Genomic DNA, 576,716 nt, shown 5'->3' on the forward strand with positions numbered 1-576,716 from the left:
ACACTAGCATGAGAAGCCTTAGGAATCTGAGTTCTGGAACTATCAACGTTGTTGCAGGCTAATGGTGTGACTAAGTCAAATTACTTCTCATACATAGACTAAAATGTGTCATTTTATTAATTTTTGGATAGTGTATCCTTTTGAGAATCTGATTAAAATGTTTAGTATGACATACAGCACATCCCTACAATTTTGGGGAACCTACAAACACACTCCAGAAAGAAGCACACCTGTTTAAGAACCTCTAAACAAAATGGCTATTGCTATAGGTCTTTCTACTCATACACCTCTTTTCTTTTTCTGTCTTTTTTTTTTTTTTTCCTGAGACAGGGTCTTCCAGCCACACTGGCATGCAGTGATGTGATCTCAGTTCACTGCAACCTCCACCTCCTGAACTGAGGTGATCCTCCCATCTCAGCCTACCAAGTAACTGGGACTACAGGCACACGCCACCAATTTTTGTATTTTTAGTAGAGACAGGGGTTTCACAATGTTGACCAGGCTGGTCTCAAACTCCCGGGCTTAAGTGATTCTCCCACCTTGGCCTCTCAAAGTGCTGGGATTACAGGTGTGAGCCACCACGCCTGGCCCAAACTACCAATTTCTATAGGATTATACCAAGACATTTATTTTGTGGACAAGAGCATTCTCTTTATATGTTTCCAAACAGAGAATTCAATAGGACTTTCCATTGGTTTTTAATCTTGCTGTATCACCCTGATTTATGCAAGGGAAGGCTATAATTTTTAAATATAAATAATTCTAAAAAACTATGATTCATACACACACACTTGTACATATATACTACATAAATCCATACATATAGATAGATACAATTGGGACTTCATTTGCTTTTTTAAAAATTTCAAGTTAAAAGAGAAATGCTTGATAGTTCTTCATTCAGTGACGTTAAAATGCCAGTTGGGTGACTGTGGTAGTATAGGCATTTAAAACAACAGCATAAAAGCAATGTAGACAAGGAACAGGCTGAATCAATTTAATCTACACAGCCATGTGATTTATAAACCCACAAATCAGTGTTTACTTGGAGCATTCACAGCGGGTGATGGATTTAAATTATGAGCCGTTGTTAAAGAGATTCACTGGAGGCAATTGGACTGTTGTCATTAACAGATAATGCTAGTGATGAAGAATATTCATTATAAAAAAGAGAAGACATTTTAAGAAAAAAAGGTTTGTTTCTTAAGGATGGTTATACTAGACAAAAAGTGAGTTTTCTAAACAAACCAAGGGGAACATTTTTAAGTTGCTGTTCACTTTAAGAAGTTTCCTTTTCTTGTGCTAGCTATGACTTTTTCCATATACAGTTATATTGTTGAATATAAAATACTGAAGGTAGGAGTAGTCTTATTTTACGATTGGGAAAACTAAGGCCTAAAATTGCTACAAGTCATCTATTGAGTTTGTAGCAGACCTGAGACTGGAATTCAGTTATTTTTATTTATTTATTTATTTATTTATTTATTTATTTATTTATTTATGTATTTTGAGACAGAGTCTCGCAGTGTCGCCCAGGCTGGAGTGCAGTGGCGCGATGATCTCGGCTCACTGTAAGCTCCGCCTCCCAGGTCCACGCCATTCTCCTGCCTCAGCCTCCCGAGTAGCTGGGACTACAGGCTCCCACCAGCACGCCCGGCTAATTTTTTGTACTTTTTTTTAGTAGAGATGGGGTTTCACCGTGTTAGCCAGGATGGTCTCCATCTCCCGACCTTGTGATCCGCCCGTCTCGGCCTCCTAAAGTTCTGGGATTACTGGCGTCAGCCACTGTGCCCGTCCTGGAGTTCAATTTTTTTAATCTCTTCTATTGAAAGGCTCTTCACCTCCCCATGAAATCTTCATCTAATAAAAATATCTTGCGCTGTGAGTTTGAATCTCCCTGTTAAACCCTGTTTAGTGCCATGTGGAAAATATGATACTGAGTGTTAATTCCAGATTCTGATTCAGAAAACTATACTCTTCTTACGAATCTATCTTCTTATTCTAAATTTGTTAGTCTAGTATGTTTTGCCTATTAAAAACCATTTTCATATACCTGTTTTTAAGTATGATAATTGTGGTAAAGGGACTGTGTTCTCCAGAGTTTTGCATTGGAGAAATCTGTAATAGTGTAGTTTCTAGAAAATGCTAATAATATAATTTTAAATTCAAGTTGATAGATGAAAATCATAACTTCACCAGCTTTCTAACCACCCAGGAAAAACTGGTGTCAAAACAAATGACTATTGTTCACTACTCACATGACCATAACTCACTTTTTGCCCAGGAGAAAAGAGTCAGCATTTTGTAAACTAGTGAGACAGGAAATAAATGAAATCAAATGTACTGAGATTGGCATTTACTTCAGCCACCTCAGGACAATGAGAACTCACTGTTATTTCTCTTCTAAATATCCTCTCTATTGCGCTAACTTTATTGTTCTATTCTGTAAGACTCTTTATTCTATTCTATACTATTATATTCTTTATTCTCAAAGGACAGAATTGCAAAGACTAGCTAAACTAAGTTTTCTAAAGAGAAAAAGCAGAAAACATCTAATACTTAGGAAAGAGGGGTTTATTATAAGATAAGAGAAAAAAAGGCCATGTGGATCTTTTATAAAAATTAGCAGAAAGTTTAATGTTGCTTTAGAACGGAGACCAACAACCTGATGCAAAGTGTTAAAATTCACATTTTGGAACTAGGAAGGGCAAGAAATGTCTCATAGGAGGAATAAAAATTGTCAGGGAAAGCAAAATCATTTAACACATCAGGACATAATAATGTTTTTCCTTTTATAACTCAAAAGATGCTTAAATACATAGTAAACTGGCTATTTCTCTGGTTTGGAAGAATGTGAAAGAATGTGATGTTTGGCTAGATTTTAAGGAACTTTTCACATTTTCACTGACATTAGAATTTTAGCAAGAAACTTTATCTTAGATTAAAATTACATCTAGGTTCTTTAAGAAATAAAGCATTGACGAGCTGCTATTTGACCTAGAGAAGACCCCGACACTTAGATGAGAGCCAGCACTGCAAAATACTCTAATATACATAGCAATAAAGAAGGCCAGGATGCCATGCATTGCTTTAGTCACATACACAATGCATTAAAATTCTGTCATTGCAAGGTCATATTTCACAACCGTTATCCTTTCACCCAGGGAATGAAAACCTTCTTAACAATTGTAGACATTGAGATACACACATTGTCTCTGTTGTAACATAAAAGTATATATATTTACTTATAACAGCATATTCGCTTGAACCTAGTATCAATTTAGTATGACTATGTAATTCATTTTAGTGGTGAGAAATATCCACAGTGCATAAGATGGGAGCTTTGCTTACTTGCTTAAAAATTTACTGCAGCCAACACATTGGCTAAAGACAAAGCTGTTAAATTTTCTAGGTTTCTATCTGCAGCTGAACCTCAAAGGAATGTAAAATACCTTACCGCATGTATGTTAGAACATGACCTGGGACATACCCTACACTCTGTGATTGGATGTGCTGCACAGTTTATTCTTTAGGTTCCCAGGGACTAACAGGTTTAGGAAAATACAATCTCTTCAGTCAGTGTGGCATTTTTAATGGCAGAACTGGGTGCCCACCAGGTGCAATTACACCTTTATTTAAATATGACAATTATCTGCTTACCAAAAGGCGTTAGCAGAAGATTATCTTTTTTTTTTCTCTTTTCATTAAAATTTGTTTTAAGGCCGGGCACTGTGGCTCACGCCTGTAATCCCAGCACTTTGGGAGGCTGAGGCGGGCAGATCATCTGAGGTCAGGAGTTCGAGATCAGCCTGGCCAACATGGTGAAACCCCATCTCTACCAAAAATACAAAAATTAGCTTGGCATGGGGGCAGGCACCCGTAATCCCAGCTACTCGGGAGGCTGAGGCAAGAGAATCACTTGAACCTGGGAAGCGGAGGTTGCGGTGAGCCAAGCTTGGCCATTGCACTCCAGCCTGGGGGACAGGAGCAAGACTCGGTCTCAAAAATAAATAAATAAATAAATAATAAAAAAATTAAATTAGAGGTGGGAAAAGTAGAAATCACTTTAAAAATTAAGCATACAATTGGATGACATGCTGTTCTACCCTGAGAGAGTGCCAGTGTTACCATTCTATTCAGCCACATTCAATGGTTATGGAGTAAATAGGCTTCTGAGAGAGAAATCAGAAAATTTGGAGCCTTCATCCCTGAAATATATTAGACCACTCACATAAAAATGGGAATAATATCTACCAGGGTTGTAGTGTGGCAAAAATGTGGAAGAGGGAGGAGAAGTGTGGTGAAGAGAGAGATTTCCTAGGCAAATCTCCCTTAGTAGACTTTTGATGACAGAGTAAAAATCAAACACTGTTGTAAGAAAGTAAAACTCAGGCTTTTATGAGTTGCAGTCCATTGTGCCTGAAAGATTGATTATTTAATTTTATTTTCTGGGCGAGTAGAGAAACACACACAGCAAACCAGCACCACTGTCTGTCTTTGTTCTGCTCCCCACAAAGAAAGTCTTTTGTTAAATCTAGTATATGCTTTCTGAATTCCTCTTAGCTAGTTTTGGTCAGGCCCAATATGGCTAGAGATAATTGTATTGACTTATGAAAATTAAGTTAGGAATTGCAGAGGGTAGCATAAGTTATCCCACTTATTTAAGATTTAATGGAGGAAAATTTAGGTGTTTATGAGAGGTTCTACTGAATTAAATTCAAGACCTATGTCTTATCACTAGAAATCCTTCCATTTACAAAAAATGCAAGACGTTTTATCTGCTTTTTTTTTTTTTTTAGATGGGAATAAAGTAAATGTATAGCTGTTTACTCTTACTGGAGATATTTTACATTATGGGTTTTCATCAAATCTCATGTTATCTTGTATATTTTTATATTTAAATAATGTGTGTGTGCATGTGTGTATTTTTATGGTGGATTATAAAAAAAAACTCGAGTGAAAATGAAATTCTAGAATAATGCTTAGTAACACCCTCCAGCTTTCATAGCATTCAACAATTTCGGGTTTGCAGTTAGAGAAAGTGTAGTCCTCCCATCCAAGTGTGAGATGCTCAGCAATCCAGGTTTGGCATTTGATCCTTGTTATCTAGTTAAATGAAAGTGTGGCATTATACAGTGCTGAAGAGAAAGCACTAAATGAAATTCAATATTCGTAAATAATCGAAAATATGCATATATTTATATATAATTTTATTGCTATAAAGTCATAGCATGTATAAAGTCATAGTATGTAGGAAAACCTTTATTGCTTTAGAACATGACACAGTGCTTACAATTGAAACAAATAAAATTTGTTCAAACATACTTAAAATCTCTTTTCATTGGGAATTATGCACTTTTGGCAATAATAATCAAGAATTTTCTCTAGGATTTTGAGAAGAGCATAGTGTTGTTTTCATCCTAAAGAAGGATCAGTCTTACATGTGAAGATAATAAAAAAGTAGTATTTAAGAACTACTCCTTTGAAACACTTCGAAAGTGTTCTAATTTCCAAGCCACTCAATGCTTCTGTAATTTTCCTTACAGCAGGATATGTAATTGGGAATGATAGGATTCTGATATTTAAATTTAACATGCGGGGTTTGGGATTTTGGTTTTATTTTTGGTTTGTTTTTTCTTATTATTTTTAAATCTCATAATTGTGCCCAGTAAGATAGGAACATTAAATATTTATATAATTTTAAAATATTAAAAATATATATATTTGCACAGAAAATTAATAAAACATAGTATGTTCATTATGAAGTTTAAATGTTGAGCTTTTATGTTTGACCATTGAGGAGTCAATCTTACCTAAACATTGAGTATACAGTACATATTTACACACATGTAAAAACTCCTGCTTACAGATTTTTGTTTATTTTATCCAGCACATCATAATCTCCCTTTTTTGGAATCTTCAAATGACATAAAATAAAGAATAATAGTAGAGTTACTGTCAAGTGTGCCTAACATTTACCAAGGTGGGATATGAGCCATTTGCCATAAGCCCTGTCCTAGAGACCAGTGTTCTGATACCATCTGAAAACTACTTTTCCTGTCAGTAAAATGCATATCAGTCTTTTTTCTAAAAATGCTCTCTGAGAATCATTATAGCTTGTGTTTCTATGTTGACTTTGACTCTCAGTAGGATTGATAATTTTATAGTGGATAGGATGAGTAAAAATGCTTCAGTATATATGACTGTGGGCACCTTTAAAGGTCCTAAGATATGCCTAGGCTATACCAAGTTGAAATGCTTTCCTGCATCAGCAGCATGAACATATATTTGCTGGTTGGGCATGGTGGCTCACACCTGTAATCTCAGCACTTTGGGAGGCCGAAGTGGGTGGATCACCTGAAGTCAGGCATTCAAGACCAGCCTGGCTAACATGGTGAAACCCCATCTCTACTAAAAGTACAAAATTAGCCGGGCATGGTGGTTCACACTTGTAATCCTAGCTACTCGGGAGGCTGAGACAGGAGAATCACTTGAACCAGGCAGGTGGAGGTTGCAGTGAGCTGAGATTGTGCCATTGCACTCTGGCCTGGGCGACAAGACTGAAACTCCATCTGGGAAAAAAAAAAAAAAAAAGAAAGAAGAAAAGAAAAAAGAAAATATATTTGCTTCAGAATACAAGACATTATATTATTGATGTTTTTAAATATATGCTCTTTACATTAAATTATTAGCCATTGTTTTCTTTTAGAGTCATTTATGGATTAAATCAGATGCCACTGAGCTCTAACTTACAGAGCTTTTAGAAGTAGTGACTTGTTTTGTAGGGTTTAAGCAGGTTACTTCACTGTGGTACTGCATTTTTCTCAATCAATTCCTACCACATTGCAGTCTTTCGTGATTTATTTTCAAAGAGTCTGCTTTCCTGAGATGGTGTCTTGCCCCTTCTATTTTGCCAAGCTGTCATACATTCTGTAATGGTTATTTCAATAGGTCAAGTTCAAATGCATTTAAAAGGCAAGATTAGCAGTTATGTGCTTGCATTCGCTATGTGCACTATTTGCTTTGTGTCACAATGGGGTCATGAGTGCATGCTTTAATAGCACCAGTGTTGTAAAATTACTCATCAGCAGCAGCCAGCGAGAGAGTAACACAAAAGATAATTGGGGAAAAAATATTTGAAGGATGCACAAATCAGAGAGGCATTGATGCAAATCTCAATTCTGAAGACTAACAGTTTCTCTGAAATGTCTTCCCTTATTTGTATTGATTCACGTGTCAGGAATGTGTTTGCTAGGGCTGAAAAATATGAAAATATGTGACAGTAAAAGTTTCTCATCAGACTTTCTATTAGGCAAGAAAATCTCTGAGAAATCTTTACAAGTGGCTTGTGTTGCAGAGGCCAAGTTTGCAGCTTGCTGATAAATGTGTAATCAACTGGGAAATGTAAGCATACATGCCAGAATTGGCTTTGCATTTCAGATATAGACCCAAATATTGTGTGAAAAAATACACTTAGAGTAACTGCTAATTATGACAGATTCCAAATGCACATGCATTTTGACAAGGTGATTTCTGAAATTAAATTTGTGTTTTATTTTGATAAAAGACTTTAATGGAGGTTTTGACTGGTAAATAAACTCAGATTTCAAGATTTTTAAATAGCAGCCTCTGTGCCTTGGTTTTCTCTTACAGTGATCATAGGAAGTGGTTTGTTTAGTTATTTATTTTAAATATCTAATGGGACACTTGGGAAATATTGAGGGCATAGTTACCTTATACCTGTTTTCCAAAGCAGATTGAAACAAAATATCTAGTAATATATATTATGACCATGTGGGCATTGTTAAGCCTTGTCTTTTGGGGCAGTTACCCCTTCCCTTTAACCCTTACCTACCAGTAACAGGAAGAGTGCTTCAAATTAGGGCTAACAGACAGACAGAGCCCTGAGAGCCACAGCTATACCTTGAAGTTGTACTATGACTACATCTTTTGTTTTGTTTTCTAATATAAACTCTTTTCCTTACCTATTTCCTGGAACCTAACTTTAACCTTGAACCTTGTTTTTCCCTGTTGGTTAATAACCCAGCTACAGACTTTAAGACCCAAAGTTCGCTGCCACAATTGGCAAAAGCCTATTTGTTTGGGTTTTTGGATTAATCCAAGCTCTGAGTTTGTCTGTTTCCAATTCAGCGCTTGAATTAGCCTATTATCCTTGATTCTGAGTTTTTCTCTGCCCCAGGGCTCAGAGGAGTCATTGAGGCACTGGCCCTGCCCAGTCACAGCCCCTTCTGTGCCCATGGTTGCTATAGCTCCCTAACGTGCACAATGTGCTGCAGAACCCGGTGACTTTATGGTAGATAGAGGTTCTTTGTGTATGAAGTGATGTTTGAAGTGGAGTCAATTCTCATTATTTATGGTAGTTTTGTTCTATAAATTTGCCACACAGACTGAATTAGTGAATAGCAAACCATTACTCTCAGATAGGCTCCCGTGAACCTATGATCAAATTTCCGTCAACCTTTTAATATATAACCTTGTATATGTGTGATTCTTTTTAAAGACACCTTATTTAATATATATTGTTGATTAATTAACATTGAACTCATCCCTGGACAAAGTTTATCTAATATATATAATCCACAAGACAAGAAGATAGACTTTTTGTTTTATTCTGAAAAAAGACTTTAATGGGACGTCCCTAGGAACACTAAACAAAACTTCACTACACTTGGGGCTCAGCTGGGAATGTCAGCCTGGAGAGACAAATGTTTGGCTGCTCTGCTCATGGCTGCAAATAACCATGAAAGTGCAGCAGGTATTAATTTTGGGGGTCCCAAAAATTTTTAGCAAGCAGGTGATTTGCAAATATGGAATCTACATATAATGAGGCTTGACAGTATCTATTTTTTCTAGGTGTGGTAACTGGGAAGGAAGATTCTGCAACTTTTTATATCTTATTTTTTATTCTTCACTTACTGGTTTTGAACCAACTTCGGCATTTCTGTAGGAGACAGAGATGCTTTTCTATTTTGATTGGTCGGCCTTTCCTCTCGTCCCTTTCTTTCTTCTGCCTTCAAGAATAGGGAATAGAGAACAATAATTTGGACAGGGTGTGAAATTTTTATTGGTCACATTTATTAATAGCTATGATTCTTGTGTGTAAAGGATTACACATATATCTGTGTGCAGAAAAAAAGTTAATACACCAGGCCTGAGACTGATATCCTTTTTAGAAAAGTGTGCTTGCAAGCTTGTCTCTTGGCTGGCATTTGGGAACTTGAAATTTCAGGACAATTCTCATTACCCTAAATGATAACAATGACTGAATGTTACAAAACTTTCGTGCAAACAATAAGGTTTATACTGAACACCTGCTTTTTTTCTGGGACTCTGGAATTGTGATATGTGCTAGGCAAGATGCCTATGTGATGAACCTCCAATAAAAACCTTGGGCACTGAGTGTCTAAAAGAACTTCCTTTATAGACAACACTTCATGCAAGTCACAACTTGTTGCTGGAGGAATTAAGTGTATCCTGTGCGGCTCCACTGAAAAGGACTCTTGGAAGCTTGTGCCTGATTTCCCCTGGACTTCACCTCACACACTTTATCCCTTTGCTGATTTTGCTTTGTATTCTTTCATTGTAGTAAATCATAGCTGTGAGTAAAACTATACTGAGATCTTGAGTATCCTTAGAGGATTAGTAAACCTAGGTGATACTGGGCACCCCTGACACAATTTGCGTGCCTCTTAGTACCTTCATCTCTCATTGTCTTTTGTCCCTGGGAGAAAAGTGGATGCAGGACCTTATCCCATATTCTCATTCTCTCTTCCATTTCTTCTATGCCATACATATGCTAGACTGTCATTGAGGTTGCTGTCATCTTTGTTGTGCTTCTTTTCTCTCTTTGCCTTCCTTTCACAATTTGATAGACTAAGGGTGGTAAGTGCCCCAGATTTGGAGTCATTTTTTTCTAACCATTGAAAGTTTCACTTGAGACTATTGCTTAAGTCTTGTGCACCAACCTAGCTTTAGCAGAGAACCCCAAACTAAAGTTAGTCACTGACATCGCTGTTAATAGAACCTTCTCTCCCCTTTGCATATTGTTTATTGTATATTCCTCTGTCAGTTCCCTAACACAAAACAGAGGTGATTGGCAGGTCAGAGTTAAAACATTATAATATCACCAAAGCGCTAATATTCCTTGCTTTTTTCTCTGCTCATTTTTCTACTCAACCCATCTCCTCCCATCTTTTTCCAAAGTGGATTGTGGTAGATGTCATCTGTGTTGGTAGAATTAGCTTTTCCAAAGTCTTCTTTCTTCTCTTAGTAATCTTCCCTGCATTCTCCAATCTATCTCATTTCATTGAATCTCATAATTCCAACCTTAACCTAGACAACAAGTTATATTCCTAGGAAAAATAGAATATACCTCATCAGCTGTTCTTTATGATGGTTTTATATACTACCAGTGATGAGTTTTTCTTCCAGTGTTTATTTTTTTAAATTCAGAATAAACAGTTTACCTGAGACAGCAATTTTAAGGTCAATACATGACACAGTGATGCTGCTTCAATTGCTTGTCCAGGAGCTTTTAGGTTTCTGTCAAGATGATGGCTGATGATTTCTTTTGATTGACTTTATAGATTTATATCTTTCTGGACCTATTGAATTCCAGAACTGACCATATAATGTGGTGGTTACAATTTCTTCTGAGACAAAATCTCTAAAATGTAAAGTCATACTGCTGGAGTTAAAATCCTGCCTGCACCAATGTGAGCTCTGTTACCTTGGATGATGTTTTAAAAATGATTATCAGCTTTAGTTTTTTTATCTGTAGAATGAGGGTTACATGAGTCAATAAGCTGTAAGGTGTCTAGGGTCACAAAGTAAATTCTAAATGCTATTAATAATGATAATTTTACTAATTAGACAAAGATGAATTTGAAAGTCAAGGAAATAGTATGGATAGCACGAAGGATGAGGATGTAAAATCAGGAATGTATGATTAAAAGTCCTGGTCTCTCCTTTTTACTAGTTGTGTGACTTTGGGAAGTTCTCTGTTCTTCAAGTGTCCTCCTCATTAAAATTGAAATAATATACTCATGTCCGGTGTGTATGTGACAAGTATATGTCAATTATATAGTAATAGTGATTGAATTATGTCTAACATAGAAAAGATAGAAAGGCATCTATTATAATAATTATGAAAGAAATTGGGCCAACCTGAAGAAATAATGTAGTGAGCTATGGATAGTTTGTTATTTTTTCTATATTATGAACTTATTTATGAAAGTGTGTTTTTAAAATATTTTTCAGAAGTGATTACATTTTCATTATAATTTCATAGGTATTTATCAGCTTGCCTGTCACCTCCAGTAAGTGTGCATTTCTTCAAAGTAGTACATGGTTTTAGAGTCTTAATCATCTTTTCACCCCTGAGTTCTAGCAAAATTTCTGATTTTCAATAAGTTCTCAGTAACTGGTAAATTAAATGTAATTCTCATTGTGTTGTTATACCTAAAAGCCATGCCTAATAGGAAATATTGAGTATTGTTAGGGGTACTTAGAACCATAAAAAGAATCTTAATAGTTTTCCTTAAAATATTATAAAGAAAAACTAAATGGAAACAGTTAATTAAGTATATGATCAACGCATTACTTTTTAGTACTTAAAAATTAGGTAATAGTCTAGTTAGAGAAAAGACTAGTTATTAGTCTAGTTAGACAAAAAGGAAAACTTAGGGAAAAAACAATTTCAAGTTGAATGTGAATTTTGATTTTTCCTCTCTATTATTTATGTCACTAAGTCCTCTTAATTTTCTCATTTTGAGGTTTCTCACATCTGTCCTTTTCTCCTTCCATGGCCACCATCCTAGTTTTAGAGATAATTTAACACCAGCTAGTTAATTCATTTTCTAATATAGAGCAGCATTAAATTCAAGACTACTAACATTAGACTACTAGCAATAAAAAATGTTTTTTCCATGTGTACTTGTAAATGTTTTTAATAAAAATTTTAATATCTATAGCTCCTGGTCTTCTTTTTTACTTAATGTCTGTGTCTACACTCAAAATATTTTTAGGCATCAAGTAAGTATGTACCTTAATGAAGTTTTACAAGGTGCACACCCCGGTGACCTGTAGTTGTTTGACGGGCAGGAGAGCAGGGTTTCTTTTCTAGAAAAGCTACATTATTATCAAAGGACACAAACTTAAAATTCTCAACACACTTTTGGTGTTGGCCTTCAAACCTTGATTTAAGATACACCAGTCATTTGAATAACCAGAAAGATCAGTTTAAATGTACTTATTTCCTTGATTTTTCCTTGATGCTAATACCAGATACATATACACACATTAAACAATCACACACACCTGGCGGTAATCTCTACCAACACAGTATATTGGAAAATCTATGAACTTTGAGTTAAGCTGTAGGTTTGGATCTCAATTTCATAGTGGCAGCATGACTTTGGGCATGCTACTAAGCCTCTTAGCATATCAGTTTCTTTATCTTGCAAGTGACAATAATAATAAATTCACAAAATTTTAGTGATAATGCAATGAGATCAAATATGTAAAATACCCAGATCTTGACACATATTATAAAATCCTCCCTACGTATTAAGTCTATAAAATCTTTCATCTTTCATAACTCTTCTTCTATAGCCCTAAGCCAAATCTATCACATTTTTATAGCTTGGGAGTATAAATATTTTTTATATTTCTTCCTAGGCTGAAACCATCTTAAGGGCCAGAACTTCTTTCTAGCTACTTCTGTAGCCCCGCATATCTTAGCCTGGTGTTCTAATTTCAACTCATGTTTCATCCATTGATATCTGAAAATAATTTTTTTGAACCAAACTATTTTTATGAATTATTCCAGTATTGCCTATTATTAATAACTTTTCTTTATGATCTATCATGCTATGGAAGCTCTGATGGAAATGTTCACCATCTCCATCTTAGAACATTGTCTTTTAGAGTCACTGAAAGATTTATCACATCAAGATGCCTTCAACTTGTACTGAGGATTTTTCTATAAGTAGTTCCCACTTCTCAGTGTCACCATGTTTACCAGTTTGGGTTCTCTATTTCCTCTTAGTTGAAGTATTACCTAGTTTAATGCAACCTGGACTTCTTTCAGAGCTATCAGCAATCTTCACTTTTTGGAAGTCCTTGACATACTGAAGTGAGGGCTAGATCTTATTGTTTTTTAAGCATAAAATACGTTTATTCTGTTTTTACTTTTCTCTATTTGCTTAGATTTAATTTTTGATGAGTTTCACTTTCATTCTTCCATTTAATATTTATCCTATTCTTACTATGGACCAGACATTGGGAATCTAATTTCTCAAAATTAATGCAGAATTTATCTTCATGAAATTTATTATCTAGTGGAAACGGATTCATTGAATTTACTTGCCAAAGTACTGAAAGTAAGTTGCAGAATAGCATGAAATAAAACTGGAAAGGCAGGCAGGGGCTAAAACAGGAGGTTTTTGTTGAGGATTTGGAATTTAACTGGAGAGAAATATTAAGCTTCTGAAGTGTTATAAGCATCTTTTTAAATGGTCACTTTAATTGCTCTGTGGATTAGAAGAAGGCAAGTGGGGGAGTTAGAATTAAGTTAAGTGGCTATTGCAGTAGTTTCAACAACAGAAGATTATGACTTAGTCTAGAACTGAAATAGAGAGATGGCTGTGATGTGACAGTGAGGGCATGTTAGAATGAAGTAGAGACATGCCAAAGTCATTGCATATTGCAGGCAGAAATAGGACTACTGCAAATAGATTAGATGTGTGGGAAACTATATCACAGAAGACTTCCAAGTTTATTGTGTGAGAAATAACCTGGGTACAGGTGCCATTTATTAAGTTGTGGAAGTTTGGAAGAGAAAGTAATTTTTTTCAATAATTTTTAGGGGTACAAGTAGTTTTTGGTTACATGGATAAATTGTATAATGGTGAAGTCTGGGTTTTAAGTGTACCCCTCACCCAAACAGTATACATTATACCCAACAGGTAACTTTTTTATCCCTCACCCTGTTCCCATCCTCCCACCTTCTGAGTCTCAAATGTCCATTACACCACTCTATATGCCTTTGCATAGCATATGGCTTAGCTGTCATTTATTAGTGAGAGCATATGGTATTTGGTTCATTCCTGAGTTATTTCACTTAGAATAATAACCTCCATCCATGTTGCTACAAGAGACATGATTTCACTGAGAATTGATATTTAGGATGATAGTAAGAGTTCACTTTTAGATGTGTTCAGTTTTAATTCCTGTAAAATATTTAAGTAAATTTTAAAATAAGCAATTGGATATATCAATCAGAAGCTCTAAGATGAAGCTTGGACTAGAGATATAAGCTTGGGAGTCATCAACAATTCTGGAATTTTAGAAAAGAATACTTAAGCAGGAAGTAGAATGGCAAGATGACAGTAATAAGATCATCCCCATGTAGTGGATGCTCTGCTGTACTGAACAGATTGTTCCTGAAGGACCAAAGCATTCATTTCCCCCAGCTACTGTTAGTGTTGGCTGCTGATTGCTCATAGCTGAGTCCCTCTTCAAGAAGTGTGCTCACAGAAGGGAGTCTCTGGCCTGAGTCTCTTGCCTGGGGCAGCTCAAATGCAATGACTAGACAATGTGGGAAAACAAATACTGAAGCTCCTGGCTTTGACGTGGGGCAGTTCTAAAAGACCATCCCAACTTCAGATAGCTGTTGGATCACCTGAGACTTCTGGGGAACCTGAGGACTACTGGTGCCAAAAGTAGTCTTAGGAAGCATTCTCTGAAATAGGATTTTGCTGCTGGATAATCCACCAGTTAATTGGCAATGAAAACTCCAACACTAGTAGTAGTTGGAATACAGATAGCTCCTAGCATGACATAGTGGGCAATTGTTAAAAACTTTACCAGTATTAACTGGAATGGGCTTATAGAAGAATTGAATGCACCTGTAACTAAAGCATAATTTAGGGATTTGGGAAGTTCAAAGGAAGTGGCTCTTTTTGAGTGCTATTGATACATTGATGCTGAAAAACAACAATGAAAGTTTAGGGGTGACTAAAATGAATTGTGAACCCAAGGGATCTATAATTTAAGCTGCAATGTGGAGCTTAATCCATTGGAAAGTCTTTAAAAAAGGGTTTTGACCTTTCTTTGTCAAAGAAACTTTCACCTGTGCATTAGCTCATGTCCTTGAGGTTCTAGTTTCAGTCAGCTTATCTTCCCTTCCTGTTTGTTCTACAAAATTCAGACTGGTTTAGTCAACCCCTATAATTATGTGAGACAAATTTCTTATAAAAAGTTTATACATATGCTTATATGTATGTTTATATGTTTGTATATATATTCATATTTCTCCTAGCTGCAGAGCTCCCCATAGGGTGGGCTGAAGCCTCTACTACATTGCTTTTTCTCTTCCTTTCACTCCGTACTTCTCTTACGCCATTAGAGATATTAGTTCTGCAAGCATTTTTCCTTTTCTTCTTTTATTATTTCCTTTATTTGAATTTTTATTTATTTATAATCATGGAATAGAAGTGCAATTTTTGCTACATTGACATAGTTCATTGTGGTGAAGTCAGAGCCTTCAGTGCATTCATTACTGGAGCAATGTGCATTGTACCCACCAAGAAACCTGCCATTGTCCATCCTCCTCCCACTCCTCAACCCCGTGGATTCCTCATTGTCCATCATTCCAAACTCTGCGTCCATATGTACACATTATTTAGCTCCTACTTATGAGTGAGAACAAATTTTACAAACACTTTCTAAAAACCACCTGCATGCAAACATCTGCCTTAGAGAACCCAAACTAAAAAACCTTCAACATCTAGAGATAGAAGAGTTGAACCTTTTGGAAATGCCAAGAAGGAAAAAGCAGACAGGAAGAAAACACCTACAGGTGAGTTACTGCTCAGAAACCATAAGGAAAGAGTGTTTACGTAGAAGAGAGAATCAAGTTAAATGAGTACCAAAAATGTCATCTAATTTGTCAGTATAGACACCTTTGGTGACCATGGTAAGGAAAATGTCCATAGAGAGGCAGAACAGAAAACGAATTGAAGTGTGTTAAGTAGTCAGTAAAAGACATAGCAGTAAAGACCACAAATATAAACAGCCTTATAAGAAGTTTGGCTATAGAAAGAAATAGGGCAAAAGCTAAGTGGAAATTCAGCTTTTTTTTTATTTTGGCCTTTCTTGGTCAAAGAAACTCTCACCTGTGCATAACTTATTTTAGCTCATGTGCTATTAATGGAGAGTGACTTTTCTTTTTTAAGTTAAGCATATCTGAATGCTGAAGCATTAAGGACCCTACAGTATGGGAAGGGTTGAAGACACAGGGAAGAATGAGGAAAATTAGTGAAGCAAAAACTCAGGAATTTCAGAATGGTTGGGTTCCTGAGCTTACAAAGAGATGGGTGTTCCATAGGAAGGACACTTAATGGCAACAGTGAGTGATATGGTTTGGCTGTGTCCCCACCCAAATCTCACCTTGAATTGCCACGTGTTGTGGGAGGGACCAGTGGGAGGTAATTGAATCATGGGAGCAGGTCTTTCCCATCCTGTTCTCGTGGTAGTGAATAAGTCTCATGAGATCTGATGGCTTCATAAGGTGGAGTTTCCCTGCACGAATTCCCTCTCTTCCTGCCACCATCTATGTAAGATGTGATTTGTTCTCCTTGCTTTCCTCCAAGATTGTGAGGCCTTCCCAGCCACGTGCAGCTGTGAGTCCAATTAAACCTCTTTCTTTTGTAAGTTGCCAACTCTCAGGTATGTCTATATCAGCAGCGTGAAAATTGACTGATACAGTAGGGAATAAAAAGAAGATCAATAAAACAAAAATCTAGGAAATTTGTAGATTTTCTGGCAGAAAAAAATATTTAAAATCCCACATACCTTATTCATATAATTCAGAGTGTGTCTGTGTGTGTATGTATGTCTGTTACTATATCTATGTCTACATATCTGCACCAAAGCACTTTATATCTTTAAAATAAACTGGCAAAACAGTAGAATAACGAAAACCCTAATCAACTATTGTTTTCTCAATTGTTAAGGTGAAGTTCTTTTTCATGATTTTTTTATCTACATTGATCTATCTTCATCTAATCTGAATTTTTCTGATTTGGTTTATGCCAGGGGTCAGCAGACTTTTTCAATCAAAGGCAAGATAGTAAATACTGTAGGCTTTGGGCCATATGGTTGCTGTTGCAACTACTTAGCTCTACCATTGTAGCATTAAAACATCAATAGATGATATGTAATGTAAATGAATGAGTTTGGCTGTGTTTCAATAAAGCTTCATTTACAAAAACAACTGCCAGGCAGGATTTAGCCCATTAGCCATAGCTTGTCGGCACTTACCTTTGCTCATGTTATCATTTTGCTCAGATTATCGATCACCTCATCTACCTGGTGAACTTCTGGGAATACCATTCAATTATTAGCTTTTCTTTGAAACCTTCTACAGCTCCCCTGATGATATTGTACCCCTGCAATATTAATTATATTACTTCTATAAAACATGGAATATTCCTTTATGATGGTATTTATAATTTTGCAATGATGTGCTCATAGGCTTGTTTCTCAGAGTACTGTGATTTCACTGTGAATAGAGACTAAATCTTATTAACATTTGTACCTCTAGCAAAGTGCCAAGACAGAGTAGGTGTTCTATAAAGACTTGTTCCTTGAATGAATGAGTGAATGATTAAAAGTGAACCAACACTCTCTAGCTCAGAGGAGTTTATCCTGCTAGAGACAGTTGGCCAAGGATGTGCTTTAGGTTCAAGCCCAGTACCACATCATAGATGCTTTAATAGCCAACTTTTGTTTATGAGCTAGAAGTCTATGTACTTGCATGATTAATATTTCTAGTCCCCAAATGTTTCTCTGTCTTCAAAGTAAATTTATCATAATATCATTTTATTAAATAGGTACATTACTATTCATGGTTTGGCAAAATTATTATTGAAAAACAAAATGTGTGGTTATATTTTTATCTTTCCTTCTTAAAACAGGTAACATGTTGAGTTAACATACTCTATGAGAACTTGTGAAATAATAATGAATACTTATGCACTACTGTAAAGGCTTCAGATTTACTCTTCAGGACATGCTGAGGAAAGTACTATTATTTCATGCATTTTAACAATGATAAAACTGGGGCACACAGAGGTAAGATAACTCACACAAGGTTATGCAGCTAGTGAGAGATTGAACCAGGAATGAAATTCATAGAATCTGACTTGAGATGCCACATATGTTAAAAATTTTCTCATACCTTTAATGCACTTAATATCTCAGCCTATGCCATGTTAAATTCACATGAAGTTAAGGCTCTAACTTAAATAAGGCTCTTCAGTTCCCCTCAAAGATAACTGCAGCATGTCTTCTTTCTTCTAAGTTCTTTACCTTTTAATTTTCTCATTTATTCTTTCGATGTCCTTTATTTTAGACTCTTTTCTTTGCATTTTTAAGTCCACACAACCCTTTTCAAGAGCGCTGTGGCAGTCCATTAGAAAAGTTATGAAAAGTATTCATGTGCTTTGACCCAGAGAACCTACTCCTGGAAAATAACCTAAGATAAATAAAATGGTATATGAACCAAGATATGTATTACAATATTAAACAAAATGATGACAAAAGCTAAATCAAAACTGTTTAGTAGCAAGGAGTTGGTTATTACACTTCAACATAATTGAGTAAAATATAACAATTAAATTTATAATAAGAATCACCTAGGAATAACTAAACTCAAATCCAAGATAAATTACCTAAACTACTGAGCAGACATGTAAACTTGGGAAGGTGTTTACCCCATTTCAACCAATTTCCTCCTTTGACACTATGAATAGTACTTATTCTCATATTGGTAACATGTCGATTATTAAATGAGTTAACATACATGAAAGTGCCTAGCACAGTTATTTGAATATCACAACTACTGACTAAATTGTAACATCTTTGTTACTTATTTCTAATTGAAAAACTAGAAATCATAAGAATATGCCTTATAATCATGATTATGAAACATAAAAATTGGAAGATGAACATGAAGTCATAAGAATAATTTCTTACATTGCTATTAAGAAAAGAACTCATAAAACAATAAGATAAACATGAACAATATAGAATTTTGGCAAGCCTTTCTTTAAAAAAATACTTAAATTCTTCCCATATTGTTTTAAATAGCTGAATAGTTTGAAAGCTCTTGAGGTCTAAGTGGTTTCCATAGCCAATTTTAATTTTCATTACATTGTACAAAATGGCAAATGATTTTGAAAATAAGCAATAAAAAGTTTATTAGAAAACCAAAACTCTTTTCACATTTGCATTTCAGCAGCTTTCAGAAGGCATCTAATCAGAGGGGGAGTGGAACTTTGCTTTACTGACATGTCCTCCAAAACAAACTCACAATAGGTGGCCCCAGTTAGGCCCTTTTTATGATGACAAAGAAATCCCACAAAATCAAAGCCTACACTAACAAGGAAAAAGCTAAAAACATCCGCCACTAATGCCAGTTGTTAGCCTGCTGGAGACACTGGCTGAAATGACTTGTGCCAACTGCAGATGTAATTTCTACAGATGGAGAATTATATATTTGACTTGTTGGAAAGGTTGGATACTAAAAATCCTTTTTTTTTTTTTTTTTTTTTTTTTTTTTTTTTTTTTTTACAAAACACAGAAAGATTAAAGAAAGAGTAGCAGCTGCTTATTTCTCTTTTTTTTTTTCAACAGAATGTGGCTTATAATGTAGCAATGGAAAATAATCAGAGCAGAAGCATAAAATGAAGCAATTTGTAAAGGTCTCAGTAAAAAAGCCATAGAATATAATGTTGATTATAATTTAATGGAACTGTCAGTTTGAAATATCAGTCATGTAATTTCTATGCCATATTGAGAAAACCATGGAATTAAAGTGATGATGGTTTCATCATAGATGCTGCTTTTATACAAATAGACAACTCAAGTCTCTAGAGAAACAAAATGATGTTCTAGATTGAGGTGCAGTGATGGAGGGAATTGCTTGTGACAAAGGAAAAAAATGACTTTATATGGCTCCCTCTCAGTAACAATGACAATTTCTTAGGTGGACTTTTATTCAAAATGTGTTGCCAAAATGATTTAAACATACCACCCTGGACTAAAATCTTGCCTTCAAATCATTCCTAGATAAGTGACTCACACATAGTTGTTTTGCAGTGTCCACAACACCTTGGCCCCTGTTAGGTAAGCCAGACCCGCCCACACGTGTGATCTGTGACTAAAGGTGCCCCCAATCACCGTTATTCCTTCTTCAGAATCTTCTACAGACTATTGTGCAAATTTCTTTTCCCATTCCTTCTTGCTCTTCATTTAACTAGCTTCAATTCCCATCTACAATTGACTCTAATCCTCAGACACCATTGTTAATGATCTGCTTGAAATCTTTTTTGCTGGTTGTGTACTAAGTTGAGGATATACTCCCTGGTATTTATCGTTTCCTCCCACAGACTTCCACTGTGTCCATGTGTGCTACTCCCCACTTCTTGCCAGATTTTCCTACAGTCAGTATCAGAAATTAGACATGCTAGCTTAAGTCTGACAACTAATGAGAGTCAGAAGATGACTGCTGCTCTGCTACCAAGTTTAGTAACCGTTAGGAATTTCTGATGATTAATAAGATAACTTCAGAAATAACTGTAAATTTTTACTTATTGTAGATTTTAAAATTAACCAAAATGTGTGGTTAGGACATGTGTGTGGTTAGGACATGTGTAAAGTAGGATGATATTTGTCTCTCTTTGAAATCTAAAATGGTACGAAATAAAAAGTAATCATTTGAAAATTATGTGGTCTTGATTTTAGGTCAGCCTTATACAGATAAAGATGTTTCCAAGAGCTCAAATTTTTCAGCCAATTTATTTTTAAATGCATTTATAAACTATCAGAATGCTATGCTGCAGACCTTTTAGTAGTTATAGAATCTTGTGACTGAAAGGTACCTCATAAAAACCTGTGTGTCTTAACTACCTTCCCAGAGATGTAGGGCTCAGATGCCAGACCCAGAGAGGTTTCTAGGAGCCTGGATTGAGTAGGTCTGCCTTTAATATGCCACCAAGGGACAGAGAAAGTATGGTGTTCAAAGATGACACTGGAAACAAAAGTAGTCAAACTGAGATACTATTTGAAAATCCTAAGCAGACAAGCACAACTAGGTATAAGGAAACTGAAGAGACTGGGAAGACCTGGACAAAGTAAATTAATTTGGTTGGAGGCTGGAAGAAATAATGGTGAAGGCCGGGCGCGGTGGCTCACGCCTGTAATCCCAGCACTTTGGGAGGCCGAGGCGGGTGGATCATGAGGTCAGGAGATCGAGACCATCCTGGCTAACAAGGTGAAACCCCGTCTCTACTAAAAATACAAAAAATTAGCCGGGCGCGGTGGCGGGCGCCTGTAGTCCCAGCTACTCGGGAGGCTGAGGCAGGAGAATGGCGTGAACCCGGGAAGCGGAGCTTGCAGTGAGCCGAGATTGCGCCACTGCAGTCCGCAGTCCGGCCTGGGCGACAGAGCGAGACTCCGTCTCAAAAAAAAAAAAAAAAAAAAAAAAAAAAAAAAAGAAATAATGGTGAAAACCCCTGAAATAATGTGGAAGAGTAATAGATACTTTTAATAGAGCATGGTTAGCTTTGCTTTACAGTGGGGAGAGTTGGTAAGAACCCTGAGCCAATTTAAATAAATATAATATAGACAGACTGCTTAAATTTTCTCTATAGATTCCAAATCAAATTAGCCACCCAATCCAGTATGTGAAGACTTCCTGTGGTTACCACTTATTATTGTCCAAAGGTGTCCATTTTGATTTTGTAACTCGGAGTATTAAACAATGTTTCCCCTTATTGAACTAAAATGGGCCCACTATAACTTCTTCCTACTGGTCCTAGTCTTTTATGCTATGCATAGCCATAATACAAATGCAATATCAATTGTACTTTTTTTGGAAATCAATAGGGCCCCAAAATTTAAGTAGTAGGATTATCTGAACATTCTAATTTGAAATCTTAATAGGCAAGGAAAATGGAAATGAGTTATTTTACTAGAACTACAGAAAGGCTAATATTCAGATAATTGTTCAAACTTCAAATGTTTGATTGCATTTTAAACTTTCTCTAATAAGATACTTTTTAGAAGGTGAAAAGATGTTAATATAGTTATCATCATTAAAATATTTAATGGACACATCTTGAGACAGGCACTTAGACGCTGGGCCCTTGTTCTCAGTGACCTTAAAAAATATCGTCAGAGCTATGACAGGAAAGAGCTAAAGGTTGTTTTCTATTTGAAGTCCATAATGTATTTTGGAGCAGAAATGTAAAATATGGGGGAATATCATCCTTTCTGAAGAAAATAAAAATGTGTTTCTGAAGCCTAAAGGAGTCAGTTAATGTAGATTTCTCACTGTTTTATTAAAATAAAGAAGGGGCCAATAAAACATATATATATCTTTAAATAATCAGAAGGCAAAAATCAAAATTATTTCAATTTTTTAAAATAAGAAGAGCACTTTAATTCACATACAAGTAACAGTTCCTCATTACCAAATAGCGTCCTTTCCTTAGACATATGGGCTTAGGGGAAAATGTTAAAAGGGCTGAGTGAAAACAGCAAGACAAAGACAGGTGCGTTCTACCTGAGTTGGAAGAAGGCTATACTTTGTATTAGGTTACAATTTTGCAAATGGTCTTTACAGAAAAATATCAGCAGATATTCTCTGGGAACCTGGACATTACTTTGAGTTAGAGTGAGGTCAGGCTTTTTGGCCCTACTCTATTGCCTAAGCCTTTTATAAATGGCTCTGATACAAGCTGTGGTAATCCTCTTTCTCCATGAGGAGTGGCTGCTTTTCTTCAGGAAGCTGCTTTCTCTTGTGACGACACAGCAAGCTCACAAGCCCTGCCAGCAGGGCAGTGAGGACGGCCCCTACCATGGCCGCCCCAAGGAGCCATGACCAGATCCGACTTGCTTGTTCCAAATAGGACTTAATGTAGTCTTGAAAAGAGTCTGGGTCTGAAATAAAAAGACATCCCATTGTTTTTATTGTTACCACCATTGTTACGATCACCATCATCTTCATCCTTTCGCAGTCCTTTGGAGTAGACGCCTGGGTTTGAAGACCAGCTCTACTACTTATTAGCTGTAAGAGCTTGGGAAAGTTATACCTAATACTCCAAAGCCTCAGTTTCTTCACCAGAAAAATAGGAAAATAATACCCCCCTTGTTGGAACGTTTGAATTTTATAGATAACATCCGTAAGTGATTCAGAGCCTGGTATATAGTGTGTACTCAATTAAATGTTAGCTGTGATTTTTCCATCTTTTTCTGTAAAAGGTTGTTGTAACTATTCCAATTATCAATAGAACACTGTTATATCATTAACCATTCACTAATCCAGTCTTTAATTATTTGACAAACATTAATAGTAATGTTGGCAAATGCTCAGTAATCTTAGAAGCCTCCCAAGAACCCCAGGGCATTTGAACAATCTCTGTATTCACAGAGGTCACAGTCTTAAATCTTGAAACAGATTTTGGCGCATGGGCGCCGTCCCTCTGTCCTAAGGCTTCAGGGGTGGGGGGCGCTCTTGGTTACCCGGCCGCAGTGGCATAGGAGCGGGCCCTGTGCCGCGGTACCCTGGAGCGCCCGCACTCTGGGCCTTTGTTTCTCCTCGGAGGTGCACTCCCTGCTGGAGGGCAGGGGCCTGGCCTTTATAGGCCTCAGGACACTGAAAGTAAAGCCTGGAGGGGCGGGGCTTAGGGGAGCCGATATATGTAAGAATAATAGCCCTTTAGGTCTGCCAAAATCAAACAACAACAATCAAAACAAACAAAAAAACCCCAAAAGCCTTAAATGAAACTACAGTGCAAAAAATAAACATAAATATTTTAAAAAGGGAGGGAAAAAAACAGAATGAAAAGGGTAAAAAAGTCGAAGAGGCAGAGCCTGAAGAATTTGTGGAAAAACTACTGGATCCAATTATAGCAAAAGGGAAGGTGGAGCATTTCCTGAAGTGGAAGAGACGTCAGATGTTGACAGTACTTGGGAACCCGCAGAAAATTTAGATTGTCCAGAGTTAATTGAAACATTCCTTAATTCTCAAAAAGCTGGTAAAAAAAGAAAAAAGTACAAAAAGAAAGAAAGTCTTTATCTGACAATGAATCTAATGACAGCAAATCAAAGAAGACAAGAGATGCTGCCGACAAACCAAGAGGCTTCACCAGAGATCTTGATCCTGAAAGAATAATTGGTGCCACAGGCAGCAGTGGAGAATGGATGTTTCTCCTGAAATGGGAATATTCACATCAGGCCGACTTGGTGCTGGCAAAAGAGGCAAATATGAAGTGTCTTGAAATTGTAATTTTTTTTACAAAGAGAGACTAAGTTGGCATTCTTGTCCAGATGATGAAGCTTAATTGTTTGCATTGTGATATCTATCTATCTATCTATCTATCTATCTATCTATCATCTATATCTGTATATATATATATATATATATCTGTATATATATATATATATATCTGTATATATATATATAAAATCTGGGTCTTGGCTTTTAATTAACTAGTGTGGGAAAATAACTACATTCTAATGAAAATCAGTTTTTATATGTTAATTTTAAAAGTAGTATTGGGAGAGTTGGGTTTTTTTGGTGTGTGTGGTTTTTTTTTCATCAATACCACTGGTTACTTTGAACAAATAAAAGCTTTCTGTAGTTGCTTCCTTTATCATAAAAGAACATTTGATATCTTGTTATTTTATGCATGTATTCATAAAATGATGTATTATTTCCTCTGCATTAGAGAACAGCACTTCTAAATGTCGGGGAAAATTTCCATAGTCATTACTCAATCAGAACTTGCGTTTAGCCTAAGGACCATTCTGGGTTGTGTGTGTGTGTGTGTATGCCTAAAATGTGTACTTAAATGGCTTTTTGTGTTGTTTTTAAACATTCACCAAACAAAAATCACGGGTAAGCCCATGTTTTTGAGATGCCATCATTCTGAGCAACCTAAGAAATAAATCACATCAAATTAAATTCAAAATTTTCCTGAAGCCATACATTTCAAATAAAACAGATGATTCTATAATTAGTTGGACAATTTAAATGAATCATTTAATAGTAGCCATATAAGAATCCCTATCTACACCTTTAGTCATATAAATGAACAGTTTGTTTGCAAAATTCCTAAAAGGAATAATTTTATTACTACCAACAACCTCCCCAACCAGATGAGGGAACTAGACAGATCCCGCTCTGTTTTAATTATCTAAACAAGACTTAATTTAATGGACATTTAAAGATTCCTCTACCAGGCCATTCCTTTACAAAAAGTTGAAATCCCTGTGCTATACTGACTAAAAGGTAATGATTCATGGGATGTCGAAGACTTGGCTTTAGGAACCCAATCAGATGGTTGGAGATTTGGCAGTTTAGAATCTGCTGCCATAAATAGATGAACAACTTTTGTAATGTATTGACTTGCATATTTTTTCTTTACCTTAACTAATTCCTTACATGTAGACTCAGTCCTTTCAATATTTGATTTGCTGGTTCAGCAGAAACCAGGAAAAACAATAACTTGGTAGTAATCAGAATGTTATCCAATTGTATGTTGATTCCTTTATTGTAAATAAAGGTGAATAGTGGTCAATCATTTTACATTGCTTTAAAAAGCAACAACAGATTTTGACCACATATATTTTAACAATAATTCTGAACAAGGAAAAGTCTTTAGCCTCCTGATTATTTATATTCCTTCAAACCACATAAGAACATGGCATTGGGGAGAGACAGCATCCAATATGTTACTGGCTTAGCATTTCCTCTATTATCGTACCCATCACATTATATTCCAGTTATCTATTACATGAATTTTTTTTCTATTAAAATGGCTCATTGAAGGCCAATAGTATATTGTCATCATTGATATAATTCTAGAATCTGGTATAGTGTCTGAAACACATATGAGAGAATGAACATGTTTACTGAATGACTGAATGTGTTATTGGACTCAGAAGATATGGTGAAGGAATGTCCCTGAATGGCAGCTGTGGAATGAGAAGGGGAGACGTACACAAAAGGATGTCACCCAGGGAAAAAATTTATAAATTACTCATATTTCACTATGTTATGAGGTAGTAGTTACAGTTCCTTTTAAAATTTGGTATAAACAGTGATGGGTGCTTTAAAATGAAAAAAAAAAAAAAGAGTCTTAATTCCAATAGAAAAGTAATGTAGGAAAACAAATGTAATCATAGCATGCTATTTGGTTGAACTGTAAATAATATTGTAGTAGTAAAAACAATAAAATTCCTAGATGTGGATTTGCCCCCAAATATGATAATACTATACTGAGAAGATGAATGAAAGAACAGGGAAGCTGTAAGAGAGTTAAAATCATTATTTAAATATGAGGAACTCCAAAGATAAACTTGATGAATTAACAGAGAGTAATATTTCCCTATCATTTAGAAATACAGGGCAATATAGCAGAATAAATAGCTAAAAGGGTTACAGTAGCTGATATAGGGGCATAAACCTTTTGTTATAAGACTTGCAGCATTCTTTGGCTTGTAAAATAACATGCATATAATATTTGATAAAGCAAAATTAATTAAGAGATATGCTTAAAAACTTATGTGTATGTGGAAAAAAGTATAAGAAAAAGTACAATGGAGACTAAAACAGCACAAGTGATCAATCTAACAATAAGATTACAGGTGATTTTTATTTTTGGTTTATTCTATTAATTTTCCAAAATAAAAAAAAAAGTCTTTTTACTGATACAATTAGAAAGCATGCTACTAAAAGTACCTGATGCAATTAATAGATGATATAACTATATATTTAGGAAATCCATAATCAGATAATGCTTAGTAAAAAAATAAAATACTGCTAGATAAGGATTACATAAATTAAACTTCCCTGTACATCAACAATTAACCTATTGTTTCTATTAAAATGGCTCCTTGAAGGCCAATAGTATGCTTACATCATTGATTTAATTCTAGAATCTGGTACAGTGTCTGAAACACATATGAGAGAATGAACATGTTTACTGAATGACTGAATGTGTTATTGGACCCAGAAGATATGTTGAAGGAATGTCCCTGAATGGCAGCTGTGGAAATGGGAAGATTTGTTTTAATGAAAAACAAATCTCATTCACACAATCAACTACATATTTAAGGCATGTAACAGTTAAGGAGAGATGTTTAAATTTTATGTAACTATAACTATAGAATCTATTTAGGAGACTATAAGATTTGAGTAAATGAGGAAGTCTGTACTGAGTATCTGTTCAGTAAGAGCAAATGGCTTCTTTCTAACAAAACAATTCCTTTATAGAAGATGCTCTCTATAATGTATATAGAAGATATGTATGTAGAACATACACAGAAGATACTATAAATTTACTTTTTGACATAGCATAAAGAAGAGAGTGCATCCTGGGCTTACCTCGCAGCAAGTCATGCCTATGTGACTCAAGTCTAGAGCAAAAATGTATGTATAACTTTGGGGGAAGTTCCCTTAAAAAGAAAAAAGTATATCTTTGACCATTTACCTTTTCCTTTCTGACTAGCTAGAATACAGACAGGTTGTTGGCGAGCCATCATGGACTATATAATCCAGGGTAAACCCTAGACCTTGAAAATTACTGTTTTTAATATATATTAAAATTATTTTGAAAATGGGACTATAATACTTAGCTTAAATTGCTGTTAGTGGCTTCAATACATAGTACATTTAAAATGTCCAAAAAAAGGCAGGATACATAGAGGCTACATAATAAATATTTTCTTTTTTGTTAAAGGCTCAGCTGAAGTGCTTTCACAGCTTCTAAATACTATTTCTATGTCGGTCCTGTTCTCCAGCTTCTCTTACTATTGCTCCACTTCAATTCATTCCAAGTGGTCTCAATTTTTACTGTCACCAAGGGACTGTCCTTGAGACATTTTTATTTCTCAACATTCTTAAAATTCAGACTTTCTTTCTAAGCCATCTGTGTTTGAGCCCCAATAGTGCACCTTTTTCTTCTGTTCCAATGTCGTAATTTTTTGGTCATCTTTCCCTATGTGAAGTCCTATTTTTCTTGTCATCCATTCTTTTCAGAATAATTATGTAGATTTTTGTTTTATGCTCTATCATTTCCAAAGCGCATTAACATGCCCATTTATTCACAAAACAAACACATGAAGTAGTTAGTGGCCATTACTCTAATGAATTAGGAGTCTGCCTGGAGTGATTAAACTAGACAATGTATGTATAGCCCTTGGTACAATGTCTACCATATAGAAAACAATTTACAACTGCTGTTGATTCTTATCATGATAGAATGATAGTTTCATCAATATTTCAACTAAATCAGCTTACAATATGAGTTTTTCTTTCCAAACTTGCTTCAGCTGCTGACTCCTCAGCTCCATTCTCTTCTGGATTCTCAAACTAGTTTCTTTGCTGCCTTGTGATATTTGGCACAAATGTCCATTTATTATAATTATATCTATTTATATATGTCTTATTTTTCAAGCTTGTCACAAACTCTCAAGAGCAAGTATTATGTCTTACTTGTTTTATCTTTCTTCAATTCATTTATTAAAATACCACATATTCATTGAGATACACTACCTGTCGGCAGGGAGTTGGGGGGCACTCTGTCTCATTTACCTTTTCACCCTCAGCACCTGGCAGGTAAACAACTCATTTCGAGAGTAATGTTGTTCTGATGAAGATACAAAGGGATCATGGAGAAAAGACTTCCTACATCTCTGTGAAGTTAGGGAAGGCACCCCAGAAGACTGTCCCACTGAGTAAAAGAATGAATTAGACTCTGAGCATATAATGTTGATGGCAATCCATCCTAGGCAGAAAGGAACAGCATGCACACAGGTATACACAGCCAAACAGAGCTATTGAACAAATTCATGAATGATAGAAGTGTCATCAAATTCCATTGGCAGAATGGGACACTGCAGTTACTCTGAACAGTGTTTCCCCTTCTCATTTTTGAAACCAAATTTCCAGGTCTTTTGTAACGTATGGGAAGAAGGAAGCTCTCAACAGAGTTTTTCTGCTATGTAGAAAGTAAGATTACATTTATCAACAACATTGAGGACACAATCCTTCTTTGCCAAAGATTTTTGGCCTCCCCTTGTAAATTAGTTATACATATGAGAAAATCACCTGCTACTCAATTTTCTAAAGAATCACTAAATTCAATTATAAGAGAAAAAGTTTGATAAATGGCAGACATCAGCTGCCTTTTTACAGAAACCACTTAATTAATTATAAACATGAGTACCTGGTTGATGAATAATAATCCCCTTGAACAAAATTATATCAAGAAATTTTAAATAAATTTTTAGTAAGCTTAAAATTCAGCTATGAATAGAGATAAATTTTAAACTCCTTGAAAGTACAACAGAAGCAACAATATGGAAAAATTCATAAAATAGAAAATAGGCAATTGGTGTTACTTAGTTTAGCTGTTTTGTTTTGCTTTGTTTTTAGAGATGAGTCTTGCTGTGTTGCCCAAACTGGCCTCACACTCCTGGGCTTAAGAGAACCTCCTGCCTCAGCTTCCTAAGTATCTGCTGTTGCTTATTTTAAAGTCAAACTTCTCTAAAATTAACTTTGTAAATTCAAAGCTGTGTGAAAATTACTCTAAAGCATTTCAAATAAATTGTTTCTTTAAATTTAATTGGAAATAAATACCTTCAAGCCTCTAATATGACTCATTGAGCCTCTTCTCCCCTGGCTCATCCAGGAAATTTTGTTGCCTTTGTAGTAAAAAGTATCCATTTGGACACTAGGGAAGGAACAAAGAGGTGGAGCATATGTGTAGAAGACAATATAGGGGTTAAAGGGAGCTCTCTTCTCTGTGCAGTGATGGAGTGATGAAGTTTGGATTCAATATTTGACACTTACTAGCTTTGTAGTTTAAAATTAATCACTTTATCTTCCTGAGTCTCAATTTACTTACCTGTAAAACAGAATAAAAATCACCCTTCCATGGGTTTTAAAAATTAGCCGAGTCAATAATTTATATGCTGATGTCTCTCACATTCGGATCTGATGGCCAGACACTGTTTTTGAGTTTCAGGCCTGTGTATCCAACTTCCCAAGAGAAATTTACCTTGCCGTCCCATATAACTTCATTTCACTGTATAACAAAACCATAAGCTTTCCTCCATGTCTTTCTTTGCTCCTCTTGTTATTATATGAGTGAATTATACTACCATTCATCAGTTTCACAGGCCAGAAAGCATAAAGCCATTCCTAATCTCCTTCATCTGGTATATAAATAATTTTCCAAGTTCTGTAAATTTTGCCTTCAAAATAATATCAAATTAATGATGCTTTCTATCTCCCTTCCTGCCACCACCACTGCAACTTAAACTGCCTTTACCTCTTCCTCAGACTCTTATAATAGCATTTTCACTGCCTTTCTGCATGTGCTTTCCAACTACTAAAATTTTTCTGCATACTGAAGCTGCAATAATCTTTTGAAAATTCAAATTTGATTATAACCTGCTTAAAATTTATCAGTGGCTAGCATTATTCTAACAATATGGCCCAAATTCATAACCATGTCCTCTTTTTCAACTAGTTAATTCTACCTGTCATATTGATGTCATCTGAAATATCACTTCATTGACCCCTGGATTTAGACATATCTCTACATAAATGAGTTTTTAAGCAAGCAGTTAAGATCTTTCTCTTCCATTATAAACTTTGTGAAGATAGAGACTATGTTGTTTACCATTGTATCCATAGTATCTAAGGCAATGTCTTATTCAAAGTACTTATTGAATAAATGTGTGTGTAAAGAATAAACGACTCAGTACAGACACATAAAAAAAAAAAAACACCTGGCATGATAGAATACTTATAGTGTTTTAAAATATATATCCAAAAGTGACCTGAGTATTAAGAGGTGTGGCATTTTTCTAGAAAACTTCATTTATATTAGTTAAGAGAAATGACACTTCATGATAAATATCACTTGCACTCAAATTGATTTATTGATTTCAGTCCATACCAGATACAATGTGATGCTTAGAATGGAGAAGCTTGCAAGATAAATTCTGATCTTGGGGGTTTGGGGAAGAATAAAACCCAGGACAGATTCATACATAGAAAGAAATGCTATGTAACTATGAGAAAGGCGTGAGTAAACATCACTATAAGTATAAAATGATTTTTATATCTGAGAGTTTGACAAATGGAGAAGTAGAGTCAGAATTCAGGCAGAAACAATAGCATATTTAAAAGCATGAACCCATGAAAGTCTAGCATGTTTTGGAAATGGAAACAGATACTAAATCATAGAATCCTAAATGGAACATCTTTGAAAAATAGTTACCAATAAGCTCCCTTTTTTATGTACTGTGGTTTTCATAGAAGAAAGAGAAGACATGTTACTTGAGACTTACAGGAAGCCCCTCCTCTTACCACACCTCCACCCTTTGCAAATTTCTCTGTTCCTAGTGATCTTAAGATTTTCCAAAAACTGATCTTCTTTGTCAGCTGTGTTAGCATTTTGTCCATTGTCTACAGTCTTCCGATAAAGCAGAAAAGTTCAATTAAACCCATATCTTTTCAATTAATCATCCCTCAAAGGGCAGAACAAGGTTGATAACCTATAGACTCTCCTGTTAACCCTAAATTGTGTATGTACTATACCATATACTAGGTAAGTGGCCTGGGAAAATCAATTTATACTCTTTATGACTCTGTTTCCTCATCTATGAAAAAGAAAAAGAAACAATGATACCTACTTCATAGAGTAATTATGAAGATTTAAGGAAGTAATGCATAGGGCACATTGAGAAGAGTTCCTGGCTAATAAAAAATACTTAGTATGTGTTAACTGTTATAAACTGGGTCAACTTATTTTCTTTGTGTCCTTTTCCACTGTTCATCCTACTCAAATAGAATAATTCAGCATTTCATAAATATGCTGTACATTTTCCACCTCTACTGTTCTTGCTATTCTCTTTGCCTAGCATATCCCCTGCCCTTTTCTATCTGCTACCTGCTTACTCATTCTCAAGGCCTCGTTTTCTCTTTTTAGGTTGAATCCTTCAAAAGTCATGGCTTTCTCTTTAGCACTGCTGTGGGATTTTCTTTATGACTCTTTTACTGCACATAACACAGCCTGATGTTTTTTACTTCCTTGCACAATTGTCTTACTTCCACACTGGAGCTTCTTCAGGTATGAAACTATGGCAGTCATGTATCACTGAATTCGAGCACAAGAGTGAGAGGGTTGAGTTTCATTCATTTGTTTATTTTATTTATTTATGTATTTATGTGTCATTATCAATGAATACAATGAAACATCAATGCTTGTTAAATACCTCCTACCCACAAGCCACACTGTTTTTGATAATTAACCCTCATGTGTTAGGTGAATTACAGTGTGGTGAGATGAGGAGGACCTCCTGGAATTGAAATCTTGCTTCTCCACATTATTGGTGTTTGATTTTGAGAAAGTCACTTAAATTCTCTGGGTATCAGTGTCCTCACCTTTATCTTGGAAGAATAAAACTTACCTCCTATATGGTTTATTAATAATACATGTAAAGAATATGCATGTAGTGGACTTTCAGGTAGAAGGAAACACTACTATCTGTTCCTCATTTTGTCAAGAAGATACTGACATGGTTCTATGCAGGAAGATTATTTAGAGCCCAAATCTAATTCTAATCCTGGGGTTTTATATTGCTATCTTCATCATAGAGCAATAAACATTATAATAGCTATTATTATTAACTACACTTAAGTTCAAGATTTCTACAAATTTTCTTGGTAACCCTAGCAAGAAACTTCCAAAAATGATTCCAAAACTGCTGGATGTTTACCCTGTGTTACACTGTACTAGGTTCATTAATGTATCATTCTCAATAATTCTTTAGGGTGTTCTGGTCCCAGGATTTCAGGTGAATAAACTGAGATTCAGGGATGCAGAGCAAATTTCCCCAGGTCACATTACAGTCAGTTGATAGAGTCATTTCTCAAAACCTTTTTTTTTTCTTCTTCTGATTCGACTGCTCTTCCCATGGTTGCCATGACTATGACTTTAAAGATCTTCAGAATTTGACTCCTGTGATAATGAATTGGTAATAAATTAAGGATTATAAGGTACTTTCAGGATTTAAAGGGTTCAGGAATAACATTGTCGAAGCATAAAGTTTTGTGTTATCTCTAAATAAATTGGTAACACTAGATTCAGCATTTCCTCGGAAAGAAAGTAAACTTTACCTGAATCTTGTAGATAGCTATAGTCATAGCCCAGATCTTTGGATGAAATAAAGAAATCACCGTTTCTGTACAGTGGTATAAAAGGAACCATGTAGGATTCCCGGTTATGTCCAATGGGTGCATTGGCTTCCGGATAAACTTCTTGAAGAAGACGGTGCCTTCGGAGCCACTGCTCAAAAATACTGCAGAGGAAAGGGTTATTCAGACTAAGAAACATATTGTGTATAAAAGAAACATTTGAAAATTTTTTAAATAAAATAAGGCATATATTAAAATCTGGAGACATGGAAAGATGTTGAATATATTCTTTATACTTCAAAAATATTTCATAAAGTATCAGTTTATTCTTTCAGGCCTTGAAGTTCACTCATTTAAAATAAATATTGAGGCAAGCTTTGAAAAAATAATTCTTAGCAGGTGAATAAAACTTACACATTGCGTTTTGAACCTTCAGAATGCTGCAAAATAAAGGTAACTATTGGTTGAGTGACAATTGAGTCATAGTTGTAAATTAAATGTATTCCCAAAGAAAGACCAGAGAAAGAACATATAAAACTAAATTGGAAACAGTGCTGGAATTTGGTCATTTTTTTGGTTCTGGTGGGAGGCTTTCAATAATTTAAACATTCATGTTGTGATAGGTGAAGTGTGGGCTTAATGAGTCTTGATGGGAGACAGAGCTTACCTCCAATGACAATGGTTTAGATACTTAAACTTTGTTTCTCGGCTTTTTCTAAAGTTAGAGTATGACCATATGATAAATATTCTGCCAATCTGACATACTCATTCATGACTTCGAAACAGGAGATAGTGACACAAAGAAGCAGGGATAATCAGAAACCATCCTAGAAATGGGCAGTGGCAGTTGGTATAACAATATTCAGTTTTCAGGGTCAGCAAAGCCAGATGTACCAGCAAAGGAATCCATTGCCCAGCAAGTGCCCTGTGTTCTATAGCATGGTTTTGGCAGCTGTCTTAGCTGATGCCCTTCTTGCTTATTCTCACCTGTTTCTGAGCCTGCTGCTCCATGATTTTGTGAGCTACTCAATAGCCTCTCAGCAAATTCTTTTCCTACTTAAATCAGGCAGAGTTAGTTTCTGTTTCATGCAACTAAAAACTTTGACTGGAACAAAAACTAAAAAATTAAAGGATTGAAAAAAGTCCAGTAAGAATGGAGTAGAAACTCAAGTTGTAAGGTAGTTTATAGCGAGCCATTAACAATATGACAAAGAGAATGGCTTTGCATTATTGAGTCATATGACATAGAAGAAAGAACACAAGAGCTGGAGTTGGGGAACTCTTCTTGAAGCCTAGCTCTGTGTTTTCATCTGGCTGTATAACTCTAAGAAAATCACTGAACTTGGAGACTTAGCCTCCTCATCCTTAAATAAGAGTAATAATATATGTCCTACCTGTTTCCAATATGATAGTTTTTGTGAAAGTACTAAATAAGTAAGCTATCGTTACTTAGCTGTACATTTTAAGCTAGCAGGTCAAAGGTTGGTACATGGTAGAAAAGGTGGTATTGAAAAAGAAGTGATAAGGCTTCAAACAAAATGAATACAATTTTAGAAAACCATTTTCAACATTTTGAAGCACAATAACGAAGAGAACAAGGAAGCCAAGTGGAAGAAATGGTGTTGATTTTTTCCATGACAGAAAACAATTTTGTTTATTAGAGGATCTGAACTTGAAACACTACTTGTGGTCAAAGTTGGTTTTCAGTTGTGAATTTAGTGAAGAATTGGCAGTCCACTGATAAACACTAAAAATCTGGTCCATGCATACCAAATGCTTTCTAAATTAGTTCAGTTATTAAATGAATATTTACTGAGTATCTACTGTAGGTCAACTTACACAAAGAACTGTGTAAAAATACGAGTTCTATAGGTTGCGACAGGGAAGATTTGTAAAATTGTATCTGTTTGATCTTCTTTATTCTACAAAATGGGAATTATATTTATACCATGAAGGTAATGTAAGGATTAATTAAAATAACACAAAATACACAGTTAAGTGCTTGCCAAATAGTACATAAAAGCTATTATCTTTCTCACAGCTCCTCTCTTCTCTTCTTCCCCCTCCTAAGTATTATGACTATACTGGAAAAACTTTAAAATTGATGAGACATAACATATGCTGTATTAGAAATGCCAAAGCTTGTATATGTGAGCAGTGCCTTTAGTGATGGTTATTATTCTGATAGGCAAAAGTGAGAAATTAGAAGATTTAAGAAGATTAGTTTTTCTGTGCTTCAGTTTCCTCAACAGAAGAAATTAGAAACTGGCTTGACAATAAACCCCAAATTTTATTAAAGTCCTATGATTTTATAAACTAGTCCTTTTGTTTTAACTTTTATGGTTTTCTTCTTTTACAAAAGCAGTACTTGTTTGTTATGTAAAACAGAGAAAATACAAACAAAAAGGAGAAAAGAAAAAATCACATGTAATTGCTCTATGCTTTTGTTATATCTAGTTTTTAAAATATGCATCCACAACACTCTACATGTATTTTACCAAAAAAGGAAATCACATTTTAGATAATTTTTAGTAGACATTTTATTTGTACTAAACCATGCGTTTTCAATTGGTAAATTAATTTTTTAAAATGAGAAGGAGGCTGTCTGATAATCCCTCCACCACCCCTGTCAAATTTTGACTGATTTGGGAACAGCCTGATATACAGTGAGCCACTAAATAAAGGCTTGAGGCAAAAATTGTACCTTTTGTCAATCGAGAAAAATTACTTCTATAGTTCAATTTATAAATAATCTTGTTTCTGCCATGAAATAAAAATTCTTTACCTAAGTAGGACAAGGACATCAATTCTCAGCACCAAAAGATTTAATGGATGAAACCATTAATGTGCTCACCCACATCATCAACCTTTTCAAATGAAGGTATTAATCTTGATTAAGTTCTTCACCAGTGATTCTCAACTTCAGTTAATTTCACCAGACCATGAATAGAATAGCTCACATGGGAATATTAATGTTTAACTTAGATAATTACATTGACATTTGGGGAGGAGGGGGTAGTCATATTTTTAGCAAAACTTAATTTGAACTGAATCTAGATAGTTTTTCTGAAAATCTGAGGAACAGTGAAATTCACCACAGAAAAATTAGAAAAACATAAAGATGACCACAGATGGAAATATGGAAAGATGTGTTTTACAAATAAAAGCTGGCATGGGACCTCTGATTTCAGGTCAGACATGTAAAGACTCTGGTCACTCTTATCCTTAAAATAAGAAAATAATAGACAAATTCATAATCAACAAATTTTCTTGGACCCATGAGAAAATTGAAGTTGCGGGGCAAACTGCCATCCTCAAAAGTGGAGAGATGGGTTCATCCAGAGGAACATAGCTGAGATCTTCTTACCAGGGGCAGGAGCAGCTGGATTCCTAAAGTGGTAGGAACACTGAAACACTTCGATGAATGGCTGGAGACTGAGTCTAGACTAGTGATGATAGTGGGAAATTCCCGGGTGCTGCTGTCTTAAGGGAACTTCCACATGTTTGGGGCTTTACCTCCAGGAACTCCACCAGGTTTTTATGGTGAAGAACTCAGAAAGATACTCTCCTTACTCTGTTACAGGGAGGAGGAGAGTGACCATTGTGAAATATGCCCAGGACATTCTCCATATCCAAGCCCTATGATCCAGGGGAAATTGTTAGAGACTTATCCCAGTTTCAGGAAGAGAATTCCTTTCAGTCCAGCCTCTTTCAGTCTTCCTGTCTCACCTAAGAGGAAGTAAATATAAGCCACGGGGGTCAGAGTTTCAAGGAAATAAATAGAAATACTGCAACCAGGGAAGCATATAGAGGGGCAGAGGCAAAAGAAGAAAAAGCTGTATTGTGAAGCCCCAATGCACTGGCCTACTAAAGGACTAAGATTTAATTAAAATATTTTGAACACTCCCCTCTCTCATACTTTACCAGCATCCAACAAAGCTCCAGTATAACAACAGTGGATTACAGCTAAAAGAGCTGAAATACATAAGCTGTCTCTGAAGAAGACTATATAGGGGAACCCAAAACCAAGAATAGAGACAAAAACAAATACATTAGAGAAACTTGAGGCCTCTGATCTCAAAACTGTAACAACTAGGACAAACATTTAAACATTGTGCAACTCCTTGCCAGAGTAACATAAATTTGTACACTAAAAGCCCATTTACCTCAGTTTATCTTACCTGATAAAACATATGGCTTTTAATAAAAAATTACAAGGCATGGCAACAGAGAAGAAAAAAAATCTGAAGAGATAAAGCAATCATTAGAATCATTTATATCATATTAGATATGATATAAATTTTGGAACTATGAGACACGGAATCTGAAATAATTGTGAATAATATCAATTTGAAAAACCTATACATAATATAAAATTAACATATTAGAATAACATTTCTAATAAAAAAAGTAAATAATATGCAAAAAATCATGAATAATGTAAGCAGAAAGATGGAAACCCTAAGAAAAAATTGAAAGAAAGTCTAGAAATCAAAAACACTCCAGCAGTGTTGTATATATCACTAACATTGATATGGTCAAGAAAAGAATCAGTGAGCTTGAGGGTAGGTTAGTAGAAACTTCCCAAACTGAAATGCAAAGAGAAAGAATAAAAAATAATTAAGAATTATGGGATAATTTCCAAAAAATGTAACATATGCATAATTGGAATGCCAGAAGAAGGAAAAGTAGGCAGAACAGAAGAAATATTCTCCAATAAAGGGAACTGGGGTTCCTCGAAGAAACGGCAGGCTCTAGGGCTGGGGTAAGAAATATACAAGATGAATGTTGAGCATCTTTCAGTGCCATAAAGTAAGGATATGTTCAAAGAAACGACAACCACCCACAATGTTAGAGATATGTCAAAGGGACAGAGTAGTCAACTGAAATCACTCCTGAAGGCTAAAGCTGGAAGAGTTTGAGCCACAAAATAAAGTCTTATAAAATAAATATAGAGGAGTCTGTACAGATACAATCTATAAATATATAAATTAATAAATGGAGAGAAATACATAAATCTGTCATGTAAAAGAATTCAAATAATTATGTAAATACTCTGTCTTGAAGGTACTATATATAACTCCCCACTGACTAAGTATGGGATGCACACAGTGACTTCTTTTCGAAGAGTACAGTATCAAAACATGGTGAAATCGTTTAACAGTTTGAGAAACTTGACCAACACTACCTCTGCCCGGTGATCAAGGTTAACATTCACAATGGTAAGTTATGTTAATAGCATGGCCCTTTTGGGGTGATAGAGGTGTGATAATTGCTCTCTACCCATCATAAGGGTCATGGCCAACACTCCTATAACAAAAGACAGATTAACAAGAGAAAAGCATAATAAATTATTTAATCAAAGTTTTATATGACATGGGAGACTTCAGAAAAGAGAGCCAAAGACCCAGGGAAAATTATCTATTTTTATGCTTAAATCTTATGCTTATGGCCAGTGTTGCAGAAATTTGGGCAAAAGAGTATGATCTCATGGTAATAGACTGAGAGAAATAACCCAGTAAGCCCTGTCTGTTTGTATTCTTCTTGACCTCTCTGTGCAGCAGTCCCTCCTCCTACATATAGGGCAGGACCTTAGCAATGAATGTTTTATGGCCTACTATCAAACAACGTAGGTCAGAGTATTTCTTTATGGCCAGCTGCTATACAGAAAGGTGGGAGAAGATGATAGTAATAGTTTTAGGGTTTATGGCTTGTTTTGGAAAAGAAGGGTCTAGTTTTTATAATCTTGGGGAAGAGGGAGTTTAGTTTCTATGGTTTATTTCACAGGAGAAAGAGGGGCCAGAGACTTTGCTTCTGAGGAATTCCAATCTCCTTTACTTCAAAATACTCAGCATCCCAAGGCACCATACTTTGGGATACATTTTTGAGTCCCTATACACATTTGATATAATGTGAAGAGATTGGTGCTTTACCTCTATGGTTGTCCATCCCAAAACACATATCCCAGTTTAATCATGAGAAAAAAATCAGACAAATATCAACTGTGGGACATTTTACAAAATACCTGAGCAGCACTCCTCGATGTTGTGAAGGTCATCAAAAAACAAGGTAAGTCTTAAAAACTGTAATAGGCAAGAGGAACCTAAGGAGACAGGATGATTAAATGTAATGTAGTATCTTGGGTAGGATCCTGAAGCAGAAGAAGATATTAGGTAACTACTAAGTAATCTAAATAAAGTAAAGTATTGACTGTGGTTGATAATAATTGTATCAGCATGGTTCCTTAATGTTGACCAATGTTCCATACCAAGGGAAGATGTTAATAATAGGGGAATTGGGTATGGAAAATGTTGGAACTCTCCATTCTATCTTTGCAACATTTTTACAAATAAAATAGTTATAAAATAAATATTTATTTAAAAAAAGAACAAACAAGGAAGCCTTAAGATAGTTGGATATTTGGGAACTGATTTGTTGTAACACATCTACCACCACGATGACCACACACACAAAAAAGTTACATACACACATATAATAGAAGACCTTTTTATTTATGTATTCATTCATATATTTCAAAATAAATGAATATATTTTAAACATCTATAATAAACTGGCTCTGTGCCCAGCATTGGTGAAGTTTTCTGCCCTATAGTATTTGGAGTCTAGTGGTGGAGATAGACACTAACTAGCAATTTCAGAAATCAACCTATAGTTATGGACTGGCAAATATGGAAGCATGTAATATGGTAACAGGATTTAATGGGGAAGCCTCATCCTGTCTGTGGCCTGAGGAAAAGTCTTTGATGGTGCATCCTTCAAGAGTTGAAGAATGACTGTTTAGAGAAATGGTAGAAGAATATTTCTGAAGGATAGAATGGAATTTGGAAAGAATCATTGATCGGAAGTATGCGACAAATTCAAGGACCTAAAAATTGACCAATATGTCTATAGGGATCAAGGAGCAAATAGCTCCAGATGAGTCTAGGAAGGTGAACTGAGGCCAAATCATGCAGGGTAGCAGAGGCCATGTTAGGGAGATTTGTGTTTTTTTCCTAAGAGTGGTAGAAAGTAACTATTTGTATCTTGGATGGTGAATGATAACATGAACAGATTATCATTTGTAAAAGACCACACAGATTTCATTGTAGAGAAGGGACTGAGGAAGAATAGGAGTTGGTGGATATGCAGGCATCAAGGGGGATAAAGAAATCGGTGAGAAAATTTATGTCCAGGAAAAAAGATGATGTCCGGAAATCCAAGCAGTTCAACTGAGGGACCAGGTACCACAGAAAATGCCCAGTTTTCTGGCTTATGCTACTGAGAAAAGTGTTTGTATTACCAGATACAGAAATCCTTGAAGAAGTGGAATATTAGGGGAGGATGTTGATGTCATGATTCTAGATGTACTGTGCTGCAAGATGTTTTTGAGACATTTCAGTGGGGATGTCAGGTCATTTGCTAGATATCTGGGTCTGGATTTCAGAGTAAGATTAACTTTGGAAACACAAATTGAGAAGTCACCAACCTCTAGCTAATAATTGAAGCCATGGGAATAATGAGATAATGAAAATACAAGAGAATCTGGAGTTATTTTTCTTGGATATCATCTTTCTGAAAGGCCAGGACAGATGACGTGACAATCATACTCTCTTTGAGAACTGCAGCTTGAGATGCCTCCAGCCACTCAAATTTCTAGTCACTCAAAATTTATTGAATTGCAGTTGTACAATAGCAAGGCCAGTGCATTCCTATATTTTTTATTCTTTTTTTATTATTTATTTCTTCACGTAGTACTTGTTTTGAAGTAGTTACTTGTTAAAACAAACTTGTAATTTTTAAATGATAATAAACATTTCCATTTAAAATTAATCCAGTAAAACTCTCTAAGCCTCAGTGTGCTCATTTATAGAAAGGGGATGGTACTATTTATTTTAATGTATTTATGAGAACAAAAATAAAATAAGGAAGTGAAATGTCAAGTAACAATAGTTAAGGATAAAATGAGACAATATAAATGATTGGCTTAGTTCTGAAAAAGCAGTAATTTGTTTTCTTCCCTTCCAAACCCCTCATTTTACAGAGGCAAAATAAAATTTGAATCCAAAGGTCACAGTTAACGGTACAACCAATATTGGAATCAAGGGGTCTTGGCTATCACTCTGTTACTAATAATAGTAAATACCCTGTTCTCTGTATGTTTACATAGGATGACAGGAGTGTTTCTGCAGTTGCAAGTATGCACATGCGTCTACCAAAGTCTGATGTGTAGATTTTCTCTCTCGGAAGACGTTCTGCTTGACCTTCATCTAGAAATGTAAGCTGTTTATCCAACAGACACCTGCATTAATTAGCATTAAACACCTTAAGTGTTCCTTTTCTCAGAGGACCCAGGACTCACACACTTTATACTCAAGGAGCAGCAATGAATACATTACAAGATCAGGAAAGGATATGTATTAGCATAAGAAATACAACGAAGGAGATAATGTGAAATCATACTTTAAAAAAAAAGGCAGAGAGAGAGAAAGTAGTGAACAAAGTTGGTAAGGGACTGAGTTAAGATGAGAACCCAGTTCTTCTCCTTCTTTCTCTGACACTTTAGTGTTCCCTATCTAGGTTTCTGTTCTCTCCTTCCTTTCTCTCCATGAGGAGGTTTCTGTTACTTTCTGACTAAGCTTTAAGCGATGCAGATGGAGGAGAATTTGTCAACAGGGTGGGAAAGGTACAGAAAACAGATGCTAGATTGTCCGTTAAACATGCTCCTTATTTCAGAAATTCAGGATCACAATCACTCCTTTTTCTTTCACCGTGAGGGAGCCAATCCAAATAGAGGCAGAGGCATTGTTTTCAAAGCAGGCACAAGTACATTGGAGGAATATCAATGCTGCCAACTAGCTGAAGAACAACAGCTTTTTATCTTTTGTTTTCTCAGTGCCTTGCACACAGATTATGTGCCAACTATCTACCCAATAATCTTGAGTTTATAATCTAACCCAGATGACAAAGTTAGCAATAAAGCAATTTCTATAATATAAACTCTTAATATATTGTTAAATCAAGTTTAGCTGAAAGTTGTCTCCTACATATTTTAAGTTCAGCCTAAAGGTTTCTCTCTACATTGTGAACTATAAACTAAATGGAGTTGTAAACAGACTATAGTCTATTCTTGTGCCAATCACCGAGTTTTGTCTAATCAAAGGTGGCCAGCTGTTCAAACCATGTTCAAATAAGTCAAACACCAAACTATAACCAATCTGACTGTTTCTGTCCCCCACTTCCATTTTCTTAATGTTATTTTTCTTTTTCTGTACATTAATCTTCTTCCACCATGTGGCTGTGCTAGAGAATCTGAGCCCACTCTAGCTCAGGAAGCTACCTGGTTCATAAATTGTTCTTTGCTCAATTAAACTCTTTTAAATTTAAGTTGGCTGAAGTTTTCCTTTGAACAATATCTTGCTTAATATTTTATTGATTCCATTTTACAGAAAAAAAAAATTGAGTCAAAGAGTTTGCCAATAGTAACTCAACTAGAAAGCAGTAGAAGATCTCGGGTTCCATTTTAGATTCCTGTGACTTTTATTATAACACCCAGCTGGCAGAGCTAGGACCAGAATCAAGGTGCTCTGTTCCAAGTTTAATGCTTTTCCACTAACATGCAAGAAATTAGTAATTAGGAATTAAAACAGAAAGGTGGACAAGGCTTTCATGTTTTGTTCCAAGCATTAGCAGGCCTTTCAAAGCTATACACAGAAGTGAGAACTAGGCATCTTCTGATTTCACCTTATGTGACAAAATTTGATTACAAAATCTCTCAGAGTATGTAAGAAAGGGTGACGGCACAGTTGTGAAACACTAGTAACAGTAGTCTAAAGACAGATGATTTATCCTTGTAGAATTGAAACCCTTTTTTATTCACAGGCTATGAGGAGCCAAAGACCAGCACTGGCTTAGTAGGGTATGAGGCGGCAACAGATAAGTAGGTCAAAGAGGATGCCATGAACATGAGATTCTGGATCTGGGCCTAGATGTATCCATGATGACTAACTTAGAATACCCTCCTGAGGAGGGCCACAGAATACTTGGGAGGTGACTTTAAGAGTGCTGAAAGGGACCTAAATAGCTCACATTCACAAGAGGCAGTGAAAGTGAGGGGAATTGGGGAAAGCAGTACAATATATCTTGTTATGAACATAGGAAGAACCTGCCAGATGAACATACAAGACGGGAAAGTCCAATTTCCACAAGCACAAAGGCTTATACAAGGCATCCTAACTTTGGCCTTGGGATGTGGGAGCAAGAAGAGAAGTCAGAAATACAAAACCTCCTCCTAAGAAAACTTGTTTCAAATTCCTGTTATTGATTTTTGTGAGGAGAGAGAAGATAATCTCTGGAAGTCTCAGTTTACCCATCTGTAAAATGTGGATAATAACAAACTTCAAAGAGCTGTAAGACATAAATGAGATCAGGTACACTAAGGACAGTGCTTAACGTGCAGGGAGGTTAGTTGTGGCCATTATACTTGCACAGAGCAGAAATCATTAGTTCTACAGCTTAATACAGGAGCCAATTTAATTTCCTTAGAAAAGACATTTTAAATATTTGCTATTTGGTCTCTCATCCAAGTACTAACCAGACTAGACCCTGCTTTGCTGTCAAGAAATTGGTACGCCTATGGTATAGACATAGGCAAATTTTTGCTATTTGTGAATTATGGTGTACCACAAATGAAAGAGTTGTCCTAAAAATTAATTCAATAGGTCTATCAATTTTATTTCTTATTTTAAAATATAAAAAGAGAATCATACAGTCTAAAGGTTAGCCTCACAGATTCTGGAGCTAGATGATTGTGATACTTAATAATTCTGCAAACTGGGGCAAGCTACTTAACTTCATGTGCTCCACTCTTCTTTTCAGTGAAGTGGGGATTATAACATATGAGCTAAACTGTGTCTCTGTAAAATTCAAATGTTTAAGCCCTAACTCCTAATACTTCAGAATCTTACTTTATTTGGAGATAAGATCTTTAAAGAGATAATTAAGTTGAAATGAAGACATTAGTAGGCCAGAATCCAATATGAATGAAGTCCTTAGAAGAAGAGGAAATTTGAGCATGGGCAGGGACAGAGAGGAGACTATGTGAAAACACAGGAAAAAGATGGCCATTTACAAGTCAAGGGAAGAAGCCTTAAAAGAAACCAACCCTGGTGACACTTTGATCTCAGACTTTAATTTTCCAGAATTGTGAGAAAAAAAAAATTCTGTTGTTCAAGCTACCCAGTCTGTGGCACAGGTATACCACATTTTATTGCAATTCAATTTATTGCTCTATGCAGATATTACATTGTTTACCAATTGAAGGTTTGTGGCAACCCCACATTGTAGAAGTCTCTCAGTGACATTTTTCCAACAGCATGTTTTCGTGTCATGTCTCTGTAACAGTTTGGTAATTCTCACAATATTTCAAACTTTTGCAATATTACTAAATCTCTTATTATGATCTGTGATCAGTGATTTTTTATGTCACTCTTGTAATTGTTTTGGGGTGCCACAAACCACATCCATATAAGATGGTGAAGTTTTGTGTATGTTCTGACTGCTCCACCTGCCAGCCATCCTCCTTCCCTCACGTCTCCATCACCAACAGTCCTCCTCCCTCTCTTCAGGCCTCCCCATTCTCTGGCACATAGCAATATTGAAATTAGGTCAATTAATAACCCTGCAGTGGCCTATAAATGTTCAATTGAAAGGAAGAGTCACTTTAAATCAAGAGGTAGGAATAATTACCTAGAGGTAGGAATAATATTAGATAAATATTAGAGGTAAGAATAATAATGAGGAAAGCATGTCCAAAGCCAACATAGCTAGGCCTTTTATGTGAAATACAGTCAAGCTGTAAATGCAAAAGAAAAATTCTTGAAGGAAATTAAAAGTGCTACTCCAGTGAACACATAAATGATAAGAAAGTGAAACAGCCTTATTGCCGATATGGAGAAAGTTTTAGTGGTTTGGATAGAAGATCAAACCAGCTACAAACTTCCCTTAAGCTAAAGCCTAATCCAGAGCAAGGCCGCAGCTCTCTTCAATTTTATGAGTCCTGAGAGCAGTGAGGAAGTTGAAGAAGAAAAGTTTGAATCTGGCAGTTGTTCAAGAGATTTAAGAAAAGAGCCCATCTTCATAAAATAAAAGTGCCAGGTGAAGCAATAAGTTCTGATGGAAAAGCTGCAGAAAATTAACCAGAAGATCTTGCTAAGATAATAGATGAAAGCCATTACACTAAACAAACAATTTTCAAGGTAGACAAATTGCCTTCTATTGGAAGATGCCATCTAGGGCTTTCTTAGCTAGAAAGAACTCAATGACTGGCTTTAAAGCTTCAAAGGATAGGCTAACTCTTGTTAGGAGCTAATGCAGCTGGTGAGTTTAAGTTGAAGCCAGTACTTATTTAGTTGAAGCCATTCCAAAAGTCCAAAGGCCATCAAAAACACTACATTTACTCTGCCTCTTCTCTGTAAATAGAACAATGTTTAGATGACAGCACATCTGTTTATACCATGATTTACTGAATATTTCAAGTCCACTGTTGAGACCTACTCCTTCAAAAAAAACAAAAGATTTCTGCATATTGACAAGGTCACCCAAGAGCTCTGATGGAGATACACAAGGAGATGAATATTGCTTTCATTCCTGCCTACACAACATCCATTTGGCAGCCCATGGATTAAGGAATAGTTTTGACTTTCAATTGCTATTATTTAAGAAATACATGCCATAAGGGTATAGCCGAGATACAGTGATTCCTCTGATAAATTTGAGCAAAATGAATAGAAAACCTTTTGGAAGGGATTAACTATTTAGATACAATTAAGAACATTAATTTTCATGGGAGGTGGCCAAAATATCAATATTAATAGAGTGTGGAAGAAGTTGAATCCAAACCACAGGGCTGACTTTGAGGGGATTCAAGACTTCCGGGATAAAGTTACTGCAAATGTGGGGGAAGTTGCAAGAGAACTGGAGTACAAGTAGAGCCTGAAGATGGAAACAAATTATTCAATCCCATAATAAAATTTGAATGAATGAGGGGTTGCATCTTATGGATGAGCAAAGAAAATGGTTTCTTGAGATGAAACTTATTTCTGGTGAAGATGCTCTGAACACTGTTGAACTGACAACAAAGTATTTAGAATATTCTATAAACTTATCTAATAAAGCACCAGCAGGGTTTGAGAGGATTGACTCCATATTTGCAAGAAGTTCTACTGTCGGCAAAATGCTGTCAAACAGCATCACATGCTACAAGAATATATTTTTTGAAAGGAAGAGTCAATCAATGTAGCAAACTCTATTTTTTTCTTGTTTTAAGAAATTGTTGCATCCACTCCAAACTTCAGCAGCCATCACCCTGATCGGTCAGCAACCATCAACCTGCTAGATCTACCAGAGGTCTGACCTACCAGAAAAAAGATCACAACTTGCTGAAGGTTCAGAATATTCTTAGCATTTTTCAGGATAAAGTATTTTTAACATAAGGTATGTACATTTTATTCTTAGGCATAATGTTATTGCACCATAAATATACTACAATATAGTGTAAATATAACTTTTTATATGCACTGGGAAATCAAAATATTAACGTGACTAATTTTATTAGAATGTTTGTTTTATTGTGGTGGTCTGAAGTCAAACCTTCCATATCTTAGAGTTATGCTTGCACTGTATTATGGAAGCCCTAATAAACCAATAGGTAATGGTACTTACTACCAGGGATCGCTTTTAGCATTAGCTGAATTAATGTACGTAAAATCAATTAGAGTAACGTGTAGCATAGAGTAAGTATTGATGTTATTATAATTGTTATTAAAATTATAAACAACACTTTGTTTTGGGATTTTTCTTCCTTAGGGGTTCTTTAAACTTTAATATTCTCCTACATATTTTGCCCCTTTAAGATTAGCTCAATGGCTACATCTATGAAAACTTTTAAGAGTTGACATTTTCCTCCTTTGATTATCACAGTTGTCATATCGCATTGCAGTTATTTGATCATGTGTAATTTTTTGCCTATATGGGAAATTCTCTGAAAGCAATGATATTGCCTTATTGGTCATTATATGTCCTGTGTCCATTACAGTGCCTGCCAGTTAAAAACAATATGAATTCAACCAGGAGATTGAATTCATATTATTTATAAAGTGTCATAAACCTTACATAAAATACATAGGAATTGTATATTTTTTCCCTAGAGAGTCCAAAATTTTTTCAAATTGTTCAAGATTAAATTATTTAAGATTAAATTCTTTAAATTATTCAAATTATTTAAACATTTTATGAATCACTAATTTAGTGTTTAGATATCAGAACTTGGAGAATAAAGGATCTAAGAAATGTCGATGACTTTGGGTTGAATCTTGGTAGATTGTACCATTCACTAATCCCCATCAGTTAGGACAGTGCCTGGCATGTAATAAGCATTGCACCGAGTGCTGGAAATAGAAAGCCAAATGAGGAAATGTGCTTGTCTTACAAAGAGCTAAAGTCTGGTCAATAATTCAGCACAGTACAGTGTGAATGCCAACAGAGAAGGGCCCTTCATGCCTTGGGAAAAAAGAGAAAGAGGAGTTAGTATCCGCTTGGATGAGGATTGAGTGGTGTCGGTCAAGGTGCCCCTTTGGTGACACTTGAACTTAAGTTTTAGAAAATGAATAGCAGAGATCTAGGCAAAGTAATAAGAGGGAAAAAAGCACTCTAGGAGGAGTAAAGCACAAGCATGAAGGAACAGAAGTATGCTTCTGGGACCCTGCAAGTAGATCAGATGGATTGAAAGGAAGGATATTATGTGGATATCTGTAGGTATATGTGGTTTAACACCGATACTGTAGGTTTGCATGAAAGGTAATTAGTCAATATTAGTTTAAAAGCTGTGAGGAGCCATTGGAGGATTTTAAGCCATGCAGTCACATAATCGTGCCTAGTTACTGTATAATTCAATGGACCAACAGCTGAGTTTGGGAGCTCAAAGGGAGCAACACGGTAGTAGATAGACAACCTACTTTTACTGGGAAAAACTTGGAGCATCTATCTGGGTTTGAAATAATAGCATCCCAGGAGCTCTATTTCCTCCTGATTCCTGGCTAATGATGAAACACATTTGAGGAGTATCTGGAAATTTTCACTGAAAAACAGCCCCTTTAAGAGAACTCCACACTTTAAGAGTAGAGATTGTCAAGAATAAATAGCTTCAAATGAAAATCCTGTTACGCAGCTAAGAAATTCAACTGTGGCCAATCTCAATTAACTACAATTTTAAGTATATAGTCTAGAAGTTCTTAACTTAGTTGAAAAAAGCAGAAACAAACCCTTGGGGAATCAGTAAGGCAGTTAAAATCAGATTAAAATACTTAAACTAATGATGAAACTTGGAGGAACTTAGTATAAGAACCTAAATAATTAAAAGTTTAAGAAAGAAAGGCAGTTTCAGTGTTTTTTTTTTCTCTCCTTTTCCAAAAAACATTTAAGTATATCATTAAGTAGCAGGCACCCTGCTATGAACAATTCAATGTGTGCACCCAGGATTGAGAGACACTGCATTAGGCAGAAATTGCACTCAAAAAAAATGAGCCAGGCCACAGTAGTCAAGATGAATCTAGAAAATGTCTCCTAACAGACCTCCAGACAATGCTGGGTGTAAATGGGAGGTCTGCTATTCTCTTGGCTTTCAATAGGAATTACTGATGGGCCTTCAAAGCCTCACCCCTCTTACCGGTGAAGTGGTGATAACAAAACTTACCTTACTCCCTTCACTGAGTTGTCCATTTATTTATTCAATAAATATTCTATCATGTTAAGAATCATGACATGTCAAGCTCCAGTGATGTAGAAGCATAGTCCCTATCTTCATTGATCTCCCTCCATGTTGTGATAAACGCATACATAAAGTGTTAAGGCAATGTAAATGATGCTCTTAAAGATGTGTATAAAGCCTATGGGATTACAGCAGGAGCAGCTAACCAGATGGGGAAACGAGAAAGTGGTATTTAAATTGGATGAGTAAATTATGGGAAAGGTACCACACAGAATGTGTAGACTGACAGGGACCCTGGGCACTGATGTAATTGAAAAATAAAAGTGATCTGGTGTGGGATGCAATGTAGAGCAGTGCGGGATCAACAAGAAGTGAGCCCAGAAAGGTGGAGGTGGTTTACACTGTGAAAGGCCTTATGCATATCAGGGTGGGGAGTCTGGGCTTGATCCCAAGGGTTAATTTGAACCTAAGTGCTTTAGATAAGAAGTAACCATTCCTGGATTTTAATTTTAGAACTATGATTATAATGGATATGTGTATTATATTAAATTATAATAAATCAAAATATAATACTTCTGTTTAGTGGAGATCATAGTATGCCAGGGGAGCAATAGTGACTAAGACAACTTCTACATATGACAAATAGCTATTACTTTTCTTAAGATGGCTATGCTGCCTCTCATTCTTCCAAAATTTCTCTTCATTTAACATAAATTATTGTCCTACTATTCTTCTCTAGAGTGATGCTTCTGAGGCTCTTAGAATAATAAAAAATGACTGATTGCTTCAGTAATAATTTCAATTTATTGGATGACAGTCATGCATCCAGTGCTATGCTGAGAATTTTGATATATATATATATCATATTTATTTCTCCAACAAAACTGCAAGAAATGTAGCATGGTAGCAGTAGTGAGAGTTAGCTCATATACCACTGTATGCCAGGTATTATTCAAAGCACTTCACACACAGGAACTCATTTGAACCTCAGAATAACCCTATGAGATATGTTATATTTGTATTTTACAGATGAGAAAACTGGAGGACAAAAGGGACATAAAACTTGCCTAAGGTTACACAGCCGGTAAGTGTGAAGTGGCAGAATCAACATTTGAAACCTGCAGTCTGAATATGATAAGTGTTCTTAGCCTTAATGAGGTATTTGTACAAAAGTACTCCCATTAAAATACATATAAAAAAAGGCAAACAAACAAAAAGTGAGGGTTTATGCAACTTCCCTCTATTTAGTTAGTAAATGGAGTAGTAGGAATCAAACCTGAGTCTTTTGTACTTGGCACTTTTCAGGACACCAAGTGCTTCCAATTGTGTATTCTGCATACACACACACACACACACACATACACACAGTAAGCCTATATGACTTGCCCATTTTCTAAGTTAATCAGGAAAAAGAAAAACATTGAAAAAGATCTTTGAGTAGAAAACTATGTGACATTTCACATTAGAAATAAAAACTTCATCTGTTCACTGCTATGTCCATAGAAAAGAGAATCGTGCCTGTACACAGTTGATAATAAATATTTGATAAGTAACTATCCCAGAGGGTTTTCAGAATGTATCCCCTGGGAATGAGGAGAATATATTATATGTTTCTTCAAAACATATATTCAGAAAATAGATACAAACGAACTATTACCTACGGGCAAGTACAGGAAATGTATGTAGTAAAATGGGAGATGAAAAGCTTCAGAAAGCAGAGTCCTTCCCTTAAGGAATTTTCAGGGAAGAAAGCCACTTAAACCATTTATATCTATTTATCTCTTTTTATATCTTTAATCATTTATATGATTTTTATATCTTCAGTCAAAGACCAAGAACCTGTATCTGATGGAGAAAGGTGTCTTTAAGTGCTATAAAGTAAAACTCATTATTCAAGGTAATAACAGTTAAGTAAGTTCAAAGTGAGCATATGTAGTACAGGCACACTTTCACATACCCAACACTCTTGTCATAGCAGACAATACTTTCTGGTTTCCAACCTCCTCACTGAAATATTCCCAGTACTATATCCCTAAGCCCTAAGCAACAACTTTTTTTTTTTTTTTTTTTTTTTAGAGTTTTTCAGTTTTATTCTTCTAGAGCACAATTTTCCGGCCTGTTACTGAGTACGGTCTTCTAACAGGTACACAATTAACTCATAAGTAGACAACACAATGGCAGTATTTGGGATCCGCCGGATAAGCTGGGCAAACAGTCCTCTATAAAAGGCGAGGTAGCCTTCTTCCTGGAACACCAGGCGCGCCGTCTGGACAAAAGACTTGTACTTGGTGCCCTCTTCCCGGAGCCTCGTCCTTATAACTTCGTGTGGATAAGCAATGCAGGAGGCACAGCCCTTAGAAAGAGCAGCAGCTGCCATAAGTCCAAAAAAACTTGTGGAATTTTTCTCAGTCCCATTTGCAGAAGAGGCTAATGGAGCTTCTTTCAGATACTTCTTTAAACTTTCATAAATAGCAAAGCAGATTATAGTTTCGGAAATTCCAGCATACGAGGCAGTTAATCCTCTATAGAAGCCACGAATGCCTTCGGTCTGGTAAACGTAACGAGCACACTGGAGTGTATTCACCTGCTTAAAGCCCCTCACTTTCTGTTCTAGCTGCATTCGGGTTTTAACCATCCATATAGGATTCATTAAGGAATTTGTGATAAAAGCTGCAGAGCCAGCTGAGAAAATATGCACAATATTGCTGTTAGGCACGAAAATGCCATTAAATTGCTCTTTGGCTTTGGAGTAACATGCAAAGTATACAGCCCTTGATGGTGCAACTCCAACCAAATTTGGACCCAAGCCTCTAAAAAGTGACTTTGGTCCCTCTTTCTCCAAGATCGACTTCAGAACCTGAAAGAGTCCAGGTGTCACGGATGTTGGTCTCACCATTCCAGCTCCACTAATGGTCCCCAGATGAACCTGAGGATAGTAGACTGTCCGGAGAGCTAATCTTAAAGACTGCAACCGTGTCTTAATGACTTCTAGTGGACAAGTGAAAATAGCACCAACTGTGCCTCCACACCCGCCGGCGAAGAGGTGAAGCAGCGTGTTCTCCTTCTGCTGGCCGCCCGTCGCCATGGCCGCGCCGGCTCCGCGGCCCGTCGCCGCCCGGTGGCGAGAGCGCGTGGCGGCTCGAGGGATGCGCGGAGGTCGCCGGGTCTTGTCTCCACGCTGCCCTCAGGGGGCTGCCGGCAACGCCTCCATGCGCGCGCGGGCTCCAACGCCCGGCTCTGCTCAGCCCGCGCCTTCCGCGGCGTGGCCGCCCGCGCCTCACCGGCCTCTGCGGCGCGAGCCCGGCGGGGGCAGCATCAACTTTCATGTGACATTAATAGCCTTACTGCTCTCCCCCAACTGTGGTAGATTTCAGTTGATTCTGAGAATTACAGTGGAAAAGTTTATCATATATCTACTATCTGTACAGATATAGAACTCTTTTATTTTGAATGACAAGTCTTTCCCCCGACAAGAGGATATCATTCCTATTGTGCATAAGGCCCTTCAGACACAAACTCTAACACTTGTAGCCTCCCCAGTAATTGACATGGTTTGGTAGGAATCCAGAGGAATTATTCTTTATGTAATAATCTACATGATAATCTTCATGTAATAACCTACATGATAATCTGCATATGAACAGGCAAGGTTTCCACCTCTGCTTCAGAAAATGAGAAAAATGAATGCTTAGTTTGGTGCTTATAAACTAAAACAATAGTAGAAAAGTGGGCAGCAAGAACAAAATAGCAAAAATCTATGGGTATCAGCCCAAAGTATTTGAATTTATTCTGTATGTAATATATATGCAGTGGAAGACTATTGCCCTTTGAAGAGTGGAATTGTGTGAAAAAATAGTGCATAGAAAGAATTATATGGAGGTGTTACGCAGATTGGATTTTGTTGTCGTTGTTGTTGTTGGAGGGATTAGAGGCAGAGGACCAATACATATGATGGGGCTAAGTACCTATGGCCCATACTAAATGTAAGAAAAATCAGAGGTCATATCTGTAGATAAGACAAGAAAGCAAAGAAGGTAAAAAATATGTGAACACAGAGATGCCATCTAAAAGAAGCAAAATTCTCTATGAATTATCTATGAACTCAAATGCTTCTTTCCAAAGAACAGCAAATATTCTATGCATGACTAAGAGTATTTATGGTTTACAATTATAGAAATATACAGAACACCAATACACAAATAATTTATGCAATAATAACACTAATATCATTGGCAATTTAGATAAGAAAAAGCATGATGTGTTAAAGTCTAGCTTAATGAACAAAGAAGATAATGTAAAACATTCTTCAGAGAGCAAATTCAACTGAAGCTGACAACCTGAAATCTTAATCACAACCAATGATCTGGACTGCTGGAAAAAGGAGCCCAAGAAAAGATCGATCAAATACTAAAAAACAGACTATTTTCTTTGCATTTTGCCCAAAAATAGTAGTTAGATATCCACCCATGTACTTACCATTTATTTCCTTCTCCAGCCAAAATTTTTATTTACATAATATTTCTTAGTTTTTTTCCTTTTCTACTCTTCTAATCCTCTATTCCAATTGGAAAAATTGACAAACTAAAGTATGTCTTAAAAAAGCTAGTGATTGAGCATCATTCGATCTGGAGTTAAAAATATTAATTGCCACTTTCAAGAAAGGAAAAACTGATTATTTTATTTTTATTAAATCTCCACTGTGGAAACGGAGATAACATGGAGGAAAGGATTCCTGTTTCTTCTGCTAACAAACAATTTGTGGAAGAGTGAGAGACTAGTGAAACCCCCTCTGAGAACAAACAAATAACAGAGAGTAGAACATCAAAGGAGAAAACTCAGAAACATCTCAAGAAGACTCCAGCATATAAACCAAATGGACTTGTGATAGTGAAAATTTTGAAATTTCTATTAAAATCCCAAGTTGATTACTTATTATCTATTTTCTCCAAGTGATTAGTAGTAAAATTCATGAAATGAGAAAGGCCCAGTTAAGAAAAATCAAGGGTAATAGGAGCTATGAAGACATATGTCACTCCACAGCCAAGTGGTGAGGGCAGAGGACTTCTGAGGGGTGGAGTGGTTGTGACAACTCTTATCAGCAAGCTCCTCTTTGGGCCCGTCTGACAAAGCTTATCCTTTTATCAAAGGTCGAAGGAGTAAACTCCTTGTTTGAAGGCATTTCCCTACCCACTTATATATCCTTGGACAGTGAGAATCATTGTTTTTATCTCCCATATCCCTGAGTTCTTATGATTTGCTTATTTACTTTTAAAAGCATCAGTGAGGGTCCGATTTATCATTTTTTGTTGTTGTGCCCAAAACATTTGAGAATCTGTAGTTGTTTAGAAGTTGTTATTAGGTATACTCATTGAAAAAATATGAGCTTCTCAGAGGCCTGATTACCTAATGGGCTTAGACTCAAAACTGATGTAACTGTCAATAAGGCTTAAAAGAATTAAGTATGCACTAAATACGTAGATAGCATTTACTGAGAAGAAAAGGAAAAGTGAACAGATTTCCTTGAAGGAGTGGAAGAGAAATGGCACTTAAGAAAAGCAGTTTTCCTTACAAAGGAGAGAGGAGAGTTCTTAGATATATAAATAACATATTAGACACTTCACAAATATTAGGGCTTGAAAGAACACTGCTCATCCATGTCCCTGCAAAGGACATGATCTCCTTTTGTTTTTTTTGTTTTGTTTTGTTTGGCTGCACAGTATTCCACGGTGTATGTGTACCACATTTTCTTTATTCAGTCTATCATTGATGAACATTTAGGTTGATTCCATGTCTTTGCTATTGTAAATAGTGCTACAATGAACATACGCATGCATGTTTCTTTATAATAGAATGATTTATATTTCTTTGGGTATATACTCAGTAATAGAATTGCTGGGTCGAACGGTATTTCTGTCTTTAGGTCTTCAAGAGATTGCCAGACTCTCTTCCACAATGGTTGAACTAATTTATACTTCAACCAACAGTGTACAACAAACTCCCATGACATAAGTTTACCTATGTAATCAACCTGCACATGTACCCCTGAACTTAAAATAAAAGTTAAAAAAAAAAGAAAGAATACTGTCATCTAATCCAAGGGTTGATAAATAAGTCATCTAGAGTCCGTGAAATATTTGAGAACTTGCCACCCGAATGGACTTCGGAGACTTTACCCCAATCACAATTAGAGCAGTTCTACTTGTATGTGTTTTACATGTTGAAATGACATTCAGTGTAGGAATTTTTTTTTAAAAAGGGTTTCTGGGTTTCCACTTCTGGATTGGCAGTGGGAGAAGCTTCACGGACCTTCTCCTTTGCAAAACAAGCATAACTAGTAACAATTATGAAAAAAATAATACTCCCCCACTTAAAGTCTCTAGAAGTTATTCTAAGGGTACACAGCAAATGCTGAAACATTTATTCAAGAAAATCTACTACAACATTAAGAGCAGTGAGGCTCTGTGGCATTTGAATCATGATCTTTTAACTTCCTCTCACTTGACAGAGATTGTGTTGAATTTGTAGACTAACTTAGAAAGTATTGTCATGTTAATGATAGTTAAGTCTTCCAATCTGTGAACAAGGGGGGTCTTCCTGTTATTTTATTCAGATCTTTATTAATTTCTTTCCATAGTGTTTTATAGTTTTCAGTATATAAGTCTTGCCCTGATTAGGTTAAAATTATTCCTAAGTATTCTATTCTTTCTGATATTACTGAAATTGTTTTCTTACTTTCCTTTTCAGTTTGTTTATTGCTAATGTTTAGAAATACAACTGATTTTTATATATTGATTTTGTATCTTGCAATTTTTCTAAACTCGTTCAAACTGTTTATTTGTAGCTTCTTTATGATTTAAGACACTATTATCTGCAGAAATAGTTTTAATTTTTCCTTTCCAGTGTGGACAGTTTTTATTCTTTTTCATGCCTAATGGCCCTGGCTTAAACCTTCAATACAATGTTAAACAGAAGTAGTCTAAGCAAACATCTTTGCCTTGTTCTTCACATTAGGAAAATTATTTGAGTTTTTTTTTCAGTTTTTAGTAAGTGAGTATGATGTGTTAGCTGTGGCTTTTTCATAGGTGTTATTTATCAAAATGAGAAAGCTCTTTTTTATTCCTAGCTTGATGCATGTTTGTTTTTTAAATCATGAAAGGTACTATCTTTTTCTGCACCTATTGAGATGACCATGGGTTTTTATTTTCTCTTTATTATATTAATGTGGTATAATAAATTTATTGATTTTAATATGTTGAGCCACCTTTGTATTCCTCAAATAAATCCAGTTTGGCTTTGACATAAACATTTTTATATGCTGCTGGGCAGTTTTTCAGTATTGTGCTTAGAATTTTTTTTCCATTTATATTTGCAAGTGTTATTGTTCTGTAGTTTTCTCTTGTGATGGTTTTTTGTCTGACTTTGCTCACAGGATAATACTGGCCTCGTAGAGTAAGTCAGGAAATGTTCCCTCCTACTCTACTTCTTTTGAAATACTTTAATTAATGTTCTTTAAACATGTGAGAAAATCAATTAATTAAGCTATCTTGTCCTGAGATTTTCTTTGCAGATTTTTTTTTTTTTTTTTTGGATGAGTAGCTTGTATCTTTACTTACTACAGGTCTGTTTGTTTAGATTTCTATTTCTTCTTGAGTCTGTTTTAATAATTTGTGTGTTTCTAGGAATTTATTTTATCTACTTTATCTAGTATCAGTTGCTGCCATACAATTGTTTATAGTATTCCTTTGTAATTTTTTCTCCTGTAAAGACAATAGTAATGTCCCCTCTTTCATTCCTGATTTTAGTAATTTGAATCTTCTTCTTTTTTTTTTTTTCTTGGCCAGTCTAGCTAAATGTTTGTCATTTTTGTTGATCTTTTCAAAGAATCAACCTTTGGTTTCATTGATTTTCTCTACTGTGTTCGTATTCTCTATTTTGCTTATTTCTACTCGAGTCTTTACTATTTTTTCTTCTTATTTGAGTTTAGTTTTGATCTTTTATTTTCTTGTTTCTAAGGCAGGTGGTTATGCTATTAATTTGTGATATTTCCTTTTTTAATGTAGTCATTAATAACCATAAATTTCAGGCCGGGCATGGTGGCTCATGCCTGTAATCCCAGCACTTTGGGAGGCCAAGGCGGGCAGATTACCTGAGGTCAGGAGTTCAAGACCAGCCTGACCAACATGGTGAAACCCTGTCTCTACTAAAAATACAAAAATTAGCTGGGCCTAGTGGCAGGTGCCTGTAATCCTAGCTACTCAGGAGGCCAAGGCAGGAGAATCACTTGAACCCAGGAGGCGGAGGTTGCAATAAGCTGAGATGGTGCCGTTGCACTCCAGCCTGGACAACAAGAGTGAGACTCCATCTCAAAAAAAAAAAAAAAGATTTCCCTCATTGCCGCTTTTGCTATTCTCCATGGCTTTGGTATATTTTGTTTTTAATGTATCTCAAAGCATTTCCTAAATCTCTTGTGATTCTTTCTTTAATTCAACTATTATTTAGCAGTATGTTGCTTAATTTCCCCATATATTCATAAATGTTTCAAATTTCTTTTTATTATTAGTTTCTATTTTTTTTCCATTGTGGTTGGAGAATATACCTTGTATGATTTCAATCTTTTCAAAGTTTTGAGACTTGTTTTATGGTCTCACATGTAATTAATCCTGGAAAATAGTCCATGTGCACTTGAAAAGAATGTGCACTCTGTTGTTGGGTAGAGTGTTCTATAAATATCTGTTAGGTCTCATTGGCACATAATATTGTGCAAGGTTTTTCTTGCTGATTTTTGGTCTAGTCCTATCCCTTACTGAAAGTGGGTATTAAAAAGTCTCTATTAGAGTTGACTTGCAAATGTTTGCCTTCAGTTTTGTCAGTTTTTGCTTCATGTATTGTGTGGCTCTGTTGATAAGTGCATACATATTTATAATTCTTGTATCTTCTTCAGCAATTGACCTTTTTATTGTTATATTATGTCTTCTTTTGTCACTTGTTAAAATTTTTGTCTTAAAGTCTGTTTTGTCTGATATTAGTATACCTATTCAAGCTCTCTTTTGAATATTTTTTACATAAAATATCTTTTTCTTTTCAACCTATCTGTGCATCTAATGTGAGTCTCTTGTAGACAACATATATTGAGGTCATTTTAAAAAATCCAGTTAGCCAATTTGTGTCCTTTTATTGCAGAACTTAATCTACTTATATGTCATGTAATGGCTGATAAAATGTTATTATTCTTGACATTTTTCTATCTGTTTTCTATACATGTTATGTCTTTCTTTATTGTTCCTCAGTTCTTCCATTACTGCTTTCTTTTGTGTTGAATACATAATTCCTAGCTGTTCCCAACCTTTTTGGTGCCAGGGGCTGGTTTCATAGAAGATAATTTTTTCATGGATGGAGGTAGAAGGGATGGTTTTGGGATGAAACTGTTCCATCTCAGTTCATCAGGCATTAGAGTCTCATAAGGAATGTGCAACCTAGATCCCTCACATGCCCAGTTCACCTGCCACTTAGCTGACAGGAGGCAGAGCTCAGGTTATACTCACTTCACTACTCACCTCCTGCTGTGTGGCCTGGTTCTTAACAGGCCACAGACAAGTAGCAGCCCATGGCCCAGAGGTTGGGGACCCCTGTTATATGGAGCATGCTCTCATTTTTATGCTGTTATTGTCCCACATTTTATCTGTATACATTATATGCCCACCAACCTGGATTTATAATTATAGCCTTATATATTTTGTTTTAAATCGGATAGAAAAAATAAGTTACAAACTCAAAGAGCATTTTTGTAGTCTTTTAAATTTATCTATGCAGTTATCTTTCACAGTGCTCTTTACTTTTTCTGGTGGATGAGTCACTGTTTAGTGTCCTTTCTTTTCAGCTTGAACTGCTTCCTTTAGCATGGTTGGAGGAAGTCTACTAGCAATGCAAGCTCTCAGTTTTTCATTTATTGGGAAATTTCTTTATTTCTCTTTCATATTTGAAGAATAATGTTGCCAGATATAGAAATCTGGGGTCACAGTATTTTCTTTCAGCACTTTGAATATGCCAATATTCTGGCCTTCATAGTTTCTGGTAAGAAGTCAGTTCTCTCTTCTCACCTTCTAGCACTTCTGTTACACATATGTTGATATACTTAATGATATTGCTCAGATCTGTTAGGTTTCGTTCATTTTTAATTTTTTTTTTTTGCATTTTATTCTTCAAAGTGGCTAATCTCAATGGAATGAGAAGTTCAGGGACTTGTCTAAGGTAATAAAACTGTCTGATAGTAGATGAGAAACTACTGCACACGTCCCTGCCTTAACCCAGTTATTTGCTCATTCCATTGAATTAAAAGAAGATAAACTAAAAATATACAACCTCTTTTTAACCACCAAAGAATATCTACAAGTGGATAATTTTAGTTATCAGAGAAAACATAGCCCCTGGAAAATAATATGTCCGAAGTTACATGAATAGTAAATGGCAGGGCCAGGAATTAAAACAATGTTCTTAAGAACCAATCTGGTTCTTAAGCCCATCAACTCCTAACTAAAAATAATAATACAATTAAATAAGAGGGAATAATTATTAATCAAAATTAAGATAGATTCAGTATAACAATAGTGGTATGTATTTTTAAGAAGTTACATATGGTTCTGTCATTATGCATTGATGATTGTCCAGCAGATATGCTGGGAAGTTGGTAGAATGCCCCTTGGAAGGAAAGATGTGGGGTCACAAGTAAGCTGTGCCTAGAATATTATTCTGGTTTTAGGTAAGGTAAGCCCCTGAAAGGAGATCCAGGGGTCTAAACATGAGCATTCAAGGAATTTTATGAACTCTGGTTTGACTTTGGCTTACTATTTTACTTCTTGGTCCTATTTTTTCCAACTTCTGATATATTTTTTTAACCTAACTACATTAGCTACTTCAGAGTAGTAATATTTGATGTTATTTCCAAAGGGACCTAATTTAGTGTGAGATCTATTGTTCAGAAACAGGTGGTTGAGGTTATAGCTTTGGGTAGTCTGCCTGCTTGGCATTACTTTCTCAGTGATAGAAGTTTAAATAGTATCAACCCTCTTGAGAAAAAGACTAAAAAGAATAAGGCCAAATACTAATGTTCTAGCAAAATATTCTACACAACAGGGCAGAATTTGATTCTCAGTATGAGAAGGAAAGTGGTAAGCTTGCAAGGCAGATGTCTAGGCTGTGTAAAAAAGGAGATTAGGAGAATGCTATACTCATCGTGTTCTTAGAATTCATTTTTAGCACATCTGTGGTTACATAAATGTTACGAATTCTAGACTCATTCATTTTGGGCATGAATGCAATGGTTCTCAACCTATTATAATACTGATGCCCAGACTTCCATATATGTTAATTCAGAATTTCTGTGTTTGGGGCTTGCACATGGGTATTAAAAAAAAAAACACTGATTCATGCAGCAAGGATTGAGAAATACTTTTGCAATAGATTACCTATTCCAGTAGGTATGACTTAGAAAATGGATGAAACAGACATAATGTATTAAGTAACTCCAGCTGAGTGAGGGTGGCAAAGGTACTGGCTGCTCCCCACTCTGCTCTGAAAGAATGGTGTTTTATCAGAGCCTCAAAGTTGGTCTCTGGTATTAGATTTGGCACTGTATAGTGGGAATAGATAGGTCAGTCTTTGGAAGGAAGAAAGCCATATTGTTGAACCTATACAAAGGCTTAGAAAACAGGCCAGGGCCTATTTACACTGTTTACAATTAAATATACAATAAAAATACCTTGTTTTTCTTAAATTCACCCAATATCTGTCCACTTATCATATTTGTTTCTTCATAATTTAATGGGAATTTTTTCCCATATATTCTATGATGCACATTATAAAAAGTGTCAAAGAAGATGATCATAAATCCTCATTTTTTTCCAATCTAACACTTAACTTTAAAATCTTTTCGTACTTCACACTGAGCCAGAAACAGCCCCAACTTATTTCACTTTTTTTTTTTTTTTTGCACATTTTCATTTGGCCAGATGTTGCCATATAGGTAATAAGAGATTTCCTTTATTTTTCCTTTGAGGAAAATTGTTACATCCATCAGGCTTCTAGCAAAAAAAAATCAATTTTCTTTCTTATTCTTGCCTGATTTGATATAGATAGCTAATATGGAAACATAATTTTTCTCCTTCACTACTTTCAAGGTATCAGGTGTCATAATTACTCAAATTATAAATAGTTAAAAGAAACATAAAAAACGTTTCTCATCTATGTTCAGATAGAATCCATTTGAGAAGAAAATTTTTTGCCTTTCACCATAGCAATCAATATACACTCCATTGTCATAATGCCACACCTTCAACATGAATTTAAAGGCATAAAAATAAGTGTTGTGGAATCAATTAGCACAATCTTTTGGGACTTTGCACCAAAACACAATTGCACATTGTTAAGTTTTATGAAGAACATGATTTTTTTTAAAAAATCCATATTCTCAAGATACATTTGGGGTGTTGCTACATGGTAGTGCAGGAAAGACTATATGCATGAAATTCAGGGCCTTCTTTGAAGTTTTTAGCATTTCTGTGTTCAATAATTTAATGGAAGACTACAGTAACCGAAGAAAGGTGAAAATCACTCAGATTTCCAATTCTCTAGGAAAGAAGGTTTGAGTCATTTGATAGGTAGAGATCCTTAGCCAGCCGAAATGCTGGCTGAGTGCAAATATAACATTTAATGGGTAGTAAAAAAAATAAAATAAAATGAGGTCTGCAGCAGCTATGCATCTTTTCTTTCCTGGTCCTTCTGTGTTTTCACATATAACCTAATTTGTGTCTGTCTGTGTGTATACATATACAGTATTTTTATATATTAACATTTCATGTCTTATTATTTCATATGTGTTATCAATGATATTTAATCTTATAATTCTCTCTTTAGAGTACAGAATGTTTATATAAACCATGACAAAATTTGAGGTTTATATAACATCTCCCAGAGATGGATAATATGGCTATTAATCAAAAAGGAATAATTAATCAGAAATGGCTTTTGGGACATTAGTTACCTCTTCATGTGCATAGAATGAAATAATCTTGGTTTGAAAAAACTAGCATAAGTTTGTTATTGTTATTGTGTGAAATTTAATTATGTATGGGAGGGTAAATGTGTATCAATGCCTGATAGACAAGAGGTGGACTGTGCCAGTTTTTAAGCTATTGTTTCCAGCCCCAACGATGTCCTACTATATTCCACTTTGGGATACTGGGGCTGACAATGTGTAAGCTGCATTTCTCTTTTGCTAGTTGAATCCCTGATAGACACTACATATAGGCTAGAACAGCAAAGGATTTGTTCCTTCTTGTTTATTTCAGTGACTGTTCTTGACCCTAGGAAGAGCAGTAGAGTCTAGCTTCTAGCTTTCTTATCAGCACACCAAGAATCAGCATTATCATTCCTCTTAAGAAGTTTCAACATGCTTTAGGCCGTATTCCCCATTCCCTCACACCCGTACATCCCTCTCTGCTCAAAAATCTGAGATCTAGTTCTGTAGAGCACTAGTATACTCATGAGCTATCAGTACCAGTTGACTAAAGCCTCCTACTCAGGAGTTTGAATTCCTGCCCTGTGAGGCTCCTCCTCCAATGTCAGGTGATATGAGATATCACTACTAAATAAACAGTGTCCCCTCTTCAGAAATCTGAGTCCAGGTTTTCGAAGCCCTTCCCAAAACTACTAGATTCTAATATCTGTTACTACTTTGTTATTTTTCCCCAGCCCTAGGAGTGGTACTGCTTCCTCCAATGCCTATCTCTGTAATTTTTCAGTTTTCTTTCCACTTTTGAATTTTCAAATATCTGTTTAAGCTATTGTTTATTATTATATAAACAACTGACATTATTAAAACAACTAGCATTGTTTCTGTTTTTTCTCATTGAATCTTGACTAATACGAAACATGAACACACACATATACACACACACACACACATATACACAAGTACACACACATACCTCTATCATTTTGTATAAAACTATAGAAAACAAAGTTCTTTATAGCTAGTCGAATGTGGGTTAATGTGATTTTTTTAATATAAAGTTAAAAAAAACCTAGTAATTATAGAGTATACATTGAAGGCATATGACATAGGACAGTATCAGAAATACTTGGTGTGTATTTAGATTTCATACATTTTATAGGCAAAAACTTACATTCACACATCCAAATTGCTCTAAAAATATTTGTAAGTTTTTCAATAACAAATACTCGATTTTAAATTAAAGTTTAAAATTATATTCTTGAGTTTTATTAACAATATTTTAAGTGCTCATTAGCCACATGTGCAGATATAGGTCATTGTCTTTATTACTCATATTTCACCCTGATTCTATAGCAAACCATATGTAAAATTTTTGAACAATATATGGCAGTTTAATTATGTCAAAGATGAGAACAGAAGTAAAATGCCACTGTTTAATTAAAATATGTGCCTCATTTTGTCAGAAGATACTAGACCAGCAAGTAATAATAATAATAAATATCAAAAATTACTGAAATGTATAATGGAAAAACAATAGAGATAATCAAGTAAACTAAAGCTGCCTCTTAGAAAAAGACAAATACAATGAATAAAGGTCTAATTAGGCTGGTTATAAAAAATTAGAAGAGACAGAAATTACCACTAACAAGAATGAATTAGCAGCATCACTACAGAACCTACAGATATCAAAACGAGAAAGAGTAGACATTATGAATTATTGTATGCCAGTAATTTGACAATTTAAACAAAATGAACTACTTCTTTGAATACCACAAACTACTAATGCTCATTCAAGAAGAAATAGATTGGTTGGGTAACATTAAATTTATTAAACCAATTGAGTTTTAATTTTAAATCTTTTCTACAAGGAAAATTTCTAATCTAGCTGACTTTATTGGTGAATCCTACCAAACATTTAAGAAAGGAATATTGCCAATTAGATACAAACCCTTCCTAAAACTAAAAGAGGAAGGAACATTCATTTTATTTTATTTTATTTATTTAATTAATTTATTTTTCACTAGACAGGCCATCAAGGCAGAAAGTCAACAAAAAAACAATGGATTTAAACTATACCCTAGAACAAATGGGCTTAAGAGATACTTATAGAACTTTCAACCCAACAACCACAGAATATACATTCTATTCATCAGCACATGGAACTTTCTCCAAGATAGATCATAGGATGGGCCACAAAACAAATCTTAATAAATTTAAGAAAATTGAAATTATATCAAGTACTCTCTCAGACCACAGTGGAATAAAATTGGAAATCAACTCCAAAAGGAACCTTTAAAACTAGACAAATACATGGAAATTAAATAACCTGATCCTGAATGATTGTTGTATCAACAATGAAATCAAGACGGAAATTTAAAATATTTTTTGAACTGAACAATAATAGTGACACGACGTATCACAGCCTCTGGAATGCAGCAAAGGTGATGCTAAGAGGAAGGTTTACAACCTTTAGCATCAAAAAGTCTGAAAAAGCACAAATAGACAATCGAAGGTCACACCTCAGGAAACTACAGAAGAAGAAACCAAACCCAAACCCAGCAAAAGAAATAACCAATATCACAGCAGGACTAAATGAAATTGAAACAAAAGAAATACAAAAGATAAGTGAAACAAAAAGCGGGTTCTTTGAAAAGATAAATAAAACTGATAGAGCATTAGCAAGGTTAACCAAGAAAAGAAGATAGAAAATCCAAATAAGCTCAATTGAAAACGAAATGGGAGATATTACAACTGATGCTACAAAATACGAAAGATCATTCAAGGCTACTATGAACATCTTTATGCACATAAATTAGAAAACCTAGAGTAGGTGGATAAATTCCTGGAAATACACAACCCTCCTAGACTAAATCAGGAGGAATTAGAAAGCCTGAACAGACCAAAAAGAAGCAGCACGATTGAAATGGTAATAAAATTACCAACAACAAAAAAAGGTCCTGGACCAGATGGAGTCACAGCTGAATTCTATCAGATGTTCAAAGAATTGTTATGAATCCTACTGACACTATTGCACAAGATAAAGAGTGAATTCTCCCTAAATCATTCTATGAAGACAGTATCACCCTAACACCAAAACCGGGAAAGAACATAACAACAAAAAACTACAGACCAATATCCCTGATGAACATAGATACAAAAATGCTTAACAAAATACTAGCTAACTGAATCAAACAGCGTATCAAAAAGATAATCCACCGTGATCAAGTGGGTTTCATACCAGGGATGCAGGGATAGTTTAACGTACATAAGTCAATAAACGTGATATACCACATAAACACAATTAAAATAAAAATCACATGATCTTCTCAATAGATGCAGAAAATGTACTTGACAAAATCCAGCATCCATTTATGATTAAAACCTTCATCAAAATTGGCATACAAGAAACATACATCAATGTATTAAAAGCCTATCTATGACAAGCCCACAGTCAATATAATACTGAAAGAGGAAAAGAGGAAACATTCCCTCTGAGAACTGGAACAAGACAAGGATGCCCACTGTCACCCTTCTATTCAACATAATACTGGAAGTCCTAGCCAAAGCAATCAGACAAGAGAAATAAATAAAGGGCATACAAATTGGTAAAGAGGAAGTCAAACTGTTGCTGTTTGCTGATAATATGATCATATACCTAGAAAATCCTGAAGACTCTTCCAAAAAGCTCCTAGAATTGATAAATGAATTCAGCAAAGTTTCGTTATACAAAATTAGTGTACACAAATCAATAGCTCTGCTATACACCAACAGCAAGCAAGCTGAGAATCAAATCAAGAATTCAGCCCCTTTTAAAATAGCTGCAAAAATAAAATAAAATAAATTACTTAGAAATATACCTAACCAATGAGGTGAAATACCTCTAGAAGGAAAACTGCAAAACACTGCTGAAAGAAATCATAGACAACACAAACAACTGGAAACACATTCCATGCTTGTGGATGGGTAGACTCAATATTGAAACATTCATTCAAAGTGGTCAGCATTACCTAGATACCAATACTTGGCAGGGCTGTGTGTTACCTGGAAATGAAGTATTATGTAAGAACAGAACTCAACAATACTAAATAAATACCTCAATAAAAACAGAGATTTGAAAAAAAATCTTCGAGCAGTTAACATTTGTAGTTGGCAAATTCTTGTCACCTGTATGCAATGCTTATAGGCTAAGAAGTCTACTTTTTCAATAGGTACTGACTTAACTATAAAGAAAGTGAAAGGATCTTTCACTGACAAGTGAAGAAACACAGCATACGAATTAAGAGAAATTCTAATCCAGCTGAAATGAGTTAGAATTCTAAAGTTTAAATTTGGAGGTATGACTAATTTGATTGCTATGTGAAAGAAGAAATAAAGTCATGTAATATAGAGAAATTAACCTGGATTTGGGATCAGAAGATTATGGTTCAATTTACCACTTAACCACTTTGTACTTCAGAAGCACTTTTCCAAAATACTCAATTTATTTATTTTAAAAACAAATGGCAGTGTGAGACTGTTTCTATTATTAAATGACATAACAAAGGAGTATTTCCTAAACGTTGCTTTCCTTTTCATGTTGAAGCATGAAACTCCTTAAAATGATCCTCAAGGAGCCTCATTACGTCCCCAATCTTATTCTCCTGTACAATCTCCCTAGTTTACAATGGTCCAGTTATTCTAATCAATCTGTTCCTTGAAATTCTTAGTTTGTTTTAATTTCAGAGGTTTTGCACTTGCTTTTTCTGAATCAGTACTTTGTTTAATTTCAGAACACAAAACTTATGTGGAGTGCAAGCACCAGTTTTCTAATTTTTCAGGGAATTATTTTACTATCCAGGTCTTGAAAGCTAAAATCTTCCTTTGACTTGTAGTGGATTTTGTTTTTCTACTATACTCATTCATGAATGATGCAGATTTCTAGGGTCTTTGATTATGTGGACATTTTGGTCCTAGCCTTGGGTGGGCTCAAGTCTTTCATTTCTGCCCCATTATGGGCTTTAAAATCTTATGCCTTAGGTTATTGAGACCAAAACCCCAACAACCAAGGTAAGGTACAGGCCAGCTTCCTAGCTCAGTACTCCTGTTTTAATTTATTTCTTCTTTCTTAATCTTATTAGCCTTACTGTTCTGAGAGATAGATATGCATGTAAAATAAATTTTCCTATTATATTTTTCTGGCTTTGTACGGATTGTCTCAAGAGAATTTTCAGATTCTCATAGTCTAATATCTCACTAGAACAGAAAGCCATATATCAACTTTAAGAACTGCACATAAAATATCTTAAAAATAAATCAAATGTCTTCCTTACTCATAGAACATGAAAAAATAGAAGGACGTTGGAAATCAGAAAAGCCAATGACCTCATTTTGTAGTGAGGATAAAAGGAAATATATGGGGATGGCATAACTGAAGGCGATGCAACTTAAGAGTGACACTACTACAATAAGGGCTTTTCTCAAGGCCTGCTTCCCTCACCTCCATACCTCAACACTGAGTACTAGAGGTAATTACCTTTCAATGATTTAACTGATATGAGCAACTGTCTGATTAGTATCAAGGGACCTCACAGAACAGGGATCACTGGGGTTAAGGGATTTCAAAAATGTTATCTCCATTCTCCAAAGCAATTGATTCCTGGTTTGGTAAAAGAATACCCCATTATGTGAATCTTGAAGCTTGTTCTCCTGTCTTTTTTTACCTGACGTAGAGGAGCTGTGATGCTTCTTTTTCTCTTGGGAAAGCACATTTTCTAAAAAAACAAAAACAAAACTTTTTTCCTTTCAATAAATATGCTTTGTATAAAGACATAGCTACAGAAAACTTTCAGCTGCCATTTCCTCTTTGACTTTTTGAATTTAATATTTCTTTCCTGAGTATTCAACAGATTCTTATCCTTATTGTTATTCTAGATTATTGTGACATTTTGTACTTGACAAGATATATCTTGGGCATGCTTCACTTTAGGATAAAAATAACATTTGTATTGTCCGTGCATGTTATTATTTGTCCTCTGCTGTGGCAATCCGACAAGCAAAAATTTGTTTTGATACTTCAGGAAACCCTTATGTCATCAAAATTACATTAATAAACAGTCATATGATAAACAGATATGTTATGAATAATTTGGCAAAGGAGGTTTTCAAAATAGCATTTCTTATAGATATTTTATACATTAGTTATTGTTCTTTAATTCATTTTTCCTTTGAGGAAAATCTGAGATAATTTCCCTGCAGAATATCTTTTGGAATTAAAGCCATATGTTTTATAGTACCTATTTAAACATTTCAACATGCTTTAATGTTTTTTCTCTCATTTCTTCAGCAAATTTCACTTAAAATATAGATTCAGTCACCTGTATCTTAAAATAAAAAAATCATTCTAAAATACTATTTTCTTAATTCTTGCTCCCCTCAAATTATTTGTTTTCTTATTTCTCTATTTTATCATCACAATTTTAAAAGCTAGGTCTGATTTAACATTTTCAACTTCAAGTCTGTCATTATTCCACTACAGTTTGACTTTCTTTCTCACTGCTTGTATCAGGCTGAATTGCTTCCCTGCAAAATTTGTATGTTGAAGTCCTAATCCCAAGTACCTCAGAATGTGAGTGTATTTTAAGACAAAGTTTTTAAAGACCTTATCAGGGTGAACCCTAATGCAATATGACTGGTATCTTTATATGAAGAGAAGGTTAGGACACAGACACACAGACAGGGAAGACTGTATGAAGGCACAGCAAGAATATGGCCAGCTGCAAGTCAAAGAGAGAGGCCTTAGAATAAATCAACCCTGCAGTCACCTTGATCTTGGATTTCTAGTCCCCAGAATTGTGAGAAAATAAATTTATGTTTTGTAAGTCACCTAGTCTGTGGTATTTTGTTATGGTAGCCCTAGAAAACTAATATACCACCCTATAAATAATGTTTTTGGTATTATCAGTTACGTCCTAATTGATATAATGACAGAATCAAAACACAGGGACTTTCAAGTAAGACAGAAGTGAGTTAAAGTCCTAATTTTAGTCAATTAATAGTGCTAAAACTTTGGGTGAATTATTTAATCTTTCTTTGCCTCCGCCTTCAGACTTTAAAAAAGGAAATAATGAATATTCATTTGTAGGGATTAAAGAGGATGGTTATATGGAAATGCCTTGTGTAATATCAAGCAGATAATAATGAAACTCATGACACTATAGTTCTTTCCTGTTGTCCAGACCAGCATGCTTCCTAAATTCAGACCACTGATATATTTAATGACATAAATAATGGATGATTTGTCTAATATTGTTTTCTCTAACTTACACAAACTCTTCCTTTCTAATTCTTATTCTCCTAGTCAGCCCCCAGCCCCTTAAGAACTGATGACCTCCCTTCACACTTGAATAAGAAAATAGAAATAACTAGATCGGTACACCCTAATTTGTCCAAGAACAATACATGCATCTATACTCTATCCTGTGTCTCCATTCAGGCATAAAGGAAGGTTCCTCCCAACTCATGGCAAAGGCTCCTCTCTCCATTGGGCTTTAGATTTCACATATCCAGTACCTTGCTGTGGCAGTTTTTTCCTTTTTCTCCTATGTCTCTTTCTCTGAATGTTTTCATTTTCAACAACATATAATCATTCTCTAATACATAAACTCTCTCTTAAAAAGAAAATCTCAAATCCTCCTTTCTTGTTCATATCCCCTTTCCAGCTTCCCACTTTAAAATGCTCCTTTTTTTGTGAAAACTTTTCAAAAGATTTGTTTAGAATCTGCTCCAGTCTGGCTCCTGAAGCTTCCATTCTACTGAAACTTTTCTGTTGCCAAGGGCATGATCATCCTTGTATTTTCAGACCCAACAGGTACTTTTCTTTCCTCATTCTATTGATCTCTTAAGAGTACATGATTTATTTTTCCACTTTTTTTTTTTTTTTTTTTGCTACATGGCTTTTGTGGCTTAATGTCCTTGTTTTTCTTCTTCCTCACTGGTCAATGACCCTCTGTCTTCTTTGCTTTTGTTGATTCATCTGTATCGGCTCATCCTTTTAATGATGGGGTATGCCAGACTGCTTCCTTTTCTTCTGTGTTTATACTCAATTCCTGTGACCTCATTCACTCCATTGATTTTAAATAATGCTAAATAATTAAGTTTTGAAACTTAAATGATTAAATAACATGAAGTGATTAATGCTAAATAGATAAGGCTAAAACTACCAAATACATGTATCTAACCTGGTTCTCTCTTTTGAGCTTGATACTCCAAGATTCAACTGACTACTTGGCAGCCTCTTTTGGGTATCTATTTGCCCTATCCTAAAAAGACCCAAAGATGTTCAAAGAGAACTTTAGTTCATTTTCTTTGCTAAATGTATTACTTACCCCTCCTTTCTACTTCAGTAAACATCTCCACTCTTCTCTCTAATGCTTCTAAGTATTGGAGTAATCTTTCATTACTCTTTTTTCTTTATTTTTAAAATTACTGACTACATCTATATTATCACATAGTCCATTAACAAGCCCTGTTGGTTTTACCTCTGAAATACACATGGTTCAGTTTTCTTCTTCCCAATAGCTCCATTGTCACCTCTGTGGTTGAAATCACTATCATTTCTCATTTAGACCAATGCAATAGAGTAATCCATGTCACTTTTGAAGTTTTCACTCTAATAGTCTATTTGTCACAATAGCCAAGACAAGTTTTAAAAATGTCAATCTAAAAATTATTTCAGCACCTGGATTAAAATAATTTAAACTCTTTCCTCTGTACTGTACTTAGGGCTCTGTTGATCTCTGCTGATCTCTTCAATCTCATATTGCACCAAGTTCCTCTTGTTTACCATAGTTAGCTTTTCTAGTCTTTCCAAACTTGAAGCAAGACAAGCTTTTTTTTGCCATGGGACCTTTAAATGTGTGCCTTCTGCTTCCTAAAAATCTTGTCCCAGAGGGATTTCTATGGCTACCCCTTTTCCATGGTCTCAGTGTCAAATTATAGGTCATTTCCTCAGAGAAGCCAGCTATAAGTAGCCTATCTCAACTGGAACCTTCTCCCAAGTACTTCTTTATAAAATATATAGATATTATATCACATCATAGTGCTTAACTGAATTTTGTGCTTATTTATTTCTTTTCTGGTTTGCTTATATTTCTCCTCACTAGAATGCAAATATTTTAATAGCAAGTTCCTTGTCTATCTAGTAATTGTGTGCTAAGAACATTTTTACATATATATTTTTACAATATCATACTAAAAATCAAAGCTGTAACTTTAGATGGCTACAAATATTAGCACCATTTTGTGGCTGAGAAAAAGAAGGCTTAGGGAAGAATAAGCAGCTTGCCAGAGATTATGTAGCTAGATGTAGCAGCTTTGGGATTCAAAATGAGGCATGTCTGATGCTAAAATCTATGATCTTAATCACATGATTTACTGCCTCTTAGTCTCCTGATTTCTGGCCTTTTGATTTACTTTAGAGCTCTGTTCATCCCTTGGATCTGATATTTGGTGCTATTTCAGTGGGTCTGATATTTGGTGCTATTTCAGTGGGTCTGACATTTGGCTCTCTAAATAATTATGATAAAGATCTATCTTACAGTCATGCTGCTTCTGTCTGCCTAAATATCCTCCTGCTATATTAAGTATATTCCACATTGCCCCCCAGGATCTCCTAATCTGCAGGGAAGAGGTTGACACACTTCCATCTGCTTTGCAGAAAACTGTGTGCCTTTGGGCACATCACCTTCTCTGGGCCCCAATTTCCTTATTTGTAAAATAAACAATTTGAATTATGATCTTGAAATTCTCTTTAAGATTTCAGCAATAATGACAAGTCATGTTTCTTTATCCCCCTTCCTTTAAGCTTTTTAAGTTATCAATATTTTAATTTAAGCAATTTAACTTTCCTAGTACTAGAATATATTAATCCTACAAAAAGCAGCTACATTGTTGTAGGAACATTCTTTAGGTTGTTAGTTACAGTACATGATGTCTTCATCACTTGATAGAAAGCAACTCAACTCTCTTAGATTAATATTTCACTCCCCAACAAAATGCTATTGATAACCCAGTCGATGCCTGCCTGCCTCAGAGTTATCAATTATACAACAACTTAGTCTAATAAGTATGTAATGAATGTCTCCTATGTGCTAGGTTCTGTGCTAGGTGCTAAAAATGATCGATACATAGATGCTGTCTGCCACGAACCCATGATTTAGTGGTAGAGATGGACAAACCATGAATCAATCTAACAAGTGCAGAGTGGTATAAGAGCTAAATCTAACAATAACATCAAAAAGAAAAACAGCTGTCAGAATACAGACAAGTATGACTATAATGGTATAACTGCTCTTTGTTCTACAGCATTAATTCTGCTTTAGAGAACAAATCAGGGAGCAGTTTTGAAAGCTGGTCACAATCCAACAGTGTAAAAAGAAACCCAGAAACAGACAGTTCCCCCTCTACCATCCCATCTGATTGCTAGAATAGACTTTAAGACATTTTTCTGGTTTCCAAGCTTACCTACCCCCATAACCCTCAGATTTCTGCCTTTCTGAGCAAGCTTCAGCCTTGCAATCACCAACAGGGAAGCAATCTGCTGTTCATTCCTGAAGCCCCAGGGACCTTTCTTACTGCCACCCTTCTGGTTGGACTGTTTCTGGGCTGCCAAGTTGGCAAGGCGTCTGGTTTGAAGGCATGTGGGTTAGGACAGTCTTCTTAGCAGGATGGCCCAGGGGAGGCTTAGGGAGTAGAGTAGAAGGGAAGCCTCACTAGAAAATACAGCAAAAATGTCACTCCAGAAGATGTAATTAATCTGTAGCTAAGGAGGGAGGCAGGCTGGCCATCCCTGGAATGTATTGTTTCAGGTTTGCACCTAACCTAGATTCCTACACATTTAAGAGACACGCTATGGGAGAACCAGTGAGGTGATGCCAATACTGGAGAGCATTTAGAGTACAGTGAGTAAAGAACAAAAGCATTGAATATTTTTTTAAGCCCCTTATACTTTAGCTCTTTACAGGAGCTTGTCTTTGTTAATGTGTTATAGTTTATAAAGTATGAACTCAGGTTCTTATGAGGAAAGTAATATTATTACTGCCTTTTGCTAAGTGAGGAAAATTAGGCTTGGAGATCTGCAACTTTCCTAAGATCACACTTTTGTGTTCTGAAGCAGACCCAGGACATAATCACAGAACTTCTGACTCCAGGTTTCATGATCCTTCCACTACAGGATTCCTCTTCACAGTTAGAATTTAGTATCTAGACTGTGAGCTCCTAGTGGTGGATGTCATGTCCTGCCTTTTTTACCTCGGTCTCAGTTCTTAAGCTAGTGCCTGTCCAGTCAGGTTGACTCCCTTGAGCCCCAGCCACATTGGAGTATTTAAGAATCAGTTAAAACTGCTGGCCCAAGCTTCTGAGCATGCTAAATGGCACATCTCCCCACCCTTAAATTTTGGCCCACTGTTTGTTCCTCTTCAGATTCTTTTCTTTTCTTTTTTTTTTTGAGATAGAATCTTGCTCTGTCGCCCAGGCTGGAGTGCAGTGGCGCGATCTTGGCTCACTGCAAGCTCCACCTCCAGGTTCACGCCATTCTCCTACCTCAGCCTCCCGAGTAGCTGGGACTACAGGTGCCCGCCACCATGCCCGGCTAATTTTTTGTATTTTTAGTAGAGACGGAGTTTCACCGTGTTAGTCAGGATGGTCTTGATCTCCTGACCTCGTAATCCGCCCACCTTGGCCTCCCAAAGTGCTGGGATTACAGGCGTGAGCCACCACGCCCAGCCTGTTCCTCCAGATTCTTCTTAATCCTCAATTCTCTGTCTGCCTGTCCCATCTGAGCATGCTAAATTTTTTATCAACTTGTTTTGCTTGGAATGCCTCCTGCAGCAGTAACTGCACTGCTTGACTAGTGTTCAAAATAATCACTTATCCTGATAGTTCCTGCTCCCTTGTTGGAGGAAGAGTATACTGTCTTTGTTTATATCCAATATACACTTTCCTTCTATTAAGCCTCCATCTAAACCCTTTATGAAGCAGTATTTAGTACCGGTTACTTAACCTCTCGGAATTTCAGTCTATTCTTCTGTAAGTATTGATTGAATGAGTCAATTCATGTGATGCGCTTAGAATTTGGTGTGTAGTAAGCACACAATAAACCTTAGTTTTGTTTTTAGTATTTTTGCAATGTTGTAACTATTGGCTGTTGTCTGAAGTTTCTTTCAACCACATACTTCTATACCTTTTTGTTTTGTTCTCTATGTATTGACTGTTTTTACACGCAAATGTCACAAGTAAAAAATCTACTCATTCTTCATAGAACCACCAGTCATAAAATTGTATTCCAAACAATAGTATCAAACAGCTATTCGTTGACTATCTTATGCTAGGCATAGTGATAGGTGCTGCAGATTCAGGGGTTAAAGAGGACTACTCCTGTGGTCCCTATTCTTTGGTGCTCTTTTTCTCACTTCCAAATATCCTGTCCTATTGAGCCACTATTACTGCAGTGTTACGTTTTGCTTTACATTACTTAGTTGTTGACATATCTGCCCTGGAGGAAACTAGGTGGAGAATAATAGTATTTAGTAATCACTTCATCCCCATGGTCTAATATAACACATGACACATAAAGGGTACTTAATGTTAGTTGAATTAACAGATGAAGGAATGCATATGTGCCGAGGTGTGCTTGTTTTTTTTCTGTATAAGCCATTCTTGAATGGGAAAGTGCAAGGAAGGAAATATTTCTAAAGCCCCTTTTCTGCTGTTCTGACATTTATCGAAGGTGCACCATCTAGCACAAACCCCTTACTTTCCTCCTGAGAAAGCTATGCACATAAAAGCTTCCAATCTACTGCTAAAACATGTAGCATAAGACAAAATAGGTCACACAAAAGTGAGACATGGATTTGCAAGAGTTAATTCCATGCAGAGAATTACCAAAAGGAATATTTGAAGACCTGCAGAAATAAGGAGGAGTCATTGAATACATGGTTCTCGCCATAAGCAGGCCATGCTAAGCTGAGAGGGCATTTCAGAAGCTGGAGCTGGACAGAGAGAAATACAGATTGTGTCAGGAAAAATGCAGAACCTGGAGCTCAACTGCCTAGTAGATCTCTTTATTCAATCAATCTACGAGAGAGATAATTCTGGAAAATATGAGTCACCAGTAATTTCTTTAATAAAAATAGATAAAAGGAAACAAACACAAGTTTAAGCAACTTTAAGAGTATAGGCAAATGATAACACATCCCTCTCTACCCTTTTGTATGTTTGTTTGCTTATTTATCTGTACAGTTTTGGAAATAGCCTCTATTTTTGATATTATTGCAAAAATGTACATATCCATTGCAAAAAAGTTTTAAAATTTGTAAAACACAAAGGAAATAAAATTTATGCATAATTCTACCAACCAGAGGTCCATTACCAACATTTTTATACCCTTCTCACCTCTGTTAATAGATATATTTGCATTTGAATATACATGCATATGCTTTTGAAATGGAATATTATTAAATATCCTATTCTATAACCTTCCTTATTTAATAATAAATAATAAATATTTTAAAAACCAACAATTATAAATACACATAATTTTAATGGTTACTGAATTTTCCATTGTATGCAAGAGTTCACTAAATGTATTTATAGAGTGCTTTGAGAAACGACAGCAGAGAGTATATTTCAACTACATTTCTTAGCCAGTTTGCTAGTTAACACACTGCAGTTGGACATTGTTATACTTTATTAATTCAACTAAACATTGTGTGCTGGGAATTACCCTGAGCACAGAAAACTACAGATACAAAGATGTGATAGATAAAATGAGAATTGAAATTATAATTCAAGATCTTGCTAGGTAAACTGGACAAGTATAATATAATTCATAATAATACAATTCTAATACAATGTCTTAAGCTTGACATAAAAGGTCAGCCCCCAAATTCTTGGAGACTCAAAAGACTGGAGTAAGGACCTTGGGGAAGTGGAGAAAGCTGCACTGACAAGGTGATGCTTGAACCACCTCTTGACTTATAAGTATAGGTGGAATCCCCATTTGCATGTACATTAACATGCCTGTTTAGGAAGAATGCAGAAGCTGAAGTGTCCAGTGAGTGGCCTACACATGCTAAATAAGTATTTATTGAATGAATGTAGAATGAATAGATAAAATGATAAAATGGAATCTTCTAAAACATCAATACTACCCTGTAACATTTATATCAATTTATTGGGACCTCTAAACCCCAATAAAGCACTGTATCCCTTTGCCATGCCCACTCTGGAATCATGCAAAACCTATAAACTTTTGATAATAACACAATTTTTGAAGAATAGGCATTCAAATTGTTGGAGAATGATAATTATTGTAGCATCTTATTATTCAGTTATCACCTAAGTGTTACTTAAAATACTTCCAACACCCTGACAAAGGTGGAATTATGTGATATCCATTATATAGAGCAGAGGCTCTGTGATTGAGTGGTTAACTGACTCATACCTGAGTCGAGGTCTCTCTGACTCTTTAATTCATTACCACACTATGCTCCCTACTCTTTATAGAGAGCATTTTAGATTCATACCTTCTTTGATTTCTATAACTTCTGAGTTGGTCAGGACCTCTTTAGAGATTCCCATTTTAGTGATGAAGAAAAGAAGTCTCAAAAAAGCTACATTATTTATCTGAACTCCCAGGGATACTAATTAACAGATTCTAAATGTAAAAAAGTTTCTTCCATTGGCCCACACTGCAATTAACCACTCCTGACACAACGTTCTATATGGAAAAATTTCTGAAATGCTAGTTGTCAGAATAGAGCCCTCCAGTTTATCTCCAAGGTCCAGATGACCACCTTCACCAAAGTCCTTCCACACTAGCAGGTCTATGTGCTATAAAGTCAATAAAGAGGCTGGGCACGGTGGCTCATGCCTGTAATCCCAGCACTTTGGAAGTCTGAGATGGGTGATCACCTGAGGTCAGGAGTTTGAGACCAGCCTGGCCAAATGGTGAATCCCTGCCTCTACTAAAAAAAACACCCAAATTAGCTGGGCGTGGTGGTGGGTGCCTGTAATCCCAGCTGCTCAGGAGGCTGGGGAAGAAGAATCACTTGAACCTGGGAGGTGGAGGTTGCAGTGAGTGGAGATTGCACCACTGCACTCCAGCCTGGGCAACAGAGAAAGACCCCATCTCAAAAAACATAACAAACAGACAAACAAAGAAAACCCAAAAAACAAAGTCAATAAAGAGCCAAAGAAGTCCCTTCTGAAATTTTATCCTGGACACTCATCTTTCTCTGAAATAATAACATATCTTTATCTTCTTCAGAAGTGTATCCACACCTGGCTCTTTCCATGCTCTTCACTATGCCAAAATATTTATAATATAATCTATGGTGGGAAACAGTATAATGTGATTTAAATTGCTCAGAAGATCTGGGTTCAAAACATGGTATCATCTTTTAGTATCCATTTAAAGAAAAGTGAATTATTTTTTCTCTTTATCTTCAGTTTTCTCATTTATAAAAATGCACTGCAATAACTTACATAATTGTAGTGAGACAATTTCACTATTATATTAATATGAAATATATATATTATATGTATAGTATATACTATATTATATAGTATATATAATATACTATATAATATCTATTATAGTAATATAACTTATAACATAAAATATATTAATATATTAAATTATATTAACATTTATACAAATGGACTGCAATACTCTAATTGTAGTGATACAATTTTAGTTAATTGTGAGAATTAACTGAAATAATATTGATAATAACTTAAGCTTTTGAGGTTTTTGTTCACTGCTATAACCTATTGCCTAGTTTAGTGTCAGGAGCTCAATAAGTATTTTCTAAATAAATTAATGAGTGAATAGATTCATTGAATTAATAAATGTGAATGAATGATTGAATACAATATTTAAAGGGCTTAAATATTTCCTGGACACATATCATATTTCTTGACATTTTGCTAGGTCCTAGCAATAAAACTATGAACAAACTGGATGTGATCCATGCAGAACTAATGGTGAACACTGTTAAGAAAACAGGCAAGTAAGCAGAGTACAGCATGATGAGGATGCACAGGGTAGACAAGAGTACATAAGAGGGTAATTTAAGTGTATGAGGCAGACATTTCTTCCTGAGGCAGGTCACATCTATAGAAGTAACATATGAAAAATTTCTGTCACAAGACCTGGAACTTAGTATGTTCTTAAATAGTTCTTCATACTTTCTACACCCTTTCCCACCATCCAAGTTGAAGAGCATTTACAGACACCATCAGCTTTGCTTAATCGCTGTTGTAGTGTTAGGCTGATTTAATGACCCAGATGCCCTCGTCTTTAGTTTTTCCCAAATCTGATATTTGTGTAGAAACAGAATAAACAAGTCTTCAACCAATTCTTTCTTTTGGAGTCTTCAACCTCCTCAAACTTTTCAACCCCATCTCCACGCCAGAAAGTTTTTGTTTGTTTGTTTGTTTTACAAACCTGAGAACAGCTTAGAGTCCCTTGTCAAACCTTAAAATGAATAGAGGAGAAAAATAATTTTAACTATAAATTGAACTTCCCTATTTGTAACTTACCTATTAATCATAACTAAAAGCATGATTAAGCTGTAACTAAAAATTCCAGTAAAGACCTGCAACTGTACTAATGTATTACTGTCATTTCTTCAAAAAGAGATTATCCAGTTGTAAAGTCCAGAAAGGAAATTAGAGATTTAGAGCAACTCACTCTTTTTACAGATAGTACTACTGTATAAGAAACAAATGTTCATGACCTTAAAGCCATGAACAAATGACTGAATTAAAAAGAAACCATATGAAAAGGAATAACTTCTGAATAGCAAAAAAGTACCATTAAAACATTAAAAGATAATAACTAAAAAATATTTATAATGTTTATGACAAAAAGAACTAATTTTTAAAAATTGTGAACAACCTATACAATGCAATAATAAAACCAAAATCTAATATAAAATAGCAAAGGAAGTAGATAGAAATTTCACAAAAAGGAAATATAATTAATTTTGTTATTTTGTTTCTTTCTCCACTTTTTGTATTTTCTGAATATTTTTTAGGTGATAAGATAGGTTTTAGATAATTTTTCCCAATTGGATCATTTATGTTTTATTTTTATTTTTATTTTTTGATTTCCAGCTTTCATTTTAAGTTCAGGGTACATGTGCAGGATGTGCATGTTTGTTATTTTGTTATGTAGGTAAACGTGTGCCATGGTGGTTTGCTTCACAGATCAATCCATCAACCAGGTATTAAGCAAGCCCAGTACCCATTAGCTATTCATCCTGATGCTCTCCCTCCACCCCACTGCACTCAACAGAGAAACATAGGGCTTACACCACATTTTAGATCAAGTGGACCCAACAGATATATACAGAACATTCTAACAGCAACAGAAAATGTGCATTATTGTCGAACACACATGGATTATCATAAGGATAGATCATATGTTTAGACACAAAACAAGTCTTAACAAATTTAAGAAGATTGAAATAATCAAGTATCTTTTCTGACCAAAATGGTATGCAACTAGAAATCAACAATAGAAAGAATTTCAAAAAATTCAAAAATACATGGAAACTTAAAAATATGTTTCTGAACAACAAATGGGTCAATGAAAACATTAAAAAGGAAATTTAAAACTTTTAGAGAAGAGAAAATGGAAACACAAACTACTAAAACTTATGGGATGTAGCAAAAGCAGTTTTTTTACTTGCTATTTTTTTTTAAAAAATTTATTATTATTATACTTTAAGGTTAAGAGTATATGTGCACAATGTGCAGGTTTGTTACATATGTATACATGTGCCATGTTGGTGTGCTGCACCCATTAACTCGTCATTTAGCATTAGGCATATCTCCTAATGCTATCCCTCCCCCTTCCCCCTCCCCCCACCCCACAACAGTCCCTGGAGTGTGATGTTCCCCTTCCTGTGTCCATGTGTTCTCATTGTTCAATGCCCACCTATGAGTGAGAATATGCGGTGTTTGGTTTTTTGTCCTTGTGATAGTTTGCTGAGAATGATGGTTTCCAGTTTCATCCATGTCCCTACAAAGGACATGAACTCATCTTTTTTGATGGCTGCATAGTATTCCATGGTGTACATGTGCCACATTTTCTTAATCCAGTCTATCGTTGTTGGACATTCGGGTTGGTTCCAAGTCTTTGCTATTGTGAATAGTGCCACAATAAACATACGTGTGCATGTGTCTTTATAGCACCATGGTTTATAATCCTTTGGGTATATACCCAGTAATGGGATGGCTGGGTCAAATGGTATTTCTAGTTCTAGATCCCTGAGGAATCGCCACACTGACTTCTACAATGGTTGAACTAGTTTACAGTCCCACCAACAGTGTAGAAGTGTTCCTATTTCTCCACATCCTCTCCAGCACTTGTTGTTTCCTGACTTTCTAATGATCACCATTCTAACTGGTGTGAGCTGAATTCCACCAGAGGTACAAGGATGAGCTGGTACCGTTCCTTCTGAAACTATTCCAATCAATAGAAAAAGAGGGAGTCCTCCCTAACTCATTTTATGAGGCCAGCATCATCCTGATACCAAAGCCTGGCAGAGACACAACCAAAAAAGAGAATTTTAGACCAATATCCTTAGTGAACATTGATGTAAAAATCCTCAATAAAATACTAGCAAACCGAATCCAGCAGCACATCAAAAAGCTTATCCACCATGATCAAGTGGGCCTCATCCCTGGGATGCAAGGCTGGTTCAACATATGCAAATCAATAAATATAATCCAGTATATAAACAGAACCAAAGACAAAAACCACATGATTCTCTCAATAGATGCAGAAAAGGCCTTTGACAAAATTCAACAACGCTTCATGCTAAAAACTCTCAATAAATTAGGTATTGATGGGATGTATCTCAAAATAATGAGCTATCTATGACAAACCCACAGCCAATATCATACTGAATGGGCAAAACCTGGAAGCATTCCCTTTGAAAACTGGCACAAGACTAGGATGCCCTCTCTCACCACTCCTATTCAACATAGTGTTGGAAGTTCTGGCCAGGGCAATTAGGCAGGAGAAGGAAATAAAGGGTATTCAATTAGGAAAAGAGGAAGTCAAATTGTTCCTGTTTGCAGATGACATGATTGTATATCTAGAAAACCCCATTGTCTCAGCCCAAAATCTCCTTAAGCTGATAAGCAACTTCAGCAAAGTCTCAGGATTCAAAATCAATGTGCAAAAATCACAAGCATTCTTATACACCAATAACAGACAAACAGAGAGCCAAATCATGAGTGAACTCCCATTCACAATTGCTTCAAAGAGAATAAAATACCTAGGAATCCAACTTACAAGGGACGTGAAGGACCTCTTCAAGGAGAACTACAAATCACTGCTCAATGAAATAAAAGAGGATACAAACAAATGGAAGAACATTCCATGCTCATGGGTAGGAAGAATCAATATCTTGAAAATGTCCATACTGCCCAAGGTAATTTATAGATTCAATGCCAACCCCATCAAGCTACCAATGACTTTCTTCAGAGAATTGGAAAAAACTACTTTAAAGTTCATATGGAACCAAAAAAGAGCCCGCATCACCAAGTCAATCATAAGCCAAAAAAACAAAGCCGGAGGCATCACGCCACCTGACTTCAAACTATACTACAAGGCTACAGTAACCAAAACAGCATGGTACTGGTACCAAAACAGAGAGATAGATCAATGGAACAGAACAAAGCCCTCGGAAATAATACCACACATCTACAATCATCTGATCTTTGACAAGCCTGACAAAAACAAGCAATGGGGAAAGGATTCCCTATTTAATAAATGGTGCTGGGAAAACTGGCTAGCCATATGTAGAAAGCTGAAACTGGACCCCTTCCTTACACCTTATACAAAAATCAATTCAAGATGGATTAAAGACTTAAATATTAGACCTAAAACCATAAAAACCCTAGAAGAAAACCTAGGCAATACCATTCAGGACATAGGCATGGACAAGGACTTAATGTGGAAAACACCAAAAGCAATGGCAACAAAAGCCAAAATTGACAAATGGGATCTAATTAAACTAAAGAACTTCTGCACAGCAAAGGAAACTACCATCCGAGTGAACAGGCAACCTACAAAATGGGAGAAAATTTTCACAACCTACTCATCTGACAAAGGGCTAATATCCAGAATCTACAATGAACTCAAAGAAATTTACAAGAAAGAGCAGTTTTAAGAAGGATGTTTACAACAATAAATGCCTACATTAACAAAAAAAATTCCAAATACATAATCCAATGCTGTACTTCAAAAAACTGAAAATAAAGGTCAAACTATGCCTAAAGTTAACAGAAGGAAGGAAATAATAAAGATCAGAGAAGAAGTAAATGAAAATAGCACAAAAGATCAATGAAGCTAAGAATTGGTTTTTAACAAGGTAAACAAAATTGACATACCTTTATTGAGAATAAGAAAAAAAAAGACGCAAATAAATACAATCAGAAATGAAAGAGGAGACATTACAACAGATACCATAGAAATACAAAAATCATAAGAGACTACTAAGAACAACGAATTGGGTAGACTAGAAGAAAATAGATAAATTCCAAGAAACACACAATGTCCAAAACTGAATCATGAAAAAATAGAAAATCTTAATAGACCAAAAATGAGTACAGAAGAGTGAATTAGTAATAAAAATTCTTCCATCAAAGAAAAGCTTAGGACCTGATGACTTCAGAGATAAGTTCTACCAACATTTAAAGAACTAATACAAATCCATCACAAACTCTTCCAAAACATTTAAGTGGCGAGAATACTTTCAAACTCATTTCAGAAGGCCAGCTTTACCTTGATACCAAAGCCAGACTAGGAGAGTATGACAAAACAAAATTACAGGCCAATATTCCTAATGAACATAGATGCAAAAATCTTCAAAGAATACTAAAACACTGAATTTGACAGTGAATTCAACAGAAGGCTGGTTCACTATCATCAAGAGGGATTATCCCAAAGATGCAAGGATAGTTAATATACAAATTTCACAGTTATATTTGAGAAAAATCACATGATCATAGGACATTTTAATAGATGTATTAATAGAAAAAAGTATTCAACAAATTTAACATCCTTTTGTGATAATAGTTATTTGTTAACGTTTTGTTATTTGTTATTTTACTTTTTATTTGTTATTTGTTATTTGTTGTTTGTTATACTTGCTTTTGACTTTCTGTTATTTGTAATTTGTTATTTGTCATTTGTTAATTCAAATAACAAAAAGTCAAAAGCAAGTATATGTGAATTTTATTGGCCCTAGTTTAGAAAATAACCCTGTATTAATAAAAACAAAGTAAGTAAATTGATATATACAATTAATTACTATTAAAAATATTAATTTCTCTAAAGCAATGGGGTCAGAGGATATAAATATATAATTCCATAAAAAAGAAAAGAAGAAATAAAGGAAATACAATGTCACTAAAAGACAAAATCACATTTTCAACCTAATAATCTCAAAATTATTATGTAGCTTCATTATAATTTTTTATGTATCAAAAATATTTTTTAGAAAAGATAAATAATACTTTTAAAAAAGATGTTTATGAGACGGTTGTGAAACAAGCTGTCTTAAATACTGCCTGGGGAAAGATATAATTTGTCTGAACTTACTGAAAACAATCTGTCAATTAGTATGACAATTAGTATGTCAAACGGATACTGTTAAAGTCTCAGTAAAGGTATTAGTCATTTTTAGAAATATGTTCTAGGAAAATAAGAGATGAAACTTATTTTAAATTTTTGGTGATTTCCTGAGACATGACGATGAGGCAATTCTGGTGACCACACTTTTAGGAATCACTGCTTTAGAGAAACTTTGTATTTCTACCTAAAGACACGTACAAGCTTCTTTACTACAATATTGTTTCTTGCAGATGTAAAAATTGTAATTAAAAATAAAATACCAACCATAAAAAGATGGGTACTAGGTTGGAGTATAATTATAAAATATAACTCAGCTGTTAAGAAGAATGGAGTAGGTCCTGAAACAACGTTGCGGGATCTTGAAAGTGCACTGTGAAATAAGCAAGTTTCAGAGGGCTACATAGAGTATGCTATTTATTTGGCTTTAAAAAGCTTAAGATACTGTATATGATTTACAGGTACACAGCAGCAAATGTAAAATAAAATGACTGAAAGATAAGAATAAAATTCATGGCAATTTTGCCCCAGAGAAGGATTTCACATTAAGACTGGAAATGGAGGCAAAGGTACTTAAACTTTATCTATAAATACTTCCTATTATAAAATAAGATTTGAAGCAAATATATAAAATGAGCATTTTCAAGACTTGGTGGTGGGAATAGGAGATTAATTTATCATTTCAAGTAATATTTAGCATCCATCTACTACAAGAAGGCAGTTTTCTAGGTTCTGGGGATACATAAATAAATACAATTCAGTTTAGATTCTAGCAGAGAGAGACAGTCAATAAACGAGTGTAGTAACTAAACATCAGATGAGGATTAGGTACTACGGAGATAAAAGCAGAATAACAGAAACAGAAAATTTAGAAAGAAGAGGATAGGAAAAGAGTTAATGTATTATTTAGGAGAATTAGGCAGTGACAGGGATATTTGAGAAAGGGGGAGAGAGCACAGGATCACTATGTAGAGGAATAACACTTGCTAAGGGTTTGAGATTTGTAGGTCTGAGGAAGAGCAAGGAGCCTTATATAATTTGGGTGGACCTATAGAGGGAGAGAGGAGAAGGAGATGAGGTCAGTAAAGTAATAAGTCATCAAGTTATTTTTATAATTTTAATCAAACTGTAGCACATATGGATATAAGTGAACAAATTTTAAGTGTTTGGATAGATGAGTTTTCCAAAAAAGGACATGGCTATAGGGACAAGATGGCCAACTAGACATAGCAAGTAAGTGCCACTCCCACTGAGATAGACCAAAATATCAAGTTAACCAACATACTTTGAGCAGACCTCAAAGAGAAAACACCAAGAGTGGATAAAGAGGTACAGACTCTGAGGCTGAAGAGCGAGGAAGTTGGGAACACTGCGTAGGATACCAGAATGGCTCCTAAGGAAGTGGTGAGGAAAGGGACTGACAGACTAATTTTATCATGACCCTCTAGGATCCTAGCTTTAAGGAGACCCTATGTCTCCCATGGACCCATGGACATTTGAGCTGGCAGTGGAATTAATGGCTAAATTAACTGGGGAGTAGTCAGAATCAGGGTTTCAGCTGCCCTGGAGTCCAGGGGCTTTTTAAATTTTTTTGGTGTGGAGCATCTCTGATGGAGCATAGCCATAAGTGTCCATACCCCAGGACTCTTCATGTCTTTCTGAGACACTCTAGCCCGAACTGACTGCCAGTTTGGAGATTTCTCAAAGAACTTTAAACAGAGCTACCATTCAACCTAGCAATCCCATTACTAGGTATATACCCAAAGAAAACAAATTGTTCTACCAAAAAGACACTTGTATGTTTATTGCAGCACTATTCACAGTAGCAAAAACATGGAACCAACCACCTAGGTGCCTATCAGTGGTGGACTGGATAAAGAAATGTGGTATATACTACATAGCCATAAAAAGGAATAAAACCATGTCCTTTGCAGCAACATGGATGTAACTGGAGGCCATAATCCGAAACAAACTAATGTAAAAACAGAAAACCAAGCACTGTATGTTATCACTTTTACATGGGAGCTAAACATTGAGTACACATGGACATAAAGATGAGAACAATAGACACTACAGGCCTACTGGGGGGAAGTAGAAGAGTGGAGCATAGATTGAAAAACTACCTATTGGGTACTATACTCACTACCTGGGTGACGAGATCTGTACCACAAACCTCAGCATTATACCGTATTCCCATGTAACAAACCTGCATATATATGTGTGTACATATATGTATATATGTGTATATATTGTATATATTTGTGTATATATATATATCTGTGTGTGTGTGTGTATATATATATATATATATATTTGCCCTGTATCTAAAATAAAAGTTGAAATCATTTTTTTTTAATGAAAACTCATTAGTGTACCACTGGTAAAAGAGAGAGGGGAAAGAGGAGAGGGGGATGGTGTGGTGGTTAATACCAAGTGTCAACTTGATTGGATTGAAGGATGCAATATGGATCCTGGGTGTGTCTGTGAGGGTGTTGCCAAAGGAGATTAACATTTGAGCCAGTGGACTGGGGAAGGCAGACCCACCCTTTTCAGGTGGGCACCATCTAATCAGCTGCCAGTGACTATAAAGCAGGCATAAAAACGTGAAGCTACAAGACAATGGGCCTAGCCTCCCAGCCTACCTCTTTCTCCTATGCTGGATGCTTCCTGAGCTCTAAGATTGCACTCCAAGTTCTTCTGTTTTGAGACTCTGACTGCCTCTCCTTATTCATCAGCTTGCAGACAGCCTATTGTAGGACCTTATGATTGCGTAAGTTAGTACTTAATAAATTCTTTCTTTTTTTCTTTTCTTTGCTTTCTTTTCTTTCCTTTGTTTTTCTCTTTCTTTCTTTTCTTTCTTTCTTTCTTTCTCTTTCTTTCTTTCTTTCTTTCTTTCTTTTTTTCTTTCTTTTTTCCTTTCCTCCTTTCCTTCCTTCCACCCTCCCTCCCTTCCTTCCACCCACCCTCCCTCCCTCCCTCCCATTCATCCATCCATCCATCCATCCATCCATCCATCCATCCATCCATCCATCCATCCTATTAGTTCTGTCCTTCTAAAAGAACCCTGACTAATACAGATGGGGAGGGAGAAAGGGAAAAAAAGAGAAAGTGAGATTGAGAACAGTGCAACACCCAAAATCTCCTTCTATGCCTCTTACCCGTCATTTATTACTATCCTTAGAACAGGTAACCACTATCCAAACACCATCAATTCATTTCGGCAGTTTCTGATGTGGTAGCTCTAGTTCATTCATTTTCATGATGCATAGTAATCAAAGACACACACACACACACACACACACACACACACACACACACACAGTTTCTTCATTCTGCTTTTGCAGTTTTTATGTTCATTGTTCATTTGAGGAGGAGAACCTTTTCTAGTTTTTTACCACCATCAATAGTGCTGTGATAAACATGATTTTTGTGAACAAAAGGGGCACATTTCTGTTGGGACTATACCTGGGATTTACATTGCTGCAGCATACTGTTTACATGTTTCAGTCCCACTTACTACTTCTTTTTTTTTTTTAATTATACTTTAAGTTTTAGGGTACATGGGCACAATGTGCAGGTTAGTTACATATGTATACATGTGCCATGTTGGTGCGCTGCACCCATTAACTCGTCATTTAACATCAGGTATATCTCCTAATGCTATCCCTCCCCACTCCCCCCACCCCACAACAGGCCCCAAAGTGTGATGTTCCCTTTCCTGTGTCCATGTGTTCTCATTGTTCAATTCCCACCTGTGAATGAGAACATGCAGTGTTTTGGTTTTTTTGTCCGTGCGATAGTTTGCTGAGAATGATGGTTTCCAGCTTCATCCATGTCCCTACAAAGGACATGAACTCATCATTTCTGATGGCTGCATAGTATTCCATGGTGTATATGTGCCACATTTTCTTAATCCAGTCTATCGTTGTTGGACATTCGGGTTGGTTCCAAGTCTTTGCTATTGTGAATAGTGCCACAATACACACACGTGTGCATGTATTTTTATAGCAGCATGATTTATAATCCTTTGGGTACATACCCAGTAATGGGATGGCTGGGTCAAATGGTATTTCTAGTTCTAGACCCCTGAGGAATCACTGCACTGACTTCCACAATGGTTGAACTAGTTTACAGTCCCATCAACAGTGTAAAAGTGTTCCTATTTTTCCACATCCTCTCCAGCACCTGTTGTTTCCTGACTTTTTAATGATTGCCATTCTAACTGGTATGAGATGATAACTCATTGTGGTTTTGATTTGCATTTCTCTGATGGCCAGTGATGATGAGCGTTTTTTCATGTGTCTTTTGGCTGCATAAATGTCTTCTTTTGAGAAGTATCTGTTCATATCCTTCGCCCACTTGTTGATGGGTTTGTTTGTTTTTTTCTTGTAAACTTGTTTGAATTCATTGTAGATTCTGGATATTAGCCCTTTGTCAGATGAGTAGATTGCAAAAATTTTCTCCCATTCTGTAGGTTGCCTGTTCACTCTGATGGTAGTTTCTTTTGCTGTGCAGAAGCTCTTTAGTCTAATTAGATCCATTTGTCAATTTTGGCTTTTGTTGCCATTGCTTTTGGTGTTTTAAACATGAAGTCCTTGCCCATGCCTACGTCCTGAATAATGCTGCATATCTACAACCATCTGATCTTTGACAAGCGTGACAAAAACAAGAAATGGGGAAAGGATTCCCTATTTAATAAATGGTGCTGGGAAAACTGGCTAGCCATATGTAGAAAGCTGAAACTGGATCCCTTCCTTACACCTTATACAAAAATTAATTCAAGATGGATTAAAGACTTAAATGTTAGACCTAAAACCATAAAAACCCTAGAAGAAAACCTAGGCAATACCACCCACTTACTACTTCTACCAGCAGAATATGAGACTCCCAATAGCTTTACATTTTGACTTACACTGGAATTATTAATATTATTAATTTAAGCCATGCTGGTGGTTATATAGTGGTATCTCATTGTGATTTTAATTTGCTTCCTTCTGATGGATGAAATTGAGCACTATTTTACATTTATTGATAATTATGATATCTTCTCTTAAAAAGTAGATAGCCAAATCATTTCCTTTTTTTCCCTTATTTGGTTTGTAGCTATTCTTTGTGTATCTTAAATGTGTTATTTGTCAGATACATGTGTAAGCACTATAGTCTCCTGTCCTTCTACTTGTCCTTTTTACTCTCATAGGAATAATTTGTTGACCAGATAACTTTAAATTTAATGCATTACAATATATTGTTCATTTTCTTTATTAGTAGTACATTTTGTGACCCTTTAATAGATTGTTGCTTAACTCAAGACAATACTAATATTCTCCTATATCATCATCAAGAAGCTTTGTTGTTTTATATTTCACTTTGAAATTTAAAATCCACTTGGAATTGTAGTAAAGTAGGAATCAAAGTCTGTTTTCTCTCATATAGTTATATAGTTGGACCCATATAATTCACTTAAAATGTCCTCTTTTCTTTTAATCATTTGCAGTTTATCTTTATCAAATATCAAGTGACTGTCCCAGTGAATCTTTTTCTGGACTTTTTAGTAAGTGCTAGGGATCTATTTAGCTTTTCTTGCACCAATGTCACACTGTCATAATTAAAGTGTCTTTTTAGTAAGTTTAGCAAGTAAAGTGTCTTTTTAGTAAGTTTAGATATCAACAAGAGTTAAAATTTTTTCTTCACATATGTCCTGGCTGTTCTTTGGGCTTTATATTCTCATATAAATTTTGGAATAATTTTGACATTTTCTATAAGAAAAGCAGCTGGGATGCTTTCCTGGGGATTATTTCAAATCTAGAGAACATTTGTAAATTGATAAATTTACAATTCTAAGTGTTTCTATCTATACACAGGACACATTCATTGAAATACTCAATCTTAGTTATCTCAATCATATGTTGTAGTTTTGTGTGTATGGAGCTTTGATTTATTCTTTAAGTATATGTTGCCTTTTTACACTAATGTAAGTGTATTATTAAAAATAGTTTGCTCTATAGTCTTAAGTTGTGTGTCCCCCTAAAATTAGTATGTTGAAACGTAATCACCAATGCAATAGTATTAAGAGTAGGGTCCTTTGGGGAGTGATTAAATCATTAGGTCTCTGTCTTCATGAAAGGGATTAGCGCCTTTATTTTTTTATTTTTTTATTTTTTTTGAGACGGAGTCTCGCTCTGTGCCCCAGGCTGGAGTGCAGTGGCGTGATCTTGGCTCACTGCAAGCTCCACCTCTTGGGTTCACACCATTCTCCTGCCTCAGCCTCCCTAGTGCCTTTATTTTTTTTTTTTTAAAATATATATCCTTGTAAATGAAAGCAATCTTGCTCCTTCACCATGTGATGACTAAGGAACAGGCCCTCACCAGACACCAAGTTTGCTAGTGACTTCTCCTTAGACTTCCCAGTCCCCAGAACTGTGAGAAATAAATTTCTAATTTTTTAAATAAATTACCCAGTCTCAGGTATTTAGTTATAGCAGCCTGAATAGATGATGACAGTTTGTTTTTCTCTTTGCTGTCAACATATTATTTTAATATTGATCTTATATCCACTGATATTGGTAAATTCAGTTATTGTAATTGTTTATATGTGTACTTTTTTGTAGTTTTCTAAATAATCATTTTTCTATGAATAATGATGTCTACACCACTTCTCATACAATTTTTATATTTCTTTTTATTTAATGCGCTGGCAAAGACTTTATGTAGAATGCAACCTATAAGCATTCAAAATGGGTCTCCTTCACAGGGGAAAAGTTTTTACTGTATCACCATTAATTGTGTTCTTCAATTTGATTAGACAGTCTTCATCAGATTGGAGACATTTCCTTCTCATTCTAGTTTGTTAAGAGGTTTTGGGTTTCTTTTCTTAAAATGAATGCAGTTGTTAACTATTTTATCAAAATACCTTTCTGCTTCTATTGACTTGAATGTTTTTCTCTTTTTTCTATTATTGTGATAAATGACATAGTTTACTTTTTAAAGTACAGATTATTGGGAGGCCAAGGTGGGCAAATCACCTGAGGTCGGGAGTTCGAGACCAGCCTGACCAACATGGAGAAACCCCATCTCTACTAAAAATACAAAAATTAGCCAGGAATGGTGGCACGTGCCTGTAATCCCAGCTACTCAGGAGGCTGAGGCAGGAGAATCACTTGAACCAAGGAGGCGAAGGTTGCGGTGAGCCAAGATTGTGCCATTGCACTCCAGCCTGGGCAACAAGAGCGAAACTCCTTCTCAAAAATAAATAAATAAATAAATAAATAAATAAATAAATATTGCTTACATAAAAAAAAATTTACGTTTTAAAGGTATGTAATTTGCTGAATTTTTAAAAACATTCACAGCCATGTAATCATCACTATAAACAAGATTATTTTTATTACTGCTGGAAGTTCCCTCACTTCCCTTTGTAGTGAGTACCCTCCATCACCCCACTAACGTTTAGGAATGGCTGCTTCTTTCATTATAGTTTGTCTTTTCCAGAATGCCATATAATTGAATCGTATAATAATTATACATTAATCCATTCAAACCTGGCTTTTCCACATAATATATTTTCAAGATCCATTTATGTTATGTCATGTATCAGCAATTCCTTATTATGTAGAAAAATTGTTTTTTACTGGTTGATGAGTATGGGGTTGTTGTTTTCTGACTATTATGAATAAAATTGCTATAAACATTGAGGTACAGGTCTTTGTGTGGACACAAATTTTTATTACTCTTGGATAAAACAAGATTGGGATTGCTGGGCCATATGCTAAGTATTTGATTAAACTGGTTAAACTACTAACCTGTTTTCAAAACTGGCTGCGTGACTTTCCATTCCAACCAGAAGTATATGAGATCTTTACAACTAGACAATCTATTCTGTTCCATTGAAATCTGTATCTATGCTATGCCCATGCCACACTGCTTTAATTGCTCTTTTCAAATGATGCCATGAAGTCATATAAGTTCTCCAAATTTATTCGTATTTTGAAATTATTTTGACAATTTGAGGTCCTTCGTTTTCCCACATAGTTTTTAAATTGCCATTTTCTAAAAAGTCTAATGTAGTTTTGATTAAAATTATGTTGTATCTATAGATAGATTTTGTGGGAATTGATATATCACCTATATTGGGACTTTTAATTTGTGAACACGGTGCATCGTTCATCATCACTATAAACAAACAAACAAAACAAAAATTTTTATTTTTGATTTCTCCCTTCAATGTCTTATAGTTTACAGCACAAAAATTTTGTACATGTTTCTGTACATATTTTGTTAGATTTATCCATAAGGATTTTATGCATTTTAATACTATTTTGCAAATCATATTTTTATTATCCAAGTAATTTTTGTATGTTGACTTTGTATTCTTTTTTTTTTTTTTTTTTTTTAAGATGGAGTCTCACCCTGTTGCCCAGGTGGAACTGCAGTAATGTAATCTTGGCTAACTGAAATCTCTGCCTCTTGGGTTCAAGCAATTCTTCTGCCTCAGCCTCTCAAGTAGCTGGGATTACAGGCACCCACCACCATGCCTGGCTAATTTTTGTGTTTTTAGTAGAGACAGGATTTCAGCATGTTGGCCGGGCTGGTCTCGAGCTCCTGACCTCAAGTGATCTGCCCACCTTGGCCTCCCAATGTGTTGGGATCACAGGTGTGAGCCACCGCTCCCAGCCAAATTTTTAATTAATATTTATAATTTTTGTGGTTCTTTGGAATTTCTGGTATGTTGTATCGTGTCATCTGGTAAAAAAAGAGAAATTTTATGACTTCCTTTCCAATCGTATGTCTTTACTCTCTGTGTTGTACTGGCTATAATACCTGGCACAATCTTGAATATGAGTGGTGAGATAAGAAATCATTGTCTTGTCCCTGATATTAGGGGCAAAACATTCCATCTTTGAAAATTAATTATGATGTTAGTTATAGGATTTTTGTAGATTCAATTGATCATTTTTTGGAAGTTTTCTTCTATTCATTGTTTTTTAAAAGTTTTTCTTTCCTTATTGTGGTTATCATAAATGGTTAACATCCATTATCATAAATGGATGCTAATTTTTGTGAAATATTTAATTCTGCACTGAGATAATCATATGATTTGTCCTTTTCAGTCAATGAGTGTGGTGAATTATAATGTTTAATTTTTAAATTGTTTTCAAACCGTATATTCCTGGGATAAATTCCACTTTATGATGAGGTATTATACTTTTTGTATGTTGCTGTATCTGATATGTTTATATTCGTTAGAAATTTTTGCATCCCTGTGATCTAAATATGACCATATGCTTTATAGGCTCAATATTTTAAAATAAGATAATGATAGAATCCTGGGCTAAATTTTGGCTCAGAATCTGGTATATGATTCATTATAAGCCATCACTTCACTTTAACAATATTAATAAAATACATGTATTATCAATTTACAGTTTAAAATTTTTTCATAAGCATTATTTTATAATATCGTTACAATAATCCTGCAGAAAATTAGAATTTTCTTCATTTTTTAGGTAAAGCAACTGAAATGGGGGAAGATAAAATGCCTTGCCCAATTTCTCACAATTTATTAAGTTCATTATTAGCACTTAGAGGTCTGCACTTTAATATAGCTATTATCCTGAAATATAAAATTTCCACCTCCAGATCAATTTTCTGATACCTCCTTGCAAACAGCTTGACTTTTAAGCTCCACTAGATATTGTGATGTAGATGGTTATTTTTGTGCTCCTACTCACCCTGTTCTGTACCCTCCTTTTTGTCACTTCTTATCTCCGGTCCTGCAACCCTAGCTGTTTAGGGTCCACATAATCTGCATACCAAGTCCTCCACACATACCCCAACACATCTCAATCATCACAACTGTTAGGCTTTCATTCACAGCATCATGAAGAAATATATTTTATTGAATCTGAGATACCATTAATTATTAGATGTACTGATTATAAATCAAACCATTAATTTATGTACTGTTAAGAGAGAAAAATGTTATTGCAAATGACACTGAAATATCTTCTTACCACATTCATTGTAATTCCACTAGTAGAAAATTCAAAATATGAAAAGGCTGTTTCAATTATCTATTACTGTATAACAACCCACCCACAACTGAATGTCTTAATACAAAAATAGATATATATCTTTCATGGTTCTGTAGGTTGACGTGGCTAAACCGAGCCATTCTTTCTTGAGTTTTCTTAAGCATGTTTTTTCATTGATAGAAGTGGTAGCAGGAATTGGAGGACACCAGGATAGGCATCCCATAGATGGCAAATGATGCTACCACTGAAGGGGAGCTTAGCTGAAGCTGTTGAAGAGATTGCTACACAAGATATTGCTATATGTATAGGCTTCATACAACATGAAAACTGAGTTCAGAGAGGGAGCTTCCAAAGCATGTTGTAAGAAAGAGGAAGTAGAAGTTGTCAGTATAATGAAGGGCTGGACCTGTAACCAGCACAGCATTATTTCGTTTAACATCTATTAAGCAAAGAAGTTACAGGGTCTCCTGATTCAAGTGAATAGAGAAACAGACTGCATTTTGATGGAAGTTTGGCAAGTGCAAATATGTTAAGAATAGAAATGTGCCTCTGTGAGTTCACAAAAAATTGAAGTATACATATTAACGTTGTTACTTGTGATTGCCTCTGGTTCTAGAGTATTGAAAGAGCTAAAATTCTTTGTAGGATTAAAATTTAAAGGTTGGAATTGAAACAGATTGTTACTTTTTACAGTTTTCTCCATATTTTGAGTACATTTTAAAGGGTATTAAAGAAATATTTTTTGAATCAAAATTGACTAACTGCCCTCTCCCAATTTTCCCAAGGCTCCTTAAAGGATAACAAAAGGGAATAACTACTATTGTCATAATTTATCTGGACATTCCTCAATTCTTTCTGTTTTTCTAAAAAAATTTTCTTTAGAACACCACTGCTATATTTTCTTCTTCACTCCTACACAGGAAAAAACTCCTGTAATAAGAGATTGCTTCTCTAAATTATAGTCCTCAAATTTTTGGTAAAGGAATAATTCTTGCAAAGATAAAGGAAGGCAATGGGACAAGTTAGGTTTAAACACTTTTTAATCTTTTGTATTATATGTGATGATGAGAAGAGACAGGAACTGTGGGATACTGGTTGTAATATTTTGCTATTTCAACGTTAACTCTTAAGCAGTGAAATCTCTCCTTACAAAGCAAGGTCATGCGTCAGTAACAGTTCCTAAGATCTCCCCAACAAGTGGCTTCCACTTCTTTCTGTATTATATTTTCACGTAAGAATACCTTGATCCCTCAAAAGGCCACATCCATTAAAAAGGGAAGGGATGGCGTGGGTAACTACAACAGGAACACTATTGATTCCTAATTAGTGGAAAACATAGTGATGATTATTTCTGTGTGGACACTATAGGCATCAATAACTACTATTCAGTTTATTTGAACTCCTCATCACATTTTTAGTAAAACCCCATGGGGTGAAGAACAGTAAACTGCAATTAAGACTTTTGCAGACTTCAAAATGAAGTCTCTGAGAGTTTGAATATTGACATGCTCCAAAACTATCATTGAGGACTTTGTAATTACTCCATCTATGGGAGTAATTTCATCTAAATGCTCTCTCCTTGGGCCACACTACCTTTTGAACTTCTATTCAAACATGCTATAACAGTAGACACTGGACAAATAAGAAATGGATTTTGCAGTGTTTACATTTAACTTCTTTCCTGATTTTCTTTGTGTCCATAAAACTTCAGGAGTGCCAATTATCTTTTTATAGATCAGATCGACACTGAGCAAGGTATACTTAGGGTTTGAGACTGAATCTCTTATGACAGGCAATAAATCACCTAAAATATCTTTTTGTATTTGATGAGCAGTCAAAATCACTTACAGGAAGCTGATGACAGACATTATTTTTTTCCCTCAGTTGGCCCAAGTTTTCACACTCACACCAATTTTAGAGCTGTTACTAGACTAATGACCCAATTCAGTCAGATGCTTATGATATTTTTTTGTCATCAGTTTTGTGATCATGAAGAGGATGAAATGTTAATAGTTCTGACATTTGTTTTTTCATATCTTTTAATACACTGCTAAAGAAAAAATTCTCACTAATATTATAGACTTCTTTTACATTGTTTTCTATTCAAAATAAGTGAGAAATTCAGTAACACTTTTTCATAACATTTTTCTCCTAAATTCCCAGAATGTCACCACTAGGAAAAAGACATCTTAGGTAAATATAAGGTAAATTTGTTAAAATTCAATTGGACCTTCGGTACTTCTATTGAGTTTTTTCCACAGTAGATACTCGACATCTATCTCACACGCTTTCTTCTTCTTGGCAGATAATCTGGTGTATTAGTCAAGGTTCGTCAGAGAGAGAGAACCAATATGATGTATATGTATGTGTTTTTATACACAGATCTGTATATATGTGTACCTGTATATACATGTGTGTGTGTGTGTGTGTGTGTGTGTGTGTGTGTGTTTCTGCAGAGAGACAGAAAGAGATTTTTTTTTTTTTTTTACTTTAAGAAATTGGCTCACATGACTACGGAGGCTTGGCTCATCCAAAATCTGGTAAGAGTAGGCCAGAAGGCTGAAGATTCAGGAATTAGTCACAATTAAAGTCCAAAGGCAGTCTACTGGTTGAATTCCTTCTTGCTCTGGTAGAATTCTAGATCAGTCTTTGTTCTACTAAGGCCTTCAACTGATTGTATGAGATTATGTAGGGTAAACTGTATATTTAAAATTTACCAATTTAAACGTTAATCTCGTCTCAAAAGCACCTTAACAGAAACATCCAGGATAATGTTTGACCAAATACATGGATACCATGGGCCAGGCAAATTAACATATTAAATTAGCCATCATACTTGCTGTCTTACTTTTCTAAAAACTTTCTGCTGCTTCATAAGAAGGAGACTTTCTACCCTTCAGAAGCTAATACTCTCTCTACCCTTACCCTTATTTTTTGATTTCTCTTATAACTTGTTCTTTCATCTGTCCTCCCAAACCCCACCTCCATCCCCTTATGACACCCTACTTCAGTCCTTTCAGTCTTCCCAGAAACTCATCAGGTCTCTCCATGATAAACTTTCTCTTGACCTTTTCATGGTTGCTGTTCCTTGCCCTCATTTCACAGCCCAACTCCCCATTTCCCATACTTCTATTCAGCATAGGAAACACAACTCTCACAGGTCAGCAGTAGGTTCCTAGTGGCTAGAACAATGTGTTTTTCTTTGTTCTCGTTCTTTGACATTTCTCTGTACCCTGGTCCTGTTATCTTCCTCTTCCCCACTGAATATCTCCCGATTTTGGTTTTCTGTGGTTTTGTCATACTGTAATCATTTTATCTATTTCTCCTTCACTTGCTTTTCTTCTCCCTGTCATCCCTTACGTAGATGTTTCTCAAGTTCTATTCTCTGTCTTTTCCGTTAATTTCTTTATTTTTTCTGCCTGGATAAATATCTAAATTTTAATAGTTTTAAATATCTACTTTAAAAAAAAACGTGATTCTAAATGTATGTCTTCTAAATTATTTCATTCTCCTGTATTTTAGCTTCCTGAACTAAAAATCTGGGAGCTATATGTAAAAATTTTCATTTTCTCATTTTTCTCACTTATACCAATAAGCATTCCAGCAAGATCCTAACAAAGAAATACTTCTACTTGAGTCATTTCCTTCATCCTTAGTGCCCAGCCATAATTTGAAGCTTCATAATCACTTCTCTGGTTATTTGGTAAGTCCTGCTGACCATTCCCACCTCTAGTCTCTCTTTTTTGCATCTATTTCTGTAATTTGCTGGAGCCTTCTTTCTAAATATGTGCCTAAACATGTCTTTCCTTGGTCTGTAGTGATTTTTGTTATGTCTCTTCAAAATGTGCTCCATCCAACATAATATCTATTTCTCTTTCGATTTATTATTGCCATGTGATAAGCCAATGCGTACTTACTTTGTCATTTCTTATATGAGAAAAATGAAACTTGAAAGACATGAGTCTGTAGTTGCTCTAATATCTGAAGATAGACCTGCAAATATGATTATAGTCCTGATTTTAATTTTTTGCTTATCATGCTGCTATACTAATTCAAACTAAGACAGCTTCTAAATAAATAAATAAACAAATAAACAAATGCCATTGGCATCTGTCATGAGAAATGAGTGCCTGTTGAGTAAAGGCAGTGATAATTAAAAGCAGTAGTTGTCAACCTGGCTAGATTATTAAAATCCCCAAGGGAGTTTAAAAAACACTGATGCATAGGCATCACCAGAATCTCTGGAGGTGGGAATCTTACACCAGGATTTTTTTTTTTTTTTTTTTTTTTTTTTTTTTTTTTTTTTTTTTTGAGACGGAGTCTCGCTCTGTCGCCCAGGCTGGAGTGCAGTGGCGCGATCTCGGCTCACTGCAAGCTCCGCCTCCCGGGTTCACACCATTCTCCTGCCTCAGCCTCCCTAGTAGCTGGGACTACAGGCGCCCGCCACTACGCCCGGCTAATTTTTTGTATTTTTAGTAGAGACGGGGTTTCACCGTTTTAGCCGGGATGGTCTCGATCTCCTGACCTCGTGATCCGCCCGCCTCGGCCTCCCAAAGTGCTGGGACTACAGGCGTGAGCCACCGCGCCCGGCCGATTTTTTTGTTTTTTAAAGATCCCTAGTTGGGTCTAATCAAAAGCAAATTTGAGAACCAGCAGTTTTCCTTGCTATTTGAAGTGTACATATTTGAAAGTGGTCCATAGGATGTTATAAACACATATGTTTTTTAAAATCAAATTACTTAAAGCATAAGAGAAGTGTTTAATTCTTTACCTATGCAAATGTATGAATTTCTCTTAGGAGGAAGTATATTATTCAGAATTGGCAAACTAACGTATTGCAGAACAGTATCTTTGTTTCCCTCCCAGCTTTTTTGTAGTATGATTGACAAATAAAAATTACATGCACTCACAGTGTACAAACTGATGTTTTGAGATGCATATACATTGTGAAATAATTACCACAATACAGATAATTAACATATTCATTATCTCACATAGTTACCGTTTGTGTGTATGTGGTGAGAACACCTAGATCTACTCTCGACAAATTTCAAATATACAACACATTATTATTAGCAGTAGTAATCATGATGTACATTAGGCCTATGAAATTTATTTATCTTTAAATGAAACTTTGTGTCCTTTAACTAATATGCCCCCTTTTTCCTCACCCCCCCAGTCACTAATAATTACCAATCTACTCTCCGTTACTATGAGTTTGACTTCTTTATAAATTCCACATATAAGTGAGAGCATGCAATGCTTTTCTTTCTGTCTGGCTTATTTTACTTAACATGGTGTCCTCCAGTTTCCTCCATGTTGCCAGAAAAAATAGAATTTCCTTTTTTCAAGCTGAATAATATTCAATTGAATAATATATACCATACTTTATCCATTCAGTTATAGACGGGCTTTTGTCAATAATGCTGCTATGAACATTATAGTACAAATATCTCTTTGATACAGTTATTTTAGTCCCATGGCTATAAACTCATAATTGGGATTGCTAAACCATATGGTAGTTCTATTTTTAGTTTTTTGAGGAAACCCCATACTGTTTTCCATAATGGCTCTAAACAATTTACATTCTCACCAATAGTGTTAAAGGATTCCCCTTTCTCCACATTCACCAACACTTGTCTTTCATTTTTAAAAATAATAGCCATCATAACAGGTGTGAAGTAATAGCTCATTGCTGTTTTGATATGCATTTTCTTGATGATTAGTGATGTTGAACATTTTCATATATACCTGTTGGTCATTTATATGTCTTCTTTGAAAAATCTTATCAGGTCCTTTGCCTATTTTAAAATTGTGTTTATTATTATTCTTGATGTTGAGTTGCATGTGCTCGTAATATTTTGAATATTGGCTTTTTATCAGATATATGATTTGCATTTTTTTCTCCCATTCTTTTGGTTGCCTTTCTGTTTTGTTGATTGTTTCCTTGGCTGTGCAAAGACTTTTAGTTTGCTGTAATTCCACTTATTCATTTTGGTGTTTGTCCCCTGTACATTTGGTGTAAAATTCAAAAAAGCATTGCCAAGACTCATGTTAAGGAGCTTTTCCTTATGTTTTCTTTTAGAAACTTTATTGTTTCAGTTCTTACTTTTAAGTCTTTAATTTATTATGAGTTGATTTTGTGTAAGATGTATTATAAGGGTCCAGTTTCATTCTTTTTCATTTCACGGTATAATTTATTGAAGAGACTATTCTTTCCTTATTGTTTATTCTTAGTGCCTTTTTCAAAAATTAGTTGACTATATATATGTGGGTTTATTTCTGGGTACTGGTTTGTTTTTCACAGAATTCCTTGGGACTAAAATGTTCCCCAGAACACTTTGGTAAATATTGATGTAACAATTTTTCTCATAGGAGCACTGTTGGCATTTTGAATGGGATCGTTATGATGCTAGTTATTGCTAAGGACCTGCCCTACATGTTTCAGGAAGGTTAGCATTTCTGAACCCTGTTTAGTAAAATACAGCAGCACTCCCCAGTGATTTCAGTAATCAAACACACTCCCGTAAATTACCTAGCACTTTCAAGTCAGTGATGCCATCCAAGGTTGAGAACTATTTTGTAGCTGGTCACTAGGCACAAAGAACAGGATGATTAAGTTTGTCAATTGGGAATGTTATTCACTGCAACTCTCTGAGTCTAGATCTCCCCCATTGTCTTTGGCCTATTACATAAAGCCTTGAACTCTATTGGTATCATAGCTAGATTTGTCAAAGACTCACTCAGAGCATTACCAAAAGCTACAGAGGCCCAAAATTCTCAGAGAGGTTCTGTCTTGTGAAAATATAAAACCTCATACCTCATGGGGACCATTGTACCAGTGATGTAGATGAGATTGCCTGGGCCAGAAAGACTTTGTGATCACATCAACTTTAGTTTTTCTTTCTCACATTTGAAATGGCCACCAAAGATATTTTTTCTTAAATCACTCATCATATTCTGTCATTCCTCTACTGAACATTCCTTTATTGGTTTTCCATTGCTAAAGATTAAGATATAAATTCTTAGTATGACATTTAAAACAACCATATCATAATAACAAGTAGCCTTCTTTACATACCTCGGCACACTCACATGCATACACCACCTCTCCATTTCTCCTTCTCTATCAATTCCAGTCACACAACCATTTTCTGACTGAATCTCATTATTTGCTAAACAAGACATATAGTTTATATCCCTAGGTTTTTGCTCTTATTACCTAGAATGGTCTTTTTCATTTGACAAACTGATGAAAATCCTACTTAATTTTTATAGCTTCTTACAATTGTTACTTCCTCTGCATAAAGTTCTCCAACATTTCTATTTATCAGTCACTTTTCTGTTCATGGCTGCAGACACTATTATACAACCTGTCATAGAAATCCACCTTAAAATCTGAAAAGTGGTGTGTATGGTGGATGAAATCTTTTTCCTTTTCCTACATTCCTATCTGGGCTCTCAGAGGAGAGCAGTTCTGTAGACTGTGTGTCCTCTGGCATCATGCTAAGAAGGCAGTTTCCATCTTCTAGGAATCTCCTTATTGCCCCTGCTCATAAGATAAAGAGTAGTTAATATAATTTGTGAAACTCAGACGTAGAGTGAGCAACATTGGAAATATACTTTACCATTCTCCTTGCTCTGACCACCTCATAGATGAGTAGGAAGATCAATGGAAAGACTCTTCTCTGTTTTCTGCTTCCATGTGGTATGAACACTTGGATCAAAGTCCTACAGTTGCTTTCTAAAGGCAGGCCAAATATCCTCAATTACCCCACCCCTCATCTCCCTCTCTGTCTCTCTTTTTACCTGTCTCTATCCCTTCATCTGTTCTGTGTTTCTCTTTGTCTCCTTTCTCTTTTCCTATCTTTGGATGGGTTTTCTGTCCGTTTCTCTCATTGTTCTCCTCTCTCCTTTTCCTGTAAGTAACTGGTAAATGTGGAAGATCTGAATTATTTGTACCTGGCAAATTCAGCTCCTTCCTTAGAGTGAGTGTTCCAGACTATAAACATGGGTGAATATATGAGGATCCTGTTTGATGTCTATCTAAACCTCATTCTTCAATCCACTTTTACCATGAACACTGTGTGCTTTGGGGTTAGTAGGCATATGCTTTGCTGATTAAAAGGTTTTCACTTTGTTTTCATTTTCTTGTTTCTAGTTTTCCCATCAAATAGAACCAGTAGGACACCCTGCCTCCTACCTGATCTCCAGCATATTGGTGTGTTGGAGGGAGGTGGTTGCAGAGTATTGGGAAAAAGGACGGTAGCAGCCATTTTGTGGTTATATTGATTCAGATTCTCTAAAAATGCAGAATAAATGAGAAAGTTTGAGTCTTTCAGAGGGCAAGTATTACAAAGGAAACCAGATTCCATTTAATTAAGACTCTTTTTGGATTAGAGCAAAAAAATTAAATATTGATGGGAGAAATACACCGTGGGGAGGAATGCAGCCTCAGTAAGACTTGGTGTCTAGATGTGACATATTTGCAAATGTTTAAGTTTTGAAAGAATGTAAGTGCATTTCAGATTCTTTACATGCCTTTGTTTTTTTCTAATTCCCATTTTTCCAAAATACCATCCAGATGTCTTTGCTATGGTTTTTTTAAAATGATGATCTAAACTCTTTTAAGTCCTAGTTTCTGAAACAAAATCCTGCTTAGCATAATTTTTTAAAGTACTATAATTATTTTTGCATTTTTACAGAGAAAAAGCATGTGTAGTTGAAGAGATAATTTGTGATATCCATCTAAAGATGCTGAAGGAGTCAGAATTGTGCAGAGAAACTCAGATACTATTTGAGAGAAATTCTTTGGGTGGAGACTGAGCATACTAAGATATTAAATAGTTAAAAACTTCTGATTTGAATGTCTTTTGACTATAAAGAGTCAGTAATTTAATTTTTTCAGACTTAAATTTTCTTATTGAGAGGTTTGATTTTTTTCCCTAATGTACTTTTTATATTGCAAAAGTTATATTATTTTAAATACTATTTTTTTTATGGATTTGGTTCGGGGGGTGGTCTCACTTTTTTGCCCAGGCTAGTCTCTAACTCCTGGCTTCAAGCAATCCTCCCGCTTCAGCCTCTCAGTGTGCTAGAATTATAGGCATGAGCCATTGCACCTGGCCGTGGAATACTTTCATTCCACCTCATAGTGTTGGTTGTCCTATATCCTCTGACCAGACACACTGGACTACATGACAAGGAAAATTTAAGACAAAAAATAAAATAATATATAACTAAAATCCCTTTATTGTCCATTTTAGACTCGTCTTATTATAAACACTGAACCACCCATGCCTCATCCTAAGATAACACAAAGGCTTACTGGTAGTAGAGATTAGGGGACAACATGATAAAGGGAACTTCAGAACAATCATGACTTGTTGGTCTTTTCGCCAATGTATGTGTACACACACACACACACACACACACACACACACACACACACACACTCCTGGTTGACCAGAGGTGTTCTCATTGTCTGTTGGGATAAAAGAACAATATTTGAGGAATGTTGAAGGTAAACTTTTGTCTAATAGTCTCACTTTAGCTTGTCTGAAGAAATACTTAAAGAAATTTCTGTAATATCTTGCTATCCCACCTTTCCCCTTACTTTTCCTTTTAGCAATAAGAACAAATAATTGGACTGGTGAGAACTTGTCAATAGGCCGTGTTTCTCCTACTGGTGGGTGCGCTGTATTCAGAAAGTCACTGCTCATGTAAGACATAGTCTCTTGTTTGAATTATATTATATTCACTCTCCAGTGGGTACACATATTATCTTATCTTCTCCAATATACATTGCATCCATGCAGTTAACACACCATCAGAAAAAGATAGATCAATTCCCTGACCTGCCATAATGTAACCTGTCATTCCCTCTCAGAATTTCACTTGGCATTCTTGAGCTGTCCATTTTGCAGGCAATTTGGTGCATGAGCAGGTGCCTGGCGAAGTAGATGAAACTTGTGATATCAAACCGTGTTCCCCATCAGTATGCTTCAAGGTTTAGATTCAAGGAAAGAGTAAGATGGTCCATTGTAATACCAATTTAAATCCATACTCTCTAATTCATCATTCCAGAAATCCTAAATTTAGGGATAATTGAACATTTTCTTAGTAAACTTATTCTTTGATCTCTCTTTAGACTGCATTTGTGTTTATTGTCTCCATTATTTGGAAACTAGATGAGAAGATGATTGAGGACAGGCTCTTGCTATTCCGTCTGTCTGTAATGATTATGTCCCAGATATTACTCATTCTGTCCTTTATTCAAATGTCCATTATTCAGAATATCTGTATCTGACAATCCCCTCTCAATTTATATGATTATTTCTCTCTGGCTCCTTCTTTTGTTCTAATTTTTCTCATAGCACTAATCATACTACCTAAAATTATATTTTAGATTTATTTGATTATTATGTCTTCCTTTTTAAAATATGAATTTCAGGAATTCAGAATCTTGTATTTATAGCTGTATCCACAAAGCCTAGACAAAAGCATGACACATAGAAAACACCATATACATATTAACTGAATGACCAAAAAAATAACCTTTTGATTATGTATCTGTCTGATACATCATCAATACTTAATATTTTGAATTTAAGTGCAAAATGCTAATGCTCTCATTCATTTCAGGGAAATTTATTTAACAAAATTTGTGGTTTGAAAATAATTCTAATTATTGAGGTTTTTTTTTTTTTCTCCACACATCTGATATAATGGAGAGCTACTGACTCATTTAACATGTTTTAACCCATACTTTGTAATGGTGTGCTCTAAATAAGAAAACCAGATGTGGTCCCTACTCTCATAAATTTTACAGTCTAGCAAAATAGATAGCTCAAATAACTGTACTATAAAATCAACTTATGTTTTCTTAGTGTGATTCTATGTAGATTAAAAAAATTTTGATCACTCACCAAATTATACAATTGATAATATTCTTTTTAATTCAAGGACAAAAATAAATAGCAAATATTATGTTCTGCATACTTGAGAGAGATGATCCTTGTCATTTTCCTTTAAATATAGAATGATTTTCAGTCTAACTTATTTAAGTGTTATCAGAATGTTTTCTGAGGCAGAGAAGAATCATATTACTAAAATATGTTAAATCTATACATCCTTTTGTTCAAGAAACAAACATTTTCAGAGAATTACATTACCCTTATTGTTAATTATATTGAGTATGTTAACAATAATGGGACTGGAGAATTTAGTGTGATTACATGTCTATCTTTCCACCTGTTCAGTCTCACATGTGGTGGCTAGTGGCAAACCTTAGACATAGTCAAAATAAACTTTGAAAATCCCTAAGAAAGGTATATTCAAGGAGATGATTATCTTGTATCTCAACCCCAACAAAACTAGTACTTTCCAAATATTAGATGTCTCTTTTGTGAGTAATGAATGATTTAGTTAGTTTATGTTCAGGGCTGTGCAGCAGATTTAAATTTCATTATATTACCCTTGCATTATCAACGTCATTATCTGGTCTTTGAAAAATGGTCATCCCTCAAGTCTCTTTAAGTTCTACCCAGAATCAAGTTATCACCACTAGATTGTCCTATCACTTTGTATGTTTCATTTTTTTGTTCCCCTCAGACTGTCCAATTTCTACACTCAAATTTTGTTTCTGGCTTAGGCTTTTTCTTGGATAGCTTATTTAGAGTCCCTCTCTGCTTTAGGAAACTTGCCTGATACCTCACCCAATTGACTCTCATCCCTCTCTACCCCCTTGGTTTTGATATCACTCATATCTACAGTCAACAACACTTATCTTCTGATCTATCTCTCTCCCATTGCTTCTCCTGCCCTGTTTTCCAAGAAAGGGATTGGACACAAATTGTCACATTGTAATTATTTTCATAAACATTCTGAATTTGAGTCCCTATCTCGTCACTGTTGCCTCAAAGGAAGGTCATGATCAACATAGAAAAGACAACTTCTTCCTGAGATTAATCTTTAAAAGTTAAGATGGGCAATGAGTTAAACTGGGATTTAACAAGCTGGGAGCCCAATTTGAAGCGTCATGTTGCTTACCGTTAGGGAATTCAGAGTAACTGACCTGTCCAGACAGCTGGTATAGCCGAACTGCCAAGGATCCATTTGTAAAATGCACTCAGGAAATTTATGGAAAATAACTTATTCCAAGAGCAAAGAGGTAATCTGACAAGCTAAATTCATGGACAATGAGGAAGGTAGTTATAAGTATGAGAATATGAGCTGCTCAGATTCCTCAAAGGCAGCATAAATAACTTAAGATATGTGTAGGTCTAAAGATATATTAAATATGCTTGTCCTAAAACGTCTTTGGCCATTGCATCATTGTCCTTGGCTTTCTCTCCTCTCCTTCTGTTTAATTTTCCTCTAATCCTATCTTTCTGTTCAGTTCTAATGTATGCAGTTTAACTGTCTTTTTTGACGTCTTGTCACTTACTGTCTACCGATGCCTTCAATGTCTCACCATACATGCCAAGTGACTTTTGAAAATGATTTCCTAAACACAAGTATAATTAATTCCTTAAGAGGAAATATGTTGTGAGCTGTTAAGATCATAACACTTTTTTAGCCTGATGAATAACCCTCTCAAGTTTTTACCCTATGTATTCTCTACAATACCAGACATGCTGAACAGTCAAGGCAGAGACCTCATCATTATCACTCCAGGTTGACATGGTCTGTTGAAATGAAAGTACATATTTTATGGTGACTATGCTGTCTGTTTGCCTGAGTGAAAGGATGTCCATGGTAACAGCTATTTAAGATTATTGCTGGATGTGTATAAGTTATTTATTATAATTATTATAATTCTTCAGGGAAACATTACTTATAATTCAGCAATTCACTTTATCATTTGAATGTTTCTAGGCTTGATTAAAGGGCCAATTTTGTATAGTTATAGTATGGTATTTTCTTTATTTTGTTCACATAACTATATAAAACATGTAGCCTTATATACACATACATATGTGTATATATGTGTGTATATATGAATATATGCTCAAATGTGTGTGTGTGTGTGTGTGTGTGTGTATGTGTACTAATCTCTTTCAAGTTAGTGATACATGAGATCATCAGATCATCAGATAATCATTTTGGAAATTATAACAATTCATGCCCAAAGCAGGATCTACATAACATCTTTTGGCATAGTTCTCAACTAAAGTCTAAGTGTCATATTTATATTTGCATTTGTATTGATATTTGTAGGTAGATTGCAACATTTTTAGGTATTATATATTATACAATGTACTATATTACGTTTCTTATATGTTTACTTTATCAGATATATAATAATGTATCTGATATAAATTAATCTTCATCATAGGTCACTTTTTTAGATGTAATGCTAAATATTTTAAAGGTTTATGTTATTCTCATCAATGTTTACTTTTTATTTGTCATCTCCCTCTGTGTCTTAGCTAGTTCTTTCGGTTTTATAAGTAATTATAGAATTTTAGAGCTGGAAACCCTTACTGAACATCAAAAGACTGCAGCCACTTATCTTTGAAGCAGTCACATGTTTCTGACTTGACCACAGGCTCTGTTCACTCAGCCTGAGTTGTCTGACTGAATCATGGGGAAGGCTTTAATTCACTTTTCTGCCCTACTACCCTCCAAAGACTGTTACCTCCTCTATATTCTGGAGATGGAAAACAGAAAGAAAATAAAATAAATGGAATACAAATTCTTATTTGTGTAAATTGTGATGCCAAGCACTCATATTTTCTCAACCAAGTTGCCTTTGCTTTGACGACTTTTAGCAGCTATTTCCTAGTGACAGCTCAAAATTTCTGTATAGCTTGATTTTGGGAGCAGCAGTCTGGTGGAAGGGTCAGTGAAGGCAGTTTTAAATCTGGATGTGCCTAGAAGGCACTCTCTTTTTATTTAGGTTATATAATACAAATAAAAATAGCAAGTACACCTTCTAAAATGCTTCTTTTTGGTTTTATGTAAAATTTTAAAAATGTCAATGTGTTTATGAAATAGTACTACTTTATGAAATGATATTTGATTTCACCTTGGGATTTTATGTAGATTATTTAGGGGCAGTGCTAAACCTCCCCACAGACTATTTCTAGGCCTTATCAATGACCAAGCAACTTAGTTTATTTGAAAATAGTTTGTTTTATGTACAACAAATATTATATATATATATATATATATATGCTGTTTTTAACAAATACATGTTTTAACATGTATATGCTGTTTTTAAGTGGTATTTTTAAATCATTATGTACATATATACTGTTTTTTGATGACTTTTTTTTTTTTGCAGTACCAACTATCAAGGCTTGAAAGCTAAGGGTTTTCAAGATTAACATTATTTTTAAGTAACATTTTGTTAATGGGAAAGTCATTCATCCATTATACCAATGATTCTTTTATTTTCCTCCCTCCCTCCCTTCCTTCCTTCTTTTGTTCTTTTCTTTCTTTTTGATTGAGAAATAATAGTTGTGTACATTTATGAAGTACAACGTGATGTTTTGATCTATGTATATGTCGTAGATAAGATTCAATAAAGCTAATTAACTTACCTATCAGCTCACTAACAGCATCATTTATTTGGGGTGAGAATGTTAGAAATCTAGTTCTTTAACAATTTAAAATTTACAATACATAATTACTAACTGCAGTCACTGTGCAGTACAATAGATCACTAAAAGTTATTCCTCTAGTCTAACTACAACTTTGTATCCTTTTATCAGCATCTCCACTTTCCCTATCCCTTGGCCTCCCCTAACCCCTCCTCAGTCTCTGTTTTTATGATACCAACTTTTTTAGATTCTACGTATATGGGAGACTATAAGCAGTTATCTTTCTCTGCCTGCCTTATTTCTCTTAACATAATGTCCTCCAGTTTCATACATGTTGTTACAAATGACAGCATTTCATTCTCTTCTAAGATTTATTATATTCCATTGTGTGTATACCATATTTTCTTTATCCTTTCAATTGTTGATGGACACTTATGTTACTCTCAAATCTTGGCTATTTTAAATAATGCTGAAATGAAAATGGAAGTGCAAATATCTTTTTACCATACTGATTTCAATCTCCTTGGAAACATACTCAGACATGGGATTGCTGGATCATATGGTAATTATATTTTTAGTTTTTTGAGGAACCTACATGTATTCTCCAAAATGATTGTACTGATTTACATTTCCACCAACAGTGTACAAGAGTTCCTTTTCTCCACATTCTCATCAACACTTACATATCTTTTTTATAGCCATTCTAGCAGCTATGAGGTGATATCTCATTTTGGTTTTAACTTGCATTTCCAAAATAGAGATGTTGAGCATTTTTTCATGAATCTGTTGGCCATTCGTATGTCCTCTTTTGATAAATGTATATTCAGATCCTTTGCCCATTATTAATAGTTTTTTTTTTCAATTGAGTTGAGTTCTTTATGCATTTTGGATATTAGCTCCTTATCAGATATGTGGTCTGAAAATATTTTCTTCCAATCCATTGGTTGTCTCTTCACTCTGTTGTTTACTCCGCTATGCAGAAACACTTTAGTTTGATACAATCACATTTGTCTATTTTTGCTTTAGTTGCTTGTATTTTTATGTTGTATCTATGAAATCAGTGCCAAAACCAATGTCATGAAGATTTTCTCCACGTTTACTTCTAGTAGCTTTGTAATTTCAGATCTTATGTTTAAGCATTTTTTAAATTTTTTTTCCATAAGTTACTGGGGAACAGGTGGTATTTGGTTACATTAGTAAGTTCTTTAGTGGTGATTTGTGAGATTTTGGTGCACCCATCACCTGAGCGGTATACACTGCACCATATTTGTAGTTTTTTATCCCTCCCCACCTCCCACCACTCCCCCCAAGTCCACAAATCCGTTGGATCACTTTATGCCTTTGTATCCTCATAGCTTAGCTCCCACATATTGGTGAGAATATATGGTGTTTGGTTTTCCATTCCTGAGTTACTTCACTTAGAATAATAGTCTCCAGTCTCATCCAGATTGCTGCAAATGCCGTTAAGTCATTCCTCTTTATGGCTGAGTAGTATTCCATGGTATAAATATACTACGGTGTCTTTATTTACTCGTTGATTGATGGGCATTTGGGTTGGTTCCATGATTTTGCAGTCGTGAATTGTGCTGCTATAAATGTGTGTGCAAGTATCTTTTTCATATAATGACTTTTTTTCCTCTGGTAGTTACCCAGAAGTGAGACTGCTGGATCAAATTTAAAATCCATTTTAAGTTTATTTTTGCATATGGTGTAATAGGAGGGCCCAATTTCATTTTTTCTGTATGTGGATATCCAGTTATCCCAACATAATTTATTGAAAAGACTGTCCTTTCTCCCCTGTGTGTTCTTGACATCTTTGTCAAACATCACTTGGCTATAAATACTTGAGCTTATTTCCATGCTCTCTATCCTGCTTCATTGGTTGATGTCTCTACTTTTATGGCAGTACCATATGTTTTGGTTATAATATATTACAATGTCTTAAAATAGCTTTATAATATATTTTGAAAAAAGTGTGATGCGTACAGCTTTGCTCCTTTTGTTCAAAACTGCTTTGGCTTTTCGTGGTTTTTCTGGTTCCATACAAATTGTAGGATTTTTTTCTTTATTTCTGTGAAAAATGACATTGGAATTTTATTAGGAATTTCATTGACTCTGTAGATAGCTTAGTTTGCGTGGACATTTTAAGACTTTCTCCACTTTTATTCAACATAATACTAAAAGCTCTAGCCAGAATATTAGGGAAGAAAAAAATAAAAATAATTCATTCAGGAAGGGAAGAAGTAAAATTGTCTCTGTTTCCTGATGACATGACCTGATATATAGAAAATTTTCAAGACTCCACCAAAAAACTGTTAGAACTAATACATTTAAGTAAAGTTGCAGGTTACAAAATCAATATACAGAAATCAGTAGCATTTCTATAAACTAACAACAAGCTGTCTGAAAAGGAAATTTTTAAAAATTTGATTTACAATAGCATCAGAAAATGAAATAGAAAATTTAACCAAGGAGGTGAAGATTTATACACTGATAACTATAAAATATTGATAAAAGAAAGTGAAGAAGATACAAGTAAATGCAAAATATCCTATGTTCATGAATTAAAATAATTAATATTGTTAAAATGTCCATAGTACCCAAAGCAATTTACAGATTCATTAAAGCAATGACTTCTAACCTCAGATTCAAATGCACATGAATGGACTTCAGCAAGGAGAAGAATACCCAAAAATTTAAATAAAATTCACGTGGATACACACTTTATTGTAGAAAAGGCCTATAATTCATAGAGGCATACTGGATTATACTAGTACATATGAACTACATATGCTTAACCAAAATCCCCAATTCTGAAATCTTACTATGATAGCAATTTATTTCTTCCTCACATAAAATTTAACGGTAATATGTAGCCTTACTTTCTGAAGTGGTCTCAGGTTCAGTTTTCTAAAATTTTTTTCCCACCATCTTATGATATTTATTGCTAGGTGGCACATAAAAAGATCAGCATTTCAGCCAACATAGAGATGCCATTCCTTTAAAGGCAAGTCTGAAAATTGTACCATGCTTTCAGTGAACTCCTCATTAATTAGAACTTAGAAATAAAATCCTCATTCTGGGTGGCCATGTGTTGAGGATAAAGGATTCTATTACAGTAGAGGAAGTAACTAATAGATATTAGGGACAACGAGCACTTTCTGGCACAAATATACATTGTAAAGTGCTTAGAGCAATACCTGGTAGATAATAAGTACATACTAAATTTTAGCTATTTTAACCGTGGATCTATGGTGTAAAAACTGGAAAAATCTGGTAGTAGCAGAGAAGCCAAGGTAATATGACTTATAAATTAATTGCCTCATGTAATATTGTCTTAGTTGTTTTATATGTAATTTGTTTATATTTTGAGTGGATTAAAATAAGCAAATCTAATAGATTTAAATTTATGCATATTTTTCCCTCAGTGCTTGGTATACAATAATAGAATTGTTTACATAATTCCTGTGAGATAACTTTGATTTGTGATCATCGAAACAGCATTTTATCTGGTATGAGACTTTAGCCTTAGGTATTATTTCCCTACATAGGAACATATATTCTAGATTTGAACTAAAAGAACAATTGTTCTGTAGTGATTATCTTGTGCCACTCACACCCCACATTGTTCTATTCAATGCAAGCAAAAGAGTTCTGAATATTAAAAAGAAATCTCAATGCCAAGTGAAATATATTTTCGTATAACTGAAAGCACAAGTCTGGGATACAATATGTCGATATTTCTAAGCTGTCATAAGAGTGTATATTATTACACAGATATTATTATTGATGTTAACTATTTCTACATGACAAATTTGGTAGCCAGCCATCCAATCAAGACTATGGAGCATCTTTGATTTTGAACTTTGTAAAACCTATTTATAAACTCCATAGGAAACTAGATCCATTATTTTATACACCTGCAGCATGCCTAGAACAAAGCAGCATTACTATTTTCCTCATTGGGAATATTGAGACTTAAATATCATTTATTTTTTCCATCAAGATGGAAGGCAAGGTGTTATAGTAAACATGACATATTAATTTAATATTTTTTATCAAGAGGATTCAAATATTAGACTGGGAATTAGAATATGTGAGTTTTATTGCTCCCTTTTACTTGAAGAGGTAATTTATATGTTTTTTTAAACTAATTTGTAAGGGTTGGTTTCTAATTCTAATTCTATTTATAACTGTGTGGTCATGGAAGGGTGATCCAGATTTCCAATTCTATAATGTCAAATAATCCAGTTCTAAAAATATCTAAGATTTATAACCACACTTAATCTTTGTTGGTATTACTATGAAGGAAAGATTTTTTTTTTAAGAAAAGGTATTGACCAAGACTTTTGCATTACAGTTGTAAGTTATAGGAAAACAATTCAAAATAAATTATTATTAATTTATTTGAAATAAATAAATTATTAAAATTGGGAGAAGTTTCTTGGAAGGCAACAAAAGCATCTATCTTGAAGACATTTCATGACCAGATGAATCATAGTGCTAGGTGCAGGAGACAACATGATCAGTCAGTCTTGGGCATATGTCCACTCTTGTGCTTGCAGTCCAAGGGGAAGCAGAAAATAAGAGAGACAGATGCCAACAGTAAAACTAAAATTAGTTTCTAAAATGCTTTTGATCAACAACTGCATCACTGGTGTGAGTTATCTCCTCTTACAAGGGTAAACTGTGTGAACATTTGCAAATAGAAATACTTATGATATATTACAAATACATTAAGATTTTATATAGTATTTGTGAATTTATGTGTTTTTATAAGTCTAGATAATTGTCCAAATAAAAACTCACACATTCATTTGCTAGGGCTGCCATAACAAAATTCTAAAAATTGAGTGGCTTAAAACAACAGAAATTTATCTTGTGGTCCTGGTGGTAGAAGTCTGAAACCAAGATGTTGGTGTGGTTGGCTCTTTCTGAGGCCTGTGAGGAAAGGCTCTGTTCAAGGCCTTTCTCCTTAGCTTGTTATGGCTGCCTTCATACTCACATGTCATTCTCCCTATACACATTTCTGTGTCAAAATTTCCCTTTTTTTATAAGGACATCAATTATTTTGGATTAGGGTTCACTCAAATAATCTCATTTTAACATGATTACCTCCATAAAGACCTTATCTCCAAATAAAGTCATAATTTGAGGCACTGCAATTTAGTTCAACATATTAATTTGGGGGGGAACAATTCTACTCATAACAATTGGAATGAGACCATAGAACCACGGGCTTAATGGATTTGATCTATTCTAGTAGTAGCCTTTTTACTCCTGGTGCCATTTCTTCCATCACTGACATATAATGTCATTGTTGTTAGAAGAACGCCCCTGCCCACCCCCTCCCCCAACACACATATAGTGAGGATGTCCACATTGTCCACTACTCCAGTAGCTCCTCTACTAGTCAGGCAGGACTTACTCAGGTTATAGAAGGTGGGGCCAAAAAAAAAAGTCTTCCCCAAAGTGTCATGCTTGGTGGCCATATGGACAGTTAGCATTAGTGGCCATATGGACAGTTTGGTCTATCAAACTGATTGTCCCTGAGCAACTCATGCTGGTGCATATCCCTCCACAGTCGGTGGCAACTCTTATTTGGAAAATGTCCAGAGGTACCCTCCCTGTGGTTTCCAAAATCACTGTTGTTTTTTTTGGCATTATATGCTGAATGACTATTTCCATATCAGCCCCTCAAGACCAAAGTAATGAGAAACAGAGATTTTCAGCCTTTTCCACACATTTTTTTGGATACTTCTTTCTCCACGACCACGCAGCTCTGAAAGTCAGCCTGATTCACCTGCCCAGACTATTCCAAGTGAGTATCCCTTGGATGACCTTGATTTACTTTCTGCCAGCATTCTTCAGCCTGGTTGACTTCAAGCCGTGAGATCAGAGAGATTTTACTGAAACTGAGTCTCAAAAAGAGAAAGGTTGAACATAAATATATATACCTACAATATACCTGCAAAAACCAAGTATAAAACAAATTAAAGAAAGGTTGGAATCTAGGACCTGTATTTTTCTCTGAGGCTACTTGGTTTCTATGTAGATATTTTGACCCACTCATCAAAGATATGAAGTAAATAGACATTATCAATTAACCACCACCACTTACCAAATATAATATATTCCACACTTTTTTGCTAGAGTGCCAAGGACCATCTTTCCTTATATGACCTTAGCTAGATAGAAACAATCAAGAGATTTTTCCTAGAGCAATAAGATGAAAAGGCCCACTCCATCAAAATATAATTTAAAAAATATTTATAGAGATGGCTTTCATACAAGTATATATTGAACACATTTCAAAATGTATTTAATCCTCTGAGGTAGCCAGCAAGATGGTAAAGTAGGTTCAAAAAACATTCGTACAGATTTTTGCAATCAGCCAGAAAAGAAATGTATAAATACATTTGTCAAGTTAAAACACAAAACTGGCTAATATCCTACATGCCAATTATACTATAGCCTTTGGGGTTATCTTTTCTACTATACAAAAATAACCTTCATTTTTTCTAAAAAAAATTGCAAGTTCAGAATTTTTTTTAGTTTAATGAATTCACAATATTCATAGAATCTATGAGTAGGGTCCTAATCAATAGCACGAGAAATTTACTTATGAGTTAATTCACCTTAAAAACAAGATAACCTTTAATTATGTGTTTTATTTAGCAAACCATTTTCACATTACTTTTTTTAGTGGCTACATAACTTTGCATTTTTTAAATACTCTTGGAAAATTTGGATAGGTCTATTAGTGCTTGAGTGTGGCACAGAAAAACATAAAATCATCTTTTTGTGTTGTTTCCATATTTTAGATATTTTTTTTCTTAACTACTCTAAAGTTGTATAATGCCTGTCATAGCTTCATGAGAAAAATCAATCTTTAAAATTGTTTTCTCATAAAAAATTAAAATTGTTTCATCACCTGGCATTCAGCTATATGTTAACTATTACAAGCAATTAAGGTCTTACAATTTATTATCCACTTGTATGACCACCTTTACTTTTAGCAACATAGTGGACTACAAAAAAATAACAAATAAAAAGAGGAAAAGTGACATCGAGATGACACAGTAGAAGGCAATGTGCTCAAATTCCCCAACAACAAGAATTCTGTAGCCATCCACAGGTAAAAGTCTCTCTGTAGTAGCCTTGGTATTTAGGTAGGAGTTTTGTGAAACCCTGGTAAAGCACAGGACCCAGGAAGACTGTTTTGAGAATGCAGAACAGCAACCAGGTTGCGGATCCACTGATGATGTTCTCAGGTTCAAACCCAGAATCAGTTCCATTCCCCAAAGGCTTTGGCTACAGCACCATTTGGCCTTGAGCCTACAACTAAAACCATTTGCCAAGGGAGCCAAAAGGAATCACGAACACCAGTGTCTCAGCAAGAAAAGATAATTTTCCTGCTGACATTGATCTCTGCAATGGACCTGAAACTTGTCCTGTGGCTCAATTCCAGTCCAGCCCAGTTGAAGTTCCAGCTTAGAACTGCTCACACAAGGACCGCAGAGAGACTTGCCCATATGTTGCACACAGAATCTGAGCCTCCATAAGGGGCTTACCAGCCTTCATCCCATAGCAGATCTTGAGCAAGCCCAGTCTCACCTCTGGGACCTCTTGTTGCAATCAGAAAACTATCCCATCTGTGCAGGGACCCACAAGGATATGTGCATCCAGCAGAACTAATGAAACAGGCTCACCAGCCTCTGTCTCACATCATATCCTGAGGGGGCCCTATTTTGGCTCCAGCTCCTCGCACTATAGTCCATGAACTACTCTGCCTGTGCAGGATCCTGCTGGGAAACACATGCCTGCCTTACTCAGTGAGATGGGCTTGACAGCCACCATCCTACAGGAGGGCCAAAAAGCCCCTTTATCAGCTCCATTTTCTCCTGCTGCAGTCAGAGGCCTATCTTACCTGTGCCAAGACCTCCTGAGAGACACACACCCATCTGAACCAAGGAGATGTACTCCCAACCTCCATTTCACAACAGATCACCAGGAGGCCCAGCTCACCTCCAGCCACACATGCTGTAGTCAGGAACCTCTCCTGCCTGTTTAAGGTGCTGCTGAGATACATGCACCCATCTGAGCCAAAGAGAAAGGCTCACAGTTAGCCATCCCACAGCAGATCCCAAAGGGGCCCTGTCTCAGCTCTGACCCTTTGTGCTGCAGTTGGAGACCACTCTCACTGGTGGAGAGACATGCTAGGAGATACATACCTATCTGATCCAAGGAGATGAGTGTACCAGCCTCTACCCGACAGCAGATTCTGAATGGGCCCTCATTCAGTTCCAAGCCCTTTCACTGCAGCTAGTGAACTATCCCACTTCTGCAGGGAGCTTCAGTGAGATGTATGCCTGGCAGAGCCAATGAAACAAGTCACCAGCCTCTGTCTCATAGCAGATCCTGAGGGGGCCCAATCCCTGCTCCAACCTGTTTCACTGCCACTGAGGGACCATTCTGCCTCTAAAGAGTAGTGCTTGGGGGGTGTACCTGTGTGGGCCACTGGGAAAATCTCTGGCTCAAGTTTCTGGCCAGCTTTCCCACAAAGCTGAGGTACCCCCACCTTGAGTTTTCCCCAGATCCATTTGGGCCAGAAAAATCATGCTGACCACAGAGCCTTTGCAAGACTTGTGGCAAACCTGTGCTTAGAGCACCAGAGCACCCTCTAGGGTTTAGACGGCTGCAGTGGTGACAGGCTCTGGCAACACAACGAACTGGTTAAAACCTCTAGAAGGCCCAATGAGAAGAATGAGCACAGGCAAAACCAGATTTTGAAGTTTGGAATAAATACATAATCCCTCGAGGTGCATGCAATATCACACATCCACAAGAATCAACATTAAAAGAAGTATGATGTCACTAAAGCATCAAAACAAAGCACCAGAGACTGACCCTGAATTATTGAAGATGTGTGATCTCTTAGAAAATAAAATCGAAGTAGCTGTTTTAAGGAAACTCAATAAAATTCAAGAAAACACAAAGAAATAGTCCAGAAACTCATCAGAGAAATTCAGTAGAGATAATAATAAAAAATAGGATATTGGAGCTGAAAAAAGACAATGAGCAAAATGAAAAATACAATAGAAACAATCAACTGTAGAGTCAAAAAAAAAAACAGAAGAAAGAATCATTTAACTTGAACATAAGCTATTTGAAAATACATATATATTGTAATCAGACTCTCAAAGGTCAAAGACAAAGAGAGGATTCTGATAGATGTGAAAGAAAAGAGGCAAACATGTAAGAGTGTTCAAATACCCTTGGCAACAGACTTCTCAGCAGAAACCTTGCAGGCCAGGAGGGAGTGGGAACATATAGTTAGGGTGCTGAAACAAAGAAACAGAAAACACTGTCAGCCACTAGTACAGCACCGGGGAAAGCTGTCTTCAGAAATAAAGTAGCAATAAATACCTTCCACTCAAACAAACTAAAGGAATTTATTACTATCAGACCCGTCCTACAAGTAATGCAAAAAAAAAAAAAAAAAAAAAAGGGTTGGGGGAGTTCTCTAAACTGAAAAAAAGGATGCTATCATGTAATAAGAAAACCTGAAGGTATAAAAGTATACCTGAAGACATAAAAGCCATTGGTAAAATAAGATATATGGACAAAATATATTTACTTTAATACTTTACTACTGTAATCATTGTGTGTAAAGCATATCTTTAGTATAAAGACTAAATACAAAACTACTAAAGTATTTATATTAATTTGTTATGAAATAAATAATATAAGAAAATATAAAATGTAATACCAAAAATTTTAAAGGACAAAATGAAGTTCAATATGCATTTTTTTGTTATTTGCTTTTCTTTGCATTCAAAGTTAAGTTGTTATCAGTTTAAAATAACTTGCTATGATAATAGAATACTTTTTGTAAACCTGATGATAACCATAAAACAAACACCTATAAAAGACACTAAAAATAAAAAGGGAGGAATTGAAACATACCATGTGAGAAAAAAACACTTACGCACAAGGAAAGACAATAAGAGAGAAAGGAAGAAAGGGTTTACAAAAGTACTAGAAGACAAGCAACAAAATGGCTGTAGTGAGTTCTTACCCATCAGTAGTTACCTTGAATAGAAATAGATTAAATTCTCCAATTAGAGGGCACAGAACAGCTAAACTGATTTTTTAAAAATTATATGCTGTCTACAAAAAACTCACTTCATCTTTTAACACTCTGTTAAAAACATTGAGACTAAAAGTGAAGAGATGGAATAAGATATTCCATGCAAACAGAAACCAAAAGAAGGCAGAAGTAGCTATACTTATATCAGGTAAAATAGACTTTAAGTCAAAAACTGGAAAAAGAGACAAAGAAGGTCCTTATGTAATGATGAAGGGGACATTACAGGGAAAGGATTTAGCAATTATAAATATGTATGCAGTCCATATGAGAACACTTAAATATATACGGAAAATATTAATAGATCTAATGACAGAGTTAGACCACAATAAATAGGGGATTTTAACACCCCATTTTTAGCAATAGATCATTCAGAAAAAATGTCTACAAAGAAAGATTAGTGTTAAACTACATTCTAAACACAATAGAACTAATAGACATTTAAAGAACATTCCATCCAACAGCCTCAGAATGCACATTACTCTCAACAGCACATGGAACATTCTGCAGAATAGACCATGTTAGACCACAAAACAAGTCATAAGGAAGTTTAAAAAATCAAGTTGTATTAAGTACCCTCTCTGACCCCAGTGGACTAAAGTTAGAAATTAATAACAGGAGGAACTTTAGAATCTATACAATACATGGAAATAAACAACATGCTCTGCAATAACCAATAGCTCAATGAATAAATTAAGAAAATTAACAAAAATATTTTGAGACAAATAAAAAGGGAAACACAAAATAACGAAACCTATGGGATATAGCAAAATCTCTAAATGTATAAATGACTAAAAATGTACAATGATATGGTTTGTGTCCCCACCCGAATCTCATCTTCAATTCCCACATGTTGTGGGAGGGACCAAGTGCGAGGTAATTGAATCATGGGGGCAGGTCTTTCCTGTGCTGTTCTTGTGAAAGTGAGTAAGTCTCACAAGATCTGATGGTTGCTGTAACAGGGAGTTTTCCAGCACAAGCTCTCTTCGCCTTATCCACGTAAGATGTGACTTGCTCCTCCTTGCGTTCTGCCATGATTGTGAGGTTTCCCCAGCCACGTGGAACTGTGAGTTCTCCACTAAACCTCTTTCCTTTGCAAAGTGCCCAGTCTTTGGTGTGTCTTTATCAGCAGCATGAAAATGGACTAATACAATCAATGAAGCAACAAGTGTGTTGTTTGAAAAGATAAACAAAATAAATTTACCAGCCTTCTGCTAAACTAAGGAAAAAAGAGAGAAGACCCAAATAAATAAAATCAGGAATGACAAAGGAGTCATTATAAATTATACCATGGAAATATACAGAATCATGAGGGACTACTATGAATATATATCAACAAATTGGAAAACCTGAATGAAGAAGGCAAATTCCTGGACACAAACAACTTACTAAGATTGTTATGAGGAATTGAATACCTGAACAAACCAATAAAGAGTGCCAAGATTGAATCAGTATTAGAAAAGTCTCCAATCAAAGGAAAGCTCAAGACCTAATTAATGGTTTCCTGCTGCATTCCACCACACACCTAAAGAAGAACTAATACCAATTCTTCTCAAACTATTCCAAAAAACTGAAGGAGAGGGAATTATTCGAAATTAATTCTAAGAGCCTAGCATTGTCCTGATATCCAAACCAGAAAAGAACACAACACAAAAAGAAAACTATAGGCCAATATCACAATCCTCAACAAAATACCAGCAAACCAAATCTCACAGCATATCAAAAAGATTACTCCCCTCGTAAAGTGGGATTCATCCCAGGGATGCAAAGATGGTTCAACAAATGCAAGTTAATAACTGTAATACATCATATTTACAGAACGAAGGACAAAAATCATATGACTAATAGAAAAGGCATTTGATAACATTAAACATCCATTTTGTGATAAACGCTCTCAACAAATTATGTATAGAAGGAACATACCTCAGCATAATAAAGCACATATATGACAAATCCACAGCTAATATTATATAAGAACAGGGAAAAGTTGAAAGCTTTTCCTGTCAAATCTGAAACAAGAAAATGTTGCCTACTTTCACCACATTTATTTAACAGAATAATGGAAAGCCCAGCCAGACTGTTAAGCAAGAGAAATAAATAAAGGACATCCAAATTGGAAAGGAGGAAATCAAATTATCCCTGTTTGCAGATGACATAATTTTATATAGAGAAAAAGCTAAAGACTACACCAAAAAACTGTTAGAATGAGTAAACAAATTTAGTAATGCAGAAGGATATAAAACCAACATATAAATCTCAGTAGCTTTTCTGTATGCTAATAGTGAACAATCTGACAAAAAAATATAGCAATCCCATTACAATAGATATCAACAAAAATAAAACGTATATAAAAATTTAATCAAGGAAGGAAAAGATCTCTATGATGGAAAGCTACAAAGTATTGATGAAAGAAGTTTAGGACACAAATACATGAAAAAGATACCATGTTCATGAATTGGAAGAATTAATGTAGCTAAACTGTCCATAATTTCCAAAGCAATCTACAGTCACAAAACACCCAAGACATTCTTCACAGACACATAAAAAATCCTAAAATTTGTATGAAACAAAAATAACTGTGAATAGCATAAGCAATTTTGAGAAAAAGGAACAAATCTGTAAGCATCACATGATCTGACTTCAAAATATAGTACAAAGCTATAGTAACCAAAACAGCATGATACCAGCATAAAGAGAGCAGCATAGAGAACCCAGACAATCCAAGGATTTACAGCCAATTGATTTTTGACAAGAACAAGGATGGGAAAAGGACAGTCTCTCCAATAAACAGTGCTGAGGAAACTATATATCCACACACAGAAGGATGAAACTAGATACCTATTACTCTGTACTTACAAAAATCAACTCAGAAAGGAATAGACTTAAATGTAAGATCCTAAAGTATGAAACTCTTAAAAGAAAAAATATACAGAAAACATTTATTTTGTGATATTGGTCTAGGCAAGTTTTTTTGATAAAACCTCAAAAGCACAGGCAACAAAATAAAAACAGACAAATGGAATAATATCAAATTAAAAACCTCTGCACAGAAAAGGAAAAAAATAGAGTGAAGAAATAATCTACATTATCTACATAATGCGATAAAATATGCTCAAACTATAAATCTGAAAAGGGTTAATATCTAGAATATATAAGGAACTCAAACATTTAAATAGCAAAAAAATCAAATAATGACTTAAAAAAGGCCAAAACATATGGATAGACATTTCACAAAAGAAGACACGCAAATGGCCTACAAGTATATTAAAAAACGCTCAACATTAATACTAATTAGGGAAATCTAAATCAAAGCCACTATGAGATATAATCTCAGTCCAGTTAGAATGATTGTTATTAAAATGACAAAAAAAAAAATGACATGAATGTGGAGAAAGGGGAACTCTAGTATACTTTTGTGGGAATGTAAATTCATACAGCCATTATGAAAAATAGTATGGAGGTTTGCCCCCAAATTAAAAATGGAACTAACATTTGATCTTGCAATCCCACTACTGGGCGTATAGCCAAAAGAAATGAAATTGGTTTGTCAAAGAGATATCTGCTCATCTATACTCATTGCAACAGTATTAACAAGAGCCAAAATATGAAATCAACCCGTGTCCATAAATGAATGAAAGGATAAATAAAATATGGTATATTTACACAATGAAATACTATTTAGCCATAAAAATAATGAAATGCTGCCATTTGCAGCAACATGGATGAGCCTGGAAGACATTATGTTAAATGAAATAAACTAGGCACAGAAAAACAAATACCTCATTATCTCACTCATATGTGAAATCTAAAAAAGTAGAGAGTTGAATAATGGTGACCAGAGGCTGGAAAAGTAAAGGATATGGAAGGATAAGGAGAGGTTGGTTAATGGGTATAAAGTTACAGTTATGAAGGAGGAATAAGTTCTAGTGTTGCATTACACATTAGGGTGACTATAGTTAACAATAAAACATTATATATTTCAAAATAGCTACAAAAGGATTTTGAATGTTCTCACTAAAAAGAAATGATAAATGTCTGAGTTGATGTGTAATTAGCACATTTTTATGGGGTACAGTGTGATGTTTTAGTACATGTGTACATTGCACAGCATCAGCAATATGCAATGTATGCATGTATTAAAACATACTGTACCCCACAAAATGTACAAGTATTATGTGTAAATTTAAAATAAATACAATTTTTTTCAAGAGAAAAAACTTTATTTCTCCTAAAGTATGTGCTGAACACAAAAATATACCTATTTATCATGGTAGGAGTTTTATACAACAAGTTGGCAAGGTTGTTATTTAATGCCACCACTAATTCACTAAAGTATTAAGTAATTGGTCCTAATCACTAGACCTGTAGGTGATGGAACAGGACCATTAGCCCTGCTATCTAGGCTCCTAAGTCCACAATCTTTTCCCAATACCATCTCAAAAATACCTTCTTGACAATTCTCAGGGGAGTTTATTAGAAGAGTTAACTTTAATGAGGTAATTATCAGGAGTTTGGTCAAAAAGCTCTAATAGGATGAAAGTAAGTCTGTTTGAAATGACTAAAGGAGCATGAAAGAATGCCAACTATTCTCATTCCATGTAATGGAAAAGCATTGTCAGCTTCTTTTGTGTTTTAAACTGCACAATAGATATGACAAATTTGAAAAACAAAGGAAAGAAGGAGATGCCCTGAGGGTAAGAGTTAGAGTCATTGCAACTGGTTTGAACAGATGATTGAAATTAAAAAAAAAAAAAGCTGGGAAAAGAGTGTTAATGAAAGAAGTACAGCATAAAGATGCAGGATAAATCTGGAGTCCTTGATTATAATCATACTCTACCACCAAATCTGTACGGCCTTAGCAGATTAATGTGCTTCTGTAAGCTCCAATTCCTTATTGTGTAAGTTTAAATTGTTGAGCTAGATGGTCTCTAAGGCCCATTATAGCTTTAATGTACTATGAACTCCTTTAGGAGTCAATAATACAGGACTAACACGTTTAGGAGTCAATAATAGAGGACTAACAATAAATACACAGTAACATCATTTTCTTGCTTAAAAATTTTCAGTCAGTCTCTATTGTATAGCACTGTCATTTAGAATTTGCTTAATTTCTCTGAGTTGTAATTTTCTTCAATTTTGTGAATATTTAAGATGTTTATAAAAGTATATCACAATATTCAGGAAATGGTAAGCATTCAATAAACATTGTCTGTCACCATTTTTTGCCTTATATATCATACTGAAGAAACACAAACTGCTTATGGTTATCTTCTGTCCTATATATATATATATATTTTTTTTTTTTTAATTGTACTTTAAGTTTTAGGGTACATGTGCACAACGTGCAGGTTTGTTACATATGTATACATGTGCCATGTTGGTGTGCTGCACCCATTAACTTGTCATTTACATTAGGTGTATCTCCTAATGCTATCCCTACCCCCTCCCCCCACCCCACAACAGGCCCCGGTGTGTGATGTTCCCCTCCCTGTGTCCAAGTGTTCTCAATGTTCAGTTTCCACCTATGAGTGAGAACACGTGGTGTTTGGTTTTTTTGTCCTTGAGATAGTTTGCTGAGAATGATGGTTTCCAGCTTCATCCATGTCCCTACAAAGGACATGAACTCACCGTTTTATATGGCTGCATAGTATTCCATGGTGTATATGTGCAACATTTTCTTAATCCAGTCTATCATTGTTGGACATTTGGGTTGGTTCCAAGTCTTTGCTATTGTGAGTAGTGCCACAATAAACATATGTGTGCATGTGTCTTTATAGCAGCATGATTTATATTCCTTTGGGTATATACTAAGTAATGGGATGGCTGGGTCAAATGGTATTTCTAGTTCTAGATCCCTGAATAATTGCCACACTGTCTTCCACAATGGTTGAACTAGTTTACAGTCCCACCAACAGTGTAAAAGTGTTCCTATTTCTCCACATCCTCTCCAGCACCTGTTGTTTCCTGACTTTTTAATGATCACCATTCTAACCGGTGTGAGATGGTATCTCATTGTGGTTTTGATTTGCATTTCTCTGATGGCCAGTGATGGTGAGCATTTCTTCATGTGTCTTTTGGCTGCATAAATGTCTTCTTTTGAGAAGTGTCTGTTCATGTCCTTTGCCCAGTTTTTGATGCGGTTGTTTTTTTCTTGTAAATTTGTTTGAGTTCTTTGTAGATTCTGGATATTAGCCCTTTGTCAGATGAGTAGATTGCAAAAATTTTCTCCCATTCTGTAGGTTGCCTGTTCACTCTGATGGTAGTTTCTTTTGCTGTGCAGAAGCTCTTTAGTTTAATTAGATCCCATTTGCCAATTTTGGCTTTTGTTGCCATTGCTTTTGGTGTTTTAGACATGAAGTCCTTGCCCATGCCTATGTCCTGAATGGTATTGCCTAGGTTTTCTTCTAGGGTTTTTATGGTTTTAGGTCTAACATGTAAGTCTTTAATCCATCTTGAATTAATTTTTGTATAAGGTGTAAGGAAGGGATGCAGTTTCAGCTTTCTACATATGGCTAGCCAGTTTTCCCAGCACCATTTGTTAAATAGGGAATCCTTTCCCCATTTCTTGTTTTTGTCAGGTTTGTCAAAGATCAGATAGTTGTAGATGTGTGGTATCATTTCTGAGGGCTCTGTTCTGTTCCATTGGTCTATATCTCTGTTTTGGTACCAGTACCATGTTGTTTTGGTTACTGTAGCCTTTTAGTATAGTTTGAAGTCAGGTAGCATGATGCCTCCAGCTTTGTTCTTTTTCTTAGGATTGACTTGGTAATGTGGGCTCTTTTTTGTTTCCATATGAAGTTTAAAGTAGTTTTTTCCAATTCTTTGAAGAAAGAACATTCCATGCTCATGGATAGGAAGAATCAATATTGTGAAAATGGCCATACTGCCCAAGGTAATTTATAGATTCAGTGCCATCCCCATCAAGCTACCAATGACTTTCTTCTGTTCCTCCTTATGCTTTCATGAAATAAAGGGCATAGAAAATATATAAAATACATATATAAAAGTAAGAATAAAGCTTTCATTAAATAAAAGGCATAGAAAATATATTAAAATGACCCTTCAAAGGTCCAAAGTGATCCTGGGTCTTTATTTCTCACTCTTGACAAGTTAACATAAAATTTCTTACATTGGTTTTCCTCTTTAGTCTAAAAATTTGGCCCATGAAGTTGTGTTGCGATGCCTGTTATTGTAAATATTTATGTGGCATTAAATAAAATCTTCGTAGCGAATACACGTTATTTAATGACACCATTTGCATGGAAAAATCAACAACTCTTACAGTAATAATCTCTTTACACAAATTTTACATATATTCTTGAGTTCACTGACACTTTAATTATCAAGTGGCATGTCTAGTCCCAAAGTAGAGAGTACGCATAATCAGTCAATTCACTTCATGTGTTGTCACTAATCTTAATACTGTACTCCACAACTTCAAAATCTGTCCTCTATCATTGTGGAGAGCAAGATAAAAGGTTTAATATACTTATCATTTAACATTTTGACTATTTTATTTTCTGGTGAATTTAAAACTTAAGGCAAATTTTTTGAAGAAGGAATTTTCATTTATTTTAACAGAGATATCGATATCAGCATTTAGATATCTTTGACTTTTTCCTGTAAGAATAATCAATTAGCTTGATTTTACCTTTCATGGTCCATTTAATTTCACATTGAAAGATTTCTTTTCTTGCCCCCCTACTACGCTGCTCCTTGTGGTGATTATGTCAAACAAGCATCTATTTTTCTATTTCTGGACACCATAAGACTACAAAGTTATTTATTTGGTTGATTGTTTGATGCTCCATCCCCCTTCAAGCCCCACCAAAACGATACGATGTAGCTTATGAGATTATTTAGGTGTAGTGGATCTAGCCTTGGAAACAGCATTTTTTCCCCATAGAACTAAATTTCAAGAGGAATTTAATACATGGTCCATTTGAAATGAACAACAAAATAGAAAATACAGACATACCTTGGAGATACTGCAGGTTTGGTTCCAGACAACCACAATAAAGAAAAGGTCATATGAAAGTAAGTCACACACATTTTCTGGTTTTTCAGTGCATATACATTTATCTTTATATGATACTGTAGTCTATTAAGTGTTCAAGTCTTTAAAAAGTACATACGTTCATTAAAAATACTTCATAGCTAAAAATGCTAGTGATTATCTGGGCCTTTAGTGAGTCATAATTTTTTGCTGGTGAGAAGTTTTGCCTCAATATTGATGGCTGCTGACTAATCATGGCAGTAGTTGCTGAAGGCTGGGGTAGCTGTGGTAATTTCTTAAAATAAGACAAGGAACTTTGCCACATTGATTGAGTCTTCCTTTAACAAAAGAGTTCTCTGTAGCATGTGGTGCTGATTGATAGCATTTTACCCACAATAGAACATCCTTCAAAATTGGAGTCAATTCTCTCAAACCCTGTCCCTGCTTTACTGACTAAGTTTATGTAATTCTCTAAATCCTTAGTTCTCATTTCAACAGTTTTCACAGTATCTTCACTGGGACTGAATTCCATCTCAAGAAACCACTTTTTTTGCTCATTCACAAGAAGCAACTCCTTATTCATTCAAGTTTTATCATGACATTGTAGCAATTTTGTAACATCTTTAGACTCCATTTTTAATTCTAGTTTTCTTCCTATTTCCATAACACATGCAGTTATTTCTTTTATTGAAGTCTTGAATCCCTCAAAGTCATCTATAAGGGTTGGAGTTAACTTCTTCTGAACTCCTGTTAATAACGATATTTTAACATTTGCCCGTGAATCACAGATGTTCTTAATGGCATCTAGAATGATGAATCCTTTTAGAAGGTTTCCAATTTCCATTGCTTGGATCCATCAGCGGAATAACTGCTATTTATGGCAGCTATAGCCTTATAATATGTATTTCTTAAATAATGACTTGTAGGTTGAAATTACTTCTTGATCCATGGGCTGAAAAATGGATGTTGTTTAGCAGGCATGAAAACATTAATCTCCCTGTACATCTCCATCAGAGCTCTTGCTTGACTAGGTGCATTATTGATGAGTAGTAATATTTTAAAATAAAATTATTTTTTTCTGAGAAGTAGGTTCCAATGGTGGGTTAAAAATATTCAGTAAACTATGCTGTAAACAGATATGTTGTGATCTAGGCTTTGTTGTTCCACTTATAGGCACAGGCAGAGTAGATTTAGCATAATTCTTAAGGGCTTAAGGGCCCTAGAATTTTTGGAATATTAGCAGGGCATTGGCTTCAACTTAAAGTCATCAGCTGTGTTAGCCCCTAACAAGAGAATCAGCCTATCCTTTTAGCCTTTTAAATCAGGCATTGAATTTCATCTATTCTCTTCATTAGACCTTCTGAATATCTGAATAACTTGCTGCAGCTTCTACATCAGCACTTTCTTCTTCACCTTACAATTCTATGTTATGGAGACAGCTTCTTTCCTTAAACCTTGTGAACCAACTTCTAATAACTTCACACTTTTCTTCTGCAGCTTCTTCACCTCTCTCAGGCTTTGTAGAACGGAAGAAAGTTAGGACCTTTCTCTTGATTTCTCTTTAGCTTGAGACAATGTGGCTGGTTTGGTCTTCTATTCAGATTACTAAAACTTTCTCCATATCAGCAATAAGGTTGTTTTACTTCCTTATAATTCATATGTTCACTGGAGTAACACTTTTAATTTCTTTCAAGAACTTTTCCTTTGTTAACAGTATGGAATAAGAGGCCTTTCTTTCATTATTTATTGGCTTTCTTCATGCTTTCCTCACTAAGCTTAATCATTTGTAGCTTTTGATTTAAAGTGAGAGACATGCAACTCTTTCTTTCATCTGAACACTTAGAGGCCCTTGTAGGGTTATTAATTGGCTTAGTTTCAATACTATTTTGTCTCAGGGAATAAGAAGTCCAAAGAGGAGGGAGAGTCAGGGGAAGGGCTGGCTGGTGGAGTAGGCAGAACATACATACACAGTATTTATCAATTGAGTTCATGGTTTTTATTTGGGCAGGTGCCATAAAGCAAAGAAAATGAGGCATGCCTGTACCACACACCTTAATCTAAACAACCTATGTTTCTGCCATGACATGTGTGAAACCAATATTGCAGGAAAGAATATCTCAAATTTCTTCTTTGCCTATCATTTGGCTGACTTATCCACTCCATTTTTGGTCGTTGTCAACTGAACAAGCAATTGTATCTACCATCAATGAAGAAGTAAGTAAAAGTTATTTTGAGAGACAAATGTTTAGATTTTCATACTCCTTCCATTTACATACCCCAAGAAATAAACTTGATAGTTTCCATGCTCCAAATTTTGTCTCAGCATTAAAGCACAGCCTTGAATTTCATGTGCTGGATGCTCTTGCTGGATAAAGCTGAACCTCTGACAGCCATGCAATGATGTACAGAATGAAATAGTATTCAGGAAATACTTCAGTACTGACAGGACCATCAAACTTAAGATGAGTATTTATTTTGTGTCAAATTATTTTATTGTAAAGTAATGAAATCAATTGATTGCTATTTTTCAGTATTTCTAAGAGGATATCAGTGGACTCACATGGAGTGAAGTGAAGTGAAGGGAACAGGTAAGATGTTAAATTTTGGGCAAACTTTATAGCAGTGTTCTAGGAGCAAGTATAAACTTGCAGAAGACATTTCTCTAGGTTGGTGATAAGAAGGGAAATCTTAGACACATGAGATGTATAAAAGTATGTGTTAATCTAAGTCGACAGAAAGTTCACAGGAATAGAAAAAGAGGCAGAATAGAATAGAATGCATAAAAATAGACCCAAATTAATATGGAAGTCTATCGAGTAGAAAAAAACGGCACCTCAAATCACTGAGTCACAATTGACTTTTTAATAGATGGTACTGGGACAATTAGTCATTTGGAATATAATTTTGATCCATCCTTTGGCCCGTCTTTAAGAATGCACTCTGAAAAGATCGGCAATGTAAGAGTAAGACATCACACCATGAAGGTAATGGAAGACAGCAACATTTGTAAATGTTTTATTCCCCTTTAAATAAAACAGGTTAAATTGCAGTGCATTCTTCTTTACATAGGTGTAGAGAATGGCATTCTAACTGTAAATCAAAATCCAGATACAATTAAAAAATTGATAAATTTGAATACATATAATTTCTAAAAACACTTTTCATGAACAAAAACAAAACCCACTACAAATGAAGTTAATTAAAAGACTGACAAACTGGGAGAATACATTTGCAACATATATATATATATATATGTATGTATGTATATATATATACACACACATATATGTATATATACACATATATACACATATATATGTACATATACATATATACATACACACATATATACATATACACACACATACATATACATATATATGTATATACACATATGTGTATATACACTCATATATGTATATATACACATATGTATATATACACACATATATGTATATATACACATATATATGTGTATATATGTATGTATATATGTGTGTATATCTATACACACACATATATATATACACACACATATATATACACATACATACAGGTGACAATTGAATAACACAGGTTTGAACTGTGCAGGTCCACTTATATGTGTATTTTCTTCTGCCTCTGCCACCACCTAGACAACAAAACCAACCTCTCCTCTTCCTCTCCTCAGCCTACTTTATGTTGATAATATTTGTATAAGAAAAAGAGACATTAGAACACAAACACATGTCTGTTCATTTGCATGGAAACAAATACAGGAAAAGTAAACAGAGAGTTTGATAATTTGGTTGTTTCTAGGTTTTGGCTAATAAGAATAAAACTGCTGTGAAATTTTATATACAAATCTTTGGGTGTTTGCTTTTATTTATATTTTTTTTAGGTGAATCCTACTAATCCAATGGCTAGAATGCATAGCATGCTTATGTTTAACTTTTGGAAAAATAGAAAAAATTTTTCTAAGGGCTTATATCATTTTACATTCCAATTTGCAGTGTATTAAAGTTCCAGCCTGTCACCAACTCTTGTCACCATTCAACTGTAGGTATGTTAGCAGCTTGTAAAGCATTAACTTGTTGTAGTTTTAATTTGCATTTTCCTAATGGCTGATGTTGAGTAAATTTTTACATATTTATTTGCCATCTTAATATCTCCTTTTATAAGGTGTCTGTTGAAATATTTTTCCAGTTTTAATGTTGGCCTTTTTTACTTATTATTGAGTTGAAGTGTTCTGTTTAATATACTACAAATGTAAGTTCTTTGTGAAATGCATGTTTTGCAAATATGTTTTTTCCAGTCAATGGGTTTCTTCTTTCTCTTATCTAATGGAGTCTCCTAAAGGGAAAAACTTTTAAATTTTTATAAAGACCTATTTATTATTTTATGTTTTTATGTCCTATTGAAACATCTTTGCCAAATCCAAAATCTTCTGTTGTTTAAATCTAGATGTTTGATAGTTTTAGCTTTAGGTCTGTAATCTATTTTCAGTTAATTTTCATACATTCTATGAGGAAAGGTTTGAGATTTACTTTTTTATATATAGTTACTCAAAACTTTGGGGGCAACTTATTGGAAAGGTTATCTTTTCCCACATTGAATCACTTTAGTACTTTTGAACAAAAATCAGCTGACCACCAGGCCTGCTTTGCAAGAGCTCCTGAAGGAAGCACTAAATATGGAAAGGAAAAACCATTATCAGCCACTGCAAAAGCTCACTGAAGTACACAGACCAATGACACTATGAAGCAACCACATAAACAACTCTGCATCATAATAAACTAGCATCATGATGACAGGATAAAATTCACACGTAACAATAATAACCTTAAATGTAATTGGACTAAATGCCCCAATTAAAAAATTCGGAATGGCAAACTGGATAAAGTGTAAAGCCCCATCAGTGTGCTGTCTTCAAGAGACCCATCTCACATGCAAAGACACTCATAGGCTCAAAATAAAGGGATAGAGGAAAATTTATGATCAAATGAAAAAGAGAAAAAAGGAGGGATTGCAATCCCAGTCTCTGACAAAACAGACTACTTGCTTTCCAAGACTTTGTCAAATCCTGAAGCATGGATTGTTATGCTACAGGAATAAACAAACATACCTTGCTGGCAAAAATGTGTTCATTATAATGCTTCCTATTTTGATTAATAAAGATGTGCTTGAGCCTAGTTATAATGATTTGAAATTCATGGTTTGAAACCTCAATTATGTTTGCACAAACCTAATATAATCAGTATTTTCCCCATAAATGTTAAATAGAATTCACTAATGAAGCCCCCTGTTTTCTTTGTGGGAAATTTACACACACACACACATTTAAGTTATTTCTTTACTAAAATTTGAATTTGATTTTTTTCAAAGTGGTTGAAATTAATGACATGAAATTTTTACTTTTCAAAATATTTTCCTATTATTCCTTTAATGTTGATTTCTCTCTCTCTCTGCAGTCTGGCTAGGGGTTTATTAATTTTATTAATTTTCTCAAAAAACTAGCTTTTGGTTTCTTTGATTTTCTGTATTGTGTAACTGTTTTTTATTTTAATGATTTCTGCTTTTCATCGTTTCCTTTTCTCTACTTATTATAGATTTAATTTGCTCAACTTTCCAAGTGTCCTGAGGCAAAAATTAAAAAGTCATTATCTGAGACTTTACTTCTTATTTAACATAGACTTTTAATGCTCTAATTTTTCTCTGATTACTGCTTTAGTTGCATCTACAATTTTTGTAATGCCATGTTTTTATTTTTGTTCACTTAAAAATACTTTCTAATCTCTATTTTTTTATTTTTCTTCAAACCATGTATAAGTGAGCAATTTAGTTTCCAAGTATTTGGTAATTTTCCAGCTGTCTTTGTATTATTGATTATGGTTTAATTTCATTGTAGTCAGAAAATACACATTTAATAAGGTTTGTTTAATGAACCAGAAGATGGTCTAATTTTGTAATGTTTCTTATGTACTTGTATAATACACATATTATGATGTTGGATGAAAAGTTGCCTAAATGTCAAATAAATCAGATAAGTTGATAATGAGGTTAAAGTTTTATATATCTTTGCTAATTGTCTGTCTGCTTGTTCTGTGAAATGTTGAGAGATATGCTCAAATATCTTTTGGATTTATTCCTCCTTTTATTAGTATAAGATTATGCTTTCTGTCTTGTGAAGTTCTGCTATTAGATGCATTATTATCTTCTTGATGAATTAATTCTTTGTAATTATGAAATTATTCAGTTATTCTTTGTAATAATTTTTACTCTGAATTATACTGTGATATTAAGTTTGCCATTCTACCTTTCTTTTGATAGTGTTAGCATGATATAGTATTTCCTATCATTTGATTTGTCTTTATAATTAAGATGAATTTATTTTAGGCAGCATAGAGCCTTGATAACATGCAACCTGATTTTTCTGCTTTTTGATTGGTGTTTACATCATTTACATTTGATATGATTACAAATATAGTTTGGATTACATCTTCCATCTTGCTATTTATTCCCATTTGTCTCATTTTTACTTTATCAACATTTTTCTCATTTTCTGACTTATTTTAGATTAATTAAACATTTTTAACTATTTTACTTTATCTTCTTTGTTAGTTTATTAGTTTTACCTATGTATTAATAAAATATGAATAGTTATTCTTTAGGATTTATAGTTGTTCTTTTAGGATTTATAGCATACATTTTTAAATTATTTAGTGATATACTCTATGTACACTGGTAACACCAGAGCACTTTATTCTTCTTCTGCAATTCTTTGTATTGTTGTTAATATAAATTTTATTTGTACATATTTCATAAACTCTACATAATACATTGTTATTGTTTTTGTATTGTCAATTATCTTCAAACATATTTTTAAAAGAGAAAATATATTCATTCACATATTTGCCATCTATTATTTTTTTCTCTCTGAAGGACTTCCTTTAAAATTTCTTTTAGTGAAAACCTGCTGTTGAATTATTTCAACATTTTATATTTGAAAAACACTTTATTTTATCTTCATTTTTGTTAGACCTAGTCATTGGTCACAGAATTCTTAGTTGACTTTTTGTTTGTTTCCAGAAGTTTCAGGATACCGCTTCATTGTCTTCTGACAAGCCTTGTTTCTAACAATAAATAATTTCCTTGTTATTTTTACCTCTGATTCTCTGCACAAAATATCTCTGTTTTATCTCTGGATACCCTTAATATTTCTCTTTACCAATTTTTAATCAATTTGATTATGATGTGTATTGGCCATTATTTTTTCATGCATTTTAATGCCTTTCTATGGCCCCAGTTATGCATAATATGAGGCAGAGTAAGTTTTTTTCCATAACTCTCTGATGCTATGATTTTTAAACTTCTTTTGCCTATGTGTTTCATTTTAGACAGTTTATTTTATTATGCATCAATTTCACCAATATTTTTTCCCAGTGTGTCTATTCTGCTCCTTACCCTCTTCAGGATAGTTTTCATCTCATGCAATTAGTTTTTATCTCTGGAAATTCAATTTTGAATTTTTCTGTCTTCTATGCTTCTCTTTAAAGTGGCCATGGTTTTGCCTACTTTCTTTACCAGATGGAATGTATTTTAACTCTTTTATGTTCTTGTTTACTAATTGTCACCTTGTCTTTTTGTTTTTTATTGATTTATTTTTCTCCTTATTTGTGGTCATATATTTTCCACTTCCTTCACATCTGTCGATATTTTATTAGATGTCAGGCATTGTGAACTTTAGCTTGATGAGTACTAGGTATTCGTTTCCTTAAATATTCTTGAGCTTTATTCTGTGGTTCTGTGGTGCAGTTCAATTTCTTAGGATCAGTTTTTTCCTTTGAAGCCTGCTTTCTTAGCTTTCTTAAGTTGGTCTGGAACAGTGCCGTTTTTTTCCACCCTATTCAGGTGATAGCCTCCTGAGTCCTCTACCTGATGCTTCATGAATTATGATGACATTTTTCACCCTGTTTAGTGGGAACACAAACTGTTTCTGGCCATTTGTGAGCCTCACAGCCTCTTCCTCTTGCCTCTTTGTGGTGTTTCTTTCCTTGGTCTTGATTAATTCATCACACTCATGCACAGCCATTACTCAGTGGAAGATTCAGGTGGAACTCTCTGTAGATCTCGCCTGCTTTTTATGTAGGCTGTAGTGAATTCTTGTAATTTTATGTCACCTTGGTATCCATTTTGAAAATATGTTTAACTTTCTCATACCAGAAGCAAGGCTTAGTTATTCTTAACACAATTTACACTTTTCTGCTTCCTCCCACTTTTTCATTATAAAAGACAGATATCTGCCTTATACATCTGGTGATCACCTCCCTGTGGGATTTAGAGATACAATCTACTTGACTTGCCCCACAGACTCCCACACTCCACATGGACTGCATAGATATGTCTTAATGATCACCTCTTAGTCACAGTATGGCCCCACTGAATGCTCGTTTTAAACCCATGAATTAGAACTCTCCACAGGAAAGTTCCTTGGGTAACACCCCGGATCCCTGTAAAGGCCTTGGCCCACAGGTTCATCTCTCTCTCCGGCTCCTCACTTTCACGTTGAACACATGGCCCCTGTGATCTTTCCATTGGCCCTTGTTGGTACTTCTCTTTTGATGACCTATAAATAATAAATGGCTTCTGTTATTTTATATGTTTTTGTTCTGTTGACTCCTCTGTGTCTCACCTGACTTACCCACCTGGACCTAACTTTTCTCCTGGTCAAGGCTCTCCTTAAGAGTAGATATGATGGTAGAAATAAATGGGACAAGGGTAAGAAAAGATATACAAGGGTATCTGTGAGTATAAACAACACATTTTGAGAGGAACACCTGGTCATGGGTCAGATATTTAGGCATTAGGTTATTTACCAGGATAAAAAAAAGTATCCCCCAAAGGCAAACTGCAAACATCCAAAACCACATCCCTTGGATCCCCATGAGAGTAAAGCTACTGATTATAGTCACTATCTAGAAAAACACCTCGAGGCCAAATTAGAGCAAACAACGTAGTTCCCTCCACTCTATGCCACTCTCTGCTCTGGTACCTGCCCCCAAAATTGTAGCCACCACAACCTCTTCATATTTCAATCCTGTCACTTTGATAGAGAGAAAGAGTGCCAGGCTTTCTCAGGACTCCAATTCCCATGCTAAAACCTGGACATTATCCAGAAAGCAACCTGGCATAATAGTAGGGCTCACCTTGAAATTTCCCATATCTTGGTAATTACTTGTCCTAAATAGTGATTGTGAAATAACTGAAAACTATTGTTGCATATATTATGCCCATTTTTTAGGTTCAACAACTTAAGATGAAAAAGAAAACCAGTCCCTATTATTCTATAATGGTTGTAAATGAAAAGTTAGCTGTATGGTTTAAACTAAGTTTCTCAACTTTTCATAGCTGTATTTTCTGGAAGTGTAAAGTGAAGGATATTATCATTACCTTACAGTGTTATGGTAAGGATTAAATAATATTGACCTTGATGTAGACATGGTATAATGTCTCTGCATTTTAAGAGTTTTATCAAATGTTAGTTTCTCTCTTCCACTCATTCTCCTTAATCAAAAATAAATTAGCATAATTTGAATATGCACTTTAGCCCATAAGGTAACATAATTTGTTATTTTATGAGGAAGAAATAGAGGATAATCTATCCCCTTAAAAGAATTGTCTGAAATGTGTTACAGCAGAAAATACTTTTTACTATGTTTTATCAGATTAGACTCACAGCTCCCGCCCTTTCCCCTCCAAATTTTATAGAAATCAAACAGAATTAACCTGCTGAATTAATTACCTGTGTTTACCACAACAGATATAAAACTGCTGCTTTCACATATGAAAGCACTGAAGGTAGAGACTGTGACTATACCCATGCATAGTTGCCAGCCTCTAAGATGGACCTCATAGATCTTCCTTCTGATGCCCATCCCTTTGCTTAGTTGCCTCCAAAAATATATCAGGGCTGGTCTGTGTGTCCAATAGAATAAAGTAGAAACAAAGAAATGCCAGATTGTGATTCTGGAGACCTTTCTAAAATAACTTACTCTGGGAAAAGCCAACTGCCATTGTATGAGCAGTCATATGGAGAGGTCCGTGTCACAGGGAGCTGAGGCCTCCCACCAACTGCCATGCAAGTGACTTGGATTGGCTCCTTCAGCCCCAGTCAACCTTCTGGATGACTACAGCTTCAGCATATATTTGGCTGCAACCTTCTGAGTGATCTTGAGCCAGAATCACTAGCTACACTACTCAGTTTCCTAATATTTAGAAATTATGTTAGATATTAAATGTTTAATCACTGAATTTTGGAGTAATACTTTATGCAGGCTAGATAAGTAATACTGATTCTGCTACTGCAATGTGGGTATGCTATCATAACAAATATCTAAAAACTTGAAAACTAGGAAGTGGTTACAAGCTGAAATGATATTAAGAAGAGTGTTCATTGAAATGTTGAGCGTGTGTTCTTTTTTTCCTGCTACTTATAGTAAATGAGAAATGAGAGAAGTAAATAAAAGGAAAGGCTAATATATGTGTAAAAAGTTGAGATTTCATAGTTTTAAATTTTTAAGCTTCCACAGGTAGCAAAAGATTTTAAAATTAAGACATGGCCTCTGAACAAAGAGCAAGGAAAACAAGGTCCAAAGATGCAGTAAATACCACGTTTAAAAATTATGTTTATCTTAGATAATTTGAAGATGGTACTTCCACATACACCATTCTGTCAGGTAAAAGTCCTTCCAGACAGACTGGGCTTCTAGGAGTGTTATCTGTAGAGATCCAAGGTAAAGAAGGGCTTATTTCGGAGAAATCTGTGGGTGTGGATTTCACCTAATGGAATGAACTGCAAGAAGATTCACAAGAGATTTAAAAAGTTTTTAAGATAATATATCAATAGAAACAATGCCGGCTTGTATGAAAAGGGACAGAAGGAGTACAAAATGAAAGGCCTTTGGGCCTGCCAAATTTCTCCTAGCAGGAAATAGGCTGGAAGGACTACTTACCTGCATCTCCTATAAAAGGAAGAGTGGCTCAGTGGAAATAAGATCCAGAAGGGAAAGCCAAGGGCTATGACGTCTGGGCAGAAGCAAACTGAGACTTAATCAAAGAACTTGCTACATATTCCCAGTTGGATCTCAGAATTGCTAGAAACCAAGACTACTATGTGCCACTCATTTCTCTCTTCTATTGAAAAGGAATTGTAAATGTATATAGGAGTGTGTGTTTCACATGTGGGAGGTATGCATATCATTACAGCCAGAGGGCACACTGTGGTAATAATCGTGTAAGATACCCCCAACTAATCCCCACCTCCTAGTACTCATGTCCTTGTGTATTCCCTTCCCACATTCTATTATGGAAGGTCTGTGTGTCTGATAGAATAAAACAGAAGAGACAGGGTGAGACTTTGGAATCTATAGGACATAAAAGACATTGAAAATTCTCTCTCTCTCTCTCTCTCTCTCTCTCTCGTTATAAACAAACCTATACAATTGATATTTGAATCACATTCTGTAGCCCATGTCAACCCTCCAGATGATTGCAGCCCCAGCTGACAGCTTGACTGCCACCTTGTGTGAGACCTTGAGTTCAAACCCTTCACAAATCTGCTCCAGGATCCCTGATTCTCATAAACTATTAATATGAATAAAATGCTGATTTAAGCTGATAAGTGTTGGGGGTATTCTACTCACCAAAAATAGATAACTAATATACCACATGTCCAGAATAATGGTATGTGGTGAAACTGATCTGAGCATCACCCTGTCTTATTGTCTCACCTGATAAAAATTGAAGTGGAAGGCCGGGAGTAAGGCTCACACCTGTAATCCCAGCACTTTGGGAGGTAGAGGTGGGTGGATCACTTGAGGTCAGCTGTTCAAGACCAGCCTGACCAACATGGTGAAACCCCGTCTCTACTTCAAATACAAAAATTAGCCGGGTGTGGTGGTGTGCGCTTGTGGTCCCAGCTAGTTTCTGGGCAGGAGAATTGCCTGAACCTGGGAGGCGGGAGGTTGCAGTGAGTCAAGATCGCGCCACTGCACTCCAGCCTGGGTGAGAGCGAGACTCCACCTCAAAAAAAAAAAGAAAAGAAAAGAAAAGAAAATGGTAGAATCCATTATGATCACTAAACAACAATAGCATCTAGACATGGTTCCTGCTACTTAATTTTCCCTGAACTGTTGTCTGCAGAAGGACTGAAAGCACCTTGAACTGGTATGTTGTACAATGACTTATTGAAAACTTACTGTGTTAACTTGGCTTTTACACTCCTTTGTTGCCATTCATACTTAGCACCCATATAATTATTTACATTTCCCCAAAGTGTCATATTTTTTAACATCTTTATATCTAATTTTTCCTTCATCCTATTACCTCCTTGTCTATCTGATAACATTCTTATCCTCCTTCAAGATGTTCTTCACATAATTTCTATAATGCCTTCCATACCACCCTAATGAACATCAACTCCTTCCTTTGCCTGTTAATGTGCCTTGAATATGATTCTTCTTGATAGTTATACTAAAATATTTTTATATTCCCAGTGTCTTATACAGTGACATACACAGAATATGTTATTAAATATTTTATGGGTAAAGGAAATAATTAACAGATGAGACAGCACTGTGAAGACACCTGATGAATATTAAATATATAAGAAAAGCTCTAGAGTAAGGAGATGTCATGTGCAACGAGATAGGGACAATTATTATTACATTGATTCTAAAAGGATCAGTACCTTATAAATTACAAATATTTCATATACCACAAAGACAGACTACTTAATTGTTTTATAGAATTCTCAGATTCAATTCTAAGAAGCTAGTGGGCAGGATCCATGTCCATTATTAAGCACCAGCATGCCACAGGTGTTTAGTAAATGTGTGTTGAGAAGTCATGAAGGGGGAAAAAAGGCTGTGTTTTTTACTTTATAGATTATTAGTGAGAATAGCTGAGTATAACAGTCATTGACTTACTGTATCCCTATTTATATTTCCAAAAATCATATATTATATTTAATGACTTGCATATCTAGTCAAAAAAGAAGCCAAGCAATAGGACTTAGCCAAAGGAAATCTCAGCTTCAGCATACTTTTTAAAATGGCACTGAGAGAGTTTAGGTAGCAAGTAGCAGGACCAGAGGAGAGGGGTTTCAGCTGACTTCTCAACACACATTTACTAAACACCTGTGGCATGCTGGAGCTTAATAATGGACATGGATCCTGCCTACTAGGTTCTTAGAACTGAATCTGAGAAATAAGAAAATGTGGTAAATGACTAATAGAATAAAGAATACAGTGCTGTAAAAGATGTGACAAATACATAGCAAATGAAAAGAGGGGAAAGGGAATTTGAAAGTGTGGTGGGTTATGAAGGGATTGATGTAGAAGGAGACATCTCAAATAGGCTCTAAAGGTTAGATGCATAACCATATATTCAAGCCCTTATCTACTGATTGTAAGAATCAGCATAGCACAGGATTAAAAACACCACATTTAGAGCCAGAAAGAACAGAGCTGCAATCTTGCTTTTCATTATTACTAATTATAGGACCTTGACTATATGACATTACTTTTCTGTGTCTCAATTTTATAATATGTAAAATGAGGATAATAATAACAGTGCCATCTCATTTTATTATAAGAGTTATGTGAAAAACCATAGAAAAATATTACACAACCTGGCAAACAGGCAGCAACAAATGCATTGAAGTTATTATTATGGTTATTATTGTTGTGATTTTAGCTACCTGGAGACCCACAGAGATGAACTGATCCCTTTACTCATTCTTACTGCCGTGAAAATATGATACTTGAAGTGGGGGCAGCATTCATGTCACCATGGGAAACAGCAAAGAGAACAATATAATGTTGGCTCAGCTTTCACTGAATCTTTTAACCATACTGGCAGCATCTTGCTGCCAGACTGCTTGTTATGTGAGAGCTGTAATCCATGTATCTTAAGTCACTTAAGTCATCGTTTAACAGGTTTTCTTTACCTGCATCCCCAAACACTCCTAACTGATACATTGATCATCCAACAAGGCAATTTTAGAGTGAATAAGACATAGCAGGCACTGTAAGACATTATATGATTTTGATAGGTGGAAGTAATTTCATATTTGTTCTAGACGATAATATTTCAAAGACCCACTGGATCCCAGATTGAAAGAGAGGAAGCCAAGAACTTCATACACTCAAACTGAAAGCCCATACCTTTCATTCCCAAAATATCCATGACCATGACAGAATCTGGGTTTCCTCACTCATAAGATGAAAGTAAATAATAAATACTTTATAGAACTGTTGTGAGGATTAAATACAATAGTCTATGAAAATTTTCTTTCATAGTGCCTGGCAGTAGAAATCACTCAGGAATTGGTATCCATTTACATCATGAAAGCAACATATTATCATTCCCTAGTGAATTTTCTTGAAAAAATTATCAGTTATTTAATATGTAATAAATTAGTCTCTTCATTCGAAGCATACATTCTTCCTGGATAGGGTTCAAATGTTACCTTTATTTTTAGTCCTTTCCCCTCATCCCCAGTGCCACAACCAATCACAGCCCAACTCAGAGAACATACTTATTTTTTGTTTTGTTTTATAGAAACAGGATCTCACTATGCTCCCTGGGTTAGTCTGGAACTCCAGGCCTCAAATGATCCTCCCGCCTCGGCTCCCAAAGTTCTGGGATTACAGGTGTGAGACACCACACCCAGTCACAGAGGACATGCTTATTGAAATGAACATTTTCAAACTAGCTGTAGGTACAGAACCATCATTATCTCTTTGCATATGGAAGCTGCTTCACACTTCCATTGTATAGATGCAAATAATCTGAGAGTTGTTAAACAATTCTATAATACCAATTTGTCCTTGGAAAGTCAACATTTCTAAAAGCTAAATAGGAAAGTCTCACCTAAGCTTTTCCTTGACATATGCATTTGGTTCCTGGGTATAATGAAGAGAAACTTGCAAACTGTGAGATAATTTCATTGAAATAGCTCATTTTGATTATAATTTAAGTGGTGATAATAAGGAAGCTTCCTAAGCAATGGCTTTATTAGCATAATTTTTGGAAGTCTTGTTAACTCTATGTGACAGAGTTGAATATAAATTAATGAATAATTTAGAGATAAAAAGTTTCTGCTATAAATTATATTTCCAGGTTCTTGAAGTTATGAAGAAGAATAATTAAGGTCACAGGCAGTTGGATCAGATACACCTAACTATTCCCAGCCTGATTCTATTTCCTGTGGGATTTTGAGAAAAAAATTAATATCTCTAAGCCTCAATGTTCATTTGTACACTGTTGATGATCATTGTATTTACTTAGTAGAATTGTGATAATTAAATTAAAAATGTATGGGAAATGCATTAAATAAGACTGGCATACAATAATTGCTCAATAAAAATTGACTAGTCATCTTGCGATTTTCAAGTATAATCTATATCTCAGTTAGGCTCTCCCTACTTCTTAATTTCTGCATTGCATTAGCTTGAACCCCACGTTCCATACTTGAGTTTCTCTCTAATATTGCTGACATTATGAGGAAGGTCAGTTCTCATAGTCATGTTTCAATTTGGATTTTAGGTTTGCCAAAGGATCATTCTTTGCTATTGTGGGAATTTCCCTTTATTACCTCCTGGTATTAATTCAAGTAAAACCAAATGTATTCCCCTAATTTTCTTATGTAACTAATTTAATCCTTATGAGACCCTATCACCAAAGTAAGCACTAACGTTTACTTTTTTTTTTTTTTAAACAACCCAAAACTCATTAATTCACTCTGCCAAACAACTGGGCCAATTCCACCTGGTCTGTATTCTTCCTCTACTTATCTGATAATAATGATACTAATGCTATCCACAACCTCCCTCCCCAACACAAATACACGAGAGAGCAGTGGGGACTGTGATTAAATGACAATGTTGATTTTTGCTTTCTTTTCTGCATTTTGAATAAAGAAAATGCAATTTTGTATAAGTTTTTACTGCCTTATATTTGCACAAGTTTGAGTTGCAGTTTAAGCACCCATGTTAGACTAAAAGGACAGATTTCACCTTGCAAAGACCTGCTTTTGGCCTATTCTTAGGTTATAATTTAAGCAGACTGAATCATTTTGCAAGGGGGGCCCATTTGTTCAAGGAAGACCATATTTACAGTCAAAATTCATGTGTTCTTGTTATGACTTCAGTATCCTTATCTGTCCAAAGATAGAACTAGTATTTTATCTGTACAATAGGGTACTTATGATGGATAAGCTAGAAAATCAGTGTTGGCACACTTTGTAAGTTATAAAACACAATACATGAGTTACACTAAATTGAATTGAGGCAACATGGCAGAAGAGAAGCAAACAAACAAACAAACCTGGGCTCTAAAATGAAAAGACCTCAGTGGTTGACCCAAACAAGCCTTTTTACATCCCTTTATTTCAATACCTCTCAGAAATGAGGCAAATGATAATAATTAAAATAATACCTTTTTACAGGTATCTTATAAAGTTTAAGAAAGATAAATGTTTTTTTTTGTCTTATTTTGTTTGTTTTTACAACATTGTCGGAAAGGAAAAAAAAAACACCTCAATCCTTATTCCTTTCTCTGTTTTATTTTTTCGGCTTTAGATGGTAAGAATATTGTGTGGCTTTTAAACCAGAATTCCTGTTAGTTTTGTTTTGAGAGAGATGCCGGCAAATCTGCTGCAGTTGACAGGTGGCAGTGTCCTGGCCCTGAGGAACACAAGGGACAAGGATGACCTCTGGGCTGGTTTGAACCAAGGGTCATGAGTGATGATCATTTTAAGAAAATACTGCTTCCCTCTAATACATTTTCAACTTTATCTGCTTGATATCACTGTCAGGGGACTGCTCAAAGCATTCAATATGTGGGAGGCTTCCTGCTAGGTATGCCTCACAGAGGAGGTATTATATCTGGTTTCTGCAGAGCAGAAGGTAGAAATAAAATTTGTCATCCTGCTGCCCTTTCAAGAAAGAAGAACTGTAATAATTCCCATTTGTGTTAATTACCTCATATAATAAACTGATTAATTTTGCAATAAAAATTATTGAGTGTTTATAAGGTACCAGGTACTGTGCTAGTCCCTGGAATTGCAGCGATAAACCCCAGAGGTGGTCTTGGGTCCCACCTTCATGTTATTCCCAAATAAGGGAATGAACTGAGGCTTCAGTTTTATATACCCAGTTTAAGCAAGGGACTTGAGATTAATAAATGTTTACTATGGAAAGAAAGAAAAGTAAGGTCTGAATCTTGAGATCTCATGGTATGCTTAGAAGCCATTGTGTTCTTCATTGGGTGGAACTTAACAGGGGTTGAATGGGTAGGAATGACAGGAGAGGAACCTGAATAATAGACAGAGGCCATAGTAGAGTAGACATTCATGTTATGGGATATACTTTAGAGATCTATATTATCCTAGGGCACTAGAATCGTCTCTGATACACTATACTCCCTATTTCTTCCAAGGCATGTGAAATTCAAGACCAGTCCCAGCTCTTATAAATAACATTCTTCTCAGGCCATTGCTTTAGCCAGTGAACTCACCTCTTGACTGACTGTATTAGTCATTTGCTTGAAGACAACTTCATTCTTCAGTAGGGGGAAGACCTAGGCCAGCAGCAGCTCTTACTCTGCAACCCTCTGCTACCCTCTTCTGGTGGTAGCCTGTCACTGCAATTAACCCTTCAAATCCAGGTGAATCTATTCTATGTGTGGTTGGTAATGGCCAATTTAGGAAAAGTGACATGGGGCAGAAAACAAAGCCAGACCCAGCTCCTGGCTCTAGAAAACCAAGTCCATTCACGGAATCTGACATCTTAAGGCTATGGCAAGAGACTTCATGTTGTGGGCCAGGCAAGCAGGCTGTATGAGGCCAGGGACATGCTAAATTACTGTCATGCTTCCAATAAGAGGGTAGGCATGTCAATAACAATGAAAATATTACTTTTCATTCAGCAATATTAGAAAGCACAAGCAGCAGCAGGTAAACCAGCACCTCCTCCTTGTGTGGCCTTTCCTTGTCATCTTGCTTAAAATATCTTCAAATCTCTACGTCCATCCTTGTTTCCCTTTTCTCTATAATGCATTTTTACCACCTAACAGGCTATGTTTGTTTAATTTTCTTAGTTGACTGTCTATATTATTAAAAACTAAGCTCCAGGAAAACATGTTTTGTTTGCTTTTTCTTTTGTCACTACTATATCCTCACTTATATTAGGACCTGACACCCACTAGTTGCCCAATCAATACTTTTAGAATAAAGAGATATCAGTAGGAAACAACCCTCATTCATGGGGCTGCAGGTTTGAGACAAAATCTGCATAGGAAAAATACAATGAAATCTCCCAGTCCTGCTGCTTAGATAGTGAGGACCAGGAACAGGACAGTAGATATGAATTGGGTTGCCAGAACTGAGCCCAAATATCATCAGAGTTTTGGAAAGTGTGATTGTTGGGTTTGGCTAAAGTTCTCAAATGTTACAGAGCATAAGAATAACCTGCGAGGCTTATTTAGATGAAGATTCCTGAATTCTTACCTCCCCAAATTATAATTCAGTGGGTCTGGATTGAGGTTCAAAATCTGAATTCTTAAGCACCCCCAAAATAATACAGAAGGCCCTCTGATGACACTTTTAGGAAAATAAAACCCATCATAGTTCAAGGTTAAAATTGTTTTTAGAGGTTAAGGGAGATTGTGCAGGTGGGAATTTTGCTTGTGGAAAAAAAAAAGAATGGAGGCAGAAGGTGAAAACAAGTGAAGCCTAGGGGCATCAGATGATCATTGCATGCCCAATTTCAATGCTTAATAAATTGTACTTTCTGCAATTATATTCTCAAAGATTAGATTTTAATATATAGCAAGTGATTCTGACACCAAAAGCACAGAAGTCATACTTTAGAAATGCTGGCATAAAGGGAAGGGAAGGGAAAATATTTTACTTTCTATTATGTATATGTGCCAGACACTGTGCCAAGAGAACTTTACAAAGAGGTAAATATTATTAACCTTATTTTACAGATGAAAAAACATGAGAATCACACGATATATCACAGAATCACTGTGCCAAGAGAGCTTTACATGGAGGTAAATATTAACATTATTTTACAGATGAAAAAACATGAGCATCACACATAATATAACTCCCTGAGGTCACACTGATAAAATAGAGGTGAACTGTGACTCAGATAAAAGGACCCCTGAATCTATTCCCTTAGGTTATTCTATTACGTACAATGATTGTCCTGCAGCACATACATTAAGATTTGTTGAATAGATAAATGTGAGGATGATTTAGTGAACAAATGAATAAATGATAGCATAGTGTGTGTTAAAATAGGTGAATGTGAGAAAGCTGATAGTGACCACATGGTATCATTCTGAACCAAGACATTCATTTGAATCACTAATATAGTAATCTGATGTGATTAATCAATACTAGGTTTTATGCAATTCATATTTCTTCATTGACATATTTTGCAGATGAGGTCAAGTTTATTGATGTTCAATGTGCACACAGTATATACTCTTTTAAATAATTTAGTTACATAAATTTGGCCAACTGTATGAGGTTTTGTAACCCCTACCATGGTCAAGACATAGAATCTTCCCTGGTTTAATTTTGGAATTACTCTTCCCCAACCACTAGCTCTTACCAAAACAACAAAAAAAATCTGATTCTACCCTTATAATTTCAACTTTATATCTTATCTTACAGATTCATCACTAATTATTTTAGGGTTTTGATGGTACTGCAAAAATTTTTAAAGTTTTAATTTAAAATTGTTTCTTGCTAGTACTACAGCCTTGAAAGTGATTGCCATCCTAAATTTTGTATGCTAAGCACCTCTTTTGACTTCTCTTAATAACACCGTGGATAGTAGAAAAAAATACAACTACATTTTGTATGTTAACTTTGTGTTCTGTGATTTTGTTAAACTGATTAGTTCTAGTAGCTTTTGAGGGGTGTATTTTGTGGGAATTTTTACATAGACGATCATGATATCTATAAATACTCATTTATTCATTTCAAATTCATATACATTGTCTTTATCTTGTCATATTGTTTTAGTAATGATCTATCTCCAGTACAATATTAAAGAGATTTAGAAAGAAAAAATATTTTTGATTTGTTTCTGATTTTCAAGAAAGAAAACATTTAATTCTTCAGTCTTACGTGAGTTTTCTCATAGATACACTTTAATAGTTTGAGAAAATTCTCTTCAATTCTTACTGTCGTGCGAGTTTTTATTAGGAATAAATTTTGAATTTTTGTCAAATATTTGTGTAGGTCAGTTGAGATAATTATTACTTTTTTGTATTTTGTTTATATACTTAATTAAATTACTCTCCAGTAATTTAATCTCCACTGACATAATGCTGGATTTATAAAATTAAACTTATTTAATAATGATATCTTATACTTTTGAAAATGTAGGGCTGGATTCAATTTGCAATGATATACCAGGCAAATATTAGCCAAATTATAATCAAATTGACTTCGGAATAAGAAACAAAGGTGGTTATGTGATTATGATGGGTTAAATTCAATAAGAATATGTGATAATCCAAAATGGGTATGCAAAGAATAACAAGGTTCAAAATAGAAAAAGAAATAGTAATAGAATAAATAGAAAATACACAATTATATTTGTAGAGTTCTATGCTCCTGTCAAAATAATTGATAAAATAATTAGAAAAACATTTGTAAGGATATAGAAGATCTATATCCCAAAGCTATCAGCCAACTTGACCTAATTGTTATTTATAGAACATTATAGCCAACAAAACATATAAAGCATTATTTCATATGTGCACAGAACACATCAAGATATATATCCTGGACCTATAAAATATTAATGAAATGATTATAATCATTTAAAGTATGCACATCAAGCACAATGGAACTAAATTGAAATAAAGCAAAAAATGAGATAATCTTCAAATATTTGGAAATGTAAGTAACACATGGATAAGAAAGAAATCTCAAGGGAAATTTTAAAATATAAATGAAATAAATGGAAAGAAAAGTACAATATATTAAAATGCTAGATACAACTTAGAGATAAATTTATAGCACTAAATACTAATACTAGAGGGGAATAAAGCAATGAATCAATGGTCTAAGCCTTCAATTTAAGGAACTAGAATAAGAAGCGTAAGCTCTAAATAAAGAGAGAAAAAATAATTAAGGGAATAAAGTAATGAAATAGAAATCAGTACAATAAGAATAGAAAACTAAAAACAATCGAGAAAAGGTGACACTGAAAGCTGTTTCTTCAAAAAGATCAATAAAATTAATCTCTGTTCAAATGGATCAATAAAAAATACAAATTACCAATATTAGGTTAAAAAAGACACTGCATATATTAAAGGGACAATACATTATATGAAAAGACAAAAAATCTAAATAGCCAAACAATTTTAATAATTTTTATTATAGTAAAACACATAACTGAATTCAACATTGCAACCATTTTTAAGCGTATAGTACAGCAGTGTTAACTATACACACACTGTTGTGCAACAGATTTCTAGAATTTAGTTTTATTTTGCAAAACTGAAAATACATACCCATTGAACAACTCTTTCTTTCCCCTCCCCCAGCTTCTGGCAAACACCATTATACTTTCTGTTTTTAAGAGTTTTACTACGTTAGATATCTCTTGTAAATTGAAACATGAAATATTTGTCTTTTGTGACTGGTTTATTTTGCTTGCCATAACGTCCTCAAGGTTTATTCATGTTGTAGTATGTGACAGGATTTCCCTATTTTAATGCTGAATATTCCATTTTTGATGAACATTGAGACAGCTTTCACCTCTTGGCTAATGTGAACACTGCAGAGTAAACATTGGTGTGAAAATATTTCTTCCAGACCCAGTTATTAATTATTTTGGGTACATACCCAGAAGTGAGATTGCTGGATTGTATGGTAGTTCTATTTTTAATTTTTTGAGGAACTTTTATACTGTTTTCCGAAGTGCTGTACCATTTTACATGCCCACCACTACTATAAAAGAATCCAATTTCTCTGCATCCTTTTTGATACTTGTTATTTTCTGGTTTCTGTTTCTGTTTTTTATAGTTACCTTTCTAATTGGTATAAGGTGGTAACTCATTGCAGTTTTGATTTGCATTTCCCTGATGATTCGTGTTGTTGAGCATCCTTTCCTATGGTGATTGGCCATTTCTACATCTTTGGAGAAATTTATATTTAAGTCCTTTGCCTATTTTTCCATCAAGTTATTTGTTTTGTTGCTGTCATTGTTACTGAATTTTAGGTGTTGTTTTTGTATTCTGAATATTAACGCCTTATCAGATATATGCTTTGAAATATTTTTACAGATTCCATAGGCTGCTTTTTTAGTTAGTTGATTGTTTTCTTTTCGGTAGAGAAGTTTTAAAATTTGATGTAGTTCAGTTTGTTAATTTGTTCATTGTTGCTGTGCTTTTAATGTAATTTCCAAGAAATCATGCCAAGTCCAACGTAATAAAGTTTTTTCCTAAATTTTATTCTAGGAGTTTTATAGTTTCAAGTCTTACGTTTAGGTTTTTAATCCATTTTGAGTTAATTTTGGTACGTTATATAAGGTAAGGGTTCAACTTCATTCTTTCACATGTAGATACCCAGTTTTCTGATACCATTTGAAAAAGAGACTCTCCTTTTCACATTGTGTAACCTTGGCATCCTCTTCAAAGATCAATTGACCATATATGTGTGGGTTTATTTGGGGCTATATCTATATATTTGGATGGAACAGAATACTGTTCCATTGGTCTATATGTCAGTCTTTATAGCAGTACCATGTTTTTGTTACTGTAGATTTATGATATGTTTTGAAACCAGAAAGTATGAGATCTCTAGCTTTGGTTTTCTTTCTCAAGATTGTATTGGGTATTTGGGGACCTTGGAATTCCATGTGAATTTTAGGATTTCTATTCTAAGAAAAAGGTGCCATAGGGATTTTAATAGGAATTGTATTAAACCTGTAGATCACTTTGGGTAGTATGAATATTTTAACAATAATGATTATTCTAATTCATGAACATTTCATTGTATTTATTTACATCTTTAATTTTTTCATCAATATTTTGTAGTCTGTAGTGTGCAAGTTTTTCACCTTCTTGGTTAGTTTATTCCTAGGTAATTTACTCTTTTTGATACTACTGTGAACAAAATTGCTTTCTCAATATCCTTTTGTGAATTGTTCATCATGATTATATGAAATTGATTTTGTATCCTTCAACTTTGCTGAATTTATGAATTTTACTAATTTTTTTTGTGGAATCCTTAGTATTTTATACAAGAAAGATTATTTCAACTATAAAGAGATATAATTTTGCTTTTTCCTTTCCAATTTGGATGGCTTTAATTTCATTTTCTTGCCTGATTGTTTCAGCTAGGACTTCCAGTACCATGTTGTACAGAAGTCACAAAAGTAGGTCTTCTTGCCTTCTTTCTCATCTTGGAGCAATAGCTTTTTGTTTTAACTGTTGAATATGACGTTAATTGTGGGTTTTTCCTGTATGGCCTTTGCTGAGAAAATTTCCTTCTATTTCTAGTTTTTTGAGTGTTTTTATTATGAAAGTGTGCTGCATTTTGTAAAATGCTATTTTTAACATCAATAAGATTATCATGTGGTTCTTCCCCCCATTATTATGTCTCTTTTTACAGTTTTTGTAATAGCCTATTTTATCTAATTTGAGCATTGTTGGTCCTGCTCACTTTTGGTCTCCATTTATTTGGAATATCTTTTTCCATCCCTTTACTTTCAGTCTACATGTATCTTCAAGGATAAAGTGAGTCTCCTATAAGCAGCATATAGTTGTGTCTTGTTATATCCATTTAGTCAATCTATATCTTTTAATTGAAGAACTTAATCAATTTACTTCAATGTTATTATTGATCAGTAAAAACATATTCCTGCCATTTTGTTAATTATTTTCTGGTTCTTTCATAGATTATTTATTCCATTCTTCCTTTCTTATTGTTTTTGTCTGTGGTTTGGTGGTTATTTGTTGTGCTAAACTTTATTTTCCTTCTTACATGTATATCTGTTGTAATTTTTTTCTTTGTACTTATCATGAAGCTAAAGTCTTGTAGTTACAATAGACTATTTTTAACTAATAAAAATTTACTTTGGCCACATAAAAATACCATTTAAATTTTCTTCCTCACACTCCACAATTTATATTTTTGTTGCCTTCATTTACATCTTTATCTACCGTGGGTTCCTTAGCCACTAATTGTAGCTATTGTTTTTTACAAGATTTACATGGCTCATTACAGCACAAGGGTGTTCTGAGTTTGATTTTGAACTTATCTCTACTTGTGAGCTTTATACTTTTACATGTTTTCATGATAGTAATTACCATCCTTTCATTTTTGGTTGTAGCACTCCCTTAAGCATTTTGTGTAAGACCAGTATAGTGGTAATAAATTTCCTAAGATTTTGCTTGTCTAGGAAGGTGTTTATTTCCCTTTCATTTTTGAAGACTAGCTTTGCTGAATATAGTGTTCTTGAGTACCATGCTTTTTCTTTTACCAATTTGAATATATCTCCCTATTCTTTACCAGCCTGCAGTTTTATGCTTGCAGAAATCTGCTGACAGAGTAATAAGAATTTGCTGATGTGTAACTACATGCTTTTCTCTTGCAGCTTCTAGAATTCTTTGTTTACAACTTTTTAAAAAAGTTGTTTTTAGTGGAAACATAATGGTTATATATATTTATGGGGTACAGAGTAATATTTTGATACATGAATACAATAGGTAGTGATCAAGTCAGGGTAATTAGTATATCCATCATCTCAAATATTTTGTGTGTGTGTGTTGAGAACGTTCAACAACCTCTCTTTCAGCTATTTGACAAATACAATAAATCATTATTAACTATAGTTACCTTATAGTGCTATAGAACCTGAGAACATATTGCTCCTATCTACATGTAACTTTATATGTATTAATCACCTCTCCCTATGCTCCCCTTTCTTTTACTTTTCTCAGCCTCTAATAACCATAAATCTATTTTCTTCTATGAGTACAACTTTACTGCAGCACTATTCACAATAGCCATGACATAAAATCCACCTGAGTATCCATCAGCAAATGAATATACAAAGAAAATGTTACACACACACACACAAACAATGGAACACTGTATCTGCAGATATACACACACACACACACACACACACAATGGAACACTATCCACCATAAGATGAATTAAATGCTGTAATTTGCAGCAACATAAATGAGCCTGGATGATATTATGTTAAGTGAAATAAGACACAGAAAGAAAAATACTGCATGCTTCACTCATATGTGTGAGCTAAAATTTGTCTTTGACAAATGACATTTTGATTATAACATGGCTTAGAGAGAATCTTTTTACACTGAGTCTAACTGGGGAATTTTTAGCTTCCTGGATTTGGATGTCCATATCTCGCTCAAGTATTGTGAAGTTTTCAATCATTATTGTGTAAAATAGGTTTTCTGTGCCTCCTACAGTAATATGATGCTCCAAATATTTGTTCATGTAATGATGTTTCATAAGTACTGTAGTATCTCTTTATTCTCTTTTATTTCTATATTTTTCTGACTTTGTTATTTCAAAGGACTTGTTTCCAAGTTCAGAAATTCCTTCTTTTGTTTGAGCTAGTCTTTTGTTGAAACTCTCAGTTGTGTTTTATATTTCATTCATTGAATTATTCAGGTCTAAGATTTCTGCTTGGTTCTTTTATATGATACTTATCTTATTGTTGAACTTCTCGTTCCTATCACAAATTATTTTCTTGAATTCATTGAATTGTTTGTCTGTATTTTGTTGTATCCTGAGTTCCTGTGAGATCACTATTTTTATTTCCTGTTAAGGCATTTCAGAAATACTTTTTTTTTGGAATCTGTTTCTGAAGACTTATGTTCCTTTGGGGTGTCAAATTTCCTTGTCTTTTTATGTGTCTGGTGCCCGTGTGTTGATATCTGCAAATCTAGTAGAACAGTCATTTTTCCCCTATTTTATCGAGTGCTTTTGTAAGAAAAGACTTTTCCCTGAAGATGGATCCTAGGATGTCAGTTGGGTATGGTACATTGCCTTTAGCTGTGGATGGATTCTGTAGTATGACCTCCATGCAGTTACTTCGGTTGAAATCCTTGTCCATGATATCTGTTATTGCCTCTGTGGTCTAGGCTATAGGAGTCTGTGATGGTGGTGGTGTGGTATTGCTTGAGGTTGTGTCTCTGGGCTGGTCATGTTGGGTGAATATGAGCACAATGTGCCAACAGGCTGTGTGGTGGGCTCTCTGGGGAACTGGGCTGTAACCACGTTGGCTGTTGGATTAGGCACAGGCATAGGCACAAGCATTTTTCTTGAAATGGAGAGAAAAGTGAGGTGTTGCCTGTAATCCCAGCACTTTGGGAGGCCGAGGCAGGCAGATCACAAGGTCAAGAGATTGAGACCATCCTGGCCAACACGGTGAAACACAGCCTCTACTAAAAATACAAAAATTAACTAGGCATGGTGGCATGTGTCTGTAGTCCCAGCTACTCAGGAGGCTGAGGCAGGAGAATCGCTTGAACCCAGGAGGTGGAGGTTGCAGTGAGCCGAGATCACACCATTCTACTTCAGCCTGGTGACACAGCGAGACTCCATCTCAAAAAAAAAAAAAGAAAAAGAAAAGTGAGATGTTATCTTCCTTCAGATCTAGTAAAGAGTGTCCCAGGAGAATCTCTAATTAAGAATGGGTTGGTTTATGAAAAGAGGGTATTGGTATCTTATTAACTACCTGAGTAGTGGTGATTGAAAAACAAATTATCTGGCCTGTCAGTCTGGGGCATGGTGAGATTATTTTTGAGGGAGCTTGACCTAAAGTGTAGGTATACATATGAAGATAGATATATTTGGTGTCTATTTTTAGTATAGGCATATCTTAAATCTAGAGCCTTCCAGAGCAACCTAGGCCAGCAGAACTCTAAGATAAAATATGGTGTCTGAAGAAAATATGGTGGTGACCCTACAACATTTGAATTCTCTGATGATCTTGGAAGTGCAGAAGCAGGCTCCAGTGTTCCAATAGCTCCACATAAAGTTAATAAAAGTTAGCTGGGAGATGTAATTTAGGAAGCATCCTAGCCAGCTGACTGGTCAAGCAATAAATTGCCCAACCCAGAGAAGTGGTTGACAGCATATATCTTTGGTGACATTGTTGAGGAGCTTGGCTGTATTGTATGAGTGGTTCTTGAAGAGAGATAACTAAATGAATCTGGATACCATCAGAAAACTAGGCTCATCAATAATACAGAATCCAACATACCCCTGGAGCATCTGAGCATCAGATTGGGTAAGGTCAGGGGTACCTTCTCTATACTACCATATCAGCAGCCACAAAAGAGGATTATTTTTCTCTCAATTCTTCTTCTTTGCCTCAGTGGTAAAGTAACGAGAAACTAGGATAGAGAGAAAACATGAAGGACGTTTAAAGGCAAAGTCATCTACTTCTGTTCCAGGTGCTAAATCAGGGAAAAATGTTCAAACAGTAGATCAACCATCTTTGTCCTCTACTATTCTTCAAATTTCAAGTCTTTTCTGAATAGAATGGAAAGAATGAGGATTCTGATAAGAAAACTATGTTTTAAACTGAAAAGAAATGTCTTAAGAACCCAAGGTAATCAAAATAATTATGTATTTAACATAAGCTTCCTTGAAGGGTTCTGCCACCTTACTGGGAAGCTATAATTTTAATAAATAACGTAACACATTGGGAAGCATAACACATTAAGAAGCAATAATTTTAATAAATATCTGTTTATATTAATACTTCAAATATTGGAAGTTCTTCAAGAAACCAGTGGCACTATTTTTAAGTTATTGTTCTCTGAGAAAAGTATGACCTTGAAGCTAAACTTTTGGATATGTATGCTGAGAACTTGGAGGAGAAATAATTTATATGCAACTTAACTAAGCAGTTTAAACATGAAAAATGTACTAACCATAGTGCACTTAAATGGTTAAACCATAAAGGAGGACACAGAATACCTTGATTATACTTCCAAGGTGTTGGTATTAGATTGTTTCAGATAATTGTACCTGCATCTTATTTGTCCTGACAGGGCACAGATTATTCTTTGGCCTAGGTTGATAAACTGAACTGCACCTTTATTCACAGTATGACCTATTCCTTCAGCAGAGTCTAGACATTTTGTGGCAATATTTCAGTGCTGCTTACTTATACATATTTGGTAGTTTCTTTGAGTGGACTAAATCTCCCTTTTTAGTCCTTGCACTCATACTTCTTATCTGAAAAAGGAACAAAATACTTGTAGAAATCTACTTGGTCACCTTATTCTGAGGATCTAGTCGTATGACCTGTCTTTCCATCTTCTCTCAGTAATTTAGAGGAAAGTCCCTATCCATATAATCTGTCAGATAATTCTTACACAAAATTTATACATTTCATCTCTGATGACCACTAGGTAGAAGTCCCCCTACTGTCATGTTGGTTTCATAAATATCAGTGTTCATGCAGTGTGTGGGCCGATTCAGAGCTTCCATATACCTACAGTTCTATGCTAAAAATAAGAGGAAATCATTTGTTTCCTAGGCAGCAATTTCATGGAACATGTATAGTTCTCCTTTGAAGGTGTCCTAAATGGTGAAGTTTAGTATTTGCAATATTAACATGTTTGGTTTTTAAAAAAACTATTAATAATGTGCTTTAACAATCATAGATTGCCAAATTAAGCAACTATTAATACATGTTGACCAAGTTCAAACTTGTGCACAAGGAGAGCTAGGTGTTCTCTCTGTATAAACTCTACATAGACTATATAAAAGGGGATAGGGAATAAGAACAGAAGGAAGGAACAAAGGTAGGAAGGAAGAGAGAGAAAACAAGAGAGAAAGAATCTACAAATAAACACCAAACCCACAGGAAGATTTTCAGACTAAAACAAAATGCTTAGTATGATGATTGGTAGGTATTATATGTTCAATCCATGGTAGCTTTTAAATTTTGTTAAAATAAAAACAATCATTTCTGTGTAAAATACTTAGGAAAGCACTCGAGTGTTAAATGTATCATGAAATATAAGTTCAGTGTTTATTATAATCAGGCCAAAGATAACAATGAAGGCAAGACATTGATAAATCAGGAAAGCAAATTCTTCTTTTGTTGGCTTAAATTTATATTAATATGTACAGATATACAGCCTATGTAAATTATACCCCCGTTTGCAAACTATTTAGCACCTTCTGTGTAGAAGGTTTTATATAGAGTATTCATATGCATTAGCTCTTTAAATTCTGAGAACTCTAAAAGAAAGCTATCATTGTTGATATTTTAAAGATATGAAATAGATGCTCAGAGATTTTAAGTGATCATCTCAAGCTTGCACAACTAGTAAATCTAAGATCTAGAATTCAAATTAGGTCAGATCCTTGATGTTCAACCACACACTAATCCAGAGGTCTTCTGCTTTGTTTTTTCCCTAGGAAAGTAGATCTAATATTTCCATAGAAGCAAAAAGTAGCTAACAGAACTTGACAAAAAGATGTTTAGATAAATCAAGCTATAATTTATCGAATAGAGAAAGGAATCAAAAACATCTGATGCCCCAGGCTATGAGTAGGACATAAGTCAAAATTATAAATTATTTTATTACTGCTTTTTCTCCGGAGAATTTTAGAGCTAGGTTAAAAACACAGTTTGATAAATACATCTAATAGTGATTCATAGTATTATTATTTCAAACCTGAAACTTTCCTGGACTCATACAGATGCCTAAGAAACACAGCTGCTACAGAATAAGTTCATTGAGTACTCCTGGCGAAAGGCATATCCTGTCCCTTTTATTTTTTCCTTCATCTCAAGTCTCTTTAAAAATAAGTCCCAGAAAATGATCCATTAAAACAAGACATGAAAAATAGCTCTTAAGTGAATTAAAACTTAACATTCAGTTAGTTGTATAAAACTGTAAAATTATTTCATTACATTTACAATAGGCTTTCTTATTTTGATATACTTTCATATTTTACAGGAAAAAGCTTATAATAAAATTTAGCTGTTGTCTTGATTTATTTTTAAGGTGTCAAAACCTAATTGTTCTTGTCAATTAAAAGAATATTTTCTTTCATTTTTCTAGAGTTGGGTGTCCTCCTCCTATAGGTTGGTGACATTGTGAATGTTTTCAGTTAACAACCGGCTTGGACACAGGCATTCAACTGGTTCAACTTTTCCAGCTTACTCTCTTAGATAACAGAAGTAAATGTCTCAGTTTCCTTTGTCAGTTTAAACACAGACAATTAGGGTCATGCTGACAAATAAGATGCTCTGCGAGTTTCAGTCGATTCGATTCTGAAACTGAAAATACTTTTGCTGAAATTGATTGAATATTTATGCCCTGTTAACAGTGGTTTGGCCACATTACTTTGTGTGAGGTATTGTGAGGGCAAACACAGATCAAGAGAGATAAACTTGAAAGAGTTATAGAGTTTTGTTACTCACAGTTCCCTAGGGAGAACACAGCATGCCATGCAGTGTCACTCAAGAGATACCGGGACTGGTGTAAAATACACACACACACACACACAAATATACACACATACATACAAAAATATATATACACATATGTGTACATACATATACATGTAAACATGTATGTGTGCATGTATATACACATACACATATGTATGCATATACACATGCATGCATATATACATGCATGTATATATGTATATAAAATATATATGTAAAATTATATAAAGTTTTCTTTGTTTCTATTTAAATTCTTTAGACCTCCTTCTTCATTATTGTGAGACATAATTCATTTTGTTAAGGGAACAAAGACAACCACTTCCATTCTTCATTTTTCCTGCTACTGAGACTGAGCCAGCCAAACCAATATCCTTGCCATCTCTCATAAAGAACTTATGTCTTCTCTGTGCACATACAAATATCTCTCTGCTCTTTCCAAGTCACATTTTGCTGCTCCTTCAGAAGGTAAAGAATAATTTTATGAAAAATTTTATGTCACTCTGATCTAGTAATTAGATCTGTAATTTATTACTCTCTACCATTTGGATGCTTGTGTAGGCTTCACAATCCTCAGATTGGAGCTTACTCAGAGTAGATATGTAATAAGTATTTGTTGAATGGTTTCAACTCTACTTCACGCAAGTGCCCTGTGGATACCCAATCATGAATATTTTGAGGGTAAAACCCTAACCGTGTGGTTTGTCTCACATGCCTTAGTCCAAAACTGTATAGTTGATGTCTACCTCATTTATTTAACTCTATATTGGATTGTGACAGATATAATAATATATTGATACTATGATATATTAACCAGGGTCATGTCTAGCAAGAGAAACATATATAAAGAAATGACAATACACATTCTTATTTCATTTCAATTGAAACAGTTGCAGAAGTAACAAGTGGAATGTAATTAGTGTATATTAACATGGAGATCTAACTTGGCCTGAAGAGCTATGAATGGTTTCCCTGATAAAGTAATCATTTAAGCTGAGATCTAAAGGATAAGTAGGAAGGAGTCAGTAAATATTTTCACTTTACTTCAGTATTGTTCACCAAATTTCTAAATGTGATTTCAATTTACTGACATTCACATGATTATCTATTAGGTAAATCCACCTGGGGCATCAGATGGTTTTTAAATTTAAAAATGTGACTCTAGAATGAAAACTAGAGTGCTATGCAGGAACACAATGTTTGTATTCTAAATTTCTTATTATTTCCAAAAAACTTTCATCCAAAGACTACATGTAATTATTTATTTGCCTTATTTTGTAGGCAATAGAAAAGAATTTTGGAAAAGTTAGCAACATCCATAGTAGTGTTACATTGATGACTATGATATGCTAGTCCTGAAGTTGTTAAGCTTATAAATTTACAGTTGGTTTTCAAAGAAGTAGTTAAGCAATAAATATTTATTTTATTGCACGTTGTCTAAATATGAACATCTGCATTGTAATCAGTTACATCATATGTACTAATAGGGACTGCTGTTTATGATAGTCATTGTGAATGTCCTATGGGTACTCTCTTGAGATTCACATAAGATAAAGAACATGAAAGAGCCATGGAAAGGATAAAGCATTAGGCAAATAACACGTTATATTTGTGACATTCTTTTCCAATTTTCCTGTTGTTTAAATGTAAAAACATAAGAATTTTAAAGTGTTTCAAGAGAATACTTTAATGATGGATCAAAGTTAACAAGAAGAAAAGAAAGAAAGAAGATAAAAGATAAAACTCCAAAGAAGATAGCTTGAAAAAATAATTAGCAATGCACAACTTAAAGATTCTATTAAAGTTATGAGTAGCAGAGTAAAATTGATTGGATAACTCAAAAATGTAAATGTAACTAATATCACTGAATATTTAAAAATGGTTAAAATGATACATTTTATGTTATGCATACGTTACAATATAAAAAGATAAAATGTTAATAATATTTTATTACTGCATTAAAATGCATTAATATTTTTATCATTATGCATACTTTACCACAAAACATTTTTTAAAAGCTTAATAAACAGATTCTAGAAACATATTAGAAGTATAATAAATCATTACCAGCTACAGTTTTCCAGGAATAAAACAATGTTTTATTATTGGGTAACCTATTAACAAATTTCCCTAGGAATGACAAATCACAATAATCTCAAAAAAGTTTATAAAAATTGTTAGAATTTAACATTTATTTTGTACAAAATAGCAACAGTTAGAGATATATTATGCTTATCGGAAAACAGCATTCTCATTAAAGCCAGAAACAAAACAAGGAAACTCTTTACTACCACCACTATATAGTATTGTCTGTGAGTTATAAGACAATACAATTAGATAAAGGAAAGTAAGAGGTATAAAAATTAGAAAGGATATGAAATTATTCTCTGGAGATTTTGTAATTGTTTACTGTAAAACAAAATTTTTTCAAAACTTTGTAGAGTCAAAAATATTTATAAAGGATAAAATAATTAAGCTGAAAATTAGTTTATAAAAACCAATTAGTTTAAAACAAAGAACACTACAAAAATATCATGAAGGTAAATTCCCATTTCAAATAAATGTTAAAAGGTAGTAAATATAACAAGCACAGGAAGACTCAAAGAAAATTTTAGAGGACAAAAGGGATACAAAAGAAGGCGTTGAGTGCAAATAATGATTTGAAATAAGAGGTGTTAAAATATAAAGACAGCAATTCTCCCTAAATTGTTTAACATTTAACACCATGTCAACAAAAATGCTTTGAGATTTACTTAGTAGCTTGGGGGGTAGGGAAACTTTTTTTTTCTTTTTTTTCTTTTTTTTTTTGTAAAGTGAACAATCAGTAAAAACCAGGATTTTTTTTTTAATAAAAAGATACATACTGAGGAGAGAATAGCCTTATTAGATGTTGTATTAGTCAGGGTTCTCTAGAGGACAGAATTAATGGAATATATATATATATATATATATATATATATATATATATACACACACACACACACACATACATATATATATACACATTCTATTTATATATATATATTCTATTATATATATATACTTAATAAACTCCTATTTTTTTCTATTTCCCACAAAATTCTTTTCTATTTCCTACAAAACAAGGCAAATAAATAATTACATGTAGCCTATATATATTATAGGAGTTTATTAAGTATTAAATCATATGATCACAGGGTCCCACGATAGGCCATCTGCAGGCTGAGGATCAAGGAGAGGCATTCCAAGTTCCAAAACTAAAGAACGGAGTCTGATGTTCAAGGGCAGGAAGCATCCAGCACAAGAGAAATGTAGGCCAGGAGGCTAGGCAGTCTCTCATTTCACACTTTTCTGCCTGCTTATATTCTAGCCATGCTGACAGCTGATTAGATGGTGCCCACCCAGATTAAGGGTGGGTCTGCCTTTCCCAGCCCACTGACTCAAACGTCAATTTCCTTCGGCAACACCCTCACAAACACACCCAGGATCAGTAGTTTGTGTCCTTCAGTCCAATCAAGTTGACACTCAGTATTAATCATCACACATATTATATCAGAAAACTGTAATAGTTTATACTGTATGATATAAACAAACAGATCAATGGACCAGAATATAAAGTCTAGAACAGTAGTGAGTAACTAGAACATTAGTAAAGTCTTAGCACTTTAGGGATGGATAATTCTTTTTGTCAGATGCTGTCTGGTACATTGTAGGATTTAACAACATCCATGGCCTTTACCCAAAAATGACAATAACTCTCCCAAGTTGTGACAATCAAAAACATCTCCAGAGACTGCCAAATGTCCCCAAAGGCGCAAAGTTGCCATTATTTAATACCTACTGATATAAAAATATATCCAAATATAATTGGCTATTTATATACAATAAACATGACCTTCAAATTAGTAGAGAAAAAATAGATTATTTAATTTTATGGCTGGTAAAAGTGGATAGAATTCTGGAATAAATAAAAACAGATCTATACCTCACACATTAGAACAAAATAAATTCTGATAACTCACACAATGAAATGGAAATAGACATGAAATATAAACTCTAAAAGTCTTAGAAGAAAATAAACAATTTGATTATTCAAAATAATGTTTCTAAATAAGAACAAAACTCAGAAGTCATTAGAAAAGATTGATAAGTTTGATCCCTGAAAAATTTTTAAAAATCTCATTTTATCAACAAGATAAAGTCAAGAGATAAATGGGAAACTAGAAAAATAATTTCAACTTGAATCACAAGGAGTTACTTTCCTTGTTAAGAAAAGATTACAAATCAATAAAGAAAACAGGATGAACTCAAAACAAAAAGTAGTAAAGATTAGGAATGGTTGACAGAAAAATTATAGCTGTTTCTTAAGCATATGAAATAATATTTTGACATATTCATAAAAAATGCAAATTAAGATCATATTGATATATAATCTTTCTTATATCCTGTTTGCCAAGATCACATGTGTGATGACATGCTGCATTGGTGGGTGTATGAGGAAGTGGCTGATCTTCAAAGATGGATATGTAGTTATTAGGAAAAGAAGGAGATAAAATTATGAGCATTTCAAAACCAAGTAATTCCTGTTGATGTGTAAATTAAAACAACTACTAAGGAAGGAATTTTGAAAATATACTTCAAAATAACAACTGAAAATACCATTTGGACATATTCTAGAACATATTCACAGTTGTGCAAAATGATATATTTAATAACGATATTTGTTATATTATTGATAATACAAAAATTCTGGAATCAGCTTGTTTATAGGCACTGGTAAAACATTACAGTACATCACTTCAAAGGAATCCTGTACATTCATGAAACCACTATAGTTGTACTGAAAAATAAAAAAATAAGGTGTAGAACAGTGTGCTTAATATGCTATACTCAATTTGTATAAAAATAAAGAACACATAAACATTTCAGATACATCTGAAAGGACATAAGAAAACAGGAGGTATACTTACTTTTACTCATTAATGTATTATATATTTTAAATGATATATCATGTGCATTTATAAGATATTCACAATGAGTAAATACAATTTTTAAATGCATTAAGGACACAGTGACAAAGCATCCACAGTCAGCACACAGGTATATCCTATGTGACTGCCTCTGTTGACTATTGAACGGAATTACCTATCACAGAATCATACGTTACCAATGGAGGTGTCACAATTTTAGCCTGGGTTCAGCAGTAGGAAGGGACTGGCTAGAATTAGTTTTGGCATCTTACACCTACTACTGGGCTACTTAAAGGGCAAACTAATCACAAGCATTGCAGGAGCATGAAATACATGCATTACTTAAAAAAAGATTTTGTGTTTTATTCTTGCTATTTGAAAATAAATATTGAAGCATCTATCATGGGGATAAATCAAAATATTGTAGCACTTTTTGGAACTTTTTAAAAGATAATTTTAAATTTTCTTTGAATTTTTATGGGGGTGAACCTTAAGCATTTTCTTTCTTTTTGTTTGTTTGTTTGTTTGTTTGCTTGTTTGTTTTGAGTGGGGAGATTTAGGACCATTATTCATCCTAAAATAAATCTGTCCTGGTGTCCAATAGATCTCATTCACTATATAACATTTTCCTACACCTTTATGTCACACTAACCATCTACTATCCACACTGCCATTTCTTGCTAGGGTTGAATGTTACGAACCTTAGCACACCTTTCTCATAATGAAAATGGCATAACCTGGGCCCGATCATTTCCACTAGGGGAAAACAGGTGTTTGCTACTCTTTAGGGCCCTGGCAGGTCACACACTAGAATGCCTCCATCTATCGGACTTCAAGGATCATCAGCCACCTCGATACCATTGCTGTGTATGTACCAGGCTGCTTCTCAGAGATGGTGATGCCCATTCGAACCCAGTATAACTTTGCTATCCTGTTTTGCATACTGTGAGCAGAGATTCTGGTTGCATTTCTTCCTTGAAGGAAGCTCTACGACTTAAGTTATTTTCCATAGTCCCTGTAAGTTTGAGTCTTAATCAAGATAATCCCCAGTAGACCAACCGTTAGACAAAGTGAATTTGAAGCAGAGAGGATAAAGAATAACTAAGGGGGTGAGAAGTTATTCGTTCATTTATTCTAAAAATATTATTACATACTAACTCCGTATCAGGCATTGTGCTAAGTGCTAGAAATACTGAGATGTGTAAGGCTGAGTTGCTGTTCTTAGATACTCAAATATTATTAGGGTAACTTTCATCAAAATTACTTTCAAAATTTCATAGAAACTGCCGGAGGCTTCATGTACTAATGCTTTCATGCATTTTAAAAAATTCATCAATAGCTACGTTGTATTAGTCTGGGTGTTGCTTTTTGATGATGCTTCTTTGATATCTACTGTAATTAATTACCACAGGATGTAGGCTCTTTGATTTCACAATTCAGCTTAAAGAGGAAAAAGAGCTTTTTCAAAACACCTGAAAGAATTTTACCATGGCCCTCCACTATAATCCCACTCTTGTATGCCAGTTATATGTTTTTGACTTTCAGTATATGTAGCTTCATACTGTACTATGGCTTTCTAACATTTGACCTCGAGATCTTAAATTTGTGTCTTGTGAATGTGTCCAAAGTACTTGTCATCTGCTCTCGTGTAGCACCTGGACATAATCTTGGCACCCATCAGATCATATTATCACTGTTTTCCCCGCAAAGACTTGCAGTTAAATTTGAATTTCAGTAAAACAGCCTTATTTTTAGTGTAAGAATGTCCCATGAAATCTTTGGGGCACAGAGTTATGCAATTTTCATTATGAATGTATACTTTAAAAAATTCGTTAATCTGAAATTCAAATTTAACAGCTTCCTGTATTTTATCTGAAAAATCTACTTTAAAGATGTATCATAGCCTGAAGATTGTATAATTTTATCTTTAAATGGTATTTAAAAATAAAGGACATGATTTAGTCCATAGCAATCAGAATTTAAAAAAATTAGTCAACCCTTTTATCAACTACTATAGTCTGGGTTATATTCTTATATCTATATCTACATACATATATATTTTATATATATATAATGTATGTATAAATGTAATCTGCTGTTAATTTTTTTCTGTTAGCTAAAAGTTTTTCATTTTTTTTATTATACATTAAGTTCTAGGGCATGTGCACAACATGAAGGTTTCTTACATATGTATACATGTGCCATGTTGATGTGCTGCACCCATTAACTCGTCATTTACATTAGGTATGTCTCCTAATGCTATCCCTCCCCACTCCCCTCACCCCATGACAGGCCCCGGTGTGTGGTGTTCCCCACCCTGTGTCCAAGTGTTCTCATTGTTCAGTTCCCATCTATGAGTGAGAACATGCGGTGTTTGGTTTTCTGTCCTTGTGATAGTTTGCTCAGAATGATGGTTTCCAGCTTCATCCATGTCCCTACAAAGGACATGAACTCATCATTTTTTATGGCTGCACAGTATTCCATGGTGTATATGTGCCACATTTTCTTAATCCAGTCTGTCATTGATGGACATTTGGGTTGGTTCCAAGTCTTTGCTATTGTGAATAGTGCCGCAATAAACATACATGTGCCTGTGTCTTCACAGCAGCATGATTTATACCCCTTTGGGTATATACCCAGTAATGGGATGGCTGGGTCAAATGGTATTTCTAGTCCTCAAGGATCTAGTTCTAGATCCTTGAGGAATCGCCACACTGTCTTCCACAATGGTTGAACTAGTTTACAGTCCCACCAACAGTGTAAAAGTGTTTCTATTTCTCCACATCCTCTCCAGCACCTGTTGTTTCCTGACTTTTTAATGATTGCCATTCTAGCTGGTGTGAGATGGTACCTCATTGTGGCTTTGATTTACATTTCTCTGATGGCCAGTGATGATGAGCATTTTTTCATGTGTCTGTTTTGAGAAGTGTCTGCTCATATCCTTCGCCCACTTTTTGATGGGGTTGTTTGATTTTGTCTTGTAAATTTGTTTAAGTTCTTTGTAGATTCTGGATATTAGGCCTTTGTCAGATGGGTAGATTGCAAAAATTTTCTCCCATTATGTAGGTTGTCTGTTCACTCTGAATGACTTTGATGAGTTGAGAGAAGAAGGCTTCGGAAGATTGATAATAACAAACTTCTCCGAGCTAAAGGAGGATGTTCAAACCTGTCACAAAGAAGTTAAAAACCTTGAAAAAAGATTAGACGAATGGCTAACTAGAATAAACAGCATAGAGAAGACCTTAAATGACCTGATGGAGCTGAAAACCATGGCATGAGAACTATGTGACGAATGCACAAGCTTCAGTAGCTGATTCGATCAACTGGAAGAAAGGGTATCAGTGATTGAAGATCAAATGAATGAAATGAAGCAAGAAGAGAAGTTTAGAGAAAAAAGAGTAAAAAGAAATGAACAAAGCCTCCAAGAAATATGGGACTATGTGAAAAGACCAAATCTACATCTTATTGGTGTACTTGAAAGTGACGGGGAGAATGGAACCAAGTTGGAAAACACTCTTCAGGATGTTATCCAGGAGAACTTCTCCAACCTAGGAAGACAGGCCAACGTTCAAATTCACTACAAAACACGACAAGCCAGAAGAGAGAGGGGGCGAATATTCAACCTTCTTAAAGAAAAGAATTTTCAACCCAGAATTTCATATCTAGCCAAACTAAGCTTCATAAGTGAAGGAGAAATAAAATCCTTTACAGACAAGCAAATGCTGAGAGATTTTGTCACCACCAGGCCTCCCTTACAAGAGCTCCTGAAGGAAGCACTAAACATGGAAAGGAACAACCGGTACCAGCCACTGCAAAAACATGCCAAATTGTAAAGACCATCGATGCTAGGAAAAACTGTATCAACTAACGAGCAAAATAACCAGCTAACATCATAATGACAGGATGAAATTCACACATAACAATATTAACCTTAAATGTAAATGGACTAAATGCTCCAATTAAAAGACACAGATTGGCAAATTGGATAAAGAGTCAAGACCCATCAGTATGCTGTATTCAGGTGACCCATCTCATGTGCTGAGACACACATAGGCTCAAAATAAAGGGATGGAGGAAGATCTACCAAGCAAATGGAAAACAAAACAAAAAAAAAGCAGGGTTGCAATCCTAGTCTCTGCTGTTAATTTTTTTTAACCATAAATCTGAATAGGTCTTCATTTCAATTTTTTTCTCATGAATTAATGGGTTATTGAAGTAAATGAAAGGCAACTTTAAGGATGTCAATTCATGTATTCATTGAGTAAATATTTATTAAGTGGCTAAAATGTGGCAGACATGTTCTAAGCAGAGATGGTGACATGATAGAAAAAAATGAAATTTCATAAAGATAAAATTGGCCGTATGTTCATAGAAATAAAATGAGATCATTAAAATAAATAGTAAATGACTATATACTGTGAAACTGTGTGATTATAGAAATTTGTGGGACTTTGGGACAAAATCGACCTGATGCATACTTTAAGGAAGAGAATTTGTCAAGATATATGAGTGAGGTGGAGATTATTAAGCTTATATCAGGAAGCCACTAGTGTTTACTGTTATACATTAATTCAATGTATTATTTACTTTTGCTAATTGGAAATTGATTACTGTGATACAAGATATATAATGATCAAATAGAAAAATAATAAAGTTAAAATTTTGAACTAATAATTATGGATCTGACAAAATTGAATGCTCACATTTAGATAGCACATGTTTCTGGTTGAATAGGCCAAGGTTTCTAGGGAGCTTTCTGAACTGTATTTTTCAGTTTATTTAATGAAGGAGAGTAATATTTAGACTTTGTTGCATATAAAAATAAAAAGCAGTTATTGGTTATTAACTTATCCCCCAATAGCAAAACTTACGCTCCAAATACGTTTCTGTTTACTTGCTAGCTCTCGATTGGTTTACAGAGTCCATGTTTCCATGAAAGATGGAAATCTAAGTTTATAACCATTTACTCAGGAATAAATACAAGGCTATATTATTCTATCTATATATCTCTAAATATTTAATTTATGGTGCTCAATACCTCTTGTTCATTTCTCTTCCTTCTAATGCGCCATTGATAGTTTATACCTAACTTAAAGGCATTTAAGTTGAAGACAATTTTCTTTGGATTGCTTCAGGAATGGAGGAAAGATTCTGAAAACAAGTGTTGAGAGAAAATCAATTTTTCTTATTTAAAAGGCTCATGAAAACGGTCACTATGGAAACAAGACATGAGTCCATGGAACATCAAGAGATCAGAAGAGAGGGCTTGAGGTGAGACTCTCAGTCTTAAATTTGGAAATTTGACATAAATTTTAATCCTCATTTGATGATAACTTCTTTATAAATTCTGAGGTTTATTTTAGATTACATAGCCCTTGGATTTTTAAATTTCTGCGTAATTCTCTGTGACATTTGTTTTTTCTTCTTCTTCCTTCTTACCTTCCTTCCTGTCTTCTTCACACACTTTATTCTCACACTCTCTCTTTTTCTTCTTTCCTCCCTCCCTCCCTTTCTTCCGTATCTCCTATTTAAATGTCTTTTTCTCCTCTTTCTTCTTTTCCTGCCATTGTTCTTCATTGTTTTGAGTGACAATGTGACATGCAAAAAGAAAGGAGATGACAGAAAACTTTCTTGGCTTTTCCTTTTTTATTTTTCCAATTTCTTATTTTTTAATTTGTATTTATTTAATTTTTGAAATTTCATATTTCTTGACCTAAAATATTGTAGTATTCTGTCACTGTTTGCATACAATGGAGATGCTTATGAAATACTGTCTAAAGATTTCCATTCATAGTAACAGTGGTCAGCTTCTGGATATGTGCAGAAACCAGTGTTAATGAGAGAAAAAAGTTAGAAGGGTTTTTTTGTTTGTTTGTTTATATTAACAAAAATACATTTAACCACTTGGTCTTTGGAGGATGTAGGATGGAGGGAGGCCATCTATTAGTTTTCAGGGAAAAGGACAGGTATATTGCTTCTAATTTTTCCTTTGAGGTGGTCTGCCAGACTAATTAATGTTAGAGGTAGCAAGCGGGTAATAGCCCTAATAGAGAACTCACCATAGTGGATGGGGGCTACCACCATTACCGACCTCAGTCAATTGACCTAGGCCTCTGGTCATTTCTCTGGAAATGACATAATATACACCCTCTCTCAAAATCACATTCAGAAAGGTTTTTTATAGCAACCTAGTTATTGTCATTCTTTAGAAATAAAGCACTGTCAGTTCAATTCACAGGATGACTTGGCTAGTAGAGAGTTCCAGACACATTCCCTTCTAGCGTTCTATGATCTACAGATAAGCCTACAAATCTCTTGGCTTTTCTACACTCAAAATATTACTAAGAAGTGGGGAAAACAATACACTGTATTAAAAATAGAAGTGTGAGCAATAATTGGAAAATGGATTGCTTAAATATTCTAGGTAGTTCAGAGTAAACTCATAAATAGTTATGAGCTTAAATGTAATTTTTTAAAATTTTAACACTTGCTTGAGGATATCCTTATATAGTTATATATGAATAAAATCGAAAAATGTGTAGTTGAAAATCATCATTAGCCACTGTATTTACAAATATAGGAAATAATTTAGAAAACAATTTCAAGTAAAACAATTAAAAGCTAGGATTTTGCGTATAACGTATATGCAACTAGACTTTCAGAACCTTGAGGTTATTGCTCTTTGTAACCTCTATACATAGCACATAACAACTGCTCAATTAATATTTGCTTAAGAAGTACATGGATGCACAGAAGTACATATATATATTAACAGTTGAAAACAAAACGCAAAAAAAATTCACTTAATTTTGAATTTACTGGACAATAAATATTTGTCATCCTATTTGTTTTTGCATCAAATATTGAATAAATTATCTTGTAATATTTTGAACATTTTAATTCCCTATATATTTTTATATCATGAATTGCTAATATGACTTTTCTTTTTAAAATTTTTCTAGAAATGCTGTAATGTCTACTTGAGATTTTATAACAAATATTTTATTCTGGTATATGTGAATTAAGTATGTCAATATTCAAGATTTACACAGTTTAAGAGTCAATGGGGAAGAGTGTTTACAGAGTTAGGATGCAGCATAAGATAACTGGAAATAGCACAAGTTTGGGGTTCTAGGATATGATTTTACATATTGGAGTTGCTATTTTAAAATTGTATGGTAGGCAGGGTGTGGTGCCTCATATCTGTAATCTCAGCATTTTGGGAGGCTGTGGTAGGAGAATCACTTGAGGTCAAGCGTTCAAGAACAGCGTGGGCAACATAGCAAGACACCATCGCTACAAAAAAATAAATAAAATTAGCCAGGTGTGGGGATTCACATATGTAGTCCTAGCTACTGGAGAGGCTGAGACAGGAGGATTTCTTAACCCCAGGAGTTTGAGGTTACAGTGAGCTGTGATTGCCACTGCATAGCCTAAGCAACAGAATGAGAACCTGCCTCTTAAAAAAAATATGGTAAGTGCTAACAACTTCACCTCTTTGGGTCTCATCAGTTACTTCCCATAGTTGATACGAAGAATATTTGAGAGATATGTCTATTTTTGACATAAAGTATGCCTTAAAATTTTTACAAATCTGAAATGGGGGTATCCATTGGGAAAAAAATTCTCATTCTCAGAAGGGGTAAACAGGGCATTAATTCTCATGTTGACAAATTGTGCTTTACTTGATAAAATGTCACCTACACTCATGTCTATGTCATTTGTACCAAATTAATTTAAAATAAATACAAAGGATGTAAAAAAGACTGAAGAGTGGTTCTGAATCTTGGCAGTACATTAGCACCATCTGTGAAACTTTTTAAACATTCCTTGAGGCCTCACCTGCTATCAAGTAAGTCAGTGGTTTTAAAAGATCTCCCACGTGATTCTAACATGTAGCCAAAGTTCAGAATCCTTGCACTAAAAAGTCTATGTATCTGAACTAGTTTATGCTACTTTAGAATCTAGCTTGTGAAAATCTGGATTAATTGCTAGAACACATTAATTTATTTGTTAAAAGTGTGTTTGGTAACCACTACATGCTAGACACAATAGCCAGTACAGAGAATGCATAAAATAAAATGCCTAAGAAGAGTTTGCATTATATAAGGCAACCTGATGAGGCAGAAACCTAATGAATAATCGCCATATAATATGACATGCTAGGGCTTTTTAGCAAAGTTTTATGGTAGCTGAAAGACATGGTGTCCAGTCTTTCAAGGGAGTTGGGCAGGCAGTGTTTCACTGGAGTTAATCTTGAAGGGTAAACATGCATTCATTAGAGGGAAAAAAAGGAGATTAATATTAAATGTCTTTCAAAACAATAAAGAGTCATGATAAAAGGGAAAAAGGGGAATTAGAGATTAGTGAGAACTTCTACTCTTTCTGAATATTCTGAAGATATTCATTCCAATATAACGTTTAGAAAGCCCAGTGTTTCCTAGTTCCTGGGACTTGAATTATCAGGTTCAATTTCATTAAAGGACACATTTAAGTTGAATGATGCCTGGATCTAAAGTGCTTACTAAATTATTATAAGCTAATAATAACTAACATTGTATGATTACAAGGCACTGTTCTGATGGCTTAGCAGGAGTTAACAAGTTAATACTAACAATGGCTTTATGAAGTAGTCGTCACTAATCTTTCTCTCTACTTATAAATAAATAAACTAAGGTACAGAAAGCTTAAATAGTCAATACACAACTAGTAAGCAACACAGCCAAGTGTCAAATCCATGCAGATTGGCTTCAGAGATCATGCTTTTACTCATGTGCTACAGTGTGTTAAATGCTCACCATGTACCAAGCTCTGAACTTTGCAAGTGTAACTAATTTAGTCTTCCCAATAAGTTAATAAGCTACAGAACTAGCATTTTTTCCCATTTTACAGACAAAAACACTAAGAAAGAGAACTGAATGATTTACTGCTTCAACAAGCACATGGGCTCTCGATCTATCCATCAATGTTTCTGATAGATCTGTGTGTCTAGCCCAGCTCAACATTCTTACTTAATCTTAAAGAGGTATAAAAAGCAAATATTTAGTAACATAAATAAGCTCTCACCTCATCAATTTTCGAAATTCTGGCTTTCATTGCTTACTACATAATTTAAAATAATTACTGGCTTTAGCTCAATTAATTGCTTCTAGGAAATGTAACACTGAAAAACAACATAAATTTCCCAAATCACTAGAGTTACAGTGTGTTAAACATAATGTTAGATTTCAGGTGGCTTAGAGTCCTCAAGACTAAATGTATTATAAATACTTGCAACAGCTATATCTAAGCCATTAAGAGCATAATTGTCTTTTGTATATATAGTGAAACATTCCCAGCAATTCTATTGAGCAATGAGTCTGAGGTTCTGGTTGGAAGGACAAAAACTTCTGTATACCCTTACTTGGTCATTTACATGCATTTCAGAATACTGCTGCCATTTTACTTAACCTATTTTTTATTGTAAGTGAAAAATTTTACTATCTTTGCCAAAAGTATTGATGAAGAATTACTACAAGACCTGGTCTTATAATTTAAATATATTTACAAAGAGATGAGCTCTACTAGACTAGAAAGTAGTTTTCAAATTTCCGAGTATCTTAAAAAGTGGACTTTATGTCCCAGGCTATGTTTAGTGTCTTGGTCATGCTAATGTGGGATGTAAATAACTGGAAATTAAAATAAACTAATCCTCATTCCCATCATCATCATCATTACCACCAAATACCCTGTACTTGCCACATTTCAAGGACTGTACAATTGCTTCACATCCATTATTGTTTATCTTAGCAACCTCTACATAGGTACTATTATTCACATTTTACAGAAAAAAACAAAACAAGAAATTTCCTGTTAACATAAAAACAGAATTTAGAAAAGGATTTTCTTTTGTTATATATGACCCTTCCTAGTAATCCAACACCGTTATTCAAATTCTTGCCTATACATCACATTGTACTGGAACAAAGAGAGTCATATTGTGAGGAAATGTGAGGGAAAAAAGGACCACGATTTGCTGAGACTTTATAGCACTTTTGATTTCCAGAGTGACTTTATGTATAACAAAGAAAGTTAGGTATTTTTTACATTACCTTTTTGATTTTCCCATTTCCAGATAAGGAAAGGAGGTTCCAAGGTTCAGCAGCTTGTCCAAGTCCCCTATTCAAGAAAGAGCCAAAATTCAGTTTCCAAATGCAATCAGTTAGGACTGAAATCCAGTGTACATTCTGCCTCACCCTTGGATGAGTGCTCTGTGTCTTCACCTGGGATATAAAGGAAGTCCTTTGCCCCTTGTGATGAGACAGTTACACATACACACGCACACACTATATTTTGTGCACCCAGAGTGAAGATGAATATCTCTGTGTTTGCCATACATGTGCCAAGAGTCTGCTTGGACAGAGGACTTCATCTTGGAAAACACTGTCTAAAGGAGTTGCAGTTCCAAAGCACTAAAAGACTAAATACTTTTCTTACTGTATTTTTTACCAAGTATCATAACAAAAATTAATTCACAGGGCTATATTTATAGGTCTGTCCTCCCTGAAGAATAGAGAGATGAATAAACATAGATTCATAAATAACAACTTCTTTGAATTAAATTTCCATGGTTTGTCTAGATCTTAAATTGAAGTTTTATATAAGAGTGCGTAATATAAAAAAGGTTCCTATTTTTGCTATAAAATCCCTGCTGAAGACACTGAGTTTTTAGGGACCATGTATATAAGGGTCTATATAATAGTACTAGTATTTAGTAACAGCAGCAAGAATAAAATTCTTTCTATGAACAGACTAAATTTCTTATATTAGATAATGATGTAACTAAATATTTTCTGGTAAAGCACTTAGTCAATATGATAGGAGTATTTGTCATTTCCTTTTTCTGCATGGCTTTCATTTTCCATTCTTAATAACATATTTAATTGACTCATTCACATCTAGAAAGTTGCCAGATTAAATTTAGTAAATAAAATTAGATAAAATTACCTTCATTTGGGAGTTGAACAAGCTGAGCTACAGTTAAGGTTTGTCAAGCTCTACTTCATCTACCCCACTGTCTTTTCAGTTTCTAAAGCACAGCAAATGTTGTTCTGCCTCAGAGTTCCATATATTGTTCCCTCTGCCTGTAAACCCCCTTAATTTTCTTCCCACTCTTTGATCAGCCACCCCTTGTTGATCACATCTCTTAACTCAGACAGAAACATAGACATATGTCACATTTTTTTGCATAATAATACACTTTTTTAGGTCTTGATTTAATATTTGTCTTAGAGTTATTTTTAATGTTCAATTAAAACAAGATACCAGGCCCCCTCCTCATGCCCTGCTATTCTTTATAACTGTACCTTGTTCTTCATTTTATTTCCCATAAATTGTGACACATCAGTTAGTTTATTCATGTGTTCCTTACTTTAAGCCTCACAGGACAGGAGACGAATTCTATTTCATCCATCATTTTATCCCCAACACCTAGCCATTCCTGGTACATGATAGTTTAATAAATATTTAATAAATGGTATGAATGAATAAATTTAAACACATATGCACTCACACACATATATGTAATAACTTTAAGTTTTCTAAGGCCAAGTAAGTATATGTTAATATTTTGTGTATCATTCTATTATAGTGTTTTGTACAGTAACTGGCAAAAAAATATAGCAATAATAAATGTTTAACGAGTGTTCATTAAATTGATAAAAACATTCAAAAATTTTTAAGCCACTTATAACCTTTTATTTAATGAGCTCAGATAACCACATACTTGCAAAACATTTAGAATTTATATAACCCCCTTGAAGTCTAGAACATGAGCTAGCTAAGTCTGAGAATCACAAATGCAAAAACACAATTTAAGAAGTAGGTAAGTGTGCCCATATTTGGAAAAGGTGCTGTCACTCAGTAGTCTTTCAGACCTCCTGCAAACATTCACATGATTTACCATCAGTGTTGCCAACTTGTACAATGAAGGGCAGCATATAACAGGTGTACCTCTATTTTCATAAATATTCATTTAAATATTCCAAATATTTATTGAGAGGACTTAGGCTTTTACTCAGTGAAATCAGAAGGTACTGGAGAGATTTGATTTAAGATAAATTCTTTAAAAGATCACTCTGGATGCTGTGCTGAATGTAGCCTGTACTAGTTTGGAATTTATTCCTGTGAGGCAGGTAAAAGATGATAGTTGATGGATTCAACAGGTTCTCTGTGAAGGTGGTTAGAAGTGGTAAGATTCTAGGATATATTTGAAAGGCAGAGCTAACAGGATTTCATGACAAATTCTCACATATAAGGACAGAAATGAATGGAGATTTCAAGTTTTAAGCTTGATCAATTCTGAGAATGACTGTGTTTTCCATTCTTTTTTTCTACTGTTCTACATAGGAATTAAAATATTTTGTTCATTAATAGCTCATCCTAAGGCAAAAGTTATACCCTTGAGCAATTTATAATCAGAACTTACTATTGGAATGTAAAACATTGTTTCTATATCCCTTTTAATTTTAATTTTGCCTAATTCAGCACTTTACAATTATGAGATGAAGCTATATTTTAAAATGTCACTGAGCAATTTTAAGATTATATAATCACGTTTTACTTCTCATCTGAAAATTTAACTATTGTTCAACATGGAGAATGTCCTTCACATTTTAGCCTTTAGAGCATAGGAAGTCGATATGTATTGGTAAGCAGGTATTACATTTACGGAGTGCTTTGTCATTTTTTGACATGCTTTGACATGTCTTATGTCATCCCACTCTCGTCATAACACTGGAAGACAGGAGAGAAGGAAATATGTGTAGGAAATTGAAAAGTTTAAGTGACTGAGTGGACAACATTCACTACACAACATTCACTTCTTTCTCATTCACTAATGTATTTTGATCCAGCTCCAGCTGATGGAGAAAAACTGGGAGCTTGGAGTGCTCTATGCTCACTCAAAGCTAAATGTCTCATACAAAAACCCAAATTTGACCTTATCTTTATTGTTAATGCCTCAGAAAATTGGATAAACAAATCACTGTATTCATCAGACTTAATCACATCACCAGAGTCATCTAGTCATGTCACCCTCCATTTTCTTGCGAACTCACTATTTTTTGTATTTTCTCACCTATGCCATCTTTCTATTTTCTCATCTATGCCATCTTTCTTTCTTTCTTTCTTTTTTAATTAAGGAAGCTCACTCACAGCTTTCCTGGCCTCTCTCCAAAGTACTAAAACTTGTTTTGTGAATTGCAGTCAAAGAAATACAAAAAGTAACAATGATCCCATCAGTAGACGTGAAAATGCAAGAAGAAAGATGCCATTGTAAAACTCAACAAGGTGTGGTAGATAGATCTCTTTTTCTTGTTGTTAAATCCTGAAGCTATCAAACAATAACTTACCTTATTGACAAGGGTCTGGTGGAAAATCTAATGAGCATTAGTAATGAATGCATCAGCATCAATCCCCTTGACTTTAGTGCACTCATCTTTTCATCTTTGATCCAGCTGCTGAAAGCACCTGGTTCCCAAAATTCAGCTAGGGAAATACAACGGGAATAATAATCATATTGCTGCAATGTCTTTCTTTTCTTTAAATTAAGCCATGCAAGTAATTTATACCAATCTCCTTTTCAGAGGCAGAAACGAAGTCTGTTTTTGTATTTAAAGATTACCTCAGCATAGCTGACAATCCTGGGCAGTTATGGGGGTGGTGAAGGAAGGGAAGCAAAGTCATTTGAGAAAGTAAAGACATTCAACTGCCAACGAAGAATAAATTTTAACGGATGTAGGAAGAATCGTTTGTAAGAAGTGCAGAAAATGCAAAATGGTATTGTTAATAAGTAACATCATTAGAGGCCGTTCTTTCTAACCAGTCACACCTCTGAATCATCTCGGGCTTCCCTGACTTCCTAGCTTTCTGTACCCTCCAGCAGTGACGCCCCTTCTCCCAATCATTGTCAGGGGTTTAAGTGCCATAGTCAAAAAGAACCTTATTATCTACCTGCTCCCCAGCTTCTCTCTGAGTGACACACCACCCACGCCTCCTCCGCACAGCTTTCCTCCTCCCATGGCTCCCAGAGGGAATGTGAGGAGCAGGAGAGGGAGACCAAGGCTACCCTCGCCTGAACCCCGAAACGACGAGGCTTTAAGACCCTTATTCACCCACTGAGTCTATGCCCTGGCCGTTCTGCCAACCCCCGCCGCGCGCTGCAGGAGTATAAGCCAGCCCTGCTCTGCGCTTCCAGCTGCGTCTGCCCAAGCGCGGCACGTGCTCCCGGCACTGGCGCGAGAGAGCGAGCGCCACCGCCGCGGGCCCCGCAGCCGTTCTGCCTGCTGTCACCGCTGCCTCCATCGCCGACACTAGCGCTCCAGCTGCAGCCAAGGCCGCTACGAAAGCGCAGGAAGCCCTCGAGGAGCGGCTGCCTGGGGGCGCAAGGCTCAGGGCGCACACCTGGTAAGCGCAGCGCCTTTTTCTTTCTCTTGTCTGTAGTTACCACGAATATAGGATACCACTGGAGCCCCTCCCCCAGTGCAGGGATGGAGAGCGATCAAGCAAAGGGCGGCAGCTGGGGCTAAAAAGACCCAGGAGGGCAAGTGGTGAGCAGGTGGAGGGCTGGTAGAGCCAGGAACGCTACGAGGTCCTGCAAGTTTAGAAAAGTCACCCTGCAAGGACATGTGCTGTGTGAATCAGACATAAATTTAAGTCAGGAGCCTGGGCTACCGCGGTATCGCTCCAATGGGAGGTTTATGAAGATCATTTTGCTTTTATTTGCATAAGTGAGGGATTTAAGTGGGCTTGTTTCCATAGAAAACGAACTAAAAAAAAAAAACTCAGAGGTGGAAAAAATAAAGATCCGAGCCAAAGGATACGTTTGGATCTTTCTCTCTCTGTGTGTGTCTCTCTCTCTTCCTCTGTGTGTGTGTGTGTGTGTGTGTGTGTGTGTGTGTGTGTGTGTCATGCCAATACATGTGCACGAAAGGCAAGGATTTAGGAAGGGAGATGGGCTCCTCTATCTTTGAGCCCATTAGGTGTTTGGGGGAGCTAATAAGAGCAGTTGCTGGTGTTTCACCCCAAAAAGAGGCAGCAAAGAAGGGACCCGATTGGGTGTAAATTTCAGTGTTCCATTTCTAAAAGGACTATAGTACTAGGAGGGAGAGGTTTTCTGGAACTGTGGGTCATGTAAAGATGGTACACCTGCAACTCTGGACCTATAAACTCAAGTTCATATACTCCCAGTGGAGCTAGGAAGACATGTTTACTCTTGGTTCCTTTATGGAACTTTGGCAAAAATAATCTCTCTCTCTCTCTCTCTCACACACACACACACACACACACACACACACACACACACAGAGAGAGAGAGAGAGAGAGAGAGAGAGAATATGAAAGAAATGAATACAGGAAAGAGAAGGGAGCTGAATATGACTGAATAGGCTGAGTGGGGTAGTAGAAGGAACAAGAACAGGGTGATCGGGTTTGGCATCACTGCGTTCATTCATTTCTACCCTAGGTAGTTCCTGGGCAGATCTCTAGAGAAACATGACCTTGAACAAGCCCCTTAACCTTCATGTACTCAGTTTCTCTATTGAACAATGTAGAGGATCTTCTGCATTTGGGGACACGAAGGTCCCATGCCGTAGTGTCTATGTATGTGTTTCAAGATCTGCATACTAAGAAGTAAGAACACTCATAAAATATGGATAAAGGAAGCTTCAGGGGATTCTTCCTCAAAGTACTGAAGGCAGTTGGCAAGATCCTGACTGTGCTGTTGGGATAATGCATGCTGAGAGGTCTGTGGAAATGAGTGAGGAAAATCCAACCTCCAGCCTGTAGTGCAGTGAACTTGGAGTTCTGAGAGCTGTTTAGAAATGTTCAGATCCAGAGAGCCTAAAGTCATATGCTATTTTTTTAGTGTTTTATTATTTATTTATTTTTATTATACTTTAAGTTCTAGGGTACAAACCTGCACGTTGTGAACAAGTCATATGCTATTTTTAAGGTTAGCATTGACGAAGAAGGTTTGGTGGCAAGGAAAATAAGTGCCAATCCAGTTTAAAGATTAGGTAGTCAGGGCAGCAAGAAGAAGGTTTTAGAGTAAAACATAAATGCAATGTAATCTGGGCAGAGGGGTTAGGAAGAAGAAGATCATGGATATTCCTCCTGAGACAAGGATGTCTACACTCCTAGGAGACAACTGGGACCTACCATGTCCTTGACACTCTTTCCACCTGTCTGAGGAAGGCACAGGTGCCCTTTCTCACTTAATACAGGTTTATTCTTAGAATTTAGGGATTTGTATCCCAGGTGCTGAGATATGACGGTAAATATGTGAAAACTAAGACCTGGGAGTGCCTCCAACTTCCTTGCCATGTGAGCATCTGTTTGCAGAGCTGGTCTACCCATCCAGATTCACCCAGAAGTCTATGTTCCTAAAGGAACTCACTGTGCCACTTGGTGGCACCAAAAAGTTGCGCAAAGAACTGTGTTCTCTATAAATACAAACTACCACCCCTCCCTCCTCCGCTCTCTCCCCTTCCCCCCATCCCCCCTTTCTCAGTAGCGGGGAGATTGCTGCACACGCCGCCCTCAGCTCGGCTGTTCTGAGCACGCTGAGCGGAGGGGATGAGCTTGAGATCATCTTGGGGGGGAAGCCGGGGACTGGAGAGGCCGGCTCTGCCCTGCTGATCCCCGTGGCCCAACTTTTCGGGGGGCTAGCTAGACCGAGTCTCACTGCTTGCTGCGCAGCCAACAGGGGGGTAAGCTTGCTAAGTGTCTGTGTGCCCAAGTGTCCCCTGGCCAGAGAAGGATTTAGGATCTATAGGCTTGCTGAGTAGCTCAACAGTTTGGTTTGGGGGAGGGGGACGCGGGTGGAGCAGGGGTGGCCAAAGCCGACAAGATTCAAGTCTGTTCCATTTGCGAACAGCCTTAATTAAACCTGTTGGGGAAAAAGGCGCGAGCAACGGGGTGAAGGAGGGAAGAGCTGCAAGGGTTGAAAAGGAGATTCTGCATGCCTTCGCATCCGAGTTCCCGCTCTCTAAGGCCAGGTGCGCGTGGTTTCGAATGCAGAGTGTGCTCCCGCAAACCACCCGAGGGCTCGGAATTGTGAGAAGCAAAGGTGGAGAGGAAAAGAGGACGGAGAATTGCTTTTCAATAGATCGGTTAGGGGCCGCTTCGTGGCGCCTGCTGCAGGAAGAGGGGGGACAGCGGGTGGTGCTGAAAGCACATCTCTTTCACTCAGGCTATATTGCCTCTCTTTGAACACCAGCCTGAGCCCTCCCGCTCTTTCCTCTTCCATGGATTTATCTTTCCCCTCGAACACAAAGCCTGCTAGTTATCCCACGGCGGAAGCATGAGCGGCATGCCAAGGAGGAAGCCCTGGCTACAGCGACTTAGGGAAGAAAACCCAGGGCAGGCCCATGAGTGCCGAGGCTGGCCGGTGGCCCGAGCCCAACGTGCATTAGGACCTCTCCAGGGAAGTGACAGGTCCACCTGGAGGGCTCTTTCACCTGGTACTCGAATTTACAGCTGCCCTCATTTCCTTTCAGAGGAGTTGCTGTGTGGAAAGGAAATTTAGGAGAGGATAACAAGCGCTTGTGCTTATTTAGACACAATCTTGATGCTGCCTTAGCTGGACTGTAACGTCGAGTAACCAGGGAGATAGGGTCTCCAATACTTTACTTTTTCAATAGGAAATTGATACAGACCAGTGAGAAGGCAGCTTCTCCTTTTCACCTTCTTCTCCATTCGCTACATGGTATTTTATTGTTCAGAGTTTCTCTGGACAAAGCTAGAGCTAATTTCTGTCTCTAATCCTGGGCACTGGCCGTTTGAAGCAGCCAAAGGTGCATTGACCAGGACTACGTGCAGCCCTTCCTCCAGTGGGACATAAGCAGGGGTTTTCTGTGGACGTCTTAGTTGCATGACATTCTACTGTCAGCTGTGGAGTGTTCAGGTATGCTACCTCTTGTTAGGTGTGCTTTTTGCTGTTTTCTTTATGGAGTGCAGGGAGTTTCCTCCTTTAATTTCTCAGTTACCTCAATGTAATCACACATGTAAGAATCAATTGTGGCTATTTCTGTCCTTTATGCATGTTTATTTCCATTTAAACATGCCATTGGTTTAGGACTTGAAAATACTGCGTCCTGAACTCATTGGGTTAGTAGTGTGCGTCCCATCAAATTTCCAGCCTTCTCCCCGTGAAATCTTGTCAGCACTCTGGACAGATCTTTCAAGTTTCTTATGAGAAAAATGTACATAGCACTTCCTAAATAACAGCTTCTCTTAAGAGAAAAAGCTTTCCCTACTCATTTACACTCCACATGACAAAATATACAATCTAGATATTTTAATTGCACCCCCTAGAGGTTTGTGCTATCACACGGGAATGTTTTGGTTGCGGGCTACACACTCACAAAAAGCCCAAACTCTTCAATGTTCACTTATGAAAGGATATGTCGAGATTATTTGGGAGAGGGAGTTGGTATTTGAATAATCCAAGTTCCTCACTTTACTTCCATAGGTAGACACAGGCCTTTACTATCACTTTATAGTATACCTTATGGACATGATGACAAACACCCAGGGGGAAATTGAAAAATTCACTCATATCTATTATATCCAACCAGCACAAACTATCCGGACTTTGGGAATACTTGATTAACTACATACCATTTTTAATTTTGGCTCTGATTATTAACATTGTTGTGTTTCATGTTAAAATGACTTATCTCATCAAAGGTGCTCACTTTTGTGACTAAAGCATTTTAATAATTCTGCTTTTCTTATTTCTTTCCAAAACCCATTTAATATTTTATAGGAGTCTTACTATATTGTCTTTTACAGAATGATAATTTTGGTTAGAGAAACTAAATTAAGTGTCAATAAAAGGTAGGTGGTACTACAAGTAGAAAATGTGAGATGAGGTTGATCATTAAAAATATTGTATTTATTTGTATACCAATTTTATCCCAGGTTTTCTATCCTCATGGGATGAAGACAGAGCTATAACCAAATATTTTTTTCTTATATATTCTTATTGTATTATGTATATGTACATGTGAGGTACTTTTCTGTGTATCTCGATATAGATAGATAGATCATGTATAAACCAACTTTATAAAATATTAGATACTACTTTTTATATATGTTGAGATATATATATGTTATATGATAAAGCTGATTTGGCTGGTTTAGAGGTTGGATATATTGAAGATGTATTATTACAAAGCAGGAAGATTCTGCAGTTTAGAAATACGTGTTATGTGTTATATTCATATTCAGAGAAATATTAATTCTAGTCATTTTAGTCAGTGAGTGAAGCTTAGGAGAACATAAGAAGACATGAGCATCAAAAGAAATATTTTTAGTGCAGGATGTATTTATATAACCCAAGAAAAGAAACTTCAATTTTCACTTTTGAATTTTCAATTATTTGTAAATCAGATAATATCTTGATATTCCTTTATCTTAGTTGTTTAAAATGTGTTTCTAAAAGACATTAAAGCATAGGCTTGCTTTCATTTCCTTTAAATTCATAGGAGATGAAAATCTATATTTTACCTTTCTGAATCATCTTTAAACTGTATATAACTTTTGTCAGAAGGGCCATCAGGCAAACGTCCTGGTGCAGACTCATCCCTGCTCTAATAACTACTATTTATTAAGCACATCAGGCATCATGCTAAGCAGTAGGTATGTTATTTTATTTAATTTTCATATCAACAATACAAGACATTATTTGTTTTTCCTTTTCAGTTATAAAAACTAAGTTTTTTATTCTACTGTCAAAGAACAGGGCATAGTTTATGCAGTGTTCACTGTGGGTCACTTTATTTTTATTTGTGCAATTAATTCATTATACTTATTCAATAACATGTACTGCTATAACCCATCCCCTATTTTGAAAATAAGGAAACATATATTTCATTCATATATATGTGTGTGTGTGTGTGTGTGTGTGTGTGTGTGTATATATCTTTTACCATATATGTAAAAGACAAAAATAATGGAAATACATATATATACATATGCAAAAGAGAGAGATTTGATTTGTTTGGCACTAAAATTTACCCGGTTTCCTTTGTATTGAGCTGCCTTACTCTGTGGTGTGGCTAAACACTAAACATTATGGGATTATTTTATTGTGGTTTCCAGTGAGTTGTGGTATGATTGGAAGTACAAGCTCTGGCTTCAAATTGCCTGGGTTTGAATCTCAGCTTTGTGGCTTACTACTTGTGTGACCTTAGGCAAGTTACTTAAATTTATGTACCTCAGTTTCACTATTTTCAAATTGGGGGATGGGTTATAGCAGTACATGGCATGGAGTGAATATGATGAATTAATTGCACAAATTAAAAAAAAACAATAGGTGCAGAAAACCACCATGGCACACATAGACATATGTAACAAACCTGCACATTCTGCACATGTATCCTGTTGTTTTTTAGAAGACATAAAGAGAAAAATAAATTAAAAAAATAAAGTATCTGACCCATAGTGAACAGAGCATAAACTCTCAATCCTACCCAGGCCTTTGGATGTCGAGTTTTCTGTGTTTCCTATGGTATTACATTTAATGTTTAACTGCCCTGTGGATTGTGTCTTATTTTTATTTTATGACTTTAATGATAAAACATAATACTAACATAGATTAAATAACTTGTCCAATGTCCCACAGTACAAACAAAGGTGACAAAGCAGGTATTTAAATCTAGGATCATCTGATTTCCAAACTTTTATGATACTGACCTACAGCTTACACACATATATCAATTTTTTTGAATTCTACTAATTTTGAGTCAGCAGCCCTTCCTCTACAAGGGAATATGCAAATATCTATTTTTCTCATATATTCAAGAATATTTAAAAATAAACATGCAAATGCTTGAAGATAATCAGAAATCAAAATAATACATAATTGCTATCTCAAATATCTCCTTTTTTAGTCAGACTGTAGAAGAAGTGTAAAAGAAAGACTTAGATGCAAAATATATATTTTATGTATATATGATTCTATTGGTCTTGCAAATATGTCAGATTCAAGAAAAATTCTCTAATGATTAGTTGTTCACAATAATCCTGGTTCAGGCCATGGGTTTTAAAATTTTGAGTATAAATGTTCTGAGGAAAATGAAAACTTGTAATCACAGTGATAATAGTGAGCACTTTAATAATGCAACCTTCTTACATTCATTATATTTTACAGAAGAATAATCAAAAATTTTTTTAAAAAACAATTTGTCTAAATGCATAGTAATGTAGAATTATTCAAAGACATAGAAGTAAATAATACGCTTATATCATTTGTTTAAAAATAAATAAAATTATGAAAAATCAACATGTAAATTACTTTATAAAGTTATCGTTATTGTTGTAGTCTTGTTAAAATTACAATAAACTTTGCATTTCCTATCAAAAACAGCCTTTGATTTGGGAAGTATATCGTAGGATACTCTCCTCACATTCATTTTTTGTAATTTGTGATACTTAGAACTATGCGTATTTAATGTAAGGTAATATCAACCTTGACTCTTACAGCTTAAATTTGTCTTTCTCAAATTGAAATTTCTACCTTTTCAACAAGATAATACAGACAAATAACTATGTAAACATTGAGTAGGGCAAGCCTATTTCAACCGTCTCTCCTTAGCATTATTTGGAAGTTTCAGGTAGAGAATTTGTAAGACTGATGGGTCCAGATGATTGGCTCTTAGGTATGCTCTTCTTTCGTGATTATGTCAACCTTGCCAGGATTAACTTTCATGTAAATTAGTGTTTTTCAACTGGAAGCGACTTTGACATACAGGCGACATTTGCTAATATCTGAGGACATATTCGTTTATCAGAGCTGGGAGGGGATGGCATTGTCGTCTAGTGAACAGAAGCCAGGGGTGCTGCTAAACAACCAACAGTGCGCAGACAACATCCGCCCACAACAAAAGATTATCCACTCCAAAATGTCAATAGTGCTCAGGTTGAGAAACCCTTATCTAAATGATGCTAGGAAACAGAGTTTCCTATATTTACTTGATTTGTTTGTATGCTTTCTGATGAATTTTTGTACATTACATAAGAATTTAATGGAAAGCAGAATCTCCAAAATGCTTTGCAATCAATGCATGAGGTTTGAATAACCAATTCACTTGTTTTTTGTGGGGAGACCTCATCATTTGTTTATTAAGTATGGGCTTTGGAGCCAAATATAGTTGGATTCATGTCCTGGTTCTGCCATTTGTTATAGGTTTGATACTTTGGAGAAGATTATTGACTTCTAAACTTCGATTTCTAGAGGTAGTAAGATAGGTAGTAATTATATCTACCTTACAGGGTTATTGTGAGTCTTACATTAAATAATTATTATACATTATTTAACAGAAAGAAGGCACTTTTTAAATATTATGTATTAATAAGTAAGTGGAGATCAAGTTATAGAAATGTAAAACCACAGTCTCAAGCATTTAATGATAGGTAATGTAATATATAAATAATGCTTTACAGTCTTCAGAGGTATACCCTTAATAACAAGAAATCAGCTGAAGGCTACAGGATGGGTAAAGGTCTAAAATCCCTGCTTTATAATTAAACTGAGACTAGTTAACAGTGGATTGCATCATGTTTATTGCTTTGCTGTAGAAGGCTGTTCCAGGTCTTCATAGACTGCTAAACCACTTGTTTCAATGATTTACAATGATTTAGTGAGCTCTATTGAACTGCCAGAACTTTTTAATTAATGGATAAAATTACAGATTTCATCTTTGTACAATAGTGTTTTATGGGCCTTTTTTTGTTGAGGGGGTTTCAGTTAAAATATGGCCTATACTTTGTGGGGCTAAACAGTGGGGATGCTGCATTTTCTTGTTTACAAGGTCACAAATGTGTGATTGAGATAGTAATGACAATGGAGCTTTCCTCAGACTACAGGGTTCTCTGTATCATTGCACCTCAGACTGTCTCTTATCTATGGTATGCACTTGTTTTCAGAAAAATATATCAGATGCGTTGATGGCATATGCAATATTGACACCCCTGACTGTTTGTGATGAGGCCACTGATCAGGCAGAAGAAATCATTTTACTGTTTATGTCCTGAGCTGTGTGATTTGCTTGTGTGGAGATTAAGTTATATAAGAGACATCTGTGCCAGAAAGATGGTCAGTATTTTAGAGGATTGTTGAAAATAAAGGACAATGTGAGCTGTGAATCTGACTATAGTGTAGATTGCAATTTATGGCAAAGTTTATCCATTAATATCTCTTTTTCATATTCATTTAGGATATAATATGAGAACGTGTGGTTACCTGATGTGAAATACTTTTGTATGTATTTAAAATATGTATATTGTTTTCTATAATGTGCTAGTAATTAATTTACTATGCTAAGGACCCAGAAATATAACACTGAGTAAAACATACTTCTGAAAATAGATACTTGAACTAATATACTATATAATCAAACTATTAATACATTTACCCACTTTTTAGTGAATTAAATGTCACCATATTATTAGAGTGTAGATCATAACATTTTAAAAGCTTTTTTATCATTACAAGAATTAATGCCTCCCCATTATCTATAGGATAATCCTGCCCCTTTATTTCTACTGACATATTATCCCCACCATCTAAAAGCTATAACCTAAAGCAAATAATTTATTTTACTTGACACTTTGTTTCCTAATATAAGAAATTGATGTTCTTAGACATTTCTAGAAGTATTATTTTTAGGTAGACGTGAGATCAAGAATGAAAAAGGGCTCTTTACGCTGAAAATAAAGTATTATGGTATTTTTCTTCATCTTTTCTTTTACTAGACACTTGTTAAAATAATGAATGGATCTTGTGGTGACGTTGCACAGGAGAAATCTCACCACAAGGAGAAATGGCCTTACTCAGGAACTTATATAGAAGCAAGAGAGAGTAGATCCTCACAGAAAGAATATTGGATAGTTCTCAGAATTGATGATGTTAATGAGACAGATCTTGGAGTGAAGTTGATATCATCTTTTATATTCTATATTCATCAATTGTAAACTATGAGAAACATTTATGCCAGAAATATCATCTTTAAATAATTGTGCTACAAAGATACTTTCAAAAGCAAGCAAAATGCAACATTGTTTACGATATTAAGACAAATCTATAAATAACCTTAATATCTAACAATAAGGAATAATTAAATATTGGTACACACATATAATTGAATGCCATGCAACTGATAAAATTAAATAAATGTTCTAAATGTGACTCTTGGCTCTGCTACTACCCACTTGCTTGGGAATCTGGGCCAAGCCTCTGTATCTCTCTGAGCCTCAGTTCTTTTCTCTGTAAAATGTGCATACATAACTTATTTTACAGTTTGTATGACAACTAAATGTCATTTCATGTGAGATACTTAGCAAAGTGAACAACACATGATATGCCCTCTGTATATTTTAATTGTTGTTATAATTGTCCGCATCATCCAAATGAACTGATATGAAAGATATTTATATTATACAAGGAAAATAAAAATATATTATGAGAGAGATTTCATATTAAAATTTTATTTAAATAAAAAAATAAAATATTATAAGCTTAGAAAATTGTATAAGAGCTGATACCAAGTTGTAAACTATGATTAAAATTGTGTTTTGAGTGACATTTTGTTGAATTCAAGTCCCAGGTCTGCTATGAATCATTTGCTTTCCATGGATCTCAGTTAAATGGAATCATCTCCAGGGCCCTCTCTAGTTTTATGATGCTATTTTCCTTAAACATCCTACAATATTAGCTTGGTAATGAATACTATAAGAAAGTATAAATAAAAAACTGCCATGTGAGCTTGGAGGATAGAGCAAACACTGCCAGGTGAGGGATATGGTAATAATTTAGGAAGGGACTATTTTTAAATATTAGCTCATTCAGTACTCACTAAAACTCTTTGGGGTAGGTACTGCTGTCACTCCAGTTGCCAATAAAGGCTTGAGGCTCAGAGAGGCTAAATGCCTAAGGACACACCGCCAATCAATGGCTGTGTCAGGATTCCAATTCAGGTCATTGGACTCCAAGCCCATGCTCTTAACAACTCTGCCATGAAGACCATTGGAACAACTGCATATCAGGGATCAGAAGCAGCATGTGCAAAGCCATTGGAATAAAACAGTGTATACTTGGACAAGAGCCTAACGACTAATAGGCTCCCAAGGAGGAATGGATGGAGGGAGATAAGGTCTCAAGGGAGAAAGCTGCAGAAATTTAGAAAGCATATCCCTCAGTTCCAAATTAAAAATAATAATGAATAGTAAATATGTTGTATTACTATATTTATAAATTTAGAAAACACAGATGAAGACAAGAAATAAAATCAAAAGTACTATATTTTTACTATCCAGAGAACACTCTATTAATGTCAATGTATATGTTTCCAGTCTTTATGTATGCATACATACCCATCCATAATATTTCTTGAGAAAATCAAAGCATACCATCCCTTTATTTCTGCATGATACAACATGAATACTTCACATTTTACTGCTTCTCTCTCCTCACTTCACAAAAGGAAGTTTCTATTCAAAAAATCGTTCAGTCTCCTTTGCTGATTATTCCTTACCATTGAACCTTGGAATTCCCTGGGGCACAATCTCTGGCACTAGTTTCTTTTCTCTTTTCACTTCCTCAGTGATTTAATCCAGTTTCACGGCTTACAAAAAGGACTTCTGTATACTCACACCTTCCTCATTTTATCTCCTGTTCAGACCTCTCTTCAGAATTCAGCCCCTTACATCCGCCTGCTCATTCAATGATCTCTTCTTGAGTTTCTAGTATGTGCAACTTGATATATCAAAATTGAACTTATGTTGTTTTGTTGTTTCTATCCATGTCTTTGCCGCAGCATTCTCCACCACAGCCGATGCGACTCCATCCTTTTTGTGTTCGGGCTGAAAATCTTGGCGTCCTCATTGATTTTTCTCTTTCTCCAACATCCCAAGTCAGCTCTAATAGCCAATTTGTTCACTCTACCTTCAAAATATATTCAGAATCCCAGCAGTTCTCACCACTTGTGCTTACCGTATCTCCAATCCAACCACTATCATCTCTCTCACCTAAGTTAGTGCAAATTTCCTAATTGCTCCTCATTTTCTGCCTTCGTGCCCTTATTCTTGTTAAAATTTTAGGTAGAATGTGTTCCTCCTCTGTTGGAATCCTCTCAGAAAAACGTTCTCATGAAATGTTAAAGCCAAAGCCTTTTAAAGTCCAAACAGGCTCAACATCACCACATTACCTCTTGTTCTCCATGTCTTCCTTTCTCTGCATTTTAACTTTTCTACAGCCTCAAGAGCCTGTTTGCTACTCCTCAGCACACTAAACATTAAATCTGTCTTAGGGGCTTTGTATTTGTTTTATCCTTTACCTGGAATGTTGTTTTTCTAGAGATCTGTATGACTCTGTATTCCTTTAATTCTTTAATCCTTTCAATTCTTTTAGCTATTTACTCAAATGTTATTTTTTCAGTTTATGTTCCTTTGGCCACATTACTCAAACTTTCCTATATCTCTGGCACTTTCTATACTGCTTCACTGCATTTTGTTTTTTTGCTTGTAGACACTCACCACCATGTAGCACACAATATTTTACATATTTATTTTGTTTCTTGTCTGGCAAACCCTCTTCGAGTATAGGCTCCATAATGATGTGACTTTATATCTATTTTGTCCATAACTGGATCCTTGGGGCATAGAAGGGTGTGTTATTCAACAAACATTTATAGAAAACACATGAGTGATGCTGATAGATTTGATGTATTCCTTTCAGGTCTATTTGGAATTTATACTCTATGAATTTCTTGTATTTTGATTGCACATAAGATGACTTTCTATTTAGCCTTACAATAATCTGAGTAATAGCACAGTTCTTTCGCATTCCTATGTCATATTTTTTTAAAGTATATTCCAGGTATCTAAGTTCATAGCTAATTATGAAGCATAATCTGATGAGCCATAATTTGGGGTGGATATCCAGGCAATGTAAATACACTTGTACTAGATAACCTACACACTGTACCTTCTGTGTCTCTATGAGCTGAATCATCTTTTCCCTGGAATGCTCTTTACTGTATAGTTTGAAAGGCGACTCCTGTAAGATTCTATATCTCTTGGATGTTCAAATTGTGTCTGGGTGGCCCTTCTTGTTTTCATGGACATTAGCAGTATCTTTCATTTTTTTTGGTAGGAAGGGGCTGTGAGGCAGCAAGGAATAGTTAAAACAATGTGTTATAAAGTCAACAGGCATAGACATAAATTCTAGCTCCATTATTTTCTAAGTGATCAGCTAGTTTTTAACTTATCAAAACCCATTACATCATTTGTAAAATGAAGGTAATAAAATAATACAGTTCAAACATCCCAAATTCAAAAATTAAAAATCTGAAATGCTCCAAAATTGCAGCATATTTGAGTACCCATTTGACACTCAAAGGAAATTCTTATTGGAATATTTCCAATTTCACATTTTAGGATTTGGAACGCTCAAGAAGTAAGTAAGTATAATGTAACTTTTCCAAAATCTGAAAGATTCTGAATCTGAATTTTGGTCCTAAGCATTTTGTGTAGGGATTGTTCAACCTGTACCTATATTTTAGGGTTGTTATAAGGATTCTTGGTATACATATGCCACACATACGGACACACTCAAAGACATAGCCATTGTGTCAGAAATCTTCAGTGTATAGAATGTACATGGAATATAGTATCTTCCATGGGAATCAGATACGTTTTTCTCCGAAATATATAAGCCTTGCATATGTCTTTAAAAATAAAGTACCTAAAACATTCCTTTTTGCCCTCTATGACATCATTTACTCTCACTTTATCTTCTTACTTTTTGGGTTGACTCCTTTTCATAGCTGGCTTTTCCCAAATCTGGCCCCTCAGCAGAGCTTATTTTTTAGCTGCACCTTTGCAATATTTATACTTCCTCTCCAGGCGATTTCATGCATTCTAAATATTTTATATATTGATGATCCTCAATTTGCATGTCTAAACCAAAACTCTCCCCTGAGTCCAACCTTACATATTCACTTTCCTGTTTGACATCTTTACCTGGATGCCTCCAAGGCATCTCAAATTTTGCATTTTCAAAAGAAGATCATTAATTTTCTTCTGCCCCTCACGTGTTTATGTGCTAGTCTATCCTATCTGTATTAATGCTGTCAAAATGCACTAGGCTCTCAAACTAGAAGCTAGGAGTAGACCCTGATTCCTCTCTCTACCTTACTACTCACATCTAGTCTATCAGCAAGTACAGTTGATTCAACTTGGAAAATATATCTGACTGTGACCACTTTTCTCCATATCTACTGTCACCAGTCATAGAGAAGTCACCATCATTTCTTGCTAGATTTTTACAGGTTTCTTTATAAGATTTCTTCAATTGATTATCCAGGAAAATGAGCAGCCAGAATAATCCTTTCTAAGATTGAATTGTTTCAGTCATTTGCTTAAATCTCCTCAATGGCTTTCTGTTGTAATTAACATTATTATTATTATTTTTTTTCTTGAGACGGAGTCTCACTCTCTCACCCAGGCTGGAGTGCAGTGGCACAATCTTGGCTCACTGCATCCTCCTCCTCCCAGGTTCAAGTGATTCTCCTGCCTCAGCCTCCTGAGTAGCTGGGATTATAGGCGTGCACCACAACATCCAGCTAATTTTTCTGTTTTTGGTAGAGACGGGGTTTCACCATGTTGTTCAGGCTGGTCTTGAAAGCCTGACCTCAAGTGAACTGCCCGCCTCGGCCTCCCAAAGTGCTGGGATTACAGGCGTGAGCCACCGCGCCTGGCCAACATTAAAATATTTTTATAAGAGCCTACAATGTCCTACATGGCCTGGACCTTTATTGCCTTTCCATCTTCATCTTGTATCATCATGCCTCCCATGTTCTTCATGTTGTAGACATATTTTTTATGTGACTGCCTTTTTTTCATTCTTCTGTATATTTTTCTTTTTCTTTTTTTTGAGACGGAGTCTTTCTCTGCCGCCCAGGCTGGAGTGCAGTGGCACGATCTCTGCTCACTGCAAGCTCCGCCTCTCGGGTTCACGCCATTCTCCTGCTTCAGCCTCCCGAGTAGCTGGGACTATCTTTTCTTTTTTTAACTTTAATTTTAAGTCTTTAAAATTAAAAATTCAGGGGCACATGTGCAGGTTTGTTACATAAACTTGTGTCATGGGAATTTGTTGTACGTATTATTTCATCACCCATGTATGAAATCAAGTATCCACCAGTTATTTTTCCTGATCCTCTGTCTCCTCCCACCCTCCAGTAGGCCCCAGAGTATGTCGTTCCCCACTATGTATACATGTGTTCTCATCATTCACCTCTGATTTACATGTGAGAACGTGCAGTATTTGGTTTTCTGTCCCTGTGTTAACTTGCTAAGGTTAATGGCCTCCAGCTCCATCCATGCCCATGCAGAAGACATGATCTCATTTTTTATGGCTGTATAGTATTCCATGGTGTATATGTACCACATTTTCTTTATCCAGTCTATCACTGATGGGCATTTAGGTTGATTTTATGTTTTTGCTATTGTGAGTAATGTTGCAATGAACATATGTGTGCATGTGTCTTTATAATGGAATGATTTGTATTCCTTTGGGTATATAGCCAGTAATGGGATTGCAGGGTTGAATAGAATTTCTCCAGTGGGAGTATAAATTAGTTCAATCATTGTGGAAGTCAGCGTGGTGATTCCTCAAAGACCTAAAGACAGAAATACCATTTGATCTTTATTTTTCTTTGTATTCACCATGTTTCAGCTAAAGTTACCCTTTAGAATACCAATATGTAAGGCCCACAAGTATAGGGAGCTTGTATATTTTGCTCATGCTTGAATATTCAATGCCCAGGACAGAATTATAGCATATACATACCATAAATATTTGTTAAGTGAGTTAATGAATAGATGGGGCATGTTAGGTGCTCAATGAAAGATCATAATGATACTTACCAATGTATATTATTACAGTTCTTTGATACATTAGTCTCTTTCACTGAATAGTTAATAATTTTTTGTTAAATAAGTAACAAACTTCGCATAACTTCAAAAGGCAATATCTTAGTGTTTTAATATGTATACTGTATCTCAATATGTAGAGGTTTCATAGAACAACTTAAATGAATAAAATGAATGGGATTGATATTTCAGCCACACGAGCCTGACAGGACACCAGGTCTCTCATATCACTTTGATATTCTTACATAAAAAATGAGTCGTGTTTTGTTATTTGTTCACCCGCTAACATTCTTATTTAATAAGAAATTGTGCTTTCTTTAACTTTAGATATTTCTTTTTGTCTGCAGCAGAATTCACATGACCATGAGAATAATTATTTTAGGTCTTGGGTCTAAGGAAAGTGAAAGAAAGATTTGGTAATATTCAAATGACTTGCCAATGAAAAATCTAACAGTCTTCATTTCTTCCTCTGTATCTACAATGCCAACTTTCGTACCAAAACTAGTTTTTTCTATATATTCACAAATGTCCAGTTATTCTGGAACATCTGGTTATTTGATGAAATATTAAAAAGTTTAGCTTTTGTCACTGTACATAGGAAGACTTTCTCTGTTGCCATAGGAAACAGTAGAAGGAAATAGTGAAAATGATGGTAGGAGTGATTAGATACATGATTCAAGTTACATTCATTTTGTGTCTGGACTTAACTTTTTGTAGATTTGATGACCTTTGAAACCATTAGTATTCTTGTAAAAGTGCGATATTTACATACATTCCTGAAGAAACATCACCTGTTTTTGAAAGTCGGTGCTTAGAAAGTTAGTCACTTTAAAATAATTTGAGATCCTTGGCTGGCAGAGTTGATAACAAAATAAGTCTCTTACACAATTCCCCTAAGTGATCAAATCACTAATTTGTCCGTTCTCTTTTACAAATTATGCTAGAATTTGCCATGGAAAATTTGGGACAACATTTCTTTCTTCCCAGGAATTTAAATTGAAATAGATGATGACATTCATAGCTATACTAAATTTCTACCTGGCAGAATAGTTCCAAACATACATCCTTTTAGCCTTTGAGCCTTAGTGATGTGGAATTTTTTTCTGGATCAGGGCTAGAGGACTGATTACTGTGAATTGTATTGCAAGACTCTGTACAGTTTATTTAACATGAAACACCCACCTTTCTTCATTTGTTTTTGTTATGTCATCCACATTAATTAGACAATACTTATTTATTCCTGAGAAGATTATTCAACTTGCTTGACATTGTATTTGGAGAGAGGATATGTGGGGTATTTTTGAAAAGATAATTTTATTTTTGTAATTGCATAATTAATTACATGCTCAAGGCTAAAGATTTCAAAAGGAAAGCCTAATGAAAATTTAACAACAGTTATCCACACTTTCATTACCAAGAGATCACCAATGTTTAATATTCTGGGGTGCATACTTCTTGAAGTTTTCTGTTCATGGCGTAGTTTTGCTTCTAGGATGCTCTGTCATCTCTGCCTGAGAGTACAATACAGTTCTGCCCGCCACACACAAGATTTGGTTTTATGTAGTGCAGGTGAACAAAAAAATACTATTAATCTAAGCAAGGCAGGGTCAAGAAGCTACATCAGCTGCTTCATCAAATCACAAAGGAAGCAGACAAAGGAAAGTCAGAAACGTTTTTGAATTATTTTTTCTTTGTTATCTGCATCATCAAAATGTTTTCTCTGCTATAATGGATTATAGAACTTCCCCAAACTAGTTGCATTTATGTTTGTTAAAGACCCATGTTATTTTTTTTTTCAGGTTTAGAAGATCATGACCACATGGATCATCTAACTAAATGGTACATGGGGACACAATGGTCCTTTAGAGAATACATCTGAATTGCTGGCTAATTTCTTGATTTGCCACTCAACGCAGGACATCGCTTGTTCGTAGCTATCAGAACCCTCCTGAATTTTCCCCACCATGCTATCTTTATTAGCTGGAACTCCTGTCCTAAAACGGTCCTTCTGTTGATCCTGTCAGTCTTACTTTTGAAAGAAGATGTCCGTGGGAGTGCACAGTCCAGTGAGAGGAGGGTGGTGGCTCACATGCTGGGTGACATCATTATTGGAGCTCTCTTTTCTGTTCATCACCAGCCTACTGTGGACGAAGTTCATGAGAGGAAGTGTGGGGCAGTCCGTGAACAGTATGGCATTCAGAGAGTGGAGGCCATGCTGCATACCCTGGAAAGGATCAATTCAGACCCCACACTCTTGCCCAACATCACACTGGGCTGTGAGATAAGGGATTCCTGCTGGCATTCGGCTGTGGCCCTAGAGCAGAGCATTGAGTTCATAAGAGATTCCCTCATTTCTTCGGAAGAGGAAGAGGGCTTGGTGTGCTCTGTGGATGGCTCCTCCTCTTCCTTCTGCTCCAAGAAGCCCATAGTAGGGGTCATTGGGCCTGGTTCCAGTTCTGTAGCCATTCAGGTCCAGAATTTGCTCCAGCTTTTCAACATACCTCAGATTGCTTACTCAGCAACCATCATGGATCTGAGTGACAAGACTCTGTTCAAATATTTCATGAGGGTTGTGCCTTCAGATGCTCAGCAGGCAAGGTCCATGGTGGACATAGTGAAGAGGTACAACTGGACCTATGTATCAGCCGTACACACAGAAGGTGAGTTTCCCTTGCATACATCGAGTATATATTATTATGCACTCAACAGTTAAAATTTCAGGTTTGGGAAGAGTAAACTTTTCCTAATTATTTTGGATACTTTGAATTGTCCCAGTTATACCAGTACTATAAGAACAGACTGGATGGCATATATCTAGAGAGACATAGACTTAAACTACAGAAGGGTGTATGTGGCCAATATTTGGTGAAATATAATTTTGTTTTAATTGTGAATTACATTATTTACTTCTGCTATACTGATGCTATATTATACTTCTGCTATAATGATTTTTTATATTCATTACTAGAGGTTTTTAAGTCTCTGTATCTTCATTGAACACCTCACATTTTTGTCATTTCACGATTGTTCTAGGTGCCTATTGTTTCTAATAGTGAAAGCAAAGTACACATAAATACATAGGACTGAAGGTAGTAGCCAGTTCTAACCCAGGTGTGTTGTTATAGAGAATTACCAAAAAGTTTAGTCTTACAGCTATTTTTTCAGAAGAATTCATGGTCAAATCCAAAATGGAGATAAGAATAAATTAATTTTATCCTTGTACAGAACATATTTGAGAAGTATAATTTTAAATAATTCAACGTTTGCTTTAAAATTTATTGCTTCTTTGTGCTCCAAGAGTAGTGAGGAAAGAAAAATCTGACTGATGTTTTATAGTAGTGAATAATAAGTAGCCCTTTGTTTTTTATGGTGTTTTAAAAATCATTAGTTCTTGACCATGGCTGTTTGGAAAAAATTTGTTTTGACCTACAGAGGTTGTGACCCAAATGGGCAGACTCACTTGTTATGCAGCTCTTCTTCTAGAAAAACAAAATGTGTATATTAAACACTATAGAATACTGAAGAAGATACAAAATACTTTTTATAAATCATCAGATTATTGTATTTGTGGAGATTCTTAAAATTCTGCATTAACATATCAATATAGTCCAAATATTTTGGTCTGGTAAAATGTGGAATTAAGTTACTAACCCCACTTCAGAGGTTAGGAATATATTTATGCAACACATATTATGCACAAATACATACGCAAGGCTCTCTGACCGTCCTGTGAATGATAGCCCTTTGTTTTCTATATCACAGACTTCAGTGGGATTGCAATCTGGCAAAGGAGATGAGGCATGCACAAATACCTATATAATCATAATTCAAAATGACACAATGTTACAAATCTGACTCTAAAGGAAATTGATGGAGAAAAAAATCACCTCCTCCTCTGTGTTTACGGGGATCATGGTGGGAATCTTACAGAAGGAAATGGAATTTGACAATTGAAATTTAACAATAAAAATACTGACGGTGAAAATTAGCAGGGATGGCTTTCAGTGAAAAGCATAAGAAAATATGACTAGGTGAGAAAGTAAAAATGTGTCTGAAAAGGCCAATTATAAAGGTATGTTTTGGTTTGCTTCAAATAAATCATGCATTTTATCAGGGACTCCCTTCTAGCTTCAGAAGATCAGGGCTTGGTCACGGTGTGGCAAATGCTAAATCAATTGTGCCCCAAGGGAAACTCTTAGTGACGACCTTTGGCTTTTACTACTTTAAACTGTTGTTTTATCCTGAATTTACCCCAATAGCAATCTAATAACCTCATAAAATAAGTTATGATGCATTCAAACAATGCATTATCATTTAGCTATTAAAATAAATGAGACATTCTATTAGGTAATGATTACAATTTCCAAGATCATCTTAGGTGAAAAAAACAAGGGGCATTTCCGTATATATAACATTTTATTTTTTCTAAAAGGCGTTTTTATACAAACAATTTGATTGGATATTCATAGAATTGTTCTCAGAGAAGAGCAAAACTACTAAAAGTTGCTGCTTCTGAGAAGAAATCTAAGTTAAGAAATGAGGTGGAATATTTTATGCATAATTTTTATATACATACACTTTAAGCTCTATATTAAATACATAATTTACCTACTGAAATATAACAATTACATGAAAACATTCTATTTGTGGGCAAACAAAAGACAATAGAAATTGCAATGCCAAATTCAGGCAAAATATTTAGGTTGTACCACCAGGATTCAGGAGAGAACAAACCTTGGAATTGGACATTCAAAAGTTGGAAGAAATACTCCTTTGCTTACTGTTTATGTGGTTGTGTCAAGAAATATTTATCTTGCTTTGATCCCAAGCAAGTAGGTGGATAACGAGGTTATGTAGTGTTAAGTCTTATGATTTATCAGTACAAGAATGGCATTGTAGGAATTTTCACAAGGTGAAACTCACCTCCAGGATCAGAAAAGTGAGAGTCAAACAGGATACAGCTTTGTTGGGTACTGTGGGAACTCTCTAAGGTCATGCTTTTTTTTTTTTTTTCCGCTTGGTTTTTCAGAAAGTCTTGGTGGGATCTTCCATGAAATGATAGTGTCTGTTATCATCCAGTCTCTTTCTCTCACTGGCTTGAGGTGATTTTCTCTAGCATTAGGAGAATTAATCCCAGTACTTGATAATTTATCTTCATATTCTTATAATTATTCTCCTTTGTTCCATCAATATTCTCTTTCTTGAAGAGTATGGAAATTTCCAAATGCTTTCACATGAACCATCAAGGTCTGTGGTCCTATTTTCAAAAAAACGTTTTTTCTCCTAATTGCCTATGTATTTTATACTTAAACCTAACCACACTGTGTCACGGGTACCACAAGATGTTCCTTCAAGAAAGCGTATGTCATCACAGAATTCCAGAGGAGTGTACAAGGAAAACTGGGTTTCAGCTTCGATGTTAATCTCTTACACTTGCTATTTCCTGTGATTTATGGCTTTAGCAGTCTGTGTGACTGGGTATTTACTGTGGCTTGTTCTATTACACAGAAATTATGCCTAGAACTTGTAGCCAAAGAGATTCATAGTATAAAACAGAAGAAGAAAAAAAAAAGAAAGCATTTTTTAAAGAGCAGATCAAACTAGCTCTTCAACTGGGTAGAGGAAAGGAATATGCAATGACTCAGAAGAAAAGTAAAATCACTTCTTTTAATGGAGTCAGAACTCTCTCTGCACTAAGGAAATGTAAAGGGTCCTTTGCCTTAGTACTTTTGCAAACCTTGATACATGTGCCCACGATGACACAGGATTGATGGTGTTTGCCCATTTAGCAATGTGGCAGATTGCATTGATGACTTCTACTACTGGCGCCTCTGTATTCACATCATTTGCTTTTGACTTGATAATTCCCTTTTACTTTCATGTAGCACTGGCCTTCTGACACTTTGACCAATAGCACTTGGTTGATGTGAGAACTTTCTTCCTAGTTTGTGTTGGAACCCTATTGTTATCCTGTGAAGTATGAGAGCACCCAGGTTTTCCAAATGAGTGCATCTTAGACCAGTTGACCTCAAACATGTGAGAGCGTGCAATGCAGATCAACAAAATTGCCTTTCCAACCCACAGCTAATTGCAATCACATAATTGAGCCCAGCTGAAACCCTCAACATTACCCAGCTGACTATTATTGTGAGCAATTAAAAATGCCATCAGGATGGAGTCCAGTATAAACATACTCATCCCTCTCACTTTAGTCTCTAACTTCCCTCCTCCCAAATAAGATACTACTGCTTAAACTTCAAAAGCAAAAAAATAAATTAACATGCATTAATATTCTTGAAATTTGAATATGAAATAAAATAGAATATATACTGTGGACAAGAAGAAATATTTAAAATGCTTTGCCTATGCTTCTGTGGCTAGAGATGTGATAGTTCCCTTAAAGTCTGAATGTTTCAAATAGTTAAGCACTTGAATATATTTCATTATTATATTCTTTACCTTGATCTAGTTCAACTTCATTGAGAAAAGTAATTATTGCATTGTGTTTTATACAAAAAAAATTTTATATTGTACTTTCTGGGTGATTGACAAGATTTCACACTTCACTAGTTTTCCTGACTTTAGTTGAAAATCTACAGTATATCCACAGGGCCTATTAGAGTGCCCATCATATAGTATGTGCTCAAAGACTATTTGCTGAATAGAGGAATTTGTGTTAGTAAAGTAGGTAGCTCACTATTTATGACTATAGTATGTGGATAAATAGCAGGCACTTGTAAGTTTTCAGTTTTGCTTCTTTATAAAAATGAGGTGTCAAAATGACTCCCTTGATTAATTGTAAAATCCTGTTCATGCTACACTTCATTTTTTGTTTTCACTGTTTCTTGAATTTATTATTTCTGTCTAATGACAGGAATGTTAATTTGTTACAGCAAAAAACAAATCAGTGATGTTCTGAGGAGAAAAATGTACCAATAAATTGTACTGGTAGCATACATTATTAAAAATATGGTCTTCAGGTTAACCTAGAGATTGCAATTTCAGGTTATAATATGACTTCCCATCAGTTATTTACTTAAAAATGTGATAACAATCCAGCTTTGATTGAAGGACCTTCAGTATGATTCATAGTCTATATGCTTGTATGACTTCTAAAAAGTGCACTTTTACCATCTCAGCATTTCTACTAATTATCATTATACAAGACAATTTAGCTTGGAAAAATAATAGTCTATATGCTTGTATGACTTCTAAAAAGTACACTTTTACCATCTCAGCATTTCTACTAATTATCATTATACAAGACAATTTAGCTTGGAAAAATAATAAATGGCACTGTGGAAGCTACTGAATAATTTTTAAAAGGACTTTATTTTGTTTCCCCAGGAATTGAATAGTGCTGAGAGTTAAAACAAATTTTGGGATGATCATGGTAATAATAAAGACACATAAAGTACTATTCCTTCCATAGAATGTGAACACTGTGTCTCAGGCCAGCATTTAATCTTCTGTATTTTACGGTTAAGGAAACTAAAATAGAAAGGTCACATAACTCTACCTTGCTTGTCAGATAATTAGTTGCAGAGTTGTGTCTTGGAACTCAAGATTTCTGTCCAGAACTTGGTTTCCAAAACATTGCTGGAGATTATTAGTCAGATTCCTTTTTGCCATTTTTCTACCCCTCCATTGCATTGTTTTATTCGCTCTCCCTTTATCTCAATGGCACCAATATTTCTAAACAATTGGCTGAAAGTGTTAATAACTATCTGAAATAGTAGAAGGGACCACAAATGAAATAATTCATCTAAAAATTAGCCTAGACAGGAGAATTGCTTGAACCTGGGAGGTGGAGGTTGCAGTGAGCCAAGATCACGCCATTGCACTCCAGCCTGGGTGACAAAAGCAAAACTGTCTCGAAAAATAAAAATAAAAATTAGCCTTGAGAAATAGCATGATCAATTTGCTCTTGATCTGTAAATTAGATGAAGTGCTCCTTTTCCTGGGTCATATCAAAGGTTTGCGGAAGCTCTGAAAGATTTTCCTTTGCTCCACAAAAATTCTGAAAACATGAGATCCCCAGAAATCTTTGAAATTATGGATTGATTGTATAATTATATTAGTTACCACTGACTTAACAATATATACAATTTAGAAGATGCAGAAACTTTTAGGGGAATTCTTTAGTAAGTTGGATCATGGATCCGTAATCTGGGAAACACAGTGGGCAACTCTAATTGTAAAGAAACAGTTTTTCATATTCATATATCACTGTCAGAAACTTCATTGCTAACAGTGAAAAAAATACAGATAGCTCTGGAAGGAGTGTTTAGAGGGGCATTCCCTCCTCTTCCCTTTCCAGAAGGAACAGCCTATGGACTCAGTAAATAATTTCTAAGAGAGTTATTATTGCCTCTTTCAGAGAAAAATATAGAGCTTGCTGACATATCCACATGTGGTTTGGGCAGTGTTTCTTCTATATTCAGATTCATTTCTGATGATACAATTTCTGGCTTAGACTCTGGCTCACCTATAAGAGACTAATGCCTGGGATAGCATCCCACCTTCCTCTCTCTTAGGCACCATTGCTGTCATCAATTGCTGAAAATACTAGAAAACGCCCACAAATACTCCATGTCCAGGATGACTAAGCTGAGTTAAAAGGAATTTTGTTTTCAGCGGATTTCACTGCACTGCTCCCCCATAATGCACAAATATCTCTGGTGATGTGCAATTGTGGACACTTCCACAGTTCTAAATAATCAGATGCTTACCTAAATGTGAAGATCATCTCTTAGGATGTAGCCTATCAGGTATTCAGTATTTACCCTTCTTATGGATGGCAGCCGCACACATGCATGTTTTCCCTTGGTCACTCTTATTCCAGATGTCATTAAAACCTTTTAGCTTCTAGGTTTATAGTGTTCAGCCACTTCTGTTGAAGTTGCTTCTGCATAAGGAACCCTGGGGAATGAGAGGGCATGCTGTGAGATGTTTATGTTCCAATGTACAGCTTGAAACACATAAAACACAGAATGAAAAGCAAATTATGCACAGTAAATTCTGCCCAACATAAACTAAGCAAGCATATAAGAGAAAGCAAGAATAGAGATCCTCAAAACTCTCGAGGGAGTATCTTGAGAATTTTTTTTCTTCCTTCCCTCCTCCTTTTCTTCCATCCTCCTTCTCTTTCCTTCCTTCCTTCCTTTATAACTTCTTACCTTCCTATCCTCCTTCCCTTTTCTTTGTCTCTCTCCCTTTCTCTCTCTCTTTTTTTATTCTTTGAGACAGGGTCTCTCTCTATTGCCCAGGCTGAAGAAGAGTGGCATGGTCATAGATCACTGCAGTCTCAAACTCTTTGTCTCAAATGATCCTCCTGGTTCAGCCTCCCAAGTATCTGGGACTACAAGCACATGTGACCACGTGTGAATAATTTTTATTTTTTAATTTTTTGTAGAGATGAGGCCTTATTGTGTTTCTCAGGCTGGTCTCAAACTCCCACCTGCCTTGGCCTCCTGAAGTGCTGGAATTACAGGTGTGAGCTACCACAATCGACATTGTCTTTCTTTCTTATTTATCATTTTTCCTCATCTCTTTTTAACTGGAAGTGTTTTTGTTTTGTTTTGTTTTGTTTTTGTTTTTGCAGGCTCTTCTGTCAGTCTCGTCATTATCCTGTTAATTTGATAGTGAACAGATAAAATATGAAGATTACATTAATACTATCTTGGAGTTGGAAAAATAAGTTAAAATGACTAACTGTGCTAAAAGTAAGATAACTGACATGAGAACTAAGGATTTTACTCTGTGACTCCAAGAAAGTCACTTCAACTCCTTGCATCTTTTTTTTTTATATACAAACAGGCACTGCAAATAATGTTCATACAGATTTCTTCCAAGACTAAGTTTCTGTGACTTGCTATGATCAAACTTCTGCAGACTACAGCTGGGCTACATTAAATGTTGGACATAGGGTGGGCAACATAATAAGGCTCTGTCTCTACAAAAAGTAAAAAAAAAAAAAAAAAAAAAAAGAAAAAGAAAAATTAGCTAGACATGGTGGTGTGCACCCAGCTCCTTGGGAGACTGTGGCAGAGGATCACTTGAGGACAAGAGGTTGAGGCTGAAGTGAGCGAAGTTTGCACCACTGCACTCAGCCTGGGTGACAGGGCAAGACCAATATCAAATGCAGCCAAGCAGGGCCTGTTCAAAGGAGAGTAGCCCAAATGGTTATGCAATTTGAAATCATATCCTCAGAGAATAAATTTAGTAGAGAGAAGACAAGACACAGCAGGGCCCTGACTGCTACCTTTAGGTATCTGATATATTTACATATTTTGTTTATTTAGATATTTGTAAATTCAGGTGGAAAAGAGCTAGGTTCACTCTGTATGGCCAGCAGTTGGCAGAGACAGCTAATTACTAAAATACAAGAGTAACAAAGTATGGTTTAATTAAAAAAATTTTTTTGTTGTTTATTAGCAGAACTGTTCAATAAAGGAATTGCCTCTCTTAGGAGGTAGTGAGTTAGTTCTCTGTAACTCCTTGTGCACAAACCTGGAATGGACAATCACTTGGAGGACTCTGGAAAAATGGACTTAAACCTCAGTTGAGGAAAGAACGATGTTGGACTATTTGTTCTTCTGATAATTCCCAATGTTGACAATCAGTTGCCATTGGGATCTTACTACTTTGTGAGTTGAAACATAATCACTTTATATATATATATATTTTTTTATTTTGAAATGGAGTCTCAATTTGTCACCCAGGCTGGAGTGCAGTGGTGCGATCTTGGCTCACTGCAACCTCCACCTCCCAGGTTCAAGCAATTCTCCTGCCTGAGTCTCCCAAGTAGCTGGGATTACAGGTGCGTGCCACCATGCCCAGCTAATTTTTTTGTATTTTCAGTAGAGAGGGGGTTTCACCATGTTAGTCAGGGTGTTCTTGATCTCCTGACCTCATGATCTGCCTGCCTTGGACTTCCAAAGTGCTGGGATTACAGACGTGAGCCACTGCACCCGGCCACATATAATATATTTTAAATTTGGTTAGTTTGTTTATTTCATAACACAGTCTGATAAAGTAACCATTTTAGTAGAATGGACAAGGAAAGAGTGATTTTTTTTCTGCAGCTAAAGTTAGTGGCAGAGTAAGGATTTAGATCCAAAGCCAACTCCTTTGAAACAAATCTAAATCTCATTCCTTTACATTGGAGTAGGTGTGGCTCCAAGGAAAAGTAGAATGGACATCACCTGGTTCTTTTTCCTTCCCTGGGAAACAAAAAACCCTATTTGTTTCTCCACTGAGAGTATCTTTTGAGCATATTTTTGTGTCTTTTCATCTAGCTTTGAAAGCAGCACCTTTCCTTGTTCCCATGGAATGGGTTAATTATAGTGAAAAGAAAACAAATTAAGGAGGGGGCCTGTGGTAACAAGTTGACCTCAACGAAGACCTCTTCGTGAGTCTGATGAAAAGCACAGACTGTGCTTGGTTGTTTCTATTTACATCTCCATCACAGGCTCCACACTCTGTCCTTCAGATGCCAATAATAGCAGGAAGCAATATGGTACAGAATTTTTTAAGAGCTGGAGGATATATTGTTAAATAATGTAGCCTTATATATGAAAGGCAATTCTTTGGAATTCATCAGGGTTGTGGGTTATGAAATCTCATTTTGGCACATTTGCAAATACTCCAGAAAGATTTATCAAACATTCACATGTTGAATTGAGGAGATGTTTTGGCAAGAGGTGTAATAGTCAAATACATTTATTTTAGGGGACTTTGTAAAGTGACTGCAGCCCAATGTTACATTTACACATTGATTTTCACACACACACACACACACACACACACAATGAGATTCTAAAGAAAGAGATTATCTAGTCCGTGTTTTTCTTTTTTTTTAAATAGTGGATAACTCATAAGTTATTTGTAAAACCAATTTAGAGGGTTGAAATCAGAATTTAATAGAGAATACATTAAAATAGACTAGAGTAAAATGTAAATATCAACATGTATTACATCATAGGTTAGATATTTTGTAAATTTCACTTTAGTTACACATAGCCATAAATAGCCTGTGGGTTATCATTTAAAATATATTTCTTCTGTGTCTTGCAGCTAAAAAATTAAAAGTTTAAAAGTGACTTACTCTACTTCTCTTTTTCACTTTGTTCCTAAATACTTTTCTAGAGAAATGTAACCAATACACATGAATTTATTCTTCTGTGACAATGTCATTTAATTTATATTTTCTGGAGTGATGGGTTTATGTCTTATTTAAAACAAGCAAAAATTTCAAGGCACCCATGGTAGGAAATGATAGAAGCATCGAACAACTATCTCTTAGGGCAGGTATTTTTATCTCAATTTGATAATAAGGAAATTAAATTTTCTTGTCCAAAGTCCCTCAACTAGCAAGACTATTAATCAGTATTTGTACTCAAATTTGCCTGGGTTCATCCTACTACTTAAATGAGAATTATTTCAAAGGGTCAAAAATCAGATTCCAAAGATATATTTGCAACAAACTGTGAATTTAAGTTATTGCACTGTAGGTTACTCATTGAACAATTATACCAATTATGTAAATAATTGGTATAATTTTGGTAAATGGTATACGCATCAGGATAGGACAATGGAGTGGATACTAGACAAGGAGGTCAGGGGAGTTTCTAGTCCTAGTTTTTATCAGTGATAAAGACAGCCTGGGAGCATTTTAATTTTTAATATCCCAATATAGTACACTAAGAAATAAATGCCAAAAATATTATTATTTTGACATTAAACATTTACATTTAACAAATTAACATTTCTAACTCCCCCCCCACACATACACAGAGACATACAGGTACAAGCACATAAAATATAAGGCATTTGTGCCATTTACAAGATAACTTTTTGGCTATATAAACAAGTCATAGTACACCACATGTGCACTATGTGTAATAAGCCACAAGTTTAAATATATAAAGTGGCAATCTTCCACTATTCTCTGAGTGTCCCAAAAATTATATGAATAATTTCATTTGATATATAGTCAAGTCTAAAATTTAGACTTCTTTTGAGAATGAGAAGCTTGGGCCAAATACTATGGGTAAAATATATTATGGTAATGTATGAGAGTGTGCTTTTAAAAGTATTATAAAAGTAGTTTAATGAAATAAGTAACCTACAGTGCAATAACTTAAATTCACAGTTTGTTGCAAAAATATCTTTGGAATCTGTTTTTTGACCCTTTGAAATAGTTCTCATTTAAGTAGTAGGATGAACCCAGGCAAATTTGAGTACAAATACTGATTAATAGTCTTGCTAGTTGAGGGACTTTGGACAAGTACATTTAATTTCCTCATTATCAAATTGAGATAAAAATACCTCCCCTATAAGTTTGTTTTGAAAACTAAATATAAAGCACTTAGTATCAAGCTTGGCACATAGAAAACATTCAGTAAGTATCTTCTAAATTTTCCTGCCAAGAACCTGTCTTGCCTTATCTTGGCCTTGAAGAAAAAAAACGTAAATGATGTTTCAATTAATTGTTGCCCAGTCATAATTGACAACATAATGGAGTGGAGAATTGGTCAGGAAAGTTACCAATATATGTAGTGAGTTTTAGACTCTTACTAATTTTCACTTTAGAAGATAAGTTTGCAATTGCACGAAAAAGGTAGGGTGCTTATTGCTTTGGCATAAGTACAAATACACCCCACACTTTCCTCCTCCAATTGGTGATGTATGTTGAGAGGCATTATGCTGTGGTAAGATGAGCAAGGCCTGGACAGTTCCAGAGCTGTGAACATGGTTATCTTTGATGTGCGTGGGTGTAGGAGATGAAACTACAGGGGATTAAAGATGGAAACTTAATGCTATACTTCAAGTACTTTTGAATTCCTTTTTACATTTTCAACAAGCATAAGCAAATTTTATAGTGAAAAAAAATAAGTGCAAGCAGTAGATAGATAACTTCTTTGTAAATTTCAAATTGGACATGCTCATGTGCCTTTACTTGTCCAACTAGAAACTTTGTTAATAGAAGCAAGTTGTAGCACATTGAGATATGCCATGGGCCTGAGGTTAAAACCAAAAGAAATAACATGGACCCTAGGAAATAGGCAGATTACATTTAATTGCTGCATTAGTTTGAAAACTAAATTAAATGCTCTGCCAGATTGTTGTAGTTCCAATAATAACAATGAATATATACCTTATTTATCAAGTGTTTATTTTCAGAAATTGTAAAAGTTCCTTTATTCTATAAAGTGATATCAAGGTAGATTTTTGTGCTGTTATTAATATATTATTAATACTACCTGAAAGTCAGTAGTCTCATTCATAGCTGCAATGAAAAGTAGATAGAATAAAACTAGAATGAAAAGATATTTCTGCATTCCTTTCCTCAAGAACAATAAAAATATAATTATTTGTATTTTTAATGATTTCTTCAGAAACTGTCTTCATATTACTTGGTTATATACCCTCTTTTCAACTGTCATATATTTGACCTTCACTAGATTTGGGTTAGGATTTCAATCCTTGACTTTCCCTAATAAAGTTAGAGCACCATTTTTGTTAATGAAAAATATATTACTGAATTACATATGATAGCATTTTATCCTTTGAGAAGCTGAAAAAATATAAAAGTTAAGTAAGACATACTGAAGTACATGTCAGTTTAATTTCAGTTTTATGGAATTAGTGAACATGTACCCTAGAACTTAAAGTATAATTAAAAAAAGAAAAAAGCTACAAATGATGTTGACAATATGTTTTTATGGAAATGATTTCATAAAACAGGAAATATGTGAAGACAGAGAAATATACTATCTGGCTATATTATTTGTAATGAAATTGAATTTTATTGTTTTCAATTCTCAATGCATTCATTCATTTCTTATAATTTGGATGATTGAGAATAATTGATATGAATTTTTTGCTCAGAGGATACAAAAACATGTAAATAACTATAGATTCCATTATATATTATGTTAAAACTATAGGTTTTATTAAAATACATATGCTAAAAATCAAGCTTACAATATTATACGACTTTGTATTTATATAAAATTGATAACAGCAAAGCCTCTTATACCTAATACATTCCCTCCCCCCCGCCCAAAAAAAAAAAACAGATTTGAGGGCTTGGTAGTACTTTAATTTGACAAGATTTTGAACTTATAAAAATAACCTAAAACTTGTGCTTTGAGAGAAATTTTTGGACAAAATATAATTTTCAATGAAATACAGATATTTGCATTTCAATGCAAATATATAGTCCAGGAAAGCACACCAAATAGAGCTTGAGGTCCACGTGATACTACCACAAACAAATTATTTTATTCATTAGTCTACAAATATTTATTGGGTAGATAGTCTGTACTCAGCTCTGTGGTAGATACTGTGGAAAAAGTGAAATGGAAGCACTTGCTAGCACATGAGTTTTCTCAGATATATACCAAGCCATGGCTCCATAAAAATAGAACATTTCCCCTCATAGAAAGAATATGTTCATATGTAAGCAGAAACTCACAAAGTTATCTATATGGCAAGAGATGAATAGAATATGTATGGATAGCTTTGGTTGAAGTAAAAAAAAAATTGTGTTGTGTTTTTGTTTAATACAATGTTATTTTATATCATTTAGAGCACTGTAGATGGTGTAGTAATTCCTTTTTGTTTATGCTATTGAATGGCTCTGATTCAGTATGAAGATCATCAGTACTGTTCCCTTTGAGACAGGAAGTCTGAATTGCACACCATTAATATCATTTTTTAATGAAAGAGTGAGATTTTAAATCTTCCACACTGACAGATATAGCATACAACTTTAAACAATAACCTATAAAATCCATAATAAGTAATTAAGATATTCTCTGGCTTATTTAACAGTGAAACAATTTATTTTTAGGACTATTCGACCTCTCATAATAATTATCTAATTATCTGTGTGGAACTATGGAAAGACTTAAATAAACACTTTTTATATTTTAACCGTGCTACATTTTTCTTGGTATAAATTTAACATCTTTGACTGAATTGATTCATAATCTCAAATGTTTCTTGGTATCTGTCTCTTTTTTGAAATTCTCAATCTTATTTTTATTCCTGTTTTTTTCTGAGTCTTAGCCTTTTACTTTTTCTCTTCTTTTGAATAATCAATATAATTGATGGTTGGGTTGAATTGCTTTCTCGTATTTGGAATGTACCTTTTTTAAAGGAGACTGCATTATTTGTGACTTTGGAGATTAGTAATTTGAGTTTGTTTGGCTGGAAATTTTTCTCCTAGCTTCAAAACCTGTTACATACTTTTGCTTTTACCTTCAGTCTGTCAATACATGGAAAATTGATGCATACAATTTAAAAATTTGAAGAGGCTGAAGAGAGTATAACACTTGAGCCATTAGCTGGATAAAAAAATGTCCTTTAGAAACACAAAAAAGAAAAATTTAAAAATTCAACATTTTATATATGAAATACTAAAGTGGACATGAGTGGAGTTTTGCAGATTGTACACAATTTCTAATCATAGGCAACTGAAATAAATTTTAACCATTCCCAAGAAAGAGCAGAAATTAATGCTGAAGTAATTCAGCTTGAATATGTAAAACTTTGTTTCTGATACTTTTACAAAATAAAAACAATTTGGTTTCAAGGTCAGTGGAAAGAGTATTAATCTTGGAATTGCTCTGGAAACCATATTTTATTTTCCACTTTGGGATGACCTTGGGCAGCTCACTTAACCTTTATAAATAGACAGATCCTCATTTGCAAGATGACAGATGGCTGTACCTGCACTTTCTGTACCAATGTTTTGTTATGGTGGTCAGTTGAATAATCAGTTAATGCACTTTGTAAGTGTACGACTGCCTGATAAATTAATTATTAAATGAACACTCACTATGTGCCAAGATCTATGCACTTGGACTAGGCTTTTAAGTTTTCTTACAAAATATTGAGTACAGTACTTTGGAAATTAGGTGCTAATCAAAGACTTCATTAATGATGTCTTTATAACAGCAAAAACAGTGAGATATTGATTGGCTGGGGGAAGAAGTTAAACTCCTTTTTCACATATTTATGCTCCATCAGTAATTAACAATATTCATAAAGTTTCAGATCTGGAAGGGACAGATCTGAGAGTTCCAGCAGTGGGAGCTCTGAGTAGTCATCAAGAAAGAGTGCAGACATTGAATTCAGATACACTTGGGTTTAAATACCAGGTGTTATCTCATTTGCTGGTCCAACACTATTTGCTGTGGAAATGAAGCAAGTTCCCTATGCCTAAATTACCACATTTCAAAAAAGGGATGATTATCAATATTGTTGGCTCATAGGACAGTTGTGATCATTAATTTAGCATAATACTTGGCACACAATAAGGGTTCAAAAATGTTAGTTCCTGCCAGTATTTGTTCTTTTTCAACCTCCTCATTTTTAGAAAAGCAACTCAGGTCTAGGAAATTTAAGCAACTTGTCTAAGGTCACAGAGCTGGTGAGTAGGAGTGCTTGCACAGAACGAGGCTCCTGGTGCCAGGGTACTGTTCGGAAAATATGCTTAACATTCAGATAATATTTATTTTAAGGCACTCATTCTCACAACAAATGTATGTTCTATTATAATTGAAATATGTATGTATATATATTATATGCTTTTTTTAGTTTACTGTTTTTATCACTGTGTTTAAGGACATAGATCTAGACTCTATGGTTAAATAAACTAGAATTTGAACAACTTATTTAACCCTTGTAAATCTCAACTTTCATCAATTGTAAAATAATTGATGCTGCTACTGCTAGAAAACAATTACATGAAATTTACCAGGTGTCCAGGCAGTTTTCTGAGCACATTGCATTCATTAATTTATTTAAACCAAGTCACAGAAAATGAAAATAATGGTAAACAAACATCAAATATTTATGCAAATTAAATTAATAGTATTTTAAAAAATATGTATGCAATATTTATGATGTATAGTATATAATAGACAGTCAATAAGTGCTATCTGTTAATACTATTTTTCTTATTTTTGTTTTGGCCTAGCCATGATTTCAAGTGTAACTTCTCAAGTCCTTTTTTTGGATTTTGAATTATTCTCCTAATATTCTGGTGTCTGAGAACAACTTAAACTATATGTATTAAGTGAAAATAAGGAGGATGCAAATAATATATTTTAAAAGATACATGATTTCCAAATATAAAAGTGATTTAATAGCTAGGTATTATTTAACATTTAGAAAAGAAACAAGAGAAGAAAAAATTTTTAATTGCTAATATTGCAACAGAAATCAAACTTTTCAACATTTTATCATCATTTCTAATTATCTTATGCACAATTTAAAAATGCAGCTATATACATAATATTGGATGTTTTTGTTTGCATTTTTTCATTTTACTGAGCATTGTAAGGAGCACATTTTCTCTTGTTATTCATACTTTTTATGGACATTGTTATTCGTGGCATTATAATATCCTATCTTTTCTCCACAACATTGCCAGTTGGGGAGCCCTCAGAGTCTTTTTTATTTTTCACAGTTCCAAAAAGCACATAAAGGAATATAAATATGTGATATTTATCTCTGCATTTAAAAAATCTAATTAAATTAATAACAACAAAAACAAAAATAATCAAAAAGATTAGATTCTTGTACAACTTGAAAATATATTAATAGTTTTTAAGATTTATTATAACGGCAATATTGTAAGTGTTTTAAATAAATAATTGCTGGCATAAAAAGTTTAGGTAGTATAAAAACACTCATCTTATTACTGGCTTAAGAAAGAAAACTTTGTGCCTATCCTTTCCCATGGATAACCCACTTTAAGTTGCTTTTGAAATAAAGTTTTTGTCTTACAAAATATAATTTTGAAGTTTTAAATATATAATGTGTCCATATATCCAGAGTAAGATTTTTACTAAAATTTGTTAGACCTCAACTCTAAGGTAAATCATCCTTTAATCTTTCTTCATAAGTTCTACTCTTAACTCTACAAGTAATTTTTATTTCAACTCTTCCAATAATTTTTTAAATCATCTAATTGGATAAGTTTTCCCCTCCTAGACACATTTATATTTAGAATCATGTTTAGTTTTACTTCCACCATGGACTAGTTAGTCAAATACGCATGTAAACTATAGGGTGTTTGTCCATAGTATTAGAATATTTTACCAATAATTCAGTGTTCTTAAGTATGATAGGGCATAAGATCATAGAATTTTGAATTAGATCATCTGTTCCTAAGATTCTCAATTTTATACTAACTTGAGAACATCAAACAACCCATCTTAAGGACTTTGTTTTTATATATTTTTAGAGAGTTATTCTTTAAATATATGATTACTTTTATTGTCATAGCTAATACTAACTCCTTAATATGTTCCAGCCATTGTGGTTCTATTTTATTTAGTCCTTACAATAATGCTATGAGTTAAGTACTTTTAATTACCATTTACCAGATGAGGAAATGAAGGCACAAAGACATTAAATAAAAGAACGTATTTATCAAAGTGCTCCCTGAGAAAGTCAACCTCACATGGCCTTATGATTGTTTCTGTCTTGCTTTTTCTCCTTTTGCTGGAGAAAATACTTCCCCAGGATGGATGGTGTTGATATTTTGAGATTACCACAAAGCTCTGTAACCACTGATAAAGCCAAAGAGACACAACATATTGTATAAGAAAAAAACCATTTGGGCTCTCTTATAAAGGCCAATCATTCTGAAGACACTTTTATTGAAAAAGAATTTTACTGGAAGAATCAGGGAAGATGTAAAATATCCAAGTTTTATCATTTAGGAAATACATTAGGATCAGCTGATCAAAAAAATGTGTTTCATACTTGCACCCATTGTCATTGTATTATTTTGAAAAAAGATGAATTCTGGTTAATAGATTTTATACTAATGTCATGCTTGGTGTGTTGTTATTGGTGTCAATTTTAGAGTTCTTAAAGAGAGACAATGTCTCCCAGAAAGAAGGAAAATGCAAGAATAACAATGTATAACAATATAACAGGAGTAAAAAAAAAAATATTGTGTAATATAACATCTACAGTTTTTGTTGTCTCTTTTGTTGCTTCCCGTGGCACTGTTTCCCCGGAAACCCAGCATTCCTTAGTGTCTACTACCCAGCTAACCACCTTACTGTGATTATTCAGCAAGGAAGTTTTGTAAACAATTTAGTAGGAAATCTTGAATAAGAGATGTAAGGACTTTTTAATATAAGGCATTTAGGAAATAAAAAGTTTCAGTAGACCTCATCCTTACCATGCGCAACCACAATGACTCCTGTAAAATCTCATTAGGGATGCATCTGGAATAATCAAGTATACAGCATTCTTGTGTTAAGAAAACTTGAAGAAAGCCTCAATAAACTCAATGCTTAAACTTTAACATGTGTAATGTTAATGTTCAGAGTGCTTGTGATAGAAAACTAGAAAAGCATTCTATAGATTTATTGAAATATATGCTATACATATGTATATGTCCTGCTATCAAATTATACCAGAATCTGAAGAACGAAGCACTAGTATTAAGGAGACTTAAGTTTTCTATCAACCTTCTCACTAAGTATGGCTGAGTTAATTTATCTGACTTTGTTATGTCACTAATTATCACAGCTTATTTCCTATTGTATTGAGTGATTCCTTCAAATATTATACTGACAGAATAATCCAAGAAGTTTTTTAACAGTGTTTCTACCAGATAACTTGTAGTTTTCCTTTTCTCATTAACATGTTAAGCTTATTTGCATTACAAATTCTATAATGTTTTGGTTAGAAAAATGCCCATCAGTGATAGACTGGATAAGGAAAATGTGGCACATATAAACCATGGAATACTATGCAGCCATAAAAAAGATGAGTTCATGTCCTTTGCAGGGACATGGATGATGCTGGAAACCATCATTCTCAGCAAACTAACACAAGAACAGAAAACCAAACAATTCATGTTCTCACTCATAAGTGGGAGTTGATCAATGAGAACACGTGGACATGGGAAGGAGAACAAGGAGGGTCTGTAGGGGGGTAGGGGGCTGGGGGAGGGATAGCATTAGGAAAAATACCTAATGTAGATGATGGATTGACGGGTGCAGCAAACCACCATGGCACGTGTGTGTATACCTATGTAACAAACCTTCATGTTCTGCACATGTACTCCAGAACTTAAAGTATAATTAAAAAGCAGAAAAGGTTAATTTAATTTTCTATTACTAACAAAATGAAATCAACCAATTCTTTTAGAGATGTACTGAGGCATCTTTCCTTTTTAAGATCATTACATTGTGTGTTTATTAAGGGTTACCAAACACTTTCGTCATGTGATGTATGGCTAAAAATTATAGTACTTCAAATGTGTTCTGGATTTGTTTTTGTCTTTCTGACAAGGTCTTATTCTGTCACTCAGGCTGAGTACAGTGGCATGATCATGGCTCACGGCAGCCTCGACCTCTCAGGCTCAAGTCATCTTCCTGTGTCAGCCTCTTTCTCAGTCCCTGATCTAGAACTAGAGGTGCACACCACCACTCCTGGCTGATTTTTTATTTTCATTTTTTGTAGACACATAGTCTCACTATATTGCCAAGGCTGGCCTCAAACTCCTGGACACAAGTGATCCTCCTACCTTGGCCTCCCAAAGTGTTGGCATTACAGGCACGAGCCACCATGTCTGCCAAAATTTGATACTTAAATTGTTAAAAAACAGATAATAAAAATTGAGATAAGTGCTGCGTGGATGTTAGTTATAATTAACGAGGATGTAGGCTTCTTGTAGTAAGGGTTTGTCTTAGTTTGTTTTGTGCTGCCATACCAGACTACCACAGACTGGATTATTTATAAATGGAAACGTATTGGCTCACAATTCTGTTGGCTGGAAAGTCCAGTAGCAAGATGCTGGCAGATTTGATGATTCTAAGATAGTGCCTTGAATGCTGTGTTGTCCTCCTGGAGGAAGAAATACTTCATCTCACATGGCAGAAGATCCAAGGAAAAGAGGGCAAATGGGAGCCTAATTCATTCTTTTAAAATGGCATTAATTCTACAAATGAGGGGAGAGCCCTGATGGCCCCATCACCTCCCAAATTCCCACCACCACAAGGGCAAATTTCAACATGTGTTTTGGAGAGGATATTCAGACCATAGCAGTGATATTAAATTTCTTTGACATTGTTCATAGCAGTTGCCATAGTTCTGAGTACATGGAGGTCAAATAAATACATACTGAATTATATTTACTCAATGTTGAATTTAAATATGTTCATATGTCCTAATGAAAACAGAAGTGCTAAATAATATGAAAGTGTTTCCTTTCAGGATTTAGATGTCACGGTCCTATTTTGTAGACTAGACCAGGGTGACTAATTTATGAGAGCTTGGTCAGTACTGCAACCCCAGGGTTAGGATTTTTTACTTAATGTCGAAGTGTGAAAATCAGAAACTTTGTCATAAACTATATTTATCTAATAAACCAAACTTCCTAGTCTTCCTTGTTTCAGTAGCCTGTTTGGCACTGTAACTTAGTAACTAATTCCTTCAGGCTTTGAAAAATATTTGAGTGAGTAAGAAAATGCCGGCCAGGCGCAGTGGCTCACGTCTATAATCCCAGCACTTTGGAAGTCTGAGGAGTGCGGATCACGAAGTCAAGAGATCGAGACCACCCTGTCCAACATGGTGAAACCTTGTCTCTACCAAAAATACAAAAATTTGTTGGATGTGGTGGCATGCACCTGTAGTCTCAGTTACTTGGGAGGCTGACGCCAGAGAATCATTTGAACCCAGGAGGTGGAGAATCGTTTGAACCCAGGAGGCTGAGGCCAGAGAATCGTTTGAACCCAGGAGGCAGAGTGAGCTGAAATTGTGCCACTGCACTCCAGCCTGGCAACAGAGGGAGACTCCATCTCAAAAAAAAAAAAAGAAAGAAAGAAAATGTGGTACGGCTTTGTGGGGGTGGCCAGTGAGTAAGCATCCAATATAAAAGAGAAGGCAAACACCTGGAAAGAAAAACTTGTCTCTGTCTCTTGAGAAGGTGGGGTGAAGCCCTTTTTCTTCTGTCCCATGTACAATCATTTGACCATTCCTTACTTCAACACCTCTACTTTGTCACATGGGTTACTTAAAACATATGAGTTCAATAGGTTGTGAAATACTGTGAGAAGACAGAAATAACTAGTCATAAGATTAATTTTCCAGGTTGACTTTCCCTGTTGCCCTATGGAGTTCTCTTTTCTTAAAAGTATTCCATTTAAAGGTAAAGAAAGAGTGATTAATCTAATATATTCCTTTTCCTTCCTTCCAGCAGGGCTTAGAATATGAGAAATAATAGTAGATTGCATACACTGAATGACTCTCATGTGTTAGTATTTTCATATATAGAATCTCATTTTATTTTCACATTGTCTTACAATGCAGATATAGTTGTCTTTTATAGGAACCAAGGAAACTAAGGTACAGAGAAAATAAGTAATATTACAAAGTCACAGTAAACTTGAGACAAAATTTTACTTTAGATATTTCTGACTCCAAAGACTCTTTCTATTACACCATGCTATCTATATTCAGTGTTCCAAATGCAGATGCTAAAGAAGTATAAAGTGTCTGTATGAAACCCTGACCCTCAATTCTACTCATGGAGTCAACTACTATTGGCAGTTTCACATTAAATTTTCTAATTTTTCTCTAAATTTTTTCCCCTTTAGTTTTACTTTAGGTTCAGGGGGTACATGTGCAGGCTTGTTACATGGGTAAATTGTGTGTTGTGGGTGTTTAGTGTACAGATTATTTTGTCGCCTGTGTAATGTGCGTAGTACCCAGTGGGTAGATTTTTATTCTCTCCCTCCTCCTACCCTCCACCCTCAAGTAGTCCCCAGGGTCTATTGTTCCCTTCTTTGTGTCCATTTGCTTTCAATATTTAGCTCATCCTTACAAGTGAGAACATGTGGTATTTTTCTATTCTTGAGTTAATTTGCTTAGGAAAATGTGTGTTGCCAAAAAGGGCATGATTTTGTTTTTTTTTATGGCTGTGTAGTATTTCACTGTGTATATGTACCACATTTTTAAAATCTAGTCCACAGTTGATGAACATCTAAGTTGATACTATGTCTTTGCTATTGTGAATAGTGCTGTGATGAACATATGCATGAATGCATCTTTATGGTAAAACAATTTATATTCCTTTGGTTGTATAACCAGTGACAGGATTGCTGGGTTGAATGGTAGTACTGTTTTAAGTACTTTGAGAAATCACCAAACTGTTTTGCATAGCAGCTAAACAAATTTATATCCCTACCAGCAATGTCAAGTATTCTTTTTTCTATGCAACCTTGCCAGCATAACTTTTCACAATCCATTTCTTTTCCTCCTTCCCTCTCTATCTTTATATTTTATTAAATCATATTTGAACAAAAATTAAGATTGATTTTTGCACCTTCTTTTCTGACTTAATTTAAAAAACAATAATAATATATCATGAACATGTTTTCAATTCCATCTGATGCATTTTGTAAGCGTAGATCACTTCCAGGTTATTGTGTAGTTCCTATTATTGCATGCTCCTTTATAAAGAGTGTAGAGTATTTTCACTCTCACTGAAGTCTTTAGCAATATGACCTATCTTTACCTTTTCATGTTGTCTCTTGTTGCCATCCTTAGCAACTTCCAAACATAAGTTTGCTGTCCATCTGAGCCACTGAGCTTACAATTTATTGTCAGCCACCAGAGCAAATCCAGTCTAGTGATATCTCTTGAACAGAGTTAAGGTTGCTTCCTGGTAGTTAGAGAAACAAATGGAGGTTTTCTTTTCGGACTAGAAAAGGATGGTTCATAACATTTTTTTCCTTATGCCACTACTCCCACATCCTCACATTACAAGATACAGAAGAAAAAATGAAGCCAATATAACGTGAAGATGACTTTCTAGATTTCATTCTTACCACACCTAATTTTCAGCTTCTCCTGCTAACTAACATTTTATAGATTTGTGGCTCGAGGCGGACATTAAGAAGATATAAATAAATCTTTTTTAGTGGAAAAATTGTCTATTAGTGGTGTAGAGCTCATTTGATTACCTGTCCTTTGAGATATTCACTTGTTTAACAGTCAGTTATGGTTATTTAGAGAGTCTACTATGAAGCAAGTCTGGGCCAAGGTGTAGATAATTTGTTAGCAGACTGTGAAGGTCCAATATTATACTGCAAACCTTGATTCATACTTCAAGCTTATTGGCCAAGGTATTAGATATGTTTTTTCCAGTAATAAACATAAGAATTGAAAATATGTCATTGAAAGTTAGACAAAGTAGAAAATATTTGTTTCCCCAACATTTTTGGCCATAATATATTGTAATAGAATACATATATTTTCTGTTATTTTGATCTTGAGATCTTTGAGCTAAAGAGGCGATACAATATACATAAACATCCCTGCCAGTATTTTATGTTTAATAAGCTCTACCTCAATTGAAAAACTCTATTATTTGAAGCACATTAAAAATGAATTTAATGCCAAAATAAGCTTCTTCGTTAATTTGGTAGATGACCATAATTATTTTTGCTATGAAGATCCTGATTTAAGAGTCTGAAATTAAAGGAGGCTGCAGATAATTTAGTGATGGTGCAGTTGAGGGATCATTAGGCATACTCTCCTCAGTATCTCTGGCATGGCAGGGCTAGCTGTCTGAACCTGTATTTATGCAATCTTTCAATGAGTATCTTTGGGATTAAAAAAGATACTTGGTATCTGATGAATAACTTTATTATTTATTTATTAAGATAGAGTCTCACTCTGTCCTCCAGGCTGGAGTGCCATGGAGATATCAACTCATTGCAACCTCTGCCTCCCAGGTTCAAATGATTGTCCTGCCTCAGCCTCCCGAGTAGCTGGGATTATAGATGTGCACCACGCCCGACTAATTTTTGTATTTTTAGTACAGATGGGGTTTTATCACGTTGGCCAGGCTGGTCTTGAATTCCTGACTTCAGGTGATCCATCTCCCAAACTGCTGGGATTACAGGCATGAGCCACTGTGCCTGGCCTCTGATGGACAACTTTAATATTAAGATCATTATTTTAAAATTTATTTTATTTATTTATTTAGAGATGAAGTCTCACTCTGTTGCCCAAGCTGCAGTGCAGTGGTGTGATCTTGGCTCACTGCAACCTCCACCTCCTGGGTTCAAGCAATTCTCCTACCTCAGCCTCCCAAGTACCTCGGACTGCAGACATGCGCCACTATGCCTGAATATTTTTATTTATTTATTTATTTTTAGTAGAGACGGGGTTTTGCTATGTTGGCCAGGCTGGTATTGAACACCTGACCTCATGATCCACCTGCCTCGGCCTCCCAAAGTGCTGGGATTACAGGCGTGAGCCACAGCCCCTGGCCTTAAAATTTCTTAACTGACCCACTGTAAGGTAAAATACTAAGGAAATGATGAACACACATGGCTGGACAAGGAAAGACCCTGGTATGTCTGGGACTAGAGTTGTGATCTACTCTGTATTACTTTGAGACTACAGAGGTTCTAAGGACCCCAGCAGTTTTTAATCTCAACTTGATAGCAATACTCCATTGATTTAACATTATAATAGGTAGGATGCGTCTGGGAAGTATGGAGAAGAGAGCAGAAGAAGAGCGTTTGGGGGTCACGTTGTGTAAGATGGAAAGCAGAGACAAAAGAAAGGGATAACAATTTCCCCTGATGGTGTATGAAACATTCTTCATCATTATTCTGATATTCTCCATATACCCACACAATGAACGCACGTGTGCATGCGCGCGCGCGCACACACACACACACACACACACACACTTTGCATATACTTCATTCATGCCCCATAATAGTACAGGAGGGTGCAGTGATACAGTAACTTTCCAAGTATAATACATCACTGTTTGGAAAAAACATAGCTGGAAACATGCATGAAAATTACCTGGGAATGTGTCAGAAATACACATTCTTGGGACCCACCCCAGATTTTGTGAATCAGAAACTCTGGGGATGAGACATTTTAAACAGATTTCCTACAAAGCATTTGCTCCTGCATTTTCATTTTTAAATCTAAGACCTAGTTCAAAACCCATTTCCTGCTTGAACCCTCCTCTAGCCCCCTGATAAGTGATCCACTTCTTGACACAGAAAACATTTTATACTAAGGGACCTTATAATGCACTGTCATTTATTGCAGTTCTATTTGAGCACATTTTACCTCCCAGGCCAGACTAGTAAGGAAAGTAAAAAAAGAGTAAAATACTCTTCATCGATCTATCTGTCTCTCTGTCTGTCTGTCTGTCTATTTATTTGAGATGGAGTCTCCCTCTGTCGCCCAGGCTGGAGTGCAGTGGCACGATCTTGGCTCACTGCAATCCCCGCCTCCCAGGTTTAAGCAATTCTCCTGCCTCTACCTCCAGAGTAGCTGGGATTGCAGGCATGTGCCACAACGTCCGGCTATTTTTTTTTTGTGTGTGTTTTTAGTAGGGACGGAGTTTCACCATATTGGCCAGGCTGGTCTCGAGCTCCTGATCTTGTGACCTGCCCCCCTTGGCCTCCCAAAGTGCTGGGATTACAGACGTGAGCCACCGCACCCAGCCTATTCTTTTATTTTTAATCTTGCATAACTCCTACCTTGTGGTGGATCATATTCATATTTAAATAGTTGGTATATGATGAATATGGAGTAAAGGTTCTATAATATCAAAATAGTTGAAGTTACGGTTAGTGTGTATAGTGAATATTGGCTCCTTTAGGCTATAAAAATCAGCTTTCACAAGTATAGAAAGAAAATGCGTGAAATGAGCACTTACTAGAGTCCAGGCGTGTGTTTAGTTAAAATGTAAATGGAATAACTGCTATAAACCAGGCCCCATGTGATATGCTGGGGAAAAATATTTCACCAGCCCCTCCCAGGATACGATCTATCACAAAACTCTGTTGTGTTTTGTTAAGAACGTTTGTTATCATCTCAAATTCTCATGTGGTTTAACTCGTTCTCTTGTTTATTGTCTGCCCCTTTCCCAAATCCATGAGATAGACTTTGTCTAATATATTAACAGTTGTATCCCAAATGTCAGGGGCAGCCTGGTACATAATATCTATGGAAAAAAATACTTTTGAATGAGTGAATGACTTAAAGAGTGAGTAACATTGTGAGGAAGACATTATAACCCCATCATAGACAAACTGAGACTCTGACAACTTAAGTGACATGCCCAAAAAATATAGAGTCTAGAGTTTAAAACTCAATTCTTTCCAATTCTAAAAATTGCATTTCTTAGCTCTACCAGCCATCTTCACATGATTTTTCCCCTTTTAACATATCTGTCTCCATTTTTTTCAAGGGATCATGGGAATTTGAGCTGCAGTTTTTCAGTACTGACTGCCTGCACTTGAAAACTTCTCAAAATTGTACTGAGCTGTGCAGTTAATCATTTTCTTGAGTTGAAATGAATACTGCAACCTTGCATACCACCAGTTCTCCCAATAATTTTGGTATATGCATCCCCAGCTTTTGGAAACTTCCTTGAGAATCAAGGAAGCAGAAAGATAGGATTAAGGAAGCAGTTATCCAATGAGTTCCCAGTCCAGTGAGCTGACAGCAGGAACCTTGGCCATGGGCTGATTTTAAAGAGGCTTGTGCAGGTGATGGAGTGACCTTGTTAGTGATATTTTCTTTTTTATTTCTTCCTGCATATTTTGCTTTCTGTTTATTATATTGAGGGAAGCAGAGGACTTGTGAGGAACTTCATAAAGCTTTTTCTTTTTTCCAGGACTCCAAAGATCCACTGAATCCCTTCTGTTCTTTTTTTCATTAGCTTCAAAATATTGAGTATCAGACTGTTGTAATAACAAATCCATTCAGTATTCACTAATGAAGTTGTATGAAGATAACTATGACCTGGAATTTAGACGGTGAAATGAGGGGACTGTGGTCAAATGTATTATTTATCCTTCTTCATGGAGACTCTCACAGGGTATTGGAAAGGAAATAGCCACAGAATATCCTGGATTTGAGTCCTAATTCTGCCACCATGAGAAAGCACTAATCTCACTAAGCCAGTTTTTTCTTTTTCCTGCCAAATAAGATTCACTGTGATTACATAGAAGGATATTTGAGCATTAAATGAGATAATGATTAATACAGCCCTAAGGATCATGCTTGGCACATAGTATATATTGCGTAAATGTATGTCACACTTATTATTTTTAACATAGAATAATATGTAATGAATGGTCTCACAGGGATAAGGGATCATTAATTCATCAAAAACCAGATAAGCATGAAGCTGGAATCGATGGTTCCTTCAGTTCTGTGTCTAGGACATGTAGACCAGATTATATGGAGTTTTTTAAGTGGGCTACCTACTAGTGTAATTGAATGAGGACCATCATGGCCATAATTTGGCTTGTTTTTACTCCTCTAACAGTGTTATAGTTTTAATTCTCTGACTGTCAGCACCCACTGATCTTTAGTAATTCCAACAGTCTATCACTAAATTCTACTGTGGTCCACATTCTTAGTATGGACTTCTACTATTTCTCCCATTACAGGAAAGATGAAGACTTAGCTTAAGAATGTTTCCTGTAAGTGAGCATGCTCTGAACAATCTGTGGTGGAAAATGGATGTGACATATTGTTAATGTTGGATTGTTGCTAAAATGTCTTTTGATGCCATAAACATGAGATTGGAAGTCCAAACACCTGGGCTTAAATTCCAATTCTGCACTTACTATTTTGTGTTATCTGAGACTTTCACTTGTGCACTATAAATAGGACCGGAAATGCTTAACTCACATGGTAATTATGTGGGTTAAATTAAATTAGATAAGGTATATTCAGCACCTGGAATAGTGAGAATTAACAATTGGTAATGCTTTGGCTTACCTCCCTGACCTTCCATAAACCATGCATGGCTGAACTCACCCTGTCCCTGCCCAGATTTTGCACTGTTGAGATTATGAGGCACTTCCTAATGGTTGCTGCAGCTGCAGCCCATAAAACAGAGCTCTTTGCATGTGTGAAGAAAATCATAATAAGAGGGGCCTCCAGAGCCATGCCACATCTCTCAGGCAGTACAGCCTCTTTAATGGAATCATATGAATGATTAAACCAAAGCTGCCTGATTTGTCTTCCTGTTTTATAGCAGAAACTTTTCTACAGGTTCTGGCATCAGAAATAATCTTTCCACTCCGAAATTTGGGAAGTATTGGAGATGAAAGGGTATGTTTGTTGTTGTTGTTGTTGTTTGAGAGAGTTTTGCTCTGTCGCCCATGCTGGATTGTAGTGGCGGTGTATTCTCGGCTCACTGAAGTCTCTACCTCTAGGGCTCAAGTGATTCTCATGCCTCAACCTCCTGGGTAGCTGGGATTACAGGCACCCACCACCAAGACCAGCTAATTTTTTTTTTTTTTATATTTTTAGTAGTGATGGGGTTTCATCACGTTGGTCAGGCTGGTCTTGAACTCCTGACCTCAGGTGATCTACCTGCCTTAGGCTCTCAAAGTGCTGGGATTACAGGTGTGAGCCACCATGCCCAGCTGAAAGGGTTTGTTCTTGATATGACATTTTTCTGTACAAAGCCTAGACAGTATGGAATGGTGGAAAAAGCTGACAAACACTAAGACCAGGTGATCAAGTGTAACACAAACAGTGATAAGGGTATGATGACAGCACATACCCTCGATATGATGCAAATAAGAACGGCACTTTCTTCTGTGATCTTCCTCCCAAAAACATACAACCCCAATGTAATCTGAGAGAAAAACATCAGACATATCCCAATGGAAGGACATTCTACAAAATACCCACTTCATGCTCCTCAAAACTGTCAAGGTGATCTAAAACAATAAAAACATGACAATCAGTCACAGTTTTGAGGAGCCTAAGGAGGCAGGACAGCTAAATCTAGTGTGGTAACCTGGATGTGATCTCAGATAAGAAAAAGGATACTAGGAAGACACTAAGGAAGTCTGAACTAACTATGGGCTTTAGTTAGTAAGAATGTATCAATATTAGTTTACTCTTCGTGACAAATGAACCATATTAAAGCAAGATGTTAACGGGAAAATGTGGGTATGCAGTATATAGGGACTTTCTGTGCAATATTTACAGTGGTTCTATAAATCTACAACTATTCTGAAATGAAAAGTTTATTTAAAAATATTATTATTCTTATTTATCCTTCAAAATTCCGGGCACTCTTTTAGGAAGCCTAACCTTTTATGTAATCCCATAATCCCATAACTTCCCACTATCCCCCATCACCATGGTTTGTATTAGCCCCTCCTCTCTAGTCCCTATTGCATTGTATGACCATTTTTTCACAGAACTAAATGTTCTTCAAGGACAGGTCTTTAATTTCCATATCCCAGTGCCTCTCATAGCATTTGGGATAGATAGTAGATAGATAAATGTCCAAGACATAGTAGAATAAATTTTTAAAAATATTGAATAAAACAATGTTAGAACAAATAAATGTGTTTTTTAATGAAATAGTAACTGAAGGGGCAGAAATATTAAGCCCAGCAAATGGCATCAGCTGCCTTTGTACTGATATGATGTTGAAAAGAACAATGACTGAGGGATCTCGCCACAGTACATTTCACATATTATTGCATCACTGATAACATAATTACTGAAAAGTGTCTTGTTTCTGAGGGGCAAGGCTCTATTCTGGGGGTTGGATTTGGTACACAGATACTGCTTGGTGTTAAGCACAACTATTTGGCCTATAGACACTACATGTGCCCTGAATGTGAGCTTCATTCACTAAATCATTCAACAAATCTGTAATGACAATGGCAACAATAACTACCCTTTATTAGATAATTGTGTGCCATATATTGTGTCAGATGCTGTATTGTACTGATTTCATCCATGCAACAAACCTGAAATTTAAATTATCCTATTTTATAGATGAGGAAATTGAGGCAGATAGTTTAAGTAATTTTATTTAAAGGGCCTATCATGTGCCAAGCCGTGGATATACAACTGGAAGAGTAGGAGGGAGGCACTGGAGAAAGAGGTTGTAAGAAGTAAAAACAAAGTGCTAGTGATGGGCATATTGACCTAGACTTTTATCTAAATGCTTTGTTCACCTATGACCCTTTCTTTTTAGGAACTGAAAACCAAACATTCTGTAGCTTTTCTTCTAAATCTCTTATTTTCCTTCTGGAATAGAAACTCTATGGTGAGTACTCAACAAATAACAGGAAACAACAGTGCATCTGATATAGTACTTGTGAGAAGAAGCATATTGTGTTAAAGGGTTCAAGCTTGGAATCAGATACACTTGGACTGAAATCCTGGGTCTGCCGTTAGTAGCTCTGTTACCTTGGCCAGTCAGCTTCTGCTTCCTTTTTTATAAGTGGGAATTATCATTCTTCTCTTGAAAGGTTGTTGGAAGGATTAAGTCATAGGTATCAAGTACTGAGAGCAGAGTAGGTATTTATTTGATAAATGGTAAGAGGCATTTTCATTACACCTGTGGAGAGAAGTAAAACACAGTAGCTGGTGGAAGGAGGAGGTGTGCTGAAGGCCAGCTTTCAACTTCTGTACATTATGCTATGCCTTGTTTGTTTTTTAATTTTGTTGAATGAGTCTGTCTCAAGAATGACATTCTCAATAAAGTTTATTTTGTAGGGCATAAACTAGTATTAACAGAAGAGCCTACTTATCTTTTATTCATTGAGCATTGCTACAGACTAGAGCCAAGGTAATACTCAGAAGTCCATTAGTTAAACCTTGGTGGTCTGAGGGTCATACCAGAACAAGGATGCACTGATGAATTTCTTATTTTTAATGGAGTCAAACGTTTGCTTAGTTTATATATAGTTTGTTCTATGGTGACAGAATGTTAAAGTTTGGAAGGACTTGAGAGCTCATCAAATTTATTCTTATATGTACCTCTGTGTAGTCATAAATGAGAGAATATGAAGAAAGCTTCTTGGTGTTAATGATAGTGCTAGCCTTGCTACTTGTATTTGGTAGTTAAAGTATATAGCTTTTCTTTCTACAAACAATTTAAAGTACTCTCATCATGTACTCCCATCAAAAATTTTATCTGCAGATGGCTATTATCCAGTTTGCAATGAAAAACTGAGTGGAAGCAGTATTTACTTTAGGAAAATATCTTCCTGACTGTTTTATCCTATCCCACTAGAGGTAGACCTTAGTATGCATACACTAAATTTCAGGAGCCAACATGGTCTTTATTGACTTGGCCTCACAAAAGAAGCATGCCCACTAAAGTACACCCAGATGTGTAGAAACAGCCACATCATAATGGCTTACTGTTATACTTGCTAATTGACAATAAGAAAATCACTCGACTTCTCTAAATGCTAGTTTCATCCTTTCTCAAACAGCAGATAAGAATTACTTTTCAGGGCTACTTAAATAACAACAGACAGTGTATATAGAGGATTTTGCATTGGTTAGCAAATACCACCACCACAAAATATTGGAAATGTACTATTAATTTCTTTCTATAAGACTATTATTAAAGACAATAGGAATATTGTTATTCCAAGTCCTTATATAAAGACATGTCAGCATAAAAATTACTTTTGAAAATTTTATGAAAATATCTCTCTATGTGAAAAACCGTTATTTCCATGCACATAATATGTACATATATGTATGATGTATATATAATAAATATGAAAGATGAATGTATATTATATATGTTATGTGTTATAGATAAGCACAAATATGTTTTATGGTATATATAAATAAATATATGTGTAATACAAAACATATATAATGGTTCTATATATTTTATAACATATTTATATATAGATATAATTTACATGTATTTAGTTAGTTCTACCTTAACACTAGAAAGCTCAGCACTAAAATAAATTTTTGAATATAGTGTTTTTTCCCCTGTAGATGACTGAAATCTTCTCTTTCCTTCCAACTGGGTTTTGATTGTTTCAATATCTGCAATCTGCTCTACTAAAAACCACATTTGATCACTTTTAGAAACAGGGAGGACCTCAGCTGGCAAATATATCATGCCTTCTAGATCAGGAGAGAAAACAAAAGCAATGAGGTTAAATGACATGCCCCCTAACTCACATTTTTTATTTTATTTTATTTATTTTATTTTATTTATTATTATTATACTTTAAGTTTTAGGGTACATGTGCACAATGTGCAGGTTAGTTACACATGTATACATGTGCCATGCTGGTGCGCTGCACCCACTAACTCGTCATCTAGCATTAGGTATATCTCCTAATGCTATCCCTCCCCACTCCCCCAACCCCACAACAGTCCCCAGAGTGTGACATTCCCCTTCCTGTGTCCATGTGTTCTCATTGTTCAATTCCCACCTATGAGTGAGAATATGCGGTGTTTGTTTTTTTGTTCTTGCGATAGTTTCCTGAGAATGATGATTTCCAATTTCATCCATGTCCCTACAAAGGACATGAACTCATCATTTTTTATGGCTGCATAGTATTCCATGGTGTATATGGGCCACATTTTCTTAATCCAGTCTATCATTGTTGGACATTTGGGTTGGTTCCAAGTCTTTGCTATTGTGAATAATGCCACAATAAACATATGTGTGCATGTGTCTTTATAGCAGCATGATTTATAGTCCTTTGGGTATATACCCAGTAATGGGATGGCTGGGTCAAATGGTATTTCTAGTTCTAGATCCCTGAGGAATCGCCACACTGACTTCCACAATGGTTGAACTAGTTTACAGTCCCACCAACAGTGTCAAAGTGTTCCTATTTCTCCACATCCTCTCCAGCACCTGTTGTTTCCTGACTTTTTAATGATTGACATTCTAACAGGTGTGAGATGGTATCTCATTGTGGTTTTGATTGTTAGCTAATGGTAGAGTCAAGGTGAGAACAGCCAGGTGCTGCCTGGTATTCTTCCAAGCTGGTTTGTGTAATCACACTTAAAGGTGTAGTGAGATATGAAACTATTTTCTGTCAGATAACTCTTACCCATTTGGGAAGCTTTTCTAATGAAAAGTTCAATGTACATTCTCCAAAGTACTTGGCACACTTCCTGGGAAATGGTATTTAGTGCTACCTGGGCTTTTAAAACACACACAGAATGAAGTGTTTCTCTCTGTGTAGCTTTGGATTAAAAAAATGAACTGGCCATTGCCTGATGAAGTATGAGGCCCTGAGATATCCACGAGGGCAGACTAATATCCAGAAATTTTTTTTTTTTATGAGTGACTACCTCTATTACCTAAGGAATATGTCTTTCAAAACACTGCCAACAGACACCCATTGATTTCTTCTCAGTCATGAGCACTTGAGTGGCAGGAAGAACCACAATAAAACAGCCAGCCAACAAATACCTTGCGAGTGCCACCAAGGTGATATCATGTGTTACTTCACAGTGAAGGGAAGAAAAAGTAGTGAAGTGTCTGCCTATAAATTTTAAATTGTGCGATCTGGTATCACTGACTTTTGTATGAGAATTCATAGTGTATAAAATTATACAAGGTAGCAATCCTATGAAGTAAGTTAATGAAATTTTATGAGTGGATGCTCATTTCACCAATAAAGGATTTGAAGTTCAACCAGGCTAAGTGACCAGTCCAAGTTCAAATAAATATTAAGTTATGTAATATGTAAACTCACATCCTTTTGACACCTGTGCTCTTTCAATGAAACCATGTTATATTGTGTTTCATACGATTTCATTGATTTATGTAAGCAGCAAGCTATGGTTCTAAATTGGTTCTGGCCACCCTATGAATCAGCCCTAGTGAAAGATGGATGAGTGCAGCTCACTTGAACACGTGCAGTGGGCACTATGCCCACAAGAAGTAGGCGGTGCCAGAACCAAGCATTCAAGAGTAATTGAAGCAAAGCTTTTAAAATTTTTTAAAAATTATTTTTAAGACTTTTTGTGGGTACAGAGTAGGTATATATATTTATGGTGTCATGAGATGTTTTGATACACGCATGCAATATAAAATAAGCACATCCAGGAAAATGGGGTATCCATTCCATCAAACATTTATCCTTTGAGTTACAAACAATCCAATTGCATTTTTAAGTTATTTAAAAATATACAATTAAGTTATTCTTGACTATAGTCAACCTGTTGTGCTATCAAATAGTAGGTCTTATTCACTCTTTCTATTTTGTTTTTGTACCCATTAATCATTTGTGCCTCCCCTTCCCAGTGCCCCCACTTCCCTTCCCAGCCTCTGGTAACCATTTTTCTACTCTCTATGTACATAAGTTCAATTGAAAGAGGCAAAAAAACAGCCCTATCTTTAGGGGAAAATGAATTGAAGTAATAGCATTGAAACCAAGCTCAGCTCAGCTCAGCAAATTGTCTTTGTGCCTTTATGATGAGCCAGCACTGTTGACCGGTAACACAAATTCTTTTTTCTGTACCATGTGCTATGATACTAATGGTCTTGGTAGATCTCTATGATCTCTACAATTTTCTTTCCTTAAGTAGTCTAAATTTCTATTAAGAAATAGAGGTTGAGTTACTAGCAACAATTGTGAAAAGAAAAGGGAAGATACCTGTAGTGTTGTATTTGTGATTATGTGTTTGTGTGTGTATTTGACACATGCACAAACGTATATATGTATGTTTGTGTATATGTATGTGTGCATATGATAATGGATAGATATATTTGTGACTATGTAGCAAATATCTCCAGAATACCTGACTTACTGATGTTGGGCACACTGTCTTTTCCGAACTAGAATAAAAAATATAAGCCTTAAAGATTGAAGTCTTTCCATACTTTTCAAACGTGATGTACTTTATAAGAAGTGGGAGGCTACATGAATAAGTGTTACCTAATCTCTAACCACTAGGGATTCACTTCTAGTCCATGAGCAAGATGCATGCTCAAATAATTTTAATAACTATCTGGTAGGCTGTGATAAGTGCTATAATAAGATTAAAATTGTTAAGGGATCACAGAAAAAGGAGCATTGGATTTGGATTTGGGTTGTAAAAACCATTTCTCAGTAGAAATGACATTTCCCTGAACCCCTAATAATGAGCAGGGAGTTGACATGAGAAGATAAATAGCTTTGACAGTTTACAACTATTTTTGCACCCAGAAGCAAGATAAGTCTTCCCTGATAATAGTATGGGGCAAGTCTGCCCTCATAAAGATTTCGGAGTGCTTCAAAATACACAGAATTGTCAGGTGTGAGAGTGAGGCCTGGGGCCTGAATTTGTATTGTTCACTTCACCATCAGGATTCTGACCAATATATGATGCTCCTAATGTGCAATGCAGAGATCCGTAAACCAGCTTGATTCAAGCCATGCATGGAGAATGAAGTAGTACCCTCCCTCTTCTTGTGCTTTTAAAGCTATAAAATGAAAAAGAAGTTATTTGTTTCTTTCTAATATTCCCGTAAAGACAAGATTATTTGTGGACATTTGTTCTCTGTGGACCAAGTCAGGAACATGAGCAAGGAAAGCCTAAATATTTCCTCTAAAATAGTAATTGACAAATGCAGAAAAATAACACATATGCTTAGCTTCCAATATTTGTCATCTATTGCATTAGATTACAGAACTCTTACATGTAGCAACACAACATGCTATCTTAAAGTCTGATCTTAACTGTGTTACAAAGAGAGTACCTATCGACTTTGTCCACAAGATCTTAGACTCAGTGAAATATGGCAAATAGATCATAAAAAATTTGAAATGAAACAGCTAATGAATAATGAATGTTCTGTTGCTATCTTTGGGTAAGCGTCTGCAAACATATGTTTTTTTCAGGACTTTAGAGGATGTTGATTTTATGCAAACTAGAAATTCTCTACCATCTGTAATAGGAAACGAGTTCTCTGTGCTATAGCTAATAATAGATAGAGCACTGAGTGAATTTAGGAAACTATTCAAACAGTATGTAATGATTCCTTCACATTGTTCTTCAGCATTGCTTTCTTGCTCTTTGACGATTTGGGCTGGCTGGAATGCTGACATGCAGAGGCTCTTTTAATGTTAATGTTTGGTCAATGTAGGGCCTTGATATATTGTTCAATTTTGCGAGAGCTTTGAGTCTATGTCTCCTTCTGTTCATTTACTTCTTCTTCGTATTAGGACATTGGCTATCAAAGGTTTCTGTGCAGCAGTTCTTGATTCTCTTAGTGGATTTGATCCTAGAGAGAGAATAATGTATGCATTCAATGTAGAGTCATAAGGTAATTATATTTTTTACACATCGTACATTTTCCCAAAAAAGACCCCTATTTGCAGCAATAAAGATCACCAAATAGACTCTCTCACCATGCTAGGTTAAATGGTTCAGACTCTGCTCAGGGGAGCTTGATGTCAGAATTCGCTGGATTAGGCCAGAACGCTCTGACGTAAGGAGTGCGAGTCAGCTTCCTCCTGCTGGGCACCTACTTCACTGGCATGAGGAATTCCTGCTATCCCTACAGATCTTTATTTGCAAGTATTATATGCAGATATATTTTACCTTCTTTTCCCAAACCTCCATTGCAACAGAAAGTCTACTCTTACTTTGCTGTTCATTTTTATCTTCAATGTCTTCTCCTCTGATTGTAGATTTTCTATTTCTAAATTATTTGTTTCTTCTTTTGTCTCTTCCATTCTTCACTCACTCCCTCCATTTTCTCTTTTTCCCACCCTTTTTTTCTTTCACTGTAATTTTTTGATCATTATAAAAAATGTATCCATTAGCCTATGCATTATTGCTATCAGAATGGGAAACAATGTAACTTGATAGTTAATGGAACTAGCTTTGGAATCAAGGTAATTTGAGGTCAAATCCAGACTTTCTTCCCTTAATCATTCTGTGAAACGATCAAATTTTTAATTCTCCTGAAATGCAAATTTATTCATCTATGAAAATATCTATGAAATACCATTGCTATAATGTAGATATATTGAGTAATAGCATCTATATAATAGCAATCCCATGAAGATTACATAAATTAATGTATGCAATGTATTTAGAAGACTGTCTGGCCCCTAATAATCAATTCAGTTAGTGGTCAAGATGCTGTAGGCTGCTTCATGGTTGGTGGTGGTGGCAGAGATCAATTTTTATGCTTTATCAAGTATATCATCGCAGTTTCTTTGAAAGTACATTGCAGATTTCACGTAATCAGTGTTGAGATGCCACTGTGAATGAAAAGGCAATTTTGTGCAAAGCTCTGGTTTTCAGTAATCAGTTAGGATTAATTCTTACTTGTGGACAAGCTGAAGCATTCTTAGCAGCTCCTGCCAACTTCTCTGTAATACAGACATTTTCAACTAGACACCACTGAACTAATAATGAAGATGTCGTCTCCCTTATAAGTTATTCCCACGATATTCATAACTGTTTTAGTCTGAACATTTTGATGAATAGACCTATTTGTTTTAAAATTGTTTCTTAAAATCCCTCCATCCTCAAAAAAATTCAGATTAGTATTGCAATACCATGTTAAAATAAGATTAAGAAACCTCCCTGTAAATTACCAAAAGTAAAGCTCATGAAGAATTACAGAAGTTTTAAAAGAAAAAAAAAAGAAAAAGAAAAAAGGGCTATTGCATTAGGAAAATTAAGCAGATGCACTATGAACATTAATTACAGCTAACTGAGGTTTTGTTTACTGAGGTTAGCAGATTCTAACTCACTGAGTTTCCTTAGAAAATGGCCTGAGTTATCCTTGCACCATAAGTTATAAAGCAGCAGATATTGTTTCTCTCTACAAATGGAACCACATTAAATTAAACATAGCTTTTCTTATTACTCTTTTGGAAAGCAAAGGAGGAAGTTACCTAGAGTCCATCAGGATGCCTCAGACCACTAAGGCTTCTCATTTTCTCATAATCATGTGCCATCCTCTGGAGATATTAGCTTTGCTTTTGCAAGCTCATGGTGTGGCTTAATACATATGGCACCATGACATGGTCAGTTGAGGAGGGAAAGGAAGGAAGAAACCTATGTTCTAATAACTATTCTCCCATTATCCAGTTGTATGGTTCTCCACAGTCACTTTGGCTCTCTGTGTTTCCACTTAGTCATCTAAAAAGTTGTTTATATCAATAATTTTTAAACTTTTAACAATTATAACTCCCTTTAAGAATAACATGTTGTCTATAATTTTAATTGGCATAAACATGAAATTTTCACAAAATACAGCTATATATCATTTTAACAATTCTGTGCCACCCTAAATCCCTTACAGTTGCATGAATTCTAGGCTAAGGACCCTTATCTAGGTGGCCACATGATACCTTCATAATTCTGTGATCCTTGGGCATTTAAATTCTTTCTCAAATAGCTTATACTTATAGGGTTTATTGGGAAGCAGGGGTTATGTATATTTTACACATTCTCTAGCTCTGAATTTGCTGTAAGATTTGACCAAGTTACACAGTTTCTGTGGGCCATGTTTATAGGGTAGTGTCGTGATAAAATCTTAGACTTTGGAATCCAAAAGATCTCAATGCAAATCATGGTTACATCATATATTCACACTCTAACTTTCAGGGAGAGTATTCTGTGGGCATGCTTTTATTGCATATAATCCTGTATAATAGGCCATGATCTTTTTTTTATTATTATTATACTTTAAGTTTTAGGGTAGTGTGGCGATTCCTCAGGGATCTAGAACTAGAAATACCATTTGACCCAGCCATCCCATTACTGGGTATATACCCAAAGGACTATAAATCATGCTGCTATAAAGACACATGCACACGTATGTTTATTGCGGCATTATTCACAATAGCAAAGACTTGGAACCAACCCAAATGTCCAACAATGATAGGCCATGATCTTAAGACTCTGAAAATTTACCTTTAATAATCATTTGCTCAATATTTGCCTCAATCCTTTGTAATGTATATGCCCATATACATGTGTACATACATACATATAAGTTCATATACACGTATACATGTATCTATATTATATATAATATGTGTGTATATGCATATGTGGAGTTTGTAGCTAATTGATGTTTCAATTTAAATGTATTTATTACAATTGTAAACATTTTGATTTTGTGTTTTTATTTTACGGCTTAGAGATCATTGCTCTTAGATCTTAAACACTTTTTGTATTCTGCACAATTTCATACATACTTAATGTATGAAATTATATTACTTAATGAATATAATGGCCACTATGTGAGTCCTAGTTTTCTCATCTGTTAACTTGATGATCTTAGGTAAATTCCTCTATTTCTCTGAGCTTTAATTTTCTCAATGGGCTGCTAAATAACTTAGGTCAATTAGTGGTTAAAATAAAGCTGGATGTAATTATCTAATTCTCAATTCCTTTTTTCAAAATTGAAATTAGCTCATTAAACTTGAAAAGGTTAAGGAATACCAAAGAAGGAAAAGAGGTATGAATAAAGTCTCTGTAGTTACTTGATTTACAATTTAGTGACATTACCTCTTGGTATGCTAATATGTCAACTTACCTTTGTGTTAACAAATTAATTCATTTATACACTTAAAATTAACTTATAAAACCTGTGCTTACCTCATACATCTTAAGGTTTTTTATTTTTATTTTTAGGTAGAGGGGCAAAGAAGGAAGAGATGCGTAAGAGGGATCAGACATTGATGTTATCTTTTATGAGGTGTGTAAAACAATAGGGCTAAAGGTAAATTAGGCTCCTAATTAGTTGTAAGTAAAAAGTTATCACTTGTCAGTTATGTTTTTAAAATTATGCTAAAATACCCTTAATGAAGAAACAAACTAAAGAAATAACAGAGGCAAATCAAAATGCAAGAATATTCTTCAAAAACTTATGCAAATTTATTGTTCCTTCTATCTTCTAAATATGATTTTTCTTGATTGCCTTTTACTGTAAATCATTACTTATGGATGGTAATCATATTTGTAGTGTAATGTGAAGAAACATTTTTTCATGAGTTTGAATTAGAAATAGCAGAATATATAAAGACAATAGAGTAGACCAAACTGTTTTCTCCCACATAAGTGCCTAGTAATGAAATTTTATACTGGAGAACTTAACCTTACGATGAAACCAGTAACAACATGATTGCGTTCTTTGAGTTCAATTATAACAAAAGTACTAACAACTAGTGAACTATCACTTATTATAGTTTTGGATATATATACTATTATCAAAATCAAATTTATATAACCTTGATGTCTATAGAAACATAGCCATGAAGAATAACATTTTAGATGCATAAATACAGACTGTGTAGTAAAACAATTTTGCAGGAAGAGTCCTTGTCTATTTACATATAATGGAGAGAAATAACACCAGAGGAAATGTATGATTTATGATAGAGATCTGAGCATACTTAAATTTAATTTTATTTTGAATATTTGCTTGATTAGCCAGCTAACCATGTCTTTTATTTTGGTTAGTAAAGTAAATGGTTTAAATAGTAAACATTATATATCCTTGAGTTTACATGTCAGCACTGCATACGAATTCTTTCCAGCATAGGTTTTCAAAGAAGAAATTTTGGTCCAAAGAGACTTTTTTCTTGTCTATGTCATGCGGTTTTTTCACAGTTTCCTTTTTAATAAAGACTCACAAAAACCCATATAATTTTATTACATATTTCTCCTCTTACAACAAAGATAGTTTCTTTCTGAGTACATACAATGGTATTGAAGTTTGGAATTCTAATTTTAAGTATTATCCAGGACTGTGTTTCTTTATTTGAAGTTATATTATAGATGCATTAATATTGTGAGTGATTAAACAAGGAATGAAAGGTTGCCACTTTCACCAATCATGTGAAGTTATTAATGACACAGCGTTAAACACAGGAAGATTAGAAAACTACAGAAACTGAGGATTCATAGTCCTCATTCAGTACCTTCTTTTACTTCTCACCTTGATTTCATAAGAGTCTTCTAACTGCTCTCCCTGTCTTCACTTCATAGTTGTAATTAATTTTGCATTCTGCCACCAGAGGTTCTTAAACATTGAGCTATTCATCATGCCCTTCTGCTTAAGCCCCTTTAATTCTTCCTCTTACACACTTGGATAAAACCCATATGACCTAACAAGGTATAAAACAAATAAACCTTTATTACCTATCTAGTCTCTTTGTACTTCCCCCAGCATCGCTTTTCTCCCTTCTTGTCTTGCATCTATGCTCTATTTATAAAAACCCTAAACATAAACTAGCAGCAGAATAATGGCAGTAATGAAGATCACTCTTGTTGATTGATTATTAACAATGTGACCAATCACTGCATTTGAAGTTTCATCTATTCCTCCATTCAAAAGATGCTCCTGAACACATACCATATACTTGGCACTAAACTTAGCAGAGAGATATGCTGACATGAAAAGAACAGTGGTGTTATAGTTCAAGAAAAAGCAAATATTCACTACTCTCCTGGGGTCACGGTCTGGTTGGAAGGATGCAAATTATCACTTAACAAATGCAAAATTTTATCTTCGCTGTGTGCTAAAAAGTAAAGGAAGCAAGTCCTGGGAGATCCTATGATAGGGGCATGTGGCCTAATAAATAAGGGTGGGATAGGCACACTTGATGCAAGATTTTAAAAATGATTTGGGCCGGGCGCGGTGGCTCAAGCCTGTAATCCCCCACTTTGGGAGGCCAAGACGGGCAGATCACGAGGTCAGGAGATGGAGACCATCCTGGCTAACATGGTGAAACCCCGTCTCTACTAAAAATACCAAAAAATTAGCCGGGCATGGTGGCGGGCGCCTGTAGTCCCAGCTACTCAGGAGGCTGAGGCAGGAGAATGGCGTGAACCCGGGAGGCGGAGCTTGCAGTGAGCCGAGATTGCGCCACTGCGCTCCAGCCTGGGTGACAGCGAGAATCTGTCTCAAAACAAAACAAAACAAAACAAAACAAAACAAAACAAAACAAAACAAAAAAGATTTGAAATTATGTAGGCAAAGTGGGAGAAAGAGAAGGACAAGGACGAGGTAAAGATAATATGCAAAATAGAAAGAGCAGGAAGGGGCATGGATATGTGTAAACTCAAAGAAGGCCAAAGTGGCTGGTGCACAGAGAGTGAGGAGAGCAAGGCGTGAAAATGACTTTAGTGAGACAGGCAGGGGACAAATCATGAAAGATCTGTTAGCCCATCATTAATAATTTGGTTTTAGGAGCAATGGGAAGTCATTGGGGGCTTTTAAGTGGGGATGTGACTTGATCTGGTGTGCATTTAGGTTCTTCAGCCTGGATGGTGGAGAATGGGTTAGGAGCAGGGGTCCAGGTGGAAGCAGGGAGAGAGTTAGAGTTAATGACTAGAGTCCAAAAGAAAGGAAGACTGTCAGCTCATTTGGAAATGGTATAAAAAGAAATACTTTTCTGAAGTAAATGCATAACTTATCTCATTTAAGCCTCACAACTATGCCAGGGTAAATATTATGAATCTCACTTTTCAGATCAGTACATTGAAACTTAGATAAGTTGTATCAATTTGCTTAGTCCCATGGCAGTATATGGCATAGCCAGGCCACAGAAACCAGGTTCTTTAATTCTAAATTACGTCCTCTTTCTACTATACTGTTCTCTTTCCATATTCTGCAATGCTGTGCTTTTTACATATTATAACTTTTCATTTGCTTTTCTCTCAATTTGAAATACGCTTCCATTGTTTCAAACCCCTGGATGCCTTCTTCAATGACTGCCCCTTTATGCTTCCGTTCTTTACTAATATCTGTCCTTTGTGCTTTCATAGCACATTTTGTTTTCCTGTTGTTTTATTCTTTCTCTACTAGACTATGCACTCTTAAATACAAGGAATAGGGCTTTTATTTGCATAGTTCCAATGCCTAGCAAAATGACAAGAATATGGTAGGTGAGCACCAAAATTTAAATTAAGTGAATGCTTGTGATAACCATTTAAGTCAAGCCCTCAAACATCCCCTAAATCCTTTGTACAACATTTCTGGCCAATGATCACTGAAGGCATCCACCGTTACATTACTGGTAATACCTTACTGATCACCTCCTAAATGCCAGGCACAGATATAAATACTTACTAATTTGCCATATTTAATACTCGTACAATCTCTAAAAATAGATATATTATAGCTGAGGAAAAACTGAGTAACTTACTTAAGGTAACATACTCCAGAATTCAACATTAAAGGCATTCTGAATCCAGAGATAGTCGATGTAGATTGTAATATATCCATTCCCATTACTGTTACCTTTGTTTGGCCCTTTATAACTATCCATTGTTGGACGGAAAATTACACCTTGACTTTCCTGACCCTAGCTTGACAAATTGGATATTTTCTCCAAGTCAAGCCAACCTAATACAAGCAAGTGGTTCTTCCTGACTCCTGTTATTTCTGCTCTTTCCAATTCCTTCCCGATATGAAATGTATAGCCTGCTTTTAGTACGCAATGTAATAAATTTGTCAACTTCTGCTTAAATAAGGAGTCCTTCAACAAGTTCTGACAACTTCAAATTTCTTTCTTTCATACTTACATTTAAACACATAAAATTTAGTAAAATATTTTAAAAACCAGTTGCAGAATCTTACTTGTCAGCATAAATCCAAAGATAGATTTCATCTATGTAAGAGTTTTGCTAAGTTGGTCCTGCTCCCAGCTGTGAAATCCCATAGTCAGAGAAGTCAGTAATGTCCTAAGCCTAGAGGCAGTCTGTTCTGCCAAAATGTAGTCCAGTTTTGGAGGTGGAATCATTGAGTTTTCAATTGCGTGTAACCCATATGCTGTTTCTCCTGGCTTTAGAGTTCTTGATTAGACTGAGGAACCAAGAAGAGCTCTGTCTGAAGGACAGTGTCTTTAAATAGAAGAGAGGCTTCTATTCTAGTCTCAAAAACATAAATATTTCATCTATTTGCATATGGGATTAAATAATTGTAGATTTAAGTTCATGTAATCAAATTCCCTTTCTCACCAACCTTACAAATGACTTCCTCAGAAATGCTTCAGAAAGAGGAAAATAATTTTTAGTAAGATAAGTAACTTGCCCAAGTCACAAAGCTACATTTCAAATGTAGATCTAAATGATTCCAGAGCCTAAATTCAGAACTATTTAGATCTTACCTTGTGCATGCCCACTTTCAACATCTTAGGACTGCTAAATTTCTTCTTTTTGTTTCAGGTTAAGCATTCTCAAATTCCATAAGCTTTCCTTATATAATGTGCCCAAACTTTGTACTCACCAGGGGTCCCCAATCCTGGTTAGTAAGAAAGTATTTTAAAGAAGGAAAGCTCTTTGATCAAAGCATAAGAAATTTTTGACAGAGATAATCAAATCTATAATAATTTGAGAAGTTCAATATCATTTAAATTCCAGCATATAAATGTCCATATTAGAGACTTTTAAAATATTCTTTGCATTTAATAATCTACCCCCAATAAAATCATACGGCAAACAATTTAAACTTGAATGAAATGAAAAACCTACCTTAGACATCTCTCTTATAATTTATCATAGAGGATAATAGATCATTTGGTCCAGCCTCTTGCATTTAAGAGAAAGTTGTAACGTATTCATTTGAAAACATAGCATTTAGTACCTATTAATTTGTGAAGACCTCTGCTATTTGATTTATTTTGAATTATACCTCTTCAACACCCTGAACTCCAATAATACTTTGGTTTCAAAAGGATCTACAACTCACTATTGATCTTGCCTACCCTTCAATGTTCATTATCCTCCTTAAGCCTTCACTCCGACATTATTCAGCTTATATTTCCAGTTCAGCTTTATAATCACTTACTGGGATATCTCTATATTCGCTTGTACATTGTACCTGCCACCATACTTGACTGGAGCAACTCCAGCTTTGGCTAATTCTACCTGTCTGCCTAATTTACACCTGTGCCTGGGCCACTCAACAGGGCTGGATCAAACACAAAACACTACTGACCGGCTTTACTTAAATTTATTATCACAAACCTTATATAGCTTCAATTTACTTCTGGCCAATACCACAACTACATTTTATTCATCAATTTACTCTCTCACTCTCCAAAATAATAATAATAAGTTGTTTAAATGTTCAAAGATGGGGTCTCAGCAGATTTCCTTTGAAACTCATCCTAGCTTTATAATTTAAAAAGCACTATTAAAAATTTGCCATTAATCTTTTAAGACTTAGTTCAATGTTATTCTCCAGGCCATCTAGCTAGTCCTTTTTCCATGCTTTACGAATCCTCATTTTTTGCACTCATCTCAATGCATGCTATATTGTATTGCTTTTAAAAGTTTTTCTGTTTATTTATCTTCCCCCCTCACCCTGCTCTCTCTTTTAAATGGCATTCCCTCATTAGGTAATTAGATTCCTAAGGATAAGAGTTTCAAGGACTGTGCTGTGTTTTGTTTGTTTTTATATCCCAGGGTTTTTCAAGAAGACTGGTACTATATCCCATATTGTACTGCGGTTATCTGTCCGGTTTTAATACCTTCCTCTCACCCCAACTGCAATCTTTTCCTCCACAGTGAGACCTGTGAGAGCAAGGGTTGTGTAGCATGTAGTTGATTCCACTGCTAGAATTATGCCTGGTACATTATAAACAGTAAGCAAGTGTTTGTAGAAAGCATAGCAAAGCAAGAAAAACGTAAGTTCTTCAAGTTCTTCCACTTAACATGTTTTTGTTGAGCATATATTCTGTGCTTGTCATGAGAAGAATTTTTGGGATAGTGCAGTGAACAAGAACACAAAAAAATTCCTATAAAGGAAATGTAAAGATGGACACTAAGAAAAGTAAATGAGCCCTAAAATGTGTTAGAGCGAGATAGGCTAAATTGAATATTAGATAAGATTCTCTGGGTGAGCCTTACTGAGAAGAGGACTTTAGAGCAATGATCTGAAAGAGGTGAAGGTGCTCCCTAGGTGGCTCTCTGGGGGGAAAGCATTCTGAGCAGTGGGAATAGTGTGGCATCCTTCATAAAAATGGAAGCCTTTGGAGGGTTTTGAACAGAAGAGTGAGGTTCTCTGATTTATGTTAAAATACATAAGTGAAAATACAGGAGAATATAATCAGTGGTAAAATGTCCTGCAATAGATTATTAAACACTCATCTCTGTTGGTTCTGTACTTTAGTAGTAAGTGACCCATGCAAAGTAAAAGTTGCCCTTGTTGCAGATAATATATTTAGTAGATGGATAAATGAGCTAGTGAACTTGAATGACAGGTTGCCAAGGGGATAACCTATCAGGATTCATTACAAAAGAAAGAGGCTTGTCTTTATGTGGTAATCAGGAGCAACAAATCTAGTTATTAGCATTGGCAGCCTCTTATTTCTGAGTGTTTTTTTAGGAAGCCAGAGCTCCCAAACAGGATTCTTCTGTGCACTTTATCTAATGTTCTTGAATAACAAGATCAGTGCATATCCGGTTTGCTAAATATATCCACTAGCTCTTTCCTTGATGTAAATAACTTACACATTTTAATAAAAGTGTGTTAGCTCTTTGTTATGACTTTATTTAAAGCACAATCCTCTGGAATTATTAATTACCATTACTTTGGCATCTTACATTTTTCTTAGCCTAGATACTGTTTGGAAAACATGCTAAAAATAGTTAAACTTGAAATAGAAATATGTTCAATCCAAGAATCTTAGAAGACAATATGAGCTCCAGGCACTCACTTTATGTCCTTCCACCTGCCTTTTAAAATGTTGTTATCAACCATATTTCCGGCTCTCTAGGGGGAGAAAATAGCTCACATATAAGAAATGTAGGTGCTTTTAGTTTTAGTATAAGTAAAAATTACCCTTCAGTTAGAGCATTAAGAACAAATAAGATTTAGTATTTTTGTTTTAAAAATGACAGTCTGTTTAAAATATATGTACTTCGTTTTTGTTGACATAATTATGATTAATGTGATATGAAAGTCTTCAGATGACTTTTTTTTTTTTGGAGGTGATGCACGTGTTTATTACCTTGATTTTTTTTTCCTTTTTTTTATTATACTTTAAGTTTTAGGGTACATGTGCACATTGTGCAGGTTAGTTACATATGTATACATGTGCCATGCTGGTGCGCTGCACCCACTAACTTGTCATCTAGCATTAGGTATATCTCCCAGTTCTATCCCTCCCCCCTCTCCCCACCCCACCACGGTCCCCAGAGTGTGATATTCCCCTTCCTGTGTCCATGTGATCTCATTGTTCAATTCCCACCTATGAGTGAGAATATGCGGTGTTTGGTTTTTTGTTCTTGCGATAGTTTTTAATAAGCGAGGTTGCTGATGTTAGGACCCTTTTAAAGTAAACCCTTTATTTTGAGATAATTGTAGACTCGCATGCAATTGTGAAAAATATATAGCGAGGTCTCAAATACTCTTTACCAGTGTTTCCTCAAATGGTAACCTTTTACAAAACTATGTACAAATTATAGCCAGTGTAGTGACACGAATACAGTCAAGAACAGAGCAGCTCCACCACCACAAAGATCCTTCATGTTTACTTTTTATAGCATTCGCTTCCCTACCCACTACGTCCCTGACCGCTGACAACCACTAACCTGTGCTCCATTCCTATAAATTTGTCACTTCAAGAATGTTCTATAAATGGAACTATACAAATATGGCTTTCCGGGTTTGGCTTTTTCACTTAGCATTATTCTCTGGTGATTTATATAGGTTGTTGGCTGTATCAATATCTCTGTCCACTGATATGGATATACCATCCATTGAAGTTTAAACATTGACCAATTGAAGGATGCCTGATCTGATTCTGGTTTTTGATTATGCCAAATAATTCTGCTGTGAACATTCTAGAACTTTTTGTGTGTGTAAGCAGAAGTTTTCATTTCTCTAGGATAAATGCCAAGGAGAGTGATTGCTGTATTGCATGATAGTGGAAAATGTAGTTTGGCAATTTTTTTTTCCACCAAGAAACCTTATTAACATTGTCTCCTGGAGTGGCTAGGTTATTTTACATTTTCATGAATAATGTATAAATGACTGGTGGTGGTTTTATTTATTTATTTATTTTCTTATTTTAGCCATCCTGCTAAGGATATAGTGCTATCTCACTGTCGTTTTAATTTGCATTTCCCTGGTGGCCAATAATGTTGGAATTTTTTTATGTGCTTTATTTTTCATCAGTATATTCCCTTCAGTGAAATGTCTGACCAGGACTTTGCCCATATACTAATGAGCATTCTTTTTAACCATTGAGTTTTAAGTCTTTCTATATTCTAGATAGTAATCCTTTGTTGAATACGTGGTTTGCAAATATCTTCTCCCAGTCTGTAGCTTATTTTTTGTTGGTTTTCTTTAATTCTTTTAGGGTCTTGTACAGAGCAGTTTTTAATTTTGTTGAAGCTCTATTTATAATTTTTGTCCTTTTATTAATCTTGTGTTTGGTGTCAAATTTAAGTGTTCTTTTCCTAGTCCAAAGTCATGAAAACTTTGTTCTATTTTTTCCTAAAATTTTAAAATAATTTCAAGTTGTACATTTAAGTCCATGATCCAGCTTGAATTATGAGGTTTAGGTTGAGATTCTTGTCTTTTTCCTTTGCCCACTGATGATGACTTACTCCAATATCACTTATTAAAAAGGCTATGAATTGAATTGTTTTAATACCTTTGTCAAAAATCAGTTGGGCATATTTATATGGTTTTATTTCTGAGTTTTTTGTTCCGTTCCATTGATCTGTGTCTATTCCTCTGCCAGTATAACATATTGTGGACTACTGTAATTATGTAATAAAACTTGAAACCAGGTAGACTGACTTATTTTTCCTCTTCAAAATTGTTTAGCTAGTCTAGTTCCTTTTTTTATTATTATTATACTTTAAGTTTTAGGGTACGTGTGCACAACATGCAGATTTGTTACATATGTATACATGTGCCATGTTGGTGTGCTGCACCCATTAACTCTTCATTTAGCATTAGGTATCTCTCCTAATGCTATCCCTCCCCCTTCCCCCCACCCCACAACAGTCCCCAGTGTGTGATGTTCCCCTTCCTGTGTCCATGTGTTCTCATTGTTCAACTCCCACTTATGAGTGAGAACATGCGGTGTTTGGTTTTCTGATCTTGTGTTAGTTTGCTGAGAATGATGGTTTCCAGCTTCATCCATGTCCCTGCCAAGGACATGAACTCATCATTTTTTATGGCTGCATAGTATTCCATGGTGTATATGTGCAACATTTTCTTAATCCAGTCTATCGTGGTTGGACATTTGGGTTGGTTCCAAGTCTTTGCTATTGTGAATAGTGCCGCAATAAACATATGTGTGCATGTGTCTTTATAGCAGCATGATTTATAATCCTTTGGGTATATACCCAGTAATGGGATGGCTGGGTCAAATGGAATTTCTAGTTCTAGATCCCTGAGGAATTGCCACACTGACTTCCACAATGGTTGAACTAGTTTACAGTCCCACCAACAGTGTAAAAGTGTTCCTATTTCTCCACATCCTCTCCAGAACCTGTTGTTTCCTGACTTTTTAATGATCACCATTCTAACTGTTGTGAGATGATATCTCATTGTGGTTTTGATTTGCATTTCTCTGATGGCCAGTGATGATGAGAAATTTTTCATGTGTCCGTTGGCTGCATAAATGTCTTCTTTTCAGAAGTGTCTGTTCATATCCTTCACCCACTTTTTGATGGAGTTGTTTGTTTCTTTCTTGTAAATTTGTTTGAGTTCATTGTAGGTTCTGGATATTATTAGCCCTTTGTAAGATGAGTAGGTTGAAAAAATTTTCTCCCATTCTGTAGGTTGCCTGTTCACTCTGATGGTAGTTTCTTTTGCTGTGCAGAAGCTCTTTAGTTTAATTAGATCCCATTTGTCAATTTTGGCTTTTGTTGCCATTGCTTTTGGTGTTTTAGATATGAAGTCCTTTCCCATGCCTATGTCCTGAATGATATTGCCTAGGTTTTCTTCTAGGGTTTTTATGGTTTTAGGTCTAACATGTAAGTTTTGTATCCATCTTGAATTAATTTTTGTATAAGGTATAAGGAAGGGATCCAGTTTCAGCTTTCTACATATGGCTAGCCAGTTTTCCCAGCACCATTTATTAAATAGGGAATCCTTGCCTCATTGCTTGTTTTTCTCAGGTTTGTCAAATAGCAGATAGTTGTAGATATGCTTCTTTTGGTCAGGTTTGTCAAAGATCAGATAGTTGTAGATATGCGGCATTCTAGTTCCTTTACCTTTCCACATGCATTTTAGAATAATCTTGTCTATATATAGAAAAAGCCTGTATACTTTGTAGATTTATACGCCATTTTTTAGTGATTGTAAATGGTAATTTTTTTATTTTCAATGTCCATATGCTCATTGCTAGTATATAAAAGTACATTTGATTTTTATGTTTATCATGAATACTGAAGCTTTGCTGAACTCACTTGTCAGTTTTAGGAGTATTTTTGTAGATTCCTTGGGATTTTCTATTTAGACTGCCATGCCATCTCCTAATAGAAACAGTTTTATTGCTTCATCTCTAATCTTAGTTTTACCTTTTATTTACTTTTATTGCCTGTTGCACTGGCTAGAACATCTAGTGCTATTTTGAATAATGGGAAGATTGGTCAGCCTTGCCTTGTTCTTAAACTTAGACTAAAGCATTTGGTCTTTCAATATGAAGTATAACATTTACTGCTGGTTTTTTGGAGATGCTCTTTATCAAGCATCAAGCTGGGTAATTTCTCTCTATTCCTGTATTCTTGAGAGTTGGGTTTTTTAAATCAATGAATTTATGTTGAATTTTATCAAATGGTATCTCTGCATTCATTGATATGATCATGTCATATGGTAAATTACATTGATTGATTTTCAAATATCACTCCCACATCGCATCCCTGGAATAAACACCACTTGGTCATGGTGTATAAACTGCTGAATTCATTTTTATGTACTACTGAATTCTACATAATAATATTTTGTTAAAAATTTTTGTGGTTATATTTGCAAGGTAGTTTCTCCCTCCCTCCCCGCCTTCCTTCCTTCCTTCCTTCTTTACTGCTCGCTTCTCCTCTCTCTCTTTACTATTTTTCTTCTCTCTCCCCCTCTCATATTTTTCTTCTCCCACCCCCTCTCATTTATTTTTTTTTGTTATTAGTTTTCATACCAGGGAATACTTTCTTTGGTTTTGGTATCATGAATGTACTACATTCATAAAGCATATTGAGAAGTATTCCCTACTCTTCTCTTTTCTGAACGAGAATGTATAAAATATATTTGAACTCTTCCTTAATGCTTGATAAATTTCTCTGGGGAAACCATCCTGGTCTGGAGATGACTTTTTTGAGTTTACATTATAAAGTCAATGTCATTAATAGTTATAGGATGTTGAAGTTATCTATTTATATTTAAGTATTTGAGTAAATTGTGATTGTCTGTGCATTTCATGGAATTGATTAATTTCCTCAAAGTTGTCAAGTATGTGTTTGTAGAGCTATTTGTAGTATCCCCTTACTATTCCTTCAATATTTGAAGGCTCTCTATTGATGTTCCACATTTCACTCATGTTGGTGGTAATTCATGAATTCATGTCCTCTCTCTCCCTGTCTCATTTTTTTCAGTCTTCTTAGAGGATTGTCAATTTTACTGATTTTTTTTAAATGAAGTAACTTGATTTTCTCTATTTTTTGTTTTCAAGTTTATTAATTTTTGTTATTATATTTATTGTTTTCTTTCTGTTTGCTTTGCATTTATTTTGCTCTTTCTTCTGAGGTGGAAAGTAATGCTACTGATTTAAGATTTTTCTCTTCTTTCTTTCTTTTTTATTTTTTTTTTAATTTTGAGACAGAGTTTCACTCTTGTTGCCCTGGCTGGAGTACAGTGGCACAATCTCGGCTCACTGCAACCTCCACCTCCTGGGTTCAAGTGATTCTCCTGCCTCAGCCCCCCAAGCAGCTGGGATTACAGGCACCTGCCACAAAGCCCAGCTATTTTTTTTATATTTTTAGTAGAGCTGGGGTTTCTCCATGTTGGCCAGGTTGGTCTTGAACTCCTGACCTCAGGTGATCCACCCGCCTCAGCCTCCCAAACTGCTGGGATTACAGGTGTGAGCCACTGCGCCCGTCCAGAGATTTTCTTCTTTTCTAATAGAATCATTTAATGCTATTCATTTCTCAGCACTGTGTTAGCTGTGTTCCACAAGTTTTGTTATAGTGTCAACTTAGTTCAATGATTTAAAAAAGTTTTATCTTGATACTTCCTTTTTAGCATGTAGATTATTTAGCAGTGTATTGTTTAATATCTATGTGTTTGAGATTTTCTTGGTATATTTCTGTTACTGATTATGTTTTGATTCCGTTGTGGTCAAACAACACATTCTGCATGATTTCAAGTCCTTCAAGTTTGTTGTGGTTTGTTTTCTATCTTAGTGTATGTTCCAAAGGCACGTGAAAAAGAAGAACATATTCTTCTGTTGGATGGAATGTTCTATAAATGCCAATTAGATGTTTTACTAGATATGTTTGTCTATATCGTTATTGATTTTATGTCTAGTTCTATCAATTTTTGAGAGAGTGGCATGGAAGTACCCCACTAAAATGTGGTTTTGTCCCTTTTTCTTTTAAATTGTATCAGCTTTTGCTTCACATTACTAGAAGATTTGTTGTTGGTTGCATATAACTTTAGGATTGGGTTGTCCTCTTTTTTATCATTCTATAGTATAATGACCTGATGTATCATCATTCAAATTTGGCAAGTAATTAGTTGCAGCCATAGATAGTGTCAGAATTGTTATAACTTGATTTGTGTTGCATGGCTTATGAAGCCCAAGTACACCAAATACCATTTCTTCTCTTCAGAAGTGCTCAGAGATGTCCTTTGGAAGTTTATCAGTTTTGTTCTTCTCCAAAGGAAGATCATATTTCTCATGGATTTCAGAGATAAAGACACAGCTGTAATCAAATTGTGTGTATAGAAAATAGGCCATTTTGTAGTAAAATTCTCCCACAGGGTTTATCATGCTGAGTTGAACTGTGAAACTAATACGTTGGGTGATAATTAAAACTGTCCTAAAAAATGTGAAGCTGTAAGATCTCATACAAGCATACATTTACTTTGACTAGCAGCTATATACTATTGTTTCTCTGTGAGGTTTTTCTTTTTTTTTTCTTTTCTTTTTTCTTTCTTTGGTTATGGTTTTGATGACCATTTCTGAGGGAGATGTCAATTTCTGGAAAGTCTTTGGATGAAGGGTACAGGTGAGGAAAGCAGCCATATGGTTCTTCCTTTTTCCATGCCCAGAGCCCCAGTATGTAATCATTCTTCTTATACATTTGTAGATATTTTATTTGGAATTTCAAGATTTGAGTTTTGCTGCATACCCTTCATATGTTTGATACAACCTATATACCATTTTTCAATCATATTATTAGAAATGAGAACTGATATTTAGAAAATGTCAAATGATTTACATCCTACAGATTGCAGCAGACATCGTAATTGTCAAGTCCAAAGAATTTTTAATTGTCCTTGCCCAAGAATATATTCTACAACATTAGTGCACACCACTTCAGTACCTTATACCATGTACCTCACTGGCCATTTTTTCTTTTGTTCTTTTTTTTTTTTTTTTGAGGTGGAGTCTCGCTCTGTCGCCAGGCTGGAGTGCAGTGGCATGATCTCAGCTCATTGCAACCTCTGCCTCCCAGGTTCATGTGATTCTCCTGCCTCAGCCTCCCTAGTAGCTGGGACTACAGGTGCCTGCAAACACGCCCGGCTGAATTTTTGTATTTTAGTAGAGATGTGGTTTCGTCATGTTGGCCAGGATAGTCTTGATCTCCTGACCTCATGATCCACCTCCCTTGGCCTCCCGAAGTGCTGGGATTACAGGCGTGCAACACCGTGCCTGGTCACTGACCTTATTTTAACTCATATGTTCACTTTTGCTCTGTACAACCAATTCTTGCTGGATCTCTTATTTCATATCTTGTTACATGTGGGTGCTATAATAACTGTCTCCTATTCTCTCCTCAAATTACTCTATGGTTTTTAAAGCTTAGTTTCAGTATCATCGTTGTTCTGGGAATTTTTCTAACCAGGCTCATGCTCACAATTCTCAAAGGTTAGGAGCTCTACAGCTAGACCATTTTGCTCATTTCTTTATCTCCAGGGTTTGGCAATTTATAGGTACATAATAAACATTCTTTAAATAATTTCATTTTAGTTATGGTTATGGGAAGGAATGAAAGCATAGGTAAACATTATGAGGATAAACTAAGAGACAAGCTATAGGTGAAGCATTCCCTAAAACAATTAAGATAACTAAAACCATAACATACAGTAACAGGAAAACTCTATAGATATCAGTAGAACTTCACCCCCTACCAGTCCTTGGATCTTGATCTTATGGAACCTCATACACACTTGAGACAATGGTTTTGTAAAAAAACAAAACAAAACAAATCAAAAAGAACTTTCTGATATAAAGTAAATTAAAATCTTAACCTGAGTTAAATCCAAATCATCCCGGGAACACCAACGAAGTGTTTTACTGTTTTTTTTTGTTGTTGTTTTGTTTTTCTGTAATGCTTTAATTCAGTGGCTTTCAAAGAATGACCATGGCTAACTCTGGTGTCTCCAAGATTCTCTCAGAGGATTCACAATGTCTATATTATTGTCATATCAATACTTTGAAGCAATTGTAATATATATATATATATTATATATATATATATAATCAGTTAAAGTGATAAATAATAATAATGGGTTTTTGTGTCAGGCACCTTACCAGGTGCCAGAGAAAAATACTTTCTCTCTTTTTGTGAAAAATGCTATTGGAATTTTGATAGGGATTGCATTTAATGTGTAGATTGCTTTGAGTAATATTAACATTTTAACAATATTAGTTCTTCTAATCCATGAACTCAGGATATCTGTTAATTTATTTGTGTCTTTTTTAAATATCTTTCATCAGTGTCTCATTGTTTTCCTTGTATATATCTCCTACCTCCTTGGTTAAATATATTTCCAAGCATTTAATTCTTTTTATAGTTATTTTATAATCTTATTTTCTATTGTAAATAAAATTATATTCTTATTTTTTTGGGGGGATAGTCCATTGTTAGTGACTGAATGCTGCTGATTTTTGTATATTGCTTTTATATTATAAAACTTTACTGAGGTTGGTACAGTGCTTTGTATCAGTAATCCCAGTACTTTTGGAGGCCAAAGCGAGAGAGCTGCTTGAGCCTAGGAGCTTGAGACCAGCCTGGGCAACATATGGAGGTAACTACAAAAAGTCAAAAAAAACTGGTTGGGTATGGTGGCTCATGCCTGTCATTCCACTTACTCAGGAGGCTAACGTGGGAGGATCACTTCATCACTGCATCTCAGGGCTGCAGTGAGCCATGATTACATCACTGCACTCCAGCCTGGACAACAGAGTGAGACCCTGTCTCAAAAAACAAACAAACTAAAAACACCAGAAATAAAACCAGAAAAAAAATTTACTGAATTCATTTATAGTTCTCATATCTTTTCAGTGGAGTCTTTAGGGTTTTCTATATATAATATTACATTACCTTTACACAAAAACAGTTTATCTTTGAGAACCAAAAAAAGACTCTGAATAGCCAAAGCAATTTTGAGGAAGATCAAAGCTGGAGGCATCACATTCCTTGATTTCAAACTATATTACAAAGCTACTATAATTTAGAACGTATGGTACTCAGTTGAAAACAGACATATTTACTAATAGCACAAAATAGAGAGACCAGAGTTAAACACACATATATGGTCAACTAATCTTTAATAAGGGTACCAAGAACACACAATGATGGAAGAAAAGTCTCTTCAATAACTGCCACTGGGAAAAATGGATATCCATATCCATATAGAAAAGAATATGAAACTGGACACTTGTCTTTCTTTTTTTTTTTTTTTTTTTTGAGACAGAGTCTCACTCTGTCCTCCAGGCTGGAGTGCAGTGGCACGATCTTGGCTCACTGCAAGCTCTGCCTCCTGGACTCATGCCATTCTTCTGCCTTAGCCTATGGAGGAGCTAGGACTACAGGCACCCACCACCATGCCCAGCTAATTTTTTTGTATTTTCAGTAGAGGCGGGGTTTCACCGTGTTAGATAGGATGATCTTGATCTCCTGACCTCCTGATCCGCCCACCTGAGCCTCCCAAAGTGATGGGATTACAGGCATGAGCCACCACGCCAGGCCTGGACTCTTGTCTTACATACAAAAATTAACTAGAAGTGGATTAAAGACTTAAATATGAGATGTGAAAACATAAAACTTCTATAGGAAAACTAGAGGGAAAGATTCTTGAAATTGGTCTTCCCAGTGATTTTTGGGGGAGGATATGATACCAAGAGTGCAAGCAAAAAAAAAAAAAAGCAAAAATAAACTCATCTGAATATATTAAACCAAAATTTCAGTACAGCAAAGGAAACAAGCAACAAAATAAAAAGGCAACCTATGGCTTGGAAGAAGATATTTGCAAACCACATATCTAGGAAGGGATTAATACCCAAAATGTATAAGGGACCCATACAACTTAGTAGCAAAGAACAAGTAACCCAAATAAAAATAAGCAAAAGAGTTGAATAAACATTTTTTCCCAAAGACTTCTTTCCAAAGAAAATATACAAATGCAAAATTATAGTATAAAATCACCACCAGGATATTGACATTAATACAGTTAAGAAAGAGAAGTGTTCCATCACCACTAGGAAACCTCATGTTATCCTTTTATAGCCACGCCCACTTCCTCCATTTTCTCTTTTTTCTGAACCTTGTCAACCACCAATCTGTTCTCCATTTCTATAATATTGTCATTTCAAGAATGTTGTATAAATTGAACCATACAATATATGACCTTTGGCTTTTTAACTTAGCATAACTCTCTAGAGATTATATTAGTTGTTGTATATATTAGTATCAATAGGTTGTTCTTTTTTGTTACCTAATAGTACTCCATGAGATGGATGTACCGTAGTCATTTAAACGTTCATCCATTTAAGGATATCTGTAATAAGCCTGCCATAATCATTTGTGTACACATTTATATGTAAATATAATTTTTCATTTTTTAGGATAAATGCCCAGGATTGCAATTGGTGGGTTGTATGGTAGTGGAATGTTTATTTATTATTTATTATTGTTAAGAAACTGCCAAAATGTTTTCCAGAGTTGGGCATACCATTTTATACTACCATCAGCAATATATAAATGATTGATGTTGTAATTTTGCATTTTAGACACACTAGCAGTTATGTTTTGATAACTTACTCTGATTTTCACTTGTATTATTTTGTTAGCTAACCCTATTGGACATAGATTGATGTGCATACTTGCATCTGCAAGCGTCCATACAGTAGAAAAGGACAAACAATGCTTTAGTATTGCTATGATAATAATACTGACATTGCAGATCCTCTGAAAGTGTCTTGGGGACACCAAAGGCATCCTTGGCCATGTTTGAAAACTGCTTAATTTAAACTTACTATGGAAAAGTGAAACATTTGGTGTTCTTGGTATGATTAGGACTTCATTTTGATTAATAATTTTTTATGTCAGAAAGTGTTGTTTATTAAAACATAGTCCCAAGCATACATGAGGTTTCATGAGATCAATATACAAGGACTCATGGGGTAAGCTCTACTGAGATCCACAGACAATAAATTGTGCCTTTAGTTATCTTGATTGCTTTAGGGAATGCTTCTCTAATAGCTTGACTCTTAGTTTATACTCAGAAGAATCACCTATAATTTTATCCATTCTCTTAATTATGACTGAAATGAAGTCATTCTAAGGATTTTTATTATGTACCTAAAATCTGCCAGAGTCTGGGGAAAAATAAATAAACAAAATTGGTTATATATGTAGGAGCATGAGTTATGGCATCTAACCTTTAGAATTGTGGTATGAAAATAGTTTTTCCAGAGAAATGATGATACTGCAACCAAATCTTAAAAAACATGGTGAGATTAAGAGAACTGGGTGTGAGAGTGGGATGGCAGGCTTTATTCCTTTAGAGTGGCATTTATGGCTCTTGTGTATTTATTTCTTAGACTGGACCTGGTATCAAAGGACCATTAATAAATGATTAAGCAGAATGGAGTAAAATTGAGTACCAGATTGATGATACACATAATAGTGTGATTAGAAAAAAAGTGAGTCAAATTATTAAAATGGCATTCAAAAATATCATTGATAACAACATAAGATTTATTTTCATAATTTGCCAGGTGTGTGTTCTTGAGATTTGAAGAAATTAGATGGAATGATTCTTTAGTATATGATGCCCTGGAAAATGAAAACATCCAAGTGCTCTCTCTCTGTTTCCCCAGCAGTGCTGTAATTCAAATAAATACCTTTCTTTCTCCTATAGCTTTAATAAACCATTTGAATGTTACATAAACTTTTAACCCTTTTTGATTAAAAATATATAGGTCTTACAAGTTTAAAGTGAATATCATTTATTCTAATTTTATAATCTTTATTTAAATTTAGGAAGGTAATTATCAGAGTTAAGAGAATAAAGATATGGCTAACTAGCGGCATAATATACATTTATAGTCATATGTCACTTAACAATGGAAATACTTTCTGAAAAATGCAACGTTAGGCAGTTTCATCCTGTGAACATCATAACGTGTACTTACATAAACCTAGATGGGATAGCCTACGCTACACTTACACTATGTGGTATGGCCTATTTCTCCTAGGCTACAAATCTGTACAGCCTATTACTGTAGTGAAAACTATAGGCAATTGTAACAAAATGTAAAGTGTTTACATGTATAAACATAGAAAAGGTACAGTAAAAATACAATATAAAAGATAAAAAATGGTACACCCGTATAGGGCATTTACCATGAACGAAGCTTGAAAGATTAGAAGTAGCTCTGGTGAGTTGGTGAGTGGCAAGTGAATGTGAAGGCCCAGGACATTACTGTGTACTACTGTAGACTTTATAAACACAGTAAACTTAAGCCATACTAAATTTATTAAAACACCTTTTTTCAATAATAAACTTACTGTAACTTTTTTACTTTATAAACTTTAAGTTTTTGATTATTGTAATAACAGCTTTAAACACAAACATATTGAAGAGCTGTGCACAACTATTTTCTTTATATTCCTTTTCTATATGCTTTTTAATATTTTTAAAAGTTTTTATTTTTCAACTTTTTGTTAAAAACTGAGATAGAAACACACACATTAGCTTCGGTCTACAAAGAATCAGGACCTGTAAATATCACTGTCTTCCACTTTTCTCACTGTAAAATCTTTAGGGGCAATAATGTGCATGGGGCCATTACCTCCTATGGTAAAAATGCCTTATTCTGGAATATGTCCTGATGGATTGCCTGGGGCTGTTTTACAGGTAAGTTTTTTCACAAGCAGAAGGAGTATACTCTAAAATAATGATAAAAAGTATAAAGTATATTATCAGAAGTACATAAATTAGTAACATAGTGATTTATTGTCATTAACGAGTGTTAGGTACTGTATGAAACTGTATGTGTTAGATTTTATGAGATATTAAAAAAAAGACTTTTGTGAGACTGGCAGCACAGGAGGTTTGTACACCAGCATCACCACAAACACCAGTGATGAGTTGCACTATGACATTATAATAACTATGACATCACTAGGCAATAGGAATGTTTCGGCTTCATTGTAATCTTATGGGATCACCTTTGCATATATGATTTGTTGTTGACCAAAACATTCTGGCAATAGGTGGTGCATAACTGTAGTTACTATGCACATGAACTCTTTAGGTGCCAATTAAGATAAATTTGAGAAACAACTAAGGAGACAATAGAGTTTTATTTGTGTGTGAATGTAAAGTAGTAAGAGAATTGCTATGAGGAAGAAAAAATTGTAATGATGTAATCCAACAGATTTATGTCAGTAGTCCAGACTTGTCTGTTATTGTTATAGCATACACTTAAAAAATGTGAATTTGAATGCCTGGCCAAAGAAACATTGAAAAAGGAGGCTATATCATGCCCATAAAGATTAGCTAAATTTTGTGTGTGTGTGTGTGTGTGTGATGGAGTTTCGCTCTCATTGCCCAGGCTGGAGTGCAGTGGTGTGATCTCAGCTCACTGCAACCTCCGCCTCCCAGGTTCAAGCCATTCTCCTGCTTCAGCTTCCTGAGTAGCCAAGATTACAGGCGTGTGCCATCATGCCCAGCTAATTTTGTACTTTTAGTAGAGACGAGGTTTCTCCATGTTGGTCAGGCTGGTCTCAAACTTCTGACCTCAGGAGATCCACTCGCTTCAGCCTCCCAAAATGCTGGGATTAAAGGCATGAGCCACTGCTCCCGGCCAGCTTCTATATAAGATGGAAATCAGTACAAATGTACTGATTTTAACAGTTAAAAATTAATATTCCTCTATAATTTGTATTTTCATTACATTTCTTTCACAAAATTTAATTATAATGTAAGATATACTTTTAAAAATTTATTGTGTGTGTGTAAAACAAAAAAATAGATAAATTGTGTGTACAGATACATGTATATATGTGTGTGTCTGTTTCCCTGTATTTTAAAAACCTGGACAGTGTTATTCTCATAAATAATTTAGTATTAAATTGATCAAAACATTATAACTATATTACAAATTAAAAGAATTATTACACATAAAATAATTTGGCAATGACAAATTTTTATAAAATGGGTGGAGTTCTTTTTCCAAATGATTCATGGATCCATACATAAATATCACTTCCTATTAGAATTGAGACTTATGTAAGCAAAAGGTTTATATATCACTTATTTGTATTTTTTAGATTGTTTTATAAATGTAAGGGCTATGAAATACTGTTTACATAAATGAACAAGTAGGCTAGAAGAAATTCTATTGCAGTGACATTGAATGTTTTTAATTCTTTCTATTTTCTAAAAATCACATGATGAACATGAGAAAATAATTTTAGTGACCAGCTGATCATCTGTTGAATTTTCCTTCAATTTTGATAGAAACAAAAAATTGGAATCTATTTGACTTGCAGAAATATTGGTTACCCAATACCAACAGCGGGATTTTGAAATGTCACTTTGCTTTCCCTAAGGTTTTTTACACGTTGGAGCAATACATCATAATAAATTGAGGATAGAAAATTCAAGTTATCTTGCATTGTAGGAATAAAAAAGGGAAGAAAAAACTAACATGGCTGATCAATATTAAGATACAGCTCAGGTTCAAACTTAATTCAGCCTCCTAGATGCCAATTTCTCCTGTAGGCAATTTATTTGGCTGATCTAATTTAACCCTTATAGCTATCTCTGATATAAGGACTTATTCTAATTCTTCAGATCAAGAAAGTGAGGGCTATAGAAGGTAACCACAATTTGAGGGCAGAGCTGAGATACGAACTTCAGTTCAATGACTCCTGGTTCTATGTTCTTTTCACTTAAACATCAATTAGGGATTTCAATTTTATAATCTGAAACTAAGAACCCAGTTGTTTATGGCAAGGTGGGGTGTAGAGAAATAATTTTTTTGTTTATACTATTTCTGACTAATAAATGTCTAAATCAGCCAGAACGAATGACTGTCTCTCCTTGACTCATAGTTTGGAGAGCAATCCTTTGGTAATCCATTCCAATGTTTTGTCTGTAAATAGCATAAAGATCACAATTAACTAGATTAAACTTCCATGTGAAATTTTTGCCATTTAAAAATTTAACTTTAAAGTATAATGATTCATTATTATTTTAATTTGGACAGTTTTGAGTCTAGGTTTGGAAGTCACAGACTTGTACATATTGATGTTTCGTTGAATGTGTGTAACACTAGATAAATTACCTAATGTCTCTGAGCTTCAGTTTCCTCATATTTAATATTTGGGTAATAAGGTTCATATAATGTTTTAATGCAATGGCATATCTAAAATATTAACAAAGTGTATGGCATAGAACAAACACGTGCATATATTGATGAAGCCAAATGCACGAAAGCATTGATGAAATGAGGTTGAAGAGGCAGAGATCACAGAGTACCTTGTATGCCTCGATTAACATCTTTTTCTTTGAGAAGAGAATATGGGCAAAAAATAGTTCCTAACTATAGATTTTTTAAAAAAACTCATTTTTTTTTTTTTCTGATTAGGGACTATTTTAGGTTTAAGAAAAGTTCCAGAAATAGTACTGATAATTTCTATATATCCTTCCCTCAGTTTTCCTTAATGATATTTTACATCACCATTTGTCCAAACAATTGGTATGATACTATTAACTAAACTACTACAGGTCAGGTCATATCCTTTTATTTTTATTTATTTATTTTTTTGAGACAGAGTCTCACTCTTGTTGCCCAGGCTGGAGTGCAGTGGTGAGATCTCAGCTCACTGCAAGCTCTGCCTCCCGGGTTCATGCCATTCTCTTGCATCAGCCTCCCAAGTAGCTGGGACTACAGGCACCTGCCACCACGCCCGGCTAACTTTTTGCATTTTTTAATGGAGACAGGGTTTCACCATGTTAGCCAGGATGGTCTAGATCTCCTGACCTGGTGATCCACCCGCCTCTGCCTCCCAAAGTGTTGGGATTACAGGTGTGAGCCACTGCTCCCGGCCAGGTTATATCATTTTTATAATCGAAAAACTACTAGAAAAAATAAGAACACTTTTATTTAATTAAATTAACTTTTTAGGAGTGCATTTCTTAGAACTTTCTTAGATTTTAGATATTTCACCAATATGAGGTAGTCATTAGGTTGAGGACATCAATAGTTCTCTCTCCTGCTAAATGTTCAGAAACCACATTCACTTAGGACTATCTTAATTTCATTAACAAACATTGCCTAGATATAATTTATTTTTTGTTAACTGATCAGAACACATTTACCAAAATTTGAATGCTTATTTTTAGCCATTTTAATTGAGTAGGTAATAGAGATATTGTATTTCTGATTAATATTTCCAATATTTTCAGCTGTGTTTTTTCAATTATAAAACTAGGAGGCAATTCTAAAAATATGCACTGAAGAATTAGTCTGTGGATAGAAGTCTGCAAAATCCAACCTCTGCACACTAAGACTCTATTTATCTCCCAATGATCATATCTTCAGAATCTCCCACATTTCTTTACCTCCAACATTTAAAATTGTTTAGTCCTTTATTGGGTAAATAGCCCATGCAATAGAATGCCTTACATTTCCAAGATTTTTGCCCTGGTTAGGCCAATGTGAGGTCTTCAATAAGAATCTGGGAATTAGAAAGGACCACGACCCAACAGCAGCAGTGTTAAAAAAAAAAAAATGTTAATGTCTGTCTCACATGTCTGCTCAGTTACTCATTGATTTCAGCTCAAGCCCCTATTAGGAAGTGATTTTTTTTCCACAAAAAAAGGAGTATAAAGTGTTCCTCTCTCTACTGCAGCACAGGAGAGCCACAGACAGGAATTCACAGAAACAGCAGACCTGAGCACAGAGAAAGACAGGACCAGAATATTAAACAGATGAGGCAAAAGACAACTTTGGGCAAAACTGAAGGCTTTTCTACAAATAGTAAGATGGGCCCTGAAAAAAAGTAAATGGCATGGTATACTCACAAAACAGATCAGCAATAATCAGACATCTCTAAAGGGTATTGACGCAAATAAGATAGTCTCCTAGCAAGGATTAATATTTTTGTAATACCTGTAAGGTAATGACTTGGAAATTTATGTCAGACTCACAGAACATTTATCACTTGATATGTGTATTAATATTTAAGTTAGAGAATAAATGTGCAGTTTCTTATTCCAGTAAATATTTGGTTCCAGTGTTTCAAAAGATCATTTTGTTTACATTTTGGAATCAAAAGTTCAATAAACCCTCCTGGCGTTATGAAATCATGATAATGAGACTAGTTAGACCCTCCATGACTTGAGAGGCTCCTGTTGTTTTAAAAGACTGGTTTCTCTCAGGATAAACTACTTACTCATCACAGGAGAATTCCAAGGCCCTAATTCTCCTTTCACCTGCCTGTGACTTTCGCATTATTCATTAGGTTTAGATTATTTAAGAGTTAATAGCAGCATCAGGAATGAAACTGCATTGCTGAACAAGAAGATGAAAAATTATGGCTCTTTGTGAAATGAATTTTTCTTAAAACTAGGACTGTTTTAAAGATGGTAGGAGGTATATGAAGGATTTTGATACACTCAATAGTATTTATGTCTTTTCTCACACAGCAAAGAGTGCAATCTTAAAGAAATATAAATTGAAGTTAGGAATCCTGCGTTCAATCTCGGCTCTTCCACTCACGGAATGTGTGTCTTTGACAAATTTCCTACTCTGAGCATCAGTTACCTCATTAGCAAAATGGAGATAATAGATACCTAATAGAGAATGAGAGGATTCTACGACGTAACAGAAAGCTTTTTGTATGGTTACTGGCACATGCAAGGTGCTCAAAATATTAGCTGCTTTTTTTTCTCTCCAACATCAACATTTTATCTTTTCAACATTTTTAAAATTTAATTTCTTGACATACAAAATATTGTACATCAAGCTTGTCCAGCCCTTAGCCTTGTAAGCCACATGCGACTGCAGCCCAGGATGGCTTTAAATGCTGCCCAACACAAATTCATAAACTTTCTTAAGACATTATGAGGTTTTTTGTATTTTTTTTTTTAGCTCATCCGCTATTGTTAATGTTACTGTATTTGATGTGTGGTCCAAGACAATTCTTCTTCCAGTGTGGCCCAGGGAAGCCAAAAGAGTAGATGCCCCTGCTGTACATAATTAATGGATACAGCTTGATGAGTTTGGAGGTAAGTATACACCCATGAAACCATTACCACAACCAATGCCATAAATATATCCATCATTTGCAAAAGTTTCTTCCAGCTTTCTTGTTTATTATTATTACTTTTTGTGACAGAACAATTAACATAAGATCTACCCTCTTTGCAAGTGTTTAAATGTACAGTACAACATTAACTATAGGCACTATGTTTGTACAGTAAATACCTAGGACTTATTTACCTTGTATTTTAGAGCAGGCTAATTGTGAGGAAGATTGGCTACAAGTGGAGCAGAAACTGATCTACTACAAATGAAAATGCGCAGTTTTCTATATGATACCCAATAAAGTAGATGATATACTTAAGGATATATAAGCAGAAATGCTGAATGAAAAGGTAATAAAACAATTTTGTGCAAGATTACTATGAGTTTGTATGTGTTGACAAGGGAGGTGTGTTGATGTGCAAGAGAAAGTAATTGTTCTCTCTACCTATCTTTACCAGGGCATTGTGATGCCAAATAACATTCATGTCAATTGTCATAAGCAGCACAGAATTTTGAGGTAATTCTATGCCTGTTGCATCTGTCTTTCCCTCTATAGCAAGTGGCTTCTCCTTGAATATCCAGGGCAACAAAATATGAAATCTTGAATTAAAATCTTAGTCTTTCACTTGCAGAAATGTGCTTCTTACCTGCTGTGGTCATTTACTTTGAGCTAGTCTCAAATTCTTGCATAGGACACCACTTCAAATATTCAAGACCTTCATAGCTGATAGCAAGTAGGTAATACTTTGGAAATTTAAATTTCTGCATTCTGAATGGAACTTTATTTTTGTTAATGAACTTAGTTTTTTAAAGACTTTGGCTCACGCCTGTAATGCCAGCACTTTGGGAGGCCGAGGTGGGCGGATCACAAAGTCAGGAGATCAAGACCATCCTGGCTAGCACAGTGAAACCCCGTCTCTACTAAAAATACAAAAATTAGCTGGGTGTGGTGGCGGGCACCTGTGGTCCCAGCTGCTCAGGAGGCTGAGGCAGGAGAATGGAGTGAACTTGGGAATCGGAGCTTGCAGTGAGCTGAGATCGTGCCACTGCACTCCAGCCTGGGTGACAGAGTGAGACTCCGTCTCAAAAAAATAAAATAAAATAAAATAAAATAAAATAAAATAAAATGAAATGAAATGAAATGAAATGAAATGAAATAAAATAAAACAAAAAAAAGAAACAAAAATATTTTATGTTAAATCACCTGGGATGAATTTCTCGAATTCATTTAAAAATGTTCCTTCATTTTGACAAAGACTTGTTTTAATCTCTTCAAATGAATCTATTATTTGAGAATAAAATCTTGCTAGATTCTAAATCTCCCCACATGAGAAATAGAGTTTTATTTGATCTATTAGAAAATTAAAGTAAACTGAGAGTTTCTCCCTCAATATTGACTAGTTTACTAGGGATGACATTATTCATTTTTTCTCTTTCCAACAGTATTATTTAAGGGTAATATGCTAAGTATACTGGAAAAATCAGCATATCTAAGTATTTTTTTTTGTATTTATAGAAAAGAGTTGGAGGAAGTAAGTCTTCACTAGCAGCGTAAAAGAACTTCCATTTTTATCTCTGAAAAAAAAAAATTTGCGTATGTGTCAGATTTACTGCTTAATTGCAACTACCACAATATAAAAACTTACTCTGGATGCACAATTCAGCAAACAATTATTGAGTGTTGCTTCTGTATATAATAGAGTGCTACTAATCCTAAAGAATACAATGTTGACAAACTCAGCATCATCAACCTCCTCCTCAAGTCTATTACGGATAAAATTTACATAATAACAGCAATTATTAATTCATTTTTTTTTTTTTGCCAAGCCCTGTGTTCAGCACTTGGATTTTTAAATTTTCTTACAACAACCCCATGTATTAGATATATTATATCTATTTATTGGATAAAGAAACAAAACCTTTGGAAGATAAGATTCAGGCTACCATAGTTCTATCTGAGAAATAAAAAAAGTGGCATTGAAGAAAGGAGAAGAAATGGTAGATTTGCAAGATTCACGAGACCGAAGCACACTGCAGCCTTCTCTCAATTTTTGTTTTAATTACTGTCACTGCCACAATCCTATTCTCTCCAACGTGGTCACAATTTTATATCAGTTTTTAAATATTCATTATATTTAGTCAGTATCTGCACACACTCAATGTATGTATTTTAAGTTGTAACTACCTAGGAATCAATTTTATTTTCCTCTTCTTGAGGTTAAAATCAATAATCATTAACTGGAATCATTTCACTCAAAGCATCATTAAATTTATCAAATTAACTAATCAAATAGGTGGAACCAACATAACAAATAAGCAATTTCACAAACAGCCCTGTGCTAGCTGCAACCTGAATATTCATGTGAAAGTGTAAAACCAATGTGAGACCATAGCTCTCTGTTCAAATGGAAGCTAGGCACATTATATTCATAACATTATTTCATTCTTGTTATAACCAAGGGAGGACACTATTATGATCTCCATTTTATACATGGGGAAACTAAGGTTAGTGGAGGCACAATTCACTTATCAATGTTTGGCTTCAAAGCCTAATTTTTTACCTCATAGTATGTTGGAATCAAAATGAGACCAACATTGCCATTTTAACAGAAATGAAACAAAATGTTATATAATACATTTAGATGGCAGTGCTTCACAAACATTCAAGCCCATATGAGTCAACTGGGGATAATGTTAAAAGGCAGTTTCTGAGTCAGTAGATCTGGGTTGGAGCCTAGGACTTAACATTTCCCTCAAGCTCCCAGGTGATGCCAGTGTTTCTGGCCCATGGGCCACACTGTGGGTAAGAAGGTTTAATTTAGAGCCTTGAGATATAATGAAGGGTGGTCCTAGGTGGGAGGCATCAGCATGATGTGAGAGTTTGTTAGAAATTCAAACTCCCTGGCATCCTTTCAAACCCCTTGAATTAGAATATCTGGAAATAGGACCTGAAAATCTGTGTTTTAACAAGACTTCAAGATAATTTTTGTTCACACTACAGTTTGAGAAGCATTAATGTAAATTGCATATTGAATTTGTATCAGAAAAAAGAAATGATGTCTTCTCACTCCCTTCCTCTATACCAGATTGTTTCTCCCAGTGCTGGAATTGGCTGCCATCACGGTTTGTGAAATGTCAAGATTTTATTCATAGTCCTCTTTCTTTATACTTTATATGATATATTTGAGAAATTTTATCTATTCACAAGCTTTAACTAGCACCTACCTGCAGAAGAATACCAAAATTACATCTCTTGTTCTAACTTCTCTTAGTTTAAGTCCTAAATGTCTGATTCTCAAATACATATTTATCTGCACAAGTATGTCCCACTGACACATCAGACTCCTTATGTCTGAAAAAGCACTCATCAGTTTTACGTGATAAGTCTTCTCAATTATCTTTCTGTGTTTGATATTCCCATCCACTGCAATTATTTAAGACAAGGTCTTCAGAATATTGATTGAATAGTTCTTATGAATCACTTCTTACACCTAACTATTTACAAAGTTTTGTCTTTCCTATTTTTCTTTCTAGTATATTCCTACTTACTTACCTCATTTAATGGGGTGAGAGAGAAGACATTAAAGAGATGAGAGATAAGAGATTTTTATAACAATTCATGCTAAAAGTTGATATGGTTTTAATGTAATATCATAAAATTGGGCACACAAAAGAAAATCTGAGACAAAAAATCATGATAGAATGTAAAACTTACAAACTGAAACACAAATGATGGCCTAGGGTGTTAAGGTATTCTGAAATGATTCTATATTGGGAACTATGCTCTAATAAAGCTGACATTTAATCACATTGCTAATATAAACTTGGAATGTAAGATTCTTTAATTCATCCATTTATGATTCATTCATACATACACCAATTAATATAAGCATTTATTGAACATATATTTAAAGCATTGTGCTAGGCTCTCTAAATATAGATTATCTATCTCTCTATCTCTCTATCTATCTATCTATCTATCTATCTATCTATCTATCTATCTTGCCAGGGAGATAACACTGTTTATTAGCCAACTCAACAGATGTTTTTCAGTTGTTTTCTCCATTTTCATATCTACTCCAGAAGCTGGGAAGGCAAATGCCCACCTTCACAGCTTCCCTCACAGTTGGGTATAGTTCTGGCTACTGAGATTTAAACAAATATTTTCTGGAGATACCTAAAACAACATCTGCTTTCTTAATAAAAAGACACAGGTTCAACTGGCATGAACCTTTATCATCTTTTTCTACTCTCTTTCTGATCTTGAAAACAAATATGATATCTGTAGATACTATAGCCACTTTAGAACTAGGAAATAAATAGCTTTAGGATAAAGGCCAACATTTTGAGAGGATAAAATAGTAGAATATTTAGTGTCTGAATCCCTCTAGAAAGTGTTGATCTTCCTCCCATTTCATATTATCCAGGCAATAGCTTTTAACCTTTGCTTAATCTTCTAATTTTTAAATTTTTTAAAAGCATTATTCAGTAATTTAAAATTTACATAGAAATTGAAAAAATATAGGGAGCTCTTGTATAACTTTCACCCAGATTTCCTTGTTAACATTTCTCTTGTTTTGAAAAAGTTAAGAGTAAGTTTCAGTTATGATACCCCATTACTCCTTGTATTAGTTTTCTGTGGCTGCATTAACAAATTACAACAAACTTGGTGTATTTAAACAACAGAAATTTATTCTTTCATGGTTCTGGAGACCAGAAATCCAAAATTAGCCTCACTGGATTGAAATCAGGGTATTGGCAGGATGGGGGTCTCCTCCAGAGAGAGATCTGTTCCTTGCTTCTTTCAACTAATGTTGGTTATCAATGTTTCTTGGCTTGCCTCCATATTAACCCAATTTCTGCCTCCATCTTAACACTTTCTTTTCCTCTTCTGTCTGGATTAAGTATCGCCTTGCCTCTCTCTGATAAGAGCACTTGTGGTAGTATTTTAGGGCCCACCTGAACAATCCAAGATAATCTCCCAGTCTCAAAATCATTAACTTACTCACATCTGCAAAGAACCTTATTCGTCATATGACAACACTTAAACAGGTGTAGGTTTCAGAACCTGATACCTTTAGGGGCTATTATTCTTCCTACCATACCTCTTAATTCTACAATATATATTTCCTATGCACAAGAACATTTTGCCACATAGACACAATATATCCATCAAAATCAGGAAATAAGTATTGATGCAATATTATTTTCTGGTCCACAGACCCCACTTACATTTTCCTAATTATCCCAGATATACCCTTTTTAGGCCCACTAGCCAATCCATAATCAGTGGTTTTATTCATTGTCAAATCTCTTTAATACTTTTCAATCTGGAATAGTTCCTTATTTTTTCTTTGTCTTTAATGGTCCTAACATTTTTAAAAATTAGCCTAGTTACTGTGTAGAATGTGACTCCATTTGTAATGTTTGTTATATTTAAGAATTTGTATGTTTCTGGCAAGAATACCACAGAAGTGATGCTGAGCTCTTTGCAGTGTGTATATCAGAAGGTATACATGCTGATTTTGTTTCATTATTGATGATGGTAACATTTATTATTTAATTAATGGTGCCTGTGAGATTTCTACACTAGAAAGTTAATAAGTATGTTATCAATAAATAATCATTATGCATTGATGGAAAGTTACTTTGAGACTATGTGAATACTCCATTTTTCATCAGTCTTTTACACAACAGATTTGGCATTCATTGATGAATTCTGCCTGAATGAGTTTTCACTGATGATTATCAAGTGGTAATCTCCTAATTCCATAATTCTTTGTAGATTGATTAGTTGGCATGGAAGAATTCCCTTCCAATTCCAGCACCACTCCCAATTTATATATGTATCCATTTATATTAGTAAAATCTCATAAATTCTTATTTTACTCAAAGTATTATAACTGGTCATTATTATTGTTAAGAGTTAAAGAGGAAAGAAACACAAAAAGTGGCTCAACAGTCAAAGACAGGTTTATTTTGGAGAATAAACCTGAGAGGGGCTTCTGGGCGATTTCAGTCAGGAGTGCTCTCTCTTACAGGCTAAGAGTATGTATTGGTTTTAGGGTGAGGGAGCTTATTACAGACTTGAAATGTTTCTGTGTGGGGGAGAAGTTTTATGGCAGGGTTGGAATGTCTCTGGTTGGAAGGGAGGTTATCTCGGGGCTGGCATGTCTCTGGTCGGGGAGAGGTTTATATTACGGTTCGAACGTTTCTGGTCGGAGATGTCATTTATGGTTTATGGTCATGCTAACCTTAGCCATTAGGCTGATGCCCTTTGGATTTAGGCAATTTTTAATCAAGGGGAACTTTAAGATGGCAGTGCTTGTCCAAGATGGCAATGCTCCTGCCATGTCAATTATCACTTATTTCAATTTGTCCCAGACTTGACTAGTGGAAGCTCCTTCAACTGGTTCTTATGTCTTTTGCACATGCCCCTAGAGTACCTCTGGCACAACAGGATGTTACCAGATCATCTTGTATTTTCCCTGCCTCAGCCCTGGAGTCAGGTACTCTTCCCCAGGAAGCTCTGGCTCCTTAGTATCTAGAAACAAATAATAGGATACTATATGTGCTCCTCGTGACTGTGGTGTAATTACATGTATGTCCTCTAAAGAGAGTCAGATAAAAAAAAATCTATTTATGCACTATTTGCAGTGAAAAAGATATGGAATCAACCTAAATGCCCATTAACAATAAACTGGATTTTAAAAAAAGTTGTACATATGCACCATGGAATACTATGCAACCATAAAATATAAAATGATCGTGTCCTTCACAGCAACATGGATGGACCTGGATGCCATTATCCTAAGTGGACTAACACAGGAATAGAAAACTAAATGCCACATGTTCTCACTTATAAGTGGGGGCTAAATATTAAGTACATATGGATGCAAAGAAGGGGACAACAGTCACTGGGGCCCACTTGAGAGTGGAGAGTGGGAGGAGGGTGAAGATCAAAAAACTGTTAGCTTCTATGCTCATCACCTGAGCGATGAAATAATCTGTACACCAAACTCCCACAGCACACAATTTACCTATATGTCAAACCCGCACATGTGCCGGTGAACCTAAAATAAAAGTTAAAAACAATTAAATTTAAAAAAGCAAATCTATGTATACAAATAATATGCACATATGTGTATATCTGTATGTTTTTATATTTAATTTTAACTGGAGCTCTATCATATTTGATCATTGTGCACACTGGTGCTTCTACTTGCATTCCAAAACTATCTCCTTTTCATATTCGTAAGTCCCATTTTCAACAATGAGAAATATGTTTTCCACTACTCTAAATGAATTTCCTAATTTGTTCAGTCCTGCCAGTGTTAACAAACTCCTCACCATGACAGCAGAAAGCAGTGTCCTTGACTCACATCCATATTGGGTGTATTGGCTAAAAGCTCACACAAAGGAAGGGGAGAAGTAGGGAAAGGAAGAAGGTAAAAGAGGGCAGGAAGAAGGGTGAAGAAAAGGACATTTAGAAAGCACAACCCCAAAATTTCATTTCCCTATATTAATATGCTGGCTCGTAGCTGGGCCCCTACATACCACTGCCCACTGCCCACTTCCCACATATGGTGTACACATATGGTGTACTGTCCACATATGGTGTACTGTCCACATATGGTGTACAACACCTGAAAGCTGAACTTTCAAAAAGGGAAAGAGAAAAAGGAAGAAAAATTGATCAGTTAGAACTGTTGATTCCAGATATGTGACACTCATCATACCAATGTGTTGGCCCAAAGTGGGTCCTGACATGCTGTTCTCTGTCCCCACTGGGCATGCCTACCCAAAGCTTGACTAATGTAGTAGTTTGATTACTTTCAGTTTAATGTTGCTGCTAGCTGTCCAAGATAAATCAGTGTTTCTTCTTCCTATGTACAGAGTAAGGCTCCATTTCAGCTTCCTTTTTAGCTACTTGAGGCCAAATGATGATGTTTTAACCACTGAAATGCAAGTAGAAGTGATATGTGCCATTTCCAGACAAAGACGTTTAAGAAGAAGCTATATCTCCTTCACTACCTCTTCACTCTTGCCTGATGGATGCAGATTTCAGTGAAAATCTAGGGGAAGCAGGGGCCATAGGATGGAAGAAGCAGAGCTTCGTAAGTTATTCTATGTGAAGCAGAGCCACCCACGCTGAACTATTAGGTAGGTGAGAAAAAAGCATCCATTTATCTTGGAGCCAGTATACCTCCTATGATCTATTTGTTACAGAAGCTTATTCAAGTTACACAAACACACACAACATCTTAAACTAATATTATCTTTATAATATTATACCTGTTGAATAGTTATGCATAGTATATTATATGTACACTGAATAAGGTCACTTAATACATTTTAGACATAGAAGAAAATCAAGAAACATTTCCCACAGGAGGTAATACCTACTTGAGTATTGGAAAAAATAAGTATTAATTAAAGTAGCAGGGAATAAGATTGTGCTCCCATTAGAGAGAATGTCACGTATAAAAGTACGGCAAATGAGGCAGTGGATATCGTGTTTAAGGGAAGTCAAGTTTCTTGATATGACTATAACTCAAAATGTATGAAGACAGTCATGGAAAGATAAAGCTATATATGTTGTGCTGAATTTCTGTGCACGAAATTTAGCATTTCAATGGAAAATGCAAAGTATATACATATTCTTTCTTTTTGACATCAGTTTATTTCTTCCCTGTTAATGATGATCTCATGTCTAAAGCAAAAGATGTAAAATAATCACACAGAATTCTTACTGCTATAAACATCTGAGCCTTGATAGAGCTATTAACATTAAGCCATGTTAATAAACATTAACACCTTTATATCACATATTTGATAAAGTTAAAATTAATTTCAGCTCATTTGCTATACTCTATTTTGTTAGTACCCAGGAGCATTTTCTTAATAGGAGTTCCAAGAGATCATTGATTGGTTTCAGTAAAGAAATCACCGACATAAAGATGTTCTTTTGATAGGGAAATTAGATTTGATGTATTCCACAAGAAGCAGTTAGATCTTAATTTAGAGGGTAATTTGGTACCTAAAACTACCTGCAGAAGGTTTAGTTTGGGGTATAAAAATATGTCTCCAAGCATTGGGTAGTGTTTCTCATATGCTTGGATACTTGCATCTTATTTTTCCAGCAAGTAAATATATATATATGTATATATGTATATATAATCAGTGACAGAAAAAATATAAAAAATTTTTAAAGCATAGTTGTTTTAGGTCATCTCCTAGAATGCACAACTGATGGGAACAAAAGTTAAATGACTGAAATGCATTCTTATATTATACACTTAGTTTTCTCCTCACCTGTTGTTCATTACTTCCATTCTGTATTCATTGCTATTGTTCCTGTTCAGGCCCTTATTTCCTCCTATCTATGCTAAATAATTGTCATACTTTCAGGATTGTCCTTTGCTTTCTACAATACACCTTCCACATTGATGCTGAAGTTTTCTTTTAAAAAATCTAATCTTATTGTTACTACATCTAAAAGCCCGATCCTGGCTATCCACAGCCAAGAGAAATAATTAAAGATTTCTTGTCATATCATCTAAACCCTTTGATTATCTGACTCTTACCTACTTATTTTTTAGTTTAGTTTTTTTATTTTTTAAGTATACAATTCAGTGGCTTTTTAGGGTATTTTCAAAGTTTGAAATTACTTATACTGTCTATTATGAGAACATTGTTATCACCCTAAAAACAATCTTGAACCCTTTGTGTTATTATTTTTTTTTTTTTAGAGACAGGGACTTACTCTGTCTCCCAGGCTGCAGTACAGTGGTACATTTATGGTTCACTGCAGCCCCAAACTCCTGGCCTCAAGCGATCCTCCTGAGTAGCTGGGACTGCAGGTGCAAGTCACCACACCCAGCTAAGTTTTTTATTTTTATTTTTGGTAGAGATGAAGTCTCTCTTTGTTGCCCAGGCTGGTCTCAAGCTTCCAGCTTCCAGTAATCCTCCTAAGTCGGCCTCCCAAACAGTTGGGATTACAAGCATGAACCACCATGCTCAGCCCTTGAACCCTTTAGCAGTTACTACCCCTAGTTCCTGGAAACCACTATTCTACTTTCTGTCTCTCTAGACTTGCCTATTCTGTACATTTCACATAAATGAAATTATACAATATATTCCTGCCTGTTTAAGCCTTCTCTCTTTTGTAACTCCATCTTTCATATTCTTCCAGCTGACCAGATCTAATTGTAACATACTGTATTAATTTTAATTAAGATACAGATTGACTACTGTATTGGACATTCAAAATTAACAATGATTTTAGTATGACATGTATTTATTTCTGTATAAGCCTGAATTGGGCTTTTTCACATAAAATTCTTCATTAAATTTTTAGCAGTCCTAAATCTTTCTATTCTGTTGCTCCACCATCAATAGACATCACATCCAAATTCGAATTCAAAGGAAAGGGAAGGCCTAACCATGACTCACCTGTAAATTTGATGGTCACTCTACTTTTGCTCTTAGGTGTAGTCTTCACTTTTTCCTTTTCTGTTGTATAATCCAATGGATGACCTTGGTAGGTTAGGTATTTCCTTCCTCTTGGTCTGTCTTTGGTGCGTCTTCCATAGAAGCTGCCTTTTCTCTGTGCCTCTAGCCTCAGACAAATGGCCCATACCCTCATCACTCAATTCTCAATATGCATCCATCAGCAGGGAGCTTTAGCTTTTGGACTCATTATATTATCTGTTGCTATGACTTGAATATGCCCTCTGAAATTCATGTTGAAATTTAATCCCTAAAGAGTGTCGATAGGTAGGACCTTTAAAAGATTATCAGAACACTAGGACTTTGCCCTCATGAATGGATTAATGCCATTATTGCAGGAGTAGTGTCCTTATAAAGAATTAGCTGAGCCCCTTTGTTGCTTGCTCTCTCATGCATGCACTCTTGCATTTCAGCTGTAGGATTACATGGCAAGAACGACTTGCTAGATGTAGGCCTGGTAGCTTCAGACTTCCCAGGTGCCAAAAGTATAAGAAATAAATTTCTGTTCATTATAATTTATCTATCCGTGGTTTTCTGTTACAGCAACATAAAATGGACTGATATATCCCTCTATCCCTATAAGTGGTAGGGGCGTCATTTTGTTTTTAATCTTTAATAGATAAAATACTCTTCAGAAGATTTTATATATATATATGTATATGTATATATATATATACACACACACATATATACAAACACATATATCTTCTTTAGTGAGTTTTGATAAATTGTGGCTATTAAGGAATTCATTATGCTTGGCTTCTTGGATTGTCTGTCACTGTGTAAAAATGTCTTCTATAAAATATCATCTGATTGAAACACTTAGATTGGTCTCAAATTTTATTAGATGTACTATGCCTGATGGGGTGTATGACATTGAATTCCACACGTACATTTTGCATTTCTCTTGGCCTAGCTGTATGGCCACAGCTAGCTTTGAAAGGTGGTGGAAAATACAGTCTTTATTCCGGAGGGCCATACACACAGCTAAAGATTATACTTCATGTTTATTCCATGAGAGGAGAAAACACTTGATATTAAAGGAAAACCAGAATTATCTGCCATAGTATGCACCTTGGTCAGCCAAAATCATTTGTGTACGCTTCCTTCCACATAGAGAACGTATTCATCTCATACCCAGGGGACAGACTTCCAAGTCTCATTCATGAAAGTCCATTGAAGTCCATGAACTTGAGGTTATGAGTACTCACCTTTATTAGGTCTATCTATGGTTCTTCATGATCCAGGGGCCTATAACATACCCAAAATGCAGCAGTAGAGTAGGAACAGTATAACCACACTAAAATGTCCATCTGACATGTCAAATTTGTGGATATAGAGTTGCTCACAATTTTCCCTCGTTATTTTTGTGTCTGTGAAGGTATGTAATGATGTCCCTTATTCAATTCCCGACATTGGTATTTATGTCTTTTCTCATTTTTGGTTGCCAGTATGACTAGAGTTTTTTTTTTTTTTCCAAAAACACAGCTTTTTTTTAAACTGCTTTTCTGTTTTTAATTTCATTGATTTATGCTCTTAGTTTTTCTATTTGCTTGCTTTGAGTTTGTCTCTTCATTCTCTAGTTTGTTAAGCTAGAACTTGAGTATTGATTTAAGGTCTTTATTCTTTCATAAGCATTTAATGCTATAGCGTTCTCTCTAAATATTTATTTAGCTGTGTCTTACAAATTTTGATGCCTTATTTCCATTTTCATTCAGTTCAATATTTTTACCTTGAGACTTCTTCTTTGACCTCTGGGTTACTTAGAAATGTGTTGCTTAATTTCCAAGTACTTAAAGGTTTCCCAGATATGTTTCTATTATTTATTTCTATTTAAATTATGTTATGGTCTAATACACTTTGTATGATTTTTACTTTTGTAAATTTAAAGTCTGTTGAATTTCTTGTTCTATGTTCTGTCATGATGAAAGTTTCATGTATGCTTGAGGGAACAATGCATATTCTGCTGTTCTTCAGTAAACTATTGCATAAAATGTCACTTAGATCAAGTAGTAGCTAGTATTTTTGAGGTCTTCTGTAAGCTTCCCGACTTTTTGTCTCCTTGTTCTGTGAATTACTGAGGAGTGTTGATGCCTCCAAATCCACTACAATTGTGTGTTTGTATATGTCTCCTTTATGTACCAACAGGTTTTATGTATTTACATATGTTGTTGGCTACATACCAAATTAAGATTTTAAAAATACCTTCTTAGAGAAATGACCTGATTGTGTAGCTTTTTACTCCTGATGATATACCTGGTTCTAAATTCTACCTTGTCTATTATTAATATGGCTTCTCCAGCTTTCCTTTGTTTGGTTTGTGTGTCTGTCAAATCTCTTTCCATCCTTTTACTTTTATCATACATAAGGCTATATATTTAATGTAGTACAATGGACTGAATGTTTTTGTCAACCCAAATTAATATGTTGAAATCCTAATCTCAATGTAATGGTATTTGGAGGTAGGGTTTTTAGAAGGAAATTAGGTCATGAGCATGGAGTTCATGACCTAATTCATGAATGGAATTAGTGCCCTTAGAAGAAAAGGCCAGAGACTGAGCTAGCCCTCTTTCCTCCATGTGAGGATAGAATGGGAAGTCTGCAACCTTGCAACAGGCCTCTCACCAGAAATCAACACACTGGCAACCTGATCTCATACTTCCAGCCTCCAGAACTGTGAAAAATAAATTTCTAAAGTTTATAAGCCACCCTGTCTAAGGTGTTTGTAAAAGCAGCCTGAACTGAATAAAACAAGTACGTTTCTTGTAGATACAATGTAACTATATGCCTTAGATTTTTATTCAGTCTAACAATTTTGTAATTGGTGTGTTTATAACATCTATAGAAAATGCTATTATTGATGTAGTTGGATTATAATATACAGATCTGCTAGGTATATTGTATTTGTTCAATGTTGTTTTATTGTTCTTTTTCTGACCACTTGAGTTAACTTGGCAACTTTTTAATGCAATTTTCACAGTTTTTCTTTCAGCACTTTAAAGACGTCATTCTATTATCTTTCAATTTGCACAGTTTCTGAGGAGAAGTCTTATATAATTCGATATAATTCTTTTTTAATATACAAAAGTAGGCCAAGTCTATTGCTGAGAGTGGATATAATTCCTATTCTTATTTCACTGTATATAATTTGACCTCATTCTTTGGCTATCTTGAAGAACTTCTCTCTGTCTTTGGTTCTCAGTAGCTTGAATATGATGTGCCAAGATATGGCACTTTTGATATGTATTGTGCTTTTTGTTCTCAGCTTCTTGGATACATGCTTTGTTGTCAGTCAATAATTTTGGAAAATTACTGTGTTTCACTTCTCCCTGCAGGTGTCTGTCTATTTGTTTATTGGGGGACAGTTGGTTGTCCTGTGACCACAGCACTTAGATGAGCTCAATAAAATTTGTTAACTTGCTGTTTGCCTGGCTTTTTAAAAATGTGCATGTTCTAATTCTCAAAACTACTGAGCAAAATATAGAATTTAAAATACTTTTAAGTCTGGAGAGTCTAGTCTTTAAAAAAAAAACCCTCTGTGTCCTGCCTATTCTATTGTTACTCTCAGAAAAATAAAATGAAAGCTATCTTTCGAGTCATCTAAAATAATATGTTTGGATGGGAAGATAACATCCTTAATTCGATTTTTGGTATTGTGGTGGCTCCAATGTCTCACTAACAATTTTTAATTAAAAACACTTGGTGCCATATTCTCTTCTCCAGGTAAAGTACTTTTTCAGGGCTGCCTAATATTATTTTTCAACCTAAGTTACAAAATCAATTCACTTTTTGAATATATAAGGCCCCAAATAATGAAATTTTCAGTCAACCTAGATTACAAATTGCACATAAAGAGTGTGTCCCTGCACTGATCTGTAGAGTCTCCAATCTGTGTAAACTAAATCTCCACCCTAGTGTCCTTCATCTCTTGTGGGCCTTTACTAAAACATAAAATAAGAATAAGAATATTTCTAAACATTTCCTCTTGAGCATAGACTCTCACAGGAAGGAGTTTTCTTTCCAAGTATTAGGACAAGTTTTACCAAATATTGGCCATAATGTACTGAGAGTTTTCAGCTTTCCAAGATGTGATATCTGTATCTTCACAGCCTCTCTTACTGTCTCAAAGAGAATGCCACATATTTTATATTTGTTTAGTGAAACAGTCCATTGTATAGAATAAAGGGTCACATACCATAAAACATCCAAATTAAGAAATTACAAGTGGTTTAAACAAGGTAAAAAAAGTAAAAGCCAAAGCAAGAAGAGGTTGACCGGCACAATGTCATGGGGTCTAGAATTTTTCCATCCTATAATTCTGCCACCTCTACCAGGTTGCTTTATCTGCATGGTCCAACATGGCTAAATAGCATAACTGTATTCCAGCCAGAAGGAAGATAAAAGGGATAGCAAGTTTATTACTTCTTCTCCTTTTGAAACATAACACGGATGTTGCAAACACTACTTCTGCTCACATTCAGTGATCGAAACTAACATAAATGGCAATACCTAACTAACTGTATGGTTAGTTAGTGAGGCTGAAAAAGTAAATTTGATTCTGGGCAACTATTTTGCCTAGATGTTAATTAGTAATTTTATTACTATTAGAAAGGCATAATAAATATTGGGGAATGACCAACAGTATGCCACATATATCCTGTTATTTAATGTAAATTTGCATCTGCTTTACCATTTCCCATTGTCTGAAATGTTTCCTTTGTTTTCCAACGTGTAAACCTCTCTGTTTCTTTTAAGCCTGCATTTGTATATCACCTCCTTTGGTAAGTTTTTGTTTGTTGGTTGGTTTTTTGTTTGTTTTGAGACAGAGCCTTGTTCTGTCACCAGGCTGGAGTGTGCAGTGGCATGATCTCAGCTCACTGCAACCTCCACCTCCTGGGTTCAAACCATTCTCCTGCCTCAGCCTCCTGAGTAGCTGGGACTACAGGCGTGTGCCGCCATGCCTGGCTAATTTGTGTATTTTTAGTAGAGACGAGGTTTCACCATGTTGGCCAGGATGGTGTCTATCTCTTGACCTCATGATCTGCCAGCCTTGGCCTCCCAAAGTGCTGGGATTTCAGGCGTGAGCTACCGTGCCAGGATGGTAAGTGTTTATTGAACTGCTTCTCTCCATACAACAAAGATATTTTCTCCTTTGCCTCACATTATTTTTTTCTAGATTATTTGAATCAGACTGTAAGATACTGTCGGTTAGAGTATGTCTTACTCATTTTAGTGTTCCTTGTATCTAATAAGGGTTTGCTACAAAGAAGATACTTAATAATGGTAATAAATGGATATATTTTTAATAAATAGTTGAATAGGTGATAGAATTAATGGATAGATGTCAGGAATTATTAAATTAATAAATGAATGAATCAGTGACTAAATGAATAAATCAACAGATTGGTAATGGTTTCAATATACAGATATGTTAGGGAATAAATGGATGAGTTAGAAAATAATTGGATGAGTAGATATATGAAGGAATTATTTAGTGTATGAGTGAATGGCTAGTTGAACGCATGAAGAGAGTGGTGGAATGGATGACAAGGTAAGTGAACGGAAGAATTGAAGAATGGATACGTGAATATAAGAACAAATGAGTGTGTGGATGGAAGAGTGGATATTTGGAGGAAAGGTGGGTGGATGGCTAAATTATTAAACTGATGGATAAACTGATGCATAAGTGTATTGGTGAGTGCATGGTGAATGGATCCTACATACATATGTAACTGAAATGGCACTTCTGCCATTTTGCACTGATTTGAGAGTTAGAACAGCCTGGACTTTTATCATATCTCTGCCACTGACTTTCTGATTTTTATGCATTACTTATGCATCTCAGTTTATCTATGCATCTCAGTTTCTTCGATTCTAAAATCATATTATAATAAATGCCTTGCAAATTTTTGTGGGGATAAAATAAGACATTATATAACGTGACTGGCACAAAGTATGTGCTCCATAAACAGTAACTGCTATTACAGTCATCATTACCATCATCGAATTCTCAGCCAGCTCTAATTTCCTACACAGCATTTCACTGATCAGCGGGTGTACATGGAAATATATATGTAATCTTGGTTCTGCCTTCTAGGATCTCCTAGTAACTCTGGGTAGACAAGCCACATGCATAAAAGGATTATCACCATTAAAATGAAGGAAATGCTCAATGCCAGGTGACAAATTTATGATAAAATTGAAAAAGAAAAGGATCATGAATAGTCAAGTAAGTCTTGGAATGTTATGTTGAAGTTTGGGAAGTAAAGAAAGGAAGAATTTAATTAGCAGAGAGAAGGTGATAATATCTTGCCCATACTTCTCATTAAATTGCAAATTATCTGAAGGATCTCAAAGGAAAAATGAATAAGTAGCAAGAGTTCCATTTATCTGTGAGACAAATGAGGTCTCAAAACATTTGAATGAATGACCCAAGGACAGACAGTGACTTTGACCCTGGCACAGTTGCAAATGGCAGCCTCAATTCTTGGCTGCTGTGTCTCTTTGGGTTTGCCAGTGTTTTTAAAACAAGCAAAAAAAAAAATGCTGTAACATTTTTACTGAGGACAACTTGGCTGAGTTATTTTGACAAAACACAAATCACTGGGAACAGCTGAGCTGCTTGTACATTGCACCCATTTGTTTACCCACCTGTCTAGATGCTAAGAACAATATTCTAAAACAGTGATTTCATATATGGTGCCTACTTCTGGTGTTCTCCTTTTACCCCACCTGGCTCCAGTTAAACCTCCTTGATTTATTTAGGCTGTTCTTGAAGAATTTCTCACCTAGAGATTCACAGGACCCCCAGCAACTATAAATTAAAGAGCCAGTGATATAATCTAGCAGTTATTTTAGACCCCAAAGTCGAACACCATTGGATTGAAATCCAGACTCTACCAGTTATTAGCTATGTGTTCTTCAGTATACATGCTTCTTTCTGAACTTGTTTTCTTATCAATATCATGGGAATGCTAATATCTGTTAAAAACTGCTTCATCTAGAATATTTTTATATATAATGTAATCAGAAATAATGGTTGACTTCACCTGAATTCATTTTTGGCTTACTGCTTATGCTAAGGAAAATATCTTACAGTCATTTGGTTTCAGATCTGTGATGTCATTTTAGTGGTCTCCCTTACTTCCATTTCTGTCAACTGCAACTAACTCTACTAGGTCACCAGCAGTGATGGGGAATCTAGGATAAATCAGCTCAAACATGTTCATCTCACACATTTTTCCAAGTTTCCTAAAATTTCTGGGTATTGTAAGCTTCCCAACTCATCTTCCTGCTTCCACACTTGCCCTACTACTATCTATTCTTAAGACTATCTAATGTGATTCTTTTAAATTAGATATTAGTTCTGTTGCACCAAGCATTAACCAGCACTCACTCAACTTTAGTTAGCAATGGATGTTCCTTCCTAGGAAATATTTGTCTTTGCCCAAAGGTGGTTTAGGAAGTCAATCTGAAGAATTTCACAAAGCCCTTTTAATATTTAGCAATATCCTTTATGTGCCTACTTCATAGTTTTTTTTTTTTTTGTGAGGATGACACAAGCTTATATAAAGTACTTAGAATAGAGCCTGACACACAGTAATTGTAATATGTGTTAATTATTGGATAATGTCTCTGTTCTTTTTACAGCCTTCCAGTCATTCCCAAATTCATTCATTCTAAATATAAATCGACCTACATAATCAGTTCCCTGCTACTTCTCTGACTGCATGCCTTTCACTTGCCCCATTCATCCATCTTACTCTGGCCCGATGGTCTCCTTGCTCTTTCTCAAACATTCTAAGCACAAGTCTGCCTCAGATCCTTTCCAAGTGCAGTTTCCTCCACTGAGAACATGCTTTACCTGGAGTCTGCATGGCTTGCTTCCTCCCTTCATCCAGATGTCTACTCAAATGTCATCTTATCAGCGATGACTTTGCTAAACACCATATGTTAAACTGAGTTTAAAATGTTCTATGGAAAACAAGAAAAGAAAATCTTTCCAAAGTCTAGCTGTATATATACTTTCTTCTGTCAAGAAGACTTTGTGTGCCTTCATGATTTATTCCATCTCATCTTATCTAAACATAGATAGGAGTGTGATTTTTAGCAATACACTGACCTCTTATCACATTTTCCTCTTCCTGGCTAGGCAGTGGTTCTAACCCGGAGCTCTGTGTCTCTGGCTGACTCAACTAAGGTCAATATCTGAACATTCTCTCAAATAAGAGGTGAAACTGTTACGTGGAGCAGGGAAGGAAGGGTATTAGTAGTCTCTTATTTGTTCTTAAAATAGAGTATCTCAAAACTGCTTTAAAAAGAGCTATAACTGTCAGATGATCAGTATATTTTTATCAATTTATACCTGTAGAACTATGTTTACTTTAGAATTTGATAGTTTAAAATCTAAAATGCAGATAAAAATAAAGTTATTTAGAAACATTACATATATTAATGTATATAAAATTAATTATAATATGTTTATATTTTATGTTCAGCATCTGAACATTAAAAGTGACAAAATCTGGATTATTAGTTAAAATTTGCATAATATTAATTTCTTAGACATATCTGTCTCTGATGGAGTCACTGGTATTTTTATGAATATATTTATTTCAACATGACATCACAGTTTTTATTTTTTCTATAAATTTGCTACAAACATCTTAAAATTTGTATTTTCAGTTACTAAAATTTAAATTGTTTACACTTCCAATTGACATTTTCCTGCAGAGCAGAAATTACTAATATGTGATCCAAAGACACTTGGACTTTCAAAATGCTTTCACAGGTCTTGTGAGGTCAAAACTATTTTTATATAGTATTAGAATGCCATATATCCCTATTTCTCATTCTCTTATGAATATATGATAGAATTTTCTGTAGCCTTTCTGACACATGGTATCACAGCATTTTAAATGCGATAGATACAAAAATCCAACTATCTTCTATGAAGTCTGACACTTTCCAAACTTTTTAAAAACAAAGTAAGAAAAAATGCCACCCTTCAAACGAAAAATGCCACCCTTCACACTAAAAATATTTCTATATTTTCTATGGAAATATAAAATTTTCAATAGAAATATTTGTGTTAACATGTAATAGGTTATTTAAGATCAATGAATATTTAAATTTGTGTTTTAGTTTTTAATATAGTAAATACCAGTGGATATTACCCACATAAACAAAAGTCATTGGGAGCATTCAATACTTCTTAGCAGTGCAAAGGTGTTATGAAACTTAGAAAGTTTGAGAATTGCTATTGTAAACTATAATGGTTTATCTTAAAATACCTTCACTACAAATACTGATTTATCTAATAGGTATCAGAACAAATTATGCTAAATGAAAGATGTCTTTAGTTATATTTTATATTGAAATGTGTGAATATTTAAGCCTAAGCCTTAGAGGAACAATCATTTTTATTCTCTTTAGAATATTTTCTTTGGCAGATATTTTATAAGACAAAATTTATTGAACAAGTTGTTTTTGTAATTCTTTTAATTTTTTTATGTTTCAAAAAATTGATTTTGTGTAATATTTATATTATATTTTCAGGGTATTTAAAAGCAGAAAATGATAATTATGATTTATTTATCTGAGAGGTGAACAGGGTACTATATTATGTGCAGTAAAAAGAAAAATTCATTTACATTATATATATATAATATTTTTGAAAGTGATAAACATTTATTCTGTGGTTTTCACAGCATCAGGAAGGGAGGGGGAAAACTGTAGAGGACCTGTGTGGGTGCTGTAGGGACTCCTGAAGGCTTCTTTCTGGTGGCTGGAGGGCATAGGTTGGGGAAGTAGTTGAGTTAAAGTGTTGTCCTGGAAGTTAATTATTTTGATAATTTTAGATGTTGAAAAATTCTATACCTTGTCAACTTCAATCTTTGGTAGTATAAAAAATATAAATTTCTAAAATTAAAAATAGTTTTTAAAAAGATTCTACAATTTGAGATAGGATAAAACACAATTATAGAATTTAAAAATTAGAACACTATGCACAGTTTGAGATTTCTAATCTTCCCTTTCTGCTTTTGTGGGATAAATTTGGATATTTTTTTGTAAACTCTATTTAAATTTTAAAATGCATGAAATATTAATGAAGATTATTTAAAGTAAAAATAAAAAATATTGTCTCCATGGGGGAAGATCATTTTAAAGCATGAACTAATCCTGCAATATTCTTCAATCTAATAGAGAGAAATTATCTTCATTCTTTCTGATATGATCCCGTTAGTTTTCCAGCAATAAATGAAATATATTTATATGTCCATTTTCGTTACAGCAAGTTGGTGAAAAAACAGGAACATACTTTCTTCTGTGATTTTATAGTGATGTCTCAATCTCCATTACCAATCATTACACCATTTTAAGACATCCTCATTTTTTTTCTTATCTTCATCCCTGTTGTTTACAACTAAGTTCAAGATCTTGTCATCTATGTCCTGGAACTGTTGAGATAAACTTATAGCTTGTTTTCTCATTTAATGCTTCAGCACTCTAAAGTGTATTTCATCCCACACTGCTTTTGGTAAAATGGAAATACATCCACAGCCCTCCTCCTCTGAATGTTTATGAGATCTCTTTGTCATGTTCTTTAGTCTCTTCTCCATCCGCCTTCTGCTTTAGCCATACTGTGCTGCTTACAATTCTCTTGAATATATTCTTCTGAGGATTTGTTTTTAATCGGAAACATCCATTCCTTTCTTAGTGATGTCACCTGGAAAATTCCTACTCATCTTTCAAGTCTTACTTTCAACAATCCTCCTCTGAGAAGGCTTCTCCAACTTACTTTGACAGAATGAGGTCCCATCCTTTCACATTTGCATAGTATATTCTATTTTCCTTCTTCATAGCACTTTTCACCTTGAACTGCAATTATTCTTACTGATAATTACTGAGCATTTATTAAATTCCAAACAATGGACTAAAATACTTTATGTATTTGCATACATTAGCTTCCTAAGTTCTCACAATAACCCAATAAGGTATGTAATTTTAGTGTCTCCATTTTACAGATGAAGAAATAGGCTCAGATTAGTTGATCAAGCTGAGAACAAAATAGAAGTTATTGTACCGACGCTTTTCTTTTTTTCTTTTTCTTTTTTTTTTTTTCTTTTGACGGAGTCTCGTTCTTTCGCCCAGGCCGGACTGCAGTGGCGCTAGCTCGGCTCACTGCAAGCTCCGCCTCCCGGGTTCACGCCTTTCTCCTGCCTCAGCTTCTCGAGGAGCTGGGACTACAGGAGCCCGCCACCTCCCCCGGCTAATTTTTTTGTATTTTTAGTAGAGACGGGGTTTCACCGTGTTAGCCAGGATGGTCTCCATCTCCTGACCTCGTGATCCGCCCGCCTCGGCCGCCCAAAGTGCTGGGTTAACAGACGTGAGCCACCGTGCCCGCTCAGTTTTTCTTTTTAATATACTACATACTGTGCCTTTCCTAGGAGACTATGAATTCTTGAGAATAGGAACAATGTAATATTTATATTCAATCTCTAGCCTAGCAGAATGCCTAGCGTATGATGTATGCTTAATAAATATTTCTTGAATAAGTGAATAAAATACTTGCAACAAAATAATTCACTTAATTAGAATCAGTGTACCATGATAAATATCGTATATCACTAAGATTTTAATGTTATTCTCTGGATGCTCTACTTAGGAATTTTGTTAAGGGATTTGCATTCTGAACACTTTAGCTTTTACGTGCAAAGAGTGTGAAGGCAAAGTGTTAGGTAATTATTTATTCTGACAAAATTTTCAAGCTGAGGGGATTCTGTGCCAATCTGCTACTCTAAGCTTTGCACTTTCAGATTCTCACTTGTGAGTAGTATCAGGAATGCCTGAATAGAGGTTTGAGTTTCTGATGCTGTTTTGTGAAATTGATCTGACGTTAGCAAGACAAAATACAAATGCTGTTTCACAACTGGATTTTTAAAAAAATAATTTGTAACCAGCATTATTTAAGAACCTATCTTATAGGAACTTTAAAGAGATTCAAATGGTCTTCAACTCATGGTACATTCAGACTACTAACTAATAACAAGACTTTCAGATAAATATCTATTGTGCAAAGTATGAGATCAAGGTCAGAATTGCTAAGAAAGTACTGAACAAGGAGTGATGAATTCTGATGAGAGAAAAGACTTTCTGTAGTGGGAGGCATTTGATCTAGATGCTGAAAAATGTTAAGGTTTAGTAGGTGGAGAAGTGGGAAGAGCACTCTGAATGAAAAGAACTCCACACACAATGGAAAAGAAGCAAGAAAGTTCAGGATACATTTGGGACAAGGACAGGAACAAGGTATGATCAGAGTGTAGATGAAATATGAAGAAATTAGATAGAAAAAAAAGCATTTTAAGCTAACGAAGAAGTTGAGAGTGGAGAAATAAATATGGCAAATTATTTTCTGTATGCTGTGGAAATGCAGATTTTTTGTTAATTTTATAATTACATGAGTTTTATTACATGTGCCTTCATCAAGAGTTAACATGCATGGTTTACAAAATTTACCAATTTTCAAGAGGTTATAGTAAGGCATACATAATCATCATTAACTGTTACCATTGAACCTGAGTAATCACCATAAGATCTTTTAGTGTCATTGTTTATACACATCAGTGATTAATGTATGACTCTAAAACATAAGCTGAACTGTTTGAAATATTTTATGTAGCAGATTGAAAAGAATTGTCCCCGCTCTTTTTACTCTTGAAGAATGATAATAGTAAACTCCTTCTGGTTCTGTAACTGAACAAGTTACTCATCTTATCTTTGCTTTTGATTGTGTGTGTATACAAACAATACAAAATTACTTGCTTGTTGGCTTTGTATTACCACTATTAATGCCAATGGGGGAAAAAAAACACGTGAAAGTGTTGGACAGGCCATAAATCATTATAGAAATTGTCCATATCATTTTTCAGGAACTTAGTAAATGGGAATGTATCCCCATGTATTTTATTATTTTGGAAAGATAAATAGATCTAAAAGTCCTTTACATTCAGTCTTTTAAATTTTAATCCTTAGCCCTTGCCATTGAAGCCTTTCTACATTCACCCATCCGAGCACCTGTTCCAGTGTACCATACATACCACCAGGCTTTAAGGTTAGAACAATTACAGCAAGCAGACTAAGCTTCCCAACAATGGTAACAAAATCAGCCAGGTGATTACAGGACAGAACACAGGGGGAATGACTAGAGCTGTGCTGTCCACTACAGTGGCTACTAGCCACATGTGGTTTCTTAAATTAAAATTAAAATTAAATAAATTAAAAATTCAGTTTCTCTGTTGCACTAGCCACATTTCAAGTACTCAATAGCCACTGGTATCAGACAGCTTAGATTTATAGACCATTTATATCACTGCAGAAAGTTCTATTGAGCAGTGCTGGGCTCTCACGTTAGACCTGATTATATTACTAAACTGTCAAATAAATGTTTATCCTTTATTTACTCTCTCTGGTCTTGTTTTTCTTTATACAACATGTGATAAGAATAATAACACTCACTTTACTTACCTTAGGGAGCACACAAATGTTAAGCAAAAACACTTTTTAGCATTCTCTCTAGAAGAACACTACAAAATGTCAGGTATCTCTGTATTATTTTTGGAGGGCTCATGAGGTCAATGACAAGCTTTTGAATTCTTAACTAATTTTCTTTAAGATATGCAGCATTTCCATCTTAGGTGGAACAGTCTTGATACTGTTGATGTAGAAGGCACCACATGACTGGTATTGTGCTTTCCCAACTCTTCCACTGGGAAGAAACAGCATTTTAGCTAACCTATGGACTTAACATTGAATGAAACTGCTAAGAAATGACCAGAATATGAACCTAATTTTAGTGAAAGGAGAACAGCAGGTTGATAACCACTCTTTGAACAGTAATTTTATCTACACCATTTATGAACCAAAAGACTGACATGAAATATAACGTGTTAACATAAAACATAATATGTTCTTTCAGTGGTGTTTACAGAAGCTTATTCTCCATGCAATGGTCAGAAGACATGCACGTTTAGGTAACATACTTTTCTTAAAACCTTGTAAGACAAGATGCTACATTACAAAAATCCTATGAAAATGACTGCTTGAAATATCTTTAGCAGCATAAAGCACTCAATTGTATGATTCTTTCACAATTTTTCTTTCTCCATTAAATGACATTTTGATTTTTTTTCACCATAAATTACGTGATTCAGCAGCATGGATATTAGGATTAAGTATCCAACATAGGCAATGTTGATATCGTGGATACCAAGGAGATGTGCTTTTCTGATAGCGACTGGCCACAGCGCCCCATGGAGCACTGTGGTAGTGCCTATGGCAAGGACAGAGGAAACAAATGAAGGTGGAGGCTCATGTGGTTTTATAGTTTAGAAGAGGTCAGCATATGTGACTTTAACGGGCCATCAGAGTGTATATATTTGGCTTACATTTCTGCTTCATGTACCTTCTTTTGCTTCTTTGAAGATACAGTCTTAAGAAAGAAAAAAAAATGATAAAGTAGGCTGTTGCAATTTAAAGAAACAAATTAGTCATTCTCCAGGTCTTATTCTGAGAGCTTATTATCTGCCCAATTCTATGGTATGGGATTTTAAGCTACTGGCATAGATGTGTGTGTATGCATATAAGTGTGTGTAGATGTGTATGCACTACAATGAATGCATGAATTTTTAAAAAGTGGAATGTTGATATTTGTGTCTTGATCCTTTCTCTTTCCTCATAACCCTCAATCCATAAACAATAAACACGAGTCTTGCAAATTGCAAGGTACTGTAATAGGCTGCAATAAATTTGATCTAGAACATCAGGGTTTTTATTTCACTATCTTTGCAGAAGGATAAATGAAGGTAATTCAGAAACATGATTGCTTTCTTCACTCTCTATTCATTTTATTCATTGCATTAAAGATAGTTTAACATTATAGAAAGTTTAGAAAAGAGAGGGGAAAATCCTCCATTATCCAAACACTCAAATATAATAACTATTACATTTTTATTTTTCCTACTGTCTTCTCTATATTCCTTTTAGAAGATATTTTACAGATAAAAACAATTACGGGATAATGGATGGAAATAGACAACAGTTCCTGTTTTATTTTCTCTTTTTTTCTCATTTAAGAAATGGAAATGATTGCCCAAGGCTGAAAATAAATTGTTCTGATTTATTTTTAAAATGGATACCCATTGTTTGATTTCCTCTATACATACATATTGAGAGAAAAATAAAAATACTGACATTACCAAAAACCCTGTGACTTTCCACATTAGCATTCCTGGGGATTTTTAAAAAAAAAGCTCTCTTTCTGCGTTCACCTTTTTAACTTACTATGGAATTTACAAGAGGTAGTAGGCGGTACTGAGAAGTTAATGGTAGAAATTTTTCTTTACGTTTTGGGATATGAATTTTGCATCAGAACATTCAACCAATATTCATTGAATGCATACCAATACCATTTACTCTACAATTTACCAGCAATGAGACAGTGGAAGAGGGAGAAAAACCCCACTCTTGTGCAGCCTTCAGGCTAGTGTATGAGACATACCAATGAACAGGGATTACAATCTATCCAATGCTACTGAGGGACAGTTGGAAGTTCAGAGAGCTATATGGGCACATTAGAGAGTCCAGGAAGTCATAAAAACGTTTCAGTGAGGAAACCTGAAAGATGTATAGGAGATTTTCAGAAAAGTGGCAGAGACTGGGTATCCCAGGAAATGGGGACAGGGTGTGAGTTAGCTTAAAGAAAAAGCAGAGAACATGGTGCATTATAGCGATGTGTGAGTGTGTGTGTTTGTGTGTATGTGCACATGATGGAAGAGAGCGAGACTTTGCTGAGAGCTGTCACCTGAGAAGTTGATTGGGACATGAGTTATATGGAGAAGAGTGGCAGGAACAGAACTGCATTTCAGAAAGATAATTCTGCCTGAAGTGTCTTCTTTGTATCATAAATGAAACAGTGACCAGAACAGTCAATATGGAGCAGTCAAAAGCAAATAGACTGAATGAAACCCATGCTTGAGAAGTGAAGTAATGCATAGTTTCTTTAATAAGGTATAAATACACACTGCACACATACATACACATGCAAACAGACAACCAGGCCAGAATCAGTAACTAGTAACTATGATGACATTTATTAGGCACTTAATATGTGCCAACAATTGTACTTAAAATATCTTTAACCTCAGAACATCCTTGCACTATAGACGTTGTTGTTTACAATTTATAGAAAGAAAACTGAGACTCAGAGGGGATAAGCAAGTTGCTACTGTTTCTTCTCTGTTAAATAGACAGTATTTCTCTGACCAAAAACTCACACTGTGTCTACCATACTATGCTCTTTCTCTATTGAACTGTCAACCCAAGGGAATAATATGAGCCATTGTTGAGACTGATAAATTGGAAAAGCAAACACAGGACACATCAGCTCTTATCGTCCAACACAAAACAGAGAGTTAAGCAGGCTCAATGAAAGACAGGCCATATAACCTGCACACTTGCAAGGAGGCCCAGAGCTTCCCGGTATGCGAAAGTTCTTCCCCTTTAACTTCTCATATCTCCCAAAATCTAATTTGTCAATATTCCATTTAACCCTAGAATAATTTTCTTTTACTTCAACCTTAGTTCTTACCTCATAGTTCTTCAGTAAAACATTGTAAAAGCAGAGACTGTTCTGGAAATGGAATTGATTCTGAATATGTTAACCACTCTCTTTCAGGTTTGAATTCAGCACAGTTTTTCCTGCATAGCAGAAATGAAATACATAGACCTCTATTCATTGCTTTAAAAACTAATGCATATTCTCTCTGTCACACACACGCGCGCACACACACACACACTAATCTGCCATTTGAGAAAAAGAAATTGTCAAGTAAAAATTCTTAGACTGATTTTTCTCTGCTAAATAAATTCATTTTCTGATTTCTAGTCTAGTTTTTCCCAACACTGATGGTCTCATAAAACTGGAGTATGATTGCATTTGATTTATATATTTATACATTTACAATTTCTCTCACAAGTAGTATCTCCCTTGATCCTAATGACAAACCTGTGAATTAGAATCACACTGGAATTTGGGTCAGACATGTGAGGCAAAAATTCTGTTCAATGATAACAATAAAACTGGTTTTGCTACAAAATAGCTTTTTGGGTAGCTACTCTCACAGCAAATAATGACAGAAGTAGAGCATTTTCTTGCAATAAGGAGAGGATAATATTTTGGAATAGCAGGGAGGACTCCCTGACAGTTTTTGAAGTATTTTTTCTAATTTCTTAGTCTTGCACTTCTTTTTGCCATTCTAATAATGAATTGTCACATGTCAAAGGATCTCATTTTATAAAAACTTGTATTATTTTCAATAGTTTGCACATTATTTTCTAGTTCTTTTTTTTTATTCTTATCATTAACATTTTAGTGCAAAAATTTAAGAAGGTATTTCTGAGTGAAAACAAAAACTAAAATTTTCCCAGAGAATACCATTGGTATTGTCTTGCTCTTTTTGACTTATTTCCCTCTCTGTGCATATGACACACACACACACACACACACACACACACACACACACACACACTCTTATCTCACAAATATCTCTTAATAGGTTCTGTTTAGAAATATTTTCATTTACCTATTTTTTTTTCAATCAACAGTACAGCATAGAACATATTCCTGGTATTTTTCTAAACACAGATACAAAATGTAAATAATAAAGAGTAGTTGCCCTTAATGGTGTCTAATAGATAACAAGGAAATTCGGCTGGGCGTGGTGGCTCACGCCTGTAATCCCAGCACTTTGGGAGGCTGAGGCAGGCGGATCACGAGGTCAGGAGATCGAGACCATCCTGGCTAACACGGTGAAACCCCACCTCTACTAAAATACAAAAAATATATATATATATATTAGCCAGGCTTGGTGGCACGTGCCTGTAGTCCCAGCTACTCGGGAGGTTGAGGCAGGAGAATCACTTGAGCCCGGGAGCCAGAGGTTGCAGTGAGCTGAGACTGCGCCACTGCACTCCAGCCTGGGCAACAGAGCAAGACCCCATCTGAAAAAATAAAAGTATTACATATTGATTACATTGATGTATATATCATTTTTGGCTCCTAAAATACTGTTTCTAATGATTATATTCTTATTGTATAGTATGGGTATTGAATAAAGTTTTTGCTATTTAAAAATATTGCAATGAGTATCTTTGTAGATAACAGTTTTCATGCATTCATAATAATGTTAAAAATAATATATTTCAAATATTTCCTTACGTTTTGCCTTAACTTTCTTTAACAGTCTATGCTTTATTATTTTTACATTTGGTATATTTTAACAACTAAACTCTTACTTCATAAATTGCCCATGGAACACTGCCTCAGTCTCAATCATTAATCTGGTCAATTACTTGAAGTGTTTCTTCAACCAGGATAATATTTCATGGTTGTATGTTTTATGGTAAAATGTGCTCACTTAACAAATATTTATTTAGTATACCTACTGTATTTCAAAACGACACACAATGGGTATGTAATGGGAATCAAGTAGAACAACGTATTGCCTTCATAAGAATTACAGTAATGAAAGAGACATACTGAACAGGCAAGTGCAGTATAGGGTGAGGATTCTATTAATGGAAGATATCCAGAGCTGTGGGAGCACAAAAGTAGAAGAGCACAACAATAAAGGTGAAACAATTGGAAGAATGTGAGCTCATGGTGAAACAAAGTTGGCTCCCTCTGGACAACACCTGGACTAAAATCAGGGTTTGATGCCTTAGGCAGTGTACTTTTATTATATAATCCTACTCTTAGTGGTTAGAAACTGCTTGTTCATCTAGGAGAGTGGCTTCAGAGCACAATCAGAAAATCAAGTATCTGCACATCAACCTTCTATCTAGACAGTAAAGAGGAAAAAAAGCAAGCCATTCTGGGCTTCATGTTTAGTTGGGGCACACAGTAATATCTTTCCAGACGTAAAATTAGGAAGTGACCATTTTTTGTTTCTCGTCTGTCGCCTCTTTTGAACACAATTGCTCTTCATTTCTGCTCTTGTATTACTTTATTTGCACTTGCCTTTAATTGCTCTTCTTCCTTATTTGTATTACTTTCTCAGGTCCATATCTTGTCCTTTTATTGTGCATTTTGAATTGTTTTCATAATTAACTTTATTTCTTTGGAATCTAATATTTGCACATAATAGGAGAGCAATAGCTTTCTTGATTTCATATTTTCTTTTGGAAATTAGTTTATTTCTAACAGTGAAAATAAAAAGGGTGTGTGCATGTTAGCTGGACAGAATACAGGAAAACAGGAATGATCTCCATGTACTGTCATAAAACTTCTAGGAATTTTATGAATTCTCAAACTTGAACCCTTGCATTTAGCCAGGTTAGACCTAAGTTAACTGGGAAACATAATGCTTTCTTCTGTTAGGTGAATTTCATAAAGGTGTAAAAGAAGGATATAAAGTGACCATTTCATTTTTCAGTATCATTGGTAAAAATTTATTTCTAGTCATTAGATAACAGTGGAAACTGAAAGCAGCATGCCGTCCTTGAGCAAAGCAGTATGCCGTCCTTGAGCAAAGCAGTGAAACTGTAGCCACCTGTCTTTTGTGAACCACACTGGGAGCTTAATTAAAGAAACCTGCACCTGACTCAAACTGGTTTGAATACCAATAGCTGATTCATTAATTGCAGAATAAAGTTCTTAATGCTTTAAAACACTAATATGGGCAGTAAGAATGTTTATACCAGTAGTTTTCCATTAACATACAAAAAAGCAGCTTTCTTGTTTTCCTTCTTTTAAGAAAAGGACGGTCATACAGAAAGCCAATATGTAAACCATAAAATTGGGACTTCTCTGGCTGAGATTAGGTTAGGTTATCCCAAGCTCCCCTCCCTTCTCCTCCACCTATCCTTTTGGCCTCCATTTTCCTGACACTCTCCCAATCACCTCTGAGGCATTTCCATGAAAGCTCTGTTTCTGCTCATCACATTTGAAAGCCAACAGCTACGCTATCCAATTTGCGACTTCTGACTCCAGAGCTTGTTCTTATAAGTAAACAGTTGTTTCCAAGGGACATCTTTACACTGTGGAAATTATTTATATTATTAATAGTAGTATGAGGAAAGATGATAAGACTTCTTGAACTTTAAACATAGTAGATATATATTTACTGCTTTTCCTTTAGCTCTGAACAAGGTTGTTCAATAAGGGGAGAGAAGCCCTGGTGACCCCTCTCCCCCCACCCAGTAAAGTGGATTATTTCTTCCAGGCATAATGGATTATATTTTATTAATCAACTAAATCTATATCAACAGATAAGTGGGTAGTTAGCAAATATAATACTTAAAGCCAGAGATGGTGTCTGAATAATGAGTTCACCAGGCAAAGATTAGAGAGGGATAATAGGGGGAAAAAAAACTAACAATGCAAGGACACAATGGTAAAAAGAACACATTTTAGGTACCTAAACCTCCATGATGTGTATTTGTAAGTACAACATTTGAGTCAGGAGGTGAAGCTTGTGGGTGACTTTATTGTCCTAGTGAGGATTTTGCATTTATCCCTATGTGGAAGGCATTGGCGGGCAAGTAAATATGCTTTTTGGAAATGTTGTTTAAAGTAACCAGAGTTAACTCAGCAAATATTTCAACAGAAAAAAATGAGCATACCAAAATAGAAATTTCTATAAACATTAACATGCAAGAACAGCAAAATATTAATGCAGGAGGTAGGATAAAATGGGGAAATTATTTAAGTCATGTGAGGCCTAATAAGTGATACAGTAAAAGGGAATCTTTTTTTTTTCACAATTCTCATTATAACCTCTCATTTACTTACATTATTAAAAGTTTGGTCTATAATATGTTTCCTAGTTCTTTGTTTAAAAAATTCAATATGTTCAATCCATTTTTAAAGCCAAAAATCTTTCTACTGATAGACTTGTTAGATTCCTCAGTGAGTCTACCTATGCAAAGATTTTCCCCATAAGTAAACATTCTCACTGATTAAAGCACAAAAATAATAAAGCAGTTAGAGAATGGCTCCAGGAGATAATGTTTCATTGACTGGCATTCTGTCAGTAATGTGAATGCCATCCTGTTCTCATTTTCTCCCTGAACCCTGTAGGGAGGCCAGATTGAATAAGTAACCCCCACAAAAGAAAGAATTTCTGAAAATGTCAAAAACACAAAACATAATTTGGTCTCTAAAATAATTGATTGCTTTGCATGGACAGATCCAGAAGAGACAACATAGAAAATTTTTCAACTATTTCTCCCGTTCACCTCTACTCTAGTAGTCCTCAGTTTCTATTATTGCCATCGTTATGTCAATGGGTACTCAATGTTTAGCTCCTACTTGTAAGTGAAAACATGCAATATTTGATTTTCTCTTCTTGCATTAATTTGCTTAGGATAATAGCATCTAGCTGCATCCATGATTCTGCAAAGAACATAATTTTAATGGGCACCTGGATTGATTCTATATCTTTGCTAGTGTGAATAGTGATGCAAAGAACATGCAAGTGCATATGTCTTTTGGGTAGAAAGATTGGTTTTGTTTTGGATATATACCTAGTAATGGGAGGGCTAGGTTGAATGATAGCTCTGTTTAAAGTTCTTTGAGAAATCACCAAACTGCTTTCCACAGTGGCTGAACTAATTTCCATTCTCACCGACAGTATATAATAATTGCCTTTTCTCTGCAACCTTGCCAGCATCTTTTGCTTTTTGACTTTTTAATAATAGGAATTCTAACTGGTGTGAGATGACATCTCCCTGTGATTTTGAGTTGCATTTCTCTGAAGATTAGCGATGATAATTTTTTTCATGTTTGTTGGCCTCTTGTATGCTTTCTTTTTAGAAGTGTCTGTTAATGTCGTTCACTCACTTTTTAATGGGGTTATTCATTTATGCTTGTTGAACTGTTTACATTCCTTATAGCTTCTGGATACTAGACTTTTGTCAGATGCATAGTTTGTAGATATTTTCTTCCATTCTGACAGGCTGTCTGTTTACTTGGTTGATCATTTCTTTTGTTGTGCAGAAGCTCTCTTGTTTAACTAGGTCTGACTTGTCAATTTTTGTTTTTGTTGCAATTGTTTTTAAGGACTTAGTCATAAATTCTTTCCCAAGTTTGATCTCCAGAATGGTGTGTTCTAGGCTTTTTTCTAGGATCCTTATAGTTTGAGGTCTTACATTTAAATCTTTAAACCATCTTGGTTAATTTTTGAATATGGTAAAAGGTAGGAGTCCAGTTTCATTCTTTTGCAAATGGCTAGCCAGCTGCTCCAGCAACACTGATTGAATAGAGAGTCCTTACCTGATTGCTTATTTTTGTCAATTTTGTTGAAGATTAGATGGCTGTAGGTGTGCAGCTTTATTTCTGAGTTCTCTATTCTGTTCCGTTGGTCTATCTCCCTGTGTTTGTACAAGTACTATGCTGCTTTGTTTACTGTAGCATTATAGTATAGTTTGAAGTCAGAAGATGTGATGTATCTGGCTTTGTTCTTTTTGGTTAGAGTCGCTTTGGGTATTCAGGCTCTTTTTTTGTTCCATATGAATGCTACAATACATTTTTCTAGTTCTGTGAAAAATGACATTGGTAATTTGATAAGAGTAACATTGAATCTATAGATTGCCTTGAGCAGTATGTCCATTTTAATAATATTTATTCTTTTAATTAATGAACATGAAATGTTTTTTCATTTGTTTTGTGTCATCTACGATTTCTTTTAACAGTGTTTTGAAGTAGTTGTCCCTGTAGAGGTCTTTCACCTCTTTGGTTAGATGTATTCCTAGGCATTGTGCGTGTGTGTGTGTGTGTGTGTGTGTGTGTCTATTGTAAATGAAATTGCATTCTTGATTTGGATTTCAGCTTGAATGTTATTCATGTGTAAAAATGTTGCTGATTTTTGTACAGTGATTTTGTATCCTGAAACTTTACTGAAGTTATTTATCAGTCCCAGGAGCCGTTTGGTGGAGTCTTTATGGTTTTCTAGACATAGGATCATCTCATCCACAAAGAATAATAGTTTGAGTTCTTATTTTCTTATTTGGATGCTTTTTTTTTTTCTCTGTTGCCTTGTTGCTCTGGCTAGCACTCCATTCTATGTTGAATATGATTGGTGAGACTGGGAATCCTTGTCTTGTTCTAGTTCTCTAGGGGGATATTTCCAGGCTTTGCTGATTCAGTATATTGTTGGCTGTGGTTTTGCCATAGCTGGCTAATTGACAAATTTTAAGCATTCTAGTGAATTTCAGTCTTTGTTTTAAGCCCTTTGTAATCCAGTGTATTTTTTATAAGCTACATTCAACTATCTTTCTTTAAAAAAAACAAGGTATCTGGAGATCTAATGTACTGCATGAGAATTATAGTTAATAAAATTGAGTCATAAACCAGAAATTTGCAAAAAAAAAGGCACGTAGATTTTAGGTAATTTTACCACACACACACAAAGGGTAACTATATGAGATGATGGATATGTTATTAGCTTGGCTATAGTAATCATTTTACTATGTAAATATATATCAAAATATCATGTTTTAAACTTGGAATATATTCAATAAAGTAAAGGAATAATTTAACAACTATTTAATTCTCCCACTGTGACCCAAACACACTCATGCACACACACAAATCTCCATTATATTTCTCTCTTACTTATGAACATTTATTGGTTCTCTAGCATCCAAACTCCTTAGTTTGTCATAGGAAATTCCTTATAATCTGGCTGCTCTCTATTTTTCTGGCTTCAAGTTTAGCCTGTTTGCTTCTACATCATTTATTCCTTCAGAGTAAAATTCTCATTTCCCCCGCCTAATAAAGTCCTTTCATGAGGTCATAGCAACAACCAACTTATCCTTCAAGATGCAGCTCAAATGCATCTCGCTTTAGGCAACACAACTTTAGGATCATCTATTTTCTGCCAAACACTATTAAAGTGCCAAGCATTTGACATTGATTATTCATGTTTACTATTCACAACTTCTTGAGGTAAGGCTAGACATCTCCATTTCAGAAAAGAGAAACAAAAATGAAGGCCAAAACAATTAAGGGTCTGTGCTCAGTTGGTTGAACATGTAGTGAAAATGTGAATTTGTAGCTATGGATGCCAAGACCCCTATATATGGACCTCTACATTGCATACTGTAGTTTATTAGAACAAAAAGAGAGAAATCTGGATATATGAATGATATTGAAACCTATATGTTGAGGTAAAAGCAAATTCAATATTGTTAAGATCAACGCCTGTTCTTTTGCTATTTCTCCTATACTAAAGCTACTTTTTGTTGCTGGTGGGAAGGAAAGGGTAAAGTCCTACAAGGCACCAAGAGTTCCCACTTGGGAGCTTGGTGTATATCATTAACTGATAAGGAAATTTCAGAAGAAGGCGAATTTTTAGGAGAGGACCATAAGCTTTGTTTTTGTTTTGGAATGTTATGAGTGAGTAGTAGCAGTATGCTTCCATAGATATGTACAATAGAAAATTAGCCATTACAGTCAGACCTAGACTTTCACATTTCAGAACTGGGAGCATTTCTATGTAGAAGAAATGGTGAAAATGATTATCTGAAAAAGATTATCTGATTGCTGCTAATTGTGAAGCTAATGTATAGAAGAGAGACTTGGATAAATTTTGTGATGATTTCTAGATGTCTGGAGAAATGTTCTGGAATACAGTCTTCACAAATGAAAGTTATGTTTGATTAAATGACTACTTTAAATTGTAAAACTGCATAGACATCAAAAGGAATTGCCTAACGCATGACAGAAGACATAATGTTGGTCTTAGAGTTCAGTGGTTCTTTCCTAACGACACCTATATGAAGCCCTGTTAGGCAGAGTTCATCAGTTAATCTCTCTAAGCCTCAGAGTAACAGCAGTTATTTAATAACAACAGCAATAATGTACTCATATGGGACCACTTCTCCTTGGGCTTCCTAGGGGATTGGAAGGAATAAAGAAATGGTGCCATATTAGGAGAACAATTGAAGTTGCTTGCTTGATGGATGTTGTTCTCCAAAATTTTTGGTCTGCGATTCTACTTTGTATCCTGTAGTTTATTAGAACAAAATAAAAGTGATAGATCTGAGATAACAATGATGTTGAAACATATTTGTTGAGGTTCTATAAAAGCAAATAAAATATTGTTAAAATCAATTCAACTCAAAACATCAAAGTAATTTCAAACTTCAGTTGTGTCCCATTTTTTTTTGCTTTACTTAGCTTTACTAAGCTTAAAAGTCTTCCCATAGGGCAATAGAACCATTGAAAGTATTCTTGGGTGAGAGGTTTATGTTTGATTTATGAATATATAATTTTAGGAAAACCTTTGAGGGCCATAAGACTAGAAACTGGTGTTGGCAGGAAGCAGGAAGCCAGTCCCCACTGCAATTTTCATGCCCAGAAGAAGGAATGGATGCACTTATCTGGGATTTAGGATGAATGAGACTGGTCAAATTGTATTTCCTGCTGTTCTATTTGTTTTTAGTTTGAAACAGACAAATCACACTAGAAAAGTTGAAAGAATGGTACAATATATACTCATATATCCCTCACCAAACTCACCATTTGTTAACATCTTCCCACACACTTCCCTTTTGCCAAATCATTTGAAAATATGCTATGAATGTCATGATATTTCATTAATAAATATTAAAATGTGTATATTTTCAGAATGATAAAATTTTCTGACACAGCCTGAGCATACTTACAGCATAATTCAACATTAATTTACTATCATTATACACAGCCCATACAAATTTCCCCAGTTATCTAAAATATGTCCTTTATGGCTGTGTTTTATGTTTTGTCTTTGCATTTCTGTGTTTTGTTTTTGGTTTTATGTCTAAAATCCAATTAAGGTGTATATATTTGCATTATTTCTTCCTAGTCACCCTGCATGAAGCAAGTCTTCCTCACGTGAATTTTTTTGTGTAACATTGAATTATTTGAAAAGCCCTGGTCTGTTGTCCTGCTGAATATCTTATAGTATAGAAAGGCCTATCTTCTAATGAGATAAACTTACACCTAACATTTCAAGCAAGAATATACTATTGGTGATGTTGTATGTCTCCCACATCATCGCATCAGTAGGTATATATGTGCCATTATTTGGTTAAGATTCTGACCATCAAGTATCTCCATTGTAAAGGAATTTTTAAACTTTGTAAAATTAAAATTGATATTATGTTCCCTAACAACATTTGTTAGGCCAATGTTTTAATGATCCCATATAAGTCAATTATTACTATAGTTGTTCTACATTTACAGTTGGCATTCTTTTTTGTAAGGAAGCTTTTTCCCACTTTCCCTCCCCTCCCTTCCCCTTCCCTCTCCTCCTCTCCTCCTCTCCTCCTCCTCTCCCCTCCTCTTCCCTCCTCTCCCCTCCTCTCCCCTCCCCTCCCCTCTTCTCTTTTCTTCTCCCCTCTTCTCCCCTCTTCTCTTCTCTTTTCTCCTCTTCTCTTTCTCTCTCTCATTATTATGTATATATGGCTTATTTCTTTAAGTTCAAATGTGTTATATTCCATTAGTTTCATGATTATTTTTGATATTCAGAGTGTTCCAATTTTGTTAATGGGGTCGCCTTTAAACTGACCTCTGTGTCTTTTTCACATGTCCCCATTAGACTTTGAGCATTTCTTTATTTTCTGGCACATTAAGATGCTTCAGGCTCACCTTGTACTTCTATTTGCCTCAGTCTGAAATAAGCAATTTTCAGAAAAACTTTGTTTCTTATTAGTATAAAATGACTTATACTAATTAAAATTAGTATAAAAGATCTTTGTTTAGAAACAAAGACCTAAGTTTGGAGTGTTTGTTGCCTCTTGCTTGTTTCATTGTGCTTTGGCCCTTTTGATGATAGAGTTAGGGGGAAAACTGTGTGTGTGCACTTAACACATTGTCACATATGAGTGCACATGCAAGTGTGTTCATACTGATTACCTCAAATGAAATTCAGCATTACAAGATTTTGTTTCTCATCTTCTTCCATTTGATATTTGTATTTCTCTGTTTCTATAGTGAATATTGTTATTTATCAAAATATGTATGTTTAGTCACTTTTTTTCAATATACTCAGAGTAGTTTCAGAATTGCATCACCAAGACTATTATCGGGAAATCAACTAAACAAAGTTCAATATTTTTTGTTTTTATTTTTATGCTATACTTCCCATAGGTTTATAGTCAACATGATGTATTTCAAAGTTACTTGAATTAATTTTTCCATATGTTTATGGAATTTAACATTCCATTAAAGTTTCCATATGTTACTATTTTGCATCATATTAGGATTATCTGTATTTATTTTTATTAAATTTCAGTTTTATTTTTTATATTAATTTTGAGTAGTAAGACATTATTGTTCAAAAGATAAAACTGTATAATGGGAGCTCTTTCTCCCATCACCATTCCCATTAAAAAGTCTTCTTTTCCCCAAGCAAATGACAAAAAAAAAAAGAAAAGAAAAAAAAATTGTCCCTGGAGGCTGAATTGCTTTTAAAAGGTCTTCCAAAAAAAAAAAAAAAAAACAAAACAAAAAAACATGAACCTGGGATGAGATCACACTATGTGAGATGATTTCAAATCAGGAAAAAAATGGGCCACTTAAATAATGTTGCAAATAGATGCTAGAACACAAAGAAAATTAAAATTGGTTTCTTCTTCAGAGTTATGGAATATATCACCTAAGGCCTGGGCACTAATAGAAGACTGAATCTGATTCATTTGGGCAGGCGTATTTAATTTTGTGTTAAGAACCCTGAAGTTTAAAACTAGGCCACTAAGGTGTGAGAGAAATCAGTAAGCTTCATTCAATGATATTTGAACAAGATAACACATAATATAAAAGACATTCTACAATCTGATCCCTTTTATTACTGAATTCTTCACTCTTCATGTTATATACTTTGATGTTTCAACTACTGCCACCCCAGCCTATGTACAGTTATTTGCACATGGTCTGCTACTTCTCACTTCTGTACTTTTAGCCATTGTTTGCAATGCTCCTCTGACTTATTTTTTCAACTTGGAAGCCACTACTTCTTAATAGAAGTTTTTTTTAGACATCAGGTACTTCTTTCCCTTTTCTATTTCTCAACATTTGTTTATTCGTTATGTACTAAATGTCAGGTGTGCTCATATTGCTTCACCAAACACATGCACACATACGTATTAGAATATTATTATTCTAATCATATTAGAATAATTATTCTAATCTAGTTTTGTGTTTGCTTATCTGTTTTTAAAATGTGAGTACTTGGTTTAGGATGATGCTGTACATGGAGTTATCCAGTAAATATCATTAAAAGGCCAAGTGAGAATTACTAAAGAAAAATGATCATGATTTCTTCCTTTGTTGCCCACATATGCAGCTAAAATACACACATTACAACTTTTAAAAGTTATTTGCTTCAATTGTCCTGGTATCATTTGGCCTATTTTTCTCTACTGTTATCTTCAGGAGCCATGATAGGATAATGTTGGTGCATCTGGTATGTTTGGGTTTCATGAAAATACGATTAATGTGGGCACCCTTGTATTACTTGATTAAAAATTATTTTGCATTATAAAAGTATTATTTTAAAGTAAGCACACCGGGTACCAAAGTTCTGGTAGTTAAAAACAAAACAAAATTGAGTAAACAATTCAGGCCTTCAGTGGTGACATTTAGAGAATGAAATTTGAATATATATTTGGTGATCTCACGAGAAGAGAAATTATTTCAGATGTGCCAGAATAAAACAGAATTCTTGAGTCATCCACAGATGAATTAGTCATAAACTAAAAATATAGAATATGCAAAGAAAAAGGAAAATTATTGCAGAAGATAAAAAATAGAGCAATTGTGAATTTAAAATATACTGCAATCAATAACATTTTAGGCAAATATCAGTAGTGCAGAAAACAGTACAAATTCACAGTTATGGAGAGAAAAGAGAATATGGACTAGAATCCATCCTGGAACATGTTAATGGAGACAGTTTGTTTGATACCATCTTGAAAGATGCAGACCTTATATAACTTAGGAAATCAAAAATATATGTAAGCTTTTCTAAATTTGGTGCTGATATATAGATGTAAAAACATAATCCAATTTTAATATTCATTAGAAAAAGACATTCAAATGATTGACCTACTTTTACTTGAACCCTGTTATGTGGAGGTGAGATAAGAAGACAGTGAGTAGATAAACAGTGTTCGTGCAGAGGACCCAGTGAATGAGAATGACTGGATTTGGTTCTACTACTTGCTGAATATGTAACTTTATACAAATTACTTGACTTCTCTGGGGTGTACCTTCTTCTTTAAAAAAAAATGAAGTAATACCTCATAAAAATATTGTGCGAATTAAATTAGAAAGTATATAAAAAGAATTAGTACAATGTTTAACACTAAATACAGACCCAATAATTATCTTTTTCTTTTTCTTGTTGAATATCAGGCTCTGTCTCTTAAGTAAATTTTCTAAATAATGGATATATAGTCCTTCCTGTATGAAAAATATAAAAGATGTCTCTCCCATTTAAAATAACAATGTATTGCTTTAAAACACAAAAATCAAAGTCATACTAAATACTTTCTTCTCTTCCTAGGAGGAGTAAAATGTGATAAGGCTAAGAGCTTCTTATCCAGCACACTCCTCATTATAAATATTTGGTTCCTCCCAGCTTTATTGACATACAACTGACAAATAAAATTTTATGTATTTAGTGTATAACATGATGTTTTGATATATTGATGATATATATACACATTGTGAAATGAATAAATCAAGTTAATTGACATATCCATCACCTCACATAATCATTTTCCTTGTTGGTCATGAGAATATTTAAGATCTAATCTTATAGCAATTTTCAAGTATATAATACATTATTTTCAACTCTAGGCACCATGCTTATTACAAATATTTGTAATCACATTTTATTTTAATTCAACTGTGCTATCTAAAGTTATTGAATCATTACAACTGTTTGCCTCTTTAGAAAATGACAGTGATTGTGTGAGATACAATTTCATGCATTACTTCCCCTGTTTGCCCACATATCCACTGGCTTTGCTCACAGGTATTAGTATGTGAATACAACAAACACCTCTTCTAATTTTCTGCTTCTATTCTGCAGTCAGCTTGGAAACTGGAAGACTGAATTTGCTTTAAAATTTGTCTATAAAATAAAAGATCCTCTACTGTATTTGAGGGCCTGGTGGGCTCTCTTGAAAAAGACATGCAGAGTCCAACAAATTTGTGTTACAGAATTTGTTTGGAAACATTTTGTTTCTTTCTAGTTAAAAGACTGTATTTTGTGTAAATATCCAGCCATGTGAATGCTGGATAAGAGAAACTTTACTATAATTGTTCTCATTTGGCTCATATGTTATAATACTACCGATACATGAATCTATGCAAATTGTTAGCAGAAAGAATGAAGGCTGTGTTGTCATTGTTTAGAAAATGAGAAATCTGTCGGACTTCAAAGTCATTATAAATGTTGAAAGAAGACAAGTAAAGCAAAGATAAATACTGTATTACTTTATCAACTTCTCAAACTACAAGGTTTTTGTACTCTATACAGAGAATATCATTACTAATGTCATTTACTATTTATTTGATTTTAAGTACCATAAACGCCAATATATGTGGTAGCATGTTTTATCCAAGAAATGATGAGAACATTTCCACATATTAAGGTCAAACCCAGTTGGTCCCTCTGAGCTCAAATTAAGCTCAATACTCACCTTTCTTAAAGATTCCAGACTCAAATGAACATGTTATAGATCACTTTGAGTTTTAGTGAGTTTTTCTAAATTACTTTCAACAATGCTACTTATTTGTTCTATAATAAATTGTAAATTATACCATAGCCAGTATTGGAACTTCTCTTTCTTTAGGAATCTCCCAGCTTCTAATCTTTCCATCCTCCACTTCCTATACTTCAAAACCTAAAACAGCTAAACCTAAAATACCATTAGCATTCAAAGTGATTACTATTTCATAAACTATGTCCAGGCTTTGCTCCTTTCTCAATGTTGGGCTGTTCAATTTTAATATTTCAATTGGTCCAAACAAAACTAGCTGAAAGGGTAAAGTGATTGGGCTTTTTCAGTGCCCTTATATCTTGGTGTTTGTTTATGAATAAATGGGTTAATGATATTTTTATTAACATTCATAATGACTGTTTAAGGTTATCAGTTTAAAAATATTACAGGTAGGTATTTTAAACTTAGCTTTTTATCCAATTCATATTTCCATCCTTCATATCAAGTATTTGTTCTTACCATGTGTCTTGCTTAGTTATATCAGCTTTCCTTGCTTTATGTTAAAAGATACTTTATTTCACATTGTTTTCCAGGTTTTCACAGCTTTTCTTTATTTCACATAGTAGTAAACATACTAGTAAACAGAAGAAAGTATGAGACATTATAACGAGAAAAAGCTTGATGACCCAGATAAATCTTACTGCTATTGGCCTAATAGTCAAGCCTCTTTTTTCCTTTAATAAATATTTTTATTTGTTAAGTTTTCACTTAGGCTTAAAACAATATGGTCATCTGGCTCATAATAATACTCACCATACATTGACTTCTTGCCAATTCTAGGCCTTTGTTTAAATATTTATGTTGTTATTTTAAATCTCTTACAACCATCCTGCAAGGAAGATGCTAGTCAGATTAGCAACCTAAATCTTATGGAATTTAAATATCTTGATCAAGTCACATAGCTGCCGGTGGCTGAGACAAGATCTGAGCGCGAGTCTTTCTGACACACTTTTCACACCTGCCTGTAGTCTTGTACCTGACTCCATTAATCATCAGCATCTCCTCTTGGCTCTCTATTAATAATTAGAAAAATGAACTGTGGGATTTACTTTGTAGAATAATATGTGACAAAAGCATTAAAATAGATTTATTCTTTATGTCATCTAAATGTTGTCAAAGGGACTAGGATTAGTTGGGATTGTATTTAGTTTAATTTTTAATTAGTCTTACTCCAAATAAATTCTATACTAATGAGACAATATTCTCTTTTCAGAAATGTTTGACCGTATCTTTTTAAAAATCTTTTAACAAAAAATATAATTAACGGGAAATAATATATCAACAACCTAAAATGTGTGGTTTATATATGAAGGATATCCATCCTGTAAAATATGTATTCCTTTGAAGGTCTTCAAAAAGAGTATTTCCCTTTTCATTCATCCGTTGAAGAAGTGAGGCTGGAACATGAATCTCATCCTGTGCCAAGCTGCCTTTTGTTGTAGTGAGGGACTTTTGACCATCACACTCTTCCTAATGGGGGAAGTTCACACCTTGCTCATGGATTTTCCTAAAGAAATTTCTATTTAGAATCACAGTTGCTCATATTAACTAGGGCACTACCTTTGGACCTAAGCAAGCAAGATTGATCATTCCTTCTCTGCCCCTTTTGAGCAATGTAACTTGCTCAACCTCATTTCTTTATATGCAAAATAGGAAGTCAGTAATTGGAAGAGTGATTATTTTTATATATATATAAATTATACCCACACACACATACACACACTATTTTTTTTGTCTTCATCTATGTGATCTTTCTTCACTATTCTAAACATTCTTGTCACCTTATACATTCCTTTTATTTTTGTCACTTTCTAACCTGAAAATTGACAGCCAACACAATTGCTTTGGAAGAGAACATGGGGTTGTGGAAAAAACTAAAATCAGGGTCTAAAAATCTCAGCTCTGTTGTTAATGAAGTTGAAAGCTTGGCGAAGTCACCTAATCCTTATATGTCCTAATTTTTCTCCCGTGGTATGGGGATATTAACAGTTTGATAGCAGATTTACAGTGTTCATGTGAGAATTAAATGAAATTGCTAATCACAACAGTACCTAGCACAGTGCTTGGGACATAATAGGCCCACAGTAGGCAATTGACAGGTATTAATTTGCCCTTTCCTGTTCCTTCACGAAAGCTTTAGATCATAGAATTTGGCAAACCTTATTGTCTATTGGCGGCCTGTTTCTATAGTCCGGTGTTTTTCAGACTTAATTTTCAACTCCTTTTAAAAGAAAAACATTTGCCTGAAATCCTGCCACTAACTTATGCATTTTTATTATAATAATATTTAAAATATAAAACCATTACATTATGAATTAGACACTAATATTTATAATGTATATTCAATTATAAGACCAGAGCAAATTTTCAAATAAGGTTTGAATTCAATTAAAATAAAATAAAATTCAAATAAAATCATTAAGTTAATGTGATTGAGGATGTTATCTTTCTGAAATTAAATCACAATGTACAACTGAATGTAGTACTGGATATACTTTTGCATTCATCATGTTTCTACCTCACCATGTTATGTGATGACTTGAGTCTCTTTTCACTTAAATTATTCAAATTTTTTATTTCAGCATTGGGTCCTGGTATGATTTAACCCTCACCTGGTGCAAATGCATCATGTAAATTTTGAATAGCCATTTTTATTTTCCTGAAAAATAACATGACAAATAGAGCAGCTTTGGGCACTAAAGATGTGCAATACTTAGTTATTAGGTTATCATCCGGAAGATAAGAGTTATTAACCTTGTTTGGTTATCTTTGAAATCAATTGACAGTTTGACACATTCTTAGAGCTCATTGTGAACTCTATTATCAAAAAATAGAGATCACAGCTTGAAAATCTTTCTGTATTAAAAGACCAATACAGGAATCAAGAAGAAAGCCTCTAGTAATTGTTTTGATGATTGTGACATTATTAAAATAGTAAAAATTAGAGAAGTGAGTTGTGTGGCAGTGTGAAATGAAGATTTTGTGTTTGCTTTTTTTTTTTTTACTTTTATGATGTCGAATCCCTTTTAAAAAGAAAGAAAATTATCAGCAAGATAAAGACAGATCTTATTATCTGTCCTTAAAAGTCCTTTTCTTTTTGCTAGTTTCTTAGGGTATGTTTTAATTTTAATAGGCCCAGGTCTGGTTCACTTTTATATTTCCTTCAGTATCAAACATATGTAAGAGATGTTCCAAGCTCTTTACTGAAGAAAGGAGTAATTTTATTATCTGCAGAATATTTTAAAAGATACTTTATTTTTACCCCTTGGAGTGATTTAGGTAGCCTATGTGTAAGCAAATGAATGAATTAAGTAACATTCTCAAACATGTGTGATTTCTTGGTTTCATTGATTTGAATCTAGTGCAGCAGTAAGTAATGGATAGAATTAAGATAGTAAAAGTTGACTTATGCAATTGTGTGGTGTTAGATTGATTTACGACTCAAACGAAATCAGTCTTACAAGTAAGACTAAATTGAATATGTGACATGGAGTGATAAATTGAGAACACTACTGAAAGTATTTAAACTGTTAAAAATTGAAGAAATCTGTCCAAAGAGTAGCACATTCATAGATTTTGCGAGATAAGATAGAATATATGAGCAGTTGAGATTGATTTAAGTTGGTCTCAATACATCAGTTTGAAGTTTAGCAATGAACAATAAGTCAGAAGAGTCCCAGCTGATGTAGCAAAGACCTTTCACCAATAGAGGAACTCCAGCTTATGTACTTTCACTTACACCTTCATTGCTGTTATTATTATTTTTTAATTATGAACCCTGCACTTAGTTAGATGTTACTTGAGGAGAAGGATAACACAATTCTGTTCCACTGGCAAATCAAACATATGCTTAGCAAAAAAACAAACAGACAAAAAAAAAAAAAAACAAATGCCCCAAATATTTGAATTGCAGACCTGAGGTATTTTCTGAAAACCTCTCAATTTTTTGGAGTTTATTAAAAGATAGAAAGTAATATAAAGTTTAAATGTTAATTACTTATGAGTGACCTTTCTGAATTGCCCATTTGGAAGACTTGTCTCTGAGATGATTTAAAAGAATCTCAGATAGTGTGTTTTCTAAATAAAATTGATTTGTTAAAAGGTCATACACATGATTTAGAGATTTGAGGGTCAAGGAAAGAAAATAACTAATTTCAAATAAAATGTTTACAGTTTAGGCAGTCTTTAATGAAATCCTACCTGGCATTTTGGCAACATCAGGCATTAGAGACTTAATTTAATGAATCAACAGGGAACTGAAGCTTCCATGTTACACTGTTTTGTCTAGAGTGAATTTTAATTTGAAGTGAGCCAATGTGATATAGAAATATTGGTAACCTTGGAAAATGTCTACAGAACCCCTTCTTATTCATAAAAAAAAGATTTTTAAATTACCAAAATATCATGTCCTAAATATAACAACTCTTAATAAGTTGTTACATATATAGCTATTTATCTCTCTATGACCATTCTGTATTTACAGATATAAAACCTGCTTATTTTTTATATATTTATATAACAACTTATTAATAACAGACACAATAGCAGATATAATAACTAAACTGGATTAAGTGCTCACTATATATGAGGAACTATGCTAAGCATCACTTACACATGTTATGAAAATTTCCATATCACTAGCTAACTATGTGCATATACATTGTAAGTTTTGATAGCTGCATAGTGTGTTATTATATGATTATACTATAACTTATTTAGCCAATAAACTATTGTTAGGCATTTATGTAATTTCCAAATATTCGTGTTTATATATACTAACATAAGATTCTTTTTAATTTGTGCATCCAAATTTATTATGTCAGGATAAATTGTCAGAAGTATAATACCCAAACCAAAACATTTACATGTTCCTTTGAAATTTCATTATTTAGCTGTTGTATCAAAAGATAAAAAATAGAAAACAGGGAGGTTTTTGAAATGGATTGTTGAACTGTAAACTCAGTAATCCCATGCCAGTCTATACGCCCAAAAAAACTTTGTGAGGCTTCCTTCCCTACATCCTTGCTGACTCTGGTTTTATGTGTTTCAGTCTTTGATGAGACTGGTCAGTCTTGAAACCAGTCAGGTTTATTTTATTTATGGATGCACTCAATTGCTACTCTTTCTCCTAATAGATGAGATCAAATATTAGGATATCTTAATTGATGAACCATGCAGTGTGTTTTCATGACATAGACAATGTGTTTATATATCAGAGACAGTAGGGAAGATATAAATAATACTATCATTTTAGTTCAAAGGTGAACCATGAAAAAGCTTCAGAAATATTTCAGCCCACTTTCTTCATATACAGAAATAACAAATGGCAATATAAATAAGAAATAAGGTGAGATGTGACATCATCCACAATAAAATAATTCTCAGTTTATGATATAGAGCCGGTACAAAGGAAAAACAACAACAACTGCATTTTATCTCTTTTAGAGCCCTGTGTGGGGCTAGAAATTCACAAGTCTCTGTCTTTGCTCATGCTGGTTCCCCAACATGGTTTTCCAGCCCTGCTATTGGTTTCTTCTTTGCCTGTTTACATTGTACTTATCAATGGGACCCAGATCAAAGGCTAGTGTCTGTTTGCACCTTCCTTAATCTCTCTAATTAGGATGATTTTTTTTTTTTACTTTGGTTCTTTCAATATGCTTTCTCTATCTTTGTGTTCATTTTAATTTTGCATGGTTAGGTGTTAATAAAGTCATTTCTCTGATTTTTATGCGTATTCCTTTAAGTGGTATATATTTTACTCAATTGTGTAGCATAATCAGAACTCAATATTACAGTGACTGGCAAAGTACATAAAATATTTGTTGAATGAGTAAGATAAAGTGTTTTATTTGTAATGCTTTTCAGATAGCATATAGTATTTGAAACTCATTGGAGAATCACTAAAAATGACACTGAATTATTTTCAGGAGAAGTTTTAAGCTTTTCATTTGAAAATAGTCATGTATTTATCTATAGCACATATAATAGCATTTAAAAAAACTCTCATTAAAAGAATGTCCTCCATTTTTATATACCTGTATATAAAATATAATTGTATAAAGCATGCTTTATATACTTTCCACTTCTAGAAATAATAAAATCAGCAACTACAATCTCCCATTTTTTTAAAGAAAAACCTACTACACTTCCCTTCATCTAGAATTGAAATGGTTCATATATCTATTTACTTTTGTTCTCTACCAATAAGGAGTTGGCAATATGAGGCCGAGTGTGGTGACTCATGCCTGTAATCCCAGCACTGTAGGAGGCCAAGGTGGGTGGATTGCCTGAGGTCAGGAATTTGAGACTAGCCTGGCCAACATAGTGAAACCCCATCTCTACTAAAAATACAAAAAATTAGCTGGGTGTGGTGGTGGATGCCTGTAATCCCAGCTACTCAGGAAGCTGAGGCAGGAGAATTGCTTGAACCCAGGAGGCAGAGGTTGCAGTGAGCTGAGATCTCACCATTGCACTCCAGCCTAGGCAACAAGAGCAAAACTTCATCTCAAAAAAACAAAGAAGTTGGCAATATGAGGTAAAGTTGTATTTGAGGGCCACATGATAAAAATTGCTTTCCTTTTTTCCTTGAATAATGCATCAGATAATTTACTTACTTATTTATGTATTTATTAGAGATGGGATGTTACCTCTGTTGCCCAGGCTGGAATACAGTGGTACAAACACAGCTCATTGCAGCCCCCAGCTCCTGAGCTCAAGCAATTGTCCTGCCTCAGCCTCCTGAGTAGCTGGGACTACAGGCATTCTTCACTATGCCAAACTAAGTTGTTTTTTTTTTTAATTTTGGTGAACACTCGGTCTCACTATGCTGCTCAGGTTGGTCTCAATCTCCTGTCCTCAAGCAATCCTTTCTCTTCTGCCTCCCAAGTCATTGGTATTACAGGTCACTGCACCCAGCACAAATTATTTTTTATCACTTTTCTTTACTTACATTAAGACAGATGCTCCTTTTTTGGCATGTCTTATTTTCTTTGAGCTTGAGAAACACATACACCAAAAAACGTTTGGAGAGATGACAGTTTTTTTCTGCCTAACAAATTTGACTGTGTACATTTTGATTTATTTCTTTGAAACACCAGTCTGATCCAATAATCTTACTTTAAAGCAAACTTGGGAAACAGCCAAACTAGGATCCTTGGTGTGCTTAAACAAAACCCAAGTGTTTGAGAATAAAACATGTATCACTTATGCATATAATGATTCAGTCCAGATGAACTGGGAAAACTTGTTCTCATTTTTTTGAGGCCCCTCTTGACCAAACTATTCATATGTAATTAGAAGCCACTTATAGAGCTTCACTAATAAGTAATAAATGCATTTAATTTCATATTGTTACCTATTTTAAAAATGAAGAATTTGTGGGTCTCATTGACAAACATAAACTTAAGATCACAAGATAATAAAATACCTTTGAATAATAACACAAGATGCTTAGTCATGTAAAGGAACATTAAGAAACCCAAATTCTGTTGCTGGACTTTTCGTTAGTATTAAATAGGCCATTAGATTGAACAAAAGCTTTTCATGATAAATTAGAATTGCCTTAGAGTTTTTATCTTGCTTTTGGATATACATGGGAGAGTTTAAATATGAAAAACTAAATTTCCCAATTAAACATATTAAATGTATTTTAATTTATGTATTTCATTCATGTTTAATAATGAGGAGGAAAAGTAAATTGTATGTTGTTAATTGTCTAAATCTTGCTTTACAAAGCATATTTTTATTATTGGGCTTATTAATATTTAACTAGTTTAATAGTTTAATAAATAATTTTCTTTAAATGATAATTGAAGAACTTTCTTTAGTCTTAGTTGGGTACACCTATCCATGGGAGTGCAGGCTGACCAATAAGCCAGAACCAAGGACCTATCAGAGGTAGACTGTAGGCTCTAATTTTTGAGCAACAATAGTACCATGATTTGGTCATTATTATTCCAATTTCACATGATTAATTTGAATTTAGGTATGTCTATTTACTTGACCACTTTTTTGGTGAGAGAAAGAGCAAAGTTATGAACTTAAATTTGTCTAAAACTAAATCTTATATTCAACAGCCAAAGTACCAAAGAAATAAACTCGAGTATATGTGTGTGTGTGTGTGTGTGTGTGTATATATATATATATATATATATATATATATATATATACACGTATATATATATATATATATATATATATATATATATATACACGTATATATATACACACACACATAGGTACAGACCTCCCTAAAAACCAATAAGGGAAAAAAATTTCATCCATGTTTCTTACTATCCATTTACTGCACTGATAACAAACAGTGTACATTTTAAAAATATGTTGGTATATGTTACACAGAAACTTATAAATTAAAACATAAAATCACAGACCCACCTTTGGAAAATTTAATAAAATATCTAAACATTACACTTATTGAGCTGGACACAGCTTAGAATTGTTTGAACTAGTCCTTCCAATGTGTTTTGGCAAAACTTATAATTGTCATTTTATCAGCGATTGATTCAGAAAACATGTAGTGACCAAAAACTACAATAAATTTAAGGATATTTTAAAATGCTTTTGTGTTCTTGTAAATCACAGTGACATCACCACTCATTATGAATTAATAGTATATATACATACACACACACACACACACACACACACACACACACACGATTGTCAATCCATAGATGAAGCTTGGTGCACTTATGGATTCACGGACCCACAACTACTCTTTGGAGTTGCAGTTATTGCAGCCCACAAGTGTGGAACCACAATGAAGTAACTGGGGCCCACAGTAACCACAGATGAAGTAACTGGGGCCCAGAGAAATGATTCACCTACAATTATATAACTGGTAAGCACCTTATCACAATTAAAACCCAGAATTCCTAAATGTTGGTCTTACGTACTTTTCCCTACACCAAAACTTCCCATCAATTTTGTTGATGTCTCCTTTGAGAATCAGATGCCTGTTACCCCAGGGAAATGCATATGTGCCCATCCATGTGAAATGCTGCACATAATCCTAAGAGGGTTCACAAACTTTTTAGGGTCTACTCATGAGCCCCCTGGTAATAACACCTGCCGAAGCTACCACCTTAATTTCTATGTTAAAAACTGAGGAGTGGGTGGGCTACTGGGCCCTGCTTCTGAAGTTAAGTGATTGGGGGAGCTTTTTAAATCATATTTTTAAAGTGTACCTTTCCCTCAATTTTAACCAGGATCACTTGATCATCATAATGTGCATGTATTAATGGCTTTATTTGAGCTGTTAATAATGTCCTTAAAAATATTTTTAAGAAATCTGAATCAGCCATCCCATTACTGGGTATATACCCAAAGGACTATAAATCATGCTGCTATAAAGACACATGCACACGTATGTTTATTGCGGCATTATTCACAATAGCAAAGACTTGGAACCAACCCAAATGTCCAACAATGATAGACTGGATTAAGAAAATGTGGCACATATACACCATGGAATACTATGCAGCCATAAAAAATGATGAGTTCATGTCCTTTATAGGGACATGGATGAAAGTGGAAATCATCATTCTCAGTAAAGTATCGCAAGAACAAAACACCAAACACTGCATATTCTCACTCATAGGTGGGAATTGAACAATGAGAACACATGGACACAGGAAGGGGAACGTCACACTCTGTGGACTGTTGTGGGGTGGGGGGAGGGGGGAGGGATAGCATTGGGAGATATACCTAATGCTAGATGACGAGTTAGTGGGTGCAGTGCACCAGCATGGCACATGTATACATATGTAACTAACCTGCACATTGTGCACATGTACCCTAAAACTTAAAGCATAATAATAATAAATAAGTTAAAAAAAAAGAAAGAAATCTGAATCTCACTGTTATTTCTTTAAAATTAATTGAACACACACACAAACAAGAGAAAATAGAAACTTAAAATCCTTCCTGTCTATACTGGTGACTTAACTTTGTGATGTTTTCAGTAGTAAAGCCAGCCTTTAGCTAGGAGTTCATAAATATTGAGAAGCATGATCTTTTTCCAGAGAAAGTGCCTACCAATTTGTGTGGATTCTGGTTGCCAAGAGACAAAGTTTAGTCCATTCAAATTAAGTTCAATGGTCTAAAAAATGCCAATTTTATGATAAAATGCTATCTTTTGTGGTAGAAAATGTTTATTTAAAATATTTAGGCCTTTAACATGTACTCTTTAAATAATGACAAATATGTGCAACTTTGAAATTGAGGGTTTTCTTTTACTTTTTCTTTATCTTTTTCATTTGTTTGTTTCTCATTCACATTGCAAATTCAAAATAATGATGCCAAACAGTCAAAAGAATCTAAGTCTGAGGTTTTACTTCTAGAATATATTCTTTCCGCCAGACATTCCAAAGGCTTTAATTTTCAATTCTGGGGTATTTGGCTATGTGTAAATAGCCCTAGAAGAATCGAAATAAGGCCAACAGGAGGAGGGAGCTTCCTGAACTATATTGACTTCCTTCTTTTTGGTTCACCTTTAGTTTTTGAGCATTCCACTAAGTTCATCCAAACAACCCCAGGATAAAGAGGGTTTTCTTTATTTAAGATGTCATGAGGCTGACAACAAATTAGCATTGTATGCATTGAAGTTTTAGTCTCCTGAAAAGAAAGGCTACAAGAAAAGAAATTGGTCATAGCATTTTCCTGTGAATAGTTCAAACATGTAAATAGTTGAAATGTATATATTTAACTGTTAGTTAAATAGTTGAAATATAATTATCAAATAATTAATTTATATAGTCAAAATAGATGGACTAGATTCACTCAATCATTGAACAAGTATTTGCTGAGTAGCTCCCATAGATGTAAAGAGCCATTCTAGGTGTGGGATAAACAATGAACAGAGCACAGAACTGCCCTCATAGGGTTAACATTTTGGTGGATCTTAGATCGATATCATTTAAGAAATAGATTTCTCTATGATTTAGAAGTCTAGCTCCAATGGAGCATACTGTAAGATCTGGGAAAACAAAAACAGTCATTTTGAAATAAAATTAATATACAGGTGAAAATTCTAGCTCCAATGAACCAAAAGTTGAGTTGCCAAATAGACAAAGTAGTCTTTCAGCAAATACAAAGGTATATGTGAAGAGATAAAGACTGAAAGGATGGAAAGGTCAAGTTTTATATGAACACCATCAGTAGATATATACTTAAGTTTTATATGAACACTCTCAGTAGATATAAACTTAATGCCTGGATGATATCTGTGGCTATCATTTTAAAGCAATAAGTACTTATTTTACCCATAAAATGTTATCTTTTAACATGCTAGTGGTAATCACAGTGGATTTGTGTTACTTTTCACAACTCACACTGTAGAAAACAAAGTATAATTTGAAATTTGACATTAGAATAGCATCCAGGGGAGTCAGCCTGGTTTTTGACTTTAGAAGGATTTGGTTTTGAATATGGGCTCTGCAGACTGCTCCTTGTGGCCTTATCTGTAAGACACAGAAGTAATGCATGCATTGAGAGTTTAGAGAATCAAATGGGAAAAGGTGCAGGAGGCCCCTTACATTGTGTTGTGCATATAATAGCTGGTCAATCAGTGGCTGGACATTTGTATTTACAGGACCAGAATTTGGATTTCATGTGCTTGATTTAATCCTGTGCTCCTTTGAGAGTGCACCTAGCTGTCTCCAGATATAGTAAAGGGGAAAGTTTTAATGGGCAGGAAAAGAAGAAATGTGCCTCACTTTTTTTTTTTTTTTTTTTTTTTTTTGAGACTGAGTGTTGCTCTGTCACCCAGGCTAGCGTGCAGTGGCACAATCTCGGCTCACTGTAACCTCTGCCTTTCAGGTTCAAGCTATTCTCATGCCTCAGCCTCCAGAGGAGCTAGGCTGGTCTTCAACTCTTGGCCTCAAGTGATCTGCCTGCTTTGGCCTTCCAAATTGCTGGGATTATGGGCGTGAGCCACCACAGCACCCGGCCAGTGCCGCATCTTAGAACACTCTTGAGGTGCTTTCTGATTTTTAGGTAAGTGTTTAAACCCATGTAATACATTACAATTGACTCAGTAAACTATTATCTATGCCTTGAAATTTGGATTAGGAACCCCTAATGGTGAATAAGGTTATGTTGTAAGGATGTGATATGTCAAATATCAGAGAGAACTACAGGACGGGTCAGCAATTAAGTTGCTAATGGGGCCAAGCACAGTACAAAGTAAAGGTGGAGGATGAGGTGGGACTTTGGGAGATGAAGCTAGTTTCTAAGGAAAAGGAAAAAAATAAAGCAGCAAAAAGTAGTCCTATCTCTGATCCTTTCCTCAACTCTGAAAGAGTAATAGCTCTTTTCTTGGGCACTAAAACCACATTGAGACACAGTGGCCATTTTATAGGTGTCAGTTATTTTATCTTTATTATTTTTATTTAAATCATGACACTGTTGAGCTAATTAAATCCTTCCTGACTATCTTCAGGCCAATCGATCATTTCTTTGCTTTGGTATCTATCTATGTTTCAACAACACGTGTATTTACATACAACTACATAATTTTAATAAAAACACATGATCCTTATAACTCTTCAGGTTTTTTCCTAGCTGAAGTAAAACATCTGTGAGATATTTACAGCCTCTCTCCCCCAAAATGATTTTTTTAAATTTATTTTTATTGTGTATAGTTAATATATACAAAATGATGTTTTGATAAACACATACACAGTGAAATGCTTACTATAGGTAAGCAAATTAGTATACTCATCACTTTCCATAGGTAACTTATGTGTGATGAGAGTTCCTAAAATCTACTTTCTTAGCAAATTTAATTATATAATACAATATTATTAACTGTAGTTAATAATATTATAATGCTGTACATTATAATATCAGATATCTAAACATTCATTTTACATAGCTGCAAGTTTGTACATTTTTGACTTATATCTCCCCATTTTCTCTTCCTCTGTGTCCCTGGTAACTAGCGTTCTACTTTCTGTTTCCATATATTTGACTATTTCTTAGAATCCACATATAAGTGAGATCATGCAGTATCTATTTTCCTGTGTCTGGCTTATTTGACTTAGTATAATGTCTTTCAGATTCATTATATTGTTGCAAATGGCAGGATTGCCTTCTTTTTCAAGGCTGAATAGAATTCATTTGTATGTATATATAAAATGACAATTTATTTATCCATTGATGGACACTTGAGTTGTTTTCATACCTTTGTTCCTGTGCATGATGCTGCAATAAACATGGGAATGTAGATCTTTCTACAAGGTGCTGACTTCATTTCCTTTACGTAGATACCTAGCAGAGGTATTGCTGGTTTTATAGTAGTTATATTTTAAATTTTTTAAGGAAGCTCCAAACTATTTTCCAAAATGGTTGTACCAATTTACATTCTCAGAAACAGTGTACAAGAGTTACCTATTCTCCACACCCTGGCTAACAATGATTATTTCTCATTTTTTTTTTTGATAATAGCTATACTAACAGGTGTGAGGTGATATCTCACTGTAGCTTTGATTTTCATTTCCCTGATGATTAGTGACATTAAACATCTTGTCATATGTCTGTTGGCAATTTGTATGTCTTCCTTAGAAAAATGTCTGTTCAGACCTTTTGCCCATTTTTAGTATTTATTTATTTTTCCCTTTAATTTTTATTTTAATTTTTATGGGTATATAGTAGGTATACATATGAATATATATGTGAATATATATTCATATGTATACTCACATAAATACGAATATATATGAATATATATATTCACATATACAAATATATATATATTCATGGGGTACATGAGATATTTTGATACACAGATACAATGCATAATAATCACATCAGAGTAAATGAGATATTCATCACCTCAGGCATTTATCCTTTCTTGGTGTTATGGGCATTCCAACTATACTCTTTTTGTTATTTAAAAATTTACAATAAATTGTTGAGTGTAGTCACCCTGCTATGCTATCAAATACTAGATATTATTCATTCTATCTAACTATATTTTTGTACTTATTAACCATCCCCACTTTTCCTCTACTCCCCACTACTCTTCCCAGCTTCTGGTAACCATCATTCTACTGTATACTCCATGAATTCAATTATTTCAATTTTTTGCCCCTGCAAATGAGTGAGAACATAAGTTTGTCTTTCTGTGCTTGGCTTATTTCACTTAACATAATGTCTTCCAGTTCCATCCACGCTGTTGAACATGACAGGGTCTCATTTTTTTATGGCTGAATAGTGCTTTTGTGTATATGCACTACATTTGCCTTATCCATTCATCTACTGATGAACACTTCGGTTTGCTTACAAATCTTGGTTATTTTCAATAATGTTGCAATAAACATGGGAGTCTAGGTATCTCTTCGATGTATTGTTTTACTTCCTTTTGGGTACATACCAGTAAAATTACTGAATCATATGGTGGTTTTACTTTTAGTTTTCTGAGGACCCTCCATACTGTTCTCCATAGTGGTGGTAGTAATTTATATTCCCAGTCTTTTATATCCTTGCCAGCATTTGTTATTTCCTGTCTTTTGGATAAAAGCCATTTTAAATGGGGTGAGATGAAATCATATTGTAGTTTTGATTTGCATTTCTCTGATGATCAGTGATATTGAGAAACCTTTCATTTACTCGTTTGCCATTTGTATATCTTCTTTTGAGGAAGGTGTATTCAGATATTTTTCCCATTTTAAATTGGATTATCAGATTTTTTACTATTGAGTTGCTTGAGCTTCTTATAAATTCTGGTTATTAATCCCTTGTCAGATGTAGAGTTTGCTAATATTTTTCCCATTCTATGGGTTGTCTCTTCACTTTGTTGATCATTTCCTTTGCTGTGAAGGAGATTTTTAACTTGATATGATCCCCTTTGTCCATGTTTACTTTGGTTGCTTGTAGTTGTTGGGTGTTACTCAATAAATATTTGCCCAAATTCAGCCTTAGAGCCTTTCCCAAATGTTTTCTTTAGTAGTTTTGTAGTTTAAGGTCTCAGATTTCAGTCTTGAATCCATTTTGATTTCATTTTTGTGTACGGCAAGAAAAGAGTATAGTTTTATTCTTCTGCATATGGATACCCAGTTCCAAACACCATTAATTGTAGAGACTGTCCTTTCCCTAATGTATTTTCTTGAGTCTTTATATGGATTTATTTCTGTGTTATCTATTTTGTTACATTGGTCTATGTGTCTGTTTTTGTGCCATCACAATGCTGTTTTGTTTATTATAGCTCTGTAGTATAACTGGAGGTAATGTCATTCATCCAGTTTTGTTCCTTTTGCTCAGGATAGCTTTGGCTGTTCTGAGTCTTTTGTGGTTCCACATAAATTTTAGAATACTTTTTTCTATTTAGGTGAGAAGGTAAATGGTATTTTGATAGAAATTTCTTTGAATTGCAGATTGCTTTGGGTGTTATGGGCATTTTGACAATGTTAAATCTTCCAATCCATGAACATAAAATATTTTCACCTTTTTTGTATCATCTTCAATATCTTGCATCAATGTTTGTTAGTTTTCATTGTAGAGATCTTTCACTTTTTTGGTTAAGTTTATTCCTTGGGATTTTATTTTATTTGTAGCTAATGTAAATGGGATTACTTTCTTGATTTCTTTTTCATATTTTTCACTGTTGACATATAGAAATACAGTTTTTTTGTATTTTTATTTGGTATTCTGAAACTTTACTGAATTTATTCTAAAGGGTTTTTGATGGCATCACTAGGAGTTTCTAAATATAAGTTATCATCTACAAATGCAGATAATTTGTTTTTTTCTTTTACAATTTAGAAGCCATTTACTTCTTTCTATTGATGGCTCTTACTAGGACTTCCAGAATTATGCTGAATAACAGTAGGGACAGTAGGCATCCTTATCTTGTTCCAAATCTTAGATCCAAGGCTTTCAGTTGTTGTTATGTTCCTTCTAAGCCCATTATTATTATCATTATTTTTAAATGGAGTCTCACTCTGTCTCCCAGGCTGGAGTGCAGTGGCACGATCTGGGCTCACTGCAAGCTCCGCCTCCTGAGTTCCCACCATTCTCCTGCCTTAGCCTCCAGAGTAGCTGCGACTACAGGTGCCCGCTACCACGCCCAGCTAATTTTTTTTTGTATTTTTTACTAGAGATGGGGTTTCACCGTGTTAGCCAGGATGGTCTCGATCTTCTGACCTTGTGATCTGTCTGCCTCAGCCTCACAAAGTGCTGGGATTACAGGCGTGAGCTACCGCGCCTGGCCTAAGCCCAGTATTTTGAAGATTTTTACCATAAAAGAATGCTGAATTTTGTCAAATGCCTTTTCAGCATTGATTAAGATGATCATATTGTTTTATCCTTCATTCTGTTGATATGGTGTATCACACTGATTGATTTGTGTATGTTGAACCATCCTTGTATCCCTGGGATAAATTCCACTTGGTCATGGTGAATGATTTTTTTTAACAATATTGTTTTTAATCACACTATTTTTAACACAATGAAATTTCACTTATTAAAAAAAAAACGCAATGGTCTTTTAAGTGTGGAATATTAAGATATTTTCAGGACTGAGGGTACCATAGATTCTATTAATTTGCTGATATCTCATTCACTTATAAGGAGGCCAGCTTTGAAAGCCATTATAACCTGCACATACATGTTTTTTAAAAATAAAAATAAGAATGCCGTACACTTATGTAGCACTTTGCCTGTCAAAGTAGATTTGTTCCGATTTTCCACTGGGTAATGTGAGGTGAGGCAGGTATTGTCACTGGGGTCTCAGAGAACAAGGGTTGATAGGTGCAGCAAACCACCATGGCACATGTATATCTGTGTAACAAACTGGCATGTTCTGCACATGTATCCCAGGACTTAAAGTAAAATGAATGATGTTTTTAATGCATTGGTGAATTTGGTTTGCTAGTATTTTGTTGAGGATTTTTGCATCTATGTTTATCAGAGATATTGTCCTGCATTTTTGTTTTTTTGATGTGTCTTCATCCTGTTTTGGTATCAGGATATTACTGGCCTCATAGAATTAGTAGTGCTTCCAATGAGTTTGGTAATATTCTCTCCTCCTCTGTATATTGGAACACTTTGAGTAGTATTTGTATTAGTTCCTCATAAGTGTTTGCTAGAATTTAGCAATAAATCCAGTGGGCCCTGAGGTTTTTTTTTTTTTTTTTTTTTGGCTGGGAGAATTTTTCTTATGACTTTAATCTTCTTACTTGTTATTAGTCTATTTCGGTTTTAGATTTCTTCATCATTTGATACTGGTAATTTGTATGTGTCTAGGAATTTACCTGTTTCCTCTAGGTTTTCCAATTTATTGGCATATAGTTGCTCATAGTAGTCTACAATGATCCTTTGGATTTCTGTGGTATCAGTTGTAATATCACCTTTTTCATCTGCTTTTAAAATTTTGATCTTCTCTCTTTTGTTTTTAGTCTGGCTAAAGGTTGGTTGATTTTTTTTATCCTTTCAGAAATCAATCTTTTCATTTCATTGATGTTTTGTATTTTCCCCTGTTTCAATTTCATTTACTTCTGCTCTGATCTGTATTATTTCTTTTTTTCTACAAATTTTGAGTATGCCTTGCCCTTATTTTTCTAGTTATTTAAGACATGTTATTAGGTTTTTCATTAAAAATTTATATGCCTTTTTAATGTAGGCACTTATTGGTATAAACTTTCCTCTTAACATTGCTTTCTCTGTATCCCGTAGATTTTGGGATGTTGCATTTTCATTTTCAGTGGCTTCATGAATTTTTAAAATTTTTGTTTTAATTTCTTCATGGGCCCACTGGTCATTCAGGAAAATTTTGTTTAACTTCCACGTGTTTTTATAGTTTCCAAAGTACCTCTTGTTATTGCTGTTTAATATTATTCTATTGTTCTCTGAGAAAACACTTGACATGATCTCATTTTCTTTTAATTTTGTGAGTCTTGTTTTGTGGCCTAACATATAGTCTCTCCTTGAGCATGATGTATGTGCTGAGGAAAAGAATGTATATTCTGCAGTTGTTAAATAAAATATTCTGTAAATATCTATTAGATCCATTTGGTCTATAGTGCCTATTAAGTCTGATATTTCTTTATTGATTTCCTGTCTGGATAATCTGTCCAATCCTGCAAGTGGGATGGTGAAATCTAAAACTATTATTGTATTGGGATCTATCACTCTCTTTAGCTCTTATAACATTTGTTTTATATATCTGTGTTCTCTAGTGTTAGGCGCATATATATTTAAAATTGTTATATCCGCTTGCTGAATTGACCCTTTTATCAATATATAATGACTTTCTTTGCCTCTTTTTGTAGTTATTGTCTTAAAATCTATTTTATCTGATATATATATATATATATATATATAGCTACTCCTGCTGTTCTTTGAATGCCATTGGTGTGGGATATCTTTATCCATCTGTTTTTTTTTTTCAGTGTATGTCTTTATAGGTGAGGTGTGTTTCTTGAAGGCAGCATATTGTTGAGTTTAGTTTTAATGCATTCAGTCACTCTACTTTTTTTTATTGGAGTGTTTAGTCTATTATATTTAATGTTATTATTGATAAATAAGGACTTACTACTACCACTTTGTTATTTGTTCTCTGGTTGTCTTGGGGTCTTCTCTTCCTTCTGTCCTTCCTGTCTTACTTTTTGTGAAAGTGTTTTTCTCTGGTGGTATGTTGTAATTTTTTGATTTTTATTTTGTGTGTGTGTGTGTGTTTATATTTTTTAGGTTTTTTGATTTGAGGTTACCATGAGGCTTGCAAATAACATAACTCATTACTTTAAATTGATGACTACTTAACTCTTATTGCAAAAACAAAGAAAAACTAATAAAAACTCTACACTTTAACTTCATACTTCTTGCTCTGTAAGTTTTTGTTGTTTCTATTTATATCTTCTTATACTATATATGTCTTTAAAAGTTGTTGGAGTTATTATTTCACATAGATTTGTCTTTTAGTCTTCCTACTCAAGATACGAGTAGTTTACACACCACAATTACAGTTACAGTATTTTATATTTGTCTGTGTACTTATTTCCAGTCAGTTTTGTACTTTCAAATGATTTCTTATTGCTCCTTAATGTCTTTTTCTTTCAGATTAAAAACTTTCTTTAGGAAAGATCTGGTATGGATGAAATCCCTCAGGTTTTGTTTGCCTGGGGAATTTTTTTATTTCTCCTTCATGTCTGCAAGATATTTTCACTGGATATACTATTCTTGGATAAAAGATTTTTTTGTTTGGTTTGTTTTTGGTTTTGTTTTTGTTTTCCCTTCAGCACTTTAGATATGCCATGCCACTCTCTCCTGGCGTGTAAGGTCAAGGCTTTAAGTCTGCTGCCAGATGTATTGGTGCTCCTTTGTATGTTATTTGTTGCTTTTTTTCTTGCTGCCTTTATGATCCTTTCTTTATTTTTGATGTTTGGGAGTTTGCTTATTAAATCTCCTGAGTTAGTCTTATTTGGGTTACATCTGCTTGTGTTCTATAACCTTGTTGTACTTAAATATTGATATATTTCTGTAGGTTTGGAAAGTTCTCTGTTATTTTTTTCAATACACTCTCTGCCCCAATCTCTCTTTCTATCTCCTATTTAAGGCCAATAACTCTTAGATTTTCCGTTTTCATGCTATTTTATAAATCTTCTAGGCATGCTTCATTTTTTTTTGTTATTGCTTTCCTCTGTCTGTGTGTTTTCAAATAGCCTGTTCAAGCACACAAATTCTTTCTTCTCCTTCATCCATTCTGCTCTTGAGAGACTCTGATGCATTTTTCTGTTTGTCAGTTAATAGGGCTGTTCCAGAATTTCTGCTTGAGTTTTTAAGATTATTTTAATCTCTTTGTTAAAATTATCTGATGGAATTCTGAATTTCTTCTCTGTAATATCTTGAATTTCATTGTGTTTCTTCAAAACAGCTATTTTGAGTTATCTGAAAGGTCACATATCTCTGTTACTCTGGGATTGCTCATTGATGCCTTATTTAGTTTGGCAAAGTCATGTTTTCCTAGATGGTCTTAATGCTTTTGGATGTTTGTCAATGTCTGGACATTGAAAAACTAGTTTATTCTAATCATTGCAGTCTGAGCTTATTTATACCCATAATTCTTGATAGGGCTTTCCAAGTATTTAAAGGGAATTGAATGTTGTTCTAAGTCTTTGGTCACTGTATGCATTAGGGGGCACCCCAAGCCCAGTAACACTTTAAGTCTTGCTGACTTATACAGGTGCCACCTTGGTGATCTTCAGTAAGATACAAGAGAATTCCCTGTATTACCAGGTGAAGTCTTGTTCTCTTTACTTACTTTCTCCCAAGCAGTGTCTCTATTTCTCTTCGTACTGAGCTGCCTGAAGTTGGAGAAGGGGTGTCACAAGCCTTCCTGTGACTACCATTGCTGGGACTCTTCTTGGTCACAGCTGAGGCTAGCACAGTACTGAGTCTTGCCCAAGGCCTATGGTGACTACTGTCTGGCTATGGCTGCTGTATATTCAATGCTCAAGGGCTCTTTAGTCAGAGGTAGTGAATCCTGCCAGGCCTAGGTCTTTCATTTCAGGGCCGCAGGTTCCCTTCTGGCCCAGGGTGAGTCTAGAAATGTCATCTGGGAGCTATGCCCTAGTATTGGGGTCTTTATGAATTAGCTTTGTGCTTTATTTTACTACGGCTGAGCTGTTACCGAACTTGCAAGACAAAGTTCTCTTTACTCTTCTCTCTCTTTTCCTCAAGCTGGAGGAATTCTCCCAGAATTGTGAGCTGTGTTGCCAGAGTTGGAGGAGGGATGACACTCCCTTTGCTGCTCCAGCTGGTTTCTTACTGAGTTACATGCACCCCAAGTCCACTGGCTCCAAGCCCAGCAAAGCACCAAGACTGCCCAGGAATTACAGTCCTTGTGGTCTAGGCAGCCTTTCTAATTTATTTAGGATCTCAGGGCAATTTAACTCATGGTGGTGGTGCTAGCCATGGCTCAGGTTCTTACTTCTCGGATGTGCTATTTCCCTTTGACTAGGGCTGGTCTAAATCCTTCCTCCTTGGAGGCTGGCTGAATTCTGCCTTGCATTACTTTCCCCTGTGACAAGTCAGCACTGAGTTATAATGTGAAGTCTCAAAATCAATGCACTCTCCCTCTCCCAAGCATATAGATTCTCTGTCCTACTGCCTTGTGGTGAACTGGGGGATGGGGGAGGGGTGGTGTACGCAAATAAAGACTGTCTTTCCTACCTTCTTTCATACCTGTTTCCTTGACATGAGGTTAAAGGCATACACTGTAGTTGCTAGCTTGATTTTTGGTCATGAAGATGCTTTCTTGTGTAGACAGTTGTTCAATTTGGTGTTCCTGCAAGGGGAACGATTGCTGGATGCTTCTCTTCAGCCATCTTGTTTCTCCTCCTACCAAATGAATAATTAAGAAGAATAAATGGCACAGCCATTATTTACCTAATTATCAAATTTATCGTATTATTATCTTATCTTATAAGAAATTTGTTGTGACCATAGCCTTTCAGGATTGTTTGACTATTCTGTGGTAGTTTTTGTTTTCTTTACTTAAGTAAAAACTTCATTTTCTTCAGAAGATAAAAGACTATTTGGCCTTCAGTTTTGTAGACAACCATGAGACTAAAAAACTGTTCTTAAGGACCATAATGTCTGCACAACAAAACCTCTAGTTATCAAGCCTCTTCCTGACTGGCAGATCTGAAGTTAGAAGATGTTGGTAGTGGTGCTTTGAAGATCCTCCAAAGAAACCTGTTTGCAGCCCATACATATTGTCAGATTATTTCCTAAGAACTGAAGAAATGGATTGTCAAATAATTGTTGAAGATCCAGGTCCAAAAGCCTGTCACATAAGTATTAATGGAATTTTAAATTAATTAATGCCTTATATATTAATAGTATATCTTTGATTAGATAATGAGAGAATATATGACCTTTGCAAGAAAATTGAATTTAGTCTTGGATAACTACAACAGTTGTAATAGAAACAGATACTCTCCATAATGGGGCAAGGGAGCAAGAACTTATCCCCTTCCCCTTATTTTCAATTAATTACATTTCAGCTCTCCACTAATTTATTCTAATATGACCTAGATATCACTGGTTTTTGAATCAAACTTATGCTGCACATTTAAAAAAATGTCTTACAATTCAACAACAAAAGATGGTTGCATTTTGTTTTATAAACCACCAACCTTGTTACTTTAGGAAAGCTCTATAGGGCAGCTTTATTTCTGGGGAACTACTTCATAGTATATTTATTGATGTTTTCTTTTCTTCTCCTCCTCCTCTCTCTCCTCCTCCTTCACTGAATTTCTCTTGCTCTCAGTATAATTAAAAATTAGTTTTTTTTTTATACAAAGAGTAGGTAGAAGGAGTCAAACCTAGTGCTCAAAATAGTATAGTTATTGATTATTCCATCTTCCGGAAAATGTGACCTTTTTGTTTTTGTAAAAGTTACTAACATGGCACATGTATACATATGTAACTAACCTGCACAATGTGCACATGTACCCTAAAACTTAGAGTATAATAATAAAAAAAAAAAACATTAAAAATAAAAAATAAAAAAAATAAAAAAAAACAAAACAAAACAAAAAAAAAAGTTACTAACAAAACCATTAAAAATCTTGTTAAGGAAACCTTAATTTTCTGAGTATTTTCTTACCCATACCTCAATATTGAGGCAAATTGAAGATGATAATCCCCTTTTTCATTTCATTTTAGATAATTTTCCATGAATAATTCAATGAACAGCTTTCATTTGACTTTTAATTTCTTTCATAGTCCCCAGGAATATTACAACATTTTTCTTTACGTTTGAAAAAAGAAGAAAAACACCTAATATGATTGCTAAGAAAAAGGAAAATTATTTTCCTTGAGTGTAAAGTGGATATTGTTGACCTTTAATTCACTATGCAGTTATTCACAAATTGTTTGTAGTAAGCTGGTAAAGTACAGGATCAGATATGGATCCTACCTTGGGATTCAATGGAACAGAGAAACAGGGCAGCAAGGAGGTATGCTGAGTCACAGAATAACCTTACCCCCTGCTGCCACTGCCTTAGTCCAAGCTGCCATGTCTCCTTACTTGTATTATTCTAACTGTTCTTGCTTCCTCTCCTGGATTCTGGCAGTGTATTCTGAATACAGCAACCAGAGTAAAACTTCTAAATTAGGCCAGTCATGTTATTTAGCTTCTTAGAGGCCTCTGGTTTATATCTTTTATCTCTCACAAGAATCTCACTAAACTCCATTAGGATAGAGAATTTGATGTGATTGGTCACTACTATATCCCCAGTTCTTGGGAGAGAGAATGCTTGATGTATAGGAACTATTTCTTCATATTTTTGAATTAATGATATTCTGGAAGCATGATGTCTCAAAGATAGAAATTTGAGTACCCTCTATAAGTCTTCAGAAGGTGATTGGAAATGTGGAAGGAGACCCTAGGTCAGTGACTCAGTGAAGCAAAGAAAGTCAACTTCATCTTTCTAGAGAAATGTCCAAAATGTATGCTAACTGGAGACATTAAGAGACATATGACACCAACATGCTGAGTGATTTATCAGAGCATTGGCAAGGTACAGAATTTACCCCATATGGTTCAAATGAAAATGGTTCTATGAAAGGAATGCATATGGTATGTGATCAGGATTAAAGGAGCAGAAGCAGCAGGAAACCATTAATACCCACTAGGGCTAAAGGAACAAGGAGAGAAAACAGTACTGTGTGACCAGTGAGATATGGAACTGTAGGCCACATGCAGTGGCTCACACCTGTAATCCTAGCACTTTGGGAGGCCGAGGTATGTGAAACACTTGAAGTCAGGAGTTCGAGACTAGCCAGGCCAACATGGGGATACCCCGTATCTACTAAAAATACAAAAATTAGCCTGGCGTGGTAGCACATGCTGGTAATCTCAGCTATTTGGGAAGCTGAGGCAGGAGGATTGCTTGAACCTGGGAGGCGGAGGTTGGAGTGAGCCGAGATTGTGCCACTGCACTCCAGCCTGGGTGACAAAGCATGACTCTACCTAAAAAAAAAAAAAAAAAAAAAAAAAAGAGGGAGAAGGAAAAAAAAGAAGATATGGAACTGTAAAAGAGGGACCAACCAGTAGGAATTCTCATCAGAGAGGGATGCAATTTTTACCACAGAGAGGGATGCAGCTCTGAGACAGGGAAGGGGAAGGAGATACCCTGCATTCTCTCTTCTACATTGCCCTCCCCTACTGCCTTCCATTAACCCAGCTGGATGCCAGGCAGGAAGGGATCTCAACTGCTACCCTCTGCATGAGTTGGCCTTCTTGGGCTCAGAGCAGGGCAGAGAAGTGTCAAGAGACTGGATCTTGAGGGGGTGAGAATAGAGAGGCACAGGAGATATCACCATGGGATATAATCATGCTTCTGATTTTCTCACTGATCAGACCACACCTAGAGCACTGTGCTCATTTCTGGCCATTACCTTCTAACATGGTCATTGACAAACAAACCTGTATAATACCAATGATCATGAACAGATACTGTAGGAACTGGGGTTATTAAGCTTGAGAATAGATGATTTAAGGATTATGCATAACTGGCTACATAATTTGCAAGGCCCACTGCAAAATAAAAATCAGGGAGCATTTGTTCAAAAGTTATTAAGAATATTAAAATAACAACAGGGAGGATTCAATCAAACATATTGCAACTCAAATTCTCAATCCCAAGTTTCATGCTCATGTATGTAGACCTGGGAACATGTCAGCCTCCATCAGACATTTAAGGTACTGGCATGAGGACAACAGGTCAATAGGTAAAGATTAGTCTGTGTCTTAAGAGAGTAAAACTCACATCCAAGGATTGGAATTTTACCAAGTGCTTTTGTTTGTTGTTTTAAAATAAGTTCAGCTGTTTCATAATGAAATATACTTTCTATTACTGGAAAATCTTTAAGAGATACTATAGAAAGATTGAATGTTAGCATGGATGTTGGACAAAATGACTATTATGGATGCTTTCAACTATAAAGATTGAGACATCTGACATTTTTAAAAAACTTATGAACTGAAATATTATTCTTCATTATGGACAGATATTAGCCTGAGCCCTCCCCACTCCCACCAACACATACACATGCATGCATATACATACACAGTATATAATGATCTCCATGGCAAAAGTGTGACAATGCAGAGAAAGAGAGAGCAAATCAAATGCATAGAGGGCAAATGCAAGCCTTTACCTGTGCACTTTAGGAAGCCAAGACCAGATGAGAGCCTTGTTTTCTAGTCTAATGTTATTTCCATGAAATATGAGAGAATAAAGTTCCTTAGGATAAGTCAGCCCCTTTAAGAAAGTAACAAACATCAATTTGTTTGATGGCAGTAAATTGAAAAATGTTGCATTATCATTATTTTAGTTATACCAAAGTATGTACATTTTAAAAAATGTATTATCTTGATGCAGAATACCTATTGAAAAATAACAATGTTATTTTTGAAGCAGTACTCCTGCTTCACAATCTCAATTTTTGAATGCTCTAATACTCTTCATTTGGTCATTTTAGGAAGTTATACAGATACATGTTCCTCTGAACTTCGCCAGTACTTACAGTATTGTACAATACTTATTTGTGACTTCTCATCAACACCCCAACTGGTTAGATGCTGTTATTTTTACTGGTTGTATATTAAGACAATAAATAATTTCATACTTGGGTAGCAAAGAATTGTTACTGACTAGTTCATATTTCTGGGTTCCCCACCACCATTTCCAAAAGAGGGACTTTTTCTTCTTCCCAAATAAAACTGTGCACAGATGCCAAATGCATAAGGCAAATGAAAGTAAAACCACTGTATTTAAAGTAAGCACAGTGAGCACAGAGCCCTACTAATTTACTTCCCCCTCATCTCCAATTTTAGCTTCTGAGGCAACACAATGTGTAAACCAGTGATCTGGTTCAACTTGCTCAATTTACGAATAAGGAAACATAGCCTAAAGAGGTTTAGTGAGGTATTCAAAGTCAAACAGCTTATTAGAAGTAGAGGCAGGATAAAAACAAAGTCTGTGAACCCTAATGCTGTTTTCTATACACTATGCTACCTGGGTGGTACACGAATTAAATACACTACCCATCGTATGGATAGAAAAGAGTTTAGAGTATTCCAACAGTGAGGGAAAGTGTCACTTTTGAGTACAAAAAATCTATATGCTTTCTCATTTGTTTGTTTTAATTTGTTAAATTTGTTTAATTTGTTAGCTTATTTAATTATTCATTTTTCACAGGAAATGAACAGGAAACACAGGATAGATGAATAAATAGAAAATGATAAAGATACAGACACCACACAAGCTATGCAATTACAGTTCTGTGTAGGCGAAAGACTTGTTAAAAATGAATCTGTTCTCTTATGAGTGCCCAGAGACTCCAACTAGTTATCCTTATGCCTGGAGCAGAGCTTTATATACAGTGGGGACTAGTCCCTTTTTTATTGTTTTTAGATGTTCTATGGTAAATATTTAATATTTTTCATCTTTTGGGAATACGTGACTTGCATGGAAAAATCAAGAAGTGACTAGGAAAAAATATATTCTTATTTACAAAGCAACATTTTTTTTCCAAACATAACTGGATGCATTCTCTTGTTATTTTAGAGCATTTCAATAAAAGATTTAAACCTTAAAATTCAGGAGAACTTTGGATTTATGTTTTTGTTCCCATTCTCTAGCTACTGAAAAGAGATAGAGACCAGCAATTTTAAAATATTTCTTGGATTTTGGGTTGCATATTTTAGGACTTTATCTGAAACAAACAAAAAAAAATGTTCTACATTTTGTGTTTTTTAAATATTGAGCCCATTTCTATGGCTATATATTGATGTGAATAGACATTTCACCTACTGGATTCTTGCTTGAAATACATTTTAAATGTATGGTTTATCATGTTCTTGCTTAAAACTGCTGCTGATTCAAACCATATAGGATATTTCTTTTTGTCTAACCATTTGACAATCTTAGACATATATAGTCTAAGCATATATGTTTGAGAATTGTTCAGGTTTTTGTCTAATTCACTCCCTCTTCACAGTCTCAGCTAAAGAAAGAAAGCCAATCAAAACTATACCCATCACAATGTAAAATGATGTAACAGCTGCGGAAACCATTTGGTCGTTCCACAAACAGTTAAATGTAGAGTTTACATGTGAAACAAAAATTCCACTCCTAGGTATTTGAGAACTCCTAGGTTCTCAAAGTATTGAGAACAGAAACTCAAACAAATATTTGTATATCAATGTTCATAAAAACATTGCTTATGATAGCCAAATAAACTTGGTGTTCATCAGTAGATAAACAGATGAACAAAATGTTGTCCTGTATATTCATACAATGGCATGTTTAGCCTTAAGAAGGAATGAAGTCTGATACATGCCACAACATGGATAAACCCTGAGAACACTAGACTGAAAAAATAAACCAGATACAAGAAGACAAATATTGTATGATTTCAATTATTTGAAATATCTGGAATAGATACGTTGATGGAGATAGAAAGTAGAGTAAAGACTACCAGGGACTGGAGAAGTGGGAACTGGGGAGTGATTGCTTATTGGGGATGGAGTTTCTATCTGAGGTGAAGTGATTTTGGAAATAGTGCTAATAGTTACTTAGCACTGTGAATGTGTATGATGCCACTGAATTTTACCCTTAAAATGGTTAAGATGGAAAATTTGATTATATGTATTTTACCACAATTTAAAAAAAAGTATATACTCATAATCTCTAAAGGAAAAACACAAGTAGCAGGAAAAATCATATTTGTCCTCAAAATGACTATTATTGTAGTAGGTGGGCTTCATGCTCCAGAGGTTTGGGCACTAATATTAGATGAGAATGAATTTGTTATTATTGTGCTCCTCATTCGTGCTAGACACTGCTGTGGTAACTGGGGTTACAGAGGTGAGTAAGAAAGGCACACCCTCTGCATCTTGGAGATACCAGTGAGGATGGCCAAGAAACAACAAGCAAACATAGAAAGAAGCAAATTTAAGTTATAAGTGCCATCACGGAAACAAGCAAGAGATGAAAATAGAAAATGTGTGTGTTTGTGTGTGTGTGTGTGTTCGTGTGTACTGGTGAGGATGAAGAGTTTGGGAACATCCTGCTTTATTAAAAAGAAGCATGAGATTCAGAGTAAAAAAAAAAAAAAAGTAGACAAAAATTCAGAAAAAAAAGGGATGGCAGTGTAGTCTGGCCATTGATTTACCCGGCAGTGGAAAGTAGAAAAGAATAATATGAATGGGTCTGGAGACACTCTTTACCTTAGACACCAGCCACTTTGAGGGAGGAAGTATATGAGTAAGAACAGGATGGCAATTTTGCTAATATACTACATGTATGATAAGTTTTAGATTGCTGTTAAATGTTGTTTGGCTAGAGAAACCCAGGATTAATAGAACCATGCTTTACAAATCATCTATTTCCCACAAGGCTTCCAAGGCAATAATATACTCAAGGAACAAGGACAAATGAGAAATGAAAGTTCCACTTTAATTTTAGTTGGGGCAGTGCCTGTAACTGCCAATTAAATGTTTTGAAAAATCTGGATTCAAGTACAATATGTAAATTTGGACTCAACGTCCCGAAGAAAGGACTTCAGCCTCAAAGTCCAAGTCTTACCACTAACAGGCTGCCAAGTTCAAAGTGATTAGGGTTTCTGACCATCAGAGTACTAATACAAGGCAACTAAGAATGCTAGAATAATGGGTTTCCTTGCAGTATGGTGAGAAGGGACCACCATATGCATATAGGTAAACTCACACTTTGTAAATGTGACTCATTCACTGGGCATTCTGAAATCTGAACAAACAGTTTAATATCTGCTCTTGGTGAAGTTTTAGGTTGAACTGAGATATTAAAAGGATTTTCACAGTCAAATAATGAGGAAATCATAATTCATGTCAGTCAGAGAGAGAAAATGACCCCAAACTTGAAGACTGTATTCCAATATACCTAGAAAATGAGGTACTTTGTTAAAATAAGGTATAATAGGATAAGAAGCTGAAAATAGAACTTAAGGCCATACTACTTTAAAAAAACAGGCAAAAAAACAGCCTCTTATTTTTATGCTTTGAGCAGTCATTTTTAAGCTTGTGGAAAGATAGTTACCGAATCTGGGTTTAGAAAGATATATTCTGGGGGCTATGTGTGAAAGAGGTGGTGCAGAGGAAAGAAACTCCTAGCAGGGATGGTAGTAAGCATGCAGTCACTACTTACCAAACACAAGATGATCATTTTTATTCATATTACTAGAAAAGTGACTAAAAATTTTTTTCCATCATGTAAGAAAATATGGTGAATCATGACCATTATTTTCAAAATATATCACGCAATCATAGACTTTTCAGGAGCAATACCTCCTATTACAGTTCCTAGGTAGAAGACAGGGGAGAGGAGGTTTGCAAGATGGACAAAGTTGACAAGTATTTTCATGGCACATATAATTTTCTCAAATATGGAAAACATGATGTTTGTATTGAATGCTAAAATATGGATAAGTATAGATAAGAAATATTGCTCCATATTTTCCCTCATTTTAATAACCATGGTCAATATTTTAGGGCATATTCCTATGTTTTCTGTGGAATTGTTTTATAACCACTTTCTCCAAAATTGTCTTATGTTGCATTTAGTGTCCTCAGATAATATTGTTTCTAATCATGGTGGGATTACACACAAATTATATAAATTACATACAACAGACAGAAAAATTGTTTTTTTCTTGTTTTTTTGTTTTATTATACTTTAAGTTTTAGGGTACATGTGCACATTGTGCCGGTTCGTTACATACGTATACATGTGCCATGCTGGTGCGCTGCACCCACTAACTCGTCATCTAGCATTAGATATATCTCCCAATGCTATCCCTCCCCCCTCGCCCCACCCCACCACAGTCCCCAGAGTGTGATATTCCCCTTCCTGTGTCCATGTGATCTCATTGTTCAATTCCAACCTATGAGTGAGAATATGCGGTGTTTGGTTTTTTGTTCTTGCGATAGTTTACTGAGAATGATGATTTCCAATTTCATCCATGTCCCTACAAAGGACATGAACTCATCATTTTTTATGGCTGCATAGTATGCCATGGTGTATATGTGCCACATTTTCTTAATCCAGTCTATCATTATTGGACATTTGGGTTGGTTCCAAGTCTTTGCTATTGTGAACAATGCCGCAATAAACATACGTGTGCATGTGTCTTTATAGCAGCATGATTTATAGTCCTTTGGGTATATACCCAGTAATGGGATGGCTGGGTCAAATGGTATTTCTAGTTCTAGATCCCTGAGGAATCGCCACGCTGACTTCCACAATGGTTGAACTAGTTTACAGTCCCACCAACAGTGTCAAAGTGTTCCTATTTCTCCACATCCTCTCCAGCGCCTGTTGTTTCCTGACTTTTTAATGATTGCCATTCTAACTGGTGTGAGATGGTATCTCATTGTGGTTTGGATTTGCATTTGTCTGATGGCCAGTGATGATGAGCATTTTTTCATGTGTTTTTTGGCTGCATAAATGTCTTCTTTTGAGAAGTGTCTGTTCATGTCCTTCGCCCACTTTTTGACAGGGTTGTTTGTTTTCTTCTTGTAAATTTGTTTGAGTTCATTGTAGATTCTGGATATTAGCCCTTTGTCAGATGAGTAGGTTGTGAAAATTTTCTCCCATGTTGTAGGTTGCCTGTTCACTCTGATAGTAGTTTCTTTTGCTGTGCAGAAGCTCTTTGGTTTAATTAGATCCCATTTGTCAATTTTGGCTTTTGTTGCCATTGCTTTTGGTGTTTTAGACATGAAGTCCTTGCCCATGCCTATGTCCTGAATGGTAATGCCTAGGTTTTCTTCTAGGGTTTTTATGGTTTTAGGTTGAACGTTTAAGTCTTTAATCCATCTTGAATTGATTTTTGTATAAGGTGTAAGGAAGGGATCCAGTTTCAGCTTTCTACATATGGCTAGCCACTTTTCCCAGCACCATTTATTAAATAGGGAATCCTTTCCCCATTGCTCGTTTTCCTCAGTTTTATCAAAGATCAGATAGTTGTAGATATGTGGCATTATTTCTGAGGGCTCTATTCTGTTCCATTGATCTATATCTCTGTTTTGGTACCAGTACCATGCTGTTTTGTTTACTGTAGCCTTGTAGTATAGTTTGAAGTCAGGTAGTGTGATGCCTCCAGCTTTGTTCTTTTGGCTTAGGATTGACTTGGCAATGTGGGCTCTTTTTGGGTTCCATATGAACTTTAAAGCAGTTTTTTCCAATTCTGTGAAGAAAGGCAGTGGTAGCTTGATGGGGATGGCATTGAATCTGTAAATTACCTTGGGCAGTATGGCCATTTTCACGATATTGATTCTTCCTACCCATGAGCGTGGAATGCTCTTCCATTTGTTTGTATCCTCTTCTATTTCCTTGAGCAGTGGTTTGTAGTTCTCCTTGAAGAGGTCCTTCACATCCCTTGTAAGTTGGATTCCTAGGTATTTTATTCTCTTTGAAGCAATTGTGAATGGGAGTTCACTCATGATTTGGCTCTCTGTTTGTCTGTTGTTGGTGTGTAAGAATGCTTGTGATTTTGGTACATTGATTTTTATCCTGAGACTTTGATAAAGTTGCCTATCAGCTTAAGGAGATTTTGGGCTGAGACAATGGGGTTTTCTAGATACACAATCATGTCGTCTGCAAACAGGGACAATTTGATTTCCTCTTTTCCTAATTGAATACCTTTTATTTCCTTCTCCTGCCTAATTGCCCTGGCCAGAACTTCCAACACTATGTTGAATAGGAGTGGTGAGAGAGGGCATCCCTGTCTTGTGCCAGTTTTCAAAGGGAATGCTTCCAGTTTTTGCCCATTCACTATGATATTGGCTGTGGGTTTGTCATAGATAGCTCTTATTATTTTGAAATACGTCCCATCAATACCTAATCTATTGAGAGTTTTTAGCATGAAGGGTTGTTGAATTTTGTCAAAGGCTTTTTCTGCATCTATTGAGATTATCATGTGGTTTTTGTCTTTGGCTCTGTTTATATGCTGGATTACATTTATTGATTCACATACATTGAACCAGCCTTGCATCCCAGGGATGAAGCCCACTTGATCATGGTGGATAAGCTTTTTGATGTGCTGCTGGATTTGTTTTGCCAGTATTTTATTGAGGATTTTTGCATCAATGTTCATCAAGGATATTGGTCTAAAATTCTCTTTTCTGGTTGTGTCTCTGCCCGGCTTTGGTATCAGAATGATGCTGGCCTCATAAAATGAGTTAGGGAGGATTCCTTCTTTTTCTATTGATTGGAATAGTTTCAGAAGGAATGGTACCAGTTCCTCCTTGTACCTCTGGTAGAATTCGGCTGTGAATCCATCTGGTCCTGGACTCTTTTTGGTTGGTAAACTATTGATTATTGCCACAATTTCAGATCCTGAAATTCAGGTCTATTCAGAGATTCAACTTCTTCCTGGTTTAGTCTTGGGAGGGTTTATGTGTCGAGGAATTTATCCATTTCTTCTAGATTTTCTAGTTTATTTGCGTAGAGGTGTTTGTAGTACTGTCTGATGGTAGTTTGTATTTCTGTGGGATCGGTGGTGATATCCCCTTTATCATTTTTTATTGCGTCTATTTGATTCTTCTCTCTTTTTTTCTTTATTAGTCTTGCTAGCGGTCTATCAATTTTGTTGATCCTTTCAAAAAACCAGCTCCTGGATTCATTACTTTTTTGAAGGGTTTTTTGTGTCTCTATTTCCTTCAGTTCTGCTCTGATTTTAGTTATTTCTTGTCTTCTGCTAGCTTTTGAATGTGTTTGCTCTTGCTTTTCTAGTTCTTTTAATTGTGATGTTAGGGTGTCAATTTTGGATCTTTCCTCGCCCTGCTTCGGCTTGTGCACGGTGTGCACACCCAATGACCTGCGCCCACTGTCTGGCACTCCCTAGTGAGATGAACCGGGTACCTCAGATGGAAATGCAGAAATCACCCATCTTCTGCGTCTCTCACGCTGGGAGCTGTAGACCGGAGCTGTTCCTATTCGGCCATCTTGGCTCCTCCCTCTGAAAAATTGTTTTTAAAGCTACCATTTATGTGCATCACCACTGCCAAATTTTCTGCTATGAGATTCTATAAATATATATATGAGAATAAAAACAATTTTATTTAAATCTTTAATAATTCTGAGGAACATTTCTGAATTACTAGTTTTCAAATTAAAACACTGAGGCACAGAGAAGTTAAATGACTTGACCAGCTAGTAAACAACAAACCTGGGATCTAATCCTGCTTGATTCCAAAGCTCTGGTGTTCACAATTAAGTTATTCTGCTCTTCCACCTTGTAAATCGTAAAACCCTAAACAAATGTTCAATGTAATTATAATAATTTCTAATATTCGCATGAGTAAATACTGCTGCAGAGAAATTGTGACATTTGAAAGTCATACAAATATTTAGTGAGAAGATAGAGCACTAGAAGCCTTCCAAACTCTGCTCCGTTTTGATAAAATAGCATTTTGTTCTATTTTCACAATTCTCTCTATCTTAGTCTTATTCTCTCAGTCTTGCTCTCAGTTTCTATGTCCTTGTGTGGCACTACTAGCAGTCTTGGACAGAGTGGGGTCATGGAAGGCCAGAGGAGGAGACTCCTGTGGTCCCTTTGTGGGACACTAGAGTGTGGCCAGCTGTGGCCTCCCAGCTGTTGTCAGGCTTTCAGGAAAACTCAGTGATGATCACTACTAGCTAACATCCACAGGGCTGACATAACACTCCAGACAAGCCTCTTAAGTACTTTACAAGTAGTAATTTATTTTTCATAACCATCCTCATTATATAGAGGAGGACATGTGGCCCTGAAAAGTCAAATAATCTACCCAAGGTGTCACTTCAGGCAAATAGAACACCGGGAAATCGAACTCGGGTATCTGCTTACAGGCCAGGATTCTTTCCCTGTTAGCCAAACTGCCTCAAATCCTCAAAGGAACTCTTTTTAACTGCTTCAAATAGCTAGGCAAAATATAATCTGTTACTAGCAGTACTAGATGTTTAAACTAGTAATTATTTAGTATTTTAAAAATTAATAATGGTAATTGATTAACTCCTTAATTTGCCTTTTCTGGCATGGATTCCTTAGCACTTTCAAATGTGGCATTATGTTTTAATTTATATAATGGCTCAATGGAGTTTCCATTATTTACTCAATTTTTAGCAGGTGAATATGATGTTAGTAAGATTAAGTGACTTGCACAAGGTTACATAGCTCATATTTACTAAAACCCAAAATTTATGCCTTATTTTCCAACTCTCTGTTGAGTATTACATTCATTACACCATAATTGTGGTTATTTCTGACACAGAGAATTTCCTATATTTTGACATATATGTATTTTCCAAAACCTTACCAACATCTATTTATCATAGAAATGTAAGTTTGCTCCTGTCTAGACAGTAAAATAGAAATGAAACAAATGAAAACAGACAAAAATAATCCAGGGCTTTTGAACTTTTTTTTTCTCCCAGATGAAGTAATTACTTCTACAATGGTACAAATATTTAAGTAAGCCATCTGGTGAGATAATCTCATGAAAATAACTCTCAGATTTATGTATGAATGTCCTCAAAATTTGGGGAGGACTAATAAAGTAATAATGTATGTCTCACATCCTAGAAAAATCACTTGAGGAACACTCTTGTTTTAGTTGCCCTCTGTTGTGAGTCTTTCATCAAAATAGACCAATATAAGTGCTGAAAACTCCCCAATGACAGAAACAAGAGTAGATGAAATTAAGAAGCCAGTAACCACAAATGCTTTTGATTTACTTGTCAATAAATATCAATGGTTTTATCTGGCTAACAGAGACACTGTAAAATTAATTTGTGTTTACAAAACAGAAGGTAACCAATATAACTCAGCTTTCTCTTCTGTTACACACTAAGTAAATTTAAGAGTACTTAAATAAATTTGAATATAATTTTAAAGTCCTTAACAGTTTTCAGATATTGCCCTTTATTTGTTCTGACTTCCCCTCCTGTTTTATTCTCTAAGAAATTAAAGTATAATAAGATTTGAATGTAGAGAATGCATATGTTTCTCTTCCTTGTCCCCCACCACTGCCTCCTGCCTTGCCACACTCCAGGGTTGATGTTCTCTAGAGTCAGAGACTTTTATTTTGTTCATTTGCTCGTCTCAGTGTCTGGCATTTAGTAGGTGACTCAGAAATGTCTTTCAAAATGAGCTTTGCAGAGAGACTGAAAGAGACTCAAAGTCAGGTATCACTAAGACCATCCTCCAGGTGAACCAATCTAATAAGAGGTCCTACCCTGTTTAATAAAGTAACCTTGTCCAGGCATGGTGGCTCATGCATGTAATCCCAACACTTTGGGAGGCCGAGGTGGACAGATTACTTGAGGTCAGGAATTCCAGACCAGCCTGACAAACCTGGCGAAACCCCGTCTCTACTAAAAATACAAAACTTAGCCAGGTGTAGTGGTGGGCACCAATAATTCCAGCTACTCGGGAGGCTGACACGAGAATCACTTGAACCTGGGAGGCAGAGGCTGCAGTGAGCTGAGATTGTACCACTGCACTCCAGTCTGGGTGACAGAGCAAGACTCCATCTCAAAATAAGTAAATGAATAAATGAATGAATGAATGAATGAATAATAAAATAAAGTAACCTCTTGTCCACACAGGCCTATCTTTTGCTCTTTGGCAGGCTCCTGCTTTCCGACCCCTCATCAATATGGCCCTATCGTTGGGAACATGTACTCAGAGATGGTTAATTTCCACATTCTTCCCTACCTCACAATCTTCTCTCCAGTGAGAGTGACTTATCTCTAAGGGTAATATTCTTTACTTACAAAGTTTCTGAAAGATAAACACATATATTATATAGACACATCTGAACTGAATCTTCTGATTGGATGAAGATGTATGACACATTCATGCCTCAAATTAAATTCACAATTCAGCAGCATAATAATATATCAATAAGAAATAAAACAACTATTGACTAGATAATAAGAGCTTCTGTTTATGAGATCTTTTATATTAACATAATAATCTTAGATGTTTAACAAATAATGCAGCCTGATAGTTCTCCTTTCCAATACACATTTTTCCAATAAATACCTCTGTGGTGAATTGAATGGTATTCCCTACAATGATAAGTCCACATTCTAACTGTGTAAACCTGTGAATATGACCTTATTTGAAAGCACTATATACACAGTATATACATATATTCTAGAGATAAAATGCATTGTGTGTAAAACATGCATGTATATGATGGAATATGTATATAATGGTTATGTAAGATACACATTCTATCTGTAGGCTTACATGAGTAATTTGAATCCCACACTTATGGTTCAGAGACTCCTAGGATTCCACCGAAAAAGAAAAGGGATTATACAAGCTAAAGCTATTTCCAGTGTTTAAAAGAAACCAAGGGATAGAATATATTAATTGCAATAAGGCAGTACAGGTTGATGGAAATCATAGGTTCATTTGCTCTTGGCTAGAATGGTGACTCCAGGAGAGGATGACATTGGTTTGCTGTTGCCCATTGGAAGTTGAGATTGAGGTTACTTATGGCTTTGAACAAATATGATGGCATGAATTAATTATAAATAAATTATCTTTGGTTGAGAAAATGTTTTTAAAGTATGGGCTCCTGAAGGAAAATAAAAAGTCAAAAGAGCTGTAGGCAATGAAAGCTTGACAAGTGGACCCATATATGTACATGTACAAATTGACAATTGTGCATAAATCACAATGCCTTTGTCTTAATTTTCTCTTTTGTGAGGTCAGTCTAGTTTTACTTCTTAACACCTCATTTGTCAACTCTCTGCCCTTCCCCGAATGTTATCTTTTTAATGCATCTTCTTCATCAGTTCGCTAATATACCCTTAATTATCTGAGTCTATCTCGAGACCGTTTAATCATTTATTTCATTCTCAGTGAGAGCATCTTCAATTCATTTCATAATGCTATTCCAAACCCTGAAATTCCTTCCATCTCACTCAGCATGAAATCTATAGTTTTTACTTGGCCAACAATCCCTAAAAATCTGTCACACCTTTTTTAATAAATATATGGAATGCAAGTATAATTTTGTTATATCCCTAAATTGCACAGTGGTAAAGTCAGATCTTTTAGGGTGTTCATCACCCAAATAATGTATGTTGTACCTATTAAGTAATTGCTCATAATCTGTGCTCCTCTCCACTACTCAATCTTCCTAATCTCTATTATCCATCGTTACACATTCTACATTCATGCAAACATGTTATTTTAGTTCCCACTTATAAGTGAGAATGTTGAATTTGTATTTCTGTGTCTGATTTGTTTTACTTAAGATAATGGCCTCTTGTTCCATCCTCATGGCTGCAAAAGACATGATTTCTTCTTTTAAATGGCTGAATAGTATTCCATTAAGTATATATGCCACATTTTCCTTATCCAATCATCTCTTGATAGACACTTAGGTTGATTCCATATTGTTTCTATTGTGAATAATGCTGTGATAAACATATGCGAGCAGGCATCTTTGTGATATAATGAATTCTTTTCCCTTGGGCAGATAGCCAGTAGTGGGATTGCTGAATCAAATGGTAATTCTATTTTTAGTTCTTTGAGAAATCTCCATACTGTTTTCCACAGAAGTTGTACTAGTTTAAAAATGTGTCACACTTTGATGCTCACCCTCTTCTCCTATCATTCTCCCTCTTAAACATCCTCTCATATCTCCTCTTCTACCAAATCAGTCCTTTCTCTTGCTTTTCTTTGATGATGACAGAAACCCTCTAGCCTCAGGGCCTTTGCTTTTGCTCCGCCCCTGCCCCAACCCACAGAGTTACAGATCTATCCCTCTTTTCACTCAGGTGCATGAATAAATATTATCATAAACAGGAGTCTATCTCTGGTTACCTTATCTAAAATAACACTTCCCCTGCTGTTGCTTGTCCTCTTACTCTGGTTTCTTTTCTTTCCTTTTCTTTGCTTTTTTTTTTTTTTTTTTTTTTTTTTTTTTGAGATGGAGTCTTGGTCTGTCGCCCAGGCTGTAGTGCAGTGGCACGATCTCGGCTCACTGCAACCTCCGCCTCCTGGATTCAAGAGATTCTTCTGCCTCAGACTCCCTAGTACCTGGGACCACAGGCGCATACCACCATGCCCGGCTAATTTTTGTATTTTTAGTAGAGACGGGGTTTCACCACATTGGCCAGGCTGGCCTGGAAATCCAGACCTCATGATACGCCTGCTTCGGCCTCCCAAAGTGCTGGGATTACAGGCGTAAACCACTGTGCCCGGCCACTCTGCTTTATTTTCACACATATTTATTTTTCTGTTTGGTGTCTTTCTCCCTTTGAGAGAATGTAAGCTCTAGAAAAACCAGGGAGCAACTTGGATGTGCTGTCTGCTACCCTTCCAGGTCTTAGAAATGGGTCTAGCACCAATAAATATTTTCTGAATGAATAATTACATTCATTTTCTTACTCTTCATTTAACATTTGAGTACCTAATAAAAATAATAATGGTTTTTGAATACTCAGTATGTGCTAGATACCATGCCAAGTGCTTTACATGAACCATTTAATCCTCACAAAAGCCTTTTGAAGTGAGTTGTTGAATCTTCTCTTCCCAGACAGAATGTGAGTCTGGGGGAAATTTTTAAATGTTCCCAAGTAAACATGACTATTAAGTAGCAAAGGTAAGAATTAAACCTAGACATCCTAACTACAGATCTCAAGTTCTTCCACTCTAAGTTATACTGGCATTGCATCAGGTTCAAAAGATAAACTCATTTAAAAAAACAAACCACCAACAACAACAACAAAAGAAACTTTTCTCTGCCCTTAGGCAGTCTGCAGCCTAAGCCAGAAAGAGAAAAGCAGCATATAAAGTTAACACAGGGGCATTTTGGGACCTTCTCAGGGGATCGTCTGAATCATAAAGAATAAGAAGAATTTAGCCATGCTAAGAAATATAGAAAAGGTTGGGAACTACACCCTGAAATGGGAACTACTTATATAATTCCAGAGTTATGGAAAAACCTGGCTCAATTATGGAATTTATTTTGGCTGTTTGCCTAAGAGATGGGAAAACAAAATTGAAGCATTTGGCTTTTTAGCCCTAAGTTTGAGATGCATTCAGAATAGGCGGCTTCAAAAATGTTAAGAAATTAAAAATAAACAACTCAGAAGAAATGAAAAAGAAAATATCAGAGGCTATGGGAAGTCTTCTGTTGAGTGCAATCAAGCAAATGATCACTTTTCAAAGGACAAGGAGTGGATAGGCCTCCCTCCTAAACTGAGGAATATTGCTGAAAAGTTAATGTGAAGACTTGATGGCAAAATTCCCTGGCATTTTCAGAGCTCACTCACCATAATGCACAAACATGAAGGGACATAGCCTAGGTCTTTGATTTCCCTAGCTCTGCTGTGTTGCCATCACAGCAATTAGGGAAACATTCCAAGATACTTCTGGGGTCAAAGAACATGAAGGCTGGAAACGACTTCAGGAAATGTCTAAGAGATTAGAGTCAGAAAGAACTAGGTTGGAATACTACCTCAGGTCTTTCCTAACATTGAAATTGTATATAGCTTACAATTATCTCAGATTTATCTAAAATAAAAAGAGAAAGAAGGATATCAACTTTATAGGATTGTTGTGAGAACTAAGTGAATTAATGTAGGTCAAGGGATATAACAACATCAAAGTCAATCAATAGATATTAGCTATTATTTTATTATTATTATCCACCCCAAACCATTATTTTTCCATTGATAAGGAAACTGACATACCAGAAAATGACTTGACTAAGCTCACACACGGATCTCACAAGTTACCCAATCCATCAGCATTCCTCTAGGGCTCTCCCTACCTGTCCACGTCAGGTAATATGTTTAAGTTCCATTAAAGATCTGATAACTGGCCTAAAAGTTCTATCTTATTTTAAGCCTCTGTTTACCATCCCCACAAAATCATGGACCTGCTTTACCTTCAACAAAATTTATAGAGATCACTTCAAATATGGGATCGAAGTTGTAGTTGGCAATACTAGGAATAACTCTAAAGTAACAAAGCCTGTGTTTCATAAGGTGGTTTTGACAACATCATTTTCCCAGAAAACCATCCCAAACAAGACTGGGCTAAATGGCTCTTCTCTGTACTGCGGGACAGATGCTTACCTCTATCTTAGTATTTATTCTTCTATCTACTGGAATTATCCATTTGGTGGCCCTTTTTATAATTTAAAAATAGAAACTAAGTCCTAGCCATCTGTGTATCTCCTGTTCATAGCACAATGTCTAATATACAGTAGATGATCTCTAAAATTTTATATAATTGAATATTTATTTTATTACAATTAATATGAGCTCCATACAGAAGGCCATTATACCATGTTTTAATAGTATCAGTATAATTATGACTGTGTAGATTTAGATATTCAAAATGATCATTTTAACCAACATGCTTTTAGGTATATAATATTTTCAGTTTTAGTTAAAAATTCACATAGATTCTTTGCTTTTGTATCTGTTAAAATAGTCATCCACTTTACATATCTATATGTAAGCAGTGGTGTGTTTCAATTTGTCACACTGACTTTCAAGAGTTGTGTCCATCTCTTCCCAAATCTATGTTCAGTGATTTCACATTTGTGGTTTGAAACTGGTCATGATAGGAGTGCTTGTGCCATGCAAATCAACTAATGTTAGAAAGCAGAGATTTTTTTCTTCCTCAGAAACCAGGTTGTTATACATTTACCAGTGCATCACTATACATATAGTTTTTAATACTATCCACTCTAGTCTGTGTAGTTCTGCATTTATGGTTTTTATCAATCTAAGGTAGAAGCTACATCTAATTTTCTGTCTCTGCTTCATTTTTTATGCCACCTGGGTACCCATAAATAATTACAAGCAGAGTTGTTTATATATTTAGCAGACACTCATGAAATAAATAATTAATATGAGACAGTCTCCATATCTAACTAGTTATTCCTAATATATCTTTTAAAGTCTTCTTACATTTTATTAAATGAAGTTGGGAGGATCAACTTTGTGAGTGAATCAAACTCAAATTTCGGGGGACTGGACAAAAATATATTGTGGAACTAGAAAACAATGTCTTACCAAAATTGCATATAAATTTAATCAGCTGACAAAACTTTTGCCCTGCCTTATTTATGCAAAGAAATGTGGAAATAAGGCAGTCATTCAGACTTTTCTTAAAAGATGTAAGGCTGAGATTGTTTTATACACATAAATGAGGTGTGGGCTTATTCCCACTTCAGATTTTTTTTGCAGGATAATACAAGATTATTTCAGACCATTCTAGTATTATAAATAATTGGTTCCAGCCCCTAAATGGAGCTTAAATTTCAATCTGTAGGTTATTATTATAGTAATCTTTCGTGGTAAATCAGTCCATTTCCTCTGTAGTTACTTAAGGGTGGAAATATTCAAGAACATGGATATATTTTAAAATTACTGTTCTCAGTTCTTTCCCTTATAAATAATTAGTAAGTCTACTAATTATTTTCTTCCAAAATTTTCCACTTCCTAATTATCCACTATTTTTTTCTTCCAAATATAGTAAATGGGCAAGAAATAAGTTTTATTTTTAAATGGTTATATTACTCTCCTATCTCAGGGTATATGAGATAAAATTTAACAGAGATTGATGGACATCTAAATTTTAGCCAGCTTATTTACTGATGAGACTTTTCCCTATACCCTCTGCTTGACGGAATGTTCATGTTGCTCAAGATGAAATAACCTAAGACAGCAATAAATTATTTTGGCAGATATTCTGAAAGAAAGCTCCTGGGAAACTGCTGTAGATGTCATTCGGATTTTTAAAATCTAAGTTTGTAGGCTAGTCAAAAAAATCTAAAGATCACAGTCGGAAACCTAGGAAACTGACAAGTAACAATAATGAGAATGTACACAAACACATACAAAAAGCAAAATACGTATATGCCTTTGATACGTTTGAATACCACCTAAACTCTGACCCACTAAGAGAAATTCCGGTATAAAGGGCATTTTTGGTAAGCTTTAGTCATGTTCATCCATCCATTTTTCCATTTAGTCCTTTACTTGATAAGTAAATTATTAATTAGTAAACAAAGTTAGGTATTAATCTAAAAATTACTGCAACAGTTTCTAATATCAAAATAGTAGCAAGCCAGATAGACAAATGGATATATAGTTCAAATATAATGTAACGAGTGGAAAGAAAAATACATCATGTTTTGTGTGAACACCAAAGAGACATAAATACCTGGGAGAAAAGGGAAAGTTTTATACACACATACACACAAACCTGTGTGTTTATGTGTGTGTGTGTGTGTGTGTGTGTGTGTATATATGACTTATATGACTGGATAACAGGGTGCCCATATATATATTTGAGCACCTGTGATACAGCAGCTGCTATACTAGTTGGTTTTCCATAGTTTATTTCTTAGTCCATTTATTTTAATCTTTCAATTAATGCTACAGACAGTCAGTATTATTTGCATTTTACATATAACGAAACTGAAGTTTTGGGAAATTAAGCAAACTGGTGTTTTGGTTGAATTATGTTCCTGCCTCCAAAAAAGAGATGTGAAAGTCCAAATGCCCATTACTACAGAATGTGACCTTATTTTTAATAGGGCCTCTACAGAGTCAATTGAGTTAAACATATTTTGAGTTAAAGATTATTATTAATTATTATTATTAATCGAGTTAAACATTACTAGTGTGAGCCCTTATTCAGTATAACTGGTTTCCTTACAAAAGAGGGAAATTTGGATACAGAGACAGACATGCACAGAGAGAAGGCCATGTGAAGATGGAGGATTGGAGTGATGCATCCATAGGCCGAGGAACACCAAAGATTGCTGTCAAACCCTCAGAAGCTGGAAAGAGGCAAGGAAGAATTTCCCTACAAGTTTTAGAGGGAGCATGGTCCTGCAGTTTGTTCTTCTAGCCTCCAGAACTGTGAGACAGTATTTCTGTTGTTTTAAGGGACCTGTTTTATTGTATTTTGTTATAGCGCCCAAGAAAACAAAGTTGGTCAAACATGGGGCTAGTAAGTAGTGATGCACAATCATCCTTTTCTGGTTCCAAAGCTTACATGTTTTCTCCTTTACAAAGAAAATTATCTGGGGAGGAGGGAAGATGGCTGAATAGGAACAGCTCCAGTCTACAGCTCCCAGCGTGAGAGATGCAGAAGATGGGTGATTTCTGCATTTCCATCTGAGGTACCGGGTTCATCTCACTAGGGAGTGCCAGACAGTGGGCGCAGGTCAGTGGGTGCGCGCACCATGCGCGAGCTGAAGCAGGGCGAGGCATTGCCTCACTTGGGAAGCGCAAGGGGTCAGGGAGTTCCCTTTCCAAGTCAAAGAAAGGGGTGACGGACGCACCCGGAAAATCGGGTCACTCCCACCCGAATACTGCGCTTTTCGGACCGGCTTAAAAAATGGCGCACCACGAGATTATATCCTGCACCTGGCTCAGAGGGTCCTACGCCCACAGAGTCTCGCTGATTGCTAGCACAGCAGTCTGAGATCAAACTGCAAGGCGGCAGCGAGGCTGGGGGAGGGGCGCCCACCATTGCCCAGGATTGCTTAGGTAAACAAAGCAGCCGGGAAGCTCAAACTGGGTGGAACCCACCACAGCTCAAGGAGGCCTGCCTGCCTCTGTAGGCTCCACCTCTGGGGGCAGGGCACAGACAAACAAAAAGACAGCAGTAGTAATCTCTGCAGACTTAAATGTCCCTGTCTGACAGCTTTGAAGACAGCAGTGGTTCTCCCAGCACGCAGCTGGAGATCTGAGAACGGGCAGACTGCCTCCTCAAGTGGGTCCCTGACCCCTGACCCCCGAGCAGCCTAACTGGGAGGCACTCCCCAGCAGGGGCACACTGACACCTCACATGGCAGGGTATTCCAACAGATCTGCAGCTGAGGGTCCTGTCTGTTAGAAGGAAAACTAACAAACAGAAAGGACATCTACACCAAAAACCCATCTGTACATAATCATCATCAAAGACCAAAAGTAGATAAAACCACAAAGATGGGGAGAAAACAGAACAGAAAAACTGGAAACTCTAAAACGCAGAGCACCTCTCCTCCTCCAAAGGAACGCAGTTCCTCACCAGCAATGGAACAAAGCTGGACAGAGAATGACTTTGAGGAGCTGAGAGAAGAAGGCTTCAGATGATCAAATTACTCTGAGCTATGGGAGAACATTCAAACCAAAGGCAAAGAAGTTGAAAACTTTGAAAAAAATTTAGAAGAATGTATAACTAGAATAACCAATACAGAGAAGTGCTTAAAGGAGCTGATGCAGCTGAAAACCAAGGCTCGAGAACTACGTGAAGAATGCAAAAGCCTCAGGAACTGATGCGATCAACTGGAAGAAAGGGTGTCAGCAATGGAAGATGAAATGAATGAAATGAAGCAAGAAGGGAAGTTTAGAGAAAAAAGAATAAAAAGAAATGATCAAAGCCTCCAAGAAATATAAGACTATGTGAAAAGACCAAATCTATGTCTGATTGGTGTACCTGAAAGTGACGGGGAGAATGGAACCAAGTTGGAAAACACTCTGCAGGATATTATCCAGGAGAACTTCCCCAATCTAGCAAGGCAGGCCGACGTTCAGATTCAGGAAATACAGAGAATGCCACAAAGATACTCCTCGAGAAGAGCAACTCCAAGACACATAATTGTCAGATTCACCAAAGTTGAAATGAAGGAAAAAATGTTAAGGGCAGCCAGAGAGAAAGGTCGGGTTACCCTCAAAGGGAAGCCCATCAGACTAACAGCGGATCTCTCAGCAGAAACCCTACAAGCCAGAAGAGAGTGGGGGCCAATATTTAACATTCTTAAAGAAAAGAATTTTCAACCCAGAATTTCATATCCAGCCAAACTAAGCTTCATAAGTGAAGGAGAAATAAAATACTTTACAGACAAGCAAATGCTGAGAGATTTTGTCACCACCAGGCCTGCCCTAAAAGAGCTCCTGAAGGAAGCGCTAAACATGGAAAGGAACAACCGGTACCAGCCGCTGCAACATCATGCCAAAATGTAAAGACCATTGAGACTAGGAAGAAACTGCATCAACTAACGAGCAAAATCACCAGCTAACATCATAATGACAGGATCAAATTCACACATAACAATATTAACTTTAAATGTAAATGGACTAAATGCTCCAATTAAAAGACACACACTGGCAAATTGGATAAAGAGTCAAGACCCATCAGTGTGCTGTATTCAGGAAACCCATCTCATGTGCAGAGACACACATAGGCTCAAAATAAAAGGATGGAGGAAGATCTACCAAGCAAATGGAAAACAAAAAAAGGCAGGGGTTGCAATCCTAGTCTCTGATAAAACAGACTTTAAACCAACACAGATCAAAAGAGACAAAGAAGGCCATTACATAATGGTAAAGGGATCAATTCAACAAGAAGAGCTAACTATCCTAAATGTATATGCACCCAATACGGGAGCACCCAGATTCATAAAGCAAGTCCTGAGTGACGTACAAAGAGACTTAGACTCCCACACATTAATAGTGGGAGACTTTAACACCCCACTGTCAACATTAGACAGATCAACGAGACAGAAAGTCAACAAGGATACCCAGGAATTGAACTCAGCTCTGCATCAAGCGGACCTAATAGACATCTACAGAACTCTCCACCCCAAATCAACAGAATATACATTTTTTTCAGCACCACACCACACCTATTCCAAAATTGACCACATACTGGGAAGTAAAGCTCTCCTCAGCAAATGTAAAAGAACAGAAATTATAACAAACTATCTCTCAGACCACAGTGCAATCAAACTAGAACTCAGGATTAAGAATCTCACTCAAAACCGCTCAACTACATGGAAACTGAACAACCTGCTCCTGAATGACTACTGGCTACATAACGAAATGAAGGCAGAAATAAAGATGTTCTTTGAAACCAACGAGAACAAAGACACAACATACCAGAATCTCTGGGACGCATTCAAAGCAGTGTGTAGAGGGAAATTTATAGCACTAAATGCCCACAAGAGACAGCAGGAAAGATCTAAAATTGACTCCCTAACATCACAATTAAAAGAACTAGAAAAGCAAGAGCAAACACATTCAAAAGCTAGCAGAAGGCAAGAAATAACTAAAATCAGAGCAGAACTGAAGGAAATAGAGACACAAAAAACCCTTCAAAAAAGTAATGAATCCAGGAGCTGGTTTTTTGAAAGGATCAACAAAATTGATAGACCGCTAGCAAGACTAATAAAGAAAAAAAGAGAGAAGAATCAAATAGACGCAATAAAAAACGATAAAGGGGATATCACCACCGATCCCACAGAAATACAAACTACCATCAGACAGTACTACAAACACCTCTACGCAAATAAACTAGAAAATCTAGAAGAAATGGATAAATTCCTCGACACATAAACCCTCCCAAGACTAAACCAGGAAGAAGTTGAATCTCTGAATAGACCTGAATTTCAGGATCTGAAATTGTGGCAATAATCAATAGTTTACCAACCAAAAAGAGTCCAGGACCAGATGGATTCACAGCCGAATTCTACCAGAGGTACAAGGAGGAACTGGTACCATTCCTTCTGAAACTATTCCAATCAATAGAAAAAGAAGGAATCCTCCCTAACTCATTTTATGAGGCCAGCATCATTCTGATACCAAAGCCGGGCAGAGACACAACCAGAAAAGAGAATTTTAGACCAATATCCTTGATGAACATTGATGCAAAAATCCTCAATAAAATACTGGCAAAACAAATCCAGCAGCACATCAAAAAGCTTATCCACCATGATCAAGTGGGCTTCATCCCTGGGATGCAAGGCTGGTTCAATGTATGTGAATCAATAAATGTAATCCAGCATATAAACAGAGCCAAAGACAAAAACCACATGATAATCTCAATAGATGCAGAAAAAGCCTTTGACAAAATTCAACAACCCTTCATGCTAAAAACTCTCAATAGATTAGGTATTGATGGGACGTATTTCAAAATAATAAGAGCTATCTATGACAAACCCACAGCCAATATCATAGTGAATGGGCAAAAACTGGAAGCATTCCCTTTGAAAACTGGCACAAGACAGGGATGCCCTCTCTCACCACTCCTATTCAACATAGTGTTGGAAGTTCTGGCCAGGGCAATTAGGCAGGAGAAGGAAATAAAAGGTATTCAATTAGGAAAAGAGGAAATCAAATTGTCCCTGTTTGCAGACGACATGATTGTGTATCTAGAAAACCCCATTGTCTCAGCCCAAAATCTCCTTAAGCTGATAGGCAACTTTATCAAAGTCTCAGGATACAAAATCAATGTACCAAAATCACAAGCATTCTTATACACCAACAACAGACAAACAGAGAGCCAAATCATGAGTGAGCTCCCATTCACAATTGCTTCAAAGAGAATAAAATACCTAGGAATCCAACTTACAAGGGATGTGAAGGACCTCTTCAAGGAGAACTACAAACCACTGCTCAAGGAAATAAAAGAGGATACAAACAAATGGAAGAGCATTCCACGCTCATGGGTAGGAAGAATCAATATCGTGAAAATGGCCATACTGCCCAAGGTAATTTACAGATTCAATGCCATCCCCATCAAGCTACCACTGCCTTTCTTCACAGAATTGGAAAAAACTACTTTAAAGTTCATATGGAACCCAAAAAGAGCCCACATCACCAAGTCAATCCTAAGCCAAAAGAACAAAGCTGGAGGCATCACACTACCTGACTTCAAAGTATACTACAAGGCTACAGTAACCAAAACAGCATGGTATTGATACCAAAACAGAGATATAGATCAATGGAACAGAATAGAGCCCTCAGAAATAATGCCACATATCTACAACTATCTGATCTTTGACAAAACTGAGAAAAACGAGCAATGGGGAAAGGATTCCCTATTTAATAAATGGTGCTGGGAAAAGTGGCTAGCCATATGTAGAAAGCTGAAACTGGATCCCTTCCTTACACCTTATACAAAAATCAATTCAAGATGGATTAAAGACTTAAACGTTCAACCTAAAACCATAATAACCCTAGAAGAAAACCTAGGCATTACCATTCAGGACATAGGCATGGGCAAGGACTTCATGTCTAAAACACCAAAAGCAATGGCAACCAAAGCCAAAATTGACAAATGGGATCTAATTAAACTAAAGAGCTTCTGCACAGCAAAAGAAACTACTATCAGAGTGAACAGGCAACCTACAACATGGGAGAAAATTTTCGCAACCTACTCATCTGACAAAGGGCTAATATCCAGAATCTACAATGAACTCAAACAAATTTACAAGAAGAAAACAAACAACCCTGTCAAAAAGTGGGCGAAGGACATGAACAGACACTTCTCAAAAGAAGACATTTATGCAGCCAAAAAACACATGAAAAAATGCTCATCATCACTGGCCATCAGACAAATGCAAATCCAAACCACAATGAGATACCATCTCACACCAGTTAGAATGGCAATCATTAGAAAGTCAGGAAACAACAGGTGCTGGAGAGGATGTGGAGAAATAGGAACACTTTTACACTGTTGGTGGGACTGTAAACTAGTTCAACCATTGTGGAAGTCAGTGTGGCGATTCCTCAGGGATCTAGAACTAGAAATACCATTTGACCCAGCCATCCCATTACTGGGTATATACCCAAAGGACTATAAATCATGCTGCTATAAAGACACATGCACATGTATGTTTATTGCGGCATTGTTCACAATAGCAAAGACTTGGAACCAACCCGAATGTCCAACAATGATAGACTGGATTAAGAAAATGTGGCCCATATACACCATGGCATACTATGCAGCCCCAAAAAATGATGAGTTCATGTCCTTTGTAGGGACATGGATGAAATTGGAAATCATCATTCTCAGTAAACTATCGCAAGAACAAAAAATCAAACACCGCATATTCTCACTCATAGGTGGGAACTGATCAATGAGATCACATGGACACAGGAAGGGGAATATCACACTCTGGAGACTGTGGTGGGGTGGGGCGAGGGGGGAGGGATAGCATTGGGAGATATACCTAATGCTAGATGACGAGTTAGTGGGTGCAGCGCACCAGCATGGCACATGTATACGTATGTAACGAACCGGCACAATGTGCACATGTACCCTAAAACTTAAAGTATAATAAAAAAAAAAAGAAAAAAGAAAATTATATTCACCCAAACCTTTTAAGGATGAATTAAAGCTTATAAGGTGGAAGGGAAAGGAAAGTGCCTCCTTTTATTGGAAAACTTTGTGAGTTCAGGCTAATTCTAAAGGCCCTCAACCTTAGCAGTATTGAGAGTTTGAACTGAATATATATATTTTTTCAGGTGGTCTTTCCTATGCATTGTAGAATGTTTGACATCATCTCTGACCTCTACCTACTAGATGTCAGCAGCACCTCTTTCAGCTAAGAGAGTATAAAATGTCTCCAATTACCAAATGTCCCTCAGGAGGCAAAAATGATCCTGCAGAGAACGACTACCATCAGTAACTTGCTGATGTTCACCCAGCAACAGTATTGCAAGCAAATTTATTTCATGCATCTTACCTGATTAAGAGTAGTTGCCCAAAATATGGCATTAAGAAGGAATAATAGACTTTTTGCAGATTAAAGAAAAAATGTTTCATTATGAATTTTTTGTGTCTGCTGTGGGACCAGGAGGGGAAATATTGGGCTGTCCTTTATAAATTCTGACTTCTAGCTAGTAGTGCTAGACAGAAGAAAAGGGATGAACCCTATGAATATTTGTATCAAAATTTTAAGTTTGGTAAATGTCAGTTTATCCAACTGCATATTTTTTCTTGCCTGTTAAGAGTTTCAGAGGAGTTTGAATTTCCTTTTGCAGTTCCTCAACTTTTTCTTTTTTAGAAGGTTGATTTCTTCCAGACATACAGTTATTATTAAGGAATAATTTTTTAGGTTTAGCCATCCATGATTGAACTGATGTTTCATCCTGTGTTTCAGAACACTAGTTGGGCAGTTCACTGGATTAGGGTATTTTGTCCTGGAGTTCAGGGTCTGGGATGTTGCCCTTAAAAGGATCTGCAAGCTCAGACATTTAACAAATTTTGCACTTTATGATGGTTAATTTTATGTGTCAACTTGACTGGATTGCAGGGTGCTCAGATATTTGGCTGAATATTGTTTTTGGTTATATCTCTGAGGATGTTTCTGGAGATTAGTATTTGAATCAGTAGTCTAAGAAAAGCAGACTGACCTTCACAATGTATGTGGCCATCATCTAATCTTTTATGATGCCCAATAGAACAAAAGATAGGAAGGGAGGATTCACTCTCTCTGTTTGATTTGGGACACCATTCTTTCCCTGTTCTCAGACTAGGACTCACACCATTGGCCTTCTGGTCCTCGGAACTGCACCACTGGTCTTCTTCAGTCTCAAGCTTGCTTGAGATTTTGCTTCCATAGTATGGGATTTTTTTGCTTCCATAATTGTGTAAGCAAATGCCTTACAATAAATAAACCTCTCTATATTAATAGATAGACAGATAGATAGATAATAGATTCTCCTATTGCTTCTGTTTCTCTGTTGAACCCTAAAATACTCTCATTTCCCACTCTGCCCCATCTTGACTCTTGTTGTTGATACTTGCTATTGTTTTATTTCCTCCTCTTTTTCCTATCCCTTTCTACATATCTTCCTTTGGAAATCTTTGTTGTTTTCTTCTTGTTTATGATATGATGCCTTTCCCTTTCGGAATGTTCAGGAAAGTTTGAAATGCTTCTCTGATAATTGCCTTATTTATGTATGTCAGTGATTAGATGCAGAAGTGTTGGAAACAGGCAAGCTTAGATTTGAGCCTTGGCCTACCCTCTACTAGATGTAGTTACCTCATCAAATTCATTAGATTCATCTATGAAATGGAGTAGTTATTGTGTAAGTGATATATTTGTTGCAAAACTTTCAATACATATTACCTTCTCTCTAATAGGCAGTTAATAATACAATTTGAAATGCCTTGTCCATTTCTTTGCCTGGAGAACCTCCTTCAAAATTCTAATTTTATCCTAATGTTACTTTTCTCAATTCTAGTGCTGTTTCTTCTAAAATATTATAAAAACTAATCTTTTTTACTAGTAAACATATGTTTTTAAACTTCTACATCACAAGCACCTAACATAGTGACTAACACTTAGAAGATGCAATAAATATTTGTTGAATTGCATTTGATCACACAGACCTTAATTCTATAATAGATGTAAGAGGCATAGTATTGCACAGTGTATGCCAATAAGCAGCAAATATTTTCATAGAAAAACCAATTTAAAATAGTTCACATATTGACATTATTGTTTAAAAATAGCATAGATGTTAAGAAGCCAAGTGATAATTATATGGTGGATTTGTTTTTTTCCATTTTTGCCTTTACAAATAATCAGATTAGCTTGTGGGAAAAAATAATGAATACCAATAGTAATAAATTCTTCAGAGTTTATAAATATTTTCACAATCCAATTATGATAGTTAATACTCATTGTTGATTGTGCAAAATTTTTACTATATTATTCAATTATAATGGTTTAAGATATGATTATGGTTATTGTTCCCTCTTTACAGTTAAAGAGACAGCTTAAGGTTTAGTGATGCACTTGAAGTCACAAAGCTACAAGTTGAGGTTAAAAATTCCAACCTGTCTACTGCCAAACTTATGTTCATCATTCTTTATAGCCTAACTAGTATGTAGGGTTACCTCCATTTTACTGATGAGGAAACTATTTCAAAAAGATTGTAATTATTTAATTATGTGTTACAAATCACTTTCCCCCATCCAAAACAATTGAATTCTACAATGAAAAATCAACTCATTCTTTTTTTAATTAATTTACTTTTTTAGTTATTTTCTTAATTGTTTCAATAGGGCTTACAATATATATCTCAATTTATCAGTCTGCTTCAAATTTACACTAACTTAATTCCAGTAATAGGTATATTTTAATCCAGAGTTATCACTGTTGTCTACTCTCTTAGTTCAGGCTACTATAACAAAAATAGCGCCAGGTGGCTTCAAAAACAGAAATTATTTTTTCTCACAGGCTGGAGGCTGGGAAGTCCAAGGTCAAGGTGGCAACAAATCTGTTGTTTGGAAAGGCTTCACTTCCTGGTTTGTTGATGACAATCTTCACATTGTAGTCTCATGTGGGGGAGAGCAGAGAGAGAAAAAAAATGTGTTCTTTCATTTCTCTTTTTATGAGGGTACTAATTCATTCACAAGGATTATGTCTTCATTACCTAATATTGTCCCCAAATCCCCATTTCTTAATACTCTCACTTTGGGGTTAGGATTTTAACATATGATTTTTTGAGGGGAACACAAACAGGAATAGGAACAAACAAGCAGTAAAGATAAAACCGATTCTGCCATTAAGTTCCAAGTTCAAGCACACAGCCAGAAAAAAGTTCTGAAATTCTGAAGGTTAGTGCCTGGGAGGCACTAGAACACAGGTTAGAAAATTGCAGCGGTGGGACCAAAGAGAAAGTACCTTAGTGCCATAGATGGAACTCAAGATGAAGCAGCTACATTGTCTGTGGTATAAACCTGGTGTTCGTTGTCACCCGCCAGGAAAACTTAGGACACGGACAAACACAAGGAGTACAGGAGCTGAGGTTTAATAGGCAGAAGAGAAGAGAAAGATAAACAGCTTTCTTTATAGGGAAAGGGGTTTCTGAGCAGAAAGGACTGGCTGACAGCAAATGTGCCAAATTTTGTAGTCCAGTTTGAGGTGGCGGTGTCTGATTTACACAGGGCTTATAGATTGGTTCGATCATGTATGATGTTTACATAATGCACAGGGAAGTCTGGTCTCCCAACCCTAATGTTATTATGCGAATGGGCTGTCCAGTTGATCAGCACCATCTTGTCTACTCCTTACAGTGCACATAGCTAACAGAGAAGAGAAGATGGAGCCACCATCTTGAAAATGTCTAGTGCTTAGTTTCTGCTGGCATTCACCCACACAAACTCCCAGCTTGCTTGTCTATGTCTGCAGGTCAACTTTCCAGGCTACTGTTTGTTAGTAAATGATTTGGGGCTGTGTTTCATTAAAAAGAAAAGCATTACCAAAGACTGTTATACCCCTTGCTATCTGCCTAAGTGATTTCTTCTTAACTCCTCTATCATTCCCCTCTCTGGAGTGGTAACCCTAACTGCTGTTAAGGGGTGTTTGATGATGACTCTTTCTGGCTACTTCCTGCTGAAAAGGGGCATCATGTGGGGCACAGCAGCTAGGGCTCCTCTTGGGTCGATCTAAGGGTTCCTGGAAGAAAGATACATCCATCTGTGGTTCAGTCTAAAACTCCATTTGGAGTTTGATTGCTGTCAGTCATTCCAATGGGTCATGATACTGGTTTTCCTCCACCAGATGCTGCTGAAATATTAATATACAAGTAAGATTCTTTTTTGAATAAGTGGTATTAGATTTGGGTAGCTAGAGTAACTTTAGTGTTAACCTTGGCTAAATCTTTCCTGTAATTATTAATTCCCTCATTACTTCAACAGACCATCTAAGACGTGCTTAAACTTGTCCTAACATCCTTCTTTTTAAACGACCAACTATTCTTTTTAGGACAGGTATTTACCATCCTTGTAATCTTTTCATGACTTCCACAACCATCTATAACATGCTCAAACCTTCTGACTTCTCCTAAACATCCCTCTTTTAAACAACCAACTGTTCTCTTTAGGAGAAGTATTTATCATACAAGATCCTTTCTTAGGTAAAATATTTTTCCTTTATAACCTTTGTATATAGCCAGGATGTGACATTACCAAACCCAATAAGAAGTTCTAGAAGATTCAGTGATAGTAAAACTTTCATACTTCTTTTTCTTTTTTTTTTTTTTTGGTAACTGTTATCCATCCTGTAAGGATAATAATTAAGCAAAATACCATAGCAATGGAAACTCTCTGTCTGATATTCCAGTTAGAAGGTGCAACTGTGTATAGCCCTACTGCGAGTAGTAGAGGGAGTATAGCAATTTTTGCAAGTGTGGTGTAGTAGATAATTTTCATCTTAAAATTGTACCTGCCAAGATATAGAATTTCCCTTTGGGGGATCTGTGAAGTTTCTTGGCTTTATTTTCCCAAACAAATAAACCTCTGGGTTATGGGCACCCTACTCACTTTCATTACCTGGCAGAATTTGCTGAATAATTGCCCAGAACTAGCATATTTATCCAGATTTTCACATTACCCATCTCTTTTTGTTTCTTCCAAGCTGCAGGAGATCACCACTTGATTCACAGAAATAAGCAGGGTTAGTCTAAAATGTAGGTAAAAAGCTTAAAAACAATTATTGTGACTAGGATTTAATGACAAATGTATGATAAGCTTTGGAGCACAATTTCTCTCTCCAGTCCTCATTTTTGGTAAAAACAAATTATGATAGGACTGTGTTGTTTGTAGAATAAACTTTAGCCTTATACTTGGCACGAATATTTGCATAAAGTGCAGCAAGAATAATTTTCCCTACATAGGCCTTTTGGGTTGGCTTTGATGGAACTCTGTTCCCTAAGGAATCTCAGATAAGACCTCTTCAAGCCGAGTTCAGCAATGGGTTTTTATCCCCAAATACTTTACACTTAAGGTCCCAAGATAAACTTGGAGGTCCTGGACATGTTAGAAAGTGACATTCTTTACTGACCACAGGTTAAGAAACCTGTCCAGGGACTGTGTAGACAAGGTATGAGGCCAGTCTTCCCCAAGGTGCTTTTATCAGCTCTGCAAGCTGAGATTCACTCTTTAAAGGGGGAAGCATACACTTCTTGTCAAAGCTTTGATGAAATAACCAGTTTTTCTAATTGTGTCTTATTGAAAAAAAAAAAGACTTTTTGTGGCACTGATGCAAACAACTATATTGCCATAAGTTAAGATTACTCACAGATAGTTTCCAAATTCTAGAGGAACCAGGTACAGGGAAACAAACCTGCTCTGAATTTTGTTCACAAGAGTATAACTTACTCAATTATTAAAGGCTGTACATAATTCAAAATAAATTTCCTTGACTCTGAAAAACAAAATAAGGATCAGCAATATCCTAAGCAAAAGTCAAAAAGATTGCTTTAGCTTTCTGAGTACAGTCCATTTAAGTCAACTCTTGTTTCACTTGATATTCATAAACACGTCAGTTCTTCATGAGTCCTGTACATTTTTTGTAATGTTACAATCTTCAAAGCTATTGGAAATCTGCATTTGAGAACAGCTGTTAAAGTCTTATAGCTTGATTATGTCCCATCTTTTGAGAAGGAACACAACAAGATAAAAATTGTCTGTAAGTGACAAAATTTTCAGGGTAGTTACAGTTAAAAACATGACTGGCAAAGTTTAGTTATCTCCATGGTTTACAATAATTTTAAAATTAATTATGATTGATAGCATATACTTAGACATTAGAATTTTAGAAATCCCATACAATTTTGGAACATATATTGGTATTATTCACAAAAATATAAGTTAAGATTGGACATCATTTTGGCAATCCCAATGTGATTAAACATGTCAAATAATCCTGTTCACCTATTTTCTGAATGTTTCAGGGGCACCCTGAACTATCTAGAAAGCCCGGCATCAGGAAAGACAATTTTGAAACTTGAAGTTTGATTTTGGGATGTCTGTTAAATGTTAGAGGTTTAAAACAGTTGATATTAAGAAATAGAATTCCAGATAGTCATACATTACTTATTTTGCCAAAATGATGACTCAAAAGGCAAAAACCTTTCATTAGCCTTTACTATTACATAAAAATCCTGCTCAAAGCCAAATTTTACCTTTGCACTAATTTATTAATGTTAACCCCAATTTGATTAAATGCCACCCTAAAGACAGTTCCATCTAATCTTAACCAATTTGACCATGAGATGAAGTCCTTACAAACCTTTTATAACCCATTTTGCTAAAGGGAAGATTAGTGTCTTGAGACAGCCTTGCGATGCTTTTATTTCAATGCTCAATTTATGAAAAGACCATCTTTCCACAACATGCTTAAACCTATAGCTTTATCTTATCAAATTTAAGATAATTCCTCATCCCTGGGCAATATTTACATTTCTATAGTTTCTTATAATCCTTTACTAAAAAACACATTTTACTGTTTTTATACACCTTGCCTTTAAAACTGTTCAGTGATCTTAAATACATGCTGCACTGTTAACTCTTAGCAACTTTTACATTTGGTGAGAAACCTGGTTAGTAAGCAATTCTAGTTATGTACCAGGCGTGGAGCCTAGGACCCAGACAGAAATGCAGATAAGATCTGACTCTTTCCAGCATCTAACTCCATGTGTCCCAGGCCTTACTTATCTGTAAATCATGCAGTATGCAGCCTTTGAACATTTAGCAAACCTAGTATCTGTTTTACGATTTAGACCACCTATTTGGATTTTGATGACCCTTGCATTTTACCAATAATCCTTAAGATTATTTTTATTTCTTAAAAATTAAAGTCACATGAACTAAAACATATTTGATTTAAGCACTATTTTTTAAGCCAATTAATTAGAGCTTTTATTATAGACATTAAACACAACACATATATAGTGACATAAACAGAAGATTCAGCACTTGTAAGAGTTTTCATTTGTCAGTTTCTTAATTGGATTACTGGCTTCAGGGTGGAGCCTTTGGTGGAACTGGGCCAGGCAGCATTCATTTTTAGGGCCTAATAAGTAGGCACAGCTGAAGGCAAAGGCAGATCCCTAAAATTAAATGTGCCATTTTATACTAGATTTTTGATCCCCTAAAGGAGGGAGATACTATGGGAGAAAATAGTGCATTGCTTCTACCATGTATTTCATTGCAAGGCAACCCAAAGCTAATCAGCTTTATCCCCCATGGGAGTATCATCTCTCAGTCAGGGGTGGGGATGTTTCCATATCTTTCAGGCGGCCAAGAGCATGCTTCTCTGATTTATAACTACTATTTGCCATCCCTTAAAGTGTATTTCCTACCTCCTTATTACACATCAAAGCTCTCTCCTAATGTGAAGTATTTTGATACACCCAAAACTCAAAATAATCAGAACACACAAAGCAAAACTGAAAAGAGCCTTTAATTTTGAGAGGGCACTATCTGCTCTTAGTTCCTGGGGTTTCATGAGGAAAAGAGAGTTTTTTCCCCCCCACAATGGGGTCTGTGGCACCTCCTCTGTTTTTCCCAAGGACTACCAGAAGTTATCTTAGGGCCTCTCATGCATGCATTAAGAGTGTCAAGAAATAAAATGGAGAAAGATGATTTAGTCAACTGAGAAAAATTTAAAAAAAAAAATAAACTTTTTCCAGAAAACAAGATCCAAGAAGAGAAAAATATAAAGGCCTTTTAAATATATTTATTACTTGAATACCCAGTTTTAATTAAGCTGAGCACTCTTTAACAAAATCCCTTTAAATCCACTGTTACTCAACTTTAGCTATGTCAAGCAGTTAAGATTTTCAGCTTTTGAACTTTACAAAAAGTAACCTCACAGGTGAAACCAACAAGCCTTAATTATGTTACGATGTAACAGTGAGTGTACAAGGTGTTTCTAAGGGGTGACAAATGGCTTTTGAAACTGTCATTGCAAAATTATGACTGAGATGGTGAAAGAGATCTGACCCAAAGAACTCTATTTTTTTTCAAGCCTGCAAGCTGTCCTTGTCTGTCCCTGGGTGTAGGCTGAACCAACTTTGGGAGGCACCTGGTTTACAGTTTAGACTCTAAAACAAAGATGATGTCAGCCCTTTCTTAAAATATACTTTCCTCTTGCCTGGGTACCAGACCAAGAAACTAGCCACAAGATTAAAATCCATGGCTTAGGAGTCACACAGCTGGAGGCTACAAGATTTTGACCATCCCTTAACAGCTCTCAAGATTAGTGCTTAAGATATTTTGTAAACCCTGCCCTTGATCAATCAGCTGGCAGCTCCCTGATTGACAAAGTGACTTATCTGATTTTGTGGCCCTCACCCAGAAACTGACTTAGCATAAGAAGTCAGCAAACATTGTAAAATGGTGGAGACTAAAACAAATTATTGCCATATGGTTACAGGTCATGTTCCCAAGGACAAGAAGCAAGATGGAGGCCTTTAGCCAAGTTTGTTACTGATCATTTTGTTGGGCTGGCTTGAACAGCAGGCTTAGGGGGTCCTGGGCCTGCATCCTAACCTAAAGTAACTTTTCTTTTGACGGAACCATACAGAAAGACACACAAAGCACACCAGATTGTCTACAATTTAAGGCCAACCTCACAAATCCTTTCTCATTAATTAAAGCTTTTCAGAGAATATAAACAGTGATCCTTATTATTTCTTTTGCCAGTTTGCACAGGGATAGAGAAGCCAAAAACCCAACTAGTAAAAAAAACTTTTACCCTTTTGCCGGCATGTCAGGCTTCTGGGTTTTCTTTCTCCCCCAGCTCAACTCTAAGCCAAGCATTTTAAGGTTTGTGGAAATTAACTTCTCCCAGGTTGAATGAACATCATAAAAGGGCCATTGAAAACAGTGAAAAAAGGAAAAACACCATAGAAGAGTCTGGGGCTTCCAATTAGGGTTTCAAGAGGTATTGCCTCTCTTCTTGCTGGGAATGGTGTTTCCCCTATTTCTTCACTTTCTCTATCTTCTCTTTTCCCATTTGGCCTACTATAGGAGACCTATTGCTCACCTCAGAAATCCTCTGATGCTTGCAGAGCTGTCTGTTTTAGCCGCAGTTAGGGTTTGGCTTAGGAGCAACATAACATCCCTCCATGAGAGGTCAAATACCTGAGTTAAATTCTGGAAAACTTCTATATGCCCATCAGGGTCATTAGAAAATTGGCCTAAGTCTCCCTTTAATTGCCTGAGGTCCTGCAATGAGAAGGGTACTTGAATCCTAGTGGCATCACCTCAATTATGTATTTTCTGTAGGGGTAAGTGAGAAGGTGATGGAATGGAAAATTTTGGACATGGTGGAGGTAGAAGAACTGGTGGTGTGGTTGGAGGTGGCCCCGGTTAAGGAGGACTGGAAGGGCTGGTACACCCAATAGCTGCCTCGGATGGTTCCCCTGGAAGTTGCTTTTCTCATTTTGGGGAATTATTCTCTTTTGGCCTGCCTGATATGATTGCTAAAAGAGCTGGATTCATTTTGCAGTGCTTGCAAGGATCTAGTAAAAAGGCCATGCCCTTGTGCAAAAGAAAATGAGCTGCTTTTTCTTTAAAGTCTCAGGTTAAGAGGAGTCCCTGTACTTCAGAATGCACTCCAGGGGAGTACAGGCTGAATATGGTCCCATCTAGAAAGAGAAATGACAAAAAGGCTTCCCTTTAGTCTCCTTCCTTTTCGTGTGACACAGAGTGGAGAGGAAGACAGTGGGAGCATTCCCCTTGCTGTATTCCCTCCATGGTTCCTGGGTCCCGGCACCTTGTTGAATATGCCACCCATGGTTGCAGGCATGACTGCCAGCCATGGAAACAGAGGCATTTAGAGATTGGGGTTTGTCACACTCACCCAAGTGGCTCTAGTCCTCTGTCCTCTGCCTGTGATTTCCCTTTGACTTCCTAGACTTATGTGGCCTGTCTGGCTTCCGGAAAAATAGATCTCAAAAAAACAAAACAAAACAAAACAAAACACTACATAATAGTTGGGCAAGGCCTCTTTAATGGAGGGGCTAGACTGAAATCTATACCTGATATTATGGGCTGTACTAAAGCATTTACCCTTAGATAATGGTTCTGGTTAACTTCCAGACTTAAAATCCCCTTACTAATTAAGTACCATTCTAATTGGAGGCAGAATAGGTGCCTTAAAAATGTAGGGACTAAATGGCCATTTTCCTGCTGATGGGACAGTATCAAGAACTAACATTCGGTTCCAGGGGACATTTTAATCCTAATTGTTGAAGGTAGAGTTTTCCTGTTAACAGAAGCAACATAAAGCATGGTGTCTAGTAGAGGGATGCAAAAAGGGAGAGAATTGGTTAGCTAGGGTGTTTTGGTAAAGGACCAATGATGTGCCTCATGGAAAAGATCCCTATTACACTAGGTGGGGCTGCTGGCCTTGAAATGTCATGTGCTTTTCAGACCAAGGGCAGAGAGAGATGCTCCCTATGGTGAGGGTGACCCTCTGTTCCTTGAAAATCACAAAGATGCCCTCCCTTGAGCTATATCCCTGGTTACTATGACATTCCCTCATCTTACCAAACAAGATTACCTCCCTGAACTATAAAATTTCCCATACATTGCATACACAGAGAGGATGAAATAGATATGACGATCGAAGACAGGAAGGGAGGAAATTATGATAAAAGGTTGGAGATTCTGTTACCGACATCTCATCAGGGTAGTCAGAGGCTGGGGTCAGTCCAAATACCTTTGGATAACAATGGTGGTAACCCTGGCCGGAAATCCTCAGGTGCACCAGGACTTCTTCCAGCCCCACATGACAGCTAAGTCCTCCATGAAAGGAAGCTGGTTCAAACAGGGCCAGTATGCCCAGTGACCCATGGGTACTGGGGGATGCTCCATGTTCTCCCTAGCAATCCTGTCCCTCAAGTCTTGTAAGGCTGGCAGCCATGCTAATCATTTTTAAATGGCTGAAAGGGGCCCCATATTTGGTTTGATCTGGTTCTAAAATGGAAGCCAAGGGCCTCAGAATAAAAGGACAGAGTTGGAGTCTGCTCCTCTACTCACCATCTCGATGAATGTTGTATGTTGTTATCCCGGACGAGCCCCCATTATAAAGCAGCTATGTCTGGGGTGTAAACCCAGGGTTTGTCGTCACGCATCAGGAAAGTTTAGGACACAGACACACATGAGAAGTTTACGAGCAAAGGTTTAATAGGCAGAAGAGAAGAGAAAGAGAAACAGCTTTCTCTATAGAGATACAGGTCTCTGAGTGGAAAGGACTGGCTGGCTGCAAATGCACCAAAATATATAGCCCAGTTTGAAGGGGCAATGTCTGATTTATATAGGGCTCATAGATTGGTTTGATCAGGTATGATGTTTACATAGAGTGCAGAGAAGGCTGGTCACCCCACCTTAATCTTATTATGCAAATAGGCTTTCCGGTTGATTGGCACCATCTTGTCTGCTCTTTACAGTATACATGGCTGGCAGAGAAGGGAAGAATGGAGCTGCCATCTTGAAAATGTCTAGTCCTTAGTTCCTGCCAACATTCACCTGTGCAATCTCCCAGCTCGCTTGTCTACATCTGCAGCTCAACTTTCCAGGCTGCTATTTGTTAGTAAATGATTTGGGGCTGCTTTTCATGAAATAAAAAGCGTGACTGAGGATTCTCAAACCCTTGCTATCTCCCTAAGTGATTTCTTTTTAACTTCTATATCAAAGAGACTGGAGATTTTTTTATGAGAACTGCATATTGCCTCTTTGGTTTGGTTTGTTTTAAAGGCAGGTTATCTGTGGAAACCTTATTTATATATTAATTTGTTTCTCTTACTGGAGCTGAAAAACTTTTTAAGGAGGGATACTGTACTATTCAAATACCTTTCTAAAGTCCCCTAACTCCCAGCTTTAAACACAGCTGGTTTACCAAAAAAAAAAAAAAAAAAAAAAGGTAACTACTATAGAATTCAGAAATTTTATTAATGATGACTGTAATTTAAAAATCAAAGTTCTCGATGGATTTTTCTATAGGATTTCTAATTATAATGAAATTTAAGTGGAATAATCATAATGCTTTTACTGAGTTGCCATTTGTTGTATATTTATAAAACATACGTTTCAGAGGATTTAATCTTGATTTGTATTTTTTTCCTTTCTGCACATTGAGTTGTGGTTCAGTAGATGGAAGATCTAAAACATAACAATTACATATTTAAACTGATTTAAACTAGAGCCTAAAAAATAGGATAAAACAAGAATGGGATGTACCTCATTTTATAATATATATAAATTCAGAAACATTTATAAACATATTATATAAATAAAATATTATTTTAAAAATGGCTTCTTTTCAGATCTTAGGAATGAGTAATTCAGTTAAGGCAGTAATGTGGAAATTTTGAAATATGGAAATATTATTCAATTTTAAGGACAAATATGGTGTATTAGTCTGATCTCATGCTGGTAATAAAGACATATCCAAGACTGGGTAATTTATAAGGAGAAAGGTTTAATGAACTCACAAATCCACATGGCTGGGGAGGCCTCAGAATCATGGCGGAAAGCAGAGGAGGAGCAAAGTCATGTCTTACATGGCAGCAGGCAAGAGAGAGAGCATGTGCAGGGGAACTCCCCTTTATAAAACCATCAGCTCTCATAAGATTTATTCACTACCACAAGAATAGCATGGGAAAGACCCACCCTCATGATTCAATTACCTCCCACTGGGTCCCTCCTGTGACACATGGGAATTATGGGAGCTATAATTCAAGATCTGGGTAGAGACACAGCCAAACTGTGTCATTCTACCTCTTACCCCTCCCAAGTCTCATGTCCCTTTCACATTTCAAAACACAGTCATACCTTCCCAGCAGTCCCCAAAAGGCTTAACTCATTTCAGCATTAACTAAAAGGCCCACAGTCCAAAGTCTCATCTGAGACAAGGCATGTTCCTTCCTCCCATGAGCCTGTAAAATCAAAAGCAAGTTACTTACTTCCTAGACAGAGTGGGGTACAGGCATTGGGTATATATACCCATTCAAAATGGAAGAAATTGGCCAAAACAAAGGGGCTACAGGCTCCATGCAAGTCCAAAATCCAATAGAACAGTCATTGAAGTTCCAAAATGATCTCTCTTGACTCCATGTCTCACATCCAAGTCATGCTGATGCAAGAGGTGGGTTCCTATGTCTTGGGGCAACTCTGCCCCTGTGACTTTGCAGTGTAGAGCTCCAGCTCTTGTCATGAGCTCGCATTGAGTATCTGTGGCTTTTCCAGGCACACAGTGCAAGCCGTAGGTGTATCTACCATTCTGGATTTCTGGAGGACAGTGGCCTTCTTACAATTCCACTAGGCAGTGCCCCAGTGGGGACTCTGTGTGGGGCCTCCAATCCCACATTTCCCTTCCATAGTGCCATAGCAAAGGTTCTCCATGAGGGCCCTGACCCCATAGCAAACTTCTGCCTGGACAGTCAGGCATTTCCATACATCCTTTAAAATGTATATGGAAGTTTCCAAACCTCAGTTCTTGACTTCTGTGTACCCACAGTCCCAACACCATGTGTAAGTTGCCAAGGATCGGGGCTGCAGATGAAACAGCTGGGATGCAAGGCACCATGTCCTGAGTCTGCCTACAGCAAGTGGGCCCTGGGGTCTGCCCATTAAACCATTTTTTTCCTCCTAAGCCTCCAAGCCTGTGATGGAAAGGACTGCCATGATGGTCTCTGACATGCCCTGGAGACATTTTCCCCACTGTCTTGGTGATTAGTATTTGGCTTCTTGTTACTTATGCAAACTTCTTCAGATGGCTTGAATTTCTCCCCAGAAAATTGGTTTTTCTTTCCTACTGCATCATCAGGCTGAAAATTTTCCAAACTTTTATGCCCTGTCACCTCTTGAATACTTTGCTGCTTAGAAATTTCTTCCACCAGATACCCCAAATTATCTCTCTCAATTTGAAAGTTCCACAGATCTCTAAAGCAGGGACAAAATGCCCAGTCTTTTTGCATAGAAAGAGTGACCTAGTTATCCCAACAAGTTCCTCATCTACATCTGACATCACCTGAATGGGACTTCGTTGTCCATATCATGATCAGCATTTTGGTCAAAGCCATTCAACAAGTCTTTAGGAAGTTCCAAACTTTCCCACATCTTTCTGTCCTCTTCTGAGCCATCCAAACTGTTCCATTGTCTCCCAGTTACCCACTTCCAAAGTTGCTTCCACGTTTTGGGGTATCTTTACAGAAGTATCTCACTCAACCAGTAACAGTTTACTGTATTTGTCTGTTCTCACACTGCTATTAAAGACATACCCAAGACTGGTTAATTTATAAAGGAAAGAGGTTTAATGGATTCACAGTTGCACGTGGGTGGGGAGACCTCAAAATCATAGCAGAAGGCAAAAGAGGAGCAAAGTCATGTCTTATGTGTTGGCAGGCAAGAGAGAGGGCATAGGCAAGGAAACTCCCCTTTACAACACCATCAGATCTTGTGAGACTTATTCACGGTCATGAGAAGCATGGGAAAGACCCACCCTCATAATTCAGTTACCTCCCACTGGCTCCTTCCCATGACACGTGGGAATTATTTGGGCTACAATTTGAGATTTGGGTGGGAACACAGCCAAACCTTGTCATATGGAAATACAAAATAATTAATAATAATAAACATGACATCAGCTGTTTGATCTTGAATTCAATGAAATTATTGAAATTATTAGCTATTTATAGGCTGACATATTTATTAATATAATAAATAAATTGTAGTCTCCACACAATTTTACAAGGGGCTGAATGAGAGGTGAATTTCATTCTATCAATTCTTTTTTTTTTTTTTTTGAGACGGAGTCTCACTCTTTCGCCCAGGCCGGACTGCAGTGGCGCTATCTCGGCTCACTGCAAGCTCCACCTCCTGGGTTCACGCCATTCTCCTTCCTCAGCCTCCCGAGTAGCTGGGACTACAGGCACCCGCCACCGCGCCTGGCTAATTTTTTTCTTTTGTATTTTTAGTAGAGATGGGGTTTCACCATGTTAGCCAGGATGGTCTCGATCTCTTGACCTCGTGATCTACCCGCCTCAGCCTCCCAAAGTGCTGGGATTACAGGCATGATATTTTTCTTTTTATCATTTATTTATTTATTTACTTATTTTGATTCAGAGTGTCACTCTGTTGTTCAGGCTGGAGTGCAGTGGCAGAATCTTAGCTCATGGCAACCTCCACCTCCTGGGTTCAAGCAATTCTCCTTCCTCAGCCTCCCGCATAGCTGGGATTACAGATGCTATCACATCCAGCTAATTTTGTATTTTTAGTAGAGACGGGGTTTCCCTGTGTTGACCAGGCTGGTCTCAAAGTCCTGAGCTCAAGTGATCTGCCCACCTTGGCATCCAAAAGTGCTGGAATTATAGGTGTGAGCCAACGTGCCCAGCATTCCATCAATTCTGATTTGTATTTTGTATAGAAAATGACAAATTTCCAAGAACTCCAAAGCCTCAAACAGTTTTATATAAGTACTCATTATGCCACTGGATTCTTTCTTAAGTAGGATATGATTTGTATTCAAAATTTTTAAATAATTAGTTTGTAATTTTCACAGAACAATAAAGATTTTTTTTTTCCATTTTGTGTTTCACAAAACCCAAGAGTCTCCCATAGGAAATTGGAGTATTGAAGCTGAAGCTAGCAAGAGCAAAACAAATGGCCACTATTTAAATGAGAACTAGAAAAGTCTAAAAGAGAACTGAGTTCACATGATTTTCATCCTTTGTTACTACAGTCTCCATTTATACTTGAACTCAGTTTCATCTTTTTGAAGAGTTACTGCTTTTCTTCTAGTGAAGAGAAAATAAATACGTTTTTGATTGCTTGCTATTCCATATAACTGAAACCAAACTAACTTGTTTTTTAAGTTTTCAGATTCTTTTGATATATTATAGTTTAATATCATTATTTTATCGCAGAAGATGTTTATCTTTTGCCATCTGCCAAGTAACTTTCTACAGTTATTAAATCCATGAAGTTCATCTCTTGTTGATCATCATAGTTGAAGAAATCAAGGTGACAGTTTTTTTTTTTTTTTTTGAGGCCTATTATGGTTAAGCATGGTAACATTTTTAGAGAAATTGTTTAAAATCATTATGATAGTCTCAAACTTTTAAAGTCTCAAATCCATTAAAAATTAAAGTTTTTAAGAGGATTCCTTTAGAAAGAAAATGAGATGGAGTTAACAGTCTTATTTCTAATAATTTTTTTTTTAATTTGAAGCTTACGCTGAAAAATACATGTCACTTAATGTCCTTCCCCTGGCTATATAAATCCTACTAAGGGACCAAAGAAAATGCCACCTTCATTTAGGCTTTCCCGGACTTCTCTAATATATAGTGTTATTGCCTTTTACCGTAATTCCTGTCATTTATTGAGGGTCAGTGTTGTGTCCTTCTTGACCTATATTAACTATTTAATTTCACAGCAATTCTATAAGATAGGTTTTGCAATTTTTTTCCACAGGCAGTACACTGAGTCTTAAAGTGATTTGTGTAAAGTTACACAAATAGTATGTGCAGAAAGAGAATTGACCCCAATCCAATAAGACTTTAAAGTCTAGACACTTCCCCATCACACTTAGTTGTTTGTACCTCTCCTTTGTCAGTAAATCATGTTTCCCTTAAAACATTCTATTTACTTAAGATTTCCCGATAGGATAACAAATTATTGAAGCCACATGTCTTGTCATGATATAAGTCAAATGGTTTTGTGGGAAACACAATGGACCAGGGTCAGAAGACCTCCTACCAAGTTCTTGCTCAGTAATAACTTTAAAGAAATTCAGAAATTTCAAGTTTAAAATGAGGAAAGAATTGTATTCCAGGGTTGTTGTTTAAATGTAAATATAAGGAAGGCTTTTTATAAGGTTAATTCAGTGTATGTTATTCTTATATGGAACTATACCAATTTTGGGTCCTATTCACAAAAAAGCTGACTAATACATATTGTTAGAATGAATGAATAATATGAGAGTTAGAGAAATACACAAAATGTACAATTTTTATTCACTTTTCTCCTATTGCCATAATCTCTTCAATGCATATTTGCAATTTCAGTTTATTTATTCATGTGCTCTACCTAATATTTATGCATTGCTTGCTCTTCACATTTTTGTTTCTGTTAAGACCTTCTTTTTCCTTTATTTCATGCTTCTTTTCTCTCTCTTCCCTACCTCATAGCCTTCTTTGTTGGCAATCAAACAGCCAAAAATTGCATGCTGTCTATTTCATGCCTAGCAAAAGATGCTTCTATTCTTGTCTAAGACTTGGCTGGCTCATGTCAAAATTCTCATACCATCTCCTCTCCAGTCTTTCATATTGAAATCTCAAGCATTTCTCCAGAAATTCCCTGTGTACCCAAACCACTTCATTAAAGGCTTATTCATTTTCTTCATTAAATACATGTATCTATTTCTCTATAATAAGACTAGTGTTTAGTTTTGTTTCCTCCCACCCCACCTTCCATCCTCATGGAAATATTAAGTAATATTTAATAAAGACTGAAAATTTACTGCAAAGAAAGAGCTGTGATTTCAGCTCTATAGGCAATCTGCTGAGAGCCTCATAGTACTAAAAGCAGATTATCTGATAATGCTTGCCATACTGATCATTTCATCTACCGAGGTAGATGAAAGGTAGATAAAATAAACAGGTAAAAAATATTTACTCAGGAATTATTTCATATTAATCGAGAAAAAATATGCTCATATAAATATAGAAAGGTGATGAAAATCTTGGAAACATATGGCTGACATTATAAAAGAAAGAAAGGGAAGGAGACTGGTTGCAGGTAGATTTCTCACCAGCTTTTTTAATGTGTGTGTTTTTCTTACATTTATTTATTACTCTAAATTTCTCTTTTGAAATTTGCTAATTATTCATTTTTCTACTAGCATTGCCATTTTTTATTAATTATTAATATAATATTCATATCTAACTTAAAGACTTAAGCTCTTTTATGGTATGTCTATTTAAAATTTTCCCAATTTAAAAAATTGTATTGTTTATTTTCTTGTTGTTGAGTACTAAGATTACTTTCTATATTCTGGATACAAGTCAGATCTGTGATTACCTGATACTTCCTCCCAGTTTGTCATTTTTAAGAGAGGAAAATGTTACATTTTAATCTATTTATTCACTTTGCACTCATGACCCCTTTTATTACATTTATATTTAGAGTCCTTCTCAGTTAAATATTTATACAAAATTTTTCCTCACATTTTATATTTTATTTACAATTTCCATAGTATTTCTTATCCTATAACTGACATCTAAATTTATATACAACAAAATTCACTTTTTGAAAAAATTCTCTCTTTATTGCTTTTGACAAATATACACATTTTTATCATCAAAACTAGGTACAGAAAAGTTTCATCAACCGCCTCCCCCCGCCAAATTGCCTAAAAGTAATTTGTGCCATTCTCTTTTATGTGCTGCAATTGCTGATCTGATTTTTATTCTTATAGTTTTTTCTTTTCCAGAAAGCCCTAAATGGAATCATACAGTATGAAACCTTTTTAGTCTAATTTCTTTCTCTTAGCATAATACATTTGGAATTTATCCAAGCCATTGCATGAACAACTAGTTTGTTTCTCTTTATTGATGATGAGTATTCCATTGTACTGATGAACTACACTTGGTTAATTCATTCATGTTGGAAAAGACAGTCTCATGAGTACAGTCTTTCTCCTACTTAGCCACCTAATGGATTTTGGGCCTGGAATACTTTCTTCCCAAGATAAAGAGTGCACACCACCTGTGCAGGGCCTATTGCCTTGTGTGAGAATATCTTTCTCCATTGCCAGCCTAGTATATGTCCCTTTGTTCTGTTTAAGCAAGTGTATCACTTGGCACTTGGCCAACTCCACTGTGGGGAGGGAATAGGGACCTTCTGCGGCACTCAAGGAGTGTGCATGGGCAATTACCCTGCATTCATTGCTAGGAGAGACCCCCTGGCCATGGGGTATTGAAAAATACTCTCAGAATGAATTTTTCTCTGTTTCCTCTCTATGTAAATAAAGAGTTGTTCCATCCAGTGCTTGACGGTGTTGTGATTCCCATGATAACTGCAATACCAAAATGCAATGGGCAGAAATATTTGGAGTCCTCTCCAGGGATTGGCAACTGGTGCATGGTGTCCTGCTTAATAATTCACCTATCGAAGAACATCTGTGCTTTTTTGCTTTTTCCAAATTTGGCAATTTTATATACCTGGAGTAAATAAACTTTGTGTAGATTTTCTGTGAACATAAATTGCTATTTCTCTTGGATGATTACAATAAGATTGCTGAGTCATTTGGTATATTTTACTTTCCTTCTCTTTCTTTCCTTCTTTCTTTCTTTCTTCTTCTTTTTTTTTTCTTCCACAGAGTCTCTCTGTCACCTAGGCTAAAGTGCAGCATCAGCATATTGGCTCATTGCAATCTCTGCTTCCAGGGCTTAAGTGATCCTCTTACCTCAGCCTCCCAAGTTCCAAGTAGCTGAGACTACAGGCATGTGCCACTATGCCCAGCTAATTTTCATATTTTTTTTGTAGAAACAGGGTTTTGCCATGTTGCCCAGGCTGATCTCAAATTCCTGTGCCCAAGCCATACATCCATACATCTGCTTTGGCCTCCCAAAGTGCTGGAATTACAGTGATGAGCCACTGGCCCAGGCTGATATGTTATATTTCTTAATGATAAACTGCCTTAATAATAAACTGCTTAATGAAAAAGATAAATATTTCTCTTCCCCAAATATCTATACCATTTCGTATTCTCACCAGTAATGTATGAGAGTTGCCCTTGCTTCACATCTTTGCCAGCATTTAGTTTCCTTTTTTTCACTTTAGCCTTTCTAATACTTGTGTGAAATTATCTAATTGTTTTTAATTTGCATTCTTCTAATGTCTAATGATGGAAATATTTTCATGTGCTAATTTACCAGGGTAATTAGCATATTATTCACCTCAAACACTTGTCAAAATCATCTCTTCTTGCTACTTTGAAGTATGTAATACCTTATTCTTGGCTATAGTCACACTACTGTGCAATAAAACACCAGAACTCATTCCTCCTATCTAACTGTAATTTTGTTCCATTTGACTGACCTCTCCGCTCCCCTCTTCCCTGCTACTGTTTCCAGCATCTGGTAACCACTATCCTACTCTCTACTTCAATGAGCTCAACTTATTAAGATTCCAATTATGATTGCTATCATGCATTATTAGGCCTTAGGTGCTTGGCTTCTTTAACTTAACATAATGTCTTCCAGTTTCATCCATGCTATCACAAATAACACAATTTCATTCTTTTTTTATGGATGAATAGTATTCCATTGTGTTTGTATACCACATTTTTTATCTGTGTTTAGGGAATCCCAAATCATGCCCATCTATGTTGGTGAACTTAATCAATAAACATTTGTGTTCTGACTGCTCCACCAATGGGCCACTCTCCCTTTTGTGTCCTGCTCCTTGGGGCTTCCCTGTTGTCAGAGACAGAACAATATTGAAGTTAGGCCAATTAATCATCTACAATGGCTTCTAAATTTTCAACTGGAAGAAAGAGTCACATGCCTCTTACTTTAAATGAAAGCTAGAAATGATTAAGCTTAATGAGGAAGGTGTGTCAAAAGCCCAGATACACTAACCAGCCTAGGCCTCTTGTGCCACTTAGTCAAGTTGTGAATGCAAATAAAAAATTTTTGAAGAAAATTTTAAAAATGCTACTCCAGTGAACACATAAATTATAAGAATCTGATACAGCCTTATTGCAGATACAGAGAAAGTTTTAGTGGTCTGGATCAAACCAGCCACCACATTCACTTAAGCCAAAGTCTAATTAATAGCAAGGCCTTGAATCTTTTCAACTGGCTCAAGGCTGAGAATGGTGAGAAAGCTTCAGAAGGAAAGATTGCAGCTAACAGAGTTTGGTTAATGGAGTGTAAGGAAAGTAGCCATCTCTATAACCTAAAAGTGCAAGGTAAAGTAGCAAGTACTATTGCAGAGGTTGCAGCAAGTCATCCAGATATAAGATAATTGATAAAGGTGGTTACACTAAACAATACAGTTTCAACGTAGACAAAGCAGACTTATATTGGAAGAAGATGCTATCTAAGACTTTCATGCTAGAGAGGAGAGGTGAATTCCTGCTTCAAGGCTTCAAAGGACAGGCTGACTCTCTGTTAGAGATAATGCAGCTGGTGACCTTAAGTTGAAGCCAGTGTTCTTTTATTGTTCCAAAAACCCCAAGGCCCTTAAGAGCTATGCTAAATGTACTCTGCCTGTGCTCAAAAATGGAATAGCAAAGCCTGGATGACAGCATATCTGTTTATAGAATGCTTTACTGAATATTTTAAGCCCACTGTTAAGAACTACTCTTAAGAAGAAAAGCTTCCTTTCAAAATATTACTGCTTTATGACAATGCACCCAAAAGCTCTGATGAAAAGTTACGAGGAGATTAATGTTGTTTTCATGCCTGCTAAGACAACATCTATCCTGAAGCTCATGGATCAGGGAGAAATTTTGGATTTCAATTCTTATTACTTCAGAAATATATTTCATAATGCTATAGCTGCCACAGATTGTGATTCTTCAGATTAATCTATGCAAAGTAAATTGAAAATCTCTTGGAAAGGATTCAACATTTTAATTACTATTAAAAATATTAGTGATTCATGGGAGTGGGTCAGAATATCAATATTAACAGGAATTTGGAAAAAGTTGATTCCAAGCCTTATGGATGATTTTGAGGGGTTCAAGACTTCAAGTAGAGGAAGTAACTACAGATGTAGTAGAAGAGTAAGAGAACCAGAGTTAGAAGGTGAGCCTGACAATGTGAATTTATACAATCTCATGGTAAAACTTGAGTGGATGAGAAGTTGCTTCTAATAGATAAGCAAAGAATGTGCTTTTTTGAAATGGAATCTGCTACAGCAAAGATGCTGTAAGCCTTGATGAAATGACAATGATTTAGACAATTACCTAAATCTAGTTGATAAAGCAGCAGCAGGGTTTTAGGGTATTGACTCCAATTTTAAAAGCAGTTCTACTGTGGGTACAATGTTATCCAACAGCATTATATGCTACCAAGAAATCTTTCATGAAAAAAAAAAACAGTCAATTCATGTGGCAAACTTCATTGTTATTTTAAGAAATTGCCACAGCCACCCAAACATTCAGCAGCCACCGCCCTGATCAATCAGTAGCCATCAGTATCAAGACAAGATCCTCTATCAGCAAAAATATTATGCCTTGCTGAAGGCACAGATATTCATTAGCATGTTTTAGCAAAAATGTATTTTAAAATTAAAGTATGTCCATTTTTTATACCTAATGTTATAGCACACTTCATAAACTACAGTGTGGTATTATAACTTTTATATGCACTGGAAAAGCAAAAAATTGTGTGAATCACTTTACTCTGATATTTGCTTTATTGTAATGGTCTGAAATCAAAACAGCAATATCTCCCATGTATGCCTATATATTCTTAATATTAACCCCTTTTCAGGTGCATAGTTTGCAAATATATTCTCCCATTCTGCAGTTTGTCTCTTCACTCTTGATTTTTTCCTTTGCTGTGCAGAAGCTTTTTAGTTTGATATAATTCTCTTATTTGTTTACTTTTTCTTTTGTTGCTTCTGCTTTTCAGGTTTTATTGAAAAAACTTTTGTTCAGAGCCATGTCATAAAGCATTTTTTCCTGTGTTTTCTTCTAGTATCTCATAGTTTCAGGTCTTACATTTAAGTCTTTAATCCAATTTGAGTTGATTTTTGTAAGTGGTAAGAGATACCGTTATAGTGTCATTCTTCAACATGTGAGTATCCAGTTTTATCATCACCCTTTATTAAGGAGACTGTCCCTTCCCCAATGTGTGTTCTGATACTTTGTCAAAAAGCAGTTGGCTGGAAATGCATGGATTTATTTCTGGGTTCTCTATTCTGTTCCATTGATCTATATGTCTGTTTTTTATGCAAATACCATGCAAGCATGAATTTAAAAGGATTCCTTGTACTTCCTTTTTTTTAAAATCATCTCAGAAAGATTGGTATTATTTCTTCTTTAAAAGCTTGATAGAATTATTTGGCAGTGAATATATCTAGTGCTGAACTTTCCTTTCTGAATCAATATCATTACTCATTATTGGTCTGTTCAGGTGTTCAGTTTTTCTGTGGCTTCATTATTCAATCTTGGTAGGTTGTACATATCCATAAATTTATCCATTTCTTCTAGGTTTTCTAATTTGTTAGGGGTATAGTTGTTTATAAGAGTCTGTAATGATCCTTTGTATTTCTGTGGTATATTTATTTTTAGTCTATATTCTGTTTATGCTCTGATCTTTATTATTTCTTCATTCTGTTACTAGTTTGGGGTTTATTTTGTTCTCATTTTTCTAGGTTTTAGAAATGCAACTTTTGCTTATTTCTTTGGAATCTTTCTACATTTTTGATATAAGTGTTTTTGCTATAAACTTTCCTATTATAACTTCTTTTTCAGCATCCCATAGGATTTGGTATGTTGGGTTTCCATTTTCATTTGTATCAATATTCTTCAAAAATGTTTCTTCACAATTTCTTCATTACTCATTAGTTGCCCAGGAGCATGTTGTTTAATTTTCATTTATTTGTACATTTTCCAAGGTTCCTCATGTTATTGATTCCTAGTTTTATTATATTTTGGTTAGAAAAGTTATCTGATATAATTTTAACATTTTTAAATGTGATAAGACTATTTTTTTTTACTTCACATATGGTCTATCCTAGAGAATGTTCCATGTGCAGATGAGAAAAATACATATTCTGAGGCTGTTACATGAATATTTCTGTAAACATTTATTAGGTTTATTTGGTCTACAGTGTGGCTTAACTCTGTAAAGAAACTGATGTTTCACTATATCTGGATGATCTGTCTATTGCCAAAAGTGGGGTGTTGAAACCCACCACTATTATTGTACTGCAGTGCAATCTCTTTCTTTAAGTCTATTAATGTTTTCTTTATATATTTAGGCACTCCTATGTTGAGTGCATGTATATTTATACTTGTTATATCCTGTTGCTCTATTGACCCTTTTATCATTGTGAATGTCTTTATCTTTTTACAGTTTTTGGCTTAAGCTCTATTTTGCCTAATGTAAGTATAGCTACTCCTGCTTTATTTTAGTTTCCATTTGTGTGGAATATCTTTTTCATTCCTTACTTCACTTTCAGTCTTCATGTGTCTTTATAGATGAAATGAGTTTCTTGTATGCAGCATACAGTTGGGTCTTTTTTATTTTTAATTCATTCAGCCTTTCTGTTTTATTTTGATTGAAGAATTTCATTTACATTTAAGGTAAATGATAGGTAAGGGGTTACTACTGTCATTTTGTTACTTGTTTTCCAGTTGATTTGTTGATCCTTTTTTCATTTCTTCTTTTACATTTTTTCTTTGTGATTAAGTGATTTTTTCTAGTAATATGCTTTGATTCCTTGTTTTTTATTCAATACCTCACAATTGCTGTGTTTTCCCTCTCTAAATTCCCAGAGATGCTCTCTGTCACTGCCAGGGTGAGGAAGGGGTGGTGTCAGTGATTCAGGTCTGTTTATTAAAATCTCTTATTCTAGTTTCTATTTGTGTGAAATATATTTTTCATCCCTTCCTTGCAGTGGGAGAGGGAAGATCTTTGTAGCTTCCTATCTGCCATCTTCTTCTGCCTCCCTCACAATTTATATATTTTTAAATATTGCCTATCTCTTAATAATAATAGCTAATATATAAAAATATAAAGGTCTTGAAGGAGAAATAATTGCAACCTCACCTTAAATTATCATGAATTTATCTTTTAGAAGGCTCACTTTAATAAAATGTAACATTTAAATGATTACTAATTTGCATCACTTCTTTGTATTATAATTTTTAGATGATTGAATTTATCTTATTACATTGTGTTAGTGCCTTGTTTCCTACATCTTAATATGCTTCTTCCTTGGTGATTAATTTTATATTTCATTACTCTGTGCATTTATGATAATATGATATCTTCTGAAACATGTAGCTTTCATTAGTCTCACAAAAATTTCCAGGAATACCTTAACAATGCTTAATAATGTTAATTTGTTCCTCTCTGTCCATCTCATTTTGTTTCTCACTAAAAATGTAGGTTTTTCTATTAGTTGAAAGATAGTTAGATTTACAAGTTTCTGTGTGATATAATGGAAACAGTGCTTGATAAAATTCAGCAGCCTGTTTTTTTCCTAACATTTATTAATTTTGTGACCTTCAGTATGTTAATGAATTCTATTGAACTTTTTTTTTCATCTGTTTATAGGGTATAATTATTTCTATCCTGTTATCTCCTTTTTGTTATGGGATTACAAGATATTTAAGAGTCTAGTAAATAACTTTAATAAGTTATGTAGTTTGAAATTACAGCAATTTTTTCAACACCTATAAATTCCTTTTCAGTACACATAGTATTTTATATAACTCTGAAGAATGAAAATATCACATGAATAAAATCTTCCTTAATATGCTAGGGTCTTCCTTGCTAATGTGGATTTACCTGACTTAGATGGATTCTCTCCTTTCTTTCATTTCCATATACTAGAATTTGCATTCCATAAATATTCTTTTTACCTCCTATTCTTCATCCTAACTTTGCACTCAAGTCTGATTTATGCTCTATTGCTTCACTAAGACAATGCTTCACTAAGACAATGGTTCACTAACCACCATGTCTTGCTGCCTTCTTTCAGTCCTAGTTATCTTTATTTGCATTATGGCATTTAACACTATAGGGCACCTTTCCATTCTGGAATCATCGTCTTTCTTAGATGCATGTAGGTCTCCTCTATTTCCAGTGACCACTTTTCTTTCCTGCAGTAGGTTGAACAAGATTGCATATAAATACCTAAGCTTTGATATTAGAACTGATTTTAAGTTCTTATTTTGTGTCCCTTTAATAGTTATTTGACCTTGAGTAAGTTGTTTAATCTCTCTGCTGCAGTTTCTTCATCTGGGAAATGAGAATAATATTTCATTCCAGTCTCACTGGGTTGTTTTGAACATCATTGAGATTATGTGCATAAAAGCTTACCCAACTCTAACTCTCAATAATGTTAGATGTCATTGATATATTTTTTCAACATTTTTAAATTTTATTTTTAATTGACAATAATAATTGTACATATTCATGGAGTACGTAGTGGTGTTTTCAGTACATATAATGTATAGTGGTCACATCACACTAATTTAGCATATCCATCATCCAAATATTTAGCATTTCTTTGTATTAGGTGGGAGCATTCAATCTATTATTATTATTATTTTCAAACAACCTTTCTTCCCTTTAATCATTTATTTAATTCTGAGCAAAAGCTCTGGCGTAAGCTCTCTGTTCTTTCTCTTCACTCCGTTTCTTGGCTTTACCTCTCATTTTTACACGTACACCCACATCCCCCACTGCCCAGACCTCTCATGAGAGCTCCATTATTAGGTTAATTTTTGAGTCCAAAATGTCATTTTGTAGATTCCTTGTGGTAATCCATGTGTCCACAATGGAACACAACATTCCCTGTCAAACATCAGCTTCTACTGCCTGGCTATCCTATCTGTTAGTTGGTCTATCAGACTACAAACTATGAAATCATTCTTAACTCTTTTTTTTTTTTTATGTATTACTTAGCCCTAGACAAAATATGGTACCAAACACCATGATTTCTTTGTAGAAGTGGCTTTATGATTAACTCTTTCTTTGCTTTCTGTTGTCTGTGACCTATTTAAAGTTCTTGTCATTTCACAATTGGATTTTTTTCAGTAGCTTCTCAATGGATCTCTCTCACACACCATTTTTGCCTCCAGTCACCCTTATGAACCATTGCCAAAAAAATATTTTTAAATATTATTTTCATTCTATAACTTTCATGCTTGAGATATAAACTGTCTGCATTGCCTAGTGTATTACTAGGTTGCAACTCTGTCTGACTTGGGGACTTCTCTTTATTTTAGTGCTTTCTCCCATTGTTCACACATATGGGCCCTATGACTCAGAAAAATCTAATGACAACCAAAAACATAATTTATATCCTATCTGTCACTCCACTCCCTATAAAGCTCTGTCCCATATCTAGAATATCCTCTCATATAGTGAAGTATTTCTTCCTTTCTACCCTTTCTTTGTGGCCTAAAGTTCTAACCTCTCCCTAGAATTATTTCTTCCCTTATATTTTTTCTTACTTCTATTAGAAAGACAGGATGCTATCACTGTAAGTTATGGAAATTAAAATCAAGCAAAAAGAATCTACTGGTTTATGTAATTGTGAAAAAACAGGGATATAGTAGGGGCCACTAAAAAAATATAACCAGGGATTTTATACTGACAGATTCACCTCCTTACACCTATTAATTTCCCCTCTTTTTTGTAGAGGCATTCTTCTCTCTTTTCATTTCTTCATGAAGTTGGAACCATGGCTAATGACTGCTGTTGGCTCATATTTTTGAAGAGAATAAAAATATTTTTCAAGGAATAAAGTGATTCTCTATTAGCTTGAGTTTGAAAAACGTAAGCAAAAGGCCCGATGAGCAGTTTAGGTAACATCTCAGTCCTTTAAGCCAATAATTGAGGTTAGGGGGTTGAAGAGTTATAAATCTAAAATAAAATTGTACTTATACTTTATTAATATAAATTATTATAACACTTTTAAAAATTTATGCCTTACAATTTATTAAGTAAAGTGGATCATGTGCACACATCAAATAAACAGAGAAACAGGGATCTATTTCCAGGAAAAGGGATTATGAACAGTCATTGCACTGCTGGAGTTCTTGGAAACTGGACAGGTACCATTTTTGTGTCAATAATAACGAGTTTTTAATTAAACTTAAAGCACATCCATGATTATTTCCTTTTTCCATAGCTACCTACACAATTTCATGAGCGCATGACCCAGTGTAATCCTGAGTCCTTGAAATGTTTCTAAAACTGATTCATCCTTTCAGTGAAATAGGAATAGATAGGACTTCCATTTCCAGGATTTTTCTCAGCCAGAAGTGTCCCCTGGAGGCTTGGGCAGAATTACAGCTATCTTGAGATTAAAGGAAAAAAAGGAGCCACATTGGCTGCTTCCATCTGCTTCAGAGCAAAACTTGCTATTCCTATGTGTTAGGTAATCCCAAATGGTTTTTACATTTTAGTATCCCAAAGGTATGATTAAAGGATTCGTGCGGAAGGAAAACAGCAGACATTAGTGCAGCAGAGTTGAAAAAAGCCAATACTTTGGTACTATCCTGGGATTTCATCAGCAGCAAAATGAGGACAGGAGAATTAGACCATAAGTGATTTTATTAAAACACTAGGGGAATCCAATCAAGGTACTTTAGCCATTAAGATCCCTGATTACAGGGTTTATATCTGTTCTAATTTGCTTCGTGAGGTGCCTACGTAAGCAATAGAACAAGGACCATGTTTTTAAGAAGTACTAAGGTGTTGTTACTTTGGAAAAACTACTGAATACTCAGTGCATATCTAATGAGCAGTTTTCGTTTTAAATTTCTAGGAAGAATGCTTGGCAATAGTTGAATTAACATTTGCCAGGTATCTAACTGAGAATATAAGTTAGGAGCCATAGGTGTTAGTGAACCATGAAGAATAGATGGTTTTCATTCAGGAGTGTGTCATAGTTGTGACAAACACCAATCACAAAGAAGTTAGTAGCAAAATAAGAACTCATAAAAATGTGTGTAATTAATATTAAAAATACTACTCTAGCCTTATTTATATGTCAGGCTCTGATATAAGCACTTTCCATGCAAAATAGCATTTAATCCTCATAACCACCTTATGAAAATGTTATAGATGAGAAAACAAAGGCTTAGAGAGATTAGGTAACTTGCTCCAACATCCAAACTACAGATGTCAGAGCTAGGATTTGAAATCAGCTTTGATTAATTCAAGTGAAGTTCAAATTTCATCTAATTTCAGAGCCATTCTCATAAGAGTTCTTTATGATTGCCTACTGAGGAGAAGAAGAAATTATGAGACAGCTAAGACAGAAACTAAATTTTGTTGAGTGTTTATCCTGTGCCAGACTTTGGTCTGGTGATTGGCCTACTGTATCTGATATGATTAAAGAAACTGAAGCTCAGTGACATTTAAATAACTTGTCTAAGGTCATGTATCTAGGAAATTGTGGATACAGGAATCAAACTCAGTCTGTATATGGCAAAGGCCAATGCCCTTTCCAAGTATCATGATCTCTATGACAATACAATTAATTTCATCTAGCCTAAGGATTTGGGTACTTTTTGTGACTGCAAGTGTTGGTCAGCTGCAGAGGACTATATTAGTTAGCTTGAGATACTATAACAACAAACCCACAGACTCAGTGGTTCATAAACAACAGAAATGTATTTCCTTATAGTTTTAGAGGCTAGAAGTCCAAGATCAAGGTGTTAATAGGCTGTGTTCCTTCTGAGGATCTGTCTCCTTGGCTTGTAGATGCCATCTTCTCCTTGCATCTTCACATGATAATGTGCATGTCTATTCCTTAATCTCTTCTTATAAGGACCCCATTCAGCTAGATTAGGGACCACACATACGATTTTTTTTTGCCTTAGTTTCCTTCTTAAAGACCCTGTATACAAACACAGTCACATTCTGAGGTACTTGGGGTTAGGATTGCAACATAGGAATTTGCTATGCGACACAGTTTTGCCTATAACAAAAGCCAGCAGTGCTCTGACATGACACTAAGAAGTTAATATAAACTTCTTATGAAAAAAGACACAACAAAACATCCTAAAACTGAACAGCCCATATATTATATAGTCTTTGCTTTCATCACTTTCTTTCAAGTTACTGTCATTTCTCATCTGGACTCCTTACTACATTAGCCTCTAAACTAAGCTTCTTGCATTTTCTCATATTCAACCCCAAATGAAGTAACATTTTGCCAGTAATTTGTAGATTCATTGCTATTCCCATCAAGCTACCATTGACTTTATTCATAGAATTAGAAAAAAAACTACTTTAAATTTCATATGGAACCAAAAAAGAGCCCGTAGACCCAAGACAATCCTAAGCAAAAAGAACAACGCTGGAGGCATCACACTACCTGACTTCAAGCTGTACGACAAGGCTACAGTAACCAAAACAGCATGGTACTCATATCAAAACAGATATATAGACCAGTGGAACAGAACAGAGGCCTCAGAAATAACACCACAAATCTACAACCACCTGATCTTTGACAAACCTGACAAAAACAAGCAATGGGGAAAGGATTCCCTATTTAATAAATGGTGTTGGGAAAACTGGCTGGCCTTATGCAGAAAACTAAAACTGGATCCTTTCCTTACACCTTTTACAAAAATTAATTCATGATGGATTAAAGACTTAAACTAATACCTAAAACCATAAAAACTCTAGAAGAAAACCTAGGCAATACCATTCAGGACATATACATGGGCAAAGACTTCATGACTAAAGCACCAACAGCAATGGCAACAAAAGCCAAGATTGTATAGCATAATTCCAAAGATCATTATTTACTTTGTATTCCAGGGGAATGTCAAACTCTACCAAATTACATTAAAAAGTGGCTTTGCATATTGTCAATGCTTCATTTCATGGTAAACATCCAAAATCAGGCCTTTGTTCATTTTATGTGCTTTTATTTTTATGTATTTATTTTTTATTATACTCTAAATTCTGGGATACATGTGCAGAATGTGCAGGTTTGTTACATAGGTATACACATGCCATGGTAGTCTGCTGCAACCATCAACCTGTCATCTATATTAGGTATTTCTCCTAATGCTATCCATCCCTAGACCCCAATCCCCTGACAGGCCCCAGTGTGTGGTGTTCCCCTCCCTGTGTCTATGTGTTCTCATTGTTCAACTCCCATTTATGAGTGAGAACATGCAGTGTTTGGTTTTCTGTTCCTATGTTAGTTTGCTGAAAATGATGGTTTCCAGCTTCATCCATGTCCCTGCAAAGGACATGAACTCATCCTTTTTTATGGCTGCATAGTATTCCATGGTGTATAAGTGCCACATTTTCTTTATCCAGTCTATCACTGATGGACATTTGGATTGGTTCCAAGTCTTTGATATTGTGAATAGTGCTGCAACATATGTGTGCATGTGTCTCTATAGTAGGATGATTTATAATCCTTTGGGTATATACCCAGTAATGGGATTGCTGGATTAAATGGTATTTCTGGTTCTAGATCCTTGAGAAATCACCACACTGTCTTCCACAATGGTTGAACTAATTTACACTTCCATCAACAGTGTAAAAGTGTTCCTATTTCTCCACATCCTCTCTAGCTTCTGTTGTTTCCTGACTTTTTAATAATCACCATTCTAACTGGCCTGAGATGTATCTCATTGTGGTTTTGATTTGCATTACCCTAACGACCAGTGATTACGAGCTTTTTTCATATGTTTGTTGGCTGCATACAAGTCTTCTTTTGTGAAATGTCTGTTCATATCCTTCACCCACTTTTTCATGGGGTTGTTTTTTTTTTTGTAAATTTGTTTAAGTTCCCTGTAGATTCTGGATATTAGCCCTTTGTCAGATGGATAAATTGCAAAACTTTTCTCCCATTCTGTATGTTGCCTTTTCACTCTGATGCTAATTTCTTTTGCTGTGCAGAAGCTCTTTAGTTTGATTAGATCCCATTTGTCAATTTTGGCTTTGGTTGCCATTGCTTTTGGTGTTTTAGTCATGAAGTCTTTGCCCATGCGTATGTCCTGAATGGTATTGCCTAGGCTTTCTTCTAGAGTTTTTATGGTTTTAGGTATTAGTTTAAGTCTTTAATCCATCTTGAATTAATTTTTGTAAAATGTGTAAGGAAGGGATCCAGTTTTAGTTTTCTGCCTAAGGCTAGCCAGTTTTCCCAACACCATTTATTAAATAGGGAATCCTTTCCCCATTGCTTGTTTTTGTCAGGTTTGTCAAAGATCAGGTGGTTGTAGATTTGTGGTGTTATTTCTGAGGCCTCTGTTCTGTTCCATTGGTCTATATATATTTGTTTTGATATGAGTACTATGCTGTTTTGGTTACTGTAGCTTGATGGGGATAGCATTGAATCTACAAATTACTTTGGGCAGTATGGCCATTTTCACAGTATTGATTCTTCTTATTCATGAGCATGGAATGTTTTTCTATTTGTGTCCTCTCTTTATTTTTTTGAGCAGTGGTGTGTAGTTCTCCTTGAAGAGTTCCTTCACATCCCTTGTAAGCCTGGTTCAACATATGCAAATCAATAAATGTAATCCATCACATAAATAGAACCAATGACAAAAACCACATGACTATCTCAATAGATGCAGAAAAGGCCTTCGATAAAATTCACCACCCCTTTACGCTAAAAAATCTCAATAAACTAGGTATTGATGGAACGTATCTCAAAATAATGAGAGCTATTTATGACAAACCCACAGCCAATATCATACTGAGTGGTCAAAAACTGGCAGCATTCCCTTTGAAGTCCTGCACAAGACAAGGATGCCCTCTCTCACCATATTTAACATAGTATTGGAAGTTCTGGCCAGGGAAATCAGCCAAGAGAAAGAAAGAAAGGGCATTCACATAAGAAGAAAGGAAGTCAAATTGTCTCTTTGCAGTTGACATGATTGTGTATTTAATAAACCCTATCATCTCAGCCTGAAATCTCCTTATGCTAATAAGCAACTTCAGCAAAGTCTCAAGATACAAAATCAATGTGCAAAAATCACAAGCATTCCTACACAACGATAATAGACAAATAGAGAGCCCAATCATGAGTGAACTCCCATTCACAATTGCTACAAAGGGAATAAAATACTTAAGAATACAACTTTGTTCATTTTAAACTCTGTCATTATAATACTCTATTGTATCCTTCTGGAGCGCCACTGTACTCTCTTATCCTATTATTGCCAGTGTAGTCTTACTTGCAGTTTAATTCATGTTACCTGCCTTCGGAAACCTCTTCTATTGCACCTCTTTATGTATCAAGTTTGGGCCTCCCCCTTGTAATCTTAGCCTACTTGCCCTCCCATCGTATAGCCTCAACCGTAGGCAGACTGGATCTTGACCACATACTACCCACTTTAACCTGCCTATGCTCTGTTTACTCCATCTAGAATGCCAAAGTCAACTCCTTCTGCAGGGTCAAATTTAAATTATACTTTATGAACAGATCTTTTCCTAGTACAGCAAAACAAAAGTAACAATATTTTCCATTCTACATCATTAAACGTTCACCTTTATTGTACTGGATCTTTATAAAAAGAGAGTCTCTATTATAGCCAGTTAAGTCAGTGGTCCCTTCAAAGTCATGGAGTAACTGAAAATATGATAGAGATCATTGACTAGAAGAATTTTAGGATATTTTATTGGCATAGTCCAGTGTTGTGCTGGAACCAGTTCATCTAGGCAATTGTAAGAGAATTGTTAAATTTTTAAGTGTCTGTTGTTAAACACAGCCATTATTAAAAATTAAATTCTATAAACAATAATTAAGCTATAAAAAATTAAAGTTAAATATCAGACAATTCTAATTAAACATAATTCCTTTTAAAGTATTTTACAGTTTTCTATGCTCTTTAGGCTATTTTCAGCTCTACTGTCTATGTGGTCAACATAATATATATGAGTGTGTTGTTCCCCTCCGTGTGTTCATGTGTTCTCATCATTCAGCTCCCACTTATAAGTGAGAACATGTGGTGTTTGGTTTTCTGTTTCCCAATTCATTTGCTAAGGATAATGACTTCCAGCTCAGTCCATGTCCCTGCAAAGGACATGATCTCATTCATTTTTTATAGCTGCATAATATTCCATGGTGTATATGTACCATTTTTTTTTAATCTGGTCTATCGTTGATGGACATTTGGGTTGATTCCATGTCTTTACTATTGTGGATAGTGCTGCAATGAACATACACATGCTTGTATATTTATAATAGAATGATTTATATTCCTTTGGGTATATACTCAGTAATGGGATTGCTGGGTCAAATGACATTTCTGACTCTAGACCTTTGAGGAATTGCCATACCATCTTCCACAATGGTTGAAATAATTTACATTCCCACCAACAGTGTAAATGTGTTCCCATTTCTCCACAACCTCGCCAGCATCTGTTATTTCTTTACTTTTTAAAAATCACCATCTGACTGGCATGAATTGGTGTCTCATTGTGGTTTTGATTTGCATTTCTCTAATGATCGTGATGTTGAGCTTTTTTTCATATATTTGTTGGCTGCATAAATATTTTCTTTTGAGAAGTGTTTGTTCATGGCCCTTGCCCACTTTTTAATAGGGTTGTTTTCTTCTTGTAAATTTATTTAAGTTTCAGGTAGACTCTGGATATTAGACCATTGTCAGATGGATAGATTGTAAACATTTTTCCCTATTCTGTAGATGGTCTGTTTGCTCTGATGATAATTAGGAAGAGCATCAGGAAAAATAGCTAATGCATGCTGGGCTTAATACCTAGGTGATAAGTTGATAGGTGCAGCAAATACCCATGGCACAGATTTACCTATGTAACAAACCTGCACATCCTGCACATGTGTCCCAGAACTTAAAAAAAAATGAAAAAATAAAATCTTCCCTATAGATACAATATCAATACTACACAGTCGTTGTCACACTAGTCACCATATAGTAAAAAGACAAACATTAAATTTTATAATCAGAGTAATGCAACTAGTGTCACCATAGAAATATGCAGTGGATATATCTATTGACATTTATTCTATTTGAATTTAAAACTGAGAATTTTTAAGTGTTTGTTATTCATTTACTCTGCATGTTAACATAAACAATGTTTTTATGAAAATGCCTATATTTCCCCAAAAAACAATAAAGTTTACTAAGTGAAATAAACTAGTCACAAAAAGAAAAAAATATATATAACAAAACAATGTAGGGAGCAGGTCTAAAAATCTACTCTCTAAGGTTTCTTAGAATACATATAATTTTGTAATTGAGGAGACAAATTTACATAAAAAAGGTAAGCCATTTCCCAAAAACCATGTAAGTGATAAATCAAACAAATACATTTTCAATCACTGCCTCCTCACTCTGTCGAGGGCATTTGTGACTAAGCTGTGCTGTCCTTGATACTATATCTTATCTTAGCCCAGCTTAGTGCTTTTATATCACAATGAATGCAGAGTAGCTTCAATAACAGAAGCTGCTATACACAATGATTCATAGTGGATGCTCAGTAATTTACTTATGAAAAATTGCTGTTCATTTCCTAAAATGTATTTATTCAACAAATATTTAGGTTGCCTAGGCTCTAGAGATAAAGGGTGTAATTAACCCCTTTGTTTAACTATCTCACAGTCTTTTATGGAGTAAGACAAATACGTAATTACAATAAAACATAAACAATATCCTATGACATTGGAGGGGAGTTGAGCAATGAGAGTACAGTGGAAGATATCTGTTTAGAACAGTGGGCCAGGTGTGGTGGCTCATGCCTGTAATCCCAGCACTCACTCTGGGAGGTTGAGGCTTCCCAAAGCCTCCTGGGATTGCTTGAGCCCAGGAGTTCAAGACCAGCCTGGGCAACATGGAGAAATTTAGTCTCTAAAAAAAAATACAAAAATTATCTGGGTGTGGTACTGTGTGCCTGTAGTCCCAGCTAACCAGGAGGCTGAGGTGGGAGGATCACTTGAGCCTGGAAAGTTGAGGCTGCAGTGAGCCGTGATTGTACCACTGCACTGCAGCCTTGGTGACAGGAGTGAAACCTTGTCTCAGAAAAAGCAACAACAACAACAACAATAAAAACTTAACTTAGATAATTCTGTCACTTTCAGCTGACTCTTGAAGGATGGGTAGGAATTAGCTAAATAGAAGGGTATTCCAGGAATAAGAGAGATTGTGTGAAATTTAGGGATGTAAAAAAGCCTAGTGTATTTGATCTACGTATCCTTTGTTATGGCTGGAGCATGTGCTGTGCCTCAGGAAAAGGCAGGCAGTGAGACTGGAGAGAAGAGTCAAGCAGCAGATCATGAAAAGTTTGGATGCCATTAAATATCCTAAGAAGTTTGAATTCTACCCTGAAATGTATAGGATCTAAATTTCTTTGCATGCCTTAAGTGATACTGTCTAATAGAAATGTAATGCTAGCTATATTTGTAATTTTAAGAAAGAGTAAAAATAAATGATATTAAATTTAATAATGCATTTTATTTAACCCAATATATCCAAACTTCTATCATTTTAACATGTAATCCACATATTAAAGGGATATTTTGCATTCTTTCTTTTGTATTAAATCTTTGAAATGTATTTTGTGTTTTACACTGAACATCTCAATGTGGCAAGTGGCTATTAAACTGGACAGCACAAGTCTAAATTATAGAGGAAAGTCACCAAGGCTCTAATGCCTGAACACAGCATAGTTACCCACTCTTAAATGAGGCTCAAAATTTGGCAACAATGACAGCACAGCCATTACACTACATTTTAATTCTTTCTTCTCATTTCTGCATCCAAAGTGAGTTCCTCCTCTTAGTACTGTGTTTAGACACCAAGTCCTTCCAAAGGGAATCTGGCTACAACAGAACCCAGACAGCACAGATCCAAACTGGAGAAGGTGGTGGCAGGCCAGGGAGCTGCTGTCAAAGAAGCGACTTTTTTTCAGCAAAAGCTGTCAAGCATGAAGAGTTTTGGCTACGCTGTAGAGGATTTTCTGCCTTCAGCTGGTGATGGGAGAATTTCTGCATTGTCATTAGATCCAGTTAGAATCAAGGATCATTGGTGACTAGTGAGCTAAAACAGGCAAAATAAATAACTCACCAATCCACCCGACCCATTGACACACAGCTCCATATAGAGTTTTCTCCTTTCTGTGGAAACGGAATTACTTTTAATGAGACATGCACCGAAGGCTTCAGCTGTGAATTTGACAGCTTACAAAGAAAGCAGAAAGAAGTTGAATTCTGGAAGCTTAGAGTGCGAATCTGGGTCATAGCTTCTGTCTCAAGTTTTTATTTTCCTCTAGGAAGAATAGCCAGAGGAAAAAAATGAGGAAGACTCCAATATTTTTAAGAAGATTAAAAAAGTGATTTTTTTATTATGCAAATCTCAAACCATTTAAAAAAATAATAAAAGCTTGGAATATTACAAAAAATTTAACACCAAAATCACTGTTTTTGTCATTTTCTATGGCCCCTCTGAAGTTCCTCCCTCTTCAGCAATGATGTAGTTAAGTAACTAATACAATATAATATGGTAAGTCTATTTTCAAGAGCCCCCTCTTATTTTACAGGACTTTGTCCATAGAAAAGCTATGATTAAGCGTTGTGTATTTTGTAGAAAGGCTCTGAGATTTAAACACCATCTATCAGCAACATGAGGACTGAATCATTTAGTGCTAAATCACATACATCTATAATCTTTTGGAAATTAAGCAAAATACTTATATATTAAATAATATGTTTGCTGAGACAAATTCAATTCAGTAGCATTTGGAATTAGTTTCAAATGAAACATTTAGTAGCAGGCCTTTGGAAGAACCACAGGACTAAATTGAACAATTTTTACCCAGTGTCTTAAGAGTAACAATATATGGAAGGCAAAGAGAATGGGCTTTGAAATTTGACAGAATGAGGGTTGAAATTTCAGCTCTTCTATTTACAAGCTGTCAATTATTTGGCAAATTCTTTCAGCATCAACACCTTCTTAGAAATGTGGGAAATAATAGCAACTTCATTAGGTTGGTTGGTTTTAATAATAACACATTTGGAGTGAATAGTGCAATAATTTGTTCATATTATTATTAACCTTTTACCAAATAATTTTACAGGATCTAGATAAATGTTGAGGATGGTGATGATGATGATTATTTAAAAAATCGTGTATTCAGTGCGTACTCTGTTCCATGCTCTGGGCTAAGTACTTTACCTAAAATAACCCCTTCTTAATATGAGCAAACAAAACTTCTTGAATTTCCAGATTCTCTTCTAATCACCACCATACTCTTAGCTCTTGTTCACTGCCAAGTGTCTCAAAAAAGTTGTATAAATATATTGTCTTCACTTTTTTTACTCCCATTCACACAAGCCTACTCCTATATATCTTCTACTATGTTGCCAGAATTAGTGGATTTTTTTCACTACACATCTTACTTTAGTTTTCAACAGAGTAAATGTTTTTAAAAAAAGAATGTAAAAACAGTTTCTTTTCCTGATTTCCATAAGAATATATTATCTTGGTTTCTCTTCTTCTTCTTCATTGTCTTTGTGAGCTATTCCTTCTCAGTTAATGCACACATATTTGAATTCTTTAGGGTATAACTCAGAGATCTCTTTCCTTCACTTCCTACACTTTTATCTATTATTGTTGCTATCCATATTCTGAGGACTCCCAAATAGTTCCAACTCAGACTTCTATTCTCTTAGCCAGAATGTTCTTATTTAATTTCCTACTTGGCATGTCTACTTGGCTATTTCACAGAAATTTAAAAATTTCTTTCCAAATTTGGTTTTCTTTCAATTTTGTTTGTATCAGCTCATTCAACCCAATTATATGAACTAGAGTTGCTGGAGGAAGTAGATACATGTTGAAAATCAACTTTTGATTCCAGGGCTCAGGAATCTACCAAACCAAATATGACACTCAAACTTGTTGTCCTCAACATGTATGGCAGTTAAAACTGTCACATATTCTTCTTTAAATAATCTGATTTCCTGTTTTCTGCCATATCTAAATTTATTTGATCAACATGTACCTTTGCTCTTAAGATCAAACTTCTTTCTCTAACTCCATACTTGATAGCCAGAAGAAAAGTTCACCAACTCAGCATACCACTCAGCAAAACACTTGGCATATACTTTTATGGCAATATTCAGTAGCCCTGGTTGGTATTCCTTTAAATAATGTTTTATACATATAGTTTAAAACCCATGAGTGGGGCTATGCATAGTTATAAACTTATAACTTCTCTATATTTATTACATAATTATACTAGCAATTTGTGTTCTGCTTAATTTACTGTTGAAGAGCTCATCAAATGTTACTACATAATCCATTCCTAGAGTAATAACTAAAGCAAATTTTCTAAATGAGATCCTTCTGGTACTTCCAATAATAAACACCTTGGATGAGATTCAATAATGCCGTGCCTAATGCTTAATGCTGTGGTATATGGGTCATGTTATAGAAAGACTCCAGGGCAGGATGAGAAATAATTGGGCCATTGTTCAAAACTTGGAAAACTGTTTGTTAGCAAAGTTTTCATATCCATGACATTTATAGTTCAGGTACCTTGATGAAGGTGCATGATAATGATAACTTTTTCTTCCAGTCCTTTGGCTTTAAAACTTTCACGTTAATCATATGTCCAGGTTCCTAAACACCTAAATCTCAATTATATAGGAATTTTTAGGAATATTTCTTGGATCATTTAACTTCCTTCTTTCTTTCCATAAAAATATGTATACACATTTCTTGCATCATTTAACTTCCTTCTTTATTTGCATAAAATATGTATATACAATGTTTTGTTGTGAAGATAGAAATATCTGCATTAAAGAACACTGTCTAGTAACAGGAAATAAATATAAACAAATGAGTGTAATACAGAGTTTAGAATGTCACATCCATTGCACATATGGCTGTAGTGGGAAAAATGGCATCAAACAAAAGAACATCTTTATGAAACTGTTAATAAAATAAGAAGAGGTGCTTCACTGTCAAGCTTTTCCCACTCCTGGCCATTTTGGTTAATCACTAGTTTAAGCCACAACCCTGTCAATATGGGCAGTTTGGGCCAAGATCTCTTGATGAACACTTCTAATTCACATTAAAGGACACGAAGTGGAGACTGGACACTGCTTATATGTATATTTAGGGGATGATATCATGCCAGACTAATGTCACAACTCACATGAGAAATGACTGAGTTTTACTTCACTAGTAGTTGTCAGTAAAATGAACTGTGTTTACAGTAGCAACAGGATATTAATAGTTAAAGCCACTTGAAATATACTTTAAAATAATTGTTTATATTGGGAATCTTAATTTCCTTGCGAGAAAAAGATAATTTGGACCAACTAAGATGGAAAATAAAGTTCTATTGTAGAAGGTTAAACTTATTCATTTTCTTTGCAAAGATTTAGTATTTCCTGAAGTGAATACTTTCTGAAAAAGTATTTTCCACGTTCTTTTAGCATCTGCTTGGTGTTCTGCTTAGAAAAATGTATTTACTCTTCCAAAATTTTTTTGCCTATTTTTCTGTACTACTTTTCTGTACAAGAAATACGTAAGTACCTACCATGTGATGATATGTAGTTAAATAAAGCATTAACTACCCTCTATGGGCTCACAGTTTTGAAAAGAAGGATGTGTAAATACATCCAAAATATAATGAATATATGCAACAGGCAACATATATAATATAGAATATCTATTTTAATTTAAGCCTAATTTATTATAATACTCAGTACCTTAACTCATTTCCTGACTCTGAGGCATTTTAGAAATCCCATGATAAAACACATTATTTAAAGTGAGTTATGTTTCCTAAGGAAAAAATTCAACATCATGGTTTATATTTTTAACCAAGTTTTCAGCATCAAATAAATCATGAGTATAATCAGCCTTGTTATAAAGGTGAAGGATCCACAATTATAAACTTTTTTAGCAATTACAAATTACAGCGATTATACAAATACTGTAATTAAACAATGGCACTATGGAGAAGATGTAGTCTCCATCCTAAAGGAATCTAGGGAATTGAATTTGTACAACATGGAAAAAGGTATTCCACGTAAAAGAACAGCATTAGTAAAAATAAATAAATGAGAGTATGTGGGGTGTCTATGATACATATGAAAGAGTATAGTAAAAAGTACAAAACAATAAATAGTGGTTGGTAGGGTTTGGGAAAATGAAAAATAAGAGATGATAGAGAAAATAGTATACAAGCTTCTATGCAGTGAATCGGGGTCTGATTTATGGAAAGAGAAGTAAAGATACTATGAAAAAAAAGAAAAGTATCAAAGAAAACAAAATTACTTGTATCTTTACTATAATTATAATAGTTTGATTTTGATTCTAATGATAGTTTTCCCTAACACATGAGATGGATAAATTTAAACAATATATTTAATGGCTATTTTGCTAGAAAAATGAATATCTCACTAGGTATACCTTGTCTATGCTGTTGTACTTTATTATCTTTATCTTAAAGTGGCCACTGTTACACAGTTGTTAATGATATTGAATTTGTACCATCTGAAATAGCATTTACCTGTGATTACAAATTACTTACTAAAGTATGATTTGGTGCCTTTTAACGTACAGTTCAAATAAAAATTTTTTCCTAGGTTAGCAGAAAGTTTTTTATTATTTAATTTAATTTAATTTTATATCCAGGGTGTTCATGTGCAGGTTTGTTACATAGGTATATTGCCCTTTGTTGGATTTGAGGCTTGTAGTGTACCCATCACCCAGATGTGAACATTGTACGCAATAAATAATTTTTCAACCCTTACTCCCTTCCTACCCTCTTCCCTTTTGGGGTCCCCAGTCTCTGTTACAGAAGAAAGTTTTAAAGTTACTCTTTAACAAATCCTGTTTCCAATGTGTGCTTTATAGGGTCAATGTAGGCAGATACTTCCAGATCCCAGCTGATGCAATTCAGGTCAAATAGTATTAGTGAAAGCACTAGCTTTAAACACTATTTGAGGTTGAATTATTAAAATCTGTTATGATCTGAGGAAAAAACTGGGGTACTCAGGGTAAATATTTTGATTATTGTGCAACTCTGTTCATGTTTTAAGTGAAATATTTTATAATAGCTTATTAGAGTGGTGCCCCCTAGACACGATGTGGCAATCCTGATTGCTGGTCACATAGTTGGGCAATTATTTTAATCTGGAAATAGACATTCATTATTTTGTACTGCTCATTCAATAATTTATTTATTTATTCAACATGTGTTAGTTATCTAACAGGTCTCATTAGCGGTACAAAAGTGAATAATATACTGTTGTTGCAAATGGCAGAAATTTTTCTTTTTAAACCCATTTTTTAGGGTTTTTAGGCTGACTAGTATTTCATTGGGTATATATATACACCACATTTTTTAATTCATTTATCTGTTGATGGATATAACTTGGCTTTTGTAAATAATGCTGCCATGAACGTGGGAGTGCAATTAAAATTAGCTGGAAAGGTAGCCGGAGGTAGGGGTGCTATATCATATAATAATTCTATTTTTAGTTTTGTTGAGGAACTTCCACGAAGTTTTCTATTAATGGGTGTACTAATTTACATTTCCACCAAGAGTAGCATATAAAGAACTTCTGTGAGTTTTATCCCTAAAACAGGATAAAATGATAAAGCAGAGAGAAGACAATTACTTTTAAAATTATCTGCATCAACTCTCTCCTTTCAATGACTTTTAACTATGCTAGTTTATTTTTTTCATTAAATGTATATTTTCATATTTTTAAAAGTCAAATAGTACAGCAGGGCTTAAAGTGAAAAACAAGTGTTTTAGTTTTTCATCCTTTTATTTTCACCTCCATATCTCTAATATGAATATGTCTTTTTAAAAAGTAACTACTTTTAAATGACTATAGACATTATCTCTTACCTTGTACATCTTCTTATTCCTTCTTTTAATATAATTCTCTCACTACATTAGCTGCCTCCTGATTATTTTAGCATCCAATAATTCCCTTAATCACATACATTTTATTTTCTGTATATCTTGACTTCCAAATTGGGAGTGGGTGATTTAATGGCCTTCCTCTTCCCAACAACTTTCCCTGCATCTACCTCTCAGCCTCCATCATCTTTCTCTTTAATTGTCATTGTAAAAGTTGATAACAAATGTATTTTATTGCATAATGAGTTTTTCCATTTGTCTATAGGTGGATTCTTAAGGTTGAAAATCAATGAGTGACATTTGCATCATTATACCTGTAAGTAGTGTGAGCTATGAGTGAAGACATTGGGCTATGATTACATTTTCTCCACATAATTCCAAGTTGTAAACCCTCTGCTACCTAAAGAAGAACGTTCTATGGATTCTGTCTTACTTCTATTTATTGTTTAAAATGAAGTCACATGTTAGTTTCATATTTTATACCACAGCTTTCTTTCTCAGTTACTAGTTTCCCTCTATTGGAAAAAGTAATAGTTGCTTCCTTAGCTTTTTCCCCATTCTACATATTACTTGAAATGTGTTCTATTCTTATTTGAGAAGCCTGTAGACTTTTTTTTTGCTGCACTTTTTTCATTATTTTAAAATGTATAATTATAGAATACAGTGTTTCTATCAACTACCAGAAAGTTTCAACACTTCAGTCTTTTCCATTTTTTTATTATTATTACTATTATTATTATTATTTATTTTTTTTAATTATACTTTAAGTTTTAGGGTACATGTGCACATTGTGCAGGTTAGTTACATATGTAAACATGTGCCATGCTGGTGCGCTGCACCCACTAACTCGTCATCTAGCATTAGGTATATCTCCCAATGCTATCCCTCCCCCCTCCCCCCTCCCCACCACAGTCCCCAGAGTGTGATATTCCCCTTCCTGTGTCCATGTGATCTCATTGTTCAATTCCAACCTATGAGTGAGAATATGCGGTGTTTGGTTTTTTGTTCTTGCGATAGTTTACTGAGAATGATGATTTCCAATTTCATCCATGTCCCTACAAAGGACATGAACTCATCATTTTTTATGGCTGCATAGTATTCCATGGTGTATATGTGCCACATTTTCTTAATCCAGTCTATCATTGTTGGACATTTGGGTTGGTTCCAAGTCTTTGCTATTGTGAATAATGCCACAATAAACATACGTGTGCATGTGTCTTTATAGCAGCATGATTTATAGTCATTTGGGTATATACCCAGTAATGGGATGGCTGGGTCAAATGGTATTTCTAGTTCTAGATCCCTGAGAAATCACCACACTGACTTCCACAATGGTTGAACTAGTTTACAGTCCCACCAACAGTGTCAAAGTGTTCCTATGTCTCCACATCCTCTCCAGCACCTGTTGTTTCCTGACTTTTTAATGATTGCCATTCTAACTGGTGTGAGATGATATCTCATAGTGGTTTTGATTTGCATTTCTCTGATGGCCAGTGATGATGAGCATTTTTTCATGTGTTTTTTGGCTGCATAAATGTCTTCTTTTGAGAAGTGTCTGTTCATGTCCCTCGCCCACTTTTTGATGGGGTTGTTTGTTTTTTTCTTGTAAATTTGTTTGAGTTCATTGTAGATTCTGGATATTAGCCCTTTGTCAGATGAGTAGGTTGCGAAAATTTTCTCCCATGTTGTAGGTTGCCTGTTCACTCTGATGGTAGTTTCTTTTGCTGTGCAGAAGCTCTTTAGTTTAATTAGATCCCATTTGTCAATTTTGGCTTTGGTTGCCATTGCTTTTGGTGTTTTAGACATGAAGTCCTTGCCCATGCCTATGTCCTGAATGGTAATGCCTAGGTTTTCTTCTAGGGTTTTTATGGTTTTAGGTCTAATGTTTAAATCTTTAATCCATCTTGAATTGATTTTTGTATAAGGTGTAAGGAAGGGATCCAGTTTCAGCTTTCTACATATGGCTAGCCACTTTTCCCAGCACCATTTATTAAATAGGGAATCCTTTCCCCATTGCTTGTTTTTCTCAGGTTTGTCAAAGATCAGATAGTTGTAGGTATGTGGCATTATTTCTGAGGGCTCTGTTCTGTTCCATTGATCTATATCTCTGTTTTGGTACCAGTACCATGCTGTTTTGTTTACTGTAGCCTTGTAGTATAGTTTGAAGTCAGGTAGTGTGATGTCTCCAGCTTTGTTCTTTTGGCTTAGGATTGACTTGGCGATGCGGGCTCTTTTTTGGTTCCATATGAACTGTAAAGTAGTTTTTTCCAATTCTGTGAAGAAAGGCAGTGGTAGCTTGATGGGGATGGCATTGAATCTGTAAATTACCTTGGGCAGTATGGCCATTTTCACGATATTGATTCTTCCTACCCATGAGCTTGGAATGTTCTTCCATTTGTTTGTATCCTCTTTTATTTCCTTGAGCAGTGGTTTGTAGTTCTCCTTGAAGAGGTCCTTCACATCCCTGGTAAGTTGGATTCCTAGGTATTTTATTCTCTTTGAAGAAATTGTGAATGGGAGTTCACTCATGATTTGGCTCTCTGTTTGTCTGTTGTTGGTGTATAAGAATGCTTGTGATTTTTGTACATTGATTTTGTATCCTGAGACTTTGCTGAAGTTGCTTATCAGCTTAAGGAGATTTTGGGCTGAGATGATGGGGTTTTCTAGATAAACAATCATGTCGTCTGCAAACGGGGACAATTTGACTTCCTCTTTTCCTAATTGAATACCCTTTATTTCCTTCTCCCGCCTAATTGCCCTGGCCAGAACTTCCAACACTATGTTGAATAGGAGCAGTGAGAGAGGGCATCCCTGTCTTGTGCCAGTTTTCAAAGGGAATGCTTCCAGTTTTTGCCCATTCAGTATGATATTGGCTGTGGGTTTGTCATAGATAGCTCTTGTTATTTTGAAAGACGTCCCATCAATACCTAATCTATTGAGAGTTTTTAGCATGAAGGGTTGTTGAATTTTGTCAAAGGCTTTTCTGCATCTATTGAGATTATCATGTGGTTTTTGTCTTTGGCTCTGTTTATATGCTGGATTACATTTATTGATTTGCATACATTGAACCAGCCTTGCATCCCAGGGATGAAGCCCACTTGATCATGGTGGATAAGCTTTTTGATGTGCTGCTGGATTCGTTTTGCCAGTATTTTATTGAGGATTTTTGCATCAATGTTCATCAAGGATATTGGTCTAAAATTCTCTTTTCTGGTTGTGTCTCTGCCCGGCTTTGGTATCAGAATGATGCTGGCCTCATAAAATGAGTTAGGGAGGATTCCCTCTTTTTCTATTGATTGGAATAGTTTCAGAAGGAATGGTACCATTTCCTCCTTGTACCTCTGGTATAATTCGGCTGTGAATCCATCTGGTCCTGGACTCTTTTTGGTTGGTAAACTATTGATTATTACCCCAATTTCAGCTCCTGTTATTGGTCTATTCAGAGATTCAACTTCTTCCTGGTTTAGTCCTGGGAGAGTGTATGTGTCGAGGAATGTATCCATTTCTTCTAGATTTTCTAGTTTATTTGCGTAGAGGTGTTTGTAGTATTCTCTGATGGTAGTTTGTATTTCTGTGGGATCGGTGGTGATATCCCCTTTATCATTTTTTATTGTGTCTATTTGATTCTTCTCTCTTTTCTTCTTTATTAGTCTTGCTAGTGGTCTATTCATTTTGTTGATCCTTTCAAAAAACCAGCTCCTGGATTCATTGATTTTTTGAAGGGTTTTTTGTGTCTCTATTTCCTTCAGTTCTGCTCTGATTTTAGTTATTTCTTGCCTTCTGCTAGCTTTTGAATGTGTTTGCTCTTGCTTTTCTAGTTCTTTTAATTGTGATGTTAGGGTGTCAATTTTGGATCTTTCCTGCTTTCTCTTGTGGACATTTAGTGCTATAAATTTCCCTCTACACACTGCTTTGAATGCGTCCCAGAGATTCTGGTATGTGGTGTCTTTGTTCTCGTTGGTTTCAAAGAACATCTTTATTTCTGCCTTCATTTCGTTATGTAGCCAGTAGTCATTCAGGAGCAGGTTGTTCAGTTTCCATGTAGTTGAGTGGTTTTGAGTGAGATTCTTAATCCTGAGTTCTAGTTTGATTGCACTGTGGTCTGAGAGATAGTTTGTTATAATTTCTGTTCTTTTACATTTGCTGAGGAGAGCTTTACTTCCAACTATGTGGTCAATTTTGGAATAGGTGTGGTGTGGTGCTGAAAAAAATGTATATTCTGTTGATTTGGGGTGGAGAGTTCTGTAGATGTCTATTAGGTCCACTTGGTGCAGAGCTGAGTTCAATTCCTGGGTATCCTTGTTGACTTTCTGTCTCGTTGATCTGTCTAATGTTGACAGTAGGGTGTTAAAGTCTCCCATTATTAATGTGTGGGAGTCTAAGTCTCTTTGTAGGTCACTCAGGACTTGCTTTATGAATCTGGGTGCTCCTGTATTGGGTGCATGTATATTTAGGATAGTTAGCTCCTCTTGTTGAATTGATCCCTTTACCATTATGTAATGGCCTTCTTTGTCTCTTTTGATCTTTGTTGGTTTAAAGTCTGTTTTATCAGAGACTAGGATTGCAACCCCTGCCTTTTTTTGTTTTCCATTGGCTTGGTAGATCTTCCTCCATCCTTTTATTTTGAGCCTATGTGTGTCTCTGCACGTGAGATGGGTTTCCTGAATACAGCACACTGATGGGTCTTGACTCTTTATCCAACTTGCCAGTGTGTGTCTTTTAATTGGAGCATTTAGTCCATTTACATTTAAAGTTAATATTGTTATGTGTGAATTTGATCCTGTCATTATGATGTTAGCTGGTGATTTTGCTCATTAGTTGATGCAGTTTCTTCCTAGTCTCGATGGTCTTTACATTTTGGCATGATTTTGCAGCGGCTGGTACCGGTTGTTCCTTTCCATGTTTAGCGCTTCCTTCAGGAGCTCTTTTAGGGCAGGCCTGGTGGTGACAAAATCTCTCAGCATTTGCTTGTCTGTAAAGTATTTTATTTCTCCTTCACTTATGAAGCTTAGTTTGGCTGGATATGAAATTCTGGGTTGAAAATTGTTTTCTTTAAGAATGTTGAATATTGGCCCCCACTCTCTTCTGGCTTGTAGGGTTTCTGCTGAGAGATCCGCTGTTAGTCTGATGGGATTCCCTTTGAGGGTTACCCGACCTTTCTCTCTGGCTGCCCTTAACATTTTTTCCTTCATTTCAACTTTGGTGAATCTGACAATTATGTGTCTTGGAGTTGCTCTTCTCGAGGAGTATCTTTGTGGCGTTCTCTGTTTTTCCTGAATCTGAACGTCGGCCTGCCTTGCTAGATTGGGGAAGTTCTCCTGGATAATATCCTGCAGAGTGTTTTCCAACTTGGTTCCATTCTCCGCATCACTTTCAGGTACACCAATCAGACGTAGATTTGGTCTTTTCACATAGTCCCATATTTCTTGGAGGCTTTGCTCATTTCTTTTTATTCTTTTTTCTCTAAACTTGCCTTCTCGCTTCATTTCATTCATTTCATCTTCCATTGCTGATACCCTTTCTTCCAGTTGATTGCATCGGCTCCTGAGGCTTCTGCATTCTTCGCGTAGTTCTCGAGCCTTGGTTTTCAGCTCCATCAGCTCCTTTAAGCACTTCTCTGTATTGGTTATTCTAGTTATACATTCTTCTAAATTTTTTTCAAAGTTTTCAACTTCTTTGCCTTTGGTTTGAATGTCCTCCCGTAGCTCAGAGTAATTTGATCGTCTGAAGCCTTCCTCTCTCAGCTCATCAAAATCATTCTCCATCCAGCTTTGTTCTGTTGCTGGTGAGGAACTGCGTTCCTTTGGAGGAGGAGAGATGCTCTGCGTTTTAGAGTTTCCAGTTTTTCTGTTCTGTTTTTTCCCCATCTTTGTGGTTTTATCTACTTTTGGTCTTTGATGATGGTGATGTACAGATGGGTTTTTGGTGTGGATGTCCTTTCTGTTTGTTAGTTTTCCTTCTAACAGACAGGACCCTCAGCTGCAGGTCTGTTGGAATACCCTGCCATGTGAGGTGTCAGTGTGCCCCTGCTGGGGGGTGCCTCCCAGTTAGGCTGCTCGGGGGTCAGGGGTCAGGGACCCACTTGAGGAGGCAGTCTGCCCGTTCTCAGATTTCCAGCTGCATGCTGGGAGAACCACTGCTCTCTTCAAAGCTGTCAGACAGGGACATTTAAGTCTGCAGAGGTTACTGCTGTCTTTTTGTTTGTCTGTGCCCTGCCCCCAGAGGTGGAGCCTACAGAGGCAGGCAGGCCTCCTTGAGCTGTGGTGGGCTCCACCCAGTTCGAGCTTCCCGGCTGCTTTGTTTACCTAAGCAAGCCTGGGCAATGGCGGGTGCCCCTCCCCCAGCCTCGCTGCTGCCTTGCAGTTTGATCTCAGACTGCTGTGCTAGCAATCAGCGAGATTCCGTGGGCGTAGGACCCTCTGAGCCAGGTGTGGGATATAGTCTCGTGGTGCACCGTTTTTTAAGCTGGTCTGAAAAGCGCAATATTCAGGTGGGAGTGACCCGATTTTCCAGGTGCGTCTGTCACCCCTTCCTTTGACTCGGAAAGGGAACTCCCTGACCCCTTGTGCTTCCCAGGTGAGGCAATGCCTCGCCCTGCTTCGGCTCGCGCAGGGTGCGCGCACCCACTGGCCTGCGCCCACTGGCACTCCCTAGTGAGATGAACCCGAACCCGGTACCTCAGATGGAAATGCAGAAATCACCCGTCTTCTGCGTCGCTCACGCTGGGAGCTGTAGACTGGAGCTGTTCCTATTCGGCCATCTTCAGTCTTTTCCATTTTATTGGAAGACATATTCTCTTTGTCTCCCAGCTTACAAAGGATTTCTTTTGTTAAATAAAAATTATATTCTGTAAAATTTTTATGTCACACATGTATTAAAGCTGTTTCTTATTTAAATGTTTAAAGTAAACTTTCTTTCTTAGAGCAGTTTTTGATTCACTGCAAAATTGAGTGAAAATTTTTCATATACCCCCTGCCTTTTTTAATTTTAAAGAGTACAGCTTGAGATTTTCTCTGGGAAAATAATACTTTATTCTGCTAGTGTAAGCTTATTTTTTTAGTCTAGTGTACAGTAATAGTGCCATTTGCTCCACTGTTTGTTTTGGATGCTCCAGTAAAGAGTAGCTAAACTCTGTCTAGAATATTCTTTATAATTTCAGTAGGTTCAATTAATTGGGTTCAGGTGACCTACCAGATAGTTTGCATACATTAAATATAATATTAAAATATCTGAATATTAAGCTGTGTTACTTCAGAAAGCTGAGATTACAAAGACTATATAAACTGAAGTTGAACTCAGGTTTCTCTAATAACAAAGTTCTCTCCACTATTTCAAGCTGCTTCTCTACAACATATTGTATAAACAAAAACAGTGTTAAAGCTGTTAGGAACAAAGTGCTAAATAATCTGAATTTGTTAGATGTCTTTTCTGTTTAACAGTGAATGTATTGAGAATAAAAGTAAATAAATGATGTGAAATTCTCAATAAATTCACATCACAATCACTATACCTAATTTCAAATTATTTATGCAAATGCCTCTGCATTAAATCAAAACATGAAATGCAAGACAGTCTGTTGAAAAACAGAGTTAGCTAAAAATAAATCAAAGAATAATAGATTACTCACATTAGTGTAAAACTGGTAGTAATTTAGGCCCATTGGCACATTTTTCAGAAAGTGCCCTTTAAACTTTGTTAATTGCAAAATAACTAGATTGCCCACCTGCCATCATGACAGAGGCTTCTTGTTGCTTTTAATTCTGGAGAAGGAGGGAAAAGATGCAGCTGGCCCACCAGTATTTTTGGCTGAGACTCAAGCTGACCTGCTCTGCTCTGCCCTTTGCAGTTTGTTCACGGAGATAAAGCTTCACCAAAATCCACCCTCAAAGTTAACAGATTTCATAGGCAGCAAGGTACCTGTGGTATGGTAACACCCACATCAGGACAGGAATCAGAGATATATGTTCAAACTAAGATCCTGACACCTACTATCTGTATTTGAACTTCAGTTTTATCAGCCAAGGGGAGATAACATTAACCTTTATCACAGAGTTGTTGTAAGGAGCAGTGAGCTAACATATATAAACTGACTTTCCCAAAATCAAATTGTTGTGGAGTTGTATTTATTGCAGTTATAGACATATAGTGAACCCTATGCAACTGAATGCCCACAGTGCTCCTATTAATTTGATATCTACTCTTCCTGATGAGATTCCAGTTCCTAGGTCAAGTTGATTTTTAGGTCAGTCTCATCCTTATATGTTCTACAGCTTGGTTATCTTGTAATAGCCTCTTGTATTCTTCAAAGCAATCCCCCTCATATATCTAATATTTTGAAAATTCAGAATATAAGCCCTGTATAAAATATAGAGCCTTAAAATGTTCCAAAAATATCTAAAATTGGAGAATTGTCATGCTGAAATGGGAAAGAGAAATGCGGATGTAATTAGAATTCTGAGACTCCTAAGAGTCAGCCTTGGACAAGTAGAGGGAGCAGGACCTATGCTATTAGATCTGTGAATGGAGTTCAGCCCTCCACTTACTGCTAGTGTAACTCAAGGTAAATATGGACCTAACTGCTCTATCTGTTTTCTGATCTATGTATGGAATGGAGCTCATAATATCTACATCGATATTTTATTGTGAGTGCTAAATTAGATCACATATATAAAGGTCCTTGTGTCCTGGCATATAGCTGACTGTCAATATTAATCCCCCTTTTTCATTAATTTTAAAAGACTAACATTAGTCCTTAGTCCCCAAATTTTGCAAAAGACTTTGAACTTTTTATCCTTATCAATAACTTCCCCATGGTTGTATAGGATAAAACTGTAAATGTTTTTCATAAGTTTACACATTCATCTGTGGCAAGACTAAATCTTAAGCAAGGATCTCAGTTTTTCATTTAAGACCAAACCATAAATTCTCATGATTATAAGTATATAATATACTGAATATTATATATAGTATAATACTTTATAAAATATTTATATGGCAACATATATACTATATAAACTACATGTATTACTTGTATGTACTATAGCTTTAAATACAAAAATCTCAGTGGGATGAAATTGTCATCAATGAGAAATAAAGGGAAGTGAGATAGAATGCAAAAAAAAAAGCAGATAAATATTTCCATCAACTCATATTTAGAATAAGAGCTATTTTGAGTCATAAAAGGATGATGAATTGCTTACACTGTTTATATTATTCTCTCCATCACAGTGAAAATATAAATGATCAATGCATATATAATGTGGTTCAATTGTAATTTGCCCAAAATAAGCAATTCAGCAAAAGATCAAAAACCAAAATTCAGGTCTTCAGGTTGCAAGTCCCATACCAATGACTTTCATGCTCCTAACACCTGCATTCTGATTATACCCAATTAATGCAACACTCTCATTTCACTATCCCTCTGCTTATCTATGTTTTCACACAGGCAACTATGGAGAAAGTGGGATGGAAGCCTTCAAAGATATGTCAGCGAAGGAAGGGATTTGCATCGCCCACTCTTACAAAATCTACAGTAATGCAGGGGAGCAGAGCTTTGATAAGCTGCTGAAGAAGCTCACAAGTCACTTGCCCAAGGCCCGGGTGGTGGCCTACTTCTGTGAGGGCATGACGGTGAGAGGTCTGCTGATGGCCATGAGGCGCCTGGGTCTAGTGGGAGAATTTCTGCTTCTGGGCAGGTGAGTGATGATAAGAAAATTTACATGGAGTTAATACCAGGAATTTGGCAGCACCGAAGGGTAGCTTTTAGTGTACAATAAAAAATTCTTTCAAAGCTTAGTCTGTGCAGTGGAAATAGAGCTTAAATTTCATAATGCACCTGTGCCTGGAGAAAATCATGGGAAATAAGTAGATCCGCCATGTGCTGATTAATAGTAAAAGGAATCAACAAATGAAGATGATGCATCTTTAAGTCCTAAAAACCATGACTGTAAGGTAATGAAATGGATTTTTATATCCTTGAGTAATTCACTTGGAAAGTAAACATGACTCAAACTCACAGTTGCTTTTAAAACTGATTTTGAGAATGACTACATGAGCTTGGTTTATAATGTAGAATCATAGAATTTTGGGTTTGAAAGTGAGGGATTACTTTCAGGGCACATTTTTAAAGCATTAGAAAATTGGCTTGTTATTTTATATCACAAAAATGTAGGTGTCTGGTGACCTACATTGTTTCTAGACAAGATACTAAAATACTAGCATCTACAGAGATTGACTTTAATTATCTGGATAATTCACTTGATTGACACAACTCAGCACACTCCCTGTTGTTGTGGCTGAATCAGTGTATTAGTCAAATTCTCCAGAGAAATAAAACCAAAAGTTTATACATATATAATAAAAAATATTCATATATGTGTCCTGCACATATATATACGTATGTATAAATTTGTGTGTGTGTGTGTATACATATGTATATATATACACATATGAGATTTACTACAAGGAATTGGTTCATGTGATTAAAGACCCAAGAGAGCCAATGTGTAGTTTCAATCCAAGTCCAAAGGTTTTAGAACCATGAGAGTTGATAATATTAAGTTGCAGTCTGAAAGTTGGTAGGCTTGCAATTCAAGATGAGCCAATGTTTCAGTCCAAGTCTGAAGGCTGAAAAAGACCAATGTCCATCTCATGCTATCAGGCAAAAAACATTACCTCTTAGCCTTTTAATACTATTCAGGTCTTCAGTTGATTGTTTGAAGTCCATCCATATTAGAGAGGGCTATCTGCTTTACTCAGTTTACTGCTTCAAACGTTAATCTCATCCAGAACAATCTCACAGAAACAGGCAGAATAATGTCTGTTAAAATGTCTGGGCACTACTCATAGCCCAGGCACTAGACACATAAAATTGACTATCATAATTAGTAAGACAACACTGTAGTTTTGAATGTGTGAATGAGGTGCACTTTTGAGATGGTAACCCTGGAAGTCATAAGTGGTAGGGAAGCTGCTTCTTCATTGCATACCTTTAAAACATTATGTACCGTATATCTTTTTATTAACATGTAGCCAATATAAAGAACAGCAAAAACCTTAGAAACCACTGCATCTTTCTCAGGATTTCTGCCCCAAATAGAGAGCCAAGTCACTTGTTATTAACTTTTGATGGCTTATTAAGGGAAACATACTTCCTTCATTTTCCAAATGCTTAACTGACCATCTGTGATCAGACTTAGCTGCAGCTGAGATATATTTTATGACAGCCATTTTATGTACCCAATTCTTTTCTGTCTGATCTGATGGCAATAGATTGATGGGGCTATTTTGGTATGAGGTCATACATCCTTCAATAAAAATGATATTGAGTGAGATTCCTTTTTTATCAATGTCATACATTTTGTCAAAATCATTGCTACTTGGCAGGAATAATGCACCAGTTAGTTTCAGACAACCCACGAACATGCCAACTGCCAATATTCTTATATTGTATTCTGAAGTGCAGTGTTACCACTGCAGTAAAAAGAACAGAAAAGAAAAAAAATCTGGCTTTAAGTAGTTCTGTTTTTCTGATAGGGAATAAAGAATTCCATGATTCCTATCTGCTCCATTTGCAAGCATTAATAAGAAAAATCAGCAGCATTTGTTTTCAGTCATATGGTGTATTTGCCAAAAAGCAAATTGTTCTTTGATCCCATGTACACTAAGTAAATAGATTGGCTTTTACAATATTTGCCATTTTCCATGTATGATTTTATTTCCAGAAGCATTGCAAAATTTTATATTTTGGGTATTTTAAGATTTATTTTGTATATGATAAACATAGAGTTCTTTCCATATCGTTTAATTCATGGAATACTAAATTTATAGCCTCTAGTTAGATTTCTTTTATCCCCCCATTAACTGGCTATTTAGTAATTCGACATTTACTTGAACATCATTTCATTTTTGAGCAGTTTTGTTAGGTCTTCCTTACTCCAAATTTTAAAACTGTCTCCCTGTAGTTTCTGCCTCTTGGCCCATTTTTTTTTCTTTAAAAGTAACATGTGATGCTCTTTCAAATATTTGGGAACAACAGTGTGGTCCTCAGTACTCTCCAACTTCTCTTTGAAATATCCCAACTTCTTCCAACTATCTTAGTGAGATGGCACTGTGGGTGTTAATAAAACCACTTATCAGAACCATTTATAGGACCATTTATCAAATACTTTGTGCCAATTACTGTGCTAAGCACTTTACACGTGTTGTTTCATTTAATCATTATTTGACAAATGTTAGGTGTTTACTATATGTAAAAGTGCTTGAAATAAATAAATGAGCAAAAAAACAATAATTATTGACCTTATGATACTTACAGATTAGTTAGATAGAAGGTCATATAAGTGTTATGAAAAAACCCATATCTAAGAACCTAAATATTAAGTACTATTCTATTTTATACACAGGAGTTCTAAGTAAGACTCAATAAATATTGATGTGTGAAATGGAACAGAAAAGCAAAAGTTAATAGTTTGTAAGAAAAAGTTTACATCTACTAACTCTAATTTTACAAATGAGGAAACTGACACCTCCAAAATGTGGATGACACAATTACCCAACTACCATAACTTAGAATCCAGTGTACTTTTCTACTAACTTGTCTTCTGTAGAGTAGAAACAGAGGGAAAGTTATTATTTGATAGCAAACCCTAGGTTCTACATAGAACCTGAGTTTATTTTTAAAAAATTTTAGATAATTCAAATTTTTAATTTAAATTAGTATTTCATATCAATGTTACCTCCTGAAAATTTTTATTTAGTTCATGCTATAACTTCTTTCAGTATTCCAGTGTTATTTTGTTTACAAATATTCTGCAAATCTCTCTTTTTGCTCCTTCTCTTCCCCAATTCAACTTGAATGAATGGCTTTAGGAACTAGAAGTCAAAGCTATGTGGAAAAAAAAAAAAGGCTATATTTAGAGCCTACTAGAAGGTCCACATTTAATAGCTGTAGTTACTTATAAATATCTCCAACTGCCTTAGGTCAACCATGTTTAATAGGTCGTTCAACTTAAGTGCTTGGCAGGACTAAGACAACTCTGCCGCTGAGACAACCTCATCCATCAGCACGTCTCACCATCTGCACTGCACATCAATAGAATGTTAGAATGATACACACCTGGCCATTAGGTCTTTCCATTTGAGCTGTAGGTAATCTGCTGTCTCATTGCCAATAAAAATATCCTGTTCAGGTCCCTGAAATAGTCTTGCTAAACACTTTGGCTCTGACAGCAGGCTGAGATCAATAATCTGAACAGTAATGGCATTTCTTAAGGGGCTTATTTTATAGAATGAATACACTGTCTTAGTTCTAGATCTGGGAAAGAATTACTTGAAATACATTATTTAAAAGTTAGAAATTTAAATAAGACTTGGAAACAACTAGTTTTTAGCAAATTAACTACTGAAAGATAGTTTCATTTGATCTATAATTAACTTTATTTAAATAATTTGAGAATATTCTTTAATACGATGATGATTACAAAGCCACAAAAATGAAATGTACTTAAATTTCAAAAGTACTTGAGGATTACAAGTAGCATTTCTTAGTGAGAGGTCAATCTACATCAATATTTTTCAAAATGGAAATGATAAGAACTTACTGTAAGAAATATCCTTGCCAATGAAATTACAGTTTTTCTAGTCAAACTATGATAGTGGCTATTCCCCAGAGGTAAATATTATTCTTTATCTTTATATGTAGCAAGAATGTCTATTCCAAATTAAGTCATTTTCAAACAAGTATACAGGCATTCCTTGGAGAAAATGTGCGTTTGATTTCAGACCACCACAATAAAACAGTATCACAGTAAAAATCACACAAATGTTTTGTTTTCCCAATTCATATAAAAAGTGGGCCGGGCGCGGTGGTTCACACCTGTAATCCCAGCACTTTGGAAGGCAGAGGCTTGCAGATCACGAAGTCAGGAGATCAAGACCATCCTGGCTAACACGGTGAAACCCTATCTCTACTAAAAATACAAAAAATTAGCCAGGTGTGGCTGCGTGCGCCTGTAGTCCCAGCTACTCTGGAGGCTGAGGCAGGAGAATGGTGCGAACCCGGGAGGCGGAGGTTGCAGTGAGCCGAGATTGCGCCACTGCGCTCCAGCCTGGGCAACAGAGCGAGACTCTGTCTCAAAAAAAAAAAAAAGTTATGTTTATACTATACTGTAGCCTAATAAGTGCACAATAGAATTATGTCTAAAAATACATAAATCTTAATTCAAATATACTTTATTGCTAAAAAAAAAAGCAACTGATCATCTGAGCCTTCAGTGGGTTAGATTCTTTTTGCTAGTTGAGGGTCTTGCCTCAATGTTGATGGCTGCTGACTGATTAGGGTGGCAATTGCTGAAGGTGGCGGTGGCTGTGGCAATTTCTTAAAATAAGACAACAATGAAGTTTGCCACATCAAATGAGTCTTCCTTTCACAAAAGGAAGTGGTATTTATCTGTAGTGTGAAATGTTGTTTGATGACATTTTACCTGCGTTAGAACTGCTCTTAAAACTGGAGTCAGTTTTAAGTCTACTAAGTATACGTAATATTCTAAATTCTTTGTTGTCATTTCAACAATGCTGATAGCAACTTCACCAGAGTATATTCCGCCTCAAGAAACCACTTTCTTTGCTGATCTATAAGAAGCAATTCCTCATCCATTTAAGATTTATCATGAGATTGTAGAAGTTCAGTGCCATCTTTGAACTCACTTTCTAATTCTAGTTCTCCTGCTCTTTTCATTACATCTTCAGTTACTTCCTTGACTGGAAGTATTGGAACACCTCAAAGTCATCCATGAGGGTTGGAATCACTTCTTCCAAACTCCTGTTGTTGATATTTTGACCTTCTCTCATGACTCATGAATGTTCTTAATGACACCTAGAATGGTGAATCCTTTCCAGAAGGTTTCCAACTTACTTTGCCCATATCCATCTGAGGGATTACCATCTATGACAGTTACGGCTTTATGAAATGTATTTTAGAAATAATAAGACATGAGAGTCAAAATTACTTGTTGATTCATAGGCTGCAGAATGGATATTGTGTTAGCAGGTACGTAAACAACATTAAACTCCATGTATGTCTCCATCAGACCTCCGGGCTGGCCGGGCACATTGTCAATTATTAGCAGTAGTATTTTGAAGGGATTTTTGTATATATATATATGTGTGTGAGTAGTAATTCTCAGAAGTAGACTTAAAATATTCAGTAAACCATGTTGTAAAGAGATGTGTTGTCACCCAGGCTTTGTTTTTTCATTTTTAGAACACAGTAATACGTGTAACATAATTCATAAGTTTCCTAGTCTTCTCAGAATGGAAATGATTATTGGCTTCCACTTCAAGTCACCAGTTTTATTATCTCCTCATAGAAGAGTTAGCCTGTCCTTTGACAATCTGAAGCAAGGCCTTGACTTCTCCTCTCTAGCTGAGAAAGTGTTAGATGGCATCTTCTTCCAAAAAAAGGCTGTTTTGTCTACATCGAAAATATGTTGTTGAAGCTTCTCTATCAGTCTGCACTTGCTGCTTCACCCAGCACTTTGATGTTATAGAGACAGTTTCCTTCCTTCAACCTCACGAAATAACCTCTGCTAGCTTTACACATCTTCTGTAACTTCCTCCCCTCTCTCAGCCTTTATAGGATTAAAGAGAGTTAAGGTCTTGCTCTTGATTACAATTTTGGTTTACAAGAATGTTGTGGCTGACTTGATCTTCTATCAAGACCATGAAAACTTTCTCCATATCAGCAATAAGGCTGTTTCTCTTTCTTATCATTTCTGTATATTCACAACTTGGCTGTTTTTTGCAACAGGCCTAATTTTTGGCCTATATTTGCTTCCACCATACCTTCCTCATTAAGTATAATCATTTCTTGTTGATTTTGATTTAAAGCTTTTAAATCAAAAGCTTTTGATTTAAAGTTAGAGACTTACAATTCTTCCTTTCACTTGAGCATTTAGCCATTGTAGGGCTATTAATTAGCCTAATTTTAATACTGTTGTGTCTCTAGGGATAGGGAGGCCTGAGGAGAGGGAGAGAGACGGAAGTACAGCCAGTGGGTAGGACAATCAGAACGTACCACCCTCATTACGGTCTTATGTGGGCAGTTTGTGATGCCCCAAACCAATTACAACAGTAGCGTGTTCCTAACACAAAGAAATAATAAATGTCTGAGGTGATGGATACGTTTATTACCCTGATTTGATCCTTATATATTGTATACATTTATGGAAATATCACACTGTATGCCATAAATGTGTACAATTATCATGTAAATTGAAATAATAATATAAGCAAAAAAGATCACTGATTACAGATCACCATAACAGATATAATAATAATGAAAAAGTTTGAAATATTGTGAGAATTAACAAAATTACACAAAATGAGACCATGCTATTGGAAAAATAGTGCCAACAGATGTGTAGGACAGAGATGCCACAAACCTTCAATTTGTAAAAAATGCAATATCTGTGGAGTTACAATAAAATCAAGTGCAATAAAAACGCATGTCCATAATTTTCTTCTACTGGGCCATTCAGTGTCATCAATTTGTAATGTGGGATAAAAGTTAACAATAGGAATGATAGTACCTTTACTGAGGTCATTGGGAAATGTCAGATATGAAGTAAAGAGCAGATCATGAGTTCAGTTTTGGAGAAGTGGAGTTCAGGTACATTTCAAAGATAAAGTAGTCTACTAGGTAGGAGAATATGTAAGTTGAGAGCTCAGAAGAGATATATAGGCTGTAAATAGAACTGAGAGAATCATCAGGATAATAGCAAATCAAGGACGTGTTTGTTAAAATTAAGAGAGGAATTCTAAGAAATTATCTTTGAGGGACCTCAGCATTTAGGTTGAAAAAAAAAGATGAACTCTAAATCGGAGACAGGAACAGGCAAATCCAGAGATGTAGATGGGAAACCAAGAGTGTTGTGTCATCCAAGCCAATGGAAGAGAGTATTTACAGGCAAGACACCAGTGTCAACTGAATTTAGGAGATCAAGTGAAAATAACACTGAAATGGCCATTTGGATTTATTGAGGTGGAGAGAACTGGCAATTTAACAAGACATGGCTGAATAGAGTAATAAAAGCAGATTAACAATGAAGTAGCTAAGAAGTGAGTAGAAGGTGAGAAAGTGAACCCATGACATATAAGCCAGTATTTTGGGAAGTTGAACTAATAAGGAATGAAGAATGAAATCTACAGTTCACCCTTGAACAACATGAGTTTGAACTGTGCAGGTCTCCATTTACATATTTTTTTTCAGTTGATAGGTTGAAATTTATTTTTGAGATTTGCAATAATTTGGACAAACTCACAGACAAACCATGTTGCCTAGGAATTTTTTTTTTTTTTTTTTTTTTTTTTTTTTTTTTAGTATTTATTGATCATTCTTGGGTGTTTCTCACAGAGGGGGATTTGGCAGGGTCACAGGACAATAGTGGAGGGAAGGTCAGCAGATAAACAAGTGAACAAAGGTCTCTGGTTTTCCTAAGCAGAGGACCCTGCGACCTTCCGCAGTGTTTGTGTCCCTGGGTACTTGAGACCAGGGAGTGGTAATGACTCTTTTTTTTTTTTTTTTTTTTTGTTTTAAGGGAACCAGATGCCATCTTTATTGAGATCTCAAAGAACAGCATCCTATGGGAAGACAGAAGAAAATGCCAAGGTCGCTTCCTTCAGGTAATGCAACACTTTCTTGTGAGAGACACAACGGTAAACATGAAGATGATTGATAACTTCTTTTAAGACATATAAAAGGGAGTTATAACACAGAAGTACAATCCTGAACCAAAAAAGAAGAAAAGCCAATTTATAGCTACGGAGGCATGTTTAAAAGTGCTACACAGAAAATTTCTTTGAGTCTATGTTTTTGCAAATGGGAGAGGATTTTCAAGTCAGCTCATGTGGAAGATACACTTCATCGCCAAAGGGAATAGTGGGACAGGCACCAGGAAATACCCTAAGGAACTGGGAAGGAGATACATGGTCCCAGAGCAGAACTTTGACCCTACTGAAAAGGAAGGAAAAGGCATTCCTGACGAGCAACCTCCTTTAATGCTTTAATGGAGCCAAGTTTAACCTGAATTTCAAATTCTTGAGATAGACTTTAACACAACAGACTGTCTAGGTTTGAATCCCAGTTCTGCCACTTTTTAGCAAAGTGATCTGGAGCAGGTTACACTACCTCCCTCCATCTTATGATTATTATTATCCACATTTGGTATGAAATGTGGATAATAATAATAGTAGCTACCTCACATGGTACTCATAAAGATTAAATAAAGTAATTTAGGTACAGTGAGATAAGGCTTGCCTTCCAGCAGATATTCAATATGTGTTGGCCATTATTATTATTTCTCTAATCATTAGAGAAAAGAATAACAAATAATAAGAAATATCTGCCTACAGTTAAAGAGACATTTCCTTTAGTCACCTCTGGCTAAAAAAAAAATTAAATAAAAAAGACTAATGAAAGCCTGAAATTCAATACCAGAACCGCATGCAGTACTGTTGGTTCATATCCACATGCACACACATTCTTTGCTTGGGTCTACAGTGCAACATACTACAACCAAACATAGAACTTAGATATTTCCAAGCCATTTGATGTAAGAGCCAGCTGGAAATCCTCATTTCAATGTTCCACAAGTATCTTAAACTCATTATACCCAAAACTGAACTGATCATTTTCACCCTCCTCTACTACTACTTCCCCTAACTTCCCCTAATTCCGTGGTGCCACATCCTGTTCTCTACCAATTTACTTTCTTTTTTTTTTTTTTTTTTTATTATACTCTAAGTTTTAGGGTACATGTGCACATTGTGCAGGTTAGTTACATATGTATACATGTGCCATGCTGGTGCCCTGCACCCACTAATGTGTCATCTAGCATTAGGTATATCTCCCAATGCCATCCCTCCCCCCTCCCCCGACCCCACCACAGTCCCCAGAGGGTGATATTCCCCTTCCTGTGTCCATGTGATCTCATTGTTCAATTCCCACCTATGAGTGAGAATATGCGGTGTTTGGTTTTTTGTTCTTGCGATAGTTTACTGAGAATGATGGTTTCCATTTTCATCCATGTCCCTACACAGGATATGAACTCATCATTTTTTATGGCTGCATAGTATTCCATGGTGTATATGTGCCACATTTTCTTAATCCAGTCTATCATTGTTGGACATTTGGGTTGGTTCCAAGTCTTTGCTATTGTGAATAATGCCACAATAAACATACGTGTGCATGTCTCTTTATAGCAGCATGATTTATAGTCATTTGGGTATATACCCAGTAATGGGATGGCTGGGTCAAATGGTATTTCTAGTTCTAGATCCCTGAGGAATCGCCACACTGACTTCCACAATGGATGAACTAGTTTACAGTCCCACCAACAGTGTAAAAGTGTTCCTATTTCTCCGCATCCTCTCCAGCACCTGTTGTTTCCTGACTTTTTAATGATTGCCATTCTAACTGGTGTGAGATGATATCTCATAGTGGTTTTGATTTGCATTTCTCTGATGGCCAGTGATGATGAGCATTTCTTCATGTGTTTTTTGGCTGCATAAATGTCTTCTTTTGAGAAGTGTCTGTTCATGTCCTTCGCCCACTTTTTGATGGGGTTGTTTGTTTTTTTCTTGTAAATTTGTTTGAGTTCATTGTAGATTCTGGATATTAGCCCTTTGTCAGATGAGTAGGTTGCGAAAATTTTCTCCCATGTTGTAGGTTGCCTGTTCACTCTGATGGTAGTTTCTTTTGCTGTGCAGAAGCTCTTTAGTTTAATTAGATCCCATTTGTCAATTTTGTCTTTTGTTGCCATTGCTTTTGGTGTTTTGGACATGAAGTCCTTGCCCACGCCTATGTCCTGAATGGTAATGCCTAGGTTTTCTTCTAGGATTTTTATGGTTTTAGGTCTAATGTTTAAATCTTTAATCCATCTTGAATTGATTTTTGTATAAGGTGTAAGGAAGGGATCCAGTTTCAGCTTTCTACATATGGCTAGCCAGTTTTCCCAGCACCATTTATTAAATAGGGAATCCTTTCCCCATTGCTTGTTTTTCTCAGGTTTGTCAAAGATCAGATAGTTGTAGATATGCGGCATTATTTCTGAGGGCTCTGTTCTGTTCCATTGATCTATATCTCTGTTTTGGTACCAGTACCATGCTGTTTTGGTTACTGTAGCCTTGTAGTATAGTTTGAAGTCAGGTAGTGTGATGCCTCCAGCTTTGTTCTTTTGGCTTAGGATTGACTTGGCAATGCGGGCTCTTTTTTGGTTCCATATGAACTTTAAAGTAGTTTTTTCCAATTCTGTGAAGAAAGTCATTGGTAGCTTGATGGGGATGGCATTGAATCTGTAAATTACCTTGGGCAGTATGGCCATTTTCACGATATTGATTCTTCCTACCCATGAGCATGGAATGTTCTTCCATTTGTTTGTGTCCTCTTTTATTTCCTTGAGCAGTGGTTTGTAGATCTCCTTGAAGAGGTCCTTCACATCCCTTGTAAGTTGGATTCCTAGGTATTTTATTCTCTTTGAAGCAATTGTGAATGGGAGTTCACCCATGATTTGGCTCTTTGTTTGTCTGTTGTTGGTGTATAAGAATGCTTGTGATTTTTGTACATTGATTTTGTATCCTGAGACTTTGCTGAAGTTGCTTATCAGCTTAAGGAGATTTTGGGCTGAGACGATGGGGTTTTCTAGATAAACAATCATGTCGTCTGCAAACAGGGACAATTTGACTTCCTCTTTTCCTAATTGAATACCCTTTATTTCCTTCTCCTGCCTGATTGCCCTGGCCAGAACTTCCAACACTATGTTGAATAGGAGTGGTGAGAGAGGGCATCCCTGTCTTGTGCCAGTTTTCAAAGGGAATGCTTCCAGTTTTTGCCCATTCAGTATGATATTGGCTGTGGGTTTGTCATAGATAGCTCTTATTATTTTGAAATACGTCCCATCAATACCTAATTTATTGAGAGTTTTTAGCATGAAGGGTTGTTGAATTTTGTCAAAGGCTTTTTCTGCATCTATTGAGATAATCATGTGGTTTTTGTCTTTGGCTCTGTTTATATGCTGGATTACATTTATTGATTTGCGTATATTGAACCAGCCTTGCATCCCAGGGATGAAGCCCACTTGATCATGGTGGATAAGCTTTTTGATGTGCTGCTGGATTTGGTTTGCCAGTATTTTATTGAGGATTTTTGCATCAATGTTCATCAAGGATATTGGTCTAAAATTCTCTTTTTTGGTTGTGTCTCTGCCCGGCTTTGGTATCAGAATGATGCTGGCCTCATAAAATGAGTTAGGGAGGATTCCCTCTTTTTCTATTGATTGGAATAGTTTCAGAAGGAATGGTACCATTTCCTCCTTGTACCTCTGGTAGAATTCGGCTGTGAATCCATCTGGTCCTGGACTCTTTTTGGTTGGTAAACTATTGATTATTGCCACAATTTCAGAGCCTGTTATTGGTCTTTTCAGAGATTCAACTTCTTCCTGGTTTAGTCCTGGGAGAGTGTATGTGTCGAGGAATGTATCCATTTCTTCTAGATTTTCTAGTTTTTTTGCGTAGAGGTGTTTGTAGTATTCTCTGATGGTAGTTTGTATTTCTGTGGGATCGGTGGTGATATCCCCTTTATCATTTTTTATTGTGTCTATTTGATTCTTCTCTCTTTTTTTCTTTATTAGTCTTGCTAGCGGTCTATCAATTTTGTTGATCCTTTCAACAAACCAGCTCCTGGATTCATTGATTTTTTGAAGGGTTTTTTGTGTCTCTATTTCCTTCAGTTCTGCTCTGATTTTAGTTATTTCTTGCCTTCTGCTAGCTTTTGAATGTGTTTGCTCTTGCTTTTCTAGTTCTTTTAATTGTGATGTTAGGGTGTCAATTTTGGATCTTTCCTGCTTTCTCTTGTAGGCATTTAGTGCTATAAATTTCCCTCTACACACTGCTTTGAATGCGTCCCAGAGATTCTGGTATGTGGTGTCTTTGTTCTCGTTGGTTTCAAAGAACATCTTTATTTCTGCCTTCATTTCGTTGTGTACCCAGTAGTCATTCAGGAGCAGGTTGTTCAGTTTCCATGTAGTTGAGCGGCTTTGAGTGAGATTCTTAATCCTGAGTTCTAGTTTGATTGCACTGTGGTCTGAGAGATAGTTTGTTATAATTTCTGTTCTTTTACATTTACTGAGGAGAGCTTTGCTTCCAACTATGTGGTCAATTTTGGAATAGGTGTGGTGTGGTGCTGAAAAAAATGTATATTCTGTTGATTTGGGGTGGAGAGTTCTGTAGATGTCTATTAGGTCTGCTTGGTGCAGAACTGAGTTCAATTCCTGGGTATCCTTGTTGACTTTCTGTCTCGTTGATCTGTCTAATGTTGACAGTGGGGTGTTAAAGTCTCCCATTATTAATGTGTGGGAGTCTAAGTCTCTTTGTAGGTCACTGAGGATTTGCTTTATGAATCTGGGTGCTCCTGTATTGGGTGCATAAATATTTAGGATAGTTAGCTCCTCTTGTTGAATTGATCCCTTTACCATTATGTAATGGCCTTCTTTGTCTCTTTTGATCTTTGTTGGTTTAAAGTCTGTTTTATCAGAGACTAGGATTGCAACCCCTGCCTTTTTTTGTTTTCCATTGGCTTGGTAGATCTTCCTCCATCCTTTTATTTTGAGCCTATGTGTGTCTCTGCACGTGAGATGGGTTTCCTGAATACAGCACACTGATGGGTCTTGACTCTTTATCCAACTTGCCAGTCTGTGTCTTTTAATTGCAGAATTTAGTCCATTTATATTTAAAGTTAATATTGTTATGTGTGAATTTGATCCTGTCATTATGATGTTAGCTGGTGATTTTGCTCATTAGTTGATGCAGTTTCTTCCTAGTCTCGATGGTCTTTACATTTTGGCATGATTTTGCAGCGGCTGGTACCGGTTGTTCCTTTCCATGTTTAGCGCTTCCTTCAGGAGCTCTTTTAGGGCAGGCCTGGTGGTGACAAAATCTCTCAGCATTTGCTTGTCTATAAAGTATTTTATTTCTCCTTCACTTATGAAGCTTAGTTTGGCTGGATATGAAATTCTGGGTTGAAAATTGTTTTCTTTAAGAATGTTGAATATTGGCCCCCACTCTCTTCTGGCTTGTAGGGTTTCTGCCGAGAGATCCGCTGTTAGTCTGATGGGCTTTCCTTTGAGGGTAACCCGACCTTTCTCTCTGGCTGCCCTTAACATTTTTTCCTTCACTTCAACTTTGGTGAATCTGACAATTATGTGTCTTGGAGTTGCTCTTCTTGAGGAGTATCTTTGTGGCATTCTCTGTATTTCCTGAATCTGAACGTTGGCCTGCCTTGCTAGATTGGGGAAGTTGGGAGTGGTAATGACTCTTAACGAGCATGCTGCCTTCAAGCATCTGTTTAACAAAGCACATCCTGCACCACCCTTAATCCATTTAACCCTGAGTGGACACAGCACATGTTTCAGAGAGCACGGGGTTGGGGGTAAGGTTATAGATTAACAGCATCCCAAGGCAGAAGAATTTTTCCCAGTACAGAACAAAATGGAGTCCCCCATGTCTACTTCTTTCTGCACAGACACAGCACCAATCCAATCTCTCTATCTTTTCCCCACATTTCCCCCTTTTCTATTGGACAAAACTGCCATCATCATCATGGCCCGTTCTCAATGAGCCGTTGGGTACACCTCCCAGATGGGGTGGTGGCCGGGCAGAGGGGCTCCTCACTTCCCAGATGGGGTGGCCGGGCAGAGGCTCCCCCCACCTCCCGGACAGGGCGGCAGCCGGGCAGAGGCGCCCCACAACTCCCGGATGGGCGGCCGGCCAGGTGTGGGCTGCCCGCCACCTCCCTCCTGGATGGAGCGGCTGGCTGGGCGGGGGCTGCCCCCCACCTCCCGGACAGGGAGGCTGGCCGGGGCGGGGGTTGTCCCCCACCTCCCGGACGGGGTGGCTGCCGGGCAGGGGCTACCCCCCACCTCCCTCCTGGACGGGGCGGCTGGCCAGGTGGGTGTTGCCCCCACCTCCCTCCTGGATAGGGCGGCTGGCCGGGCGGGGGCTGCCCCCCACCTCCCGGTCGGGGCGGCTGCCGGGCGGAGATGCTCCTCACTTCCCAAATGGTGCGGCTGCTGGGTGGAGGGGCTCCTCACTTCTTAGACGGGGCGGCCGGGCAGAGACGCTCCTCACCTCCCAGACGGGGTTGCGGCCAGGCAGAGGCGCTCCTCACATCCCAGACGGGGTGGTGGGGCAGAGGCGCTCGCCACATCTCAGACTATGGGCGGCGGGGCAGAGACGCTCCTCACTTCCTAGAGGGGATGGTGGCCGGGAAGAGGCGCTCCTCACTTCCCAGACTGGGCAGCCAGGCAGAGGGGCTCCTCACATCCCAGATGATGGGCGGCCAGGCAGAGACGCTCCTCACTTCCCAGACGGGGTGGCGGCCAGGCAGAGGCTGCAATCTCAGCACTTTGGGAGGCCAAGGCAGGTGGCTGGGAGGTGGAGGTTGTAGCAAGCCGAGATCACACCACTGCACTCCAGCCTGGGCAACATTGAGCACTGAGTGAACGAGACTCCGTCTGCAATCCCGGCACCTCAGGAGGCCGAGGCTGGCGGATCACTCGCGGTTAGGAGCTGGAGACCAGCCCGGCCAACACAGCGAAACCCTGTCTCCACCAAAAAAATACGAAAACCAGTCAGGCGCGGCGGCACACGCCTGCAGTCGCAGGCACTCGCAGGCTGAGGCAGGAGAATCAGGCAGGGAGGTTGCAGTGAGCCGAGATGGCGGCAGCGCAGTCCAGCTTCCGCTCGGCATCAGAGGGAGACCGTGGAAAGAGAGGGAGAGGGAGACCGTGGGGAGAGGGAGAGAGGGAGAGGGAGAGGAATATTTTTTTAAAAATAAGAAAATATGTGTGATAAATGAATATAATATTTACATATACTATTTTATCATTTACTACCATAAAATCTACACCAATCTATTATAAAAAGTTAAAATTTTTCAAAACTTTTGTGCACACTTGTGAGCCATTCCTGATTAAGAGAAAACAAAGATTTACTATTAAATCATAACTACATAAAATTAACTGTAGTACATGTTGTACTACTGTAGTAATTTCAAAGCCACCTCCTATTGATATTGCAATGGTCTCAAGTATTGTGAGTATCTGCTTAAATCACAGTTTGAGGCTAATCATCTCCCTGTGAACTGTTCATTTCACCACTAAATCACACATCACAGTGAAAAGTGATTGTTCCTGATTATTGCACATTTTTTATCATGTCTTTTGCAATACTGTGAACCTTAAATAACACCATGGGAGCAAAGGTGTCAGTAGTGGTGCTGAAACTGCTCCCAAGACGAAGAGAAAAGTCATGATATTACAAGAAAAAGTTGAGTTGCTTAATATGTACTGTGGATTCAGGTCTGCAGCTGCAGATGCCCTTCATTTCAAGATAAACAAATCCAGCATAAGGAAAGACCAACGTAATGAAAGAAAAGGAAACGTATGAAGCCATCCCTGTGGCTACACCAGCAGATGTGAAAACTTGCTCTTCTGGGGAAATACCTTTTTATGTAATTTTGAACATGCAGCTTTTATGTAGGTGTAGGATTGGGTATAACAAAGGCATACATATAGAGTCTAATATTATTCAAGAAAAAGAAAAGTCATTAAAGATGACTTACTCAAAAGGAAGGTGAAGGATCTAAAGCTGGAGAATTTAGTGTTAGCAAAGGATGGTTTGATAATTTTACAAAGATATTTGGCTTAAAAATTGTCAAGATAATAAGAAAAACAGCTTCTGTTGCCCAAGAAGCAGCAGACAAGTTCCAAGACACCATTAAGAAAACCACTGAGGAGAAGGAATATTTGCTGCAACAGGTTTTTAATGTGTGTCAAAGTGCTCTATTCTGTACAGAAAAATACCACAAAGAACATTTATTAGTAAAGAAGAGAAGTGAGCACTAGGATTTAAGGCAGGAAGGAGTAAGCTAACCCTCCTGTTTTGTGACAATACAGTCAGGTTTATTATGATCATGACTTTTCTTATCTACACAGTTGCTAATCTCCTAGCATTGAAGGGAAAAGATAAACATCAGCTACCAGTCTTTTGGTTGTACAAGAAGAAGACCTGGACATTTAGAGCTATTTTCCTTGATTGTGTCCATCAGCACTTTGTCCCTGAAATCATGAAGTACCTGGCTAGGAAGGACTGCCTTATAAAGTTCCTTTGCTATTGAGCAATGCCCCTTGCCACCCAGAACCTCATGAGTTCAACATGGAAAGTATCTACTTGCCTCCAGACAAAAAGTCTCTAATTCAGCCTCTAGATTAGGGGTCATAAGGACTATAAAGGCTCAATACACACAGTACTCTATGGAAAGGATCGTCAATGGTTTGAAGAGGATCCGAATAGAGACAACATCATGAAAGTCTGGAAAAATTATACCACTGAAGATACAACTGTTGTTATGGAAAAAGCCCTGAAAGCCATCAAGCCTGATACAATAAATTCCTGCTGAAGAAAACTGTTTCCAGATTTTATGTATCACTTCACAATATTTATGATAGAGCCAGTCAAGGAAATCATGAGATCATGGGTATAAAAAAGAAAAGGTGGGGGTGAAGGGTTTCAGAATATGGATCTTGGAGAAATTCAAGAGCTAACAGACATCACACTACAAGAATTAACAGAAGATGACTTTGATGGAGATAAGTGCTTTTGGACCAGTGCCAGATGAGGAGGAAGATGATGTTGAAGAAGTAGTGACAGAAAACAAATTGACATTAGATAATCTGGCAGGAGGGTTTCAGTTATTCAAGACTGCTTTTGACTTCTTTTATGACATGATCCTTTCTATGATACAGGGACTGAAATTAAAGCTAACAGTGGAAGAAGGATTGGTACTGTATAGAAACATTTTTGGAGAAATGAAAAAGAAAAAAAAGGCAAAAATGCATTTCCTTAAATGTGTTAAGTTAAACTAAGTGTGCCTTCCTCTCCTGCCTCCCTTTCCACCTCATCCGCCTCTTCCACCACTGCCACCCCTGAAACAGCAAGACCAACCCCTTCCCTTCCTCTTCCCCATCAGCCTACAGTATGAAGACAATTAGGATGAAAACCTTTATGATGATCCACATCTACTTAATGAATAGTAAATATATATTTTTCTTCCCTATGATTTTCTTGATAACATTTCTTCCTCTTGCTTACTTTATTATAAGAATACAGTATATAATGCATACAACATACAAAAATACATGTTAATCAACGATTATGTTAGTTGTAAGGATTTGGGTCAACAGTAGGCCATTAGTAGTTAAGATTTAGGAGAGTCAAAAGTTATATGTAGATATTTGACTGTGTAAGCTGATGTTGCCTCTAACTCCTGCGTTGTTCAAGGGTCAACTGTATATTTTAAGGGAAAATGAGGTAAAGAGAGATTTTTTAACATTAACATTTTATTTCTCTCTAAAGATGTAATTTATAATCATGAAAAATAATTTAAGTGGTGAACAAAATATATAGTGAAAAGCACTTGTATTTCTCTGTCGACTCATGGTATTATTAAATCATTTGCACTTTGATAATATTATGAATCAAAATGGCATCATAATATTTTAATTTGTAGTTTTAAAATTATGAGTAAGATAGTAAATATTATGTCAATATTTCCTAAAAGCTACCTATCCATATACTAAAACCATTTTTTTATTTATTTTTCCTTATTGATTTCTAAAAACTATAAATTAAGGACGGTAGCTCATTGGAATATGTTGAAAATATTTTTACTCTTGTCATTTAATTTGGGCTTTATGACCTTCAGATAATGCCAAGCTTTATAATTTTTAGATTTTTAAAATTTTATGATATATAGTATCTGTATCTTGCATGCAAAGGTCAGTTGTTTATTTAATTGGTTAATTTTGGTATCTAGGTAGGATAGGTGATTTAATTAATGAAAAGAGGGTTATGAATAGTATGAAATGCATAAAAATGTGGGAAGGGGTGGCATTTAAAGTCCAGGTGGAGGAAACCAACTGAGAAGATGTACTACAGAACTAGAACAGAAATTTAAAAATGTGTTGGGGCAGATATAGCTTAAAAGTTTAGAAATAGAAAAATCACTTGATGGCCTTTCTTCCTAAATTTAGAGGCAATTCGGAGAAGGAAGTTTGTGTGTGTGTGTGTGTGTGTGTGTGTGTGTGTGTGTGTAGCATAAGGGGTGTGGCAGTGGGTTGAGAAACAGTCAGTGGAGATTGGAAACCAGGAAACCTCTACTGCTAATAAGTGGTTTCATTTATTATTTTTGAAAGATATTACTCCATCTGTAATAAACAATGAGGAGAGAAAGATTTCGTTAAACTATAATGCAAGATATTTTTAAAGTAACACCAAATTTAACATTTGTAACTGTAGAGTCACATAAAGTATTATATTAATTTCTCACTGTTAGGGATTTAAAGGTTCATTAAACAATAGCCCTTTTCTCAAATTAAATACCAGCAAGAAGTCATGGAGTTAGTATACATTAGCTAAATAAAACCAAATCTTTGATCTGTGACCAAATATTCTTCTCCATCCCCACAGTCACAGACAGGGCTGAACAATCACAGGACTTGCTTGCTTTAATAGATAGCTTTTGGAAGGACAACAGAAAAACTCTTAGGTTCAGAGAACAGACTGCTCCATGAAAAGAAGAGATGGAGTCATACACACTTAACCCCTTCTCCAGTTTCACCAGACAGGTGAGTCACTATCCCCAGAAAGGATAGTAGGAAGATGGTGGAATAAAGCTGTGTGTTTTCCTTCCATGCTTTCCTCTCCTGGAGCATAAAAGTTCCCCTCAAACACCCCTATTAAAATGTAAAGAATGAGATATTTCTTTTATTTCTCACAAGTCCCTTCTGAAGTGAGTAATATTAACCTAACTTTATAGATGAAGAATCTGAAACTCAGAGACATTACTTATGTCTTTTTTTTTTTTTTTTTTGAGATGGAGTCTCACTCTGTCACCCAGGCTGGAGTGAAGTGGCGCGATCTCGGCTCACTGCAAGCTCCGCCTCCTGGGTTCATGACATTCTCCTGCCTCAGCCTCCCAAGTAGCTGGGACTACAGGCGCCTGCCACCACGCCTGGCTATTTTTTTGTGTATTTTTAGTAGAAACGGGGTTTCACCGTGTTAACCAGGATGGTCTCGATCTGCTGACCTCGTGATCCGCCCGTCTCTGCCTCCCAAAGTGCTGGGATTACAGGCGTGAGCCACCGCGCCCGGCCGACGTTACTTATGTCTTTAAATGCAACTCTGCTTGCTAGATATAAGCTGAAATGTAAATAATACCAGTTGCCGTGGGAGGTGCTGTAGGTCTGACAACTGAAAATGAACAGGGGCTTTTGATGTTATTGGATGAAGTATTCCTATGTCCAGGATGAAACCAACCCAGGACTTTGAAGCCCTCTTCTAATACTAGAGCTTGTCCTTTAAAGTAATCTGCATCTCAAAGTGCGCTGGTAGCTTTGAGATTGATTGCACTGCGAACATTTGTTTAGATAAATATTTAAAACATTTTGATAATAATCACTTTTTATAGAGTGATCTTTATTTAGCAAGCACTGTTCTAAGTGGTTGATCTTCATGTATTAATTTATTGACTTTTTATAGCAATTCTATTTGTAAGCTATTATTACTAACTTCATTTTATAGCTGAAGAAACTGAGACACAGAGAGACAACTAATTTGCTCAAGGTCCCACAGGCAGTAAATGGCAGTGAGGATATTGGAAGGTAACCTGTATCCTAAACCATTCTGGAAAACCATCTCTGGATCTTTGATAATCCTCAATTTCAGTAATAAATTTTGTCCTTACAGTATAAGAGAATATGTTTTTCTCTATTTTCAAGATAGATAATTTGAACAAAGGAAAATGTAGAATTAAAGGTGATTCTGAAAATGTTTCTTTTTTAAAAAAAATAAGATTAACAAACCAGGAGCAATTACACTTTCTGTAATCAAGAAAATTTAATAATTAGATGGACTATTCAAACTGCACTTCCATTTTCCCAGGAAACTAAACTTTTTGATGAAACTTTAGTTTTTAGTAAACAGAAAAGTTTGAAGTTGCTTTATAAGTGTGTGTAAACATCTACAGAGAAACAAAAGCAAACTGAATATTATTCTGTGCTGAATTCCAGTCAAAAACATTTGCTCTTTATTGTTTTCTAGATTTGGTTTTTTTTTGTTTGTTTTTGTTTTTTGGTTTTTGTTTTTTGTTTTGAGACAGAATCTTACTCACTCTATCACCCAAGCTGGAGTGCAGTGGCGGTATGTCAAGTCACTGCAGTCTCTGTCTCCTGGGTTCAAGCGATTCTCCAACCTTAGCCTCCCAAGTAGCTGTGATTACAGGCATGCACCACCATGCCCAGCTAATTTTTGTATATTTTTTATTAGAGATGAGGTTTTGCCATCTTGGCCACGTTGGTCTCAAACTCCTGACTTCCAGTGATCTCAGCTTCCCAAAGTGCAGAGATTACAGGCATGAGCCACTGCGCCTGGCCTGTTTCTAGAAGATTGACATGATTTTGTGGAATTAACAGAAGATGTGAACTATCATACATATATATATACACACACACACAGATTTATATACACACATATATACATATGTATATTTCTATTAGTTGGCAGGCATTGTGATAAATCATACTAAAAACAGTGACTGATTAACTGAGGCTCATCAGCCGAATTCTATTTTTGTACAATAGTTTCTTTGGAACATAGTCGCATTCATTGACATAATGTCTATGGCTGCTTTGGGGCTATAACTGCAGAAGTGAACAGTTTTAATAGAAATCATATGTCCCATAGAGCCTTAAATATTTACTATCTGACCCTTTACAGGAGAGGTTTGCTACCTGATCCAGAGTTTTTTCATCTGTGAAGATGAATATGCCTACTTACATAGCAGTATTAAGTTTTCAATATTACTCAAAAGTAGTCATGGTTTGCACATAAACTCCACTTTTTTTTTCAATCCTTATTGAGGTTTAAGGGCTTCTGATGGGTTATGAGATCTGAGAGTCTTAGGAGTGTTGGTTGGAGTTGAGGGTACAGGCTTGAATGCCATGATTCTCAGTGGAGAGAAGACCCAGAACAAAGGAGCTTTTTTTGACTTCAACATCCTGGAACATAATGTTCAAAGCAATTGCAACAGGCAATGCATTTGAATTACCTCCTCATTCAACACTAAGTGATTTAATTTTACCTAAAATAAAAGAATGTGCTAAGTTTAATAAGAAGTGTACTCTTTGGGTATAGATATTAGTCTTTTTAATACAGTTATTTTTACACCTCTCATTTGCTAAATTGTATCAATAACATGGATTAAAAATGCTTCTTTTCTTTTTTCCTCATCCCATCGTCCCCAGTTTCCTCAGAGTTGTTTTCTGTAAAACAAATGTAATTGTTTCATCCTTCTGCAAAATGATCTTAGCTGACTCCCCTTTGCCATCATATTCCACTCCATAATTTGGCATACACTACATGGCCTAAAATCTGCCAATCACTTCCTATGTTACTCAGAGGTGAGATTTAAAATATGTAACAACTAGTAAGATGTGGATCCAATCAAAACAGATGCAAGTCATAACCAATGGGTTAATTTATGCTGATGCATACCAGCCGAATATCAGAATTGACACACTTCTGCACCTTCCCACTGCTGTATCTTCACCTATATCTCAAAATGCTTACAATTCGCTGACCATATCTAGCTTACAGTGTAACCTACACTGTTTTCTCCCTGGAATTACTTCCCTGTCTTTTACCTATATACTCAGGTTTATGTATCTGGTTTATCATGTAAGACATTTCCAGGCAGTTTGGAAGATATCCTGAACTCCAGTAAGACTTCCACAGATCCCTTAAAAAATCCCTGGAAGTTTTCATTTTTATTTTTCTGTTTTCTTCTTTTTCCTCTTACACTAGAATATAAGCTCCTTGAAAGTGTGGGTAAAGGTTTATAAATCTTCATATCTTTCATACCTAATACATTATAGATATTTTAGAGTGGCTGAAACTGCAGGGGGAAAGAAATTGGCAGTAATAGAGAGGCAGAAAAATGATTCTCCTTAACTCAGTCAGCCTAAGTAAAAGGCAGGATTCTCAAACCCTAAAAGTGAAAAAGTAGACTAAATGTATGTTTCTCTGCAAGTAAGCCAGCTAAAAGTCTCCTGGTGGAGAACAGAGGTGTCTCCTTAGGACACGCTCCCCATGAGTTTATGACAGGTCTATTTCAAAGCTTTTCTTACTGAATGGTGAATTTCTGGCCTTTGCAAAGCACGTCTGAAGAAATGAGCACTTTCTATGAGGCTTAAATGTGCATTCAATTAATCAATCACTTGCAATAGGAAAAGTCAAATTATTAATAAAGTGGTGAGACAAGGAAGACCAGATACATTCTTGGACACGTCTGTGCTGTTTTAAAGGAAGCCTTCATAGGTTTTATTTCCTTTCAAAGGCAGGGAAAACAGATGTAGTTTCTTCAGTACTCTGACTTCATATTATTAGACTTGCCAGCTAATAAAGTGAATATTAGATATCATTCAGTCATTAGTTCAGAATATTTTAAAGCTTTATTGTTTTCTAATAGCTTATCAAGTCATGAATACAAGTCTTTATGCTTCAAGATGATTTATAGAGATTCTCTCAAGTTACCTTTTTCTACACGCCAAAATCTGTTTTCTTACTTAATTTTACTTTAAAAAAATAATATTTGGCAATTTTTTTACAAAAAGTAATTTTTTAAATTGCTTTTGTCATGGATACATATTTTTACATATTTATAGGGTACACATGATTTTTTTTTACAGTCATAGAATGAGTAATGATCATGTTAGGGTTAGGGTATTTACAGTATCCATCACCTCACATATTTATCATTTCTATGTGTTGGGAACATTTCAAGTTCTCTCTTATAGACATTTTAGAACAAACAATATATTTTTGTTAATGATAGTCTACTCAGCTAACAAACATTAGAATGTTTTTCTTCTATCTAATTGTATGTTTTTACCCATTAACCAACCTCTCTTATTTACACACTACCCATGTACACACCCTCTTCAGCCTCTGGTATCTACTTCCATGAGAAAACCTTTTTTTTGGTCCCACATATATGAGTCAGAACATGTAATATTTGTCTTTCTGTGCCTGACTCCAAATTTCACACTAAACTTAGTGAAAGATGCATCTTGTGAAATGTCCTACGTATTTCTATTTTTTTTTACAGGGTTTTGGAGACATATTACACAGGTGAGTGTTTATGTAGATTTTAGCATATATTCCTTCAGTTTCCATGAATATCAAAGCAGGCTCTACCAAAGTCATGGCATAAATGATTCAGATATTGATACTACCTTTTTGTTTTTGCATCTGCTTTCACTCTCACACCAGAAAAGACAAGAACACTAAATAAAAAAATAAATAAATAAATAGTGAAATAAAAAAATGTTTATTCCTGAGTTTGTTTTATTGCTTAAAAGCCTGCATGGGTGAAAGATAAAGTTTTGTTTTGTGGATGGTTAGAAAGTCACCAGAGGAAGCAGGAGAGAAGTGGGGGAAGTATTTTAGCAGTGAAAAAGTTGATGATTTGTTGTTCATACCTACATACATATCAGTTAATAGTCCTGAAAAATAGGTTGAAAAAACTGTGGAGTGTTAGGACTGTATAAGTCTCTAGGGAAGCTTGTTTCTAAAAGGCACGTCTAGCTGTCTAGAACAAATTTCACATTCTTTATCTTGAAAAGGAAGCAGCAGATGCAGCAGTCTCCCCAAAACCCCGCTATTTCAGACAAAGAGGTCAGGGGAGTCTGCCAAGAAGTGGAACTCAGAATTTCATTTCCAAATATTCTCAAGGCCATAAGGCTAAGGAACCTTACACATGTGGGGCAGAAAAAAAGAAAGATCAGACTGAATTCTGACTCAGGCTCTCCCACTATGCTTTAAAATTTGGAAACTGTAAATAAAAATTAATTCCAAAAAGGAAGGAATAATTTTTGAATAATCAAATTTGTGGATTCACAGGATTCTCATGAACTGTCTTTTAAATAGAAATAGTGATTTTTATTTATTTTATGGCTGTAGATGTTGTAACTGCAGGTTTTTCCTTCCAGAAGTGAGTCCGTGCTGCTGCACATGCCCCAGCCTCTGAATCTAGAGCTCAGTGCAGGGCCCATCACTGGACTGAGGGACAGGCTCATCTAATTCTGAGGTAAGTCTCCACCCATAGGCAGCACTCCCACTATCTAAATATTATTATTGTTAGGACCACATAGGTAATATTTCATCCTTTATCAAATATTTTACTTCTTTATAGACATAAGTGAACAACATAATCATGCAACCCTTTTGTATCTGTGTCTGTGTAGTCAGATTTATAGCAATAAGTTTGAAAGATAGTGAAAAACAAATACATTTTGTCCTCATATATACTGAGTAATGTAATGGGAAAAAGGAGTAGTGTAGCAAATTTAAAAAAGGAGCAAATGGAACAATGCTCAGAATGAAGGTGAGTTATTTAATGTTAAATACAAAATTTTACATTTCCTTAGTGTATTCATTTGAACAGCTAAGAACTGTTCTTTTGGGGAGTATGGTTTACTGGGGATTGCTGGGGGTTTTTAATTTTTTAAATGGATATGTATCATGTATTGCAAAAAAATTAGTTAATGGGTAAACATAAAAAGAAATCATTTTGTGAATGCAAGTAAAATTACAAACAAAAAGAAGTTCAGTTTAATTGCAATATGAAAAGCTACATGTTAAGTCTAAAATCCAGCTTCAGCCCCAAGCTAACATGGAGGGCCACAGAGAGACTGGTAAAAGATTTTGCAGAAATCTGCTTTAAATGATCACTTATGACGTGTACTTATGGATTTTTATCCAGTTATCTAGAGCAGTTCTTGAGTAACTGAAAATCTTCACATTCTTTCCAAAATGATAGCACTAGTTTTTAAGAATAAGAAACATTTCTAAATAATGATCTTGATAACAGCATAGCATTTAGGGCATATAATGAGCAAATTTTGCTTTGAAAATTGGATTGAAAGAAGTTGGTCTTACATTTGGCTCTCAATATGTAAGTTTTCAAAACAATTTTAATATCTGTGGTTAGCGTTTTTTTTGTCTTGTAGATAATATTAATCATCTCTATACTTTATTAGAAGTTACAAGCAAGTGTCCTTGTGACTTTACATTTCCTGGTAAATTAACTTCTTGATAGAACAATTTTTGCTTATTTACACATGCCTATGCATGTTTTCTTTCTTTCTTTCTTATTTATTTATTTATTTATTTATTTATTTATTTATTTTGCAGTGGATATTACTCTGCATTATAATGAAGCCAACAGTCATATCTTCTGATGTGGAGATTTGAGAAGCATTTGTATTGGATGTGACCGTCAAAATGCGCCCCATATCACTGCAACACCTACAAGTTTTCTTGCATGGGGTGCTCAGACTTTCACCTCTGGCAAGTATTACTGGGAGGTCCATGTGGGGGACTCTTGGAATTGGGCTTTCGGTGTTTGTAATAAGTACTGGAAAGGGAAGAATCAGAATGGCAATATATATGGAGAGGAGGGACTCTTTAGTCTTGGGATTGTTAAGAACGACATTCAGTGCAGTCTCTTTACCACCTCCCCAGTTACACTGCAGTATGTCCCAAGACCTACCAACCATGTAGGATTATTCCTGGATTGTGAAGCTAGAACTGTGAGCTTCGTTGATGTTAATCAAAGCTCCCCTATATACACCATCCCTAATTGCTCCTTCTCACCTCCTCTCAGGCCTATCTTTTGCTGTATTCATCTCTGACCAGAGACAAATCAGAAATGTGTTTATCTGCTGTGGGAACCCCTTTATCCCATAAAGCCCTCTTCCTTGTGCCTTATCAAACAGGACAAATAGGTTCTGTTTTATGTCTTGAATTGCATTCTAATGTTATTAAAACTCATTTATTGTGTTACTATTAAATGTGGTAAAAACACTAAAAGTATATGTATTGGTTCTTTATTAATTAATTTTTGAAAACTCATTATTCATGATCATGGCATGAAATATATTCTCTGTTTTTTTTTTCTTTATTTCTCACTACCACTGAGTGAAATAATAGATGACAGACATGTCTGAATGGAGTTAAAATCAGTGGAAGAGAGTCAGGATATTTTGCTTCATGCAAAAACTTGGAGTGAAGTCTTAATGATAACTGGGAAATGTTGTTTTTCTTTCTCTTTATATAACTGTATTGCACTTATCCATCATGTTTCATTGTACTAATCTATCCTTTGAGTTATATCAATTGACCTTCCATGCTGGGCTTCATTTTGGAATTCTCACCACATATATAAATAATCCCGCATTATTAGTGTGCTCTTCTACATTGAAATACACAAGGTGATCAGAACAATGCTGGATTTATTGAATTTTTTTTAAAAAAGTAACTAAATATTGACTCCTACCTCAAAACACACACAGTCACTTCCAAATAGATTCAAGTCCTGAAGGTAAGGGAAACATGACACAATATTCTCATAAGGATTTCTTAACCAGGACAAAAATTAACAATTAAAAAAATTAGTTGGTTTATATTAATGATGACTTCTGTGTTTCAAAAAACATGATACAAGAATTGAAATGCAAACCATTAGTGGAGAAAGATATTCACCCGAACATATATAAAATAAAATACAATTCATGTGCATGATGAATACTTAAAATGTATTTTAAGTATTTTTCCAGATTATTCCAGAGTGGCCTAGAATAAACTTGGATGACAGAGTCAATGATGAGATTAGCTGTGGAAATGGGAAACCATTTTTTGGAGGACAGTAGTAATGCTGTGAACTTATGAAAACAACCAAGTATTCAGTAGCAACTAAAATGTGTCTCCATAAGATTATTTTACAGATGCGTATCTGAAATCTGAAATTTGGGAGAACATTCTACTAGTGTTCTCTAGTGAGAAAATACAGCTGGAAGGAAGAAGGGAGGGAAGCTGAAGGAGAGAGAAACAGAATGCATTTGAGAGAAAATGCTATTTAGACTAAAATAGAATACTGCAGATACCATGACAAAGTGGTTAAAGTGTGTCTTATGGAGCAGAAATGGCAAAAAAATACCACAGTAAAGAGATTTACAACTGGATTGTTAGTTCTGGCTTTTATCCTGTCAATGTTGTGGCTTCTAAACACATCAGTGCTCTCCTTTGATCCATGTGTTAATTAACAACCAACACTCTGCCCCCTCTCCCAGATTCTTTCATCATTTTAAACCTAATCTAATTCTAATCCAGCTGGTCATTGTAACAAATGTAATCATCTAAGAATTTAAAAAAGATTTTTGATGAACTACTGAATATACCTCATTCTCAACAAAAATACTGTTTGAGAGGAAAAGTCGATGGTATTTGCAACCATTTAAGTGCATCCACACATGCAGACATATATATTTATATGTATATATTTATGTATCTGAGTTAATTGCATTAATTAGAGTGGCTACCTGGATTAGGATTACACTGGGCTTTGCTGATGAAAGAATTCGGAATGTTGTTTGGTTACCCTGTAATACCTATATGAATATATTAACCCTGTAATGTTACTACTGCCAAAGCTCCCTTAGATGTAATCAAGGATGATTGTATAGGGATGTATATTGTTGCACTCTTTCCAATCATGAAAGAGGGAAAAATAAATGTACTATAATGTGGAAATTGTTTAGAAAATTAGAATGCATTTTACTAAACCCTGTAAAAACCAACACCATCTATATGTGTTAATATATTGATACTAACAGATTTTCTTTTATCTCTTACATGACTATAATTCCTATTTTTCACTAGTATTTTTATTATGGACAGTCACAGTATTTTATTATGGATGGATATAGAAACAAAAATAATTCCCTCTACAGAGGGTATAAAAATTATATATCATCATATATATTATATATATTATGTATTTTTTATTATAGGTAAATATTTATATATTTATATTATATATAAAATATATAATATGCAAATATTTATATATTTGTATTTTATATAATATATATTATATATATAAAAATTATATATATATATAATATAGGGACTCGATTAGTTTCTGCTAGTGTGAAGACAAGTCATATCATGTCTAGGGGCCATGATGATAGGAGCAGTCAGAGGATTTCTTGCATTGTGATGAGTGCATATAAGTTAAACGAGCCACTTATCAGTAGAATTGATAGCAGGATAACGGCTAGGGTTACTTCATATGAAATTGTTTGGGCTACAGTTTGTAATGCGCCAAATAGTGCATAATTTGAATTTAATTGCTCTTCCTGATCATAGAATAGATGGCTAGGCTTGATACGGTTAGTAAAAATAGGAGGCCTATATCAAAATTAATTAGAGGATCTGGTATAGGGATGGGGGTTCACAATAGGAGAGCGAAAGAAAGGGCCAGGGTTGGAGCAATAATATAAAGGTTAATAGTAGATGTTGAGGGCCATAGGGGTTCTTTGCTGAAAAGTGTTATTGTGTCAGTGAAAGGTTGAAGCAGTCCCGAAGGGCTTACAATGTTAGGCCCTTTGTGTAGTTGTATGTAGCCTGAGTTTTTGTTAAATGAGTGATTTAAAATCAATAATGATAATAATGATAATTATTATTGAATAGTTATATTAATGACATTAAATTATTAATATTAATTATTAATAATGACTGATATTAACAATTGATACTGATCTTATAAATTAGAAAACAATAATATTAGGTACCAATAATTAATATTAATGTTAATAATATGAAAACTTTTTATTAGCAATTATTTCTCAATATTGATATTGGTAATTAATATTAATGTTAATAATAAATAAGTAATAATTAATAATAATATTACTCCTAATACCGCAGTGCATGTACATCCACCTATGATTTTGTTCCTAATATCCAGGGAGGGAGAGAGCATGGTATTACTTTCCATATTGCAGTAGGTGTACACCCACCCTGTGATATTGATCCAAATATCCAGGGGGGTGGAGTATGACGCTACTCCCAATATAGCAGTGGGTGTACATCCACCCGGTGATATTGCTCCTAATATTCACGGAAGAAGAGAATGATATTACTCCCAGTATCGCAGGGAGTGTACACCCGTTCTGTGATATTGTTCCTAATATCCGGAGGGGGAGAGGGTGATATTACTCCCAATGTCGCAGGCTATGCACACCCACCCTGTGATATTGTTGCTAATAATATCCAGGAAGGGAGAGGATGCTATGATTCCCCATACAGCAGCAGCTGAACACACATTCTGGGATATTATTCCTAATATCCATGGAGGGTAGAGGCTGATATTACTCCCAATATCGCAGGGGGTGTACATCCATTCTGTGATACTGTTTTTAATATTCAAAGGCGGAGAAGTTGATATTACTCCCAATATCACAGAAAGTGTACAAACGCGTGTGATATTCTTCCTACTTCCAGAAGAAGAGAAGATATTACTCCCCATATCGCAGGAGGTGTACACCCACTCTGTGATATTTTTCCTAATATGCAGGGCATGAGAGGATAATATTATTGTTAATAGCGCAGGATGTGTACAGCCCCCCTGTGATATTGTCCTTAATATTCCAAGGCGAAGAGGATATTACTGCCAATATCGCAGAAAGTGTACACCACCCCAGTGATATTGTTCCCATGATCCAGGAGAGAAGAGGATGGTATTACTTTCAGTATCGCATGGGGTGGACACGCCCCCAGTGACACTGTTTTGAATTTCAACGTGGGAGAGGATGGTATTACTCCCAATATCACAGGGGGTATAAACACTTCTTTGATATTGTTCCTAATATTCCGGGGTGGAGAGGATGTTATCACTCCCTATATTGCAGAGGGTTTACACCAATCTGTGATATTGTTCATAATTTCTAGAGGGGGGGATGATATTACTCACAATATCGTAAACACGCTGTGTGTCCACCGTGGGTCATGATATCCAGGGATGGAGAGGAGGGTGATATTACTCCCCATATCGCAGGGGGTGTCCACCCCGCCTGTCACACTGTTTCTTATGTGCAAGGGGGAGAGGATGATATTACTACCAATATCAAAGACGTGTACAGCCCCCCTTGTGATATTGTTCCTAATATCCACGTTGGGAGAGGATGATATTACTCCCAATATCACAGAGGGTGTACACCCCGCCTGTGATATTATTCCTACTATCCAGAATAAGAGAGAATGGTATTACTCGCAATAGTGCCGGGGTGTACACCCCCCTTGTGATATTGTTCCTAATATCCAGAGGGGGAGAGCATGATATTAATAACTCCCAATATCGCTATGGGTGTACACCCACCCTGTGATATTGCTCCTAATATCCAGGGGGTAGAGTATGACATTACTCCCAATGTAACGGTGGGTGTACATCCACCCAGGGATATTGCTCCTAATATTCATGGAAGGAGAAAATGATACTACTCCCAATATCATAGGGAGTGTACGCCTCTTCTGTGATATTGTTCCTAATATCCGGAGGGCGAGAGGATGATATTACAGCAATATCGCAGGCTGTGTACACCCACCCTGTGATATTGTCCCTAATATCCAGGAAAAGAGAGGATACGACTCCCCATAGAGCAGGAGATGTAAACCCACCCTGAGATATTGTTCCTAATATCCATGGAGGGAAAGAGCCCGATATTACTCCCAAAATCTCAGGGGCTGTACATCCCCCCTGTGACATTTCTCTTAATATTCAAAGGCGGAGAGGATGATATTACTCTCAATCTTGAAGAAAGTGTACACTCCCGAGTGATATTGTTCCTAATATCCAGAAGGGGAGAAGATGATATTACTACTCATATCGCAGAAGGTGCACACCCACTCTGTGATATTTTTCCTAATATGCAGGTTGGGGAGAGGATAATATTGCCAGTATCGCAGAGAGTGTACACCCACCCTGTGACATTGCCCTAAATATTCAAAGAGGGAGAGGATGACATTACTCCCAATATTGCAGAAAGCGTACGCTTCCCATTGATATTGGTCCCATGATCCAGGAGAAAAGAGGATGATATTACTTTCAATATCACAGGGTGTGTACACGCCCCCAGTGATATTGTTCCTAATTTCAGCGTGGGAGAGGATGATACTACACCAAATGCCGCTGGGGGTAGAAACACTCCTGTGATATTGTTGTTAATATCCAGGGGCAAGTGGATGCCATTACCGCAAATAGTGCAGAGGATGTACACCCGTCTATGACATAGTTGGTAATCTCCAGAGGCGGAGAAGATATTACTCACAATAACGTAAACACGCTGTGTGTCCACCGTGGATCGTAATATCCTGGGGGGATAGGCGGGGTGATATTACTCCACTACTAGGATTTTACCTCTACTGCCACTCTTTGTTAACACCCTGGGACAGTATTTTCCATATTCTAGGAGGATGTCACTACCAAAATCACAGGGGGTGTATACCCTGCTATATTATTCATAATATTGTAGGGGAATGTTCATCCTGATGTCACAGGACTGTACACACTGTGATATTATTCACAATACCCTAGTGGGACACTAATAATAATGTCACAGTGTGTGTACACCTTGTGGTATTATTCGTAATATCCTAAGGGGAGGTTACCTTTATTGTCCCACGCGGTGTGTTCCCTTTGATATTATTTGTAATGTCCTAGAGGGATGTTACTCCTTGTGTCACAGGGTTTGTCCACCTTATCAAATTACTTGTATTAACCTTATAAGATGTTACTCCCTATATCACAGGGGGTGTACACTCTGTGATATTATCTTAATATTCTAGGGAAATGTTACTTTTAATGTTGCAGAGGGTGTATACCTTGTGAAATTATTCGTTATAGTTTTGTGGGATGTTACCCCTAATGTCACACGGGGTGTACACACAGTGTAATATTCTATGGAAATCTTACTCGTAAATCACAGGTCCTGTACACCCTTTAATATTCTTCATAATATTCTAGGAAAACGTTACTGTGAATGTCACAGGGCATATACACCCTGTCACAAAATTCGTAATATCCTAGGGGGAGTTCACTAGTAATTTCACAATGCATGTACGCCCTTTGATATTATTCGTATTATCCGAAAGAGATATTACTACTGCTGTCCCAATGCATGTACATTCTCTGATATTATACGTTATATCCTCGGGGGATGTTACTTCTAATGTCACACGGGGTGTACTCCCTGTGTTATTTGTCATAATATCCTAGGGGAATTTTACTTTTAATGACACACGGGGTGTACACATTGTGATACTATTCGTAGTATTCTAGAAAGATATTACTCCTCAGGTCACAGGGGATGTACACCCTGTGATATTATTCGTACTATCCTAGGGGACGTTACTCCAAATGTCGCAGAAGGTGTAAACGCTGTGATATTACTGGAAATGTGTCAGGGAAAGGTACTCGTAATGTCTAAGGGCATGTACATCATGTGTGCACAGCCCCTGTGATGTTCCTTGTGATATTCTCGAGGGATGTTAATCCAAATATTACATATGCTGTTAACTATGTGTGAACACCTTTGTGGTATTATTCCTAATATACTAAAAGGATGTAACTCCTAACATCACATGGGGTATATGCCATGTATGTACACATTTTGCGATATTATTCATAATATCTTAGGGAGATGCTCGTAATTTTACAATTATTCACGTAATACTTTAGCGGGATGATACTCCTAAAGTCACAGGAGGTGTAAACCCTGCGATATTATTCAGAATATTCCAGGGGGATGTTACTCCTAATGTCACAGGTGTGTATACCCTGTGATATTATTCACACTTTACTCGTGCGATATTACTACTAATGTCACAATGTGTGTACACCTTCTGATATTATTCGTAATATCCTGGGAGGATGTTACTCCTAACGTCACAAGGGTGTACACACTGTGTTATTATTAGTAATATTCCTGGGGGATTTTAATTTTAAAATCACATGGGGTGTCAACCCTGTGATCTCATTCGTAATATCCAAGGAAGATGTTACTCCTAATGTCACATGGGGTCTACACCCTGGGATATTATTGGGAATATCTTAAAATGATGTTATCTTAATGTCAGAGGGTGTGTACACCTATTGATACTATTTGTAATATCCTAAGGAGATATTACTTTAAAAATCACAGTGGATGTACATCATGTGTGTAGACCCTGTAATATTATTCACAATATCCCAGGGAGGTATAACTTTTAATATCACAGCAGATGTTCTCTATGTGTGTACACCCTGTGGTACTGTTCATAATAGGCTATTCAGCAAGGCTCCCGCGCCCACCTTCCAGCCCCAGAGGCCGGCGCGGAAGGGCAGCACCAAGGACAGTGGCCACCTGCGGATACCCAAGTGGCCTTACAAGGTGGCCACGGAGGAGAAACCGGAGGCTGAGGAGGCCGAGAAGAAGCGCCAGGCCAAGGTGCAGGAGAAGCACCCGGCGCCGTGGAAGAAGAGGACGTGAGAATCCGCAGGTTCTTGACACGGGGTTCGAGGGCAGGGTGAGGCCGCGGGGCTGAGCACCATGGCCGCTACCGGGACCACCAGGCCGTGCGCGTTTCCACGCTGTCTTTCTAGGATGCTCCCAGGAAGGGGCTGGGGGAGCCACATCGATTCGCCTGACACCAGCCACCCTAGCAATCAGTACACCTAGCGGGCATGTTGCCTAAAAGGCTCCCTTTAGAGAACCTCAATTAAGATGTTTTTAAAGATCAATTTATTAGGCCGGGCGCGGTGGCTCACGCCTGTGATCCCGGCACTTTGGGAGGCCGAGGCGGGCGGATCACCTGAGGTTGGGAGTCTGAGAGTAGCTTGACCAACATGGAGAAACCCCGTCTCTACTAAAAATACAAAATTAGCCGAGCATGGTGGCACATGCCTGTAATCCCATCTACTCAGGAGGCTGAGGCAGGAGAATCGCTGGAACCCAGGAGGCAGAGGTGGCAGGGAGCCAAGATCGCGCCATCGCACTCCGGCCTGGGCAACAAGAGCCAAACTCCGTCTCAATCAAAAAAACCTCAATTTATTAAAGGGTATTTTCTGTGTGATTTTGTATTTTTAATTGTTATCCAATTTGCCAAGTTTTACAAGTGATAGGGCCCCTTGTATCCAAGGCAGTTTTAATACACTTGCCTGAAGACCTTGTATTTAAAATACTGTTTCTAGCAATAAATGTGTATGATATCTTTAGGAGTTTACACAGAAATCATGGGATTCTCTCCTTTTTGGCTGTTTGTTTTGGTCTTTTCTTCTCATTGTGGGTGCACATGCACACTGGATGTTTTTATTAATTAGATTAAGTGATGCCGGATATTTCTGTTTGATGGAGGGATTGACTCATTCAGCCACATGATCAAGTGAGAAAGAGATATCATATTTTATTATATCTTTTTAAAAAGTATTATCCATACACTCATATATTGGGGAAAAACAGTTATCATCAAATTATAAAACAATGCCGAGATAAGCATGCATGTATTGCTAGAATTAAACTCTTTTTATTCAAGGAGTTTTAGATAAACTGGATAGACTTTAATATCCAGATAGACCATCTTTAACATATTAAAAATAGATATGAGGGAAAAGTGTCATTTGATAAAATGGGAGAAAAGTAATAGATGATTATCAGAAATACAAATTAAGCCATATATGCTCTTAAGTTAATCGAATCCAGACATCCTTCAAATGTAAAAAAAGGATGCAACAAGAGTAAGGAGCCCAGAATGATGCAAGTTAAAGGAATAGGGGGGAGGTGATGTTTAGAACAAGCAAAGAGAATGCAGTGGGAAGCAAACTTATTTTAGGCAAATTCTCCTGGAGTGGACCAGACAGCCCTCTCTTGCAGACTCAGTTCCAAAGAGTCCCTTATGTGGGTATTTCTTTTATTTTTCCTTTGAGGACTGCACTTGATGTTTAGTTCAACCTCATGCGGACCTCATGGAATTTCCAAGACGTGGGGCCTTGGCATTGTGGCACCTTCCTGCCACGTGTACATAATTCACAGCATTACCAAGTCACCACGAGCTCCACGCTCACCTCTGTCAGCCCAGGACCCAGCCAGACAGTGTCACATGGTCTCCCAGGCATGCCTTTCCAAGCCGGCTATCCCTGCTGCGAAAGTTCTGAAGGCACTGGTCTGGGGAGCTGAGCCCTGGGCTTGTCCTAAAGCTCCATAGGTGACTGCACTGCAGCCCACATGGAGAGCTGCAGCTCTAACACAGGGATTTTGAGAGGCCTCAGTCGCCTTTAAGAGGCACTTCCAGGACACCCATCCTGAGCTCTCACAAATGGCTCCACCTTCCCAAGAATGTCTAATTGGCATTGGAACAGCCAGTGTCTGGCAGCTTCGCTCGGGCTGATGTGGCATCTGACCCTTGGTGGGTTACTAGACATTCCTTCCTGTTTCCACCATGGGAAGTTGACAACTGGGAATGGTATGGAGCACCCACTTCTACACTAAGCCTTGGGTGTCTGCTGCTTCCAGGTCAAAAATGGATATTTCTGGTCCTGACCAGCCACTACCACACTGTAACCGATGCTCATAGTCTCCAGGGATGTGTAGAACAGCAATGGTAGGACAGAAAACAACTGGCAATTTCCCCAGGTCCCACGCTGTTCCAGAGTGGGCATGTTGGGTCCCTGTTCCCAATGTGTTTCAGCCTTACCCAGGTGCACAGGGTACCATGGGGCCAGCACAGGGCTTGTCAAGTAATGCTCCTGGTGTCCACAAAACAGCTCCAGAGATACCTGCATTTTGAAAAGCCTGCCAAGCCAACAAGTATGGGTCAAGACCCAGATTGCTTTGGCAAATCTGAAGGTGAGCTGGCCACTTGCCTGGTGAGTAGAAGCTGCCTTTACCTGGCCAGTGTATGCAGCTTGAGAGAAAATGACAACTTCACGGGGGGGTTCTGGTGGGACTGGGAAGCCTGACCTCCCCCGGAGCTTTGGTATGGCCCCAGTGGAAAGACTGGATTTTGAAAACCCACCAGACCCAACTGAAAGAAGGGTCATCCCTGATGGGATCCTGGACTCTCCCTGGTCTCTCTGGAGTCACTCTAGATGTGGCTTGCCTGTGGGCAACCCTTCCCTTTGGCCCATGAGGCAGGTCCAGGTAGCTTCTGCAGCGGTGTGCCTGGCTACTGGCCCAGCACTTCTCATTTTTGCCATGTGGAATCAGATTTGCTAGTAGAGGAATTTTCCAAGTCAAAGGAAGTGTCACCAAACCTCTTTCCTTGACCTATGGTGAGCCCAGGCTCTTGGTTTCTTATTCTCTTTGGAGTGGGCAGCAGAGGGGACAAGCAGACCTCCAGCCAGGCTCAGGGAGTGTGGGAGGACAGGGAGAAAAGTCTAGATGATGGGGAACTGGAGCCACCTTGAGGGGGGTGTCCTGGGGTCAGTGTCGGGGTGATCAGATGAGCCAGTTTATATTTAAGCAACATTATTATGTTCAATTATTTTGGGTAACGGATTCCTCGGGGGAGGTGTGGTCATCTGGTCCCAGAGGTGGAGTGAAATGCCCACTCATCTTCCTGAGCCATTTGGAAGCCCTTTCTTCTAGCCCTAGGTACTGGTGACACAGGCTCCTCGGTCTCAGGAGGTGCACAGTGCTGGCGGGGTGGGGGGGATGCAGGCTTCTTGTCACTTACCCACTCAGCACTATTGGGCATCAGGCATTCACAGGTCTCACAGTGGCCTCTCTAAAAACCTGGTGTCCTAGGATAACATTTATTATTTTTGTCTATTTTTGTTTCTTTGAACTTCTGCATTCACTCACTGAGGGCTCGCCCTCCCTGCACCCCTCATGTTGTTCAGGAAGGAGGGGACTGATGAGCATGGACCCCCTTCTCCTCTTCTGTCAGTTGCCACCACACCTTCCCCACTGGCTTTATTACCACTTTCTCCCACCCCTGTTGCCTCATCTCCTCCTCCTCATTTACCCTTCCTTCCTTTGCCTGTTTTCTTCTCCCAGTTGGTTAAGTTCTTTATCATCCCTGGCACCACCTACCCTGAGTTCTACCAAGAACAGAAAAGCAGGGGCCTCTGTGAGGCAATGTGGTGTTATCATGGTGGGACCTCCATGACCCCAGAGTGAGTGATCAGCAGGCCTGCCAGCATCCATGCTAATGGCTAAGAATTCCTACACCACCGTGCCCCTCCCACCCCCTCCTCTTTGCTCAGAAGGGAGACCAGGTTTGCTCTCTTACAATGACAGCCCAGCCCCTGCTGTGCACAGGGATGGGGCTCAGGGTCCCTCCCTGCACCCTGATGTTAATTAACTGTAAATAGTGAATTTCAAGTTGACAGCTACCTTCTCAGGGTTTTATATATAAATATAGTTAAAGGAAAAGCTCAAGACTATTTTACTACTTTTTAGTGTTTGTGAAAATTAAGCTTAAACTGGACAGAATAAATATTTCTCAGACAATGGCGATGCTACTGATTACAAGTGAGATAGGTGGAGCTCGCCCCTTGGGGAGAATTTTTTAGGGGGTTGGAGATTGGGGACTCTGGCAGCAGAAATGGCTTTGTGGTGGGTGTGAAGTCACTTCTGTCCCTCGGAGTGCCTATGGTGGGTGTGAAGTCACTTCTGTCCCTCGGAGAGCCTCTTGCGGATGTGAAAGCATGTATCAACACCAGTGAAATCCACCTCCATGTGCATGGTGGCGGCTGATGAGAACACAAATAAGCCAGTCCTGGCACTTCCCTCCAGAACCGGTCACTCCTGGTCTGACATTGGAGCATGTGAATTAAGAGTGACAATTTTTTCTACTTGCTTCTGCGAATAAAGTATTCTACAGTCAGCCAGCACTAAACTCACTAGAAAGGAGGAGGGAAGAGCGTGGAGTCAATCATCTAGAATTACCTCAGTGTGCAGAGGCTGTCCCTTGGCTGCACTTGGGAAAAGCAGTGTGAAACATCCTGTGCCTCTTTCTTCTGGAGCTCCTCCTGACAGTCTCCTGGCAAAACTAGAGGCCTCAAGGCTATGGAGATCAGAATTTCAATAGCTTTGTCATCTCAGCATTGACCACTCCTGAGACCTGAGACTCCTCCTGGGAGCAGGAGACAGGGAGTTCGTGATGTTCGTTGGAAAGTAGGATTTATGAATGCAGGAGGGCCGCGCTGGACTCCTCTGTCTGCTTCTCTCCCTGCTGTCAGCACTGACCAGGTCTCCGGTGTGGAGGCGAGTCTGTTGTGGGTGAAACAGAAGCCCCTGGGGTAAGGCCAGACCCCAGGCCTGAAAAGGATGCAAAGCCTGCTGTTTCAGGCTGTCAGGAAGAATCGTGGTTACAAAGTGAATATGATGAAATGCATCCCAGAGAGGAAATGAATGTGCCGTCACTAAGAAGTGGGTCTGGCTGCCAGGTCTCTGGCAGTCCACCGGCAAGAGCACTACATCCCCTGCAGCCCTGCCATCCACACTACATGATGTGGGGAGGCTGTCTCTTCACTCTTACCCTGGGGACCCAAACCTGCTTTGAGGAGTGAGTCACAGCCCTGATGTGTGCCTTGCATTACTCTTTCCCCAGGTGTGCCTGGAGACTCAAGCTTGCTCATTTCTGTCCTGACACATCTCGCTGGTCCTGTGGTGGTCAGAGTCCTCCTGTTCTGTGTCAGCTCCTAGATATCATTAGTCTTTCACGTGATAAAGTATGAGCACTTTTCTCTTTTACAGTATTTGGGGAAATTCTAACACACTCCCCAGGGATTTGCACAGGTCCCTCTGGCTCCCATGGTGGGTAATTGTATGGATTCTGCACCTGGCAGTCAGCACTCCCCCTTGGAAGCCCCTGGGGTCCCTGTTTCTGTGGGCCTGGTCCTTGGTTTCTACCCCAGTACCTTTTTGCTGGAACCTGCCTAGAACTGCCTGGAGGGCCATGGTCTAGGGAACAACAGGTGGAACCCTGACCACAACAGATCCTTCTGAAACAACAAAGTCACCTTGATGACGATGACTGCAATGGGGTGAATGCCATCGCAGCGGGCATGCTGGGAGCCACCAAGGGCTTCCCGCAAAAGAAGTTCTTCCCAAGGCACCCTTTGCATCTTCCCCTCCTCACCTCTCAGTGCATTTGGAACTTGCTTATGCGTTGGAATGACTTAAATCAACTCCTCGTTTCAGTGCCCCTGCACTCACATGTTCCTTCATTAACATTTTAAATAAGTGGCTAAAAAAACTCCTCTGGAGGTTGTTTTTGAAAGCAGGAAAAAGAAAAACACAAGCTACCTGAAATGATTTTACTAATTTTTGAGTGACTCAGTTGAAAGTCAGTGTTGCATACACAATTTCCTCATGCTGAGCCAGCTTGAAATAAGACTTGATAAGAGGCACGGCCCTCAGTAGCAGGTGGTGCCACTGTGGACAGTGTAGACTGTAGTGTGAGGGTATGCGCAGGTGAGTGTAAGTGTGTTTACTCATACACACGGATAAACTGAAAGGACACCGGGCTTCGTGCTGGCAAAGTTATGATGCTGCTGTAGCTTGTTATGGGCCCCGGGCAGTGTCAGATGGGAAATGCTTTGGTGGCATGTTGTTCAATATATATAATGGAGTGTCCCATGGCCCAAGGACCCACTATGAGCACACCACCCACAGTGGTGGAGAACACGGCTGGAGTCATCACAGCCCAGGTCTTTATTGAAAGGCAGTGTTGACCCAGAAGGCTCGCGTAGAACCCATTTGGCCAGGTGTTGTCCATCTCTCTCCATCTGACCTGCCTTGGCTGCACAGAGGGACCCAGACCCAAAAGGCCCAGACTCAAGAGGAAACCGAATGACGTTTACCATTGCACCAGCTTTCATTTATTTTTTTCCATATGATCATAAGAACTGTATTACTAAGTATGTTTATAAATGCTATTTACAGTCTGTTCCCTTTTATTAGATGAAAGATTAATAAAGAACAAAAAATTGGCTGTAGTAAACCATGCATGAGGCCAAGAGTGGTGGCTCATGCCTGTAATCCCAGCACTTTGGGAGGCCACGACAGGCAGATCACCTGAGGTCACGAGTTCAAGACCAGCCTGGACAACATGGAGAAACCCCAGCTCTACAAAATACAAAAATAAAAATAAAAATAAAAATAAAATAATTAGCTGGGAATGATGGTGGGTGCCTGTTATTCCAGCTACTTGGGTGGCTGAGACAGGAGAATTGCTTGAACCTGGGAGGTGGAGGTTGCAATGAACCGAGATTGTACCATTGCCCTCTAGCGTTGATGAAAGAGAGAGAGAGGGAGGGAGAGCAAGAGAGAGAGAGAGAGGGAGGAGAGAGGGTGTGCATAGAGGGAGAGAGAGAGAGAAAGAAAGAAAGACAGAAAGCAAGCAAGCAAACAAGCCAGCCAGCCAGCCATGCCTGAAGGGCAGTGTGTGGTCATCACTTCAACAGGTTGACACTCACCTGGAAGTCATGAAATCTGTCCATTAGTCCAGTGATGGGTTGAGCACTGAGCTCTGAGCTCACACACTGGGGCATGTGCCGCTGCTCTGACTCACTCCTTTAAAGAGGAAAATACAATTCAGCTTTCTAATACCAAATATTTCATCACAGGATTGAAAAACAAATAATCATTCAAGGGAAATTCATCTTTGGAACCCTTTCCTGATGTAGCAGTCCCAAATCATAGGGATTACGAACTTGAGCCACTGAGCCTAGACTGACTGATGTATCCTACCAATAAGCTATATACATAAACTCATGTCTTCCCACTTCTCAGAACCATGAAATCAATCATTCCTCCCTTTCTTTCATTTATTTTTATTGTTTCCTAACAATACTAGAAGCCAAATTCATTCTTTTCTTAAACCACTTTTATTCATTAAATGACTTCCTAAAACACACGAAGAAAGGTTATGATTCATCATTTCTTCAATATACACCCTTTGATGTCGGACAACCTACCTGAGAGTCATTGGAATTTATGGTGATTCACAGATAATTTTTTGCAGTATTAAGTTTTTAAATTAGTCTTTAGTACTAAACCTCCCTACTCCATAGCCTGACCACTCTCTCTGAGCAGTAGTCAATGCTGCATTGTACCCTCAGGATTGGAAGCCATGAGAAAAAACCTTCCTCAAATCCTAACCAAGATGATTTCCACTCAAGTGGTAAGTGGATACATTTGTAGCATGTCTGTCTGAGGCTGAATCCGAGAGAAAAAGCCTAATACTTACAATCCACTGGTTGGTTTTCCTGCTCTCCTCATTTAGCTTTCTTTGGTTTTCTTGAATTTTTTCCCAAAAAGATCTCATTTGCTTCATTATCGTCTCCTATAAAAGAACTATGAATTTGAACATCAGAGAAACAAATGGCTTTGGGTGTCAGACACCCACTGATAAAGAAATCAAGAGATGAGATATGAAAGAGATTTGGGAAGATCTCAGACTGTAGAACCACAACATGGAATGCAACCAGTACAATAAGAAAATCATAAGCAGGGCTAATTTACAGATAATGTGGCATCTTGCATCAGAATTGGAATCTACTGACACCAAACCTTGCTAATTCTAGCATATTTTATTCTATTATTTCCAGTGTTGGTAAATAGGTTTCTTATATAGAAGGCTTTTGAACTTGTAGTTTAGATAGCCAGAAACTCTCTCTGATATTGAGCTCTTTACGTGCCTTGAACATTAAGCTAAGTAGTCAAATTATTATAATGATTATTAACTTCCATCACTCCCTCAGTGAAATGCAAGTTCCAGGAAGGAAGGTATTCTCACAGATTCCATTTAAATTTCTATCATTGATACCTAGGCACTACATGATATCCAGTACAGAACAGAATAATCCTCATGCTCTTCATCTTCCCCCTAATCTCTTTACCTGTGCCATCCTCCAGCTTTCAAAGTGCTCTGAGAGCCATCACTTACCCAGTGTTCCTTAGTTGCCCCTCACAGTGTCTGGGAGCCCAGTGTTCCCGAGTGTTCCAGAACAGCAAATGAAGCAGGCTCTTATCCACCGCTCCAATATCTTTTTTTCTCCCTGTGGATCCCACACATTTGTTCATTAGAGCTCAGGAATTGCCAGAGACTGGCTTTTATGGCAATGAACACTGGAATCTCCAGAAGAATATTAGTTTTGACGTCCTCCTGCTGTGACAGTTCCCCGCATGTGGGCAGCCGGTAGGAATTTTGGCTTCTTCCCAGGAAAGGCAGAGACAGGAAAGGCCTACAGAAGCTGGGGCCGCAGCCTGTGGTGATGGGGTCTATGAGTTAGTTCAGACAGAAGAGGCAGATGGGTTCTTTCTGGAAGGCTTGTGTGATGTCTGAGACCATTTTCCTGAAGGAAGGAAATTAGGAAACATATGATTAAAACTTCATCTTATGCCTTGGAGAAACAAAGACCAAAGCAAAATTTGACTCAGGTTGTGACTCAGTGATAAACTTCTGTCCAGAGTAGAACAGGCTTTATTTTGTATAAGACAAAAATAGAACCTAAGGCACAAAGAGAGCTCTTGGATCTGTAGGTAAAATTGTTGGGTTCATGCACAACTCACAGGGCACTACATCTTCTTCCTACCATTTTCTTTTGCATAGAAAAATGAACCTCAGAGAGGCCATATGTGATGGCTCACACCTGTAATCCCAGCACTTTGGGATGCCAGGGCTGGTAGATCTGGCTGGAGGCCAGCCTGGCCAATATGGGGAACCCTGTCTCTACTAAAAACACAAAAGTCAGCCAGGAGTGGTGGCACATACCTGTAATCCAAGAAACTTAGGAGACTGGGCAGGAGAATTGCGTGAACCCTGAAGTTGCGGTCAGCTGAGATTGAGCCACTGCTCTTCAGCCTGGGCAAGAAAGCAAGAAGAAAGGAAGAATGAAAGAGTGAGAGAACGAGAGAGAGAGAGAGAAAGAGAGAGAAATAAGGAGGAAGGAAACAAAGAAAAGAAAAGAAAAGAAAAGAAGAGAAAAGCAAAGAAAAGAAACCTCAGTTTTTTTGAGTTTTGATTTTACTCCAAAAACTTCAGGTTTCAGAGTATGAGATTAGGACCAATTTATACCATTAGATGATGGGTCCTGAATGCTCTGTAAACCATTCTTAATGCTCATTGTGATTGGATTAGAAAAGATTGATTCCGTAAAAAGAAAAAACGTGATTGTTTGAGGAAATGGTATTTAACTGCAATTTTACTCTCATTGTTTCATTTAGATGTCATAATTTTCTCCTTTAAAGTATTTTGAAAATTCTCAATCACAATCCACCACTGCAAAATGATTTCTAAATAACCATTATTTATTTACTGAACATTGTGAGATTTGATCAGTTTTCACCCAGAAATGCTGAAGAGACATTTAGTATACTCTAAAACAATATTATCCTCAAATTATTCAACATATTACCTAAGTTGTATATTATAGAATATTCTGTCTTGTGCATATATTTATGTGCCAACTTTAGAACAGAGGGTATTACATTTATGTACAACATATAAAATAAAATATTCTCAATAAAATTTAGGATATACAACAAGTATGAAATTGCAAGATATCTGAAAACTATTTTCTGTGTTCTTAGAATACATAGGAACAAGTAAGGAATACATAAATGATACAAGTAAAATTAATCTTCACTGTGTTTCACAAGTATGTAGGAAGACAGGATGACAAAATCAGAGTAAAAACGTTTTTACTAAGTAAGCAAATGACATCACTTATAGAAACAAGTTCAGTTTATTGAAAAATTAAACATAGTGCAGTCTGTTTTGGATTGGAAAAGTAGCAGGAACTCCTCCTCTGTTAGTTGTGTTCTCACCCAGAAATATACTTATGGTCTCACTGAATCTTGCTGTAGAAGTAGTACTATAAAGTCTGGTCAGGGATCAGGGCCTCATCATATAGTGGTAGTAGCTTTCAGACATCTTCACAGCCAGTTCAAAAGCCACTCTGTGTGTCCCAGAAAAGAATGAGCTTGGCTACTTGTACCTCTTTATATTGAATCTCTGAAAAATCACACCCATTTCAAACAGGTTGTCCATTTCTTGGAGTTTGGGATAGCCATTAGGGTTTTTGATTAGGTTTCACCAGAAGAGAGGAAATGATGGATTCAACACCTTGGCTAATCTCCCTAAACAAACTTTAAACTTCCTTTTATCAAGAACCACTGAGTTTACAACAAATGAACCCTCAAATACCAAACTTGTAGATAATTTTTGGAGTTCTTTAATATTTTACTCATCAAAAGATGAGAAAGAGGATACCATCAATTTATGATTTTAAGAAATGTCTTCAAAAGTCTGGAATAGTTTTTCTCCCTTTTCTTTTTGCTTTATTTTTTTCTGTTTTTGGAAATGTTTTGCCTGAAGTTGGCTTTAATTCTAATAGTCACTGAACTAGACTGGAAATGCACTCTGCTGTTGCCTTTGAAGCTTGATTTCAGGTTTTAATGTATTACTGTCAATTTATATATATATAATATCTTTTATATATTATATTTTTATACATATATAATATATTATATATATTATATATTATATGTATTTTATATATATTATGTGTATATACACACACACACACACATATATATTTATATATATATTCTGGTTCTGTAGCCTAGGCTGGAGTGTGGTGGTGCAATCACAGCTCACAGCAGCCTTAAACTGCTAGGCTCAAGTGATTCTTTAGCCTCATTTTCTCACAGAGCCAAAATTACAGACATGAGCCACTGCACCCAGCCTATTAATTTATGTTGTCAATAAAAGCATAAGAATTATCTTTATTACAAATTAAGAAACAGAATATCTTTAAGGAAATATTATATCTTTTAGGAAAAATAAAATCTTCAGTAGTTATAGACTGCTATGAAAACTGCTGTTACCAATAGCAATTTTGTGTACGTCTATATGACAGATACACATGTAAATATATATAATACATACATGAATTTTTTCACATTTGGCAATCATTTAAGAAATTCTTTTATCATATAAATTCTAATTTATATTGGTAAAAGTGAAATAAGTAAAATTTGCTGTTTAGTGAAAACTGTTTAGCAAGTGAAATGAAGCTGCAGAAAGTGTGAATTGGATAATAGATATAAAGATATGTCATGAAGGCTTCACAGATGGACAAACAGAGGTAAACTAGGAGAGTGATAGTGACATAAGGAGGATGAGAGTATCATGTATGTCCTTTATAAACAGCATAATGTGTGATTGACTGTAGCACACAGTAGAGCTAAGTAGAGAAGATGAGGAGAGTACATATTCAAGGGTATAATGTTTGATAATTTTTTCAGAGTAAGCAAATGAATGGAATTCAGGAAGCCAAACAATCCCCATTTTGGATGTATAAAACATAAATTTACTTTGTTTTGAATGTGTAAAACAATATATTTTGGCTGATATTTAGTATTTCTCTGTCTTTGTTGGCTGATTCATTATAATGTGTTTAAGCTTGAAACCACCACCAAAGATGAAGAATCTCTTAAAAGCAGCCAGAATAAACTGTTTCATTTTGAGGGAACACTTAATAGAATGACAACAGACTTCTACATAATCATAAATGTAAGTATAAGACAGTGGACTAATATTTGTAAAGTGTCAAAAAATGTGACTGGCAATACAGAGATGAATATGGATTGGAAATATCTTTTACATAAGAGGATAAAAGGAAGATCTTGTCACATAAATATAATAAAAAAAAGAGGCTTTATACCCTACTAAGGACTTCTAGAACAGTACCCATGAGATCTACTTGAAAGATAATTCTAACACCTCTGCCACATTTGAATCTGGCTTTATTAATTACTTTTTCTCTTAACACTGTGTCCTTTATGTATCTTTTCTGTTTCTGTATATGTCTGGTAAGTTTTACTCAAAAAGTGAACTATGTAGAGTAGACTAATATAGAAAGCAAAACCGGCATGTGTTCCCTTTTTCTAGCCTGTATGTGTGTGTTTTGAGGGAGAAGGTTGAATCAATCTAGTCAGGAGTTGATTTGGTTTTGAGACTTGTTCTTCTTAGAGTTGATTCCAGTGCACCATAGGTTTCCTGCTTATCTAGCATTACTTTGTTTTTCGGATTGGACTGGTTCAGCAGCTTTCCTCAGTATCTGCTGTATCCTCAACTTTAAGTTTCCCTCCAAATTCCGCTCAGTCCCCCAGAACGCACTGCTTTGACCTGTTACTCAACAATTTTTTGCCTAGTTGGGGTGGTGATGAGGATGGAGATGCATTCTCTGAGATTCTGATGAAGCTCAGTCACAGGTTGACACTGTTTCTGGGTCTTCATGGTTGGAACCTTCTTAATGATCCTGTCCAACCTTCAGATGTAGGTCTAAATCCTCCACATATTTTTTTCCTCTTTTTTCTTTTCCCCTTTCCAAAGTTCAATTAGTTTTACCAGCATCTCAAGGGCGATGGCATTCCATATATTTCCCTTTGTACTTTTAGGTTTTGTTACACAGGGGAGACGGGGAGGTAAATACAGGTCTTAAAATGTGATATTCTCTGAATCTCTTCACAGACTGTAAAACAAATGTATGTGGCACATATACACCGTGGAATACTATGTAGCCATAAAAAGGATGAGTTCATGTCCTTTGTAGGGACATGGATGAAGCTGCAAACCATCATTCTCAGCAAACTAACATAACAACAGAAAACCAAACACCGTATGTTCTCACTCATAAGTGGGAGTTGAACAATGAGAACACATGTACACAGGGAGGAGAACACCACACACTGGGGCCTGTCTGGGGTGGGGGTCCAGGGGAGGGATATCACTGGGATAACTACCTAATGTAGATGACGGGTTGATGGGTGCAGTAAACCACCATGGTGTATGTATACCTATGTAACAAACCTGAACGTTCTGCACATGTACCCCAGAACTTAAAGTATGATAATAAAAAAAGGTTTATGTCTTAATGTTGATGTTAAATTATCATAAAGTATATACATATGCATTTGAAAAATTAGGCAAAACAACAAATTCATTTATTTCAAACTTCTTATTTTATACATGAAAATACCATGTATATATATGTGTGTGTGTGTGTATATATATATATATATATATATATATATATATATATATATATATATAATTCTCTTCTGCATGAAAAATGCTTATAGTTTCTCTCATTGATTTCAATGCTTCCTGTATCTTATCCTGGTTAATTTTCAAGTTTCCTAACCATTACCTTCCAAAACATTATTCAATATTCTAACTTCTAGCATGAGTTAATGGAGTTCACAATTTATCTAAATAAAACACTGTAATATAACATTTGTGTGTTTCAATTCTTTTCTTAAACTTCTCTTTGAGATTCATTAATTTGTTGCATTTCGGTGTTATCTCTGTTTTGTAAAATTATTTTGTACAATGAGATCACAATTTATTTAGCAATTCTACTGTTGATGAATATTTATTTTGTCTCCAATTTGGAGCTACTATAAAAATTGCTGCAACGATCAACATTGTGTTTATCTTGAAATACACATAGGCAGGCTGTGGAATATATTTTAGAATGAGAATATGTAGCCCATAAGGAATGCTCATAGTCAGTTTGCCAAAAAGTATTTCAGTTTGTATCCCTCCAGCCATGAATAAGTTTCATCATTGATTCTTTATCTTTCACAACACACAATATTATGTGTTTTTACATTTTGCTACTTTTTATGGAGGCCTGTGGTTCAACTTATGGATTAATTTTTATTATTCTGAGGACTAATACAAGTAATCCCTTTTTCATATTTGTCCAGATATTTATGCCTCCAATTTTATGAAGTGCCTGTTCAAATATTTTCCCAATTTTATATTGGTTTCATTTTCTTTTATTTATTACCTTCATTAATCACATGTATTATATTTTATTGCATATATGTTGGGATAAATATTTTTCTCCACTCTTGGTTTGCATTTTAATTCTTGGATGGTATATTTTGAAACACAGAAGTCATCATTTTTGATATAAAGTAACTACATTTTTCTTCTTAATTGTTCCTTTTTTGTCCTGGTTAGGAAATCTTTCTGTGTGAGAATATTTTATTGTGTTCCCTTCACCTTCAGAACATGAATCCATGTGGAAATGCACTGTGTATGGTTTGAGGTAGGGGTCAGTATTCAGTTTTGTCCATTTGAATATTAAATTGATCCAGCATTGTCCTGATCCCCTTGTAAATTTCACTGTAGGACATCACTCTGATCATGCACGAGTATTTTGAATATAAGATGAGATTTACAAAGATAAGCACAGCATAAGAGGTCAAATAAGATTACCTCAAAGGATAGTTTCATAAATAAAACACATCAAGAAGTATAATATTGTTAGATGAAGAGAAAGAAAATATTTCCAGGTTACCACTGAGTCTTTTTACTCCAAATTTTTCATGAATCCCAAGATCTCTACTTTCTTCCATTGATTTTAACTTCATTTAGACAACTCTTTCCTCTATTATTTTACTTTGTGACATTCAGAAATAATTAAAAACCAGAGAATATATTCTATGCCATAAATCATGGGTGATGATTTTCCAAAAATGATTTAAAAAGGAACCAATACACATGGTTGCAGTGTTTTCACCATATTTAATAGAAACACTATAAATGAGTTTTGATGACATTAGAATGCAACTAAAGACATTAAATATAACTTATTTATCCTGTTTGATGAGGTGCGAAAAAAAGGCTTTCTTAGCTAAACAGGTTCCCAGAGCATATAGACCCATTTCTGACTTTTCTCTGGTCAGAAGTGACTACAGCAAAAGATAGGCCTGAGAGGAGGTGAGAAGGAGCAATTAGGGATGATGTATATCAGGAAACTTTGATCAACATCAACAAAGCTCATGATTCTACCTTCACAATCCAGGAATAATCCTACTGTGCTGGTAGGTTTTGGAACATATTGCACCACAAGTGGGGTGGTGGTAAAGAGACTGCAGTGAGTGTCCTCCTTAACACATCCAAGAAGAAAGAGTCCCTCCTCTCCATCTATCTTGTCATTCTGTCTCTTCTCTTTCCAATAATTGTTACAGACACCAAAAGCCCAATTCCAAGAATCCCCCACGTGCACCTCCCAATAATATTTGCCAGATGTGAAAGCCTGAGTCCCCCATACAAGAAAACATTCAGATTTTGCAGTGATATCGGGATCATCTTGAGGGTCACATCCAACATTCATGCTTCTCAAATCTCCATACAGGAAGATATGACTATTAGCTCTTTCAAGCCGCAGAGTAAAATCAACTGCAAAAATAATTTTTTAAAAATATAGATACATGTAATTAATAGAAATTAGAATTCTTGAGGGAAAAGTTGTTCTACCAAGAGTTTACTTTACCAAGAAATTGGAAGTTACAAGGACAGGAGAATTGTGGCTACAACATTTAATAAAGTATAAGGATGCTTATTATTCTCTATAGGAAGAACAAAACCCTAAAAACAGACATTGAAAACTTAAAAATTGAGAGTGGAATATAAGACCAGCCTGCTTTAATCCAATCTCCAATGTAACAGTGAAATACTTTATGCCCTGAATGCCCTTTAGCTATCAAGGTCATTATTATTAAAATATTTCTTGTTCTTAAATACTAGGGATATAATTTTGGCAAAAGGGGAAGATTTTAGCTTACTCAAGCACCACTCTAGATAACTGGATAAAAGTCCATATGTTCAAATTACAAGTGATAACTTAAGGCCGATTTATGCAAAATCTTTTACCAGTCACTTTGCGGACATCACTGCTAGCTCTAGACCGGTACCGAATTTTACATTTCACACGTAGCTCTTCGTGTTGTAACTAAACTGAAATTTCCATTTTTACTTCCTATTTACATAATAATTTCTTCTTTCTTTTTACCTGTTAAGTCAAAATTTTACATTACATCAATAATATATATTTATTGTAAGAAAGTACAAATACTCCAACAAACTGCAGTGAACTCTATCCCCCAATGAAATGTGTTTAACAATTCAAAGGAAATACAGTAAAGAAATGTAAAATTTTTATGTAGCCTTGGATTATTATGCTTCCTTCTGAGCATTGTTCCATTTATTCAATTTTTTATTTCTTATGTCATTCCATTTACCCAATATAAGTCTATCCATGTGAGCCCAGAACATATTTGTTTTTCACTATGTTTTACTCTTCAGGTTATAAATTGGACTATAAAAAGAAACAGATATAAAAGGATTGCATCATCATATGGTTCACTTCCTGCTGAAATGAAATAAAGATTTGATGAAGGGTAAAATATTACCCCCATGATTCTAACAAGAAGTAATACACTGTGGGAATTCTGCCGACGGGCTGACACTTACCTCTGAATCCACTGAGCCTGTCCAGAAGTCCAGTGATGGGCCCTGCACTGAGCTCTGGATTCACAGGCTCAGACACTTGCAGCAGCAGGGACTCATACCTGCAAGGAGAAAGATACAGCTACCACATCTACAGCCAAAAAAAATACATAAAAATCACCATTTTCATTTAAAAGACATTTCATGAGAAGCCCTTTAACCCACACATTTGCTAATTCCAAAATTATCATTTTCTTTTTCAAATTCATTCTTATTCACAGTTCCTGATTTTCAAGCACGATGGTAAAGTCTCTCTGACTGAGAATTCATTCGGATCTTTCTTTGTATTGCTCCAAATTAGTAAGGATCATTAGTCTTAAGACTGGGAGAATATTCAAAAATGAAATTCTGGGTTCCAGACCTCACCAGAAATTCCTGAAATCACTGTCTGGAAAAGTGGGGTTATTTTTAAGACTGCTGCATCTGTTGCTTCCTTCTCAAGGCCAGGGTGTTGAAACGTGCTCCAGGCAGGGAGATCTGCCTTTTATAATTGAGGTTCTCTGGAGGCCCACATGATTCAAACATTCCGAATAGTTTGTTTCATCTATTTTTCAGAATTATATATTGAAATATAAACTAGAAATCATCAACAATTTTTGCTGCTAAAATACTTTCCCCTTTTCTCTCTGGCTTCCCCTGGTTGACTTTGTAGCCATGTAGTAAATGTGATATTTTCTCTTTCAAATATGAAGGCTTTTGAGCAATAAAAAGGAAACTAGGAATAGAGATGCTCACTTCCTTTATTTTCTTTCATTGATTTATTTTTTTTCTCTTTCTTATTTATTTATTTATTTATTTTTGGTTTTGCACAACTTTCATTGAGCTGCTTAATAAAATCACTGAGTATGGCAACAAAATAGATGACTACATGGGGTGGGGGATGGAGAAAGTACAACCAGCACAAGGTAGTATCAATATCTGAATCAATTTTACCTTCAATATCAAAGTTCCTGCTTGATATTTGTGGAAACTAAAAGCATCTGCAAAAATCTTGGTATGCACTCACCTTTGTAATATGTTTCCAAAAGACTGTAAAAAAAAAAAAATAGGCTTAGTGCTTTCCATAAGACGCACCTTCAACTAAGTTCATTGTGAGATACGGAGACAGTTTCTGAAGATATTATTTTCCTACAATGTTCCCTCCTGGAAAGCATTTTCTGTTTCTTTTCTCATGAAAATCCCAGTCTATCATATGTCACGAATTAATGTCCTGATAAAGTCTAAGTCTTGCAGACATTCTCTTTACAAGTGAAGGGAGAGGAGGCCCACAGAGTCCATGCTCTGCTGTAACCATAAAGAAGCTACTCAGTCATCTACCCTAAGCCCTGTTACCAAAATGAGTGGACCACAAAATAATATTAGTGTGATCCTAGATTCCCCAACTTCTCCATCATGCCATGTCTCCAAATTAGCCTAAATGCCAATGAATCACTTCTCATTTTATCCACGTTCAAAAATCCTAAATAAATCACTGACTTTTGATGGGAAATATTTCTTGGGGCTGTCTGTTACCTTGGCCATTCCGCAAAGTGTTGTTGCTGGTGGATAAAGTAAGAGGGACGTTCGGTCTGGTAGAATTACTAGGAGAGGCTATACCCTCCCAACCAAGTAGCTATTAGCTATCGAATCGTGTTTTTGGAAACAAATCATGGAAGTAAAGGGGGAGACGGATTTCAGGAGAGAGGAAAAACATCCATGCACGTGAATCTTCAACATCATGATACCCCACGGTCAGTCCGTACCTGGAGTAGCTCCACATCTGCTTTATGGCACATTTGCTTCAGATCCTCATACATTCCTCTTAAAAGCTCCCTGGAATGTTCCATTCTGGCTTTGCTTTCATTGAGTTGCTGAAAAATATCCTCGCCCTCCTTTCGCAGCCTCTCCAAGTGATGTTGCTCTTCTTCACGGAGAAATGCAAGCATCTTCTGATATTCAGCTCTGATTGCTTCTATCCTTAAACTCACATAATCCTGCAGTGACAATTAGTCAAAATAGAAATGTTTTATCCACCTTCTCTTGAATTTCACTGATTCCTCTTAGCATTCTGAACACCCAATATTTTAATCCTCAATCTTGTCAATTCTCAGATTCCACAAAATTTTATTCCTTTCCTTTTTTTCTGTACTAATATCACATAGTTGTTTCTGCCCAGTTACATTTACTTGATTAATGATAAAATGTTTTCTAAGATAGTTATATAAAAATGGATTTCTCTCTTCCACACCACATTTATAGAAAGAAAACACAGTTCTTGCTTAAGAATCAAACTATTAGTTATATTGACTAGGTAAGAAACCATTATTTCTATTTTGGAGAATTGGGGCAAGTTATGTAAAACCATTATATGACAAATGATGACATGACCCAGACTAGCATTGTCAACTCAATGCATTTCACCCAGCATCACATATTCTAATAAGGTTTCATTTATCCTCTTCCAAACTCACCCTAATCGGCAACATGGGCTTCTTGGTGGTTCCTCAAACCCCCAAATAAATGCAAATTAAATATTACTGCACATGCTGTTTTCTATGCCTAGAATTATTTTCATATATATATAAATACATGTTTCTCATATATGTACTCATATATATATTTCTCAAATATAGGTATATATGGATATATGAGGAATATATACGTGTATCTGTGTGTGTATATATATATTCCTCAAATATATCCATATATATGTATATATACCAACACCCAGGTACACATATATATTCATATATTTATGAGGAAGAGAAAGGCAAACAGGAGGATATATATATTTCCTCCTGATCAAGATTTTGTTTCAGTGTGAATTTTTCCATGAGCCTTTTTTCTAACCACCCTATTTAAAACTCAAACCCTCATCCCCAGTCCCTGGCCTCTGTGCTCCTTTTCTACTTTCCTGCTTGATTATTCTCCAAAGACACTACTACACTCTAACACATCATGTACTTCACATATCTGCATGGTGACCATTTGCTTTTCTCATTTCCATTGCAAGATTTGTGTGTTTTCTTTCTTCTTTACTCCTTAACTTTCTAAGTTGATATTTGACATAGACTAGGTACTCATAAAATATCTTTCAATGAATTAATATTAGAGTAAATTAATGAATTAATATTAGATATCATACCCTCAATATAAACATCCACAAAGAGAAAATCATTTCTAGAATTCTTCTCAAGTCCTTAGAGTTCTCCTTATATTAAATACTAGTTCCCATATTTCTCAGATATTTCTGTCTTCATCAAGACACAAGTCTACATTTCTTGCCACTTTTCCCATTATGTGTTATGACTTATTCAATTTTAATTAGTGCTGATATTTAATTTCATGCTTTCCCTAAGGTTGCACTCTTGCTCCTTCTGCCTAAAATTTAGCTCACATTTCAATATGCTTGCCCACCAGGATTCAAATTCATACTGACTCAGCCTTAGAAGGGTCACCTGAAATTTCCATGACTGACAAATAACTCTTGTGTCCAGAATTTATCCAGGCAGCCCATTGGGAAGCATGTGAAATGGCTCAGTTTCTTGTATTTGTTGGGGGTATTGCTATAGGTTTGTATGGAAACAGATGAGCATGCTTGGGTAACATCTGTGGTCTGATTAGAAATCCTACCAAAGAGTCACACTAACTTATATAAAAAATTAGGGTGTGTTTTTCTCAAGTGTTTTTTCCTTGTTTATTGAATTCCAGAAACATTGTGGGTTGAGATCAAGTTTCTATTTTAAGAGTCACCCATTTGTTCGCTATAAGTTCCCAGAAAAGGTGGAGTAATACGGTACTAAACTTCCAGCATCTGGTTCTGGTGGTTTCCATGTTCTGGTTTCTGAGATTTTCACAAGCTTTTTCCCATAAGCACTGCATTTTTTTTTAGGAGCTCCTCCTGCAAAACAGCCATGAACTGAAGCACAAGTGAGGACAATAAAGTATCATTCACACTCTGATATACGAAGGACCCAAAATGAGAGACAAATTAGCCCACAGAAAAGAGAGTTTGCTTTGTTTCTCCTCATGTTTGTCAAATCTGAGAGGTGTGAAGTCAAGGAAGCTCATAACGGACATGCTTAAAGGGACACAGAGATGGCATCATCCAATCTCCAAGGAAAGAGACTTACAAGAATTTCATGTGTCCTGTATAGAAATAGATCTTCAGAGGCATCGCTTACCCGGTATTCCTCAGCAGCCAACTCAATGGGACAGTGTCTGTGATCTCGGTGCTCCTGAGAGTTGGAGCACAGAAAACAGAGCAGGCTCTTGTCCACTTCACAGAACACCTTCTTTTTGTGTCTGTGCATCCCACATATTTGCTCCTCAGAGCTAAGGAATTGCCGGAGGCTGGCTTTTCTGGCAATGGAAGCCATGTTCTTCAAACAAATGTCAGTGTTGAGGTTTCTCTGCCGTGTTGTCTTCTTGCATTTAGAGCACTGGGCAGGAACTGCCATGTCTTGCCAGTTGAGGTACAAACAGGACCGGCAAAAGCTGTGCCCACAGTCTATGGTGACTGGGTCTAGGAAGTAGTTCATGTAGATGGGACAGGTGAGTGCCCTCTGGAATACTTGCGAGATTCCAGAATTCATGTTTCTGAAGAAGAAAGAGCAGCATGTCATTTTGGGGTCTGGCTTGGTGAAAATCTGTGAACATGTGGTGATATGTGATAGCTATATTTTCTTCTTGACAGTGCTCATTAAAGCAGAACAAACTATTTCCTCTGTAACAAAAATGAAAAATTCATACACAAAGAGAGTCTTTAGGCTTTTTAGCAGACACTACTGACTAGATGACACACAACCTCTTCTACTCCTAATTCCTGCCCATAACATAATGCAAATCTTTTCAAAAACCTATTCCCTGGATGTCGATATGAAAGTCGGGTTTTAATCTTAAGTGGTCTAGAATAAAACATGCTTGTCCCTATTTCTCTTTCAAATAACTACTGAATGACTATGGGAGAGGAGTAGAAAACCTACGTTGGGTAACAAAACATGGGAAGACGGTCAGAGGGCGCTGTGACATATTTTTAGAGAGAGGGACCCAGAAGCCGGCTCTTTAAAACAAAAACAACCCCAGAACAAACCAACCGACCAGATAAACAAAAAGGCAGCAATTAAACCAAGCTGGGATCACTAGGAGATAAAATAAATAATGAAAAATATTGGGTTTATTTTTCTTACGGCTTAAATTAACTTCTTCTTTGGGCTACTCAATCTATGAACTGACATATAGTCAGTTTTCTAAAAACTGAAATGTAATTATATTACAATGGTATTATGGTTAATTTTAGGTGTTGACTTGACTGGATTAAATAATACATGGAGAACTGGTAAAGCATTATTTCTGGGTGAGTCTGTGAAGGTGTTTCCAGAGAGACATGTAAGTTGGTGAGCTGAGTGGGGAACAGCAGCCCTCAATGTGGGTGGACACTATCCAATCAGCTGGTAGCTCAGACTGAATCTAAAGGGCAGAGAGAAGGCAGTTTCCTCTCTTTCTCCTGAAGCTGATTCTAACTCAGCCAGGATATTGGTATCTCCAGGACACTACCTTAATGACAGCCTATGTTCAACTTCTCAGACTCCATAATCAAGGGAACAAATTTCCCTAGTGGACTTCCTCTCCTGTAAAGTGTCATGTGTAGAGTGAGAACAGATATATGATCTGAGGGACACATTAGACAGTCTCATTATTGTTTGAACATCATAGGGTATACTTACACAAACCTCGATGGTATAGCCTACTACACACCTATGGTATACAGTATAGCATATTGTTCCTAGGCTACAAACCTGTATGGTATACGATCGGCAATTGTACCACAATTGTAAGTATTTTGGGTATATATACATATATATAGTTATGTACACATCCTATGGTTCTGTCTCTCTGGAGAACCCTGACCAATACAAACTGTAATCTTTGCCTTGGCAGTTTGAAGTCCTTTACCTTACTCTTTTTTACTAAACACTGCTGAATTTAAGTGCCAACAGTGAAAATTTAAGAATTGCAAATATTTTTCAGAAGTCATCTAAGCCATTTCAAGGAATTGTTCATAGTTTCACGTGAGGTAAGCCTCAATTAAAATGACAACTGGTATCAAGTATCAAGTTATTCCTTATGCAGTTATCTGCTAAACAATTGTGTTTTGATTTCTAAGCTAGGATATTTTGGAGAGCATTCTTATTTCTTTAGTATCACCATTTTTAACTCGTCATTGCCTCAGTAACTTTAAATCCTGTCTAAAAGCTTCAGGTTATGAAAGCACAACATTTACAGTATTCAATAATTATCCTTTTTTACTTAATTAAGTGTACCAATATTAGTACATGCAGTACACATATATATGTTTTAATGTGAATTCCATATATTCATGATGCATACATATCTATTGCAGCAAACACTAGATATCTAAAATTTTTCAAAAATATATTAAACACTTTTGGAACACACAAAATAACAATTAAAAACCTCATGTCATAAAAAGAATAGCAATAATATGAGTTAAAAATAAGATCATTAAGTAAGTTTAGACAGTTAGATATTTTTGTCACGGTAATTTACTATTTTAAAGGAAGAGAGAAATAATTTTCTCCATAAACGTTGCACTCACCCCAAGGTTCTATGAATGTTTCTGGCAGTGATTCTTCCAAGAGAAAATTCTTTTAAGTACTCCCCAAGATCAGGACCTCGTTCCCTGCAGAGTTGACTTTCAGAGGTCACCTGAATGCAGTTAACTCTAAGTGCTGTCCTCCTCTGGAGAAATATGAGCTTGTCTCTTCTACATCCTTTTATGTGAACCTTTGAAGACCACACCCACCTCTTTAGTGATATTTAGGGTATTAAGAAAGGTGGAGACAGAGATGATTAGATTTCTGCAATATTTAGTACACGCCTTTTCATCACTGATTAAATTAGCATCACACTATCATTGTAAAAACCACTGCCTGAATGAGGCATATCTATCATCAGTCTTATCAGAGTAAACGTATGCTAGAAATTAACTAAAATTGATTAATACTGTTTCTTGAGTTTCTTCCCAAGGCACAAGCATTCCTCCAAGTGCACATTTATTTATTTATACCAAAGAAAGTTTCACCCTCTGGAGTGCAGTGGCACAATCTTAGCTCACTGCAGCCTTGAATTCCAGGGCTCAAGTAATCCTCCCACTTTAGCTTTCAAAGTAAAAGAGACTAGAGGTTTATGCCATTGCACCTAGCTAATTTTTCATTTATTCATCAAAACTATTTTTAAAATTCTTAGGTGATTACATGTGTTACAGTGACCAGCTGGATTAGAATTAGATTAGGTTTAAAACGATGAAAGAATCTGGGAGAGGGGGCAGAGTGTTGGTTGTTAATTAGCACATGGATCAAAGGAGATTACTGATGTGTTTAGAAGCCACAACATTGACAGAATGAAAGCCAGAACTAACAATCCAATGGTAAATCTCTTTACTGTGGTATTTTCTGCCATTTCTGCTCCATAAGACACACCTTAACCACCTTGTCATGGTATCCGCAGTATTCGATTTTAGTCTAAATAGCATTTTCTCTCAAATGCACTCTGTTTCTCTCTCCTTCATCTTCCCTCACTTCTTCCTTCCAGCTCTATTTTTTCACTAGAGAACACTAATAGAATGTTCTCCCAAATTTCAGATTTCAGATACGCATCTGTAAAATAATCTTATGGAGACACATTTTAGTTGCTACTGCATACTTGGTTGTTTTCATAAGTTCACAGCATTACTACTGTCCTCCAAAAAATGGTTTCCCATTTCCACAGCTAATCTCATCATTGACTCTGCCATCCAAGTTTATTCTATGCCACTCTGGAAGAATCTGGAAAAATACTTAAAATACATTTTAAGTATTCATCATGCACATGTATTGCATTTTATTTTGTATATGTTCGGGTGAATATCTTCCTCCACTAATTGTTTGCATTTCAACTCTTGTATCATGTTTTTTGAAACACAGAAGTCGTCATTAATATAAACCAACTAATTTTTTTAATTGTTGATTTTTGTCCCGGTTAAGAAATCCTTATGAGAATATTTTCATGTGCATCTGTGCAAAGAGACCACCAAACAGGCTTAGTGTGAGCAACATGGTTGTTTATTTCACCTGGGTGCAGGTGGGCTGAGTCCGAAAAGCGAGTCAGCAACGGGAGATAGGGGTGGGGCCATTTTATAGGATTTGGGAAGGTAATGGAAAATTACAGTCAAAGGGGTTGTTCTCTGGTGGGCAGGGGTGGATCTCACAAAGTACATTCTCAAGGGTGGGGAGAATTACAAAGAACCTTCTTAAGGGTGGGGGAGACTACAAAGTACCTTCTTAAGGGTGGGGGAGATTACAAAGTACATTTATCAGTTAGGTTGGCGCAGGAACAAATCACAGTGGTGGAATGTCATCAGTTAAGGCTGTTTTTACTTCTTTTGTGGATCTTCAGTTACTTTAGGCCATCTGGATGTATACGTGCAAGTCACAGGGGATGCAATGGCCTGGCCTGGGCTCAGAGGCCTGACAAATATTGTATCATGTTCCCCTTACCTTCAGGACTTGAATCTATTTGGAAATGACTGTGTGTGTTTTGAGGTAGGAGTCAATATTTAGTTATTTTTTAAAATTCAACTAATCCAGCATTGTTCTGACCACCTTGTGTATTTCAATGTAGAAGAGCACACTAATAATGCAGGATTATTTATCTATGTGGTGAGAATTCCAAAATGAAGCCCAGCATGGAAGGTCAAATAATATTAACTCAAAGGATAGATTAGTAAAATGAAATGTGATGGATAAGTGCAATATAGTAAGGTAAAGAGAAAGAAAAACATTTCCCAGCTATCATTAAGACTTCACTCCAAGCTTTTGCATGAAGCAAAAGATCCCGACTCTCTTCCATTGATTTTAACTCCATTCAGACATGTCTGTCATTTATTATTTCACTCAGTGGCAGTCAGAAATAAAGAAAAAAAAACAGAATATGTTGTATGCCATGATCATGAATAATGATTTTTCAAAAATTAATAAAGAACCAATACATACACTTTCAGTGTTTTTACCACTTTTAATAGTAACACAATAAATGAGTTTCAATAACATTAGGAGGCAATTGAAGACATAAAACAGAACCTATTTGTCCTGTTTGATAAGGCACAAGGAAGAGGGCTTCCTGGAATAAAGGGGTTCTCACAGCAGATGAACACATTTCTGATTGATCTCTGGTCAGAGGTGAATACACCGAAAGATAGGCCTGAGAGGAGGTGAGAAGGAGCAATTAGGGATGGTGTATATAGGGAAGCTTTGATTAACATCAACGAAGCTCACAGTTCTAGCTTCACAATCCAGGAATAATCCTATGAGGCTGGTAGGTCTTGGGATATATTGCAGTGTAAGTGAGGAGGTGGTAAAGAAACTGCACTGAATGTCATTCTTGACATATCCAAGACTAAAGAGTCCCTCCTCTCCATGTATATTGTCATTCTGATTCTTCCCTTTCCAGCACTTATTACAGACACCAAAAGCCCAATTCCAAGAGTCCCCCAAATGGACCTCCCAGTAATATTTGCCGGAGGTGAAAATCTGAGCACATCATGAAAGAAAACTTGTAGGTGTTGCAATGATATGGGGCGGATTTTGACGGTCACATCCAATGCACATGCTTCTCAAATCTCCACATCGAAAGATATGACTGTTGGCTCATCATGATTCAGAGTAATATCCACTGTGAAAATAAATAAATAAATAAAAGAGAAAGAAACAAAACATACATAGACATGTGTCAATAAGCAAAAATTGTTCTATCAAGAAGTTAATTTACCAGGAAATGTAAAGTCACAAGGACAATTTTGCTTGTAACCTCTAATAAAGCATAGAGATGATTAATTTTAACTACAAGACAAACAAAACACTAACCACAGGTATTAAAAATGTTTTGAAAACTTACATATTGAGAGCCAAATGTAAGACCAACTTCTTTCAATCCAATTTTCAAAGCAAAATTTGCACATTGTATGCCCTAAATAGTATGCTGTTATCAAGATCATTATTTAGAAATGTTTCTTATTCTTAAAAACTAGTGCTATCATTTTGGAAAGAATGTGAAGATTTTCAGTTACTCCAGAACTGCTCTTGATGACTGGATAAAAATCCATAAGTACATGTCATAAGTGACAATTTAAAGCAGATTTCTGGTAAATCTTTTACCAGTCTCTCTGTGGTCCTCCATGCTAGCGTGGGGCTGAAGCTGGATTTTAAACTTAACCTGTCGCCTTTCATATTGCAATTAAACTGAACTTCTTTTTCTTTGTAATTTTACTTGTATTCACAAAATGATTTCTTCTTTTTATGATTACCCATTAACTAATTTTTTTGCAATTCATGATACATATCCATTTAAAAAATTAAAAACCCCCAGCAATCCCCAGTAAACCATAATCCCCAAAAGAACAGTTCTTAGCTGTTCAAATGAATTACACTAAGGAAATGTAAAATTTTGTATTTCACATAAACAACTCACCTTCATTCTGAGCATTGTTCCATTTGCTCCTTTTTAAAATTTGCTACACTACCTCTTTTTCCCATTACATTACTCAGTACATATGAGGCCGAAATGTATTTGGTTTTCACTATCTTTCAAACTTAATGCTATAAATCTGACTACACAGACACATATACAAAAGGGTTGCATGATTATGTTGTTCACTTATGTCTATAAAGAAGTGAAATATTTGATAAAGGGTGAAATATTACCTATGTGGTCCTAACAGTAATAATATTTAGATAGTGGGATAGCTGCCTATGGGTGCAGACTTACCTCAGAATTAGATGAGCCTGTCCCTCAGTCCAGTGATGGGCCCTGCACTGAGCTCTAGATTCAGAGGCTGGGACATGTGCAGTAGCACGGACTCACTCCTGGAAGGAAAAACCTGCAGTTACAACATCTACAGCCATAAAATAAATAAAAATCACTATTTCTGTTTAAAAGACAGTTCATGAGAATCCTCTGAATCCACAAATTTGATTATTCAAAAATTATTCCTTCCTTTTTGGAATTAATTTCTATTTACAGTTTCCAAATTTTAAAGCATAGTGGGAGAGCCTGAGTCAGAATTCAGTCTGATCTTTCTTTTTTTCTGCCCCACATGTGTAAGGTTCCTTAGCCTTATGGCCTTGAGAATATTTGGAAATGAAATTCTGAGTTAAACTTCTTGGCAGACTCCCCTGACCTCTTTGTCTGAAATAGCGGGGTTCTGGGGAGACTGCTGCATCTGCTGCATACTTTTCAAGATAAAGAATGTGAAACTTGTTCCAGGCAGCTAGACGTGCCTTTTAGAAACAAGCTTCCCTAGAGACTTATACAGTTCTAACACTCCACAGTTTTTTCAACCTGTTTTCCAGGAGTGTTAACTGATATGTATGTAGGTATGAACAACAAATCATCAACTTTTTCACTGCTAAAATACTTCCTCCACTTCTCTCCTGCTTCCTCTGGTGACTTTCTCACCATCCACAAAACAAAACTTTATCTTTCACCTATGCAGGCTTTAAAGCAATAAAACAGAATCAGGAATAAACTTTTTTTTTTTATTTCACTATGTATGTTGGTATGTATGTTTTTATTTAGTGTTCTTGTGTTTTCTGGTGTGAGAGTAAAGCAGATGCAAAAAAAAGGTAGTATCAATATCTGAATCATTTATGCCATGACTTTGGTAGAGCCTGCTTTGATATTCATGGAAACTGAAAGAATATATGCTAAAATCTAGGTAAACACTCACCTGTGTAATATGTCTCCAAAACCCTGTAAAAAAATAATAGAAATATGTAGTACATTTCACTAGATGCATCTTTCACCAAGTTCAGTGTGAAATTTGGAGTCAGTTTCTAAAGATATTATTTCCCTACCATCTGGAAAGCATTTTCTATTTCTTCTGTAATGAAAAACCCAGTTAGTCATTTTGTCATTAATTAATGTCCTGGTAAAGTCTGAGTCTTGAAGACATTCTCTCCAGAAGTGAAGGGAGAAGAGGCCCAGGGAGTCTATGCTCTGTGGTAACTTCAAATAACCTACTCAGTCATCTCTCCCAGGACCTATTACCCAAATGAGTGGACCTCAAAATAATGTTAATGTGAGCCTAGATTCCCAAAACTTCTGATCTTGCCATGTCCTCAAATTAACCTAAATGTAAATGAATCACTCACTATTTTATACATGTTAAACAACCCAAAATAGATTATTGACTTAGAAATGATTCAGTAGGTGCATTTCTCCAACATGTTTGTGCCAATATAGGAGTTGGCCAAGAAGAAGACTGACATCTTCAACAAGTGAATTTTACCTCTGTGTGCAGGAAACTCCCATTTATTGCCGTGTCCCATGCAGCAGGAAAGCTGGAAAAAAGTAGGAGGGACAAGAGTATTTGGCTTTAAGGAAATCACCTGGTGTTTCTCACAATGCTTTTATTCCCGTCCCATAGGTTCAAAATTAGGCAGATGGGATACCAAGTTGTAATGTATCTGGGAATGCTGTTTACACTCTAAACCATATTTATTCTTATCATTTGATTCAGAAAACAAATTAAATGACTGGCACAACTGAAAATAACCCAAGAGATTTGTTCAATGAAACAAAGCTGAACCTCAACCAAACAGATAAGCTGCTGCCTAAGGTCAGCACCAGTTCTTAGTTATTCAAGAGTGAGTAAACCCTGCTTTTTACCACTGTCGAGGTGTCCAGCGTTGTCATTTTTAGAGCCTGGCTAGCTGAGGGTTATGTGGCAAGAAACATCTTATTTGTATTTTAGTCCCTTAAATGAACGATTTGGATAGGAATGATTCTCCAAATTTTGAAAATACTTATCAGAAATATTCTCTTATTCCTTCACTCTATGCCACATAGACTATAATAAACTGTCTCTCTTCTGCCTCCACATATTTCATGCAGAACATTAGGGGTTAGCAGAGAGAAAGCTTATCACCAGCTTCTTTTGGACTAGCTGCTTTTTTCCAAGTGATCTGAGATGATAAAATTACTCACTTTAGGGCTCCAACCTAGCACTCCTTTTTGATTTTCACCTATGTTTTGTGAGCTTTTCTATTGATGCTAAAACTCTATGCAACAGTCAAAGCCTCATCATTTAATTACATTATTTCTTGCTAGATTTCAAGGAAAAATTTATTCCTGACATTCTTCTAATTTAGCTCAGATTCACTTTGGCAGAAAGACAGAATTAGCTACTTTACGATCACTTAGTGTTTGACTCTGATTTTGGAAGATGCAGCAGTTTTTGAGTCTATTTACCATATTTTCTTAGCCATTTAACCAAGATAATCTTATTGTGTTGATTCTCCTAGAGATACTTACTTTATTTATTCTCTTCACCTGTCAGAATTTATGTTAGAATATCACCAAGACTTACTCACAATTGAAATAAATCAAAGAGAGACCACTAAGAACGTTGTCAATCATTAATATGTAAATCTTGAACTTCCTGAGATTTTTATCCCTAAAAGAAGTTATTTATCAATAGCCTGGTTACAGTTTTTTTTAATACAAGAATTTTCACTCTTCTACAGTACAAAAAGTAAAAATTGATAAAGAGGATAACTTGGAAAAAAAATAATCTAACCAAACAGAGACACATTCTTGACTAGCACTTTATATCTGTACTAAATTTAGGAGACATGTAAATGGCAGGTTTCCTAAGTGAAATAAGACAGACACACAGAGAAAAATACTTCATGGTCCCACTCATATTTGAAATTTATTTTTATAAGTTTAATACATTCAAAAAGGTGGTTACATTGGTGGGAAGAAAATAGGTAAATGAAGGGCAAAAGTTGTAAAGGTGCAGTAATGTAGAATAAATGAATCTGATGTACAACCTGTAGGTATATTAGATAATCTTGTATTGTTTTTGGGAAATATTCTGAGGGACTAGATTTTTGGTGTTCTTATCATCAAAAAGAAGCAGAGCTAAGTGATATGATCGATTTGTTAATTTTCTTCATTATAGTAATCATTTCCTTATGCACGTGTATCTCAAAACGACATATTGTGCACCTTGAAAATATACAATAAAACAAATTTAAAAATAAAGGTAATTTTGTTCCTGCATGTAAGCTGAAAATAAGTGAAGACTGGGTCAGTAATAACATTGCTTTGCTGAATTAAGAGAATTCTCATAACATATTTTTAGCTGGGAAGCTATCTGTATTAAATGAAATTGATCTAAAGCTGGTTTCAGTGGCCGTACTTATAATCCCAGTGCTTTGGCAGGCCAAGGCAGAAAAATCAATGGAGGCCAGGAGTTTGAGATCAGCCTGGGCAATAGAGTAAGACATTACCTCTACCAGAAAATAAACAGAAAATTAGCCTTGAGTGGTGGTGTGCACCTGTTGTCCCAGCTTCTCAGGAGGCTGAGTTGGGAGGATTGCTTGAGTCCAGGAGTATAAAACTGCAGTGAGTTCTGATTGTGCCACTGCACGCCAGCCTGGGTGACAGAGTGAGAACTTGTCTCAAAAACAGCAGCTAATTATTTTTTGTAGCCATTTTACCTGAAAGGTATAATTCTTTCTTCTACAATTAATAAATCTGCATATGTCTAGGCCAGCTATATCAGGTAGAGCTTGTCCTCTAGTGCTTATATCTACAAAACAAGTAAGACAATTATAAGGAGGCTCTAAGCAAAACAATTTTTTCTCATTCTGGACTTTCAGGTCTTAATTCTTTAGACTAATTTTCTGTCTCAATAGTGGATATCACCCTGAAACTTAATTTGTCCAAACACCTCACATAACCTGAGATTTTACAAAACATATAGTTCGTAGGATCAGTACGTTCTTATGCCTCAAAATTCTCCAGGCATTCAAGGATACCGCTATGTGGAAACTCAGGCCTTCTACTGCATTACTGAAGAGCACATTTGAGACTCACAGCTCTGGTTGCAGGAGTCTCTTAACAGGTCTGGACAATGAGTAATGTCAGTCCAGATAATTCTGAGGAAGGCTTTCGGCCTTGTTATGAGGAGGATAATCCATGGAGACTCTAGACAAGTTCCCAGTCACCATTCCAGCATTTAGTTGCTGTTTTTGTAATCCCAGCATTTTGGGAGGCCTAGGCAGGTGGATCACTTGAGGTCAAGAGTTCAAGACTGGCCTGTTCAACATGGTAAAACTTTGTCTTTACTTCAAATACAAAATTAGCAGGGGGCGTGGGGTGGGGAATATGCATTAGAAGGGAAGGAGAACATACTTAACATACCATTGGAAGGTGAAATTCCTAATACTTGAGAATATTTTTGAGAACTGTTTAATTCTCACTATAGAAAGATGTACCCTTTGAATGACATTAAAAATTCACTAGAAGAGTGAAGAATAATAGTTAAAATGTCACATAAGTCACAAGAGTCTCAAAACATAAAGTGTTCTAAAAGGTTAAAGTACGTATTTGAGATAGAGGAGAGAATAAATAATAGTTAATTAATTAGACTTTATTATGTGAAAAGACTTTTCTAAAATCTTCCGTAATAATTGAAGATATAAATTACAATAATTAAAATATACAAAAAATAAAAGCATGAAAATAGTGAAAAATTTTTAAAAGGGTAAACTTGAAAATTATTTAATTTTTAATCTCAAAAATCAGAAAGTGATTTTATCAATGTCCTAAAAAATTAAAATAAAAACAAACAATAATGTAAAAGAAGGGAGGTTTCCACCGGGCTGGGGGCGGGAGCTAGGGCTTCCCTGGGGACGCAGAAGCAAGAAGCAGAGACCTTGGCGCGCACCAGACTTTCCCGGACAGAGCCTCGGCCCCCCGCCCACGCCTCCGGCCCCCAGCGTGGTGCTGCTGGCTGGGACCCAGCCGCAGGGTGGCGGGGCGCGCTGCATGACCCCGCCACCGCCGTCCCCACTCCTAGGCACACAGGTCAAGGAGGACCGCGCTGACTACAAAGAGTTCCAGGACTTCTCCAGTCTGCCCGACACCCACAACATCGCCTGGGACCACTCTTTCTACCCTTTCCAGGAGGAGGAGGAGCACGGCGTCAAGGGTGTGGAGAGCGTCCTGGAGAAGGGCGTTCTGGACGAGGGCGTCCTGGAGGCATGGGGCTGCTGCAGACGTTGGTGCGGCGGGGGGTGAGCGTTGAGAAGGCGCAGGAGACTGACCACAATGGCTAGACCGGCCTTAATGTCGCCTGCTACCATGGCTTTGTGGATATACCGTGGTGGCCTTAGCTGAGTGCCCCCACATTGAAGACAACTGGCAGGACAGGGAGGGGAACGCAACCCAAATCATAGCTGCACAGGCAGGAGCTGCCCCTGGCCCCATGGGCACAGTTGCCTTAGACACTGGCTCTCAGCCTTGCACTTCCTGCGTCAGCATCACCTGGGCTGGTTCATTTGAGCTTTCACACAGATCTGGTGGAAACACAGGCTGCCGAGCCCTGTCCCTGGAGTCTTTCTTTGAATAGGGCTGGGGTGGGGCCCAAGAATGAGCAGAAGAACAGGTTTCCTGGTGAGGCTGATGCCGCTGGCCCAGGGATCCCACGTTGAGGACGGAGGGCTTTGAGGTTTTCCTGCCTGATGATGGCCAGGAACCCTTCTCAGTAGGCATGGAAGACCAGCAGAGTCCCAGACCCCAGGAGAGATGTCGTCAGACGGACACACAGGCATCACGGAATTAAAGTGGAAATGAAGAACGGAGCTGAGCATCTGTTTCATGACTTTCCTGAGCTGTTTTACTAAAGAGGCTGTTCTGGCCCAGTCAGGGCACGCTATCATCACCAACTACTTGTTGAACTATGTCCTGGGTCTTGACCTTGAAGGATGGACGCGTTTGGGTTGAAAGCCGCCACGCAGGGTGGAACCGATCGCAACCGAGCCCTGAGCTAGCAGGGGCGGTTATCCACGCGAGGGCCCCCGCCGTGGGATGTCGCCAGAGGAGTGGTCACTTACACGTCCGCCTCAAGCAGAGGCTCCTGGAGCGCCCCTGCCAGGAGCCGTTGGGGAAAAAGTACCAGCTTGAGCTGCCTCCGCTCTACGAGAGGGCGCGGAAGCCCGAGGGCTCGAAGAACTTGCCTGCAGATGGTCAGGGACTGCGAGCTGTCCGCGCTGACGCTGCGCTCCCTGTGTGGCCCGGAGGACCGGGGCGCCCTGGACCACATGGTCAGGATGACCACCAGCCTCTGAAAGCCCCGCCGTGGCCCTCCCTTGCCAGACCGTGTGCCTCCAGAACTCCCTGTGCCTGGGGAAGAGGCTGCTGGCGGTGCAGGAAATCCTGGCGGCTCAGGAAATTCTGGTGACGCGGCGTGGGGGTGGGGAGGCAGGCGCAGGAGGCGGGCGAAGCGGAGGGCGCAGAGCAGCACAAGTGGCCCTGCCCAGAGGCCGCGGGCTCCCGGCAGGGCTCCCCAAGAGCTGGCCTCCCACCTGCCCCTTTGCCGGGGTCCTGGGGCTCTGCCGACCCCGCCCCGCGGAAGGCCAGCCTCCTGCCCCTGCAGCGCCTGCGGCGGAGCAGCTTGCGGCCCGGCGTGGTGGTGCCCCGATCCGCCTCAGCAAGGCGCCCGCGCCCACCTTCCAGCGCCAGAGGCCGGTGCCGAAGGGCAGCACCAAGGACAGTGGCCACCTGCGGACACCCGCCACCTGCGGACACCCAAGTGGCCGTACAAGGTGGCCACGGAGGAGAAACCGGAGGCTGAGGAGGCCGAGAAGAAGCGCCAGGCCAAGGTGCAGGAGAAGCGCCTGCCGCCGTGGAAGAAGAGGACGTGAGAATCCGCGGGTGCTTGACACGGGGTTCGAGGGCAAGGTGAGGCCGCGGGGCTGGACACCATGGCCGCTCCCGGGACCACCAGGCCGCGTGCGTTTCCACGCTGTCTTTCTAGAATGCTCCCAGGAAGGGGCTGGGGGAGCCACATCGATTCGCCTGACACCAGCCACCCTAGCAATCAGTACACCTAGCGGGCATGTTGCCTAAAAGGCTCCCTTTAGAGAACCTCAATTAAGATGTTTTTAAAGATCAATTTATTAGGCCGGGTGCGGTGGCTCACGCCTGTAATCCCAGCACTTTGGGAGGCCGAGGCGGGTGGATCACCCGAGGTTGGGAGTCTGAGAGTAGCCTGACCAACATGGAGAAACCCCGTCTCTACTAAAAATACAAAATTAGCCGAGCATGGTGGCACATGCCTGTAATCCCAGCTACTCTGGAGGCTGAGGCAGGAGAATCGCTGGAACCCAGGAGGCAGAGGTGGCAGGGAGCCAAGATCGCGCCATTGCACTCTGGCCTGGGCAACAAGAGCCAAACTCCGTCTCAATCAAAAAAACCTCAATTTATTAAAGAGTATTTTCTGTGTGATTTTGTATTTTTAATTGTTATCCGGTTTGCCAAGTTTTACAAGTGATAGGGCCCCTTGTATCCAAGGCAGTTTTAATACACTTGCCCGAAGACATTGTATTTGAAATACTGTTTCTAGCAATAAATATTTATGGTATCTGTAGGAGTTTACACAGAAATCATGGGATTCTCTCCTTTTTGGCTGTTTGTTTTGGTCTTTTCTTCTCATTGTGGGTGCACATGCACACTGGATGTTTTTATTAATTAGATTAAGTGATGCTGGATATTTCTGTTTGATGGAGGGATTGACTCATTCAGCCACATGATCAAGTGAGAAAGAGATGATATCATATTTTATTGTATCTTTTTAAAAAGTATTATCCATACAGTCATATATTGGGGAAAAACATTTATCATCAAATTATGAAACAATGCCGAGATAAGCATGTATGTATTGCTAGAATTAAACTCATTTTAATCAAGGAGTTTTAGATAAACTGGATACAAAATCTTTAACATATTTAAAATAGATATGAGGGAAAAGTGTCATTTGATAAAATGGGGGAAATGTAATAGATGATTACCAGAAATACAAAATTAAGCCGTATATGCTCTTAAGTAAATCGAATCCAGATATCCTTCAAATGTAAAAAAAGGATGCAACAAGAGTAAGATGCAAATTAAAGGAATGGGGGGAGGTGATGTTTAGAACAAGCACAGAGAATGCAGTGGGAAGCAAACTTATTTTAGGCAAATTCTCCTGGAGTGGACCAGACAGCCCTCTCTTGCAGACTCAGTTCCAAAGAGTCCCTTATGTGGGTATTTCTTTTATTTTTCCTTTGAGGGCTGCACTTGGTGTTTAGTTCAACCTCATGCGGACCTCATGGAATTTCCAAGACGTGGGGCCTTGGCATTGTGGCACCTTCCTGCCACGTGTACATAATTCACAGCATTACCAAGTCACCGCAAGCTCCACGCTCACCTCTGTCAGCCCAGGACCCAGCCAGGCAGTGTCACATGGTCTCCCAGGCATGACTTTCCAAGCCGGCTATCCCTGCTGCAAAAGTTCTGAAGGCACTGGTCCAGGGAGCTGAGCCCTGGGCCTGTCCTAAAGCTCCATAGGTGACTGCACTGCAGCCCACATGGAGAGCTGCAGCTCTAACACAGGGATTTTGAGAGGCCTCAGTCGCCTTTAAGTGGCACTTCCAGGACACCCATCCTGAGCTCTCACGAATGGCTCCACCTTCCCAAGAATGTCTAATTGTCATTGGAACAGCCAGTGTCTGGCAGCTTCGCTCGGGCTGATGTGGCATCTGACCCTTGGTGGGTTGCCAGACATTCCTTCCTGTTTCCGCCATGGGAAGTTGACACTGGGAATGGTATGGAGCACCCACTTCTACACTAAGCCTTGGGTGTCTGCTGCTTCCAGGTCAACAATGGACATTTCTAGTCCTGACCAGCCATTACCACACTGTAACCGAAGCTCATAGTCTCAAGGGATGTGTAGAACAGCAACAGTAGGACAGCAAACAACTGGCAATTTCCCCAGGTCCCACGCTGTTCCGGAGTGGGCATGATGGGTCCCTGTTCCTAATGTGTTCCAGCCTTAATCAGGTGCACAGGGTACCCTGGGGCCAGCACAGGGCTTGTCAAGTAATGCTCCTGGTGTCCACAAAACAGCTCCAGAGATACCTGCATTTTGAAAAGCCTGCCAAGCCAGCAAATATGGGGCAGGACCCAGATTGCTTTGGCAAATCTGAAGGTGAGCTGGCCACTTGCCTGGTGAGTAGAAGCTGCCTTTACCTGGCCAGTGTATGCAACTTGAGAGAAAATCACAACTTCACGGAGGGGTTCTGGTGGGACTGGGAAGCCTGACCTCCCCTGCAGCTTTGGTATGGCCCCAGTGGAAAGACTGGATTTTGAAAACCCACCAGACCCAACTGAAAGAAGGGTCATCCCTGATTGGATCCCAGACTCTCCCTGGTCTCTCTGGGCTCACTCTAGACGTGACTTGCCTGTGGGCAGCCCTTCCCTTTGGCCCATGAGGCAGGTCCAGGTAGCTTCTGCAGCTGTGTGCCTGGCTACTGGCCCAGCACTTCTCATTTTTGCCATGTGGAATCAGATTTGCTAGTAGAGGAATTTTCCAAGTCAAAGGAAGTGTCACCAAACCTCTTTCCTCCACCTTGGCGAGCCCAGGCTCTTGGTTTCTTATTATCTTTTGGAGTGGGCAGCAGAGGGGACAAGCAGGCCTCCAGCCAGGCTCAGGGAGTGTGGGAGGACAGGGAGAAAAGTCTAGATGATGGGGAACTGGTGCCACCATGAGGGGGATGTCCTGGGGTCAGTGTCGGGGTGATCAGATGAACCAGTTTATATTCAAGCAACATTATTATGTTCAGTTATTTTGGGTAAGGGATTCCTCGGGGGAGGTGTGGTCATCTGGTCCCAGAGGTGGAGTGAAATGCCCACTCGTCTTCCTGAGCCATTTGGAAGCCCTTTCTTCTAGCCCTAGGTACTGGTGACACAGGCTCCTCGGTCTCAGGAGGTGCACAGGGCTGGGGGTTGCAGGCTTCTTGTCACTTACCCACTCAGCACTATTGGGCATCGGACATTCACAGGTCTCACAGTGGCCTCTCTAAAAACCTGGTGTCCTAGGAGAACATTTATTATTTTTGTCTGTTTTTGTTTCTTTGAACTTCTGCATTCACTCACTGAGGGCTCGCCCTCCCTGCACCCCTCATGTTGTTCAGGAAGGAGGGAACTGATGAGCATGGACCCCCTTCTCCTCTTCTGTCAGTTGCCACCACACTGTACCCACTGGCTTTATCACCATGTTCTCCCTCCCCTGTTGCCTCATCTCTTCTTCCTCATTCATCCTTCCTTCCTTTACCTGTTTTCTTCTCCCAGTTGGTTAAGTTTTTTATCATCCCTGGCACCACCTACCCTGAGGTCTACCCAGAACAGAAAAGCAGGGGCCTCTGTGAGGCAATGTGGTGTTATCATGGTGGGACCTCCAGGCCCCCAGAGTGAGTGAACAGCAGGCCTGCCAGCAGGTGTGCTGGGGGCTAAGAATTCCTACACCACCGTGCCCCTCCCACCCCCTCCTCTTTGCTCAGGAGGGAGACCAGGCTTGCCCTCTTGCAATGACAGACCAGCCCCTGCTATGCATAGGGATGGGGCTCAGGATCCCTCCCTGAACCCTGAAGTTAATTAACTGTAGATAGTGAATTTCAAGTTGACAGCTACCTTCTCAGGGATTTATATATAAATACAGTTAAAGGAAAAGCTAAAGTCTATATTACTACTTTTTAGTGTTTGTGAAAATTAAGCTTAAACTGGACAGAATAATTATTTCTCAGACAATGGCGATGCTACTCATTACAAGTGAGATAGGTGGAGCTTGCCCCTTGATGGAGAATTTTTTTGGTGATTGGAGATTGGGGACTCTGGCAGCAGAAATGGCTTTGCGGTGGGTGTGAAGTCACTTCTGTCCCTCGGAGAGCCTCTTGTGGATGTGAAAGCATGTATCAACACCAGTGAAATCCACCTCCATGTGCATGGAGGTGGCTGATGTGAACACAAATGAGCCAGTCCTGGCACTTCCCTCCAGAACCGGTCACTCCTGGTCTGACATTGGAGCATGTGAATTAAGAGTGACATTTTTTTCTACTGGCTTCTCCGAATAAAGTGTTCTACAGTCAGCCAGCACTAAACTCACTAGAAAGCAGGAGGGAAGAGCGTGGAGCCAATCATCTAGAATTACCTCGGTGTGCAGAGGCTGTCCCTTGGCTGCACTTGGGAAAAGCAGTGTGAAACATCCTGTGCCTCTTTCTTCTGGATCTCCTCCTGACAGTCTCCTGGCAACACTAGAGACCTCAGGACTATGGAGATCAGAATTTCAATACCTTTGTCATCTCAGCATTGACCACTCCTGAGACCCGAGGCTCCTCCTGGGAGCAGGAGACAGGGAGTTCGTGATGTTCGTTGGAAAGCAGGATTTATGAATGCAGGAGGGCCGTGCTGGACCCCTCTGTCTTCTTCTCTCCCTGCTGTCAGCAGTGACAAGGTCTCCAGTGTGGAGGCGAGTCTGTTGTGGGTGAAACAGAAGCCCCTGGGGTAAGGCCAGACCCCAGGCCTGAAAAGGATGCAAAGCCTGCTGTTTCAGGCTGTCAGGAAGAATCATGGCTACAAAGTGAATATGATGAAATGCATCCCAGAGAGGAAATGAATGTGCCTTCACTAAGAAGTGGGTCTGGCTGCCAGGTCTCTGGCAGTCCACTGGCGAAAGGACTACATCCCCTGCAGCCCTGCCATCCACACTACATGATGTGGGAATGCTGTCTCTTCACTCTTACCCTGGGGACCCAAGCCTGCTTTGAGGTGTGAGTCACAGCCCTGATGTGTGCCTTGCATTATTCTTTCCCCAGGTGTGCCCGGAGACTCAAGCTTGCTCATTTCTGTCCTGACACATCTCTCTGGTCCTGTGGTGGTCAGAGTCCTCCTGTTCTGTGTCAGCTCCTAGACATCATTAGTGTTTCACGTGATAAAGTGTGAGCACTTTTCTCTTTTACAGTATTTGGGGAAATTCTAACACACTCCCCAGGGATTTGCACAGGTCCCTCTGGCTCCCATGGTGGGTAGTTCTATGGATTCTGCACCTGGCAGTCAGCACTCCCCCTTGGAAGCCCCTGGGGTCCCTGTTTCTGTAGGCCTGGTCCTTGGTTTCTACCCCAGTACTTTTTGCTGGGACCTGCCTAGAACTGCCTGGAGGGCCATGGTCTAGGGAATGACAGGTGGAACCCTGACCACAACAGATCCTTCTGAAACAACGAAGTCACCTTGATGACGACGACTGCAGTGGGGTGAATGCCATCACAGTGGGCATGCTGGGAGCCACCAAGGGCTTCCCGCAAAGGCAGTTCTTCCCAAGGCACCCTTTGCGTCTTCCCCTCCTCACCTCTCACTGCATTTGGAACTTGCTTATGCGTTGGAATGACTTAAATCAACTGCTGGTTTCTGTGTCCCTGCACTCACAGGAAGCTTCATTAACATTTTCAATAAGTGGCTAAAAAAACTCCTCTGGAGGTAGTTTTTGAGAGCAGGAAAAAGAAAAACACACACTACCTGAAATGATTTTACTAATTTTTGAGTGACTCAGTTGAAAGTCAGTGTTGCATACACAATTTCCTCATGCTGAGCCAGCTTGAAATAAGACTTGATAAAAGGCACGGCCCTCAGTAGCAGGCGGTGCCACTGTGGACAGTGTACACTATGGTGTGAGGGTATGCGAAGGCGAGTGTAAGTGTGTTTACTCATGCACACGGATAAACTGAAAGGACACCGAGCTTCGTGCTGGCAAAGTTATGATGCTGCTGTAGCTTGTTATGGGCCCCGGGCAGTGTCAGATGGGAAATGCTTTGATGGCATGTTGTTCAATATATATAATGGGGTCTCCCATGGCCCAAGGACCCAGGATGAGCACTCCGCCCACTGTGGTGGAGAACACGGCTGGAGTCATCACAGCCCAGGTCTTTATTGAAAGGCAGTGTTGACCCAGAAGGCTCGCGTAGAACCCATTTGGCCAGGTGTGGACCATCTCTCTCCATCTGACTTGACTTGGCTGCACAGAGGGACCCAGACCCAAAAGGCCCAGACTCAAGAGGAAACTGAATGACGTTTACCATTACACCAGCTTTCATTTATTTTTTCCATATGATCATAAGAAGTGTATTACTAAGTATGTTTATAAATGCTATTTACAGTCTGTTCCCTTTTATTAGATGAAAGATTAATAAAGAATAAAAAATTGCCTGTAGTAAAACCGTGCCTGAGGCCAAGAGTGGTGGCTCATGCCTGTAATCCCAGCACTTTGGGAGGTCACGACGGGCAAATCACCTGAGGTCAGGAGTTCAAGACCAGCCTGGACAACATGGAGAAACCCCAGCTCTACAAAATACAAAAAAAAAAAAAAAAAATTAGCTGGGCATGATGGTGGGTGCCTTTTATTCCAGCTACTTGGGTGGCCGAGACAGGAGAATCGCTTGAACCTGGGAAGTGGAAGTTGCAGTGAGCCGAGATTGCACCATTGCCCTCTAGCGTTGATGAAAGAGAGAGAGAGGGAGGCAGAGCAAGAGAGAGAGAGAGAGGGAGGAGAGAGGGTGTGCGTAGAGGGAGAGAGAGAGAAAGAAAGAAAGAAAGAAAGAAAGAAAGAAAGAAAGAAAGAAAGAAAGCAAGCCAGCCATGCCTGAAGGGCACTGTGTGCTCATCACTTCAGCAGGTTGACACTCACCTGGAAGTCATGAAATCTGTCCATTAGTCCAGTGATGGGTTGAGCACTGAGCTCTGAGCTCACACACTGGGGCATGTGCCGCTGCTCTGACTCACTCCTTTAAAGAGGAAAATACAATTGAGCTTTCTAATACCAAATATTTTATCACAGGATTGAAAAACAAATAATCATTCAAGGGAAATTTGTCTTTAAAACCCTTTCCTGAGGTAGCAGTCCCAAATCATAGGAATTACGAATTTGAGCCACTGAGCCTAGACTGACTGATGTATCCTACGAATAAGCTATGTACATAAACTCATGTCTTCCCACTTCTCAGAACCATGAAATCAATCATTCCTCCCTTTCTTTCATTTATTTTTATTGTTTCTTAACAATACTAGAAGCTAAATTCGTTCTTTTCTTAAACCACGTTTATTCATTATATGACTTCCTAAAACACACAAAGAAAGGTTATGATTCATCATTTCTTCAATATACACCCTTTGATATCGGACAACCTACCTGAGAGTCATTGGAATTTATGGTGATTCACAGATAATTTTTTGCAGTATTAAGTTTTTAAATTAGTCTTTAGTACTAAACCTCCCTACTCCATAGCCTGACCACTCTCTCTGAGCAGTAATCAATGCTGCATTGTACCCTCAGGATTGGAAGCCATGAGAAAAAACCTTCCTCAAATCCTAACCAAGATGATTTCCACTCAAGTGGTAAGTGGATACATTTGTAGCATGTCTGTCTGAGGCTGAATCCGAGGGAAAAAGCCTAATACTTACAATCCACTGGTTGGTTTTCCTGCTCTCCTCATTTAACTTTCTTTGGTTTTCTTGAATTTTTTCCCAAAAAGATCTCATTTGCTTCATTATCGTCTCCTATAAAAGAATTATGAATTTGAACATAGAGAAACAAATGGCTTTGGTTGTCAGACCCCCATTGATAAAGAAATCAAGGGATGAGATATGAAAGAGATTTGGGAAGATCTCAGACTGTACAACCACAACATGGAATGCAACCAGTATAATAGGAAAATCATAAGCAGGGCTAATTTACAGATAATGTGGCATCTTGCATCAGAATTGGAATCTACTGACACCATGCCTTGCTAATTCTAGCAAAGTTTATTCTATTATTTCCAGTGTTGGTAAAGAGGTTTCTTATATAGAAGGCTTTTGAACTTGTAGTTTAGATAGCCAGAAACTCTCTCTGATATTGAGCTCTTTACAGTGCCTTGAACATTAAACTAAATAGTCAAATTATTATAATGATTATTAACTTCATCACTCCCTCAGTGAAATGCAAGTTCCAGGAAGGAAGGTATTCTCACAGATTCCATTTAAATTTCTATCATTGATACCTAGGCACTACATGATATCCAGTACAGAACAGAATAATCCTCATGCTCTTCATCTTCCCCCTAATCTCTTTACCTGTGCCATCCTCCAGCTTTCAAAGTGCTCTGAGAGCCATCACTTACCCAGTGTTCCTTAGTTGCCCCTCACAGTGTGTGTGAGCCCCGTGCTCCTGAGTGTTCCAGAACAGCAAATGAAGCAGGCTCTTATCCACCGCTCCAATATCTTTTTTTCTCCCTGTGGATCCCACACATTTGTTCATTAGAGCTCAGGAATTGCCAGAGACTGGCTTTTATGGCAATGCACACTGGATTCTTCAGAAAAATATTGGTTTTGACGTCCTCCTGCTGTGACAGTTCCCCGTATGTGGGCAGCCAGGAGGAATTTTGGCTTCTTCCCGGGAAAGGCAGAGACAGGGCCTACAGAAGCTGGGGCCGCAGCCTGTGGTGATGGGGTCTACGAGTTAGTTCAGACAGAAGAGGCAGATGGGTTCTTTCTGGAAGGCTTGTGTGATGTCTGAGACCATTTTCCTGAAGGAAGGAAATTAGGAAACGTATGATTAAAATTTCACCTTATGCCTTGGAGAAACAAAGACCAAAGCAAAATTTGACTCAGGTTGTGAGTCAGTGATAAACTTCTGTCTAGAGTAGAACAGGCTTTATTTTGTATAAGACAAAAGTAGACCTGAGGCACAAAGAGAGCTCTTGGATCTGTAGGTAAAATTGTTGGGTTCATGCACAACTCACAGGGCACTACATCCTCATCCTTCCATTTTCTTTTGCATAGAAAAATGAACCTCAGAGAGGCCAGGTGTGATGGCTCACACCTGTAATCCCAGCACTTTGGGATGCCAAGGCTGGTAGATCAGGTTGGAGACCAGCCTGGCCAATATGGGGGAACCCTGTCTCTACTAAAAACACAAAAATCAGCCAGGAGTGGTGGCACATACCTGCAATCCAAGAAACTTAGGAGACTGGGCAGGAGAATTTCTTGAACCCTGAAGTTGCAGTCAGCTGAGACTGAGCCACTGCTCTTCAGCCTGGGCAAGAAAGCAAGAAGAAACAAAGAATGAGAGAACGAGAGAGAGAGAGAGAAAGAGAGAGAAGAAAGAAAAGAAAGAAAGAAAGAAAGAAAGAAAGAAAGAAAGAAAGAAAGAAAGAGAGAGAGAAAAAAGAAAAAAAGGAAAGGAAAAGAAAAGAAAAGAAATGATTAGATTTATTTTTAAAGTCTTGCTTATTACAATGATGGAAAATTTGAGATTTTCCATCATATTGTATGTATTAGTTTTTTTCTTTTGTTGATTGAGCAGCATTCCATTGTGGGATTATACTATGGATTGTTTATTCACTCTTCTGTTAGAAACCTGGACTTTGTCTAATATTTGGCTAATATAAACATGGCTGTTTTGAACAATATTGTACACGTCTTCTTGTGGGCATGTGCTCATCTTTCTAGAGTAAATACCCAGTAATGGAATTGCTGTGCCATAGTGCACATTTCTGCTTGACATTGCTTTTTAAAAGAGTTACCTTAAGTGATTGTATAATTTTAGCCTAAATTATCACAAGCATTGTATGAGGATTTCAGTTGCTCCACATTCTCGCTACATTTGAATTGTTAATCTGTTTTACTTTAGCAATTCTAGCAAATGTGAAATTAGAATGTATTTAATGTAATTTATAGAGAACCGTTTGAATGAAACTAAGTTTTTACTGGAAATACAGCAATTTTTTTTTTTTCAGAATATGCTTATAGGTGTGGAATTGCAGAGGCTGTTGGTCTTCCAAGTATTCCTGTTCATCCAATTGGATACTATGATGCAGAGAAGCTCCTAGAGTAAGTTTGTAAGAATCAATGGATGGCTATTTGGGTAATTTTCATTATTGACAGTTTTCAAATATTAGGCTTTTATCTCCATTTTTTAGTTCTTAAATTTTCCAACATGGGTGCTGCTTGTAATTTTATCACTATAAAATAGAATAGTGGTTCTGTTCTGGAATTTAGTATATACATGAGTATCTAGTGTATGACAGCCATGAAAATGAGCCTTTCAGATATTTAACTGCAGGGAGCCTAATTGATCAATTGCTCCAGACACTGTGCTTTGAAACCCCACTATATTTGTGTCAAGACTATGCTTCCTGTAGGTGTTCTCGGGCAATGACTCAATGTGGCAAGGATACTACTACAGGCCTGTTTCTGGACGGCACTGGACTCCTCTGATGCAATACTTTGGCCCAGGGACTCCCTGATAGCCTCGCTTAAATAGATGCTGCACCCAACACTCCTCTTTCTTTTCCTCCTCCCTTTTACCTTTATTCAATATTAGACCTACCTTGCAGTCTAAGTACTTTCTCAGGGTTTCCTTGCTCTCTCCTCATTTTCCACACATGCTTTTCCCGAGTAAATCTCTTACTCATGTATTCCTCTTACTGTCTACTTCTGGGAGGACCCAGAATAACACACTATAGAGCAACTTCCATTTTGTTTTTATCTCTATTCTTCTTCCCCTTCTGCTTTCATTGTCAAAACTTTCTGCTTTCATTATTGAAACTTTCTCAGATTTGTTCTGCTTAACCTGGCATTGGAACTGTTTCCTCCTCTTCCCTGTGCTGCTTTCTCCCATTGCCATGTCCTTTTTTTTTTTTTTTTTTTTTTTTGAGACAGAGTCTCACTCTGTTGCCCAGGCTGGAGTGCAATAGTGCGATCTCGGCTCACTGCAACCCCCGCTTCCCGGGTTCAAGTGATTCTCCTGCCTCAGCCTCCTGAGTAGCTGGGATTACAGGTGCCCACCACTATGCCTGGCTGATTTTTGTATTTTTAGTAGAGATGGGGTTTCACCATGCTGATCAGGCTGGTCTCGAACTCCTGACCTCAGGTGATCTGCCCGCCTTGGCCTCCCAAATTGCTGGGATTACAGGCATGAGTCACCGCGCCCAGCCACCATTATTCTTTAGAGGTGAGAGAACACTGGCTTTTCTAAAAGTGAAATTGATAAAGACCAAAGTGTCTGTCCAGGTAGTCCCTTTTCTTCTTTGAGTTCAAGCCTTTCTTAATCATTTTATTCCAGTATCTATGAGGAAGCACTTTTTGACCAAGGGCAAGGCACTCATTTTTAGAGGTGAGGAGGCCGACATCTGGGGAGTAGGACACATCTGTTCAATTTAAGGGCAGATTAGGAAAGTACCCTGGTCTTTCTTCCTTGGGGCTATAAGATTTACTACATTGCTTAAGATTCAGGACAAGGCACAACTTTTGATAACACCATAGACTATGCATTTGCCTAAAAATATGTATAAATAAAGACTAAGTATTCATGACATTTAAAAGATAAAAGTGATTTTAGAATTACTTGTAATAGTGGAAAACTGTAGACAACACAAATCTTCAACAATTTATATGTACTCGAATAATACATTAATGACTATGATAGTAAATGAAGTGATTAAAAGATATTTATATGTTGTACCAGAATAATTAATAATATCGAAAAATGCTTATGATATACTATTAAGTGAAGAAAAGCAAATTGCAAAACTATATATATATAGTATTATCTCAGTTATATAAAAAATTAAAACATGTGGCTGGGTGCGGTGGCTCACGCTTGTAATCCCAGCACTTTGGGAGGCCTAGGCAAGTGGATGATGACGTCAAGAGATGGAGACCATCCTGGCCAACATGGTGAAACCCCGTCTGTACTAAAAATACAAAAATTAGCTGGGCATGGTGGTGCGTGCCTGTAGTCCCAGCTACTCGGGAGGCTGAGGCAGGAGAATCACCTGAACCTGGGAGGCAGAGGTTGCAGTGAGCCGAGATCGCGCCACTGCACTCCAGCCTGGGTGACAGAGTGAGACTCCGTCTCAAAAAAAAAAAAAAAAAAAAAAAAAAAAAAAAAAAAAAACAACTTAAAACATGAACCTGTATTATCTTTGTAATTAGAAAAGAGGGATGCATAATATCATGAATTAGATGTGAGATTTATTTAAACGTCTATGATTTGGTCTGGTTTACTAGGTCAATATCAGCTGTGCTCTGATTGTGTAATGGAATTATCTGATTGATTGAAAAATAACAAACTCAATTCATCTGACATTACTGTGTCACCCTCTGTAAGCCATTTTACAAATACAATCACCGTTAATAACATAACTTTCATGGAAAAGTGCATTTTACATTCAAAATTTCATAATTAAAATTAGACACTCTATTTATCCACCCATACTTTCTAAGTCATAACGAAACAGTCCATATAAGTGGAATTTAGTTTTAAAAAATTGTTTAAAAGAACATATGGTTTGTTTATGAATTTCACTGTGAAAATTTACTCTCTTGGCACACGTACCTTGGGAGTGTGCCAAGATACTCAATTCTCAGGTTCTCTCAAGTGGTTAGCAGTTTAGCATTGTGCACTGATTAGAAAAGACAGTGTTTTACAAATGGAATATATCATGAAATAAAATTTATTAATAAATGTGTGAGTAAACAAGGAGAGATATAAAGTCATATAATGACCCAAGAATGCTGAGAAGTTAAATAAAAAGTTGATGAAATGTGAGTGATGATAAAAACTTCATGTTGACTTGAGTGGGAAAGAAAGGGGACACCTTATATATTGTTTCCTATTTTTCTTTACATGTAACCTGAACACAGTGTGATTATGTGGTTTTAATTTGCCTTCTACAGTAACTTCCAGGACGATAATTATAGTGCCAACGGTAACAGTAGTAGCATGTATCCTGCATGGAGTGCTAATTATGCTTTAGCACTTACTGTTGTGCTAAATGCTTTACACACATCTCCTCAATTAACCTATAAAACAACAATATGAGTTAGTATTGTGATACTCATTGTAACCAATGTTCAGAGAGTAAGTGAATGAGGTGGGGCCTTAATTCATGTCTGATGCAAAAGACACTTTGGTAAACACTACTTACTCTCTACTCAATGACAGAAGCATTTAGTAGCCACCTCTATTGATTATGGTGTTGTCTCATTTTTATGCCTCTGCTTGGGAGACCTTTAATGGCTTCTCGCAAAAACATTTATAGAATGACTTTTATATTTCAGGCACTGCAGTAAAAGTAGGAATTAGGTAAAGTCAGTAGTAACGTCCTCTCTTGTATTCTTGATTTTAGTAATTACTTTTTAAACTTGGTCAGTTTAACTAATGATTTGCTAATTTTGTTGATCTTCTTAAAGAATCACCCTTGGTTTCATTGATTTTCTCTATTGATTTTATTATTTTTCTTTCAATCTTTGTAATTTCCTTTCTTATGCATTATGAGTTAAGTTTAGTTTTCTTTGTCCAGTTTCTTAAGGTGAAAACTTAGCTTACTGATTTGAGATTCTTTCTATATAGGTGTCTAGAGCTATGTATTTTCCTTTAAGCACTGCGTAAAGTTGGTTGGGTCGAAATGGGGGTGGAGGGCGATTCCAGCTTGTCTTCTGCAGTGTGAATACTCTGACTCCCTGCCACGAACAGACATCTATACACAGCAGTCAATCGACTCAAGCAAGAAAATTGCTCAAGCAAGAAAATAACCAAGAATCTCAGTCACAGGAGAGCTGCTGTGAGTACCCTACTGGAAGAAAGGGTATCAGTGATGGAAGACCAAATGAATGAAATGAAGTGAGAAGAGAAGTTTAGAGAAAAAAGAATAAAAAGAAATGAACAAAGGCTCCAAGAAATAAGGGACTATGTGAAAAGACCAAATCTACGTCTGACAGGTGTACCTGAAAGGTACAGGGAGAAAGGAACCAAGCTGGAAAACACTCTGCAGGATATTATCCAGGAGAACTTCCCCAATCTAGCAAGGCAGGCCAACATTCAGATTCAGGAAATACAGAGAACGCCACAAAGATACTCCTCAAGAAGAGCAACTCCAAGACACACAATTGTCAGATTCACCAAAGTTGAAATAAAGGAAAAAATATTAAGAGCAACCAGACAGAAAGGTCGGGTTACCCACAAAGGGAAGCCCATCAGACTAACAGCGGGTCTCCTGCCAGAAACTCTACAACCCAGAAGAGAGTGGGGGCCCACATTCAACATTCTTAAAGAAAAGAATTTTCAACCCAGAATTTCATATCCAGCCAAACTAAGCTTCATAAGAGAAGGAGAAATAAAATCCTTTACAGATGAGCAAATGCTGAGAGACTTTGTCACCACCAGGCCTGCCCTACAAGAGCTCCTGAAGGAAGCACTAAACATGGAAAGGAAAAACCGGTACCACTCACTGAAAAAACATGCCAAAATGTAAATACCGTCAAGGCTAGGAAGAAACCGCATCAACTAACGAGCAAAATAACCAGCTAACATCATAATGACAGGACCAAATTCACACATAACAATATTAACTTTAAATGTAAATGGGCTAAATGCTCCAATTAAAAGACACAGACTGGCAAATTGGATAAAGACTCAAGACCCATCAGAGTGCTGTATTCAGGAAACCCATCTCACATGCAGAGACACACATAGGCTCAAAATAAAGGGATGGAGGAAGATCTACCAAGTAAATGGAAAACAAAAAAAGGCAGGAGTTGCAATCCTAGTCTCTGATAAAACAGACTTTAAACCAACACAGATCAAAAGAGACAAAGAAGGCCATTACATAATGGTAAAGGGATCAATTCAACAAGAAGAGCTAACTATCCTAAATATATATGCACCCAATACAGGAGCACCCAGATTCATAAAGCAAGTCCTTAATGACCTACAAAGAGACTTAGACTCCCACACAATAATAATGGGAGACTTTAACACCCCACTGTCAACATTAGACAGATCAACGAGACAGAAAGTCAACAAGGATGCCCAGGAATTGAACTCAGCTCTGCACCAAGCGGACCTAATAGACATCTACAGAACTCTCCACCCCAAATCAACAGAATATACATTTTTTTCAGCACCACACCACATCTATTCCAAAATTGACCACATACTTGGAAGTAAAGCACTCCTCAGCAAATGTAAAAGAACAGAAATTATAACAAACTGTCTCTCAGACCACAGTGCAATCAAACTAGAACTCAGGACTAAGAAACTCACTCAAAACCACTCAACTACATGGAAACTGAACAACCTGCTCCTGAATGACTACTGGGTACATAACGAAATGAAGGCAGGAATAAAGATGTTCTTTGAAACCACTGAGAACAAAGACTCAACATACCGGAATCTCTGGGACACATTCAAAGCAGTGTGTAGACAGAAATTTATAGCACTAAATGCCCACAAGAGAAAGCAGGAAAGATCCAAAATTGACACCCTAACATCACAACTGAAAGAACTAGAAAAGCAAGAGCAAAAACATTCCAAAGCTAGCAGAAGGCAAGAAATAACTAAGGGCAGAACTGAAGGAAATAGAGACACAAAAAACCCTTCAAAAAAGTAATGAAACCAGGAGCTGGTTTTTTGAAAAGATCAACAAAATTGATAGACCGCTAGCAAGACTAATAAAGAAGAAAAGAGAGAAGAATCAATTAGACACAATAAAAAATGATAAAGGGGTTACCACCAACAATCCCACAGAAATACAGACTACCATCAGAGAATACTACAAACACCTCTATGCAAATAAACTAGAAAATCTAGAAGAAATGGATACATTCCTGGACACATACACTCTCCCAAGACTAAACCAGGAAGAAGTTGAATCTCTGAATAGACCAATAACAGGATCTGAAATTGTGGCAATATTCAATAGCTTACCAACCAAAAAGAGTCCAGGACCAGATGGATTCACAGCCAAATTCTACCAGAGGTACAAGGAGGAGTTGATACCATTCTTTCTGAAACTATTCCAATCAATAGAAAAAGAGGGAATCCTCCCTAACTCATTTTATGAGGCCAGCATCATCCTGATACCAAAGCCTGGCAGAGACACAACAAAAAAAGAGAATTTTAGACCAATATCCTTGATGAACATTGATGCAAAAATCCTCAATAAAATACTGGCAAACCAAATCCAGCAGCACATCAAAAAGCTTATCCACCATGATCAAGTGGGCTTCATCCCTGTGAGGCAAGGCTGGTTCAATATACGCAAATCAATAAATGTAATCCAGCACATAAACAGAATCAAAGACAAAAACTACATGATTATCTCAATAGATGCAGAAAAGGCCTTTGATAAAATTCGACAACACTTCATGCTAAAAACTCTCAATAAATTAGGTATTGATGGGACGTATCTCAAAATAATAAGAGCTATCTATGACAAACCCACAGCCAATGTCACACTGAATGGGCAAAAACTGGAAGCATTCCCTTTGAAAACTGGCACAAGACAGGGATGCCCTCTCTCACCACTCCTATTCAACATAGTGTTGGAAGTTCTGGCCAGGGCAATTAAGCAGGAGAAGGAAATAAAGGGTATTCAATTAGGAAAAGAGGAAATCAAATTGTCCCTGTTTGCAGATGACATGATAGCATACCCAGAAAACCCCATCATCTCAGCCCAAAATCTCCTTAAGCTGATAAGGAAATTCAGTAAAGTCTCAGGATACAAAATCAATGTACAAAAATCACAAGCATTCTTATACACCAATAACAGACAAACAGAGAGCCAAATCATGAGTGAACTCCCATGCACAATTGCTTCAAAGAGCATAAATTACCCAGATATCCAACTTACAAGGGATGTGAGGGACCTCTTCAAGGAGAACTACAAACCACTGCTCAATGAAATAAAAGAGGATACAAACAAATGGAAGAACATTCCATGATCATGGGTGGGAAGAAGCAATATCATGAAAATGGCCATACTGCCCAAGGTAATTTATAGATTCAATGCCATCCCCTTCAAGCTACCATGACTTTCTTCACAGAATTGGAAAAAACTACTTTAAAGTTCATATGGAACCAAAAAGAGCCCACATCACCAAGTCAATCTTAAGCCAAAAAAAAACAAAGCCGGAGGCATCACGTTACCTGACTTCAAACTATACTACAAGGCTACAGTAACCAAAACAGCATGGTACTGGTCCCAAAACAGAGATATAGATCAACGGAACAGAACAGAGCCCTCAGAAATAATGCCACGTATCTACAACCATCTGATCTTTGACAAACCTGACAAAAACAAGCAATGGGGAAAGGATTCCCTATTTAATAAATGGTGCTGGGAAAACTGGCTAGCCATATGTAGAATGCTGAACTGGATACCTTCCTTACTCCTTATACAAAAATTAATTCAAGATGGATTAAAGACTTAAATGTTAGACCTAAAACCATAAAAACACTAGAAGAAAACCTAGGCAATACCATTCAGGACATAGGTATGGGCAAGGACTTCATGTCTAAAACACCAAAAGCAATGGCAACAAAAGCGAAAATTGACAAATGCGATCTAATTAAATGAAAGAGCTTCTGCACAGCAGAAGAAACTACCATCAGACTGAACATGAAACCTACAGAATGTGAGAAAATTTTTGCAACCTACTCGTCTGACAAAGGGCTAATATCCAGAATCTACAATGAACTCAAACAAATTTACAAGAAAAAAAAAACAACCCCATCAAAAGTGGGCAAAGGATATGAACAGACACTTCTCAAAAGAAGACATTTATGCAGCCAAAAAACACATGAAGAAATGCTCATCATCACTGGCCATCAGAGAAATGCAAATCAAAACCACAATGAGATACCATCTCACACCAGTTAGAATGGCGATCATTAAAAAGTCAGGAAACAACAGGTGCTGGAGAGGATGTGGAGAAATAGGAACACTTTTACACTGTTGGTGGGACTATAAACTAGTTCATCCATTGTGGAAGTCAGTGTGGCAATTCCTCAGGGATCTAGAACTAGAAATACCATTTGACCCAGCCATCCCATTACTGGGTATGTACCCGAAGGATTATAAATCATGCTGCTATAAAGACACATGCACACGTATGTTTATTGTGACACTATTCACAATAGCAAAGACTTGGAACCAACCCAAATGTCCAACAACGATAGACTGGATTAAGAAAATGTGGCACATATACACCACGGAATACTATGCAGCCATAAAAAACGATGAGTTCATGTCCTTTGTAGAGACATGGATGAAACTGGAAACCATCATTCTCAGCAAACTATCGCAAGGACAAAAAACCAAACACTGCATGTTCTCACTCATAGGTGGGAATTGAACAATGAGAACACATGGACACAGGAAGGGGAATGTCACACTCCGGCGACTGATGCGGGGTGGGTGTAGGGGGGAGGGATAGCATTAGGAGATATACCGAATGCTAAATAACGAGTTAATGGGTGCAGCACACCAACATGGCACATGTATACATATGTAACAAACCTGCACATTGTGCACATGTACCCTAAAACTTACAGTATAATAATAATAAAAATAAATAAATAAAAATAAAAAACCAATACCAAAACCAAATGGAAAAACCAATCAACCAACCAAATAAACAAATAAAAAACAGCAATAAACCAATTTAGGTTGAATAGAAGATAAAAAATAATTAAAGATACTGGGGCTTTCTATTTTCTCGTGGATTAAATTAACTTCTAGGGATACCCAAACTCTGAACTAACATATAGGAGGATTTTTGTGAAACTTAAAGAGTTGTAATTATATTTCTATGGTGTGATGGTGAATTTTAGGTATCAGTCTGACTGGATTAACCAACACCTAGGGAACAGGTGCAGCATTGTTTCTGGGTGAGTCTGAATAACCTACTCAGTCATCTTTCCCAGAACCTATTACCCAAATGAGTGGATCCCAAAATAGTATTAATGTGAGCCTAGATTCCCAAAATTTCTGATCTTGCCATGTCCTCAAATTAATCTAAATGTAAATGAATCACTCACTATTTTATACGTGTTTGACAACCCAAAATATATTATTGACTTAGTTGGGGAACAGTTATTGGGGCTGTTACCTTGACCATTCCACAAAGTTTTGTGGCTGGTGGATAAAGTAGGAGGGATCTTTGGCCTGGTAGAATCCCTTGGCGGGGCTATACTTTCCCAGTAAAGTAGCATTAGTTATGTGAATGTGTTTTTGGAAACACATCATGGAAATAAAGGTAGGGAGATGGATTTCAGCCATGAGGAAAATACTTACACATGTGAAGAGTCAAAAACCTGAAACCACATTGTGAGTTTGTACCTGAAGTAGCTCCACATCTGGTTTATGGCACATTTTCATCAGCTCCTCATACGTTCCTCTTAAAATCTCCCTCCTATGAGCCATTTTGGCTTTACTTAAATGAAGTTGATGAAAAATATCTTTCCCCTTCTTTTTCAGCATCTCCAAATTATGTTTTTCTTCTTCATGATGAAATGCAGGCATCTTCTGATACTCAGCTCTAATAGCTTCTAGCCTTACATTCACATAACCCTGCAGTGATAATGGGTTAGTCAAAAGGGAAATGTATTTATCCATCTCCTATTAAATCTCACTGATTCCTTTTGTCTCTCGAACATCCAATAGTTTAAACCTCAGTCTTGCCAGTTCTTAGAATCCACAAATTTTTTTCCTTTCCTTTCTTTCTGCATAAAGATCAACGTAGATGTATCTGACCAATTACATTAAATTTATTCAAGATAATGTGTTTTCTAAGATAGTTGGAAATAAAATAAAACACAATTTGAATTTCTCTATTCCAACCCATATTTATGGAAAAGTAAGAACAGTTCGTGCTTAAGAGTTGGAGTATGGAGCTATAGTTACTAGAAAGGAAATAATTATTTCTATTTCTGAGATATGCAACAAGTTGCTTAAACTCATTATATGTGAAATGATGTTAGACTAACATGTCCAGCTAAATACATTTCACCCAGCAAAACCTATCCTAATAAGGCTGCATTTATGATTTGGCCATCTTTGTCTCTCTGAATTCATTTCCTTCCATTCTTTTTCTAAGTCACCCCAATCTGAAACATAGATATCTTTGCGGCGCTTCCGGCCTCCAAATATACACAAACTCAAAATTACTGCATATGCTGTTCACTCCAACTAGAATTTTACACACACACACACACAAACAAACACACATATACATATATACACACTCATGGTCCACATATATATACATACACACTTTCATCCTCCCCTTCCTCTTCAAAGCTTTGTTCAATTTGAATTTTTCAGTGAGTCTTTTTTCTGACCACCCTATTTAAAACTCAGGCACTAATCTCCAGTTTCTGGCCTCAGTTATTCTTTTCTATTCCCTGCTTGATTATTCTCCAACAAAGAACCTACCACACTCGAACACATCATGTATTGCACATATTTGCATGTTGACCATTTTTGCCTCTCTCAATGGGATTGTACAATTTGTGAGGACAAAGATGCTTTCTTTCTTCTATATTAGCAAATTTTCTAATTTAATATTCAACATAGAGTAGGTTCTTATGAAATACTTTTCAACACACTAATATTAGCTATCATACCCTCAAAGTATACAACCACAAAGAGAAAATAATTTTTAATATTTTTCTGAAGTCCTCAGAGTTCTCCTTATATTTAGATACTAGTTCCCATATTTCGGGCATGTTTACATGTCTCCCTCAAGACACAAATCCATATTTCTCACCACTTTTCTCACCATAGGTTATGTGTTATTCAATATTAATTAGTTGAGATTCTTAATTTCATGGTTGCCCTAGATTTCCCCTGTCACTCTTTCTGCCTCAAATTTTCCATGCAATTCCAAATACTACTTGTCCACCAGCATTCAGATTAATGCTGACCCAGGCTCAGAAGGTTCACTTGAGCTTTCCATGACTGCCAAATAACTCTTATGCCCAGCATTTATCAAACCAGCACATATAGAATGCTGCAAGATGGCCCAGTTTCTTGTATCTGTTGGCGTATAGCTACAGCTTTGTATGAAAGCAAACCAGCATGCTTTGGGTAACATCAATGGTTTTGTTAGAAATCCTATCTAACAGTCCTACTATTCTACATAAGAAATGAAACCACCTTTTCTCAATGTTTTCTTTTTTTTTTAAATTGACTCCCAGAAACATTACAGTTTGATATCAAGTGCCTACTTTAAGAGTCACCCATTTGCCCACCATAAGTTCCTGGAGAAGGTAGAAGGTAGAGTAGTACAGGACTACCTTCCAGTGGCTGATTCTGGTGGTTTCCAAGTTCAGGTTTCTCTGATTTTCACAGGGTTTTTCCCATAAAGACTGCATTTTCTTTAAAAGCTTCTCCTGCAAAAGAGCCATAAATTGAAGCACCAGTGAAGACAATAAAGTAACATGCAGACCTTTTCATAGGGAGGGGGCCCAGAATGAGAGACAAATAAGTCCCTCGGAATGGCACTTATTCTATTTCCCTTCTTCTTCAAATCTCAGAGGTTTGAAGCTAAGAAAGCCCAAAAGAGAGATGCTTAAAGGGACTCAGAGTTGGCTTTACCCAATCTCCAAGAAAATAGGCTCACAGGAATTTCATGTGTCCTTTATAGAAATAGATATTCAGAGGCATCACTTGTTGCCATACTCAGTGACTTTATTAAGCAGCTCAATGAAAGTTCCGTAAAACCTAAAAAATAAATAAATAAATGAATAAAACAAAAAATAAATAAATGAAAGAAAAATAAAGGAAGTGAGCATCTCTCTTCCTAATTTCCATTTTATTGCTCAAAAGCCTTCATATTTCAAAGAGAAAATATTACGTTTACTACAGGGTTACAAAGTCAACCAGGGGAAGCCAGAGAGAAAAGGGGAAAGTATTTTAGCAGTGAAAAGTGTTGATGATTTCTAGTTTATATTTAAATATATAATTCTGAAAAATGGATGAAACAAACTATTCGGAATGTTTGAACCGTGTAGGCCTCCAGAGAACCTCAACTATAAAAGGCAGATCTCCCTGCCTGGAGCAAGTTTCAACACCCTGGCCTTGAGAAGGAAGCAACAGATGCAGCAGTCTTAAAAATAACCCCACTTTTCCAGACAGTGATTTCAGGAATTTCTGGTGAGGTCTGGAACCCAGAATTTCATTTTTGAATATTCTCCCAGTCTTAAGACTAATGATCCTTACTAATTTGGAGCAATACAAAGAAAGATCCGAATGAATTCTCAGTCAGAGAGACTTTACCATCGTGCTTGAAAATCAGGAACTGTGAATAAGAATGAATTTGAAAAAGAAAATGATAATATTGGAATTAGCAAATGTGTGGGTTAAAGGGCTTCTCATGAAATGTCTTTTAAATAAAAGTGGTGACTTTTATGTATTTTTTTTGGCTGTAGATGTGGTAGCTGTATCTTTCTCCTTGCAGGTATGAGTCCCTGCTGCTGCAAGTGTCTGAGCCTGTGAATCCAGAGCTCAGTGCAGGGCCCATCACTGGACTGCTGGACAGGCTCAGTGGATTCAGAGGTAAGTGTCAGCCCATTGGCAGAATTCCCACAGTGTATTACTTCTTGTTAGAATCATGGGGGTAATATTTTACCCTTCATCAAATCTTTATTTCATTTCAGCAGGAAGTGAACCATATGATGATGCAACCTTTTTACATCCCTGTTTCTATTTATAGTCCAATTTATAACCTGAAGAGTAAAACATAGTGAAAAACAAATATGTTCTGGGCTCACATGGATAGAGTTATATATTGGGTAAATGGAATGACATAAGAAATAAAAAATTGAATAAATGGAACAATGCTCAGAAGGAAGTGTAATAATCCAAGGTTACATAAACATTTACATTTCTTTACTGTATTTCATTTGAATTGTTAAACATATTTCATTGGGGAATAGAGTTCACTGAAGTTTGTTGGAGTATTTGTACTTTCTTACAATAAATACATATTATTGATATAATGTAAAATTTGGACTTAACATGTAAAAAGAAAGAAGAAATTATTATGTAAATAGGAAGTAAAAATGGAAATGATAATTTCAGTTTAGTTACAACATGAAGAGCTACATGTAAAATCTAAAATTCGGTTTCAGTCTAGAGCTAGCAGGGATGTCCGCAAAGTGACTGGTAAAATTTTTTGCAAAAATCTGCCTTAAGTTACAACTTATAATTTGAACATATGGACTTTTATCCAGTTATCTGGAGTGGTGCTTGAGTAAGCTAAAATCTTCTCATTCTTGTCAAAATTGTATCACTAGTATTTAAGAACAAGAAATATTTTAATAATAATGACCTTGATAGCTAAAGGGCATTCAGGGCATAAAATATTTCACTTTTACATTGGAGATTGGATTGAAACAGGCTGGTCTTATATTTGACTCTCAATTTTTAAGTTTTCAATAAATTTTCAATGTCTGTTTTTAGGGTTTTGTTCTACCTATAGAGAATATTAATCATCCTTATAGTTTATTAAATATTGTAGTCACAATTCTCCTGTCCTTGTAACTTCCAATATCTTGGTAAAGTAAACTCTTGGTAGAATAATTTTCCCTAATGAATTCTAATTTCTATTAATTACATGTATCTATATTTTTTTTAAAATTATTTTTGCAGTTGATTTTACTCTGCAGCCTGAAAGAGTCAATAGTCATATCTTCCTGTATGGAGATTTGAGAAGCATGAATGTTGGATGTGACCCTCAAGATGATCCCGATATCACTGCAAAATCTGAATGTTTTCTTGTATTGGGGGGCTCAGGCTTTCACATCTGGCAAATATTATTGGGAGGTGCACGTGGGGGATTCTTGGAATTGGGCTTTTGGTGTCTGTAACAATTATTGGAAAGAGAAGAGACAGAATGACAAGATAGATGGAGAGGAAGGACTCTTTCTTCTTGGATGTGTTAAGGAGGACACTCACTGCAGTCTCTTTACCACCACCCCACTTGTGGTGCAATATGTTCCAAGACCTACCAGCACAGTGGGATTATTCCTGGATTGTGAAGGTAGAACCATGAGCTTTGTTGATGTTGATCAAAGTTCCCTGATATACACCATCCCTAATTGCTCCTGCTCACCTCCACTCATGGCCTATCTTTTGCTGTAGTCACTTCTGACCAGAGAAAAGTCAGAAATGGGTCTATATGCTCTGGGAACCTGTTTATCCCAGAAAGCCCTGTTTTTCGCACCTCATCAAACAGGACAAATAAGTTATATTTAATGTCCTTAGTTGCATTCTAATGTCATCAAAACTCATTTATAGTGTTTCTATTAAATATGGTGAAAACACTGCAACCATGTGTATTGGTTCCTTTTTAAATCATTTTTGGAAAATCATTACCCATGATGTATGGCATAGACTATATTCTCTGGTTTTTAATTATTTCTGAATGTCACAAAGTGAAATAATAGATGACAGAGTTGTCTAAATGAAGTTAAAATCAATGGAAGAGAGTAGAGATCTTGGGCTTCATGAAATAGTTTGGAGTAAAAAGACTCAATGGTAACCTGCAAATATTTTCTTTCTCTTCATCTAACAATATTATACTTATCCATGTGTTTATTTGTGAACCTATATTTTGAGGTAATTTTATTTGACCTCCTATGCTGTGCTTATCTTTGTAAATCTCATCTTATATACAAAATGCTCATGCATTATTAGAGTGCTATTCTACAGTGAAATTTACAAGGGGATCAGGACAATGCTGGATCAATTTAATATTCAAATGGACAAAACTGAATACTGACACCTACCTCAAACCATACACAGTGCATTTCCACATGGATTCATGTTCTGAAGGTGAAGGGAACACAATAAAATATTCTCACACAGAAAGATTTCCTAACCAGGACAAAAAAGGAACAATTAAGAAGAAAAATGTAGTTACTTTATATCAAAAATGATGACTTCTGTGTTTCAAAATATACCATCCAAGAATTAAAATGCAAACCAAGAGTGGAGAAAAATATTTATCCCAACATATATGCAATAAAATACAATAAAGGTGATTAATGAAGGTAATAAATAAAAGAAAATGAACCCAATATAATATTGGGAAAATATTTGAACAGGAACTTCATAAAATTGGAGGCATGAATATCTGGACAAATATGAAAAAGGGATTACTTTTATTAGTCCTCAGAATAATAAAAATTAATCCATAAGTTGAACCACAGGCCTCCATAAAAAGTAGCAAAATGTAAAAACACATAATATTGTGTGTTGTGAAAGATAAAGAATCAATGAAAGTAATTCATGCCTGGAGGGATGTAAGCTGAAATACTTTTTGGCGAACTGACTATGAGCATTCCTTATGGGCTAGATATTCTAATTCTAAAATATATTCCTCAGACTGCCTATGTGTATTTCAAGATAAACACAATGTTGATCATTGCAGCAATTTTTATAGTAGCTCAAATTGGAGACAAAATAAATATTCAACAACAGTAGAATTGCTAAATAAATTGTGATCTCATCGTACAAAATAATTTTACAAAACAGAGATAACACTGAAATGCAACAAATTAATGAATCTCAAAGAGAAGTTAAGAAAAGAATTGAAACACACAAATGTTATATTACAGTGTTTTATTTAGATAAATTGTGAACTCCATTAATTGATGCTAGAAGTTAGAATATTGCATAAAGTTTTGGAAGGTAATGGTTATGAAACTTAAAAATTAACCAGGATAAGATGCAGGAAGCATTGAAATCAATGAGAGAAACTATAAGCATTTTTCATGCAGAAGAGAATTATATATATATATGTATGTATTAAGTATTTTAACGTATATAATAAGTTTGAAATAAATTAATTTGATGTTTTGCCTAATTTTTCAAATGCATATACATATAATTTAATTTATGATAATTTAACATCAACATTAAGACATAACACTTTTTTTATTATTATACTTTAAGTTCTGGGGTACATGTGCAGAACGTTCAGGTTTGTTACATAGGTTTACACGCACCACGGTGGTTTGCTGCACCCATCAACCCGTCATCTACATAAGGTAGTTATCCCAAGGATATCCCTCCCCTGGACCCCCACCCCAGACAGGCCCCAGTGTGTGATGTTCTCCTCCCTGTGTACTTGTGTTCTCATTGTTCAACTCCCACTTACGAGTGAGAACATGCGGTGTTTGGTTTTCTGTTGTTGTGTTAATTTGCTGAGAATGATGGTTTCCAGCTTCATCCATGACCCTGCAAAGGACATGAACTCATCCTTTTTATGGCTACATAGTATTCCACGGTGTATATGTGCCACATACATTTGTTTTAAAGTCTGTGAAGAGATTCAGAGAATATCACATTTTAAGAACTGTGTTTACCTCCCCATCTCCCCTGTGTAACAAAACTTAAAAGTACAAAGGGAAATATAAGGAATGCCATTGCCCTTGGGATGCTGGTAACACTAATTGAACTTTGGAAAGGGGAAAAAGAAAAAATAGGAAAAAAATATGTGGAGGATTTAGACCTACATCTGAAGGTTGGACAGGATCATTAAGAAGGTTCCAACCATGAAGACCCAGAAACAGTGTCAACCTGTGACTGAGCTTCATCAGAATGACAGAAAATGCTTCTCCATCCTCATCACCACCCCAACTAGGCAAAAAATTGTTGAGTAACAGGTCAAAGCAGTGCCTTCTGGGGGACTGAGCGGAATTTGGAGGGAAACTTAAAGTTGAGGATACAGCAGATACTGAGAAAAGCTGCTGAACCAGTCCAGTCTGAAACACAAAGTAATGCTAGATGAGCAGGAAATCTATGGTGCACTGGAATTAACTCTAAGAAGAACAAGTCTCAAAACCAAATCAACTCCTGACTAGATTGATTCAACCTTCTCTCTCAAAACACACACATACAGCCTAGTAAAAGGGAACACATGCGGGTTTTGCTTTCTATATTAATCTACTCTACATAGTTCACTTTTTGAGTAAAACTTACCAGACATATACAGAAACAGAAAAGATACATAAAGGAAACACTGTTAAGAGAAAAAGCAATTAATAAAGCCAGATTCAAATGTGGCAGAGGTGTTGGAATTATCTTTCAAGTAGATCTCATGGGTGCTGTTCTAGAAGCCCTTAGTAGGGTATAAAGCCCCCCTTTTTTTTTATTATACTTATGTGACAAGATCTTCCTTTTATCCTCTTATGTAAAAGGTATTTCCAATCCATATTCATCTCTGTATTGGCAGTCACATTTTTGACACTTTACAAATATTAGTCCACTGTCTTATACTTACATTTATGATTATGGAGCAGTCTGTTGTCATTCTATTAAGTGTTCCCTCAAAATGAAACAGTTCATTTTGGCTGCTTTAAAGAGATTCTTCATCTTTGGTGGTGGTTTCAAGCTTAAACACATCATAATGAATCAGCCAACAAAGACAGAGAAATACTAAATATCAGCCAAAATATATTGTTTTACACATTCAAAACAAAGTAAATTTATGTTTTATACATCCAAAATGGGGATTGTTTGGCTTCCTGAATTCCATTCATTTGCTTACTCTGAAAAAATTATCAAACATTATACCCTTGAATATGTACTCTCCTCATCTTCTCTACTTAGCTCTACTGTGTGCTACAGTCAATCACACATTATGCTGTCTATAAAGGACATACATGATACTCTCATCCTCCTTATGTCACTATCACTCTCCTAGTTTACCTCTATTTGTCCATCTGTGAAGCCTTCATGACATATCTTTATATCTATTATCCAATTCACACTTTCTGCAGCTTCATTTCACTTGCTAAACAGTTTTCACTAAACAGCAAATTTTACTTATTTCACTTCTACCAATATAAATTAGAACTTATATGGTAAAAGAATTTCTTAAATGACTGCCAAATGTGAAAAAATTCATGTATATATTATATATATTTACATATGTATGTGTTATATAGACGTACACAAAATTGCTATTGGTAACGGCGGTTTTCACAGGAGTCTATAACTACTGAAGATTTTATTTTTCCTAAAAGATATAATATTTCCTTAAAGATATTCTGTTTCTTAATTTATAATAAAGACAATTCTTATGTTTTTATCAGCAACATAAATTAATAGGCTGGGTGCAGTGGCTCACGTCTGTAATTTCGGCTCTGTGAGAAAATGAGGCAAAAGAATCACTTGAGTCTAGCAGTTTAAGGCTGCTGTGAGCTGTGATTGCACCATTGCACTCCAGCCTAGGCTACAGAACCAGAATATATATATATATGTGTGTGTGTGTGTGTGTGTATATATATATATATGTGTGTGTGTGTATCTATACATAATATATATAAAATACATATTATTATATATTATAGATAAAATACATACATTATATATTATATATGTATAAAATATATTACATATATATAAATTGACAGTACTACATTAAAACCTGAAATCAAGCTTCAAAAGCAACACCTAAGTGCATTTCCAGTCTAGTTCAGTGACTATTAGAATTAAAGCCAACTTCAGGCAAAACATTTCCAAAAACAGAAAAAAATAAAGCAAAAAGAAAAGGGAGAAAAACTATTCCAGACTTTTGAAGACATTTCTTAAAATCATAAATTGATGGTATCCTCTTTCTCATCTTTTGATGAGTAAAATATTAAAGAACTCCAAAAATTATCTACAAGTTTGGTATTTGAGGGTTCATTTGTTGTAAACTCAGTGGTTCTTGATAAGAGGAAGTTTAAAGTTTGTTTAGGGAGATTAGCCAAGGTGTTGAATCCATCATTTCCTCTCTTCTGGTGAAACCTAATCAAGAACCCTAATGGCTATCTCAAACTCCAAGAAATGGACAACCTGTTTGAAATGGGTGTGATTTTTCAGAGATTCAATATAAAGAGGTACAAGTAGCCAAGCTCATTCTTTTCTGGGACACACAGAGTGGCTTGGAACTGGCTGTGAAGATGTCTGAAAGCTACTACCACTATATGGTGGGGCCCTGATCCCTGATCAGACTTTATAGTACTACTTCTACAGCAAGTTTCAGTGAGACCATAAGTATATTTCTAGGGTGAGAACACAACAAACAGAGGAGGAGTTCCTGCTACTTTTCCAATCCAAAACAGACTGCCCTATGTTTAATTTTTCAACAAACTGAGCTTGTTACTATAAGTGATGTCATTTGCTTACTTAGTAAAAATGTTTTTACTCTTATTTTGTCATCCTGTCTTCCTACATACTTGTGAAATACAGTGAAGATTAATTTTACTTGTAACATTTATGTATTCCTTAGTTGTTCCTATGTATTCTAAGAACACAGAAAATAGTTTTCAGATATCTTGCAATTTCATACTTGTTGTATATCCTAAATTTTATTGAGAATATTTTATTTTGTATGTTGTACACAAATGTAATACCCTCTGTTCTAAAGTTGGCACATAAATATATGCACAAGACAGAATATTCTATAATATACAACTTAGGTAATATGTTGAATAATTTGAGGATAATATTGTTTTAGAGTATACTAAATGCCTCTTCTGCATTTCTGGGTGAAATCTGATCAAATCTCACAATGTTCAGTGAATAAATAATGGTTATTTAGAAATCACTTTTCAGTGGTGGATAGTGATTGAGATTTTTTGAAATGCTTTAAAGGAGAAAATTATGACATCTAAATGAAACAATGAGAGTAAAATTGCAGTTAAATACCATTTCCTAAACCAATTATTTTTTTCTTTTGTACGGAATCAATCTTTTCTAATCCAATCACAATGAGCATTAAGAATGGTTTTCAGAGTATTCAGGACCCATCATCTAATGGTGTAATTTGGTCTCAATTTCATACTCTTGAACCTGAAGTTTTTTGGAGTAAAGTCAAAACTCAACTAAACTGAGGTTTCTTTTCTTTTCTTTCTTTCTTTCTTCCTTTTTTCTCTCTCTTTCTCTCTCTCTCTCTCATTCTCTCATTTTTCTTTCTTTCTTTCTTCTTGCTTTAATGCCTAGGCTGAAGAGCAGTGGCTCAATCTCAGCTGACTGCAACTTCAGGGTTCAAGCCATTCTCCTGCCCCGTCTTCTAAGTTTCTGGGATTACAGGTATGTGCCACCACTCCTGGCTGATTTTTGTGTTTTTAGTAGAGGCAGAGTTTCCCCATATTGGCCAAGCTGGTCTCCAACCTGATCTACCAGCCTTGGCATCCCAAAATGCTGGGATTACAGGTGTGAGCCATCACACCTGGCCTCTCTGAGGTACATTTTTCTATGCAAAAGAAAATGGTAGGATGAGGATGTAGTGCCCTGTGAGTTGTGCATGAACCCAACAATTTTACCTAGAGATCCAAGGGCTCTCTTTGTGCCTCAGGTTCTATTTTTGTCTTATTCAAACTAAAGCCTGTTCTACTCTAGACAGAAGTTTAGCACTGAGTCACAACCTGAGTCAAATTTTGCTTTGGTCTTTGTTTCTCCAAGGCATAAGATGAAGTTTTAATCATATGTTTCCTAATTTCCTTCCTTCAGGAAAATGGTCTCAGACATCACACAAGCCTTCCAGAAAGAACCCATCTGCCTCTTCTGTCTGAACTAACTCGTAGACCCCATCACCACAGGCTGTGGCCCCAGCTTCTGTAGGCCCTGTCTCTGCCTTTCCCGGGAAGAAGCCAAAATTCCTACCGGCTGCCCACATGCGGGGAACTGTCACAGCAGGAGGACGTCAAAACTAATATTTTTCTGAAGAATCCAGTGTGCATTGTCATAAAAGCCAGTCTCTGGCAATTCCTGAGCTCTAATGAACAAATGTGTGGGATCCACAGGGAGAAAAAATGATATTTGGAGCGGTGGATAAGAGCCTGCTTCATTTGCTGTTCTGGAACACTCAGGAGCACGGGGCTCACACACACTGTGAGGGGCAACTAAGGAACACTGGGCAAGTGATAGCTCTGAGAGCACTTTGTAAGCTGGAGGATGGCACAGGTAAAGAGATTAGGGGGAAGATGAAGAGCATGAGATTATTCTGTTCTGTACTGGATGTCATGTAGTGCCTAGGTATCAATGATAGAAATTTAAATGGAATCTGTGAGAATACCTTCCTTCCTGGAACTTACCTTTCACTGAGGGAGTGATGAAGTTAATAATCATTATAATAATTTGACTATTTAGTTTAGTGTTCAGGGCACTGTAAAGAGCTCAATATCAGAAAGAGTTTTTGGCTATCTAAACTACAAGTTCAAAAGCCTTCTATATAGGAAACCTATTTACCAACACTGGAAATAATAGAATAAAATATGCTAGAATTAGCAAGGCACGGTGTCAGTAGATTCCAATTCTGATGCAAGATGCCACATTATCTGTAAATTAGCCCTGCTTATGATTTTCCTATTAAACTGGTTGTGTTGCATGTTGCAGTTCTACAGTCTGAGATCTTCCCAAATCTCTTTCATATCTCATCCCTTGATTTCCTTATCAATGGGGGTCTGACAACCAAAAGCCATTTGTTTCTCTGATGTTCAAATTCATAGTTCTTTTATAGGAGATGATAATGAAGCAAATGAGATCTTTTTGGGAAAAAATTCAAGAAAACCAAAGAAAGTTAAATAAGGAGAGCAGGAAAACCAACCAGTGGATTGTAAGTATTAGGCCTTTTCCCTCAGATTCAGCCTCAGACAGACATGCTGCAAATTTATCCACTTACCACTTGAGCGGAAATCATCTTGGTTAGGATTTGAGGAAGATTTTTTCTCATGGCTTCCAATCCTGAGGGTACAATGCAGCATTGATTACTGCTCAGAGAGAGTGGTCAGAGTATGGAGTAGGGAGGTTTGGTACTAAAGACTAATTTAAAAACTTAATACTGCAAAAAATTATCTGTGAACCACCATAAATTCCAATGACTCTCATGTAGGTTGTCTGATATCAAAGGGTGTATATTGAAGAAATGATGAATAATAACCTTTATTCGGGTGTTTTAGGAAGTCATATAATCAATAAAAGAGGTTGAAGAAAAGAATGAATTTGGCTTCTAGTATTGTTAAGACACAATAAAAATAAATGAAAGAAAGGGATTAATGATTGATTTCATGGTTCTGAGAAGTAGGAAGACATGGGTTTATGTATATAGCTTATTGGTAGGCTATATCAGTCAGTCTAGGCTCAGTGGCTCAAGTTCGTAATCCCTATGATTTGGGACTGTTACATCAGGAAAGGGTTTTAAAGACGAATTTCCCTTGAATGATGATTTGTTTTTCAATCCTGTGATTAAATATTTGGTATTAGAAAGCTCAGTTGTATTTTCCTCTTTAAAGGAGTGAGTCAGAGCAGTGGCACATGCCCCAGTGTGTGAGCTCAGAGCTCACAGCTCAACCCATCAGTCGCTAATGGACAGATTTCATGACTTCCAGGTGAGTGTCAACCTGCTGACGTGATGACCACACAGTGTCCTTCAGGCATTGCTGGCTTTCTTTTTCTTTCTTTCTTTCTTTCTTTCTTTCTTTCTTTCTTTCTTTCTTTCTTTCTTTCTTTCTTTCTTCTTTCTTTCTTTGTTTCTTTCTTTCTATTTCTTTCTTTCTATTTCTTTCTTTCTTTCTTTCTTTCTTTCTTTCTTTCTTCTCTCTCTCTCTTTCTTTCTTTCTTTCTTTCTTTCTTTCTTTCTTTCTTTCTTTCTTTCTTTCTTTGTCTCTCTCTCTCTCCCCTCACTCTCTCTCCTCCCTCTCTCTCTCCCTCCCTCCCTCTCTCTCACTTTCACCAATGCTGGAGGGCAATGGTGCAATTTCGGCTCACTGCAACCTCCACCTCCCAGGTTCAAGAGATTCTCCTGTCTCAGCCACCGAAGTAATTGGAATAACAGGCACCTGCCATCAAGCCCACATAATTTTTTTTTTTTTTTATATTTTGTGGAGCTGGGGTTTCGCCATGTTGTCCAGGCTGGTCTTGAACTCCTGACCTCAGGTGATTTGCACATCGTGGCCTCCCAAAGTGCTGGGATTACAGGCATGAGCCACCACTCTTGGCCTCAGGCACGGTTTTACTACAGGCAATTTTTTGTTCTTTATTAATCTTTCATCTAATAAAAGGGAACAGACTGTAAATAGCATTTATAAGCATACTTAGCAATACAGTTCTTATGATGTTATGGAAAAAATTAATGAAAGCTGTTGTAATGGTAAATGTCATTTGGTTTCCTCTTGGGTCTGGGCTTTTTGGGACTGGGTCCCTCTGTGTAGCCAAGTCAAGTCAGATGGAGAGAGATGGTCCACACCTGGCCAAATGGGTTCTACATGAGCCTTCTGGGTCAACACTGCCTTTCAATAAAGACCTGGGCTGTGATGACTCCAGCTGTGTTCTTCACCACAGTGGGCGGAGTGCTCATACTGGGTCCTTGGGCCATGGGAGACCCCATTATATACATTGAACAACATGCCATCAAAGCATTTCCCATCAGACACGGCCTGGGGTCCATAACAAGCTACAGCAGCATCATAACCTTTGCCAGCACGAAGCCCGGTGTCCTTTCAGTTTATCTGTGTGTATGAGTAAACACACTTACACTCACCTGTGCATACCCTCACACCATAGTGTACACTGTCCACAGTGGCACCGCCTGCTACTGAGGGCCGTGCCTTTTATCAAGTCTTATTTCAAGCTGGCTCAGCATGAGGAAATTGTGTATGCAACACTGACTTTCAACTGAGTCACTCAAAAATTAGTAAAATCATTTCAGGTAGTGTGTGTTTTTCTTTTTCCTGCTCTCAAAAACAACCTCCAGAGGAGTTTTTTTAGCCACTTATTGAAAATATTAATGAAGGAACCTGGGAGTGCGGGGGCACAGAAACAAGCAGTTGATTTAAGTCATTCCAATGCCTAAGCAATTTCCAAATGCACTGAGAGGTGAGGAGGGGAAGATGCAAAGGGTGCCTTGGGAAGAACTGCTTTTGCGGTAAGCCCTTGGCGGCTCCCAGCATGCCCGCTGCGATGGCATCCACCCCACTACAGTCGTCGTCATCAAGGTGACTTTGTTGTTTTAGAAGGATCTGTTGTGGTCAGGGTTCCACCTGTCCTTCCCTAGACCATGGCCCTCCAGGCAGTTCTTGCAGGTCCCAGCGAAAAGGTAATGGGGTAGAAACCAAGGACCAGGCCCACAGAAACAGGGACCCCAGGGGCTTCCAAGGGGGAGTGCTGACTGCCAGGTGCAGAATCCATAGAACTACCTACCATGGGACCCAGAGGGACCTGCGCAAATCCCTGGGGAGTGTGTTAGAATTTCCCCAAATACTGTAAAAGAGAAAAGTGCTCATACTTTATCACGTGAAAGACTAATGATGTCTAGGAGCTGACACAGCACAGGAGGACTCTGACCACCGCAGGACCAGCGAGATGTGTCAGGACAGAAATGAGCAAGCTTGAGTCTCCGGGCACACCTGGGGAAAGAATAATGCAAGGCACACATCAGGGCTGTGACTCACTCCTCAAAGTAGGCTTGGGTCCCCAGGGTAAGAGGGAAGAGACAGCATTCCCACATCATGTAGTGTGGATGGCAGGGCTGCAGGGGATGTAGTCCTTTCGCCGGTGGACTGCCAGAGACCTGGCAGCCAGACCCACTTCTTAGTGACGGCACATTCATTTCCTCTCTGGGATGCATTTTATCATATTCCCTTTGTACCCACGATTCTTCCTGACAGCCTGAAACAGCAGGCTTTGCATCCTTTTCAGGCCTGGGGTCTGGCCTTACCCCAGGGGCTTCTGTTTCACCCACAACAGACTCGCCTCCACACTGGAGACCTTGTCACTGCTGACAGCAGGGGGAGAAGAAGGCAGAGGAGTCCAGCACGGCCCTACTGCATTCATAAATCCTATTTTGCAACGAACATCACGAACTCCCTGTCTCCTGCTCCCAGGAGGAGCCCCGGGTCTCAGGAGTGGTCAATGCTGAGACGACAAAGCTGTTGAAATTCTGATCTCCATAGTCTTGAGGTCTCTAGTGTTGCCAGGAAACTGTCAGGAGGAGCTCCAGAAGAAAGAGGCACAGGATGTTTCACACTGCTTTTCCCAAGTGCAGCCAAGGGACAGCCTCTGCACACCGAGGTAATTCTAGATGATTGGCTGCACGCTCTTCCCTCCTGCTTTCTAGTGAGTTTAGTGCTGGCTGACTGTAGAACACTTTATTCACATAAGCAAGTAGAAAAAATTGTCACTCTTAATTCACATGCTCCAATGTCAGACCAGGAGTGACCGGTTCTGGAGGGAAGTGCCAGGACTGGCTCATTTGTGTTCTCATCAGGTGCCTCCATGCACATGGAGGTGGATTTCACTGGTGTTGATACATGCTTTCACATCCACAAGAGGCTCTCCGAGGGACAGAAGTGACTTCACACCCACCGCAAAGCCATTTCTGCTTCCAGAGTCCCCAATCTCCAATCACCAAAAAAATTCTCCACCAAGGGGCGAGCTCCACCCATCTCACTTGTAATCAGTAGCATCGCCATTGTCTGAGAAATATTTATTCTGTCCAGTTTAAGCTTAATTTTCACAAACACTAAAAAGTAGTAAAATAGACTATAGCTTTTCCTTTAACTATATTTATATATAAATCCCTGAGAAGGTAGCTGTCAACTTGAAATTCACTATCTACAGTTAACTAACATCAGGGTGCAGGGAGGGACCCTGAGCCGCATCCCTGTGCACAGCAGGGGCTGGGCTGTCATTGCAAGAGAGCAAACCTGGTCTCCCTCCTGAGCAAAGAGGAGGGGGTGGGAGGGGCACGGCGGTGTAGGAATTCTTAGCCATCAGCACAGATGCTGGCAGGCCTGCTGTTCACTCACTCTGGGGGTCTGGAGGTCCCACCATGATAACACCACATTGCCTCACAGAGGCCCCTGCTTTTCTGTCCTGGGCAAACCTCAGGGTAGGTGGTGCCAGAGATGATAAAGAACTTAACCAACTGGGAGAAGAAAACAGGCAAAGGAAGGAAGGGTGAATGAGGAAGAAGAGATGAGGCAACAGGGGTGGGAGAACGTGGTGATAAAGCCGGTGGGGACAGTGTGGTGGCAACTGACAGAAGAGGAGAAGGGGGTCCATGTTCATCAGTCCCCTCCTTCCTGAACAACATGAGGGGTGCAGTGAGGGCAAGCCCTCAGTGAGTGAATGCAGAAGTTCAAAGAAACAAAAATAGACAAAAAAAATCAATGTTCTCCTAGGACACCAGGTTTTTAGAGAGGCCACTGTGAGACCTGTGAATACCCGATGCCCAATAGTGCTGAGTGGGTAAGTGACAAGAAGCCTGCACCCCCTCAGCCATGTGCACCTCCTGAGACCGAGGAGCCTGTGTCACCAGTACCTAGGGCTAGAAGAAAGGGCTTCCAAATGGCTCAGGAAGATGAGTGGGCATTTCACTCCACCTCTGGGACCAGATGACCACACTTCCCCCGAGGAATCCCTTACCCAAAATAATTGAACAAAATAATGTTGCTTAAATATAAACTGGCTCATCTGATCACCCCGACACTGACCCCAGGACACCCCCCTCAAGGTGGCTCCAGTTCTCCATTATCTAGGCTTTTCTCCCTGCTCTCCCACACTCCCTGAGCCTGGCTGGAGGCCGGCTCACGCCCTCTGCTGCCCATTCCAAAGAGAATAAGAAACCAAGAGCCTGGGCTCGCCATAGGTCGAGGAAAGAGGCTTGGTGACACTTCCTTTGACTTGGAAAATTCCTCTACTAGCAAATCTACTTCCACAAGGCAAAAATAAGAAGTGCTGGGCCAGTAGCCAGGCACACAGCTGCAGAAGCTACCTGGACCTGCCTCATGGGACAAAGGGAAGGGCTGCCCACAGGCAAGCCACGTCTAGAGTGAGCCCAGAGAGACCAGGGAGAGTCTGGGATCCAATCAGGGATGACCCTTCTTTCAGTTGGGTCTGGTGGGTTTTCAAAATCCAGTCTTTCCACTGGGGCCATACCAAAGCTGCAGGGGAGGTCAGGCTTCCCAGTCCCACCAGAAACCCCCCCGTGAAGTTGTCATTGTCTCTCAAGTTGCATACACTGGCCAGGTAAAGGCAGCTTCTACTCACCAGGCAAGTGGCCAGCTCACCTTCAGATTTGCCAAAGCAATCTGGGTCCTGCCCCATACTTGCTGGCCTGGCAGGCTTTTCAAAATGCAGGTATCTCTGGAGCTGTTTTGTGGACACCAGGAGCATTACTTGACAAGACCTGTGCTGGCCCCAGGGTACCCTGTGCACCTGGGTAAGGCTGGAACACATTGGGAACAGGGACCTAACATGCCCACTCCAGAACAGCATGGGACCTGGGGAAATCGCCATTTGTTTGCTGTCCTGCCATTGCTGTTCTACACATCCCTGGAGATTATGAGCATCGGTTACAGTGTGGTAATGGCTGGTCAGGACTAGAAATGTCCATTGTTGACCTGGAAGCAGCAGACACCCAAGGCTTACTGTAGAATTGGGGGCTCCATACCATTCCCAGTGTTAACTTCCCATGGCGGAAACAGGAAGGAATGTCTGGCAACCCACCAAGGGTCAGATGCCACATCAGCCCGAGCAAAGCTGCCAGACACTGGCTCTTCCAATGACAATTAGACATTCTTGGGAAGGTGGAGCCATTCGTGAGAGCTCAGGATGGGTGTCCTGGAAGTGCCACTTAAAGGCGACTGAGGCCTCTCAAAATCCTTGTGTTAGAGCCACAGCTCTCCGTGTGGGCTGCAGTGCAGTCACCTATGGAGTTTTAGGACAGGCCCAGGGCTCAGCTCCCTGGACCAGTGCCTTCAAAACTTTCTCAGCAGGGATAGCCGGCTTGGAAAGGCATGCCTGGGAGACCATGTGACACTGCCTGGCTGGGTCCTGGGCTGACAGAGGTGAGCGTGGAGCTCGCGGTGACTTGGTAATGCTGTGAATTATGTACACGTGGCAGGAAGGTGCCACAATGCCAAGGCCCCACGTCTTGGAAATTCCATGAGGTCCACATGAGGTTGAATTGAACACCAAGTGCAGTCCTCAAAGGAAAAATAAAAGAAATACCCACATAAGGGACTCTTTGGAACTGAGTCTGCAAGAGAGGGCTGTCTGGTCCACTCCAGGAGAATTTGCCTAAAATAAGTTTGCTTCCCATTATATTCTCTTTGCTTGTTCTAAACATCACCTCCCCCCATTCCTTTAATTTGCATCTTACTCTTGTTGCATCCTTTTTTTACATTTGAAGGATGTCTGGATTCGATTTACTTAAGAGCATATATGGCTTAATTTTGTATTTCTGGTAATCATCTATTACATTTCCCCCATTTTATCAAATGACACTTTTCCCTCATATCTATTTAGAATATGTTAAAGATTTTCTATCCAGCTTATCCAAAACTCCTTGATTAAAAAGAATTTAATTCTAGCAATACATACATGCTTATCTCTGCATTCTTTTATAATTTGATGATAAATGCTTTTCCCCAGTATATGACTGTATGGATAATACTTTTTAAAAAGATACAATAAAATATGATATCTCTTTCTCACTTGATCATGTGGCTGAATGAGTCAATCCATCCATCAAACAGAAATATCCAGTGTCACTTAATCTAATTAATAAAAACATCCAGTGTGCATGTGCACCAACAATAAGAAGAAAAGACCAAACAGCCAAAAAGGAGGGAATCCCATGATTTCTGTGTAAACTCCTACAGATATCATACACATTTATTGCTAGAAACAGTATTTTAAATAAAAGGTCTTCAGGCAAGTGCATTAAAACTGCCTTGGATACAAGGGGCACTATCACTTGTAAAACTTGGCAAATTGGATAACAATTAAAAATACAAAATCACACAGAAAATACTCTTTAATAAATTGAGGTTTTTTTTTATTGAGACGGAGGTTGGCTCTTGTTGCCCAGGCCGGAGTGCAATGGCGCGATCTTGGCTCCCTGCCACCTCTGCCTCCTGGGTTCAAGCGATTCTCCTGCCTCAGCCTCCCGAGTAGCTGAGATTACAGGCATGTGCCACCATGCTCGGCTAATTTTGTATTTTTAGTAGAGACGGGGTTTCTCCATGTTGGTCAGGCTACTCTCAGACTCCCAACCTCAGGTGATTCGCCCGCCTCGGCCTCCCAAAGTGCTGGGATTACAGGCGTGAGCCACCGCGCCCGGCCTAATAAATTGATCTTTAAAAACATCTTAATTGAGCTTCTCTAAAGGGAGCTTTTTAGGCAACATGCCCGCTAGGTGTACTGATTGCTAGGGTGGCTGGTGTCAGGCGAATCGCTGTGGCTCCCCCAGCCCCTTCCTGGGAGCATTCTAGAAAGACAGCGTGGAAACGCGCGCGGCCTGGTGGTCCCGGGAGGGGCCACGGTGCCCAGCCCCGCGGCCTCACGCTGCCCTCGAACCCCGTGTCAAGCACCCGCGGATTCTCACGTCCTCTTCTTCCAGGGCGGCGGGCGCTTCTCCTGCATCTTGGCCTGGCGCTTCTTCTCGGCCTCCTCAGCCTCCGGTTTCTCCTCCGTGGCCACCTTGTAAGGCCACTTGGGTATCCGCAGGTGGCCACTGTCCTTGGTGCTGCCCTTCCGCGCTGGCCTCTGGCGCTGCAAGTTGGGCGCGGGCGCCTTGCTGAGGCGGATCCGGGGCACCACCACGCCGGGCCGCAAGCTGCTCCGCCACAGGCGCTGCAGGGGCAGGAGGCTGGCCTTCCGCGGGGCGGGGTCGGCAGAGCCCCAGGACCCTGGCAGCGGGGCAGGTGGGAGGCCGGCTCTTGGGGAGCCCTCCCGGGAGCCCGCGGCCTCTGGGCAGGGCCGCTTGTGCTGCTCTGCGCCCTCCACTTCGCCCGCCTCCTGCGCCTGCCTCCCCACCCCACGCCGCGTCGCTAGAATTTCCTGAGCCCCCAGGATTTCCTGCACCGCCAGCCGCCTCTTCCCCAGGCACAGGGAGCTCTGGGGGCACACGGTCTGGCACGCGAGGGCCACAGCGGGGCTGTTAGAGGCTGGTGGTCATCCTGACCATGTGGTCCAGGGCGCCCCGGTCCTCCAGGCCACACACGGAGCGCGGCGTCAGCGCGGAAGGCTTGCAGTCCCTGACCATCTGCAGCCAGTTCTTCCAGCCCTCGGGCTTCCCCGCCCTCTGGTGGAGCGGAGGCAGCTAAGCTGGTACTTTTTCCCCAACCGCTGCTGGCAGGGGCGCTCCAGGAGCCTCTGCATGAGGCGGACGTGTAAGTGGCCACTCCTCTGGCGACATCCCACGGCAGGGGCCCTCGAGTGTACACCCGCCCCTGCGAGCTCAGGGCTCGGATGCGATCGGTTCCACCCTGCATGGCTGCTTTCAACCCGAACGCGTCCATCCTTCAAGATCAAGACCCATTCCATAGTTCAACAAGTAGTTGGTGATGATAGAGTGCCCTGACTCGGCCAGAACAGCCTCTTTAGCCAAACAGCGCAGGAAAGTCTTTAAACAGATGCTCAGCTCCTTTCTTCATTTTCACTTTAATTCCATGATGCCTCTGTGTCCCTCTGACGACATCTCTCCTGGGGTCTGGGACTCTGCTGGTCTTCCATGCCTACTGAGAAGGCTTCCTGGCCATCATCAGGCAGGAAAACCTCAAAGCCCTCCGTCCTCAACGTGGGATCCCTGGGCCAGCAGCATCAGCCTCACCAGGAAACCTGTTCTTCTGCTCATTCTTGGGCCCCACCCCAGGCCTATTCAAAGAAAGACTCCAGGGGCAGCGCTTGGCAGCCTGTGTTTCCACCAGATCTGTGTGAAAACTCAAATGAACCAGCCCAGGTGATGCTGACGCAGGAAGTGCAAGGCTGAGAGCCAGTGTCTAAGGCAACTGTGCCCATGGGGCCAGGGGCAGCTCCTGCCTGTGCAGCTATGATTAGGGTTGCGTTCCCCTCCCTGTCCTGCCAGTTGACTTCAATGTGGGGGCACTCAGCTAAGGCCACCACGGTATATCCACAAAGCCGTGGTAGCAGGCGACATCAAGGCCGGTCTAGCCATTGTGGTCAGTCTCCTGCGCCTTCTCAGCGCCCACCCCCCGCCGCACCAACGTCTGCAGCAGCCCCACGCCTCCAGGACGCCCTCCTCCAGGACGCCCTCCTCCAGGACGCTCTCCACACCCTCGAGGCCGTGCTCCTCCTCCTCCTCCTGGAAAGGGTAGAAAGAGTCGTCCCAGGCGATGCTGCGGGTGTCAGGCAGACTGGAGAAGTCCTGGAACTCTTTGTAGTCAGCGCGGTCCTCCTCGACCTGTGTGCCTAGGAGTGGGGACGGCGGTGGCCGGGTCATGCAGCGCGCCCCGCCACCCTGCAGCTGGGTCCCAGCCAGCAGCACCACGCTGGGGGCCGGAGGCGTGGGCGGGGGGCCGAGGCTCTGTCCGGGAAAGTCTAAGTTGTTTCCATATCTTGCTGATTATAAATAATGCTGCAGTTTACGTGGGAATTCAGGTATCTCTTCAAAATACTAACTTCATTTTCCTTTTATTCATTCCACATAGTGGGATTGCTGGATCAGATGGTAGTTTTATCCTTCATGGTGTCTTCCATAATTGCTGTTTCAATTTACATTCCAGTCAACCATGTAAAAGGGTTCCCTTTTCTCCACACTGAAAGTAAGGACGGCATTGTCTTAATTATATGTGGAATCTAAAAAAAGATGTCAAACTCATAAGAGCAGAGAGTAGAATGGCGATTGTGATGGAATGCCGGGACAGAGAAATGAGGAGATGTTGGTCAAAGAGTACAAAGTTTCATTTATGCAGAATGAATAATTCTGGAGAACTAAGTTACAGCATAGAGTCTATACTTGGTAATACCATATTGTATACTTGAAGTTTGCTGAGAAAATGCATCTTAAATATTCTCACCACACACAAAAGGTAATTATGTGAGATGCTGAACGTGTTGATTGTGGTAATCATTTCACAATGTATATATTTACCAAAATATCACACTGTACAACTTAAATATATATTATAGATTTTTGTCACATACACCTCAATAAAGCTATAGAAAATAAAAAACAATGTTTTAAAGATGACAACAAAAGGAGTAACCAACCTGCATGGAACAGCAAAAACAGACAAAACTCTGCAAATGCTGCACTGTCTGCAGAAGGTGGTCTGGAAGCACGAGATTGAAGGAAAAGCCTCCCAGAAGGCAGTATTTTGAGCGGTCAGTCTTGTTTTCCGCTGTATGTGGAAGGAATAATAACCATACTTATGGATCTACACTGAAAATGGACACTGGCTAACAGGTTTAATAAGCTAATGAGGAAATTGGAAATTTAAAAATGGAAAAATGATGACAAAGTAGTTGGAAGAACCATATGTGGATGAATCTCTCAAAAGGAACACCAAATACTACAATGTTAGTTTACAACATAAATGCCCAACAAAAAGAATCTACTGCAGAAGAAGCTTCCAGGAATCTCATGAACATGAACTGCATTTTGGATGTCAGTCAGCCTTTTTCTCAGTTACCTTTGTAGTCACTGTTGCAGAGATGAATACTCTACAAAGCCACAAGGTCTAAAATGCCATCAGCAATGTCCATCATTGACTCTTTAACATGGTACAAGTAGCTAGGGAAACCAGCCAACAACCTTGTGACAGCTTACTTCATTCCAACTCCTCAGTCTGGAGAGGACAGCATTTTTTCATCATATATTCTGGTTACATATTTTTCCTAGCACTTGCCTTATTTATTATTCACGGAGTAGAATCTGTTATCCATTGCCATGGTATCTCATTCATTATCTATCCAGAAGAAAATTTTTAGTAAATAAATTTAAAACATATAACTCATCACAATAGAATTTACTGGTATAACCACAATTGTCATCATCTAGAAGCTGAACAAATGAGACATTGGAATGGCCTCCTAAAAGATGAGTTACGGTGCCAGCTGGACAATCCTAACCTGAGAATGTGAAATGCTCATTTCCACATGTTTGACACACAATATGTGCTCAGTAAGTTTTAGTCATCACATACCTATGCCACATATATTCTGAGAAATTAACCCAATGCTAATAAACATTCCCCCATGCAGCCATCTATTTTGCCTTTTTTGTTCCGATATCCACAAGATGCCTTTACATACGTTCCTCCAATTCTTGTCAGTGCATATTTGATATTCACAATTTGTTAGTCAAATGAAATATTTCCTTGTAGAACAAGGCAATATTTATCACTTGCACTCCAGTGACACCTAAATATTGATCTAGTTGCAAAAAGGGAATTTTCTGGGAAAGGACATGAGGCCTTTGGTGAGGTGGCTTTCTGCAACTTCTACAGATATTGAAAGGGCTAATATCTGAAAGTTGTCTGTGAACAGCGTGCCCAGCAACTGGAAATATATATCCTTCTTTCCTAAAGGAAGGGCAAGGAAGTACATCCTTTTATCTATCACAGCCTACCTATTATGTCACTTGAATCCATTTCTTCATATACACTTGAGAACAGCTTCTTTAAGATTCTCTTCCTGGGGGAAAATTAAAAGAGAAAGGTTAAGGGACAAATATTGTCTCTTGCCACCATGGCTGATCATAGAGTTGCAACTGCTATGTACCATCTTATTCCTTTATTGTCAATTCTATTTCTCCCACTTCACCTTTTACTAGCACCGCTACTGGTCTCATGACTTACTTAAAGGTGTAGCTTAGACCTTCATCTCCAAAATATCTCATCCTGGTACACTATAATCATTCAGAACCTGATTCTTTTCTATTCTCACTTATTATCACAATTAGAAAGGGCATGGCAAGATGTGCCCCTGTCAGTCACCTGGAAGACAAAAATATCATTGCTTACCACCACTGTGTTATAACACCTCCATTCCACATCATAATCAGGTCAATTACCTTGGCTAACGTTGAAAAAAGAACCTTCTCTCAATGGCTACAGATAGCAATTCTTCTTGTGATAGGAGAGCCAGATGAAATCCAATATGTGACACACAGGATACAGTGCAGTGAGCAAAGAAAAACACTCTTTCATTAAATAATTTCATCCTCTTACCATGAAGCTGGACATAAGATTGAATTTTACACTTATGTTAGCCAATAAGTAAATATCCTTATATTTCAAGATAGTTTGAATTGAGTTTTCTATCATATGTAACAAAAACATCTTAAATGAAACATCCTCAATTTAAATATATATAGGAAACTGAAGTAATGTGTAAGTCCTATTATTTATTTACATATGTATATATTTGAAACAGTACTGCCTTTTTATCAATATAACGTTTTAATCTGTCTTATCTAGAATAGCACATTATTCTTTCAAAATTTAATTGCAATATCCATATCTTTATACTTCCAGATAAACATTTAGAATCAAAGAAATATCATGAATAGCTCAGTTTTATGCAGAAAAAAAGGCAAAATAAGTTTATCATTTTTCCCCACAGATATATACTTAGCATACAGCCATAATTTGGTGAAATAAAATTTATACACGAATATAATAAAAATAAATTCATTTTAATTTGATTAATTAATTCATTGATAGCATCATAATAGTTGATTCCCCAGAAGAAGCTTGGAGGACTATGGGAATGACAGTAAATAACACTAGTCTAGTGTAATTGATCTGTCTAGCCAAAATACAGAGTTTGGACTCATCAGGCAAGTTCCTTGGAACAACATCATTCATGACCATCAGAGACATTTTACAAACCTTACCAAATATACCATCTGTATATGGTAACACAAAAGAAATGACAATGACTCCAGGAGATTTATAATGGGAAGTTACTCACACAATGCCATTGGAACCCAATAACCTTAAAGCCCAGTTGTCTACAGAACTGTGGAAGATTAGATGCTTGCAGATGTGTGGTGTCATTTCTGAGGCCCCTGTTCTGTTCCATTGGTCTATGTATCTGTTTTGATACCAGTACCATGCTGTTTTGGTTACTGTAGTTTTATAGTATAGTTTATGTTATTTAACATAACAAAATGAAATATTTTTTTTCTAGAAAAGTACCATATTTCTGACTTGCACTCTAATGATACCTGAACCTAAATGTTAACCTGGACGCAAAGAGGGACTGCTCTGAGAAAGGGCATGAGACCTTTATTGAGGTGGCTTTCTGCAACTTCTAAAGATACCTAAGGGGACATCATCTGAATGCTGTCTACTAACAGCACACCCAACAGCTGGAAAAATAAATCCTTCTTTCCTAAATGAAGGGCAGGGCAGAGGCTCCTCATATATACCATAATATATCCCTTATGCCATGTGAATTTACATATTCTTATATATGATCAGAACAGCTCATTTAGGATTCTCTTACTTGAGGGGAATTAGAAGAGAAAAGCTGAAGGCCAAACTATGTATCTTGCCACTGAAGCTGATCTGAGTTGCAACTACTGTTTACAATCTTCCTCCTTATCAATTTTTTTCCACTTACCTCTGCTAGCATCTCTACTGATCTCATAACTTATTTAACGGGATAGGACAGATTTTCATCCTCAAAATGTTTAGTTTAAAGTTCTTAAGGGACGCACTATTAAATTTTTCTGAAGTCTTTCAAAGATTTATCTTAAGAGTATTATCAGACTGCACATTGAGTTTCAACCCAAGTCAGAGAAAAGCGAATTTCAAAGATATTCGTGAATATGGTGCTTGTATATTCTACAAAGTATTTAAATAAATTACACTAAAGGTGGCACCGTAGTCTTCATTCTGAACAGGAACATCTATTTTAATCACATATTTCTCCAATTCTCCATTCTGCGCTGCACATGTGGAAGAAGACCACACTGGGAAGACCTTGTCTACATCGTTGTTATCTACATGATAGGGGCACTCTTACTCTAATACAGTTAACTTTTTACACAAGAGTGTTTCTACAGAATTTCTCATCTCTGAATTTCTCAATGTGTATATTAAAGGATTCAACATGGGTGTGATAACTGTATAAAACACTGTCAGGAATTTATCAAAAGGATGTTTGAAACAGGTCTAACATACATGAAAATACAGGGAACAAAAAAGAGGGCAAAGACGATAATGTGGGAGCTGCAGGTAAACAGGACTTTATGCCTCCCTTCTTGACTGTAAGTTTTAAGGGAGTTTAGGATGACTCCATAGGAGATTAGTAGAAGGGTGAAGACGACTATACAGATTGTTCCACCATTGACAAAAACAGTAAGGCCAATAAAGTAGGTGTCAGTGCATACCAGTTCCAATAATGGGTACATGTCACAGACAAAGTAGTCAATGACATTGGGGCCACAGAAAGCGAGACTGTATACAACAACAATTTGAAACACAGAATGCAGAAAACCTCCAGTCACGACCACCACCAACAGAAGGATTCAAACCTGTCGATTCATGATGGTCAAATAGTGCAGTGGCTTACAGATGGCCACATAGTGATCACAGGCCATCACCACAAGAAGGAAGACCTCAGAACCACCAAACAAGTGGTATATAAATAACTGGCCCATGCAAGCTGGGAAAGAAATAGTCTTTTTATCACAGAGTAAGTCTACAATCAATTTGGGAGAAATTGTAGTGGAATATGCAGCATCTATAAATGACAGGCAGGCAAGGAAGAAGTACATTGGGGAGCCCAAGGAAGGGCTGGCAATAATAGTCACCACAATGAGCAGGTTCCCCACCACTGTCACCAAGTATGTGAGTAAAAATATGACAAATAATGCTTTTTGCACATCCAGATCCTGAGAGAAGCCCAGGAGGACAAATTCTGTAATATTATTATTCTGTCTCATTTACTTTTCTTTCAGGCTTGCATCAGAGGTGAGAGCTCAGGAGAACAGGACCTGTAATGAAATAGTCAACAGGAATATGATTACATCTATTGTGTCGCACAGCATGTCTTCATTGTTGTATCCTGAATAGTGATTTACACACAATAAACATTTAGTAAGTCTCTATTGAGTTCCTCACCCAAAGAGCCCGTCTTCCCTTGACGACTCTGTTTCTCCTCAAATATTTTAGTTTCAGCCAAAAGGTGAATGCTTCCACTTCTAAGTGTTAGTGAATAATCTATACAGAAGAACAGTTAAAGTCCAAATAACCATTCGTACATTTCACAACTTCTTATTTAAAACATTTTTCTTGGCACAGAAGTCAGCTATGCTGAATAGGCAACAGGTTCTTGGTCTCAAGAAACTTACTCTCTGGTGGTGGTAATAAACTCTAAATAAATATATTGAAATAGATTTAGTCCTTTGTGTTTGTACTTGTGGTATATTTATAATATGATCTGTGTAGCACCAAAAATAACATCTTCTGAAATATATCACTCCGTACTCTGCCCTTCTACTATTAGACATTCATTCCTTCACACCCCAAAGGATATTTAACCTTCATTAGTCTTTCATTAAATGTTAAAACACAGGACTCTGAACTGTAGGAATAGCTATGATATTATTTATCACATTGTTCCCTGTATCAATTACTTGGTCTGACTCCTGGTCCAACTTATAAGGAGCTGTGATTCTCTCCATTTTATCCTTGCCTGTACCCCAATTTTTTCAACACTTACATACAATATCTTAATTTTAATTAATCTGAACTCAAGTTAACTAACTCATGACTATCACCAACTACCAAATATGCCGTGGTTTTCTCATGAATTCTTGAGATAAGCTAGGTAGTGAGAGAAGAGAAAATAGACGATGTAGAAAGAGGTACAGAACAGTTGGACATGGTTTTATTCATAACACTATTTAGACACCAAGAGTACTCAAAAATAGAATCTTAGTTACCAGATTCCAAAAAGAAGCATACTCTAAGAGAAATTCCAAATTCTGTGTAAGAAGGCACGGATTTGAGTCATTTTTTGAACGCATTTACAAGTCTGTCTCAGTTTACTCACCGGAAAACAATGGGATTAAATTTGAGAAATTCAAAATCCTTTCTAGACAACTATCTACAGAACTAGTAGTGCATCTCTCCTTTATGGTATTCTGCTGACAATTTTCTTTTTTTATAAGTATATAATTAAATAAAAATTTTCCAAGCTCATGACTGTTACATGAAAAATGGTAGTCTGTGGGACAATAGGTTTTATTATTACAGTGAGTAGTGACTATAAGCTTCTCACTGAGTATGCACCTATTTAAGATCCAAGACACCCTCAAAGGGAAATTGTAGCATGTTGTGAATAATGTGGACACTGGAGTCACACTTCTTCAGCTACAACCTCATGTTCACCATTTTTATGAGACTTTGGGCCATTTACTAAAGCTCTCTGACCCTTATTTTCATCATTTGTAGAATGGGGATCCCAATAGTCATTACCTCTTAATTGCTTAATTTTCAGCAATTAATTTTGAACTCAAGTGAACTACCTGTTGATTTATAAAAGAAAGTAAAGTGCCTAGAACACTGGCTGGCATCTAGTAAGGACTCAATAAATTATAGTTATTATCAGTGTTCTTGAATGCTTCACTTTGAAGATAGAACAAATCATGTGAATCTTTGTCAACTTGAAAAGATTTATAGAAATAGTTTTGGTTAAAAAGAATAAAACATTTATAATTCAGGAAAACCTTTTGGGGCACACAATAAAATTGTATGTCTTAGTAATTACATATTTAATTATGTATGAGTAGTGATTTTACCTGTAATTAAATATATCTTAATGAGAAGCAAGCAGAATTCTAGTAAAAAAAAGTTGAACTGATCATCAGCAGGAGAGCTAAATGGTAGAAAATGAAAGAAAAAGGGGTCAAATCAGAAAAAAAGAGAGATTATAGTAAATACATTAATATTCACAGGAAATAAGATGATTAGTTTCATAATTAAGTGAGACAAATTAGCTGGGCATGGTGGTATACACCTGCTATCCCAGCTGCTCAAGAGGCTGAGGCATGAGAATCACTTGAACCCAGGAGGCAGAGGTTGCAGTGAGCCAGGATCATGCTACTGTCCTCCAGCTTGGGTGACCGAGTGAGACTATCTCAAAAAAAAAAAAAAAAAAAAAAGTGAGGCTAGTTTTCTGCTAAAAATCTTCTTTAGAAAAATTTATTTTCGTGAGGAAATACTGGAAGCACAACCTCCTGTGGGTCCCTGGGTGACTCAGGAGGCTTTGGGAATAGCATAACAAATAGACACAGACCAGATCCTAGTTAAAAAAAAAAAAAAGGAAAGAAAAGACAATTTAAAAAGAAAAATAAAAACAACATAGATCTCTTAGTATCTCTAGATCTGACAGTTAAGGACAAACTTAAAGAAAAGAGAACAATGCGACAAGTAGAGATACAAACCCAAACTTTGTGATATTCACTGCTGAGGAAAACTGCAGAATTACTAAACCTCAAATGTAGACAAGATGATTCCGTTTACGTAGATCTGACCATGGAGGAGGATGTGTGCAGAGAGAGTTTGAGCTTCCTTAGAAGCCATTTGTGATAAACGTTCCACATGCCTCATTCACATTATCACTTCCAGCTGATTCTAGAGTTCTGTCATTGCTGAAGTTATAGACTAACAAAGGCACATCTGTTGAAGAACAAAAGGGTATAATAAAACCTATAGCCCAGTCTCTTTTTTTCACATCTTACTCGCTGCAAGATTTAGTTCCTTTTCTCTCTTTAATCATCAATGATAAATTTCACCAGGATAAATCTTCTCTTGGGCAGTTTAGATGTTTACTTGTAAAAACCAGGATATGTAAACTATCCTCTTTAGCTTAAGTCATCAAAGATTTAATACTTTAAAAACTGAAATATAATATTACAAGGCACTCAACATAAATAAGTTAACACTTTTCTAGACAAAAAAAAAACTTAACACAGCTTCCTAAGAACATGACTTTTTCAAATGATAAAATCCCATAGTAACAAAAATAATCCCTTACAGATAAAATTTATAAAGCAATATGGTTTTGTAAATCTCTCTAAAGAAGAGTAGACTCAATACTTTCCTGAACTTGTATATGCTGAGATAATTTTTAGATTCACACATAAAAGACCATATCATGCTTCCAGAACATATTAGGCATTGATTTCTTTACACTCCAACACGATTGACATAGTCTGCAATTTTAAATTTTCTAATCAAATATATCTAAAAATAATTCTATACCTATGTTAATGTATCACATAATAAAATATTCTACATACTAGATTATAAATCTATTGGTTTACTTATTTTATGTGTAACATGGAACATGTTTCTCCTGTTACTTGGCAAATTAGAAAATAAACCCTTATAAGGCTATATATGAAAACCAAATATACTTGTATACTCTGATTAATGTCAGTGTTTTGCTTGCTTAATTTTCCCAATTAAGATTCCTCCAATGAAAACGTGATATTTAAGACTTTAGCTATAGTTCAAAACATTACAGGAAGTTTCACTGAGTATCCCTTGTCAATTGCTTCAAAAATTCACATCTTGGGTCTTGTCCTTGGTCCAGAAAAGCAATGCTTCTTTCACTGAGGGTTACTGAAGATATCTCATGCATCTATTTGTGTTCTTAAAACACATGAAAAATGTATGGCGGGTCCATGGATCTAGAAATATCTCCTAGTGTGACAATTTCCATATTTCCACACAGGCTTTCTATTATCTCAATCTTTCAGAAAAGTATAAAGGTATCCAGAGCAGATGTCCAAAATATAAAGACACTTAAACATAATGCCAGAATCTACTGTACAAAGGTAGTTAAAATTTTACATCCCCTGGAAAATTTCTTCATAGAAAAACAGAGATAATTTCTTTGCATGACTATATAAATATTGACCTAATTAGTGGAAATTAACCTGGACACGCCCATTATCTGGTGACCCAAGTAAGCAAACAAAAAATTCGTCAACACCAAAATTTGTTTCTTGAATTTGTATCTTCTCTGTCAATTATGGTGAAACAATCATTAATATTTTACTGTGATCAAGGATTTATAACATTCATGTGCCCAGCTGTTTAGCTCTATAGCTAACAAGGAAATGCTGGGATTTAACTTTGTGAAAAAGTCAATGACAAAGCTTTCTTACGGGCAGAAGCAGAACTCTTCAGTCTTTCAGTCATTCAAATAGTATATCCCTAAGACCACTTCTTTTCTGATTAAAGGCATGTCTGTATATCTACCAAATCTCATTCCAGGAAATTGAGATCTTCTACAAATTTTTACAAACAAAGGTGGATGAAATAAAACAACCCATCTAGAGGACTAGATACCAGTTGAAGACATACTGTAGCTTGGGCAGAAATTTTAATGTTTAACCTATCTATCTCATAGGTTATTCTATCAGGAAAAAAAGTCTTCCATTTATATGTGTAGACATAGTCTATGACTTTTACATCATCAATATTTTTAATTAAAAAGACCGTAAGGCTTTTATAGATGAATTAGAATATTTGGAACAAATTCAAATGAACACTTTTCTTCTGGAGAACAATCCCTAGGGGAAAAATACTTGGTTTTTGCCAAGGAAAAAGACTTGGCTTTTGTCAAGAAAGAGTCACTGAATTCCAAGTAATGTGAAAATCTTGCAATGTGAAAAAAGAAATTCTAAAGTAAATTGAACAATAAATTATGTTTTACATTATGAAATACTGAGGTAAATCAAGTAATATTTAAGCCAGAATGACAAGGAAACCAGCCCCAGAATCTCTTACCTAATCACATCCTCAGCAAGGAGGACCTAACCTTGTTGATAGAAAGTCTGTGCCTAAGAAGCCTGAGGCTTACAGGCAGAGAGACTTAGAACTGAAGTTGAGATTCTAACACTTAGAAAGGCAGGTAATCAGAGCTGTACAGTTTTAGGTTGGAGTAGAAGTTTTTAATCAAACCTGAATCTCTGTCATATGCAACCATAGTGATCATTAGTCCATTAATTCAATCCTCTAATGTATCAGTCCATTTTTACACTGCTATAAACTGCCTGAGACTGGGTAATTTATAAAGGAAAGAGGTTTAATTGACTCGCAATTCAGCATGACTTGGGGGGCCTCAGGAAACTTACCATCATGGCAGAAGGCAAAGGGAAAGCAAGGCACCATCCTCACAGGGTGGCAGGAAGGATAAGTGCTGAACAAAAGGAAAAGAGCCCCTTTATAAAACCATAAGATCTTGTGAGAACGTACTATCATGAGAACAGCATGGGGGAAACTGTCCCCATGATTCAATAACCTCCACCTTTTCTCTCCCTTGACATCTGAGGATTATGGGGATTACAATTCAAGATGAGATTTGGGTGGGGACACAAAGCCTAATCATATAATTCTACCCAGGGCCCCTCCCAAATCTCATGTCTCTTTCATATTTTAAAGAGACAGTTATGCCTTCCTAACAGTCCCTCGAAGTCTTAATTCATCCCGGCATTAGCCCAAACTCCAAGTCCAAAGTCTCATCTGAAACAAGGCAAAAAAAATATACCTCAAAGCATTTAAAAAACTAACAAGGAACAAAGAAGGATATGGTGGCATGTTTCTCTGTCCTAGCTACTTGGAAGGCTGAGGTGGGAGTATCACTTCAGCCTAAGAGTTTGAGTTTAGCATGGGCAATATAACAAGAGAGAAGAGAAGGAAAGGGAAAGGGGAAGGGAAGTGAAGGGGGAAGGGAAGGAGGAATTTAAGTCTTTAATCCATTTTAATTAGATTTTTTGTATTTGGAGAAAAATAGACATCTAGTTTCATTCTCCTACATATGGACATCCAGTTTTCCCAGCATTATTTGTTGAAGAAACTGTCTTTTCCCCATCATATGTTCTTGGCACATTTGTTGAAAATGAGTTCACTGTAGGTGTGTGGAAGGGAAGGGGGAAGGGGGAAGGGGGAAGGGGAAGGAGGGGGGAAATAGAAGGGGGAAGGGAGGGGGAAGTGAGGAGGAAGGGAGGGGGAGGGGAGGGGAAAGGAAGGGAGAATGGAGGGGGAAGGGGGAAGGGGGAGGGGAGGCTTAATCAACACCATTAACTAATTTGACCAATTTACATAAGAGAACAAGGGGCCCAAAAGCCGCAGAATATACATTCTTTTTTAAAATTTTAATTTTTAATTTTTGTGGGTGCATAGTAGTTCTGTATGTTTATGTGGTACATTACATGTTTGGATACAGGCATGCAATGCATAATAATCACATCAAGAAAAATGGGGTATCCATCCCCTCAAGCATTTACCCTTTGCATTACAAACAATCCACTTACACTCTTTTAGTTATTTTTAAATGTACAATTAACACCCTTTTGTGTTATCGAGTAGTAAGCCTTATACACTCTTTCTGATTATTTTTGTACCCATTAACCATCCTTATCTCCCACCCTCTCGCCTCCCCGCTACACTTCCTAGCTTCTGGTAACCATCCTTCTATTCTCCACATCCATAAGTTCAATTGTTTTGAATTTTAGATCCCACAAATAAGTTAGATATCATGATGTTTGTCTTGCTTTGCCTGGCTTACTTCACATAATATAATGACCTCTGGTCTTATCCATCTTGTTGCAAATGAGTGAATCTCATTCTTTTTAATGGCTGAATAGTACTCCATTGTATATAGGTACCACATATTCTTTATCTATTTATCTGTCAATGGACACATAGGTTGCTGCCAAGTTTTGGCTATTGTGAATAGTGCTGAAACAAATATGTGAAGGCCAATATCTCTTTGATATACTAATTTCCTCTCTTTTAGGTATACTTTGAGCAAAGGGATTACTGGATCACATAGTTGCTCAATTTTTAGTTTTCTGAAAAACCTTCAAACTGTTTTCTATAGTAGTTGTACTAATGTATATTCCCATCAACAGTGTATTAGGATTCCCTAATATTTTGCTCATTTTTTCATTGGATTATTAGATGTTTTCTTTTTTTTTTTTTTTTTTTTTTGAGATGGAGTTTAACTCTTGTTGCCCAGACTGGAATGCAATGGCATGATCTCAGCCCACCACAACCTCTGCCTCCTGGGTTCAAGTGATTCTCCTGTCTCAGCCTCCTGAGTAGCGGGGATTACAGACATGCACCACCACGCCTGGATAATTTTTATATTTTTAGTAGAGATGGGTTTTCATCATATTGGCCAAGCTGGTCTTGAACTCCTGGCCTCAGGTGATCCTCCAACCTCAGCCTCCCAAAGTGCTGCGATTACACGTGTGAGCCACCATGCTCAGCCAGATGTTTTCCTATAGAATTGTTTGAGCTCCTTCTACATTGTCCTTATTAATTCTTTGTCAGATGGGCAGTTTGCAAATATCTTCACCCATTCTATGAGTTGTCTCTTCACTTTGTTGGTCGTATCCTTTGCTGTGTGGAAGCTTTTTAACTTGATGTGATCTCATTTGTCCATTTTTACTTATACCTTTCTGTGCTAGGAAAATATTGCTCAATAAATCTTTGCACAGACCAATGTCCAAGAGAGTTTCCCCAATGTTATCTTGTAGTAGTTTCATATTTTGAGGTCTTAAATTTAAGTCTTTAATCCATTTTAATTAGATTTTTTTGTATTTGGAGATAGAGATCTAGTTTCATTCTCCTACATATGGACATCCAGTTTTCCCAGCATTATTTGTTGAAGAAACTGTCTTTTCACCAGCATATGTTCTTGGCACCTTTGCTGAAAATGAGTTCACTGTAGGTGTGGCGATTTGTTTCTGGGTTCTCCATTCTGTACCATTGGTCTATGTTTTTAGGCCAGTACCATCCTGTTTTGTTTACTATAGCTCTGTAGTATAATATGATGTCAGGTGATGTGATTCCTCCAATTTGGTTCTTTTGCTCAGGATAGCTTTGGCTAGTCTGCATCTTTAGTGATTCCATATAAATTTTGGGATAGTTTTTTTTTTCTATTTTTGTGAAGAACGTCATTGGTATTTTGATAGGGATTGTATTCAATCTGTAGGTTGCTTTGGGTAGTATGGACACCTTAACAAAATAGTTTCTTCCAATCCATGAACATCAAATATTTTCCCTTTTGGTGTGTGTCCTCTTCAGTTTCCTTAATCAGTGTTTACAGTTTTCATTATAGAGATCTTCTACTTCTTTGTATAAATTAATTTCTAGGTATTTAATTTAATGTGTTGCTTTTTAAAATGGGATTATTTGTTCTTTTTCACATTGTTCACTGTTGGCATATAGACATTCTGCTGACTTTTATATGTTGATTTGGTGTCCTGAAACTTTATGGAATTTATTATTTCTAATAGTTTTGTTGTGGTTATTCCAAATATAAGATCATATCTTCAGCAAACAAAGATAATTTGATTTCTTCCTTTCCAATTTGTATTCCCTTCATATCTTTCTTTTGTCTAATTGCTCTAGCTAGGACTTCCAGTACTATGTTGAATAACAGTGGGGACAGTAGGCATCCTTGTGTTCCAGATCTTAGAAGAAAGGTTTTCCATGTTTCACAATTCACTATGAGACTAGCTGTGGATCTCCCATATATAGCTTTTATTATGTTGAGGTTTGTTCCTTCTATCCCCGGCTTTTTCAGGGCTTTATCATGAAGGGATGTTGAATTTTATCAAATACTTTTTCAGCATCAGTTTAAATGATCATATGGTTTTTACCCTTCACTCTGTTGATATGATGTATCACACTGATTGATGTACATATGTTGAAATCTCAGGGATAAATCCCACTTGGTCATGATGAATGATGTTTTAAATGTATTGTTGAATTCAGTTTGCTAGTATTTTGTTGAGGGTTTTTGCTTTAATATTCATCAGAGATATTGGTCTGTAGTTTTGTTTTTTGTTGTTGTTGTTGATATATCTTTGTCTGGTTTCAGTATCAGGGTAATAGTGGCCTCAGAATTAGTTTGAAAATATTCCTTACTCCTCTATTCTTCAGAATAGTTTGAGTAGGATAGGTATTAATTCTTCTTTCAATGTTTAGTAGAATTCAGATGTGAAGCTATCAGCTCCTGGGCTTTTCTTTACTTGGAGACTTTATTATGACTTCAGTCTGCTCAGATTTTGTATTTCTTCCTCATTCAATCTTGGTAGGTTATTTGCATCTAGGAATTTGTCCATTTCTTATAGATTTTCCAATTTATTGGCATATAATTGTTCATAGTAGCCACTAATGATCCTTTGAATTTATGCAGTATCAATTTTAATGTCTCCTTTTTCATTTCTGATTATATTCATTTGGATCTTTTTCCTTAGTCTGGTTAAGTTCTATCAATTTTGTTTAACTTTAAAAAAAAACAACCTTTTGTTTCATTGATATTTCGTATTTTTATTTATTTCTGCTGTGATCGTTATCATTTATTTTCCTCTAGTTTTTGGCTTTATTTCCTCTTGCTTTTCTACTCCTTTAAGATGCTTTATTCACTTGTTTATTTGAAGGGGTTTTTTTGGTGTAAGCACTTATAGCTATAAACTTCCATCTGAGTAATGCTTTCTCTGTATTTGATAGATTTTGGTATATTTGTTTCCATTATTTGTTTCAAGAAGTTTATCAGTTTTCTTTTTTTAAATCAGTGTAATTTATTTTGATAATAGTCTACATTCATGAGAATGCAGTAAGATTCTGCATTGATATATTGCTGCTGAGAGGTAATTGATATAAATCTAGAAAACCATTTGAAAGTATGAACTGTCTTTCAGATGCCCCTCCCTTTAAAAAGACAAAGGAAATACCACAAAATTAATTTCTTCATGGACCCTACTGATCATTCAGGAGCATTTTGTTAATTTCCATGTATTAGTATGGTTTCCAAAATTTCTCATTATTAATTTCTAGTTTTATTTCATTGTTGTCAGATAAGACAATTGATATTATTTCAAATTTTTTGAATGTTTTTGGACTTGTTTTGTAACCTAACATATGGTCTATTCTTGAGAATGATCTGTGTGCTGAGGAAAAGAAAATGTTTCCTGCAGCCACTGGATGAAATGTTCTGTAAATACTTATTATATCCATTTGGTCTTTATTGCAGATTAAGTCTGAAGTTTCTTTGTTGATATTCCATCTGAAAGACCTTGAATACAAAAAAAAAATTGATAAATTCAGGTGCATCAGAATAAAAACTTTGGCTCATAAAAACTGTTAATGATATGAAAAAGTGAGCCATACATTGTGGGTGTGCTTACAATACATATGTCTGAATAAGAACTTGTATCTAGAATGCATAAAGAAGTTTTACAAGTCAAGACAAGTCACATGATTTTTTTAATGTTCAACAGACCAGCCAAGAATTATATGTTCAACATATTTAGTCATCCAGGAAATGCAAATTAAAACCAATCCAATTGTTACTGAGGATGCGGAATAACCAGAACTCTCATACATCTCTTGTGGAAGTATATAATTTTACAATTGTGTTGAAAAACTTTTTGACAGTTATAAAATTTAGTCTTCACCCTACCTCCTAACAAGCATATATCTATAATTCTACAACCCATGTGTCTTGGATAAAGACCTGTTAATGGCCCAAAGCAAATCCCTGTATGGGCAGATATAAACACACATATGGTCCAATGCAGCTCAGTGTATGGCAAGATGTAGCCCCAAGTGTAGACAGACACAGAACTGGGTGATATCATATGCAAAACTTATATAAATGCAAACACAACTAATCAAATACTGATCTTTGTGTTTTCACATACAGACCTGTGTGTTCATATATAGACTTTGTGTTCAGTTAGATACAGACCCAGGTATCACTGGATACATACATATATATGGTCATACAGACATACATGCTGCTGGATACAGATCCGAGTGCACAGTCAAATACAGACTCCTATACAATGATATTCAAACCTGTATATGGTCAGATACAAGCCTATGTGTGTCTGAATACAGACCTATGCCCGTGGCTTTAAAGATTGTGCCAGGAAATGCCAGGAAAAGACACTGAGTCCTCTCTTGTCAGCTCATTGAAAATATTAATCAAATGTAAATAAGAGAATTCCCTTTTTAAATGAAAAAGTCAAAAGGTAAGGTATATATAGACTATGAAGATGTTTACAACTTTTTTAAATCTTAAGTTCAGTGGTACATGTGAAGGTTTGTTATGGGGGTGTCATGGAGGTTTGTCATTTTAGAAGTCTGACATAGGGGTTTGTTGTAAGGATGATTTCCTCACCCAGGTATCAAGCCTAGTACCTATCAGTATTTCTGTGATCCTCTCACACCTCCCACCCTCCGTCGTGTCTGTTGTTCCTCTCTATGTGTTTGTGTGTTCTCATCATTTAGCTCCCACTTACAAGTGAGAACATGTGGTGTTTGGTTTTCCGTTCCTGTGTTAGTTTGCTAAGGATAATGGCCTCTGGCTCCATCCATGTTTCTGCAAAGGACATGGTCTTATTCTTTTTTATGGCTGAATAGTATTCCATGCTGTGTATGTACCACATTTTCTTCATCCAATCTACCAATGATGGCCCATTATGTTTGTTCCGCATCTTTGCAATTAATAGTGCTGCAATGGGCATGTGCATGCATGTGTCTTTATGTTAGAATGATTTATATTCTTTTGGGTATATAACCAGTAATGGGGTGGCTGGATCAAATATTAGCTCCATTTTTAGGTCTTTGAGGAATTGCCACATGGTTTTCCACAATGGGTGAACTAATTTACACCCCAATCAACGCTGTATAAGCATTCCTTTTTCTCTGCAACCTCGCCAGCACCTGTATTTTTTTTTTACTTTTTAATAATAGCCATTCTGACTGATGTGAGATGGTATCTCACTGTGGTTTTGATTTACATTTCTCTTTTTTTTTATTTTTTTTTAGTATTTATTGATCATTCTTGGGTGTTTCTCAGAGAGGGGGATTTGGCAGGGTCATAGGACAATAGCCGAGGGAAGGTCAGCAGATAAACATGTGAACAAGGGTCTCTGGTTTTCCTAGACAGAGGACCCTGCGGCCTTCCGCAGTGTTTGTGTCCCTGGGTACTAGAGATTAGGGAGTGGTGATGACTCTTAACGAGCATGCTGCCTTCAAGCATCTGTTTAACAAAGCACATCTTGCACCACCCTTAATCCATTTAACCCTGAGTGGATACAGCACATGGTTCAGAGAGCACGGGGTTGGGGGTAAGGTTATAGATTAACAGCATCCCAAGGCAGAAGAATTTTTCTTAGTACAGAACAAAATGGAGTCTCCCATGTCTACTTCTTTCTACACAGACACAGTAACAATCTGATCTCTCTTTCTTTTCCCCACATTTCCCCCTTTTCTATTTGACAAAACCGCCATTGTCATCATGGCCCGTTCTCAATGAGCTGTTGGGTACACAACCCAGACGGGGTGGTGGCTGGGCAGAGGGGCTCCTCACTTCCCAGATGGGGTGGCCGGGCAGAGGCGCCCCCCACCTCCCAGACAGGGCAGTGGCCGGGCGGAGGCGCCCCCCACCTCCCTCCCGGATGGGGCAGATGGCCTGGCGGGGTTGACCCCCCACCTCCCTCCCAGACGGGGTGGCTGGTCGGGTGGGGTCTGACCCCCTACCTCCCTCCTGGACGTGGTGGCTGGCCATGATTTGCATTTCTCTAATGATCACTAATATTGACCTTTTTTCATATGTTTTTTGACAGCATGTATGTCTTGTTTTGAAAAGTGTCTGTGCATGTCCTTTGCCCACTTTTTGATTGAGATTTATCAATCAAGACTTCACAATAGGTGTCTTATTCTAGGTAGGAAAATGAGACATTATAGTATACCATTTTCCTCAAAATAAACAAGTAGGGTCATGAAACCCTAAATATAATTTTATTAAAAGTATTCAAGCTTTACAAAACAGCCCTAAGATTTATTAGGAAAAATAAATATTTAGAAATTGCAAAAAAGCTGAAAAAGATTAGTAATTAGGGGAGACTATCTCTATTAAGTATAAATATTTAAAATCCTTGACCACTGGGATAGTGTGTTGCTGGAAAAGAAAACAGAAAACAAGAAAAGAAGAAACAGAAGAAGTGCCCCAAGATTGAACCTTCTAAATGTGAAGATTCTGACATACTAAAAGGAGAAATTAAATGCTGCTGGGAAAACTGGCTGGTCATATATAGAAAGCTGAAACTGGATCCCTTCCTTACACCTTATACAAAAATTAATTCAAGATGGATTAAATACTTACATGTTAGACCTAAAAGCATAAAAAACCCGAGAAGAAAACCTAGGCATTACCATTCAGGACATAGGCATGGGCAAGGACTTCATGTCTAAAACACCAAAAGCAATGGCAACAAAAGCCAAAATTGACAAATGGGATCTAATTAAAGTAAAGAGCTTCTGCACAGCAAAAGAAACTACCATCAGAGTGAATAGGCAACTTACAAACTGGGAGAAAATTTTTACAACCTACTCATCTGACAAAGGGCTAATATCCAGAATCTACAATGAACTCAAACAAATTTACAAGAAAAAAACAAACAACCCCATCAACAAGTGGGTGAAGGACATGAACAGACACTTCTCAAAAGAAGACATTTATGCAGCCAAAAAACACATGAAAAAATGCTCATCATCACTGGCCATCTGAGAAATGCAAATCAAAACCACGATGAGATACCATCTCACACCTGTTAGAATGGTGATCATTAAAAAGTCAGGAAACAACAAGTGCTGTAGAGGATGTGGGGAAATAGGAACACTTTGACACTGTTGGTGGGACTGTAAACTAGTTCAACCATTGTGGAAGTCAGTGTGGCAATTCTTTAGGGATCTAGAACTACAAATATCATTTGACCCAGCAATCTCATTACTGGGTATATACCCAAAGGATTATAAATCATGCTGCTATAAAGACACATGCAAACATATGTTTATTGCGGCACTATTCACAATAGCAAAGACTTGGAACCAACTCAAATGTCCAACAACGATAGACTGGATTAAGAAAATGTGGCACATATACACCATGGAATACTATGCAGCCATAAAAAATGACGAGTTCATGTCCTTTGTAGGGACATGGATGAAGCTGGAAACCCTCATTCTCAGCAAACTATCGCAAGGACAAAAAACCAAACACTGCGTGTTCTCACTCATAGGTGGGAATTGAACAATGAGAACACATGGACACAGGAAGGGGAACATCACACACTGGGGACTGTTTTGGGGTGGGGGGAGCAGGGAGGGATAGCATTAGGAGATATACCGAATGCTAAATGACAAGTTAATGGGTGCAGCACACCAACATGGCACATGTATACATATGTAACAAACCTGCACAATGTGCACATGTACCCTAAAACTTAAAGTATAATAATAATAAAATTAAAAAATAAAAAATAATTATATATTCATTCATAACATATATCACCAAGTCTGACTACCTATGAAAGAATTTAATAAATGTGACTATTTTTCTGAGCATTAAAAAAAAGGAAATAATTAATGGATTAGATTGGCAGATTATTTTACCTGTTTAGGAAAACTAGACTTCAATATTTTCTTATGATCAAGAAAAATAAATTTTCCGTTGGCTGGAAAACAAATGTTTTCGTAATTTTTTTAATGGGGATGACTAGAGGCAGGAGAGAGGGAGGTGGGCAAGGGCTGAAAAACTACCTGCTGGGTACCATGCTCGCTACCTGGGCAGGGGTGCAATCATACTCCAAACCTCAGCATCATCCAACATACCTTTGTAACAAACCTGCACATGTGCCTCCTGATTCTAAAACAAAATCTGAAAAGAAAAGTAAGTAAATAAAATAAGGTGTTAAAATGTATAAAGTCACTAGAGGGAAATGGAATTTACTGAGGTGTCATATGACAGAAAAAATAAGAAGTAAAAAAGTTAAGATAAAACATTTCTGTATAAAAACATCCATAATTGTAGCATCAATAACATAGTAAAGTAAATATTTATAGCAAATATCAAAGAATGGAATGAACATACATACATTTTTGATACAGAAAAACTTTATCAGAATGTATCAGTAAAATTTCTGACTCCAATAGATTAAGAATTCAAGGAAACAAGTAATTAACAAAGTTTATGGAGTAGGCTCTATGTGTCAGACATTGTGCAAGGAACAGAGAGCACAAAGAGAAGTAACTTTCCCTGACTTCAGGGAAATTTCCGACCAATAAACATAAACAGACAATTAACCAAGATTTTTTTTATTACATCACTCAATAGAACCGTACAAATTGGAAAATTAATTACATGTCCAAAAATGCAGGACCTAGTTTTATAAACTACCAAATGCTCAATACTATTTGGAGAATGGTGCTATGTTTTGGAAGAGCTTGGATGATATAAGAAATCTCCATGTAATAATAATAAGGATAAAAATAATAATACAAAGTGAACTCATATAGTGTGATTTACCAGGGAAATTGACTTATGTTTTTCCCTAGCCTTAGTCCCTCATGAATCCGGACTACAGAGGAGAAGCAGGAACAATGAGTTTCTTTGATTACATGTTTTCTACCTGTAGTCAGGGGCAGATAAAATTTTATTTCAAGCCTGATTCAAAAGAAATTTTCACACAGATTTTTATGAATGAAGTGTCTTTCCAATGAAACATATGTTTTAGTCCGTTTTTTACCTAATAATCTGCATTCTATCAATAAAGAAAGAATGGAAGCATCATATATTGCCAGCATCTTTCTTTTTTTTTTCTTTCTTTTTTTTTCTCAGTCTTACTCTGTCACCCACATTAGAGTGCAGTAGCATGATCACGGTTCACTGCAGTCTTGACCTCCTGGGCTCAAAAACTCCTCCAACCTCAGCCTCCTGAGCAGCTGGAACCACAGACATGCACCACCACACCTGTCTATCTTTTGTGACAATGGTGTATTCCAAAATATTTGCTATCAGGCTCTGCATTGCATATTTGAAGTTCATAGATTATGGATTATGCTGATTTTACATATAAAAAGCAGAGCCTGGCTGTTTTTTAGAAGGCCATGAGAAGGGGGTATTGAAAATAGCAGAGGTATTATCAGATATTCTAAACATCTGGGAAGATCAATGGATCATTTTTATATAAATATGGAACCAAAACAAGCTGCTTCACCTGAGGACTAAACAGCATCCATTAATGATAAGTACCCAAGGAAGAAGTACATAGGGGCATCCAAAGTTGGGCTGACCACCACAGTTACAACAATGAGTATGTCACCTACCATTGTCACAAGGTAGATGAGCAAGAACACAACAAATAATATTTTCTGTCTCTGGGGGCTCTGAGTGAGCCCCACAAGGACAAACTCTGTCATATTTTTCTTTTGTTCCGTATGTCTTTTTGTATGTCCTTATTCCAGTGTTCAGGACAAAATTACCTAAAAATATAATTATTACTAGTAACTTCATGAAATTTTAGGATAATTTGTTTATTCATTCAACAAATAGGTGCTATGAGTTATTATGTTCCAGAATTGCAAGACATTATAAGAATATAAGGCTGATTAAAGCATGGTCCCCAACCTCAGCAATCTTACAAATTAATGGAGAGAGAAATAAGTAATTTGGGATGTATATGGGAAAAGGAAGTTTATTAAATAAATGAGTTTGCCAAAACTAGTTTTACATCTGGACGATCATAAAATTATACATATAGCTAATACCATAAACAAAAATAAATACAAATGAATTAAAGATTTAATATAAAACTAAAGCTAGATTTACTTTATATTTACTTTCCAGTTAATAAAGGAGATGACTTTCTACATTCTCTGGATGGGAGAATCTTCTTAACTAATAATTGAAATCCAAAATAAACATATTCGACAATTTCAAAATTGTTTAAGAATTTGGGAAAAGATACCATTTAAAAATATTTACAATTTTGAGGACACAGAGTTAATATTTAAAATAGACAGAGTGCTCTAAGCAATTAATAAATAAAAGACAAACCAATAGCAAACTGGGCAAATGATAGAAACCAGCAATTTAAAAAAACCAGTACATTCAAATGGCCAAATATAATAGGGTGCTGAAGTTCACCTATAAATAGAAAAATACAAAATAAAAAACAAATATCACCTTATATTCATCAAACTGACAAAAACATTCTAAAAGTGATAGTAGCTATAGCTAGCAAAAATAAAAAGGGTATTTTCTTACACTGATAGTGAAAATATGAATTTTATAATTTTTGGAACAAAAGTTAGCAATCTCTAATGAAAGTAAAAATATCTTTCAAACAATTGCCCCTTCAAAAGCTATCCCATAGAAATTAGAGCCCTAGAACATAAGGACAGAAGCATGGCATGTTTTGTGACACTATTTATAATGGCACTAAACAAACAAAAAAATATGGAATGCAGATATTTAAAACAATTAATTATAAACTATAGTTGCCCTATCATGATCTTATTCTTCCTACCTAACTGTATTTCTGTATATATTAATCAACTCCTCTTCATCCCCTCTCCTCACTACCCTTCCCATCTTCTGGTAACCACCATTCTATTCACTACCATCATGAGGTCAATTTTTTATCTCCCACATGAGTCAACACATGCAATATTTGGCTTTCTTTGCCTGCCTCATTTTATTTAAGATAATATCCTCCGGTTCCATCCACGTTGCTGCAAATGGCAGAATTTTATCCTTTTTATTACATTATCTCACCCCAGTTAAAATGGCTATTATGAAAATAACAGAAAATAAATGCTGATGAGGATGTAGACAAAGGGGAATGATCATAATATGTTGGTAGGAATGTAAATTAATACAGCCACTATGGAAAACAGTATGGAGGTTCCTCAGAAAATTAAAAAAAGGACTAGCATATATCTAGAGATCCTACCGGTAGTTATATATCAAAAAGAAATGAAATCGGTATATCAAAGAGATACCTACATTCCCATAATTTGTGGAGCACTATTCACAATCGCCAAGATATGGAATCAACCCAAGTGTTCATCAAAAGATGAATAGGTTAAATAAGAATTTTGAAGTTAAGAAAAAACTCGAATTTGTGGGAGAGAGAATTGTGACTTTTTAATATAAATATTTGCATTTTATACCAATAAAAGTAAAATAATGAAATAGCCTTTACAACATATGATCCCAATCAGTTATACGGACCTGTATGCCTGCCACATAGTTGAACCTTGGGTAATCTGAAGGATGGAGAATAATTTTAATCCGTATTTTATCATGTTTTGAGTCTATCATTTTAATTCCTAAAAATCAGTCATGTGAATACTGTTATAAACAAATACTCTTTGAAGTAAGGGCAGAAGTCTGTGGATACTTTATCCACATTTGAACTGCAACACATATTGTTGAGTCATTCAACTGGTGCATCTCCAAAGGTGATTCTTCTCTAATTAAATTCATTGGGACCTTTATCATAATTCTGATGGTAGGCTCCGTATCTCTAGAGATGCCACAGGGATAATAACTATGTATAGCAAGATTTATAGAACCAAGTCCTCTAGGGAAAAAATGACAAAAGAATAATGAGGTCGAATCACCAAAAGGAAACAGTCCAGTCTGAGCATAAGTGAAATACATAAAACCTAGTATTTAATCATGACCTGCAAAATAGGCAAATCTGTTGAGTGTGTAGTCACAGACAAGCTTCATTAAGGGGTCCATGTCACAAATAAAATGACCAATGACATTGGGGTCATAAGATGGGAGCCCATAAATAAGTCCAAGTTGAATTACTATGTGCAAAAATCCTCCAGCCCAGGACACCACCAGCAGCACAACACACAGCCATTGCTTCATGACAACCAAATACTGCAAGGACTTGCAGATGGCCCTATAGTGGCCTAGGCCATCACCAACAGAAGGAAAATCTGTGACCCACCAAGAAAAAAATGTCCTGTAAAGAGCTAGGTGCTGCATCATATAACATTGGAGAAAGAAATGCATGTTTGAGTATGGAGTGGTTGTGCATAGTGTTATAATCCATGAAAAGGCCAATTGGCTTTAGTGTAAATTTGGTTAATCAGATACCTTACTTTATACCAATCAATTTATTTCAGCATCTCTAAGTGAGTGCAAGTACTTTTATTTGGGAAAAAAATGGTACAAATTAAAATAAAAGGAGAACATGCAGAGACAAAGTGGAGATCAATGTTGTTGAATACATCAGAAATTTCACCAACTGCCAGGAGGCACACACAACGTGTTTTGAAAAAAGATGATGGCTTAAATATGTATGTTTAATTTTGTATCATCTGTATTTTAATTAGAGCTGAATTAATTATAGTAGGTTAAGGTTGCTAAAATATGTTTACGTGTGTGTGTATTATCATCTTTATTTTATTTTTAATAAAATGTGTATTTTTTAAGCGAGGACAGATGTTATTGATACTCATCCAGGTCAGATAAAATTCCCCTTTCCACAAACAGAAAATCCTCTCCAGTGAGTTTACTTATTCATGTCCTTTCAGTTTATTGCTTGTTATCCCTGGAAGTGGTTATGTAAACACTATTAATACTTGCTCTTGGGTCTCCTTTTAACACTCGTAGCCCCCTACCTTTCGAGTAGCTCTCTATTACATCATTTGTTTCACTTTTTACACCTTCCCACTCTGTTATCTTTTATCTTTTTATCTATATGCTTACTTGTTTATTGTCTCTCTCCCCCTATAATAGAAAATGTTTCTTTGGATGGGCATGATGGCTCACACCCATAATCCCAGTCCCTCCTGCAGGAACACTGAATTTCAACAACTAATTGCACACACACAGAAGCACAAACATAAGAACAAAAAACTGGGTGAGCAACTCCAGTACCTGGTTTTAACTTCACATCACAAAATGAAACACACTTAAGAGGGTAGGAAAGACAGTCTTAAATTGCCAGTAACACCCCTCCTTGATTCCACAGCTGTGGCTGCATGGTGCAAAGAGATAATCTGTGCACTTGAGGAAAAAAGAGTATAGAACTCAGTGCTATCTTGTCACAGCAGAGAGCAAAGCCATGCTGAGCTCAACTGGCACCCACCCATGGAGACTGCATTTGGACCAGCTCTAGCCAGAGGGGAATCATTCATCCAAGAAGTCAAAACAAGAATTTCTTGGCAAGTCTAACCACTGTGGGCTAAAGTGCTCTGGGGTCTTGGGTAAACTTCAAAGGCAGCCTAGGACACAAGGCCTGCAATTCCTAGGCAAGTCCTAATGCTAGGTTGGACTTAGAGCCAATGCAATAGGGTGGCACATGACCTAGGGAGACACCAGCCAGGGCTGCCAAGGGAGTTCTTGTGCCACCCCTCCCCTGACCCCAGGCAGTGTAGCTTGCAGCAACAAAAGTGACTCCTTCCTTCTGCTTGAGGAGAGGAGAGTGCATCATGAAGAGTCAAGAGGACTTTGTCTTGCCTCCTGGATATTAACTAGCCACAATAGGATCAGGGACTGGGAAGAGTTATAAGTCCCACACCCTAGGTCCTAGCTCCCTTCTATGTGTAGTAGCAAACTTCTATGCATAGAAAAACTTGCACATACATATATTTAAATATATTTACATTTTCAAAGATTATTACCTGAAACATCTTAAGAAACAGATAATGGTGACTTCCTCTGAGGAAGAGAACTAGGAGACTGCACTCAGAGATGGACAGGAGATTTATTTCTCATTTTACCTCATTTTGTATGGTTTCCATTTTTACTATTTATGATTATTTTGCTTTCATTTTTAACTTTAAAAGGTAGAAGTATTACACTAAAAATGTGTATATAGTGCAAGTTCAATTGGATGAAAAAGACTGCATTGGTATAAAATATTCCATTAACTATTTTAAATAGTATAAGAAGAAGAACTTAAATGACAAGAATCTAACTAAAAATGAAATTAAGTCTCAGAAAGGCAAAAAGATACATGCATAACTTGATTAAAAATTAATGTAACTCTAAAATGTCCTAACTAATTCCCTACATGTTATTAACTCCTTGCTTTATGCATTACTTCTTTACAGATAAAAAGGAAAACAAGACATTATAGATCTTACATGCTAGCAGGGAGATAAACTGTTATTAATAACACAATCATATAGTTCTTTAATCATAATTGTAAATGGTTTGAAGAAAGGGAATATGGCCTCAGATTTAAGAAAACTCCTGGGTCCCAAGGAGACAGACTGTAAAGTCAAATGACTCTCTTCATGGTGGGTAACTCACTTATGTACTACTTGATATGAAGTCTCTTCTCCAGAGCTTCTTCATAGCACTTGTCATCTCAGAATTTCTCAGAGTGTAGATTAAAGGGTTCAGCATTGGAGTTATGACTGTATAAAACACACTCACTGATTTGTCAATGGGGAAGGTCCTAGCAGGTCTAGCATACATAAAAATACAGGGAACAAAGAAGAAAACAACCACAGTTATGTGGGAACTGCAGGTTGAGAGGGCTTTTCACCTCCCTTTCTGACTAAGGTTCTTTAGAGAGTGCAGATGACACCATAAGAGATGAGTAAGAGCAGAAACACAATAGTGCAACCTAGTCCTCCATTGGCCACCACTAAGAGGCCAATAACATGGGTATCAGTACAGACCAGTTTCAATAAAGGGTGCATATCACAGAAAAAATGATCAATGACATTGAGGTCACAGAATGGGAGCCCATAAATAACACTAAGTTGAAATACTGAGTGCAGAAATCCTCCAACCCAGGACACTACCAGCAGCAAAACACACACCCATTGTCTCATGATAACCAAGTAATGCAAGGTCATAGGCCATCACCAACAGAAGAAAGACCTCTGACCCACCAAAAAGGTGCTCTGTAAAGAGCTGGGCCAAGCAAGATGGGAAGGATATGGAATTATTCCCAAAGAACAAGTCTGAAATCAATCTGTGGGAAATGGATGAAGAATAAATGATATCTATAAATGATAAGCCAGCAAGAAAGAAGTACATTGGTGAGCCCAGGGTCTCACTGACAGTTACGGTGACTACAATTAGCAGGTTTCCCACCATGGTCAAAATGTAGAAGAGCAAGAACATAACAAAAAGTACTTTCTGCTCCTTTGGATTCTGCGTGAAGCACAAGAGTACAAAGTCAGTCACATTGGTCCTTAGCTCCATCTATTCTTTATAGCTGCTTACTTCAGATCATAGAAGCAGTTTACCTATAAAACAAGGGGGAAAACTTTAAATGTATTATGATTTTAATATTTTGTTTGTTCATTCAATTAAAAATGTGTATGCAGTATCTATGTCAAATCTGTCATAGACTTTGGAATTGCAAAGTTGAAAAAGGCATGGTTTTGTACTCTCAGTAATTTAGTAAATAAAATACCAAGGGCAATAAATTAAATACCAATTTAATAGGTATCATAATAAATATATTCACATTATTGTAAGTGTTCACAACTCTAGAACACTTAAATCAAACTAGGATCAGGAAAGACTTTTCAGAGGAAGCAATGTCTTAGTTGAGCTATAAAGGAAAGGTGGTAACTACAAGAGAGGATGGGAAGGGAGTTCCACATAAAGATGCATCCTGTATAAATTCACAGATGTATAATACTCAAGAAACCACTTAAGATAACTTACATTTTTAAAGTGAGAAGAGCTAATTATGAGTGGATCTTTTGTAGGTGACAACCAACTGATGTGTTCAAATGATATCAATTTTTAATTTTCCAAATTAACCCATTTCTTATTTTCATTACATTAAATGTTACTACCTACCACGTTATTGTTTATACTAAAAATTTTACACTCTACTTCACTTCTCTATTTTTTCATATTATTTATCAATACATTTTTTTCAAACCCTGTTAACTCTCCCTTCAAAATATCCCAATTGGATCCTTCTCACTACAATCTTGTTACCCCCTGGCCTACTCTAATAGTCTCCTGCAAAGTCTCTCCACTCATATTTTGGCCTTAATAATGTTACTTCATGAAGTAGCCCAGACGATCTTTTGAAAATCTTTTTAATATTATACCACTCTTCTACTCAAAAACCCCATGGTGGATTTCTATTCTACACTCAATAAAATGCTATCTTTCTACCTTGGCATACAAGACCCTGGATGACCAGGATCCAGGCTACCTCCCCAAATCCATCCCTTACAATTGTCCACATTTATCCTGCTCCAGACAGTTTTGACACTCATCAAATATACAATGTGCTTTTCCATATCCTTAATTTCCTCTATTTTTGTAGACACTTATTTCAGAGATTAGAAGCCATTTATTTCTACAATAATCGTCAATATTGTGGAAATGTGTATTGTAAGTTTAATATTTTATTCATTCAATTGAAAAATGTTTATATGACACCTACATTGTATTATGCCTTTCAAATAAAGTAAACTCCCAGCCACCACAGAATGTTCACAAACTCATTCAGGTTTAGGGTCTAGGCCAGGAGTAATTATCAGAGGAGAAATACTAGTCTTAACCAAGGAATCACCTTTTCACCATTAGTCACCTACTTTTCCAAATAGAATTATGCCTCCTACGGTGATAAGATAGATAATAACTCTATTTTAATCTATTCATGACAAGTATTGTATGAATACTAGCCAAAAACTTCTACATTTTCTTCTCAATGATATTGAACTTTCCCCTGAGGAAGTCTCCATTAAGCTAGTTGACTTATAAATGTGTCTAATCAACAGCCTTATTTTATATGCTGTAAACCAAAAGCCTTATTTGCTGAGCTTTTACATACACCATATGTCTAATATGCATGTAGAAAATGCTTCATTTTTCTCAAAGTGTCTATAACATTCTGGTTTTAGAAAATAATTTAGATAGATAATGATAGACGATGATGATGATGATTAGAGAGATACATAGATAGATACATGATAACCATCTTATGGGAAATATCTAAACCAGTAAATAATATTTTTCTAACACTTTCTGTAAGATATCAAATGCTAATCACTACTGTGTCATAATTGTAAATGAAATTATAATATAAATTTACTGAGTTTTTCTGAGTACCTAATGAGTTAAAAAATATGGGAGCATATGTAGTACTGTGCTTGTATCAATATGGATAAGGTATCTGGAAGTCTTTTCTGAACATCTTTCGGTGCTGCTGAGATTATTCCACTGATGGGGATGGTCCATGGCTGCTATGTGACCATCTGCACTGCATGAAAATCATGACTCAATATAGGTGTGGCCATCTTGCTGGAATGGCATGCACTGGAAGATTTATCCAGGCACAGTTTAGATCCTCTCCCCAGTCTGACTTCCTTTCTATAATTCCAATGTCACAATATGAATAGCCCATTCATATGTGACTTAAACACTTTGTTGAAGCTCCTCTGCATAGGTAGTATGATACACTTGGTCTCTTTGTTGCTGCCAATGATGGGTTCAACTGCCTGTTAAACATCATCTTCTTGATGGTTTCTTAAGTGGCCATCCTATATACTTTGAAATCCCACAGCTTGGAGGAAAGATACAAAGCTCTCTCTACCTGTGTCTCTCACACCACCGTGGCCATCTAATTCTTTGTGTTCTGTATACTTGTGTATCTGTGCCCAGTGACCCTTCCCCAGTCAGTAAAGCAGTGGCTGTGCTTTACACCATGATAACGCCTACATTAAACCCTTTAGTCTAACCCTCAGAAATGCAGAGGTGAAAAGTGTTGAGAAACTTCTGGGTCAAAAGATGACTTGAAGAGAGAAATAATCCAAACATAAGATGATTTTACTCTTTCAATGGTGAAGAGAAAAGAATATAATATCTAAAACTAAGGGCCAAGTGAATACTGCATGTCAAAGATGATTCTGGTATATAAGCCATTTGAGCAAAGGTCCATATAGAAAACTATTTATCATTATAAAAATATCCTTTAGATTTATTTATTGCCAATTTGGTTGTTAATCTTCAGTGTACTGTCAGAATTGCACAATAAAGTCTTCAGACAAAAACCAATTTAGCAAGTGTGATTATAAATAATTTAAATTGTGCTATGGCTTCACAGCATTGGGTCTTCTAAATCCAACTGGGCTCTGGGTAGGTTTCCCAGAGGAAGTGATACTTTTGATGAGTTTAAAGGAGAAGTGAAAGAAGAGGATGGAAAAGGGAATTCCATGAAAAGATGTGCCATGTATAAACTCACTAAAATATCACATTCAAGACTCACTTAAGGTAATATATATATTCATAGTGGGTAGAATGCATTGTGTGTGCAAGGCTATAGACCAAATTTCTTTGTATTATTCACTAGGGCCACCACCTTATAATAATTATGCTTTTCCTGCACTTTCCAATAACTTGTTCCTAATTTCCATTTGTAACCTTAAATATGAGTACCTTAACATTCATATTTCTAGCAAAATTCAGCTCATGATGAAATATGTTTTCTCTAAGACAACAGATGTTTTCTCCTCAGTTCCCCTCTTTCCTTTCTGAGCCTTCACCAGAATCACTTTTCAATGTCCATATTCCTACCCAAGTATCTTCAAGGCAATCCAGGCTCTGTCTATAATGCACTCTCAAACTCTGCAAGCATCTACCAATTACCCAGTTGCAAAGCCACTTCCACATTTGAGGTATTTATTGCAGCAGTACCTCACTCCCAGTACCAAAAGCTGTATTATTTTGTTAGAACAGCTGCAACAAAGTAGCACAAACTGGGTGCCTTAAACAACAGAAATTTATCATCTCATAGTTCTAGATCTTAGAAATTCAAATTAGCATATTAACAGTGTTGGTTCCTACAGAAGATATAAGGGAAGGGGATATTTTCAGCCTCTGCCCTTGGTTTATAGATGACCAACTATATGTTAATACAGAATACTCCTTGTATACATGTCTGTATTCAAATTTCTCCTTCTATTAATGACATAAGTCATATTGGATCAGGGTCCACCTCAATCATCTTATTTTAACTTGCATACATCTGCAAAGATCCACCTCAAATAAGGTCATATTCTGAAGTACTAAGAGTTAGGGCCCCAAAATATGAATTTGTGGGGGGAACATAATGAAACAATAATTATCATACAACACAATGTATGGTCCATAACTGTCACAGTACCAGATATCTTACCGACCCACTGAAACTTTCTTCTTAGTGTCTTTACTTGAATATTTCTCCTTTCCCTAACTTGTAAATCCTGAAGCACTCTAAAATTGTATGCCTTTACTCCATTTCTCCCCTAATTTTCAAACTCATATCTGCAGCTATCTAATTGATGCCTCCAAATAGCCTTCAATTTACGATTTATAAAAGCAGATTTTTAATTTTTCATAATGTATCTATTCCTACCTAGGCTTTTTCTATCAAATTAATAATATGGTACTCCCTTTTGTGTTATTGTTCAGACCAAATTTCAAATGTCCTTCACCCTTTATTCTGTTCACATTGTTTATTTATATACTTAATAAGTCCTGTTCACTCTTCTTCTATAATATATTACAAACTTGATCATTCTCACTACACTGCATTGGTTCCTGGTCTACTGCAATAGCCAGGTCTACCAACTTTCTTTTCAGAATTTGACAATCTGTGTTCCTGAAGCAGCCCAAATGATCCTTTTTTTTGTTCTTATATTATTCAGATCCTATTACTCCTTTGATCACAACCCCTATAAGATATTCCTATTATATGCTCAATAAAATCCAGTATCCCTACCTTGGCCTGTATGCTCAATAAAATCCAATAATCCCTACCTTGGCCTACAAGATCTTAGATGACTGGGATCCAGGAAACCTATTCAGCTAATTTCCTACAATTCTCTATGTTTACCTGCTCAAGGCTTTTTACTAGTCCTCAAATATTCAAACTGCTTTTGCATCTTTTTAGTTCTATCTATCTTTTGCAGATGCCAATATCAGTAATCATAAGCAGTTTACCTCTAAATTCATGCTAAATATTGTGGAAAGGTGTACTATAAGTTCAATCTTTCATTTATTCATTCAACCACCAAGTGTTAATTGAACACATACATTGTGTCACACCAATCAAATAAGATAGACTCCCAGGCATCACCAAGCATCTACTAACTCAATTCATCTCAGGATCTATACCAGGGGTCATTTTATCAGAGGACTGAAGTCTTGATGCTGTCCAAGAAATCACCTTTTCACAATGAGTCTCCTACTTCTCTAGGTGGAGGTATAACTTTTTGGGATATATCATGGTTGCTGACTTAACTTTTCTATTTTTTAAATATACTCATGACAAGTATCATATAAAACCTAACCAGCAACTTTGCACCAGCAAAAGTTTTTCAACATTTCAATTCTTACAAAATCAAGTGATATAATTTCCTATGTAGCAAAAAATTCACACATCTGCAAAGCTTGGTTTCACTACCACCTGTTAAAATCTTACCTTTGGGAAGCTTATTTATGATTTGAAAAACATATTACCTCACTCAAAGAGCTGGAAGTCTCTCTTCAATCCAATATGCACACAGAAGACAAAAAGCTGTATCATTCCATGGTATATTTGAAATCATATGGCCATGTCTGTCCATTGTCTTCAGAGTTTCTAAGTATTTCAGAAAATTATGACTTGCATTGTAGAACTATTTTAAAGAAATTCCATGGTGCAAACGGAAAATTAGAACTTTTCATGTTAGGATAATTTATTAAAAATACAAACAAATCCTATGTCTACATAAGAAGATAGTAATTAGCCTTTTTAAGGGGGAAATTTTTCTCCTGTAACTTCTTTTCTACTAATTTCAATAAAGAATAACTGCCATTCCAATGTTTATACCATCTCACTTTCTTGTCTTCCTGTGGCCAGGCATTCATGCTTGAAATTTGGAGAGGAAATTCTGTTTCTTTTTTCCATTGGTAGTAATGCATTTATTTATTTATTTATTTATTATTTATTATTATTATACTTTAAGTTTTAGGGTAAATGTGCACAATGTACAGGTTAGTTACATATGTATACATGTGCCATGTTGGTGTGCTGCACCCACCAACTCATCATCTAGCATTAGGTATATCTCCCAATGTTATCCCTCCCCCCTCCCCCATCCCACAACAGTCCCCAGAGTGGGATGTTCCCCTTCCTGTGTCCATGTGCTCTCATTGTTCAATTCCCACCTATGAGTGAGAATATGCAGTGTTTGATTTTTTGTTCTTGCGATAGTTTACTGAGAATGATGATTTCTAATTTCATCCATGTCCCTACAAAGGACATGAACTCATCATTTTTGATGGCTGCATAGTATTCCATGGTGTATATGTGCCACATTTTCTTAATCCAGTCTATCATTGTTGGACATTTGGGTGGGTTCCAAGTCTTTGCTATTGTGAATAATGTCACAATAAACATACGTGTGCATGTGTCTTTATAGCAACATGATTTATAGTCCTTTGGGAATATACCCAGTAATGGGATGGATGGGTCAAATGGTATTTCTAGTTCTAGATCCCTGAGGAATCGCCACACTGACTTCCACAATGGTTGAACTAGTTTACAGTCCCAACAACAGTGTAAAAGTGTTCCTATTTCTCCACATCCTCGCCAGCACCTGTTGTTTCCTGACTTTTTAATGATTGACATTCTAACTGGTGTGAGATGGTATCTCATTGTGGTTTTGATTTTCATTTCTCTGATGGCCAGTGATGATGAGCATTTTTTCATGTGTTTTTTGGCTGCATAAATGTCTTCTTTTTAGAAGTGTCTGTTCATGTCCTTTGCCCACTTTTTGGTGGGGTTGTTTGTTTTTTTCTTGTACATTTGTTTGAGTTCATTGTAGATTCTGGATATTAGCCCTTTGTCAGAAGAGTAGGTTGTGAAAATTTTCTCCCATTTCGTAGGTTGCCTGTTCACTCTGATGGTAGCTTCTTTTGCTGTGCAGAAGCTCTTTAGTTTAATTAGATCCCATTTGTCAATTTTGGCTTTTGTTGCCATGGCTTTTGGTGTTTTAGACATGAAGTACTTGACCATGCCTATGTCCTGAATGGTGATGCCTAGGTTTTCTTCTAGGGTTTATATGGTTTTAGGTCTAACATTTAAGTCTTTAATCCATCTTGAATTGATTTTTGTATAAGGTGTAAGGAAGGGATCCAGTTTCAGCTTTCTACATATGGCTAGCCAGATTTCCCAGCACCATTTATTAAATAGGGAATCCTTTCCACATTGCTTCTTTTTCTCAGGTTTGTCAAAGATCAGATAGTTGTAGATATTCAGCATTATTTCTGAGGGCTCTGTTCTGTTCCATTGATTTATATCTCTGTTTTGGTACCAGTACCATGCTGTTTTGATTACTGTAGCCTTGTAGCATAGTTTGAAGTCAGGTAGTGTGATGCCTCCAGCTTTGTTCTTTTGGCTTAGGATTGACTTGGCAATGCGGGCTCTTTTTTGGTTCCATATGAACTTTAAAGTAGTTTTTTCCAATTCTGTGAAGAAAGTCATTGGTAGCTTGATGGGGATGGCATTGAATCTGTAAATTACCTTGGGCAGTATGGCCATTTTCACGATATTGATTCTTCCTACCTATGAGCATGGAATGTTCTTCCATTTGTTTGTATTCTCTTTTATTTCATTGAGCAGTGGTTTGTAGTTCTCCTTGAAGAGGTCCTTCACGTCCCTTGTGAGTTGGATTCCTAGGTATTTTATTCTCTTTGAAGCAATTGTGAATGGGAGTTCACTCATGATTTGGCTCTGTTTGTCTGTTTCTGGTGTATAAGAATGCTTGTGATTTTTGTACATTGATTTGATATCCTGGGACTTTGCTGAAATTGCTTATCAGCTTAAGGAGATTTTGGGCTGAGAAAATGGGGTTTTCTAGATATACAATCATGTCGTCTGCAAACAGGGACAATTTGACTTCCTCTTTTCCTAACTGAATACACTTTATTTCCTTCTCCTGCCTAATTGCCCTGGCCAGAACTTCCAACACTATGTTGAATAGGAGTGGTGAGAGAGGGCATCCCTCTCTTGTGCCCATTTTCAAAGGGAATGCTTCCAGTTTTTGCCCATTCAGTATGATATTGGCTGTGGGTTTGTCATAGATAGCTCTTATTATTTTGAGATACGTCCCATCAATACCTAATTTATTGAGAGTTTTTAGCATGAAGGGTTGCTGAATTTTGTCAAAGGCCTTCTCTGCATCTATTGAGATAATCATGTGGTTTTTGTCTTTGGTTCTGTTTATATGCTGGATTACATTTATTGATTTGCATATATTGAACCAGCCTTGCATCCCAGGGATGAAGAGCACTTGATCATGGTGCATAAGCTTTTTGATGTGCTGCTGGATTCGTTTGCCAGTATTTTATTGAGGATTTTTGCATCAATGTTCATCAAGGATATTGGTCTAAAATTCTCTTTTTTGGTTGTGTCTCTGCCTGGTTTTGCTATCAGGATTATGCTGGCCTCATAAAATGAGTTAGGGAGGATTCCCTCTTTTTCTATTGATTGGAATAATTTCAGAAGGAATGGTACCAGTTCCTCCTTGTACCTCTGGTATAATTTGGCTGTGAATCCATCTGGTCCTGGACTCTTTTTGGTTGGTAAGCTATTGATTATTGCCACAATTTCAGATCCTGTTATTGGTCTATTCAGAGATTCAACTTCTTCCTAGTTTAGTCTTGGGAGAGTGTATGTGTCCAGGAATTTATCCATTTCTTCTAGATTTTCTAGTTTTACTTGCGTAGAGGTGTTTGTAGTATTCTCTGATGGTAGATTGTATTTCTGTGGGATTGGTTGTGATATCCCCTTTATCATTTTTTATTGCATCTATTTGATTCTTCTCTCTTTTTTTCTTTATTAGTCTTGCTAGTGGTCTATCAATTTTGCTGATCCTTTCAAATAACCAGCTCCTGGATTCATTACTTTTTGAAGGGTTTTTTGTGTCTCTATTTCCTTCAGTTCTGCTCTGATTTTAGTTATTTCTTGCCTTCTGCTGGCTTTTGAATGTGTTTGCTCTTGCTTTTCTAGTTCTTTTAATTGTGATGTTAAGGTGTTAATTTTGGATCTTTCCTTCTTTCTTTTGTGGGCATTTAGTACTATAAATTTCCCTCTACACACTGCTTTGAATGCGTCCCAGAGATTCTGGTATGTTGTGTCTTTGTTCTCGTTGGTTTCAAAGAACATCTTTATTTCTGTCTTCATTTCATTATGTACCCAGTAGTCATTCAGGAGCAGGTTGTTCAGTTTCCATGTAGTTGAGTGCTTTTGAGTGAGATTCTTAATCCTGAGTTCTAGTTTGATTGCACTGTGGTCTGAGAGATAGTTTGTTATAATTTCTGTTCTTTTACATTTGTTGAGGAGAGCTTTACTTCCAAGTATGTGGTCAATTTTGGAATAGGTGTGGTGTGGTGCTGAAAAAAATGTATATTCTGTTGATTTGGGGTGGAGAGTTCTGTAGATGTCTGTTAGATCCACTTGGTGTAGAGCTCAGATCAATTCCTGGGTGTCCTTGAGGAGGAAATTCTTGTGCCTTTTTTATATCATGTGGTAAACCTAATAAAACATCTTCTGAAATAATTAGCCCTTAAAAGGATGATAGTATCTTCTACCTGACAGGGGCAAATATTATTGAAGACTTTGTACCTTATAAGCACATTAATCATGGAGTTTTGGAATTGGATTCTGTTCAAGACTGATTTTTGCTTAATTAAGTTCACCGGGATTTTCCCCATATTTTTAAAGAACATTTGCATGTAGAGATATTGTCAGATCAATCACATAACTAGGGTCAGAAAGATGTAACAAGGGAAGAAAAAACAACCATTATAGTAGGATTGCCAAAGAAGAATAAAATATCAGCCTAGCCACTTAGAAGATTAATTTATCATATTTTCACCACTTTGCAATAGCAGGCTTTTTTCCTTTTATCTAATTTCCATTTTTTCTGCCTACAAGTGTGGGTTTGGATATGTTTTTAAAATATTTTATTTAGTTGTAATAACTATTTATCTATGCATTTATTATTCTAAAAAATTGTTATGAGTATCCTTTTCATGCCAAGTTCTATGCCATAAGCTTAAGATACAATAGTTAATGAAACAGAAAAAAAAACAACAGCATAAAAGTCCTGCCTACATTAACTTTATATCTTCTAAGAAAGTAAGGAAACAATTTAATAAATTATAATCTATGATCAGTATTTAAAATACTGTGTATTGTTATGAAAAATAAAAGTGAGATATTACTGTAAAGAAGGTAATCAGAGGTCTTTTTAAATGGTGATACTTAGCTGAGGTCCAAAGGAAAAAATATTGCTCCATGGAAAATATTGTTACATGTGGAAAGCTCCAATATTTAAAGAGCTGAGCAAGTGCAAGTCAACAGAAGGTCTTAGTGCCTGAAAGGAAAAGGAAAAGAGAATGGACAGAACAAACTGAGGTTGAAGGGATGGACAGAAGCCAAGCCCTGCAGGGCAGTATAGATCTTGGTAAGGAATTTGTATTTCATTTAAAGTTCTTTTTAAAAGAAAGTAATGGGGACTTATAGTCTAGCATGTAAAGAGCTTAGAAGTCACCACTGTACCCTAACAACAAGTAAAAAGCTGAACAAACTAAAATATCAACAATTCATCTTAAATCCATCACAGAAGTGAGCTCACAGCGCAAACTGCTGCCCTCAAAATTGCAGAGATAGACAGGCAGATAGAGAGAATCACACCTTCCCTGAGCAGAAACCCACAAGCAGAAACCCCACAAGAACCTGTGCCAAGGAGGGTAGATATAGGTAGGAAAAACCTGAACTTAATTGATGAACTTCTTAATGGAGAAGGCTGAAAAATAAAAACTCTAGGGGAATCAGTCAAGGTGGGGCAGGGCAGAGGGTCTCTCACCTTTTGTGAGTTTTAACTTCATGATCCCTACCTGATACTCACAGAAGATGTTAGGAAAAGACCTGTCCACATGTTAAATAAACTTTTTACAAAATATATCCAAACCCACACTAATGGGAAAAAAATCAAGTATTAGATAAAAGGAAAATAATTGCTATGGCAAAGTAGGGAAATAAGTGATAAATTCATCTTCCTGGAGATGGGGAAAAACATTTTTAAATATCCACAGTATTCTGTTCTTCTTAACAAGGCTGGCCCTCAGAAGAACCTATTGTTAGCCACACCCTAACTTGCTGGGGTTTTATTAGAGCCTAACCTACTTGGAGTAAATGAAATACTCAATCATAGCCTTCTCTAAGGGCCTCTTATAAGGGCACTAATCCCATTTATCAGGGCTCCACCCTGATGGCCTCTCAGAGGCTCCACCTCCTAATACCATCACATAGGGAGTTAGAATTTTAATACATGAATTTTGGGTTGACACAAACATTAAGTACATAGCACCTTCCAAAGCAGAAAGCACCAGGTCAGACAGGTTCACTGGTAAATTCTACCAAATATTTAAGGAAGATATTATACCAGTTCTCTAAATTTCTTTTAGAAAATAGAAGAGGAAAGAAGACTTCCTAACTCATTCAATGAAGCCAGCCATACCCTACTCCCAAGAACAAAGACATTACAACAAAAGAAAACTTCAGACTAATATCTCTTATTAATATAGATGCAAAATCCTCAACAAAATATTAGCAGATTAAGTTCAACAATATGTAAAGATAATTGTACACCAGGATCAATGGAGATTTAGTCCAGGTACTTTTGAATGTTGATTCCACCCTGCATACCCGGACTAAATCTCAGTAGATCCTGGTGTACAATTTAGTATGCACGGTGGGATCAACATTCAAAAATCAATTGGCATAATCCATTGCCTCGAATGTTAAAGAGAAAAAATCAAATTACCATATTAATAGATGCAGAAAAAGCATTTGAAAAAATCTAACACCTATTTATGATTCTGAAAAAAAATCTAACACCTATTTATGATTCTAAAAAAAAACTGTAAAGTAAGAATCTACAGCTAGCATCACACTTAATGGTGAGAAACTTGAAGCTTTCCTACTAAGATCGGGAAAACGGCAAGAATGTCTCTTCTCATCACTTCTTGTCAACATTGTTCTGGCAGTCCTAGCTAATGTAATAAGACAAGATAAAGAATAAAAAGTATACTGATAGGAAGAAATAAAACTGTCAATGTCTATAGATGACATGACCATCTATGTAGAAATTTTTTCTAAATCAACAAAAAAATACTGGAACTAATAATTAGAACAGAGTGGTAGGATCAAGGTTAATATACAAAAGTCAATCACTTTTCTATATACCAGCAATGAACAAGTATAATCTAAAATTCAAAACACAATATCATTTATTTAGCAATCCAATAAAATGAAAAACTTAGGTAAAAATCTAACAAAATTGTGTACAAGTGAGAAAAACTACAAAGCTCTAATTAACAAATTAAGGCCGGGCACGGAGGCTCATGCCTGTAGTTCCAGCACTTTGAGAGGCTGAGGCAGGCAGATCAGCTGAGGTCGGGAGTTTGAGATCAGTCTGACCAACATGGAGAAACCCCGTCTCTACTAAGAAAAAATACAAAATTAGCCAGGCATGGTGGCACATGCCTGTAATCCCAGCTACTCGGGAGGCTGAGGCAGGAGAATCACTTGAACCGAGGGGGCGCAGGTTGCAGTGAGCCGAGATCACACCATTGCACTCCAGCCTGGATGACAAGAGTGAAACTCCATCTCAAAAAAAAAAAAAAGAAAAAACAAATGAAAAAACTAAATAAATGAAGAAATATTTCATATTCATGGATAGGAAGACTCAATATTTTCAAGATATCTATTCTTCCCAACTTTATCTATACATTCATTTTAATCACAGTAAAAATTCCAGCAAGGTATTTTGTAAATATTGACAAACTAATTCTAAAGCTTATATGGAAAGGCAAAAGACCAAGAATAGCTAATGTGATACTGAGGGAAAGAACAAAGTTGGAGAACTGTTACTACCCAACTTCAAGACTTGCTATAGAGGTACAGCAATCAAGACAATGTAGTATTGTTGAAGAAATAGATAGATCATACAATAGACAAATGATGTCAGATACTTTGGAAGACAGTTTGGCAATTTCTTATAAAACTAAACATACTGTTATCATATAATCAAGCAACTGGGATTTTTGACATTTACTCAAATAAGGTGAAAATTTATGCCCACACAAAAACTCGAACACAAATATTTCTAGCAGCTTTATTCATAATTGCCAAAACTTAGAGGCCATGAAGATGCTCTTTAGTAGGTAAGTGGATAAATAAATGTGCGAATCCAGACGATGAAATATTATTCAGTACTAAAAAGAATGAACTACCAAGCCATGAAAACACAGGGAGAAAACAAAATACATATCACTGAGAGAAAATGCCAATTTGAAAATGTTACATATTGTATATTTCCAACTATATGGCATTCTGGAAAAGGCTAAACTATGGAGACAGTAAAAATATCAGTGGACATTAGGGTTTATGGAGGAAGGAGGGAAGAATAAGTGGAGCACAGAGGCTTTTTATTTTTAGTTTTACTTTAAGTTCTGGGATACATGTGCAGAACATGCAGGTTTGTTACATAGGTATACACATGCTATGGTGGTTTGCTGCACCCATCAACCTGTCATCTAGGTTTTAAGCCCCATATGCATTAGGTATTTGTCCTAATGCTCTCTCTTCCCTTGCCGCTCATGGCCTGAAAGTCCTCAGTGTGTGGTTTTCCCCTCCCTGTGTTCCTGTTTTCTCATTGTTCAACTCTCACTTATAAGTGAGAACATGTGGCGTTTGGTTTTCTGTCCCTGTGTTAATTTGCTCAGAATGATGGCTTCCAGTTTCATCCATGTCCCTGAAAAGGACATGAACTCATGTTTTTTATGGCTGCTTAGTATTCCATGGTGTATATGTGCCACATTTTCTTTATCCAGTCTATCATTGATGGGCATTTGGGTTGGTTCCAAGTCTTGAGCACAGAGGATTTTTATGTTAGTTACTCTATTCTACTAACAGATACTGTAACAGTGGATACATGTCATTATATATTTGTCCAAGCTCATAGAATATACAATACCAAGAGCAAATCCTAGTGTAAACTAAGAACTTTGAGTTACATAAGTGTACCAGTAGAGATTTATTGTTGTAAACGTGTACCACTGTGGTGTGTGGAATGTTGATAGTAGAGGATACTATGCATGTGTAGGTACAGAGGTTATATAGGAACTCTTTGTACTACCTGCTCAAATTCTGTGACACTAAAAAATAAAATTTAGTGTTTAAAACAACAACAACCCAACAAGCAATCAGGGAAAGGAAGCTCATACCTGCCTGAGGATAAATGATTCTGGAGTCTACATTTGGAGCCGAGGTCCAGATAGAGAGATGAGACAATATGAAATGATTTTACCATTTTGGACATAGGTGACTATGGATTTTAAACAGGAATTTAAGTTGGAGACAGATTATCAGAGTTAGCCTTCTTACCTAAAATGTTATAACTTTAAAAGGTTATTTTGAACATCTATAAGTCTCATTGTTTCCCTAAAATGAGAATAATATGTAATTCATGACATTATGATGATAATATGATATAAGTTGTGTAAAGTGCTTACGCAGTGCCTAATACACAATACTGAACAATATATTTTTTGGTTTATTAAAAAACAATGAAAGTACTAATTAGGTTCAACTTAGCTTTCCTTCTGAAATCAGAGATTGGGTTTCTTCAGCATGGTAGACCATAGACAAATGAAAAGGTATTTCAGGTTCATGGATAGAAAAAATAAATATTGTTAAAATGTCCATACCATCCAAAGTGATATACAGATTCAATGTTACCTGTACCACTGTAATCATGTAAAAATTCCAGTGACATTTTTTAAAGTTTAGACTTTTTTAAATAAATAAATAAAATTCAAATGGAACCACAGAAGACCTCAAGTAGCCAAAGCAATCTTGAGGGGAAAGAAAAGTTGGAGGCATCACACTTCCTGATTAAAAATTATGTCACAAAGTGGTTGGGTGTGGTGGCTGACACCTATAATCCCAGAACTTTGGAAGCCTGAGGCAGGTGCATCACTTGAGGCCAAGAGTTTGAGACCAGCCTGGCTAATATGGTAAAACCCCTTCTCTACTAAAAATACAAAAATTAGCAAGGTGTGGCAGCACACACCTGTAATCCTAGCTACTTGGGAGGCTGAGACACGAGAATCTCTTGAACCTGGGAGGTGCAGGCTGCAGTGAGCCATGATTACATCACTGCACTCCAGCATGGGTGTCAGAGCAAGACTCCGTTTGAAATAAAATAAAATAAAATAAAATAAAATAAAATAAAATAAAATAAAATAAAATAAAATAAAATAAAATAAAGAGAAAATACAAATTATGTCACAAAGCTATTATCATCAAATCAGTATGGTTATAAAAACAGTATGGATGTAAAAACAGACACATAGACCAAAGAAACAGAATAGAAAGCCAAGAAATAAGCCCACACGTATACGTTTTTCTTCTTTTTTTTTATGACAGATTCTCGCTCCGTCACCCAGGCTGGAGTGCAGTGGGCAATCCCAGCTCACTGCAACCTCCACCTCCAAGGTTCAAGCAATTCTCCAGCCTCAGCCTCCCAAGTAGTTGGGATTACAGTTGCCCACCACCATACCTAGCTATTTTTTGTATTTTCAGTAGAGACGGGGGTTTCACCATTTTGGCCAGGCTGGTCTTGAACTCCTGACCTCAGGTGATCCACCCGCCTTGGCCTCCCAATGTGCTGAGATTACAGGTGTGAGCCACGGCACCCGGTCCCAGGCATATACTATTAATTAATCTTTAACAAAAGCACCGAGAATGAAACATAGAGAAAAGTTACTCTCTTCAATTAATGGTGTTAAGAAAGCTGGATATCCACATGCAAAAGAATAAAACTGGACACTTATACTATACCATAAATAAAAATCAAATCAAAATGGATTAAAGAACTGAACACAAACTATTATCTATAAAAACCCTAGGACGAAAACATAGTGGAAAATCTGCATGATATTGGTCTTGCCGATAATTTTTTGGATAGGACACCAAAGGCACAAGAAATAAAAGCAAAAACCAAACAAGTGGGACTACATCAAGCTAAAAACTTCAGCATATCAAGGAAAACAATCAACAAAAGTAAAAGACAGCCTAGAAATTGGGAGAAAGTATTTGTAACCCATAAATCTGTTAAGGAGTTAATATCCAAAATATATAAGGAATTCACATAACTCAACAGCAAAAAAAAATTAATAACCCAATTAAATATTACCAAAGAACCTGAATGGATATTTCTCCAAACAAAACAAAAACTTGGCCAATAGATAAAAGAAAAGATGCCCAATATTACTAATCATCAGGTAAATGCACATTAAAATCACAACGAGACATCACCTCACACTTCTTAGGATGGCTTTATCAAAAAGACGAGATAATAAGTGTTGGTGAGGACATAGAGAAAAGAGAACACTGGTACACTGTTGGTGGAAATGTAAATTGGAACAGCCATTAGGGGACACAGCATGAGGCTCATCGAAAAATTAAAAATAGAACTACCATATGGGTCAGCAATCCCTCTTCTGGATACACACACAAAGTAAATGAAAGTAGTACTTGTAGATATATCAGCACTCACATGTTCATTGCATTATTCACAATAACCACTATATGAAAACAAAACTCTAATGTTTCCCAACAGATGACTAGATTTTTTAAAAAGCATAAAATATGAATGTGATTATTATTAAAATTTATTATTATGAATTATATTAACATAGCATATTATTACTATATTGATAATGTAATATGTTTATTATAATATATTACCTTAATATAATATATAATATACATAATTTATGTTTTATATTATATTAAATATATAACATATATTTTATATTATATTAAATATATAACATATATTTTATATTATATTAAATATATAATATTCATATATGAATATTATTTCCATTTTAAAAACAAGGAGATCCTGCCATTTGCAATAATATGAATGAAACTGGAAGTCATTATGTTGAGTGAAATAAGCCAGACTCAGAAAGAAAATTACTGCATAATTTCTCCTATATGTGGAATACAAAAAAATAAATAAATAGCTGAATATGTAGAAACAGAGAATAGAACAACAGTGGTTACCAGAGGCAGAGTGTGGGGGAAATGGGAAGATATATAGGATGAATAAATCTAAAGATCTAAATAAAGTGTAGTATAAAAACTATAGTTAATAATATTGTATTGTATACTGCAAATTTTCTAACAGAGTAGGCTTTGGGTCCTCTAACAAAAAAAAAAAAATTACGATGCCAAAAGATAACCATGTGAGATAATGGATATGTTAAAGTGCATACCTGTAGTAATAGTTTCACCATGTACATGTATATCAAAAAATTGTGTTGTATAACTTAAATGTATACAATAAAAAATAGAAATATTATCTAAAAATGAAAGTAAAGTAAGGGAAGCATTTTTTCAATTGAGGGAATCTTCCATTAATAAGCATCTCAAATTAAGTTAGAAGAGCTGCTTGAGATTTGCTACCAAATCATATGCTATACAATGCTAGTCCCAGAAGGTTAGACACGTGACTTGAGAGATAGGAACCAGGAGCATCCGTGCAAGTCTTTGAGTTGGAAATTAGTTACCTGAGGCTGGGTTCTGACTATGTCAACAAAGGCGAAGTGGATCTGCGGTCAGAGAAGCAGCAGCACCTGTGGAGATGTGCCTGTGGCAACATAACTATGGTGTCAGAAGGGCAGCGGCTCCTTGGGAGCACCTGTCCCAACAGATGAGCTTCTACAAGTTATTCCTGGTCATTCATGTCAGACTCTGTAATTCTAACCTTTCCAAAGGTTCTTTAAAAAACTTAATTGCATATAGCAAATCTCTTCTGCCTAAACTAGCCAGAGATAATTCTGTGTCATCACCTAAGAACCATGGCTGATATAATAAATTGATCTAAATTTCTCTATTTCAATTTGTCACCAAGGATGGAAAGCCATCAATTGCAGAAGCATTCTGTTTAGCAAGGGTCCCTTTGAAAACTGCATTTACTTGTAACAGCCCATTCTTGGCACAGAATAAGCTTGACATAGAATAAACACATGGGCATTTCTTGTGCTGGAAATGCCATAGTGAACAAAACAGCCAATACCTCTACTTTCATGGATTTTAATTCTAACTGGAAAAAGAGGACAAAAAAATTAAATCTGACAATCGTGTGGTGAAAATGTTGAAGATAAAATGAAACAAAGTAATGTGATAGAAGATAACTCAAAGAGAGAGAGAATGGCTTTACATGGATGGCTCAAGAAGACCTCTAAGGAAGAGAAATTGAACTACAGACTGAGTGATGACAAGGACCTAGCCATGTGAAGATCTAGAAGATGAGCATTTGGGGAATAAAGAAGAGCTAGTACAATGGCCCGAGGGCAAGAATAAGGTCACAGCAGCTGGAGCACAGTGAACAAGCGAGAGAGTGGTGCTGGATGAGATCAAACAGATACATGTTTGGTGGGGAACAATTGTACAGACCCTGACAGGGTGTGAATACATCAATTACAATTGGTTAAATAGCTGTCCTTTTACAAATCAACCTATCTCAACTTCACTAAGTGAATTTTTTACATGGGAAAAAAGATAGAAATTAATTTTAAAACAATAGTCATTCAGAGGCAAACTGGAGATCAATGTCATTGACTACACCAAAAAGTCCATCAAAAATAGCAACTGCCAGAGGCACACACAAAGGCTTCTGGGAAAAGGTGGTTGCTTGGATGCATATGCTTTATTTTACTTCATCCTGATTTTAATTAGAAATGAATTAATTATAATATGATAAATTTAGTTGGTGATATTAGGGTCAAAAGAGAAGAAAGAAATTAAAGGCAAGAGTTGCATCAGGTCAAATAATATTCCTCCTCCACATACATAAATTTCTCTCTACTGTTTTACTTATGACTTTCAGTTCATTGTTCTGCACCCTGGATAGGTTAAACACTAAATTCTTGCACTTAAACCTTTTTCAACACCCAATCTGAAGTGACTCCCACCCTGCCTTCTGAGTTGCTCTCTATCACATCACAGGTTTCACTTTTTTAAGCCCTTTTCACTCTGAATTTATCCTTTCTTAAAAATGTTTATTTATTGTGCATTTCCCTGACTAGAATTTTTCCTTATTCAAATGTGTGTCATTTTTCTGGTATATACCACAGTGCCTAAAAGTTTAAGTTTCAAAGCAAAACTACATGAGTTTAAATCCTACCTCAGGTACTTGCTACCTCTTGACTGAAGTAATTTATTTAAATTTTCCAGGCTTCATCCAATTGTGTTGGAAATCAAGAAAAACAGTATCTATTTCATAAGGCTCTTGTGCAGATTAACAAGACAATGACTTTCTAGCATGAACCACGTTGTAGTAAATACTAATAAACTTTACTAAAATTATTATTATACTATAACTTTCTTATTTGTCATAAGGATTCTATTAAATTTTGTCTTCTTTAGCCTGATTTTGATTTGGAGACATTCAGACTTTTTTTTCCATACTTTAAGTTCTAGGGTACATGTGCACAATGTGCAGGTTTGTTACATAGGTATACATGTGCCATGTTGGTTTGCTTCACCCATCAATTCATCATTTACATTAGGTATTTCTCCGAATGCTATCCCTCCCCCTGACACCGCGCCCCATGACAGGCCCTGGGGTGTGATGTTCCCTGTCCTGTGTCCAAGTGTTCTCATTGTTCAATTCCCACCTATGAGTGAGAACATGCGGTGTTTGGTTTTCTGTCCTTGTGATAGTTAGCTCAGAATGATGGTTTCCAGCTGCATCCATGTCCCCGCAAAAGACATGAACTCATCCTTTTTTATGGCTGCATAGTATTCCATGATGTAAATGTGCCACATTTTCTTAATCCAGTCTATCATTGATGGACATTGACTACCTAGATTTTGGACTTCCAAGTTTTTAGAGCTGTGAGACATAAATTTTTATTTTTTATAAATTAGTCTGTGGCATTTGTTATGGCAGCACAAATGAAGTAAGACAAAGACCAAAATAAACAGAAATCCATCTACTGTTCATAGATGGAAGACTTAATATAATTGAGGCGACAATAATAGTAGTCAAGAACATTCAGTAGAAAATGAATTATCTCTTCAGCAAATGATACTGGGACAACTGGATACCCAAATACAAAATAATAAATTTGGACCCCTTTCTCTTGCCATGTACAAAAATTAATCCCAAATGGATCAAAGATCCAGTGTAAAATCTAAAAACATATAACTATTAGAGGAAAGCAGAAGGGTAAATCTTCATGATCTTGGGATTAGACAATGGTTTCTTAAATACAGCAATAAACAAGCAACAAATGAAAAACAGACAAATTGAACTTTATCAAAAATTTAAAACTTTTGTGCCTCAAAGGAAATTACCTAGAAAATCAAAGTCAGTTCACAAAATGGGAGAAAATACATCCAAATCATATATTTGATAAGGATCTTGTATAAAAATATGTAAAGTACTCTTTACATCTCAAAAATAAAAAGACAAACAACTCAATTAAAAATGCACAAAGGGGCCAGGCACAGTGGCTCACACCTGTAATCCCAGCAGCCGAGGTGGGTGGATCACGAGGTCAGGAGATCGAGACCATCCTGGCTAACACGGTGAAACACCATCTCTCCTAAAAATACAGAAAATTTAGCTGGGCATGGTGGCAGGCGCCTGTAGTCCTGGCTACTCGGGAGGCTGAGGCAGAAGAATGGCATGAACCCGGGAGGCAGAGCTTGCAGTGAGCCGAGATCACACTGCTGCACTCCAGCCTGGTCGACAGAGCAAGACTCCGTCTTAAAAAAAAAAAAAATGCACAAAGGTAGTGACGTCAAAAGATAGGAGTTTCCACATCACATTCCCTCACAGAAACACCAATATAAATATCCATCTGCACATGAAAATACATTCACAAGAGTTCTAGATCACAGGTGAGAACTTACAGTACCCAAGTGGAGGACACAATCAAGAAAAGATGCACTGAATGGGGGAAGAACAGCTTTACTTTACCCAAGTCACCCCTTCCCCAAGCCCATGTAGCACAAGGCTAAGAGAGACTCTCTCTGTCCCAGGGCTCTCCTATGTGGAAAAGAAAATTGAAGTAAGCATTGACTTCACTGCAGTTGCCTATTCAGGCCTGAACCAACAGTCTCAAGCACAAGGTCGATTTGCATGAACTTAACCACCAGGCTCACCCCAGAGCCAGGCAGGTCCCCACAGACTGAGGCTCTTAAACCACCCCAGCACTAGGCCATCTCCCTTAGACCAAGTCACAAAACCAGCCCTAGTACGAATGAGGTCCTTACTAACTCAAAGCCAGGCTGGCACAAGTAGATAAGTCACCAGGGCTGCACCAGTGTCACACCACCCCTTCACACACTAAAGCTTCAGGCCAGCACCTTTGCAAGGCCAGCCCATGTAGATACAGGAACCAGACCCACCCCACTGCCAAACTGGCCCCAGTTCCAGGCCTATTCTATGGTTAGACTGCTATGTGGATCTAGGTTCTGGGCCTGCTTCAGTACCAGGCCAGTCCCTACAAAAACAGGCTATCAGCTCACCTCAGCACCAGGCCAGGAATGCAAACCAGGCACTAGACCAACCCCTATGGATTCAACCTACATGTCTGCCCCAATGAGCATCTATGGAAGGCCAGTAACCATGGATCCTGGCACTAGGCTTAACATAGGTATAGCTCCACCATGGAGGACTCAGTTTCCACCCTACCTCAATTCCAGGCTGTCCCTCAAAAATGCAGTCTCAAGGTCTGCTCCAGTGCCAGCCCAGCCCACATAAACCCAGGTTCTAAACTCACCCTGGTGGACCCAGGATCCATGCTCACAACTGCAGAACCATGTGTCAGGTCTGTTCCCACTGGACTCTAATGCAAGGCCAACCCTATGGAAACAGATAGTAAGGTTATCTGCCTGGAGACCTCTACAGTCGAACTGCCCATAGTCTCTTCAACTGTTGGCTCACATAGGAATTCTAGACAAGCTGACTGGTGAAGGACTTTCCCAGAAGAAGCCAGACTGTAAAGGCTAGAAGAGATGACAACTTCTTCAAATGCAAAGACACCAAACAAGTTTATAGGAATCATGAAGGATCAGACAAACATGATACCACCAAAGGAAATAAATAAATCAACAGTAATTGACCCTAAAGAAATGGAGATATATGAACTGTCTGACAAGGAATTCAAAATAATTGTCTTCAAGAATTCATGGGAATACATAACACAGGTAAACAACTTTAAAAATTAGGAAAACAAAGCATGAACAAAATTAGAAGTTCAATAAAAATATATAAACCATAAAAAGGAATCAAACAGAAATTCAAGAGAGGAACACAGTGAACTGAAAAATTCAATAAAGAGAGCTGCAAAGCAGACTCAGCCAAGCAGGAGAAAGAATCAGCAAGCTTGAAGACAGATTGCTTGAAATGTGTCTCACTTGGAGGGAAAAAAAGGACAAATAAAGTTAAAAAAGCCTTTGGTATTTCTGGAACACCATCCTGTATGTCAATGTATGTATTATGGGCTACCCAGAAGGAACAGAGAAAGAAAGAGAAGCTAAAAGTATGTTTAAAGAAATGATAATAAAGAAAATGGTCCCCAAATGTAGGAATGGATATAAACATCCAGACCCATGAAGCTCAAAGAACTACAAAAGTTAGGACATAAAGATGTCTTCATCAAAACACAATAGAATCAAATTGCCAAAATTAAGGACAAAGAGAGAAGTTTGAAAGCACTAAGGAAAAAATGACTTATCACGTACAAAGGAATAAAACTATTAGCAGATTTTTCAGCAGAAACCTTGCAGTTTCTATATATTCAAAGTGCTGAAAGAAAAAGAAAGAGAACTATCAACACAGAACACTCAGAAAAACTGTTCAGAAATAAAAAAGTGATAAAACTTTCCCAGACAAACATAATCTCAGTGAGTTCATCACCACTGGACCTGCCTTAAAGGGAATACTAAAGGAAATTCTTCACACTTGAAACAAAAGTGAGCTGAAATGAAAGGACAGTAACTAACAACATGAAAACATATGAAAGCATAAACTCATTGGTAAAGACAGACTATTCTAATACTATAGTAGCATAGAAATAAACCCACACATCTATTAACTCATCTCTGACAAAGGTGTCAAGAACACACAGTAGGAGGAAGAAGAGTCTTTTCAATACATGGTGTTAGAAAAACTGGATATCCACAAACAGAAGAATGAAATTGGACCCTTATCTCACACCATATACAAAAAGCAAATGAAAATGGATTGACAACTTAAATGCAATACCTGAAACTACAAAGTTAGTAGAAGAAAACAGGAGAAAGAAAATCTTGATTTTGGTCTGGGCAATTATATTTTAATCTGATACCAAAAGCACAGGTCACAAAAGCAAAAATAAATGAGTAGTATTGTATCAAATGAAAAGTTTCTTCACAGCAAAGGAAACAATCAACAAAGTGAAAAGGCAATCTATGGAATGAGAGAAAATATTTGCAATCCATGTATATGATTAGGAGTTAATATCCAAAATATAAAAGGAGCACATACAACTCAATAGCAAAAAAATAAAAAAATGGACAAAGAATGAGAATAAAAACCTCTCAAAAGAAAATATATGAAAGTCCAACCAGTATTTGAAAAGATACTCAATATCACTTATTATTATAGTAATGCAAAGCAAAATCACAATGAAATATCACCTCACACATGTAGCATAGCTATATCAGAAAAAAGATAAATGTTAGTGAAGAAGTGGAGGAAAGAAAACCCTTGTGCACAGTTGGCGAGAATGTAAGTTGATACAGGCATTGGGAACACAGTATAGAGGTTCCCCCCAAAATTAGAAAGCTTCTGATCCAGCAATCTCAATTCTGGTTTTATATCCAAAGAAAATGAAATTGGTATCTTGAAAAGATACCTGTATTCCATGTTTACTGGAGTATTATTCACAATACAAGGATACAGCAACAATCTAATTGCCTATTGGTAACTTAATGGATTAGAAAAGTGATTATATATATATATATAATTCAGCCTTAATAGAAAAGAAATTCTTCCATTTGCAAGAACATGGATAAATCTGCAGGACATTATGCTAAACAAAATAAGCCAGGCACAAAAAGACAAATATTGCATGTCCTCACTTATAGGTAAAATCTAAAATAATAAAACTCATAGAAACAGTGAATAGTATAGTAGTTGTGAGGGGCTAGAGCAGGGAGAAATGGGAATGTTGGTCAAGGTGTATAAAGTCACCCTTATGTAAAATAAGTGGTAGAGCTAAGGTACAGCAAAGTGACTACAGTTATTACTACAGTTTTGTATACAGTACAGTAGATTTAAGAAGGTAGAGCTTTTGGCTTAGGATTGACTTGGCAACGTGGGCTCTTTTTTCATTCCATATGAACTTCAAAGAAGATTTTCCAATTCTGTGAAGAAAGCCATTGGTAGCTTGATGGGGATGGCATTGAATCTGTAAATTACCTTGGGCAGTATGGCCATTTTTGTGATATTGATTCTTCCTGCCCATGAGCATGGAATGTTCTTCCATTTGATTGTATCCTCCTTTATATCATTGAGCAGTGGTTTGTAGTTCTCCTTGAAGAGGTCCTTCACATCCCTTGTAAGTTGGATTCCTAGGTATTTTATTCTCTTTGTAGCAATTCTGAATGGGAGTTCACTCATGATTTGGCTCTCTGTTACTGGTGTATAAGAATGATTGTGATTTTTGCACATTGGTTTTGTATCCTCAGACTTTGCTGAAGTTGCCTATCAGCTTAAGGAGATTTTGGGCTGAGACAATGGGGTTTTCTAGGTATACAATCATGTCATCTGCAAACAGGGACAATTTTACTTCCTGTTTTCCTAATTGAATACCCTTTATTTCCTTCTCCTGCCTGATTACCCTGGCCAGAATTTCCAACACTATGTTGAATAGGAGTGGTGAGAGAGGGTGTTCCTGTGTTGTGCCAGTTTTCAAAGGGAATGCTTCCAGTTTTTGCCCATTCAGTATGATATTGGCTGTGGGTTTGTCATAGATAGCTCTTATTATTTTGAGATACGTCCCATCAATACCTAACTTACTGAGAGTGTTTAGCATGAAGATTTGTTGAATTTTGTCAAAGGCCTTTTCTGTATCTATTGAGATAATCATATGGTTTTTGTCATTGGTTCTGTTTATATGCTGGATTACGTTTATTGATTTGCATATGTTGAACCAGCCTTGCATCCCAGGGATGAAGCCCACTTGATCATGATGGTTAAGCTATTTGATGTGCTGCTGGATTCAGTTTACCAGTATTTTATTGAGGATTTTTGCATCGATGTTCATCAGGGATATTTGTCTAAAATTCTCTTTTTTTGTTGTGCCTCTGCCAGGCTTTGGTATCAGGATGATGCTGGCCTCATAAAATGAGTTAGGGAGGATTCTCTCTTTTTCTATTGATTGGAACAGTTTCAGAAGGAATGATACCAGCTTCCCCTTGTACCTCTGGTAGAATTTCGCTGTGAATCCATCTGGTCCTGGACTTTTTTTGCTTGGTAAGCTATTAATTATTGCCTCAATTTGAGAGCCTGTTATTGGTCTATTCAGAGATACAAATTCTTCCTGGTTTAGTCTTGGGAGGGTGTATGTGTCAAGGAATTTATCCATTTCTTCTAGATTTTCTAGTTTATTTGCATAGAGGTGTTTACAGTGTACTCTGATGGTAATTTGTATTTCTGTGAGATTGGTGGTGATATCCCCTTTATCATTTTTTACTGCATCTATTTGATTCTTCTCTGTTTTCTTCTTTACTAGTCTTGCCAGCGTCTATCAATTTTGTTGATCTTTTCAAAAAACCAGCTCCTGGATTCACTGATTTTTTGAAAGTTTTTTTTTGTGTCTCTATTTCCTTCACTTCTGCTCTGATCTTAGTTATTTCTTGCCTTCTGTTGGCTTTTGAATGTGTTTGCTCTTGCTTCTCTAGTTCCTTTAATTGTGATGTTAGGGTGTCAATTTTAGATCTTTCCTGCTTTCTCTTGTGGGCATTTAGTGCTATAAATTTCCCTCTACACACTGCTTTGAATGTGTCCCAGAGATTCTGGTATATTGTGTCTTTGTTCTCATTGGTTTCCAAGAACATTTTTAATTCTGCCTTTGTTTTGTTATGGACCTAGTAGTTATTCAGGAGCAGGTTGTTCAGTTTCCATGTAGTTGAGCGGTTTTGAGTGAGTTTCTTATATTCTGAGTTTAGTTTGATTGCACTGTGGTCTGAGAGACAGTTTGCTATAATTTTTGTTCTTTTACATTTGCTGAGGAGTGCTTTACTTCCAACTATGTGGTCAATTTTGGAATTGGTATGGTGTGGTCCTGAGAAGAATGTATAATCTGTTGATTTGGGGTGGAGAGTTCTGTAGATGTCTATTAGGTCCGCTTGGTGCAGACCTGAGTTCAATTCCTGGATATCCTTGTTAACTTTCTGTCTCGTTGATCTGTCTAATGTTGACAGTGGGGTGTTAAAGTCTCCCACTATTAATGTGTGGGAGTCTAAGTCTCTTTGTAGGTCTCTGAGGACTTGCTTTATGAATCTGGGTGCTCCTGTATTGGGTGCATATATATTTAGGATAGTTATCTCTTCTTGTTGAATTGAGGCATCACGCTACCTGACTTCAAACTATACTACAAGGCTACAGTAATCAAAACAGCATGGTACTGATACCAAAACAGAGATATAGAACAATGGAACAGAAAAGAGCCCTCAGAAATAATGTCACATAACTACCACCATCTGTTCTTTGACAAACCTGACAAAAACAAGACATGGGGAAACAGTTCCCTATTTATTAAATGGTGCTGGGAAAACTGGCTAGCCATATGTAGAAAGCTGAAAGTGGATCCCTTCCTTACACCTTATACAAAAATTAATTCAAGATGGATTAAAAACTTACATGTTAGACCTAAAACCATAAAAATCCTAGAAGAAAACCTAGGCAATACCATTCAGGACATAGGCATGGCAAGGACTTCATGTCTAAAACACCAAAAGCAATGGCAAAAAATGCCAAAATTGACAAATGGGATCTAATTAAACTAAAGAGCTTCTGCACAGCAAAAGAAACTACCATCAGAGTGAACAGGCAACCTACAGAATGGGAGAAAATTTTTGCAATCTACTCATCTGACAAACGGCTAATATCCAGAATCTACAATGAACTCCAACAACTTTCCAAGAAAAAAACAAACAACCCCATCATCAAGATGGCAAAGGACATGAACAGACACTTCTCAAAAGAAGACATTTATGCAGCCAAAAGACACATGAAAAAATGCTCATCATCACTGGCCATCAGAGAAATGCAAATCAAAACCACAATGAGATACCATCTCACACCAGTTAGAATGGCGATCATTAAAAAGTCAGGAAACAACAGGTGCTGGAGAGGATGTGGAGAAATAGGAACATTTTTACACTGTTTTTGGGACTGTAAACCAGTTCAACCATTGTGGAAGCCAGTGTGGTGATTCCTCAGGGATCTAGAACTAGAAATACCATTTGACCCAGCCATCCCATTACTGGGTATATACCCAAAGGATTATAAATCATGCTGCTTTAAAGACATGCACACGTATGTTTATTGTGGCACTATTCACAATAGCAAATACTTGGAGCCAACAATGATAGACTGGATTAAGAAATGTAGCACATATACATCATGGAATACTATGCAGCCATGAAAAATGATGGTTTCCTGTCTTTTGTGGGGACATGGATGGAGCTGGAAACCATAATTCTCAGCAAACTATCACAAGGACAAAAAACCAAACACAGCATGTTTTCACTCATAGGTGGGAATTGAACAGTGAGAACACATGGACACAGGAAGGGAGACATCACACACCAGGGCCTGTTGTAGGGTGGGGGGAGGGGGGAGGGATAGCATTAGGAGACATACCTAATGCTAAATGATGAGTTAAGGGGTGCAGCACACCAACATGGCACATGTATACATATATAACTAACCTGCACGTTGTGCACATGTACCCTAAAACTTAAAGTATAATAAAAAAATGAAGGTAGAGCTCAAGTTTCTCACCATAGCAATAAAAATGATTAACTATATAAGGTGATGAGCATGTTAATTATGTTGATTATGGTGATTATTACCCAATGTGTAATATATAAATCATCAAGTAGTACACCTCGAATATAAAAATTTTTTGTCAAATATACCTCAGTAAAGTATAAGGAGGGAAAGAAAAACAACAGCATTTGGAGTCAAGTCCTTTAAACTGGCTGCCATTAATTTCATGCCCTCAGTGCTCTAGATCTCAAGCAACCAATAACATTTTTCCAAAAATGGTTTCATATTAGATGAAAACACAGCAGCTCTTTCTGTAGCATGAGTTGACAGGGAAACTACATGTGGTGCCCACTCTGGAATTATGCCACCTTGCCATTTATGTGGCATTCAGCTTTCTTAGAAACCTGGATTCAGATAGGAAAAAAGGACTCTCACAGGCTTAAGTTTTAAATATAGAGCATTCAATTCCCCATTCAGGATGGGTATTTTTCAACCATGTCTCTCCAGAATATCTGCTTCTAAGACAGTCTTTTCATCAAAGGAGATAATTAATTCCTGGGAGAGAAAGCAACAGCTACAAGACAAGGTCTCTGAATCTTTATAGAAACCTCTTTAAATATACATGCAGTACAAGGTAAAAATGTTTTTTGTTGTTGTTGTTCACATCTCCAGAGCAAAATTCATCATGAATTGAGTGACTCATTTTCATGTATTTCTTCCACAGTTTCTTCGTCTTACCCTGCGGGGACCAGAGCCATGTAAAGATCCGTTTGTGTGTGTGTGTGTGTGTGTGTGTGTGTGTGTGTGTGTGTGTGTGTGTGTGTGAAAATATTCAGTCTTTAAGCTAGAAGAAAATATTTAGACTTACAAACAGACTTTCTTAACAACTGTTGATTTGATATTGAATCATCTGAATAAGCTCTTTTGAAGTGTGAAATACCTTTCACATTGAAGCTTACTTATTCCAAGAAAAGATAATTTCAAATAAGATTGTGTCTGAGCACACCTATACATCATTAAGATCATCAAAGACTCTAAGTTTTTCAATAGTGCTGAAGCTTATGAAAGATTGTTACTTTCTATATAGAGTAATCGGTATTTTTCAGCACTTTTCAAATAGAGTAATAGAGTCTTGCATTCTCACTCCAATTATTCAAAAGGTAGTTGGTAAATATCATTAACCTAATTTGACAGTTGAAATATTTGAGGCTTATAGAGATTAAGCAATTTGTAGAACCCATCTCTCTGATATCGGGTACCATGTTTTGCCATGAGACACCTCCTTAGTGAATGAGACAAGTTATGAGGACTAAAACAAAATTTAAATACACTTCACACACACAAAAGACATAAATATGAATATTAAATGGCAAATCATCAGCTGATTAGTCCAAGCACAAACATGGAGAAGCTTTACTGGGATCACTTGCTATGAATAATATAAAGCCCTGTAAAAGGAAAATTGGAGACCTTTCTTTATGAGCTTAATGTGTGGTCAAATGTTTCTCTGTATTATATTGATCACATTGTCAATTTATCCTGTCTCCTAGGCTTATACAGCCATAAAAATAAATGAAAGTCCTGTATATGTCCCTAACAGTAGGGTAGATATATTCATATAGTTCTCCCAATTAATTCGCATAACAGTATGTGAGGTGAATATTATCATTTTATGGATGATAAGATTAAGATGTAAGGTGCCAAGAAATATACCCCAGGTAAAAGAAGTTATAGGTGGAAAAACGAGGATTCTAATCTGGTCTTTCTGATTCTCAAACTAACACACTTAACTATTGTGATAATGTTTTTTAACACTTTGCAGAAGTTTCTGGCTAGGGTCCCATGCTTTGCAAGGGGATCAAGGAGGAATGCATAGGGCTGAGGGAGAGGCTAAGCAAAAACAGCCCTTCAATGAATGTAATACCACATTTTTCTTAATATTTAGGAGTTTCAATATATCATTGTGTGTGTGTGTCTGTCTGCTGATGAAGTTACTCATATAAACTTGTCTCTGAAGTTGTATTAAAGTAATTATAAAAATTATGGCCATATCAAAGGGAAATTACCAGTTCAACATTGTTTATTACAACAATATAAGGCATGAGTTAAGACTTAGGGGGAAACAATTAACAAGCATAATCTGAAACTTAATATTAGGTCCAGCCTTGATTATCTGCTCGATCTTGGGAAGAACCTTAATTTCTATGTGCTTCTATTTCCTAATGTGTAAAATAAGTGTAAAAAGACAATAGTAACTAATACATAGGTTTTCAGTGAGGATTCAATAAGCAAATGTCTGTAAAAGCACTTGAAACATGCTGTGTTCAGTAAATATTAGTTAATGTTAACACTATAACTATTAACATTAGTCACTGAGATTGTGTCCTCATCTGTAAAATTGATAAAATGAGATCATGTGTGCAAAGCACAATCTACAATGTCATGCTCATAGCAATTATTCAGAGGTGTATATTATTAGCTATTATAAAGTTAATAGGACTTAGACAATAGATTATGAATTCTTTTATAGTAGCTCTTGTATTCTTTCTTTACATTTTCATCACAAATGCACTGTTATTCTTATGTCAACTTCTACAAATAGTCTGCTAAGTTCCATTATCTGGCTTCCAGCTCCTTACTGGATCTCAGCCCACATCATAAAAAACACACAAAGACCTTCACTAGAGAAATATCCCAAGAATCCCCCTTCTTCAGATTCCTCTTTATCATTTCACTCATATTGTGCATGACATTTCACATTTCATTATTTTCTAAAAAAAAAAAAGAGAGAGAGCAAATTTTGAGCTTTGCATTCATATGCTTTACATCTATATTCTATAATCTTTTCAGGCTTAGTTGCCACTATGTGTGCAATCATTCAACTTTCAGTCATTTCAGATGATTAAGTGTTCACAGATGGTCTCCTGCCTGTGTGCTACAAAAGTTTCTCATGTCAAAACTCTCAGCACAGTCTTCACCAGGGAGGCAATTTGAGTAAACCTCCAAAACTCAAAACTTTTTCCTATCTCAGAAAAGATCCTCAAATCACAACCCAGTAGAATCCAAGAATTTATTATATTACATATTACAGTGGAGAAGTTTAACAAATTTAAAGATGTATTAATAAAAATTGTTTTCTTTTCAGGTAATGTAATTAACCATCATTTGAAATACATGGCGAATAGAAACAATGTGACAGAGTTTATTCTATTGGGGCTTACAGAGAATCCAAAAATGCAGAAAATCATATTTGTTGTGTTTTCTGTCATCTACATCAACGCCATGATAGGAAATGTGCTCATTGTGGTCACCATCACTGCCAGCCCATCACTGAGATCCCCCATGTACTTTTTCCTGGCCTATCTCTCCTTTATTGATGCCTGCTATTCCTCTGTCAATACCCCTAAGCTGATCACAGATTCACTCTATGAAAACAAGACTATCTTATTCAATGGATGTATGACTCAAGTCTTTGGAGAACATTTTTTCAGAGGTGTTGAGGTCATCCTACTTACTGTAATGGCCTATGACCACTATGTGGCCATCTGCAAGCCCTTGCACTATACCACCGTCATGAAGCAGCATGTTTGTAGCCTGCTAGTGGGAGTGTCATGGGTAGGAGGCTTTCTTCATGCAACCATACAGATCCTCTTCATCTGTCAATTACCTTTCTGTGGTCCTAATGTCATAGATCACTTTATGTGTGATCTCTACACTTTGATCAATCTTGCCTGCACTAATACCCACACTCTAGGACTCTTCATTGCTGCCAACAGTGGGTTCATATGCCTGTTAAACTGTCTCTTGCTCCTGGTCTCCTGCGTGGTCATACTGTACTCCTTAAAGACCCACAGCTTAGAGGCAAGGCACGAAGCCCTCTCTACCTGTGTCTCCCACATCACAGTTGTCATCTTATCCTTTATACCCTGCATATTTGTGTACATGAGACCTCCAGCTACTTTACCCATTGATAAAGCAGTTGCTGTATTCTACACTATGATAACTTCTATGTTAAACCCCTTAATCTACACCTTGAGGAATGCTCAAATGAAAAATGCCATTAGGAAATTGTGTAGTAGGAAAGCTATTTCAAGTGTCAAATAAATGTGACTGGAGCCCAACATGATTCAGCTGAGGCAAGGGTCAAAAGGACATTTTGGGTAATGCCAGCAAGGAATACTTATTTGATAAATAAAATAATTAACCACTGTGATCCATAGATGATGCCTTGAGGGGAGTCAAAATGGGTTCAGGAAAAAGGAGAAAACCTAACCATGTATCATTCTCACAAACTGGGAAAATTCTACCGATTCGGGGCTTAGTTTCACTAGCTTCATCCATATATATGAAACTCATAGGCCTTCCTTCTAATAAATGTAAAATAAGTAATAAAATAAATATATCTATATTAAGTAATAATGTCCATAACAAACTGAGGGAGGCATTATTCTTATCCCCATTTACCAAAGAGGAAACTGAGAGAAGGGGACAGTGTTAAAATAGAAATATAAAATAGACAGTAACCAGAATCTCACTGATTTCCCAAACCATATGCTTAACTACCATGATACCCTGCCAAGCAATGATGATAGAAATATCAGATCATGATAACAGCTATCATTTATTGAGACAAGGACTAGCTGGACACATTGTATATGTTAGTTCATTAAAAATATAAGTTTTTCATTAATAATTGTTTCATTTTTATATATCAAAACTGATGGCCATTGTTTTCTGAAATATTATGCTATCTAACTACTTCAGGGCTATAAAAGCAAAAATCTATTTAGCATCTGATGGGTAAACAATGAAGTTTATACCATGATTTCAAATGTCCTTGTAGGCTTCAGAACCATTTTCTATTATTCATGTTACCCTTTTTATACTGATAATCGACCAGAAAGAGTGATGGTTCAAATAAAGATGTTTTGATATCAAGGAGAAATTTCTATTTATTGAATATACAGTTATAATCCATAAAGTACTTGCCCGATAGATAACAATAGTTCCTACAAGGTACCACGTCTGGTATACCATAAACAGAATCAATGAATAAAAGGATTAATGAAAATGAATAAATTCAATAAAATATAAAGCAAAAGTAGTAGTGGAGGCTAGGAAAGTATTTTCTACCTTCAGACTAAGAATTCTGGTTGGAACTCATAGGGAAATCACATTTTTTCACTCTTATTGAAACAATGAGAAAGAAATTGAAACTGCATTCTCAGCATATGAACATATAGTTTATCTTGATATTTTTCCTACCCCCAGTAAAATTGTATTATCTTATGTATATGGGCTGTTTATATTTTTCTATTAATCAGTTTGCTTTTTGGTAACATTTTCATATTAAAAGCTGTTTCATTTGTTTTTTGTTTTTGAGACGGAGTCGCTCTCTGTTGCCAGGCTGGAGCACAGTGGCACGATCTTGGCTCACTGCAACCTCCGCCTCCCGGGTTCAAGTGATTCTCCTGTCTCAGCCTAGTGAGCAGCTGGGACTACAGGCACCTGCCACCATGCCTGGCTAGTACAGATGGGGTTTCACCATGTTGGCCAGGATGGTCTTGATCTCCTGACATCATGATCTGCCAACCTTAGCCTCCCAAAATGCTGGATTACAGGTGTGAGCCACCACACCCAGTCTAAAAGCTGTTTTTCAAATTATATAGCTACACACAAAGCAATTTCAGAATAACTGTATTCCACTTATTCCTTGCATGCTTTATTCCTTAATCAACAAATACTTTTTATCCCCAGGAATGTATCAGGCACATTGATAGTTCCTGGGGCTTAGTGGTGAATAAAGAGAAACCAGGGTCCTCTTTTCACAAAAGTTAGGATACTCTGAGACACTTCAAGAAGAGAACAGAGAATTACAACCTAATACTATAAATAGTAAGATCATGGAATTACAGAGTGCTGTGAAAGCATGTTAGAAGGACACACAACAAAGACCTAGGAGATCTAAAAAGGATTCCTAGATGAAAAGACATCAAAAACAGAAGCTGACCAGGCACAGTGGCTCACGCCTGTAATCACAGCACTTTGGGAGGCCAAGGAGGGTGGATTACTTGAGGTCAAGAGCTCTAGACCAGCCTGGCCAACATGGAGAAACGCTGTTTCTACTAAAAATACAAAAATTAGCTGGGCGTGGTGGCGCATGTCTGTAGTCCCAACTACTTGGGAGGCTGAGGCAGAAGAATCACCTGAACCCAGGAGGCAGAGGTTTCAGTGAACCAAGATCTCGCCACTGCACTCCAGCCTGGCTGACGGAACAAGACTCTGTCTCAAAAAAGAAAAAGAAAGAAAGAAAAAAAAAAAAAACAGAAGCCAAAGGGAGAAAAAGAGTCCGCAGAATGAGTAGGCACAAGGTTGAGCTAAGAGTGCATCTATGAGAGGAAATAAGTAACAAAGGCCAGAAGGTGAGAAACAATCAGCAGGAAACCCAAACAATTCACTATCACTGTAATTATCAATTTATCTATTAATTCAACAATTATTTATTGAACCCCCATTGTGTGCTGGTGTAGGATACCGAGATTGTAAAAGGGAAAATACAAGACATGGAGCTGTAAAGTAGGATCTTGGTAAGATCAAAAAGGGTCTCATAATTCTGTTAAAACTAAATACTAAGTACCATGGAGAAAATAGTGAAAGTACTTTTAAACTAGCAAGAAATGTAGTTGGATTTGTTTTGGGAAGGATAACTCTAGCTACAGTATGGAAAATGGATTGAAGGGTCAAGCCTCCAAAGAGAAGAGCAACCAGGAGGTAATTATAATGATTTAAGTGTGAATAAATGGGGGTCTGAACTTTGGTGACTCCCAAGAGATGCCGAGTGTTAGGGACACTGTTGCATCCAGCTCAAATGCCTTTTGCCTGGTAAGTGAACTCATGCCCCACCTGCTGTGTCTGGGCTGCTAACAGCTCACAGCCCCACCCTTCCCTGGACAATTGCACCACAGAAAATGGGAGGTGCCACACTCAGAAGATTATGCCCACTGTCAAGGCCCAGCAGTGGCCAATGACTAACAGACACGAAAGTTTAAAAGGTTGTTGTATAATACGATGTATCCTCCAGAGCTTCAATGGCTCCAGACTCAAGGCAGACTTCAATTGAGACCACATCTGAAGCCTGACATCTGAAGCCTGACTCCAGTTGAGATCATGTCCTTTCTTCCCTCTACCATAGTTAGCTTCCCTCAAACTCTTCTCCTTATAAATCACTTTTGTAAAAATTCTCAATCTCAGATCTGCATCTAAGAAACCCAAACTAACACAGAGTAATAGAGACAGTTTAAGATACATTAATGAATTTTAAGGAAAATAACTTGATATAGGATGAAGATTAGAGAGAAAAGAGTCATGGATGAAACTATGTTTCTGCTTCAGAAGGAGGATACTCAGAAGATTGAACAGAGAAAAGATAAGCCTACTTTGCCAGCGGAAGAGGCCTCCCCACCTCGAGTAGAGCCTTTCCTTCACCCTTAGCAGAAGAAACCTCTTCACCCCTACTGAAGGTTTAACCTTGCATTGCCTGAGGAAATTATATGTCCTTCCCTGAAGCAGTTCCCCAGCAAAACAATGTTGATTTCCCTCAAGACCCATCTTCATCATCCCTCTTTGCTTCTAGACCTATAACTAGACTCAAGTTTAAACTCAACTGTGAAAGGTTTATCTGTGGCATTGCAGATGGCATCTGAACTCACTCCCAGAAGATGATAAACGTTAACTTCAGAACAAATCAAGAAAACTTTATTTGAATGCAAATAAAGCAATGTTCTTCCCTAAAAAGTCATCAGTTTATCACACAGTTTCAGTCAGGTTAGCTGAAGGTGTATTAGTAAGGGAGTGGGGAAAGAGAAAACAAATGTAGGATTATTCTACTTATCTCTAAGTGCTCATGGAATGTACACCACAATAGAAAATACACTGGGCCACAGTACAAGATGCAATACATTTCAAAGGACTAAACCATACAGAACACATATCTGATAATAGTAAGCTTCAACTAAAAATTTATAACAAAAGTATAACTAAACATCCCCCAATTATTTACAAATCAAGCAACACAATTCTAAATTATTCATATATTAAAGAAGTGCCAATGAAAAATTTTTAATGAATTTTAACTTAAAGGTGGTAAAAACAAACAAAAAAAAATACTAGATGCAGCTAAAGAATTGCTCAGAGAGAAATATATAGCTTTAAATGCAAGTACTAGAAAATAAAAAAGATTAAAGGAAATGAACTAAGCTTTCATCTCCAGAAGCTAGAAATAGTAGAGCAAAATAAATGCATAAAACATGGTATAATATGAACAGTAAGTAGAAGACAGATATACTTGAAATAAAATTAATTTAAAAATAGAGAAAATACATAAAGACTAGGGTTGATTTTGTGTAAAAATTAATAAAACTCATGTCCTTAGCAAAATTGGTTTTAAAATATAAGGAAAAAAAATTATGAGAATCAGCAGTGAAAAGGCTATGCTGTAGATTAACAAGATAATAAAAGGCCATTACAAATGAATTTTGCTAATGTCCTTGCCAGTTTAAAAGAAATGGACCTCTGCTTTGAAAAACACAGCTTTCTATTTTTTGTCATTCAAAAATGTCTGTAAAAACAATATTTCGATTGAATAAAGGAAATATATGCATCCTCCATATGCAAAGAGTCTTACAAGTTAATTACAAATCATTCAGCTACAAAATGGGCAAAGGAAAAGAACAATTTCCAAAAGAAGAATGAATGGTCAATAAATGTATGAAAAAATTTCAACTTCATTAGTAACTGGAGAAATGCAAATTTAAAACATTTGTACTAAGCAACTTTTAATTTTTATTAACAAATAATAATTGTACATATTTATGGGGTAAATAGTGACATTTTGATACATATAATGTATAGTGATTAATTCAGGGTAATTAGCATATCCATTATCTCAGACATTTATCATTTCTTTGGAAAAACACAACTTTCTAAACACACACACACACACACGCACACACACACAAGCAAAACCTGAATAACATACATGTGCTAAATTCACACTTGAAAAATTTTCCCCTGACTTCTCCCAAAAATACCAAGATTATATCCCTGTAGCTTTATCAGTGAATTCTACATATCACTTTTAAAAAATACTACCAATTTTATATCAACATTTTCAGGGATTAGAGAAAATGAAAAAGGGCATTACAAGAAAAAATATCAGATAAATATCTCTCATTAACACAGTCACAAAAATTCTGAACCCAATATTTAGCAAATAAAATACAGCCATATATAAAAATAATAATGTATCACGAGCAAGTAAGTTTTGTCCCAGGAATGAAATGTTGATTTCACATTCAAAATCAATTCATGGCCACATGCAGTGGCTCACACCTGTAATCCCAGCACTTTGGGAGGCTGAGGTGGGCAGATCGCTTGATCTCAGGAGTTCAAGACCAGCTGGGGCAAATATTGAGAACCCCATCTATACCAAAAAATTTTTAATTACCCGGGTGTGGCGGCATGCACCATAGTTCCAGCTACTTGGTAGGCTGAGGTGGGAGGATCGCTTGAGCCCAGGAAGTTAAGGCTGCAGTGATTGGTGATTGTGTCACTGCCCTCCAGCCTGGGCAACTGAGTGAGACCTTGTCTCAAAAAAAAAAAAAAAAATCAATTCATATAATTCACTGCATGAACAAAATTAAGTAGAAAAAAATATGATCAATTCAATAAATAGAGAAAAAACTTGATAGGA

General features: G+C 36.3%; 1 protein-coding gene and 14 pseudogenes across 2 annotated transcripts, besides 1 other annotated feature; 6 read left to right on the plus strand and 9 right to left on the minus strand.

Moving 5' to 3' along the window:
• On the minus strand, nucleotides 22,412–33,474 carry TYRL (tyrosinase like (pseudogene); annotated as a pseudogene).
• CBX3P8 (CBX3 pseudogene 8) lies at nucleotides 23,918–24,613 on the plus strand (annotated as a pseudogene).
• LOC653698 (solute carrier family 25 member 33 pseudogene) lies at nucleotides 51,144–52,379 on the minus strand (annotated as a pseudogene).
• Nucleotides 122,707–123,450: an enhancer, noted in NCBI's record as "OCT4-NANOG hESC enhancer chr11:49526542-49527285 (GRCh37/hg19 assembly coordinates)". NCBI's record gives its function as "activates a minimal SCP1, AML or CMV promoter by ChIP-STARR-seq in naive H9 embryonic stem cells {active_cell/tissue: H9 hESC(naive)}" and the evidence as "EXISTENCE:reporter gene assay evidence [ECO:0000049][PMID:30033119]".
• On the plus strand, nucleotides 176,245–428,136 carry GRM5P1 (GRM5 pseudogene 1; annotated as a pseudogene). Its single transcript, NR_027044.1, has 7 exons — nucleotides 176,245–176,432; nucleotides 193,763–194,623; nucleotides 401,540–401,789; nucleotides 409,692–409,776; nucleotides 425,372–425,394; nucleotides 426,255–426,352; nucleotides 427,459–428,136. The product of NR_027044.1 is annotated as a GRM5 pseudogene 1 (transcript).
• On the minus strand, nucleotides 450,683–457,047 carry TRIM51FP (tripartite motif-containing 51F, pseudogene; annotated as a pseudogene).
• Nucleotides 461,679–478,936, minus strand: LOC387770 (tripartite motif containing 49D1 pseudogene; annotated as a pseudogene).
• Nucleotides 467,332–470,216, plus strand: ANKRD33BP4 (ANKRD33B pseudogene 4; annotated as a pseudogene).
• TRIM51DP (tripartite motif-containing 51D, pseudogene) lies at nucleotides 493,855–494,530 on the plus strand (annotated as a pseudogene).
• Nucleotides 509,586–512,222, minus strand: ANKRD33BP5 (ANKRD33B pseudogene 5; annotated as a pseudogene).
• On the minus strand, nucleotides 515,998–516,903 carry OR4A1P (olfactory receptor family 4 subfamily A member 1 pseudogene; annotated as a pseudogene).
• Nucleotides 532,729–533,360, minus strand: OR4A49P (olfactory receptor family 4 subfamily A member 49 pseudogene; annotated as a pseudogene).
• OR4A18P (olfactory receptor family 4 subfamily A member 18 pseudogene) lies at nucleotides 535,107–536,194 on the minus strand (annotated as a pseudogene).
• OR4A19P (olfactory receptor family 4 subfamily A member 19 pseudogene) lies at nucleotides 538,028–539,130 on the minus strand (annotated as a pseudogene).
• On the plus strand, nucleotides 540,767–541,604 carry OR4R3P (olfactory receptor family 4 subfamily R member 3 pseudogene; annotated as a pseudogene).
• On the plus strand, nucleotides 570,108–571,136 carry OR4C13 (olfactory receptor family 4 subfamily C member 13). Its single transcript, NM_001001955.2, has one exon. It carries the CDS (start codon nucleotides 570,140–570,142, stop codon nucleotides 571,067–571,069), a length of 930 nt encoding a protein of 309 aa, NP_001001955.2. The 5' UTR covers nucleotides 570,108–570,139; the 3' UTR covers nucleotides 571,070–571,136.
• Nucleotides 571,137–576,716: the final 5,580 nt, after the last annotated feature.

Source organism: Homo sapiens, chromosome 11, assembly GCF_000001405.40.
Source record: "Homo sapiens chromosome 11, GRCh38.p14 Primary Assembly".
Lineage (NCBI taxonomy): Eukaryota > Metazoa > Chordata > Mammalia > Primates > Hominidae > Homo > Homo sapiens.

Bases quoted from the DNA above. Each gene is read 5' to 3' on its own strand.
- OR4C13 (NM_001001955.2), top strand. From the start codon at position 570,140: ATGGCGAATAGAAACAATGTGACAGAGTTTATTCTATTGGGGCTTACA.